Genomic DNA, 492,162 nt, shown 5'->3' on the forward strand with positions numbered 1-492,162 from the left:
AGGATAAGATGCACCACAGAGTTAGAAGGTGGATTTAGGGCAGTTCTCTTTTAGGAACTGATTCTCTGTCATCAGCAAGTCACTGAAAATTAATTTCTATTGTCTCAACAGGCACAAGTTCCTGTTAACCTCAAAAAAGGTCCAAAATCCTTGTAAAGGACTCATGCCTTGGGTGGGACACTTTGAACTGATAAGTACCACGTGCAGGACCATAATGACGTAATGATTATGGCTGGCAGAATCCAGCCCAGCTATTGACTGAAAACTGCACTAAAACACCCACCTCATCTCAGGGCTACTCCTGCATTTGCTTTGTGGATGCTTCTGCTGCTCATGCAATTGTCAAAGAGCTTCTTGTCACCCCCAAAGCCCCTTGCCAGCTTGCACACTACCCGTCTGCAATGGGCATGTGTGTTATAGTTATATCATAGTTGTATCAGTTCTGAAGCAGCTAGTAGTAAAAAAAAAAAAAAAAAAGTTAAAAAAATAAAAAAACAACGCACCTTCTATGGCCTGGCAGGTACATCAAATCTAGGAGAGCTCACATGGTTAAATTCTAAGCAGCAGCTCTATAGGCAAACATCTGCCTCTTCCACACATTGCTGCTTCCTTCTGAAGACCTTGGGATGCTGCAGAGGTATCAGGAGCTCAGCCTGCAAGGTGCTGAGTCCTTTGACCCTGCTCCACTGATCACTTACCTACATGCTTCGCTTTAAGCACAGGCATTGGGACCTGCTGAAACCACGGGGCCAGCTCACGTGCCTGGCGGTGAACCTGCACTTCAAGTGCTCTGCTGGACTGGGGCCGGGGATCTGTGTGCGTGAGGATGGAGCTGTCATTAATTCAGGTTCACAGTGCCCCTTTGAGGGGTGTGTTGCTGTTAGAGCTGCTTGAAATGTGGAAATCCTGGTCTGTGAGAAATTCTGTTATTGGAAAATTTTTGGTAAAGGGAATATAGGTTTTAAATAAAATGAAAGCCTTATTTAAAGTTGTAAAATAGAAATCATTCAGATGTGCCCCCTCCTTCCTGCTTCCCACCTTCTTCTTTTTGTCCTTAGCAAAACACTAAAAATAAATGCTGGTGGTTGTTCCAATGGAAGCAAACAGGCCATAATGTAAAATCCTTGACCATCATTATTAACTGTGCTGAATCTGTAAAAGTGAACTAAGATTTGTCTACATATCCTTTTCAGGCTGCAAACACATTACAAACACCAGACACAGATTTGTAACGTGGAAATTAATTAGAGGACAACGTACAGAAATAAGCCATGCAGGAAGAGTGCAGATTCCTTAGCTTTAGGTAATGGGGCAATCAACAGCTACATCTGACAATACTGCAAGGAGAGAAAATATTAAACACACATTCATATGTTTCATTAACCACTGTTGATATAAGTAGGATGTTCTAGTTCTGTACATGCCTTTACACCTACCGAATCGTGGCTTCTGCTAGGATTTAAGCCAGAAACTACTGAAGTCTTTAGGAGATTTCTACTGTCCTCAGCAAATGTTGGACCTTCCCTGCGTGACCCCAGGTAGTTTATCCAGGTGATTGGCTTTAAACCTTCAAGCCACTCTGTTCACTTCAAGTGGACTGCTCCCACATGCCAGCTCCTTGCAGTGATCTGTGACAAGTTTCAGCTAGGGAGGCTGGTGAAAGAGCCTTTCTCAGATGGCACCGAGAAGGAAAAAAAAATAATGCTAATGAGACCCAGGAGAGCCAGGCTCTATTTACAGTTCTGCCACTGTGTTTCTGGGTAACCACAGGCAATTCATGCCATTACTTGAGGCATTAGATCCACATTGGTGCAAACGCTGCAAGATGATGTGTGTTGCAGAAGAGCCAGGAATTACCACCAAAATGCAAGGCAAGAACAGACCCAGCAGGAGGCAAGGAAGGGTGAGATGACTTTAGCCCTTAGTCTGATGTGGAGGTATGGAAGCCTCAGCAGTCTGTGCTAGTCTGCAAATAAGACACAGGATCATTTCACAGGTATTTTTGTGTTATTTCAGGTCAGGGGTTGATGATGTATTGAGAGGAGTTTCTCTGGATGGGCAAGGGAAAGCCAAGCATGAATGTGATAAAAGGACAGTGAAGGAGCAAACCCCCTGCTGGCTTCAAACACAAACGTGTCCATATAAAAATAAGGCTATTTCCTTCTAGCTGGATTGTGCAGGAAGTTTGTTTTTTTAAGTAGAAAATAGAACCTGTTCTTAATGAGGAACACTTGTCCATGGTCAAACATCTTGTCAACAATGATAATTCTTTCGAGCTCCTCTGTGCCTGTGACATCCCAAAAGAATTATCTTCTAAGAAATAGGATCAAATAGTCCATAAAACCCAAACAAGGAATTTATTGGAAAAGATTCTAAGAGCAGGAAATTGGAAAAATGAAAGCACAGTTAAAAAAGAAACCTACCATAAACGCTGCTGAGCTATAGAAGCAAAAAGTGGCGTATTGATTCTGACATCAATTACTTAGGGAAGGCTGGGAGAACCTTCACAATAGGAATACACACGTCTTTCATTATTTTGTTCAGCCATTAGGGAAGATTGAACACCTCTGTGATTGCCTGCGTCCTCCTGATGTTGATGTGACCAAATTTGGGAAATGTGGAAAAACAGTCTGAATGTGCAATGCCAAAGAGAGAAAAGAACTGTTAGAGCTTCTGGGCAGCTTTAGGATCTGTAGCTTTTCAGCCTAGAAGGTTGCACACTGAAGTTAAAAGAAAATTGGATATTTAGTCCCTGCCTCCCCGTGCAGTTTCTGCTTGGGGTATCCAACAGATACCCCCAAAATATCAGCTATCATGGCTTCCCCATGAATTGTGGATCTTACAGAGGGCATTTCTACCCAATTCCCATCTGAACTCCATTTGAGCTGCAAAATGCTTCATGCAGCTCAAAATAAAGCATGGCTTGTAAGATAAAAAAGATAAAATGTACTTACATACCAATATTTTTCTCTGTTTTGCCCCAGAAGCAACAGCAGGGACTGTGCACTGAGAACTTGGCACCTTATTGTTTTTGTTACTACACCTTATATCCTTCTCTCAAATATCTGCAGAACAGAGAGAAAACCTGATCATACTGCAGTCAAAGAGATTTGCCATTAATTGAGCTGAGGCCAGGATTCCATCTTCTGTATGGGTCCAGCATTTAATTCCATATGTCTGCAACCTGGATAATGCCCTAAGATACAGTTTCATCAATAGAAGCACCATCAGTGCTGTTGCTATTTTCTGAGATAAATTAAATTAACTCTTCAATATAGTTCAGGGTGGGAAAGATAGTACAGGTTAAAAGTTGCAGCAACTTGATTCAGCTCAGCTACAAAATGACAACGAGCCTCATCTGACTAGGAACTACATTAAAAGTGCAGTTCCTTGTGTATTACACTGAAACAGCCTCATTATTATTTCATCAGCTAGCTGGCCACAGTGTCAAAGTAGATAAACAAACATGGGAAAATCAATCTGACCACTTCTCAGAATCTTCCATTGCCAAGCATTTGTGAATGTAAATATTAAGGGTGGGAAAACCTCAAGAGTTTCTGACCCGTATTTCCAAGATCTGGGATCTTGCTAGATTTAGTTACATAGTGAGAAATTTGAAACTTTGACAACTTGGCTTGAAAAATATTTTTCTAATATACATCGTTTTCCTGTTACTAAGTAGAAGAGACAAACCTCTTCTCCAAAGCATAGATCAGAAAAATAAAACACCTCTCTGTAACCATGGGAAATTTTAGACCAAAATGCTGTTCTACTTAAATAGTAATAACTATAATATTAAATGATAGAATATGCATTTCTAGCTTTAGTCATGCCCCTGGATCTAGAATGGGGCTCATTCCTGCCAATGCATTTATGCAGAGCTTAGACTGATTTCCCTGGTTTCACCTAAATTTTGTGTTCTACTTCTCTTTTTTTCTGTATCTTTACGCTTCATCTTACTCAACTGCTTTGGGGTATAAAAAATATTTATCTCTGACTGCAAATCAAATTATTTGCAGCTTTGATTCTGCTTAAATAAAACCACTGAGAGCAAGAGAAAGTTACAGATTTCATCAGCAACTGGCTGTTTGCCCCAGACCTCACCCAGTTTGGCACCTGTATCCATGTGGTAGGACCCTCCTGGGAAGGACACTTATCTGGGCCACAGCAGTGACATGCTCTGTGTGTGTTCCTTCTTGGGAAAGGAAGGTACTTTTCCAATCTGGTCTGTCATCATAGCAAGCAACACATGCCACATTCATAGATCCCAGTCTTGAGACATGTTTTGGACGTTGCCAAAATGTGCTGTATTTGCTTGCTTTCCACTGACAGTTCTAGTTGTGTCCTGCCTATGCGGGACTCTCAGCCTGAAGGCCATATCTGTAGGAAAACATTTCCCATCATTAGCTATGATCTGATCATGCAGCTCATCTCAACAGCTTTTGCTGATATCTACCTTTTCCTCACTTTAGACTGCATAAAACAGGCAATGCGTGTCTCTCTCTGGGTATGTCCAGGATATGTCCAGCTGGTAGGTGAAAAACTTGAATGGAGTCTCTAAACCATATCAAAGGGCAGAGCCCCATCATGGCCATCACATCAGGATTTCAGGGGAGGGAGAAGAAAAGGGAGACACAAGGCTTGAGTTTCTTCTCAAACATATTGGCTCTACACTAGCATTGCTTCATCATTTTCCATGCACATTCACAATTGGAATGAGATTGGAGAGCGATTATATTCACCAGCTGAGTACAGCCCCTTCCTCCTGGGTGCACATCAGCCAGCCAGCTTTTCCCCAGAGCCTCATAAAATCCCTACTTTTTACCATGGTGCCTGCTAGCCCCGATGTGCTCTGCCTTCCCCTTCAACTTTCAGGAGAAAGGCTAGCTGTGACCCAGTTGTGACACGGTCTGTGAAACAGGGATAACAAGTGCTCTGTCTGTCGGTTTGGATGGCAAATAGCCTTTGAAGCACAAACTGGGCCTTACGTTTTTTTCAGCTGTGCTTGACAGAAGGGGGTCTGGGCCTTCATTGTAATAATTCTCCCCAACCCAACTCAGAGGATGGATGAATGCAGTTAAAGAATTAAACCACAATTTTGGCTCCATTTGACACAGCAAGACTATCAAGATGCCCTACAGGTCATCTGAAACATGTTAATCTTACATAATCTGGAAAAGACACGTTTTTACGTGCAGATATCTCAGGAAGACATGTTTCTGTAAGAAAAAGGCTCAGTGTTTCTGTCCTCTGCCCTGTTAATCATGACGGACTGCTGGTATCCAAATAATACAGCAAATCTCCCATAGGATAAGGCAGACCTACAAAAATTAGAATTCGTCTGACCTGGAAATATTTCAGTCATGGTTTTCACAAGTAGTTTTGTCAGAATAGGGCAGGGATAATTACAGCTTAAGCTAAAAGGGAAAGGGGGATGGGAAACCATGAAGTGGAAACTGGAAAAATAAATAACTCTCTGTCACAAGGACAGCCCCATGGAGGGATGCTGGTTTTGAGTGGAAGAAAGAAATCAGTCTGAGAGGATCCTGAATATGCATCAGTTCTCCTTTTCTCATGACCTCCAGAGCAGCTCACTGGGAAGCCTCCTGCTCCCTGTCCCCCCAGCCAAGCAGCCCTGCACCCCTTAGGAATAACTGTTCCACACATAGTGCAGGCTGTAAGGCCTCAGGTCCTGCTGTCTCCATTTGTCTTTGTCCTCACTGTGACATTCTCAAAGAAGCAGGTGTCAAGTGTTGGAGACACCTCAGATGTCTCCAATTCTCCATTTACTAGGGGGCTGATTGCCCCCACATGCTACTGGGAACATGAGCCTTCAAAAACAGAAGTAGGAAAGAAGAGCTCCCTTTCTATCTTCATCTGTGCTGTGTAAGTGCTGAGGAGAGATTTTTATGTGATTGAAAATTTTTGAACTCTGAGGGGCCAAAAGTTTTAGTTATTTCTATCTTACAGATTTGACCCCTGGGTATGTGTGGGTATAAGTGTCTACCACATGTTAGCCATGATATGGTGAATGGAAGGAAAAGAGGGATTTGACCATAATTTGGGAGTATTTTTAGGAAGGAAGGTCTCTGGGTATGGTATCTTTCATAACTTTTTATTGACTAAAAGTTATGTTGTTGCTTTAAAAAAAAAATAGTGAAGGGCTGCTAGATTAGTATTGTTACTAGTTGTGGTAACTTCTACCACTGCTTTACAAATGGATTATAGTGGGGAGAAAAAAAAAAAGTAGAAATATTTATATTACTCTGAAGACCATTCTGGTATGACTGTCCTGAAGGGGTGGCTACTTTCAATAGTGATGTGGTTGCTCAGGGCAGCCACCTTCAATTTCTGCAGGAAAAGCTTGTGAAGAGGAGCCAGGGCCAGGGAGCTCAGGAGGGAAGATTGAAGTAATGCTTTTTATAGGTGTGTGTGTGAGCTCATAGTCCTGGGGAAACACTGTATTTTCATCAGGGAGTCATAGCAGACTTTTTCCTAGAGTTAACTGTCCAACGCTTCTTAATTAAATTCCCTGGTTAAATTAATTTAATGAAGCTTTTGTCTGTGGAAATTTATCTAACAGATGGACAAAGTAGTCCTTTTAATATCACTTGTCTTCAACCAGAGGCAAAAGGTAATTGTAAAGGAAAATTTGTGGATGAATAAAGGAAAGTAAGAATACAGAAATTTTAAGTGAGCACTGACCTTTTCAGGGAAACACGTTAATTATGAACTGTGCTAGACAATGATTTCTGCTTGTTTTAGAAGCCTAAGAGTGGCATGTATGGGTATATTTACTTTTCCTCACAGAGCTAAATCCTTTTGACCTACTGGATAACATGGCTCTAAGGTCAGGCATCTCTGTAACTTCTGCAGCATCATATGAACAATGTTCTCTGGGAGGGTCAGTGACTCTGGGCCCTCTCAAAAGGACTGCATCTGGTATTGTGCAAATGCAATGTTGCTTTAAGTATCTAATGAAAGACAAGGAATGTGTTTGCAATTAAACTGCATTTGTAGGAAACTTCTCCATTGACTTTCAGTGCTTGACACCTTTTTGTTTGGACATGTGAGAGTTAATACAAACCTCATGTACCACCTACTTGTGTTCCAGCCTGGCTTGATCTCCAGGGTGTGAGAGGCTTCCCTCAGATGTTGTGGAGGAACCTAAGTACACAGAAATAGTGTTCTGGTGGAGACTTATGGGGTGATTCTTATAGAAATCTGCAGTAGAAACATGGGAGGTCTGGCATTTTGTGTTCCTAGATCTTGCAAGTAACTCTTATTCCAGTATTTTACCCCCTCACCATGAAGCCAGAGATAGAAGAATGGGGACTTGCTTAATTGCATTAATGATTTCAAAATAAAACAATCATAATTATTAAAGCCAGGAATGGAAGAATGGAGGCTTGCTTAATTGCATTTAAAATAGATATTGCTGAGTGTCTTTGCTTACTATTGTACGAATTAACTGACACAAGGAGTCTTGGGGCCCCTCACAGGGGATGTTTCCTGACAAAAATGGGGAACCTGTCTCAAAAACTAGCTGAGACGACCTTATGGTATGGACAAGAGCCAAGGAGCAGCTGAGTCTGTACAAAGGCAGGGGGTCAGCAAGTGGTGATGAAGAAGAGTTATCAGCCTTCATCCCCACCACCCCCTGACGACCACCAGCAGCAGGCATTGTGCAAGCACAGATGGGAGGAGTTTATGGAAATGACTTACTGGAGCTAACTTTAATACAAAGCGGGGATAGGTTATGAATATGTATATTGGGAAACTTCATGCATATGTAACTCTTTACTGCATATAACCAAAGCAAGTTGCTGTGTTAGGGTGTGCATGCCTTTGGGAGCTATCCCGCATATGCCCGGTGCCAAAATAAACCACATACCTACTTCATATCTCATTTGCTTGGAGTTGTAGGGTTCTTCCACGAAACAGCCAAGCTGCAGTTTGCTTCAAATTCCCTGTATTTATTGAATATTCTGTTAGAGACATCTTCTGCTGTACTCTTCAAGAAAGGCAGTCTTAGTGTGCAATGATGGCTGACTTCTAAGTTCGAAGAGTAAATGTGGTCTTCCACCAAGGGTCCCTGAAGTTGCAGACCCTTCCTGTCAGGGAATGACTACTATCCAACAGCCTGCTTCTTGCTTGCCTCGCTGGCAGAGGCTGTGGCTGCTGCTGGATGTCTGTGCAGCCATCAGGATGTGCCTCACCTGCCAGCTTGCCTCAGGCCAGCTCACTGCGAGGGGTGGGTTTGGCTTTTTCCATTTTCCCCTGGTGAGGGTGTCAGTGTGCTGGAGGAAGGTTGGGCTGGCCTGTAGCTATATAGCATTGAGACAATTCAAATATTTAAATTTTCTTAATGTCTGGCCTGCAAAAGCCATCCTTTGTCCAGCTGTGGCATGGCTGTGTTCCCCTAGGCCCGGTGGGAGGGCCTGTGAGTTTTTCTGCGTGGGCCAGGCCCTCAGGCTTTGTTTTAGACCTCAGAGAGAGGTTTCCAGGCTGAACTGTACGTTTCAACACGGTGAGGTACCTCTACTTTTGTGCTGTTAGGCATATTTTAACTTAAAGCAGATTTATAAGAAGTTTTCTTAAACTATTTCTGTGTTCAGCTTGGGGATCTGCAGGCTCAAGAGCAGGGGCTCTCTGCAGGCCCCAGGGAGAGTCAGAGCAGAAAATCTGAGTGCTGCAGCCTACCATGGCCTAAAATCACCATTTCTTTAGGGGAATCTGTGGGGTAAGAGGGAAACCAGCTTTAAGAATGTCCAGAGAGGGTAACTGTTCATGTGAAAAGAACCTAAGACAGAGTTGGGATTGTGAATATCAAGTGAACATCTTTCCCAAAAACTTGTCCATTGTGTGACTTCCCATCATATCATTCCTTCTCTTGCACCTGTTGCAGGTGATGCAAGCTCCTTGAGGCCAGGGTTATTTTTCCTGAAGTGTGCTGTTGGTACAAGGTGTGATCTGGGTTCTCATGGAGCTCAGGTGGTTGGGCCTGAGTGTGAAGGTGGAGCTGATGCGAGCAGTTTAATGAAGACATGAGTGGGTGAGCTGGCTGTAATGTGTTTCAAGCATAAGTCATAAGTATTTGGCATCTTCTGTTTGTACAGCACCTGCCCTTGAGAGATCATGGACCCGAGGTGAAGTTCTCCGGATGTTGCTGCAGTGCATGGGGTCACAGGTAAGCCCAGAGAAACATGAGCAGTAAGTTCTGGATGGGGCCATGATGCATTCACATCCATGTCCTGTATGGTTAGGTGGTGTTTGAAGATGATGTTGGGTGTAAGGTGTGCAAAAGATTATTTTTTATAAGCTGGGTGGTTAGATGCCGATTTAGATGTGAAACAAGATTTTCTTTCAAAACTCACTTTAGTTTTCAGATATCTGTGTAACTCTCGATGTAGCTAAAAATTGATGTCTAACCACTCTTGAACTCAGTGGAGCTGTTCATCATGACAGCCAGTTCTGCCAGTTAACTTTTGATTCATTGAAATACAATTTTACTAATTGTGAATTTGCCATATGTTTCAGCTAATGACTTTTGTTTGTAAATGCCTATGAATAAAAGTTGTTGCTATTGGTCTGGATTATTAATCAATTTTTCAACAACTGCATTAAGAATATTTTTAAAGTTCTGATTAAAACAAGGTTTTGCTTCTAATCACTCATTTATTGTGGTTATAATATATTAATTATAATTAAACACAGGAGCTAAGTTCTAAGTAATGTCCCTGTAATTCATATCAAAGGGATTAATGATAGGTAGATTCTAAAATTTTTGCTGTTTTTAAATTTTATGTTTGAAACTGGCTTTGCTTTATAGACAGGAGGTAATATACTGAAGTGTAAACACTAATACGTCAGGTCTGTGAGCTCCTGCTGTGTGTTTGAGTCTAGGATTTTGCTAGTATTGATTGGTTGGTCATACATTAATATTCAGTGAAATCCCAATGCTCTAAAGTAATCTTCCATATAGCCTTTCAACTGGAAGAGGATTCTGTATAGGGAATCATGCCCGTTTTGTAAGCTTTTTAGTTAAACCTCATGGCTTGCATCTACCTCTCCTAAAGATATTTAACTGGTTCAGGGCTTTATGTCCATTTTATCTAAAAATGTCTATTGTCCAATGTCCATTTTTGGGCAAAATGATCCAGCTGAAATGTAGTTCAATGTTAAATGTAGTATAAGAAAATTTTCTGGTGGGGACTTCATTTGCATGACTTCCTGGTTGAGGATAAGTACTAAAATAATTGTATGGCTTGTTTCTAGTCAGAAGTGTTTCACAAGACTTTGTTTCCTTTTAAGGAGGCTAAAAAGCCTGTTACATAAATAAAACTGCTCTTCTGGGGAGCAGAGAGCTTTTGTTTTTCTCCTAAATGATAATTGTAGAAGATCCTTCTACACCAAGAGAAAATAAGCATAAGACACTGATAGTGTCGTGTTAAAGGGGTGTAGCTGATTAACCGTTACGGGCCCGGTTGGATTCAGAGTACTGAACCAGTCGGACATTCACCAAAACTGGGGGTCCGTTCGGACATTCACCAAAAACGTAATAACCACCTGGGGGTCCGCTCAGACATTCACCAAAAACGTATTAACCGTCTGGGGGTCTGGTTAGATTCAGAACACTGAACTATCACGGATAACCACCCTCACCCTAGTTGCATTAATGAGAGCTATCACAATGCAATCAAGTATGGTTTATTACAGCAACAGATAATCAGGTTCTTTTGGATTGCCGGTGATAGTGACTATCTGCAAAAGCAAGCTAGTATGCATGAAATACACAGGTGTTACAGGGGTTCTAGGTGCGGGTTCTAGGTGCGGGTTCTAGGTGCGGGTTCTAGGTGCGGGTTCTAGGTGCGGGTTCTAGGTGCGGGTTCTAGGTGCGGGTTCTAGGTGCGGGTTCTAGGTGCGGGTTCTAGGTGCGGGTTCTAGGTGCGGGTTCTAGGTGCGGGTTCTAGGTGCGGGTTCTAGGTGCGGGTTCTAGGTGCGGGTTCTAGGTGCGGGTTCTAGGTGCGGGTTCTAGGTGCGGGTTCTAGGTGCGGGTTCTAGGTGCGGGTTCTAGGTGCGGGTTCTAGGTGCGGGTTCTAGGTGCGGGTTCTAGGTGCGGGTTCTAGGTGCGGGTTCTAGGTGCGGGTTCTAGGTGCGGGTTCTAGGTGCGGGTTCTAGGTGCGGGTTCTAGGTGCGGGTTCTAGGTGCGGGTTCTAGGTGCGGGTTCTAGGTGCGGGTTCTAGGTGCGGGTTCTAGGTGCGGGTTCTAGGTGCGGGTTCTAGGTGCGGGTTCTAGGTGCGGGTTCTAGGTGCGGGTTCTAGGTGCGGGTTCTAGGTGCGGGTTCTAGGTGCGGGTTCTAGGTGCGGGTTCTAGGTGCGGGTTCTAGGTGCGGGTTCTAGGTGCGGGTTCTAGGTGCGGGTTCTAGGTGCGGGTTCTAGGTGCGGGTTCTAGGTGCGGGTTCTAGGTGCGGGTTCTAGGTGCGGGTTCTAGGTGCGGGTTCTAGGTGCGGGTTCTAGGTGCGGGTTCTAGGTGCGGGTTCTAGGTGCGGGTTCTAGGTGCGGGTTCTAGGTGCGGGTTCTAGGTGCGGGTTCTAGGTGCGGGTTCTAGGTGCGGGTTCTAGGTGCGGGTTCTAGGTGCGGGTTCTAGGTGCGGGTTCTAGGTGCGGGTTCTAGGTGCGGGTTCTATAGGCGTCCCAAAGGGGGGGGAAGAGAGGCTCAGCCCGTCGACTGATCCCAGGAGTCAGGAGGTCCTAAGGATGTTGTATGTCCTTGGGATGGTATCTCCCCTGCCGATGGTATCTTCCCTAACATCCCCTCTCTCTTGGGCCAATTTATATTATTTTCTACCTTTTAGGTGGAGCTTGAGTGGCTCTAGTCAAGCATATCTTAGTTATGATTGGTGTAAAGTTTTCCCGTCTCCGTTTAAAGTAATAGGCTCCGAGAAATTCAGAGCGCATGCTCAGTGAGGGGTGGTCGCACCTTGGAGGCGGGTAGCTTTTGGGATGGAGGTGTGTTTTGGTATTATAATTATATTATAATGAGCAAAAAGTACACTAGGGTACAGCATTTGTCAAAACATGACAGGTCTTTGGCTTAGGGTGGCAAAAAGTGCAGCTTTGTGCACAAGAACAATCGAGGCCCCACCTGATTACAGAGCCTAGCCGTGGTGTCTCCACTCCACTCTACGCTCCGTGGTGTTCCTTAGAGCTAGCACACCAAGTTTCCCCAGCGCGATAGCATCTAAGGTTGGGAGCCTAGGGAATGCTCAGATAATGCAGTTATGCCCTACTACCCTGAAAGCCTCTTCAATGCTGTACCTTTTCCTTAAAAGTGTGAATGTTAATTTTATTTTCCTAGTTACTTCAGGCATTTACACCACAGATAGAATAACTGCTTATCTGATAAGATTATCTTCTCTAATATGTGGCTTTACTGGTTTCAGCCTAGAACGGATCTTTGGGCGTCAGTGGAAATGAAATGTTGTTATCCAGGTAGGATTTCCCAAATAGTCTCACTGTGTTGGCGCCAGGAGAGGGCACCAAACAGCAGTGACAGCACCTGCTCTCGCTGTTGTGATGCTTCGTGCAGACAGTTAGTTCTGAATGTATCAGGGTTTCATATCATGGTAATCATCCATTTTCTAATATATTCTGATCTTTTGCCTTTATGGATGCTTTGACTCTCCTCGGATTCTGGGAATTGAGGATAGCAGGCTCGTCAAAGAGCTGGCCTCACAGTTAATTTGCATGCTGAAACTGGCATTTATATTAAGTTCCAGGGGAAAAAAAAGGCAGTCTCAGTGTGACCTGTAAAAGTTTCTGTATCATAAGCAGAGCTCTAAATCTGCTGCAGGGCTGAGGTAAAAAGGTACAAAAATGTATTTGCATAGACCCTGTCATTCAGAGATGTGAAATCCTAAAGCTGATTGCCAGCTGACAAGCTGCCTTTCTGACACACTGTTTCTGAATATTTTGTTTGAATTCTTACAGACAGTATTAAGTTCTGGCCTTCAATCCTTTATGGTATACGGTCCTTCTTGGGGACAACATGTTTCAACCATTTGTCTCCTCTCCGGGGTAGCGGTGTCCAGCCAGATGTCTCAAAGTGGTTTGAATACTTCCAGAAAGTGTGTAGTCACCCTGTCAGGGATGGACAAAACCACGACCTCCCTGAACATGGTGAGGGTTTACGCAGGCAGACAGCAGCCTTCTGCAGCTCTCCTTCACTGTCCTCAGATTTAAATTATTTTTTGATATCTTTTGTCCTTTTCGTGTAGTGGCAGAGCTTCTGCTAATGCTTTTCCCTGTTGTTACTTATACGAGCTGGAAGACACTGGTTGTCTTTGCTTTCCTTTCTTTCAAATTAGGTGAAGGAATTTCATGGTGCTGGGTTATCCACATACATGTATGAGAAGTAAATATCAGGTTTAGCTCTTAATCTTGAAAGAACTGAGGCAATGAAGTAAATTCCACTGCACAAATACTGCTTCTCCCATCTTATGAGTCAAAAGTAATGGCACCATTTCCCGAACCCTTGGTGTGAGCATCCTTCTCAGTTTAAAATGAGAGGACTGTGCACTTGTCAGTCATCCTGAGTTGTCTCTGCTCTGCATTAAAAAATGGGCGAAGCCCCTTTGTCATCTTCCCTGTCTTGTTCTGTCCCCTCTCCAGCCTCTTCTCTGTAATCTGGAGTTTGAGCAGGAGCTGAGGCTGAGCAGCAGTACTTGTCATTAGTTCTACACAAGGGGACTCATAAAATATTCCTGACCATTGGTTGCATGAAATACTGCGGAGCACCTGTGGAAGGCAATTAAATTAACCTCTCTTGATTTGTGGTTCTTCTATTAATCTTTACACCGGGCACATACATCAATAGCACATAGTTCATTCAGAGTGACAGAAATACTAAGAAATGGGAAGAAAATCAGAACTGGAGCTGGAGACTGAATTTTTATAAAGAAAAGTAGAGCCTAGAGCCAGACCTGAGTATTTACCTGCTTGCTTTATCATGCCTGCCCAAGCCTTGAAGGGCTCCATGAGAACTGAGATCCTCTTGTCAAATGCAAGCCTTGGCTTTTGCTGGAAAAACTTGAGGATGATGTCAGTTGGAAGGATTTTGGTTCCCTGTCATCTGTGTCTTAATTCTTTGAAACAGCTCCTGTTTTCTTCCATAGCATCTTCCTGCTTCACTAGCCACTAAATCCTAAAGGCAACAAATGCTAGTGGTGTCTCTGGATCTGGCCTCTATTGAAGGGCTGAAGCATTGCAGAAGGTGCAAACGTGCAGTACTGCGTGCCCTAGGGGTCTTGGCCATGTTGTATAACAAGTAGTCAGGGAAGAGCAGTGGAGTTTACTGGCTGTTTCTTCTGTTGCTGAATACAAGAGGGAAAAAGATTGTCTGCTTTCAGCAAAAGCTTTGTAGTGCATGCTCAGATGGCCAAAATTAAAGGATTGTTAGTCTGGCTCTTTTCCTTACTGTAGATGTCGGGTGACAGCTCTGGTGGGCCTCTGAGGGTAAGGATGACAACTGCTTGTGCTGCTGGAAATGAGCTCGTGCCAGGGATGACACCCCTATCCAGTGACACTGAGACAGATCCCCTAATCAGACAGCTTCACTCATAGGTGTAAGGGCTCTAGGATGGTTTTGTTGCCCAGTGTATGTGCTGCTGAAGGACTGATTGTGGCTTTAGTTGGGTGTGTTGTACAGAGTATGAGTTCTGTGTTAGCTTTTGGGAGTGTTTTGATATGAAATATTCAGGTATTATGCTACTTTATACAAACTGCTACTTCAGGGTGGTAACAGGTTATGGTTAGTCAGGAGAAAGGTAATCCCCAGCTCCCTCTCTGGAGAGAGGGAGTGCGTTTCCTGCTTGTGTTTCAGATCACCTAAGCCTCATCTCACGTACTTAGTTATATTGCTGTTTCAGAGTCTGCAGGGTCAGAAAAAGTTCATTATCCCACTCTTTAACCTTCTTGCACCAGCAGCGTCTGAATTCATCAGTAAAGAGCACGGTAGTTTCTTGTAGGTTAACAACCTGAGCACAAAGGGCAAACTCAGCGCTTGCACTCAAGAACACCAAATCAAAATAGATGCAACCTGAACTGTGAAGCCTGAGGGTCTAGTCCTAATGCAGCTAACTGCAGCATTAGCATGAGATCGTGTTGTGCCTTCTGCACATTAGTTTTTGAAGGGAATACACGACTCATTGTGGTTTAGCTATTTGTTCTGTCCTTTCAGGCTTGATGGCAGAGTTCATTCCTCAGTGACCTCATGAAAAGCTTAATTTTCGAGCAGGGCATATGTGGTCTGATTACCCAAACTACCTATGTAGCTCCTACGTGTGTTTACTCAACCTGGGTTGCTTATTGCTGCTCCCCCTGCTAGGCTAATGAGGCCATCCTTAATGCATCCATTAATCTTTTTTTTTTCCTCCACAGGTGTCACTGTTTCTATCCTCATGCTTTTTCATGTGAGATGCTCTAAGTCACTGCTCTTGCCATCAAAATCTTTTATCAAGCACTTGATTTTTGCCAATACTGATGAATTCTTCTTCCCTGTGTATGCACATGTGGGGGTGGAAGGGCATACCTGTCCTCTAGAAGCCGGAGACCCAAATCCTCAGCTTATGGCTGTCCACAGCAGGGCTGATCCTATTGTTGCATGATCACTATAAGCTTGTTCGCATGTTTCATGTACAGTGAGAACTGAATTTGACCTCTCCTGTGCTCCCCAGCAAAGCAGCAGCCTTGAGAAGAATCAGCATTTCTTTGGGCTGTATCACTGGAGCGCAAGTGGTGTAAGGTAGCTGCAGATCAAACCACTGCAGATGCACTCTTGATGTCAATGTCTCTTGTTTTGACACTAGCAAACTATTTGAATCCAAAGGCTTTTATAAATAAGGGTAAAGGAAGGAATGGCTGGTTTAAAAAAAAAAAAAAAAAAAACAACAACAAAAAAACAAAACACAAAACAAACAAGAATACTTGTGAAGCTGCTGTTTGCTACCTTGTGCTGCTTCACTGGCACTTGTGGATTTTATCTTCTCTGGTGTAAAAAGGTCTACAGATTTTGTCTGCTTCCTGTATGGCATGAGATATGATGTGCTACCTGTTCCGCAGGGTAAGGTATGACTGAGAAGAGCTGAGTAAACATTTGAGTGCTGTACTGGTTAACTGGTGCCCATGTTTTGCCTTGTCTTCATGTGGCTGCTATTGGCCTGGCACTACTGAGTCCCAGGAGGGGTTGTGCTCCCCTCTGCTAGCTCAGGGTGGACTGCCAGGTGGTGAATGATGTGGGGGAGAAAGCCAGAGATGACAGAATTACTGAGACTTCTTTCCTCCTTGGGAGGCCAACCAGGAAACCAACCTTTTCCAGTTTGGAAATTGCATTCTACTAAACAAATGTTCTGGCTCCTGGGGGGGGAGGAATGTCAATTAGGTAACAATAAAATAAATGTGGAATACTTCGGCTGGTCTGGCATGAAACAGGAGGTACCAAAGGTATGTCCACATGTGTCACTCCAGCAGTGACAACGTGTGGCACTGCAGGCACTGGTGCTTGATGTAGGGAAGGGGCTGGGGGCTGGAGTTCAGTGTTGATCCGAAGGCAGATTCCTGGTCTGATTCAGGGAAGGCTGATTTGCAAGTCCTGTTCAGACTGCAGTCCTGCAGCATACATGCAGGCTGTATGCAGGCTCACTGTAAGAGTATTTTAAGTATGTTGCCCTTGGTTTTAATTTCAGGGATAATTTTAGAAAGCATATGTCTGGGTCTCTAATTTCCACATCACTGCTGCTGGTCCATGTGTCAAATGGTATCTTCTCTTTCCTAACAAAACTTTCTCAGCCTCATCAGTGACACTCAATACTTCTGCTCCAAGGTTGCTACTTTTAGTTCATGGGAAAGTTGCAGAGCTTGCTGCCCTGACCCACTGCATGTGGGAAGGGATGTGGCAGCTGAAGCAGAAGCATTCTGATGTTTTTCACTTTGTCTATTTCCATTACAGAAAATCCATATCCTTGCTTCAGGAAAGAGTAGTAGGGGAGTTTTGGACGCTTGAAGTATTGAATCTAAATGTCTAAGTTGGTGAATGTAGTTTTAGACTCATAGCAGATGAAAGCAACCCATGAAATACCAGAGCTCTTAAATTTAGTTGCTTACAATCCACATGCAGGTATTAGTTTGAGTTCATCAGTCTCTTCAAGAATCACGAGCTGTGCAGACTACTTCTGCTAGTGGCCTCTCCCTTTCAGCCCCTTTCATCACAGTGCTGACATCACGTTTTTTTAGGAAAAATGTCAGGAACAGAACATTCAGCAACCCTTGATTGTGACTTTAAGAAGCGCAGATGTTGGGAAGAGCTTTAAGAGGGATGTTTTGTGATCATTCTGAATCTAGACTGCTGAAGCTGTGCTTATCAGCATTGATCAGCATTTGCTACTGCCACCAACTAGATTTTGATGTTGGAGACTGGCGTGTTGGAAAGCCTGCCAGACCTCCATTTGGAAGCCTGAGTGTGGAGTGCACCAAACACCCCAAAAATCTCATAAGGCTGGGTTTTCCTCTTCTAACAACCAACCATGAAACTTGAGGAAATAAGAGAAGTGGGGAAGCTTCACCTTACTGGTTCTTTTTGTTCCAGGGTGAAAAAGATGGAGAGAGCACCTTGGAGTTGGCTCAGAGGTCTCTTCCAGCAGAGGCCCTTTGTGGGCACCCACACTGAGGTCCCCCTTGTAATTCCATCAATTACAGAGGAGCAATGGTGTCAGAGCTGCTGATCGTGCCCTGCTCCATCAAGTGGGTGAGTAAGGTGGCTGTGGCCACCAGGACTGCCTTAGTCACCCATGGGGCTTTGTGGCAGGTACAGGCTGAAAGGGTGCAGGGGTGAGAAGCCAGCACAAGGCCCCAAGAGCTCTTTGTCCCCTCCTGAGGTCCAAGTGCAGCATTTCCCCAGTGAAACAGCTGGAAGTGAGGAGGAGGGATTTATTTTTTTAGAGCTAAACTGTAATGTGATACAACAGAGTGGATCTGTGGTTTACGGTCTTGTGCATTTACTACCTAAAAACATTGATGGCTGTTTGAGGGAGGCTATGTAGATCACTGAAAACAGCATTTTTTTGTGCTTTTTTTCTAATATTTGAAGTCCCAGAATTCAAAAATTGTTCCTTGGCATGAAATGTCTGGGTGGCATGAAGCTGACCACCTGGAGTGCGGAAATCCAGTGCATCAACAGAAAGGGATTTCTTTTTTCAGAGTAATGAATGTTTACTAGTAAGCGCGTCTGACAGGCTTTCAGCCGTAAATATCAGTTGAAGCAAACGGTTGGAATCTGACTTATTATGGAAAGGGATGAATGTAAGAATTCCTTCTAGGTTAAGTTATTAAAAATAACAAAGTTGGAGTAGGGCTGGGAACAGATTGGTCAGCACCTGGAGAATGGTTAATGTAAGGGCTGCTGAAAGCTGCCTGTGCTGCTGTAGTTAAGGCCAGTATCCGGCCTGTGCTGACCTTAGAAGTGTTCAGTGGTCCCCAGCACATACTTACTGGAAGGAAGCTGACTCAGTTCCTTGGATGTGTAAAACTGGGGATCTCAGCTCTGAACGGTTTTGACAGCTATCATATGCTGCCTCCTCTGACTTTACTCCCCACTGTCTTATTTTCTTCCTTCTTCTGTCAACATCATGCATGGAAGTACTTGTGCAGAAACGATAACAGCTTCTATAGTTTTTCTGGGGAAAAGTCATAGATCCTACTGGAGAGAAGTAATAAAGGCCCCTGCCTGAAGGATTGGCTGGGAGGCAGGATGTGAGGTCAGCCCTGGGCTCTACTAAGGGCTTTCTGAACAGTCTGGAGGCAAACTTTCTAACCTACCTGTTCCAAACCTATAAGCTCAGGGTAATAATGCTTCCTCATGTAGGAAAGGAATGGGGAGTCCTTGATTTTTAGCTTGGAAATGCACTATACCCCAGGACTCCTGCTCACTGTACCAGATGCATGTAGGTTAGATGCAGCAAGTGGATTCACCATGGGTATTTTGGCTAAAAGCTGGTCTGCTGGGTGCTGTAGATATGTACAGAAAGTGGTGATACCTGCATTAAGAGCTCTTAGTCTAAAAGTAAGTCTCCTAACAAGAGAACAAGATAGATAAAACAGTAGAAATGAGATGTCAAAAACATTAGGGAAACTTTCTTATCAGTAACTGCTATTTGGAATGACACAGATTTTCAGCCTATCCCCGTTTTACAAACAATCTGCCGCACCTAACAAAACAATAACAAGTGTTTGATCTAAGCTCATGCTGCTGTGCATTTTGCAGATTTATATTGCAAAGACTAAAAAATTTAACTAAGCAAGATTTAAATTAGCTTTTTTGGAGGCCACGAGCAAGCAGGTGAGGACTTGCTGCAGGATGCAAACAGGTCTTGGGCTTTGGGGAGATGTGTGGGGTTTCTGCCCCTCCAGAGCTTTGTGTTGTGTGTGAGATGCAGCGTAGACAAAACAAGCGCTGCTGGTTTGTTGTCTTGCACAGTGAGCAGCGTAGCCCCAAGGAGTGATGCTGTCTGTCCATCACTGATAAAGTATTTGACCCCTCACAGATGGAGCGGGTTACTGCTGCTGCAAACTTGGGGGGCTAAAGAGGAGCTTTCTCAGAAGTCAAAGGGGTGTTTCTTTTACAAAAGCAACGTGAGAGAGAAGACATACAAAGATGTGTGTGGCGGGGGAGCTCAGGAAGAGCACAGAGGAACTGAGAATGGAGACTGGTGCACTGGGGAAAAGCTTGAGCTTTTGTTGGTGCTGAATGTGGGGGGTCATTGTCAGTACTTGAAAAGGGGCACAGCGGTCCTGTGGCTTCTTAAGGGGAACCAGATCTTTTTAATGCTTCCTTGCACTGCAAAACACATGAGAGATCAGGCATTGCTACCCAACTGAGTTTTTCAGGGTTGTGCTTGCAGTGTGGTGGACTAGCAAGAATCCTCCTAGTTAAGATAAAAGTGGGTGTCTGAGAGAATCACTTTAATCCTCACATCCTTTGGTTCTCAGATTGTCTCTGCTTCCTTTGTAGCAATTGACACTCATTATGTCACAAGTGCAAATTGCCTCGGCATGTTTTCTTAAGTTTGATGTAATGAGGAAAGAATTCAGATAGCATCGATACCTTGTCATTTTGCACTGGCTGTTAGTGGGAACCAACAAAATCAGATACAGCCTCTCTGAATTATGTGCGCAAACAAATGAGATCAAAACCGCTGACTTCAGTAGTGTCAGATTTTCATGATTAAGTCCATGTTTCCAGGACAAAAGGCAAACCCAGCCAAGCGTTTCAGACAGTGCTTTGCCCTGAAGGGGCATTGCCACGGTGCGAGGTCTGACTGCTCCTGGACAGCAGCATGGAGCCAGGGGGACCCGTGTGGGGAAGGGTCACGGGGTGGTGGGCACTGCCCCGTAAGCCTGGCTGCTGTTTCTCTGCATTTGAGTTGTTTTACTCTTTCCCCACTGTTTTGAAGGGGGGCTGTGTACCAGGAATTTATTAAGAGCGGATCTTGCCTGCAGGGAGCCGGTACTTTCTCTGGGAGTTATTTACCCGCAATAGCTGGGGAGCACATTCTGCACATACACAGACAGGGAAAGGCACGTGGAGGGCAGTCCTGGCTGCGAGCACTGGGCCTGGGCTCTGCAGGGACTCTGCAATTTCATGGGAATTGCTTCTGCGGTGGTCTCCTGATAACAGATCTCCTCACGCTATCTGCTGTCCGTATGCTAGAAATGTGTTCGTGATGAACAAGGTAAGGGGAGCTCTTACAGTCTGAGAAATCATTTAGTTCAAAAGCGCCAACGTAAAACAAAACACTCACTTGAATCAGTCCCGTGTAATACTACTAGGAGTCACGAGATGGGGCTATTTTAGCTAAAGCTCCTGTGCCAGTGCCTGTTGAGGCACTGAGGTGACAAATCCTGGTGCAAGTCAAGATGCGTTTGTCTCGAAGGCAAGCACACCAAAAGCACCGGTCTCTCTTCAGCCCTTTTGTTCGTTTGTGTGGATATAGTTCTGATAAAAGCTTTCTCTGGTGCAAAAGTCCCAAGCCGTACATGTAAGCCCGAGGTAGGATTTTTACCTTTTCTTTGCCCCCTTGCACAGTGTTACTAGCCTTGTGCACAGGGAAGGGATGTGTCCACAGCAGATGCCTGTCAGTTCACGTGGCACAGATTCCTCCCATTCCTGCCAAGAAAGGGGTTAAAAAAGCACCCTGAGTTTTGTGTTAAATGTCTTTAAACAGTTGTATCTTCTCTTTACGTGTAAAACGTAGCTTTAAATAAACCCTCCTTCCTTCTATATTGTCTGTTGCTAAGTGCAAACAATCTGAACTTTCTCCACAGGTATTGTGTGCCTCTAAAAAGGCTGAAATAAGAGATTTCTGTGACCTGAAACACCTAATTTAGGCTCTGTGGGGTTCTGTTGTCCAATGAGCTCTTTGCTCCAGAGCTCAGAAATCTTTTTAAATTGCATTAAAATAGCAGATGTTAGAAATATGCAGCTTGGGAGAAGGTAAGCAGCCCCCCTTTCCCAAAGGCACATAATAGATAGCATTAATATATGACATCTGAGTCTGTGCCTTTGTGCAGTTGAACATTTCATGGTATCTGGACTAAGTGATGATAAAGAAACTAAATTGAATGTGGCTTGGAAGATTTTGTCTGCATCTGTAATTCATCTCGTTTTCCTTTTCACTTTAAGGCAGGGAGAGCAGCGAATGCTGTAACAAAAGCACCAGGCACTACAGGTTGGATTTAGCCATGATGTTAACTAACCTATCTACTCTGAAGCTGGAGGAGTTCCATGGTTGCATGCCAGCTGAGAATGTGTCCCAGGTCCCTGTTGTATGTAAATTTAACATCCAGTTGCACTAATTGTGTTCCCAGTTGAGGCACAGAACTGGCCGATGCTGTTTGTAGCTGTTGGAATATCACAGCTCATTGGAAGGAAAGAAATGTGCAGTATTTGTGAGGCACGTGCAGAGAGTTCTGGAGGATACTGTTGAATTCCCAACATTCAATGCACTGTGTGCTTTACCTTGCAGAATTCCCTGCACAGGGAGTAAGTTACAGCTAACTGCATGCTTGATGGCTAGGGATAATGTATGTCTGTTATTAGGAGATGTTACACACGTCTCTCTATATATGTAAATCCTCTAAACTATGGTGTTCCCCAAAAAACAGTTTGGGGAAACCTTGTAGCTCTGGGTTCTTGTCAGGTATGGTCATTAATCCATATGAGACGAGCAGTCGCTATTTCTTTGTGTAAAAAGTGGAAGAAGACAAAGCTATCTCTAAAACTGAGAATGTGAAATAGTACAGAAGGGAGGTTTGGGTGAGAGGAAACACTGGATTGAAAACAGGAGGAGACTGGAAACTGGATAATGTGCTGTCTTGGCTTATAGCTTGGGACATGGGAATTCCAGGCTCCTGTCATGGGCATGAGTCATACTTCTGTATGTATGGTTACAGCAAAAAAAAAAAAGAAGCAGATGTCTGTAGAAAATTTTTATTTAATGCTCATTTACAAATGTATTCTTTACAATTGTTAAATTGCTTGAAGCACGTAGGGTTGAGAAACCTGAGCATTCTTTAGTGTTTTTCCACAAATATGTATTGATGGCTCCAGATAAACTGAAGGCCTGTGGCTTTTTGCAGCTAGCTGCTCTGGCAAGAAGCTCGATGCCTGCATTTTGGAGGAAAGGACTGCAGGGTGCAGAATACATTCCTTCTGCTGTGCCAGGCTGGTCCCACAGAAGCCAGGACAGTCACGCCAGTGTAAATTAAAGAACTCGAGCTGTGATTCTCTGTAGTATGTGTAAGATGCAAAAGTTAGTGGCAAAATAAGGATGTGTCATATGGATGTGTGTAAGCCAGCTGTGTATCTGTATCCAGTGTACTTCTCTATTCTTGTATTATAGTGCCTAGTAGCCTCTTGAAATTTATTACTTGGTTTGTTTGGAATAGCTGCTTGCGTTACTGCAAAGAAATGAGCACTTTTCCATTGTATTAATCTTCATATATATATTCATTCATAATATTCATAAATGCAATCCTGTACTTGCACAACACTGAACTAGAAGTCTTCTGAAGTTTCCCGCAGCTTAACTGCGCTGTAAGGTATAATGTTATCTATCGTGTTCTGAGGAAGTACATTTTAATCCTTCAAGTACAACCTCAGCTGTCCACAGCTCTTGTGGTAACTCCTAACTGAGAACTGGAACACTTATACTGTAAATGTGGGCTGCTCTTGCTTGTGCTAGGTGCATGCTAACGGTTAGGTGTGTAACTTCTTTTTTTTCTTTTTTTAAGGTGGCTTCCTGATGAAACTGCATAGTTTATCTTATTGTAAAGCCTGCAATAACCATTAATACCCTACACTGTAGGGAGAAATGCTACCTCTGAGCTAAAGGAAGGGTGAAGTAGGAAAGAAAAAAGTCATTGTTGGTGGCTGAGGACCTTATCCATGCATGCTGAGTAGCTGCTTGCCATGGTTCAGAGCATGTACTGTTACAAGTTACATAGAACCAAACAGCTGATATTCTGTGGTGTCCCTAGGGGGGAACTGATACTTTCAGGTACAGCTGCAAGAAAAGGATGTGCTTCCCACAGGGTGCTTCTTGCACTGGACAGAGGCATAGCCCACTCTGGGGAGGGTGAAAGCCTGGGGATGGAAATGCTGCTGTAACATAACAAAGTGGAAAATAACAAAGTGCAGATGACTCCTAGAAACTATGTTAAGGTTTGATTTAGTGGCAAGTGATACATTTTCATATCTGAACCACTTCCCCTCTATAAATCCTACAGCATTTGTGGGTTTTGGCTGTAGTCACTGAAGTGTCCCATTCAGTCAGATGTTGAACAGCACAAATCCCTCAGCTCCCACTAACTGCTCCAGAAACTGCTTGTGTAGATATTCTGGTATGATGCATATGAAATGGATAATAATGACCTGGTTTATAGATACACCCCTTTGTAAAAGGGTACAGCCATGATGGGCTGGCTCTGAAAATTAGGGGAACAAGTAATCCCACTAGTTACATTCAACCCAGCCTGTTCTTTAGCATGTAATGAAGACTGACAGTGGCTTCAAATTCATGTTGAGAGGCTGAAACACTAAATCTGCTCTGATCTCCAAATTGTGAAAATCTGAGAAAGTTAAATACTGGTATCTTTTTTAAAATAAAGGCAATGACAGTTCGTTTATAGTGCTCATAAGATGGTTTGCAAATTATGTTCGGTAAAACATGAATTGTCTCACCAATTGCTGCTTTTTAATAAAGTAACCGTGGGAATCATTCATGGACACATAGCTTAACTTGGCACAAGGTGTTGCATCTCAACATTGAGAAAAGTTCTGCTGGTTGCTCACGTAGAGTAATACAGATTTAAAATTGCATTACCTTCATGTTATATATAGACTGTAGGCTGAGAAGTTATTTCAGTCCTTTAAAATTCTGATTGTGCAGAAAGCTTCCATAGTTATGCACTGAATTAAATGCCAAAATGATCTTGTGAATGTGACAGTAAATGACAGTTGTTGAATACTTAGGTCAAGAAACAGATCTGGGTTTTTGTAGTGGCAGCTCTCTGCATGGCAGCTTATATATTAAGGCTGCTCTGAGTCAGGTTTGCTGTGCTGTAATTAGCTGATAGGTCTGCACAATAAAGAATTTGGGTGGTTTTGCACAAAAGATGTAAGGAAGTAAGTAAAATAACCTTGCTTTGCAAATAATTTCTCTGAAATTGAGCAAGGACAACAAAGCATAATAACAAGGGCCTGAGTTCAGATTTCAAATGCTCATCTAGGGACACTTTAAGATGAACCTCTTGAGGAAATGTCTCTCTGGGACTTGAGCCAGAAATAAGAATAAATGTAGTGAATGACATGGAGTTCTGGTTGTGTGTGTGTTTGTTTGTTTGTTTTAACTTCAGTAGCAATTTAGCTTCTGGTTTTGTAATCTATTCCCTGATGCATTTGTTACACTGCAAGGAGTGGTCTAGTTGCTGGACCACCTCTCTGTCAATGGCAAAACTCATCTGTACCTTCCACACTATCTTTAAGGTCAATGTAGTGATGATCCTGAAGGACAAGGAAAGCCACATCACCCTGATATGCCCAGGACAGATTATATGCCAGGGATGTACTTGTTTTAAAATGACTGACAATTTGCCCAGTTTACACTGGGCAGAGGCTGCAGTCCTTCCACAAAGCTTCCTGCTGAATGCGTCTGAGGGGTGTAAGCTGCAGTAAATGTTCCTCTGCCTTTTAAGGAGACTTTGGAATTGGCAGGGGTGGTTGAACATACAAGCTAAGCTGTCTGCTTAGCATCTCTGAATGTTTCATCTTTCCCTGGTGTCAGGCTGTTTCTAAATGAAGGTCATTACCTTGGTCATTACAGCTTTGACTGTCTCAGCCTGTGTGCAACAAGCACCATGGCACTAGGGGAACTCCGAGGTTATCCCCAACTCCTGTTTGTAAAGTCATATGTAAAGAGTTAGTAACACAAGCTAACTGTAGGAAAACAATCTAAACAAGTAAGTTCCAATGTGGTATCTATTACCTATAGATGTTTCCTTCTTTTATTGTATCTTATGCTCACTGTCAGCTAATGACATGAGAAAGGGGAAACTATCAGATGTTAGCTGTGCAGGGGTTCCAGAAATAAGAAAACAGCTAAAATAAATGCTTCTGCGTTTGGGTCTTTTCAAGGTATCTTTTAATTTGTGTACAGACTAAATTTTCTGAAGTTTTGATTGTAATTATTTGTGCAGTAAACTGTCATCTTCGTAGGCTTGCTTGTCTCTTTGCTTTGTCTTCCACCTCCTAGAAACTGGAAGTACTTTCTGAGGTATTTAGCACAAATTTAAAAAAAAACGAAGCCAGACTCTCCTAAGGAAAATTCCCACCCAGAATTGGTCTAGCTGCACTTGTTTTAGAATCCTAGTAGGACCCTTTTTTTAAGAAGGCAGAACAACATTTCCGAGGATATTTTCAATCCTTAAGAAAACAAAGTTTAAGGAAAAAAAGTGGTACCAGTAAGCAAGCATATGGTTACATTTACCTTAAGGCAAATGGAAGCAGGGTGGAATCTGCAAGCATAAAACGAAGAAATATAAAATATAAAACCTGCTGTTGAAAATGAATGGTAAGGTGAGGGCAGATAACTTAAAATTTATCAGATATGCTATAGCTTATAAATTCTAAGGAAACTGGAATAAAGTATAAGATAAATGCACATAAATGTAGAAGCTATGGGATTTTACACCAAGGAAGGAAATAGTCTTTATTTCAAGTGATTGTGCACCTCATATGACAGAAATCAAATGCCATTAGTCTTAAGATGTTAATTATGTACATGTACTTTGACCTACGGGAGTTTTAAATTATTATGAAAGTTCTTCTTAACAGCTACTTCCATGCCAGGAGTATACACTGGCATCCTCCTGGGAATAAGCAAATATCACTTACGAAGCACTTGAATCTTTGGTTTATCAGTGTTATCAAGGTACCAACAGGGCCTACAGCACAGCCAGCCTTCAACAATGACCATGGGTGTTCCAGGTCAGAGAACGCCTTCCCTTACCCACCTCCCTGCTGCCGTATGTGTAGCTGGGTTTGTTCTGCTCTAACACCTGTGCTATTATGTGCTTGGCATCTGAGAGCCTGATGCTAGTAGGTGGTTAACAAATGCACTTTTTGAATAATATTTGCAGTGAAGGAGATCTGATAGTTTTATATGGCCACTCAGCTTCAGTCTTTGAATGTTAGACATAGTTGTAGGCTCCATGTAAGCATCTGTCTGAACTGCCAAGGAAATAGGTACTTACCTAGTATGCTCTAGCTGCTCCAAAAGCTGGGAGGAAAAAGCTGAAGATGCTGCAACTGTTTCCCACTTCTGGCTCACTCTCCTTAGACATCTTCTGGTTTTGTATTACTCTGAAGAGGCTTCTGTAGTCTGATGCCCTTCATGCCATGCACCTACTGGCACTTATTTGACCCTTCTGTTAGCGTCTTTTCTAGTACTGACAATGCTGTTGATATTCAGATAGTGAAGGTCTGACATACAGTCAGAAGAATTCAAGGACCTTTAGATTCAGAAGGCCAAGGAAGGTGTCTTGCCCTGAAATGTTTCTTAGCTTAAAGATCTGACTTGCAGATTCAGATAGTACTCCCATGGTTTAGCAGCATCCTAAATCAGGGTCCCAGTAGGTTAAGTGGTCTCTAAACCAAAATCTATTTCAGTTGTTCTGATTTAATTGATACAACAAAGAGCTTAATTTCTGAGATAAGAAACTTTCAAAATGCAGGCTCAACCGTATGCTTGAGGTTTATTTTCAAATGGAGTTTTCATTGGCCAACCCTGCGAGATGAAAATACTAGGGGAGGTTTCAATTTCTACATCTGTTCTGAGGAAAAGAGTATATCTCCAGAAGTGAATGGTTTCCTATCAAAGCACCTTCCAAATGTTATCCGTTGTTAGCGTTAGGTGTTTATGCTGACAGTGTCTACCTGAACGTGTGGAAATTCGTTTATTCCTGGGCCTGAAAAGCTGGTAATAGACCAAGATGACTGGATTTGCTTCAGAATTGTGTTGTGTTTGGAGCAAGCCTGCAAATGTAAGTGGCAATCCCCTTCTTGTCACAATTTTTGTAGTGGATAAATTGCATCACTGAGTCTGATACTGTGACAAGCTGAGCTGCTGTTTAATGCATATATTCTTTTTACTGGTTATTGCTAGTTTTTTGTGTGCTCCAAAAAGCAACAAATTTTGCTGACAAAACATGATTGCTCTTTATGCTATATCACAGCAGAAATGCTGGCAAAAAAAAAAAAAAGAAATTAATCAGTTAAACCAGCCTATTCAATGCAGCCAGTTGGGCAATCTTGTTTACTGAGCAAAATTTATAAGCAACAATTTGAATCCCCCCTCACTTTTTCCTTCTGTTGAATTATCAAGTTTAACAGATGTATTTCCTTATTATGAAAGTTAGCAGATGATAAAATCCAAATTAAACTCTGAGCAGATAATTTTTTATATTTAGTGTACAATTACTCCAGATCAGTGAAAATAACAGCACAAATGAGCAATGTATATTGCCATCCAACGTGTTCATCAGCCTTATTCCTCAGTGGGAGTTGCTTCCTGTCATTTAGTTCAGAGGCAGACATAGCAGCTCCTCACAGCATTCCTTTTTAATAATGAGCTGCTAAGTTGTTGTAGGCAGTATGTATGCTGCAGATTCATTCACCGTGAATCTTCTCCACCATTATTTTTTGAACTTTATTTTTTTTATTAATTGGCCAAATCAAATTATCATTGACTGTTCAAATGGCTCTGCTTATGTGTCAGGTCAAACCCTGCTATTTTGTCTCTGACATCCATGGCTCCTGCATGGCTTTTCCTTTAGGGTTTACCCGATCCTCTCTGGGCTGGTCCAGGCTCTGTGACAGTACAAGGTCTCAGACTCCAAAAGGCATCCCTGGCTACCCATCTCATGTCTGACTTTCTGCAGTGCTGGTGTTCAGTCTTGTTTTCTGAGCACTTGTAATTTAATCAATTTAATCTAAATTTTCAATTTTTTCTTCCAATAATGTCATTGCTAACTTGCATCATTTGGTGTTTGATATGAAAGAGTCAGCATGCTAGCTGCACGTGGGTCACAGCTGGTTCTGCTTTATCTTGGAGCTGGAAGGGTCAACTTCAGTACAAGTTCCTTACCAAATTGCTGTGACCGCAAGCAGAATGCCAGCAAGTCTCACTTGTAAAGGTGTTGGTGGCAGAAACAACTTCTCATTAAGAGCTGGAAGCCAGCAAAATTATTAACCCAAATGGTAACATTCAGATTGAGATCACTGACGTGATCTCATCCTGCATGTAACTTTTGATGTTTGCATGTTAGCAAGAAAGCTGGGGAGTGGAAGAATAGGTTCCTCATCAGAAAAGGTTGTCTGCTTTTTTTTTTTTTTTTTTTTTTTTCCTCTTGCTGAGGATCTTTCAGGGTGGAGAACCATTCAGCTCCTTCCTTTCCTGGTAAAGGACACGAGCCACAAAAGCCTAATGTGAATAAAGAAAAGCCTGTTCAGAATCCATCAGCTCATCCTTATATCACTTGGCACAACTTGTCCCTGATAATCAACCTAACATTCATCAGCCATGACATCCAGTTCCAAGAGTGTTTATTATGTCTGATTAGTCAGAAGAAAGGGAATTTGTGAGTACAGGACAAAGACTAAATTCAAGTGCCTTGTTTTTCTAGTCACATTCAACTGCTGTGCCAGGACTCTTACTTTGCATGTCAGTCACAACGTGGGTTCTCATGTTGATGGCAAGATGAATGTGTCAGTGTGCCCTGGCCAAAAGGGCCAGCTGTTTCCTCAGGTGCTTCAGGCATGGTGTGGCTAGCTGGCTGAGGGAAGGGACTTCGCTGCTCTGCTCTGGTGCAGCCTCATCTCAAGCACTGCATGTGGCTTTGTGTGCCACAATACAAGGGTGTAAAACTATTAGTGTCCAAAGGAGGGCTGTGAAAATGGTGAAGGGTTTGGAAGGTGAGATGTATGAGGAGTAGGTGAGGCCACTTTGTTTGTTCAGCCTAGAGTAGGCTGAGGGGAGGCCTCATGGCGGCCTGCAGCTCCCTCACGAGGGGAGCGGAGGGGCAGGCGCTGAGCTCTGCTCTCTGGGGACAGCGACAGGACCCGAGGGGACGGCATGGAGCTGGGACAGGGGAGGGAAAGCTGGGGGTTAGGGAAAGGTTTTTTGCAAGGGCAGTCAGTTGCTGCAACAGGTTCCCCTGGGGCAGTTGGCATGGCACTGAGCCTGCCAGAGATCAAGAAGCATTTGGGCGATTTTGTCAGACGTGGGGTTTGGTTTTGGGGTGGTTCCATGTGGAGCCAGGGGTTGGACTTAATGATTTTTGTGGGCCCCTTCTAACTTAAGATATTCTATGGTTCTAAGAGACAAGGGTAGGTTTATAGATTATTGCTACTTTTAAAAGACCTATTTGAACCCCTCAGCTTGGTAGTGTGCTTCATGTTTAGAGCTGAGCCTTGTTTCTTGGAAGCCATAAATTAGCCAGGATCAGTTGACAAAGCAGGACAATAGTCAGTTGCTAACTGAAACAGCATCTTCCTGCCTGACATATCATCTTCCCCTGATTTGAGACCACTTTGCTGATGGTTTAGCCTCTTCTCTCATTCTTCGGCCACTTTTCCTAGCCATCACTGAGGTCATGTTAGTTCCAAGGGTTTTCCCTGCTGATTGTTCTGAGGTTTTAAATCGCAATTCCTGCACAAAGCACATGCAGATACCTTACAGTATCTGGTTTCTGTATTAGTTGTTCATTGCTATAGTTGCAGTCTGAGCCGTCATCTTGGGTTCTTGCCTGTCTTTAATACTATTTCTAGTGTTACAAACTCCAGAAATGTAAGGATTAGGTGGTATTTGTATCTGACTGTCCAGGCTCCCTTGTTACAGGGAGACATTGGATGCTTTCTTGTGGGTTTTTCTTGTCTGTCATTAAAATCATTCTTGAGGCCAATTACTTAAACACTTGCATAAACCAAAAGCCTGAAAACTTGTTACTGGACCGTACCCTTGCTGCTCTTTAAGAGGGACAGTCCTCAGTGTCATTAAGTACACCCCTTCTGCTGTTGTGGCTACATCATGTGTGCATGTTCCTGAATTAGTTCCAAAACCAGCTCAGAGCAGCGTGATTCCAATTGCTCAGAGGAGGCTGACCATGCAGGCTTTTATCAGTCTTTTGGGTGGGCTGCAGCATTTGGCCAGGCACTTCTCTTGTAATTCCACTGACAACCTCATCCAGTCTATCAAATTGCAGGAAGTTCAGGTTAACTTTGTGGTTTTGTGTTTTCTTGTGCAGCAATAGGAACAAGAGGCTGAGATACTAAATCCCAGAGGCATCCCGTTTCCCCATGTCTAGTGATGTGCTATAACCAAGTGAGCTCTTAGACATGCTTCAGGCACAGTAACATTCAGAGGCTGGCAGAATGAGTGCAGGAAGGTACCCCAGTCTTGAAATGGTATTTCAGATTCTCGGTAATACAGAGGTGCTATAATCATTTGCTGCCTTTGTCCTTTTTCTGTCGTAATAAGGAAAAGCCATGTGAAGGAACCACTAAAATTAAATTCCATTGATGCCAAGTGCTGAGTCATCAGAGCCACAGCTTACAGCACAACTTCTCACTGTCATGTGGCATTTCTCCAAAATGCCTCTCTGTTGAGGATTAATTACTGCTAGTCCAGAAAAGGCTATCAATCCTTCTCTCCAACATTAATAGGATACAAGGATGACAAGTTCCCTGTGGTCTTTTTTGCTCTGTTTGTGTCTGTTTCCAGGCAAAAACATCAGTTAGTGCTGGTGCTGTGGGCATTATAACAGCCTGTTTGGAGACATCTGCAAGTGGAATTAGGACCTGCAGAAAGACCACTCTCTTGCTCAAGTGGACAAGAAATATAAGTATTATATTATACAGACCAAATGGAGAAAATTCATGTTTGCCCCTGTTTTTTGGACAACCTCATAGAAATCCAATGTCTCTGTTCTATATGTAGGAATTCTCACTCTCCCTTTTGTCTGTTTTCCTGTAGCTTAATACAAGGCATTAATTTGAAAAGAAATAGTTTGGACTGTTTTGGAAAACAGTTAAGACAACCTTTAAAAGGGACCCTTTAAAAGTCAACCTTATGTGACTTCACTCTTATTTTCACTTGCACTGGTGTGTGGGAGCTAAGCATCTTTTTTATGGTAGATACGATGGATTGAGTTAGTCCCTAACCAAGAGAATGTGTGTCCTAAACAAAATAGGTGGAGGGGAGGCTTGTAAAAGGAGACTTTCATTCCTATCCTACAAATGACCACAGAGACCTAGAAAGATCTTTGGGTCAGGCTGTTCTGCAGCAGTATTCAAAAGCAGAACAAATTTCCTCTTGTCCTTATTTCTCAAAGTTTTAAGTGCTTTACGCTCGATGTTAGATACACACAGATGCATGTAGATCTGAGTGGCTGTTCTTACAGATCCAGCTGCTGTGGAACATGCTGCGGCTCTGCTTAGTGCATTTCTCCACATACAGGTCAAGGCTGACAAAATGAGAACAGTTCAGTCAGAAGAAAGTTCCCAGGCTGCCAATACAATATTTTGTTCCTTACAACAGGAAAGGAGGACACAGTTTTCCCTAGGGTGCAGTGTCCAACATTCTTCATTATGGGAAACAATTATCCATAATAAAACAGTATTTTGTTTAAATGAATCGTTAGGACAAATAGTCTCATTTAAGTGACTAAACACTTCTCTTTGCATTTTGTTTGGGGGGAGAGAGGTTTGGGGATGGTCTTTGTAGCTGTACAGGGAAAGACTCTTTAAAGGCTGCTTCTGTGGGATGTTACTGCAACATGGCTTGAGAGTATTGATGCTCTCAGATGAGTTCAGAGCCCTGTTGTGTTAGGCATTGTTTTACTAGGGCTAGGAATTGAGATCTTGCTGTGGAGCTTGGAGAGAAGATAGCAGGGTGGTGAGAACTGTTATGTCAGCCCCACTGCATAGACAGCAATCCCAAAAGACTGATGTTATTGAAGACTTATGATGACGTAGGTAGAAAGAACTTGGGTTTTCTATAACTAAAATTCCCACTGAGATCTATGTAGATTCTGCTTAAAAGCTTTAATGCTTTAATTTGTTACCATAACCCAAGGGTCTTTTGTCCATCCTCCCATCTGTTCCTTCATTACCCCATCAAGTAAGCCCACAGTTCTGCTGTTGAGCTGGAAACTGAATGCAGACCCGATGTAATTCCAGGATTAGGCATTAGTTATGAAAATTTAGTTTAATATGTGGGCACATGAGACTGTAATATTCATTCTCCAGTTGAAGCAATCAGCATTGACTGCTAATGATGATACAACATCTGTAGATGAATTGGGGAATTTTCTACCAAAGGAAAAAAACAATAATATGAAAAAAAAAAAAAGTGTTTTAAGACCGATTTTTAGGCCAAATTGAAAAAGTCATGTCAAAATCATTTATAGACTTCCTAGGATCAATTTCTGGATTTTCTTTCTTCAGAAACATGCTTGGGTTATTCTGGTGGTGCCCACCCAGAGACTCCTCTCTTAGACAAATGTGTTTATTTTGGTCTTAGTCTACTGATTCTTTGCTGCTGAAATGAATTGCAGCTGATCTCCCTTCTCTCTGAAACCATTTGCCTGCCTTTGCTGTATCACTCGAGTGGAGGAAATATGTAAACTGATGAGACTTGATTGTTTTATTATGCATCTGCAACATTTTTATGTTTATTGTTTTTTTTTCTTTGCCCAACATGAGGAAAGAGCATGGGGTCTTTAATTCTTGCTTGATGGGAAAAGTTGTATTCCTTCCTTTTGGCTTCAGGCACCTATTCTGCTTTGCATTTTTCTGAGTACATAACTAAGCAATCATTTTAAGGTCCTACCAGTTACCATAAAATTAAGCTATGTCTCTTTCCTAGCCCTCTTCTTTTGGCGAGTGGTCCTATAGCTTGTCATATGTTCATTCTAATCAGTTGAGAAATGGGTGGAGTAGAAGGCAGCGAGTAACAAGCATGCTGAGTTTACACCTCTCCTTTTGACAACTCCTTTGCTTTGTCTTCTGTGTCCTTTGACAAAACTAATGCTTAAAATACCAGCTTCCAACCAACAGTAAATAAAGACCAAAAGATATTGTTATTGTTTGCTACCTGAGTGTTTCAAGGAGGGGAGATTTCTCAAAGTATTTCTGCTTTGCTTCCTAAGTGATTTTTTTTTCCCATGGTGAGTCTTAGATCAGCTGATTGTGGGTGACTTTGAGCCCATAAAAACACAGCCTGGTGAGCACAATGCACACTGTTTGACTTTCAGCTCATATTTTTGCCCTCCCCACTGTAACACACACATCTTATTCTTTGCCAAGCAAAGAACAGTTTGCACTTAAGATGAAAATAAGTGAAATGGCAATGGCAGAATGCCAAAACTTGCTGTTTCTGCTTTTTTGTGTAATAACACAGTGCACAGTTGTGTTCTGGAGTCTGATGGGAACAATAGCACAGCTCTGTGCAGGAGAAATTCATGTTGTTAAATGATAAAGGAGGGAAAGAAATTGCTTACATAAACCTGGAACAAAAGTGAAGGGGATGCTTTTTTATCATAAGATCAAAGCAATTAAATGCTCAGTTAGAATAGCCTTTGTCATTCACTTAATACACTTACTCTCAGATTCATCCTCAATGTCATCTCTGCCTGCTGCTTTAAGGTGACTTCTGAACTACGAGGTACCTCTTATTTAAAATGTTTCTGGAAAAGTGACAGCCACTGAGCCTTTCAAAACCTACAGTTACTTCCAGCTGCATTACCTTGGTAGCCTCATTCCTGAAATGTAGGAAGCTGTGTGGTCAGAATCTCCCCCAGGGTCCACATTTTTGATTGGAGACATTCAGGAGTCCTCTTAGCAGCGTTTCATGCATCCCAGGAATCTGAACTTGCAAAAATGGGAAACAATCTACATGACAGAGCTGTTGCTCCGTTCAGAGAGCTGGGCAGAGCTGTTACAGGGTGGCAGTGGAGGTGCACGTTGTGCAGGAGGCTAGGTGCAGTAGTGTTGCTGCTAGTGCTCCTCTAGAAAATTGTCTCCTTCCACATGGTGAGTGGACTTCTCTTTTCAACTGAGGCTTAAATTTAGGAAGAGAAGATGTGCAAAGGCCAGTCCTGAGGAAGCAACTGAATTTGGTGTAAGGAAGATTGCTGTAAACAAGTGCTGCACCTGCATTTTAATCTAACGTGTGAATAGGTATGCAGAAGGTCTGCATCCAACACTGAGTTTTATGGAACTGCACTTGCCTGGGGATGATGTAAAATCATCCACCTCCAGTCCAAAAGTGTCTTCAATTATTACTTCTGAATTTTACAGGAAAGAACAAATTATTTATTTCTCCCTGGAGAACTGGCACAAGCCTGCTGAGAAATGTGAAGTGATTTTGACGTTGTCAGGGTCTGGCCTCTGTCATAAAGCTGAAGGCTGAACTATACAGAGATCGGGAACCATCTTCAGAGCTCTCTGAATAGCTGAGCTGGGTTCGCAGAATAAGTTAAGAGTTAAAGGGGTCTGGGCAGGTCTGCAGAGCCTTCTTAAGATGCTACTACAGGTTATTCAGGGGCATCGGTTTCACAGTCTTTCTGGGCTGTGGGATGATCACATCTTTGTTTTGAGTTATTTCTACCAGTCTTTAGAGTGTGAAGATCATAGTACTTAATTTTTGGATCAAGTCATATATAATTTTCAAGGTTCAAACATTTTTTGAAAAAATTGAAAGGAATTTCTGATAAGTTTTCAGCTGAAAATTAAAGTATTTAAGAAATAAGAGTGAAAAACAGCGTATCTGAACTGGAAAAAAGATATGGCTTTGGGTTCTTCTCCCTCAACCAAAGCATTTTTCCAAGATTATCAAATGTTTTAACCAAACTAAGTTCAAATTCTTCAGCAAAAGTTTAATCATATTAGGAAAAACTCACTATAATCCTTTCCAGTGTTTGTAGTCATGAGAATTTTGCTATGTGAAGGTAGCAGTAAATATTTTATCCTAGATGGCAAAACCAAAACACTATCTTAAAACTCCACTGCGATGATTTACCAATCCATCTTTCAACATCTTTCTATTCAAGGATAAGTTCAGAAAAATTCTTTGGGGCATCTAGCAATTCCACATGGTGATGTACTTTCTCAAGTTTGACTTCTAGCTTATTTTTCTTTGAAGTTATACCTTTGATTTTTATACTTAAGTGTGACCACATTGCTGTCACTTAACTTCAGACACTTTCATGAGATTTCTGCTCCTGATGACAAAGAGGCAGCTGTCAAGACTCCAGAAGCATGACTTCGGAAAGTGTGGATTTAATGAAGTTCTGTAGTCTGTCTGATATCCTGCTGCTTTTTCACCTCTGGCTTTGTACACTTCCTGCCCACCTTCCGCCTACGAGGGTAGCAAAATGGAACCAATTCCTGTCATGCAGGGGAAAAAAGGTGGTCTTGAAAGATATATTCTGATCCGGATCTTTCTTAAGGGAGAAGCTTTCTGTTTGTTGGGTTACGGTTGATGTCACTAGTCTGTTTTAAAAAAAAAAAAAGGTAAAGTAGGGGTGGTCAGATGGGAAAGGCCAGACAGATCAAACATCTCCGTAGTTCCTATACCTGCTCTTCTGTGCTCTGTAGGGATGGGGGCAACGGGTACCCTAATGTGCCCCAACTCTAGGCCAGCTCATAACAACTTTGATGTTAAAAGGTGGTTTGGGGCACATATGTCAATTTTGGGACTGAGACTTGTTTTTCAGCTGTTATAAGCCTTGAAAATAAGGATTGTAATAAAAAGAGTGATACCATCATGAAGCACAGCGGTGCTAGTGGCAGTTGCTGCTGTGGTGTGGTTTGGAAAAAGAATAGCTTGTGTTAATTACTCTTAAACCTGTTAGTGTGTTATGCCTGGCAAAGCCTGAGAAGCTCAGCTTTCTGTGACAGAGGAATGGTGTTTAGTTTAAGGTTTACTTTTTTTTATAAAATCCAAACAAAGAAAAGATTAGACACCATAATGATTTCATGGTTTAAAATCTCTGTGCTAGAAACAACCTAATTAAATTCCTGACATCATCAGTTTTGTTAGTAAATAGTAACCATGGATGCGGAAGAGTCTTGCATCTCATTACATTCAGCATAGGGTTTCAATACAAGAGCCATTAGCTGTGGTGTGGAAGTGTAAAAACAAAAGGAAAGTATGGAACACAGCCTTTTTTTTTTCTTCCCATTGATCTAGAATGCAGTGCTAGAAGAATATCTGTAATTAATTAGCAGGCTGTAATGTAGGGCAGTAGGCCATAGGTTTTCTCTAGTGAACTTAGTAAATGGCAGCATTTTGTATGAGACAGAGGAGACAGAATGTATCAAAATGGCTCAAACATCAGAAAATACAGTGCGCAGCCCTTGTGCGCTGTAGTTAAAAAAGCAGGTACGTATTTTACACTGACTTTACATATATACGCACATCCATCTTGGGGGATGCAATCCAGCTGCATAAATCACATACTACACCTGTCATAATGTGGTTTTAAAAAGCCAGATTTTTTGGATGCATGGTTGACAGCATTGCATGTTTAAGGAACGCTGAATTAGCATGCAGACAGCAAACGTGGGCAGAAGGGAAACAGACTTTCTCATAAAGGAACTGATTGGAATTACTCAATGCCACTCTTTATTTAACAGGAGATGTACTAGTTAGCACTTCATTTCAATGCAAACAACAAACAAATGATGTTCGGTTACCAGGGTTTGACATAAAACTGGTGTCTTCAAAGGAAGTGGGGTTGATTCAATGCAATTAGAACAGATTTTGCTTTGGATTTGTGAATAAATTGGTACAATGTGTGTCGTGGTTTAACCCGGCTGGCAGCTAAACACCACGCAGCCGTTCGCTCACCCTCCCCCCTCCCTCTCTGGGACGGGGGAGAGAAATGGAAAGTGAAGCCCGTGAGTTGAGATAAAGACAGTTTAATAAGACAGGAAAATAATAATAACAAAATAATAATAAAAATAATAACAATAATAATACAATGGTGATAATAGGAAAGTAATAATAGTATGTACAAACAAGTGATGCACAATGCAATTGCTCACCACTCGCTGACCGATGCCCAGCCTAACCCCGAGCAGTCCGGCCCCTTCCCCCCAGCTAGCCACCCCTATATATTGTTTAGCATGACGTCAGATGGTATGGAATACCCCTTTGGCTAGTTTGGGTCACCTGTCCTGGGTCTGTCCCCTCCCAGCTCTTACTGCACCCCCAGCCTGCCCGTTGGCAGGACAGAGCAAAAGGCTGAGATGTCCTTGGCTTGGTGTAAGCACTGCTCTGCAACAATTAAAGCATCGGGGTGTTATCAGCACTCTTCTCATCCTAAGCCAAAACACAGCATTCCACCAGCTACTAGGAAGAAAATTAATTCTGTGCTAACTGAAACCAGGACATCTATCCACCCCTTATTCCATACCATTTATGTCATGCTCAGGTTACACTCTTTTCCATACATTCTAATTAGTCACCTATAGTAATCATGGTAGTGATAACATACAGTATAATATACTATTTAACATGGTACAATTCAGTTCATGGGCTATTCTCACCCAGTATTAAATCTCCTTGAGGTACACACCGGACCTCTCCGTTCTTTTGCATCACCCACCAAGTGTATCCAGGTCCCTGAGCGAAAACAATTCCACGAATAGGTTTGCCTTTTCCTGAGGCAGGAGTAGCCCAGACTGTTTTACCCAGCATATTTTTTACATGCACTACAGGAACTTTATCCCCATCTACAGTACGTAACAGGTTTGATTGGGCAGGTCCAGCTCGGTTGGTAGATCCCCTAGTATTGACTAACCAGGTGGCCTTTGCTAAATGCGTATCCCAGTTTTTGAACGTCCCAGCGCCCATTGCTTTCAAGGTAGTCTTTAACAGGCCATTGTATCGTTCAACTTTCCCGGAGGCTGGTGCATGATAGGGGATGTGATACACCCATTCAATACCATGTTCTTTGGCCCAAGTGTCTATAAGGTTGTTTCGGAAGTGAGTCCCATTGTCTGATTCTATTCTTTCTGGGGTGCCATGTCGCCATAGGACTTGCTTTTCAAGGCCCAGGATGGTGTTCCGGGCGGTGGCATGAGGCACAGGATATGTTTCCAGCCATCCGGTGGTTGCTTCCACCATTGTAAGTACGTGGCGCTTGCCATTGCGAGTTTGAGGGAGTGTGATGTAATCAATCTGCCAGGCCTCTCCATATTTATATTTCAGCCATCGTCCTCCATACCAAAGAGGCTTTGACCGTTTGGCTTGCTTGATTGCAGCACATGTTTCACAGTCATGAATAACCTGTGCTATAGCGTCCATGGTCAAGTCCACCCCTCGATCACGAGCCCATCTGTATGTTGCGTCTCTACCTTGATGGCCTGAGGTGTCATGGGCCCATCGGGCTATAAATAATTCACCTTTATGCTGCCAATCCAAGTCCACCTGAGCTACTTCAATCTTAGCAGCCTGATCCACCTGCTGGTTGTTTTGATGTTCTTCAGTAGCCCGATTCTTGGGCACATGAGCATCTACGTGGCGTACTTTCACAGCCAGGTTCTCTACCCGAGCAGCAATATCTTGCCACAATGCAGCAGCCCAGATGGGTTTGCCCCTACGCTGCCAGTTGTTTTGCTTCCATTGCTGTAACCATCCCCACAGGGCATTTGCTACCATCCATGAATCGGTGTAGAGATAGAGAACTGGCCATTTTTCTCGTTCAGCAATGTCTAAAGCCAGCTGAATGGCTTTCACTTCTGCAAACTGACTCGATTCACCTTCTCCCTCAGCAGCTTCTGCAACTCGTCGTGTAGGACTCCATACAGCAGCCTTCCATCTCCGATGCTTCCCCACAATACGACAGGACCCATCAGTGAACAGGGCATATTTCTTTTCATTCTCTGGCAACTGGTTGTACAGTGGGGCTTCTTCAGCACGACCCACCTCCTCCTCTGATGATATCCCAAAGTATTTGCCTTCTGGCCAGTCCATGATCACTTCCAATATTCCTGGGCGACTGGGGTTTCCTATTCGAGCCCGCTGAGTAATCAGTGCAACCCACTTGCTCCATGTAGCATCAGTTGCATGATGCGTAGAGGGGACCCTTCCCTTGAACATCCAGCCTAGTACCGGCAATCGGGGTGCTAGGAGGAGCTGCGCTTCAGTACCGACCACCTCCGAAGCAGATCGAACTCCTTCATATGCTGCCAATATCTCCTTTTCAGTTGGAGTATAGCGGGCCTCAGATCCTCTGTATCCTCGACTCCAAAACCCCAGGGGCCGACCTCGAGTTTCCCCAGGTTCTTTCTGCCAGAGGCTCCAGGTGGGGCCGTTCTCCCCGGCTGCAGTGTAGAGCACATTCTTTACATCTGGTCCTGTTCGAACTGGCCCAAGGGCTACTGCATGGACTATTTCCTGCTTGATTTGTTCAAAGGCTTGTCGTTGTTCAGGGCCCCATTCAAACTCATTCTTCTTACGGGTTACTTGGTAGAGCGGGTTTACAATCAGACTGTAATTTGGGATGTGCATTCTCCAAAACCCCACAACACCTAGGAAAGTCTGTGTTTCTTTTTTGTTAGTTGGTGGAGACATAGCTGTTATTTTGTTGATCACATCCATTGGGATTTGACGACGTCCATCTTGCCATTTTATTCCTAAAAACTGGATCTCTCGTGCAGGTCCTTTGACTTTATTCTGTTTTATGGCAAAACCGGCTTTCAGAAGGATTTGGACTATTTTCTTCCCTTTCTCGAAAACTTCCTCTGCTGTGTCACCCCACACAATAATGTCATCGATGTACTGCAGGTGTTCAGGAGCTTCCCCCTGCTCTAGCGCAGACTGGATCAGCCCATGGCAAATGGTAGGGCTGTGTTTCCACCCCTGGGGCAGCCTATTCCAAGTATATTGGACTCCCCTCCAAGTGAAGGCAAATTGTGGCCTGCACTCTGCTGCTAGAGGGATGGAGAAAAATGCATTAGCGATATCAATTGTGGCGTACCACTTGGCTGCCCTCGATTCAAGTTCATACTGAAGTTCCAGCATGTCCGGCACTGCAGCACTCAGTGGTGGCGTGACTTCGTTCAGGCCACGATAGTCCACTGTTAGTCTCCACTCGCCATTAGACTTTCGCACTGGCCATATGGGGCTATTGAAAGGTGAATGGGTCTTGCTGATCACTCCTTGGCTCTCCAATTGACGAATTAGCTTATGGATGGGAATCAGGGAGTCTCGATTAGTGCGATATTGCCGCCGGTGCACAGTTGTGGTAGCAATTGGCACTTGCTGTTCTTCGACCCTCAGCAACCCCACAACAGAGGGGTCCTCTGAGAGACCAGGCAAGGTAGATAATTGTTTAATGCCCTCTGTCTCTAAGGCAGCTATACCAAAAGCCCACCGGAACCCTTTTGGGTCCTTGCAATATCCTCTTCTAAGATAGTCTATGCCAAGGATACATGGAGCATCCGGGCCAGTCACAATGCGGTGCTTTTCCCACTCATTCCCAGTCAGACTTACTTCAGCCTCCAATACAGTCAACTGCTGAGATCCTCCTGTCACTCCACAAATATAGATGGGCTCTGGTCCTTTATAGCTCGATGGCATTATAGTACATTGTGCACCGGTGTCTACTAAAGCCTTATACTTCTGTGCGCGTGATGTGCCAGGCCATCGAATCCACACAGTCCAATAAACTCGATTGTCCCTTTCCTCCCCCTGGCTGGAGGCAGGGCCCCCCTAATCCTGGTCAGAATCTTCTTCGTTTCTGTGTTTGAAGGATTGTCTGCTGGAAGTTGGAGCAGCAAACTTTTCGGAGAATCCTTTTTTCCTGATTGTTTTCTTTTGCAACTCACGTACCCGTGCCTCTAGGGTCGCGGTAGATTTTCCATCCCATTTCCTCATGTCCTCTCCATGGTCTCGTAAGTAAAACCACAGGGTGGCACGGGGTGAGTACCCACTATATCGTCTTCCTTGTGTGGGTGAACGCCTACCCCTGATAGCTGAGACACTGCTTTGTACAGGTGCGGAGGAGAATAATCTCTCTTCAAGTTGGTGAAACTTTTCAGAAAGTTTCTCCCAGGTGTTCTCTTTCGGTCGTTGGACACTGGTTGGTTCAGGTTGGGGGGAAGATAGATTCTCTTTAAGTTGGTGGACCTCTTCAGACAGTTTCTCCACAGCTGAGACGCAGGCCTGTAAGGAAGAGGAGAGACTTTCTTCGTACTGCCGGAGTTGTTTAGCCGCTTCATCCACTGTGGGTTCCTCATCCTCTTTCCAGGCCATTACTGCCAATGAGCTGGCATATGATGATGGTGCACTCCGTACAAACTTCCGCCACATGGGTCGTGTACACTTGACTGCATCTGGATCTTTGGATGTTTGTGTCTGGTCTGGATCCTCATAAATCACTTCCCGTACGGCTAATTCCCTCAGGTACTGGATTCCCTTCTCCATAGTGGTCCACTTACCTGGTACACATAAAATATCTTCCTTGAAGGGATACCTTTCCCTCACAGCTGAGAGGAGACGCCTCCAGAGGCTGGTGGGTCGTGCTCCATCTGCAATTGCTTTGTCAATGCCGGCGTCTCGAGCAAGGGATCCCAACCGTCTGGCTTCCCTGCCGTCTAATTCCACACAATTGGCTCCAGAGTCCCAGCACCGGAGCAGCCAGGTGACAAGCTGCTCACCTATACAGCGACCAAAATCTTTTCGCACATCTCGTAGCTCGCGCTCGTTTAGGCTTCGGGTAGTTACTGTTGCTCTTTCGGCATCCTCATCTTCCTCCTCCTGAATCCTTGATGGCCCAGCGTCGTCATCATCTTCGTCATCTCTATACTTAGTTTTGGCAGAAGCCTTACCTGGATTGGCAGAAGACTCTCTGCGTTCTAAACGACTTGAATTTCTGTACCATATTTTCACCTTCTCTACAGGGGCAGCTTGCACTGCTACTGCTCGTTTCTCTGACTTTGTTACAGGGTCTGCCACAGGGATTGGAATGCCCTCTGCAGGGGCAGCTTGCACTGCTACAGCTCGTTTCTCTGACCCCATTACAGGGATTGGAATACCCTCTGCAGGGTCAACTTGCACTGCTACAGCTCGTTTCTCTGACACGGCCACAGGAGCTGGAGCGGCTGCCGGAGCTGGAGCAGTTGCAGGAGCTGGGACTGGAGCAGCAGTAGGAGCTGGAGCTGGAGCGGCTGCAGGAGCTGGAGCTGGAGCGGCTGCAGGAGCTGGAGCTGGAGTGGCTGCAGGAGCTGGGACTGGAGCAGCTTCAGGAGCTGGGACTGGAGAAGCTGCAGGAACTGGGACTGGAGCGGCTGCAGGAGCTGGAGCTGGAGCGGCTGCAGGAGCTGGAATTGGAGCGGCTGCAGGAGCTGGAGCTGGGGCGGCTGCAGGAGCTGGAACTGGAGCGGCTGCAGGAGCTGGGACTGGAGCGGCTGCAGGAGCTGGGACTGGAGTGGCTGCAGGAGCTGGGACTGGAGCGGCTGCAGGAGCTGGGACTGGAGCGGCTGCAGGAGCTGGGACTGGGGCGGCTGCAGGAGCTGGGACTGGAGCGGCTGCAGGAGCTGGGACTGGAGCGGCTGCAGGAACCGGAGCTGGAGCGGCTGCAGGAACCGGATCTGGAGCGGCTGCCGAGTCCACCGTAGGGGTCACAGTGGCCGTTGGATCTGTCACAGGGCTTGGAGTGGCCGCAGGGTCTGTCACTAAGTTGATAGCAGTATCAATGGCAGCTCGATAGGCATGAGCCAGGCCCCAGCACGTTACAATGATTTGTGTTACTTTAGAACTGCCAGAATCATGACACCTTTTTTTCAAGCATTCTGCCAGTTTTTGAGGATTTTGCCATTGTTCAGGGGTGAATTTCCAACACACTGGGGGTGCCAACTGCTCTAGATGCCTGCCCATATCCGCCCATACTCCCTGCCACCCACAACTATCCTGCCTCTGGGCACATCTCCGGAAGAGCTTCCCAAGTAGTTGTTTAACTATAAGCAGAATCTGAAGTGCATTCATGAGGCAGAACAACAAGACTATGGTACTCTGAGTATTCCAGAAATATTCAATATCTTGGAGAGCTATTGTGACAAGCTCAGGGGATAAGAGGGTGGTGAAGGAGGAAGGCAGAGTGACCCAGGAGGATACAGGGGTGGTGAAGGAGAAAGGGAGAGTAAGCAAGTAAGGAAAAATATCCTCCCCTTTCCCCTCCACAGATTGACTCCCTAATGGAAAAAAACAATAGGTATAATTGCTAACAGTTTCCAAGATACTGTTTCCAAAGTACAGAGTCGACGATGTTACTGAATACAAATAACAAGTTAGAGTCATGACCAGGTATCTTATCGTCTCATAAGCCATTGCTACAACACACAGCACCATAATGATCTGAAACCAGGGCCCGGAGAGGATAAACAACACGACAGAGAGCAAATACGGAAAATAATGTACTATAATACTCAATTTGGAAAACAGGCGCAGCAGAGTTGAGATTAAAGCAATCAGCATCATGACAAGTGACTATTAAGCAGGTCTAATCCTTACACCAATTTTAGTTTAACACACTCTGGTCAGATCTGCCGTTATCTCAACCTTTCGGGCCCCACGTTGGGCGCCAAAAAGGCTGTCGTGGTTTAACCCGGCTGGCAGCTAAACACCACGCAGCCGTTCGCTCACCCTCCCCCCTCCCTCTCTGGGACGGGGGAGAGAAATGGAAAGTGAAGCCCGTGAGTTGAGATAAAGACAGTTTAATAAGACAGGAAAATAATAATAACAAAATAATAATAAAAATAATAACAATAATAATACAATGGTGATAATAGGAAAGTAATAATAGTATGTACAAACAAGTGATGCACAATGCAATTGCTCACCACTCGCTGACCGATGCCCAGCCTAACCCCGAGCAGTCCGGCCCCTTCCCCCCAGCTAGCCACCCCTATATATTGTTTAGCATGACGTCAGATGGTATGGAATACCCCTTTGGCTAGTTTGGGTCACCTGTCCTGGGTCTGTCCCCTCCCAGCTCTTACTGCACCCCCAGCCTGCCCGTTGGCAGGACAGAGCAAAAGGCTGAGATGTCCTTGGCTTGGTGTAAGCACTGCTCTGCAACAATTAAAGCATCGGGGTGTTATCAGCACTCTTCTCATCCTAAGCCAAAACACAGCATTCCACCAGCTACTAGGAAGAAAATTAATTCTGTGCTAACTGAAACCAGGACAATGTGTCTGAAAGGCACTGGGCAGTGGATTTGCCTGCTCCCGTAGGCTCCAGTGGTTGAGCTGAGAGGGCTGATGCTCAGCCTTGCAAGTAGCAGCAGCAGCTCCGGAGCCAGTAACGGGATGCTGAGGGCTGACACATGGACGGGAGTTTGGTCCCTGTATGGGAGACTTTGCTGAATTCCATCTGTAATACACCTCTAATGATAATGTGGGTTTATTTAATGACTTAGAATGAAAATCCATCATTGATAGAGGAAAAAATACAGTCCTAAAACCACAGTAAAAGTACCCATCTAGGTAACAACGACTTAACATGCACCATTGGTTACAAATGGGAGCTTTACTTTAAAATCAGTGGCACAGCACTGGTTGTCTGTTTCTTGCCATTATTTGTCATGGTTCTGTGGGAATAGGATTTGTTTTCTCTCAGAAACTCTAGTAAGGTTCAGCCAGAGTCGAAGGGGTGCTGACCTGCTTCCTTAGGAATAGATGAATGTAATGCAATGTAACTTTCTGTTAAGTTGCAAGCTCTCAATGCCTTTCTTTCAAGGAAAATTGGATGACCTGGAGATTGAGGAGCTTGGTAAAGAAAATTCCCATGGCTTTTACTGGACTTGGGATCAGAGGCTGCTCTGTGGTTCCTTGCACACAGCTCAGTTGTCAAAAGACAGCATTTAGGTTTACATGTTGTGTGGGATTCCCTTTCTTGTGCATGGAGTCGGTGCACACTTTATAAGCTAGTTCTTGCACTAGGAACCTGTGGAATGATTCTTCAGAAATGGAAGAAAAAGCAAATGGGGGGGGGAGAAGGATCACTTGTGCTTTCGACAGTGAAATATGTCAGGGGATAAAGGGGCCTGCGTTGGAAGCTGCTATCAATCACGGTGTACCTAGCATATAATACTGCTCTGGAGACCTCTTAAATGTGGAACTTGGTGCTATAAATCCACTCCTGAAACATGTTTATTTCTTTGTTACATTTGCAGGAAGCAGAGATTTCATTGCATATTCTATATAGCAATGAATAAAATCCATATTTATATTCTTGCTGTATATATTCCATGTGTTTGATCAACAGAATATTAATTTGTTATATGGATTCCTTTTTTTCCGAGCCCTCTTTTAATGAGATATTTTAATGTCTCTGGAGAAATTATGAAAATGAGTATTCAGTAATTATTTTGCTGGTTTCTTTGTATATCATATGTTTTAGGTCATCTTGATGCCTGCAAAAGAACTTACTAGATCTAATAGAGGAAAATACACTTTTAACCTAAAATATTGTTAAGCAAAATTTTTGCTGAAATTAATGGAGACTGCTTACTTGGGTGCAACTTTTTTATTAGCAAAAATTGTCAACTTACATGAGAAATAGAACTAGATCAGAATGCCTTTCATCAACCAGGTGGAATAACTCTTCTGAAGGGAGGTGGCTTTTTCGTTCATGTTCAGTTTGTTACCTACAATTTTGTCCTCATCTGGAGAGAAGGTCCTGCTTTTACAAGGAAAGCTCCGTTTGTATTGTACCTACAAAAAAGGGGGGGAAATAAGAAATAGAAAACAATGGTTTTATCTAAATGTGAGATGCTTGGGAATTCACGTACAGCATTCAACTAAGATGCTGATACTTTTTTTTTTTTTAATGAAAATAGATGACTATTTTCTTAAATTACTGAACAACAGTACCTTTTTTCAAGCATGGATGTTGTAGTAGAGAGCCTTGAGTCTAGTCCAGTTCTGCCTCTGTTGATAGAGCATCTGTTATTCAGCTGGCAGGGAAGTGGGTTGATAGCTGAGGCCAGACTGGTTACTGCACGGAGGGACCACTCTCATTTAAACAAATCAGATTCCAGTGATTAGGCTAGTCAAGAAGTGTTAAAGGCTAAATGCATCCTTCTCCTGTTGCTACCATAACTGAAAGAGGATTATGGTCCTTAGTAGATCCTAGTTCTTTACAGCTTGTTTTTTCCTGTGTATGAAATACTTTGCACTGGCTTTGTCCTTCAATACTGAGTTCTATGTTTCTCTTTGTGCTTTCACCTTCCCCTGGAGCTTTGCCCCAGCTCGCTACATGGTACGTTTCGTGTGGAATTCCCACTGATTTCGTGTAGAATTCTGACCCTTATCTAAATCCGTGACACTGCCTTTTTCTGCAGGTGCTTCCTAACAGAGTGTCTCCCTCTGAAGAGGGCAGTTACCTGAAAACCAGAAGCAGCCCTGTGCCCATTTCCAACAGCTAATTGCAATTCCATGGTTGCCTGGCCCTGTGCAGCAAAGAGACCTCCAAACCCCTCTGTACTCAACCAAAGCACAGTTGCCTTTTATTTTTTAATGCCAGGCAGTAATAGGGATGCACCAGGAAATGACACATCTGCCATGAACATGTGTGAGCAAAGTGGAGCATCTCCCATTCCTGCGTCCAGCATGACATTTCCCTGGAAGAAGAATCCTGGGTGCTCTGATTCTTCCTCTCTATTTCCTGTTGTTGTCCTCCTTTCTTCCAAGAAGATGATGCTGAGAAAAAGCGTCCCACTTCGTATCTCACCTACAGGGCACTGAAAGGAGAATCCATTGTAGCTGCGTGCTTGAATTCCATTGAAGGGAGTAGGAAAAGCAGAAAATAACTTTGTGGGAAGGGTTTTCCATAGAAGGTGGTTGTGCTAGGAAGTGAGTTCCCTGTAAGTCAAATTGCAGTCCCTGATGCCTTATTGCTGCCAGATGCTCTTAGACACTGCCAAGTTGGGCAGGCTTCACTCCTTCTTTATCACCTCAGTGCAAGCATCTGCTCTCAGCTCTTCATTCTTCATTCAGTAAATTCATTCAGAAGTCTGCAGGAAAATTCCTGGTGGTGGAGTGCAGCATAATTTGAAATTGTATGGCACCCTGGTCATAATAGGTCAAACAAAACAGGAAAAATTTGGGTTCTTGTCTGCTGTAGTTCAGAGCTCATTCCTGTAGGGTAGACTGGGATTATTTTGAGGTGAGGCTGCTTTTTGTTTTTTGTGCTGATCTGCAGGAGATCATGAGACTTGCCAAGAAGGTCTTTCACTGTTGAAGCTCACCTGTGGATCCCTGTATGCACGGCACTGGTTTACCTCTGCTGATGTATTACCGCCTTGATGAGGCAGCCCCCACCTACTGCATAGCCATCTCAAACTCCAGAGGAATCCCATCAACTTTTTGCATTTGTTTTGTTCGGAAGAAGCTGGGAACAGGCCCAGAGAGAAACTCCAACTTGCTTAGGGTTTTAAGCATCAAAGGTAGATTACCCAAAATGTTGGCCCTAAGACAAAAAGACAGCAGTTGTCTTTACCCAGGAGGAAATGAAATGTAACGGCCTGCATGAGTCATGCATTTTTAGCCCATCAGCTTTCCCTCTATTGCCAGAAAATGTACTAACTACATCAAATTTTGCCTGTCTTAAGTAAAGACACATTTGAAAGCTCTGGCAATGAAAGCTAACATGCTGAACTGTGGTTGCCATTGTTCTCTCAAAACACCTCACAATTTTTACTTGGTTCTTCTGTGTGTGTGTTTTACATTTCTCTCCCTTTCTTTGGAAGTTAATAAGAAAAGGCCTCTGAACATCAGGAGATAGATGCTCAGCACTATTACGGATAGCATCAAAATGAGCCAACCTCCCATTTTTAATGGCTCAGATCTGGTTTCCTCATCTCACCCACATTTAGAAGGGTGTTCCCTCTATCTGCTTGTCCTAATCTGAATGTTGTTCTGTACAAAACATCTGGCTGCTTCTAAGTTGTCAACAGAAGACATAAAACTGCTTGACAAACCATTTTCTAAGTAGCTTCTGTGTCAATGTTTTTTGAATCCAGTTGTTCTGTCCACTCTGAGTCCCAGGTAACCAAGGTCTCATTCTGTGACAAAATTCTGTGTTTTCAAATAAAATATTGAGCACTTACAAGTTGGTACATGTAAAACGGATAATTGAGGAAGGAGAGAATTGATTGTATCAGAACAACAACAGAAACAGTCTGGAAAATTCTTTTAGGAAAACAAAAAATGAGAAGAAATGCTCACTTGGGTTTGCCAAACACTCCTAGTTCAAACTTGGATCAAACTTCCATTTTTAACTTGTGTCTCTTTTTTGAGTCACTTTTGTTATCTGGAGTCCAACCCACCCTCCTCCATTAGTTGATAACAAGGAAATTTTGAAAGATTGATTTCACGCTGGAAGCTTGACCTTTTTAAAGCTTAATACATGCAGACTCATGGGCGGATGATCAGATTGTTTCAAAGAATATTGCAAGAAAAAGTGATCATGCTAAATTGTTGTAAATAGCTCCAATATTAAAGGTTCTGCACACAAGAAAATGGCGTTCTTCAAACAATGAAAAAACGTACAAGTAGTAGTAGTAGTGTTGGGGAAGACTTTTAAAGGACCATTGGTCAACTGAGGCAATTCTCCTATTTATTTCCACTGAAGCTGGGTTTCAGTGGTCTTTGTGCCTTTGAAAATTTCCCTAAAAATTTCCCTTTTTCTTCCAAAGCAGAGCTGTGTTATATTATCACCTTGTAAGAGGCAAATTAAGGTGGGTATCAGTGCAAACCAGCTGCCTACAAAGGTTCATTAACATGATGAACTTTGACTAAAATAGTTAGTTTTTTCTCCATGCATCAAACTTACCTAAAACTAATCCAGAAGGAATAAATTTGAGGTCAGAATATCGTGTCTTTGGCATAAATGGTGTATAAAGCCTGATTAATAGCAGCTCTATACAGTTTTGTGCTTGTTGCATCTAGGGCAGATATCTGTGTGTAAAATTTGGCAGAGAGGGACATCAGATGGATTTGTAATGCTCTCTGAAGGGTCTTTGGCTCCATGAGCCAGTTAATGGATTGCACACAGCCATATGCAGCATTTCCATTTCTTTTGCCTATAATGGAATAATAGTTTTCATTTAATAACCAACCCAAGTATAATTCAATACAAAGACATATTATGCTCTATTTTAGCGAATGAAGCATGCCACAGTCTAAGTGGCCTATCAGAGCTGAAAAAAAAATTAAAAAAATTGCTCTTCCCTTCCCTAGGAAGCTTGCCACATATCAAAATTCTCATGACCAGAATTTGCACTTAAGTGTAGGTCCTAGTATGCTTTAGTGGATGTGCTGTACCATGCTTGGGGCTTATTGATGTTTGCATTAGCTGACTTTTAAAGCTTTGTTTTCATCATTCTTACATGATGACTTCACAAACAATGCCATTGAGAGCTGTGGCTAATGCATCTGTTGGTGAATGTACCTTGCATTAAAGCACCACCTCCATCTCCTGGCTTCAGAAAAAGATTCTCCTGTGGAGCTGGGACTGCTGCCTGGATCCCAAAGGTCCTTGTAATTTTTGGGCTTAGTATCTGCAAGCAGATCAGAAAATGAGCATCATCCCTGTGAGTGACAGCACAGCACATGAAACCTGGGCTCAGTGTGAGCAGAGATGAGGCAGGTCCAGGAGCACCAGGGCATAGCCGACTTGTCCTAAACTTCACTGGGGTCACAGGAACTTTGCACTGTCTTTGAAGAGTCTTGGATCAGGCACATGGTTGCCACTAGACAAGCAAATACTGATTCACTCAACTCTCCAACCTTGTAAAGAACTTGAGGAGGACGCGTGTCGTGTTTTCAGGCCCATGTTTGTGATGGATTTACTGCACAGGGCAGAAAGCCACTTATTACCAGTCCAGAACCTGTTTTTGAAGAAATAAAATGAGCTGTGTATAATAGGGAGTGCTATCACCACTGAGTAATCTGTATTTCAAAGTCAAACAAAGCTTGCCTGTTACCTTGTTGAAATACTGAGAGGATTTATCCTCCAATTTGTCACTAAGAATTGCCTGTAAAAAGTCGCAGCAGTCAGTGAGAATAGATGGCTCAGGATCCAGCCATGGTTCTACGGACCTGAAGTCCTCCAGGGACTATCACAAATCTCACGATGTCTCCCACGTGCTTGATTTGTGCAGATGATGCTCTGATTTAGCAGAAAGATGCATATAAACTCATGTCACCAGCAGGCTCCGTTGGCGTCATAGATGCAGAGGCTCAGGAGAGTACATTATTCTAGCAAGTGTCAGCATTAATTTATACCTGCTCAGGGCTCATTTGCTTTTTCCCGCAGTTTCTTGGAGAAGAGAGATTACCATCTTGTGTAGGAAAATCCAGTGTCTAGCAGACAAATCCAAGGCCTGCTTGGCATGCTGGAGTGTTGCATGTGCTGTGGAGGTGTGGTGAGGGAAGGATGGCAGCCGACTGACCTCCAAGCAGAGCCGTTTTGTCTTTGCTCCTTGTTCCCTCTGTTCACAGAAGCACTGTGCAATTAGAATCATAGAATCATAGAATATCCTGAGTTGGAAGGGACCCTCAAGGATCATCAAGTCCAACTCTTGACACTGCACAGGTCTACCCAAAATTAGGGTCACTAAGAAGCAGCAGATGCCCACGCAGATAAATGCAATCTAAACTGCTGATCTGCTGGCAAGAACAACTGGCATGGACCTGTTGCAACAAGGGAATTTCTTTCTTTTTTCTTTTACTGAAATCGGTGGACTTTGATATGAGTGGGATCCCACAGTAGGGCTGGGGCTAAGGGGTCAAATTCCTGTCTCACTCATGTGAAGAGCTGCGCCAGTGGTTGTTGTGCTCATGAGCAAAATCCAGGAGGAGAAAGTTTGTGTTGACACGCAGATTTAAGTGAGCAATTGCATTCAAGTGTTCTGTTTGGAAAATACTTTTTAGCTCCAAGATTTCTTCTTGCATTGGGTCTACAAGACATTTTATGGTATGAGTCAAAACAGGGAAAGATTACTCTCAATACTTCACCAAAAGAAATTAGTTTTTAAGTGTAGCTATTACAAAATGAAGCTATACATGTAGCATAATGCATGTTAAAATGTAGCCAAGTGTGCTTCCTTTTCATTTTTTTTTCTCATTGTGCATCATCTTTGTTCCGTTTGCAAAGGTAGTGAGCATTTTTCCTAACAAAGTTTCTGCAGCCCAGTGCTTATAAAGAGACCTGACCCCTTCCACCGTTTTCAGCTCTTACTCTGAGGGACGCCTCTACAAGTGGATTTGGAAGGAATGCATTGGGCAGCAGCTGAACCAGAGGGGAACCCGGGATGGTGTTCTTGCCCCAGCATCATGGGATCAGGAAGCTTTTTCACCGTTTTTTTGAAGTGCACATTTCTTCTCCAGAATAGCCCTTCTGCAACTGATTATCATCATCAGACTGCTCAGCACTGAGATCTTTGACAAGGGTGTTTTTCTAAAACTGACAACATCAAATCCCAATTAGAAAAACCTCTTTTCAACATGTATTTTTTTGAATAGCATATTTTAAACAAATGTGTTTAAAACTGTACAGGCAAGCTTCCCAGGCATATTTCAGCAGTGACTCGTGCCTGTTCTGCTATTGTTGTTCCAGCCTCCAGGCTATCAAGCTGCTGTTGCCCTTCATTAGGAAGTGGACTAGGAGTACAGTATGAATCTAACATCTGGAAGTCTTATGAAATGTGGTGCTTTTCTCATGTCTGTTAGTTTGTTCCTAACCACAGCAGATTGGCCTCAAGTTGCACCAGGGGAGGTTTAGATTGGACATTAGGAGGAATTTCTTCATGGAAAGGGTGATTAGGCATTGGAGTGGGCTGCCCAAGTAGGTGGTAGAGTCTCCATCCCTAGAGTTACTTAAGAGATGTGTGGATGTGGGCTTAGGAGTGGAGTTCAGTAGTGGCCTTGTATTGTTAGATGATGGTTGGGCTTGATGATCTTAAGGGTCTTTTCCAACCTAAATGACTCTCTGATTTCACTGGTGAATGATGGTCTGTCTCTGTGCCAGCATTTTTTAACACAATCCTCTCCCCTAACAGCAGCTCATATACTAAGGGGGTCTCCTCGTGCAAGCCTTGGATGGCTTGTGCTGAGGAGCTTTGCAGAGACCCTTGCCCAAAAGCAGAAGCAAGCTGATGGCTGCCCCCAAAGCGAGTTACCCCACTTGACCACCGCCTGCTCTGCAGAGCTGAGACTGAACAGGTTCTTTGCACTTTGAATGGGCCTGGGCATGGTTTGGCTTCAGGGAACGAGTTGTTGTCTCTGCCATACTGTGCAGGAGTGTGGTGACAACCATCTTGCTTTTGTCATAGCAGTTTTGGGATGGGTCATCTGCTGCTGTCCTCCTGCCCCTCTTCCTGGATGACAGCAGCAGAAAATTGTTCCTGGGCATGTTTGCCCTTCTTTAACCCAGGGTTCGTATCCTTTGTACCCTCCCTGTGAAGAGAGGAGGTGCTCCCGTTGTATGTTATCCAGCACGTGGAGACTTGAACACTGGACACAAAGCTGAAAAGGTCTGCAAATATGCTAGTGTTGTGTGAGTAGCAGCAGTGTGTTTCCTGGCTGTAGTTCTCACTACAGAGATCTACTTCAGCTCACGCCCATATGGTAATGATAATGAATGCTGCTCTGCCAGTTAAAAGGTACACTGGTCCTGGGCTATGAGGACTTACTCTGAAGCTGAACACATACACAACCGTTCTGAGGACAGAAAGTGGTGGCTAGTGGCAACTGTAACGTGAGGTGTCCAAGGAGTTAATTTATTTTGGTAAAGTAGTTTATATTCTAGGATGCTTTTTCTTGTGTTGATAAAGCGTCAATCTTAGCTATGAACTTTGCTGTTTTTGACATTTTATGTAAAGTTTTGAGGCAAAGAGGAAAGATAAACAACTTGAACAATACAATTAAGGCAAGCCCAGAATTCAGTAGATGAGACATTGGTGTTAACTAAATTATCCCATGGAAACAGAGTTATTTGAAAATGCAGTGGCATCGCTTACAGTACAGCAGGCAATTAGTTTTAATTAACTTCAAATTCTGACACATAGTTAAAAATCATCTTTTCTGAGTGCCCGGCTAGACAAATGAAAGTTGAGGCATTTTGTTCTGCTAGAGAAAGCTATTATAAGCATTATAATGATTCTATTCACACTTGTATTATGTCACCTTTTTAGTTTTTTATGCAATTGCAATTTTAGATGGTGAATTTGTTCCATACCATAAGCCTTTGAATAAAAGCACTATTTTCCTTAGAAGAACAGATTTGATGAATTCCAAAGCTTCTAAAAATTCACAGTTTTAACAGTCTAGTGTGTTGTGATTTTTACCTGTCAGGGAGGAAACAGTCAAGAGTTCTTGTGAAGTTATCAGAAATTATAGGCATTTTTGACACATATATTTAAGGTTAAATCTGGCACTTTAAATGTGATGTTGTATGCCGGTCACTCTGGAAGCCCTATTTTGTAATTGTAATTTTAAGTGCATTACAAGTGCTCAACAGAGCATGTGTGCCCTGTCACAACCTGCAGGGGAGGCCAGGCATCCTTCTGTCCTGTGCATCTAGGCTTGTTGGGCAGTTCTAGAAACGTGACTTTCGGTGATTGCCAGAGATGGACATCCTTAAAATGTCAGCAGGTTTCTGCTCAGGAGGTGTGTGTCTGGGTTTCCCCTCTGGACCTACCCGCACACCTCATGAGAAAGGCAAGGCAGGGAGCCTGGAGGCAGGCTAGGGTTGCCACGCTTCTTAGGACAGCAGCACCCATGGGCTGCTGGTTTACTGCTGTGGTATTTCACACCTGAACTATTGCCTTGAGGGCAGATGGGATGTCTGGGTGCTGTGTTTCTTAGCACTGTAAGTTTGGTGCTGGTGTTGATGGAGCCAGCTGTGAATTTCTGGTGTTCACTAGGATATGGCTCTCTTGTTGGGCAGGGGAACTTCTGGAAGGCATGAAGCAAGCCAGTGGCTTCCTTAATAACAAGCCTCTGTTTGTATTGTTAGTCTTTTGAAGTATGGTGCATTATGCAATCCTTACTCTTTGAGTAAGCTACTTGATTTCCCTTGGGCAGCGCGGTAGCTTCTCACATGAGTAAATCTGGAAACTTCTTGCTTGTCCCAATTAAATTAATCTGTATGCTGAGCCATGCAGATAAGAACACTTACGTTCTTCATCTCAGCTGCTCAGTACCCAGGGTGTGTTAGGAATAAGAACTCACACAGTAGTAGTACAGTTGAGGTGGGAAGGCTCCTTTTTAACTTGATGTCATGTTTCTCATGCTTTGCACTGGCTATCGGCCCTGGAAGATGCTGCACTGCTGAGTATTAAAAGCTTTACGGGCCTCTTTCTCCTTTACATCTCCAGTGAGATTTTAAGACTCCCTCTTCTCTGGGCAATCATTTTATGATAAAGGATACTTCCAAGATATTTACTGGATATTAGAGGAGTCTCAGCTGCTATCAGAGAAAACACGTAACATTCTGTGGTGGCCTAGGTATGTGATCTGAGACCATTTTCTAGAGAGGGAAAATTCTGGTGTGTTGTACATGGTGCAATCTAAAAAAGCACGGTAGCTTGGGTCTCTGCCAGATGAGACGAGTCAACAGGCTAAACAATTTTTGGTCTGAGCCAAAATAGTTGTCCTCACATTCTTGAAAGGAAATTATAGGTAATGACGAAAACGTGGAAGCCTCTTCAGCATTGCCTGTAGGATGTTTAAGGCCAACCCTTGTTCAGCCCTCATGGCTTTCTCCTAACTAGTGGCTGTCCTGGCTCACTGGGCTTTTCTTTTTTTTCCATTTTTGTTCATTTTTTTTTTTTCTTCTACAATTGTATTTCTTTCATAGATCTTGTGTTGGTTGGTGGTCCAATAAATTTGGGGAAAAAAAAAAGTGTTATGGTATAGCTAACAGCTGTGCCTTTCAGGCATGTTTTTTTTTTTTCCTCAGAAAAAAAAAAGTACAGCAGGCATTTTTAAACTATGCATTTGAATAGGTCTGTCTGGTAAAGCAAAAAATACCCATGAAATAATGAGGCAGTGCAGGAATACTGCATGCTGACCATCAAAAAGGTCTGCACACATTTTTTCCATGTGGAGTACATACAGCACAGGAAATAATTCATGGTATGGCAGCATACTTGTTTGCATTGTGCTCACTACTTGGACTGAATGAGAAGAGAAGGAAATGGAATCTCCAAATAAAAACCAGAATGGTAGGGTTTATGCTGGTAATTTTTCTATTAGTTTCATAGTGTTCGTCACTTCAACAGTATAAGAAAATTTTGAGTAGAATTACCAGCAACAATTTTCTATCAGTGCTTTTAGTCTTTGTATGGCTATGAATATTTAATGCATGACTGCTTTTTACTATTAAAATCTATGTTTAAAATTTCATGCTCAGCTTTAAAAGTTTGCTCTGACTTGAAATATAGTCTTCATAGTCTTTAGAAAATCAACTTAATTTTCTTAGGAGAAAAAAAATTAAAAAAATAAACTTGTCTTAATATGGATTCTTCTGAGCAAAGGATTTTCCTTTTCCTTTGAGGCTGATGGAATTTTTTAAATGAAAATTGGCTTCTGGTTCAGGCTCATTCTGGTGACTTAACCAGATCCCTTACTTTGACTTTCAAGGAGTCAACTGAGTTCCTCGGGTGCTTCGCTACACCATGTTCTTTGGAAAGCTGGGCCTCTAAAGATAAACTAAGGCTGTAAAGACTAGATTGCTAGCTTTATTTTATTTTATTTTTTTGAATGGCTAAAAGTGCACACAGTAAGGCCTCACTCTGTCAGCTGAATTGGTGAAAGCAGACTGTGTGCCCATCAAGTCCCATTGGTGGCAAGTCCAGTGTTGGAGATGAGCTTATCTTAAACAGAAGGGAATTAGTCCAGCTTCCATTGAAATCACTGGCACAACTCCAGCTATATTCAACAAGAGGAGGGCTGAGGCAGCAGGCACACAAAACCTTTATCCCAGACCTGATCCCAGCTTTTCTTACACATCCAAAGCTCACGCTGAGTATTGTGGTCACTTTAGCAGGATTAAGTCTGAGCGGATTGTTTGGGCAGATTTATATTGCTATTCATTGTAAGAAGCACTGATATAGTTCTCAATGATGTACAGTAATAAATATTCATTTGTGAAAAACAAAAGACACCTGTTGACAAGGTAAACTGTGATGGTTCCAGGCAAATTGTTGAAGCATAATAGCGTCATGTACAATAATTGGTTAAATACCTCTTCTGTTATCTCCAGCCCTCTTCCAGCAGAGCACTTAGGCATGTGTTTGCCATTAAGCACCTGACTGCTTCCACTGAAGTCAAGCTGACTGCTCTGCTGAATGTGGAGCGTGTGTTTTGCAGGAATTTTGGAGGACCTCCACTGCTTGGGGTCTGCTGTGTTAGGCCTGTGTGGTGATCTCAGCTCCCTGGGAAGTCGGCTGTGTGCAGGTACGACACCCGTGCTGCTCATCGTTTTGCAGGGGGAACACCTACCTAAGGCTCCTGGGGCTTTATACGGTCAGAGTGGGTTTAATTAGCTCTTTGGCATGCTCCTTGGTGTCAAGACTTTGGACTGGTCACCAGCGCGGTGTCAGCAGAGGTGCATAGCTGCTTGCAGAGCCACGGGGCTGGCAGCGAGGCTGACCCGTAGCTGTGGGCTGTGCATGTGGGTGCCCGCACAGCACCCGTGTCTCAGCACGGACAGGTACTAGCAACCACCTCATCGGTACGGCTGGCTCCAAGCAGTGTGCTGTAGCACATTTCTTTTATAATTGTGTATCTTTACGTATGTGTTCAGGTACTTCTGTGTTTGAGAAGTATCTGTTTCCAAAATTGGACACAAACTTTCCCTTTTTCTTATCTATCCTACATTAAAAAAAAAAAGAACGAAAAGGGAACATTATAATCAGTGACAAAAACCTATATTCAAAAAATGTGCATGAATCTATACTTTTTGCCAGAGGAGGGAAAAAGTCAGACTCCAGCCTGAAAATTGTAACAGGCTATCCTTAATTCATGCCTTTCAATATAGTTATTACAAAACCATTAGAAACATAAACGTTTCCTTATGTATCGAAGTAACCAATGTATATACAGACATTCCAGTTCCCTGACACTATGCTGTGTTGTATTTGTGTATAATTCAGGCTCCTTAGTGGTGTTTTGAGGAGAGGAGGGGAACTGGAGATAGTGGCAATGTAATGGTGTGCCCTCTACTAACAACAGGAGAACCAATTAAAAAAAAAAAAAAAGTATACATAAGTGAAATGACTTAGCAGACCCCCCAAAAAAGAGAGGTGAGGAAAAGAGCACCCACCATATAAAGATGAGGTGATAAAGTAACAGCCACCTTAGGAAAGGATTAGCAATTTGTGCTTTGAGCTTGCCACCCACTGAAAACAATGGCAAAAATCCCACCGAATGAAACGCCTCAGGCCCTTGCACAGGACTGATTAGACGTTATTCATAGAATAATGTATATGCCAAATAATGCTGTTATTCGTCAAATAAATTACTCGTCAGATCCATCATCCTGCCGTTTCTTTTCTGGCAGAGCTCCTGCTGCAGTCAATGGCAGTATTGTCTGCACATACAGCCTTTAGGATTGCACCCGAGGTTGAACAAAACCCAAGCGTGGCAACTTGGTGTTTTTCCTTGGGTCCTTAAAACCACACGCTGGACAGTGGGTGTAGGTAGCTGGGCTGCTGCTCTGCACCACGCTCAGCCTTCAGTCACCGGTGCTGCTTGTTCCCTCCTCTCTTTCATCCACCTGTCACTGCCCGGATTTGGGGTCTAGCCCGGTGTGCTAACTGAAGCCTTGCTGGCTGTACGACTGATCCTGAGCTGAAAACAAAGATATTTTGGGTTGGTCTGTGGGTTCCTTTGGGGTGCATCTTTTTCTCCAGTGTCCTGGGCTTTTGCTGTCAGCTTTGAGAGCTGCAGGACAAGCAAAGAGCTGCTGCTCTGCCCCGTGTGAGCGGTTGTTGTCTAAGGTGACTTATTTTCTGCTTTTGGATGTAGAAGCCAAGTGTCTGGCTTGTTGTTCCACATTGTTTTCATTTGCAAGTTTAGATGTTCTGCATCAAAGTGTGTTTTACTTCCCAAGAAGGAGTATGCATCTTGTGCTGGTTTGATAGGAACAGATACCAGCAAATTGCTTAAAGGATTTACACTTCTAGCTATTAAAACCCAACTAAGGCAACTATTGACAGCATTGAGCTCAGCCTCCCATTACATTCTATGGGAATGTGTAATGGTTGAATTAGCTGCAGGTGGGCTCCCTTGTTGCTTCAGGAGCATGTTAGAAGCATCTCGAGGGTTGCAAGCAACCTTAAAGAAATCAGACATAATGGCCTCAAACAATAGTCATGCTCATAGCTCATAACGGGCTCCATATGCCTGAAAGGTTCTGTGCAAATTCTGCTGTTTGTGGGAGACGTCTTGGGGTTTGCTCCTCTGGAAACCGTGTTTTTGTGAGGTGGAAAATGCCAGAGGTTGCTTAAGGTTGGAAGCTGTCTGCTGAAGCATGCTGGAAAGCTGCTGATCCCACGGCATACTTAGGGTGGTAAAAAGATGGCAGAAGAGCTGTGATGGTGACCCCAGCCCCGGGAGGCCACAGGGAGAGGCCAGGCTGCCCTGGCCAAGCACGGAGCCGTGGCAGCTGAGGTGAGCGAGGTGGGTGCGGGCAGCTTGGGGCAGCCCAAGCAGGGGCGGCTGTGCCTGCACCTGGACATGGCTGTGCCAGCCCCACAGCTCAGCGCTCGTCCTGGCCTTCTGCTGCGGGGCCCAGGCCACCTGGAGGGTACCAGGCAGTCAGCGCAGCACACAGGTGAGGTCCTGAAGGAGCTACAAGGGCTTTGTTGTGTGTGTGTGTTTGTTTTGTTGTGTTTTTCCCTGCACAGGTCCAAAAGCAAGGGACCACCTCAGGGCTTGATTTGTTGCCTCGTCCCCAGGAAGGGTGCGCTTGGGCTACTTGCTGGTGCATTTCCTAGCCACGTTCCCGTGCTAAGAGCCACCGAGACGAGGCAGGGCCGCCTACCTGTCCCCCAGAGCCCACCCACCGCTGCCTTCCGCAGCCCCCCGCCCCGCCAACTTTCCCCCGAGCCCGGCGCCGCCCCCGGGGCCCGGCGCCCCCCGCCCGGCTCCCGGCGCCGCTCCCCCCGTTGGCTCCGGCCCTCCCCGAGCCGGCCGGCGGGCGGGGCGCGGGCCGGGGGGGGGGCGGGAGGGAGGGAGGCGACCGGAGCCGGAGCAGGAGCAGGAGCCGGGCCCGGGGCAGCGGCAGGGGCCGGGACTCGCGGCCGCCCCCGCCGCCCGCACACGGCCCGGCCCGGCCGCTGGGTGCGAGATGGCCGCCGGCGGGAGCCGCGGGCTGCTGGGGCTGTGGCTGCTGGCGGCGGCGGGGCTGGCGGCGGGCAAGGCGCCCAGCTGCCACGAAGTGCGGACGGCTTTCCAGCTGCGGCAGATCGGGCCCCTCAAGCTGGTCCCCGACGTGCCCACGGCCGGTCAGTGCGAGGAGGGAGGGAGGGAGAGAGAGGGGTCGCAGGTAGCGCCCGGGGGGGTCCGTGCCGGGCTGTGTCCGGCCCCGCTGCTTCTTGTTCAGACCGCGGCGAGGTTTGGGTCGGGACCTGGGGCAGCGAGGTGCTTCCAGGCAGGTCGCGTCCCCTGCAGCCGAGTTGCAGAGAGAGCCGCTGAGGACCGCTCGCGTTGCCGGCAGGCTGGGGAGCGAAGGCGCTGCAAGTTGTGGCTGAGGAGGAGCTCCCCGGCACGGGCTGCCCCGCAGAGGGAACCTCGCGGAGCGATGAGCAGAGCTCAGCCTTCACCCGGCAGGGCAGCGAGCCTGCCTTGTTCCGTGCTTGTTGGAGCTGCCGAGCGGCGTGCTGCGCCCCTTCGCCTTTGTGTACAGTGGGTGACAGCGGCGAAACGGGAAAGTTGCACGTAACTAAAGATTTCTTTTGTAATTACCCGCTTGAATTCATCATAAAGGAACGAAGTGCTTCACAATGTCAAAAAACGTTTTCAGTCTTATGAATGACCATATATCTATCTGGGTAACGAAGGCACATCCCTGGCTTCCGCGTGTTTTAAGAAAATCTTTGCAAGAATTGGAATAAAAAAGCAGAGTGTCAGGTTCATGTACAACAGCCTGTAGCTGCCTCTTGGTAGCTCTGTTGCTTGTAGGTGTGTGGTGGGATAACTGTCAGTTTGGGTTATTGCTTTCTTAGCTTTCATATTTATTTTTTTTTAAAGCAGTTCAAAGCTTGCTGAGGTTGATGGAGAGACTTCTTATTGCAAATAAGTTTTGGATATGTTTTCTGGCTTAGGTTTCTGTCTCAAGGACAAGGTTTGATCGGCAATTGCTCTGATCATAGACAGCTCTATATGGCTGCAAATGACTCCATGGAGCTGGTGATCTTTACCTTCTCTTCACGTAAAGCAGTCAAGATGACACGCGGCCGAAAAGTTGTCTGCAAGCAAGGAGTTATTCCTTACTTTGTGGCAAGAGGAGGTTTGTGGGAACAGCGTTCTGAAGCTTGAGTTATGTTGCTGTTCTCATGTGCTGATAGAGACATCAGATCACATTTATCTTTTGAGAGCTAAATGTGAAAGCTAGTAAAAAAGCGGTAAAACAAGGCTTTTCATCCATTTTGTTACACACTTAACTCTCTTTCTTGAGCTATTCCTGGGAGAAGTTCTTCAAACTTTTATAGGAAGTATAAAAAAATCAATGTAATCAAAGTCTAGTACTGTAAATGAAACTTGGGGGAAATCATGCCCTTCCAGAAGGAAGACATAGATGCTGTGATGCTTTGCTGTTTTTAATGTCATACCGAGCCTTCCAATTGAGTATCAAGCTCTCAGAAAATAAATAGCATGAGAGAAGGTGAGAGAGGGTAACACGCTTCTAAATTTTAGCTCTCATAAAGGTTTCTTTGAAGAGGATGATTGGAGCAGAGCTAAGGAAAAGTAGTGCGTATTGATCTTCCCTGTTTGTTAAGTACACTCAGCTCCACTAGAGCTCGTGTGCTTTAATGATACCTCTTGCCAGGCAGTAATGCCTCCTGCCTTGTGCCCTCTTATAATTAAGCACTGAAGTGTTTTCCAGTGTTTTCATCTGGCAGCTGTTATCAGTGCATATATCTTAGTATGCCCCACCACACACGCAGTAGGACTCCGAAGCTTATTTTGTTCAAGCCTTTAACAACATGTGGATGTTGAAGCATCTCCCCTGAAGACTTCGAGCAGTGCTTGGCTGAGGATGAAGGAGAAGAGGGGAGCGGAGGGCAGCTGGGGGAGCTGCTGCAGAGCAAAGGCCAGACCTGCGTGTGCACTGGGACGCTCCTCAGCTGTCTGCATGTGGGTTTTGGCTTGTTTTCTCTAGAAAATGGAACTTTTGCAGTCCTGTTGTCTGTTTACTAAGTATTTTCAGTAACAAAGGTGTTGAAAGCCCTTAGCTAATCTCAAGACAGTATTTATTGGCTAGTAAAACAAATCTTACAGAGGCTAAAGTCTTAAGGATTATTAAGTTCTTATATCCTGCAGGAAAATCAGCGTCTGGGCTGGGGAGAGGGGCACGGGCAGAAGAAGCCCTCAGAGGCTGTCAGGTGGTGATTTTCTGTCTCCTCTTAGGGGCGGCGCCTGTTTCACACTTAATAAAGTTACTGACTCCAGATCCTGGGGAGAGTTTGTAGGCTACACCCTCCTGTGGTATGAGTGGTGGTTGCGGTGCTGAAGTCGCACACGGCTGGATCTGGGATCCCAGCTTGATGGGGACCGCTAGCTGCCTGCCCTGTTGGCGTGTGGTCTGCAGGCAAGCCGCAGGCTGCCTGGTGCTGGTGAGCTTGGAGAGGGGCAGCGGCCTCAGCAGGACCTGGCAGCCTCTGCCATAACATATGCGAAGAAGGAGGAAGGCTCTTGTGGACAAATGCTGTTGTTCCTAAAGCATGACATGAACCTGGCAGCGGCCTCTCTGAAAACCAGCACCTCCTGAAGAGAGCTCTTAGGTAGGCTCAGGATCCTCCTCTTAAAAGTCTCTTCCGTAGTTTTGCCAAGTGACATGAAATATTTTTCCACTCTAGCGAAATCTAGTCCATGAACAAGTGCAGGACTAAGGCAGAAGAGTGTTTTGCCACAGATTGAAAAAGCAGCCCAAACAACAGGTATTTTTGAGCAGCAGATCTCCTTGACCTGTCTGTAAGATTTTTTCTTCGGCTAATGGAGTCTGTAATGCTCTCTGGTAGCCTCCTTTTCTGGAACGAACGCCGACTGTTTCAAGGGTAATTTGCAGCAGATAGCAAACAGCTTGGTCAGGTAGAGGTACTGCTGCCTTGGCTGGGATTCAGAGGGAGGGCTTTTTGTGTCTTCCCCTCAATTGGAAAATGAGGTCATATGTTCCTGCTCTTGTACTTTGATAATCACAGGCTGAGCTGGGATGTTTTTGTAGGAGCTCCTTGGTGAACCTTTTGGGGAGAGAGAATTATATGCTGTCTCAAAGGGTGAAGGGCTGCGTGAATCCTGCCAAGGAACTAAGCCTTTGGTTCCAGAGAGTCTAGATACCTCAAATCTGATGCTTACTGCTACGTACGGTATTCCTCCCAGACATGGGGCTGTACTCAGTGATACCCTGCGAGCCCTGGGTTGTATTACAGTGGAACTGCACGTAGGCACAGGGCTGTGTGCTGTTTATTTATGGGCTTTTCCATGGCACTGAGTGCAGTGGTGGCTGGCTGTTGCTGCTTCCAAATTCACACAAGGAAAACTGAATGAACCCAACTGGAGTCTCTGACTCCTCTGCGGGCAGTGAATTGTAGCTGAACCATCCCAAAAGTAGCACTCGTTTCCTTTGCTAATCATGTAACAAGAAAATCTTCATCTATGTGTAGTCTTGGCTCTCTTGCTTTTTGACTACTGTATGATCATGAAAAATAAAATCTGTAAACATATGGTAAGTTGTGGAGAGAAGAATTGGGTTGACTTCTGGTAAGCAAGAAAGATGTTTGTCACTCATGAAAGAGTTCTAGAAAATCTTTACCTCCTCCATAATAATCGTGTTGAGGACTACCTAAAGGACGGTTTGCTTCTTTTGCTGCTCTGCTGCTTTACAAAGAGCACAGGAGCTGCCCAGCTTGAGCTCAGAGACTCACTTCTGAAGGGCAGATTTTGTCCTATTAAAGGTTTCTTTATTCTCTGCTGTCATCCTGCACCTTAAATCAGCAGCAGAGTTCATTACCATGTGCATGTACTGAATGTCTCGTAGCAGAACTGGACATGCATTAACAATGTATGCATTAAAACTATTTTACTTTCTGAACAGCAACAGGAAAGCCCTAGATTCCTACCAGAGGCTCCTTGCTGCATGTGGTTCTTCCAGCTCCCTTTGCGTTTGGAGAAAGGAGCATGAGCTGGATCCGTTTTTGAATATATCCAAGAATATCTATTAAACTAACCATTTTATTATGGAATAAGTCATACCACACTTTAGTTTCTTGTTGATTTTTCTCTTTTATTACCTCTCAGCTCTTTATTTCTATCATCTTAATGAGAACGCTGTAATTGCCCCAGTAAAGGTGCAGTGCTGAAACACATTTTGCTCACAGCAGCGTTCTGTCAAAGTCACTCATAAGTCTGGTGTGTGCCAGATGTGAAATGTACTTGCTTTATTGGCTCTGGAAAGTTGTTGTCCCATCAGGAGGAGTGTAAACTACAATTTCTGCTGGGGTTTACTGTCAACCCGCGTGCTTGGCTGGGCAGCGCTGTGTTCGGTTAGCGTGGTGTATCTGGGAGACAGGGGTGCTGATTAGCACGGTCACATTAATGCTTAGAACGAGAGTAGGGTGGTTAAGATATTAAGAAAGGGCACGAAATAATTATTTCCATCAGGTTGCCTGTTCTTGTAGAAAATGTAACTGTATTCTCACGGCTGATAGCTATAACAAGCTAGAGAAATGTCCTTGCTCGTAATGAAAAGGTTTTCTTATATGGCACACCTTTACTTCCCATGACAATTAGTATTTGTGTATTTATGGACACACAGGCTTCGTGCTGGCTTAAAGTCACGGGCTGTTGACCCACTGGAGGGAGTGCACTGGTTCAGTGTCAGATGGATTCTGTTCCCATCTTTGTCACTCAGAAATAGCCGAAGATGAGGTCAGTGGTGCCTCAATTTCCCTCTCTGTTGGCTGTGTCACGGTACATTATGTTGAGGGGTTTAGCTGAAAAGCTGCCAGGAAAGGGAGGCAGACTGCAGCTGGTCAAAGGTATCAGTTAGGTACCTTCATTTCTTCAGGCTGTCTTCCATGTAATTATCTCTTTATGCTAGGAAAAACACTAGAATTTATCTTGGTTTCTGATGACTTGGAAGCTGAACCTGAAAGTCATCCATCCCTCCCTCTTCTCTTCCAGAGGAAGTCCCAAGGAGACAGCAGGCTTCCCCGAGTATCTGAGCAGTCACAGGCTATAGACTGCTCTTGCTGTGACAGATTTTCTGAGCAGAAAAAGTTACATTTCTGTAACCTGCAGCTCCTCTGGAGTAAGGATGCTTCCTCCATTAATCTTCTTGGGATTTTATAGCCCTCTTCAGGCTCAGGTTGTCACGAGAAGTGTTAACCTAAAGCTGGCAATGACTGTAGCAAGGCTTAAGCCAGTGGTAATATCTTTCCTTCTCTTTATTTCTCTTCTTTTTCCTCTTCTTTTCCCATGCTTTAAATTTGTTTGACGTGGGACCAGCTGCCCACTCTGTAATGCCCTCCCGGGAGCAATCTATACGCAAAAAAAATCTGTTTAAACTTACTTAGTGCCTCATAAAGATGGAATCACTGTTTTGCTGCCAGATGGAAACCTCGAGTACTCATATCCATTACCGTCAGAAAAAGTGTGTCCTCGGTGATTCGGGTGAGCATTTGGTCCAGGTGAGCAGAAGACTGGCTTAGTTACTCACATCAAACTTTCCTGTAAACATCTTGAGAAGGAATCTAAAAGTCAGCAGAGAATTGACTCCCCCTCCAGCATGCAACCTTGTCATCAAACTGAGTAGAGGGGAAGAGCCAAACACACTTGCAATTCAAGTGGTTTATTCTTTTCCTCAAAAGTCTCTGAGGAAAATGTTGTGATTGTTGTTCTATTTATTTTATGGCCACCTCAAGATCCTGGTGATTCTGGTGTTGAACTGGATCTCAATATGGAGAACAAGCTTAGTCAGAAACAACCCGTCCTTAAAATTGAGGTGACACTCGAGAGCTGTCTCTGTAGCTCCTTAACTGCCATTGAAGTTTTCCTTCTGTAAATGTGAAAGTAACCAAAAAATATCATCCCTGTCCCCCAGTACTGCAGGGCTGGGCAGTAAGTTTTTAAGCACAGGGCAGTAGTAATGAAAAGGCAGTGATGTGGTAAGTGGAAACCAAGTTGGCATGATAATAATTGCTATATAAATCGATAAAATAAATACATCAAAATGAGTAAAAGCTTTTGTAAAGATTAATCATGAAAATGGGCATGAACCTGAGATCTGTAAAAAGCAAGGAGATGTGTGAAAGGCATCCTGGGCAGGAAAATGGATTTCTCTTTAAAAATGATTTTGTTTTTAGGTGGTATAAAACTAGAGCTACTGTTCCAAGCATTGTAAAGTCTTTCTAATTGAATCGTTCTCCCATGAAAGCATAAACTGACATGATAAAGAGGCATATGTTTAATAATACTTCAAATAGATACTCATCACTTACCAGTTTAGAGCACAACATATGCTTCTAGGGGAAAACACAAATTTTGATGGATAAGAATCAATTTCCAAACAGCAGCCAAGCCCATGACACAAGATTTATACTCAGTCTCTCAATCTCTGTCACCTTGATTAGGTATCACTACTTAATATGGTAGAATCATCCTGATATTTATGAAGAGCTTCTTGTTTCGTTCACATTAAGGTAATTTCTAAGCAGCATCAGTGGATGAGATGAGCCTCCTAGCTAACATTTAATGATTTAGTATGTTAAAGATGCAAGTCTGCAAACCACTTAAGATTTAATTATTTTATTTCTTTTGAGGCAATACATTCTTTGGAAAAATTTAAAATACTTCTGACCGGTATCTTACCCCTTTTGGATCTACAAATGTAACCTGAGCCCAGGCCATGAGATAAGTCTGCACTGTGTAATCCTGTGGACCTAGGAGGTCGAGGATTTTCTCTGCTTTTATATGTCCTTCATGACCCTGGGTGGACTTCTGTTGGTCCAGGTGTGTTAAGAGAGTATGTATGAAGTGGACTGGGAGAGTCTGGATAGGGAACTGGCCTGCGCTTGTAGAATAAGGGTGTTCTTATTCCCATATTTGTGTTCTTCCGCATGGAAGAACACGAGGACGATTTTTGTGTCTCCAGTGTAGGGTGTCAAATGAAACTTAGGTGGTTGACAGGACTGCCAATTCCATGTCAAGTCACGTAGTCTAGTGGCATCTGATGGCAACTAAATAGAATAGAAATGCAGTGTAATAAACTCCACTGCCTTATGACACTCTTCAGCAGACACGTAGCTGTCTCTGGTGGGTTTACTCCTGAAGTGAGAGGTGTCTGCAATTATGTAGTAGGGTAGCACCCCAAGGCTTGCTCTGGATTGAAGGTCAACTCTTTTGTACAGGGTAGTGCATAGGTAAGCCAAGGGTTTGCCCTAGCAATCTTACAGATGAATTCTAGAGAGTGCTTGACTATTTTGGCCTCCCTTGAGGCTCCAAGTCTGTACAGCACCAAATGCCTTTGCAGTATTTAGCAGATGATTTATAGCAGAGTAACAACAACTTTCTCTCATTATGGGTAAGCACTATGCATATGCTGTTATGAGAATAAATCCATCTATTTTACTCTTTCCAGTACATCAGTTTTAAAGGATGGTTATTAATGACATTCATAGTGTACTTATACATGCATGATTAATGTATAAAGTTTTCACTTATGAAATTTCAAGGCGCTAATTCAAAGAATATAGAAAACACTTAAAATAATGGAGGAATTTTAAATCTCATAGATGATACCGTTTAGTGTATTTCCTACCTTGTAGGCTCAAAATTCTCAGGAAATACCGTTAATATATATAATACCCTCAGGTTCTGTCTTGCATTTTGATAGCTAAAGCATGGAGTAAAACCCCGAGTGTAACCAGGAACTTCACAGCTGTAGCAGACAGCAATTTTTTCTCCCTAGAAGTGGTCTTTAATTAGCCTTTCCCATCTTTTGATCTGTAGTTTTTAGCCTGCTTAAGTGATTCTGTGACATATTCTTCCTTTCTGTGTTCTTACTATATTTCCATTAATACTGATGTTGAATGTATATCTGCATTTGAAATAGGTATGTAGAGATTTTTGGTCTTGCTTGCTAATTACTTGCTTTCTCCATCAGCCAGTGTGTGCAACAGCCTCTCTGGAGGGCCATCCTTCCCCAGGGAGCTTGTCCTGCCAGAGCCCCTGTTCTGCTGTGCAGAGCACTGTCAAGTCCTTTAAAAACAAATGAGAGACAAATTTCAGAGAGCCACGTTCTGAATCTGACAATATCAGATAGGTCATGGTGGCTTTGTTTGGTGGCTAGTTAAATTGGATAGTTCGGCACATCCCTAGATGTTAATGGTTAAATGTATTCACTGTTCCAACAAAGGCCCCATTCACGAGGGGACTATTCTCTGCTCGTTATGCATGCATAATTCCCATTAATGCTACTGGGGGTTAAGTGTCTATAGTGAGGGGGGGGGGAGAATGAAACTTATGTTTACACATCCATGTTTGCACCAGAGAAGAGATTTTGGAACTCATGAGAAATTGGTTATGTTTCCACAGGTTCCTTCACTTTAAGGAACTTTAAATCTCAGCTTTAAGGGGGGAATGAGAATGGAAGAAGGTGACATTTGTTGAGCTGGCTGTCACTTCTCTGTGTTCTGTCAATAGTTAGAAATATTACTGCAGTGCTACTACTAGAGGAGCCTTTTGAAAGTAACTCAGTGCTTGGAAATTCAGGAGTCTTACTTGGATATCAAGATAATGACTCAGAATCTCTAACATCAGGTGCAAAGTTTTCCCAACTTTTGACTCATGTTAATCAGGGTGACAAGATTTTGTGATGTATACACAAAATGGGTATTTTCCATAGAAATCCTTCAGATTAAGATTCCTCACTCTTAGGTGCACATCAAAGTGGCGTAAAAACCATAAAGAAGCTAAGCATCGCCTCAGAAAGCCTTTCAAGTTCCAGAAAGTGCTTGAACTACTAAGGGTTTTGAAGTGCTCTAATCTCTGACATGGGTGACGTGCTAGGCTAGCACTTTTTTGTTTTGTCACAAATCATCCATGCACATAGTGCAAAGGGACCCTGACAAAGTCATTTTACTTTTGAAAAGGGCAGGTTTTTTCATAGCATTATGCCTCCCATTCACATCTACATGTTTGCTTCCACTTTGTTCAGGTCTAAGTAGCAGGGCATTTGCATAGTCTTCCCTTTGTTCTCGGTAAATATGGAGTAAAATGAGCAAGATCCGTGCTGTGAAATTAAAGCTCTACTCTTGAGAGATCTTAAGAGCCAAATCCTCACAAAAGGTATGGCATCGGAGCGCCAAAGGAGCTAGTGTCCACAACAGCTTGCTCTGGGTGCTTGTGCTAGGAAATGTAAATAAAGGGAGGGTAATCTGGTGAAAACTGGGTGTAATTAGGAAAATACACTGTTGAGAGCAGCTGAAAGAATAGAATAATTGAAAATAGTGCTGAAATGGACCTGAAGTGATCATCTGGCCCATTCCTACTATTTGCAGGCAGGATTAGCTGTGTTTAAAGCAGTGATAGAAGATCACAACTTTCTTAAGCTATGTATTCCAGTGTTTAATTACATTACTGCTTTGCTTTTTCCTAATGCAAAACCTGACTCTCCCTCACTAAAACACAGGCCTTTTGCTTCTTATCTTGTTCTTAACACCTTCTTCCTTGCTATAACATTCATATATATGAAAACTGCTCGGGTTTGCTCTGAAACAGTGCTCTTTGCATTTGTGCTGGTGACTGATACAGAATTAAGCTTTTTTTGGGTTAAGTCTGTCAAACCTAAGTTTAGGGTACACGCAGCAACATTGATACATGCAGTCAAATGAGCTTTAAAACCAAATTGACATTAAGTGCATTAGTTAAACCTGGAATGATGTTGATTCAGGACGTGGTAACCAATTAAGCATCATAACTTGATTTGGTGCCTAAGCCCAAAGAAAAGTTTCTTCCTTATTTTAGAATATTGTGAAGAATGAATTGTGTGGCAGACACAATGTGGGGATGTGAAATTCCACGCTCATTCAAGCAAAATAATCCCTTTTCTTGCAAAATGACTAATTCACACATCTGTAATGTGATGACAGAGGGGAGCATGCAGAGAAAACAGTTTTCAAGTGATCAAAATCAATAGCAGTTGGTTTGGAAGGCTGTGAGTGGAAAAGCGCAGGGCTTTAGCACAGCAGCATGGGGACGCCTGGAGATGGGAGGCTTGTACAAAGGAGGATGTGTCAGGGCTGCAGGGGAGCACCTAGCTTGAAAATCTAGACATTCACCCTGGGTTTTGCTGGCAGTAATTAACTGTATTGCAGATCTGTAGGCAAGAAGATGGATGTCATGCTACTGAAAGCAGAGGAAGGTGGCCCAAGTTTTAGTTCTCTTGTGAGCAGAAATAGCGTTTCCAGGATAAGTCTGAGGATCTCTGGTTTTCCATGTAAAGAGTAGCTCCGGCCCTTAACTCTCTGTTCTGCAGTGTGTCACTGTTACGGTGTGCTCATTCTTGAGCTATGTTATATTCTAACTGGTGTAGGGAAATTATTCTTGCTTTGTGGCTGAAGAAAAAAGGAAGGCTCAGATGAGACCAGTGTTGCCTAGGCTTACTGCTCCAGGTGGATCCAGTCCTGTTCCCTGTGTAGACTCCAAGTAGCTGTAATCCAGAGCTGTGCTGCGAGCAGCATAGCCATGCCTGGTGTGATGCTGTGCCTGAGCTAAGACACCCCCACCTCTTCCAGATCAGGGTTTGTGTCCTGCCGCTCCAAAACAGGGATGTCTGTCTGAAACATAGTGCATGGCTGAACTCCAAGTTACTTGACCTGGAAGTCTGTCAGAGGATGAAATCTCAAACCTGTCTGTCTTGTGTTTGAGCCGTACTCTCCTTCCATTACAGAAACACAAGATGTGGGAGCTGGGGGACCTGAGCCATGCTGTCAGACAGGATGGTGGCTCGCCACTTAGTATTTGGAGAAGAGCACCCAGGATCTCTTATGGATGTCCTGTGTTGGCAATTGAAGTATTCCCTCCTTGCAACACACAAGATGAATGTTTTTCACAAGTATAGAATCTGTAGCAGGTGCTTTGTAAATTATCTTCATTTGACATGGGTGTTTAAAAGGAGAGGTGTAACGAGCCTGAAGGCAGGAGAACACAAAGTACACGGAAAATCTCACTTCCCAAAACAGAGTAGAATTCTAAAACAGAGTGAGATGAAAACATTGTTTTGAGAGATTTCTACTTTAAGAAGACTTGACCTGAGCCTCCTAATCTTAGTTTTGAAGTCTGGAAAAAAACCTGCTACCATTCAGAGTAGCTCAGGGTTGTATTTGGCTAAAGAATTGCCTGTTCAGTTTCAAGCTGCAGCAATCAAATTTACTCTTCTTAATCTGGTTGCCCTAGATAAGTCAAGCAATACAAACGTTTGCCTTCCCCAAAAAGCAGCTGTGGTTTGGCGGTACCTGTCTGTGATCTATATCCCTCTGGGAGCTCCCCCGTTGCTGCTCGTGTACCTGCTGCACTTGGTGTCCTTCTCTGATGGAAGTGAGCCCTGACAGTGATGAAAAGTGTCAGTGTCAGTTGTTGGCAGGGCTGTTGGCTTACATTTGGGAAGTGTGTTCGAGAGGCACTATCACAGGTGCCAAGACATTAGCTGAGTAGCAGGGATTGAATAGGGCCAGCTCGTGTCAGCTTGGCTGCCACTGTGTCTCTGATGGCTGCCACCTCAGCCCAGCTTCCTTTCTAACCCCCTGCCTCTGGCCTTTCCAAATGGAAATCGAGTGCAAGCGGCATAGCTGCCTGAAAGATGAGCTCTGGAGCATCAGTAACACCATTAGTTCTGAAGGGAAGAATGCAAGCAAGAAGGGAAACGCAATCAGTTCGGTGTACGGTGATTAGTGCCTTATTTTAGTGCTGAAAGGGAAGAAACACGATTTCTTAATTTATAGAACAGGTGCATAGGATCAAAATCCAAAAGAGGCTCTCAGAGGACACTGAACATGCATGTGGCAAAAGGCAGTCTCCACTAGGAATTACTAGCAATCTAAGGGAACAAACAAAAGGTAACTATCCTCTTTTACATGTGAGAAACAAAGCTTGGATGCTAAGGAACTCGCCAAAGGTCAACATGTATTTTAGTATTGCCAAGCCTAGCAACTCATCATCAAAGGTGTTCAGCCTGGTTTTCAGTAGCAGTCAGTCTGTGGTCTCAGCTTGAAGGCTTCTGGAGCACATTCCAAAGGATCCTGCCTCAGTTATCTTGGTGCAAGGTGTCCCAGCAAGGTGCAAGGCTTCTGTGTAATCGTAGTGATGGGGTCTGGGAGGGGGTGGTGGGACACATCATGTGCACTGAGCTCAGCCGCTTTCTAGGTTCTAGGGAATGTGGTTCATTCAGTCCAGCACGGAACATGGGATTTAAGCATAAATCCTAGGTTCAGCCTAGACCATCAGAAACAGGCTGCTGGTCTTAGGTACATCCCATGGGGCTGTCAGCTGGTACTTCTGGGGTATGGTGCGTGATGGCTGTTGCAAGCTGGTGGGATTTTTAACCAATAAGTACTGTGCAATTGTCCCGCACTTTTCAACATGGTGTAGCATGGATCAACCGCACCGTCCCACTGCCTATGCCCTCAGGGGCGTGTGGATGTGCCAAGGAATAGCCCAGCACAAGGGTGTGGGGCTAAAGCACCGAGACAGCGCATGCAAGTTTTATTTCTTCTGAATGCTCACCCTGAATGAGTATTCATTTCTAGTTAAATTCAGTCATGTATGTTGAGCTCTTTTATCTTTTGTCTGCTCTGGGTTGCCTTCCAATGCCTGTGGGTACAATTCATGATAACGAACTCTAGTTTTATATCAGCATTGCTGCTCTTGACAGCACAGGAATTATGTGCATAAGGAACTGAAGAAAGGGAACACAATGCACAGACTTTGTGATACTGTAGCCTTGCTGTTGCCTGCTTTAATTAATTACCATGTCACGGGAGATGAAGTTGAAGAATTGGTTGTAGTGAGGGGTGTCTAGCCAGTAATCAGCTGCTTAGTTTTGCTTAGTTTTGGTTCAGCTTTGCAAAGGATTGCTATTTTTTTTTTCTGTAAATAGTGTCAAGATGCTCATTGTGCTTTTCTCCAAGTTTTCAGAGTTTTGCCCCCCTCTTTTTCCTAAAACTAAAGAAATAAAATTGAAAGGAGGTTGGAATCCTAAATAAATTATTTCAAATACTGGTAAAATGCTGATAGAAACTGTCTGGTAAATCTTGTAACTGTTAACTTCTGCACTTGACTTCAGAATGAGAAATGGCCAAACTGGTCAAAAGCATTTGGGTTTGGGGCTGTAAAATTAACACTTCAAGGAAGAATGGTGCATGTTTAAAGGAAAGAGAATATATTGTCTGAGCACTTGGCTTCATGTATGGCTTTCAAGTGAAAATGGCAAAAATGGAAGTTTTTGTGGGGAGGACAGGATCAGGGATTTGTTTTTCCTCACTGCTCCAATGGTGTCCTTTGTCCCGGTTTCCCTTTCTGAGGCTATTGTCCAAAGATCTTCTAGTCCTTGATTTGTTTAGATTTTTCTTTGCTTTCATTTCCCCTTCCAGTCTAATGTTCTGATTTTTATATTGACAGCTGTAGTGAAAAACAGTAAGAAATACAATTGAACATGAATGTATCAATACTTTTTAAATGTTCAGGACTATGCCGCCTCATATGGATCCTTACCACCGCAGGTGAAGCAGTTCCTACAAAAAAGGTCATCTGTCATTGGTATAAACTGTCGGCGTTAACATCTGAATTATTGTTAGGCTTCAAAGTTGAGATAAATAAGGCAATTCCCACCTTTCATAAAGCTATTTTATTTCATCTCCCTTTAGAACTAGACAGACAGCCCTTTATTGATTTGCATTCAGAAGCTTTCTTTATAGCTGTACAGGGCTAGAAACCTACATTTTTCATTTAAAAACAACTTCAGTTTTGTTGTAAACACTATAATCCACAGAGAGCTACATATCTGTGTTTCAGTTCAGGCTTTCCACCATGTGGTTTCTGTGGCACTCTCCTTGAAGTACTGCAAGTCAGAGTTCTCTGACAGTGAAATGCTTTCCCACTGGAGAGAAAAAATTCAATTGTTTATTGTTGTCTTTAGATGATACAGGGCAGGAAGATTTACTAGACTCCAGTAGAAAATATTTTTTATGTGTTTATGACTCTTGATGGTGAAAGATTGTATCGGATTTTCTGCTGTGAATGTGATGAAGTATAATGAAAGATGAGTGATAGCAGCTTCTTTAATATCTGAAAGTTCTTGTAATTTTTCTCACCTCTGTATTGCAATTACATATGTTGTCCCAGGAAAGTTGAAAGAAGGAGTTGGCATTACAGTAAATAATGCATAAATCCCCTTGATACAGACCCATTGACCTCTATCAACCTAGACTGTTTCAAAATGTTCTTTACGCGTCTGTCTGCAGGTGCTTAATTGTCAATCTGTAGAAGTACAAGATCTGGAGGTGGTAATTCCTGTGCTCTTCCATGGGCAAGGCAGATAACGCTTGCCCTTCTTAGCACCTGGCACTTCCCAAGCTCTCATCCCTTACATTAAGGCAAATCATCTGTTAAGAATGATTTGGGTGAGGGTGCTGTGGCAGATCAGTGAGTGCTCACGGGAACCACATCAGAGAATCAAATAAGAGGTGAGCAACAACAGCAACAGCCTCAATGGCTGTTTGCCTTCAGCCTCCCAGGTGCAGCCAGAGTTTCTAAGGAAAACTGGGGATGAGTGGCATGAGAAGGCCTCTACCTGCAGCAGCTCCTTCTTGTTTTCAGAGAAGTTGTGGCCTAGGAGCTGGAACAGTCTCCTGGCTGCACTGCTTCACTGAAACAACCCACAGGTATGCAAGTGGTCGAAGAAATAAAGATATTCGCAGGCAGATGGGAAGTTGAGTGAAGGCTTTGGGAAAGAGCAGTAGAAGAGGGTCTTGTTTGAGGAGGACGAGAAGTGGGAAGAGGAGGACCTGTTCCACATATTCACTGGGTGAGGTTTCTGTGAGTGGAGGGACATCCAGTTTAGTGCATAGACATGTTCTGCTCATCAGTTCCCACAATGAGGCAGGTTCCAGGCGGTACAGCCAAGGTACAAAAGCTACTGAGCATAGGTATGCAGTAATTGAGGGTGTAGGGCAGGAGATGATTCGGAAACTAGGCCAAAAAATCAGAATACAAGAGCGGTGAAAACTGGGCAAACAAGGAAGTGAGGGGGAAAAAAAACAGACAAAAAGTACTCTGCAGCAAGGCCTAACAACATTGCATTCTGCAGATGCTGCCCTTAAGACCTGTATATTTTGAAGAGTCCCTGCTTTGGAAGTTGATCAGGGCCAGGGCTTGATGGTCTCCAGCTGTCCTGCAAGCTTTGGCACTTGCTGATGCTGCCAGCTCACTGGAGTCATGACATCTAGTGCTTCTTGCTGTTCCTCTTCCTTTCTCGTTCAAGGTTTCCCACTCCCCTTGGATTTGCTGGCATAATTCCTGTGCAATCAAAATGGTCCTCCTGTATTATTACTTTTATTTATATATATATATATATATATATATATATATATATATATATATAAATGTATATTTTAGTGTGTGTGTGTGTGTCTACTAAAGAACTCTTGAGCTCATGCAAGCTCTTTTGACTTGACTGGAGTAGGAAGTAGCTACATATGCTAATAGTTACATTAGTAGATCATCTAAGTGGTGCTTGATAAAACTGGAGTTGTTTATCTCTTAGGCTTGATTGTTTCAGCTCCAGGAGCACATCTGCTCATGGCTGTTAGTGATGCTTCAGTGTAGCTTAGAATAGCAGTAAGAAGGTAAAGTCCACTGATCGTGTTAAACAATATCTCTGTTAATGTACAACAAGGGATTAGAGAAATCTTCATGACTTGTACTTTTCAAGCTGTGCTTGTAGGCTGTCATGCTGCATAAACAGAGAAAGGACAAAATCAGGTTATGTGGTCAATATCGCTTTGGTATTTCTTCAGCTTTTTGGCTTTAAGACAGTATGTCAAAGGATCCTTTATCTACGTATTCTTATTATTAAAGCTAATTTAGAGGAATAAAATCTCTTCTCCCTGTAGCCTATCTGGATGTTTACCCGTTGCTCACGGGAGCAGGTTTATAGGGTTAGTTGCTATTTAATGTATAGCACTCATATGAAGCAGTGTGTGATGCTGTGCTCCTATCAGTCTGTTGCACTGCTTGTTGATTTTTCTGGTAACTCCTGGCATGTGCTACTTGAGGTATAATAACTATGGTATTTAGAAGACTGCTAAATCCAATAGCAGCCATTATATTATTCACCTATCATGCTTGGTGAGTTTAATGTATTTTGAGTGACTTTCTAGTGTGAAAATGTTAAAGCTGCCATGGGATTGAGCTGTGCTTGCTGCTAGGTAAAGTTGGTTTGTGTTTTTGTGGATGAGTGTTTCTTAAGAGTGGCCTTGCAGCTATAGGTGGTGATGGCTTTAGTGCTGCTGTGGCACACGAGCTCCATAAAGACAGGACTCTCAAACTTCTGGCAGCCAACAGTGGCTGCGTTTCCCCTCGCTGATGTGGCTGTGCTAGCGTGGGCTTTTCTCATGCAACTGCAGGGGGAGCCCTGGTTGGAATTTGTTTCCTTTTCCATTTGTTTTTGCCTTCTTCCCTAAATTAGTTGCTTCTAATTGCTGAATTTCCCTCTAGCTGAGGCAGCAGCTGCACCAGACAGATGAGTCTCAAGAAGGACAAAGTGTTGGCTCCTGTTCAGCTGGGCCAGACTCAATGCAAGGTTCTTCTGGCACCTTCTGTGTTACTGAGGCATAATGAATCTTGGAGTTTCCGAAGACATTTGTAACAGCATTAAAACCTTGGGTTTTGGATAAGAGCTTTGTTTAGAAATACTGTTGAAAAGTTTGTGATGATATAAAGGAATAATAGCTATTAGAGGGCAGATCTCCCTGAATTTGCTTGTTAGATAGTGCTTGTTCAGGAGTACGGCGTGGAAGCTGTAGGCTCAGCTCGTACAAATCAGCCCATCTGACAAAATTCTGGAGGTGCAGTGATTAGTGCCTGTGAAAGATCTGTTTTTCTCGTTTCAGAGTTAGCTTTTACAGTGTGTGCAACATTTAAAGACAGTGCAGGGTGTTTGACATGTCTGCTGTGTGTCCAAAGCACTGTTAAGTTACATGGTGAGCTAACAAAATGAATACATGTTTAGCTTCTGAGAGGAGTGCAGGCCTCTCTTTGCTTTTGGGAACTTACAAGTATCCTAATTCAACTACCTTTAATGGCCAAGGTCTGTTAGACTTCATTTGTACCAAAGTTTAGAGTGGAGTCCCCAAACTCTGCTGATTTAAAACCAAAAGCAAGCAAACAACACAGCAGAACACACTGCAGCTGACTTCAGCAGAACTGGCCTGATTGACACCAGATAGGGATCAGTAGATTTATGTGAATTTGGCACCTTAAGTATTTTATAACTATGAGAGAGAGGTAGTGGATAGATGATGCCTCTGGCATGTATTACTTGCCTTAAGGTTTCAGGAATTTTGAGTAGGAATCGTTGCTTTCCAGTATGGTCCAGTCTAGTATAATTTTTCTTGCCCTGAATGTGACTTTTTAAATTGCAGCAAAATACTTAATCCTTTTTTTTTTTTTTAATCATCACTCCAGTTTCCCAGATCCTGCAATGTAGAAACACAGATGAATAGATACTTGTGCTATAGAACCCCCTCCAAGTGCAAGCTGAGGATGCCATTCCTGCTTTAATTGAGAAAGGGTGGGATTGCTCCAGTTTTATTCCTTTAAGCCAGGGAATTCGATGTGACAAATTGGCCATGTGCTATATTGTATTAGCCCATAAATTGTTTCTGCCATGCCTGTCAGTGCCCTGAATGTGTTCCAGTGAAATAGTTACAGTAAAAATTTGAACAAATATTTGAGTGAAAAGTCTTTTTGTCTGTCAAACTGCAGATGAACAGAAAGGTGTGATTCTTTGTGCCATAATGATTCACCATAATTACTTGGTGAGTCCTCCTTCTGGGAACTGGGGATGAAGTAATCCCTTGCTTAACAGCTGACCAGTTAAAAAGCAGCTCTGCAGAAAAGGGTCCCAGCAGACAAGAAGTTAACAGGAGGTAGCAGTGTGCCTATGTGGCCAAAGCAGCCAGCTGCGTGCTGGGCTGTTTTACAAGGAGCATGGCTTGCTGCTTGATGACAGGAATTTTCATTTTTTGACACATAAGACTAAATCTGTCCAGCTTTGGGCTCCCAGTACAAGGAGGCTGGCATAGTGGAGCAAGTCTCGTGGAGGGCTCCCATCCTGGTCAGGGGCTGGAGCGCATGTCATAGGAATAGAGATTGGGAGAGCTGGGTGCATTCAGAAGGTTAAGGGAGATCTTACTGCTGGCTTCAACTCTGTGTTGGAAGGAAATGGAGAAATTAAAACCAGATTCTTGAAGGCACACGGTGATAGGATGAGAAGCAATAGATACAAGTAGGAACGTGGGAAGTTCTGATTAGATGTATTTTTTAAAATGTATTTTTTACCATGAGGATGATGGTCAAATATTGGAACAAATGCCCAAAGAAGTTGTGGCATCACCTATCCTTGCAGATGCTTGAAACTTGGCTGGATGAAGTAGTTTGATGTAGTTTGACTTGCTTTAAGAGGAGGGCTGAACTAGATGACCTGTGGAGATCCCTTCCGAACTAAACTGTTTTATGGTGGTACAGGAAATAAGGAGCTACTTGAAGAAAACATGTATGCTTCCTAAAGAGAAATAATCAGGATCAGTTGCTGAAATAATGCTGAAATCTTATAATAGATAAGTCTTCTACCCTCTTATTTATGAATGATGCTTTGATGCTTTTTTTTTTTTGGCCTTTCTTTTCTGGTGTACAGAATGGCTTTGCTCCTAAACTTGAGGAAGGAGTTTCCCCTTTAGGTTTTCCCCCTGTTGGCGATCTGCAGTGCCCATGCAATAGTAGTGTTCAGGCAGTATATCCCTTGGTCATCTCTGAGTCATATGGTCTTCCTTCCCTCTTTTTTTTTTTTTCAGTTGGAGAGTATATTTTGCATTAACAAGAGAGATAAGATAAATTCATTTTGGCTTCAGTGTTATTAAAGACTCAGATACAAATAATCAGCTCTAATTTAATCTCAGCACCCAGGCTTTTGTAGTACTGAAAACTTTTATTAGGTTTCTGTAATTGTGTTAAAAGTCATACCCTCAGGCTAACACTGAAGCAAGAGAAACTGCCAAGCTCTGTGCAAGACAGTACTGACCTGATAGTCTTGCAAGGGAACTTGGGCTTGTTCTTTGCCAGTCTTTTAATGGTCTGTGCTCTGCATCAGTCTCCTCAACAGTCAGGGCGCTGGTGCTGCTGTTCCTAGTTGAGTGCTCTCTGCATCACTTTGGTTCTGGCCCAACAAAAACTAATCTTCAGGCTCCTGGAGTGTTCATCCAAGAAGATACTTGAGTGGGGAATTCAAGGAGTGTGGTTACAGCTGAGATGTCTGCACTCCTAGAGATTTTTGGAGATTTTGATCCTTGTGATTCCTTGGTGCAAAGAGGCAGACCTGACAGCTGTGCTTCAAATACTTCGGATGCAGGTCTAAGCCTCGCAAGGGGCTTTCAAACAAAACCTGGGAGGACTGGTGCAAGGAAAAATGCTCTGAAGAACAGGTTGGCATTGCAGAGGCCAAGTAACACAACCCTTCTGTTCTTGCCCCCGCGCTGTAAAACGTCTTAGTCACTCAGGAGTCTGCACTATCATTTCACACGTGCTCCGAGCTGCCAACTCAGAAAAGTGGTCCTTTCCCAACCCCTGCTTCCTTCTGACAGAACAAACATATGCTCATGGGGTGAGCGACATCAGGGAACTGCTCCAAGTTAAAATTAGCCTGGCCAAGAAGCTAATTTCAACCTGGGCCAGCTTCTCTGGCACAGGAGAGCAGGAGAGCGTGCCCAGCCGGTGACGAGCGCGCAGGCCTCCCGCTGCTGCTTTCAGCCGCCTGCCAGCCTCTGCTGGCGCGAGTTGGTCCCGTCCTTCTGGGACCTCAGGGTAACGCGGGTGGTCGTTGCTCCTATTTCTAAGCTTGCATCAGAAACTGAAACAAGTCCACCTCCAAAATGGTATCTTGAGTCAGCCCTGTCTTCCATAACTGTTTATTTTCTGAACTGCAATCGGAATCTAAATTCATTGAAATATTTCACTTTGGCTTTGACGTTTTTGCTGTGAATTAGCTGCACTTTCCAAAGAGTTGTTACACACTGGAAGAAAAGTTTTTGGGTCAAATATGATGTCAAGCAGGTCAGTGTTTTGACTTTTTCGGCATGTAAGATTTATTGATTTGTTGGCCTGGAGCTGGCCCTGAATGGTGATTGTTTGGATGCTTTCCTGTGGCTTTTTCAATATGTCTGGTGAACCCTGCTACTTATTTCTTCATCATTGTCAACTGCACGTGCCATCTTACTGTGCGTTAACCTGCACAGCCAGATGGCGACAATTAACGCAGTATAATTGCTCATCAATGTTCATGTCCTGTGGCTCGGTTCTCTGGTGTCCTGAGTGAAATTTTACAGAGGAACTCATCATTTTGGAGAGTCGGGGCTGTTTGTGTCCAATCGACTTAAAGCCAGGGGTTCCCTGGGGGCCAGAGGGCCAGGGCCTAGCAGGTCTTCAGGTGGCCGCGGGCCCCATCGTAGGGGAGCTCTGTGGATGGTGAGGCAGGGCCACTGGGAGAGGGCGATTGCTGCCCCACAGCCATGAAGGGACAGCAGAGGGGCCACTGGAGGTGCAGGCAGCTGTGGCTGAAGCCTACCAGGCCCCACGGCCCTGACCTGCCTGCCACCATTTTCAGTGTGAGGTGAGGGGAAGGGAGCGCCTGAGTGGCACTGTTGTGACATCTCTTGCTGGGGAGTTCTTACATTGGTTTACTGAGAAATATGTTGGAAATAGCTTCTTTTTAATGTGTTGTGGCTTTTTTGGCTCTTTTTTTTCCCCCACCTCTCTGTTTTTAGATTTTCTCTCTAAACTGAAGTCAGTTTTTTTTTTTTTCCCCATTTAAAACATATATTACATGAAGCATGAGAGTGCATTTATCGATATTTTTAGCAGCTTGTTTCTAGAACTTGATGATACCTGCAGATATGGTGGAGTGTGGCAAATGGAGCCTAAATGTCCATCACAACTCCATGCAACACAGGCTTCCTAATCAAGGGCATTGAACTTAACTGAAACACATACAAAGATGAAATAATAAAAAAAAAAACTAGAACCAAAATATTCTTCAAAAGAAATAAGAATTTTTATAATAGAGTTTAAACTTTTTCTGTAACTTCAAGAGGGAATAACTGCAGTGCCTTTGCTAAATACAGGCAGACCATATCTTGCTTTCAGAAATTCTAAGGTAAGTGTTAGGTAGGTGGAGGTCTGTCTGTACATGGCTAAGTTTAGAGATGATCATTTTAGGTGAATACCTGTTGACTTTCAGTACTACTTAGGCTCAGAAGTTGAAATAGCAGTCCATGACTTGCCAGTTGTATATAGCTCTGGGTCTCTGTAAATGTGGCTTGATAGTTTCTTACCTCTGGCCTTACGTAGCTACATTCAGGCTGCTACAGAAATCAATTATATTTTGTGGTAACTGTTGCTGCTTGTTTTTTTTTTTTTTTTTTTTTTTTTCCACTATTTCTTTTTTGTAAATCTGATTTAGTCAGGAGCTGAGGCCACCAAGTTGCCATAGCTTTTGGAAGGTGCTAATGCTTTTTAACTTTTCTTTTTTTTTAAAATTATTTTTTGAGCTGCTTAGTAGTCTACAGGTTTTTGAGAGGCTTCTACTGTAGGAGGCGAATAGGTGGTTTCTTGAGACACTACACAGGTACATATTGGATCCTAATCTAAAGGCATGTTTTTCACTCAGATGTTAAAGGTCTGCTCTTAGCAGAAGTTTTAGAGTGGAGATATTGCCCCTTTGAATGTGTGTCTTCAGTAATTCTCCTGTGTCCTCATGTTCTATTTAAGTATTTTTATGCTTTGTGTTTCATTTATTTTTTTTAATGTAGTTGTTACGTTGACATTAAGAAGCATTATTTATTTTTAAGGTGCAACTCAGAATATTTTCTAATTCTTGTGTTTCTTTTTGTTCCCCTTCTTATAATAGAGTCAGATTTACAGATCTGTCAGCATAGAGCGCCAACATGCTGCACCAAGAAAATGGAAGAAAGCTACCAGGCAGCTGTTCGAAGAGAGAGGTATCAGAGTATCCAGGCAATGAATTTTGAACTGAATTACATGATTGTTGGTTATGTCACAGCTTTTCAAGGTAGGAACTTTCGAGGTACTCAAGTCCTATGATAAGTATTTTGTAAGGACATCCTATGTAAACAAAGGAAAAGCTCTTTTGTTCTTCATTTCCATTGCATTGCATACAGTAGTTGTTGTCTTCTTGTTTACTTCCCTGCTCTTTAATGATCCTGCCTTTGGAAAAAGGTGAGGGCACTTAGTCTTGACTGTTATTTTAAGTATCTGCCTAAATCTAATTAGGAATAGATTAGCCTTTGTTCCTGAGATCATATTTAAAATGATTGTCACAGATTTTTCAAGGCATTTCCAAATGTCATTTAAGTGCCTGACGGCTGTTTGTGCCTTTTAATACCTGCTTGTGTTGCCAAACCATTTAAGGGTGTGGAAAGTTAAATCAAAATGTAGTTGTTGAAACTGAAGAATAGGTGGTCTAACAGATGCGTCAAATGAAAATACAACTCTTTTCCTTTTAAAATGTTTCATTGCCCCATAAGTCATGTGAAGAATGACCAGTTTTCAAGTTGAATGTGCATGCACGAAAGATCCTGGACTGAAAGTCTGTTCTTATAACTCTTGCTGTTCTCAAAGCTACCTTCTAACATGTTGTTACAGGGTCTACAGAGTTTATTCATACAGATAGTTATTGTATTATTAAAGGGAGGGAAATGGTTATGTAGGTTTGTGCACTATAAAGTATTAAGCACTTGAGATTTTTCTCCAGAAAGGCTTTTAAGCATAGGCTATGTGAACTTTAAATATATGAGAGTTGATTGATTAAATCAGTCATTGAGTGTCAGTCATTGAATTCAGCTGTTGACTTATGTGGACCTAAGTATGTGCTTAATTTTAACTGACTGCTTTGCTATATTTAGTGCTGAGTACCTTCATGGAATGGGTTTTGAAAACAATCCAATAGTTACTAAAATATGAAGTGCTGAGGTCTATATGATTAAAGCTGTTGTTACAAGGCAGTTATTTTATCAAGTAGTAGCTTTTTTTGTCTAGTTTCATCCATTGGAGTGAAAATACTATAAATAAAAAAGTGATTGACAGTTAATAAGAGCATATTATCTAAACTTGACAGTCAGATACCAGAAGTCATAGAGATACATAAACACAAGGTAAAAAAAAAAAAAAATTCTGCTTTTGGTTGTTTGCTTCTTCCCTCAGTTGTGTGGGTGAAACACTTCATTTTGGTTTATTTTACAGTTAGTTTTTGAAAATATTTTAGTATTGCTGATGATTTAAAATTTTAGTTAGAGCACGCTTGCTCCAGGCAGTGCTCTGCACTTTGGAGGAGTGCTGTAGTAAAAGGATGTCTGTGTTAGAAAAGGGTGATTGTGTTGGCATTGTTAAATGCCGATGAAAGATTCAAGCAATCTTTCAGTATCATGACAGAATAAAGATAAGGTCAGAATAGATTAACCTACCAGCCCCTGTAGGTCAAGCTGGTAGCTTTATTGTCCTGATGAAGCTTTTTGATGAAATGAAAGTATAGTTAGACATTTAAACACAATTGAAATTTACAAGTGCTCCTTAGAAGTGGGTAAACAGTTTGCTTGTAGCTTGTTATGGCTAGCCTTCTGTCTACATTAGGTGGGAATACTCAGAAATGCAACTTTGCTCTACTGGGAGCTGCCGCCTTCTTTGTTTCTGTCCTAGGTGTAAGTGAAAAGCCTCCTTATCTATCTTATGCTGTATAAACATTCTGTTGCTACCAGTAGCACTGTGTGAGATATTCACTGAGAGGACAATATTTGCATAGAGTTAACTCTGTCCTTTTGGTCTGTTTTGGTTTGTTGCTATTTTGAGTGATAGTGTGAAAGTGTTTAAAAGCATATTTAAAGTCTTAAAAAAAACCTCTCAGGTGCCTTTCAGATTTCATATTTCTTGCAGCAATGGGAACTGGCTCAGACTTGCAAAAAATAGCATTTTTTTTCATTTGTATGCTGTGGTGTTCACTTGTGCAGTTGTCATGCACCATTTACTTCCTTTTATATATATATATGTACACATACACACTATTTTTATTACTGTTAGCATAGTCAAAGCAAAGCAGTAGTTAGGCTGTCTACTGTTGAGGAAAATAAATCTTAAAAGCTTTTTATGCACTTTTAGCAGACAATACTGTTAATATTATACCCATACTGATGGAATCACTTTCAAGACTAATATGATACAAGAATTAGATTTTGAGTCCAACTTTGTGGTGGTGCAAATTAAATTTCAATGAGAAGACAATGCAGATTTTTTGGAGAGAGAATGTTTCTGATGTTTCTATCCCCTTATTTTCTTTCATGGAAGACAAAAGATGTTTGCTTCTAAGGGCCTGCAATTAGATATTAATGGGAATGAGCATTCTCGTGTGAGTAGGAGTTTTAATATGGCTTCAGTCAAATATTCCCTCTGCAGTGCCTGGGTACTGCAGTATCAGCTTGTGGACATCTCAGACTGAAGAAAATTATTATTATTATTACTGAGAGAGTTATTTAAATACTTTTTGCCCACAGCTGAAATAAGACAATTTTCACAGGTGTCAGTTAGATGTGCAAAATAATTACTCTGGAAGACTTGATTAAGTATACCACAGCTGTGGACAGGCTTGTTATGTTTGGGCTTATGCCTGTTCCATACATATGGTCAGCCCTGCAACTGCAGTTTAATCCTGCTATTTTTCCCCCTTTAAAGTCTTCGATATTAGCAAGCCAGTACTTGTTCAGACACTTCATAAATCAGTCTTCTGCTTGGGTGATTTTTGCTTGAACTCCTGTGTCCTGTTGCTGTTGCACCTAATTTGGGTAGGAAGAGGGTCATTGGCATCATCTGCAGGTTGTAAAAATTCTCTCCCCGTCAGTAACAGGACAGAAGGAGGGGAGAGAGGTGTGAATGAAAGAGCCAGCTGGATGCCTGGGAAGTATGTCATCAGAATCAGCTCCTGGAAAATCATACAGTGTCACCAGTCCTTCCAGTGTTTGGGATACGGAATGTAACCAGGCCTCAGGGGGAGGATTTCATGGAAAGCTGCTGGATTCACTCTCTTAATGTTTTGTTCCATGGTATAGCCTAAAACTCATAACCATGGTATTAGTCTGCAGATGTGTTATTAATGCCTCTGTGCTGCAAGTGGATGGGACTTGTAAGCATGCCAAGCTGTAATGGGAGCAGCATAAGAGAGGTGAAAGTAGCTGCTGTAATGGCCACCTTTAAGTCACCCACTGGCTCTTCACAGGTGGTTTTGTTTTGGGTGCATTTTGGAGTGGGTTAGTGGGTCCCATCTGAAAATACACCAACCTTTCTCTGTCCTTGATCCTATGCCTGCAGCCTGGAAGTGTCCAGTGGAACCATTTAAGTGAATGACCAAACAGAATGCTTTGATTTTGTAACTCACTTTCCCCTGACAACCAGAATGTCCTCCTTTGAAATTGCCTTTTTTTTTTTTTTTTTTTCATCCTAACCTTTTTTAGGCTTGCATATAAACCTACTACTATAGCATAGATTTTGAATGGGTGTAATTCTTGTTTCTGTGAGGTGGTGGAACGTGTTACTGGTACTGATGTCCTTCTATTCCCAGTTGTTCCTGCCCCCTCCCTGCCTCACCAGTTCCCTGATGCAGTCACTGCTCTCCTCGGGGACAGTTCCGAACAAGGCAACTTTGATTTATTGTTTGAGGATTAAAAGTGGTGTGGGTGTGCTGGCTGAAAGTTGCTGTCAGAAGAGGTATCAATAGTCTGGCAGGAAAGCTTTGTTGTTGGCAGACAGAAGAGAGAAACCTGCCCTCCCTTTTCTGTGTCTTTTATGGAGTGCTAACAGGTGTTCTGTAAGGACCCACAAAAAGCTTGGCTCTGCTCCTGTCATTTTAGGCTGAGGCTAATTCGAGGTAATGAGAATCCAAACACTGGTAATTTATTTGTTCTGCTGATGGGCTCTGCAGAGAGACAGAGCAGGATTCTTTGAAACCCACACCACATTTCAGTCACCAAGTTATCAGAGATAGAGAGAAAAGCTTTGAGCTTGTCAGCTTCAAAAAAGAAATGACTATTTATTTGCTGTACTTCTTACATTTAGAGCAGGCAACGGGAATTATTCAATGATGGCCTCTAAAGGGAAATCTTTCACGAATAAGAGTGTGTTAGTCATAAAGCAATACTTTTGTGTGTTGTTCCTCCAAAATAGCATTAATTTGTCCTTTAGTTGGCAGGGTCAGGTGTTCCCATATCCTCTCACCTACTGGAGGGTAGATCAGCTTTGTAGCATTCTGCTCCTCTCCCTCCTAACTGGGAAGGGGTGGGGAGAAGCTTCAGTTGTGTTCTTTATATTGAATAGGGAGATGCTAGTTGGGAAAGGTCTTTCTTGCTATTGTTAATAGCAGGAGTTGCTGCGGTGGCATTGCTGTTGCTAACAGGTTGTTTTGTCCTGTTACCATCTGATCCCTGCTGGCAACTGGGAAAGATGTGAATGGCATGGGGCAGCGTGGAGGACTGGTGGTAGCAGGGATGGACCCTGGGGCTCCTGGTTCTCAAAAAATAAATGCCTGAAAGCTAATGTCCAGTCAATCCAAAAAGTTCTCAAGTGCAAAGTTCCTGATCCAGCAGCATCTCTGCTAAGTGGGAGAGGTCTGCTGCCTTCCGTAGGTCTTGGGACAGATGCTGGTACTGGTGGTGAGTACTGTCTTGTCCATCTGACATGAACGTTCCCAGGAGTGAGTACACAGGCACACAGAGATATACGGAGTCAAAGATTCAACATTTTAATTGCTTGAGTTGCAACATTGCTGACATATATTTTCACTGAATCTTAGAAATATCAGCTTGAAATATGGTGCCTGGTTAATGGTGTTGATGTACAACAAAATTTACAAAACGAAGACTTGGCTAGAGAAGTGCACTCTGGTTTCTAGTTAATTACTATATGAAGAGTAGTCACAATAATGGAAATGGATGCAGTCCAAAATCAAAGAGCTATTTGGAAAAAAAAAAAAAAAAGAAAAGAAAAAAGCCAACCATCACCAACAAGTACCCACCAAGCATCACCAGCAATGCCTGTGGTGTGCTTTATTTACTGTTGGATTACAGAAATTGATAAGTGTTGTGTTTTTTTTTTTTTTTTATTAGTATTTTTTTGTAATCCTGTAGCTCTCGGTCTTTTATTCAAGCAAATTGTCACCCGCCCCTTTCTGCTTTTATAACCCTGCTAAGTAGAGTTTTGTACTCCTATGACCTTTGAGCTGAAAGCGGGACAAGATGTATAATTTTGTTGTGGCTCATTGCAAAAAATGACTCCCTACAGAGAGAGAGATGAGAGAGGCTACATTAGAGTATTTCTGTCTGCCTTCTGTATCTGTTCGTTCCTGTTCCTAGTCCAGTGGAGCAAGCGATTTGTGTTTCCTTGCTAGAATGACAGCTTATTTTATGTTTGTAGCCTAAGGGAGGCCAGAATATTCCTTCTTAGTTGTAGCCTTGCATGTGCAAGCTGTGGAGGCGTGTAGACAACTCCTTTCTGTCTTGTGTGGGGCTCTGGGTGGGTGAAAACTATATTCATATGACGAATTGCAACCTTTTTTTTGGCTGGTGCTGTTCTAATTGAAACAAATGTAGGTCTTTATATGGTACTTCCTGCCTGTAGATATTCAAGCACTTTTCAGAAGGACCTCATTGTTGCTGTATCAGTCCCAGAGATGGATAAAGTGAGGGGCTCTGGGGAGGGAAGATGTTCCTAGGGTGACACGAGACCATAGGCATGTCCAAGAGTGACCTCAAGTTATCTTAGTGATCTTTTCTGATTCCTTTAAAAAAAAAAAATATAACGATTTCTAGAGGCCTTGGTGGGGTAGGTAATTTTTGGCTGACTGTAATCTCCTGAGGTGTTCCCTGGAAGAGTGAGATGCTAGTTTTGTCCTTGATGTTGGCACAGTTGGATGACTTTGCTCTGACTGTGGGCCAGGTCAGTGTAAGGGAGCAGGGTAGTATGTGGAAGGGACATTCTGCATCTAACGTTTGGTGATCAGATTGCTTCTCCTTTGTATTTAGGTATTACCTGAATGGCCATAAATCCAGGATGCTTAGCATGCTGTCAGTTCGTAGAAGGGAATAATTCCCCAGGTTTGCAATCCATTGTAAAACAGTTTGTTGTGGGTGCAGGCAATGAACAGTTGGGTAGCAGAACCAGAGCCCGTTAGAAATGAATAGCCTGTGTAGCCAAGAAGGTTGCATGCAACAGTAGAGAAGCATCACTTCTATGGGAGACAGTCTTCTGGTAGTAAGACCATCCTGATTTTTGTCCTCTTTCTTGGTGCCATCTCAATTGAAATGTCAGTAAATGCCATGTATTTCACCATGTGTACCCTCACATTGGGTGAGGCTGTGGGGCCACCTAAGAGACTCCTTCAGCAGAAGGATAGACCCGAAATGCGAACTTTTTTGTACCCAACTGTTCCTTGGTGAATGCTAATTTAAGAGCTTTGAGCTGAGGCTGAAATGCAGCCATCACAGTTGTGTAATTATCCATTGTGGGGTCCCCTATCCATTAATCCCTCTCTTTAAACAAGTTCTCTTTTGACTACCACAGAAAACTGGCAATATTGACAACATGCTGACCGCAATTTCAGTATGCATCAGGCTACTAGCTTTAAGCATGCTGCATGTTAATTCCCTTGTGCCATTTAATTCTTGAGTTTTATTGTTAAAAATGTATTATTGCCAGTATAATCACTCATCTTCTGTATGCCATTTATGGCTTTAGTGCCCAAGATTTTGCTAAGACTTCTGTCTTTGTCAGCGTATGGGGTGAGAGGAGAGGGTGTTGAGTTCTTTTCTGGGAAGTGTCCTTTTCTCAGCAAAATGTAAAAATAAGTTTGCAATACACAGTACTCCCTAGTGCTCTCACCTTTATCTTTGGAACATAGAAAATTAAATCTTTGAGATGTGCCATGGACTGTGAATAAATATTAGCATTGTATTGTGAATGGTGGTTATTGAACTCGCTATGATTGTGTACAGTTGACCTCTGTTTTTTCAGAAGTTGTGTGTATGCTTTGGTCAAGGTTCTAGATTTAGAGTGACATTTTTATGTTATAGATTACAAGAGAATCAAAGTTTTTCTTACATGGTCTCTTGTATTGTTTTATTTTTCATTTTAAAAGAAATTGGAATCAGTGTGCTGATCTACTATACATAATTGATTTAAGGGATGCGCTTTACTTCTGTATGCATATATGTTGAAAGTTAAATGTGAAAACAAGCTAAGAAAATAGGCTTTCACCTTTAGGAAGTTTTTCTGTAGTGCATATTAAACATAAAATGAATGCATGCAGAAGTTTATCCCAGACTTTCACATTCTCTAAGACTTCCTACATGCCTTTTGATTTTTCCCTATACTGTTTCATCTCCCATAGTAGGTATTCAGAAAACTAAGTATCTTTTTTTTTTTTTTTTTTGCTATTATGAGGTTAACTGAAGTCTAAATTATATCACTGTACGCGCATGTCTTAAAAATTTCTTCATCTGGATGCCGAATGTTAAGGATTTGCAGTCAGTGTGAGGTGGGATTTTTTTTTTTCTTATGAATGGTAAAAGGGAGGCCTATTTAAAGCAGGTATTTTCACAATTTATTTTTTTACCATATGCATCAGGACCATTCCTGCAGTAAGGTCTTCCTAACAGTGACTACAAAACTTTCTCTTCAGTATGGTATCTTTGCTAGCAGTTCAGGAAAAATAGTTGCCCTTTTTTGATTCTTAATTGAGAAAAAGTTTATCAGGCCCAGAGCAACACTTGCAGTCAGCTGGGTAGATGACATCCAGGAAGTTGGATATTTAATATGCAAAACCAGCTTGTTATGAAAATGCACATAAAAATAAAGTTTGATTTACACCAACAATAGTCATTAATTTCTGCTTTTCATATGATGTCTTAAGTTCATTTCTGGGGAAATAGCTTTGTCATTTGTGGGATAAGAGACCTTTCTCCTTTTCCTAGATGAGCCACACGTGTTTTATGATTCTAGATCCCTCTCTGGCTGCATTGAGGCATCCAGAGCAGAGAGGGTTAATGATGTTCAATGCTTTGAACTAGAGGTGGAGGACAAATGCTAAAATACTTAGTTCAATGCCAAGAAGTGGTGAAAACATGTAGGTTAGAGATTACTAGGAACAAAGCTGCAAAAGTCAAACTTACATGGCTATCATATCATATGGCTTTGATTTGTGTGCCCAGCCATGTCTACGAACATACGGTAACAGGTAGGAAAGGCACGAAGAAATCAGTGAGGATGATCAAAGGTACACAACAGCTGTCATGAGTTAAGTTTTAAATGGAGGAGAATTTTTTTAGCCTGAAAGAAATGGACTGTTGAAGAGGATTTAGTACTTTTCTCTGCTACTGAGTGCATGGTGAAGATAAAAACACATTAATTATTTATTCTCTCCTCTAGTACAAAACTTTTCTTTACTACACAAAAAAAAAAGTGGCTGAAATGTGAGTTGGCAGATTCAGAGCAAACAGAAGGGGATTCTTTTTTAAGTGATGCAAGTTACAAGAAAATTGTAGTTCAGAAAGGGAGAAGGTACGATGACTTCTTAGCAGGAAAAGAACAGCTCTGGTTTAGAAAGCAGCTGAGCTACATACCTTTAGAAGATGAATTAGTATACTTTTTTTTTCTATGTTTCTGTCATAGTTTAATACTGTCAAAATCTACCATTGGCCACCGTTGGAGATAGCATAGGGTTATAGGAATCTTGGGTCTAACCTAGGTCCTTTTCCTGACAGTTCTTACTAAAGGCATGTTATTATAAAGTCACATGAAATGCGAAAAGTTGAGTAATTTGCCCTATAGTAGGGAGAGCATGTCATTTTATCAAAATACAGTTGTCAGCAAAAGTTCAGCACAACTAAAACATTTTGGTTGTGACCAAACTGTCTGTTGTTTTTCTTGTCATTCAGATTGAGCCCCACCATTTGCCTGTAATTTATATTTTCTAATGGATCATCTACAAGCTTTCTGTTCCTTTTTCATTACATTCTTACCGTGTTCTGCAAGAGAAGTCTTGCAAATTCAAACACTATTGAAATACTGATTTTCTTCTTCTGCACACTGCTAGAATCTTGCCAACGCTCCTTGTATTTGCATATTAATGATGGTATCGTCTTTAAGATGCAGAATGCCATGCTACTTGTGTCTATTCAGAATCCTGCTGAAAAGATCATTTTCCTAGTCAAACATTCTCTTTTTCTGGTACTGCTACCCTCCTGCATCTAAAATGTGCCTTTCCTCTTGTACTTCTCAGTGCAGCCCATAATGCTTATCACTTGTGATTTGTGATCTAAATGTCAGTTACTGTCACCGGGCAGTAATGCAAGCCTTTTTTTCATTCACTTACTATAAAAATTTAATGGCGTCTTTCTGTTTTATCCAATGCTGTCTTCCATGTTGGAGAAGCATGCCCTACAAAGATCATCTGGACCTGCATTGTCTTGCTTTAAATGTCATCCTTAAAGCTCTCCTTAAGGTCAAGATAAACAAAATGCTTGTAAAAAAAGGTCAACCCAAAATATGCTGAACCCACTGCCTGTTATGCTGACTGTTTTTGTCAAGCTCTTGTCCCTCTTTATCTTTCCTCCCTGGTGTACGTCTATCAGGTGTTGTTTATCTTTACTTTCATTGGCAGCTCTGAGAAGGGGCATCATGTTTTATCCTGACTCTCTGCAGTACCTGTGATCCCAGTGTTTTGCTCTAGCACCCTTAAGTGCTATAGTAATGCAAATAACTTCTGACTTAAGAACTTTCAGTGTGTTTCTGATAATATCCTACCCCCACACCACCATCCCTTGCCTTGTTTTTTGGGCAGCTTGTTAGGAAGATGAAATCACTAGTTTTTAAAAACACAGGAAAAATCAAAGGGGAAAATAATGTGAGAGAATAATGGAAGAGATTGCCCTCTTTCATCAGAAAAAAATCAGATGATTTCATTTTGCTTTCAAAATGGAAAATTCAAGTGAAAATTTTAGTGAAAACCTAGGAAGAACACTTCAATTCTAGCCTTGGATTGTAAATCCCTCTCTTACAAGCTCTATCAAGTAACAAAGATCATGTCTGTGGAAATCTTTTATAGGATAACAAAAAACTATTGGCTATGTTGCACGTAATGGATTTCTTCTTAAACATACTAAAACTTTATATTGAGTCTTATTTATGACACTGATATATATAAATCAGCAAAGGACAGTGATGCTGTGGAGTTCCTAGCCTAGCAAGTAGTTCTTTGTTGCAGGAATTCTACAGGTTTGCTTTGTGAAATAGCTTGCAGTTGTTTTCCAAGAATGAAGTACGCAGAGCAGTGCTAGTGGGAAGCGGATGGGTTTATTAGTCCTGCCAGAAATATGACTGGTGATTGTTTTTGATTGGTTCCTACCGTTATATTACTTTGACCATTAAGCAAAAGTGTTTTATTGTTTCTATATCTTTGTTGTCTTCTAGAAGAGATTTATATGTATGCTGTATAGAATTGTTTGGTCCAAGCTTTGAAAGGATGGTGTAATTCCTTGTGAAGTGGTGAGAGAAATGCCCTTTAAATACATCTTAAAGGAAACAACAAATCTGGGCAAGACATCATCTATTTAGCCTTTATAATCATCACGTAAACTTAGTTCCTGAGGGCGTTTGGCGTTTGCTGTCATCTGATATGAAGAATGTAAGTGATTTGGGGTAGGGATGGTCTCTTCATTATCTATTTATAACTGTTCTTTATGCGCTGTGGGCGGCACATACTGGTACTAGAACAAGAGATCTAGTGAACACTCACATGATGTGTATACACACATCATCTCGTGGCTGTGTCCATATTTCACCTGTGTATTGTCATAATTATCTTTTTCTTCCTGTTTGTTCTTTCTAGTACCTTGTCAGGCTGTTAACCATATCTGCAGAGTACAAAAGCATGGTGAAAGTGTAACTTAATAATTCAATGATAAAATAGTGCAGATAGAAAGAAAACATATACTTTGGAGAGAAAGTGTTCAATCTTTAAAAGAAAATGATGAAAAACCTGCAAAAAGTGAGCTAATGGGACTGGGCACTTGACTATATGGGGACACTATTCTACAGTTGCTGTGGTGAGGGCAGTGTTTTTCTAACAGTGTTTCTGAAATCTCATTTAGTGTCATCATTCTCCAGGAGGTACTTTATTCACAACCATCTTGTGAAATTTCACAGTCACCTGAACTAGAAAGTGGGTGTTTTTTCTCCCTCTATTTTTTCTCTTTTGTTGTGACATAGCATTTCCATAAAGGTAGTTTCTGCTCTGTCTCTAGTTACAAGTCCCCTGTACCAGTGTCTCCATTGCTGAGTGTGTGAGTACTCCAGTAAATCTCAAGTTCTGAAGTTCTCTGTGCTACCAAGCCCATGCTCCCACTTCCTAAGTTAGTCTGACGTTTTGTGAAGAAAGTGCTTGAATACCTGGGAAGAAATCTGTTCTGATGTTTTTTGAATAGGAGCATTAGTGTATGAAGACAGTTTCTGCCAAAACAAACAAACAAAAAAACCACTGGCTGTTCTTCAGTATATTTGGGAATTTAATTTTAATTATAATTCAGCTTTCAATTACACATCCCTTAGTCAGGCATTGGAATGGGTTGCCCAGAGAAGTGGTAGAGTCACCGTCCCTAGGGGTGTTCAAGGTAAAGTTGGACGTGGTGCTTAGGGACATGGTTTAGTGGGTGACATTGGTGGTAGGGGGATGATTGAACCAGGTGATCTTGAAGGCCTTTTTCCAACCATAATGATTCTGTGATTCTCCTGAAGATTGGTTAAATTTTTTGTTGTTGTTGTCTTATTGGTCCTCTTATTGTGAAATTGAAAACAGGGAGGCCATTCTTTTAGGCCATTTCTAGATGCAGAACTTCAGATGTTTGTGCAGGAGTGTATGTACTGTAACATTGAAACTGGTAGCCAAACCAATAAAAATAGGAGAAGAAAGCTGGACATAATGAATCAAATGCAAAAAGTATATGGGAAATTCTCACTGTTGTATTTTCAGACTTGGAAAAGAAAATGAGAGAGACTTACAAGATGAAACGAGCAAGTATCTCAAAGCAAGTACATTCAGGAGAAAACACTAGTCATACCTCAGGTCCGTGCACCAGTAACGACAGCATGGCGTTTGTTTGCAGTGGGCTCTCTTCTTCCAAGTATAGACTCCCAGTGGATGAAAATAATTTGACTCAGAACAGAATCAAATTTTCAGATTAAATGCAATTAGGAAATACATTCTAATTTTCTTCTGATCTTATTTTAAGAGGCAAGTTTAGGATGTCTCAGATTCTTCTGAAAGGTTTTTCTTTGAATTCAGAATCTTTGTTATGCAGATACATTTTGTTAATTAATTTTAGAGCAATTTGTTTATATGCCCTTCAGTAATACTACATAACAGAATATATTATTGATCTAAACTGTTAGGAATGTATATTGTACAAAGAAAGGATATCATATTTTTTTTTCTGCCAGTTATCAACAGAAAATGAGTTACTGCTGTTGCTGTCACATGTGGTATTTTATTTATGGGCTAGGACCTCGCTGTACTGTATACAAAATGTAAGAAACTGTGCCAGTCCCAAGATTACAGTGCTCCTGTAACATGAGAGAGCAGAAGAACATGGACAGATGGAGAGTGAGGAAAAGCTATAGGGTCGTGCTTCCCAGTTTGAGAGAGAGACTGAGTACTTACAAGCACATTTGTGGTGGTGTGCCTTTTGGATCAGATTTCAGAGTTTCTGTACTTTAAGTTCAAAATTTTCTTGTCAGAATTTTGTGACTCTGGAATGTCATGACTTCTCAATTTGTTCACCAGTTGTGGGCATTGTGGCTGAAGAGGATAGGCTTGAGGTCACTTCAGTTTAAAAAGAAGTGTACTTAATTTTAGGTTAGTTTGTTCGTGTGGGCATTTATCTTTAGACAAAAATAATTTCAAAAATGTTTAGAATTGTAGCAATCTTGGAAAGAAAGGGAAGGAAAATTGTTTATATACTTGCTTTGCGATTGTATGCTTGCGTGTTATAGCTGCTCACAGCAAGGATTGAGAAACGAATAGTTGTCATCTTCTCACCTCTGTGTTACTTTGGTTTTCCCCTTCGGTTCCTTATGCTTTTTCATTAATTGTCTACCCTGAGGAGAAAGAGAGGAAAAAGAATGTAGATGCAGAGTAGGGAGTGCCTGGTTGAATGTTGTTGCCCTGACTTAACAGCTGCTCCACTGATAGTTTAGGATCATCAGGATCACTGGTTTGCAGTTGGACAATTGACCATTTCCTTCTGTCTTCTACACCCTTGCATGGGTATTGAAGCTGCTTTCAAGCAGTTCATGGACCAGTCATTTGTAGCCCGGTGTGGTGTGTTAGGCTGAAATTTATAAGGGTACCTAGAAAAATAGTGTGAAGGTAGACTGGTGTGCTATAACAGTGAAGAGAAACCTAGTACAATCCACGGTATGTGAACCTGATTCTCTGTAAAGCTTACTCTTCTGTCTGCCCTGCAGTCACAGTGGCTGCTCATCATCTATGTGCAAAAATATCCATGAAGTGGTATGTGCAATACATCTGATTTGAAGCTAGCATGGAGTCCTTGTCCTGTGCCGCCTTTATGGACATCTATTTAGATTTTATTTCTACATTTCTTGCCATGCATCTGGAGTGTAAATATTTTGAGTGTAGTTATCTGAATATGCCCTTTCATTTGTTATTTCATTGGGAATTGGGGTGTTTACTCAAATACTCAATCCACAGTTTTCACCATCTTTGCAGAAAGCTTAAGACAGTTTCTATGAAATCAGATGGCTTAGATTTAAGAAAACTGTGAGTTTATAAATATCACCCACTGCGTGCTTCCTATTCATTTTATCGGGGAGATGATTAGCTAGTGCCACTAGCTAGCAGCTTCCCATCGACCCTGTAACTGTTCTTCAGATTCTGCATGGAGCTCTTGCTTTTGGTTTAAATCAGAATACTATTGATCTGCAAGTTCTTATTGATCTTCTGTAGGATAGCTTGATCTCTATGCCACCAGCGCTGTTTCTGTTGAAAGGAGGAATTCTTCTGTCTGCCTTTGCAGTTGAACTTCCTGTCTGAATAGAGGGCAGAGTTGCTACCGTAGCCATGTGAGCTGCTCGTTAGCATTTCCTGTTAAACTTAGAACCAAATGTAGGTGTTTCAGTAGACATGTGGTAAACGTGCACGAGCACAAGACATTTTAACACCTGCTTATAATTCCCTCTTTTGTACTTAACAATGCTGTACCAGATACTGTTGAAATCTGGTTGTATGGCTGTGTCACGGGAGAGCAGGGTTTAAGGGGAATTGAAGCTTGGCTGAATAAAGCAGATGTACGCTTTCGGTTAGAGTAGGGTGTGAATTCTAACCACTTGACTCCTGTGTGTGTGTTTGTGTTCTAGGATGAGAATGCTTTATTTTGAATTACTGACTGGAGATACTATTCAAGTCACCTTTGTAATGCACCACTGCATCAAACATTTAACACTGCTTCCAAAAACAAAAAACAACCTCAAAGCAACACCAGGTTGATACAGGAGGCTTTGGGATGTTTTTTTATGACAGCAGTGAATTAATGCATGCCTGCTTTGACAGTCAATAAGAAAAAATGGGCTATCTGCAAACTTGAGCAATAATGTGAGAATAGGATTTGGAAGTAAGGAATTTATGGCTCATGTCTTCTACAAAATCTAACTCTCAGTCTTACTGTTGGCTGTTTAGCACTACTGAAGTAGAGTTGATGTCAGATTTTGGAGGATACAACAGCCTTATGCTGCTGCAGATAACAACTAAATCTGCTCCGAAGCTTTAATCTGAAGGGAAAGGTTTGAGAGACTGTCTCTTTTCTTTTCCTGTACTAAGCAAAACTTTTGTCTTGGATAGTGGCCACATGTACTGTATTACATTTTGGATCCATGCAGATGTTTACATGTGGAATGGAAGTGCTCGTGCAAATCTTAGCGAATGCTTATCCACTATTCTTATTTTAGAGGCATACCTATACAAACATTAGGGCTTGTGAGATTTTTCTTTCTCCCACTTCTGGTGATGTTCTGAGATGGTTCCCCTCTCTAGTACCTGTATTTTCCAAATGTGACTGGGGATTCTTAGAATGCCAGAGGCCCTGTGCCACTTGTTAGGAGGCACAGCTTGCTGCTCCAGAAACCACGTCTCATTCCTTCTCTGTGACCAGGCTTTGCTTGCCCTTGCATAACTGCAGAGTTCAGTTTGACTGGATCCATCAGGCTGCTTTCATACGGCTGGGTAGGTAGTGATTGTGTGTAGATGAATATCACTGAGATGCAGCTGACCAGCAGACCAAAACCACATAGCCAAGCTAGAACTTCCTTTCTACATGCACGTAATCAGTTCCTCATGTTATTACATCCTGCTTTTTTCTCTTATTTTTTTTTTAGCCTACACTGTTGTGTGAAAGTCATTGCAGAAAGCATGATCTAACATCTCTGTAAGGACTTCCATCTATTTGAACCAACACAGAATCCTCCAAAGAAGCATTTTGGCACGTGGCAGAGAGAGGCTTTTTTCTCCTCTGTGAACTAAATGTAAATTTACAAATTGAGGCTGCTTCTGACTCACCAGGGAATGATCCAGATACTTCTATACAAGTTATTATTATTTGTATAAGATGACAAATGGGGATGATCTTAGGTCTGTTGGCTAGGAGGGAAAATCACACCTTTGTGCCACTAGGAAATGGATGTTATTTCCTAATAACAAGAGGACTGTATTTGTGTCAGGTGGTCTGCGAGGGGAGGGAGCCTCAGTATTTTTGGTGGTGCCATGTCCGTTGAAGCCTCTGAAGGATCAAAATCAATTCAAAAAGGGAGTGATGTTGATGTAGCCCATCTTGTATCTATATGCATAACCTTAAATGTGAGATTTCTTTTGTTTTAAGAGGAAAAAAAAAGTGTATTTTGCAGAATTTTACTGAAATATACACTTACGTTTTTAAACCTCAGGCACTTTTTTTTTTTTTTTTTTGCATGGCGCATAGAGGGAAAGAAGCTGCTTATGTTCAGCAGAATTCTCTCACCTCCTGAAGCCCATTCCATCCTTACTCACTAAATTTAGAGGAAATGGAGCATGTGATACATTATTGTAAAAATCACATGTAAACCACTGACACTACAGGCAAAATAATAGTCCACAAAATTGGATGGGAATAGTTGTAGATGTAAAAATGTAAAACAACACAAGAAGGATTTTTTTTTCATTTTGTAATTCTCTAAACCTAGTGCTCCAAAAAGATTGATTCCTTCAACTGTAGTAATCTGCAGAACAATTACCAGAGAATGTAAGCATCCCCCAAGTTTATTGCCAACAAAAGGTAGATTTTAGGGGCACTAGCAAATGAATGGGAGATTAAAGATCCACTAGACCACCTACAGGAGGGCAAATCCTTTTTGTCCAGATGACTTTGCTATTGAGCAAATTTTTTTTTGCTATTTTCCTAGCTGTGTGATTAGATCAATTCGTTACTTCTTGAAGAAGTTACTTGTAAGTAAAGGCAAAATAGTCTTTGGTAAGCATCAGTGCAATTCAGAAACTTGGAGAATAACATCCCTGCTTCCTAAGCTGGCTTTAGTTAAACTGATGCAATGTTGTTGTGGGGGTTGCCCAATTTATTGTGTATGTAAGAATGAAATACCATCCCATGGTTTTTTTGACCCTGTGAAAAAAGATGTGTTCAAGTGTGAGATACAAGTGGTGCTAGGGACACAGAGGATTCTTTCTCAACACTGGCTGAACCCTGCTGTTGTGCGATGACTTTCCATGGGTACAGAACCACCGAAGCGTGCCTTCCTGGTTGGAGTGCTCTCTGCCTGTGGTCCTGGCCCCAACGTGCATCTAGGACTGCTTTTGTGACTGTGACTCTGCCACCACTACTGTGTTCCTCATCTGTTTGTGGCAATGACTGTTACTCTAGAGTTGGTTTCCATGTCCTGGAAATGATAACTGTGTAAGCTACCAAGGTGTTTTGACTGCAAGAAGCTGCAGTTCAGAGCTTTGGTTCTGACAATGTACAAAAGCTGAAGGCTTCAAGTATGCGTGTGATCTTCCTGTTAATGGAAATATTTCTTACAGTGGACATCATGACAGGCAGGTCCCACATTGTATCCCACCTTCTGTATACTTATGAAGCCTTATTTGTGCTTCCTGGGTAAAAGGGAAAGGCAGAAAGCCATCAGAGCATGAAACAGCTTCATGAAGTGATAACTCTGTCTTCCCACATTCAACTTATTTCAGTGCTGTTTGGAATAATGAAAGAGCTGATCTGTGCACTGGAAGTAAGATTAGTGATTCAGAAGTGCTTGCTTAAGAAGTTCCTGCTGAAACTGTTGCCATCTTTGAGTAATCATAAGGATTTAGATACCTTTAAGTGATGGCTCTTGTCCATGGAGGCTCTGTCTCTGGGAATCAAGCTACTGAGTAGTGGTGGCAGATACTAGCAAGTAGATACACTATCAGTGTGGGACAAGGTACCTTGTACCAAGATGAATGTTAGTTTTTACCTGTTCCTTCTCATCAGAGGAATGGGAAATGGTCCTCTCTAATTTAAAATTATTTATGTAGTCTTTAAAAATATGAATAAAGCATTCAACTTGGTCAAAAGCAGTTCAAATCACTGGTAATCTTTCCAGTGCTTTAATTAAACTTCGCCCCTTGCTCCAAGGGTGGAATGAAACAGAAGTTTTAAAATAATGAAGCCAAAGAAAAAGGGAGGCTTCTGTTTCTCCAGTGAAGGTGGCTGCGCTGGGATGTGCTGTGGAATATCGCTGAATGGCAATTGAGTGAATCACAATCAGCATGAGCCAGCTCAGACTTGCTACTGAAAAACCTCCTCCTGGCAACCAGAAATGCTTCCCACAAAAATGGATTCTTGTGAGAAGGGTCATTCATCTGCTCCTGCTGGGGGCCAGTCGGAAGTCAGAAAGTGGCAAAAGAATGTATGAAATACCAGCACTTAGGAGTTCTTACAAAGATGTGTATGGACAGAGGGAAGCAGGCACATTTTAATTTTGATTTAATAATACGATTTATGGAGATGGGGTCAAGCAGAGGAGCTAAATGTGTAAGGCATTAAAATGCAGTATAGTACATTTTTGTAGAAAATCAGATATTTTAAAGGTCTTTTCCCACTTTTTTAAAATACTCACAACCTCCCTGCCCCCCCCTTTTTTAATTGTGCTCAGTAGGTTTGAGATGAGGTTAGCCTCCACAGCGTCCCAATTATTTTGCTGCTGCAAAAAGCAGTACCTGAGAATCCAAGGACAAAGAAGCCGTGCAGCAAAAACTAGATGAAAAGAAATACCTGCACATCTACCCACTGTATGCTTAGAAATAATGGCCTGATGAATAAAAAAGATAAAATAAGCCTGGGGATGGCACAGCTTCAAGGAAAGAAGGTTTCTAAAACTTCTTAGTTATCTCCATCTGAAAACTGTTTCTCCTCTTAGCTACTTGAAGCTGGAGTAACTTGAGTGAAGGCTTTCGAGTTATGCCAGGTCTAACTGGTGTAAATTGCAACAGCGTGAAACCCTCGGTGATTTATCTTGTGATGGCTGAGACAAATCTTATCTGAAGATTCCTGGTTCTGTAGGGGATGAAACGTTCATTTTCCTGTCATCACTCAAGGCAATAGATAGTTTTATCTAATTCTATAATCTGTCTGAACAGAGCAGTTTTGAGGCTATAAACATGACTTAAGGATGTGCTTTCTTGTATTTCCAAAGCAGTCATCAAGGTCTTTTCCTCCGGCAGGCATCTTTTCTGTAGGCATGTTTTTGATCTTGTTTTATGACTGATGGGTTTTGTAGCAATTTTTAGTGGGTTGTTATTTTAAGATCAATAAAACTGAAATACTAAAAGCAGAAAGCAGACTTCCAGACCCCCTGCATCCAGCCCACCCCGTCTTCCCACCACGCATGCCCCAGCCTACCTTTTGGGCCTGCCCTCCTATCAGATCCCCCCAGAACATGGGTTGTGAGTGGCTCTGAGCAAGGTCCTACTTCAGCAGGTGACAAACTGGAGCTGCTCTGTCCTTTGTGTGTTGCTTAATATCTGTCTGCTGACGTTACATACAGGTGGTGAGCAGCCAAACGTGAATATACCTCTCTGCCTTGCTTTAAATGGAGCAGGTCATCCAGTAGCCCCAAAGCTGAAGGTCTGGGGTACGCTTGCATTGCATAAAGCTGCTCAATGAGCAAAGAATGAGGGAGGTGTGAGACCCGCATGGAGTTAAGCCATGGGAGATATTGGGGAACCACCACACGTCTGCAGATGGGTCTGGGAGGAGGCTGCAAGCTGGAGATTTGTTTTTTAATGTCTTTTCTGGAAAGAAAGGATTGGATGGGATGTTGCTGTATTGTTCCTAGTTAATAGGCTAGGGAACTTGAGACAAATTCAGCTGTACAGCAGTGTTGGAGGTTTCAAACTCAACAGAAATAAGGCTTGGAGTTGCAAAAGCGTGGAAACTGGTACTCAGCTCTTGAAGAACACAGCTGGTGGATGAGAAGCTTGACACAAGCCAGCAATATGTGCTTGTGGCCCAGAAAGCCACCCGTACCCTGGGCTGCACCAACAGCAGTGCGGCCAGCAGGGTGAGGGAGGGGATTGTCCCCCTCTGCTCTGCTCTCGTGGGGCCCCAGCTGTGGTGCTGCATTCAGCTCTGGGGCCCCTGGTGTAAGACCTGTTGGAGTGGGTCCAGAGGAGGCTGAGAGGACAGTCAGAGGGCTGGAGCACCTCTCCTATGCAGTCAGGCTGAGGGACTTAGGGTTGCCCAGCCTGGGGAAGAGAAGGCTCTGGGGAGACCTTACAGTGGCCTTCCAGTGCCTAAAGGGGGCTGCAGGAAAGCTGGGGAGGGACTCCGTCAGGGATTGCGGTGATAGGACAAGGCATAATGGTGTTAAACAGAAAAAGGTAGATTTAGATTAGATACAAAGAAGAAATTATTCACTTGGAGGGCGGTGAGGCCCTGGCCCAGGCTGCCCAGAGCAGCTGTGGGTGCCCCATCCCTGGCAATGCCCAAGGCCAGGCTGGAGGGAGCTTTGTGCAGCCTGGGCTGGTGGGGGGGTCCCTGCCCATGGCAGGGGGCTGGAGCGAGGGTGTCTTTGAGGTCCCTTCCAACCCAAGCCATTCAGTGATTCCATGTCCTAGTGGTTTTATTTGTGCACCAGAACAGCCACTTTAAAGCAATTGTTGATCCTTACCCACTAAATGCTATGTTGTATTTTCACATCTCATTTACTGCTGTCCAGTGACATGCTAACATGAGTGGAAAGGGTGCTTTAGCTGACTGTCTCCTCTGCGTGGAGGGTAGCATCTCTCGTCTTCACAACACATTGTAGACATTCGCCTGTGTTTTGCCTTCGCTCTTGTGAGAGTGTTTCCAGTTGTACAGTTTCAGTGCAGCCCTTCAGAGCTGGCAACACAGATCTGAGCTTTCTGGCTGGGCTGAACGTCCTATGTGTGTGCACGATGCTCTGCCGAGTGTGTGTAGCAGCCGCGTCATTTTGAGGTGCTTGGGGCCTTCCAACTTACTGAGAGCACCGTTCTGTGCAGTACAGCATGTGTAAGGAATAATGTAAATACTGAATCTATTTTTTTTTTCTGGCAACTGTATTTTTTGATGCCTAAAGACAATTTATTCTCCTATTCTTTCCTTCTGCAACCTTTCATGGTGTTTGACTGACTGTACGGGTCAGATTCAGCCCTAGATTCACGTGCTTTAATGATAAGCACACACGTAGGTTCTTTGTTGGTTTGGGACCAAATAATTCAATATTCTGTAGATCAGCCCATTTGTTGTTTTTTAATTTTTTTTTTTTTTACAAGTTTCAGTGGACTGCCAGGAAATGAGCCTGAGGGCTTTGGGGCAAAGTAGTGTAAGTCTATTTGCATGTTAACCTTTGGATTTCTCAGATTCACATGTGTGACAATTTCTTTGAATAAAGATTTGGATATAAAAATGGAATTAAACCTTTATGATAACCTTTAGAGTAATTTGCACATGTTCTCATTTTGGCTTGCTATTTGAAACCTATGCAGTTACTGATCCATAATGTGGGTAATGAAATTTTATCTCAAACTGTTTTGATATTTGTGTTGGGCTGTTAGCGTGAAGAGGCTCTTTTCTTGTCACTATTTGGATGCTATTTGTGTTTTGTTTTCTGCATGACTTATAAGCATAAAGAGCTATGGATGAGTGTGTTCTTCTAGTTTCAATTTCAGATCCTATTTAGATTCCGTCTTTGGATTTATCCCCCAATGGTGCTTCTTCCAAGGGAGTGAGAATCTTGAGTTTTTAGGTATTAAAGAGCTTTATTTGCTTTATTCTTTAATTATTATTATTTTTTTAAATTAATCTTTTAAACAAGCAGATCATATGTGTAACAAGAAGTCCTGAATGTTTTTCATTCTACTTAGGTCTTTACAGAACAAAACTAAATCTGCTACTTGAAGTGCCATGCTTTTTTGGTATATATTTTTGTCATGATCATCACCAATGATATTGAAGACCTTGTGATGTGGATTGGTTAAACTATAATAATTAAAGCACTGATCTGCAAGCGATGCTTTATGAGTGGCAGTTCAAGAGGAGGAGTGTGAATATCCTTTGCAGTAGAAAACCATATGATAGCTTCAGCTGTGTCTTTTGACCTAGACCTAAATCAGGTTGGCCTGATTTAATGCTTGTATTTTAACCTTGTACTACAGAACAATTTGCAGAACTTAGTTAAAAAGCATTCTGTGTTAAGACAGTTTTCACCAAACAACGTATGAAAACCTTGTAACAAACCAAAACTACTGACAGGCAATAATGTGGGAAAGTGGTTACTAACAGGGATGGTGGTAGTCTTTTGTTCAGGAAGAACAACAAAAGTGGGAGAATCACTTCTGTTGTGCTTTGAAGATGTAAGTAATAATTATGGTGTGCACTAGCAAAACCCCATATAACCTGCAGGCCAAAAAGAACATGTGTTGTGGCTTCACCATATTTATGGAGGCAGTTTTCAGTATGAGGTGTCTTTAAGGTCTGAGCTGTTTAGCTGGAAAAACACACGGTGATGTGGTAACGGGGACGCTGTTGCTTTTAAGTAAGACTAGAGTTGATCAGAAGTGTGTGCATGTATCTTTGGCTGTTGCCATGAAAAATAAAAAAATAAAAGAGACACCACTACCATCCCCTTTATGGAAAATGAAATCTTTTCAATCAGTATTCTTGAAGTGTTGCGGTCATTTCCAAAAGAGCCCATTCAGAATATCACAGGGGCCCTGGGAGTTCCCCGCTGGCCCTGTGGGGGGTTAGAGTGTTCCTATTTACAATTCATGGCCTTGATTCAAATCAGAACTAGACTGCATCTGAACTCTGTGAATGTTCTTCAACATCTTTGAATAACTGAACCTATTTTCCCCCAAAACAGCAACAGCATGCTTTGTGGCTGTAGTTACAACCACAAGTTTTTGTCGAAAGTTACCTATCGATACGGTTAGAATTTCACATTAACGTAGCTGAAATTTCCATATAGGTCAGCTCTGGCAGCGCTCGAGGGGCTTGGTTTCTTGCTCCCCCAAACTCAAAGTGCTGTTGTGTAGGTTATCATGACGAGCTTTCAATGGCTTGCTGCTAAGGAAACAATACCACAAACCATCCCAAAATATCTACATACAACCACATTTGGGGAATCTACATGCACATGTCAAATCTTTCAAACTAACCTTGGATAGTTTCTCATTTTAGGCAGTAGAATTTCCTGATGAAAAATAATGGTGAATACTTTCACAGTCATGTTATTTATTAAATCCATATAAGACGTGTCTGCCTACAGAATAAATTAATTTCAGCTCTACAGCATAACAATGAACTATTCTTTAATAAGGGGGGGGAGGAAGGAAAATGAGACTTTATTAAAGGAAACCAGATGCTGGCTTCATATATTTCTGGAGAAAGAAAGCCCATGTAATTTCAATGCTTTTCATTGAGTCCCCTTGGTGAAATTATATCAAGTGTTTTGATCCAATGCAATTCTTAACGTAGTAACATCTTTTGTCTGGAGAGCCTCCTCACTCTTTCCAGACCAATAAACCTTACTGAGGCTGCTGCACTAGGTTGGTTTTAGTGTTTCTGTCAGTAAGGTAAGTCCTGATGCCTATTGATTTCTTTGTGTTTATTTCTAATCTGAGAAATTCTGCTCATTCTGTATATCTTCTAATAAAAATTTAAAAAAAAAAATCTTTATTTTCAGAAATATTGAAGTGTATTTTTAAATAAAACTATTTCACTTAGGTTCTGGTGAAATGGGAAACAAGTCAAGCGATTGGAAAATTACTGTAATAGTAGTAAGTTACAGAGCTTTAAACACATGTGAAAAGCATGCTTCGATTTAAGCCTATCAGCAGAGACCTTGTATGGGACTTCTGAGTACTGTTGAAGGCAAAGATAAGAACATGCAGGTACAACCTCAGGAACAGGATTTTAGCAGCTTCTCTGATACTATTGTCTACTTGATTCCCATTCTTCAACCCTGAGTAAAAACCTGTTTCCTCTAAAAGTTACTAGTTGGCAGGGAAGTGTGTCAGATTTTGCACAGCTTTTATAAGGACCAACTTGAAATAAAGGAGTCTTAAAGTGAGAAAAGGGAAAACTGAGAGAGGAATCGACTCAGAAGAGCTCAGTGGACGGATTTATAGAGCTCTGCTTCTTCCAGGTTTTCCATTTGCCATGTTAATGGCATGCATCATTGTTTTAGGTCTTCCAGGTCAAATTCCTTACTGGTGAAAAATCTAGCTTTAGAGCAGCAGAGAAGTTTTGCCTGTCTGTATTCAATTGCACATGTGAAGGCTTGGGAATGCCAGGAGTGCGTTAGAATGGCACGGAGGACCACAGAGTTGCTGTGCTTGCAAGTGGCCAGTCACAGTAGTGTGGTGGGTGAATAGCTTCTGGAGCAGAGGAAGGCTTGCCTGACACTGAGAAGCTGCTAGAAGAAAGCAGTAAGAAATCCAGTGCGTCCCTAGTAATAAAATAGGTGAAATCATATTTCTGAAAGCAAACAGTGAGCAGTAGTGGGATCTTTTAAATGCAGTAAAAAAAAAAAAAAAAAAAAAAAAAAAAGTTGTTGGGCAAAGAGGGACTTGCACTCTATGAGAATTGAGGGTTTGTATTTTTTAAAAGACAGGAAAGGAGGTTTCTGTTGCAGATGGGGAGGATTGTGGAAAAAAAAAAAAGAAAAAGCTGGAAAGACTTAATGTGTGTGTTAATGATGTCCCTGAAGAGGAAGTCGGCAGTAATCCCATTCTCCTCATTCACAAACTTCAGAGTCAGAGCTTCCTGGCAAGGAGGCTAAGAATTTGGAAGGAAGACGCTGACTTCTGAAGCACGGAGTTTTGATGGGAGGCTAAAGGATTTAGGCTCTTCTCTTCTGCTACGAGCAGGTTGGTACTCATAGCTTGAATAACACTCCATCTGGATTTCAAGTGAGATAATTGAAGGTAGCTATTAAAAGATCAGTTCAAAGTGTGCAGAGAGGATATTGTCAGAAGCTTGTCCATGACTAACAACGGAGTGCTGCCCAGAGATAACAGAAAAGCTAATTCATCAGGCCTAAGGAGTTCTGAACAATCAGCCCTCATGCCCCAAACCAGGATTCTCTATTGAGTCTGTCAGTGGAAAATTTCTGCGTCACTTTGATTCATCTGCTGATCATATCAGTGTTAAACTGTAGTAGTTAAACAGTTTAACTATTCAATCTCCGGACTGTTTAGCTACTATGGTTTGTGCTTTTGCAAGGCTTTTGTTTACTGCAGCAAATGTTTAGAGAGCTCAAGGTGTTTGATGGTTTGTATGAAGTTTGCAAGAGTTACCTGAATTTATTTCCTCAAGCCAAATGACTGGTAGACTATAACAACTGACTTTTGAGCAGAATCTTCTTAAAATGGACTAAATCATCTGTTTTCCTGACTTGTTAATCTGAGGGTTTGTTAGACAGCCAGTCTTCAGATACTTTGACAGTAGAAAAAGCACCTTGTCATAATGGTTCGTTAATGTTAAAGAGCAAGAACTGATGCAGTCAAAGCATGTGTCTTTGGTAGTCCTCTTTCCGCTTTGTCCCTCTTTTGAATCTGATATTCCCTATTTCCAAGCCCTTTTTTAATTTAGTAAGGCTTATTCAAAAAAATGAATGTATTATCTGTATTTGAAAAGTAAGGTTAAGCAAACTTTGTCTGTCCTCCTCTCTGACTATTCAGAAGTGTAAAAACTGCAAGTGATAAGGAGCAGCATTTCTGAGCCAACATCCCTTGAGTGGACAAAGCTGTCACTTCATCGTCATGATTTGGCTCTATCCTGTGGAGATGATGGCACCAGATTCTCGTCTTTCCAATTCCTTGCCCATGTTTTTAACGTGGGCCATTCTTTTCCCAGTGCTGCTATAGCATATTGGCTGTTGACTGCCTCTTAGGAAGTTGTCAACATACGTCCTTGGTCTTGCTTTTTAGCTTTCATTTTTAGAGTGCTCAGTGGCTGCTACACAGAAAAAGTAAATCAGGTACTCTTATTGATCTGATGTCATGACTCCTAAAATAAGGAGCCATTCAGATTGGAAAGCAGTGATTTTTAAAATTCTTTTAAGTTAAATTTATCTTGCAGCAATAAATGCCACAAGCTATCAGTAATACCAAATGTTTATTATGATTCAGGAAATGATTAATTTTGTTCTGTATATCTGACAACATAATTTATAAAAGACAATACTTTTTTTTAAAGAGCTAATTTTTTTCAATATATATATATATTTCTAATAAAGAAAAATATGCAGTGGTTCTAAATGGACCAGCATTCTGCCTCTTACACATGCAGATGCTAAAGCGAAGTGTCACCTTTCTTTGCACCTGGGGGAATGTGTCTGGCCTCTGTAAGGACAAGAACTTCTTCAGCAGTACTTTTTTTTTTTTTTGGTAGGTGTTGAACATTTCAGATGAGTGAGCGGGACTTTTGGCCTTAAAGAATTATGGGCTAGCAAATAGGTTTTAAAAGATTCTTGAAGGCATTGATGGAAGTAACTTCTGGTTCTTGCCTTAGCACGTGAAGGCAGGGTTCATGCTGTGGGCAAGAGTGTCAGAGTTTAACTGGAGATTATTGCCTATTGTACGCATTTGGAAAGCTGTTGTTTTAAAGAGTGCCGGCTTTTACAAAGTCCCATATGCTGCTGGTTAAGTACAGACATTTTACAGGGAAGCATTTATCCTGTGTGGTAATTCTGGTAAACTTAAAAAAAAAAAAAAAAAAAAAAAAAAGTTTAAAAAATTATTTATATAAATATATATATATTTGTTTATATATATCAAACAAAAAAAAAAAGGAAAAAATAAAAATTGTTGTAGACAGATACAGAAGATGACCCCCTCACTAATGGAGTTCATGTGTTGTACTCTGGCTAGTTCACTCATACAGAGCCTGCTCTTCCTGCCTTTGAAAGCGTGCTTTCATGTTTGTCAGGAATTTCAGACCCAAAGGATAAATGTAAGATAGGAGATTGGTTTAGTAATCTTGTAGTTGGGACTCCTGTTACTGCTCACAGAGCTGCAATTTGAGAGTGCCTTTGTGTCACAATGCAGGTATCTGTACTTGCAACTAAGCTGGAAAAAAGACAGAAGTTTGCATTTTCTCTAGTCCGTAGGGCAAAGCTTCAAATAATACATCCAATGCAAGACCAGTCCTAGTGAAGAGAGCTGACAGCACACTAAGTTCTGAGATGCAAGTGTGTATCGTAACGAGAGCAATTCCAAGGATGTTGTCACATACTGAGTCCGGTTTTATTTTCATAATAGTATAAGAGAGTTGCAAATAATATTGATAAGTAGTGTTTTCACTTAACTTCTTGCACAGAATAAATTAACATTTTTAATACTCGGTTTTATCAGTGTGCATTTATTCCAGAACCGTATTTTAATGGGTAATGAAACTAAAGCAGTCTTGTTTTAATTTATGGGAGAGACTGTGACTGTCTCAGATACTAGGGATATGTATTAGCGGCCAGAAGTCTATTCCTGTTGTATGTTCTGACCTCTATGGCTGTAACTGAATTCTTTCTACAGACGTTAGAGTGCTACTGCTGTAATTGTATTAAAAGCAGACCTACATAGAGTGTTTTGAGTCTTGGTAAAGAGACCAGCTTTTTCCTGTAGTACTGTAGGGTTTATTAGTGATTTTTTCCCCTTTGCTAGGCTTTCCAAACTGCTGAGCCCCTGTTCAGTAATTGTAGAATTGTAATGAGCACTGTTGGTTCTTCAAATTAATCTCATTCTCATATCAGTTGTAATCCAGGTGTAGCAGAATGTATAAAAGCATCCTCTGAAGACCCAGAAAGTGTAAAGTGCAAATAGATGATCTCTCTCATCCTGAAAATGAGCAAACCACTAGAGCTAAAACATGAAGGAATGAGTCTTGTGTGAGATCCAGAGATCAGAGGTCAGGTAATTAAATTGTGTTTATTTGTACTCCAAAGTAAGTGCAGTTTTAACCATGCCCTAGCCATGCAAACAAATGTGAACAATTTAGCATTACTAATCCCAGCGGATTGAGTGTCATGCACTTCAGGACTTGTGTGTGCTTGTGGCACTTGGACCTTCAGGTAGCCATCAGAAGTTTTATCTTCTCTGGGGAAGCCTGACCTTGTCACTCCTGTTCAGGAATTTTGAAGCTGATATATCTGATAAAATGTTCTCGACGTTAACTTTTAATCTGAGAGCAGCCTAGGATGCCCTTGATACCTGTGACCAAAGACAGAACAAACCATTTTTATTTTTATTTTTTAATATAATATAGTTGGGAGAAAGGTGGCTTTTGTGTTACCCTATTAAGTCAGAATCTGTTCTACTGCTGAGTGATATATGAAATATGCATGCTTTTTGATAAATTTGTCAAAGCATTCTAGTCTGTTTCATCTCAAATGTGAATTGGAGACAAATGGGTGAAGCCAAAACTTAAATGTTTAATTGATTAAAGTCATTCCAGCTCTGCTAAATCAGCTTTAATTTATTCAGTATAATGCAGTTCTTTGAGAATTTGTGATGGTATTAACATATTGATACAGTGTTCTCAAAGAGAGCAGGAGGTGTCTGCCTAGCATTTTAGGAAACAGAAGTTAGCACCACCCTGGAAATGGGAGGCAATAGCATGGGGGTTTCTCTGTATGTTTTTGTGAAATATCCCCAAAGGTGATTTTTGTGGTGTCTTCATTACTTACTAATAAGCATTCCAAATGATTTACAGAGTTTTAATCTTTTTCATGTGCAGAAAGTAGAGATTTCAAAATGCTGAATTTTCTGCCGTTATAGTAATTTATGTACTGATGTTGCCCACCCTGGCTGTGCAATTACACATGCACTGCATGTAGATTTTCTGACCTCTGCTGAGCTCCTTTAAGGAAGGGGAGCAAATCTTTTGGAGTCAGCTGTATTTGCAAAGGTAATGCAAAGAATGAAACAGTATGAGTGTTAAAGAAATTACAGGGAAATATGAATTGAATGGTCAGCAGCCGTTCTTTTTGTAAGAGTAATACCGAGCAAGTTCTTTGAAATAATCAGCAATTGGCTGATGGTTAAAACCTACTTATTTTGTGAGAAATAGGAAATATTGGTGTCTCTTGATACCGTTCAGTTAATGAAGGAAACATTAAAATAGCACCACATTTCTTTATGGTTTTCATATGTATTCCCATGTATCCCAGCTTTGTGGTGCAAGTACTCTTTGTTGGAAATGTAAGAGCCACAGATCTGCTTTGTTTAGGAGAACAGGCTGCAAAAAAGCTGGGCTAGTTCAGTTGAAGATTGGTTGAAGGTGAGTAATTGGGAGTCAGTACTTAAATTGAATCGGAACTGTATTTTAAACAAATGCATACCTGCGTCCAACACTGTTGAGGGTGATGTAAGTGCAGACCTAAACCAGAGAAGACAGATTTGTTTTGCATCCATGTAGAGAGGATACAGTTCTTGGTTTATTATTATTAGTAAGATATCTGTCTATATATTTTTTTTTAAATGTCTTGGTGTATTTCTATTACTGGCTGTTTAGTTGTGTGACAGAGTAGAGGAATAAACGTACACAAAAGGATGCACACAGCAGTTGCAGAAACAATCACTTCAGTGTGCTTAGCAATATGAGACGTGAGGTCACTAGTACCTTTTAAAATATTAAGCTGCAATCTTTGTTTTGCTCGTTCAAATGCAGACCAGATAAACAGCAATCTAAGTGTGTGACCATGTTATGATGACTTGGCAGGCCTTGTGAAATGGCAGTGATTGGGTACACTTCCCTTTAGGAAAATGTCCACACCTCTGAGAGGATAACCATGACTGAGTTTTGCTACAACGCTTTACAAAAAAACAGAGAAACAGAAAACTCTGCTTTAAATCAGTAGAGCCTCAGGGTTTAGCTCAGTGTATCTGCCAGGATGGAGATCATGATTATAATTGAACATGATGTGTTAAGCCAGGGTCTTGCAGCCTTATCCACTGCAAAGGGCAGAAGGGAATACTGGTGGTGGAAAATGTGTGAGGATCTATATGGCAGGTAAGGCAACAGCAAGGTGCCGTTCCCTTCATCTGTAGCTGCAATTAACACATGCAGCAGAATGTTTGTGACAAGCAGCAAGGTCATGTCAATAGGAGACGGGCATTTCCCTTGTGGAAGTGGGGCATGAATGCTGGTGAGAAACCAGGGTATTGTGGTCAAGAAAAAAAAGGGGTGACTGTGTTTGTGTCAGTTCAGAGATGGAAACAAGTATGGAAAGCTTGAACTGTAGACTGCCTGCAGCTGTACAGCAACAGCATCTGTCCTTTGTCCTTCATTCATGCTGGTCATTGTCACACAGTCTGCTCCCATCTCTAGTGTGTTTGTGCAGCAGTTGCTTTTTGTTTGTTTGTTTGTTTTCTCTCCCCTTTAAATTAACTGGCTTAAAATTTTAAAGAGATTGTCATGGGAAATCCTTGGGAAATTAAAGTATGAAGACAATATTTTCAATGGGGCCAAAGAACTGATTCAGGCAGGGAGTTACAGCAATTGCTTTCCCTAAAAATATCATCTTCTCTGAATACTAGGGGCTTGACAGCTATGAGCTGTGAGTATGATTAAAGTAGATACTATTGAAAATAATTCTAACATTTGTGATACAAGGGTAGCTTTAGAGGAAGCACATCTATAGAAAGGCTTGAATTTAAACTGTTGGAATTCATCTCAGAATTCATATTCTGATAAATACAAAAAAATATGAAGCCAGAACATTGTATTTTCTGTAGTAGTTTTTGTATTCTTAGGGAGAAAAGAAGCTGCAATATGTAAGGAAGTTGGGTATGCCTTAGCTTTGTAAAAACATACCACTCATGCTTTCCATTTTGGCCTGGTTTAGGTTTCATAAAGTAGATAAGAAGTGCAGGTCTTAATAACCTTATTATATAAAAGGGAATTCAGGAGGCCTCTGATAAATACTTGGTGTGAGCTGGTCAGTCACAGGGACATCTGCTCAGCTTCTGTTTTGTTGATTTTTCTTTGCATGAGTTAATATTTTGCAAAGCCATGGCCTCAACTCTACTAAGCAGAAGCTGTCTGAAGTGTTGCGTGGTAAACTCACAAAGTTACCCTTAGGAGGAGGAAATAAAATGAGGTCCTTGAGTTGTTCACTAAAAATATCTTTTCCTGTTTTGTAATTACACCTTTAACACTTTCTCATATATCACCATGGTTTCTGAGTTTTGGAAGCACACATGACTCCAGGAGCAGTCATAGAACAGATGACACTTCTGCTTTCCAGTTCATGCATCTAAGAATCACATTAACCATCTTTACCTTTTTCTAAGTGAAGGTTTGTTTTCAGCTACTTACCGTCCACCATTTCCAAGTATTTTCTGAAGACACTGCACTGTGGGTATAGCATGAATAATCAGGTTGAGACTTGAGTGCTCTTGAGAGTCTTTCTTTTGGTATAAATGATAGAATCACATGACTTTATTTGCTTTTCTTATGTTACCTGAAAACAATCCGTATTTTATATCTTGTTTCATTTCCTTTGCAATAGTGGTGGAGATCAGGTCTGCAGGCTTTCTGTAGTCCAAAAAGAGGACTCCAGGCAAGATAGGCAATACAAAAGCTTCTGTCATTTAGAAGACTGTTATCCATTTCTATCTTTGTCCTTCCCTAATTTGTTGGTCTTCACACACTGAATTTTAAAGGGAATTTCTCTGTAATGGAAACTTGAATCATGATTTTGGAGAGAGCATAGTGTTTGTTTACCCATGTCTACCTACAGTGTGTGTTGATTAAATTCTGCTTTGTGGAGACACTGACTGGAACTTTTGATGGTGATCTGGGTTCAGGATCAAAACAGATGAAGAATAATTAAACCCAAACTGGGCACCGTGTGTGGGTGCGCACGTGCAAGAGTATTTCAGTACTGTATGGCAAAAGATGTTTCTTACAGGGTTGGCAAAGCAGGCAGCTGATTGCTTTCTTCTGCAGTTACCTAAAATCCCATATGTTTTGCAAGTCTAGCCTTAACTTACAGAGTTGACTATAAAACTGTTTCTGATGCAGAAAAATGCAGGGAAATGTTTTCAAGGAACTTTAATTACCCTAACTTCATTTTTTTCCCTGTTATCTTTTTCTTTTTCCACCAGCTTCAGAATCCTAATGATTCTTTGAAGAACTATGTTTCATATAGAGTAACATACTCAGTCAAGGTATCTAAGCAATCCCATATGGCATACATTTTTACTTGGGTTGAAATGTATGCAGCAATTTTGTGTAAAAATTGTATTTCACAAATCAGTCTTGCATGCAAAAATGGCATGGGCTACAAGAAGTAACAGGATATTCTCAGGATCCTGAAACACCAGCATGATCTAGCATGTGTTTGAAATAAAGTGCGTATTTCCATTGTTTTTTAAACAATCATTTGCTTTCTTAATTTTAAAGTATAAGCTTAAAGATTTTGACCCAAGTTCAAGTTAAATTTACAAGAAATATTGAGTCAATACTGGTATCGTTTGCTACTTGGTCTCTTTTTCCCTTAAATCATGCACTGTGAGTTGTACACCCAGCTTGGCTGTGAGAGCTTTAAGTACTTACAGTAGCTGAAAGGAGATGGTTGTATACATATGGGTTTGATAAACTGGCATGAATAAACAAGCATTCATTCCAAAATATCTGGTCTCCATGATATTTTCTGAGTCTCAGACCAAAATATGATTTAAGTTCAAACATTCAAGGGATTCACAGAAAAATAAACATTATTTCCTCTTCCAGATCTTCTCATCATAGTGTTGTTTTCCAACTCTGTGATGTTTTCCAACACAGCAGATGTTTAACAAAATGACCTGAAGCGTTATTCTTCACCGGTGATACTTTGCAAACAAGGTCCATTTACAGATGTTATCCTAAAGCATTTAATTGAGTACAAATCAGCAAACAAGAGAATGTGTCTAATATCTGGCATTTGTGGTTAAAATTTAGCCTTTCAGAAACAGTTCTGTAGGATTATTGCATGCCTTTATTTGTACATAAGAGAATTTTAGGTACCAGGGGTGCCTGAAAACAGTATATGCTTAATTTTAGGCTTTTGTTTCGATGCCAAGCCAGCAGTATCCACAAAGGAAGTGGTTCTTTGGTTCATATACCCAGGCCACTTGTTCTTGTCACCATGTCACCTTCTCCATTGCTCTTGCACAGTGGTGTGTGCACTTGTATTGTGAACCTGCAACTAAACTGGCAAAAGAAATAGCTGTTTTTAAGTCGTCCGCATCTTGATATGGTTTGTTGTGCAGTTTTGCAGTGTCTGTGGTCTTGCACACAGGGAAACAAAGCTGTGAGATGAAGCCCTGGTTTGGATGTACATACAGTGTGCTGTGAGCCCCTTGCTATTCAGCTTCGAGCACAGAAGTGTGACTGATGCACTGAGTGTCCCCTCAGAAGATTAGGATCGAATGGCTGGCATGTCTTGAATTCACACGCCATCATGCTGTGCACTAGCTTCTGTGTGCAGATGAAGCCTTAAGCTGCTGGTGTAGAATAATTTCAACTTGTTTCTTTAATTAGTTTTCTAACATTGAGTTGAGTTTCATTTGACCTACACGAGTTTTTCTAAGAAGGTTTGCATATATAAAATCTTCATGTCTCTAGTAAGTCTAGCCAGGAGCCTCATTAACATTATTGCTATGATCACAAGGCAGATTCTCGTGTAAAGCTGACAGCCAACAGCCCATGCTTAATTTGGTGCCCAAATTCCTTCCTGAAATACTCAACATGATCAAGAAGGGCAGGATATACCAGGATAGCTGTTAGGATTTGTGGTCTGTGGTCTTCCCTAAAAAATGTCCTAAATCAGTACAATGATTATCAAAATTTCTCCTACATGTCAAAATTTATCTTAAAAAATGCATTTTCATTTTAACTGTGACACAAATCTGAAAATATTTTCAACAACTTTTTTCCCCAGTGTTTCAAAAGTACATTTTTTTTCCCCCGGGTTAATAGCGCAGATTTTTTTTATCAAAGGGACAAGATTTTATACCCTAAGAACAAGAACTTCAATGCATATAATTTTATCAGAGTCACTGCATATTCTTATGAAACATATAAACTTCTATGTTTGGAGGTGAACGAAATACTCAGAGCCTCAATTCTGAACATTGTCAGCTTTGATTATCCCATGTGGTAAAAGGATAAGATAGAACAGATTATTCAAAACATACGTAGTTTTCAGTTGTGAGAACATCCACTGATGCTATAATGGAGAGAAGAAAGGTCAGTGACACTGCAGCCTGAAGTTCAGAGATCCCTTGGCTTGTGCTGACCTGGTGTAGTAACTCTGGCAGCACGGCGACAAAATAAACGCAGCTGTATTGCTTCCAGACATGAGCTGTCTTGTGCAGAGTTAACTTGGGTGTCATTGGACTCCTGGTGATGAAGCTGCAACCTTGAAAAGCCACCAAACAATGATTGAAGGCCAACATTATTTTCCTTCTCTACAAGCTTAAAAGCTTTATGGAGGTACCTCATCAACAGCAGCACTAAAGGGATGAAGTATGAATTCATTTTTTGTAACTGTTAATCTCAGTTCTCCAGATCATCAATTTTCTACTTTTTTTTTTAACTTCAAAGTAATTTAAAACAATAATTTAAAAGTTATGTAAGTATAAGTTGATTGAATTCAGCATTTTAAGTCTCTTCACGTTCAGTAGCCTGTTCCGACGGGTCCTGCAGTCACTGCACGCCACTTGAAACGCTGCGTTCAGTTTGCAAAGTGTGTTAATTCATGCCGACCATGTTACACTCTCCTTTACGGCCAGTCTGCAAAGCTGGGAGCCTATACACGCCAGGAGCATGGAGTGGAAACCTGCAATTGCTTTGTGGAGGGAGTGCAGAGCTCTTGCTGCCAAAACGAAGCCTTACCTGCGGTTGTCAGCACATGCATGGTTATGCAGAACCAGCATCGCTGCTTTCATCTGGAAGTCTGTTGTTGAAGTCATGACTTTCAAATCCAGCTTTATGTCCTTGCTGACAAGAGTTTAGTTCAGTTTAGGATTCTGTGCTTTTTGTGGTGGATGCCTGCCAAGGATATGCCCTGTATGCACTGATTAAATATTTAGTGCTCTATTCCTTGTTATCCCCGTAGTTGGAGAGCGTGCTCTGGTTTTGTCAGTGGTTATTCCTGCCCTGTGCTTATGTCCTCTCTCCCTTCCCGCTACCTTGTCTCTGTGAATTGTCTTCCTTGATTTCTCTGTTATCTCCCTCCTTGTGAAATGGTCACAGAGCTGTTCATAGGCACGAGAGAGCGCTGGGTGCCATGGCTGTGTGGTCTGCAAGGAGATTGTTTCAAACAGGCCACCCACTCCTGTTTCCTGATCTAGGGACTGTGAAAATGGGGGGAAAATGGGGGCAGGGGTGGTACACAGTAAGGAAAACAGTGTTAAATTCAGTAATCAGCCGGTGGTTTTTCCATTCAACATAGAGGTGTACAGATCAGCAGTGTGAAATCATGTCAGAGTTTCCTAAATTTAAAAAAGAAAGTAGGAAAGGGGACTAGCAAAATGGATGTCCCGTTACAATATCTGGCTGTTTTATACCAGACTAATGGAGCTCCTGGCCAAAAGCCAGACCCTCAGCTGGTACAGATCAGCTTTGCACCAAGAAAATCAGTGCTGCCATTCAGATTTGTCACCGCTGAGAATCTGCACCTGAAGCTCTAAAGGTACATTTAAATTTTGTTGCTTGTTTAATTAGAGAGAGGAGATACAATTATGATTCATAGGTAGGTGCCATCTTTGCCCAAGAATTTTGCAGCTGAATTAATTGTGCATTATTAATGTAATCAGTTTAATTAGGAGAAAAGATGTGTTTATGTTAGAAACAGTACAAATGAAAAATGTTTTTAAACTGGGCATACTTCCAATACACTTTATTGAACTGTCTCATTTTTCACTATCTCCCTTGTTTCAATCTAAGAGTTACTTATTTTCTGTTTTTAAAAAAAAAAAAATTATTTACAACCTATCTTAAGTGCGTGTTGAATAGGGGTCTTTATTACTATTTATGTTGATCTTTCAATATAAACCCTCAGGAAATCCAAGTTACATGTTTTAACCCTTGTTGAGGCTATCAAGATGCTGTTCTCTAGGCACTTGTAAATGAAACATTTTTATTAAGTAACTTACAACAAATGTTGCGGAACCCTCTAGGTCATTTGTTAAAGATTGGCTGTACTTGTGTTAGTGATGGGAAAGAATGATACAGTCCTGAGAAATACTGGAAGAGGAAATTAAAAGTTTGTTTTATGTGGATCCGTTGGAAGTGGGTCATGCTGAGGTCTAAGATGTATTGGAAGTGATTTTGTGAAGCACTTGTACCTTGGTGTGTGTTCCTTTATATAATGAATGCTTCTTTCAGTTTTTTTCGCCATTAAGGGGTGTATTATCTATAATAGAGACAGATAAACTATATTAACACAATATTAAGACTGCATAGATAAAATCTGGTACAGTTAAAGAATACAAAAGGTAGTGGATTCCCAGAAGAACGTCAGTTTGGGAGTACTTGACATCCTCTGTGTTGTGTGGTATCAGCTTTATATGATTAGGGACATGTAGTGCTCCAGCTCAGATCTTCACATTCCTGTTGCTTGTCTGGAGCTGACTAGGTCTGTGTAGCTCTTATCTCAGTGCTACATGAATATGCTTGTGTGGCATAATCAAACTACTGAGGTACTTCTCCTGTTAGTGTGGCTTTCACCCTTCAGTACTCCATTTGGAGAAGTCTTGCTGGATACGCTGCCGTAGGAAACAAAGATTATTAATCTCAAAAACAAACAAGTAAAAGAAGTGAACTTCCTTTTATAGTAGAAGTTCTTTGTTAGGATGTAGTTGACCTTAAAGCACCACTCCTAGATTGTGTGTGCCTCCAGTCAAGCCCAAAGGAGCAGCAGGCTGATGCTAGCTCAGACAGCTGGAAGGGAAGGGCTGCTGCAGCAGTGTACCTGTCATGGGCTGGCTGCTGGGCTGTCCCCAGTGCCTAGTGACTTGGCACTGAGCCATACGCTGCCGGAGGAGCCGGTGTAGTCCTTGGGTTGTGTAGTCACTTGTAATTCTGGATTACAGTCTAAGGAGTTGAGGGCAGTTGACCCTACCCTAATGATGCTACCAAAACCAACACAGGCAAGCAATTGTTCTAACTGAGTCTGGCTCCCATGTTAATTTATTGAGCACAAGATTCTGTAAAAGGTAAAGTCTATGTGGGATTAATTATTAAATGTGAAGTTTCTCAAAAGGGCCTAAGGGAGCTAAGTGCCTAGTTCCATTAGTCATCTTTGGATAATCCCAACCTAAAAGCCTAGACAATTCTCTTCTCTTCTTAAATTCTCTTAAAGACTGTTGGTTCAATTGCAAGACAACATGTACATTCAAAAGGTTGCTGTCTCCTTTTGCTTGCTACTTACTTTACACACAAGGTGTTTAGATTGGATCTAATCAACACACCTAGTTCGATAATGGTAAAAAAAATACTGTTACTGCATTCGTTTGTACTGAAAGAAGAGAAGAGTGTTCTGTGAATGAAAAGATAGTGACAAGCCTCCTCCAGACTGTGAGGGTGGAATAGTAAGGTCTGGGTGAAATGTGCAATGGCTCAGTGCCACACTGATGGTGCAGGATTAAGAAACCCACAATCAGATTCCTAGGCTGAAATAAGAATTAATGGATTTTTTTGGGGGGGGGGAAGGGGGGAGGGGATGAGGAGAGGAGGTGGAGTAAAGCAAGATGTAAATATATTTAGTCAAATTAAAGTTCATCAAATGCAGTAAGAAGTTCCTGCATGCCACCCTCCAGTGCTGCCCGCTAACTTCCCTTTACAGTTGGCAGAGGCAGTTTCAGTTACTTTATAAGTTGTCACAGTGGGCTCCAAAGGAGCAGACAGGTCAGTGCCAGTAGCATGGCATTCTCTTTTCAAATTTAATCAGTCTCACTTTTGAAGCTATTGCCATTTCAGTCTCCAGCTTAATTTCCATTTTTTTCACACCAGACCTGTCACGTATACCTTCTGTGAATTTTATGTGAACACACCTTCGTCCAGTGCTGTTACAAAAAAGAGAGAAGTTAGTGTGTTGACCTGGGTGTAGGAGTGTTGCTGGGGCTACCTGCAGTGTGTGTGGCTTGTTTTAGGTATTTTCCTTACAATATTAATAAGCAGGCTTTCTGTAGATGGGAAGGAATTCATGTTCTACTTCATGGGGTTTTGGGGATTAAATACCTGCTGGAATCAGAGAAACTGTGTTGTAGATAGAGTTGCCCAGCAAATACCGGTAGGTGATGGGATGCAGAGCGTACATTCTAAAACTCGATTGGTAAGGTGGCTCACAGAGCAAATTATTACATGTAATTAATCCACCTTTCTCAGATATGTTTTGAAGCAGGATTAAAACAAGCATATGTTTCCAGGTCTTTGTAGCATCAGAGTCATTTCTCTCTTCTTTAGTGAAGTTTCGTGACCCTTCAACAGAGTATCGAATGGGAAACGAGTGTTCTGTGCCAAAGAAGAATCTTTGTGAAACGTTTCATTTACTCACTGGATGACTTTTCTCATTTCATAAGGAAATGCCAGGACTTTAGAAATAATTTTCTTTAAAATATTTTAATGTGGTTGAAAAGGATAAATAAGGAAATAATGGAATACTCAAAATAAATGTGGTGGTGTTAGAACACTATATCTATCCAATTGGATTAGTCCAGTTAATCCAATAGCGATTAGAAAAGATTATACGTTTGTTTGGATCCTTTCATGGATTAATCTGGTCAGTCGAGGTTGATCAAATGAGACATTGTTTTTCTAGTCGGTTCTTGAGTTGCATAACAGATGGCATATATTCACCTTAATTAGAAATAGCCTTTTGTTTACCATTTTGAAGTATGGTAGCTGAGCTTTTCATCCTCACTGCAGCAGAAAACCGTAAAAATTATAGCAGGCATGCGTGTTTTATGCATTTTCCTTTTTTTTTATTTTCTCTTTTAGAGGTGCTTGGAAGGTACTTTACTTCCTAATTTTCTCTAGTCTCATTCTCTGGTGTGAAAAACATACCAGTTAATAAAATACTCATGTTTCAGTTTAACGTGCTTGTAAATCTGAAAGCTTCATATCCTTTTCTCCAGAATTCTTTTGGGAAATAAGAGTTATTTGTTAATTCATCAAAATATTTGGTTTCTCTCAAACCCAAAGTAGTTCTTAAAATATATTGCTGTATTATAAAGCAAATAAAGGAATGTGAAAAGGATGTTTTGTCTCTGTCACAAACCCAGTAGTCCAGGTGGATGAGTGGTGGACATGGAGAACAGCACTGGATATGAGTGTCCATGGGGCTATCAGAAGAATCAGAGTTGTGGTTTTATTGTGATGCTGGTTGCTATTCACTGTTAATTGATTTTGTGACAGATGTTGACCCTTGTCAGGCTGTGTTTGAGCAGTTGAGGCCTGGTATCAGGCTGGCCTCTGCTTCTCTTTGGGGCTGCAGTTTGGTCACTTGTTCTTTCCCTTTCCCTGATGATTTGGCTTCTGTTGGGCTTCTGCCACCAGATTTTTATGTTGCTGTAGCTCTAAGTTTCTCTGACTTCCCTATTGCCCTATGTGCGACTTGTAACCCTTGTCATTGTTTTAATTTTATTCTTGCTCAAGCCCTTGGGCATGGTATCCCAGGTACCAAACTCACATAGTAGCTAAAATTCCTGGAAACGTCCTTTATGTTGTGCCAGAAGGGAAAGCTAACTGGGCAATTTTTCAGCGTTTGTTTCTCTGCAAATTTTTATGACTCTAAACGTTTAAATGTTTAGTAGCCTGCTTTGTTGTATTGCCTACTTGTGGTTTTGCAAAGACAATTTCTGTAACAGGATTTTCATCACAGCAGCCAAAGGAAAAAAAAAAAAAGTCGTCCCCTCCCCTCAAAGGCTGCATTTATATGCCTGTTCAATATCAAGTAACTGCTGGTGGTACCAATAAGCATTGTGTGCATACAGGGCCCCATTTTTATTTTCATGACAGTGAATTGACATCCTGGGGCCAATTCCTTAAGTCATAACTTTTTTTTTCTTCTCAATCTGTATTCACGAAAGCTTGACTAATTTCATTTGGGAACAAAGGACTAGCTATGCATTAAGTAAAAACTGGTTGAACACCACTGGGATTAAACCACTGGGATTAGCACAGACTCATAAATGGCAGTTGTGTCTCATTAACTTGGTAATTTTTAAGCTTTTCTCACTTCTGATGATTCTCTAGTGCAGGTGTAGGTTTTTGAATAGTGAATTGAAGCCTTCTGATAACAGGCTTTTTTCTTGTTTATGATTTTGGACACCTAGAGTTGGTTCATCAACTTCTCCTCTCTTTCCCCTCCTTCTGGTATTCTGTGAATCTCTGCAACGTATTGATGTAGGCAGACGTGCCTTGGGAATTTTTATTTGTGCTGTTGTAAGAGGTAGAAATCACACCACAATCTCAGACCAGTTTCTGTGTGGAGGAGAGATTCACCTGCCTCCTGTCTGAGGTCTGCAAGAGGAACAGGATGGGGGTCACAGTGTAATGCAGTGTTTTTGCTCCTGGTAAAATCTGCATCGTTACAGTAGTGCAGGGATCCTGATCTGTTTCTGATCAACACTTTTTATTCTGGGGGCTTTGCTGGGTCTACACGCGCCTTACCCTTCCTTCAGGTAAACTTTCCTGTTGATGTAGCCCCTGTAGTGGTGTCTCTGCTGCTTGAAATGAGCCTATTGCATTCAGACTAATACAAACCAGGCTGGTTTAACTCAAGCAGGTGTAATTTTGTAGATTGAGGAGAGGTAGCGTGGAACTGCAACAGTGAAGATTCCTTAATTTGTGGTTTGAATCGTCAGTGCTCTCTGTCAGTAGAGATCCAAAATGTTTCCTGCAGAAATCCCTGCTCGTCACATGGCCGATTATAGCAACAGTACGCACGGCTACTGAAAGAAACCAAGGAGGAAAGAGGCAGAGAAGGTATTACTGAATTTTCTTAATTTTGGCGTTAAAAAGCAGTGCAAGTCATTAGTAAAGTTTGTATTTAATTTGATACTTGAGCAAGTCTGCAGAACCATTTGGGTGTCAACCACATTTCAAAGTTTCCCTGCAGTGGGGTGCTTTTTGATGGATCTTAATTTGTAGATGCAGCAAACTAATTTTAAAGCTTTCACTGAACTTTTCCCTCTTTTTAAATAACTACCAGTAAAACCTATTTTGTGGATCTCTTCTTGTTGATGTGACAGCCTCTCACATGCACAAACCTAACATCAGAATTGTCTTCTCAAAATACTGTCACCGTTGCCTGTAGAAGAACTATCATGTCAGTAGGTGTGAGGTGTAGGTGACGCAGGTAAATGTTGGATGTTAAATAATGTTAATCTGGGCCTAAATATCCACAGACCTTTAAAAAAAAAAGTTTTTTTTTTATTTTTTATTTTTATTCTACTTACTCTCACAGTGAGCAAGCATTTCAACACTGGCAAATATTAATGTTTGCTTACTGCACAGAAGATTCATGTGCTGTACTTTGGCACAGATAGTTTATTTGTCCTAGTACCCATATCAAGGAGGTAATAGCTGAATTACTACAAAAGAGCATGATAAAATGACAAATTGGTCATTAGACATTCATTCTGAAAGACATACAAGTAGAGCACTGCAGAAGAGACCTGTGCTTTCTCCTGGCATCTGCCAAAGACTGGGTTGGTGAATTTGAGCCCATTATTTAACTGTTCCTTAATTTGTAAGGAGAGCTGCTTATTGAGGTTGTTTGTTAATTACTCTTACTTGCAGATAAAACTGGAGAATTGTAATCACAGAACTGTAGGGGTTGGAAGGGACCTCGAGAGATCATTGGATCCAACCCCCCTGCCAAAGCAGCCTCCCTAGAGCAGGCTGCCCAGGTAGGCATCCAGACGGGCCTTGAACATCTCCAGAGAAGGAGACTCCACAACCTTCCTGGGCAGCCTGTCCCAGTGCTCCGTCACCCTCACCGTGAAGCTCTTTCGCATGTTGGTGCAGAACTTCCTGAGATCTAATTTTTGGCTGTTGCTCCTTGTCCAGTCCCCTCAAACCACTGAAAAGAGGTTGACCAAATTCCTCTGTCTCCCACACTTAAGGTATTTGTAAACATTAATAAGATTCCCCTCTCAGTTGTCTTTTCTCCAGGCTGAACAGCCTCAGGTCTCTCAGCCTTCCCTCATAGGGAAGATGCTCCAGGCCCCGTATCGTCTTTGTGGCCCTCCCCTGGACTCTTTCCAGGAGATCCCTGTCTTTTTTGTATTGGGGAGCCCAGCACTGGACACAGTACTTCAGGTGAGGCCTGACCAGGGTAGAGTAGAGGGGGGGATCACCTCCCTTGATGATGATGGTTAGGTGAAGTACAAGTGACCATCACATTCCCAGATCACGCCTTCCTGGTCATGGCCCTCACTTGCAGTTGTGTTGAGAAATTCACAGGGGCTCGAGGCTTTGAAGGGGTCCCCGCAGGTTCCTCAGCGTGGGTGGCACTGTTCAAAGAACAGTGGTGTTTGAAATCAAACCTGAAAATATAATTTTCTTCTTATGATAATAACAACTGAGTTTACAAAGCCAAAATAACTTGTTGGAAGCTTAAGAAATGTTTTGAGCTTTAATTTTCATTGAGGAGGCAACTGTGGTAGCGAGAAATGAAAATAGTGAAAATCCAGCAGCAACCATTCAGTTATCTGAGGAGAAAAAAAAATAATTGATATTTTAAAATGTACAGTTCTGCTTCAGGGGGAAAAATGTAGCTGAAGCATTTGCAGCTCCTAGTTCATCAGCCAAGGTGAAAGTACAAGATTTGTATAGTGACTTTGATTTCAGTTTTCCTTCTTTGCTCTCCTTCCTGCTTACATCTCAAGTGCTGAGGAGGAAATTAAATCCTGAAATTGAAGTTATAACTGAACAACACTGCATTTGTACAGGAGAGACTATATGACCACAGGGAAAAGAATCTCAGCTGAAACAATGCTGGTTTTAGATTTTTCTGTGATATGTATGATGAATCTTTCATTTTTCACATTTTGTGTTATTCTGTTTTTCTTTTGTTGCAGCAGGTTAATTGCCAGTCTGTCAGTAGAAGAACATCTCACCTGTCAGGAGCTGGCAGTAGGGGAGCAAGGCAGCAGAAAGAGCAAGGGAAGCTCAGGGGACTGTTTCAGATCCGTAGGGTAGCGGATTCCACTGAAATTACATGAGTCTTGCAAGCAGTGAAGGAGAGGCTGACCTCAAGTTTTCTATCTTAGCTGTATACTCTGAGTCTGAATCATGAAAGTACTCCTGGATACATTCAGTTATGTGTATGTGGGTAGTCCCCTTGGTTCAGGAAGGCTAGATATGAGTAAGAAACTAAGGTTGCTTTTGTATGGTATGGTTTGGGATTGCAGGTATTTGTTCACAATGAGTGAATATTCTTTACTCTTAAGTTGCTTGTAAACTTTGTGTGTAAGACAGTTAACACAGAAGATAAGTTCTGCTATGGAGTAGCAGGGAAAGTTTTTAAAGAAATTAAATCTCTGTTACCTCAAGATGTTTACTGTGTATCAAAGGCAAATATGGGAAGACGATTGGACTTTGTAGGTAAATCAGTAATAGAGCTGTGTATTTGATTACATGATGTGGAAACTCTTCTGCAGGCAAAAGGTTTTTGTTCTGCCAACATTTCATGAGGTGTTTGTTATCTAACTGATGTTCAGAGTGGCCAGATAAGAATATGATACTTGCCCTTAAAAAACATTTTTTTTCTTACCTGGTATTGGAACCATATTCCATGTAATCGAGCACGGATATGACCATACTACTGGGAATCAATGGAAGCACTCCATCAGTTCTATCTGCTGCTTTAGGTATATTTGCAAGACTCTGGATACCATGAGAGAATCATAGAATATCCCTAGTTGGAAGGGACCCATAAGGATCATCGAGTCCAACTCCTGGCACCACACAGGTCTACCCAGAATTTTAGACCATGTGACTAAGTGCACAGTTCTAACGCTTAAATTCAGACAGGCTTGGTGCAGTGACTACTTCCCTGGGGAGCCTCTTCCAGTGTGCGACCACCCTCTCAGTGAAGAACCTCTTCCTGACGTCTAGCCTAAACTTCCCCTGCCTCAACTTGACACCATTTCCATGGGACCTATCACAGGTGATTAAGGAGAATAGGTCAGCACCTGCCCCTCCACTCCCCCTTGTGAGGAAGTTGTAGACTGCGACGAGGTCTCCTGAGCCTCCTCTTTTCCAGGCTGAACAGGCCAAGTACCTCAGCTGCTCCTCATATGTCTTGTAGGTCTGGTAGTCATATGTCTGGTAGTCTTTCAGTAGAGGATCTTTTCTTTTTAGGGTACAGAGTGCAAGTCCTTATAAATCATTGCAGAAGTCTGTCCCATACTTGTGTTTAGCAGGCAACTGTATTGTCTTCTTAAGAGAATGGCACTAAATTGTAGATTTTTTTTTTTCAGAGGGTAGATCTAAATGTAGAGTAAGAAAATGAATAGGATTTCACAGGTTGTATCTTTGTCTTTGGTGTAACCGTGCTCCCCTTTCCACCCATGTTGCAATATGTATGTAAGAATGAAATACGCACTACCAACTTTAATTTTTTTTTTTTAGCAAAACCCGGCATTTTTGTCTTTATTCAATGAACTACTGAAGCTCTATCAAATGTTCAGTAATTGTAACAAAAATAAATATATGTATATTAAAGATCACATGGAAATAAAATGGGGATCTTCCATTCCCTTGTATTTTGAAGAGCTTTGTTTCAAGTCTCTTGCATGCTTTAGATATTTTGTGCTGATCAATATATTCCAAGTCCTTTGAAAAGCAAATGCACATTTAAAAGCATGATAAATTACATGAATCTTTGCAACTATCATAGAATGTTTGATTCCTGTTTAGTGGATTTCAGCCTGTTTGCAGCTGTACAGTTCAGGTGGGTAAGCTGTATGAATTTAGCATTTAGTTACTTGGTAACTATATACAAGGAAAGTTAAATGACAATTTAGGGTTGATGTTTCAAAATGACATCTCATGAAAAAGTGACAAAGGAGTGGCAGTAAGGTGTTTTGCTCTGTTAGGAAAGGGCTTAAAGTGGTTACATGGCTGCAAGAAGAATGGTCTTGAGATAGGTATTAATAGAGTTAAGAAAGCTGTTCAAAAGTGTGACGGCAACAGAGATGAAAGACATTCAGCAGTGTAAGGAGACAGGGAGTTAGAGCGGGAAAGAGCATGATGGATGGTCCGGAAGAGTGGAGGAGATTAATTCGTAGAGGCTGAAGGAGCAAATCCATGGAGGGAGGATACTGAAGATGTTAGAAGGATGATATATGGTGATTCACTTCTGTCATTAATCTGTGGATAACGTAGCTATTGATTGAGGGAGACCCCTGAAAACATGCAATGCAGGATCCCCCTGGGGGGCAAATTTCAATATTGTCTTAACTGGAGCAGGACTTTTTTGCTCCAGTTTGAAATGTCTGCCAACGTTTCAGGAAATAGTGTTTTTTTTTTGTAGTAGTAGTCGTACATGTCACTTTTGTGCAAGCTTCTAGCATGTCAGTCTTGCCAAAAACGTTAATAGTATTTTTATATAAACATATAAATATAAACTATATAAACAGTATTTCTAAAGAAGCTAAAAAGTTTTCAGTGCTTGGGGGTCTGTGAAAGTTGTTCTGTTGTCCTCTTTCACAAACAAGCAGCACATTGTTTTAGCTGCCTTTTTCCGTGTGATTGTGACAGCCTTTTTAGATACTGTTGTTATATTTGATTCAGGGATCCTGATATTTCTTGTCTTAGTTGCTTCAGTTAGCTGACGACTGGGTCTGGTTTATGTAGACTTGAATTGAAATGTACAAATTATCTCATGTTCCCAGGAGAGTTTTACAGTCAAAGTTGAGACTAGATTATATAGACATTGGGAAACATAATGACCAACTTGCTTGGGGTCTCCCCTTGATTACTGAAACAATGTGAACACTGTTTAAATATATGGCTGTGATTAAGTACAGAAATTAAAATCTTAGTTTAGGCGTAGTAGCTACTTAAGCACGCCAGTCTGTCACTGCAAGTAGGAATAGCAACATGCAAGGAAAGGAACTGAAAGGCAAGTGAATCCATATGCTTAAACACAAAGTTCAGGAGGTTATTTGAGCAAAAGGAATAGCTGTCAGAAACTGGAAATCCAACACTAGTGAATCCTGGAGACAGAGGCACAGGCTGGACTGGGCAGTGTGAGAAGGAAACTAAGGGGCCTGAAATGGAATTTGAAGAGCAAAGAGTCAAAGAGAAAAACAAACAACAAGAAATTCTTGTGGTATATTAAAGACAGGAAAGACTGAGAAAGAGCGAGTGGGTCCCCTGGGCACGCTATTCTATACCCTGGAGTTGCCAACTGAGGGCTTCATACAGCTGTGTGTGAAGCATCTGATGTGAACTGCTTCGTGCTGTCAGACCTGGGGCTGGGTCAGTCTCTGGCTTTTCCTGCACGGCTGCTCCTTCACCATGACTGCTTTCTGTCCCCAAAGTCCATTTTGCCCCATCCCAGTTAACTGCAAGATCCAAAAATAAATTCAGAATATCCCCTGGATATTTTTGTGAAATGTTGATGGTTTTCAGCCAAATCAAATGTCAGATGTAGGGACTGATGGGTATATGTCTTTGCGTACCTCAGGGTCCCATTATAACATCAGCCCTTTTGTCTCTTCGAAGATGTGGGTGGATGTTTGTGTTGGCCGGTCTGACAGACTGCTTGGCTGTAGTTCTGTAGCTGAATAGAGTAGTCAGGGCTGGCAAATTAATGCTCTGGTATTGCAGAGAAATTGTTAGTGTTCCTGAACCTGCTATAGGAAGAATCATTACATATAGAATATTAACTCCAAATTTTGTAATGCTTTTATTCATTTATTCTGTCCTGTTCAGAATCAGATTAACATCTTGGTGAGGTGCTCCTTTGTCATGCTGAGCAATCGCTTCTGTTGTGATGTTGAAATTCCCCAAGTAGCACATCTTCCACCTGGCCTCTGAAGAGAAGATTGAAAACCAGCCCTCAAGGTCATATCCTCTACAATTTGGATACACACACACACACCCTTCACCTGATGCTGCCTTCATTTTAATGGTTTGTGTGTCTCTGGGCTTGCTGTTTGTTAGTCTTTGCTAAATTACTACTTGGTGTGTTCTCTGTAGCCCTCCATTACTAACTTACAGTGTGTAAGAAGAGGTGCTGCTTAAGACAGATTCCTCTTGCTCAGGGTAGAGCCCCTTTCCTTGACTTTGCATAGTCCTGTGACCAGGGCGTGTTAGGAAAAGGAAGGGTAGGAATGTAGCCTGATCAGGATTTCAAAAATAATTTATTTTTATACCTGGAATAAATCTTATTAAATTCCTCCTTTTCCTTCCTTACTTCAGTAGCATCTACCCTCCTTCTGTCCTTGCTGCAGGTGAGGCATGTCTGTAGGAATAATCCAATCCCAGAGACATCTACATTGTGAGAGCTCCTTTAGTTGATGAGAGTAGGAGGATTGGGCCCTGCTCCCACCCACTAGCTGCCCAGACCAAAACCAGGTGGTGGTGTTTGATGAGATCTGTATAATGTCTTGTAGAAAGGTATCAAATGGAAATTTGTAAGGGAATTGCAAGTAGTTACACATAATATCTCTGCACAAAATCATGGCATCTTAAAAATTAGAGGACACTGAAGCTTTGTGTGAAGTGGCACAGGCGGGCCAGGGAACTGCAGCAGCCAGTGAAAGGTAGTGAATGAGCATCTACATGTCTTTGGTTATGATGTTTTGAGGCATTTAAACATCATGAGGCATTCCAGGAGATCGGAAAAATTTTGGCCAAGGCCAAATGTGTGAGGAGCTGCTGGTATATAAAATTTCCCGTAGTAGAATAATGAAATGAACATCATTTCCCCCCCATAATTCTGTGGAAGAACAGCGTTAAACAAGATAGAACGGAGCGACAAGAGAGAATGCTTCAACAGTCTGACAGCGGTGGAGCAAGAAGGCAAGAGGTTTGTCAGAGGAATTCAGATGGCCGTATACAATTCTGATGATTTTGCAAAGTTTAAGGCTGGTTTCACAAATCCTCTTTCTTGGCAGAAAACTTAAGTGTGCACTGAAGTTCTGTGGGGATTTTGTGGATTAAGAACTATATTGCTGAAACAGTATCAACTTCGCATATGCCAAAATGCTTTCTTGAACTGGGTCTAAAACATAGCAAACGTGTTTTTCTTCAGAGCCTAAAATTTCTTAAGCTTTATCTGTGACCCTCTCATTTCATTCTGTTGATAATTCCCATATTTGCTTGGGTGGTGGTTCCTCTTGTGGTTTTTGTTTTTGTTTTTTTTCCTCCCCCTGACACTTCTGAAGGGATTGATCCCAGTGCAGGGTCATACAGATAAAGTTTCATGCCAAAGGGTATTTGTTAAAATAAGCAATCATTTCTGGGGCTTTAGAGAGCAGAATTTAAACAGTGGGAGCTATCTTTTAAAATGGATTTAAAGATCCAGGAAAACAAACAAACAACATTTTGGGATTTTGGACTAAAAGCATGATACCTAGATGAGTAGGGTGCAAAGCTAAATTATTTTTATTGATTCCCTATGACCTTGAAATGCAGATAAGCATTTTAGAAAGTTTCATGCTGTCTGTTAGTTGAGCATTTGTTGGTGCCCATATGTATTTTAATTTAATATGAATTATACAAAGTTAGGACAAAAATGAACGCAGAAAGTTAAGTTTGTAGGATAGATAGAACAGTAGGTGACTGTATTGAGGAGCTCTGTACTTGCTGGTGAGAATTAAAATTTTTTCTTGTGAGGTTGCATAAGAGTAACTGATACATGGCAGAGAATTGAAAACATTGCATGTGTGAAAAGTCAGCACTATGGCTATAGTAAAGAGGGTGGCTGCTTACTGGAAATTGTTTCACTGTGCCTTTTTATATCTGAGTTGTGCATGAGCTGGGGTTTTCTGTCATGTTTCTGAAGGGAAATTCTGGACTTTGGGCTTAGGTAATTTTCTGACCAGGAGGGGACCAAGCTGTCAGTGAACATATCCAGGGTACTTAGAAGCAGGGAGACAGTTGCTCAGCATAATGGATGGTAAAATAAAATGTCATTTATAGCTGCAGCTTACAGCTCTGAAAGTCATCTGTCACAGAGAGGTCCCTCTGCAGCCGCGATGCTTGCACGTGTCTCACGAAGGCATTGAAGGCATTGCGCTCCTGTGCTAGCTCGGGCAGCTCCCTGGGCTTCTTTGCAAATGGGGGTATTGAGTAACACACGGCATTCGCACAGGGCATGTGAGAGAGGCCAAATATTTTAGATGTGTCCAATCTTTCCTGTAGTGTTTTGAGTTTTACTTGCTATCCTTTTAACCTATCTGTCGACCTGTTCGCTTGTGGATGGTTTCAGTTTTCCGAAGGACTGCCCATCTGCACTGCTGCTGGCATGCACGGGACTTTCTCGTTCCTAAAAAACTCCACCAGCTTAGTTGGGGCTTGCTGAGGTTTAAGATAGCTTTTATGCAGATCAGTTTTGATGCTGATCATAGCTTTGGTGCTTTAATTCTGAATACCCGTTTGCTACGGTCTGTTAATCTACCTGGAAAGGGAAGCTCTGAATTGTAATTAAAGACAGCATTATATTGCTGCAATCAATCTTTCATCAGTTCACTAACTGTTGGAAGTCTGCTGTACCGTAATGGCTAATTTGCTTTCATTATTAACGTGATTTATCTGCAATTCTTTTTTTCGTTATGTTGCTGAGTAAAAGATCGCAAAACTTTAAACGGAACTATAAAGGCTGTATATTTATGAGAGGTTTTAACAATTTTATATTAAAACTTCAGTATGACAGATGGATTTGACAGCTGCTTTGACCCACAATCTGAAGTATAATGTTTCTATAATTGAGTTTCCATCACTAATGACCAACGCTTAACAAAAATACCGAAGTGATGTACCACATAGCTGTAAGCCGTAGAGGGAGCAAAGTGATGACTTCAGTAGTGCTGAGAAAGTAGGAGAGAAAAGCTGGAACGCATTCCCACAAAAACCTTCCCTTTGTCTCTGTTTGGGCCTGCACCCAGTGAGGTAATTGAGAACATCAGCGGTCCTCAGCAGGTAAAGCTTGTGCTTAAATACCTTACTGAGTTGGGGCCTGACATGAAAAATGTGACATTTGGGAGTGAAAAATGAGAGGATTGCTCCTTCTTGTGGGAAGAGGCTGAAAGGAAGAAAACAAGCTCTGCAAGCCTTTATGAGGCATTTTCGCTGAGCTGTGACATAGCAGGGAAAAAGTGTGCCAGAAAAATGGGCAGACCGGGTTGGATGCCCTTCTCTCCCTCAGAAGTGATCACGTCCTGTGGCGAGGGGCACCTCTGAGCTGAGAGAAGGGGCGTTGCTGCAGCATGCGTGTCTCTCGCGTCTTGCAGGTGAGGGCACATGAGCAATTTACTTAAGTGGGAACTTAACAGGGCGTCTTGTTCTCTCTGGTGATGTGTCTCAAGAACCCTCGTTAACAAAATGAACGTCAGCGCTTTAAGATATGCCATCAATCAAAATCACAAATGGTCTTTCTGTACAGTTCTTGAAGGTCAGCAAGCCCAGAGGAGAAACAGTTGCTCACTGAACAAGCCTCACGTCCCCAGATGGGCAAACTTCAGGAGTGCTTAGGGGAGCTTCTTAACTCATCTCATGACTCAGGCCGATCCACGAGTCAACTTGCTGAGATCCAAGCCCCAAAGCTTTCTGTAGAGGAACTTGAAACAAACAAAGCAGATTTATATATTCTTTATTTTTTTGAGCCTATCCTTGTCCTTTCTTTGAAAATTCCTCTGCTGCTGCTATTCCTGCAAAGAGATAAATTACGTATTCAATTGGTATCTGACCACTAGTAGACCTCAGGGATGAATAAGCAAACATGGAATTGTAATTAAGCAACTTCTTGGATATAAGCTAATTCTGTGATCTTGTGAAGCCCTACTCATCTCGGAGGGTGTCAGGATATGTGTGGCAACGTTGCAGTATGGTGTCACGGTGCCTTTCAGTCAGGGAACGCACAATTTTCTGTATTTAAGAAATGCTGTTTCATTGCTTTGATCTTTGGTCTTCATTGCTGCAGATGGGATTTTTGTTCTGTAAAATATTTGTATAGTCAATGTGATTGGAAAAACTTACCTATAGGATTTTCCTTGTTTAAGGAGGGACTTTGGGGAGAAAAATAGGCATGTGATTTCAATGGACCATGTGTTTTCCCTGTGGAATAACTGGAGCTAATTCCCTGCAAACATCTGGCTAGCTATCAAATTGCCAACATCTGTACTTCTGCCAGCGGTGACCCATATGCTGAACACATGCCAGTCTTTTTACTTGAAGGAATTTGGGAGGATAAATCGAGGAGAAGCTCTTCACCATAAAGAAAAATGCTATATGCATTTTTATGGGACTGTATTAAGTATTTTTCCACCTCTAATTTTCCCATTGAGAGAGGCTTTGTGAGCATGTGAAACTTTAAAAAGCAGCACCCAGTCCATTTTCCTATGCTTAGTGACTTGGATTCAGTGTCTGTCGAAGTCAGTCATGGAAGTCTTTTCCACTCTTTTTCTTCAGGAATGCAGTGCAGTTCTTTGTTGTGACTGTAAAGAAACCCCCTGAACAAGTCAGCTTCTTCCAGCAAATCTCCTTTCAGCTACATTGTGGCTATCAAATAAGTTTGCAAATAATGTACAGAAGGAGACAGCTGGAAATAGATGTTGCAGGAAAGTTGTTTTTTTTTGTTTGTAAGCATTACTTACCTGTATCTGTAATCAAAGGCGAATGCCTTTGCCTTTAATGTAGGTGTCTATATACTTTTCAGTGTATTGTGGAAGAGTCCAAAGGCTCTCTCTCGCCCTGTGGGCAATACATTTAGCACGTCATAGCTGGTCTGTGGAACAATACAAGTATTTTAAGCTGAAATTTGGGTGAGGATGCTGTGTGTTGATGTGTTACCAGTTCTAGTGGATAGAACCTGAAAGACATGAAAACCACTGAATTACTGAATTAAAACTGTTTGCAGAAACTGCTTAGAGGAAGGACTGTTTCTGTAACAACACTTAGCAATCGGGCTTTTTTTTTTTTTTTTTTTTTTTTACTTTAGCTTATTTTGTTTAGGCTTCCTTATGTAGACTAACCCAAAGAAGGATGGGTGAAGTTAGTAGATTCACAGTACTGCAAGGTGAAGTTGATGTTGCCCAGTCTAGAATCAGAAGAAACAGATGAAAGGTGTCCTGACCCTTATTTTGAAACTAGTACCCCGTGATTGCTAATACTGCCAGTCAGTCTGACTGCCATGGTGAGCAATGATCCTTTTCCTTGCAGCTGAGGGCTGGAAGCGTGATCCTGGAGCGCAGTTCTTGAGCCAGCTGGCACTGCTGGGTTAGGCGGTCTTTGCTGCTGAACACACGGGGCCACATTATTGCTGTTCCCTACATAAAAATTGTTTTCTTCATTTTAAAGTTGTTGATAAATGCAGATTTACTATAGATTCTAAAAAAAAAAAACCACGTTTTTTTTTTAAGTCTTATTTGTGACATTAGCCCTCAAATGGAACTCAGAATTTTATTTTACATTTCTACATTAGCACATAGGCTTGAAGAGGGGAAACAAATCTGTTTTGTTAAGCTAACCCTATCTCTTGTGGCTATTTTTCTCCTAGATTTTTAGAAATGAGTCATAATAGACCACCTAACTAATTCAGCTGGAAATCATGAAATGGTTCATGACCTTCTGAAACAAACGTATTAGTTTTCCTACTGCCAGTTGAACTCCATAATCAGAGGGTCGAGAAAATTCTCCCTGGAGACTCCTGTCTGCTTGTTCTTCTGCTAATGAAAATATACCCAGAAGAATGAAAAAACTCTTACATCTGAGTAGACTGTATTCCTGCTTTGTCTTGATGGACCTGAGAGTTTTGGTTCTTTCTTCTTAAATGTTGAAAAAAAATTCACAAATCTTAAAAAAAAAAAAAAAAAACCACAAAAAAAACCTGTATCCTTTCCTTTCTCCATAGCATTTAATACACCAGAGGTATACAAGTATAATACCTCAATTTCATCTGTGTTCTTGTGTGGCTTCTCTGCCAGGAAACATGAACATGCAGTGCAGCAGTTCATCAGAGGCAGGTTTTAGAGAGCACTCAGTACTCTGATGGAAGTGTAGATTGCATCTGTTTTCTAGGGATATGTGTTACATTTTACACTTACTCAGTGGGTAACATACCCAGTGGTCAATGTCTCAAGGGTCATCGGTGCCCCGATATAAATCAGGTGGCAGAGAACTCTGCAGTGTTTTTTGCAAGCCCTACTTGCTTGCTCTCTGAGCCTGATCATGTCAAATCTGCAATGCGTTTGAGCCCCAGTAGGACCACTAAGATAAAAGCCCTCCCTCTCTCCTGTGGTGGCATCCGTTCCCCTCTGGTACTAGTGCCTGGTGCTGCGTGTCGTTGGCACAGCTTTCACCTTCTCTGGGGTTTTCATTTGCAGGAAGGCTGCACAAGCAGGTTCTGGCATTGTGTGTTTGGAATAGTCTCCTCAAGTAGTTTATGGCGGTATCTCTGCATATCCACATTTGACTTGTGCATTAGATGTCTCCTCACCTAACTGCATTTTGGAGCTTCTGGTGTTCATGTGACAGTAGCCCACAGTTAGCTATGATTCGCTCCAGAACACACTTTTATGTGTCCTACATGTGGTGTCATTTACGTGGTGTCCTTGCTCTCACCCAAGCATAGTTTCCAGTTCAGAATTTTTTAGTATCTTATGCAGACCCAGCACATTTGGAGCACTGTGATAAATGTGTGCCGAGCCAGCCTGTCCTGCAGTGGTGAGGTGCACTGAGATTCTTCCCCATGTCTGCTTTAGGTCTGTAAGCTATGCTGTATGTGCTAAGTATCTCACTCCAAACGTACTTCTAATAAAAGCAGAGCTCTTGGGAAATCCAAATAGAAGTGATAGCCTTTTATTCTGTCCAGCAGTCTGGACAGAAAGTGGGAGGAAATTATGTGAAACGCTTGAATCCTAGAGACTGCAGTAAGACTACTTGCATGCAAACATACGTAGTGTGGTGATTCCCAGCATTGAAAAATTGCTCACCCATGCAGAAGGAATTGTTACAGGCCCCAGGAAGAAGGAGGTGATTGTTCTGCACCACTCCCGGTGGCAGTAGCAGTTCTGTGTCAGTGCTTTGCGTGTGCCATTGTCCCCATGCCAGGCATGCCCTGGCTTTCTTTCCTAGTCCGATAGCTCGAGTTCTGTCATTTGCTGTGTATTTCAGTGACAACCTGGTGAGTTCTGAGAAACCTGCAGTTGCAATGTAACAATTAATGTGTATTGAAAATGGCACAAAACCTGTAGAAGACAGTGACATTGGAGGTTCTGCTCATTCAAAGGGGTTGTAGCCATACGTGCTGAAGAAACCAAATTGTGAGCAGCTTTTCTAGGGCCCAGTGTAAATCCTGTCTAACGCTGTACAAGTTGGGATTTCTCAGCCAACGTGCTTACCTTTTGGGGCTGGCTACACTTTTGCAGTAATACTCCCATATGTCCGAAGTAAGCACAGCAAGACCCTTATTTGAAAAGATACTGGGAGTTTTCCTTATCCAGAAAAGTAATGATCTAGGGTTGATTTTAAAGAAAATATTGTCCAAGCTGTTGTTTATGTTTACAGGAAAGCTTTTTTATTTTCTAAGGAGAAACGATGACTTTTCAGTTCACTATACATCTTTGCAACTGTGCACAGGGTTTTAACCTGAAAAATAAAAGCAACTTTTTTTTTGTGCTAAAAACTTTTTTTTTCAATAGAATATTTCAGTCGGACTTAATTTGAGCAATTTATAGACTGCTTCTGTGGATTTATGTTGAAATGTTGATTATTATAGAATTGTCATCCAGGGCTCTTTTGCAAGTGGTTAGTGCTGTAAGGCAGCATGGGAACGATACGCTGTGTGCTGGAGCTGCGGCTTCCAGGTAGTGTTTCAAGGACTGATCAGGTTAATCGTCTAACATTTTCTGCACCCATTCTCAAGTGGTTGTTAAACCCCCTAAGATCTTTCAAGATGATTATCTGAAGAATCCAACTACCTTTTTGCAGCGTAGATGCATAGCTACTGGTGATTTTTTCCCTTGTATATTGTGAGAAATATTTTATAAAGTAGTTGTTCTTGGAAAACAAACGAAAAGCATAGCTGATACTACTGAAGCACAGCTGTAGTTCTCAGTTCAGTTACTTTGGCCCAACTCCTGTTAAAGCTGTGAATTCGTGTTACTAAGTAATAGCTGGCAGACTCGAATTTGAGAGGTGTGAATTATACGCATGCTCTGCTGGAATTCCGTCCCGATGGAAGGAGAGTAGTACCGATGGCCGCTGTCCTCAGGGCTTTTCCTCTTCTAGATCATCTTAGCACTGCGATGCTGTCAGACTTGTACTGCACAAATATTCCAGAGGAACTATTTGCTTTATTTATCTGTCCGTGCACACCCAGAGGTGTCATAAAAGGTTAATGCCACATCTGGTCTCCAGCTTTCTGCTGGTCAACTGATCTGGTTTTACTTGAAACTGCTCAGTTTGAAAAGGAGCAATTGCACTCTAAATGCTGCAGATAGAAGTACTATGCAAATGGACTGACAATGTTATTTCTCATCAACTCTGTGAAAAGCAACTGCATTTATATATATATATAGAGAGAGAGAGAGAGGAAGCCTGTCATTCTAAAAGTAACAACATATGAAAAAATAGAGTATTTGTAAAAAGTTGTGGAACTTTATTTAGCATAATAATTCAGGGTAAATCAGAAGAAACATCCAGTCCTTGACATTCTTTATTGTGACATTTTGGCAGTAGCAAAGAAATGAAGCTTCAAGTTATAAGTTTTCAAAATGAAAATGAAAACTTAATGAATAACTGGATTTCAGGTTCTGTCTCTGCAAACATGACACAATTTGGTTTGCACTTAAGTTCTTTTTCAAAGTAACTGTAAGAACTTAAAGAAACAAAACCCTGCTCATGTTTTTTAATGACGCTGTTTGAGCAGTCTGTTGTTTTTATACTTGCAAATATGTTTGGAGGTCATTGCGTATCTGAAATCATACAACTCTGAATTTTATCATGTGTGTCATGTAGGTATATACATGTGTGACTTTTTGCTGTGTACTTACTACTCTGTATATCAAATTGCAAATAATTTGTACTTCATTCCTACTGCTGCAAAACATTAATATGTTGTCCTGTATTTTGGCAAACCATAAAGATGCAGAAGATTTAAAGGACTTGAAAACATTAAAAGGAAGCTATTGTTCAACAAACTGTAGCTTTCATTCATTCTGTAACTTTGTAATAAGTGCAAGATGTTGAAGGGAAAGGAGCCAAATATTAGTGTGGTCCTAAGAGACCAAAGAAATAATGGAGCTACGTAAATTTGACATTCTTCTTTCATGATCGCACTCAAATCTAAAATGTATGCAGATGCTATTCCTGTATAGATAGATTCAGTGTTCATTGCTACTTTTGGCTTATTCAATATTACTGAATAGTTTCAGTAATGTTTATAAGACAATATTTTCCCTTTTAGTAGTGTGGTGTTGGTTGTTTTTTTTGTAGTTGTTTTTTAAGTTAGCATGCTTTCAATTATTGCAGAATGTAAGGAATTAGTGAAGCAGTGAAGAGCCGTTGCATTAGCAGGGTGGTCTTACCTTGTCAGTGCTGTGGGCTAGGTGCCAGCTCTGTGTTGCACACAGAAGCACAATGGCAATAACAGTGACTTTCCTTCTACATCTGCGTGTCATTGCACTCACTTCTATGACGTTGGTCTTTGAAGACAAGGGGGCTCAGCCAGAGTAGGCCCAATATATCTGAGCCTCTGCTGCACAGAAGTGTCTGGTGCTCAGATTGACTTTGTTTGGGGAAAATGGTTCCCACACTGCCATTGCAGTGTTGGACAGGTGGAAAGAAAGAAACATTGCATTTGGGTTGATTCATAATCGTTGATTCATAATCCTTTGAGCTGTAAGGTGCTTAGCCTGCTCCTGATGCTGCCATCTCAACCCAGTTGTTGCTTACAGAACAAGGATTTCAGTATTTTGTGAAAGTCTGGAAGAACAGAGAGAAGGAAACTCTGTGCATGGCTGTCGTACTTGAATCCAGATTTTCTTGGAAAACTCTTGTCAGAGGAGTTTCTTTAGTATATACTATCATTTAAAGTCTGTTTTTTTCCACAAACAAAACTTCAGGTGGTGGAAGACTAGAGGAAATCTTTGGGAAATGCTGGCACAGCAGTTTCAGACAGACTGATACAAGCCTCCTGAATCTGTTTTTCCCTCTTCACCCTGTTTGCAGGTTTCTTTAGCAAAAGCACTTGAATTATGCAGCTTCTTCTGACATTACAATGGGCTGAACTGGGATTAAATCCTATTGAAGTCAGTGGTGTAACACCGATGCAGGAAGCTAGTACGAGATAAGTCAGGCCTCAATTGTGATTTTTTTTTTTCATTAGGTACATGAAATGTAGCTGGTGGCTGGTTTAAGAGAAGTAAAGCATCCTCTGCATCAGGGTGGATGCATTCCTGTCAGAATCGTAGAATGTGTATGGGTTGGCAGGGAGCTGTCACTCAACCAAACTATGCCGTGCTTGTGGTGAGTAAGCATGGATACCATACGTGCGAAGCAATGTTTGTGTGTTACACTGAGCATAATAAATTTTTTGGTGTATGTGAATAGTAGGAACCAGACTGGAAGCCCAGAATGCAAACTGTTTAGCTGCTTGGCCTGGCAGCCTCTGTGCAGCAACGCCACCGTGGCATCTTGTCATAACTGGGCTTGTCTCCAGAAGCTGATTTTCAAACACCAGCTGTTCAGATGTGAAGTTTCCAGAGGTGAGCTCTATTTGGTCCGTTGTGTTGGACTGTCACAGACTCTTCAGTGGTTGTGTCAGCTATTTTGTGGGTGCACGATAAACAATCTGAACAAAGTTCTCCGCCTGGAAGCTGATGTTGCCTGATTTCATTAATGAGCTACTGGTGTGTTAGTTCCAAATCCAAAGCTGACTGTTTGTCTCCCTGTAGCCTGAAATCAAAAAGCTGCTCTTGAAGAACATGAGAACAAATGTGATTCTCTTCTTACTTATTTTAATACTAAATGATGGCAAACTATATATCATGTCTTCCTCAAATTCTGGAGAATTTTGCTTGCAACTTATTCCTGCTCATAGTCGATGTATTTGCACATTATGGTCCCTTGCTCTTGGTGGAGGGTTGAGATGAAAGGCTGTGAAAGACGATCAAATATTTCTCTCCAAGGAGTGTTCTTAGGCTTAAGATTCAGCTTTTTGTGAGTTCGAGGCTTGCTGTGTTTGACAGCATAGGTGAACGTCCTGTTTCGGAGACAGTGGTAACTTTTGGGATCTAGAAACTGTACAAAGGACGATAGAAGTGCATTAAAAGTACATAATTAATCACCTTTAAAACAAGATGCTAAGGTTGCTTTCTCTGCACGATCAGAATGTAAACCAACTTCAAGTGCACGAAGCCATGTTATTTCAATCTAAGAACATGCAGCTGATCCAGTAATTTGATTCTCAAACATCTCTTAATGCCTTACAACAAGAAAAAAAGACCTATAGATTTCCTTCTCAAAGATTGTTGTTAGAGTGCCTGCAAGCACAAGTCTATTTTTGTGTCTGACCAATGGTGATAAGGAAGTAAGTGACACAGTACAGATGTTTACACCACATCTACAATCAGCAGAGATGATTTTTGTACCATATGTCTGATGTTTTGGCTCTGTTTGCAGGAGGAATTAAGTTATCTACAATCACAGTTCTGTTATGCAATGAAAAATAAATGACACTCTGAAATATTTTAATTTCATACTTGTGTCAGAATAACGCTGTTCTGTTTAATTGAACACACAATTTTGACAGTCAAGAGAGATTTGGAGATAAAGCTATGTGGTTTCATAAGTGTCTACAACTTAGTATCCCAGGAGGCTCCTGAAATCTGTTTCCTTGGGATGTACATCATCGCTGACTGTTTTGCTCTCATCTTTCACTGGGGGCTGTTAATTCTCAGGAAGTTGAGGATCCTTGCAAATTCGTAAATGCATTTCTCTTAGTCTTGTTCAGATAAGGAGATGGATGGTTGCAATTCAGACCTGACAGAAGTGGACGGGAAGGGGCAAGAGTGTCAGAACGTACTGGCATTGTTGAAGAGAGTCCCTGCTTCCATTATGTAATGTAAACTGCACATCTGTAAGAGAAAAGGTACAAGCAAAGGAGGAAACCCCTAGGGCACAGTTTTCATGTTTTTAATATCCCCATTGCCTTTTCAGTGTGATTAAAAATAGTAGTTAGATTTCCCCCATAAATAAAAATAACCAAGTGATTTGGCAAACAAAAAAATGCTGAGAGTGCAGCAGCACACAGCTGACTGTGCTGTGGTTCAGGTTGTGTCGGTGTTTCCATCACGAATCCAATTGGAATTTTTAACGTAGCTGTAAAAATCTGTTTCATTCTGAAACTTGGCAAGGTGTTTCTCTGCCTGAGAATGAACTTTCTTGTTTTTAAATGGAAAGGTATCTGATTTTTTTTAAATTCTAGGATTTTATATGCTCTTCCAGAGCATTAGTTGTAGTACCAGTGAGAACGCTGAAGTGGTTCTCAGGCAGAAGGAAGCAGCTCGTGGGAGGGGTGTGTGCATGTGTGTGTAAAACACTGAGGATTTAATGTATGATGAAGTATCGTGTATTATCTGTCTGGTTAAATCACCCATTGTGGTGAAGGGATTGTAATGCTCCTGATAACAAGCTAGTTAGTTGCCCAGCGAGATGTAATAGAGGAAGGCACTGAGCAGGCTTTTCTACTAAACTTTGCCAGTGCATGCTGATCTTGATTTACAGGATTGTGCCTGCTCCTTTGCCAAGCTGATCTTTGGGTGAAATCAGTTAGCATTACGTGGCGCTGAATCACGTGGTGATGTTCGGATGAATGCAGAGTAGGATTAGACTGAAAACTCATTATCTGGCCAGTCCTCGGGAGGTATAAAGTGATAGGCTTCCAGCCCCGACTGGAACTACTCGCCATCCAGAGAAGTGCAAAAATGATTTATGTCAGAGGCTTTTTGTTGTACAGCTTCCAAAGAAAGCAGTCGGAATGGTTCAGATTACTGCCTTGTGTGTCCTTAAAATAATCTTGGGAATTGATTCCTTCCTTGCCTCTGTCTAGCAGTTCTAGCACCTCCCGCAGTGTTTTGGGCAGATAACATTTACCTTTCACAATTCGAAATGCATTAACAATTGCGCTTTTTAAATTTTATTTTTTTGTCACTTGAAAGTGGTGTAGTCAAGCTCAGGAAAACAGTATTTCACTTACAATTTCATTTCATTCTTAGTTCATAGAGGACTTGATGTTGAGTCCTGCCCGACCACTGGCTGGAGCCCAGACCTAGCCAATGTTAACAGAGAATTTCTTCCCATGGCATCTTTCCTTCATCCCTGAGTTGTTCTTTGTGGGAAGTGCGTCTCAGCCATCCACTCGCAGCTCTGTGAAACAAAGACTTCAGCTTCTGTTTGCATTCACTTATCTTAAGTTTTCATTGAGCTGCTGCCCAGCAGCTTTATCTGAAAGTTGCTTTTTGTATGTCAGCTTTGTCTAGCCTTCCATTCTGGCCCACATTGACTCTGCACGTCAGCTGTCCAAATGTGTACAAGTATGTATTATACAAGCCTCGACAAGATTGTAGGGCCTTCACTCTTTTTCCCATTGTTGACGTAGTATTTTGTAGCAGTAGATCATCTGGGATGAAAAGCTAATAATACTTAATCTGCGAGTGTTATCAAGATGTTGCTTTCATTAAACTATTAAAAAGTTATTAAATCATTTCAAACAGTTGTAGTTGAGAAGTACAACTAATGAGTGAGGATCATCATTTCTGTGCACTGATGAGATGTACGTGTTATTCTTTGACTTCTTCAGACTCACTGCATCTTTATTACAGCTTTACAAGAAGTTTGAATTTTCACTCTGTGTTTTATTAAATGTGGATATTCTACCACTATTCATGCAGTCCAGTGCAGCAGTAGTGCTGTGATGGGTGTATCACAGACCCCCTCCTGTTACCAGTTAGTCCTGTCTAACAGTTCCAGACTGCCTGGAACTTCTGCCTATTTGAGTATTTTGCAGTTTTATAGCAACATATACAAGGCATGAAAAATGTTGTACCCCTCCCTGTGTGCTAGATCAGCAACATCTGTTGTTGATGTAGGGACGTTTTGGTAACGTGTCTGGTTGGGCTGTCCAAATGCAGAGGCAGTTACAAAAGCCATCTAGACAGATCTGTCCGGGGAAGCCCAGCACTGGCCGCTAGAGTTTGGGTCAGGGTCTAGCCAGCCAGAATACAGTAAGAATTTTAAGAAATTGCTTGTGTATTATGAGTTGTCTTTATTATGCACATGTAATATTTACCAGTCTTTTTAATCATATTACCGATGAAAGCAGTATTAACTATTAATGTATTCGTATTGCAGATTACATATAACTCTTGGTGTCCCTATTCAGGACAGTAAAGTTATGTGCCTGAGATGTAGCTGCTGGCTATTAACATCAGACATCTTTCTTTCTCTCTCCCCTGCCCTTTTTTAGAGGCCTTTGAGTCCTTGCTTCGCTTAGCTGAAAACCGCACAAGTTCCCTGTTCGAGACAGCTTACAGACCTATGGTGAAAGAAGCAGCGGAGCCTGTTAAAAAGCTTTTTAGAGACATCTCTCTCTACATCCTGGGCGCAGAGACTACAGTGGAAGGTGCTGTATTACGGTTCTTTGACAGTCTCTTTCCTCTTGTGTATAGTCGGCTAATAAACCCAGGAATTACAGATTTATCAGAGGACTATACAGAGTGTCTAAGACTTACGAGGCAAGACATAAATCCTTTTGGACGCTATTCTAAAAACATGGTTACAGAGCTGTCAAAATCTCTTTGGGCAAGCAGGATGCTCAGCCAGGCCCTCAGCCTGGGCATCGAAGTAATAAATACTACTGAACATGCAGTTCTCAGCAAGGAATGCAGCAGAGCTCTGGTGAAGATGCAGTACTGCCCTCATTGCCAGGGCCTGACACTAATCAGACCGTGCGTCGGATATTGCCTCAACGTAATGAGGGGCTGCTTGGCCAGTGTGTCAGAACTGGATGCCCAATGGAGGGAGTATATCTCCACGCTGGAGTATCTGACAAACGAGATGGCTGCCTCGCATGACCTGGAAATCGCACTGACAGGAATCCGGAACTCCATCAATGAAGCCATCCTGCACGCACAGCTGAATGGACCACAGCTCTCTGCTACGGTAAGTGCTCTCTAATTATTCCCTACTCCTATCTATAAGTTTCATTATTGGATGAATAAATATTTGAACAACTTGGTGTTGTCTTTGGATCAAATTTTATTTTTTCATCCAGATCTTTTTTAATAGTTAGTGAAAATATTGCTGATAATTATGACGGGGTTCAACAGAGTCTGCACTGAAATGAAAGAGGGGAAAATGTTTGTTCCTTGAGAAGCAGCTCGGTAAAGCAGATATTTTCATGCTCTAAAGCATCTGATCCTGGAACTCCAGGAGCAGTGTTCACCTGGCGTGTGAATATTTGTAATGTGTGGGGGCTTTCCATAAGGAACAGTGTAAGGGCTTAGAAGTGTGTGTTTCTAATTAAATGCAAAGAAATTAATATTTCCATAATTTTACAGTTGCTTCGTTTTTGTGCTGACCATCGAGACATCAGGAAGGTAGTAGAGTTCTATAGTGAGTACACTCCTCCAAAGAACGTTGAAAAAAGAGCACTGAAAAAATTAATTCTTTGACAGCATTTACACAAGCAGAGGAACAAAATACATTTAAATGGTTCTATCTTTTGTACGTGGTTGGTCTCATAAATAACAGTAGCGTGTGACTGACAGGTGTTTTCTCAAGGTGTTGAAGATTAGACCAGAAACTACTGAAATGAGTAATGGTGCTGCTGGCATAATCTCTATGAAGTTCCACAGGACTGTTAGTGCAAAAAATAGCGTGGCCTTCAGCAGGAGAAAAACTAATCTGAAAAAAGAGATGCAGATAGATTCACCTTTCTCAGGGAAGGAATTCTTGCAGAGAATAAATGAGAAGGGAATGCAGAGATCTATAAAGTTGATTCCTATGCTGAACTCTGGCCATCATATCATGTAAGAGGGGAAAAAAATATATATAAAAGATACAACAGAGGGTGCTTTTAAACTAAGAACATAGTTTACCAGGAGAAAATGCCTGCATGTTTGTAAGCTTCCACGTAACCTAATGTCACATCTCTCTTCAATTTAGGAGAGCTGACAGAGGCAGATACTGACAGAATATAAAAAAATCATGGTTTATCTAAACAAATAATCCCCCCCCCCACACACACACTTTTAGTTATTTGATAGGATTGATTATCACTGTGTATTTGGAGTTACCTTAGCCCATGTTGCCTGATGTTCTCCTTTTCCTTTTCATCCATGACCCCTGTATCTGCTAGATTGGTATCTGAAGATAAACATGAAATATTAAGAAAAAAAATTGTTCAATTTCTTGGCTACTGCACAATTGGCATTGGAGCCTATGTGCATTGTAGGACAGATCTTGCTTGTGCTAATGTGTAGTTGGTAGCATCATAAAATATACTATAAAGCAGTGCTAGGCGTAGGATGTGTAATGAACAGTACTCTCACATCTGCTCTAATATTCACTATCAGGTTATTTATATGTGTGTCTAGAAAGGAAATGAAAATGTATTCTTAATTATTACCTATTAGTTTTATCTGACTGTAGGTAGGTGCCTCTTTAAATTGTCACACTATTTCATTATCGATTACACAGAAATAATTAGGAATAAACTGAAGCTTCCTGGCTACTGACAGCCAAAATGATCTGACAGGTATTTCCTGCAGTGTATGCAACTTAGGCAGCCTATGCTACAAAATACTAAAATGTAATTCTGCACTGCATTTATAAGCCTCTTAATATAGTCGTATTTATTTTGCTGATGGAGTAGAATGCGTAATCCAGGTGAATATCAGATAATTACAGATGAAGTTAATGAGGGCATTGCTTCTAGCTGATTTTGAAGCAGAATTACCTCTGAGGGATCTTTGACCATTAAAGATAATTGCTATTCAAATCACTTTACCTGGGTCTATCTCACTTCCCTTGCACTAACTTTAAACATTTTTTCTTCCATTAAGAATGAATTCAGAAGGAGCTGTTGTCTTTGAAACTGTTTTTTTTTTTTCCCCCAAGGTTCTTTGTTTTCTCCCAGTACTGAAATCTGTGCACAAAAAAAAAAAAAGAAAAAAAAAGAAAAAGTTGGGTGTTGTTTGAGACAAACATCCTCAAACATCTCTGGAGGATAGCAAAGGACGTTTTCTGTTTGAAAATGAAAACTACATGCCAGTTTGTTATCCTCAGTCCGTAACTTTTTCAGATGTCAGATTTCTGCAGGTAGGATTATGTTTTGAAGACGGAGCATGTTCCGTTATTTGAACAAGCATTTAGAATCATAGAATCATAGAATATACTGAGTTGGAAGGGACCCTTAAGGATCATCAAGTCCAACTCTTTAGTCTGATATTGATTTAGAACTTTCCTGATTAGTTGCAGAGGCTAACCATTACTTAGAAAATTGAACCTAATTAAGCTGTGTTTCCTTCTCTAAAGAAATGGAAAGGAGTTGAATCTACAGCTTCAGGATTTCCGTCTGTGAGATGGCTTCCTGGAATCCGGGCCTTGATTCTCAATTACACTTGTACCCTTTTGGGCTGCTCTTGCTCGGTTTTGTACCCAGGATTTATGTACTTTAGTATATAGTTTTACTTGTATAAAACTTACTTTTTCAGAAAAAATAAGACTTTTTTTTTCCCTTTGTAACAAAATAAATATATTTTCCTGTGCATGCAGTTCAGCTTCTGCAAAAATGGAAATGTTTAACGTATGTATAGTTTCCGTTACAAATGCTGTAATTGGTTTCATTCAATTATAAATAATCTATGTAAAACTCATTCAGGAAAGCAGAGCACTCCTAGTAATTTTCATTTATCCTGAGGCAGCCTTAATTAATGCACCTGCCCTTTTAGGAGACATTTTACATTTTTTTAATAGGCAATATGGCTAAAAATTAGCGTTGTTTTTTTCTAGCTTGCTGTCTGCCTGGATGATAATGAATAATGAAAAGTTAGATTGTTTTCTTTAAAACAGGGGGAAGGATTGAAATAAACCAATAAAGTGCATAGTGTACTTTCCTCAAATGAGGTGCAGTCAATTATTATAAAATTAAAAAAATAAATCCTATTTATATGAAGAGTGCATGGCTTCAAGAGACTGGTCTCTGCTGATCTCCTCCATTAGAGCCACAAGAATTGCCTGATTTGCTGGGATAGCGTGTGTGAAAGGTCACCTTTAAGATATTGATAATCTCTGCTCAGATTGCTGCGGATTGTGCCGTGCCGTTCAGGGATGCTGGCTTGCATCCAGTTTACTTAACCTAATGTGGGCCAGCCACGGTCTGCAGCATCAGCAATCATAATCATTACTTTCTGGTTTGTCTGCTGGAATCTAATTGTCTTTCATATTGGTAGGAGCCCTGACTGCTTCTTGGTGCCAGATACAGAGACCAGGTTTGTTCCCCCTTCCTTATCATTTTTGAGTCTTTCTCTGTACTTTGTTTGCACCTTTCTGTGTTTTAAAGGCAGGTGTTTTTTTCTCATGTATTCAGTCTGCCATATTATTCTATAACCAAATGCTTTATTTGTGCATCATTCCTGTTTTCTTATTTTTATTCTAAGTGGAAATAAAATACCTTGAAGTAAAACGCAAGGAGGGGAGGCAGTTAAATGCATGCTGGTCTCTAGCACTTGGGGGAAGTTTACTCGCTTGGTTATTCATTACAAGCCAAATTCCCCCTCTCTCTTAGTAAAATATTGTAGTCCTTAAAATATAAAGGTTATGATTATGAAAGTAGTAAAAATAAACATTTAAAAAATGCACAGGTCGCTCCCTGTTCATCAGAGCACTAGATCATGTGCTTAACCTGAAGTATCTCATTTAAACCACTTTTTTTGTGAAGGATGCTCTTGCACTTTGCGAGGGGGAGCCCCCTGTTGCTCACGAGCTGCTGCTGGTGCTCCCCGGAGCGAGCCCTTTAGGGCAGCATGCCTGGCACTTGTGAGGCACTGAGGTGGGCTTGTAGCACTCCTCCAGCAAGCCAGGGAGCATTCATGGGGATAGGTAATAGGAACAGAAGAACCTATGAGGCAGGGAAGATTTCTGTTGGATCAGAAGTAGAATCTGTCTGGCCATGCTAACTACAAATCTGTACCTCTGCTGATAGTGAGCAGATCCTGGTATTGCAGTTTTGGCTTTGCCTGGAGTGCTCCATTTATAAACGGCAAGGTGGAGGCTATATTGTCAAAGAAAAAACATTTTATGGTCAGAATTCTACTTCAGCTCAATAGCGCTTGAACACATAATTACCTGTTCTTAGCACATTTCCCAGGTATGGCCATGCCTTATACTCTGCATGTGGCTCGTTGGGAAGCCTGCTTACGTGGTGGAAAATGCAAAGTGTGGTGTGGTAACGGAAACATTTGGAAGGTAGGAAGATGCATACTGTCCTGAAACGTGGCCTTCTTTCTGCGTTTTTGTCCAACGTAAAGTACTCATCTTCTTACTGATGTTGTAATGGCTGAAAATGTTTCAAATGAAGAGAATGTAAAAAGCCACAGATCTAATATTTTCAAAATGTCTGTTTATACAAGGCAAAAGTCCACCACACAGTTTTTGGATTATAGGAATAATAAAAGCAAAAGCTAATAAAGGACTTGATTGAGGGGTACTGTAAAGCCTAGAAATCATCAGAGATCAGGAATTAGGAGACAGAAGAAAGATCTGTGCCTTGAGCCAATTATGATGCTAGCTTACTAATTAATGTGATGAAAATGACAAAAAAAAAAAAAAGATGATACAAGAATAAACTTTGGGAAAAGGAGCAGCACAGAGGCAGGAGAAACACAGGAATCAAGGGGGAATTAAGTTGCATGATGCTAGAAATTTCGGGAGCATTAGGGAGAATAAAATGAGTGATTGGGAGAGAGAAAGTCTCTTTTTTTTTTTCCAGTTGCTAGTTCTGTAATCCAGCACCCCAGTTTTCCAGAGATCTGAGGGTGTGCTGTCAGTTCCCATTACAGGCACATGTGATGCACCTCAGCACATGTTCTTGGCTAACTGGAAGATACAAAGGTGTGCGTGTACCTTTGGTACTGAAGAAGCAAGCTATATAGACATTTGTTAGGTGTGGTTTAAGGATGGAAAGAGGCATCTGCCTGTGAAAGAACACACTTGTATCCTGAAATGCCCACATTACTGCAGTGGGCTTGAGCCAAAACTTCCTGATGGGGGAAAAGCATTTGAAAACAGAATGAAAATGTTGCTGTAATTTTTTTGGTAGAAATTCATCAGTGTATGGAAGGCTTAGGAAAAATAATTGAGGTGGTCTGAAATCTTTAGGAATAAATTAGAAAAAAACAAACCTGAGAAACAAAAGACACAAGATGTGTTTAAATGGTCACCTTTAGGAAAATAAAAACTTAGTGTGGGAAAAGACTGCCAAACTTAAAGCAGCGGGAGATGGATGCACACTAACCTTACAAATTGGAAAAGGAAATGGCAGTGCTATGAACAATATAACTTGGTGTTGAGTAAGTTCACAGCAACAGTTTCTGCCAGCTAGTAATGAACTACTTGATTAGAGATCAGTGTCATAAGACACTCCTGGAGAGTTTGGAGAGTGCTCAGAGCTGAACTCAGGTGCTTCCTTCCTGCAAAGTTTTCCAGTTGAAATGATCAACACCAGCTATCAATAAGCATAAGGACCAAACTTAGCAGAGGTAAGAGCAGTAGATTCAGTGCCTTAGTATGCTGAAAATACCTGTCAAAATGTGCATGGGAAGCTATGCTTGTGAAATATTTGCACTAGAAATGGTATGTAAAATGTAATTTTGCTTTTTCTTAAACACTTGTTACCAGTAAATCTCTGAAAAGAGGAAATGCTTAGCTATGATGAGGTCTGCAGATGATCTTGTAGGAGTCTGAAGGGCTGCCCTCTTGAAGCTGTCTAGTTTGGTAGTGCTTCTTGCAGATGTGACCTTGAAGACACAGAATCACTTATGCTGAGTGTACATCAGATTCAAATCCTTTGTGAATAAGGGACAGAAGGAGAACTTTTGGAAACCTGGTGAATTGCACGGAGGGCACATCTTGTAACGTAATTACCAATTTTTGTGCAAAAGGTAAAAGAATGCTTTTAACAGCGTAGGACATACAGAAATGCCTATTTAAAAATATTGATGTGTTTCTCTTGAGCTATGTACTTATCAAAAGATTGCTCTTGTCTTATGGTCAGTCAGGAATGAATTTTTAAAAAATGAGCTGTAGAACTCTGTATCTGTACAGAATCTCTGTATCCACAGAACTTTGCAGAGTATAAGCATCTAGTTCTTGTAGTCAGCTTTGTAAGTTTTGCCCCGTGCTATTTGCTTGATTTAAAACCATTTTGACACTTGAGTACTGTATAAGTATTTCTGGAAATAATCATCTAAATTGTTTAATGCATTTGCCTCATTCCCATCTGTTAAAAAAGTCCTCTGGAGAATTAGAGTTCATAGTCTTGAATGGCTCTTAAAGAGGATGTAGGGAGCTTTGCTGCCTGTGTTGGCTAATGACAGTTGTCCTTCATGCAGGTGTTAGACAGCAAGGAGTAGCATGATCTCCAGGTGTAAAGCATCATCTCATCAGTAGTGATGGAATGGCTTGAAATTTGATATTTACCCAGAAAATATCACTACAAAGTAAGTTAAATTGAAACATGTTTCCAAAGTCTAAACTATGATGAATCAGAGCAGGAATAAACCCCCCTGTACAATTACAGTTGGTCTGAGACATGTGGGTAATGGGTGTTATCCAGCTGTCATGTTATTTGACTAAACACATAGCCAACAATTTGGTTTTCCATAAACTTTTAGCCTTCATTGAACTGGATGTAGGTGTCTCGTCATATCCAAAGGTGTTCAGTCACAGGTTGCACTTTACCTCCTGACTGACAGCTGACTTGCTGATGCACTATTGGCAAGTCCTTTATCTGTACTAAATAAAAAGCGCTTCTCTGCCTGACAGAGCAGTATTCAAGTTCTACTTTTCATTCCTTACATCTTACTTTTTGTGTAAACATGTAACCTGAAAGTTTTATGTGAAATGTTCTTATCAGTGGAATTGATGGATGTAGCTTTTAACCAGCTTTTGGTTTGAAAATGGCTTTGACTGTGATTAACCAGATGTGATTAATGATTGCGGTCAGTGTTTTGCAGCTGATAGTGATTTGGGGTTGCTGCCTTCTGAGAAAGACTTGTGTCTTTGAGAGGGATCGTGGCACCATTCTTTAATTTACAGCCATGGTATGGTTGTTTGGTCTACTTTTATTGCCAAAGTACTTGTGGGAAACACACCAGGTATTTATGTGTGTGGGTTTGTGGTCACAGAAATATTAAGCTAAAATATAGGTGGATGTTTTCAGGAAATTTTTTATGCATGCATCATCAAAACAGATAAAAATGCTACAGGAGTCTGGTGTTTAATCTAAGTTGTGGGGTGTATCTTAACGTATGGTATATTGCCAGTAATGTGCCCAGATGTAGAGACTAAGGACAGGTTAAATGTAAAGCCAAGAAACAGTAACCTGCTTTTAGAGCAAGAGGCCTGAACAAGGTAGTAAATACATATTTGGATGTATATACATACATATTATCCATTATGCCTTTTGCCTATCATCTTTGTTTAGGGGCATAATTTAAAAAATAACTCCTAATGCATTTCTGAAAAGTACATTTTATTTCTTTAAGCCATTGATACTGGTTGTAAATATATGCTTAAAAGTGCATGTTTGATGAGGCAAGTGCCCTTGGCCATTGCAGGAGTGTGAAGCCTTGTCCCTCTGATGCTAAGCACTGTGATCAATAACGTGTGTATGCAACCATGTGTGCACATTACTCTGCGCACACATACACTTCTTTTTGTTCTCTCCTTCAGATAGATGAAGCTGCATCTTTTTTAGGGTGTGGATAATCAACTTGGTTCTAAAACTCTAGTCCATGTAGCATCTATTTTTGAGTAAGAATGAGTGTGTTAATTCTACTATTGATTCAAATTTAGTTCTTCTCACTGAGAGCTTTGTATCTGTGTGACGTAACCAGTGTTTCTCAAAACAGCTGCTTTGTTTCATTGTTATTACTATTATTTTTTGCCAAACTGAGGCTCTGATACTTTTCAGCACTTTCTGGTACCAAGAGAATTAGTTTTGAGGAATTACACAGCCAAGTGTAATTTTAATAAAATAATAATTTTATAATGTCCAATGCAAAATGTATTGTCTGATGATCGTTTTCACCCCTGAAGCTGCAAGTGCAGAAAAGCGTGCCCTAGGTCACAAAGTCTGCGTCCTGTTTGACTTTTAACTTGCTGCTGTATGAAGAAGGCAGGTGTGCCTGTGTCTGTCTGATGGTAGGATATGAGCTATGGGATGGAAGTTCTACTGAAGCCGTAATCATAAACCTGCCAAGGTAACACAGCCATAATTTCACCGAGCACTCTGTATCTTACTGGGAATATGATGTTGGTGTCAGCACTTCCCCATTATTACAGTTGAAGGATGAAGGACATAAATATGGTAAGAGTCCAAGATTTTGCTTGAAGCACAGAACTGAACAAGACAATCATTGCTTGGGATAATAGTTATGGAGATGATGGTACTCAGGATGACAGATGATGTGCTTAGTATTTCAACAACACTTTATTCTCCGTTTTTACTTCTTTCTTCCTTCTATTCTGTGCACCTATCATAAGTCTCCATAAACTGTGTAATTCATCTACTGAAATTGAATGTTACTTTCTATTACAGAATTGATGTGAAGTACAAAAGAAAAATCAGATACTCAGATTTTCTTATGGACCTGACTTACTGTATTGCTACTTATTAAATGTGCTGGAATTTGTAGTTGCGGTGCTTTGGAATCTTGGCACTTCTGCTTGTTGTGGTTAATTTTTGGTCTTAGAAATTAACAAGGCAGCAAACGATGAAGTTAGAGTGTTGCTGGGTTGGGGTCCAGTGCCTGGTAAAAAATGCAGCTCTAGCATATTGGCAGCTAGACTGCTTGTTATTCATTGTAAGGCGTCTAGCTATGGGAGTGTTAGATGTTTGACAGCATTGAATAGATTCCAGTCAGCCATACAAACTACCTCCAGTGAAGTGGAAAGGACCATAAAATTGTTTTAGCAACAGCTAATTCTCTCGAGTCTTTTAACGTTTTTTTTTCTCCCCCCTTTTTTTCTTTAACTATTTGGTTGCCATTAGAAAACTTGTCAATTGAAACAGTAAATGTTCACAGATTTGTTTCATGTTTCTAAGATTGGTTTTGTAAGCTTTTCACTAATTTTGAATTCAGCAGTTTAAATTTCATAGGGGGGAAAAAGTGTATATTTAACAATAGTATCATAGAATCATAGAATATCCTGAGTTGGAAGGGACCCTTAAGGATCATCAAGTCCAACTCTTGACACCGCACAGGTCTACCCTAGTACTTTCCTTTGAATAGAAAAAGAAGCTTTTACAGCATTGGTTGTTAAAATATTCTGCTAATTAATTAAAGCCCTATTTTTATCAACAGGACATTTGAATGCTAGTCTATTAACTTGTAGGGAAATAGATCTAGCTTCATGTCCCTGCTCATCTTTTAGTTGTTGAAATGTTTCACAAGCTCAGTGCTTATTTTACAAGCAGCTTGGGGATGTACCTTGACTTTTTAGACCTCTAAGGAGTTTTTTTTCCTCCTGAATAATTCAGACTGTGGATTTAGTGTTTGAAAACTCAAAAATGTGTCCTGTCAAACGTTTCATAAGAGAAGATCTGTTTGCTTCGTAGTGTATCGCATGTAGTTCGGTCTTCTTCAAGGAGTCTTGAACGCAAAGCATTTAAGTAGTCTGGGAGACACTGTGGCAGTAGATTTGGAAGAAGCCTTAAAAATTGTGGCTTTTGGAGTGCAAGGGGAGGGTGGAAAATGTTATAGCTTCATGGACTTAAAGAACCAAGAGCCTGGTTGAAAGAGGCTCAACGTTTACAATTTGTCTGAGTGCAAGGCTTAACTCTGCTAGCAGTAGATGGGCAAATGAGATGGGAATGATGAGCAAGTTACCACCTTCTGCCATGAAACAGGCTGCCTCCTGCAGAGAACTCCTGCTGGACACTGGGAAAAACATTTGATGCAACTGAATGCAAGCTGTTCATTTCTTCCTACTTGCATCTTTTTCTCAAGAATGACTTAGGTCAACATTAACTCAAATAACTGAGATAAAATTGTCATTACCAGCATTTGGCCTTAAAGTAAAAAAAAAAAAAAAATACCAGCTGTGGTTTGCGAGGCTTCAGGCAGCCAGCAGTGTCAACACGTGGGGCTGCACTGCATCAAGGCTAACATTGCCAGCCTGTGTGAAGAAACCCAGGACATAATTTGGAAACAGGAACCCTGTGACACTCCCTTCTTCTATAGTGAAGTGAGGTGAGAGTCGCTGGTCATTTTATTATGGTTCTATAACTTCTGTTAATTGTAATGAAGCTTTACTTTAAAATGAATTTTATTCTTCTTGTCCACAACAACAGCACAAAACAATTTTGTTTCACAGAATTTTTCTCTGGTCTCATGGCTTAGTCTGAACTCTAGCTACCTCATCTGGCAGGAGAAAAGTATGATGTACGAGAACACAACTGGAGGAGCAGAGTGCTGTTTGGATAGTGAAGAGGGAAGTGGGACGTTTCCAACCATCTGTGTGCCCCTACTGATGGACGCTTCAGCTTGCCTGCATGATGCAGCAGTAGTCAAAGACATGCACATACTCATTGGAAAATCCATGAGTCCTTTTCAGGAAGATATCCATGCTTTCTGTCTTTGGTTTTCTTTATGATTTAGTCAATACTTTCACTAATAAGATGGTGGGATTTGAATCACTCAATATATGGAGAGTATCAGTGATTCTCCTTTTGTTGTCACTTGCTACATCATTTTAATGTCTTTTCTTTTTTTTTAAATGCATCTTTTTTCCCCTCTAATAAGCACATGCAATGTTTCCTATTGTGGAAGCAAAAGAAAAGAATCTTTTTTACTTGCTAGGACACTTGTATGTATATATAACACTAGACCAGGGACATGAAATGTTTGGTGAATTTTTTATCTACTGATTTTTTTTTTTTTTTTAAGTGTGATGAATTTTTATCTACCGATTCGTGTATTTTTTCAGTACAGAAAGTTGGAACTCTGTTCTCAGCAGACTGGAGAAATTATGATGAAAAAGTTTGTGGGCTGAGATAGAGGCAGGGGGATCCCTTCACAGTTACAGTCATGGGTAAAACAGACTTGGCGTGGCTAAAAGTTGCATTTCCCATCAGAGCAGTCGGATGGTGATGGAAGGCCCTCCTCACCCTGCCACCTGGCTTCCCTGGACTGGCTGGAACCTCCTGAAATCTTGTGGAACCTTGTGGAACGCTGTGGGAGCTGTGTGGGCCTAGGCAGCCCCAACCTCCCCTCACAGGGTGCTGGCACCTGGCCACGGGTACCCCAGCGGGTCTGTGTGGGGAGGAGAGGCTGCCTGGAGGCAAGGAGCTCTCGCAGGGAGTGCAGACGTCCAAAACCAGTACACTGACTGAGAAAAGCCAGGATTTGTGACAGGAATCAATGGTTTGTGTTTCTGAATTGGGGGGCAGTGACAGAGAGGAGGGGGAAAAGGGCTGAGGTAGCACTCGAGGCAGTGAGTATCAGACGGTATGCCACATAATGTGGAGACTAAAGAAATCTTCAGAAGAAAATGAAAGATCTTACCCTAAGTGGAAAACGTCACTTGGGTCTGATTGAATTTTTATAAGCACAGACTTGATCACAGCTGGGATGGGACAAGTGGCTTGGGGAGAATTTAATCTTGCACAGAAAAGAGGAGGTAAAACAAGCAAGGTTTTAGAAGAATATGAAGTCAAAGGGAGGCAAACCAGTGAGGAAGGTGCGTATGAAATTGAGACAAAAGATATGGAAAAGAGCTAGAAAGCCAATCGTGGGGAAAATGATATGAAGAATAAACACTGGAATGTATATTAAGGCGGAAGTTGTGCTCCTGGTCTGTATAGGTATGGGCAGCTAGCAGTGTGCTGGCAGGCCTGACAAGGCCTGGCCACTGAGCAGTACCAGCTGCTTTCCCGTGGGTTACCCCGAGAAATGCAGGTTTGTTACCATGCGGGTGTCAGCCCCAGAAGCAGCATGGCTCTGCTTGCAGGTCTCCTCAGCAACTTGAATGGCGTCACGTGGTGCAGGTTTTTTTTTTTCCCCTTTCTTAAATCTATTCTCACAGAGGCGCAAACAAACATCGCTTATTGGCCCAGCTCTGCCCAGCGGTGGGCCCCTTATCTAACGTGGTGCAGATTCGGGATTCTTCCCACATAAGTTACCCCTATGGCCCCCTGCTACCCAAACCTTGCCATGTAAGCCCACTACAGCAGACTCCTCTGGAGTAAGCTTCCAGTTGTTATATTCTTGTTATTTGCTTCCCTTTTTGTTAGTTTGTGGGCTGGGGGTTGTTTAGAGAAGGGAGTGTTACAAACATGATTATTATCTTTTCTTACTCCTAGTTTGTCTTGCTTGATTAATTGCACTGTCCCAAGCTAATTTGGGTTTATTTTGCTTATGCTACAGGAGGTGCGAATGGACTGATGTATCTTTGAATTCCCCTGCGTGGTCAGTCTAACCTTCTTAGGGGTGCAGCTGCCTACTGCTGATGGCCAAGGAAGGAGCAGTGTGTGTATGGCAGCAGCACACCCTTCCAGTGCTGTGGTAGTGGCAGTAATCAGTTGTGATCTTCAGGACTTTCACTCAAGCTCTTTTGCTGTGCTTGCCCCTGTCCTGCCTCTTCTCCCTTTAATTGTTTCAGAGTGTTTTACAAACAACAACAACAACAAAACCACCACCACAAACCACTGCATTTTTTGCAAGGCATACAATGTATGCCTTGTATTAGCTGTAATCGTACCTCCAATCATTAAGTATATATTAATTGTAGTTCTCCTGTGGTCTAAGCTTGTCCGGGACACTCCCTCGTTTCTGAGGCTTCATCCTTGATAGAATTAAGAATAAGAACAATTAGCTCTTTGCAGGATCAGGCCAGGAAGCTACTTCATTGTTAGACTTTTAATTTCAATATGAGCTTAGTTCTTGACAATTTCAACTGACGTTTCTCGTCATGGAAAAAAATAAAAGGTTTGTTCATCAGAGTTAAATTTGAAGATACATTATCAATGATTCCACTTTGAGACCATGTGGTGTGATCCAGGTTTTCCAACTCATAAGAAATTTAGTGCACATTTAAAAGCCTTTTTACCTTCTCCCCCACTGTATCCAAACCCATGGGTGATTTTTTTTTTTTTTTTTATAGCTGCTCTAAAGTATTACTCTCCTTTTTTTTTGGCATCTTAAACTCCAAGATGCACTAAAACTAGGGGAGTCAGCATCTGTTTTTCAGAGCAGGGTGAAGTCCAAAATCTTTTTCTATTCTTCTTTAAAACTATTTTATTTTTTTTTTTTTTAGTATTGTATGTCATGACAGCACTGTAGAGTGGCCACCAGAGAATGTGTACTTACTTTTGGGCCAGGTCCTAGCTAGTATAAGTGTTATAAATTTAAGTACCGTAATGACAATTCATGCCAGCTGAGAATTCATGCCACCTACACAGGTCATCTTCATGTGCTTTCAGCCTCTCTAACTATTACAACGGAGTTGCAAGTGCTTGAGTTAAGCATGAAGAAATAATATATACAGCAAACTTGGCACAGTGAGGCTTGCCTGGAAGAGAATCTGACTTCCCAGCCCCACTGACCCACTGTAGAAATGACTCTGGTGTGTCACAAATTGCAGCATCACTGTTGGCTAAGAGTTTGCGTGTATATGCCAAACCTAGCTCATGTTCAGAAATAAACGTGTCCTGATCTGAATGTTGTCCCTTGAATGTTGTTCATCCTTTTGCAGAAAAGGAAGCAAGCTGCTTTCTGCTTGGAGTTGTCTTAGGTTTATATTGTCAAATATTTTGGTGCATGGAAAACCTGCAAGAGACTTTGGGAAAACTCTCAAACTTGGGCTTTTAAGTTGTGTATCAAATATGCCTCAGTTCAGTGTTTTCAGTGGGATCTGTGATTGACTAGCAGGACTAGAAATTGCAGACCTACTTTTTCAGTGAAGACAAACTTATCAACCTTGTTTTGCTTTTCTAGTTCTCTAATACATTGTCCTCCTGTAGTTCATGGCATTGAAAGCTGGATGTTTTCCATGGGTAGTACAGAAGACATTGTGTGAAATCACATGGTACTAGAGCTGGAAGAGATCCCAAGAGGCCATCTAGTCCAGCTTTCTCTGCTCTAAGGCAGGATCAGCTGTTTGAGTTGTTTTGGCACATCTCTAACGGACTGCAGCAGTACTTATGGAAAGCTGTTGACAACTAATCAGGAACAGTTGCTTTGTTTTGTATATCTGCCCACTCTTGTTATGTCCACCTCTTCCAGTCCATCTAAGAAAATTTGACAATCAGACTTAAAATACAGGACAAAGCTGGCAACATCCCTTAGAAGTTTTTGCATTTATGTAAGTAAGCCCTCTCCTTTCACGCACCCCTTTCAGGCCTGGTGACTGACTTCATCTCCTAGTAATATTTTTCTTTCTGACCTCTAGCTTCTCAACTCTGAATATAATACTTCTTTCTATAATACTTTTCTATAATGCTTCTCAAATTTTTGGAAACTGCAGCGTTTCTTAACTCCGTAATACTACAATGCAGTTGTCATTTGGTTTAGAACAGGCTCAAAACTGAAGATACAGAACCAAAGCAGAAGTCAGAAGTACTGAGGGAAAGTGCTGACTTGGGCAAGAACAGAAGAGTGAGGATCTGTTACTGTCAAATTTTTGCTTCTTTGAGGCAAGTGAAAGATTTAGTCATAAAATAGATGATGACTCTTGCTGAGAGGTATGACAGGTTTTGTCTGAAGGCTGAGAGAATGAGATCACCGTTGGTCTGTGGAATCACGGTGATAAAGAGAAGTCTGAGGAGGCAGTGGTGAAGGAGATCAGCCTGTGTGTTCTGCTGTTGAACTGGAAAACAACTGGAAAATAAAAGGGAAGAAAGATGGTGCTGTTGGTCGGATGCATTTTTTTCCTCTGTAACTACTTCCTACATCCTACTACTTCCTACACCCTGTATGCTTTTACAAATGCTTATCATAGATCTACAGTGAAGTTGGTTCTAAAAGCTAATGCCATTAATCAGCAAAGTGGTGGTTTAAACTGCTATGAAGTTGCATGGTTATGAGTTATTACTTGGTACTTCTTGGAAAGTCAGAAATGAAGCCATCAAATACTCGATAGGTCCCACCTTGACTTTCTCTGTATTTTTTTCTGTAGCAACTTTATGAGAAAAGTAACGAGTGTTGATTTTTCTCATTTTACCACAAGCACCTTGAAATTGCAAACTATTCAAGTAGAATGATTGTTATTGATTTTTCCTTGCTTTATCTCTAGGTTTTATTGCATCCTTAGTATTGTGTAGACATTGAAAAGTATTAAAGAGCTCCTCCAGTCTTTTGAGACTACAGAAAAGCAGTGTTTCTGAAGCAGGAGATGCTTACTCAGTGCTCATTTTAGACCATTTATGGTTCTTAGTATGGTACGTGGTGGGTCTCTTGAACCACTTAGAATTTTTTTTTTATTTGTTGGCTATGCGTAGTTTATAGTGGATGCTTGTTGTAGAGCTGGTTGTTGCCATAAGATGTACAGAGTTCTAATAAGAGTTATACGATACTTCCATATTTATACTGGATTGAGGAGTTCACCTGGTGATCTCAAGAATCAGAAATTGTTTCCCTTGAATTCGTTATCAACAGATGCAGTATTCTGAGTCTTTTTTTTTCCCCTTCTCCACTTGAGTGCCAGGAGTCAGCAACACTGTCATGTGCATGGCAGCACGTCATCAAAGCCAGATGATGTTGTCAGGAGGTGAAAGACCTCCACCTGCATATCCCTTACTGGTTACAGTAACAGATCTGTTTATGGAGCCACAGTCCCTTACAGTATCAGTGCTCCATGTCTTCATCAGAGTCTCAGAACACCCAGCCTCTTGGTGTCATGCTAATAACATGCCCAGCATTTGCTACATAAGGAGCCCAAGGTCATACTTCTCGCCCTTGATCCAGTAGACAGTGGTTACATTTTCCCTTTCCATGAGTTTTGGTAGTACTTAAACTTTGGTTGGCATTATTGTAGCTCCAATATGGGACAGTTATGGTTACCTAGCATGGAAAATATTTATGTCCAGACATTGATGTAAAATCCCCATTGCAAATACCGATGGTTCACCTAGGGTGCAGTTTCTGGCTCTGGAGGTGTCATAGTGCAAAACTGTTTGAGAATGCTTTTCTGAACCCTGAGGCAGTTTTTTCATCCTTAACTTAAAAGGTCAGCTATATAAAGTTGAGTTTTAAAAGAACAGCTATATAGACTGCCAGTGGAAATTTTCCTTCCCCTCTTTCAAATAGGAGTGGGTGCCAGTAGCAGAAGAGGCATGCAAGCAGTCTCTCTCTAGGTAGCTTTCTTATTAGACTCTCGAGTGAGTCTAATACAGAATTTAGCAGAGCTGTGCTTATTTTGCTGAACTGACCTGGGAGGTTTGCCGCCTCTGCATGTAGCTCACTCTTTCCCAGAAACATGACTGAGGACTGAAGGCAATGTACAGCTGTTGCTTATATTGAATGTTTGTAAATGCATTGGGAGTGCTGGAAACCACCTTCTCAGGAGCTTTATCAGTAAATGCCTACCTGCAGCAGCTGCAGGATTTGAGTAGTAACCAAAGCAGCAATTGATTGCTTTCAGGGTGACAAGTTATTTCTTCTGTTCCGATTCAAGTGGCAAGAAAATTCAGCATGAACTTTACAGCTAGAAGCTGCTGCCTGCTGCTTTCAGCATACAAATGAAGTTTCTTCTTGGTGTGTGATGTCTGTACAGCAGGTCAAATCATAGGCATATGAGGCAGTGCTGAACTTTACAGTATGTAACAGGCTAGGGATTTGACCTGGGGGGTCCATGGGTTGGCCATGTCCTTTTTCACGGACACAACAGCTTCTGAACTTGTACGGTGTAAAGTCTACTTGATTTTATCTTGCCATTGCAAGCTTGTCAAAATATTCACTCTTGACAGTCTTCGTTAAAAGTGTTAAAGGGGCCATGTTCAACAGGACCAATGCAGAACAACTGATGGCCCAAGCTAAACCATTTTGGAACATCTGCACAGAGGCAGAGACCCCTGGGATCCACTATGCTGTGGAAAAGCAACAGGGCATCCTATATTTGAATACCTTCAGAAGCTTGTCCTTTCTCTCCTCCATAAAGGGGCTGAGCAGAGAACCCATGCAACTCTGGGTCTTGCATCTTGATCTATTTCCGAGCATCTACAAATGACAGCAAATACACAGTTCTGTAGAAAGATAAACGTTGTCTTCAGAGGATAAACGTTGAGTGAGACATGAGGAAATATTAGTGTCAAAGTTCTTTAAGATCCCAGTCACACTCCCAGAGATGCCTGGGAGGAGATGATCAAAAATGGAGAGCCTAGAGACAAGCACAACCAACTAGCCAAAAAAAAAAAAAAAGTTTTATTGTGCTTTTCTGTTTTTGTAGTGGCTGATTTTCTTTGTCTTAATAGGGGGCTAAGAATATAAATATTAGCTTGTCATTATAAGTTCTGAGCAGTTCCAGTTTTCCCTCTGTGTACATTGTTTATTTGTGAATGTTTTATGAAAGGTTAGGGAGTGAACAAGAAAGTCAGTGCCTCATTGGTCTGCTGCCAAAGACCTCATGGGCACTTCTTAGCATCTGAATTGTTTTGAGTCAAGCCTTAAGACAGTAAATTCTTTTCAATTACTTCTCAATGTTATTCCCACATTTCTTAAATTAATTTCTGAGAAGAAATTCTCTAAGGAAGTATGCTTGCTTTAACAGCAGAAGGGGAACAAAGGTTTTAAAACTTGCAAGGATTTCATTTCTTCAAAGCTGTGCAGCCTTGCAGGCTGTGTGGGATACAGTCCCGTTCCTCTCTTCATGCTGGCCCTAGCAGATGGTGTCAGTGGGGCCAGGATGGCTCCTGTTGAGCAGTGCTGTTCCACCCAGACACTGCTGACAGCTGGGAAAGGAGGAAAGGTGCCCTGGAGATGGCTTTCCAACAAAATTCCCAAACTGACCCATTTCTTCCTCTGTTTTTAAAGGCTACATGGTCTTCAAGCATGAAAGCTAAGGGCCATTGTTAGGCTCATTTCTCACCAGCATATTGTGAATGATCAGAATAATGCTATTATTACTTCGTTATTTTTTTTTTTTTTTAATTGTAGTGATTTGGCAAGTATTTTTGTTTCGGCTTTTGATTCTGAAGTATTTTTCCAAGTACTCATTTTTCTTTTATCTCATGGAGTTTTAGATCTTAAAAATACACAGAAAAGCATATCTATTGAAAGCGTAAGCTATCCAATCCATGTAACTTGTACTTAGTATTACTTTCATCTACTTTTTTCATCTACATATAGTCTTCTCTTCCATAAATCGAATGGGAGAGCCTCACTTTGATGTATCCCAGTGGTGCTTTGCTCATCCCTTGCAGAGTTGGGAAGCACTAAAGTGAGAGCCTGCTTACTTGCTTCTTGTGCCTTCAACATGGATGGCAATCAGGCCACTGTGCTTTAGCTTAACCCCCACCCTTCACTGAGCTCAATCCTGAAAAATAAACAATGCTCAGGGAAAAGAGGTTTGGCAGAAAAACCAAGCTAGCATTATGGATGTTATGGCTATAAAAACATAGGGCTCAGTTTGCAAGAAATGGAGTGTTCTGGCCCCAGTCCCATAAAGCACTTAAGCAGAGGCTTAGTTTTAAAGCAAGGAGCAGAAGGGCCAATGCCTAGGAGGGCTGACCCCGTTCTCCGTGGCACTTCTGGGCTGGGGAAAGGACTTGTCTTGCAGGTGACTCGAACCAGCTGGGGCTTGCTCTCCAGTGTCACTGCCTGAGCAGCAGCACTGGGGTTGCTGGGCACAGCAGGTCCCTGTGGCTGCCCAGGGGTGTGCTGCTGAAGCCTGGTGCCTTGCACCCGTGTGCTGCTGCCTGGGAGAGAACAGCAGTGTCTCCCGAGGAAGGGGAGGGAGGTATGAAAGGAAGGAAAAGGTGTGGGAATGCTCCCGTACACCAGACAAGATGTTTCCTTCACTCAGTAGGTTCTCAGCTGTCCTTTGAAGGCTTTTGTGCCCCCTGTCCTTTTTTTTTTTTTCTTGAGCTAGGCACATGCATGTAAGCACTGTGCTCGTGAGCTGTGCTGTCCGGCAGGAACAGACACGTCGTATCAAAGGGGCTCCTCTTGGAGAGGAGGGAGTGAGTTGGGGCTGATCTGTCACTCAGCTGTCAGGCATCCTGGCATTTTCGTGATGAATTAGGCTCTGTTGATGCTTTGTGGCTTGGCTAACAAAAAGTCTGTTTTTTTTTTCTTTACCAGATTCCCTAACACTACTCCAGTATATGATCTTACCAAGTTTTCTTTTCTTAAATAGACTGAAAATGCAATACGGAGCACTGTAGGGAGAAACAAGGAATGTGCACGTTTTAAGATTAATTTTATATCAAGTTCTATTTTTTTGTTTGTTGTTGGTGAAGCTGCATTCTTGATGTATCAGCAATGTCTACTTAATATGATGATCTAATTTGACATGCTTAATTCTTTGTTTTCCTTCAGAGACCACAGGTATTTTGCATTGCAGGCTACTTGCATGTGTGCTTTATGGTTTTATATGTATGTATAACATTGAGTGAACAAACCTTGATCTTTTTGTGGTGTAAGTTATGGATACTTTTACCCAAGAAATATTTCTTTTTCATAAAGTGAAATGAATATTGTAGGCATCAATCTTTCTTTGATCTCCTTAGTGTGTTTTCATAAATCACTAGTGTTGATGGTTACTACGTTCGTTTTTTTCCTTCCTGAAACTGATTTACTGTCTTAGTCATACTATTCTGTTGCTATTTATAAGTAATAGAAATCAGCCGTCTGGTCTGTATTTTTGGACTCTGTAATTTTATGTTTCAGTATCTTAGATGACATTCCCTTTATTTTTACATTGCTGTATGGCTAGCATTCACAAAGTAGAGGTGACAAAGTAAAGCCACATTTTTGAATGGCTTTCTATAAAATGAATCTTTTATATTTCAAACCAACTTGGAAATGAATTATCTAAAAGACACCAGTGCTTCGAAAGAGCAAAAGTAGATTTTCTTGGAAGTGTCTAATGATGAAAAAAGTTGCAAAGAAAATATCTGGAACAAAAGGTTAGTTCTGATTCGATAGACATGGCTGGCATTGCAAGCAGACTTACCTCCCACACCGCATAGCAATGAGAGGAGAGCTTGGTGAGAAAGTTCAAACTGCAGAAGATTATCCTTTCACAAATAAACTCTTTTAACAGGCCCTTGGTGAAAATAGTAAGATTATACCTCTGAAGAGAACTACCTCTGTGAAGAAGTTTTTATGTCACTTAAAACTTGTGGAAACCTTCAAATCTTCTTTGAGTAAAAATATCTTATTTAAAAGGATGAAAAGTTACGCGTTTTCTGTCAAAATTAGGTCTACTGTTTTTAAATTACTTAGGGAACTAATACTCTTTGGAGAAAAAGAACATTGAGATTTGCAGAGCAAAATATAATTTTGTTCCTTTTTATTACCACATTTTGTGAGGGTCTGGAAGTTTCTTTAGCTTCCGAGTCATAGTATCTAACTCATTTTTATGTACCCATTTCATTTACTTGGGAGTGTGCAGTTTGCATTCCTATGATAAAAAAAAAAAATTGTAATGGTGCAGTTCCCATTCAAAACCTTACACAGGGAATATCCAAATACAAATTGTTAAAATAACTAGTTTGATATTCCAAAGTAAATATAGAAGCTTTCTAAACATATAGAATATACTCCTATGAAGAATATACACGATAAGTCAGGATGTAAAAAAATTTGTTTAAATACATATTTTTTAAAATTGTATCTTTTGGATATATTTCAAGCATAGGTCTTCTGTACAGCAGTGATAATGGCACATCAAAAGTGTAGGTATGGTATCGGAGTAGTAAATTGGAAATTCACGTAATGTTATTTATAATTATTTAAACTCAAATTAGGTTGCAGTTCTGTTACAGATAATGAATTAAGAGCAAAGCCTGGATAACTCTAATGGTGGGGTCTGTGGGGAATATTTTTTCTGGTATATTTTGATAATGTGACAAAAAATGAAATATTTGTGTATATTTCTGTAACTGATGAATTTTATGTTTGTGACTTTTCTGAAGTCCTTCTTACAATATAGATCCTGTGCCCATATACTTGGAGAGGTGGTTTATGTATTTTGAATGAGAACACAAATTCCTCTTGCCTTTAAAAAGCAAAATCAACGATGTTAATATCCTACACTTTTTCATCTTTATTTGCCAAGAGAAGCAAAAAGTGTTCTTAAGGAACTGTGTTAACATGGTTGCAATTGTGTTTTTTCACATTTTTTTTTTACTGAAATTGGCTTACTCACTGCCTATATAAAATTTGCAATCTCAGAAACTTCCAGGGTCAGATTCCTGACAACCTTGACACTAATTAGGATTTGTTTAGTAAATACATCCTGAAATGGAAGTAAATGTCTATCTGTGATGAAAACTGTTGAAAAACTTGGAAAAGCTATTCAATTGAGTTTAATATAATGTGGTTGCAAAGAGAAGAAAATACTTAGCCAATCATCTGTGTGTCTTCGTTGGGAGTGAACTCTAATATTTGCTGTGTTATGGTAATGCTGTGTAGTTATTGTAATATATTGTATATAGTTATTGTAATACTTAGCAATGGAATAGATGGCTGGCAGGAGTCGAGAGAATGTAAACCGTTCTTACATCCTCAGCCTCTCAAAAGGCTCTATTTAAAGGCCTCTATTTTTATTTGGAAAGTACTTGCTTTGCCCCTGGTTTTCCTTTTTTTCCCAATTGTTTTTGAATGGTCAGTTCTGAAGCAACAAAAAAGGAAAATATTAGTATTGAATTGAACTGCCAAGGAAGAGCAGGCATAATCTTGATTGATACAGCGTGAATTGCATGCTTGCTTACTTATTGCCAGTGAAGACCTTAATTTTGTGGCTTTTGTTTTGAAAACTGATTCCTCTTGTTTTCCCGGCCCCCATAAATTCTTTGGACTACATTTGATAGGTTAATTTTAAACAAAGCTTTTTGCCCTGTGTTGTTTCAAAGTGAAGCTTGGAACATTCCTGGGGAATGTTTCAGAAACAATACAAGTTTCTCTTCTTTGCATATGGAATAAGTAATAGTAGCAAGTCCTGAAGCCTGCTGCTGCTCTTGTTGAAAACTTGCTTCTTGCAGGGATTGGTACTAAGGGAATCAAGGGCTGAAGAGAATATCTTCCTTTATTGCAAGACAAAAAAAATATGGACTGCTACAGGGGTATGAGTAGAAACACCATTTGTGAATACTGGTGATAGATTGCTGTTGTAAATATGGGGCTATGCTTTCTAAGAGTATTCTGACTCTATTTCCAAGTCAAAAATTTCCTTACAGGCAGTAGTGCAAGCACAACCTATTCTTCAGAATTAACCCGTTAATCCTACTTATCTTTCAAATGAGTCTAACTAAAATTCAAATCTGGAAGTGCATTATGCTGAAGAATAACAAGGATACTGGGAGAGTGTCTTTCAAACCAAAATAACAGTAAAAAGTGCAATGCTATATCCTGTAACAAAGAAACACACAGCAAGCACATGCTTTCAGGAGGTTGAGACCGCTGAGTACTTGATGTTGGGCAGAAATCTTTGGTCTCTGAGGATTGAGGAAGGAGGTAGAGACGTGCTACCAGAGGTACTCCCATGTCATTGGAATGGCATCCTTCAAGGGGGATTTGTGGTCTGAAGTGATTATGGTATGATTTCACGCAGGTCTTCGATGTTGTCCTCTTTGCCAGTATTTAAGGCAAAATGCTTCATCTTTGCAGCAAATGAATATTTAATCCTAGAGGAGTAGGATTGGCAGATGGACTTCTGTATGTGATGTAGCCCATCCCCTGCCTAAGGAAAAAATAATTATATTTAAGCCCTTTCTGTCAAACGTTTTTAAAATTGTTCTTAAAGACATCTAAGATGGAAATTTTGTAATGTCCCCAGACATTCTTTTGAAATCTTTCCATTATTACCTTAAGAAATCATCTCTCAATATCTAACTTAAATTTCCCTTGCAAGCTGTTATTACTCATTCTATCTCGTGCATGTATGTTTTTTACTCTTGAAATAGAGAATAGATTATTTCTGCATGCAACATGATTTTATGTACTTGAAGATTGGGAGTCTGTCTTCTCCATGCCTACTGGTACCAGTTTCTTCAGCCTTTCTTTATTGGCTAAATTCCTTAGATTTCTGATTATTTTTTTATTTTTTTTACTGCTTTCCTTTATACTCAGTATATGAAGTGTGTGTGTGTCTGTGTGTGTATATATATAGTATAAAGTATGTGCTTCAGCTGCCCAGTTGTTTCCTCAAGTAGCATCAAGCATCATAGGTGCAGAACTGGGCCCTGTGGCAGGCAGTGTGAGGGCAGTAGGTCCCTTCAGGTGTCAGTGAGGTGTCATGAAGGAAGGAAGGAGCGAAATGAATACTTTGTGTCAGGAAAGAGTAAAACTGAAACTCTGGCCTTGTATCAATCCCACTCATCCGCTTGTAGGCAATTTACGAGAAGAAACTGAGATTTTGAGGAAGCAGACAGCTGTTGGAGCTGGAGCATTCACTCCTAAGTGCTATGAATTGAGTAAAGCTCTGTTCCTGTGTTAAGTTCCACATCTGTCAGGGACACCTTTATGCAGAACTTGGTTACATGAAATGCTGCAGGTTTAGTCTTTGTGGAAAACAGTAGAAGTGTATCTTTGTTCTAGGATGAATTATCAGTAGTCCAGCATATGCGTGATTCTGTTCTTCTATTTTTCCAGAATACATAAGACAATTCCGTGGATTATTTTTTTCTTGTCCACATTTCACTACATTTCAGGTCTATGGGTAGCCTTTAAAAATTACCTCCTGGTGTTTATGGAATTAGGTGTTGTCTTATTTTGGCTATGGTTATGTGCCCTTTTTTGTAGGCTAATGGTAACATCCTTCTTCACACTAAAACGTTTTCTGAGATGTGCAGATGCTACAATGATTAAAACAAAGTGAAAAACAATTTCATGGGAATTAAATTTTTTATCAGCACTGAAGGAACAAACAAAACCTAGATAGGTGTGTGTGATGATAAAGCAGCTGTTGGTTTAATTCATAAGAACATCAGTTTTGGAAATACTTTTTTTCAGCTGCCTTTTAAATGGGGTTGGCTGAATCCAGAGCTAGTTCAGAGTGGCATAGGCTGCAACGGTGTCTGTTACTCTGGTACCTAACAGCCAAGTGATTTCTGACAGGACTGTTCTGATTTGCTTTGGCTTAGGATGAAACAGATTTTTTTTTTTAACTTGTATTTTTGCAGTTACATGTGTGCTGGTGTATTTCTGCTAATGTCAGCTAACCTTTAGGTCTTAAAACTAACTGAGTATGCGACAGGCAACAATTTTCTTCCATGTACCGTGAAACGAATTGCTTACATTTCTGCTGTCATCCCACCAACAACCGCAAAGGGAACTGTAACTATTCATAAACATGACTTAGAGGTTGCTTTTTTTTTTTTTTTGGTACCTACAAAAATATCACAAGAATGAAAACCTCTTTCAATTCAAAATACTGCAGAATATGTTCTATTTTGTGTTTTCCTTGATTTTCCACCGAATCTTCTAGTATTGAGAATAGGAGGTCAGATTCCCAAATAAATTGTATTGAAAAGTTTATTCAATTAGGGCATTTCCACTGTGACATGGATATCTTGTATTTGGTAATTTAATCAGAAGTGGAAGTGTATTGCATACAGTTTAAGTTTGCCCTCTGGCCTGCCGTGATGGGATAGCCTTTTTTGTATGTATCAGCAAATGGAGTCATTTCTGCTCAATTTTTCCTCTTGTTTCTCCAGCAGTCTAATTTTATTTATTTATTTAGGTAATGGGATGAGAGTTTGTCATATTGGAAAATTCCAGTTAGGAATACATCTTGTTTTCCTCTTAAAATTAACTCTTGGGAAAAATAATTAACTATGCTGCTTCTTTTTTCCTTGATTGGGTTTTAAGAGTAGCCAGTGGGAAGAACATCATGAATCTAAACAACTGTGTCTCTTAGGCCCAATGCACATAGAATTACAGCTACCACAGTGAATAAATTTATTTGATGGTATAACCCTTCACTGTGATGGAAATTGTAGTGGTCCTGAGTTGTTAAGCAAACATCTATGAAATTAGATTGGCTTAACGGGATGCCAAGAGTAGCTACTGTACTTTGCTTCATACTGGAGTTAAATATAAAGAATACTAGTGATCGTTTAAAATCTAAAAGAAAATAGCCAAAAGCAGCATATGTTCAGATGAAGAATTTGGTCATGCATGTTTTCCAGCAGCTGTTTTTATTTTAGGTTTAATTTAAAATACGTTCAGCTTAATTCTGTGTTCAGAATCATCAAAGCCCACCAAAAATCCTCAGATTTTGTTTCACAGAGATCATTATCACTTCTGAGCAATTGTATGTTTATTACTTTCATATTTTGCATTTCTGGGGTTTCGTGTACTACCCAAGGGCATGGTCGAACTCAGTAACAGGACTCGGCATGCTTTTCATTTACCCTGTTTCATTATCACAGGCATACTATATTAAGACCTGCTCTAGAAACAAGCCAGTTTTACTTTTTAACCTCTCCTGTGTTTTATTATGTTGCTGGGATTCTAATTTGTAACAACAACAAAAAAAAGTTACAAAATGAAGGGATTTTTGTACCAGTCTCCATTCACTCTCTGGTCTTTCTATGAGGTTTTTCCATAATGAAATAGTACGTGTGGGTGCTTCAGGTGACTGATCAAAGCAGCAGAAAGGCCACGCTGGAGATGGTCGATAAGTCCTTTCTGACTTAGAGTACTTTTTCTTGGAAGATTGGTGTACCTGGCAGATCACACTGCCATTGCCTTGTGCTTCACCTATCCCAGCAAAAGCTTGTGCCCCGCTGTGTTTCTCATCAAGTACTCTACGGTGTGCTGTAGTCCAGAGTAGCAATGCTCATATCAGTAATCTCACAAAGGTGAGTACCTTTGTTCCATTTCTTGGTTAAATTTGGGAGAACATACCCCAGAATTTGCAAGATCAAAACCTAGTGGGATGCTGCTTAGGTTGGTATTATAGTGAGCCCAGTTATATAAAAAAGTCAGAGGAAGAAAGCCGAGCTGTGGGCACCAAGAGTGAAATGATGTCTGTCTCCCAGTCTGCATTACCTCTGCAGCAGATCATCTGGTTGCATATGCTGCTGAAGATGCTGCGAATAAAAGGAAGGCAAGTTGGGGCTCCCTCAAAACTGTCAGTTGACAGGGAAAATACAGCATTGGACTGCTGCTAGAGCTGCGTGAGCTGAGCACTGCCATCGAAGGGTGCTTGTGAGGGACCTGGGCTGTCGGGACCTTCTGGCAAAGGGAGTGTTGTTGAAATGTGGCTGCTGCTCAAAAAGGGTCTCCGAGTTACAGCATCCAGGTAGGAGGGGCAGGTCCTTTTGCAGCACAACGCCTGCAGTACCTCTTCAGTGCCGGGCTCCAGCACTGCAGGTGGGGGTGGATGTGGGAAGTGGCAGAGCCGTGCTGCATGTGTGCAAGAGGCAGGTGCTGTGTTGCGGCAGCCGAGCAGGTGCAGTGCTTGCAGCACGAGTCATGGCAGGTCTGCCCTTACCAGACCTGAGCCTGGTGACATCCGACTGAGTCTGGAGAATAGAGATCAGACAGCTAACAGTAAATTACTTTTTTTCTTTTCCTTTGTTTTACATTATTGTAGGCATGCTTTATTAGGGCAGTGTCTCTTGGCACCCACACTGAAAGCACCAGTAGTTTAATTTTGCTTCGATTTGAGCCTGTGCTGCTTTCTTGTGGCTGGAGAAAAAAGGAAATGGAACTGTTCTCTAGTTCACAGAAGGAAACAAAGAAATGTGTGTTATTCATGGAAAAACTCATGGTACATGTTTTGAAAAGCAGATGAACATAGACTATATAGCTCAAACCAACTGCTTCTAGTTCCTATTTACAGTTAAGTAAAACAATTAGTGAGCGAAACAAGTTTGTGTATTCAGGGCAGTTTAATTACAGCCTTAAACAATAAGTTGGGTTGCATTGAGGACTGCCAACTCCTGTTGCTGTGCTGGGCTGCTGGGTGGTCTTGGACTTCGACTGGGTGCATCATGCCTGGACTGTCTACATGTTTGGGTCTGCAGAGGCAGGATGTTTGTGAGACCACGCTCCTGTGAAGTTTGTAGCCCAATTTCTCCAACTCCCGAGAGTTTTAGGTTGGCAAGGCAAGTATGTAATCATGCAGGCTCTTTGCCAGAGCTTTTGAATGGGGAATGTGATTGAATTGTCAGAGAATTGAATTGCCTGTCAGGAGGTGGTCAATTCCAAGCCTGCTCTACACATTTTCCTCAGATTTGTTAATCTCCCTGCCCTAGCATCCCTGTCTGAAAAACAGGGATAAAAATAGTTACTGCCTACTGTGAGGTAAATGCTGTATGATGGGAAAGTTGCAGTGTTGGTAAATACTACTCATGACTAGCTGGAAGTGAGAAGACTACTTCCCAGAAGCACAGCCATCTCACCAACAACATAGCTGACCTGTGAATGCTATACTGTGCTATCGGTTTGCAAATCAGTAGGAAAATTCTGACTGGGAACCTTTGAAGTACTTTTTGGTAGTGTGTTTTGATTTGTTTGTCTTTTTAATTGCTCTTCATTCGGTGAGTCATCTGAACTTTTTTTTTTATCTATTGGAATTCAAATTTCATTTTTGTTTATTTGGAAGTGCTTATAATACATATTGAATTACAGCAGTATAACTGTACTGGATTCCCATCAATCTTGGTACTTCTCTTGCCTCCAGCTTGCTGGTATTTGAGCATTGTAGAGTGGCTTAAACCCTCTCAGTGTCCTATATGGAAAGGAAGCCCTGTGCACCTTTTGGAGGTAGGAAACAAAAGCACCAAATCTTGATCGTGTGCTTTTGAATTTAACAGGTGTGAGATAAATCTTCAGGAAAATACTCAAGCACTGGAGAAAGCCTAAAGTGTTCTGTGTACACTCATGTACATGTTATTTTCTCATGCTTTGTCTGTTAGTTGGTTTGGGTCTTGTGAGATATCTTACACTGTGATATAGGATCTACACATCCAACAGGGGCATCCAATTTTAAATGCCCCGTTTTTGTGTACTTTTTGGGGGAAGGGTGTTGGTTACCCTTGGGTGACTCACCATGGAAGTCACAAAGGAAGTCAGAAGGTGAATTTGTGGAAGCACAGAATGGTTGAGGTTTGGAGGGTTGATGGGAGGTCAGCTGGTCCATCCTCCCTGCTCAACAAGGTCACCAAGAGCCCAGAACTGGACATAGTGCTCCAGGTGTGGCTTTACCAGTGCTGAACAGAGGAGAAGGATCACCTTCCCTGGGCTGCCTTCGCTGCTAATGGCAGATTGCTGGCTCAGAATTTTCTGTTATCCAGTCATGTGCCCTTTTGGGACACCATTTCCCTGCAAGTTCATGTTCTGTGCTAAAAATCCCAATTTTCTGTTAGCTTTCTCTGTACACTGAGTGGGGCTTGAAAGCACTGCACACATTTCACTGTGCTGCTCTTAAAGTGAAGTGATGTGGTGCATAGTGTGCTGCTTTACTGCATGGTTGATAAAGCGTGATTGATTCTTGAAAGTATTGCTAACACTGATTGAGCATGTTGTTGGAGCTGGTAGCTCATATCCAGTCATTTACCACAAAAAGGTGATTAGTTTTTGTTAAGTGGATGCAGTCATAGTTATTGAAGTGTTGGTATAACTCTTGCTGTTGACTATGCACGATGTCTCTGCTTGAATTTGGCAGTCCTTAAATGAATAAGACTTAACATTGGAAAAGGACTTGTTTGGGATTATGAGGTGTTTTTAAAATCAAAATGTTAAGTTTTCACTACCCTCCAGCTTGACAACATCCTGTCTGATTTCCTTCATATTTCCTAGGACTGTCTGAGGTTTCAGACAAAGTCTGAGAAATTTCAAACCAAAAGAAAGGCTATTTTTTTTGGTGGTCTTGCACATCACCGTCAGAAGTGGGCCAGATGAGTGCATGAATGGATCTCAGAAGTTTGTGTGCCATAAGTGGGGAAATGGCTTCTAAACTAAGAAATTTGAGTCAAGAATCCTTGGCTAGGTATGGTGGTTAAAAATAGATACTTCAGTTGTCATTATTTGTGGTGTCATTTTTTAAACAAAAAATGAGTCAGCGATGAACCAAGCATAGTGGGGAGTTGTGGTCATAGATCTGTTATGAGCATCTTTATCCTTGTTTTCAGCTCTGTTTTCCCACTGTTCCAGTTTCCCTAACACCAAACGGCCATAATGGTACCTTTCTAGCATCCTGAGAATAGTCAAAATGAGTTCTACACAGCAGAATAAGACAAGGCAGTTTAAGACAATGCTTTCTTGAATCTTATTTTTTCTTTAATCATCAATTGGCCCTTGACTCTTAGGTTGAACACAGGTTACATATACCAGTAAATAAATTTTGCTTAATGTCTTACTAGAAAGATCACGTTGAAATTTATAGGTAAAATATTAGAGGTCTGATCTGCAGTTCAGACTTGAACTTGGAGATTTATAATCTTTACCTGGTTTCAAGAGCAGAAATGTTCAAACGATAAATGACATTAATGGTTTTATAGTCCTAAAAAGATCCACATTAATCAATCACTGTAGTAAATCCTCAAAGCATCCTTCCTTTCACCAGGTATACAATATTGCAGTCGGCCTGCCATACATGTTTAGAAACCCACAGCCTGCTAATGTGATTGAGGTCTGTCCCAATATGTGCAATGAATCAAGACACCAGGAGAAGTTAGGGTTTTACACCCTGTGTGGGGTCCCAGACCTCTCTGATGGCCTGGCAGTAACATCTGCCTGAGGTTCTGAAGCAAAGGGAGAACCTGGCTATTTCGGTACACATTGTAAGCAGCACACTGCTTCTGAATTAGAAGTGATTTCTTTAGGATGCAGGAGAGAAGATTTAGAATTTTCTTATAATGTACTTGTCTCTGTGAAAAATGTCTTTAAAATATTTTAAATAAGTGCTACTGCCCTGATAATTATGCTGTTTGCTATTGTTACAGGTCTTGAATTTGTTACTAGTCTTCAGTGTCATCACTTGACTTGTGTTCAGGAAAAAAAACACATGAGAAAGCATTGATTTTGACAACAACTGTCAGCAGATGATAATGGAAGTGATTTATAATCTCATTCAAGAAAAATTGAATGCATGTGTTCACCAGTCTTTTCTAATTATTATACTGCTGTTATTTACAAAATAGAAGGTCATTCGGACCTCTGTGGAGGTCTTGACATTGTTATTGACGTATTTAGTTAGTGATTGAAAAAACCTACTGCATTATTTATGCTACTATGATAATGTGAAAGTATCATGGTCTTCTGATCTCCTACATAATTTTGATTCATTTTCCAAATTTATTTTGGAAGAGAAAGTTGAGGCATTTTGCCTGTTGAACTAAATGCTCATGGTGATGGTGAACGGAAGCAAAAATGTCTTATAAGGATTTATATGTTTTGCCAAACGTTGATGAACCTTGGTTTTGTTGCACTTAATTACAATTTTAGGCAAATGTTTTCTGTGTAGGTATAACAATGCGTATAACACGTATTTGACCCTTCTCATATAAGATCTGTGTCACGTTTGTAGCATTAACCCATTGTAATAGAGATGCTTTTTCCTGTAAATATATCCCTGAGCATACTCAGATGCCAGCTTACAGTAATGGAAACAGTTTTTCTCAAGAAGATGTGGAGTAAATACTGTGACTTGTTAGGGAATGTTTCCTCCATTTATTTTCCTGAAGCTTGGTTCTTAAGATATATCTAATTTCTAGTCCTTCTCTGACTGCAGAGAAAGGGAGAGTTTGGCCAGGAGCTGTCAAGCCTGTGACCCCAAGGTTCCTTGTTTCCAACGTGGATGTTCTGCCTGGCCCTTTACCATCCTGGGGTTTGTCCCCAGCTCAGGTAATCCAGCCTTCAAGTCTCCTGAAGGGGAGGAGGGAGCCACAGGGAGCACACAATGGCTTTGAGAAGCATTTCAAATACTTTGAGAGCCTGTAAAACAAGAATAGTTATATACTTTATTTACATAGTTATATAATTAATGTAGTATTTTACAGACACCAAATCAGTGTTAAGTCGTGGAGTAGACAAACATTAATCTTGTTCTGTCTTAGTGTTCACTGCCTTCTTTTGGATATACTGCATAATACCAACCACGTGAAAACTACTGAGAAAATTCTGTTTGCATTATCTGAAGACTGGAGACAAAACAGTTTAAAGCTGTCTTCAGGAGGAATATGTCGACAGGCCTGCTGGAATGAATATTTCAGTAGTCTGAGCTAGTGCCTAAATACTTCAGTGTTGATGCCCACCTCTGAAAGAATGTTAAACTTGAAAATGAAGCTGAATTACATGCTCATAGAATTACTTGTGTGACCAAGATACCCCTGGATCAGGTCTGGCTCAGGTTCCTGGTGATTAATTAGAAATTTTTATTTGTTTGTATATAAAGAATGAGTGTTTGCAGTCTACTTGGCCAGTTCTTCAAAATCATTCCTGCATTTTTGTAGTAGTTATAATTGCAATAATGATGAAATAGTTCCCATTGCAAACAGTGACTTTGGAAGTAGGCCCAATTTTGGCCAAACCCTTTCTGTAAGGAGTAGCCTACTCTTCGTTCATTTTATCACAGGGGCATCTTGAGAATCCTGCTGCTGGACAGCTGAGGGTCACTTAAACCAGCGGGACTGACTGTGTTGGCTGGTGATCAGACTGGCTGCTGTTAGTGCAAAGGGTTCTGTCAAGGAGTAACGTACAGATAAACGCTGTTAATTTGTTGTTAAAATGTCTTTTTTTTTGTAGCTCCTTGCTATCTTACAATCACTTACAGAGTGAATGAAAGCGCCACGTGTTTTTTTTAGACTAAAGATAGCTAGGGAGGTACCTGTGTCTGAGAGATGTTCTTTTCCAGACCAGGGACCTACCCAAATCAAAGATAGGATCCCTCTGCCTGTCAGTCCCTGCTGTCAGAGGTAACCAGCCTTCATCCCAGCCAGTGACGGAGTGGTCTCTGACTGGGCTGGCTCAAAATGAGCCTTGTGTGCTCAGCCAGAGCCTGGCATTGACACTTCCATGGCTGCTTTGGCTGCAGCAGGCTAAGGAGAACCGCCTCTGGGCTTTTTTATATGTACCCTGGTTTCTGTAAAACGTACAATCTTTCTGTGCTTGACTACTGAACCTTTGAAGAACAAACCTCGAAAGGTTGCTGGTGGTTGTGTTGTGAGCTTGCAGCAGTAGGGAAATTCCAGCAGTATTTTGGTAATTGCTTTCGCTTCACAATGGGAATAAATAATAAACACATAACATGCAATACCATTTTGATACACTGTAATTAATTTGAAAAGTGATAAGAGAAATTTGAATTGAAAATCTTTTAATTGATTTTCTTCGTATGCTAACTTTAAGGTTACCTAATCTTTCTGAGAGCTTTTCAAATGACTCACTTGGATTGATTCCCAATGGAATTTTCCTTCCACACTAGATTATTGTAATTAATTTAAAAAATTGAGCTTAGCCTTTCCAGGCTGTCAATATCTATGGACAGATGTCCCAATAGTGGCTGACTGTCAGGAGTGATTAGAGCTGAACCTTGGGGTTGTTACGGGGGAGAAGGGGCGTGCTCGTTACTCCTCAGGTACTGTTCATATATTATTCATATATTTATTGTTCATATGTCTAACCATTGGTTATTAAGGGTGTTGTAGAATAAGGCACCAAATTCTCACTGCTCTTAGAGTTTTTAATGTGGGAGAAGGCCTTGTAGAACGTGATTCATTCAAGAAGCTGCTGGAGGACTTGACCATTGCATGCACCCTGTTGATGCCTGAAAAGTTGCCTCTTACACTGCAGACAGAGCCTACAAAAGACAACAATGTCTATTCACATAAACCCAAAGCCTCCTAATACAATGCTTGCTTTTCTCTTTTCAAGAACCAATTTCAGGGCTGTTTGCAGAATACTCCAGAACAGGGTTTTTAAGTAATGCTTTTTATAAGGGCATCCAGGAGTGCTGCTTGGCCTTGTAAAGCATCAGATTGGACTCCTTTTAGAAATGTGCAAGAGGAGGTTGATTACAGCTGTGTAAATTGTTCTCCTGTAAGTTGTGGGTGCTTGAAACCTGCCCCTTTTTGACTTTGAGAAGCTTGTGAGAGTTGACATCCTATGCAATACTGAAGATCCCTATGACTATCCTACTTCTCCCCAGGCACCCCACTTGTTTGTATGTATACTTGAAAATGGCTTTGCACTTCTGAGCTTGGAATGGGGTCTGCGTACCTGCTTACTAGTCCGGCTCCCTACATGGTTGAACTTACCATGCCGTTAGGTCCTCTGAGATCTTTCTTGGCTTCTGTTCCTTAGAGAGGAGGAAGTAACTGTGCTTTTCATCAATGGAGATGTTACAATTTGTGAACTTCCGTAATGATACATGATTTCAGTGGAGAGACTTAGGAAGCACTTAAGTTACAGCTTTGTGATTTGCACCTGCCCATTCTGTACTAGTATGACAATTTCGTTCCTGTTCTGGGTAAGCATTGCCTCAGCAACTCTGTTGCATGGCTGAAGTATAACTCATTTCTGGTCTTCTTTAATCTTCCCTTGACCTTGAAATGACTGCTTGAAGTTTATAGCCCACTTTTTAGACAGGGAATTTATTAGAACTTTCTGGATTTACTGATTTCATCTCCTAGCTTTCTGAGGTTCTAAATAACCTCAGATTTTTCAGATTAATAACCTCAGAGTATTTTCAGATTGGTAGCTGAAGTGTCTTATCCCCCTGTCATTTTAGAGGAGGCTGAATTTCCTTGGCTTTAGGTGCAGAACAGTAGCACACCAAAGCATGCAAGGTCATTGAAATGGATGGAATTAAATGAGGGAACTCAAATCAGATTTCAGTGTCAATTAATCCACATCAGAAATAAATTTCCATTACTTCTGCATTCTTGCTACAACATTGCTACTTTCCTGTTGATTTTTCTTTTCTTTTTTTTTTTTTTTCCGGATTGTTTGAACAGGATGGTGAGATGTGCATAAGTGTAACAGGAGCCCAGATGTTTCATGAAGGTACAGGATGATCTATATCTCAGTATCTTTGTAGTCATCCATCATTTTTCAGGATTTGTTTCTTGTAGTTTCCTAATGTGAGCTTTTCTTCTTACAGCACTTTGTTGCGTACGTTTCTGGCTCATTTGTATCTTGATTGCAAAATTGAACCTAGAAATACTGCTGTAATTCAAGTCATGATTAAAACCAAGTATTTTTTCCACAGGCAGCAGAACATGCAGAGCCTTGTATTGTCTGGATTTAAGTTTCATGTGTTGGTTCTTTGATGTCTGATTAAGTGTCAACTTCAACAGAAGCATTTCCTGCTTCTGAAAAATCTGTAATACTTCTTGGTAGAATCTAGTATCTAATAACAGTTCTCTATGTATCTGCCAATTTTCACAAGACTTGTAGGAAATGGATTTACATTAATCTGTCCAGTAGATAAAAGTTATGAGACAAGAGAATATTCACCTCCTAAGTGAAATACAATTCACTTGGGTTAGCAATTGAACTAATTATCCCATAGTTTGTTTATGTGTGGCTGAACTTTGCTACTAGCAAAATGTGGTGTTTGTAATCTGTAACGTATTACAAAGAGAATATTTAAAAGAAGCCAAAATCATAAGTTACTTGCTATGTCTTCTCCTTGTGATATATTTCTTCCCAGCTATTGCCTCTCTTCACTGAGTATAAGATTTTTTTCAATGAACTGCAGACAGTGGTGATGAGCAAATTGTGCGAGGTTTGCCCCTGGCTTACATTTTATCAAATGTGATCCCACACATCTTGTGAGCGTTGGAAATGAACATTTCGCAGTAATGTGAGAGCAACATGTGGCAGCCCCTCTGAAGGAGAGGGTGCTGTATTTGCATCATGAATTTGGTCATTGGCTTCGTCAGCAGAAAATAACAAGGTTTTTGTTGGTGTCTTCTGGCATTTTGGTGACCTAGTGAAAAGGGTGTGTCTGACTCAAGCAAAATGAGTTCTAACAGCAGGCATGTAAGTCTGAGAATTGAAGCCTCATTGCCCCATAACTCATCATTTCTTGCTTCCCTCACTTCAGACTTCGCAGCTGGAAGCAGCAAACCCCACTTGTTATCAGAAGCGTGGTGGTGGGGTGCGCGTCCTGCTGCCGGCGGGGTGTGGTGTGGCAGAGCGCTCAGCCAGGCTCTGGGTTTTTGCAGAGCAGGACTGGGTTACAGCTTGGGGAAAAAAGTCTGCTGGAAAATGTATCAGCATTTCAGTATTAACTCCAAGCTCGATCACTGGAAAGTCTTGTAATTTAAAATACTAAGCTTCCCATTACAAAATCAAAGAAAATTACTCTCTGAACTGGTGAAAAGGTCTCTTGCTTCGGGGAGATAAGATGCTCTCAGTATCTAGAAGGGCATGACATTTTTCCCTTGTTTGATTGTATTAGGTATATTAAATATGACCTCAATGTTTAAGGTTGCTCAAGCTGCAAGAGTTCAAAAGATTTCAAATGAGATTTTTTTCAATTTATTTTGTTAAACCTTCGCAATAATTGTAAATAGTCATCCTTTTAAAGAACAAATATTAAGAGGTCAAATAATCCATATATACATATATATGAGTCTGTATTCCATTACAAAGAAGAGTTCACAGGAGAAGAAATGTAGCTAGTGCTTGTTGGAAAGATTCGTAGAATCATTGGTGTGTAAGTTTAAAAAAAAAAAAAAAAAAAAAAAGCTTCAAGCCTAATGAAAGTGTATATAATTGTGGAACATCAAGTATTCAGATGATGATGTATGAGGAATACTAGTTTTCAGCTGTAGGTGTTCACTGTTAGAGGGTAGACATGATTAAATATCATCCAAGAGAACAAGACAAATGACCTTAGTGGTGTTATAGCTAGTGAAGTGTGATTTTCTTTCAGTAATATAAGATTGTCAGGCTTATTTTCAAGTTTAAAAATCACAGAAGTAAATTAACTTAGTCATTCTTTATGTTGATTCTCGAGTATTCTGAGATAACTAAAAGTTGAATTTAGGAAAAGAGCAGTGGGTTTTCAGTTTCTAGTCTTTTTTGTTGTTAAATTTTTTTCATGGGTGTCTCTAGTTCTGTACAACTGATGTTTGGTAGTTCTCTTATCTTTCCTAACATTAGGTATTTTTTGTTTCTGTGTCAAATTCTAATGTTTGCCAGTGTCAGTAGAGGAGTCTCAGCTTTTATTAAAAACAAAACAACAATGACTAAAGACTTTGCACTTAGTTGGAGGTAACATGGAAGTAGTAAGTAATGTGTACAAGGAAATATATTTTAGAAAATCCAGTCCCAGTTTCTAGTTGCAGTGGTTTTCCTTTTGGTGGTGACATTGGATTCATGAGCTCTGAGTGAAACTGATGGTGTGGACATCAGGATGAGAGAACATCCCTCCATGTTCTTACAGTTCTGGCAGGTGGGTTGTAGCAGTAGAGCCCCTGTATTCCAGTTCCAGAAAACACCATATTGTATCTTAAATGACATTCCTTATGCTTTTTAGCATACACCACCACATTAACTTATTTTTCATAAATACCTTAGCTGGAAGTTTAAGATGATTTTCTGTACAGGAGGGTGCTCTCTACTGTCAACTTTGTGACTGCCAAAGTTTAGCTAGTAAAATGTAGCCTTTTATCACATTTTACTTTGCAGAAAACTGTATGTTTCAATGAGATGTTAAAGTCAGACCACATGAAGAAAAATACAATTATATTTCTCTTCTACTCATCCAAAATCTGAGTTCTAGCAACTGGAAGTAACTCAAGAGCCACAGGAGGGTTTGGTCTTTGCATGCAGACATCTGCTGTTCTTACCTTCATGGGTGCAAGTTTTAAAACCATCTGTACAAACCAGAGTAGCAGAGGTGGGATGAAATCCCTTGTCCTTGCAGAAGCAGAGGGGAAGAATGAAGATCTAGTGATTACGGTAACACGAAGAGCTTCCTACTGGGAGGGGTGGGAAGAGAAGCTACAGAAGGGCCTCTGGCATCTCTGCTGGAACTGCACAGGCCCCTGTGGCAATGGTGGAAGCAGCCTGACAAGCTGGGCTTGGGCTGAGCTGCTGATGGAGGCCAGGGCATCCACCTGCACACAAAGCCAAGAAGTTTAATCTGGGGAGCATTTCCAGTGATTCTTGGCATACTGATCAGAAGAGAGGCATTGAAAAGCCTGCAAGCCTCCCCCCCCCCCCCCCCCCCCCCCCCCCCCAAAAAAAAAAAAAAAGGTAAATAATGTGACCTTGTGACCTTCTGTTCTTCTGTTTCATCAGATGGTTGGATGGTTCATTCACATTCTTTTTAATGGACTAGGACTGGTAAAAATTTTCCACTGAGAAATACTTTTTGCTCAAGTGTTGTGGTTTTGTTAGATTTGCAGGAAGATGGAAGTATTGGTTTAAAAAGAAAACCCAAAAGTTAAGGTTTGGCAAGTTAAACAGTCATTTTATTTCTGTGGTCTCAAAACTACAAATCAAAACAAAGAGAGTATTATCATTTGGCTGCTTAAACTATTGATTCATAACAAAAATGATGACTCTAAATCTCTCTGAAATTCTCAGAGAAAAGCCAAAAAAAACCCTTGAATTCTTCATCACCCATCTGTATGAGAACAACCTTGCTTTTGCAAACTGCTCTCTTAGTTGGTTAAAGCTGTCTTAATCCACAAGTGACATGATTTGAGATGTACGTAATATGAAAATCTGAACATTAGTTACATGATGTAATCCAAGATGGATCTTGCAGAAATCTGTGTTGGCAATTTGGTGCTGGCAATGTAGCCCAGCTGACCCCTCTCTCCAGCTCCAGAGGGTTTGAAAGAACATATTTGTTGTATATTTTCATTTGCGGAGTGTTTTCGTTAATTCTTTCAGAAGTTTAAAAAGAATGGAAATAAAATATTTTATTTCACGAAGTTGTGTTTTAAAGCAATGTGGTGGTGTTCCCTGGTGAGACCAGAACAATATACACAGTGCTCAGTGCTGAGTGAGGGGACTGGTTCCTATTCTGACCATGGACGGCATGTCAGTGTTAATCCAATATCTGGCATTCAGTTGCTAGATTTGGATCCCTCACAGCATATTATATTAGACCGAGCTGTAACTTGTACACCCAAGACTGATGTTAGATGTCATGCTCGTACAAATTCCCACTTGTCATATTTGATTTGTCTGTTTTGTTAGAGGAAAATATCTTCTAGATTTACATCACAGTAGATTTCCAGGAGGAGATGGGAGAGAGAAAATTGTCCTGTACTGCCACAGACACACCCATATGCAACATAGTGGTGCAAAGGGGCAGAGAAAAAATTATTTGAAGACTTTGGTGTTCTGGAATATTCAGCAGATAGTCAGCCAGGACTTGATAAGGATTTTATAGTAGTGGTGAAGTACAGAGACGAGCAATAATTTGTCTTCTCTGGGTTATAAAGGAAAACTGGAGAAGGGATACCAAATTCAGCACTGTGTGGGATGATGGATTCTGTGTGATTAAGGTTTCTAGTAGTGCCATACCGGCAGTAGGATTTTCTTTGTCTTCTTTTTGTGTTTGCTTGAGGATTTAAGTGTAGGTGAAAATGTTATATATGACTTATTTGTGGATTAGCAGGGAAGAGCTTTGTCTTACTATTGTCACTTAAAGCTGTTAGAGCAAATAAATGTGGCAGGATGCAGGAGCACTGCCAGATCCACAGTGCACAAAGGATAAACGCAAGCTTGCTTTCTCCTGCTCATGTGTGAAATCCCCTGGGAGGCTCCAGGAAGGGGACAGCAAGGGCAAATGGCTGAGCAGTGTTAGTGCTGAGAACCCAGAATCGAAGGCACTGATAGCTCCTAGGACTGAGTTCTCTTTTGATTCTGTTTCTGCAAGGGAAGTACACTGACTTTATTGACAGTGATTTGTTCATGCTGAATTCTTCTGCTCATTGCCTTGTTCTAAGGGAACATTGTCTAGTTAAAGGCTGGAAAGCTCCGTTATTTTCTGATTATAAGCCTGTTCAGAATCCTAGTAGGACATAAGACTCTGCTCTCTGTATATGGGGCAGATGTTTCAGTAAAATTTGTTGACCTTCAAACTCCAGGTATGTTTCTAAATAAAAGCTGGTTTTGACAACACTTCTGTCAATCTCTTGTATAATTGATCTATACTGAAGTGTCACCATTTAAGCCAGTTTCCAGGTGTACTATAATCTGGTATCTAGTGGCTGTTGGCTTTTCTTTGCACTGCCTCATAGTTTGGTCATTCTAATGCAGACGGCTAGTTTCTAGGTCCTGGAAAGAAGAATAATTTCTTTCTCTCTCCCAGACACCTTCTCTTGCAGTAAACACCAGCCGCAAGGAGCAAGCTGACCTTTGGGCAATTGTAAATCAGTTTCTCCATTCAAACCCAGTTTTCCTTTCCCTTCCTTTCATACAGGTTGATAAAGTGTGTGGACAGCCCAAACAAGAAGGGAACCTGTCATCAGACCATATAGTGCCAGTGAAGGAAGCGACTGAAACCCAGGCACTTGTGATGGCTCACGCTAGTCTGAACAATAAAAGAAGGTAACCCTAAGCCACAGTTGAATTCAAATAAATTCTGCCTCACAGTTAGTGTTGCTGGTTCCTTGTACCAGAGTGTTTCAGCCAGAGATGCAGTTCTGTCATCTTGTCTGTGTGCGCTCCAGCTGTTGCCGTCACTGATAGTTACACTGGTATTGCATTGCAGGTTTCTCCAAGAAAAGCTTTTTACAGGCCAGACTTGATGTCATTACTCAGCACCCAGGTGTTCATTATTTCCAGAAGTTTTCAATAAAAATGATGAAAGCTTTTCTGTAGTAAGGTCTGAGTACTTTCTACAGTTGAGTCTGAATTACTTAAAATACAACTGCTCCGAAGGAGTTGGGCTTATCTGGGGCAGAGATGAGAAGGAGAAAGGAGTGAAAAGGCAAGATTGATTGCCATGACACAAAGTCCCTGATTTCACAGGGCTGGGGAGGAAGAAACAGGTTCTCCCTTCTCACTGATGTAGGCAATAAGATCCCTTGTGTGGCTCCTGGATTGGCTTTCTGTAAATTTGAAGTGGGGAGGGAAGGATGTCTTTGCAATGCTGCTGTTGATACATGAGTAGATGTCAGAACTAACTGACTATAAAATCACAATGACATATTTTTGGCTAACATGCTGTTCTCAGTAACACCAGTGTAAATCTGGAACAACTTCAGTAAAGTGAGTGAAATCATGCTAGGCATACGCATCTAGCTAAGAATGGTGTCTGATCTTCCCAGGGAGCCTCTGTGTGTCCCTGTATGTTGATAACTGACATTAACATTTACGTAGTCTGGGTTCTGGTGACCAAGTTATGAAGATGAGGTTTTTATCCATTGCTATTTTGTCATCTGAACTTACATGAACAAAGAACTGTTTTAATTAAGTGACAGCAAGAAGTTAATTTTTTTTTGAGTGATAGCAGTATTTTTATCTTTTTGTAATTAAAACGTAACTTTTTGTGCTAGTGCTTGGAACCTACAATTTTTAACCATGAAAATTGAATATCAAAGTACAGAGCACTAAGAAAATCAATAAATGCAGCAGTAATAGTCCAAACAATAATTACAGTACAATTAACAAAATATGTTTTTAAAAATACAGAGTTCTTGGCCTGTCTTCTGTATAATACACTGACTTTGCTGGGACTTATATCCTGGCAACTGAAAAGGCAGAATTAGCAGTCTGTTAGGGAGATAGGAATTGGTGTCTTCAGTGGCATGACAGCAATTCTTTCTCACCTGGAGATCTGCTCCCTTCCCAACCATCTAGAATTATTGAGATGTTGGCCTTTTAAAATGTGAGACCTGCAGATGGAAAAGAAAATATATTAAACATATATTAAACCTGATTTGTTATAAATAGGCTTTCTCAAAATTGTACACTAAAAATTAAATTATCCAAAACATCTAAACTAAGGCCACCCTTCCAGAATTAGGATAAAGTGTTGCTAAAATATAGCATTGATAAGTATTGTGGAGAGCCCACGCACCAAAAGTTAATGATGGAGCCATAATTAGTAGGAAGTGAAGAATGTTTTCCATAACTTGCTATAAAACACGTCACAAAGCTTGTACTTTGCTTCTGTGATTGTGAAGCAGTAAACAGAATGAAATACACAGTGACTGGCTGCTGTTGTTTGCAATTTATCATTTAATCACACATATCAATAAAAAGTAATTTTAGGTAATAAAATTTTATAATAAAGGGTAAACTCATCAGTGCAGCGGGTTGTACAAAAGGTTATTTAGTGACAGATAACCGCTGCAGGGGGATCTAGGTTATGAGAGTAATTACATGAATCTTTTTTGGTGCTGTTCCTTCTGGCAATCTGGAAAATAAGGAGCAATTATGTCAGCTGTCAGTTTAGGTCCTAGGTCACACTGGGAATTGGCCCGATTGAGTCCCAGTCTGTTGGTCAGTGTCACAGATAGTCCCTCCAAATGATCCTTTATTCAGGTGGGATATGGAACATGACTCCTGCCTTTGCAGAATAGGGAAGCAGAAGGAATGAGCAAGCACTCTTCAAGTATGTAAAAAAGCTGTGGCTCATTCCCTTAATGCACCAGAATGTTTTCAAACTCAAGAGAACCAGTCAGGTTAGCAGCAGGTCTGTGGGAGAAATCACAACAAAGTTGACTTGCATCTGTGCTGTAGTACCTACTTAAAGATGCCCTTAAAATCTTGGTGCTGAAGTTTACACCTACGTATGTATATTTGTTCCAAAGGTACTACATCTTTGCAAAGCTGGTTACAGGATCTAGCTCCTTTTCCAAAGAGAGTGAGAACCTCTGGTTTCACCTGTTCAGTAGAGCCAAAGCTGCTCATGTATTTGAAAACCAGGATGCATGGTCCTGCATGCTCCCTAAATTCATGTAGCAACTGGATCCTCTTTTGGGGTAGTTGAACCCTGTTCTGCTTCTGTCAGTGTCATGGATTCCTGTGAGATTTCTCATCTTTATTTCCACCCCCATTCCATTCGTGCCTTTTTTTTTTTTTTTTTTTTTTTGGTTACTATGCAGCACCAAGTGTCAGGAAGAAAATACTGTAAGAAGCTGAAATCTCAATATCTCAATAACTGTTGCATGATCTTCTATCAAACCTGTTCTTCTGATTAAGCTGAGAAGTATAGATTTAGGACATTTATTTCTTTTGCATTATGCAGTAGTATTTGGGGATTAACTGAAACTGGCAGAATTGGTGCTGCAGTAATTTTTAATGTGGAGGTTACTATAACGTATAGTAGAGATGACGAGAAAATTGAAACCAGATGATGGTCCAGGGAATCTACATGGCATGTACAGAATGTAGATCACTAAATTGGAATGTTATTGCTGAGTTCAGCACAAAGTGCTATTCTGGTCAGGGTTCGGACTCCTGGCAAAGTTGGATACCTGCCTTTTAGTATGGCTGCTGCATGTAATATTTCCAACCGCTAAATGCAGACCGGATAGGTCTGTCTATTGAATTATACTATGTTTAAGAAAAATACAATGCGGTATTAGGTCCCTAATTGAAGGAGGCAGATTTTGAAATGATTTTTTTGTGGGGGGATTTCTTTGTTACTCTGTAGGCTTGCAGATGTCTTATACATCTTAAAATAAATACTTTTGAGTTTCCTTAAGAATGTTTGAAGTCAAGGTCATCTACTTTATTTAAAATTAACTATCGGTTCAAGCTTCACATGATTTTTTTGAAATATAAATATTGAAGTGCTAGTACAAAACAGATATTAACACCAGATGCAAAGAAATTACTGTGGTGAAGACTTAAACATTTTTAGCTGGCCAAAGCAGACGTTTCAGCAAATTTGCCCTGATACAAATTTTGATTTAATTTTTCATGGGCTCTGTTTGAACAACTGCTTCAGTGGTGGCAGGTGGCAGTTGCCTGATGCTTACTGCAGGTCAACACTTTCCTGTGGTCATCCCTGGCCTTCAGCTCCCAGAAAACTGGATGGAAATGCTGCAGTCAGAAGGGTGGCAGACAGCTGCCAAAGGAGGTGCTTTCTGGCCAGTAAGACTTACTAGCTGGACTGGCAACTGTTGTTAAAGCTGTTCGTAGGCATGCATTACTCCAGGTGTTGCCATTGCTTTATACATCAGAGTACTGGTTTAAGAAAGAACAGAGTGTGTTACTAAATCATTAGGTGGAAAACTATCAGGCTGTTAATGTTAAAGACAATGTTAATCAAGGGACCTCAGGAGATATCAGTGCCACAAAATGGATTTGCACGGAGTAACTGCCAGGTTTTTTTCCACTGTTTTTCCTCAGATACAACCTTACAGCCTATCTATCCTGCTTTGTAAACAGCTTTTTTTTTTTCTTTCATTGGTGCAGTCTGTCCAGAACTAAACAGCAAAAGATATCTGTATACGCGTTATTTATTAACAGAGAGCAAATTGCTCATTGCACAAGAAAACAAATGCTACTCATTTGTATCCCCCTTCCCATGGTGCTCATTCTAAACTGTTTCTCATTGTTTTCTTGTATAGCCTCATATATTTGCAGTTCTTCCATTTGGTATCAGTTATGGTTAATTTAAGTCCCGCTGAATTTATTTTCAGCTTTTGGCTGTGTGCTGCATTTGTAATTGTGCTCTTAGTTGAAAAAAAGGAGAAACAAAATCTCCATTGTATTGTTTCGGTATTGCTTTGACATTTTTAATTGTATCTATGCTTTGGGAAAATCTCATGACAATTTTCCTCCTTATTTGTTTTCTTATATTATCCTATGCATGTGCTTGATGACCTTTCTTTCAAATAATTTTTACTTTTCTCTTTTGTTTCTCATTTCTTTTCCTCATTTGCCTGAACTCCTGCTTCTCCCCTACTCCCCAACCTCTCCTGATTGATGCTTATTCTCCCCGGCCTATTCCAGTTCTCTGCCTCTGAAAGCTTCAAAGAATGACAAATCAAGAAGTTTGAAAAAAATCTCTCGGTAAGAATGAAACCAAGGTGACATACTTTGTTGTCTTTATGCTTTGCTCATCTCCATTGTAAGCTGCTGTTTCAGCTCTAATCTAGGAATTGGTGTACTTACGATTGCTGCTTTTATACAGTAGGGCACAGGGAAACTGTACATTCTCTACCTAGTGTGTTTAGTTTTATATGGACAAAAAGTAAATATTTTCTCTGGTTAAGATTAAGAGTTGGACAACTCTGCATTTGCTGCAATGCTGCTTTGAAATGTCAGAGCCCCACTGCCGAAAATGCAAATGAATTTAAGCCTCTTGGGGTGAGCTGAGTAAGACACGCTTTAGACTCTCTCAAAAGGGTGATCTGTGCCTCTTTCAAAGAAAACTGCATTCTAGAGAATAAATTTGTATTAATCAATCTTTGTATGAATCAATGCTCTCAGAATGATTCTGTCAGGTAGGTGGCCTTCTGTCCAGGCTTAGCCTTACTGTGTAAATGCACAGAACGCACATCTTTAAGTGAGTGGTCAAGAGTTTGAAATACTGATATTTTTTCCTCGTAAACCCCCAAATTCCTATTTTATTTTTCTTAAAATGATAGCTTTCCTGCATTGTTAGGATAAGCTTGTTCCTTAGGACTATGGGATGACTAATTTATCCAAAGGAGGATTTCACTCCATGTCAGACAAATGAGATGGCTAAAAGCTTGGTGGAAGTGAAGAGATGGTTGTGGGGAAAGATGACCACTGACTAAGCCTGGTAGGGGTAGATACCTGTCAGTGGACCTTAAAGGTGCTGTTGCTCCCAAAAGAGTAATAAGTCCTGACTGTTCAGATGCCATTCTCCAGCCCTATCCCCAGGCACCTCTTCTGTGTAGTGCTGTCTTAGAGCCTGCCAGGCAGAAGCATAATAAACCAGAATGAGTCCTTTGGCCTTCCAAAAGGAGCTATTGATGGGTTTCAAAGACAGATAGCTCTATGATAGTTCTAGTTCAGTTTTTCTGTCCTTATTATCAGTATCTTTAGCCATCCTATACCAAACAGGAGCTTTTAAAGCTGTGAATGTAGGGTAGTACTCTCAATGTGTGGTGAATTAACATTTGTTTTGTTACAGTTTATTTTTACGGCTGCCTCAGCCAGATACATATTATGGGCATAACCAGATTATAGAGGCAGCAGTTCGCCCTCAAGACGTTTTTCCATACACACATCATTGGAAACGGTCCGTTTGTGCTAGCCAGGAATTTTGGTTATTCTCCAAAGTGCAGGCACAGCCTCCTCTTAACGGGAACAGTGCCAGACTTAACAGGAAAGAAATTTCTTTCCAATATGAACATGACATGGATAGTGATGATGGGGAGGAAATGGCCCCAATACATCCCGAGGAGATGGCTTTCTATACTGTTGTTGCATGTGGGGGGTACTTCATGGCATATTACAGGTTTTGTCATGGGATGTTAGCTTCAGAAAACCTTTTCCACCCAGGAAGATATTGACAGTGTTCTTTATTCATCTCTCACGTGCAGGGAAGAGAGAAATTCCAGTAACAGGGAAGAAAAGCACTCCTTTTAGTGATGTTTTCTCTCTCTTTTTTTTTTATCTCTTTATCTTAAAACTGGAAATGGACTTCTTTCAGATTTTGAAGTATTAATGTAATTTGTTAAAGTCTACCTTTGTATGAAATTATGTGTATTAACAGCCAACTAAAGCTGGATTATGTTTAGGACTAGAAATACACTAGAAATAAAAAATAATTAGGTTTTTTGACTTCTAACTTCTTGTGGGATTCTAAACTTTTAATCTTGCGGAGGGCTAAATTGATAGGGGGCTTAAATCATGTGTATGGTTTTGTTGTTAAATGTGTTCTTCCTACGTTGCAGAGAATTCATCAATTACATGAAGCGATCCCGAACCTTTTATGCCTCTATAGCAGAAAGGCTGTGTGAGGGAGACCTGGTGATGAAAGACAGCTCAACCTGCTGGAATGGAGAAGATGTTGTAGAAAGGTAAGGTTATGTGTAAAAGCTTTCCTTAATGGTGAAAAAGGTGACTTCATATCCCCTGATGGTTAAGAAGCATTCTGAGATGTTACTGTCATCATTAAGTTTCTCCTTCATAGTGATGCTTCATTGAGCAAGGATTTTGCTAACCTATATGGTTGTTAATGCTGAGTTTTAGGTATCTTTATTAAATGTAGTAGAACACTTTCTTGAAGGACTCTTTTGAAGGGTTCCTCTATGGAGAGAGAGCTCTTTATAGAGACATCCTACCCTGTAACGCTGAGTTAGCGAGGAGTACCTCTGTGACTGACTGGAAGTTCCTTCAGGTCTGGTGTTTATACCGTCATTAGTATGGAGCTAATTGTTGTATTTGGCCATAAAAAATACACAGCTTTTGCTGCAAAGGTGTCATAAAAATACAGTGGTCACACAATTATATCTTAAAGGATTTCCTTGCCATTTCCTTTGAATATTTCTGACACAGCACTTTGAATAACAACTGGTTTTAGAATTGCCAAGAGTCCTTACCATGGCTTGTTCTGTGGGGTTCCAGTAAAATAACAATTAATGAATACACTGTTCTGTGTTGATAGATCAGCTAGAAGCACTGCGGTGTGAAAGGATCTTCCTAGTTTGTCACCCAAATTTTTTCCTCTGTATGTTATTACAATCTTTCTTACCACCTTTTGGAATCCAAACTGGAAAGTATACTTCCACCCTTCATGAGCTAAACTTTTTACTGTCATTTCTCTTACTTGGTATAACATGAGGCAACATTGCCCCAAGGAGAAAAAGAAGCATTCAGAATGTAACTGTACCTGTTACTATCACTGTCAACCTATATGTCAGTTTTTGTAGTGAGAGTTGGTTGGAACTGTGCCACGGAATGTTTTCCAAAAATGGCATTTTGTTAAGAGACATTCCATGAGATTGTGTTGGCTTTCATGATATTTCCTTTTGAAGTGCATTCTGTGTCCTTAACAGTTTTAGAAGATGAAGTTCTAGCGTTCTGTTTTCTTGCTTTAAAACAATTTTCATTACTGAAAATTGCTTTGTAGAAGTTGTGAAGTAATTTCAATGTGGAACAGAGATGTTACAATTATCGTCTGTCCCATTAAAGGACACACAGCTCTGCTTAGATTTTTCTTATGTAAATAACTTCAGCTTAATTATGTCTAAGATACTCAGAGATAAATACGTGTCTAACGCATTCAAAGAAAACTTTAACGTTTAATGTTTCAGTGCGTACTGGCATTACTAATCAATTGTAGCAGCATATATTTGGATATTTTGACAGTAGTACAATATTCTAAATATTAATACGTAGCCATTGTAATGCTGATGGAAGTTGTTACTGTAAGAGTAACAGAGGAAATGGGGAGAACACCAATATTTTTAATAAGTATTTCCATTTCAGAATCCCTTTTGCTGGTAACAAGTTGCTGGATACACAGCTACCTTCTAGAACAAACAGTTTTCATGTGGAGGGAAAAAAAAGGCAAAAACAAGAAACAGATTTTCTATAGCAGCTATCTAAACAAAAATTAAATCAAAATTTAGGTTTAATTTTAGTCTGCGTTTAAAGAATACATTAAAAAATCGCTACCTAAATTGCTGGTACATGTATTTTAAAGGACATGAAAGGGGAAGTTGTTTGGTTGGTTGGTTGGTTGGTAGTCTGTAACTTTCCGAGAGCTGGGGACATGCAGAAAAGGTTCTAAGTTTCTGGCCTGAAATGGGTAGCAATGTGGAAAAAAGCAGGGAAGAGACTAATGTCCCCTGATATTTTGAATAAAAAACAAACGGGAAAAAAAAAAGAAAAAAAAAAAAAGAAAAAACAAAAACAAAAAACACTCAACCCTGAAATAGATGTTTGTATTAATGTATTCCATAGGCAGATTAGAGGGGAAAAAGTTTAAATTCGTATGTTGAACCAGACTGCAACATGCATATATTTATCAGTTATGTCACAGTATTGATCATGCTAGGAGACTCTGGACATCCAGCACCACCAGCTGTGCTATACAGCAGCACAAACACGGCACCTGCTAGCTGGCAAATTTTACTCCTGTCATCATCTGTTTGACAGGCTGGACATGTCACGAGTTCTGCCTGTACAAGAAATAAATCTCTTGCCCTGTTGATGCCTGAAGATGCATTTCTCTCTGCTCTTTCTCCTTTCCCAGGAGACTAGGAGATTGAGTATCAGCAGTAGTAAATAGTACTGAACTCAAAATAGAGCCTTATTCTTAACTACATGGATCTCTCCCAGTTAATCTCGTGCTTCTCACATGAACCAGTCAGGGTTACTCGGGATGTGAAAATGGCAAAAAGCACAGTTCCTCTTTCCTTACTGCTTTCTTTCATGTCCTAATACTGTCTGAAAGCTGAGTGATATTTATGCTGCACACTAATTGGCTTTTAGGCTCTTTGGGAAAAATAAATTCAACCTTTAAAAACAATATGACACGTGCATGCCATCTGTAACAATATGAAAATTCTGCTCAGAAATGGGGATCATACATGCAATTAGTAAAGAGGGTACTTGAGGTCTATCAGAGGGTCTAATAAACAGGATTTTCATTGTAGTTTGTTGTTGTAATAGTCTGGATTGGGTTTTATCATGTTTAAAGCAGTGCATTAACAGGCAAAATAAAGTTTGAACTGCCAGTAAGTACACAATAAAAGAGCTTGGTTGTTTGCATTGGTTTGAGAATATGCCTCTGTCCTGCTCTTCAGATGGAGAGTAGAACAAACCTTTGCTGGAAGTCCTCTAGTGTCACTGCCAGGGCTCTGAAGACAAATATAACATCTGTCCCTAAATTGCTCTTTTGAGTAATTTGGTCTTGGAACAAGATTCCATGTAAGAAATAGTCTGCGAGGTTAATACATGGTCTGAGTACAGAAGGTGTGCAGAGAAGACGAGGTTACCACAAGAAAACTGAAAAGAACTATTTTGTGAAATCAGACAAGCTTGGAGAAAAGTGTCTGGAAAATCTCAAATACATGTCAGAGAAGGAAAGGAGAGGAGAAATTGACACTGTAAGCTATTTATTATATGCTGCCTGGACCAGATGCCATTCACCTAAGATCTCTGGAAAGGCTAAAGGGTTGAATAGCTGAATTACTCATTGTGAATAATTCATTCTGATGCATGTGGATGCCCCATCCCTGGAGGTGTCCAAGACCAGCTTGGATGAGGCCCTGGGCAAGTGATCTAGTGGGTGGCATCCCTGCCTATGGCAGGGGGTTGGAACTGGGTGATCTTTAAGGTTCCTTCCTATTCAAGCTGTTCTGTGATTCTCTGATTTTCTTAAGACTGTTCCAGTAGCAGACGATGGAAAGATGTAAAATATTAAGCCCTCATAATTTTCTTTTAATGGCAAAATAAGGATTTCAGGAGGGTGTGATCATTAAACTCACTATGTAACAAAATCTGGAGAAACAAATGAAACTAAGAGTAGAATCAGTGTATAAGCAACTGAGTGTGATACGTAGAGGAAGAATCAGTGCGTTGAAAGTCTTTAGAAGGAGATAACAAGCACGTAGTCAGGAAAGATTTCTATAGCTGCTTGGATTTTGGATAGGTACTTGATAGGTCCTTCACACAAGACTGGTAGAGATGAATATAAGGGTAGGAAATAGCTTACAGTGGAAGGAGGTCACTCGTGGCTTTGCACAGGGGTTTGTGCTGGAGCCTGTGCTGTTCATCTGTTATAAGAGACCTGTGGAGAGTAGCAAATACCGAGGTGAAAGTACATGATGATGACACTGAATCGTACAGGGCAGTGGAGACAAGGGCCAACTGTGGTTAATTTTGGGAGGAACTTTTGAAGTGGAATGACTAGGCAGTGAAAAAACAGACAAAATTCAATGGGGGCAAATGTAAAGTGCTTGATGTGGGAAGAACAATCCAAATGTTAAGTGCAGAACAGTGGGTGCTGAGGTGGCTCTCACTGCTCCAGGCAAGCAGTTTATGCGTCGTTCTTCTGTTCTTCTGGGCTCTGAGGGACATAGCCTAATGGCAAAGGTACAGAGGGAGCACCGAGGATGATGAAGGCATGAATTCCTTTATGAGTAATTGGAGATGCTTTTACCTGATGCAGAAGGTGTAACAAGGGGAATGTGACAGGGAATTCAGCTCATAGAAGAACAAGCTGTAAAATGACTAAGTATATAACAGACAACCAGGTGCCATGTCCAAGCTTCTTTGTCTAAGAGCAACATGTTAGACGAAAGATTTTCTCTGGTTACCTTTAGGCGGCTGCTCCCATGGACTTCTTTTCCATAGCAGCTGAAGTGCAAGAACCTGCCTCTCCCTAGGAATATCTCTTCAGCTAAGTTAAGTGCTGGCATTGAATCCCTGTCTGTGTTCTTTCTGGACATGATAGTTAAACTGGATTTGCTGATCTCAGCCTCACAAATGGCAGACTAGCGCAGACAGTACCCAAGGACTTTCCTTAAACCTGATCTTGAGATATTCTGTTGTCAGATTTACATCTATGCACAAAATGTGGGTTTTTGTGAAGTCTGGGCTGCCATAGAGGAGCTTTAACAGAGACTGTTCTTTCTCTGCTACTAGTGAAGGGAAAGGAGATGTGGCCTTGCTGGCACGCTTTTGGGGTGTGCCTATGTGTAACAGATGAGTAATCCTGATATGGAAATAGTGCTTTAGGAGGACACTGGTTGTGAGTACTGTATTAAAGTTAGATGGTCACTTGCTGTTTCCATCCGTCTGTCTACCTACTTATCTTTCAAAGCTTTTATTTCAAGAGAGATGAATAATAAACAGATAGGCAGTGATCTGTTCACAGAAGAAATAAAACGTAGTGAGTGTAGCTGGTGTACATTATACCCTGCCCTAGACACTGCATGCTCTCTTCTGCTCCTTTCCCATGGCTCTGCCATTCACTCTCGGAAAGAGGCTCATTGCAATCTGAAAGCTATCAAGTGCAGTGCATGCCGTTCATGCTTCAAGGCTGGAGTGTGAAAATTGCTTGGGGGCACGTTCAGCAGCCATAGCACTTGTCTTTTAGATGTCAGCAACAGCATCACCCCTATTTGTCAGCTGGGCTTGATGTGTGGGATCGTGAAGCAAAGGCAGTGTCATGGCATTGCTCTGCATCCTCTGAGCTCTGCTGGAAGGTGCCTTGTCGGGGCAGTCCCCAAAGACATGTTCCACAGTTACTGTCACATAAGTGGACACGTGCCTTAGCATGACCACTTCAAAGACACTCATGTCATGTGAACCATGTGTTGGGATCTCAGGATTTTTGAAGGTCAAGAGGTCTGCTCATGACTTGTGTTAGAGTAGGGCTGGCTGTGTTTGGGCACCATCCCACAGGGAAATAGACACAAAAACTTATGCTGCTCCTATATGAAGTGTTCTTATTTTACAAGTTGAAATTCAGAGGTTGACAGATGCTAGTGAGAACTTCAAGATTGCTGCTACCATTTCAGATCTTTCCTTTTAAGGAACAAGTGTTTGCAATTACTTTGATATACTCTAAAATGCACATACCATCTCTACTGTGACATTCCTGTAAACATTGTCTTCAGTCTCATAGAAGGAAAAGTGAGTGGGTAAGGAAGAAGAAAATTAAGTGATTGGCTTCATTAGCAGTAGTGGATGCTTGGGATTTCTGTAACAAAGCCCCTTTCATTCATGGGTTGAAATATGCTTTTAGACTATATCTCCAGTGCACGAAAGGCACAGACGTTCAGAGAGAAAGGGATAGTACTAATTACTTAATGACAACACCATCAGTACTCCGGAGGTTTTACTTCAGAGTAGCTCTGGTGTTTCCCTGAGCAGTGAACTCTGCCAGCATCTTTGAAGTGTATCCTTAGTTTCATTGCAAAAGAATCTGGAGTGGAGACAGTCAGAAGTTTAGCTGATAAGTGCAAATGTAATCAAGATTTAACATATTAATGTAGACCCGCCATGTCGTCAGCTGGACCACCTGCGTTTGAAGTTTGGGGTCTAAAACCATAATTGCCTCAAATAATAGGTACTTTAATGAGCATGTACATAAATAAGTTTGTTAAAAATTATATAAGTACAGTATATTGTGAATTTATGGTGACAGTTTTGGTAGGGAGTTGTCCCTAACAGGTTGTGTAGTCCTTCAGAGCTGGCAGGCTCTGGGCTGGCTTGCAGGCTTGCTGTTTTCCAAAGAATTAAGCAGAAATGTGCCATCCCAGTGCTGAGCCAGCCTGACCAGGCTTGATGTGTGAGCCCTAATGAGATCTCAGCAGGTATTGACGTGGCTGCAGGTGGTAACCTGAATCCAGGCTGTTTTTGCTGCTATATTTCCCATTTACAAAAAAAAAAAAAAAACAAAACAAAACAAAACAAAAAAAAAAAAAAACAAACAAACAAAAAACAGTGTCTACCTTCAGATAAGTCTTCATGCTGAAAAAAGCAAACTTTCAAAAGTTTGGCAGAGAATTGTTGCTCAGAAGATTTGTTCTAGGGGTTATTGCTACTTCATGCCTACCTGTGGAACTGGTTGGAAGTTTCTGTAGTGTTAATTGGTTTAAGAAAGAGAAGTTACTATTTTGTTAATCTTTATGTATTGTTTTGATTGACAGGATTGCTAGTGGCTTCAATATTTTTTTTTGTCTTCCAGACTCCTTTTCAAGTCACGTTATTACTTTTTGCTCACACAAATGCAAAGTAAGAGGTGGTCAATTTAACAGGAGTTTGGGCTAGTTAGTAGTGGCAGGATACTTTTAAAAACTAGAGAGTTAAAAGTGTGGAAGATGAAGAGTGGATTTTATGAAGTGTTGATGGTTTTTAAACGTGTCAATAAATCTAAGAATTCTCTCATATTTTTAGCAGTCTCAAGTCAAAAACTGGTTTGAGTAGCCATAACAGAGAATTTCCAGAGAAGCAGAGAATGGCTATGGTGGTTATTGTGGCATACTGATCCATACTGCTTTTGTGAAATGACTTCAGTAAGGTCATGAAGAAATATTAGATTGTGTCAAGAAGTGAACGCTCCTGGATTTTTTTTGGCTTTTTTTTTTTGGCTTGCCACAGTCATCAAAATATTCCCAAATGAAGTGCTGCCATAAGTCCTGGTGGTTATTCAATGTCTCATAATGTTCTGACTAGTTCTTCCAAAATATGTTGGAACTAATCTTTCTGGTTCTAAATCTGATATCTTGGGATACTCTTCTTTTGGGGGTAATAGGGGGGTAGAGTCTGTGTTCCAAGTGGTAATTTTTGTTTAGATTCTAAATGAGAGGACAAATAAACCTGGAAAGCTTACTCCTCTTACAGGTTTTTACATCTACATATTTGAAACAACTACATTTGGAACAAAGCCATCATTTCTGTGGCCAGAAATGTGTGCTTATAGTACAACATTTAATAAGTTGACGTGAGCTTGGTTTCTCATTTTTCCAGATCTGCCTTATGTTTGTTGTGGTGCTGTGGAGAGTTAAAAGGCAATGACAATGTTCTTATCACTGAAGCCTGCAGCTTCAAAACGTAGTAGTGTGAGTTATGAAGATGAGGGGCTGCCTTTACAGTAACAGCTTTTCAGTTTGGAGTCACTTTCTCTGGAAATTTCAGATGTAATGTTGGGGGGTGGGTTGAAAACTATCATATAAAATGGGTTTTTTAACTGGATTACCGAGAAGGAGGTTTTGTGACACCCAGTAGGAAACCACACTTCTCATTCCTTCTTTCCTTTTGTCTCTTTCTTGTTTTCCTTGGAATTGTGCATTAAGCAAAGGGGTTAGGGGACACCTCTCCACAGGCTTGAGCAGACTGTGTCATGGGTTGGTACGCTCTTGGAGCCTGTGCAAGCTGGCTGAGAAATGAAGTAGCAAATTACTGACTTCCTTTTCTCAAAGTGTTTTCCTTTAGAGACTTTAAGTTTTTATGAGTTTAGCACTTTTTGTCCCTTTTCTCATTTCCTTAGGCTCTAGCAAGAAGCCATCTGGATATGGAAAACAGAGATAATCATTTAGCCTTAGCACACTTAAAAAAGGGTTCAGCTTCTGTTATGCTTGTGCCATCAGAGTAAACAGTTTCTCATTACTGTAAGTTGCAAAACCCTGTATCTTTATGCAGTGTTCTGCAATTTTTAGGTTATTTTCCAAGACTTGTCGTTCTGGTGTTCTTTTTTTTTCTTCTTGGTTTTAAAGAATTCTGTAGAATACAGCAAATCCACTGTGTTGGAAGAGACCATTTAAGACATAAATTTGCCTGAGCTCAGCCTTCAGAATGATGTAGAGCTTTGACATGCTTTGAATAGTATGCTGTGTGTCCTCCCATCAGGAGACATAAGGAGAGAGTATTACAGTTTATTTTTTGCTATTCAAGCACGTAAATATTTTAATAAAACTTCTGATTACCTCTTGCATGGCCCCAGTCAGCCATAGGCAACAGTCAGTAGCTACCCTCATGCCCAAATTCATCATATAGCCAGGGACTCCGAGCTCGGAGACTTTCTACTTGCCAGCAGCAGTTAACAAGCAAGTTGTACTAGGACAAGAGTAACAACAACAGCAAAAGCCTTGAGGCTGAAGATTTAGGAAGAGGACAAGCTGCAGCTGATCACAATGCAGAACAGGAGCAGACAGAGACCTCTTTGCACAATCTCAGACCAGAAAATACAATGTTTGCCCAGTTGCATTTCATAGGTCATTAAAAGGATATGAAATACAGGCAGTTGGTCCCAGGCAGGCTATGGTGAATACTTGGAAGAACTGAGGAAACCAGAGATGAAGATAGCTCAGTCTTTTTGCTATTCAGGTCAAATTCAGGTCTACTGTTAGCCAACTGTCTATATGACTAAAGCATTTTGGTGAAGTGAGTTTGAATTTGACCCATGTTCTTTTACTGCATGCATTGTCAGAGGAAATAGCTGCTGTTCTGAGAACATTTGTGTGCAACTTGTATGCTTTTAAAGACTCTGTTTAGATGTACAGGTGTGAAGGACAGAATGTGATAATTTGCTATTGGTAAAGCTTGTCCTTCAGGGTGAAGAAGCAAAAATCTGAAGTCTGACTAGTTGTACGAACACTCACTTTGTCTGGGCTACTTGAAGGGATCTTGTATTCTGTTACCCAAATTATTTTCTTCCCTGCTCATGAAGGCGAATCAATTAAAAAGCAACAAAGGACAACACTGGGCCCTGTTCTCCCCAGTTCACTTTTTTTTAAATGGAAAAATAAATCCTGCAGTTTCAGGCACTGAAAATTGGACTTCCTGCAGAAGTAAGGGCAGAAGGATTTCATCAATAAACTGTTCATGTTTCTATTATAAACATACATACTTTATCTACTCTACAAAATATACCCATATGAACTTTTATCCATTCATCTGAATATCTGACTCGCTTGCAGAAACTGACGCTGTAAGCCATGCAGTGGTAGGCTACAAGGGTACAAAAGAAGGAGGTAGGAAGAGCTGTAAGGAAGTCATTCAAATAGTGTGTGGAGGTCAGGTGTGTGTAAGAAAATGTGAGGTAATGGAGTAGTGTTTAGACCAGAGATGCAGAAAAGAAAACAGCTAAGGGGGTGCTGAGCTGGCTGGAGTAATCCTCACAGAGAAATCCTGTTCTAGAGCTTCCACCATCAGGCAGCAAAGGCTAGTCCGTCAGCTGTGACTCCGGGCGAAGGTACCAAGGCTTCATTTGCTTCTGCGGACCTCTGGATACATGCCATATTGCTGAGAAGAGAGCTGCTAGAATCTGGGATCGCTTATAAAAGGTGGAAAAGCCAGCACATTTTATATGCTGATTCTATCCTCCTTGGCTTTATATTTGGGAATGTTTTGCAAATTACAATACAGTCCTGTTAATTACAAATGTCATTAGAACCATAGATCGATTCAGCTGGGAAGGGAGCTCAGGAGGTATCTGGTCCAACCTCCTGCTCAAAGCAGGAGCATCTGTGATATCAGACCAGCTTCCTTTGAGCTTTATCCAGTCTGGTCTTGAAAACTGCCAGTGATGAAGAGTGCATGAACCCCCTGGGAGAGTTGCTCCACATTTTGACTGTCCTTGTGGTGAAAAAATTGTTTACAGTTAGTGTCTCATTATGAATTTTATCAGTTGGGCTCTTCTTGCACTATAAAGTGTTTATGAACGTGAAGTGCTTGAAGGTCATACAGACTGCAAGCTAACAAGTGACAGTGTTTATCAGACTTTGTTAATAGCTGTCATATGCGCTGGGAGATGCAGCAACCTGCACTACTTTCTATTTTTACAAGGTGAGAGACTTCACTGTTGGTGGAAAGAAACAATTATATTTCAAACACAGAACATTATGTGTAGTATGAAATTAGAGCTGTGCCTTACTCCCAGTTGGTTTACCTGAAGGTAAGACAGGAATAGTGCTACCACAGAGGAGTGTACTAGTTAGGATGCTCACAAAGCAAAATCTATTTAACCAAGAAAATATGGGAAACTAGGAAATAAATGTCTGCGTAAGTAGTTAATATTTGTCCTTTTTATTTCTAATAAGAGTAAATTCAGTTTCAGTTCAGCTAGAGAGGATTTCCTAAAAATACGTTAGCCAGCTTTTACTTATGAACAGAAAATACTTTCCAAATGAATTTATAATATATTGTGAAAATGAAAGCTGTTCCATTACATTTCACCAGTACTGGCCAATGCAAAAATAATTGGCTAGCATTGGATGTGTTCTATCTATATAATCCATATCAAGTGATGTCTTATGAAAAAGAAGCACACAAATTCAACTAACAAGCTCCGTTAAATCTGCTTGAGTTATTAAAATACCATATAATAATGCCAAAATTCTTCTGCAATATCACAGAAACCAACATAGTAAACTCGTTTATATCTATTATGTATTGCCAGAAGGGATGACACTGAAACATCTCCTAGGGGGTTATGGGAATATACATATGCATAAAGGAATGTCTTCCATGGTGATTTAAGATTAGTGCTATATAGGATCCTGTGGTTAGGTCTCTCTTCTTCTAGTTCTGACTCTATAAGAATCATAAGCTGTTGCATCTTTAATCATGTCGGGCAGGAGACAGACTGTCTTTCTAACAATAAGCAGACAGTATAACGTTAAATATCAAAAAACTCGATAGCCATGTTAGTCTTGCTCTGACTAAAATGCGGAGTATTGAAAAAAATAGAATCAGGAAGACTGCTTCTTTCTTGTAAAATTGTACCTAATGAATTTCAGTGCTATAAATGCTTTTTGAATTGCTGGAAAACTGGAAAGGAAGGTTGTCCCAAAAACTGTTACATGTGATCAGTCCTCTCTAACTGTTGAGAAGATTACTTAAGTTTCACATTGATTACTGTAGTGGTTACTTTTCTCCACAAGCTGGGGAGACATATTTGCTTCTTCGATCAAGAGCCATTTCTAATACTGAACAGGAGTAATCTGTCTGACAGAGGCTTTCAGCATCTATTTCATTCTGTTCAGTAAGAAGAATTCCTGTTATGCTTTTGGGACAACCTGCAATACTGTGCTGAAGATTCAGGATTCATAGCTGGAAAGTGGCCATGAGGTACCTGATGTGTGTGTCCCATCGCTACTTGTAAGGTACCTCCTCTGCTGAAGAAGACATTCTACAGACAATGCACTGGTAGTGAGACCTGATGCCTTTTGAATTTTAAGGAAAAATTCTGAAAAATGAAGGATTGCTTCACAACTCTGATGCTGCAGCCAGTGGTGGTAGCTTTCTGAGTCCTGATTGTGCTGTGTGAGTATGTGTGCAGTGTGGATATGAGCAGCAACGCACTGAAGTACAGGCTGGATTGAAACTGTATACTGGAAACAGATATTGTTTTACGTACTACATAGGTGTGTGTGTGTATATATATATATATATATATATATGTACACAGTTGTTCTCCTTACACTATTAAAAGATACTTTTATAAGCATCTTCGACAATTAATTTTAGTTGCAAGCCCTTCCTCTTTTTCCCATTCCTTGTCCAGTCCAGCCACCAGAGGGAAGGAATGATTGCATGCATGCCTGTATACATCTGCAGCATTTTGGAGAAGCTTCTGGTGGTGCTTCAGTGCATTTATGTAAAGGTTTTCTGTAAAGTAGAGGAAATGAAGAAAGAAGTGTTTCCTCCTGAGTTGTATGACTTCTGGAAATTAGTGGTTGAGTTTGCAAATATGAACTGTTTCTGTTGTTAGGGGAAAGATTTATTATTGTGTTCAGAAACGTAAGAATTTTCTTTATGGTTTTGACCAGAAATCATGCTTTCTGTTGAGGACTTCTACTCACGGTGTAGACTATTTTAAGACCTTCACCTCTCACTGCGCATTTTCTAAAAATTCAAGGCACGTCTTCACCATGACCCACACTAAAAACTACATAAAGAAAAGTGACAGAAGTCTGTGATGTTTGTACATGATAGTTGCCTCGTGGATAACTGTGGTGGATCATATGGCTGGATGTGATCAGTAATGATCTTTATTTTAAACTGGTATGTATATACTTAGAAGACTTATTGTCTTCGTTTTAGTGTAGTTTTTATGATGATCGAGGAGAGACAGTTCTCAGCATTTTTCTACTGGAAACTTAATAGACTGATCTCAGCATAGAGATTTCTTTAAATGTAATTATGTGCTAGTTTGTTGAGAGAAAATTCAACACTAAAAAAGAGTAAAATATTAAATTACTCAGAACTGACTACAGATGAGAAGTTAGTGCGTCATGAAGCAAGTTTGGTGTTCAGGTACAGAGATAAGAAAGAAAGCCAATTGCAAGCATCATGTAAGCTTTCATGTGGCACAAAAAGACCACAAGAAAAAAAAATCACATCAGTAACTGCTCACCCAAGGTCTCTTTCTGAAGCTTAACAGAATGACTGTGCTGCTGTGCAGTCTAGTGACAGACTGTGCTACTTTACTCAGTGCACGTATGCCTGGTGGGCAGCAGACTATTTGGTAGGTTTGTTTAGTAACCTTCAGAACTTTTTCAGTCACCCCTCAAGTCCTTGTCCACTTTCAGCATCTACAACATCTTTTTGCTAGGATGACTTTTTTCTTTTGAAGTCCTTTGTGGTGTTCATGAATATTTGGGCGTTCATTTTCCATAGTAGGCATTTCATTTTTTTAATAGGACAGAAATATGTTTTCAAAGGGATATCCAGCTTTAGGTGTCAGACTTCTACTTATATATGTATCTATATGCTTCTTAAACCATGGGGATGGGTGTTCAAGAAAGCAGGACAAGTCATTTGAGGATGTAACTTGGAAAATTACAACTTCTAGTTACAGTAAGTGATGTATTGTTCAGTTCACTTCAAGTTAGTGCAGTTACATGAATTTTCATTCTGAATAGAATACGTACTTAAGAGATTTGTTAATTTTGTCACTGTTGGAGGAAACTGCTTGGAAAGAAGAAATAGCTGGCTGTATTAAAGAATTAGCTATATAAACTGTAATGTTCTGGGTAACTTTTAGACAGTGATTTATTGCCAGGTGTGAGGAAAATACTAGCAGGTACACCGAAGCTTTTTTATACTATTTCAAGAAGAAATTGGAGATGTAAAAGTAACAATTAAAAAATTATAGTAGGAGGTTAATTTCCTCACTCTTGCTTACAAGTCTTTTGTTCCTGCAGTGATGAAAACAGCATGTATAGACTGTCTATGATATGATGAGGTGAATGGAAAAAACGCATTCAGTTCTTTGGAATTTGGAGCAGGCCTGTAGGAATGAGTGTTTAATACAGCTTATCAAACAGAATAGACTGTTAGTGAAAACCTTTTTTAAAATCAAAACTTTTTTCAAGTCAAATCTTTTCCAAACAGAAACTAATCATCTTGAGAAAAGTTGTGCTGGGATTAAAAACTATAGATGCTTAAAAGAAGGTAGGAAATGTGAAAAAAGAAATGTGGAAATGCAAAAACTCTCTACTTGATAGCTAAGCTGCTGCCAGCCCACTTGATATGTTCCCTTTGAGGATATGAATTACTACCCTGCTCTGTAACAGCTCATAGCCCTTCTCTCACCTTGGTGCCTTGTTCAAATACCTCATTAGCTTTTAGTCACAGCAAATGATGTTGTTTTTCACACGCTACTGTTCTGTTCTTGCCAAGCCTTTCTGTGTACAGCTTGTGGTACTTGCATTTCACACTGCTGGCTCGGCACACTGTTTCAGTGAGAGCCTGACAGTTGCAAGCTGGGTGAACTCCTAGCGGCTGGTAGAACTACAATCCGTGTGCACCCGTGCTTCACTGATGAACTAAATGGGATATATTAAATACAGATACTTTGCGGTTTGGTCCAAGTTCCATGGTGCTTAGAACAATCTTGCTGTGAGTTGTCATTAAGGTAAATTAGGCCTTCGGGTTGTTTTTATTTGTGTTACAGGTCCCTTGTTTCCAAAGGGTGGCTTAGAAGTCTTTTTTGGATACTCTCCAAACCTGAATGTCAAAGAAACAAAAATCATCTCTTTTTTTTTACTGGATTTCCTTAATTATACTTCCTCTGTATGTTTGGGAGTAGGATGCTAGCAAAATATCTTAGGCATAGTAAAATGTGCCTATGACTTAACGGATTCATTCACAGCCAACTTCTCAGACAAATCGCTGTAGCAAGGTAGGATGGAATCCAGAATAAGAGCTGAAGTCAGGACAGGGTTTTTTTCTTGTATTGAAATGTTTTTCACTGAAAGGTGTCGATTCATCAAAATGAAAAAAAAAACACGTCAGGGTTCCAGCATGGAAGGCTGATGAGTTACCCAGATCCCCAAGGAACTGTCAGGCTGTGGGGAATTTATCTCTCTCCCATTAAACCAGCTGTGTGAATAAGCAATAAAATTGGAAATCTGTCAAAGGAGAAAAGGGGCAGAGTTGTGTAGCTCTGTGGCTAGGGTACTCAGCTGCAATTCAGCTGCAATGTGGGCAGCTTGGGTATAAAAATCAGCTTTAATAAATGAGCGTGTGGAGTGGAATTGTGTTATTCTCCTATGTGAAAGGTTTGGGATTTTCTCAACAGAGGACAGGTAAACTTTTGAAATGATCTTTTATTCTGAAAAAAAAAAAAAAAAAAAAAAAAAAGAGAAAACTATTTGGTAACTGTTTCTAGTCCAGAAATTGACTTCCTAATAAAATACGGTTATCCGACCGTGTTTGTTGACTATGGTAGTATTCAGAGCCACACCATCTCATGTCTTGCTATTACAGGCAGATTTGCTTGTAAGATGCAGATCAGATGAATAGACACAAAGACAGTTTGGCAAACATTTAATGCTTAAAAAGAAGTTTCATTTAAACATTGTTTATTCCACAACCTCTCCATTTTACTGACTAAAAGAAGTCTTGCTATTTCTTTCCTTGCCCACTGTGTACTTTTGCTGACATTTGTTATGATTTTTAAAAACCAGATGATGTACTGTGCTCTGAGAGCAGTCAGTTTAAATACAAATATTCCCATGCAGCTACAAGAAAGAACCTTATGGAGTTCAGAAATTAAGAAAATTACCTCTGATGGAAGAGGAATAAGAAAACCTGAAATATGCTCTTTCCAATTCCATAGGATTAGGCCAGTACCTCAAGATACGTATAGTATTTGACCCACTGTAATTTTTTGCAGGTATGCCTTCTCCATAGCATTCATACTCCACAGCCAACCCTTCACTAGTTTCTGCTTTTACCACGATGCTCCTGAAAACAGGGTTAAATCTGAATCTTGTAATTCAGAGATTTGTATGGCAAATACTGCATATCATGGACAAGGGCAAATCTTGCTTGTGCTGTAGTGTTACAGCAGCATGTTGGAGCACCTTCATGGTGCAGAAACCCTTCCAAGAGCCTCTTTGGCCAAGTTGTACCTTCATGAGTCTCCTTGGGAAGAGAACTCAAACATACAGAAGTGCAGGATTGGAGTCCACGTTAGCAGAAAACACAGGGCACGTGTCAAGGTGTCACCTTGCTCCAAAACTCTGAGTTGCGTTTGCAGCCAGAAAGAGAGGTACAGGGAACATGAAGGAGGTTTTGATAACCTCTGAAGTGAAGTTGTTGAGAAGTGGCAGTAATCTGCTGTTGCTGATATTTTGGGATTCAGGAGTCAAATACTACTCTTAGTGCAAAGTATAGGAGAGCGGCCAGGACTCTGCAAAGGCGTGGGCTGTGCTGTTATTGCTGCTGTTGCTGTCACAGAGACAGAGTTGCAACAAGACAGACTTTCTGTAGGGGAATGAATGCCTTTATGTTTTAGGGATTTTTGCTATGTTGTGCAATAATGCCAAAACTGCAGCTCTCCTGAAATATTAAGAGTGGAAACAACACAGGCTCCAGGTACAACAAAGCAACCTCTTACCTGGAGGAAATTTCTCTTCATGAAAATCTTTGCGGAGATCTTAGAAGCTTTTAAATGTAAGTTGTGTTTTGGTTTTGCATGACTGCTCATAATCTCCAGTTGCTTCAGGGGGAGGGGACTGCCTTCTGTCCTGCCATAGTGGTATTAATCACTGACAGGATAGGGAGTATTTCAATGAAAAACCCCACATTCCCTTGGCAAAGCACCATGTTTCTGTTGGGCAGGCTTCTTTTGAATCCTTTCCAGCTGTGAATTCAGCAAAGAGCATTCCTGTGAGGAAGGGTTTGTCGGAAGAGTGTTTACACCTGGTGTGTCATCTGCAGCGCAGCAGGTACTGCTGCCTAGTGCCCATGTGACAGTGCTGCCTCCGCCGTGCTAGAACTGTCATTGGGTATCTAGAAATGCAGAGCTGACTGATGAAAATACATTTTTTAAAACTTGTGCTGTATTAATTTAAACTCTCTGTGGAACTAATGGAGCTTCTACTCATCAAAACCACTGGAAGAACTCTTTGACTGATTCTGTAGAGCTAGACTTTGTCTTGCAATTTTCATTCTTAAGATAAAGAACTATTCACGTGATTTATTATATATTTTACATTTAATAAGCAGGCTTTTGCACCTGAGAATTCAGGTTTAATTACAAACTGCATTGGTCTGTAGCTATGCTTTATTCCCTTCCTTCTTAATTCTTGGAACTTCATCTAATAATGTATTCTCTTGAGGTTCTTTGTTATTCTTTTGTCAGCAGCGAGTTACGTACAGAAAGCTTTTCCAATATATTTCAAAATAAAATAGTGGTCTTTTAAATGGCAGGTAAGGGGCTATGCATTAGGTGGCTTTTAGAAAACCCTACTGATTTAGGTAGCTGGCACGATTGTTTTAGTTCACAGAAGAAATTTTAAGGGAAAAATTACTCCTCCACATTTGAGAAGTAAAATTTATGAACTCAACAACTGGCTTATTAGGGTATCAGAGTAGACTAATGTTGTGCAAAGTAGCACATATTAACAAACATTTTTGGAATAGGGATCGTTTTACATTATTTCCACATTTTTACTATTGCTTTTGGACCTGGTCAGGCTGGGAACACCAGATGTGTTGAAGGGAATTTAGGTACTCCCATGCAATTTGAAGTTGGTGGAAGGTAGTAGTAGAACTTAGTAAAAAGCCAGATTGTTTACTGAATTTGTTACCATGCTCCCATGGTTTAGTTCCTACGGGCAAAAGCCAGATTAGCTGTATGACTTGCTCAATGTATGTAGGATAAGGGACAACTGCACCCCTAAAATGCTTTTATTCTATATAGAGAAGCCAAAATAAAGCAATTTCACAGAGATAGATAACCAAGATACAGTATTTTAAACAATGCATTTGAAGTCATGCTGGATGTGTGCAGCAAAACTGGCAAAAGACCATCTCTGTAGATTGCTAATCTCCTTCCCTTGCTTAGTTCTATATTATTTATTGGGTAATGTAGCAAAAAGTTGTATGTCATCTAACATTCAGTTTAGTTTATTTTAATCTTAAAGTGTATTTGGGCAACTGCCCATGAAGTTCTCATCAGAATGTATGCTGAATACGGTGAGCTGGAAACAAAGACTGGACTGAGAACTACCGTGTTTTTTTTTTCCATGTCTCTGACCCAATCTTGAGAGAATTGGTACTAAGTTTCTCTCAGCCCCCTGGGGATCATGTTGCTTGCCTTGGAGGCACTCCGTAGCCATGTCACAAGCCATGGCCATCAACATGCTACATGTGTCTGAAATGCACGCATCACCTATCGTGTGATGAGTTACACAGATCATGAAAAGCAATTTAAAGTGAAGAAAAATACAAAAAAGGTAGCAGCATAATTGAAATAAAGACCGAAGACAAAGTGAGATGTTTATTTATATCCAAATTATCTTGCTAGTTGCAAAGGCACTTCCTCTGTAAGGTTATAACTTGTAGCCCTATTTAAGTAGAAGGGTACAAAATCAGATAGGCTTTCTTTGCTGCAGGAGAGCTCAGTTGATGAAATGTTTCTGGTTTGCTGATGCACAAAACAGAGTAAGAACACTTTTCCAGATTGATCCCTAAGTGGCCTTCCTTACAGCTCTCCCCATTGCTGTACAGTTTCCTTTTTTCTGGCAGCAATTGACTGTGGTGTCACCTATATGGTCATTAGCCCACCAGGATAGACATGCAGAAAACTACAGCTGCTAAAATGCTGAAAAACCATTGGTGCAGCTGTTGGAACTGACCTGGTTCAGCCTTGGAGTGTGCTGATTTGACAAGTACTTGAGTGCATGAACTGACAAGTGTGTTTTGGGACCATTTGTATTTCTTTTTTGGTAGTCATTACACTTGTTTATTAAAAGTTACGGTCAGCACAAGCAACAACATATAACTTGGGTGAGCAGCCTGCATCACTAACTGTCTGTCACAACATTAATACTTAAATAACTTTCTAGATACTCAGAGGTTTGGACCTCAGCAACAGAAATTGAGGTAACTCAGGAAACAACTTAAGAATTCTATGTTAAAAGGTAATTGTGATAAATAATACTAACCATGTGAGCAGTTAAAAAGTTATTTAGCTGCTGTTAGAATACGTATGTTGCTGGGATTACTAGAATTGAAATGCTGAATTAAACATTTCGTAATCTTTAATAACCTATGGCAGAACTAGCAAAACTCATGCTTGCACACCCAGAAATTAAATGTGAATTGAATTAGGTTAAACAGAATAGTAAATTAAGGAAAAGAGAAATCATTGCATTGTATTTCTACACATATACTAAATTATATATACATATATATATACACACACAAATCAAGCAAGTTCTTCGGAAAATGAACTATCTTGAGAATTCCAAGTGCATTGATTTAGTCAGATTTATGGAGTTGCCACACACTGAGATTTGGCAAAGGACCACAACCAACTCCTTGCTTACAAAGAACTGCTGATTGCAAGCAGACTTGGAACATGAAGAGATTTCTTTCTAATAGGAAGATGTTTTCAGTTGCATCCTCACAGGCTGATGTGAATTATTTACAGAATCAATAGATGTTCTCTATATAAGGGCCTGCATTAGGTAATACGACTTGATCCAGATTAAAAATAAAACCGTATTCATTTTCTGTAATGACAGTTTATGTGTGTGGCTTCTAAGTATTTGAAGAAAATTCTGTGATGTGCAAATCAGTGCTTTTTAACTGAAATTGCTCACATTGTATCAATAGGTCATTTTTACAGACAGCTTTTCTGTGTGACAGAGTTAATAGCACCAAATAAAGCATTGCATTTGTAGAGGATAATGGATTTAAGTAACTTAGGTGACTGTTTATAAGATGGAGCAGGAGTGTGAAATTACATTGATAGCTGTTAACAATGAAAACAGAGCTTCTGTTATGCAATGCTGATAATGCCCTGCTATTGGAACTAAAGGATGTGACTCTGTACAAGTTACTTTCTTAATAGACACAAGATTAGACGTGGCTATTGAAACCATTGTGTCCATGTGTTGACTTAGCTGATGATTGCAGTTTAGGTTCCAGCTCAGCAAAATGCATAAATCTGTGCTAAGGCTGTAGTTTACCTGATGCCTAGCTAAAACAACATGCTAGTACAAACCTATCCACTGGTTCGAGGGTGCAGTTTGAGCTGCTCTAATGGCTACTGGCCACCAAAAGAAGGGCAGTATCACCTCCACCCTCCCTTCCCACCCCACACCTGCCTATATACTCCTACCCTCTTCCTCCCTTGTTTCAGCTTTAATACTTTGCGAGTTGCACAATGAGTTGATTCAGAGTAGGTGGAAAATTGGGAAGCAAGGGAGGCAGTAATAGAGCGTGCAGGAGGAATGGACATGCTTTCTTGCTGCGCTTAGGTGTTCTGTCAGCCGTGTTGCAATGTCAAATCATGCCTTCATTCTGCTGTGTTATTCTACTGGTATTGAAATGACTTTCTCTAAGTTGTGGAGGTGAACCTGTTAGGGTATCACACAGGTTTGTAAAGCTCTGTTAGTGGCCACATATTAAAAGATAATTTATCAACAAAATGCCGTGAAAAACAAGATTTATGGTCATTGGCCATACAATAAGAATGTGCAGGCCCTTCTTAGCTGATAGACCAACATTATCTGTAAATCATTTTTTGATTTAAAGGGGTTTTGGATTTAAATTCTTTTAGATTCACACCAGTTATTGCATCAGAATAAAAATGAAATGATCATTTTATTAAAATGAGTGGCATCATTTCTCAGTAATTCACAGTACATAGTACCTGGGTTTGAAAACATGCTGAAAAATATTTGGCATAGTGGTCTTTCTGGCAGTCTTTGACCATCTGTGTTTTATTACTGGAGGTTTAAAGTCCCACCTTTGATAAACATCCCCGTTTTGTGTAGTGGGACATGCTCCCAGTACTGAGAAACTCAATTCAATAAAGTTAGCAAAGCATCTCCATGGGGAGCATGGGAGAAGAGGGGTCACGAGCAACTGTGTTAGTTTTCTTGATTACAACAACTTGTAAGCAGAAGCACCCATAGCGTTGCTCTGTTTTTGGACAGATCCACAATGTATTAGATTCAGGAAGTGCTGGACCTGCTGTACATATGCTCCACGAATGGTGTATCTGTGCACGGTAAATATGGTTCTCTTTGCTGGGCTGCTTCTGCATGGAGGCGCGTGCCTGTAGAGCATGTGTCTGTGCTGCATGTTTGTTCTGCAGGTATGTGTAAGAATTCATTTGTGGATGTTCACGGGGTGTTTTTCTGAGTTACAATCATTCATCATGCAAGTGGGAGGATACTTCTATATGACGGATGTCAGTTATGTGGGCAGAAAAAGATAGGGTAAAGAATGTTTTAAAAGTATGGTAGATTCATGTAAATGTCAAATGTCACAACACAAATGTTGTGTTCTGCAACAAATCTTTAGTCTTCAGAGAAGATTTTGGTGGAATTTATTTTTCATTATCTCATGTACTATAATATCGGTTAAGTAGCAGCAAGTTTTCAATGCAAGCTTGATCATTACACAGATCTAGTGGAAAGCCTTTCTGCAGTGTTTCTGAGAACTAAACTTTTTGGGAGCAACTGTCCATCATGGGCTCTGTCACTTGAGCTGCTGCAACATCTGCTTTGGTCGGACTGCACCATCTCATAGCAGCAGAAAATGTGATTGTTTTTGCTCTGTGATCGCTGTTACATAATAGCGGTTTGTTTTGACAGATGTTTTATTTTCCTGTCTGCTATGTATTCAGAAATTTGTACTTTACTACAAACTAATGATACAGAATACTTCATTTCAATAACCAGACATTAAGTGGTTCAAAAATTGAACTCAGGCTCTAAATTTTTACTTTAGCTTATTTTGGCATTCTTTATAGTTCAAGAACAATACAATCAAAGCTTTTTCTTCCTTTGAAACTCATCCTTCATAGACCTTTGAGGCAGAGTTCTAATTTTTTATAGAATTCTGGACTTAATCCAGTCCCATAATGAGAGGTTCCAAATTGCCTGCATCTGATCATAAACATTATTGTAATCTTGTAAGAAGTCTGTCTGGTGAATACCTTTTATTTCTTGGCCATGAATCCACCAAAATTTATGCAACAAAAACTGCAAGACAGTTTGGTCAGGTCAGTATCAAAAGCAGTGATGAGACCTGTAGAACTGTTCATTAGGGAGGACAAACATAGCTGAATATGTTCATACTGTCATCTGCTAACATACTGCCCTACTTGTCTAAAATCCCAAAACAGTTTTAGAAGAAATACAGTCACAATTTCGATTAATTAATTTTAAATGCAGAATACAATGGGAAAAGAAATGACTCAGAAAAAAAAAGATTTCTTTTACGTCAAATTATACTTCTGTACTGCTAATGCTGAAAAGAATAAAGTATTGTGTCTTCCCTTTCCTTATCCTCCCTATGTGCACACAGGACAGAACAAAGTTGCTAAAAGAATTTTTACTGGTCTGTAATTAGCTCAAAAATTCATCAATGCCTCTTGTGAATGTTTGTTGGTTTACAGTAAAGTAATTGTCTTGAAGTTCTTGAAGCCTGCATAAGGTTTTATGTTTATCCTCATCGTGAGCTTTGTTGGGGAACGTTAAAATTTGTTCTAAACAAAAGCAGCTCTCTGTGCTTCTTGTAGCTTACGGTGTTGAATTGCTCAGTACTTTTTCCAAAGCTGGGGCCAGGATTACGCAGGTTGGTACTAGAGCTTCCAGATGAGACATCTTCCATGTTTGAAGCATTCAGATTTTAAAACAACAGCTGGAGTCAAAGACCAGGTTCTCAGCTGCTGAGATCTGTTAGAATAATGTAGTATCTGGGGAGAAAGCATGCGGCTGACACGATAACACTGTTTACTGGGCTGACTTCTGAAAGTCTAATCTTAAAAGCCGATTTCATCTCAACAGTTTGTTTCACTGTTAATTGTTTAATCTGCATTGTGTTCTGCAGCTACTGCATAGGCTGCTTTTTCATTGTCCCCACTTTCCTTGTTGCCATATTTATTTTGTGAAATATGGTGGAAGTGCTCTGTAATATTTCTCCAGAGATAACTTGGCTGTTAAAAGAAAACAAGCAAATGAAAAGCCATTGAGTTTGGTGGATTGGTGTTTTGCTGTATTTGCAAATCAGTGTTACATCTGATCAAACAAGCTGAAGGTGTCAGGACTGGCACATTCAGTAGACACATCTTTTAAAAACAGCATTCAAACATCCTGCTCATGTGAATGTGTAGTGTAAAAAATAAAAATCTTATTTACTAGCTGTTGTCTATACATTTGCATAAATACAGGTACATGTGAATACATACATCTCATCTTAAGACTGTCAAATGGGGTAATTAAAGTAGTAATACAAGAATTGAAGGACAGTGCCTAACAGTTAGGGGAAGAGATGTGTTCAGTCAAAAGCAAATAAGGCTGGGCAACAAACCAGCAGGTAGTGAACAACTGGTCTGACATGAAAGTGGATATAATAGAGCAAGTAGAGAACATGCAGCTCATGTGACAGAAGCACCAACTCTGCTCAAGAAAGCGGTAAAGCTGGGAGGAAGGCATCATACATTAGCGCTCCAGCAGTCTGTAATGAAGCTTGAGGACTTGCAGGTATGCTTGGTGATTATATGTGCAGGGGAAGCAAGAGCAGAAAGTCTAGAGAGGCAGACAAGAGAAGGATATGGACACCGAGGGCAAAACTCAGTGCCTAAGTCTGAGAGGTGAAGACAACCAGGGGACTGACCAGGAGAGCCTGCTTCAGGAGAGGACGCAGAAAGAGAATGGCTAAGTTAGCTTAATGTAGAGTGAAGGCACCGAGGGGTTGTGATTGCTCTCTATAAATACCTTGCCAAAGAGGGAGAAGAGTTATTTAAGTGGAAAAGATTGTTGGCAAAGGCATATAAGTGGGTGTAAACTGAGTACTGGTAAATTTAGCCTGTGAATTATCTGTCAACCCATCAGAGAACTGAGCTGCTGGAACAGTGTATCAGTAGGGGTGGTGAGGGACAAATAAGCTATATTATTTTAATATGAACCATTTTAAGCGTGAAAAAGATTAGACCTTAGAGTTCAGGAGTTCAGTTTCAGTCCTGTGTCCTAGAAGGACCACTGGTGTCTGAAAGAGCAGCTACTCAGCCACTGCTGCTCATCCACTATGTCCTGCACAGGGAAGGTTTGGTTTTTGGGTAGGGAGGAGGGATGTAAGGCAGAACCTGCCAGGGTCTTGCAGGCCATCACCATAGAGCAAATACATCCATCTTATTTCATAGTCCTTTGTGTCCCACCGGTGACAAAGGAAGAAAGCTTTGCTTTGTTAACAATGTCATACAGTTAATAAGAAGGGAAAGGGAATTTGAGGATTTGTTTTTTCTTCACAGGAGGTCTGATAATGAAAAAAATCTTCACAGGAAGAATATTAGCACTGCCTATACTGTGCCCACTATTATTCTCTTCCTTGCTACTTCAGCAACTCTGTGTAGTTAATTGGCCTCTGTGCTCTTTGATTCTTCACTTGCTCGAAGGACAATAAAGCTCAACATCTCACAGGGCAAGAAATTTGCAGTTGCTCCTGTGTAGTTTCCAACCCCAGCAAGGGCCCCTGAATCTTACCCTTTCCTGCCAGCCCTTGTTGCCCTGTGCTGCTAGAAAAGAAACTGTTGAAAAAGATACACTTTCATTTCTTTACCCTTAGCACAATTTACTTCCTATGGGAACTGCTGAGTGTAGATCACAAATAGTTGGTTAAAATGATCAATGGTTTCTCTCATTGAAATGAAAATCTAGTTATAGGATGAAGTGTGTTATTGTTAGATTTACAATGGTGATAACCAGCAGAAATGTTGAAGAGATGGTTGCACCAATCCATTTTCCTTTATAGCGCAACCTTGTGGAAGTTGACAGTTGCTATGGTTTCACGTTGTTCAACATTAGTTCCCTGGAAAAAAATATAAATAAAAGCTTGTTTTTTCATAGTGAATGAGGTATTGTTGTGTAAATTGAAATCCAGGCAGATGAAAGGAATTTGAATTTGAAAGGATTTTCAATAAAAACATTGAAAAAAGGGAAGGAAGAAACATTGCAGTTTACAGAAACAAACTAACTTGGAGGTCATGGAGAAATTTGAACTTCAGTAAATTTCTTGGAGCAGCACAGATGTGGTTACAATGATGGTGCTTTTCCACCCTCCAGCTCTCAGGTGAATCTCACTGCTCGAGATGACTCCTGCCAGAGGTATGATGAAAGAGGGGAAATTAGTGCTGAGACAAATTGCTCAGTTGAAAAGGCTTCATTTTGTTTGATGTCTTCATTGGAAAGTTTTCCCAGAATGAAAGAGCTGTTCTGTCTCATGCAGGAAAAAAAACAAACAGTATACAGTTCAAATGAAAACAAAACAAAACAGAAACGAGGAAGAATCTTTTATCTGGGATGAAAACACTGTTACAGCATTATAATGGCTCTGCGTGGTTTGATTACATTATGCACCTTGTGTTTGTTGGGTTGGGTTGGTAAACATCCGTTTTTCTCTTATAGATACCTGTGGGTATTGTCACCTTCTCTAGCTTGTTATTCTCGTGTTCCACCTTCTGCTGAGCACACCGTCTGTTGCCCAGATCATTTGACAGAGTGACCAGGGCCTTTGCTTAACTTGGAGGAAGGAATGGATACTCCAGTGGTCTCTCTATGTATAATTTATATAATTTAAGATACTCGACAAAGTATTTCCACTGAGCCTGTCCCTGGGGTTCCCTGCAGGACAGCAGTGCGGCAGCTACCTGCAAAGTTCTGGTGAGGTTCCACCATTAATGCAAGGGGAAAGGAGAACCCACCTTCCAGTATTGCTTTTTTCCATTTCTGCATTTGCATTATTAGACGTGTGTCTGTGAAGATCTTAGGGCAGTGCGTTGAGCTAATAAGCTGTGTTTGCAACAAGTTAGAATTGACGCCTTCTAATTCATCTCCTGTTGTCGAAATCTAAATTGCCTTACTGATCCATGTTTGAAATAATAATGTAAACGGTTAAGGTTGTTTTCATTAGATTAGTTTTTGATGATAATTAAGATGAAAGATCCGATTTAAAAATTATTTTTGTATGAAAAAATGGTACGAGCATTGGGTGGTTATCTTCTAGATCTAACAGGGCCTGCAAATTATGGATCATTCAATAGTTTAGTGACATTAGGTACACCTCTAATGATGAGAAGATATTTTCCATCCTTTTGAAAGTCAGGCTCTTAATCTATTTATGGAGTTATTAATTCTCACAACTTTTATGGTACATCTTCTTAATGTGCTAATTACTGATTGCTAATTCAAGATGAAGATTCTCTGAAGTGCAGAAGCAATTGTGATGGTCTGCTTGTTTGTATTAGTTTTCTCTAGTTTTTTGTAGGAGTTAGGGTACAGGCAGGTACGTTGGTTGATGAAACAAGAACTCACACAGAATTGGTGTACAGAAATGAAAAAAATAGTTGATGCATGACTAGTTATAGGTAGAAAAATCAGTGCTGCTGTTAGAAAACACAAATACTTCTGTGCTACAAGACTGGTTGTGTTTGTTGGGAGATGGTGTGTATTTGACAGGACTGCACAGGAGCAGGCTGGAGCTTTGTTGCATTTGCAGGTGAGCCCCAGTCTGCCTGGAAAAAACTGCAGGGATGCTTGGCTGCCTTGTACTGACCAACTGTGTCCTAGGGCCCATCGTCACAGCATGTGTTGAGCCTGAATGTATATAGATTTTTAGTTCCTAAAGAGCTGAAGTATTACTGAAAAAGGTTTTCTGCTTGTTTTAGTCACAGCAATTGCAGTTGAAGGTGAAACTGCTATAAGAAAGAAAAAGGCAGTACGGGGATGTATATACTGGCCTTTCTGGCTTGTGGAAACCTGTAAGCTGCAGTTTAAGCAGTGCTTGGAGCAGAAGATACACTGAGAGAGCCAAACCCGAGTGCTGATACCGGGGTGTTTCAGAACACCTTCCCTTTGAGGGTTACCAGAGCCCTGGCAGCCCCTGTGCGGAGACCCTGGCTGTACCAGCCTGAGCGGGATGCAACGGTAGTCTGGAGAGTAACTTCAGCTGGAAAGGATTATTTTCCTGATATACTGTCCCAGCTTGCAGCACTTTGTGGCTCAGTTATTTTCTGAGTCTTTTTTTCTTTTTTCTTTTTTTTTTCCTCATAGGGGACTCCAGTTGTACATTTGGTGTGTTAGACATCGTTTACTTTTGTGGTCTCTATGAGGCAGTGGTGGTGACGGTATACGTGATATGGTCTAGTCCCATTTCAACATTGCTCTCTCCTAGTTCAATGTAATGCCTTGTTCCACTACAGCTGTCCTGATATTGTGTAAAAAGCAGACTTCCTCCATCTTTTCCAGGTCATTCATAACTTTATTGATGTCAGTCTTGCCACCCACAGTTACCTGTTTCCTACATTAGCAAACCCTAATGTACATAGTCTGTCCAAGGATTCCAGCTATTCTGTATTTTAACATACTCTTTGCCATTTCTGTACTTCTATGTATATCATTTCTGTATCCTTTCTAAGATGGGATAACTAGAACTACACAAAATCTTCAAGACACAGGCTTTTGATGGCTTTGTAGTGATAAAAATTTATATTTTTTATATGGAAGGAAAAAAGGAGAAACATCTAACAGTGTTTACCCTTTCTGGCAATGGCTGAGCCCTGAGCTGACACGGTCGAATTGGCTGACTGTCGTGATTCTGAGGTGGTGCCTAATTGTGTCCCACCAGCACGTAGGTATTTAGGATAGCTTTTCTCTGGCTGTTTGCTGATGCTGAATTTAATTCATCAGTTTGTTACTCGGTCACTCAGTATTGGGAAATCCTTCCCATGACTCTTCTTGGTCAGCTATGATTTTCCCCACACTACATAATTTCACATCACTAGTAAATTCTGTTAATTCAGTGCATCTTAAAACTAAATGTGTTCTTGAGCTGGTTCTCAGGAGGATGTCAGAGCCCCTGTCAGGATGTTAGGTTTCTCCCATTCTCTCTTGCAAAAAGAATTAAGTGTGAAATTGGTACTTTTATAGATGGTGAGATGGTGTCACGTAGGGAAGCCTTGCTGTTTTCTGTGGTGACACACATGCCTCTGCCAGTGTCCCAAACCTGAGATGATGACTGGGGCAAGTGCCTGTGTTCAGTGGGGTTGGATAACTCAGTAATTTGTTGTCTGAATGGGGGGCGGTGCATATTTTTCATGACCGGCTTAATTAAAAGGCAGAAGAGCTGCTAAATAAATAAGCTTTCATCTGAGCCCGAATAGCCTCTAGAAGATGCTTTTAATGCAATTTTACTCAAAAAGTCTGTTTGTGTATTTCTCAATTCCTTTAACCTTTGAGGATTGCTGGTTCCTGCTGCTTTGCAAGGAGCTCTGTACCGACAGCATTGTTGACTTCCCGGTACGTACCTCCAGATTGCCACTCTGCCTGGCTGCAGACACATACATATGCACACCTCTGCCCATAGATATCCTGGTAGATCTAGATCGCCTTTGGGAAACCCAGCAAGTTCTTTCCTTTAAGTGCTGGCCGTTACTCCAGCTAGTGGAAACCCCGGGCATACTCATTTAGCCCCCAGCATCGCAATCTTGCCTGGCTCCCACTTCCTCCCTGAAGAGGTTTTACAGTCCGTGTGGCAAGGCAGCTTCAGTACCTGGCGTGTACCACCAGCATTTTGAGTTATGTAGAGCGGTAACTTCAAAAATTGGATGTCTTGGCCAGAGAAGGGAGCAGTATTCCTTTTTTTTCATTGTTATATTACAAGGTTTCTTAATCTTTCTAGTAGTGTAGTAATTACAGGAGTGTCATAGCAGTTCTGACCCTTTGAAGCATATTGCAAATAAGCAGACATGATCAAATTATTTTAAAATCACTGAACTTCAAGTAATGCTTTGTTAACTCTCTACATGTTGAAAGTAGGCATAGATCCTCCCTCCTCACTTTTTTCCCCCCACAGAAAAATAAAACACAGCACTCAGTGTTTCCAGAGCTGAATTCTCTTAAAATTTAATTGAGGAAACTGTGATCCCATAAAAAAATAGGAAAAAAATCCCGCCTTAGCTTGGTTGTTAAAACCAAATTTCATACATCTGGAAAGCACTGTTCATTTCTCGTGTTACACAAAATTAGCACATCAGCTGAATGGGAAAGAAAACAAGGGATGTCACATTCTGCCAGTTATATTTATATTGTGCTACTTGTATCAAATGTAAAGGAGAAAAAATACCAACATACAGGAACATGACAAATGCAAAAGTAATAGACCATTAAATACAGCCTAACTCCATTCGTTACTGGAATCTGCTCTGGTAAAGATCGGGTTTCTTAGCAAAGAGGGATTACCTTTCTGCATCTCGCTCCCCAGAAGCTATGGCTATTTGGACATAAATCTTTTCTCATGACCCACCCAACAGGTGGATGTTGAATTTGAGGTGCTTGCAAAACATTGTCATTAGATGTGAATTATCTGCTTATCCCTTGGGGCACCTTTTCATTGTTGCTTGTGGGATTTGTTCGTGATATTAAGAGCAATAAGCCGAATAAAGATGTGAAAGTGCACGCTAGTTACTTGGCATCATTCCAGTGTGTGGTGCTTGTTCTTCTTACTAACAGAGATCCTAGTGAAAAACAGCAGTAAACTTTGTAAAGGGAAACCATATGTCACCAGAAGGATAAATTGTAAGAGCGAAGAAAAGCGGAATGGGCTCTTAATTTTGTGTCTGTATTCTGGGTCTGGATGGATCATAATCTCTAAGCTTTTGGCACCATTCAAAGCATAACAACAGTGATAGATATTTCATGCAGAAGTTCAGTGCCATTATAGATAAACTCCCAGTATTCATCAGCTCCAGAGGCACTTATGCTTGTACCTAGCAAAGCCTCCTGACCCGAGCCAGACACAGACAAGCAACCCAGAGAGTGTATTATCATTTGAGGCAAGATTTAAACTAATACAGTTTATCTAAAAAAAAAAAAAAAAAAGCAAATGAAAATGATGGGATGACTGGTTGTACTGTGTATGATTCCAAATTTAGATGTAGTTGAAGTGAAATCACTTAATTTTCGTATGTCTCCCATATCCCAAGCTTTGACTGCAGGAACTTTTTTCCTCACTACATGCTTATATTGTGCTTTACAAAGTAGTGGTGTGATCTCATGATAGCATCTGGCCATTGCAGAAGTGATGCATTAATGCTATTAGGACTAGCAGTAACACCTACAGAAGATCATCATGTAAAAACCCTAGCTTTCCAACTAGAACAATGGTGTTCAACCTCATAGAGGATTGTTGATCCCTTAGTACTTGTAGTTTCAAAGTCAATGAAATTATGATTTATAAAATGATTTATAAGTCTTCAATGTAAATCTCTTCAGATGCCTTTACTATCATATCGTTGCATCCGTGAGGGTCACAAATTGATGTGTATAAAAATGTTTGGTTTTCTGTTAAGACTGTAGAATTTTAAATAAATTGGATTGTAGATTTAGGAACTAGTGTTGGAACTTAGAGTGCATTTTTGTTCTTTTTGTTGGGGGTGGTGGTTGGTTGTTTTTTTTTACTCGAGGATCAGAGACTATGCAAGAGCTTGAGTGGAATGTGATAAAACAACCTTAGTATCAATATCCCTTACTCTAGCCTATGATTGTTCTGAAGAAATGTATGCTGCTTTGTAACACTTCTCTCTCCATATGAAAATACTCTTTATGTCAACACACAGGGAAATAGGTAATTTTACTGGCAGAATTTCTGGGCAGCAAAATAGGCTTAGCAAAAGATGGACTGTTCGGGTTTCCAGCTGAGATTCCATTAAGTGATTTTTTAACAGTCTTGCTGCTTCTCTGCTGCTCTGTAACTGCTGACTCTGTAGAGGGGAGCCAGCATGGAGTAATTAAAAAACTTCTCAGAGTGCTCTAGGAAAAGCTCCAAATACTAGACATACTGTAACACAAGAACAGCACAGAAGGATGTTTGCCGTTCTCTTCTGCTTCAGCTGTGTCAATTTGCAAGAGATTAACACAAAAGGAACTTCTGTTATTTTTCATTTGATATTAGCACCTGTGGGGTGCTCCACAGTTGTAAACATAGAGTTTAGAGCTTGGTTATGAAATATAAGAGATTGTTGATAGGAAGTATTTGAACTAGTATTTTATTACATTCATTATGTAAAAAAAATCTCCATAGAAGAAACGGCAGTATTTAAAATGCATACATATTCCTTTCACATTTTTCCTTGTTATCTCTGTAGGTTTTTTAGTTTTCCTCGGTGCAGTTGATAAAAGAGAAATTGATTTTTTTTTCTGTCATTTCAGTATCCTCCTGTACTGTGTAAGCTAGTCAAAAATTTTGTATCCATGCTTTCCTGGAAGATTGTGAGTAAATCAGACTCGTGCCTACCAGGAAGCCCAGAGAGAGTAAAAGTGGGAAGTCTTAGAGAAGACCCCTGGGATGAGTCTGTCCATATGGGAGTCTTTCAGCAAAAGAGAAGCTATTTCTGTCTTCTGATGACCTAGGAGGTCATCAGAACTTCATTTATAGTAAAGAAGTTTTAGCGTAAAAGTCTAGGCAAAATGCTGGAAATGCTATCAAATGTATGGAAATGTTGATTCTGACAGTATTGGCCAGGGGTTCGGCAGGAGAGAAGAGGTGCTGGAAGTTGAATGGCATTCATGTGAAAGCAAATTCTGTGAACAGCTTACTTATCTTGCATCTGTGAAAAGCTACAAAGTATTAAATATTTTTGTAAAATAATCTGAAATTTCCTTCCACATGATGTTTCCCCATATAGGATGTCCCACTAAGGTTGGTGTTTTAAGTGCTCTAGGCTCATACCCTCAGATGACATTTCAGGAGTGCTTGATCTTAGTTACCAATGTAAAAATGGTGTTTATGTAGACCATGGGAGATCTTAAAGATAAGTAATAATATTTCATACTTTTTTTTTTTTTTTTTTGTGAAAAGGGAACCTAAAATTTCCAAAGAAATAGCGTTTAAGAATTTTCTCTGGCAGAAATGGCTGATTCTAACTTTAGTTTTGGCAATAGTGGCTGTGAAGCCTTGGGCAAGTTACTTCATCTCTGAGAACAACAGCTTCATGGGAAAATGTGAGGATTTCCCTCACGGATGCACTTTGTAGCACAATCAAATAGTCTTGGTTGAAATTCTAATTGAGCACAAAGTATTAAGTTCATTGAAGTGGCTGGCCTAAGCTATAAAATATAGAAGTTGCAGGTCCACCATACGCTTTTAATCCATACTAATGCTTTTCCCTTGATTGAGGCAGAACTGCACTGAAACTGGGCTGCCGTTGTCTTAGATCATTGATCAACAGCATTTTTTAAGTAACATTGAAAAGCTGGTTTAGGAAGAGGAAAAAAAATGTGTAAATTTCTGTGGTGCAAAAAGTTCCTGATGTGAATTGTCAAAATGAGCTACACATCTTTTTGTAAGATTGTTTTCATTAGATTTAGACAAATTAAAGTATCCTATTGGATACTCTGGAAATAAATCGATCTACAGCTCCCATCTTCTCAACAGAGCAGAAGTCCAGAGTTCCTGAAGCAGATAGGTGGTCCTCAGAAAGTTGGTGTTTAGCTTTTAGTTAATTTGAGTTGTGAGTTTACAAATACAAACTTCCTTCATTTTTCCAGGTAAAAAGTTCATCTTGGACAAGATAACATATGATGACAGCAAAAATTTTCCATTATAAGAAGGCAGCAGTGGAAAATCTCTAGTTTTTAACCAACTTCAGCTGGCTCTAAAAAAAAAAAAAAAAAGAAAAGAAAAAAAAAGAAAAATCTATATAGCAGTTGTTAAGATACTGAAAAAAATCTGGGATATTTTATTTTTTGAATTACAACTTGGTGTTTCATTAATGCTTGTGAATATAGCAGGGTTAAGCTATTTAATGACAGTATTGCTCCAGGCAAGATTGTACTTTACCAATAATCTTTTATGCATGCTAATTAGGCACTAATGATATGCCAGATTCAAAAGGGGAAATTGTACTGTAATTGTACTTTAGGAATAAATTAGGATCTGATGGGAAGTACTGTCAGATTTTTGCTTCTGATGAGAATTTCTGTGGGCTATACCAATCAAAAGGGTAAACTGGAGTTTCGAACACTGTGCATATAGGAACTTTGCCACGTAATTATCCTTCTTATGTGCAAGTGCAGGGTCTCACTTAGGATGCAGAGGAGCTGGTAAGCCCACTCCTGCCGCCCTCCTGCAGCTCTTGATCTCCTTGGTCTCAGGAGGAGTAACGCCATGCCTCAAGCTTCTGGGGCTCTGCTGGTGAGCAAGGGATGAGCATTTCCTCTGCTTCTCATAACCTCCAGCCAGCAAAGCCTCTGCCAGCCTCTGCTGTTCATCTCAATTGCACCTTCCTGCGGCTGAGCCTTGCACTGGGAAAGCAGCAGTGTCACTGTAGCAACTCGGCCCTAACTCATCTCTTTACCTTGTTAGAGCCATCATCTTCCTGGTTCTGTTCTCACTCAAACGCACTTTTTCATTTTGACAGACTAGTACTACATGCCCCATTGCTCAGGCTCTGGAAAAGAAATCCCTTCGCTGTCAGAGCTCATCTTGAGCAGCAGGCCCCAGTTCTGCCCTCCACGGGCTGTGTTGTTGCCAAGAAGCACTGGCAGCTCCTGACATGTCGATAGGTATGGATGACATAGATATTGCCTGTACACAACCATAAGAGCAGAATTGGGACCACTTCTGTGACCGTCTCCTCGTTTCTTCAGCAAAGATTTTTTTTTTCCAGTGGTCGCAATCATTTTGGCCCTGACTGAGGGAATGGACATAGCTGTCAAGTGCATTTATCCTGGTGCTTTGAGCTGTTTGCTTCTTCTGAAGAGGTTTAAAATGTCACCCACATGGAATATTTCAGCAACAGGGAAGGGATTACTGCTGACATTTTTTTTGCTGTGCAAGACCAGGTTTCCTATCCAAAACGCTTTAGCAGAGCTCCTCCATCCTGGATGTAGCCTTGATTACCCTCTCGTAATTTTAGCTGCTTGACTGAGGCAAGTGATTTAGGGGCCTGTTGGCCTCAGTCTCCCTGTGTTGTCAGCAGTCAGGCAGTTTAAGTGGGTGATTCAGCTCTTCAGGGGGCCGTGCTGGCTGACAGAAATGCCTCCTCTTGTAAACAAGAGGCCAACCTCAATTTTTGCACTTGCTTCATCCCACCCTGCCACATGACTGCTGTTCTTGTAATTTAAGAGGAGTCCTCTCTTCTGGCTAAGTAATAACTGAGGAATTGTCTTTCCTTTATATCTATTTCCTTATTTATACCCTTTTTGCTGTATGTGAAAGAGAATGTTTAAACAGAGTATTTTGAGGACTAGAAGATGTAGGGAAATAGAAAAAAATCTTATGTTTCTTTTTTGCTTGAATCCAAAAAAGTCCTCAAACATTTCCCCAGCTATATCGGGTATTTTACTTTAAAAAAGAGATTATTGTTTGCATTCCATATATTAGCTTTCAGGTAAGCAAGGCGCCTCTTATTTTTCTGTCTTTGTGAGCAAACAAGCATAAGATGACTGACTTCAGTTCCAACAGGGTTTTCAGAACCTGCTTCAATGTGGCATTTTGTCCTGATCATTTGAGGTGTTTTCAGATACCTTTGTCATGTGCCATATAAGCAGACTGTCTTACTACCATTGACAATTCCCTTGTGTATTTAGGAAAAAATACCTTTTAAAAACATTTACTCACACAACTTTTGTATTTTCTTTGTTTAACTTTTCTTAATTTCCCTTCTTTTATCAAAACCCATTATGCTCTTTGCTTCCAGAGTATATAAAAGTTGTCATCTGGTTGGAGAACACATGCTTTCAACATGTATTCTCAATATTATTTCAACATTGTTATTGTTGTCAGCAACATCTTAGGGCCATTTGCAGCAGAGTCAAGTATGCTTTCAGTAAACCTTGGCATTCATTTATATTTTCCAGCTTGCTTATACTAGAAAATGAAAAGTTAGAACAGAGAGAAGTTAGAAAAATACTGCTAGAAACGTTTGGCCTGTGCAATTGCTTCTTTTGTGATTTTTTTTTTTCATGTTATGTTGGTCTCTTTTCTTAGTCTGGTGTGTTCATTGTAGAAAATCATGGGGTTTCTACTTAAGACCTGCTCAGTTAATGGAGACATTGCCTCACATTAGCAGACCTATTCGTGAGTGACCTGTAGGATTTGAAGAGTAATACTTGTAGAAAATTACAATTTACATTTAATCTGTAGGGTTTTGTATTTGTTTTGGAATAGTAGAAATAGTGTTTTCAAGCAGTGAGTAAACCTGAGAGGACTCTGATGTTATCACATATATTCCCTCAGCAGGGGAATCAGTTCAATTTATTAAGTTACCAGAAATTAGTTAATTAATTTTAATTAGAACAGTTTTCTATTATAGCACGTTTAACCTGAAGGCTCATATGTACAGGCAGAGAGTACTGCAATCTTGGATTGCAAACTATATACTAATATTAAATTCCAGACCAAAAACTGTTCTCTGTTTCTTTTTAATTAAAATTCCTGGCATTTTCTATTAATGATTACTATTGTAGGTTCCAGAGACAAAGCAGAAAAATACTTTACACCTGAAAACTTCTGTATTAGTTTATTAGAAGGACAACTGAACACCACCAGTAAGAGCAGGAGACCACATCTGCTTCTCTTCAGTTGAGTGGAATCAGCTCTACTCTGCAGAACAGCAACCACAATGTAGGCTCGATTCCCTGGCTACATAAGGGTGTTGTGTACCAAGAAACAGCCTAACTCTGTGCTCCACACTAAAACCCTTTGTTCAGATTTTCATATATATGTACACAATGCTGAACCAATGCTTAATCTGTTCACAAGCCATCCTTGCACACCCTTGAACTTCTGCACAGCTGCGTGTAAATACTTCTCATGTCTTTCAAGTACAGTTGGTTATGGTTTTATTGCTTCTGCAAAAGGGCGTAGTTATATGTCACACTTCTTTTGAGCTTCATGGGTAACAAAGAAAGATTGAGGGTGGTGGTTGCACGCAAGTGAAATACCCATGTCCCCAGTCAGAGGTAACACAAATACGTTAAGGCATTATTTTGTGGTAGTCAATAATCAACATAGTATTTTTCTTACACAGAAATAGGTCACAAATTTAGAAAGACTGAATGAGAACATAACATTCTCTTGTGTTTTAAAGTTTTAGGGGTTTGTTTCTTCATTTTGCATGTTTAGTTCAGGTCCGATGAGGGAGAGAGAGAGAAAGAAATGGGTAACTCTTTAAAGTGTCAAATCACAGCTTTCAGAAGAAAACAGTTCCAAAGAAAGATCTATTAAAACTTTATTGGACATGTTTTAAGAAGTTACAAATGTTATGCTGTAACTCATTCTGTTTTGATTATTTTTATGCTGGAAATATCTCATCTGTGAATGTGAAAGCAAGTAAAGACTTGGAGAACAAGAAATATCAAAGCAGATTTTTGTTCTAGGTTGTTCAGTATTTACTAATTTTCTAAGCTGTGTCAAAACATCACTTTGTCCATCTGCCTGTCTGCTTGTAGAATACTACCACCTGGTTTAAATATTTTATCAGCAGAGTTTGAAATGAATCATATTTTTGTGAGCTGGAAAGCAATGCATGAATCTTTCAGTGCAAATGAAATATTGGATAAATCTTTATAGCATAACGCAATAGTTGTTTTCTGTATTGCACCCGTGGAATTACTTAGCTCTCAAAGCTACAGTTTATTTTCTGTTGTTTTTCTGTCCAAAACAAGAGTTACTGTAAATCAGTGTTGTGCTGCTCACTTCAGAACAGCTATGTTGATTTATTTCTTTGGATAGACGACCTCATTAGCCCAGCTGGGCAGACGTCAGGTGCAACAAAGATTGAAATCAAGAGTTGTATTTGTGAATAGCAACTTTAAGGAGCCTTCCTGTCTTCAGGAGTGTCTTACCTTAAAGTCTAATTGTCTGGGCTCTTCCAGGGTGAGCAATGCATTCTACCTGTGTTTGGGAAGCCAGAATATCTGTCTGGTGCTATCAAGCTTGTGTTTATTTTTTATTTTAGTTTATTTTTATTTTATTTATTTTTTTTTAACATATCTTTCAGGGTTATGGTTAAAGTGAAAGCTGAGTTTCCAGAAGATTTGGCAGGGAGACTGTTCTAATGCTTTTCCAATTTCTTGGGCTACAGTCAAGGATGGCTTGGAGCAAACAAGAATAAAAATATACCTTTTTGGTTGGTCTAGGCCAAAAAAAAAAGAAAAAAAAAAACAACTGCAAATTTGTTTAGTGTTCATTTTCATAAAAATCAGCTGTGAAAGACTTAAAATGTTAGAATGGACTTCATCATGCTTGTGTGTTGATTTGTTTAGTGTCAAGATCAGGCTTTACCATATGGAAGGCAATCAGGGACAGAAGCAAGGAGGATGCAGTTGGTGAGAAGCACAGGGGAAGCAGCAGCCTGGGGTAGGAGGGCTGGTCTCAGCAAAGGGATGGGAGGAGAGGTAAGGAGATGGGAGCTGAAAGGCAGGGCTTGTGGCAAACTGCTGCAGTGCTGCTGCCACCATCCCTTGTGAGGCCCTGGGACCTTTGTAAAGGCTGGTGGGTTACGTGCAACCCAGGAGCCCTGTGTGCTCACATTATGTACACAAATTTGTTGAATTTAGATTGCATTTAGAGGTTGTGGGTAGCTTATTCTGGAGGCTGAACTCGAATGTAGACTGAATGCCTCATTTGATGCATAATGCTGCCATTCCGTAATTGTTAAAAGATGGGCTTTCGTGGTTTGTCAGCCCCTAAGGCTGCTCATAAGACTACCCCAATGCCAAAACCACGATGACTGATTTATCAGTTTTCTTACTGTTAAAGCATATGAGATAGTAGTTGCAGTGGAAGACTTGGTAATAATGCTCATAGGTCGCCTGGTTGTTGGTGAAGAAATATTACATACTGTTAAATCGAGATGGGATATAAATTGTTACAGATAGTTAAGATTTCTTGCAATAATGTTGGTCTTTACAGTCCCTGCTCTTCTGGAATTAGTGAGCCCTTCAGTGGAAAGGGCAAACGCAGTAATGAGGCTGATGGTGGAATAGCTTTTTCCTCTGGGCCAGCACAAGTGTGAAGCTGGAGGAGGAAGAGGGAGCAGTGCAGCCCGTCCCCTCCTGCTCAGGGCCTGTGCCCCCGTGTGGATGCATTGCTGGAATGGAGTTGGATTTTGCTAAGCTGCTGTCCTCCTGTGGCACAGGCATAGCAGGAGCATATCGCCTGTCCCTGGGCTGGCAGGGAGCCATCTGCCTTGGCTTCTCTCCTTACACTTTAGCTCTGCCATGTGCCTGCCAGTGGTGACAGCACCAGGCAGGGCAGAGGGGACAGGCCTGCTAGCAGTGTGAAAGGGCTTTGTTTTGTCTCCACGCTACCTCTGTACTGACGTTTTTGACACCACCTTTTCCACCTCAAAGACATTGGTTTCTTGGAAATTTTTTTCTGATAGTGCTGAAAGTGCTCTGAAAGTTTCTTGGCAAAAAGTATTTTGGTGTCGAGGTGGAATATCTATCTGGTGAACAGCTTTGGACAATGAGTTCCTGGTGTGACATCAGAGGTGCCAGAAATGGCATCAGGCTTAATGCAGAGAGGACTGACCTCACATTTTCCTTTTCCTTGAGTACCTCACAAATTCAGGAAATGCGGTAATCAGTCATTTGAAGTAAGGTAGTCTGGTAATACAAAAGAAAACAAACCGCACCACCACCAACCACTGATGTTCTTTGCCCATCTGATCCTAAAATCCACCGGGCTTACACTCTTCTCCTTCAGATCTCCTGACCGACATGCAGTCTTGCCTGAAAGCTGAGCAAGTTTAAATGTTCTTTCTGCTCATTATTTGCAGAATCACCCAAACTTGTAGAAGGCTTTTAGCAACTTCTGTGCATTATGTTGCACGCCTGTCATGACCCTTCCACAGGGCTCATCAGAGGAAACCAGTCCTCTGCTTTACCTAGCAGTTCATAAGTAATTGTTGGTTAACAAGGAATTTTACCTCACAGTTGACATTCATGAGCAGATTGGAAACTATTATGTCCATAATAGGAGGGAGAGGCTCTGAATTTTATGGTATGCATGGCAATGAAAAGCAAAGCAATTGTCACATGCATTTTGGCTTGAATCACGACAAGAAGCAGATGTATGGCATGCCTTTTCCTTTGCTTGCATGTATGCCAAATGACGCAAAATTCTTAAATGTTTTCTGTTTTTTGTTGCAATTTAATCTTCTTCTGAATAAACTGAACATGACAGTGAGTCCATCCAGAGCAGTTGCATGGTTTGACATTTCTGTGACTTTTCTGAAAGTGTTTGATTTACAGTTATTTTCAAGAAAAGTAGGGGAAGGAATATATTTATATTGCGGTGAAAAGATTAAGTGTATTTTCAGGTTAGAAAACTATGAAAAGCATACTTTCCATTTACAAATAATTGATTATATTTTAACAGCACAGAGGCCAATGAACTCTCTTGTACAAATCAGAGCTTTATTCTTTGTGTTTAAATGCATGTCTGCTCAAAAATACAGCCATTGTTAAATCCAAATTTATCTGGTGAATCCAGTGCCAAGGTTGAGACGTGCACCATGTATGCCTGGGGGTGGTAACAGAGCTGTGTGTAGGGAGGCTCTTCCTGATGAGTGTAGCACCAGGGTGCCTGCACCACTCATGTTTGGTTTTTCAGATATATTACTGACTCCAGATTTCCATTTCCACTTAAATATGTCATCCTACTCTGAGCCTTCCTAAGCTCTTGTCCTCAGTGACAAGGAGTTCCACAAGCTGATTCGATATGGTGCAGAAGTGCATTTCCTTTCCAGTATTAATCCAAGGAGAGAGAAAAAGATTATGGGGCTCATCTCATGCCAAGGCTTGCATAGGTAGGTCCAACCCATTTGCAAAGAGTCAAATGATTATAAGGTCAGACCTCAGTTCTTAAGAAGTTCAGATGGTTGAGTCCAGTAAATGAGAGAACTTTGTTTTAAGCATATGAAGCTCAGTAATAAATTTCTCATAATCATTTTCAATCTAATAGGAGTTGCCTCTTCAGGGCTAATCATATTAAAGACACCCTTATTTTAAACATCCAAAACAGACTTGTAAAATGGTTATAAAGCTGCAAAGTACATTCTAAACTTGAACCACATTCCAAATTAGAGCAGTCTTTTTCCACAAATATGTGTAATTGCCACTGCTTGAAATGTGCATCTTATTTTCCTAGGCAATAAAACTAAACTTCATTTATTGCTATCTTCTGGCTTCCATGATTGCTTGCTATTCAAAAAGCAGCGTGAAAAGCTTAACTTGCAGGTTATGCAGATATTTGTGCACAATCAGTTTAAAAAAGTGAAGGTTTCCAAATCAGAAGGAAAGAAATGTCACTAAGTATTATGATGAGAGACTGTGACTATTCCAATTAAAGGACACGGGCAAAGGGCACTGGAACTCTTGCTCTCCCCGGTCTTTCTCCCTTGAATGTTTATTGGTAATAGTAATAATATAGCAACATGGATTTAAGTCAGATGGGAGGGGTTCCTTTAGCACTGTGTAAAGCCACAGAAGGAGTTCGGTAGAAAAAAGAGTGGCAAACAAAATTAGTATCTTTTACAAAAAGTATTATAAAGGCTGTTCACACCTGGAAATATCAGGCTTGTCTTCAGCCATTGCTGCATACATCTCCCAACTGCTAGAGTAACTCTGGCTCTGAAAGATGTAGAGGAAAACTTGCATCAAATGTTCTGGTGTTCCTCTTTAGTAAGATTAGTGACTTGAAGCTTTTTTCAATTGGAAACCGTAAAACAGAATTTCAGGTAGAAGTCTTGCTTTAATTGAATTACTAAAGAAAACACACTTCAGAGACTCCAGCCATATTATATTCTGTCCTACTGTGGAACAAGTCTGTTTTGTAACAGTTCCACATCAAGACTAAAGCTGGTTTCCTCTTCTGAGTTCATTAATGCCTGTTGTAACTGTAGTTCTTCTTTGGCCCAAATGACCTAATTCTTCAGATAGTTCAGGAGAAGAGGAAAAAAAACAAAAACAAACAAAAAACCTTTAAGCCATTTTATGTTTTTAAAATACTGTCTTGTTATTGTCATATATATATATTTGTTTTGCTTCTTTTCATTAAAAATTATCCTAGCATCCACCAGTAATTTTCTATTCCAATATTTAAACCATGAGAAGAATTTAATGGATGATAGTACATTTTTGAAACCCTTACTGCACACTGAATAATCAGTTATATCCTAAGTTGCAGCCAGCAATATATTCTATTACCGAGGAGAGCAGAGATGAAAATTTAAAGTTGGCTGAATGGTATAATTTGAGCAGAGTGATGAGAGATTGTACAGCCGTGGGGAATTGGCTGCATCTCTTAATTGCTCATGGCTGGGCTTTTATCTATAGACTTTTTTTTTTTTTAAGGGTAAATATTGGGTAGATATAACTGAATTACACTGAAATTTCTAATGTGCACTCAAATACATCTCCTCGTTAGGGGAGAAATTGTTTAGGAATAACAAATTGAAAGCTAATATAGTAAGTAGTTCCTTAAAGTGAGCACAGGCTCAGTTTTTAATTGCATTCCCTACAGAAATGGTAATAAGGATTTCTTATTCCTTGTGCACAGAAACAGTGAAATTATAGTTTGTTTTGTGAGCATCTGTAAGAAGAGCTGTCTACAAAAATCCCACTGGAAAGAAAAAGATTACACATCAGTCTTGTACTTCTTACCTTTATAGCAGTTCAGCAATCCCACCAGAGTCACTAGGTATGAAAATGATGTGGAAATAAGGCAGCCGGCAATATTTCATACTGAAGCTAGATGTGTGTTTAGCTTTAAGTATTCAACCTGAATCGTGTGAATGTACAAGAAACCATTTACTGGTGGGAGATGTTTGGAAGGCTAGTTAAGAAGTTTAGATTGCTTTTACCCACTTTATTCCCATCATAGACTTGTAATCTAATATAATCTATGATTGAGACTGGTTTTAATCCAGGATGTACGCAACATTCTTCACCTGGAAAGGTTCTTACAATAATTAGTTGCCTATATTTGGAACAGCATTTCCATCTTTGACTAGGTAACTTTCTTCCATAAAAATAAGGGCAGAGGACATGCAATCTTTTTGTCAGTCAGTCAGTCTAGGTGAATACCCAGTGTGAGGCAGTCGCAGCTAAATACTTCATACAAAAATCGATTGTTCCTGCCCCTGATGTGAACAGGCATGTTCTAATTCATAACAGCTTTTTCTTGTTTGCTGTGTTCTCAGTGTGAATTGTTTCAGAATTTGTCTGAAGGTGCCAGTATTTTGCAGCTTTGGCTGTTGTAAGAGTGATAACCAATTAAATGAATGCACTTGCCTACCTTTCATGTGAAAAGTCACGTCTTGTATTTTTGGTGTCCCCTTGGAGTTACAAGTGCTTTGTTTCCCTTTTTATCCATAGCCTTCTCCATTCTCCTCCCTTGACACTCCTGTAAAACAAAGGCTTCAATCTAAGAGTTTCTGTGAGCTGTGCTTACTGAATTGCATTTTGAGTTTGTTAAATATTCTAAAAGAGCAGCTCACCTCAAATGGAATCTGGGGGTTTTGAAGCTTGGCCATTCAGTTCATTAGCTTAATGCTGAATCAGAAATTCCATATTGCTGTTGTAGTAGAAAATAGTGATCCCTTAACACAGCTTTCATCTGACACATTGGCAAGCAGGCTCTTATTTTTGCTTCTTGATATACATTCCACTTCTCTCAAAGGAGTAGGAGCCCACCATCTTGTCAGTGTTTTGATTTATGATTAATTGTTAAAGGATCAAATTTTCTGCAGTAACATAAAACTTGGGAGTGGAAATATAAATTACTGTATTGTTTTCCTTGACACAAATAGCTGCTTTGACTTCAGGGAGTTTTATCTTGCCATGTTTAAGTCTCTTAATGATACCAGCAGGTACTTCTTTCCTTCAGAAGATTTATTACTTTTCAGTAAAGTAAGGGATGACAGAAGTATTAAAAAAGAACTTCTCTACTGTTGTGCTCTGGGGCTTCCTAGCTTGTTTTTTGAGTAAGTCTGGAGCTGTATGGAGCAGCTCAAGCAGAAGTGCTGTTAGCTTTGCATGCAAATTACCTTCAAAGTTATTTACAGGTCTGTGTGGGTTTCTGTTTTTTTTTTTTTTTTTTTTTTTTTTCTAGATTAGAAAAAAATATATTTTTTCTCCTTTTATTACTAGAACTTTTTTCCCCCCACTTTCTCATATGTGGTAAGAAGAAATAACAATGAAGCTCTGCATTGGGTAGGAGAAAGTACTAGGCATGAATGTTATTTCCTCACGCCTGTGAAATAACACTTTCCTCTGCTTTCAGAGCTGACAGTGGGAACTGTTTGTGTTAGAGCTTTGTAGCCTTAGAAATTCTAGAAGGCAGCCCACAAAGGCATTTGCAGGTAGATAGCGAAAGACAGCATTGATAGAGTTGACAAGTGAGCGCTGTGTTGCTGTCTGATGCTTATTGATTTGTTACTGGCCTACAAAGAGTTATGGCAATTAAGAATTGTGGCAATTAAGAATTAAGATCAACATTGAAGAATTAAGACTCACCATATGTGAAGTCTGTCAGAAGGTACAAATGAACGTGGCATGCCATGCTGAAAAAAGTCGTGAGGAACATTTACCAAACATAAAGATTAATCCAATTCATTCTACCCAAAGAAGCAGGATCATTTTGATAAAGCAATCAGCAGTGACAGACCACTGCCTTGGGGAGGCTCTTAACCAAGTCCTGGATAATTTCTTTGAAAGAGCCCCAGAAAATGCTTGGCTGTCAACTTTGTCCTGTTTACTGCCAATCAGCAAATTTCCGTTGAATAAATTAATTCCAGACACAGCCTATTGGTTTGGCTGTTCTTTCGAGCGCAATGCTAACATTGAGCTTGGATTAAAAGATACTTACGCCTTTGCATGGATGTCTTTGCTAGCTTCTAAGTCCAATACGTTGTTGTTAGAGTCTGTATACTGTGAATTCCTTAAAGAGACACTTTCACATGCTCACAAACTCTTGAACATTTCAGCACTCATGCAAGGCACTTAATTAACTGCTTGTTCATGAAGAAAAAATACTCGATGTTAATGTATAAAAGAATTATTTTTAATCTACAAGAAAATTAAAAATTTCTTAAACTGTTAAAAGTGGAAGAAGCTACCACTTTTATTGAATCTCTATTTCACTTCCCTGTGCAATTCTCAATTTTAGATGTGGTTTGAAAAGTGGATTCATGCAGGATTTCATGTTGGGAAAGGCCAAGGTTAGACTTGCATACAAACGGGAATTGCTTTATCTGTGTTCCTCATCACTCTCTACAACTGCCCGAAAGGAGGTTGCAGTGAGGTGGGTGTTGGTCTCTTTTCTGAGGTGGCAAGTCATGGGATGCAAGGGAACAGTCTCAAGTTGTATCAGGGGAGGTTTAGATTGGATGTATGGAAGAATTTCTTCTTGGAGAGTGTAGTCAAGTATTGGAACAGGCTGTCCAGGGAAGTTACGGAGTCCCCATCCCTGTAGGTGTGCATGAGATGGCTGCAGCGCTAACAAACATGGTTCAGTGATGGAACTCAGTAGATGAGGGTGGTGGTTGGACCTGATGATCTTAAAGGTCTTTTCTAACCTGGGTGATTGTACGATTATAAAATCCATTCAGGATTAAGAATTGCTCACGTGGCACCTTAGGCCTCCCTTGCTCAGCCACTTCAGTGTCTTTCTTGTAAACTGTTACTCTGACATTTGCATGTAGTTACTTTGTCCTTTTGAAACACAGCAATTTACTAAACCCCACAGATTCTAGGAGTACATCTATTTGTAGACCAAAGGATGGTCATTAACATTTCTTCACTGAGTTAATCTTCAGGGTGCTATTAGTGTTGATGTTGCTAAAGACAAATAGGCCAGAAAAATGATGCTGTATGACTAATTGGTACCCGTCTACAGTCAAGTTCTTCAGCACAGTGGTACAGAATCAAGTCTCAAGTGAGGAGTGACAACACTGAAGTCAATAATGTAAATCAGAGTGCTCCAACTGGTCAGCTGCCTGAAGTCTGTCTTGGAGGAGGCAGAGTGGCTATTACCCTAATGCCATAAAGCCAACTGCTCAACACCTCTCCACGACTGCACAGCTACCTGCTTAGAAGGTAGTTTCACTGTGTACATGAGAGAGAGAACATGGTAGTCAATGTCTTTTCTGCTTCCAACCTTCACTTTGTCTCCTTCCTCTGACACTACTAGGTGCCATTACTTTCCGTGGTGTCTTGGGGCAGCCCACGGCTCTTTTCAAGCACCCGTATGTAAGGAGAGCAGAGGTTCTTAGGGCGGTACAAATTCTTGCCTTTCTTGGTCAAGGCTAGGCGTGGAGGCGACAATTTACCTCAATCAGAAACTAATGAAAAAATGCCAGTAAGGCTGAAATAATCAGCAGAAATGTCCATTTGGGTTTCCTCCCTTGAAAATATCCACAAGATAAAGGACAGAGGAAAGGCAAACTGGTCAGAGGCTATCTTCGCTATGGAAGAGACAGTAGCTGTGCCCATATCATTAGACACCTCATGGGAACCATAGAAATGGGGGGGGGGGAAGTTAGTAGAGATCTTGGGATGTCACATCCACTCTATTTCAGTACATGTGCTCCAGCAAAGCCAGAAATAAGGAGAAAAGGCCCACTGTGCTAGAGATGTTCAAGCTGTTTTTTTCCATAGGACTTTTTTTTTTTCTTCCCCAAGATGAGAGAGTCTTCATAAAGGCTAAAACAGGACCACCAGTCAAGAGACTTCCTAGGGGGGAATAGGAAGATGTGCACAGCTGCTACTGTGTCTGTGTCTCCTTGACTGCAGATGAGGATGTGGGTGGTTTGAGGAGTGCTGTTGAGAGGCTGGCTGCCCCATGGACACAGCTCGCCTTGGGGTAGTGGCCCACTCTGAGTGCACATGTTTGCTGGGAAGAGGACCCACTTGTGGTTTTAGAGTTTGTATGAAGAAGTAATGGAAAGCCTCTTGTCCCTTCAGTCCTGTGAGACCAGCATGACTCCTGCGAAGTGCACTTGGGAATTTCAGCTGTGTGCATAGATGTTTTTCATATGATGTAGAGAAAATATGAAAGTAATTGAGTGGTCTTGCAGAATCACTGCAAGTTGTATTGCACAAGTGCTCCAGTTATATTGCCCCATCCTCCCAGGCTGTTTGACGATTCTTTTTCATTAATGTACAATACTCCCCTTCAATTAAAGCTACCAAGTGAAAGCAATAATGCATTAGCAACCACCATATCAGCAAAACAGAAAGGCTGCACACCAGTGTTCCTCAGCCCAGTATGTATTAACTTCCCCCCCCAAACGTTTAGTTTGAAATGACTCCTTTCCTGACCCACCACACAACGCAAGCTCTGCATAGTCCCTTGAAAACGGATATGAGAACATTTCCCAAAGCTCCACTTAACGAGCTGTAAAAATGTTTTTTATTTACCAAATCCCAGCAACGTAACCACAGCCTGAGCAATGTAACCAACTCCCTTCTCCCTGGAGCTTTGATGTTTACACTGTACATAGGAGAAAAGTTTTTGAGAGAACTCTTCACCCTCTGTTCTCCCAGGCTGTGTCTTCCCTCTTTCCTGCACGAACCCAAATAGCTGTGCGCGGGGCCTTGTCACATTAGACAGAGCAGCCTTTGCGTCCCAGAGCTGTTGATCAGTAGTGTGCTGTGTGATTGCTACCAGGATCCTTAGCCTAGTAGCCCTTATTCCTGAAGGACGTTAATGAGGAAGATTTGTATTATGTGCGTATTTTAGCTGTGCCAGATACAGCAATGGTGAGGGAGGAACGCCAGGCATTTTTGGATCAGTGGAGTCACTTGTGGGGTTCAGTGCTCAGAGCTTGGTTCTTATCCCAATTGCACCAGTGGCAAGAGAGTCTGCACTGAAGTTCATGAGCTATTCTTTGAACTGCTCTCAGTTAATATACTTCCACAGACAGGTATGCTTTTATGGTACTATATACTCACTAAGGAGCTGGTAGAAAGACTGAGTCTCTTCAGATGAAAATTGAATCAGGTGCTGAAGTTCAAGTTTGGATCATCCTGTACTGTACAGAAAAGCTTTAACCCTGCAGAGATGCACTGCAGGCTCTATTCTGATTCATAGCCTCCAGCTTTTACCAATATCTGTGGCAAAGAGCTAGAGACTTTTGCTTGTTTGCTCTGTATACTTCATGGTGTCACCCTTTTCTAGCTGTTGTGTATCCCATCAGGAGTATCAAGGCAGGAAAAACGATGTATGCCCAAGTTTTGCATGAGTGTTACTCATGATGGATTAGTAATCTGCATTCCATGTGCCAGACCTTTGTTCTTAGCATGCTGGGTTGCATACATGGTGGTGCCTGGCTGTCTTTGGCTCTCACTGTTGTCACCAATTACAGTCATCAGTAAATGACTGCAGAACAGTGTAGCAAATATGCTGATACACTCTTCAATTCTTCACTTCTTTCTCTGTCTTAATATGGGTATTCATGCCTTAGTTTTCTTTATAAAATATTTTAGGACTATAAAAAAAAAAGTGCAAATGGATCATCTGATTTCAGATACTGAAAGTTGTGCTACTGATGCTGCAAGATGTATGCCAGATTCAAATACTTTTTTTTTTTTTTTTTTTTACTGACATCTTAAGTCATCTTATAGTTCATACTGCAATTCAAGATAATTTTCTGTCCTGCAACTTCTCTTGAAGTGAAGGGGCCAAGCTGAACTGTGCTTATTTAATATAATCACTGTATTGAATTGCTTGGGAAGAAATTATTTTTCAATGAAGCAATAATTCTGAGAAGGTTTGCAGCAGTTTTGGCTAAGATTGTCCTAGGGGAAAAAAAAGCCCATTATTATGCTGGAAAGAGTTCAATCTATAATGACATATAAAAGGATTAAGACTGAAACAACTTTTCAGTATAGTCTTCCTTGGGATGTTTGCAGTTGTTCACTCACTTCTTGGCTTTGTTTTTACAATGTGCAGCTGTATCTGAACTGTCACACTCCTAATTATCCAAGTTTAGTTTCTGTATGTTGCAGCAGCCTCTGCTGCAGCAATCTGTTCACAAGCGTTAGGGAAATCTGTCATCCAAGGCCTGATGCTGACACTCAGCAGGATTTGTAAGCACAAAGCCGAGTGAGGCTGGGAGAGAGAACTTCTTTGTGTATGGGACTTGGCCTGGGCAGGGAAAAGGCACAGGGAGGCGCAAGGAAAAGCAGTGCTGTGCAGTGAGGACTCACCTCAATCAGAGCAACAGAAACGGGATCAAGGATTATTGTGTTTCTTCCTTGTTACATGACCAGCGGTTTATGAATAAGGGTTCAGCAAATCCAATGTCTAAAGTGCAGTGTGTATCTGAGGAGATGTAGGCCCAGTTCTGAGTTAAGCTACGATTCCTGCTCACAGACTAGCTGTGTTCTCCCTTTGCCTCAATTTCCTCTCAGCATAATGGAGGTAAAGTAGCATCCCTGCCCAGGGCAAGGGGTTAGAACTAGGTGGTCTGTCAGGTCCCTTCCAACCCAGGCCATTCTATGATTCTACAATAATAATCCTACCTTTCTCTCACTTGTGGTCTGTGTTGCCACCTAAGCCATTTCAAGCAAAACGGTCCAAGTGAGGATGAAAATCTCAATGGGAACCAGCTCAGGCAGTGATGGCACCAACAGCCACTGTGCTGGTGCCATGGCTAGCAGTTACCTCTGGCAGGAGAGGTGCAGGTTGGGCAGCAAATATGAGACTGTTGGAAGCACGATACACTTACACGTCCCCTTGCTGGTTTAACTTGTTCAGCTGCTTCCAGTCCTCCAGTGCTAAAGAACTTTGTTGGTATCAGTGTTAAGTAATATGGGATTTTTTTTCCAGCTCAGAGGTGTCTTTGAGATGTGTACTCTCCATACCACATGAATAAACACACAGCATGCATGTTAACCCATACATTTGCTCCAGAAGTTCATGTTCTTTTTCAAGAACTCTGAATGTAAGTTGTGATTCCTTCTTTGGAGGACTTTTTTTCTCAGAACAAAGAGAAGTCATCTTCCTAGTTCAGTAAAGGGTTGAATTAGCAGCTCTGTGCCTAGCTAGAGATGTTTTTCTTTTCTTTCTTTGTGTCTTGCCATATGTTAATTTTTATCTGGTACAGAAAAATATGATAATTTTTCTCTAGTTAGATTGCTCATGCTGTCTGGTGTGAACTCTGCCAACACAATCAACATGTGTTTTTGAACACTCAGTCTAACACCTTCGCTTTGGAAAGGGGCTGTAATGTGACCACTCAAGAGTGCTGAGTGCTCTGTGGTGTCACATCTCGTTGTACTTCCCTCTGTCCGGCTGTGCATCCATGCTTGAGGAAGAGCCTGCAAGCTGTTTGCTTTCCATCACTGGTGTTGTCCATCTCTTGTCGGCGGGTGGGTTTCTCGGGGAGGAAAGAAATGTAAAAATCTGATTCCTGATCTGTTCCTGAAGTCTAGTGATGACCTCCTTTATGTGACAACAGTGCAACTTCCAAGCAATGTTGTTAATTCTTGGGTGAAAGGAAGGGAAAATCTAATTCCCAGTCACCTACACAAGCAGCAAATCTGCACAAGGTGAAACCATGGTTTCTTAATTGCACATTTGCCATACTTTGGACAAGAATAAATGATTACACGTGGTACAAGGTGAGGGAATGGGGCCTTCAATATGTACTGGGGTAGCTGAGATATAACCTAGCTACATGACTTCATCTGTTATATAAAGCCTTGTGGAATTCATTGGTGCTGGTTCAGAAGTTCATAACTTGGGTGGCTGGGAAAGACACGATGTTTTAATATTGTGGTGAGGGCAGACTGAGGCTCCACTTGGCCTAGGTCACTCCCTGAAAACTGTAACTCTTTCAAACAAGCCCAGCTCCCCTTGCCTTCCCACAAAACATTCCTCAGCTGGCAGAAAGCTGATAAACTCTTAAAGCTAATGGTATTATGACCATTTATTTCAGTTCAGCCTGTAGGCCACCGGTTTCACTCCCAAGGCCATAAATCCTTTCTCACCTGATGATCCTATTTTACTCCTCCACAATCAACAGTAGTCTTCTATCGTGCTTCAAGGAAGACCTTGCTGACAATTTTTTCTTATCCTCTTGTTTGCATCAGATAAACAAGGGGGTTGTATAGGAGGAGAAACGGGCAGCTCAGCACCTACAGACAGTCAGAAAGGACTCCATTTGTGTGAAAGGCCTCTAGGGTATACGAAGGGAAGGAGGAATAGAGCATTTCAGGGAAGAAAAAAATGGTCTTTCAGGAGGGCAGCAAACTAGAGAGAAGCTGCCTTGCACCCCCTTTTTTTCTGTAATTTTCTCTCTTCTTAGGGCTGCCATCCTTTGTTAAGAAGTAAAATATTGACTGATGGTCACGCTTGGTGTGGCAGATGCTCTAGCTTTACCTAAGTGCATTATACTGCTGCGCTACTGTTCTGTCTCACGCATGTGCCTCTTTTCCTTCCCCCCTGCTGCAAGCTCTGGGAAGAATTTTGTTGCTCGTAGATAAATGATTTGAGGCTTTATGTTTACAGCTGTCAGGTGAGAGAGCTTTTACAATAGATGTACAGGAGCTAAACAACCTATTTTCCTAAAAAGCCATACTATACGCAGTGTTAGAGGGCCTGGTTTTGTCATTTATTTATACTTGGCATGGTGCTTTGCTGAAAATTGTAGCAATTTACCTCCCTTTTCTTCATCCAAAATGTTTCTGGCATCAGTACCCTCCTCACACACAACAGTAATCCCACAGATTACTGGATTTCTTTTTATCAAATCCCCATCCATTGATAAATACAACTTCTATCATTAAAATTCATTTCCCAAGACTGAAAAGTGCTAAAAACATCTATGTGCTGATGCAGCTTGGAGTGCAAAGGTGCTGTCCCTGCTGTGGGAATAAATGAGATATTTGGGTTTCTCACAATACGCCTTAACCTGGCTTGAAGACACTAAAATCTTTAATCAAATATTTCAGAGTGGAAATTCTAGCACAGTCTCACTGTTATTAAATATTTGCAATAAACGTGCTTTTAAGTATGAGCAGACCTAGCTGGGTGTGTACAAGGATCCTAGACGGAGGTTTTTCTCTACAGTTAAGTGTTATAAAAAGGCTTTTTTATTTTCCTTTGGCTGGCTTTCCTACAGAAACAAGGTGTTTATAATCAAACTGTGTTCTTTTGTCTGTTCTTAATTATTTGGTTCGTGGACAATTTCAATCAAACATGAGCCAATCTCAACCAATTTGAAGGGGGGGAAGAGGTCTCAATATCATTAGCTCTACAACTTATGTAAGCAGAGAGAAATTGTGTTAAAATTTCCATTCATTGAGAAGCTGCAGAGTTCAACATAATCAGACATGAAAAATCCACAAAGAAAATGCATCAGTAGTTCTTTTGCTCACAGAACTACCTGTTTACATAGCAAGAACACTTTCTGAACTGTTTAGCATCATAATGTTTGTAACTGTTGTGCAAAGCAACACATGGCGTGTGTGTGACAGTAAATCTGTCTGGATTGCAGCTTCTGGACTCCTGAAGTTCCTGGCATGCACTGAGTATGTGGCATTTGCTTTACAGCTCATGAAGGGGTTAAGAGGGGAGTGAGCAGCCCTCAAGCTCTTGCCTGCACTGTCAGCAATCAGAAAGGTAGGGCAGGTGCATGGCAAGGAGGGCAGTAATGTCACTTGCTCAACCTTGTCAAGGTGTAGTGCAGATGGTCTTCACACCCCTTCAGAGGAGAGGAACAGGTTTGTGTTCTGAATCACAAATGCCTGGGAGGAAGGAGAAATTCTTCAGTGGGGCCATGTGGCTGTGCCCATGAACATCACTGGGCATTGTCTTCAAGGAGGTTCTGCTGCTTGTGCTTGATCGGTGTCCCCTTTGTGTTGAGCATGATGGTATTCAAGGTGTCAGGACTGTTTGTAGGGATAAAAGCAGTACACTTCTTCATTGTTTATACATTATACAAAAGTAATACACCCCCAACATTTCTCACATTCATTTGAATCTGCATATATAGCAACCTGAGGCACTTTTGGCTTTCTTACTCAGAAAAATGAGTTGAGTACATGAGGACTAAAATCACTTTGGTCTTCACATTCACTCCTTTAAAATGTCTGTAGAGGCAGTTGGCAGACAGACTCACCCTGGGAAAGGAGCTTCATTCTAATTTGCTATTTACTTTCTTTTTCCCCCTGCTAATACACCGTAAAATGAATTAAGAGCATTCTTGAAATACATCTGCTTACAGTACAGAGAAGAGGTGTTTGCTGAAAGCAGCAAATTTTGAGGCCAGCTAACAGTATTTAGTGATCAGAAAAAAAAGAATGTAAATATCTTTTGAATGGATATCATTTATAAGGTCGAGTTACAGATGTTCAAATGTTGAATTGCTAAGAGTTGAGCTTTAAGCATTACTGATTGTTTTGGAAATTCTACCCTAAATCATGGAAAGAGATGAAACAGGAGAGGGGAGATTTATATTAAATAAATAAATCGCTAATAAACTTATTTCCTTGATTTTGATGAAATTGCCAAAATAAAATTTTGCTTAGCGTGACCACTTGCATGAGAGATCACTTTCAGTTGATAATCCCCTGCAATTCATTATCTAATAAATATATTTTTATATTTACTTTATAGTTGCATTACTTTGGAAAAAGGTAAGCTCCTGTTAGTACGGGACTCTCCAGTTCTGCAGAGAGTCCAGGAAATCCAACATTTGCAGTGTTGACACTTCTAAGCCCAGTCCAGAACACACCATCACTTTATATTCTCTGTGAGGAAGTAGCAGAGGAGGCATTTGGGCTCTGACTCCATGCAGCAGCGAAGCTGTAAGATTCCTGATGCCAAGTTTTCTCCTTTGAGTGTAGCACCCTTCATGGTGCAAGAAAAGAATCCAAAATCTGCTGTCTTCAACACCATGGAGCTCTTTTCATTTTCTGTATGTTTTAAAGGCATATCAGAGTCCATCTCAATGCTAAAGATTTCCTATTTCTCAAGGGAAAAAAAAAAGTCAACAGAAGATGGTAGTTGCACACTAAAATAAAATAAAAATAGTGTGGAGTTACTGCTTAATGTTCTAATACTTTTTTTTTTTTTTTCCTGAGAATTCAGTCGGGTGATAATATCAGGTTGAATTACACATCAGTACCTTCTAAGTTGGCCCATCTCCTTCTATTTTTACTTTGCTTTGTCTTTTTGCTTTTAATTCCTGGAAACTGCAGGGGTACTTTTTCATGCCTAAGGAGCCAAACTTTTACACTGTGTATGATCAACTTCAGTCTTGAACCATTCTTCACTGTTCCTAAATTGCACCCCATCATATAACTGTGATGGAAGCCAAGATCCAGGGTGGCTGTTTTCTCCTTTCTGGAATGAAACAGCTTTTGATTCCCTACAGATCTCCCATATAGTATATTTTAATTTTTTAGTTTCATTCCTTCTGACTGGATTTTGACCAGAGCTGAGCTAACATTTTTGAAGTGTGCAAGCAATTTTCGAAGTGTAATCGACATTCGTATAATTTGTGGTTTGATTTTCCTGTGTATCACACCCAAAGGAATTATGTTCCCCCAGAAAAGATCTTTCCCTTTTAATAGAGCATGGGTTTTCTAGATTAGTTTTCAGGCTGCACAGATCACATCAGAAAAAAGGCAGCACTATCGTTTTAGTTCCTGGGGTTTGCTTGTAGCAACTGTTTTACACCTGAATATTAAAAGGCACCTTCTGCCAAACTTTGTATCTTAAAGATACAGGAATGAAATAAAAATTCAGGTGTCATGGGACAGTTATTGCAACCAAGTATTTTACTGGCCTTGAAGATGTGTGGTTTTGGGGCATGACAAGTTTTTCACTTCTTTTACCAGTAGGTAGATGCACGTAGGTGAAACAAAATGAGTGTCATTAGGTCTTCAAGTAATATTAGCTATACAAGGAGTAACTTAGGTGTCCTACAATAACGAATGACTAATAAAGCAAGAGCCTTTAGGCCAAATGTGCATAGTTCTGTGGGGCAAACCCTGACAGTGCCACTCAGCATTTCTCAGGTCCACGATAAGAGAACTCTTTTACTCCCCATAATTCTACACAGGGATGGGATTCTCAGTGGAAATGCTTCCTGGGTCTCTGTGGGAAAACCTTGAAGGCACCAGGATGGGTGCATGCTGTTCTTTGCTCCCTAGGAAGAGTAGGTGACCAGTGGTGTCAGGCTATGCTGCCTCCTTCAGCCTTTGCTGTAGCTCTTCACGTGGTGAACTCTGGAAACCTGAAGCCTGCAAGGAGCTTGTCATGGGTGAGACAGGGAGAGGGCACAGCCAGTGTCCTCATTTCTCTCCTTCATCCTATCTATCTCTGTCAATGGTGGAAATTTAGTAAAAATTAGTCTAATAGTCCACATTGAGAGAATATTTGCCACACAGAGATTCTTTGGTAACGTGCTAAGTGAGCTGGCACAGCTGTGCAGGTCCATTTTGACAGAATTACTGAGATCTTCTCTTGCCTCGTTTGCAAAGTGACTATTTTCCCATGTCACCTGTCTCCTGCTCATCCTGAGAGCACTAATGAGGACTTGCAGAAGTGGGCAGAAGTTGTCCGCTAGCAGTGCCATTTCTGTCTATGATATCCCATAAAGAATGCATTGGATTTAATTTCTTTGGTTGAGACATCTGGTTTTTGTCTGCTGTAACCAGTTCCTTTGACTAGTCACATCTGGTCCAAGCAATACGTTCTATATTGATGTGGCTACAGCAATTTCACTCTGGTTCTAAGATTTGCAGAAGTGTGTTCATTTATGAGAAAAAATTGCTCAAAATACTTCTGCTAGCATTTCTGTGGAGAGGCTTTTGTGTAGCTTACCTCGATAGATACTCAGACACTGTATGCCAAGAATTGGCTTTTAACATGAGCCAGACTCGTTCTTTGGCAGCCTGCTTTAATTACAGACCCAGCCTAAAATTTGTTTTGTCCTCATTGGAGAATTCATTTTTGAAGATAGCAGAAAAAGCTCTGCAAGATTTAATGACTTTGTAAAGAGGTGTTCATTTAGACTGGGAGACTTGGCCTCAAGTGATCCCACAGAGACTTCTGCTCTCCTGGCTGAGAGTATTTCAGTCAATTTCTTTTGCAGATTCCAGAAAATATCATTGATGTTTGATACTGTGTCAGACTACCTCAATGACAAGCAAGAATTAATATATTTCCCCCCTGAAACTACCTGTCACGAATAACAAGACTGCAGTGTGTTTCCCAATCCCTCTGATACCCAGGGCTCTGGATTATGGCATTGTGTGGATGCTGACCTGTAACTCCTATGAATATAATAATACAGCACTGGCAGACAGCCGAGAGAGTGTAGTTCCTCATAAATAATATTAATATTTCGAAATACTACCACCTTCTGGCAGTTAGGGGAGAGAATATTCAGACCATTTCTTGGTGAAGAACCATTACAGTATCTCATATTAAGAGAAGGAACACTTTCTTAAGTTCATTCTGGATTTCACTTTCAGTTTATTTTCTTTGCGAGATCTTTGCTTTCAAAGACTTACTGGTATGGCTTTCCAAAGTGCTCCTGTCAGGAGAGGTGTGTGCTATTCCTGCTTCATTTTCCAGTTTAGTCATTTGTTTTAACAGGTGCCCTCAGTCTTCACCGGTGTAGCTGGTAAGAGGGAGCCTTCCCCTGCCATGTTTTCTATTGCTCCCCCCCCAGGGTTGGTATAAGATTTTTGTGACTTTATTTCCAAGCATTAATAACATATCATCTTATTAATTATTATTCACCTTCAGAATTAGTTTAGGAATCTATTAGTTTACATCCTGATAGCTTACTTGAAAATGTGTTGCTAGTGTTCATTTGACTACAGAGGCTGAGTCAAGGATGTTGAATTTATTTGCAACGAAGAAGGAAATGGCGTGGCCCCCCATGCAAAGACTGGATTCCTTAAAGGTGCCTGCTGCTCTGTAGGCACTTGGTGTAGTAGAAGCTTTGGGACAAATAGAAATGTTGCTTTCTTCCTCCCATAAGAGCCCAAAGCTGCAACCTCTGAGTAGTCATGGCAGAGCTGAACTTTCCTTCTGTGGGAGATGCTGGAAGAACTTGTCTTTCCTCTTGATCCTTTATTTCAACCTTTCCTCTTTCAAAAAGAATGTCGCGTAACAGTACAGGAAATTGTTGTGTTTATATATACTGTCATTTTTATTTTTTTCTGACCTGCACGGCTTTATAAAAAAGATCTCTATTTTTTGACCAGAACTCTGTATAAATTTGAACAAAGTTGCTTAAAAATTGTTTATTTCTTATGCTAAGCAAGAAGGCAGACAAAGCAAAACTCGTGGCTTCATAAGTAGTATCGACAGGGCTCTGCTCAAAAGACCTTGTAAAGCTGGATAAGAATCCTTTTCTGGATTTGAAAGAAGGTGTTTGAAATACAGAGGAAGCCATAAAAAATGGCCTTGGTAAAGCTGAGAATGGAATTTAAGCATCCTGCCTGTGGTCTGCCTGCAATGGCTGTCATTGTAATATAATCTAATAGTGCAGTAATTTAGCTGCTTTGAATATTACTTCATTTTATTTAATGGTGAATATTTCCAGAAAGTGGCTTCTGAAGCTATATATTGGACAAGAAGTGCAGGCTTTCTTTACCTCATTAAAAAGATGCTGCAGCACTGTAGCAGTAATTGAACAGAAAACTTGCCTGCCTCTGGAAACATTGAGTGAATAGCAACCTTCTGGATTTTAACAGCATTAGTTTCATTATATAATAGTGTCTCCACCAGTTTAAAAATACTTGGATATTTGTATTAGATTTCAATGCTACTTAAGTACAGAGATGTTTAATATTTTCTCTGAAGGAGGTTGAATAATGACTTTTCAATGTTGTGAATACGCTGACTCTGAAAGGCACAGGTCCCTATATGGGTAATTAACAACTAAAGAAAAAGACATACTCTAGGAAACTAATTATCTTTATTCCTATTTGACAATGATTAATTTATAGTTGAGCAGATGCTACACAACATTAAACTGCAATAAATTCTATCTTGAGCTGATAGGACAACAAATGAAGGAGACAAATAGAAAGTAAGTCTAATAAAAGAGGAATTCAATCTTTTTTTGAATCTAGTGGGTATAAATTTGTAAGTTACATGTGAAGTAGGTGAGACTTAGCATGAGAAGATAGCCCCAAAGTATGGATTTTTGGACAAACTTAACTACCCAGCAAAATGTCTTATTGCAGTCCTGTGCAGTGAAACGTGGTCAACTTTCTGAATTCTTCCATGATTTTCCATGATTTATTTTTTTTTTGTGTGTATGCAAATTCTGCAGCCATATCAACAGGACCAAGAAAAGAATTGTTCCCTTTAGCTCTCCATATCTTGGAACAGTTCTGTCTTAACTTTCCAAGTCCAAAATGATAGGAATTTAATTTTTCCCCATTTTACAGTTCCTGCCTTTTCTGTCTTTTCTAGTGGAGGAAATAGTAGGGAAAAAAAAAAAAAGGCACTATTGGCAACCCTTTGATTTGGATTTGTATCCACAATACTTTCTTACACAGATCAGTGTCTGTAATTCGCAAAACTATCTAAGTTTTAGCCAATAGCTGCGTTACGTTTTGGGGAAAAGTTTGGAGAAAGAGCATTTGCAATGTTCCACCAAGTCTATCTGTTTGTAGACTAAGGGGAGGGGAGGAGTGGGGGAGCATGTTGTGAGAAGGGCCGTGTGTTCTCATCCTCAGTTGGTTATTGGTGTTGTAACGACAGAGCTCAGAGGGTTGTGCTCAGTGGTGTGGAGTCTGGTTGAGGTCTGTAACTAGCAGTGTCTGCCAGGGATCAGTACTGGGTCCAGTGTTGGTCAGTTTATTCACCAGCAACCCGGATGATGGAAGGGAGTGCATCCTCAGCGAGTTTGCTGGTGACACAAAACTTGGAGGAGCAGCTGAACCCTCCGAGGGCTGTGCTGCCTTTTAGAGGGACCTGGACAGGCTGGAGGGTTGGCCCGAGACAAACCTCATGAAGTTCAACAAGGGCATGTGCAGGACCCACTCCCAACATGGCCACGCTTGGCCTCGGGCATGGCACGTTGTCATGGGGGCATCGCTGAGGCGTCCTGATGTCACAGTGGCATCTGCCCCCCGCATTGTGACAGGGGCCTATAAAAGCCCCTGCGCCTGGCCCGCCACTCACTCATCTTCCAGGTTCTCAGCGATTGCCAGCATGGCTGGACAGAAGAGACCCTGGAAGACGAACTGCCCGCAGCTGCGTGCAGCCAAGTGGTTCATGGAACCACAGTGTAAATGGCGGCGGAGGAGTGACGACGGGTATGGAGCGACCGGTGCGGCAGATGTGGAGCCCATGGAGGTGGATCCGGCTCCAGAGGTCGACGAACCGATGGAGGTGGATCCACCTCCAGCCCATGTGGCTTGGCACAATGTCACCGTGCCAGGGCTCCCACCTGCAAGGAAACATCTGCATTGCAGGAGCGCCCGGAAAGCTCCATATCCACGGCACAGCCTCCGCCGCCATTAGGGGGGGAGGCCACCCAAATACCATCAAGCAGGCTTGCCTGTGGGGTGGCCTCCTTCCCTATCCCCCTCCCCCATCCTCATCCCCCATCCCCACCTCTCGTTCAGAGGTGTCATCTCTTCTGCTCGGAGTCCCGAGGAGCGGGCAAGAGTGGACTTGACTTCCTTTGGGCTGTTACGCCGGGGCGACAGGAGGCCCCCTCAGAAGGCTGCGCTGGGCCTTGGGTGTCTCAGTCTGAGGATGAGAAGGCTGCCCAACGAGAAGGTGCTTGAAAGACGAAGCTGCGCCCTCCATGGTGGTGCACAGAGACTGCAGCAGATCTGCCAAAACACTGATGGAGACAGCTGCTCCTCTGAAGAAGCAGAAAGCTTCACATCTGCCAAAACGGTGATGGAGACAGCTGCTCCTCTGAAGAAGCAGAAAGCTCCACATCTGCCAAAACGGTGATGGAGGCAGCTGCTCCTCTGAAGAAGCAGGAGACTTCAGATCTGCCAGGAAGAAGCACTGGAGTGCAGCCTTAAGTCCACTCAAGATGCTTTGGTACCAGTTCTTATATAATAATAGTAATAAAATAATAATAATAATTAAAAAAACTGTAAAACAATTGTCCTCTCTTATTTGGTAGCATTTTTGCGACTGTATCTGGTCTCCTGCATGAGAGGTTCCCTCCTTCAGTGGGAGTTTTTCTCATAGAGAATCTCCCTAGTGATCATTGTTCTCTATTTCTTCTGTTGCATCTGGCTTTGAAACAGGGTGGAGACAAAGCTGTTTCATCTGCTTTAAGTTCAAACCCTGTTAGAAAGCTTCCAGCCATGGAAGTAGCTGAGAAGAAAGAAGCAAGGAAATACAGTGGGAGACAGCTCTTGATTAACTGTGCTTCACTAAATGCATTGTAATACAAAGTAATGGCACAGGTAGTATCTGCTGCTCCTGGGTGTTTGTCTTAAACAGAACAAAGGTCCAAAATGTTGTACACGGTCACTCTGTTACATAAATGTGTTAAACCAACGTGAGCAAGGTTGTGGCTCTGAGATGGGGCTGGTAGAGGAGGGGGGTTGTCATACGTGGGACACTTCTGGCCAAGGGAGAGGAAAGGCGAGACAGGTCATTCATTGTCTGCAGCTCGTGAAGGGGCTAGCTGTGAGGTGTAGAAATGCAACATACCTTGTAACCACTAGGTATATTGAATGTGATTTTGGTGTGTGTGTGTCCAGTGGAGTTGGGAATTTTAGTTTCAAGGCGTGTACTTTAGAACAATTTTTGAAGATCTCTCATGAGGGCCAGGAGGTCAGAGATGCAGTGGCTGGTTGTGAATTATGTTTTCCCATGGGTTTCTGGGGTTTTCTGTCCTGTGTTAGGAATCTGAATGAACTCATTTGGTGAGTTGTGGTTGTTTAGTTACTAGGAGAGCATTTAATGTATTGGATATAATGTACTACATGTAGAATACACATCTGAGATCCAGAGAATTTAATGATGTTATTGTGGGGCATTTAGTGTGGTGGTTTCCTGCTAAACTAGCTGAGTTCAGCAAGATTGAGGGGTATGTTTAAGAGTTCAGTGGAAATATTTTCAACAGAAGAGCTCCTTTTAGAGTAGCCTGAAGTTGTTTAATGATTGTTGTGTAGGTTATAGCCTAAGGATCTTCCCTTATTTGATCTGTCTTTCATTTTAAAACTGGCCTGTTAACATTTTGTTGGTTTATACAGACAAATCAGCCTGGAGAAGTGGGAGCAAGTGGCAGTTCAGTGTTGAGAGGAAAACTGAAATACAATTATAAAAATTCTTGACAAAGACATTCACCCATAACTGCCTCCTCCTTTTTTAATAAAACCTTGTCTCTGCCCCTGGGACAAAGGGGAGGCTTATTCTTCTTTTGATAGATTGCTTTTTAGGGTTCATCCATAAGTGAGATTGCATTATTGAGCCAGCATACTAGTTGCTAGCAGTACTCTGTCACTGCCTCCAATTATTAGCAGATTGCATGAAAATGAACAGTCCAGAGCAGCTCATAAAAGGTGCAAGAACAATAAGAGAGAAAGCTGAAGAAAATGGGTAAGTCAAGGCCAAAAGTGCCATTTAGTCTTAAAAATTCTGAAGTACCATTTTTCTAATGGACTTGGTCCTTTTTATCCGCTGTTCCTCTCTCTCTCTCTTTTTTTTTTTTTTTTTTTTTTTTAAAACTTCTGGTTCACACTAACAGTAACTTAACCTGGCCTGGTATAGAGAAGCAGGACACAAAGCAGAAAGTGAGATACCAGTGGGGCACCACTCCAATGCCATTACTTGCTACTTGTTAGCATGCACACGGAGCCAGTTTGCTCAGTTCTCTTCCTGTTTCCATTTCACTGAGCTGTGGGACAGTCAGTCTCTGCCATGGGTGTTCATAAAGCCTCCCGAGCCTGCCTGACAGGCCACCCTACACATGGGTTAACATTACATTACCCAGTAATGGCATGCAGCAGAGTTTTTCAGCAATCAGTGTATGAAAGGGACCGTCCCCTGCCCACAGGTAGGGCAGTTGCCCACCTGCACTGTTCCACCCATGCAGTTTGGGTAAAACTTGTACACAACTGCTCTTTTCCTTTTTCTCGTAAAACTTCTGTTACAACCCTTAAAAATCATTTAACATCAGCTTAATTCCACTACTGTAGAAGATCAATGGCAAGATTTGCACCGATTTCAGGGGGGCACCTGTGCAAACCTGACTGCTTTTGCCACCTGTTCTCTGGGATGAAGGCATGCGAGCCTCTGGACCTTAGTGGTGACCAGCTAGCTCAAGCCTGAATGTTTCCTCGCTCCTACATGTAGGTGTGAACCTAACAGATGTTATGGGGATTTGCTAAGAATGGAAGATGAGCAAGGTGTGTGAGAGGGCACCTGGTTACTGTGCATGCAAGACTTCTTTCAGCTAAGAACAGTGATTTGACCACGTTTCTTTGTTGCTCTCCCACAGAATAGGTCACCGTAGCATAGTCTCTGCACAGTTTAGTCTAGAAGTTTCTTGGTACGCTCATAATGGCTGAAATGTGGAGCACTGGAACAGGTTGCCCAGAGAGACTGTGGCATCTCCTTCTCTGGAGATACTCCAAACCCACTTGGATGCAATTCTGTGCAGTGTGCTTGAGGTGACCCTGCTTGGCAGAGGGGTGGGACCAGATGATCTCCAGAGGTCTTTTCCAACCTCAGCCATTCTGTGATGAGACTCTTTAATAACCTCAAAGCACGATGTGGCTGGGGGTGCCTTGTTTCACAATTTCAACACCGAACAGCTCCTGAAAGCTTTGGGCTTGTCAAAGCATTGCTTTTTATTTGCTCGGTTTGGTTTGCTTTTAAATGCACTGACTCATTTGACCAAGACGTCTAACATTGAGCATCCACATTCCACCTCCACATAACGAAAGCAACCTCTTCATGAGGTTTCTAGTTCCTACTGGCTCTTCCCAAAATGTATGTCACTGCAGGGAGTTCCACATGTCATCCTTTTGCAGTCTCCCAACCAGCCGGGAGAGCTCTTCCTCCAAACGAGGAAGCAAGAAGCCACAGAAATGGTGGGAAGGTTTCTCCTGAACACTAGAGATGAGGGCAAGGGGGCACCTCAGAGTGGCCCCCTCTCTTTCCCCCCCCTGCAGGCCTCCTTTCACGGAAGGGCCTCTTCCAGGCTGCAGAAACCCACTCCCAACATGGCCACGCTTGGCCTCGGGCATGGCACGTTGTCATGGGGGCATCGCTGAGGCGTCCTGATGTCACAGTGGCATCTGCCCCCCGCATTGTGACAGGGGCCTATAAAAGCCCCTGCGCCTGGCCCGCCACTCACTCATCTTCCAGGTTCTCAGCGATTGCCAGCATGGCTGGACAGAAGAGACCCTGGAAGACGAACTGCCCGCAGCTGCGCGCAGCTAAGTGGTTCATGGAACCACAGTGTAAATGGCGGCGGAGGAGTGACGACGGGTATGGAGCGACCGGTGCGGCAGATGTGGAGCCCATGGAGGTGGATCCAGCTCCAGAGGTCGACGAACCGATGGAGGTGGATCCACCTCCAGCCCATGTGGCTTGGCACAATGTCACCGTGCCAGGGCTCCCACCTGCAAGGAAACATCTGCATTGCAGGAGCGCCCGGAAAGCTCCATATCCACGGCACAGCCTCCGCCGCCATTAGGGGGGGGAGGCCACCCAAATACCATCAAGCAGGCTTGCCTGTGGGGTGGCCTCCTTCCCTATCCCCCTCCCCCATCCTCATCCCCCATCCCCACCTCTCGTTCAGAGGTGTCATCTCTTCTGCTCGGAGTCCCGAGGAGCGGGCAAGAGTGGACTTGACTTCCTTTGGGCTGTTACGCCGGGGCGACAGGAGGCCCCCTCAGAAGGCTGCGCTGGGCCTTGGGTGTCTCAGTCTGAGGATGAGAAGGTTGCCCAACGAGAAGGTGCTTGAAAGACAAAGCTGCGCCCTCCATGGTGGTGCACAGAGACTGCAGCAGATCTGCCACAACGGTGATGGAGACAGCTGCTCCTCTGAAGAAGCAGAAAGCTCCACATCTGCCAAAATGGTGATGGAGGCAGCTGCTCCTCTGAAGAAGCAGGAGACTTCAGATCTGCCAAAACGGTGATGGAGGCAGCTGCTCCTCTAAGAAGCAGAAAGCTTCACATCTGCCAAAACGGTGATGGAGACAGCTGCTCCTCTGAAGAAGCAGGAGACCTCAGATCTGCCAAAACGGTGATGGAGGCAGCTGCTCCTCTGAAGAAGCAGAAAGCTCCACATCTGCCAAAACGGTGATGGAGGCAGCTGCTCCTCTGAAGAAGCAGGAGACCTCAGATCTGCCAGGAAGAAGCACTGGAGTGCAGCCTTAAGTCCACTCAAGATGCTTTGGTACCAGTTCTTATATAATAATAATAAAGTAATAATAATAATTTAAAACAAACTGTAAAACAATTGTCCTCTCTTATTTGGTAGCATTTTTGCGACTGTATCTGGTCCCCTGCATGAGAGGTTCCCTCCTTCAGTGGGAATTTGTCTCATAGAGAAGCTCCCTAGTGATCATTGTTCTCTATTTCTTCTGTTGCACCTGGCTTTGAAACAGGGTGGAGACAAAGCTGCTTCATCTGCCTTAAGTTCAAACCCCGTTAGAAAGCTTCCAGCCATGGAAGTAGCTGAGAAGAAAGAAGCAAGGAAATACAGTGGGAGACAGCTCTTGATTAACTGTGCTTCACTAAATGCATTGTAATACAAAGTAATGGCACAGGTAGTATCTGCTGCTCCTGGGTGTTTGTCTTAAACAGAACAAAGGTCCAAAATGTTGTACACGGTCACTCTGTTACGTAAATGGGTTAAACCACATGTACTTTTCCACCCATGCAGTTTGGGTAAAATTTGCTATTGCAGTACAAGGGTACCTCAGTCTTGCTGTTTAAACTTGTCATTTTCTGATGCATAAAGACACCATAATCACTGTTTATAGGCTCAGTATGGAGCAATTTGATGTACAGTTGGTGCCGTTTCCCTTTTCAAACATAAATGAATGTTATGCAATGAAAGGCAGACGTACTGAGGTGTATTAAAAGTATGTCTAAAAGCATCTGCTGCTAAAGTAGAAATGTCAGGAAACTAGACCTGGTTTGGAAAGGTGCAGTGTCTGCCCATTTTGGGGTTTAATGAGATTTCATTACTCTCCTGAAATCCACAGCAAAAGCCGTTTGCATTGTGCTGAGAATATATTTCAGCACAATATTTCTAGTAGTAATTCCTCTCAGCCAAGAATGTATAATCAGGCTTTGAAAAATGTATTCTTTAATATAAAAACTTTTCCTCTCCCTGATTCATAGTGCAGGGTAGGGAAGCCGTGTTGTCTAATCCAAAGAGCTGGCAAAATAAGAGAGAACAGTAGATCAGTTTTGATATCCTGTAACGTATTACATATTTATCTCCTGTAAGCACACACACACTCAGATGAAAGTTTCACAAGTTTGATTTTAGTATGCATCCAATGGCTATCTAATGGTCAGCTTTTTGTTGTGATCCTTGTTTTGTCCCAAAACATTTAAAAACTAGCAGACTTCTTCAGTAGAAGAGAGAAACGTGGTCCCAAAACACAGCTCTTTCTAATTTGCAGATAGGCGATCTCAGTCAACAACAACAAAAAAAAGTATGGTGTCTACCATGAGAATGAGACTTTTTCATATGTATATACATATATGTTTCCTTTGGCATTGAGGGAAATAAGGAAAATAAAAGAAAACATTGTTTTTCAAGTCCTTTCCCTGCCCTGGCTTTGCGAGCACTCTTCTTTCTGTTGTTTTGGTTTCCCTTTTCTATTTTGCTATGGAAAAGAAGGAAATGATTTTTTTCTAAATCTAAAAATTCCTCGTTTTTAAGATGTTATCTCCCTGATCTTTGCTGGCTGTAAATAGAGATGATGCCCTCCAGTTGCTCTTGGCAGAGCAAGGGAGGGGAGCTGAGGGTGATGCTGTGAGCCTGAGGCAAGCAGGCTGCAGGCAAGGTCTCAGCCATGCTGCCAGGAGTCCCAAGGGGGCTCAGCAGCAGCAGCTTCCTCTTCTTTTCCTTTTTTCTTTCCATCTGTGCTTTTACCTGCCTCCTTGCAAGACCTGGCTTTCTTCAGGCTGTGTGACCGGCAGGCAAAGGAGCATCACAGCACTGTGATGCCCTGGGGAGGGATCTTCTCCTTTCTGCAGTTTGGGGCCCTGGGGGGGTGGGGGGGAAAGCCTTATCAGAGCAAATTGTAGTGCTGCTTCTATACAAAGTTTTAAGCATATGACTGCCTTTGAAGAGCTGCTGTTTGGTGTTCCAGTTCATATGTGCCACATTTAAATCTGCACACCTACCAAGCTTCTTGAGACTTGTAGTTGTGAGGTTGCCTAACTACCCTAGCAGTGCCTTACCTCCAGTGCTGACCATCTCCTCCAAACTACGGCAGCCCATGGGAAGTGGAGATTGCTGGACTGGGATGCTTGCTGGAGGTAGTGCATACATGTACAACACAACTGCTCTTTTCCTTTTTCTCGTAAAACTTCTGTTACAACCCTTAAAAATCATTTAACGTCAGCTTAATTGCACTACTGTAGAAGATCAATGGCAAGATTTGCACCGATTTCAGGGGGGCACCTGTGCAAACCTGGCTGCTTTTGCCACCTGTTCTCTGGGATGAAGGCATGCGAGCCTCTGGACCTTAGTGGTGACCAGCTAGCTCAAGCCTGAATGTTTCCTCGCTCCTACATGTAGGTGTGAACCTAACAGATGTTATGGGGATTTGCTAAGAATGGAAGATGAGCAAGGTGTGTGAGAGGGCACCTGGTTACTGTGCATGCAAGACTTCTTTCAGCTAAGAACAGTGATTTGACCACGTTTCTTTGTTGCTCTCCCACAGAATAGGTCACCGTAGCATAGTCTCTGCACAGTTTAGTCTAGAAGTTTCTTGGTACGCTTGTAATGGCTGAAATGTGGAGCACTGGAACAGGTTGCCCAGAGAGACTGTGGCATCTCCTTCTCTGGAGATACTCCAAACCCACTTGGATGCAATTCTGTGCAGTGTGCTTGAGGTGACCCTGCTTGGCAGAGGGGTGGGACCAGATGATCTCCAGAGGTCTTTTCCAACCTCAGCCATTCTGTGATGAGACTCTTTAATAACCTCAAAGCACGATGTGGCTGGGGGTGCCTTGTTTCACAATTTCAACACCGAACAGCTCCTGAAAGCTTTGGGCTTGTCAAAGCATTGCTTTTTATTTGCTCGGTTTGGTTTGCTTTTAAATGCACTGACTCATTTGACCAAGACGTCTAACATTGAGCATCCACATTCCACCTCCACATAACGAAAGCAACCTCTTCATGAGGTTTCTAGTTCCTACTGGCTCTTCCCAAAATGTATGTCACTGCAGGGAGTTCCACATGTCATCCTTTTGCAGTCTCCCAACCAGCCGGGAGAGCTCTTCCTCCAAACGAGGAAGCAAGAAGCCACAGAAATGGTGGGAAGGTTTCTCCTGAACACTAGAGATGAGGGCAAGGGGGCACCTCAGAGTGGCCCCCTCTCTTTCCCCCCCCTGCAGGCCTCCTTTCACGGAAGGGCCTCTTCCAGGCTGCAGAAACCCACTCCCAACATGGCCACGCTTGGCCTCGGGCATGGCACGTTGTCATGGGGGCATCGCTGAGGCGTCCTGATGTCACAGTGGCATCTGCCCCCCGCATTGTGACAGGGGCCTATAAAAGCCCCTGCGCCTGGCCCGCCACTCACTCATCTTCCAGGTTCTCAGCGATTGCCAGCATGGCTGGACAGAAGAGACCCTGGAAGACGAACTGCCCGCAGCTGCGCGCAGCTAAGTGGTTCATGGAACCACAGTGTAAATGGCGGCGGAGGAGTGACGACGGGTATGGAGCGACCGGTGCGGCAGATGTGGAGCCCATGGAGGTGGATCCGGCTCCAGAGGTCGACGAACCGATGGAGGTGGATCCACCTCCAGCCCATGTGGCTTGGCACAATGTCACCGTGCCAGGGCTCCCACCTGCAAGGAAACATCTGCATTGCAGGAGCGCCCGGAAAGCTCCATATCCACGGCACAGCCTCCGCCGCCATTAGGGGGGGGAGGCCACCCAAATACCATCAAGCAGGCTTGCCTGTGGGGTGGCCTCCTTCCCTATCCCCCTCCCCCATCCTCATCCCCCATCCCCACCTCTCGTTCAGAGGTGTCATCTCTTCTGCTCGGAGTCCCGAGGAGCGGGCAAGAGTGGACTTGACTTCCTTTGGGCTGTTACGCCGGGGCGACAGGAGGCCCCCTCAGAAGGCTGCGCTGGGCCTTGGGTGTCTCAGTCTGAGGATGAGAAGGTTGCCCAACGAGAAGGTGCTTGAAAGACAAAGCTGCGCCCTCCATGGTGGTGCACAGAGACTGCAGCAGATCTGCCACAACGGTGATGGAGACAGCTGCTCCTCTGAAGAAGCAGAAAGCTCCACATCTGCCAAAATGGTGATGGAGGCAGCTGCTCCTCTGAAGAAGCAGAAAGCTTCACATCTGCCAAAACGGTGATGGAGGCAGCTGCTCCTCTGAAGTAGCAGGAGACCTCAGATCTGCCAGGAAGAAGCACTGGAGTGCAGCCTTAAGTCCACTCAAGATGCTTTGGTACCAGTTCTTATATAATAATAATAATAAAAAAATAATAATAATAAAAAAAACAAACTGTAAAACAATTGTCCTCTCTTATTTGGTAGCATTTTTGCGACTGTATCTGGTCTCCTGCATGAGAGGTTCCCTCCTTCAGTGGGAATTTGTCTCATAGAGAAGCTCCCTAGTGATCATTGTTCTCTATTTCTTCTGTTGCACCTGGCTTTGAAACAGGGTGGAGACAAAGCTGTTTCATCTGCTTTAAGTTTGTGATCATGATGTGATGCTATTTCAAAATCTATGGATTGGGATGGCTCAAGTAACTAAAGACTGGTTAGTTTGCTGATAATAGCAGGCATAGTTACACATGTTCATATCAGACATAAAAAAGAACTGGCAGGTGGTAACAGTAATTAATTTCAGGCAACACTGGGTTATGGACAGATCTTATCACACCAACTTGATGCTGGATTTTTGCTAGAATTCAGCAAAGTTTGATAAAGGTAACTGTTAATGCATTTAAACTTCTGTAAGGCAGTTGAGAAAGTGCAAGGTAGTATTCTCAGTGAAGACGTGCATGGTTATTAAATCAGCAAGGCTCATATTCACCGGATTAAGACTGCCTAAAAGATCATGGAAAACTAATTGGAAATGAGGAATATTCATCTGATGAAGCTGCTTAATTTGTACTCATTCCATGGGGATCTGCATTCAGCCTGATGCAAGTCAGTACCTGTGTTTGGGAAGGATATACGAAATGATTGTCATAGAAGAGAACAGAAAAATTAGTGCAATGGTTTAAGAAAAATAAAAAAAGCTAGGAGAATGTTTTGAATGCTGGTCGTATTTTGCAAATTGACCAGCTCATCAGCATGTAACACCAAATTCTGGAAGAGCTGCATGACTGATAAAAATCTACAGGCATTTTTATAAATAAAAGCACTGCCATAAAGAAACAGATTTGCTAAATACTGCATTATCAACTGTGTGAGAACATGGGCTACGTTTCCATTGTCTGTGTCTCACTTTATCTGTGTCAAGTCTATCCAGGAGTCAATTTTTGCTGGTAAATGCTGTACAGCTTTTATTTTACATGTCACCAGACTGGAAAAGAGAGTTTGTCAGTGAAAGTGTTTCTAACCTTCTAATCTCAGAGATGATTATGTAGGAGCCCACCTCTGGCTGAGGAGTTACTCGGCACAGATATCACATGAAGTCTGTCTTCTCTGCACATTTTGATGATAAAAATGAACCTGTGTTAACCTTGCCGGCACAATTCCAAGTTGGCAGCTGTTTTCTGTGCATAGCGGTGGGATTGATTTCTTAGTCCCTGATCACTAATACCTATGCAAACCCAGGGGAGGCAGTGCCTTTGGTCAGGTGTCCCCAAGAGCCTACCTAGGCTTGCAGAACCTGTGATAGATGAAAGAGAAAAAAAAAGCAGCCTTCTCTTACATCCCACACGTTTACAGACCTTGCATTGCCTTCATGGTGAGAGCCCTTGCTACTGGAACAGGACAGCGGATGTAAATCCTGGAGAGCAGGTTTAGAGGAGCACTTTGCAGAGCTATGCCTGAAGGCCCAGGAAAACATCGTCATAGGTTTTAAACAAATTATGTCGTTTGTATTGCAATGCAAATGCAATTTTTAAAGATTATAAAAATTCTCACCTTTTAAAGTTTGCAAAGCATTTGCAACCATGTGCCAGGCTGTCTCATGCTCCATACCCTCAAACACTTAAATGACAGATATTCAAATACTTGAAAAGTTTTTCAAACCCCTGGACCTGTTCCACTGTTACAAAGTCTGGTTTTGCCTTGCTTTTAAGTGGAGCAGCTCTTCAGCTTGTATACCATCTGTCTGGCACGGGGGCAGTTCTTAATGCATTTCTAAGATGTATTTTGTGTGAGCATTAATTTGTTTTTTAAGCAGTGTTATTTTCAGAAGGTTTTTATTTGCATGTGGTTATAAGCTAAACTTAGCTAAAGGCTTAGGTTTTTTTTTGTTTGTTTAATTTTTTATTATTTTTTTTTATAAGAACAACATCTATTTCCAGTGGGCAGCTTTGCTTGGAGAAACGCTTCCCTGCTGCTGAAACAGGTGATGGTCATTCCTGCACTCAGGTGTCAGCATCGGTTACCTGCAGCACAGTGCAACTAAGTGCAACAAAGGCAGTGCAACTGCCTTTTCGTTCTGAATTTATAGATGAGCTATTCATTTAGAATAAAAGAGCATGTCTGGATTAGGGGTTTTGCATGACTGGCCTCAAACACTGTCCTTTGAAGTATTCTGATTTGTCATCTGCTTAGTTATGCTGGTGTTTGCTGTTTCCAAACCACCAAACAGCCACCCTAAGAGTGGAGGTGAGGTGATTTTTCAGAGACCATTCTCGCACCAGAGTGTAGGCCTCAGGTCATGTGACATTTCCATACATAAGGGAAAATGCAGTATTTTTTGAAAAACATGTCACAAGTGGTGATTAGATCAATATGAATGGATCCCTGAATACACTGAATCTAGATCCTATATTCTGTATGTGTACAGACTAAGATGCAGCTGTGTTTTGATGTGGGTGTCCATAAGGCTAATGTTCATGCTCCCCCTGAGTTGAGCAGAAGTTGAAACCCTGGTGCTTACTTAGATTTCCTCGGTTAGATGTGACATTTTATTGAATTGCCATTTCACTGAATTGATGCATACCATGTCAAACACCTGTGCTGGGACGGGACAGCTGCTGGCTGCTCCATGGCAATCGTCATTCTTGTATCCACCGATGGAAAAACCCCATATAGTCAGGCCAGTAAAGAAAACCCAATTCTGTTCGTAATTTAGTTATATGGCACAAGGGGGAGCTCAAGGTTCAAATTGCTGCTGAATATTCATAGCATTGTGCAGAACATCCCACTAGCCAGACTCAGTTCTAAATTAATCAGTGTAATATTAGACTTAACTACAAAACAATGATTTCCTAGATTGTGATAGTTCAAACACAGGCTTGATGGAACTAAAGCTACTGAGTTATTGGGCAGAAGTGGTGCAAACTGATTTTTCCTCTGTGCTGAGTTAGTATATTTTCATTGGTAAACTTACTCAGCTATAAAAACGACGTGCATAGAGCCATTGTCCACACTGAAAGCAGTTTCATGACTTGTGAGAGTCTGCAGGAGGCAATCACTCCAAAAGCTTTGGTAGACAAACGAGCTTCAACAGTAATATTGTACCACTTAGCTTTTAATGGAAGTATCTACTAATCACTCTTCAGCAATAGATGTGCTGTTGTTATTTGAAGTTGTATTAAAATGGAAGTGCAGCTCTTGTCAGATTACTTTTATGACTGGCTTGTCAAACGAGCACAGTGAAATGACAGAAAATTACTGCATCAGCTTTTAAATTAAAGTGGAAAATTCTGGAGCTTCTTTCCTACCAAAAATCAGAATTTAACAGGTGTCTAATCAATGACTGCGTTGGTCTGCTTCATTTAAATGCAGCACGTTGAAGTAACAGCAGCAGCTTGCAGTGATGTATGGTGGTGACCCTGGGAATGTCATGAGGATGCAGGGGAGCAGAACCAGTCCCTGTTGCCCTGGTGCCTTGTGTACGTTGGAAGTTGCGTCGGTGCTCTGTCAGAAAAGCTAGCAGTGGCCTTTAGTTAGATTTTGCCAAGCTTCTATTTTTTTTTGTTATCATAAATTAGCAGAAATGATAGCTTGTCTGTTTTGTAAAAACAAAAAATAAAATAAAAAAGCCACTTTTTTATTTATTTTAAAAATACACTTTTATACAAAATTATCCTCAAGACAAGGTGTTTGGTAGGTGATTACAGCTGTGCCTGTAACTTCTGCTTACAGGCTCTGGCTGTCGTGCTGGTGGCTGTACGTAACAGCCGAGATAACCTGGCAGCCCTTTGAACCCTTGGATCTGCCTCATGAGAGTTCTTCTGTTGGATGAGAAATTCTTTTTTTGTCATGTTTTTGGAGAGGCTGGCGAAAAATATACCAGCATAAATAGTGTGTAAATGACAATATATCTCTGGGAGGAAAGGTGGAGACAAGATGTAAACTTAAGTGTAATCAAATTTCATGCTTGAGGCTACAAGCTGGCATCCATGGCTCAGAAAAATACCATTTGTTAGGTATACAGTGAAAACTTTCCTTTTTTCTCCTTTGAAGCGTTCGAAGTGAGGCAGTTGCCAGAGGCAGGAACTCAGGGCTTAATGTGCCAGGGAGCTGATCTCTGTGTGGCAGTTCCAACTTGCTGCCTGCAAATGGGGGGAAGCATGAATGAAACAGGTCAGAGCTGCTGGGACTAACCCTATAAAGCTGCAAGAATAACTTAGGCAGCTACAAGTCACCCCCCCCACGAAAAAAAGAAAAAAAAAAAGAAAAAAAAAAGAAAGAAGAAAAAATAAAGTTTCATTTATTTCTGTAAAATTGGATTTAATTATGCCGTTGTGCTTCTAGCTTCCTTTGTATTTGAGACTTAATAGATTTTAAGACATCTGTAGAAGGAGCAGTGAATTTACCTGCAATTTGTAAAAATAAAATTTGGGGGCAGTTTATAGTACACTGGGGTCTAATTATCATTAAATAATGAGGATGCCAATAAAAGGCTTTTCATTTCCACTCCCACAAGCATACAGCTGTGCAATTAATCACTGCCTCTTACTGAGGATACAGCACTTTGATTCCTGAGGTCCCTCATGGTGAGTTCAGGTTGCTGCTGGGGGGGGGGCGTGCTGCTGCAGGGATCTTCTTGCAGTACTGACAAGCAATTGCTCAGGGGGCCTTGAAGCAGTGCAAAGTGGGGCTGACACCGTGCTGTGTTGGAGAGATGCTCTTGCTCTGGGTGGTGTTGGCGGTGTCACAGGCCCCAGCCCACTCTGCTCTGCCCAGGTGTTAGAATCGAGTTGTACTGGTAGGAGAGTTATGCAGCACTATGTGGGATGGGCAAAGTAAACTAGGGGACTTCTCTGGTGGGTCCAGTTGTTTGTTTTTTTAAATCAGTTATCATCTCTTCAGTCTTTTTTTTCCCCCTTTGATAGATTCTTACAGTTCTAGAAGGGGAAGAGGAGACCAAGCCATGGGATTCCCATTTCTTCCTAAGACCTCCATGTGCTGAGTAAAGCAATAAACCAGTACAGGAAACATGTAAGATTTCACACACTGTCCCCAGCAAGGCTGTCCTGCACCTGTCCCTTTGTGCACATGTGCCCAGGGCTGGGCAGAGTGGAGCAGGGATGTATCGTGGTGCCTGGTGGGGCTTTGGGCTGGAACATGTGGAGCCTCCCAAGTGCTGCTGACAGGCGGCAGCTGAGGGCAGCCTGTCATTAGTGTGGTGGTCCTCCCGGGCTTTTTTGTGTTCAGGATAGGAAGGATGCACTCCAAAACACAGTGCAGACCTCTGCTTTGTTCCTGATTAACCAGCACTGTAAGTTACAAGCCTGCATTATATCACGAAGCCTTACAGCCTCTGAGTATGGGATCTTCATCAATAGTTTTCACTTAATGGCTGTGCTCATGGATTTTATGCATCTAACTGCTTACTGACAAAGGCCTTCCTGCAAGTCCAGCTTTCAATCCATGAGTAGTCTCCACTGATTGATGCAGAACGAAGCACAGCTGGGGAGGATTTCGGGAAGGAAAAACAGGGTCAGCTGGAAATGCTTTCTGGACCAGGTCTCTGGCAGTGGGGTGGCCAAAGACCGGGTTTCACGCGTGCAAAGAAATGCAGTCTGCTTTGTTCATAGCTCTAGATCAAGTTTTGGAGTTCCGTTTGATACATTCTTTGTAAACAGGATGGACTCCAGCATCCTGATGGCACAACTACCCCCATGTGTCTTTCACAAGTGATTCTTCACAAATCCTGCTGCTGTAGCTTCCACTTCTCCCTTTGAGAGCAGTGGCACTGAGCCGCAGGCTTTGATTGCTCAACAAATCCAGACTGGGCTGTTAATCATCCAATAATTTCTGATGGTTTTGTGTCTTACCTTTTCACATGGATCATATATTGCTCTTTGCAAAATGAAAACTAATAAAACTTTTTTTTTTTTTCCCCAAGCAACTTGCTGTGTTTACACCACAAACACAGAGAGCTGTCATTAGAGTTTCAGAGATGTTTTTGAGAACCAGATTAATCATTATTGCCGAGCATAACTGTCTACGTGGAGGCTATTAATTTTTTATAATTATTCTCGTGCCAAGGCAAGATCCAACTGGGAGCTTGTAACTATATGTAAAACTATACAGACAGTGGAATATCTTGCACGCCTCAGGAATTAATGGACTTCTTGTTTGGACACCGAAACAAAAGATCAGGGAAAGCAATTCACTTTGAGATAAATAGATCTCTTTTTTTTTTTTTTTCAATTATTTTTTTCCCTGTGGAAAAGGGAGGTGCATCTAAAATGCAATCAATAAAGAACAGCCCCAACCCCCATTTTAAAAATTAATTTTAAACTCATTTTAAAATCTTTTCTCATTAATTGTTCTTTAATAATGCAATTAGAAAGTACAAGATTGAAGGGTTTATTAAGTGTCTGCAGAAAATATTTTTGCGTTTCTGAGAAGAAGCATTTAATTTCAAGCCAGTAGAACAACAGAGCTTAGTTGGTGGTTTTTCTACCCGCTTGCTTTGGCGGAGGCATTTCTGTGCACTGGTGCAAGGTGCCAGCACTTCATTTCCCCCTTGCTGCTGTTGCCTTTTTCAAGCACAACTGTCACAGCAGCTGGATTTGCGCGTCAAGTTGTTTCTCTTCCTCCTGCAAATCGCTGCAGAGTGGGTTCAAACCTCACTTCTGGTTCAGATTTTAAGAGGAAGTTTTTAACCGGGGAGTACCGTTTAATTAATGATAACAAACTTATGAGGCTCTTCAGCTGCTGTGTAAAAATTTTGTGTTCGCTGCCACGTGAAGGCCTCTTGTAGGATGATGTTTGCACTCATTTCCAGCCTTATATTCCTTGGACCTGAATACTGACGGTGCCTACAGCGGTCCTCGCCGCTTTCCAGCTGCCTCAGCTTGTCTCTGTGTGTGATCCACAGCTTACTGCAGCATGTGGAGAGGCTTGGAAGGATTTCAGCCTGACGTGTTACGTTAGCCGTGTCCCGTTAGCGGAGCCCGGCAGAGGGCTGCTGAGGGGGCGCAGCGGGCGCTCGGCCTGGGGGCTGCAGGCTGAGGGCACGCTGCCTGCCCCGGCCCGGCCTGCTTCAGCCACAGAACGAGCAGTTGCTCATCACCAGGGTCTTTGTGCTGGCCTCACCATCGTGTTCAAAAGAGAAGCCAAGTATCCAACAGTGATGCATTATAGGCTTGCTGAGTTTTTCCTCGTACTGCAAACCCAGCCCCAATACTTGTTTGTGGGCTGTTTCTAGTGACTAATCTCTGTTTCTTGCTCTGCCAGCCGCAGCAGTACCAGCCCAGCCCGCCTCTTTACAAAGTTCTGTAGGATACCTCAAAGATGAATGATGCTATAGACAGCTGAGGCTTATTCAGATCCTATTGTAAATGTTGAAATGTCACATGTACCCTATTTTTTTTAAACATTGTTACATCATTTATTCTTCCGTGTATTTTTTGTTTTTTTCCTTCGTCCTTGCTATTAATCATCATCATATTTTTAGCACATAGATAACAAGTGGTGCTTTGTAGCTGATGGCTGTGCCACAACAAACTGCCTGCTATTTTCTCATTCCTTTTGTCTTGTGTTCAAAATGACTTTGGTTCTCTGTGTTCTTCAATACCATACGCATCTAAAAAGAGAGAGGGAGACTTCCCGTCTTTTCTTTTGCTGATTTGAGCAGGAAAACAGTCAGTCCTCATGTTGTTTTTTTTTTTTTTTTTTTTTTTTTTCTCCAGATATCTGTAGCCTTTCCTTGTGGCCAAGCAGGGGCAAGTACATATTTCCCTGGCTGCGTGGTGCCAGCTCCAGCATGTGTGGTGTGCAGAAGCTCTGTTGAAAAAAATACAGAGTTCAGGGAGCTGTTGAGGTGGAGGCAACAACTCTGTCTGCCAGGCCCACGGCAACCACCAGAAGCTATCAGCTCCTTTTTTAACCAAGGATGGTCACACGTGAGCTCTGAAGTACTTCGTGTGGCACCTTAAATCCACAGAAAAAAAGGACATGCTGCTCAATGGGTCCAAACCCTTGCTGTCAGCCTTGCTGTGAAAACTGCTGCGGCCATGCAGTTAGGTGCTCATGTGTGTTCCCTGTGGAGCATTTATTAAAAGGCTCCTTGTAAGGCCTCCTGCGGTCTAGTGGGGATTCATCTCTCCTTAGCCATGCCAGCCTAGCTTGTGGGTATGTCCTGACCGTGGCAAGCGTCTCCTTAGCCTTGTGCTGGGAGTGCAGCCATGAATTCTGCATTCATTCCAAGGTATCGAGAGTGCCAAGAAGAAAGTTGTAGTGAGCCCCTGTACCCAGAGTATTCCAGTGTTGCAACTGGTGACAGGCTGATCGGATCAGTGTGCCTTTATTCCTGTTGTTAGGAGCTGTGGAGGATCAAGAAGGATGAAGGATACGGTGCGTGGGTGATTGTGGGAGAGCTGCATTTGATTCCTTGCTCGTTAATACCCTCCAGGTATAATACAAAGTTGTTCAGGCCTAGATGATCAATGGGAACTAGATAGAACAGGGTCCTTTTAGGATCTCTGCTGACGGTTCCATAAATTCATCCTGTAAATGTAAATAGAAAATAATACCATGTTCTTTCTACACAGATTACTTGTGATGATACGTACAGGCAAAAAGTCAGGTGCACGTGGGCATTATGTAGATGAGGGCTGTGTTGAGTCCCCGTACTGGGTCTGGCATAATTGATACATTTGGCATAATGCTGTGTTAGGGTTATTTCCTTCTATGTTATGTTACTTGGTCTATTTATGTTTCTGCTCACAGTAGTCTGCCTCTCTGAACTAAAAAGTGAAAGCCGTGTATTTGTAACCATACGTGTATATGTATGATGGCAAGGGCATTTGAGTTTGCCTATTAGTGAGTCTCGTGATTTGCTCTGTGTTCATCTACTTGGGAATTTTATACTAAGGATTTTTACTGTATTTAACACAAAAGCATTGGAGCTCTTGTAGGGGGTGTAAAGAAGGGGAATTTGTCCAAACTCTATGGAAAAATCCCACTAAACTGGTTAATCCTTCTGCTTACTATCATCTATCTTACAAGTCGTTATCAAAAAGGGGATCATGTTTCACATGGATTGGACTGGATTTGTTTATGGCAAAAGCCTTTGTGACACATTGATTTTCATGAGGAGGGCATTTACAGCAGGGAAATAGGATTCCCTGTCCTCTTTTTCCTTCATAGGTATTCTTTCACCCACTGCTTTGTGGAGTATGTGTTTAGATGTTGTCCCCAACAACCCCAACAATTTGGTCCTTGATGTAGTTAATCCCACAGTAAACTTGTGTTGAATTTGTGTTGCTGTTTTTAGAAACAGAGTATAAAATCATGAAGGCAGGATTGTGACCTTACTGCAAAATCAAGTAGAAGAGAAGCTAAGTTGTGGAAGGGAACAGTTTTAACCAGACATAAGTCTTCAACAGCATTAGCAGAAGAATTGAACAGTATAGGTCAAGTAAATTGATTTTTGTATAAATATTCTCTTTTTCAAATTCGTGATGACAGGAAAATCTTTTTACATTTGACCTCTCTTCCAGTGCAGTTATTTTTGTGAGAAGTACCAGACAAGCAAGGAAAACAATGCTTTGTGTTTAACGACAAAAACATGAGTTGAGGCAGCTCAGTTTCCCACATTACTCCTGAGCTTTTCAGCCTTGACCTAGGTGAACACTTTTCTTGGGCAAGTGCTGAGACCCTTTGATCTCCAGATTTAAACCATATTTGCCCTCTGCTATCACTAGCTTTTTCTGCAGTATTTTCAAGAGGGATCAAAATGATGATTTTTGCTAGAATACCGAACTACTGCACTGACCTTTTAGTTAGATATAAGCTAGCAACAGTTTAAACTTCTGCCTCCCTAAACTATTTGCAAACCATGAAGGTGGCACTGAAAAAGTGTGTGTTCACAACAGACCCCGTGATACTGGTATGGCAGAGGATTTGGTGTGTCCCTAAGGAATTCTAGCAACAAGGGTGCCTTTGGGGTAACTGTAATTAAGCTAAGACTGATCTGGTGCCCATAGCTCTCACCCACTGACAGCAATACATGCTGAGAGCATTTTGTCAGTTGGTGTTTTGCTGTTTAGGGAACAATAAATGTTGATTGTCCTCATCTGTGCCAGTTAGGCAGTTGCAGAAGGGGAAGGAGTTGGATGAAATCTATAAATCTGCCGGTGAGCTGTACAGGTAGTTCTTACAGTTTCTGCAATAAAATACTTCTTCCTCTGTGCAGAATAAAGCTTTGGTGCTTTGGAATGATGAATTCAGCTGTCTTGCTGGTGGAAAAGATTAAGCAAAAGTGGAGGAGCTTAAAAACTATGAGTCAGGAGATTTGGAAGTCTTCAGTGGTCTGATCTTTTTCTATACAGTACGAAGGCCTCTTATTTACTTAACTAAAATGTAGTGCTGCCATCTTAATCACAACATTTTTAACCTGGAAATACAAAAGGATTGGAAGTGTGACCTCACGCTCCTGCAGGCCAGAAGGGACCAGTTATTCTTCCATCCCATCTGTGGCTAAAGAGCCAAACACCTGCTACAGGGGAATTAAGACCAGGTCAGAAAGACCTGATCAAGAAGAGTAAGTCTCACCTGCCCTGTATCAGGTCTCTGAAGACATGCTTAGAGGAGAGTATGGGCCTGCACAACCCAAATGCCTCCTTCACATGAGGTAGGAAGGGAAAGGCAGCTGGGGATAGGTTTGAAGGTAGATGTAAGGTCTAACAGGCACTGGGTTTAATGTTTAATGACTTGGCTGTTCAGCAAGGATGGGTCCCTCCTAGCGATAGAGGTGCTCCTAGGTCAAACCTAGCCTCACGATTACTTCCTTTTTGTTTTTGCTGCTGTGAGTAAGAGTTGTACAGGTTTAAAACTAAAACACCTTCTCTCTAGTAGTGACATACCTGATCTACTCCCTGTGTCCACTAAGTACCAGCTAAATGCCGTTTCTGTGCCAGCTTTGGCAGCAGCTGCCAGCTTTGCTGATGCTGCAATAGAGGCAGGCAGTGAGGGAGATGGGGAGGTAGGCAGAGAGCCACCAGAAAGAGCAGCCTGAGGAGGTGCTTCAGGCTGGCATGGGAGAGAAGAACAGGGTTTAGAAAGTAAACAAAGCTGGCTCCACGTTGGCTTAATCAGCAGGGCAGGTAAAGAGATGTGGAAGTAGACACGGGGAGCACGGTTGCGGCAATCATTAAAAACAGAGATGAGAAACTTGAAATCGCGGCAGTGATTGTCAGCAGCAGCAGCCACGCTGCCCTGCTGGCTCAGCAGCAGCTCGGGCCATGGAAGCAGGCGGCCACGTGCCATGTGCTGCCGCGGGAGGGCTGCCAGCCACCAGGAGCTGCAGGGCTGCCGAGGGCAGGGGGCTCCAGCCCAGCCTGACGGGGTCAGAGATCAGGCCCCGCACTGCCTTCACCCAGAGCTGCAGCTTGTGTGTTCGTTATCGTCAGCCGTTCATTAATCTGCCATGTGTATCTAAGTGTATTTGGAGAAACTGACTCCTGAGGAAAGCTGGAATTTTGACCTCTTAGCATTAATGTCTTTTTGTTATGTTTTGTTTTGCTTTGCTTTTAATGAGCCACAGGCAAGGTCTTCTCCCTGTGACATCTGTCTGATACTGTACAAATTAGGACGTTCCCCTTTTTGCTTCCTAAAAAAATCTGTGATCAGATCATAAAATATCCTATTGTATACTAGGATATGTCAAGCCTGATATTTAAGTATCAGAACCCGGATTTTTCCATAAAGGGAATTGGATCTTCGCCACCCTTGCCTGCCAAAAGACCCATCAACCAAATATTATGTTATGAGCTCCTGCTTGATTCTCATTCTTTCTCTGCTGCCATAAGGTTTATTGCTAGTCTGCTTTTATTTTTATTTTTTTTTCCAAGAGTTCAAGTCCTCTCCTCTCTCAAGACTGTATTTTATGCTGAGTCAGTCTGATTTTCCATGAGTCTTCCATCTCTCAAGTTAAAAAGTTAGGCAGTTGTGCTCCCGTGTGCTTTCTGCAGAATCAGGTTCTCTGTCAAGATTTAGCTCCATTCTCCTGTTTGTACTTCAAGAATGCTCTCCCCTGGCCCAGGAGTTAGTGAAAAAAAAGGTTTTTCAGCTTTACTTTTTCTGCTAGGAATGGTCAAAGATGTTATTTTGATAACTGTCTGTTATGTGTACTGTTTGTTTGTTGTGCTATTTTCTGTTCTGTTTCTCAAATTCATTTAATGGGGAGTGATCTCTATGCTGCCAGTTCCTAATTAGCTTATCACCTTTTGGTTTTCTATCATTATCATGGCTTATTTTTGCTTTGATGAGTAAAGAATGACATTTGCATGTCCTGTAAAGGTTATTCCACTTTAAGCTGAAGAGCCTTCCTATCTGATGTTAGTCCAGAAAAGTACTTATTTCCCTTCCCTCAATGCAATAAAGGCTGTCCAGTTAACTTCTACAAAGTTCTTTGGTGCTTTCAGTGTGCCTTGAAGGTAGTGTTAACTTTTCGTATATGTAGGAAAAGAAAGTAGGCTGTTTCACCTACAATCTGTAATAACTTCTCTACAGCACTTTCCAGGCATTTTACATGTGTTCTTTGCAACTCAGCATGCTTCTGGAAAACCTGATGAAAACATGTTTTATTGGTAAGATCTTTTACATGTACACTCACTCCATCATCAAGTTGCTCTTCACTGTGATTTTCCATGTGTTCATGGGGTTGCATCATGTAGTCATCTGAAACCCTAGTAACTTCTTTTTGTACCTGCAGTCTTAAAATTGCCCTTATAATCCCGAGTGCAGGAGGTCTTCTGTTTGTCGTGTAGGAGAAATATTATAAATGCTATTTGGCTTTGTGATTTTTTGGGGGGAATTAGCCCATTAGCAAACAGCATTTGTCTCATCATTTCCCATAATTACTAATAAACAGGATTATTTATGAAACTTCCACTGAAGCCCATTAGAATAGTTCTGGCAGAGGGGATATGCACATCGTGTCAGTTCTGCTTCACAAAATCTTCAGGGCAGCTAAGCTCATTATGTGCTAGATTTGAGCTTTCTTGTAGTCTGTTGGCAGTTACTTAATCGTTTCAAAATGAACCCTTTATGTAGGTATTTTTAAACAGATAAATCTTTTTCTTGGAAAATATTTTTCTAGTTGTGTTCAGTTGATCATTAAGAACACAAGAAATGTTTTCTTTGTGCACAAAGGGTCTAATTCTCATGTGATGTATCCACGTTTTACACTAGTATAACTCCACTGACATCAGTAGAATTCCTCCTGCTGTACGCTGGCATAAATTATGTTTTTTTCTTCCCTTAAAAGCAAGCAAACAAGCCCCACTAATTTTCAGGTTAGCCAGCAAGTTGACAGATGTGACTTCCAACAGTCATCCAGAAGCCTCCAGTGCTGCATGCCAAGGCTTGGAAAAATCTGGAGCTATGAAAGAGTTCCCAGAATGGCCCCTTACACAGTGCACACTCAGGACGTTAATTGTTAGAGAAGGCTTTTGTCAGCTGCTCAGTGGAATTGAGCTCCCCTTCCTGTAGCTCTGCAATGAGCAGAGGCCTTACAGAAACCATTTTTATAAACAAGGAGTATATCAATTTAATGGTGCTGGTTGCAGGAGGACCTAACGTATCACGCTAACTGAATGAACGTTATAGTCATGAAATCTTCCAAGATTTAATTCTATAAAGTGCTTACACACTGATATTCAAGATGGTTAGGTAGAAATGAGCTGAACTATAAGACAAATAAAAAAAAAAAAGAAAACTTTTTTTTTTTTTAGCCCCTCCTGGCTGCTGATTATCTGACAGTAAATTTATAAAGGTGTATTTCTTTCTAAATAAAGTGTTTAATTTCTTGTGACTACTTAGAGCAAGATGATGTAGTTCTTAGAGAACAGTGTCAAGGACTGACCATTCCCTTCTTTGAGACCTCTCAGCCGAGGTGTTCAATGACCATAATCCAGGTTTTCTAAACTGTGACAGAAATGACAAGTACAATAAAGGCATTTTTCCAAGGAGAGCTGCTTGGGGAGCTGCTCAGAGGTGAACCACTGCCTATCTACCTGTTGGTCACTTTTAATGACAAGGATGGAAAGAGCTGGGTGGGGCCTCACCACCAGTAGGCGCAGCACGTGGGACAGCTTGGGGACAGCTGGCTCAAAGAACTGCTGGCTGGCGCTTCTTCCAGGAGAACTGGGTTTAAGCACCAAGAAAACGATGGGAAAATGGCATTTTCTTTGCTTCCTTGAAATTAACTGTTGAGTCACATATAACTCCAATGACCAGACAGGGGGTCTAAACATATAAAGGTGTATGTTCTGCATGTCTTTTCCTTTTGTGAAGAAGTGTGGGCGAAAGAGCTGATCGGATCAGAGCTGATAATCTCAATGCATCATTTCAAGCTCATTCTTCAACCATGTAGTTTTTTTTGTCACTGCTTTTACTGGTCATTTCTGCTTGCTTTGAACTGGGAGAAAATCGTTCCTTGCAGAGCCCTGTAGGTCAGAATGTCGCATGCACACAAGAAAGGTTCAAAAATTACAAACTTGGAGACACAACAGCCTGGTGTAGATATGCAGTGGATTCACGTAATTGAATTTCAGGCAAACCATTCCAGCCCAAGGGTCAAATTATGAATAAATATAAGACAAAACACACCATCTGGTGAACCATGCCTAATGTAACTGAATTAATTGTTCAGTGGATCTCAAGGCCAGTTAAATAGCTTATCCATATTTCTCATTGCTTCTACTAAATGACACATTCAAAGCTCTTTCCTCCCTTCTCCCCCTCTAACCCTTTAACCTCTGAGTCATTTAGTGGTGGTGGGTGGTGTCTGCTCTGACAGTGTGTTGAGTATGTTGCAGAAATAAACAGGCTACTTCAGAATTTTTTTAGCAAATAAGAGCCTGTAGTGAATGACTGACTCTCAGACATATGGGCCTGAAAAGACATAATTTAAATTCATTATAGTTATTATTCGCATAGTGCTAGCTACTTCTGGGTGGTTTTACAGGCAACATATATCTCTAGAATAGTTTCCTGTTTAAGAATTTATGCACAAAGATGAAAAAAAGCAGAGCTGGATGTGAAATGGTTGTTGTAAAGTCTAGCTTTGTTTCAATAGTTTTATGATTTTGTTGATTATAAAATCAGTGGCTTGCTTTCTTCAGACTTTGCTCGCTTTAGCAGGCTGCTGGACAGCTGTTGATTTTTTAGAAGGCTGAAAAAATACATTTTTAATCGGTGGAACAGTCTGCAGGTTTTCAATGTGATTTTCTGCTGTGTGGAGCAGGTTTCGGGGGTACAGAATATATTCAACTTTCGTATAGAAAATAGGACAGTCACATTTTTACAACTCCAAAGAAATAAATGGCATAACGTGAGTTTCAGACCAGTACTCTTAGTCACTACTTGTTTGAGCTTACCAGTACGTCTCAGAAAGGTGTTGTGTTGCCGTTTCAGCCTTGGTGATCACAGCAGAATTATTCAAGCAGTGCTAACAAAACTGGTGAAAAAATGTATGCCAGATTTTGGAAAATACTTGTTCTAAGATTTCTTTCTTGGTGATATATAGTGCATAATTATATCCAAAAAATGTGGTCAGCAAGTGAGAAAGAACTCAGCAAATGTATCATTCATTTTGTAGCCAGTGTATTTTATTCTTTATTTTTATATATTTATATTTATGTATTTTATATGGAAGCTCTGTAGGACAAACTATTTAATCAAGAGCAATTTCTTTCCTGTAGACATGTTCACAGAAATTCATGGATTCTTCTGAACAGAGTGTGAGGCCAGGATTTTCAGGTTTGCCTTGTGATGTTAGATGTTCAGTTTCTCCCACAATTAAATAAGAATCACAATGACTGTCAAGCAGCTATGTTGGGCCAAATACACAGAGGAAAGAGAGCTATAATTAGCAGAATTACACTCAGCTGAAGATCAGGGCATCCTGAATTTCCAGTATAGATTATTCAGAAATTTTCAGTGCCTGGTGCAGAGCACACGATGTTTGGTGTGGCGCCTTGCTCTCTAATCCCTGGGGTGAGTACGTACACTGGAGCTGACTTCATTCCGGAAAAGGACAGGCCATTAGCCACTGCATCAAAGCACCGGGGTGCCTAGTGGCACAGCAGAGGGTAATAGCACCCCAAGGAAAGTGGAGTAATGGAAGCAGTCTCCCAGCTGGAGGTTGATCAATAATATTTGGAGAAGCTCCGATAAGAGCTTTATCAGACACTTTTATCCAGACTGGTGTTGTGTACTGTAGGGAGCAGGGGAGGAAGTGGTGTGAAAACAGCACCCTGTTCCTTGGGCTGTTGTGGCTAAATACAGCTGCTAGTTAGATCTATCCCTAATGCCGCTCCTGCAGTGGTTTGCCTGGAATTGGAAGTCCTTTCCATTTTGGATGTTGTTTTTAAAGTATTGAACTATTTAAGAAGGCCTATTTGTCTTTGAGAGAATCCTGTGCCTTAATCCCTTCTCTTATTAGAAATTAAAAAGAACACAATGTTTCAGAACAGCATCTGGTTTTATTTAAAAAAATGTTTAGACTCAAGTTTCTTAATTTATCTATATTTATTTAGAAAATAAAAATGTGTATCTTCAGTTGAAATGCAATCCCATGTGTACATAGCATTTCACTTTTCACCCTTTTGTAAACCTGCAAGCAGCTATGTTAGCTGAGATATAAAATAATTGAAATTGTTCTTCTGAAATACTGTAAAGTGTGGTTTGAGGGGTGTGTTTATTTGCTTTTTAAAGCATCATAGCTTTACCCAAATGATTAGTGGTATGACATTGGCGTGAATCTTAAAGGTATGGAAGAGAATTCTACCTGTATGTGCTGTCCTTGGGCTCTAATGTAATGGCTACTTTCAGGACTGTTGCAGGGACAATATTTTTATATCATTCCTGACCGTTCCTACTGACATTTCTGGGTCTAGTATGAATAAAGTACTAGAGCAGTAACCAGAGTTAACAATTCTGTACTACAATATTTCAGTTAAATTGCAGGTTATTAAATAAAGCAAGCCAATTCCTGCTCCTACTTAATGTACATTTCCAGTAATTCAGGATCTGATGTCAACAAAAAAAATGCTTTAGATAGTGCAAAGAAGTGAAATAATCAGATTATCTTTCGAGAAATGTATAGTGTTTATTCCAAACTATTTTGGCGTGCTGCAGCACTGGTAGGAAGATTCACTGCCTGCAAGGTAGTAGTTCGGGTCAGATGGGTATGAATGATGTCTTTTCCTAGTGCAGTCTTGGTTCCTGGCTGTGATAGACTGGAGGAATTTCTCCATTCTCACTGGCTGGGTGATTCTTCTTCAGTTCTGTGCCCTGGCCCTTCTAAAAAATTGTAGCCCATCTCCTCTGAATCTCACTATTTTTCAGTTCATCTGTCTTTCTGAGCTTGGTTTTGTTACAGAAGTGATCACTCAGTAGTAAGAACACACAAGGCTAGCAGAGCCTGTGGGTTATTAGAAGGAAACTCAAGAGTTGGTTATGCTGTGTACTGCAAGTAGGTCTTTTGCCTCTCTTCACATCATTTGGTGAAGAGGTTACATCTATGTCCCTTTGCCAAAGGTCTGCAGTTAGTTTTCTGGGCATCGCCAGCCATGCAGGTCACATTGCAGGCCACTGCCAGGCCAGCTCTGACATCTTGGAGCCTTGTGTTAGCAGCTGGATGTTCAGTGGCTGCCATGCTGAAGCTGTGCTAGACTGAGGAGATGGGGAAATGATGCACAATTCACATAATTCATGCATGCTTTCTCTGACATCTGAAATTTTGGTAATCAACGTCATAAATCTAATTGCAAGCAATTTGGACAGTGGAATTATCTGTGTGTAATTTATGCATATCTCTAGAGCTTTAAAGGCAAAGTCCTTAAGCACAGATGGAACTTGAAGCATATGAGTATCCCCTTTGTCTTGGTGGACTGTAGACTCATTCATAGAAAATGGTTCCATTTTCTTGATAAAATGTGTATAAAAGAGGGTATGTATTTAGCAACAGCAATGTAAGTGGGTTCACTGAGACTGCCTTTCCATATTTTGGGTCCCATGGAGGACTCTGGCATTAATGCTGCTGCTGGCTCTGAATCATTCATGTTTATGCAGGCTCCATGCCGTGCTGTAGGTTTGTAATACCACTTAGAGGCATTTTATGGGGTCTTGTGAGTCACAAGGTGGGAAAAAAAAGAGTATGATTTGCCAAAGAAACAATACAAACAAACAATAATAATAATAACAGCAATAATAACAACACCAGCAACAGAGGAAAAGCAATTCTGAGTTCTATATTCAGAAATGTAATTACTAAAGCTTCTAGAGAACTTCTAACTTCAGCCAGGGTTTGAATGGAGACCAGTCAAGAGTATGAAAAGGTAAACCCTTGCTTTTTGCTCATGTTTTTGAGCTTCTGATTAGGCACAGCAATGCGCTCAGGGAATCACTGAACAGACTGGTGGGGACTCATTAATCCGAATTCCTTCTGTACTGCAATAGGATGATCTCAAAAAGCTGTTTCACTTGTTCCTGTACACCTGCAGGGGTAACCATGTATTGTCACCTAATTCACAACAATGGGTATTCAGCCTGTAGTCTGATCTGCGAGTACAGGTAAAGCTAAAGGTGTGCTAAGGTGGAGCCATTTCCTCTGTTGTCCAAATGAACCCTTAAGGGGGTTGATTCAGTCCGTATCTCCCTTGCCTTAGCTGGGTTGTTCCTTTGGACATTGCTCCCACTGCTTGAGTCTACTTATAAGATCAGAATCCAGCCATTGTTTTGCACATGGCATTGCATTGTGAAATTTTATACTTCTGGATTATTTTACATTTCTGAGTTACACATCAAGAAAACTTATAACATTACCTTTAAAAGGTTCCATGAACATAAACCTATAACCTAGTGAAATACATTTTCCTTAATGTTTGTCCTTTTCTCATTGCTGTCCAGCTATTAGTGAAAAATACATTGTTTGTTTGTTTGTTTTTTCTTGTTTGTTTGTTTTTCAATTCTTTGTTAAAACCTTTTATTTTTTTCCTGAGAGGAGTGAACTTTATTCAGTTTACTGAAAAGGTGGACCTGGCTCAGTTCTTTCTCTTTTTCAACAACACCTTCAACAGCAGTATACTGTAATATGCTTTGCCAGCAGTTTGCATTAAATTCGTTGTTCATCCTAGGTGAAATTAGGATGGAAACAAAAATACATTTGGAGATCTACCTCTCTCCCTGCTGGAGAAAAAAGAAAGAACTTGGACACTTTTTCATCTTGGAAGTGCTGTCCACAGCTTCAGCACAAATTGGTCTTAATGAAGAATTAACTGATGGAACACCTGGGCTATTGAAAATTTGTAGATATGATTGAAGTGATAGATTTAGCAGGATGCTTCTCTTGGCCTTTGTTTAAAGGAGCTCAGCTGATTCCTGCCCGAGTTTGGTAAAGATGCCAGTGCGGCATCTTAACGGGCTCCTCCCAGGCACGTGTGCCAGTCTAAGGCAGCTGGGTTTGGGAACAGGCTCTTTTCCAGTTCCTTACTGGTTGTGCAAATATCTGTGATCTGCCTTGTGACAAATGAGTGCCAAACTAATGATGGTGGTTACACAGAGCCCTCAAAAACTTGACTCACCAAAAAAAAAAAAAAAAAAGTTGCTCTGTATCTCTCTTGGATTTTCAGGGCTCTGTGGGTGGCTTGAATTTCAGTCACACTTGAATAGATCGACTCTCTAGTCAACATGTAGGAGCTTCCAGGAAGCACTGGGTTCAGTGTACATGTGGAGATGACATCACCTCCTCAAGTGTGTTAAAGACATGCTCAGAAGTAGAGGCCAAGCTTGGATCGCCCTGGAATTTTATCCTTCAGAGTACATGGATGGAAGCCCAGACCAATTTGGTTTTTACGCTGCAGTGTATTGGATACTGACAGTAACTAACAGTCAGCACTCAGTGAGAGAAGATTGCTGATAACAGAGAGGTCGTTATGTTGTGAGAACAGCTGCTGCTCCTCAAATGAAGCAAGACTTGGCTAGAGAGAATTCCTGCACATGGATACTTTATGAGGAGGTTGATAATATGGATAAGGCATGGTGAAGGCCACTGGTACAATAACAGGTGCTGCTTTACAGTGTGTCCAGAGAGTTTGATTATAAACTGTATAGCAAGAAAAGTCCAATCTCAGGCTTTCATTAAGAATTTCTTCCAAATCAGGCTGCCATTTTACTGGATTTTACTTCAATGTCATGATACTTAGTTTATTTCTTAAGTCCCCTGGGTTTCTGTGATTATGGAAGAAAGATTTTTTGGAAGCTATCAGCACTTCTTGTTTCATGAATGAACTTGAGAATGGTGGTTATAAGGTTCAAATGTTAAAATATGAATGAAAGGAACCTCTGTGCTTTATAAAATTGATGTTTGTTTGTGAATTGAAAAGTCTGAAGTGATGATACTACAAGAAACTGATTTTATTCTGGTTTGGTGTATTTAAAACCATAAATAATTACTACAAATTTCTATTAACGTTTACAGAATATTTACTTTTGTATGTTCCCTTCAATGTGATTTTTGATTCTGATGGATGTGGTTCCAGTCACTGATGTTTTCTTCTTCTTTTTTTCAGTTACACCAGCAGAGTTGTTTCCAGTGGACTGAAGGCACAAATTAATAATCCAGAACTGAAAGTCAGAGGACTAGACCCCCTCATCAGTACTTTAATTGATAAACTTCAGCACTTTAATCAAGTAAGTAACTTTTAGAGATACCAGCATTTTATCACTGGGTCTGATGGCAGAGCTGAAGCTAGAAACACGAAGTGGTTCTGCTTCCTGTGTTACGTGTCTGGAGAATCAGAGCCTTGAAAGAGTCATGTGGTGGGCCTGCTGCTAAAGGCATCCAGAGATTTTGTTGTGCCAGCTGGATTATGAATTCTAACAAGAGAAATTTATTTTTCTGGAAGTTGCTCTGATTCCTCTGTGTTGTCCCATAGTGGTTGATTAACTGTCCTGTGGGCTGGTGTGCCAGAGACATAGAGCCCCACTGTTCACATCAAGCATGTGCCTAGGGTCAAGTTGTGTGAGGGCGTTTTGGAGTCCCATGGTATCGCTGTGTTGGAGGAGTATTGTGCTGTTTGTGCAGGTTCCTGGTCATCAGTGGTGTAGGTACAAACAGATGAAAAGACAGAATGGGTCTATAACCATGTGGTAACTGAACTGCACAGAATGCTCAAGTCAGGACCGAAGGCGCTCCAGGATGAATCAATTGTACCCCTTTGAAAACATTTCCTTAAGCCTTATTCTCAGGCCCTCCAGCCCCAAAGGAAAGATACCTACCAATGAGTTTGTCAGATCCAAGATTAATCTGTCTGCCTCTATCAACTGTTTGTGTTTTCCCAGATGCACTTGCAGTCCTAGTAGTAGTTCTGCAGCCTTTCAAAGCCAACTGTATGATTCTGTGCTCTTACTGCTTCAGCACACCTCCTAGTTCCTATGGTAGTGCTAGTCCAAGTGAGCTGGAGCTAACAGATTTAACAGAGATTGATTTTCATTTAATGTAGGCATGTTTTCTTGTCAACTTGGAAGAATGCTTACAACAGTGTTCACTGTCAGATGTGTTTGCACATTAGTCTGCTCGTAATCCTTCACCATTAAAGAGTGATGGAGCATGGGGATATAAACTGCTTGTAGAAAACAACTGGAAGATTAAAGTCCACCTTTGTGGGTGGGATGAGGAAGAAGAAAAATAATCTGCACAGGTAAAATGGGAAGATGAATTGCTTAGTCAGGATGCAGGAATTTCTTAAGACTGTGTCTGTGACAGGGAGTCATGGTTTGATCTCTTATTTGCTCCTGGAAAAGTACAGCCCTCCCTTACCTCTCATCAACAATGGTGATAAATCCATAATCTTAACTAGCAATTAGCATTTTTGTTAAATCTGGCTTGACTCTTGTGTTCTGTGGGCTGCAGTTTAAGGATTTTTGTATCACGCTGTTTGATTTAACTTGCCACGGGGGATTATAGCAACCAGTGTGATGCAGTACTTGGTATTACAGTGAAATAGACATTATGTGGTCAGATTGATGAAAAGGATAATTTATTATTTATCTGCCTTTGCATGCTATCAAACAGAGTGTTAATTTACTTTATAAGTATTAGATATATCCATCTGTGTAATTGTCCTCTATAAACACTGACAATAGGAAATAGCAATAGATTAAATTAAAAGTAGCTGTGTATTGGAAATTCTATTCCTTTGTAGGGAAAAAAAAAACTGAACAATCTTATAAGGAACTGCATACCAGTTTTCTTAAGTTACATACATTTGAAAAACATCTTCAAAGACCACTTTTTAGTTAGAAGAACAAAATCCAATTCTTCCTAGCTCTTCATATAAGTTGGAAGGGTTGCTTTGTGTTACTTTTAATTCTGTTTTAGGAGAATATCATCCCTAAGTAAATGTAACTCCCATCAGATTGAGGTGCTTAGCAATAATGGATTCCAAGGGTGAAGGATTAAACAGAATACTGATTATTGCCCTAAGATCGTTCGTTTTAAGTACTTGGAATAATATAAATTCCTTTGATCATAATTTTAGTAAGATTTCTTCAGAGATCAAAGCATCAAAGAAGTTGCTAAATATCTAAGGCTTTCACATATAACATCGAACATGTGTAGCTGTTTTCTGCTTCTTGAGTTTTCATTTCAGTTGTGATATTAATATACAAATAAAAACTGACACTGAAAAGCCGATTAAATCAGGATTTTAAAGTGTCATCAATAGTGTGTGTAGACGAAGAGAGATACAGAATCCCATTACTCATTTTACGGGCAAATTGATTTTTTTCATCAAATTATTCTTCTCTCTCTCTTTTTAAAATTTGGACGCAGTAGGTGTGGTGGAATTTAAGCGGTGATAAAATAACACGTTATCTTTGTATCTCCAGAAACATTTGAAATTCGCAATGCCACTTTTAGCAATGGTTGCTTATTTCATATGCAGAACCAGTCCTAGAGAGGCAGGAAGCCTGGAGAGCAGGGAACAAAGCATTGCACAGACTGTCCATCAGAGCTGATTTAATATGTGTAGGCCTCACTAATGTTCTGCTACTTAACTAATATTGCTGAACTACACAGAAGAAAGAATATTCTTGGATAAGAGAAAGATGTGCTGAGAGCTAAAAAGAAAAATACAATTTCTGTCTTAACAAAATAAGCTCTAGGTTTGCTGCATCCATCTGTCAGAGAGCCTGGACCTGCTGGCTCTGTGTCTGTCTCAGATTGTCTCTATTGCAGCAGTGTGCATTTTGGACTGTCGGGTTAATCATCTGCTGGATCGATTTGCTAGGTCGGGGAGTACTGTCCACTACAGCTATGTTCAGATCAACAGGATTCATTTTTCTAAAAGATGTGCCTTAGCTCAGCAATTCCAAAGCTTTTCTGGAGCAAGTTTAAGTACTGCTGTCTGTGATAGTCCCTCTTCCACATTCTGTCTTCCACTGCTGGACCCCAGCCCTTCCCCATCACCAAGCCTGCCGCCGCCGCCTTTCTCCAGTGGCAAAGTATTGATTCATTTAAATCCAAAACCAAGAGTCTTTGGTACACAGCCGGCATTCCTCTGTTAGCTCCTAATTATGACTTTATCCACAAATATAAAGAGATTAATATCTTCATTGGTCCTAAATCCTAAGGACATGGACAAAACTCAGTGATGTATTACTGTTCATATTGTTGCATCCCAACTCTAGCATGTTACGAATAATCCCTATGCTTGTCTTCCCCCATTTCTGACTTTGATTTAGGCTGAAGTGCCAATTCATTGGAGATTACAGTAGTTTCTCATTTTTTTTCATGTGGTTCTTAAATCCTCACCACATATTATTTTTTAAAACAAAATGATTATGCAAATAGCAGGCTATTTCATAACCTTTTTGCAAAGCCATAAGAAAGGTGAATTTCAGTGAATACTACTCAACAATTACTGTTATTTGCACCCCTGTCAGATAAGGTTTTTGAAGGGTTTATTGTGGCTGCTGACTCACATATCAATAGAATTACTGAGTTACAATTTACAGTAATTTTTACTTATAATAATGCAAAAAAAAAAAAGGAAAAAAAAAAGATCAAGAAAGATCAAGTGAAGTCCTCAGTTGATTTTGAAGAACTAGAAGCTAAAATAATATCTTTTCCTCACCTTTTTTTTTTGTGTTTGTGTGTGAGTCGAGTAGATGTGAACTACAACCGATAATAAACATGAAATCCCACGTTGTCCCTTTTTGGAGTACTACTTCTTGCCACATAATCACACTTAAATATGTTTTAGTGTTTTCCTTCAGCATAATGCTTTTCACAGTTCAAACACAAGAGGTTTGGAGGCTAAGGTTAAAAATCCCAAAGGATCAATTACGTTGAAAGCAAAGAGCATGTTAGGGAAAGGGGAAAAAGCTTTGACTATAACTTAACTAGCAAAGTTGCGTGGACACTCTCAAAGGATTATAATACAAGTATTGTACAAGTTTAACTTATTTGTCTTTTGTCAGCCTAAATCTGAGCTGAACAGATTTTTAGAATACAGTGTGTTTTGGTATTGTCGGTCAGAGATGGATGCTTAGGGCATGGCTGTAATTCAGTGCAGTATCCTAGAGTTTAAAATGAAAGTGATGCCAAATCAAATCTTCCTGAATCTGGACCCATATATTCTTTTTTTCTTTTTCTTCCCACTGAAGTCACATGAATCTGCCAGCTGAACATAGAAACACATATATCATGAATTCCTTTTAGATTTGTATACAAAGGATGCCATCATAGCAAAGTTCCAAACAACACTGAGATGTTTCTTATCAATAATATGAGCTAGCCATAATTTAATCTTGAATGTGAATTTAATCGGGTTAGACAATAGAGAATAATCCTATAAATCATTTAACTACTACTTAATTTAAATGTGTATATATTTTTTCAGACATCTATAAAATTTATTACATTATAGACTTTTTATATGAGATTTAAGTGGAGACACATTGGTTTGATTTTTATCCAAACTTGTAGATGACTTGGAAGAACAGACTTGTAGTCTGTTCTTCATTTCATCCAATGAAAACATAGAAAAAGGTAGACATCTTAGACTGCTGCTATATTGCTTCTAGTACTTGGGATTTAAACAGCCCCAATAGGCTGAAAATATTACTGCTTGCTCCCATGCACATAGCAAAACCTTCAAAGACACGTGTTTCTTACCAAATAAAACGGCTTTTCTAGAAATGCCTTATGTCGGAATTTCCAAAACAGGTCCTCTTTTTCCGTCCAAAGCATTTGGAGACTGTGGACGTTTGTTTGGGATTTCAGATGTTCCATATTACATGTACTTTTGAAAGTAGGAAGCAAGACATCTGAAAATCCTAGAGAGATTAATCCTTACTTTGTTGGCTAACCAAGCAGCCTGTGTGTGTGATTTGGAAGGCTGTAGTTAACGTAGGTGCACAGATTGGTAGAAAAAGACACACTGAAAGATTGGGCCAGTCCGACATGTGTAGGGTGTACAGTGCAATACTAAGATGTGCACACGTTTCAGGATTCATTGCTGCAGGTATTTCTGTGAAGGATACCCCATACAGAACTATGGGAGGGTTAAGGCTGTGATGCCAGAGGCATGCCATCACGGCCTGTTGGAGATGCTGCCCAGCTGACCCCACGCCTGATATTACATTTTGCAAATTATGTACGACTCACATCTCTGCTCAGCTGGGTGGAAATGGTCCTTGGCACAGCAGAGACCATTGATTGTTCAGTGCAGGTTTTTGTGTGGTCTGGGTGATAGAAATCTCAAAGATCAGTTACACCTCTGCTTGCCCGCGGTTTACGTGTGAGATTTTCTTTAAGGCAAACACCTCTGCAGCTGTGTTGGTCCTTTGTGAATTCACTTCCCTGTAAAGGCAGTAACAGACCTTATATTCTTCATTTCCAAATGCAAACAGCAGAAGTGATAACTGCATTAATACAATAGTCATTGCTTGATTAGTAAATAGCCGCAAAAAAGGGCACATATTTCAGGAAAATAAAGATAGAATTAATGGAACTCCAAGCAATTAGGTGTAAAGTCTTATGATGCCAGGAAAGAACAATTGGACTGTTTATTTTTTTATTTCCCATTCTCTGCCATATAAAAATTGTTCACCCTTATCTTGAGATAAACTATCAACTCAAATTATTTCATCAGTTATACAGAGTTGTTTCTCATCTCTCCCTTTTTTTTTCTAAATGTTCATGCTTATTAGATTCACGGGCTGTTTTTCTTCTTCCCTGCTAAGGATCAGACATCTCTCTGCTTCCAGATACAGATGCTGAATGCCCAGCTCTGAGATAAGTTATGATCTTTTTCATAATCCATATGCAATGAAACAACTCATGCCAATGCTTGAAAATATCCAGCTTACTCAAAGACTGAGTGTAATCCTTCTCTCTGCCTTCTGTATGGTTTTCCATCTCTTAGGAAATATCCATGTATATATGTAACATACGCTGTACAAAAATATTGGAGATATCAGATTTCATCATGTCTCTGATTAAAGCAAGGAAAGATACATAAATGCTGTCAGCCTGGGAAAAGTAAACAAAAATCATGTAGCAATTTAGTATTCTCTTGTTTCTTTAAAGAGCTGGCAGATTTCTGTCATACATAGTTCTTAGCAAGTCATCTGGAAGTTCCAAGCTTTTCCCTTTTGTAACGTTTTTACATAGACTTGTCAATCACAGTTGAGACAAAGCATTGCCTGACTGTTGGGGGATTCTTTTGTTACCAAGAAAAATCGAAATCAATAAGAGCCATCTTTGCAAAGCAGTGTATCATAGAGCAGTGCATTGGGATATAGTAGCATGTAGCAGAGAACGTGGTACTGGGGATGCTTCACTAAGAAATGTTTCTTGCAATAAAAGCTGTAGATCTCAGGCAATTAAGCAAGATGAAGTTGCTGATTGCTTGGGAGCATTTATCTGTCAGGGCTGCCATCAGAAGGAGTAAAATTTAGAAGAAATATATTCAAGTAGTGTGCTGGGGCATCTGACATCTCAAAACTGTATGCTGGTCTTAGATTTCTGCAAACTGCTATTGCTTTAGACCATAAATTTGTGCCTTTGCTCATTTCTGACTCTTTGGCAACCCAGGTGAGGTGCTGGGAGAGCATCGCCGTGGAGTGGGCATGCAGGGAGCAAGGGCAAGCTGGTAGCTGCAGGCAGCTCAGCTGTGCTCCTCCCGGAAACACACAGACGTGGCCATGGGGTTACAAAAAGGTACTCAGGTCCTCTTTGTCTGGGAACCTTGAGAGGCAGATAAAACAGCCGGTATTAATAATAGGGTCATCAGGCTTTGCACCTGGGCTGTGGGAACTCTGAGCTCACGGCCTGGCAGCTCCAGTCCCTTGGCGGCGTGAGAGTGGCTTTGCTTTGTCGTATGCCCTTAGGCGCTAAAGGGAGAAGGAGTTTGGCAGCTCTAACTTTGGTTCTGCTGTGGCTTTAAAACCGCTGTCAAAATCAGATGTTTGCCTGTGATTCAGAATGGAGGGACTTGTGAAAAGCCCACCACCGGAGCACTGTTTCACGAGGGGCATATGTTAACATTGCCATTTAGTGCTGACTGAGGTGTACGTTACCCCCAGCTGAAATCAGTGTACCTGCTGGCCCCTGGTCTGTGGGTAGTTTGTTTCTGTTTAATACAGGGACTTGAAATATTATTAAATAGTTTTAATTAGGGTCAAGGAAAGACTTTTTAGTATTAGAAACAGCATTGAGACTTCAATACAGACAGAAATCATGTAAAATACTGGCTCAAGTAAACCAAAATGGAACATTTTAAAATAAGAAATGTTTTAAAATAAATCTGAATCTCTATGTAAATCCAGCATATCTTATTATATGCTAGAAAATATATAATGCTAAAATGCCCGTTTATTATTCATGTGTTGTGTCTCAGAGTATGCAGTACTATTTGTCTTGCAAGCATTTTCAGAAATTATTTGCCCAGATGGGCCATTGTATGTGTTTTGTTTTGCTCATTGTGGGAAATTAGTCTTAATAAATCAAAATCACATATTGAGTCACAGTTGAGACTTGAGCCAAGTGGGGGAAGAGGGAGGGGAGAGCTACTGTTTCAATCTATAACTGAGCCAAAACATTTCACATACAGGAAAACATATTTTGAAAAGAATAATATGTATTTATTTTTTTTTAATAACAAAAAATCCCCAGAATCTGTCCTTTGGTTTGAGTGCTCTCTTGTAGCTGCAGCTAATGAGCAAAGCCCAAGCTGATGTCTGCTCTCTCGGGTGAGCTGAGAAGTGCTTGGGATCCTCAGGTGTAATATCTGGGAGCAAGGAGGAGGCTTGAGTCTCGCTGGGGTCTGCCCTGCCTGGTGGTGGGATGCGGTGCAGCATCACGAGACCAGGAGAGAGCTGGTGTGGGCACCCAGAGCCAGTGGGGTTTGGGGCTGCTGCCCTTGTCCCCTGCGTGCATGGGACCCAGTTCACCAAGGGAAATGAGAAAAGTTTGCTTCTTAGCCAGTGGTGCTGGTTGTACCTGGGGACAAAGTAGATCAACTGGGAAGTGTAACAGTGATCACATGCATGCTGTTTTTTCCTTCTCCACTCACATTGGGGCAGCAGCAAGATACCTCTGCATCCTCTGCAGTGTGCCCCCAGGAGAAGCATCCATGGAGCCTCTAAGAAGACGTGGTCAGCCGGGGGGGCTCGGGAGGGCTGCCAGAGGTGAGGGGAGAGGCAGCAAAAGAAGAAACATCTCCATTATTAATGAAAGTTCTGTGGCTCCTTGCCTCCCCAAGAGAAACCAGGGCCACTTTGCTCTCCTCATGTTCAAGTACTAAAGGGAGGGGATAGGTAGCAAAGGACAATGTAAGAGAAAAAGCTGAAGACTAGTCAAACTCTGCTTGTAAAGCTCTAGTGGATCTGTACTGATTGTAACAAGCGGATAAATGTTTATGCTAGTAAAGTATACTGCTACTTCCCAGCTGAGGCAAGCAGCCTGTTTCCAGCAGTAATTTGGGTTGCACTGCAGCCCGAGTTGGTAAATTCAGAACTGAGAAGGTCCAGATGAGGTGTCCCTCTGAGAGGTTGGTTAGTGCATGTTAGTGGATGTAGTGGCTGATGCTGGTCACCAAGTGGGACCTTGGCCACCCTTGGTGCTGGCTCGGGGTGAGCAGCCCCCCGCTACTGCTGCTGCCCAGCCAGGTTGCCCCGGCTGCTCCCAGGCGTTTGCTGCCCAAGGCAGTGTCAGAGGAGTGCTTCATCTGCACTCCTCTTCTGCCAGTGTTCCTTCCCTTGGCCTTTGGTTTTAGAAAGAAAGCCCAAATATTGGAGAGGCAGTGTCGGGAATAGCCTTTCGCTTCTATTTAGGGAGGTGTTCCATTGTAATTACTAAAATAGCACAGACTACAGGGGACAATCCTCTTGTTTGAAGTAGAAGTGCTACCATGCAATAGCATTATTAGTCAGTTTAAATAAATTCAGTCTTAAAATAGACCAGTTTAGCTTCTGTGTTATACACTGGAGAGGAGCTGGTGCAGTTGTCTCAGAGACCCCTTCTTATTAAGACTCTCCCCACGGTGTCTTTCCAGGTTGGTACCTTTAGAAGAGATGTTCTGTCACTACAACTTGTAATGGTTTCCCTAGGAGGTGAAATACTGGTGGAAGTCATTGGGAAATACTGTGCATCTGTGTCTTAAATGCAAACTTGGGCACATTTGAATTGAGTGACTTTACTCAGCCTCCCTTAAAAGTCCAAGTCAACGCTGTATGCACTGGCTACATGATGCTTAAATGACAAAATACAGAGAGCCCCACAGAGTGTTTATGTTAAGGGCTGTAATAAGTAATAGCCAGTGGCATAAGGATTTTTTCAAAAATGCATTAGCAATATTTTTAGAGGCATATATTTTGGCATATATATGCCTCTTCTCTGGGGCACCTCAGCGTTGTGCTTGCTTGCTTCTATCTGTGAAAATAAGTACACCAGTCGTCTAGTGCCTCACTTCTTCCTGTTTATAACATTCTCACGGTCCAGCTTGAATTTGTAGACAATAGTTCTTAGGCACAAAACAGGCACTTTATACCTTTATACACTGAAATATGTTCCAGTGTATAAAACAAGAGCAGTTATATAATGACTTGATAGCGGGATACCTGGAAGTTCCTGCTTCCTATAGGAAAACATCCAAAGGAAATAGCAACCGAAGTAAACAGCATGTCTCCGTGTCTCGCATGAAGCAGATCCCTGTGCAAGTCCTGCCCGTGTGCCACCAGTGAGGGTAACATAAACAGATGGAGAGTGCAGGCTAGGCAGCAGCCTGCTCAGGTGCAGAGTGCGGAATTTGCACACGCTTATACCTGGGAGAAAAGTTACTACTGTGTGCATGATGCTGAGAAAAGCCTTGGGTGTTATGGTTGGAAATATTTGCACTTTGCTGTTCTTTTGAATAGCAATGGGGAGTGTGTAAGGGTCTGTTTGCTGTGGCTCCTGTGCATTTCTGGTGCAGCCTACTCCTGAGCATGCAGGTGGGACACTCGCTACCTTTAAGTGTGATTTCATTGCTAAAAATGCCACTGAGAGATTTGAACTCTGTAGTCCTGAAAACGTCCAGGCCCTCACTTTCTGTACCCCTAAACGCCCCAGGCTTAGGCTAACTGAAGTGCATTGCATTACAAATATGATTTATTTACTATGTACTGTTTTGTGACACCTACAATCTTTCCTGCTTCTTGGGACTGTATGTGATCTAAGTGAGATAATACATTTATTTCACTTGCCTTTTTCATGCATCTGAAATGAGCCTGTGCCTCAGTGCAGTTACGTGGGAGTGGATCTATTTGGGGCTGAGTATTCCCAATCCCAGATGTCATGGATGAACTTGTCATTATGCAGAACAGTCACCCAGGAGACCACCAGTTCCCTCCAGAAATGGGTAGCCCTGCTATTACATTAATAGCAAAGTGAAAAATGCAAGAGAGTGAGTAAGACAGTGCTACTTTGCATGTAGAAATCACACATTTCCATCACTGCTTTCTCAAAATCAGTCTTGAGCTGTGCAAAGATGCCAGTCCTCAATCTGGAGGAATGCTGTCCCATGGAGAGTCTGTCACCGCATACCTTGTGCAAGTACGTCTCCCTGCCCCAAAGACCTGAGTCGCCTTTGTCCCCACTTGGGCACAAAACACAAGCCACCCCCAAGCTGCAGAAGGTGCCTGCCTCGCTGCAAGGCAGAAGCTGGGGTCTCAGCCTCCTACGGCAATCGAGGGCTCACAGGAGGTTATTGATGTAGAAATACAGGGGAGTGAGTGTCCACAAAGGGTAATGTAAGCAAACGAGACCCAGCATGTATAACCATCCTCACGCCCAGAATCAATATTTACATACATCCCTAACTTTAGGGACATAAATAATTCTGTGGGCTATTCACGTTGTATATAACTGTATGCATGTTTGACTGAAGGCTGTGTTCAAAAATGAGAGATACAGACACTGGTGTAAGCCTTCTGAGGTTAAACCCTTTGAACAATTGTCACAGAAGGAGCTGCCTTCTTCCAGAGTGTAACTCACATCTCAGCATCTCACCCCTTTTCGTTGATGATAACAGGACTTCTGGAGGCTTTTCTGACAAGGCTAGTGCTAACCTTTGCCAATCCGTTATCATTTATCCCCCCGGAAGGCTTCATTTCAGTATGGCATTTCAACATGCAGGTCACTCAGCAGATGTCCATAGGCACACCTGGGGAGAGGTGTCTGCCTTGCACAGGAGCACAGAACGTGCTCCTGCACACCTCTTCCTGCATCCCAGGCTAACGGCAGCGTGCACACCACATCACATGGTCCCCAAAAGAGCTGGGTAACAGGACTGAATTGTTTTGAAGCAACCACAATGTGTCCTCAGTCTTACACAATTCAATCACGTCTGAAGACAACTTTGTGTAGGCCTCTGCATGCTCTTCATGTGCCCAGGGAAAAAGAAATGGATGCACACATTGCATTGTTTCCAGCATTTGGAAAAGAAGTTCTACAGCTCTAATTTATTAGTAATTCTGATACAGAAGATACGTGAGGAGGACTTTTTCTGTGTGAGGTGAACTTTTCCACAGTTACAAAAGTATTTCTAATAACTAATTTGAGTGGTTTGAAGTGATAGTCAAATTTGAACACAGCTTTTAGTAGCCAGAAGCAAATCTCCAGAACGTAGCCTTTCGATATGAAGCATGTAGTGTTTCGAATGCTGCCATATGTCCTGATACATATCAGCCTTGCAAACATCATCAGAAAGGCTCAATGTCATTTCAGGGCTCTGTGTCTTGTTTGTTCCTTTCAGTATCTATAAGAGGAGCCTCTCACAGTGGAGTTTTTCAAAATGACATGTTCATGGGAGTGAACTGGCAGACAAACAATGTAATTATCGGATAATATAATGAAATATGCCTTGTGCTTCACTGCAGTAAAATGACGCTGAGCCATATTTGATGTGGCATTTGAAATAAGAGAATCTAATAATATAAAATGGATTTCAGAACGGTAAATGGAAAGCTTTGGATTTGGCTTTCTTAGACTATATAATTGGGCCTGGATGAAGTCATAAAGCGAGGGCTGAGTGCCGCAACATGCTGCAGGCACTTTGAACCACTTGATGAAGCTGACCATTTGTGCCAGTGACTTGAATATAAGTTTAATATTAAAGGGCTTTGTTGCATGAAGTTCTGGTCTCAAGGGTAATTTTGAGTTGTGCAGCACGATACAGAAGTCTTAACAGAGGTGTTTGAAATGAATCACTTCAACTATTACAGGTCAATTTTGGACTTCATTTAGTCTGTCCATGAACCATATGAAGCAATATTATATCCTTGTATTAGATTATTTTCGTAACTGGTTAAAATACTTTTTCCTTTTTTTCCATCTAGTTTCACTAATCACTTCCAAGTAGTTAGTGTATTAAAAAGTTGACAGTAGTTACTATACATGTAAAATATCTTTGGGGCTTGTAATGTGATGTATGAACTAATAATCCGAACAAAATATAATGCATTGCTTCTTACTTGGGAGACAAACAAAACTAAATGTACTGAATTTGTTTCGAAAACTTGAATAATTACTTTTTGAAATATGAGGTTCCTATTCAGCTTCTAAATTTAACGGTAAACAGAAAGTCATAGGTGCAGGAAATGGGATAATCTGGCTAATTTAACATCTCAATTCAGCAGCAAAGGAAAAGCACTTAATTTCAAAAGTAACAAAATTAAGAAAGCAGAATTCTGAACAGTGCAAATGAGCAAATAAGACGTGTAAAACTCAAGAAGAAAATCTAAATGTATGATAAAGCTAAAGGCAAAACCTGTGACTGGTAGGGCCAAAGACAATAAGAAACTGTCTTATCCTGCATGATGAGGTATACTCTTGTGTAGTAAACAAGTAATATTGAGGCAAAAAGTATCTCTGTGCAATGTGTGAATTCTAGTAAATGCTATGGTGGTGTTTTTTTGTTTGTTTGTTTTTGGTTTTGTTTTGTTTTTTCTTTATTCTTCAAGAAAGCTGAAGCTGTCCTGTCTGCCTGCCAGCCTGCTCCTCCAGCAACATTTTAAGTGGTCAAGTTCAACCACATTCCCATAGCCCATTTTATCTGTGCAGGAAGTTTCTCTCATTGCCAATTTCCCCCATTTCAGAAGTTTTTGGACTACACAGACATGTTGCCACATATGGCAAATCTGATTCCTGAGAAAAGATTCTTGGATGAAGTGCCTGAGAGTGATGCACTGAGAGCATAAATGGGGCAAAGGATGCAGGGCACTGTGTTCTTCTTGGGAATTGTCTGTACGCAGGGTTTTAACTGTACCTCTGCTGTTGCACTGCCCTGATTAAGCCAGCACAGTTTGTTGTGTGTTTTTGTATGTGGATGCTTTTTCTAATGAGTTCAAGCAGGGGAAAACATGAATGACTGTAATCTGGGTTTTGCCGAAATAGTTCAATGTGAACTGTCAAGCTGCAGTTAAACCAGTAAGCAGGAGTTAAACTGTCTGCAATTGCTGAGCAGCCTGCTGGTGGGCTCGCAGCAATTTCAGCGAGATCAGATGATCAAAATGCATTAGTTCCTTCTGGCTGGTACAGAGAGAGAGAGAAAGAACAAGATCATTTTGCTGGAGTCTCAAATCCACATAAATTCTGGTCTGTGGAGAATACCTGAGGAGTTTGTTTGAATCCCAGAGAATATTTTAGCCTCTTTCTTCTATAGGGGATTGAGAAGTGGACTTAAAAGAGGAAGTCTGGTCTGGTTTCTATTAGCACAATTGCCTGGGTCCCAGAGAATGTCCCCAGCATGCTTTAGCTGTGGAGGTAGGAATTGTAGAGGATGAGAGAAGGCACCAGAAAATTCAGTCTGCTTTTTAGCTCTCCTGCTTTCATTTTCTCTCCTACCCTTTCGTCCCTCCCATTCCTTGCTGTAAATGAAGCATTTGATTTTTCCAGCGATAACTGGGTGGCGGGTGACGGGTGGAGCCCCATCCCTGGGGCTGTGAAGCAGGCCATATGTTTGCGTGGGTGTGGGCAAGCATGGGGACATGCTTCTTAATGGAAGATTCCAGTGTGGGATGAAAGAGGATGTGGTTTGGGGGTGTGCTATTCCAGTGCAGGCCCAGAATTCAGGTCAATCTTAACATCACCCCAAAAGCTGTTTCTCAGCATCCCTCTGTTCCTGCTGTATCGACCATTTGCAGTGGTTGAGAATACAAGTTCAGCCGAGTTGAAACCTCAGGGTATGTCAGAGGGAACAAATGGGAGATTTAGCAAATTCACGCTTACTCCCTGGCTTCTACCTTGGATTCGGATTAAACCCTAGATCATCGGAGCAAAAAGTACATGACAGTTGTGCTACTGCAGCTAAATCAGTCAATTTTATTCCACCGTTTTGTAATAAGCCCTATGAGAGTGATGGGAAAAGACAGTGCTAGTCTGGCTCCTGGAGGGGCAGATGGGCTTGATTTCTTAAAAAAAAATAAAATAAAAAATTCCTGAGAATTCAAATGCTCCATGTTTTCACTTTTCAGTCCAGGACTAAGCAGAAAACAGCGACATCAGCCCTGATGACATGATACTGAGGAAGACCTGTTCCTCCTCCCAGAACTTTTGACCACCTCCTGTAGCCCTCACCCCAAAATACTCTTTGTCACCTGCAAGTCCGCAGTATTTGGTGGCAGTCCAGGCTTTCATTTTAGGACGCCACTCCGAAAGGTGGCTTTCTTCGGCGTTCTAGATGTGACAGAAACGACATGCAATAACTCCAACAGCTTGAATGGGCTTCCATCTTGTCTGGGCTTTGGTAGGTTTCAGAAGGCTGTCGGTTTTAACCCACTTCGTTGGCCTGTATATGCAGATATGCTGAGTATTGATCATGCAGAGTTTTGATCATTACTAGCTGACGACAGCAGAGTCAAAAAGCAGCTGATCAGGCAAATGCTTGTGTGCCACTGACAACTCTGTCAGGTGGTTACCTGAGACTTCCTATTAACGTGAGTTTTTCTTGTCTGTGTAAGAGAGGACAAGTCAGTGGCCATCCACAAAGCATCTGTTGGTGTACTCTGCTCAGTTCCCACCTGGAGGGCTCACTCTGGACACCACGAGGCCCCCGGGCCTGCTGCACTTCTGTCTTCAGTACTTGATCCTTAGGCAGTACCTTCTCCCTTCCTGCCTGCCCTGCACTCATCTTCACGTGTAGATAGTAATAACTTTCACTCAAGTTTTAGAGAAGACAGCATTCTCTTTTGAAGGTTTAGAAGCTCATTTGTGTGTTTTGCCTGGGCATTGCTTTTGGAGCACTTCCCTGATCCGAGCCAAAACTTCTAGTTGCATTGATGGAGTTCCTCGGGTTCATCTGTTACCAGACAGCTGCCAAGTATCTTATTGTGGCTCTTGACTAAGGCAGTGGGCAAAAGCATCCCTTCAGGATTTTGGATTTAACACAGCTTCCCAAACTTAGTTTGCTTGGCCGAACTATAGAGCAGGCTGTATTGTACATGGCAGCAGCAGACAGAAGGCCTTGGCCCACAGTTGCCCTTTGCACAGAATTTAACAGGGATTTCCTATCAAGAAAAGGCTGGGGGATGAGCTTTGCTTTTGGGAATACCATTTGTATGGTAACTAATATGCACGCCACAAGTGCCCTGCACAACCCAGTGTGAGACCCAGTGTAACTGGCCTTAAGGCATTTTAATAAACAGCAGTGGTTATTGGCAATCTACCAGCAGTTCATGCTGTTGGGATGCCAAGTTACTAAACATTTTTGTGACTTTAACTTTGTCCTTTTCACAGATGACCTTTATAAGGGTGCAGATCTGAAATGGATGTTCTGTCCTTGAGATGTTGTGTCCTAACTCTTTCAGGCCTCTCAGGAGTTTTTAGACATGATTATTGTTTCTAGATTCTTTTAATTAAAAAGTGTAGAGGTTTACACATTAGTTCCATGCTGTTCACTCTGGGCCTGCCCTGTGCAGTCTTCATCCTGCGCTAATATCGTGCTATCTAAATCCTGTGTGGTGTCTTTAAATAGGGGCAGGCTTGCAGCTCATTGTTTTCTTTGACGATGGAGCTTCCCACCCATCTCACCTCAGATATGAAGGTTTTATCCATTAGCAAGTGAATGGCTTAAAGCTAAAAGATCAGGTGGTTGGATTTGTTGTTTGTTTTTTTCCCGCCTCTCACCATTTCTCATTCCAGAAAATGGGGAATTTCTGCTAGGAAATGAACAACCTTTTTAATGTATAGTTGAGGTTTCTTCAGATTCTTTTAATGACAATTGAAAAAGCTAGAAAGAGGGGAAATAGCCACATCAGGAATACCAGGGAAATACCAGGGAAAGTTTGCTGAGCAAAATGCTGCTCCCTCAGCATACTCACGGATCAGGAGCCAGGGCATTTCTTGCAGCTGGCACATGGCCCAGAGACATCTTTGCACCAGATCAGGAGCAGTGTTAGGAGAGCGAGACCCAGCTCGGTGCCCAGCTGACAGGAAGGCTGCAGGGTGGGCTGTGCTTTCATCCCAAAGAATCCACATTAAGGGGTAGGAACGAGAAAGAGGACTCCGAGTGGCCCAGCTGCAAGAAAAGCTTCGCTCAGATCTCAAGCCTCATTACATATGAGATAATCCAGCCACAAAACACAAAGCCACAGGAAATCAGGCTGAGTTCTGCTTCCCACAGAACTCCTCGTTCCACTTGTGTCTGTGTGCTCAGTTTTGCTCCCCGTTCCATTCAGCAGTTTGGTGAATGAGGATGTGGATGAACGTTCCCATTTGCCAGGCTAGGCAGTGAGAACAGTTAAACTCTTTATTGCCAGAATTATAAGCAAGTAAACTCGGTATGCCTGTGTTTACCCTTTCCGAGCACTGCTTTCTTCTCTCTCTTCTAGGGGCCTGTAAATTGCTCCGTGGCCCAAAACAGAGATTTTTGTGTTGGTTACTGTATTTGTATAATCAACACAGTAAAAAGCAAGAAGCATTATTGGTATTAAGAGCTTCACTTCATTCGAAGAAAAGAGCTGTCATTTATATGTTTTAGAGCAGAATTTGTGTTTCTCACACAGTACACAGCAGTCTCATATGTGATCTTGGACCAGTTGTGTAGTTAATGACTACTTGCTGAAAGTCAATGTCATTTCAGAAAGGCCCTGCTGTGCTGAGAGCTGAAAATTTCCAGCCCTTCCAGAAAATAAAAATTAAGAGATCAGGAGGGTCACTTATGCCACCTTTAAGTTTCTGTGGTTTTCTGTGGATTGTCCATTGTATTGCACACACTGTTAAACTATAAATGATTGCATTGTGTAATTGAGGAGTGATGTCACATGCTTGATGGCTGTCAGTCATGTTGTTTCTGGACTGAATGACTCTGAATGTATCAGATGCAAGAGAGCCTGTTTAACACTTCATAGGCAAGAGACCATTGTTAGAAACCTTTCAAAATACAGCTGCTGTCTTCCCCATAGCCCAGCACAGTGCCTGTGATTAGCAAGGCCAAATTATTACTATACGTGCTGGAAAGGGGCTTTATAAAGCCACTCCTGAATAACTGCTGTTCCAGCTTATAAAAAAACACAAAGCTGAGATGTTTGGGGGGTGGGGAGTACAACACCCAACCCGTAAGTTGATGTGTCTGCTACTTGGATAGTCATCCCCTTAAACACTGATTTAGTGTCTTGATAATACATAAGATATTACATTGATAATCATAATACATAAGACAATACATTGATAAGACATTCATAATAATAATTTTTTCCATTGGTTATCACCAACCAAATAATTTTTCACTGTACAGAGCCAGAGGGATGCTGTGGTGAGCAGTGCCATGGCTGACATTGTCCAAACACCCAGCTTTCTCCTTTTGGTTCGTTAACCCTCCAGTTCTCCTTACACTCTGGCTCCAAGTCAGCCGGGGCAGGCTGGGCTGGGCTGGGTTTGGTGCTGGGGTGTGCTCGCATCCTGAGCGGAGACACTGTGATGGGCTCTGGGAAACTCCGTGCGGTGTGGAATAAGCTGGTGCTTGCTTTCTCAGACTTCCCTAATACATGAAACTGTGACAGGAGCCTGATACTCACGAGGTCAGTGAAGTGGCTAACAAGCGCACTTGGCTAAATTAGGAATCAGGTCAGGGCATGAGAACAGTTCTGGTTCCATAAAACAGCTCAAGATATGCCCCCTTCCTAAATAACTAACATGAGGTATCAAGACATCCACTGTAATCACAGTTTCACTGGGGGCTACATGTACATGACATGTTGCTTCATAATACAGTATATTGAAAATTCAGAATCCACAGAAGTCACACCTATGATTCTGTTGTACCATTTTTCTGAACATGCCTCTGAGTATTAAAACAAAAGCTTAGGAAACAGGTGCCAAGGCTCCAAACTGGATGCTGATAGATGGGACTGCATTTGGTTTTAGAATAACATTTCTTCAGAAAAGGGTTGTTTTCAGCCTCAGTGGAAGTCAGAGACACATATATATTATAAAAAGAAATAAGGAAAACTCTTTTTTCCTTGAGGAAAGTCTGCTGTAATTATGTTTTGAGTATTGGTGACATTTGACAAGTTTGCCTATTGCAGATTAATGGCAAAGGTAAGGAGTCAAAGAGGAGGAGGTGAAAAAGGGACAGAAAACTGGCTTACAAAAGGAGGCAAAAGGTTAGCCATAAAAAAAAAGGGGGGGGGGGGGGGGGAACAAAAAAAAACTTTTCAAGTTGAAAAAAAAAAGCTCTGAGTTCTGATGAATGAACTGCCAGAGTTTCAAGACCTCAGTTTGCTGAACATGCCCGGAGTGGGAATGCATCTAGGAATTCTCCATTGTTTCTGAACCTACAGACACATATTAGAAATCTTGTGAAAACAAGTTTCTTCATGATGATTTGATACCTCTGTTTCTGGCAGTTGTCCTGCAGCAGGAAACATAAGGGGAGCAATGGTAACCTATGTTACCTGTGTGCCTGTTTTAGGGTATGTATACTCTCAGTCCTTCCAAGTTTCCTTCACGTTTTCAGGGATCATTTGGCATTTGTCTGTGGAACAGAGGTGCAGGATGCATTGGCATTGAAACCTTGAAATGAAACCTGTTTCACAAAATATATCCATTGTTTGTCCTAGGAAAAGGAAACGCTTCTAAGCAATATATAGTTTTGTTAAAAAAGGGGGTTCCTTCCTCTTTTGGGGGGTGGGAGTGAGGGGAGGCTATTGTTTTATTCATCAGGCAGTCCTAGGCTTTGTGCAGAGCCTTGCTGCCAGCTCCAGAGCATGTGTGTGTAAAGGGCCTGAAGTCCCTGCCCCACAAGGAGAAAAGTCACCACACAAATAGTGTTTACTTCCAGCACGGTGTCCTGCTGGAAAGCCATGAGGATAGCCTGGCTCAAAAATGGTTTTCACCCTCCTCTTTCTGTCCTCTCCTCAGGGCAGACAGCTCTCTTGTAATCAAGGTATGTAAGGCACTTTTCAATAGATTGTCCAGAAGATGAATAAACTGGTATACAACTGGGGGAAAAGCAAATACAAAGCCTCAGCTGGAACAGCATCACAGGTTGAAGATTGTACTGTCAGATGGTGAATGCAGTTAAATGTAAATAAAGTAGGCTGCCTAATTACCATTTTGCTAATCCAGACAGAAATAGTTGGTCTTTCACAGTCCCTGAGAAAGGCTGACTTGGTTTGTAGTGAGTCTTCTCATCACCAAAACTTCGGATTATTATTATTCCAAAATACTCTGCAGTAGTTTGCTGAGGCAGTGCTCATAACAGCTCATTCACTACCACTGCGATCAAATAAATCTGAGGACTCAATATCCTGATGTGTTGTTTTTTTTAAAAAAAAAAAAAAAGAAGAGTCCATTTATGTATTCATAAGTGACTTTCTCAGTATTCAGCTTGAGGAAGGCTGCCTCACAGGAATTGGGTAAGTCAAGCAGAAGCAAAAGACAATTACATGGCAGAGGTGGAGAAGTAGTCAGGGTGGCTATACAAGACAAATGAGGACTAAGTTGCAATATCTGTCTTGGAGACAAACTCCTTGTGTTCTCAAGGACAAGTCTCTCCTTCACCTTATCTGTCTGCTACAGAATAGGAAATAAACAGCACCTGCCTTTGGTGTTACCACAGTAAATGCTCAGGAAATAGCAACTGTTAGCATAGAAGATAGATCTGGGGCTGTTCAGGTAGGGAAGGCTGTCATGCTGATCTTACCTTGGTGTAACACTTAGGGCACTGGCACTGTGAACTACTTGCAAGCCTCCTTCTGCAAGCCTGCCACAACTCCAAGACTTCCCACTGTGCCCATCTTTGTATTAGGCTGAACTGGAAACAGCCTCTCTGGTGCTGTGTAAATCCATGGCATCCTCAGATCTCCCAGTAGCAAGGACCACACCAAGAACGCAATGGACTTGATGCTTTTGCTGGGATGCCTTGCTGCTGTAATATTCTGCCCACGAACACTTGCAAAAGCATCAAGTCCATTGTAGACAAAGCTTTTCAGTGTTCGTGGGCAGAATATTACAGCAGCAAGGCAAGAGCAACAAAATCTTTTAAGGCTTAAACCTGAGACATCCTGAAAGCAAAAAGTGATTTCATGGGTGTTGGAGTGTCTCTGCTCAGATTTGACAAAAGGTTATTTGTAATAGGAAGTTTGAGACAAAATGGGATTTTCCTGAAATTTATCTACAGGCTTATCAAATAAATATCACTTTAATATAACTGAAGGCTTAAGAAAAACAAAAGGAAGGAAAAAGGACAAAAACTATAAGCAAAAAGAGCCTGGAGTAAATAGAGAATTAAGGGTCATCATTTTTCACGGTGAGGATCATTAGATCAGTTGTGGGAAATGTGATTGAAGTAAAGGGTAATATGTTCATTGGGAAGACGGCTGCCTTTATTTCTGGAGTAGAAAGCAGTAGTGGATATTGTGATAGATGAGGGTCTATCTGAGAAAATGAGAGGACATATGTTTGGTGGAAATCACCTTTTCTGTACCAGATTTTCTTGTCTTCTTGCAAAATTCTAATCTACTTTCCTTGAAAACTGGGGATTAGAAGAATAATCACAACTTCCTAATTTACAGAACACTGTGCTCTCTGGACTATTTGAGGAAGAGGACTATTTGTGTTCGTTGTTTACTGTCTTTTAGTGCTTAATAATCCCATTGTGTTAAAGCTTCTTACCATGTTTTGAAATATGGAAGTATTTTGAGAAAAACATCCCCTGAACATCGAGCAGAGTTACCTCCAGTTCAGGATATTTAACTGTCTGGCAGTTTCCTCACGACAATGACGAATTAGTTAGCAATTAAAGATACAAAAGCCAAATTTAGAAAATGGTGCAGATGGAAAGAATGCTGTACAATGGCTATTCTATGTATGCGTAATACTTCTACCACTAGAATATATATATTCAAAAGGCCACCCTGAGTTTCTTATGTGCTGTCTGTACTAGAAGAAACAAAGTGAAGGCCGTGTGTCAGCACAGATAATGTAAAGGATAAAGATGCTGATCATTAATGCCTGTTGCAAGAAATTTGCTAAGCTGAAGAGTTAAAGAAAAAACATTTGATGTCCTTTTTTGTTCCAGTTAGATAGGCAGTAGAAATAAACGAGTGATATGTTTGAAATGCCATTCAGAGCCATTTATTCTGTACAATATCTGTGTATCAGGCAAAACGATCTGGTAAAGTTTTTGATTGTGGGAGAAAGAATATATGTAGTATATTTTAACAAATATTTTATTTTTTTAGCAGCAGAAAAAAAAGCTGATTCCTTACCTAGACAAATAGGAATGAAGTATGATATTAACCTAATTAATTAATTATTATACAGAGCTTGCTCTCTAAAATGTACTTCTACCATACTTTTTCTTAACTAGCTTTGCCTGTAGTAAAGGTAATCATAATTGGCATTTATAGAAGGTTTGGTATGCTTTCAGCACGTTATCTCAGCTAATAGTACTATAGCTGCCCCTGGTGCGTGAGATCAGCCTGCAATGAGGTGTCTGTCCTTCATCAGCACTGCGCTAGCTGGCATCTTGAGGTACAGCATGATTTGTGGGGGGGAACAGGGTACGTTCCCTTTACTGCCTGCCAGGGAACTGGGTGACCTAGTGTGTCTGAGCAGAAACGCATCAGAACTTTGGATAAGGCTCTTTCCCCATGTTTGGATGAGGACTGTGGACTGTTTGACAACCACCCCAGGGTCAGGGGTTAATTCCAGCTGACAGCCCTGTGTTTCTCCAGAGGTTATAGTATAGCTAAGAGGTTGGTGCTCTTTTTTATTCTCTTTAATCAAGACCACTTTCAAACTAATTGGTCCTGTATGAGGCAGCTCAGTTCTGTGAAGCTGTGCCCTAACAGACAAATCCTGCTTTGTACAACAGTCCCTGCTGAAGCTGTTACTGATTCCGGGGGTAAAAAAAGCAGAGCCTGAAATTCCATACCATTTTTAAATCAAACACACTGCATTTGATGATAGAACATTTAGGATGTTTTAGCTGACAGATTTGATTGCAGTGTAATGCGAACTGACTAGTACTTGAACATAAACTAATTTAACCTTCAGCAGCAGGGCTCGTTAATTCATGTTGGATGCAAGATATTAAATGTACAGTGCACCTACTGAAGTAGATTTTATCATCTTGTGCTATTTAGTGTTGTCACTCTTATTCACAGCAGAATCTATGAGTTACATAGGGTTTGAATTGGAAATAACAGTAGTCAAAGGATGAACTTAAGATATTTCATATGCATCACTGCTTCACAGGCCTTAGTGGTCATTGTATTTTATTAGATAGGGAAATGGAAAGCAAAGTTGATCCTATAGATTCTTTCTTATCTTAGACAATTTCTAATGACTGCGTCACGTACTTGCATCTGAGCTAATCACATATCCTGATAATTAGAAAGAGAGAGAAATACCTGTAGAAACGGGCACTCAGCTCACTGATTCTGTTGTTTCCTGAACCTGGTTAGAAGGAAGGTGCTTCCTTCCAGTCTTCTGCAAAGCACTTAAAATAACCTTAGCTTTCATCAGTGACTGGAAGTAGGATGTAGCATGTCCTCAACAGCTGAAGCGATGCTGGAGTGTTTACATGCTAATTCATTGCCTGATCTTAATAACCCTAAAAACCTGCATTGATTTCAGAGGACGTTTGTCCTAGATCTATTGTATAAAACCCAAATGTAAGCCAGCTCTAATATGGTTAAAAGAGATTGGTGATAGAAAAGAACACCATAAAGATATTTCTAAGTTTCGATCATGGTCAATAAAATGAAGCATATTTACAGAGTTTAGAAGAGGTTCTCTCTAGTAGTTAAAAATTTTGATGCTAAACCTTGCCTAATGTTTTAAAGTACCTAACAAGACACAAATGTTTCACAGGGGCAGACAGGCTTTCCTGCAAGCATTTAACAGGGCTGTAGTTTGCTAACTAGTGCTTTCTAATGCAATCAGCACTTTCAAGTTCTCTGCAGATGACCCACAACAAAGTTTGTCTTCTGTCCAACTTACTGAATGACTTACTGACTGCTTCTTCAAAAATTGTAATCAACTTTTTTTCTTAGAAACGTTTCATGTTTCAAACAAATCAGTTCCTGAAACAAGCTCTAATATCTCTAAGGCATACTTTCGTCGTGTCAGTGAGGATCAGCTGCAGTTTGCATTGCTTTGAACTCTTAACTTTGATATAATTTCATTCAGCATTTATCATTCTTCCATCAGAGGCAAGTTATTTTTTTAATTCAGATTTTTAATGTTAGCTAAATGTTAAGATCATTCCAAATAATCTCAATTATTCCATCTGTGAAACAGGGCAGAAAACTTCCGTGTTTTTACCTCATATTAGTGTTACAGAAGTTGTTATTTGCAATAAATTTGGAACTTAAGAGGTGGTTTAGATGTTCTCACTTGTATCTCCTTGTCAAAGAGGCTCTTACAGGCCAATTTTAATCCTTTTTAGTGTAAGGGAGAGGAAGAGAAATCCTAGGAGAGACTCAAAGCCCTTTGAGTTAGGCTCCTGCTTTGGCAACTCCCTGTGCGAAGGGAGCCGCCCTCTCCATTGGCTGCATCAGTGCTGCCTTCTCTGTGAGCATCTCCTGTCTTCTTATGTGTTGGTCTAGCACCCGAGCAAAAACTCCTAATCCCCACTGAGTGGGGATTACACTGAGGCCTGAGTGTTCAATATCATTAAATAATAAGCCATCACAGAATTGTTGAAGCCATTTCAGTGATATATTAACTTAGAGGGGAAAGACTCTGGGGGACACAACTTTCTCTGTGCGCCACTAAAGAATGCATGTGCAAAATTTCGGAACAGTGCAGCAACTGGACCAGTGTGCATGTCAGAGATGACAACATTACTGTCATTTCTTGCATGCTGCTTTGATTCCGATGAGAGTGATTGGCTTTGGCAGTCCTTGTACATGAAGTCCTGCTCCACATCAGCAGATTCTGGCCTCAGTTGGTCAGAATGGGATGCTCCTCCAACACAGCCAGATTTAAAAAAAAATCTGTAGTGTGATACTGTTGCTGTGTTAAACTTCAAGCAAATGAGCATGACCACTTCTCTTACAGATCCATTTGCTATGGAAGGGCAGAATATTAATTATAAAGCATAGTGTTACTATGCTGTAGCATTCTTTATCTAGTAATTTTAATAGATGCTATTACTGCTGCTACTGTGTTGTTTCACAACAGTAGCCTTCTCTGAAACTATCCAGGGTCGGTTCTGCATTTCAGGATATCCATTTATTTTTTAGCAGCTGACAGAGTGCTCTGTCTTTAAGTTTCACTTGAACAGCACTTCTGTAACCTACCTGCAACAAATAGGCACAGAAGCATCTGCTAACACTGCTAACATACAGGAGTATTGATCTGAGCAGCCTGCAGATGCTTTGCTTTGGTCACCAGTCCAGATGTTGTGCTGTTTTTCATAACATACACGGCTAAAACCAATGCAGTTTGCCATTAGCTTCTCTGTGGACACGGTTTCAACCAGAGTAGCTGATTTCTCATCTTGCAAATTCTGGACTCGGATGCTGGTAAGGCAGAACTGAAAAGTCACCCAATGGGTTCATTGTGGTCCCAAGTGGGCGTTTGTTCCCATCACTGAGCTGCCATACAGACTGGCACAACCACTAGTGCTAGCTGACGGGAGAGGTGGGGAGGAGGCGCATGGGCAGCACTGTGGGAAAACTCGCCCAGTACCTGACCCACCACAGGTTTAGATCTAGCCATTGGTATTCATTCTTGAGATTCAGGAGCTCAGGTAGGTGAGAAGTTAAAAACAGACCAAAAAAATTAATAACTTGGTTTGTGAGAACAGACTTCCGTAACTTTCTCACGATTCTGGATTGGAATTGGGAAGTATTCACTTTGGAGACTGGATTAGTGCAGCGTGTCAGAAATGCCCCCTCTGTGTTCCTTTCTCTAGCACGATTCCAACACTGAATTGCCAAGTGGCTTTTTTTTTTTTTCCTTCCCTCCTAGGGCGGCATGCATTTAAAAAAATACTGAACACCAATTAATTTGTCTAATTTACATGAAAAAGTGCAGAAGATGTCTTTTTTTTTTTCCATAATTAACTATATTTTGCAATTCATTAAAATTCTGCAGCCATTCACATAATGGAGCCCTATTCACTGCATAGGAGATAAGTGCTTAATTCCAAAAGGGGCAGACGGAGAAGGCAGAAAGGAAGTGGAGGAGGGCAAGATTAGCATTTTGTATATTAGTTATGCATATTCATGAGGGAAGATGAAGCCTTGCCAATTCATGTTGGTTTTAAGTTTATTTTCTAGGGTATTCACAACACTTACCTCGACAAATGGTTCACGTGGACTTCCCCTGGTTTTAATTGAGCAGGACCCTTGTGATGGGCTGTTTAATGAACCCACAGTGTGTGGAGCAGACGAGGAGCAGACGGAGGTTGTGTCAGGGCACAGCCTGCCAGCAGTGCCGCACGCCCCGTGGCACTGCTGTGCCGGTGAATCAAGGAGGGCACATGCAGATGCTCGCACAGATTCCTTGCAAGGAGCCTGTTGAATTATTAGCTGCTTTTGGAGCTTGTCTTACTTTTACAGTGCAACAGGCTACTGTAGAAAGTCACCTGTGCATTTTTTTTATTTTTATTTTTTGCTATATTTAGCAAAGGAAAAGCGTCACTGCCACACACGTAGGCGCTCACCGTGCCTTCAGACATTGCCTGTAGGCACTGGTGAGAAGGGTCAAAAACAGGCTGTTGGGCACAGGCCTTCTTTGCTTTTGTTTGCACAGCAAAGTAGAGGATTTAGACTAACTCAAGTGCCTACACACGTTTCCATGTTCTTTGTGAGCAGAATCAGCATCATGCATACTGTAGCTTTTTCAGCACATGAACATTGTTCTCTTTCTCAGAGTTGGCAGAATGGTTTGCCTTGCTCTGATCTGTCTATTTCAAATGTTGAGCATCTATTCTTGTACTTTGGAGCAGCTTATAAACAGCATGAAAGATGAAATGATAAACTGAGGTGTAGATATTATTTCATAAAAGCAGTATATCTATTTACCACATTTTATTTAGTTGGTAGAAAGAGCCAATACAAAAATCCAGGTAGTATTAAAGAGAGAAAATGGTTTTGATGACAGGGCTGGTAACATTAATAGCATTAACTTGAAGCCACACTGTACAAAATGCTAACTAGTATCTAATGCTGGAGTTCCAAATCTGGACTGTAGCTCTAAAAATTATCTTGAGTGACTCACTCTAGGTTTTCGTACAAAGCATTTGGGTAGCATTTCACTCTTCAGATTATGACAACCTGCAAATCATGCTTTTCTAAATTCATCCCATATTTTGCTGTGTGTTTGTGTGTGTGTTTACATACTTGTCTATGTACCTATGGAGCGGATAGCAGGAATAAGGAGAAGATGAAGGAAGAAGGAAAATGATACGGGGTGAAAGGGGAAATGAAATCCAGAAAGCTTCAGCCAGGTGTAAATGGCAAAATACACCCCTTCAGCTGGCTTTGGTGCAGGGAGAAGCTTGAGATCTTGTGGGGGAGAGGAAGTTTCTTTTGTTCAAGTCTCACCATTTACTTTGGCTGCTCCATTCATTTCCCCCTCACATCTGTTTTATTTCATCTGGAGATCAGGAGGAAAGCCAGTGCTATAGACACAACGTTCAGAGCCACTGATTTAATTGAGCTCTCTCTCTCTTTTTTTTTTCTTTTTCTTTTTTTTTCCTGTGTCTAAGGTTTCTAAATAGTAAAACTGAAGCAGTAACATAAAAAAGAAATGAATTTGAAACAATTCAGCTATCCCTAAAAGCTTACAAGTTCAGACCATCACCCTGAAATAAATCATAATGCTGCTTATTACTGTCTGCCTCTCAACCTGTGCAGGCACGATCACACACAGTAAGGAAAGCGCAGGTCTTTGTCACTAAAACAAAATGCTGCAATTTAAAACATCCCTTGAGGCACCTGGGTTCAAAAGGATCACTGTATAACTAGAAATGAGCCGGAATTTCAAAAGTTCTGGTCTCTAAATTAGAAGTTTCTGAAAGAAAAGTAACGCATTGCAAGCACAGCAATTAAAACCAGTAGCCTACATCCTAGTCTCACTACTAGCAATGGCCAGGGCTGCAGAGCTTTCTGTGGAAAACCTAAAGCTGCCTTGCCCCGCCGCTGCCACCGTATGTCCCTGCTGCTTTGCTGCACAGCCCTGGGCCTGTCCCACCAGCACAGCAATCAGCAGTTGTGCCCCTTTGCTGCAGCCTCCCAGAGCTGTCCCGAACACCTCTGGAGTGTCAGCAACACCAGTCGCGTTATGAGCCCTTAAACCACAGGACATGCTCACACTAAAGTGTGAGTCTCCTTGCTTTGTGGAGCTCATTTCCCACCCTTTAAAAAGCAACTTATTTTAGTAATGAAACCAATGTCTTATTGCTGCTCCAGTGGCTGGCAACAGAGAATCCCGTAAAGGCGTCCCCTGCTCTCTGCAGGACAGCTAGGCGAAGCAGAGTGACAAGGAAGTAAGGCCTTTGTTTTCTTTTCCTGCTTTCCCCAAGAAAAGTCATGCCAGCGTAGCCCGTGGGGCTGGAAGGCCCGGCTGCCAAGGCACACTGCAGAAATCCGCCTGGCTTCAGGGAGCTCATCTGCCATCAGGGCCATAAAGCTGAGCTTCCAGCATCTGCCCAGTGTTTATAAAGAGAAACCTAAATGTTTGAGGCTCTCAGACCTCAGAGAGAGCATGTGAGTGGAAAGATCCAGGACGTGCAGTGGGACGGGTGATGCAGAAAGGCAGCTCCCCAGGGCAGGCAGCACGCCCCAGCCCCAGGCTGCCCACAGAGCACAGACCACAGGGCAGCAGATTTACTTGGTGCTCACCGGTTTGCTCAGTCATGAAATACTAAACAGATATTGACTTGAACTGAGGAGAGCATCAGGATTTATTGAGCCAGGAGTTAAACACTGACTGAGGCAAAGCCAAGCTAATATTTGCTAGGAGGGGGCACTTGACCACTGTAACATTGTGTGTGTGTAGTGCTGTTTCTATTTCGTTTATCTTCACAGTTAAGTGTCTTAAGAACATTTTAAGGGCAGAAATTGCATTATATATGTACACATATTAAAACATCTTATATGTATACATATGTGTGTATCTATATATAAATTAAGGGGTTATAAAGGGAAAATCCATTTTAGAGGTTAGGACAGATTACAGGTAGAAAACCTAATACAACAATCAGTAATGCAGATGAAATGTCATGAAAATAGGACAGCAGTGGGCTCAGGAAGAGGCCTTACAACAGCTCTCCTAAATGGGCGAATCTCCCAAGAAGCTTTGAATCTCTATGTGGGATCTAGCAGCGCTCAGACTAGATTTCAGGATCTCCTCTGTTACAGCCTTTGGGATAGTCCTGTTGCCCCCTGTAAAAGCAGCCAGGGCCTCGTGAGGTATGTGGAGAAGCCTGGGGAAGGCGAGGGGGAAGCCAGGACTTCCCAGGCACCTTGTCGGGCCATTCGGGTTGTGTTGGCTTGGTATGCTCATGACAGAACTTTGATAACAGCAAGGAGCTAAGCTGATCTCATACCTGGTACAGACGTTGAGCTTATCTAAGCATCTAGTAAATGAGAACAGTAATTGATTATTAAGGGAACGACTGCACGTGTTTCTGATTAGTTTTCGTTCTATTCCTAACCTAAAATTTTATGTTCCTGAAAACATATTTTGAAGCACAGTTTGAAAGAATAATTTTTTGTGCACTTGTTTTTTCTGTGCGTTCAGTACTGCTAACGAGAGTGAAATACTCCAAAGTTTTGCATAAGCAGCTCATTTGCAGCTCATATATGAATACTTATGGAATATTATGTATTTGCTTTTAAAGCAATACACTACTTTATTATACTATATCATTACATATCTCTGCCTGTCTTGAATGCTGAATTTGAGGGTCCTTGTTCTGTCAGATTTGCTAAATATCCTGGTTATTTATATTATACATACTCTTGATTACAGAATTTTCTTATTTTCTATATGACAGCTTCAGTTAAGTGTCTTCTTCAGGTCGATATTGTGGTGACATCTTTACCTGCCATATTTAAGATGTGTTATTTTTAGAAAAAAAGCCATATTTATAATGTTCTAATTTTTTTTTCTAATCTAAAAATACAGTTGTGGTCATAGATGTGCATTTATAATTTTGGCTGCTTGGTATGCATTAAGGTCACAAGCCAGCATTCTGTTAATTTTAACCACTCCTAGAGCATGTCCAAAAATGTAAGATAACTTTTGCACTGATAAATGGGGTTTATATTAGTAACGACAAATTACTTCCCATTTAGCTCACACCACAAATGTGAAATCGTAGTACCTTTTACAGCAAAACCATTCAATATTGCCATAGTAAGAGGGTGTCAGCATTTCCCTTCCAGCTTCCTTCACTGAGCAGCTTAGAATTCAACTGTAAAATCTCACTCAAAGCAGAAATTAAATGGACCAGGTGGTAACACAATTTGAGGGGGTTACTCCTCATCAGCTGTTCCATTTAAGTGGAGTAGCTTTTTGCATGAATTACAACCTTAATTTCTGTAGATATTGAGGGCTTCAAAAACAACAGCTTCTTTTTGTAAGCCTTCAAAAGCCAGTACAGTAGCCTCCACAAGTCATCAAGTGCTAACGCTCACCTTGCAGCATGCTTCTGTTAACCTAAACTTTAGGTATGTTTTTTTCAATGTCAGGCTCAGTTCGGATGAGGCTTTGTGTGGTGACATTGTGGCTACACAGCTGTGAGTTTGAGTGATGCAGAGAGCCAGAGGTCTTTGCTTCAGATGCTTCCCCCTGCTACCTGCTGCCATCTGCCCCTGTGCCTACATACCCTGCTCTCGTGTCTGCAAGATGTGTGATCAGCAGAGCTGGGGTAACGGGGTTGTGACTTCCTAAATGCTGTCTAAATGCTGTCCTGGGCAGAAGAGAGTTGAGGGGTGAATAGTAAAAGGCAGTTTCATGAAGGCTTGCTGCTCAGTGCACTGTGGATGCATTGGGTTTCTCTACGACAAATCCCAAAGGAGGGGGGAGCAGCTACGCATCACCAGGGGTTCAGGACTGCACTCTAAGTCTCCAAGTCCAGAGGCAGCTGCTTATCTTGAAAGGCCTTAGAAAAAAAATTTGCTCTAGTCATTTAGAGACTTTATTCATTCTGCCCACATGCTTAGAGCGGTATGTGTTCCCAAGTGCTTTGCTGCCTCAACAAATGTGTACTATAACATCATTTTGTACACTCTCTAGGGCAGGAAGCCTCATTTCCTTTACTTCTTCCAGCTTTGTGCATGTTTATAGATAAATAGTTAATGATTCATAAAGATGAGCCATTTTCCTTCTTTTGAAAATATTATTACCTGTTTTGGTAATGAAAATAACCAAATAAACTATATTTCATGTTGAAAGAAAGAGAATTCCTCCCACTTCCATCCCTTTATCTCAGGTATGCTCAGTAATTGCAACTGGGAAGAATTTGCCTTAGGAAGATTTCCCATAAATCTAATTAAAATGGACTTGTATCTTTTTTAAAGCAGTAATTCAACAATGCATCTAGTTTTAAGCACCTTATGTCAGACAGCGTGAATCCTCTGAAAGGCCTGAAAGTTCAAGATGGAAAAGAAAGCTGAGCAGCAGAAATGAAACCCCTTAATGTCTCTTGGAAAAGACATCATCTTACAGGGCAGTGGAGTAAGTGGACAGTTTGCATGATAATTGCAAATCCATGTAGTAAGCTTTGAGACTTAGAAATGCTCCTCTCAGCACCATTGATCCAAGCTAACAGTGCTAGTTCTCAGCACAATTAAGTCATAAACTTGAATGTATTCTGCATGTTTGAACCTGCCCTAAACTTTCCCTGGCTGATAACACCCACATGAAGAGCAGCTGAGTATTTGAAAATGCATAATCACTTATTCCATTACCTCTGCTGTACCATGAAGTCCTTTGCAAGGAGGTATTTTCTCAAAGGAGGAAGAAAGCTTTCAGTCTTGCTTTAATGCCATATTTTGCACTTCATATTGAAGTCTGACGAATGAGTGCTGATTTAGAATTCCTTTCCACTTCCTGCTGCAGCTTGCTCTATAAATCAGATGGATGGGACCGCAAATTGGGTAAAGAGAAACAGGACTCGAGAGTCTCATAGTGATACGCAATGGGGGAATTAGTGTCACTGAATCTAGTGCTCATTTTTAATGTTTAGTTACATTCTAATAGAGTCTAGTGGAAATAAAAAATCATATTAATATTCAGTCAGCCACTATGAAAGATGTCTCCTTAAGTATGTAATATTTTAAAAATTTACTGGAAAAATATGATCAGTGTAAAACTTACTGAATAGCTGAAGTTTTCCAGCAGCTTGAGTAATGTCATAAAATAAAGAGAATGCTGGAGTCTTTTAAATGAAAACTGGTGATTTTGCTTAAGAAATAATTTAGTAGCCCATAGACTTAGGGTCAGCTTCAAAAAACAGTGTTTTCAGGCCCAAATATCCCACACTGTGGTAGAGCAGTCCTCTGAAAATCCAGGGTTGTGGATACGTACAGCTGGATCACTTCAGTGAAATCAGTGTAGCCACACTCACACCAGCAAAGGAGTATCACTGGGTCCCTCTTCCCTCTTAAGCTATCAGTTCAGAGAGACTGAAGCCCTGCATTTTAGTTAGAGGAATGAGTCAAAAGGAGCTCCCCATGAGCAGCTGTTGCAATGTTTTGTGCTCTGTCTGCTTCACTGATAGGCATCACAACCACCTTTACCAGAATGGGGTTGGCAGCTAGTGGCACTGCTGAAAAAAACACTGCTTTACTCTTAAAATTACTCTGTATTGGTTCAGATGCAAGGAGGATAATCATCTATGTGCACAACCAGAAATGTATGTGTGGAAGAAGCAGAGGTAAGAAATTTGACATCTTGGTATAACAGCCTTGCATGCAGTGAATATCCCTTCAGTTCTTTAATCCTGTGCCTTGTTTTTGTTGGATCGGTGCATTGGTTTCCTCAAACAGTACTGAGGATAACTTGCTCTGTGTCAGCAAGAATCTTGGGATCAGTTCCTAAAAATAAAACCTGGTGGGATTGAACAGAATATTTAATAATGAGGAAAGAGAAAAGCAACAAGAAGGTAAGAGAAACCCCATGTAATAGCTTATCATAAATACGAAGTCTTCTTGGTTGAAGCCTGTTCCACAGTAATTGGCAAAATATACAATATATTGTTTGTATCTCTTCTCTCCCACCCTTCCTCTCTCTCATTCATCAAATTGCCTGTTCAGACTTCAAATAAATAATTGTAATAAGAAAGCTAAGGCAGATTCTTAAAAACTAAATGACCCTTTCAGTCTCACAAAAGCTTGAAGTGCTGGAATTTTTTCCCTGAAAGGGCCAAACACTAAGATCATGAACAAATCATTTTGTCCAACCAGGGTGAGCTTCAAACACACAGCTGCGTGTGTCCAGGGAAGTGACATATCTTCAAAGAATACAGCCAGCCTGAATGATGAAAATCAGTCTGCCAGCCCGCACGAATTTACATGAGTGCTTACACTATCACTCAGGCATTTCCTGTACTCCGGTGTGTGTTTTTTTTTTAATGTGAACTATCAAGGATTACAAATGGACAATTTTCCTTGCATTTCCTTCCAGCAGTCAGCTGTGCTCTGTAAGGCGTCAGGCATATGCAAGGCTTCTCTGCCTGTGCTGCTCAGTGTGCGCTAACAGCCTCTTAGTGGGAGCTCTTTGGAGGATCAGCAGGACCAAACATTGAAGCTGTGATGTTTAAAGACGATAAAGAGCCATGCGGGAGGTACCCCAGCATGTTTCACACACTGAGAGACACGTGTTGGAGTGTCCCTGCCATGGTGACAGCAGGTGCTGCAGGCCTGTGCAGGCCGTGGCCTAGCTAGGCTGCCCCACGCTGCCAGGTAGGGGACACTCCTAGTCTGAGGCCGCAGGGCTGTTCCTGTGGCATGCTGACCAGCTTGAGCCTGAGCCAGCTATGCAGCAGTTCACTTTGGCTCCGGGGTCTTGTAAGTCATTCTCAGACACTTTGAAATTCATGCAGGGAAGATGTGATATTGCAAGCATAAATCAAGAGGTGACAGGCCTCCTTTGGAAGGTCGTGTTGTGTGGTGCTGTGCTTTGTGCTCAGTAAGCTTCTAGCTTGAAAAGTTTGGTGCATTTATTATTTTATCAAGTGCGGATGCTGTTTATCTCCTTTCTGTGCTTGACATCTTCAATATTCAGAATGTTTTTTCTTATTCTCTACCTGAGACCAAAACCTAGTACTTCAAAGGTGGCGGTATCAGAGACCTGGTGAGGTGTTTTGCCAGTATGCCTGTGTAATTCTGCATTTCATAATCCAGCTTTTCCTCCTGCAGTAGTGCACAAGGTGGAGATGGATTATAAAGCTTGATGTGAGTGGGAAGAGCATACAGGGGCCTAGGCTGGAGTGATGGAGGTGGACTAGGCCCTAGCCAAAGTAAGTCGGCATTGGTCATGGGCTAATGTGAAGGATGAAGAGAGGACAAGAAATCTAAATATATGTGGAAGTACAGTGGATTTCTCTGAATTGTCTGACATAGTACTAGGAAGAGAGAGGGAAACAAATCCTCTTCTCTCTGCCAGAGACACTCTCTTGAACAGCACAAGATCCAGGAATACCTCTGTGGTTGGATGCTGGTGGTGGCAGAAGCCAATAGTCTAACACAGCACTCTAGCTTCTTAGAACAAGGTAAGGGATTTATACTAGTGTCTTGTGTAGCACACATTCAAAGATTAATGCTGTAATAAGAAAGAAAATCTTGTATAGGTAATTCAATGAGCAGTAACGTATCTTTTGCCTTGTGTTATTGTCCCCCGAGAGTATTTCTTCCTTAACGTTTGCTTTTTTGTTTTCTGATTAACTCTCTTACCTGTCCATGCTATAAAGCTGGAGCACATATTTGGACAAATATGTTCAGTCTGTTTTGGATTTGTTGAGGAGCTTCACTAAATCCCTCAATATCTGTGCACAGCCACTGAAATAATGTGCTTGACTGCACAAATAAATAGAGTAGAAGTTTGATGTAAAGATTAAAAATTTATATGATAGGGAACAGTAGATATGTCTGCTGTCTGTTTCTTTCTCATAGGTTCTTACTTACCCCTCTAGATGCCTGTGCATAACATTCACTCCAGCATTGTTCGGTTTCCAATTTTGTGGAATCTGGTTTAATCATTAGGACTTGCATAGCGTGCAGTGATGTTAGCGAGGAAAGACAGTGCCATTTGTTACCAAATTTTATTGATTTGACCTGCATTTCTCAGTTGTTTCCTGAGACTATAATGCCCACAGATATAAGTGTGAGAACTTCATCTAAGGACACTTCTGTTTCAGTCCTCTAAACCTACCTGACATATCACTAGGGAGGTTGGCCTTTGGTAAACTCTTTGAGGATAGGTGTTCCACTTTAGGGTAGGAGTTTCTTGGGGATGAAAGCTTCAAGTTTAGAGAAAATATGGAAAAGTCACAGAATTCTAGAGAGAAGCCTAATTGCAGTGGCATATTTTTAATGCTCTTTTCACCTAAGGATACGCAAGCCTCGTGGAACAATTTGCAGAAAATTAGGTGGAATATTAAAAGATGTATCACTGTGGTGTTAACCAGCCTTACTTTCTTGACTGATGAAAGGTTTAAAAAATCCATTTAAACAGTTTTGAGCCACAGTGGAAATGTGTTGCCCAAATGCCAGGTGTTAACAAGATAGCCAGAAGGAAGTTAAGGAGAATCCCTGTATATGTAGGCAGTAAGTAGCACTCCTTTATGTTTTTATAGATGCATCATTTTGCATATGAAACATTCTCTTTCACATGTGTGTCACTGTCAGTAGTACTAATTTATTCTGAAGAAGTTGGAGCTAAGAAGGAAACCATGTCTGAATGTGTTGCTAGAAGACATCAGTTGCCTTTGATGGAAAGAACTGAGTTAAACATAATGTGCAAAACTGTGAGAAACAAATCTGACATCTCAATAGAGGAGTGAATGGTTTCCATTAGGCTTTCTAAATCTGTCTTTCTCAGAATACCCAATATAACCTCATACACTCTTGATTTTAACAGGCTTTATTATACTCAATCTCAACTACATAAATATAAAGCTAAAATATCTAAAATATTTAACAGATGTGGAACAGTAGAGAGAGACCTCTACAGTGTACAGTATGGGATTGGCCCAAGTTAAATAGTGATCACGGATTTTTAAATGTTAAATGCAGATCAGGAGGTAGATCATTATCCATCACCACACGTTGGCTGTTTTGGCATTTGAGCAAGAAATGGAAAAAACTTGACTAGTCTTATCTTTGAAATGAGTAGCTTGAGAGTGGTTTGGTTCTGACCTTGCAAGCTGCACTAGCTTCCCAAGAGCACATGAAATGAAATTGTGCTCCAAATACCATCTATGCCTCAGTTTAGAAGACACTACAAAAGGAGCTGTAGCTCAAAAAGCATCCCAAGTTCTTTCATAGCTAGAGGTACTGGTGTGTGAGAAGCTCAACACAAGCCAGCAAGGTGTGCCTTCAGCCCAAAAAGCCACCCGTACCCTGGGCTGCACCAACAGCAGGGTGAGGGATAGTGGACAGAATAAAGTATATGTATGAGATCACATAAAGGAGGAAGAGTTAACCCCAGAGTGGTCTGAGAGCAAAATGGGGATATGAACCTCAGGGAGCATGGCAGAGATGGAGTGAAGAGATGGGATGAATGTGAAGCCCTAGTGTGTATATCTAGGATATATAGTGCTATCTAAAAGGGTCTGTCTGGGAGAAGTGTAACAGGGAGAAGGGAGATTTCACAAAAAATATAGCAAAATAAGGGTTGTTTCAGGCAGCTACTCCTTCCTTACAAACAATAGGGAAAGTAAACCAGTTACTGGGCCTGCTCTGCCCTGGCCATTGATTTTTGTGTTAGGTTATTACAGAGATAATACATATATGTTTTATTACTAATAAAAAATACCACATTTATGACAGTTTCCTTGTCCAAAAGAAGTTCCATCTATGTTGAGAGGTAAATTCCCATTTTTGATAGTAATACTAAGGAGAATTATTTGACCACTTGGAATTAAAATCAGAGCGAATCCTTAATTATTGCTGGGTCTTCCACTGTATCAAGAACATTCAGAGAAATTTTAAAGATGGGAGTTTTTCAAAGAGGCCACTAATGTAAAACATCCACTGCAGATCGAAAGAAAGAATATATAAAACATATGGACATACACCATAGGTGCACAGTTTACTTGCTGGTAATAAACTGCCTTTATCTAGAAGGTATGAGGCTAAAGAAACTGTTGAAAGAAAACTCCTGGGCTCCTGGCTAGTGAACAAAACAGAGGCAAACAAAATACCATAATTATACAATAAAACATCACCTTATAACGTTTAACAACAACTGTCATTTCTGCTTTCGTTCTTCTGTTACTATTCCTTCTTTCATTTCCCATTGTGGAGTATTTGAATGTTGGTGGCTCTAATATCTGACACAAGACAAAGCATTTCTTCATTACAAGACAAAGAATAGCTCATCAGCAAACCCCATGCCACGCTGAACACCTTCGCAAAATTGATCTGAGAGGCACAACAGATTGTGGCAATTAAAGAATCTCTCAAGCACTTCAAAACACAGATACCTCAGCTGTGTGTTTCATATTAATCCAAGCCTCCCTGAAGATAAAATTTGACAAGAAGGTCCTTCATTATGGTTCCATATTGCCTTCTCTTTAACAAAAAACATCTGAAGTGAATGAGAATTAGAGTGCCATCTATTTAAATATTCACAATAAGATTTGCAGTATGTGTAATCACGATATAACTCACCAGGAGAAAAACCTGTCAAATGAAAGGGGATAAGAGGAAATGAAATTTATAAGGTGGGCACATTAAAGCACCATTCACTGTATTAAAATTGCAGAATTTTGTCTGCGGTGTGTACACTATAGAGGTGCTGAGATCAGACTTAAAATGAAAAAGCCATCATTAAAATAAACAAACTGAAAAACCCACCATCTATCCAGTAATGAAAGAACAAAAAGGGGAGGGGGGCATCTTTTTAATTACTACGATTAATCATGTTTATTACAGAAGGAATAAGGGACCAGCTAGGAACAGCCTTCAGTTGTGGTAGTAAATCCAAGAGTACGCGGTCCCTGTAGAGCTTATAGTCATAGACAAGACCAGGTAAAGCTCTGGGGAAGGTGACATAAAGCATAGCAGAGATTTTATGGTGAAGGTAGATCTGAACACAATTTCCGCAGGGCTTTTTGCCTATTTTCCTAAAGAAATGGGCATGGAGAATTATCCTTTCTGTCTAGCTTTGTTTGTGTTGGTGACCATGCCTCTGTGTGTCCCCCTCTAACAACAAGGGCAGGGGGGTGGGACTGATGAGGGAAAACATTTTGAGAGCTGACCTTCGCTGAAATGGGTGAGTAGGCTTTGATTTGGGGGTCAGTCATTCTCGACATCAGAGTAATCTGACTAGGTAGCAATGCTCTGCCTCATAACTTACGTACCAGTGAGAGAAAAGAGGGAGAGAAAACATTGGTGTTCCTTGAGCCTTTCCAGCTGCCATCGATTTCCCACTGGATGTTTGCTCCTGCACTTGTAATCACAGAACAGGGCTGCGAGTTCTACATACTTGACAGTAAGAAGCATAGCTTTGTCTTTGAAGTTAAACTAAAGATAGACTTCGTCTTTTTAATGTATAATTAGTATCAGATGACCAAGCACACAGCAGGGGTTCTTGCTATACATCATGTTATGTTTCAGCAGCTAAGTATAGCTGTATTGCCTCAAAAATACTTAAAAGATTGGGAAGAAACAACTCCCCCAGATACAGTAGTCGAGGCAGCGGTTCTTTAGGGACTCCTACATCCCTGTCGGTTGCAGTCAGTACCAGCGAGCGGGGCTGCTGCCGGAGCAGCCAGCACTCAGGGCTCAGCACTGAGCTCCTTGGGAGGGGAGAGATGTCAGCGTGCAGATGAGGCACACTTGAAATGTAAATTCTTCATAATCTCCTTGTGCCATCTCTTCCTTGTTTTTCATGATTCATGGTTAGGAAAATGCCCCGGGCAAAATCAAGGCTCTGTAATGTGATTGCTCATGCATATTAATGAGCATACAAGTGGCTGGGAGTCTGCCTTTGTTTGCTGAGATCATCCTTTGTCATATCGAATAATTGTGCCTTCCAGAGCTGCGTGTGAACACTTGAACGTTTGTGGGGTTGAACTTACAGTAAGCAAGGTTGTTCCTGAGTTGGTATGTAACTGAGATGTGCCGCAACTTGTTCTTCATTTCGGTGGTAGCTCAGCATCAGGAAAGAATGCTGATTTGAGTGCAGAGTCTGTGGTCAGTTCTAAAATCCTGTATTTCTCATTTGTAGTGTTTTGTTTTAAACAAGCAGATTACTCACATGTGTATTTACTGGTCCTTGCTGCAGTTTCAGGGCATGATCAAATGGGAGCAAAGCAGAGCATCAGCACAAAATGCCAGCACTTGATAGTAATCACATCTCTTCTCTCACTCCGAGGAGGCTGGAGTCAGCAGCGTGCCAGGCCTGGTGGAGCAGGCAGTATGCGTAGGCTGCTTTACAAGCAGAATATGGGCTTTTCTGGAGCCACCTTAATTGTCCCTCAGTAGCATGCCTGCCCTTGAGGATGTCTGAGTTTTCCAGGCCACATTTCTCACCTAGAGTGATGTATTGCTGATTACTGTATACTGTATTGCTGTACTGCTAATCTAGGGTTCCCAGATTGTGGGGAAACTTGCTCATGGTCGGTGGTGAGATCCCTGGAGGTTGATTCCTCCTTGTTTCCACTGAGAAATATCTGCATAAAGAAAGATTTAGAATTGTACAAAGACAAAATGGAAAAGTAGCAAAGTTTCTTTCCTCAGAGGCCTAGGGAAGAAAGAAACAGACGAGATGGTTGCAATGGTCCTTTGCAGTCCTCCAGAGTGAATTAACAAAAGAAGGAACTAATGGAAGAAGAACTTGCACATGTTAAGCCCAATAATAACAGCCGAGCAGAAGTGACCAGGAGTCATCATCCTTAGCTGAGCTGGTGACCATATTTAGGTGGGAAAGTGGATGCTGTTACATGGGGAAAAAAAAAAAAAAAAAAAAGGTGCGTCACACACAGTGAAGAGAAGCTGGGCAAAGAGGATCAAGTACAAATGAACTGGGGAGCTGAAGCACCTGGCTGAGAAGGGAGAAAGCAGAGTAGTAGCAGAGTGTTCTGTGTTACACTGACTGTCTTCCAGTGGTAGATCTCAGATAATTTTGATGGGATCACTTATAATGAGTGTTAATCACCCATTCAAAATGAACTCTCCTTACTGTATAACAGAAGCCATTTCCAGTCCACACCTCTCTGTCACCTTCAGTAGAGCTGACCTGTTTTCTTGGCTCCTCTTGAACACTGCTTGAAAGTTCAGAAATCTCAGGGAAAAAATATTCTAACTGATTAGATGGGAAATTTGTCACTTTGAAAACATTCTAAAATAACAAGTGCCAAGTTTAAAACAACAGGACAAACGAGTGTTGCATGTATGTAGTGAAACTGCTGAAAAGAATTCTGCAGTAAGGTGCTCATAGCAAAAATCGAGAGCCCTGTTCTGAGATTTTCAATCCACTCCTTGGAAACGGCAGTTCCTTTGTACAGTTTGAATGAGATGGAGAGAGAGGCTTTCAAAGCCACTTTACATCTCTGGTAAATGTGGGCCAGTTCCCAACCCTGAATTATAGGTATATACACTGCAGGCAGAATGCGGTTATCATTTTCCTAGCGCACCACGAGAGAGCTTTTGATCTTTGTGATCAGATTATCTTGTTAGTGGTTTTTGAGAAAGTAAGAGGAGAAGATGATAGCCCACGAAGACTGATGCATTGACCTTTTTCCATTTGCTGTGCCTGTTCTAGGCCTGAACACAATTTAAACCCGTGCTGAGAAAGGTAAAACAACTGCTCAGATCTCCAGGAATGTTCCCAGTGATCTGCCAAGGCTGGTTGTTCATTTGCCTGTGCATTGCATTTTGACCTGGTTCCATAAACAAACACAACTTACATAAGCATGCTCTGGTGTGTCCCTGCCTGTCAGGCTTGCTGCTCCTTCCATATGTTTTTAACCCATTAGCCAATTTTAGCCAAATGTAACAGATTGCAAGTTCCCTGAGCAGAGGAGAGGGGCTCACTGGTACAGAGACTGTACTGTGAACTCAGTCATTGTGAGACATCAGAGAGCCTTCGTGGGAAAGTCACCAGCGAAAAGGAAAGCCACTGGAAAATAGGCTTCAGTGACAGCTACTGCATGCAGACGTCCCTCTTTCTTCCCTTTTTAAGTAAAAATGACTTAGCAAAAACATTCAGTTGTATGTCCTCACATGTTGCCATGAAGCCATGGGAGCACAGCATCTGGATTGAGTCTTTTATTGTCAGATTCACGCAACGTGAACTGTGTTTGTCTGTTTCATTAAAGCACCCTGCTTTCCCAAATGAAACAGTCTGGGCTGGCCCTTCATGTGGAATAAATTGGAGCAGCTCCACTGAATTCAGTTTGCTGATTCATAGCAGCAAAGGCTCTGATCCTCTCTTCTGTGCATATGTGGCACCTTTTAAATAATACAGTGCGTTTAGAAATGCAATGGTGAGGATTTCAGAGAAGTCCAGTGGCACTGAGACAGTATGATTGCTTTTCAAGTTAGGTTTGGGTTGCAGTGGTATTCAAACTAGTTAGTTTATGTAACAAAAAGTTGGTTATTTAGCTCCCAGCATCAGTACATCTTTAATGACAGTCATTGTTATCCATGTTCTTACCATGTTTTCCATTTTTTATTTCATATTGTATTTTAATGTTCAGTTGCTGGGATTTAGTATGGAGGAAATGTGCTGTTTCTGTCATGTTTTAACATGAAAAATCAAATCCAAAGCCTGGGTCCATTGAATAATGAGAGACTGATTGTTCACAAGTCTTTCCAGTGAAATGTCAAACTTCTCATACTATGAAAATGATCTTCAGCAACACAGAGCTTGAAAGCAGATAATAATCCAAGAACATGAAACAGAGCTAACATGCACTGGAGCATGTCATGAAAATTCCTGCAAGGAAAAAAAAAAAAAGTAATTTCTGCCTGAGTACAAAGCAAGAAGAAAGGTTTGTTCTGTGCCTTAAATGATTTAGAGAAGCCGCTGTTTACTCACGTAGCCCATTAAAACACACAGCTTGTCAGGAGGGTGCCATTCAAAGACTGACGAAGTGCAACCAGCCTCCTGGTTACAGGCACTTCTCATTTCATACTTCCCAAGTCTGATCAGACAGAAGTTTCTTCATTATTATTAGACATCTAAAACCTGATGAGTCAGAGCTCCTAGTCAAACAGCACATTGGAAACCACACTAAGCACCAGCAATAATTAATACATTTTTTGGAGCCACGTTTCTACTTCAGGCACAGCTAAGGGGCTTCATTCTTAGCCTAGAGGAAAGAATGGACATAACTCGATAGGTGGACATAATTTGCCCATGCAGAAATCAGACAAGCAAGGAAATAACACTCCTAATGGCTAATAGGAGTGGTTCCAGTTTGCGATTTTGGTTTTACAAATCAATTTTCTAATATTAGAAACTAGCAGAGCGTAGAGACACAGGATGGAAGCCTGGAGGAGACCTCCTGAAATATTGCATACAGCTCATTGACATCACAGGGAACATCACTCACTCACAGATTTATTCAGCCAGGTCTCGCAAATACTTGAGGATTTTTGTCCCCATCTTTCTCTTGGTAGGCTGCTCCCAAAACTTCTAGCTCTGATAGTTAAAAAGCTTGTTTCTCCTCTTTTTATTTCTATTCTAGATATATTCTCAGGGATCTCTTCACATCTAAGGGGAAGGCCAAATATATTATAGACAATGCTCATATTCTCCCAGTCAGCTACTCAGAGAAGTCTCTCTATTTTTTCTGTTCATTTCTTTAGTCCTTCTCTAAAGTTAACCCCCTTGTTTGTTTGTTTGTTTGTTTGTTTTTGTTGTTGTTGTTCATTTTTTTCTTTTTTCCCAAAAGTGGAGAAATAGTGTCAGAAGCAGCAGAGAACAGGCCCGTTTGTGAGAGCACAGGAGATGACACTTGCTAGATCTGGCCTGGTGCCTCAGTATCTCAGCACTGCAGAGACACGGTGTGTTCATCTCCCAGCTGCCTGCCTGTGTAGAGAATCACACATTCTGGTCTCGTGCATTATTAGGATGATTCTAAAAAATCAGTGAAGCTCCCACTGGTGGTATCACTGTCATCCAACTAATATGTGTATGCATGCTGTGCTCCACAGCTGTGTCTAGAGATGTTGTGGCCCACGATTTTCTTGCAAGGGACCACATAGCAAGAACTACTTTGCAGCACTGGCATTCTGAGTACACTGCTGGCATTCTCAGCAGCCCTCTGCCTCTGAAGCTCTTGGGTCAAACAGCCTCTCTCCCACAAATGGACTGTTTTGAAGGGTGATGAAAGAATTTTCTATATTCAACTCCTGCATATTCTTCAGCAAGAATTGCAATGTTTATCTTACATTTTTATTACAATTGTTTACCTTTTTTTTTTTTATTTGAACAAGATGCAGAAAGTCTTAATATAACACAACAGGTTTTTAGCCATATGCTCTATTTTCAGACTACACATACTGCAATTTAAAAGCAAATTTTATTTTTGGAAGAGACTACACTAACTGTCTAAAGTTGAAATGCATGCCCATGGCAGGGAATAACCCAAGGTATTTGCATCAGTCACACTAGGCATCAGGTGAGCAGGATCTTCTTTGTCATGTCGCATAATACCAAGAAGCTACAGCCCAACACTAAGATTAAACATCAGGAAGGGATGTCTGCTTACTTCCTTGACCCATCTGTCTTAGTAAATTCAAATCAAATTGTATTAATTCTCTTTAAACAGCTGTTGTGCTTGGTGAAAACATTAACTAGAATAAGTCTTATTTTATTTCCGCTTAATTTATTTAATTCACATTTAATACCTTTCGGGTAATAATTTACCCAAACTGGTATTATAAAGCTTTTGTTAAAAACTTTAAGATTCTGTGGGTGCACATTCTTGTTGCTTCTTCACTTAGTAATCAGTAAATATAAGGACGTACATAGCTTGCATACTTCCGTTCAGTGAATACTGAACTGATCATGGTGCTAGCACTCTGCAGAAGTACACTCACCTCTAGGAAACAGCTAGAAGACAAAACCCATAAATATCTAGAATAGAAGCACTAACACTGCAGTATAAGAAGGTGAATCTGTAAAAGCTATCTTCCATTTCTGATGAAATACTTCTATTACATTTGTAATCAACTGAAAGAGAAATAACTGCTTTTAGCTTCTCTGTTGTGGAGTGTGAATCTGCAATCTTCTTCTATACGGGTAGTCAGTGAGAAGAAGCTGGATAAGAGGAAGGGCACACATGGGGAATGAAAAGTATTCAAAGATAAATGAAAGCACGGATTCTAAAGTGTCTTAAAGTGTCTAACGTGTTACCTGGCAATAAAAATATGAGGAAGAGGGTAAGGAGTCAATCTGCATAAACCAGGAGAACAAAAGGTAATCACAAGTAAAGAAAGACTTATGCAAATATAGAGCCTCAAGGACACAGGACTGGAAAGAGTATGTAGAGAAGTCATGTCTGTAAAAAACGTTAGAAAAAGTTGCATGTGAAAATAAAGAGGAATGGTTGCAATAGGCTTCCTCAGAAATGATAGGAAGGTATATGCATTGTAGGATTGTAGGGTTATAGGTGCTCTTTCAGAAAAGAGTGGGGGGGGAGGGGGTAAAGCAAATAAAAGCATCAACTGCATGAGTTGCTTGGCTTGAAAAAGGTGGTTTAAGACAAAAAGCAAGTTCTGACCTTCCCAAAAGACAAACAGCTAGTTCTGAAGGTACTTAGAAACACAGTAGGAAAGCTGGTGAAATAATTAAAATATTTTGTAGGAAAGAATTCTAGAATGAGGCAGAAACCAGAAACTTGTCAAATTTATCATAAAGCTGGCTTCCTGTGGAGCTGCAACGTAAGAAACAAAGGTGTTCAAGGAAAGGTTGGACCTGGTGCTTAGGGACATGGTTTGATGGGTGACATTGGTAGTAGGGGGATGGTTGGACCAGACAATCTTGAAGGTCTTTTCCAACCTTAATGATTCTATGATTCTGAATATAGAGGAGAGGTCTGTGGCTTAGTGACAGACCTGGTGTGTTTATTCTACACAAGGGCTATTTAATGTGTGAAAGCACTTCCAGATGACATGAGAAGTTTGATAGCTGAACAAACCAAAAGAAGGGTAAAAAACAAAACAAAACAAAACAAAAAACAACCAAAAAAAAAAAAAAGAAAGGAAACAAAGGACTTGGAGAATGCTATGTATAGGTAGAGCAGAGGTACTGTGGGGCAGAGGAGGTAAAGGTGCTGTTGGTCCCCATTTTATGGGCATGCCTAGTTTGAGACTTGCACTTTGCATGTTTCCGTGTGCTTCAACAGAGCCTTCCCTGTTGGTTTATACGTATACCAGGAGCATTGACAGAGACAAGAGATAGAAATCTAGTATGAATAAATGTAAGCTCCTTAGAGGAAAGGGAAAAACATAAAACAAAGGAATCTACCAGTACTGGTCCAATTCCCAAGCTGGAAAAGGTCTGGTCAGGAGAGGCGTGAATACAATTCAAAAACCATTATAAGTTCTTAACCATGTTGCATAAATTATGCATAGCTGTTGAATTAAATTGTTCTAATACTGTACAGGTAACTTGTAAAGCAAGATGTATGATGCAAAGGTTATTATAAGGATCTGAATAAATCCAGCAGAAGGAAACCTTTGGTGATGTCAGTTGCTCCAGAAGGTTAGCTGTCTGTCTTCGTCAGCTAAAAAAAGGGATTCAAGAGTTGAATGGTGCTACCTCACTGAACTGTACCGCTCTCAGAAGAAGCTAGAAGAGGTAATGCACTGGGCCTTTCGGATTTCTCTGAAATGCAGACAAGGGAAGAAAAAACAAAATGTCTGACAAGATTGAAGACAAATAAGTTAATTTATGCTGTAATATATGAGCTAGATAAATGTGAAAAGATGAAGCAAAAACAACCGCCAAATGCTTTTAAAAGGATCTAAGAGCATATGTGGAGGAAAATTAACCATAAATGTTATCTCAAAGGAGAGGACCCTCTTGGAATAAGCGATATGGCATTTATGTCTAAAATTTGTTATGTTGCTATTGTTTTGTGAAATGACAGAACATCTGCTCAGTCACAAGACACCAGTAAAATGCAGCTTTATGCCTAAAGCAATATGTCAGTCCCTAACAAAAAATATGTATAATGGATGAAAAACAAAGGAGCATTGTCTTTTTCAGTTGTAGTCATTTCTGACCTAATAATGGTTTAGAAAGGATTTTTAGTTTTATTTTTGAAGAAAAAAATGAATGGAAGGATTGAGTCATTTATTTATTACTCTTCAAGATTAGGCTTTGTGCATTATTTGGGCAGAAGATGGCAAAATGCTTTGTCTCTGCAAATCGTTTTTATGTCACTAAAATACTTTTTAGAAGACAGCTACTTGCAACTATCTTGAAAAAAGATCAAGCTTATCTTACAATTTCTAAACTCATTATATAGTAAGTCATTTTTTGATCTCTGGGAACAACAGCAAGTCCAGATATGTGTGCTCACATGAGAAGTGAACAGAAGTTAGATTTCACCTCAAAAATGACTTTTCAGAGAGGAAAAGCATCCAAACCGAAATCTGTCATACAGGAAATTAATTAACAAATTCCTCAGGAAGCAGTTATTATATGGGATTTGTTTCTGAATATTCCAAGCACACAACTTTTAAGTGGCTTCATTCAAAAAATGCTTTCTCTTACATTTTCATTGCTGTGTTTGCTGACCTGAAAAGCTTAAAACTATGGTGCAAAATGTAATTTCAAAATCTATTTTCTGCTGAAATTGGTATTATCCTACAGCTTAGAGCAGTCCCTTCAGATACATGTGCAGATATGATCTCTCAGAAAATAGACTCATCAATGAAATTGATTAAAATTGACAGTTTTATCAAATAGCCCTCACAGAGCTAAAGAGCTATTATTTAATTAATGCGTGGAAGTATTCATCTGGAACATACCTTCAGGAAAAAGCATGACCACAAATTTATTTTCTAACACATCTGTGCTCAAAGATCCAGAATGAGAATTAGGATTAGGCTCATATTAGGAAGCTCAGCGGTTGCATGGCACGTAATCTTTGATGAAGTCTGAAGGACTTTGTGTGCTACTTCATCAAGGACTAACAGGGGAGGAAGACAGCAGCCATGCTTATATCATTTCTTTCTTCTCCATAAAACTGATGTCAGCAGAATGTTGGTGTTTTTTAACATAATTTAAGGTTGGAACCTTTGCTGGAATCAGTAAAATGCATCAGCACAGTCATCTGTGTCTGACTCAGAGCAGAACAGTAATATGGGATTTTTACCCTTCAACTGAATCAAAAACAGATACTAAAGCCTTTCCACAGAAAGACTGTAGAGTTTCTCAAAAACCCTTTAGAGGGTTATGAAGCTGATCCAAAGCCTGCTGCAGCTGGGAAGATTCCTGATCTGAGTCATTTTTCAGTTTTTGAGCTATTTACATAAGCTTTTCATGAGTAAAAAGTATCGTCTTTTAGATGAGGCAAAAACTTGATGACTTAATTTTTAAGCTGTTAAGATTCCAGTATCTTCTGAAATCACAAGCAGCAAATACCCTCTGCTTTTTGAAGGTAAAGACACAAACACCAATGCCTGACTTGAAATCCACTGCAATTATTTAAGCTATGTGTCAATTCTCAGCATCAGGACAGTGCAATCCCAGGCTGGACCTGCTGTGCAGAGCCACCACATATGGCTGGAGTGCATCATGCATCAGCAGGCGGAGTACAAGCTGGCAAAATCAGGCTTGTTTAAGAGTAGTTTTTAATAATATAAATGCCATTACAGACTCCAGTCTCTGAGCTCTGCCTTTCTGCATGGGGAAAGGACTTGTTTGCTCTCCAGCACTCTGGGCAGAATCCGGGAGTTCTGGGGTTGGTGCCTGCAGCCAGGAGCATTGTTGGGACGTTTGGGCAGGTCATGGCTGTCTCTGAAGAGGCCTCAAATGGTGCTGCAAAAAATTAGGGATATGCCCTGCCTACACCCACCTTCTGGACTTACCAGAGCTTTAGAAATATTAAGGATGTTGTTTTTCTGTTGTGACGCTTCTTCTAAAGCTCCAGCACCGTGTACCATCCTGATGCACTGTGCTATTTCAGTGCAGTCTCAGGCCTTTGAGAAAGGTGTCTGTGATTCTTGGAAAAGATGAAGGAGAAATACTAGCATGCGCTTTGATATTGCACTAAAACAGCTCTCACTGAAGTCATGTGGCAGTGTCCGAGGGATGAGCATTCCTAACTAATGCAGTGGCACTACTTCATCTCCTGGAATGAGTTTAATTACAGATAAGCCAGTATGTGTGCACAGAGTTGGGCTCTGGTTCATTGCTCTTGGTGAATGGTAGCCACAGGTCAAAAGTTGAGAAATACAAGGGGAAAAAGGTAGGTAGGTTGCACCTGAGCTTGAACTAAGTTGTAATGTTGAGCTTCCCTGTAAGGGTTCTGTGTAACAGCGCCTCTGTGCTGGCCAGCCTAGAAAGAGCAGGGTGAAGTTTGAGTAATATGACCAGGAGATGCAGATCTGGGCTATGTTTAATCTTATTGTCGTGAAAGCCTGAAGAACCCAGAAGCCAGTAAAACTTTGCAGTGCACCATGTCGCAAAGCTAACTGGTTTCTTGGTCTTTTTCCAAGAGTGGTGCACACTTGATTTGACTATTTACTTGTTTTGAGCAGGGGTCAGGATTGCGCCATGAACACTGAATGAAATCAAATTTTCGAAAAGAATGATTGCCTTAACAGGCAATAAACATTTCTGCTTTGACTGGCAAACAATCATTAAAAGCCTTTATTAAATTTTGCATCCGTTCTGTTCACCACTTAGCCATTTCTTTTCATTCTGAGGCATTATAACTAAGAATGAATGAGTCTTCTCTAATATGGTCAGGACACAATAAATCTATGAAAGAACTGAGTTATCTTTCTCCCTCATAGGCAAATTTTTCCAATTGTTTAACAAAATGTTGTTTTGTATTGCCATGACATCAGCCTTTATGCCTTAGAATACCAAGGCTCAACATTAGGCAGCTTGTTTTTAACAAAGAGCCAGGCGGTAACAATTAGACAGTGTTTGATGCTCTTCCCCACTAGAGTCCATACTCTCTCCTCCCACTTACAGATCTTGCCACTGCAGTGTGAAGTCATTTGTGTTTTCAGAATGAGCAAACAGACCCTGCAGTGAAAAGGTGGAAAAATCCTGGAGTTCTGCCATATAGGAGTTGGCGTCTGCTGCTCCACAGGACAGGGTCTCTGCTGCGCTGATCCAAGCCTTCGTCAGCCCCAGTGAGGAGGATGGCAGCTCGCAGCGTCAGAAGAAGAAGGAGGCTACCACAAAAAGCCTCCCACTGCGGAGGAATTGCTGCATTTGTTGTCATCCGTTCAACCCAGTTAACACGGCGGTATTAGCCCTGTGCTCCAGTTCCTCCCCCAGCTCCCAGCTCACCTCCTTTTTAGTGTGAAAACTGCTTGAATCTTCAAAGCTACATTTGAAAATACATTTCACTCAGCACCAAGGATAATCACAGTCCTCTAGGCTAAAGCAGATCACAAAGCCTGAAATGAATCTGCGATACTTTGGGGGGAAGATACATGTGGTGGAGGCTATTGGATGGCTCCAGAATGTGACCAACTTTGAGAAGCGTTACAAAGTCTTTCCATTTGGTAAAATATTTTCATGTAACTGAATGAGAGGTTTTAATCATACCTCATCATACTGTATGGGCAGAGCTAATGCAAACAAGGTTTTTGTAACTCTGAGAAGGAGACAAACAAGCTGCTGCTGTTTAAAACAATGTTCATATACTTTGGAGTTTGAGTTTCAGCTAAGTGAAGGGAGTGATCCAAAATACTGGAATGGATGTTTTAGTCACTTGAAATCAAAGCCAATGTCCCCAGTGTAAATCTCAGCAAGACGGAGAAAAGGAATTGGTAATTGCTCACAAAATGAGAGAAGGACGCATGGGGAATGGAAACTTAATAGTAGTGGTGGTGGCTTAGCCAGGTTGTGAAAAAAAACAGTCCAAGTTAGGGCATTCCCTTGTCGCTGAGCTGTAGGGAAAGCCTAGCTCTTGAGGTTGTCCTCTGCAGAAGCTGTTCCATCTTCTGATGGAACTGCCACAAGCACAGGCTGCTTTCCACCAAGGAACGTGAAGCACCTTGGTTCTGGCTTTTGCATCAGCAAATGCTGAAGTTTGGTACAAAAAGGGCACTGTGCCAGCAGGAGAGGTCCCACATAGCTCAGCAAACAGGTGCTCTTCTCAGGTGTGGGGGACAGGTTCAAGGCATCCTCTGAATTGTCCTTCCTTGACTACCACCATGTAATAAAATGTATTAGACTAAGCCAGTCGATTCATTTCTTCCCAAGTAGTGTTGGTGTTGCTGTTTCTTGGGTAGGTTGGATGTAGACTGACTGTAAATGGAATAGTATTTTTCATGTTTCAGAACTACCAATGAAATGAAAAATCCTTTTGTTCCCACAGCACTGATAATAGGCAACTGTTTGTAGTGACCGAGGGAGAGAAAATATCCAAAGATCAAAAAGATGAGTGTGGGAAGTAAATACATTGTTGTAGTAAGTGTGACCCAGATTTACGTTCAGATTTATAGCTTTCTTATTCTGTAGTCTGTTCAAAACATAGATTTCAAGTGAAATTTAATGAACAACTTAACAGTTCATACAGGCATCTTAAATGAGAGCATCTTAAAAATCGTATTCAAAGGCCAAGTTTTCCAACTGACCAAACCCATAATGAAAATTAGCAAATACAGTAGCCAGGTTATACTGTGGTCTTGAATTGTAAAAAAGTACTCAGACGTGGCAGCTGATAACACCATTAAACAATGATCTCAAGACTGTGGCCTACAGGTCCAGCCCTCCCTGTGATGATACTGGGTGATACGGTGTTTTCAATGAAAAGTTTGACGTTAGGTGTTACTGGTCATGTGTGGTGGAGAAATTTTGATGGTATGGTCTTTAGCTCCCGAATGCAAGGATGTCCCTGCTAGACATCTTCTCCAACCTGAGGAGCAGTTCTGGAGACTATGTGAAAGTGCTTGTTGCTTTATAAACCCAGCTTGGTCAACAGAGATAGGAGCTGTGTAAATATTCTGACCGTTGTTGGTTTTCTGCTTTTTCCTTTTTAGCTGGATGCTGAGAAGGCAAAATTAAAACTGGAAAGATGGGCTTCCCGGGATGCTGGCAGCGGGGGTGGAAGAAGTGAAGAAATGGAGGCAAGTGGGGACTGCGATGATGAGGATGGCTGTCAAGGATCCGGTGACAGGATTCACACAGCAGGTAAATACTCTTTCTATAGACACACACAGAGCTTAGAAATTCATGAATGTCACAATTAGGTGGACAGAGCTAAGACTTGCACTGCTTGAGTTACTGTCAAAATCCTACTGAATTCAAAGGATTCAAATCTTAATCTGTGAAGAGCTGCAGTTAAAATAGAATGATCCAGACAGTAACCCAACATAATTTAACACTTGGCATTGCAGATAAAAGACTTAAATTTAGAGTGAATAATAATCTGCAAGAAAATCTAGCTCACAGAAATACTGGAAGAGTTTTCCTAGATAATGCAGGCTCTTCAAATAAATAGAAAATTAATGTCCTTACAGACTGTGTTGAGTGTTAACATAAATATTTATCGGTTGCATAATGATACTAAAGGATGCTTCCGAGTTTTGCTGAAGGTACGTATTCTTGAAAAAATACCTCATGTATTGTTTTTTGCAAAAGTGGGTTGCTGGATAAAGATAATCCTGATATAACATTTCTTGATATTCCCAGATATGCATTCTGCAGTATTTATTCATGTTGTTTATTCATTACTTGACTGATATGTCATCAAGCGTGGAATCTAACTTAACTTCCACCAAAATACTGACAATTTAATAGGTAGTTAAGTCCTTACTAGAATAAAACACATTAGCACACATTAAGATGGGATGGAACTCAGCTAAGTTTTAAACTGCTGCTGCATTCAGTAGAGGTGACCAAGTGCCTCTTTCTTGTCCTTTACCACTTCATTGAGAGTCAGAAAAGGTATCCCATATTCAGATAGGGACTTCAGGACTTTGTTTGTTTGTATTATGAATATTTCTTCAGGAAAACTGAGCTTAAACATGTAGTTTGAAATATCTGCAAGGCGTTAATTTTAGTTTGCTATCAGATTAAAAATACCTGAAATGTGATTTGTGTTGTTGATCTGTATAATCAAGATACACGATGTCTTACCACACAGGAACAGTATTTTTTTTTTTAAATAAGTAATTTTGACTAACAGATAAAGTTGAGATTTTCACCATCTACTCACCCATGATTTTGAACAGAAGAACTTTGATACAATGTTATTTTATAATTATTTGCTTAGCATTTTTTCATTGTTTGTTATATTATATGTGTAAGCAATTAAAAGACCACTAGATCTTTTGGGCCCTGGAGATTTGTGAGTGTAAATACTATAAGTAATATGCTTCCCTCGCTACATGGCATAATACAAACAAAAGCCAGGTGCTAACTACTCTTCAGTGAACAATTACACTATTCATACAGTGTTTTGGGAGGATGTGTATGCATGTTTACACACACAATGGCAGATTTCAGATGTTCAAAAATAAAAACTTGAAAACTTTCAAGACTGGACTTACAGCTGGCTTTAGTAATGGCAAATATAGGAACTGCATAATGTCTTTTTTTACTTTTTTTTTTTTTTCCAGTCTATTTAAATAAAATATTCTATGTTGATATCATCCTGGATTTAGAAGAATTATATGCCTAGCTGTTTCAGAGTTAGCAGGGTTTATTTCCAATTTTAAAAGTAATTACAATTAATTTTAGAAAATGGTATTGATTCATAACAGTAAAAATAAGTATTTTATCATGTGACGATAGTACTGCTGTTTCATAATTAGCTTTAAAATATTGTACTGCATACAAGCCACTAGCAGTAAATATGTTTGGCATATCTGGATACAATTAAGAGATAAAACGGAATAATCTCATTATAGAGATTCTTTGCTCTAATAGAATGTTAAAGAAATAAACAAACATCTCATTAGTTGTATTTCCTCTTGCTGCATGTCCGTAAGATGATGTTTCTAATTGTACAGCCTGTGGATGTGTTGTATTTCCTAAACTTAAAACCTGACAATTGCATCTGACCATTATTTTGTGGAAGAGGAACATGACAGCATTGACTGTTCCTTGCTCGCGTGAAGTGCACAGTAAATAGAGACATCAATTGAATCTAAAGCTAAATCAGAAGTAAAACTCTGATTTGAAACTACATAAAATCAGTGGGAATATTCTTACTGGCTACAGCAGGTTTGGATGAGACGTAAATAGTAGCTGTAGAGTGCCACCAATCTCATCAGCGAATGTTGTAGCTTGCAGTCACATGGTAGAACAAAAGCAATAAGAAAGGAATAGAAACCCTCTCAAAATATAGGCTTTTCGGCAGAGCAGTCATGTATTTAACAACACGTTCATGGAAAAGAGAAAAGAGAGAAAATGGTTTAACTATCAACCTCTAAAATACTCAATTTAGAATCTAGTAAAAACATACTGCATCTGTCATTTATTTGAAACCTATATGAAAATGAGATTTACAGTTTATGTGTTCAGCATCCTGCTTTGAGCATTTCAAATGATTTGGAATGGTTTTAAATATTTTCTGAAAACATACTGAACACTTACTCCTTTCCACCTTCCAAAAAAAAATTTACCTTTTCTTTGACACTTGCTAGGAGTTTTACCAGTATCCAGGCTGCCGTCTGCAAAACATTTTAGTTCAGAACTGTTAAAAGACCCCCCTGGACAGGGTACATTCCCATCTCCCCAATTATTTTTTTCCAAATAGCTGATAGAGAGTCTGCCTTGTAGGCTTTATATTTCACTGTCTAGCAGGTAGCTAAAGAGAGAAGTGGTTCTGTGCTTGTACATTTCAGCCAGGCTCTTTGCAAGTATCTCCCCCCTCCTTTTTGGTGGGGTGAGGTGTTTGCCGTCTCTGTATTTCAGCTCATCTTGCAATGGATATTAAAATCCTATCCTTTTGGTTTATCACCTAGCCTTCAAGAATTGTTTCTGCGTATCAGTCTGCAGTTTATGTCTTCAGTTCAGATATGTACCTATTACTTCGTGCTTTTTGTTTGCTTTTGTTACAAGTAAGTCTTTCCTAGACAAATTCATTGTTATCAAATAAAAGGACCACCACTTATTCTTGCAATACTAATGTGCTTAATTATCTATTCTGTATCACATGTGTTTATCCAAATGATCTTATACAAAGACAAATTCTCAAGAAACCAGCTGTCTCGGGACAGTTTGTATGGTAGAAGGTATTTTAGCATGTCATATTCTTTCAGGCCTTACCAATTACCACAACTATCCCTTCTTGGGGAAAGCTGTCGAAACAGCAATGTTTCTCAAGCAGATCCATGTGGTTTTTGTTGGCAAGTACCAACCTTTTAATGACAACATCTGTTAATCATCTTTGAACAAAGCTTTGCTAGGAGAGATTTAAGAAGAGGAAAGCAAGCCATAGAAATCTCGAACACGGATGGGGAAGTTGCTCTGCAATTTGGACTGCTTCAGTACTGCAGGTTTCTAGGCAGAAGTGCAAAGCAGTATCTCAGTCTGAATTAGCAGTGTGTGATCATGTAAGCGCAGTCCTGTGTGAACTTCATCACAAAAGGAGTCACAGAATGATGTAAGGCTTATTCTTAAATCCTTACTGGACTGTGACGGGTGCTTGGTGGTGTGAAGAGCAAGGATGGCTCAGCGCCCTGAAGGAGCAAGCCGTTGAAGTGTTTACTAGGAGAGGGATTAGCATCCTGCAGTTTATGAAAAGGTGGAACAGAGACACATTCACATTGTATCCTGCCTCTCCTCTGTTTAGAGGAAAGGAAAAGAAATGCTTTGGTCTGTTCAGTGAAAAGTGGGAAGGAAGCTAGTGCAGGGGATTTCCCATTCCCAGCTGTGCTGCACAGCTGTGCGTTGTCATGAGACCTGATCCAGGCAGTGACTACCAACAATAGACCTCTGTTCAGGGAAATTGTCTGGTGATTTTCCATGAAACAAAGTTTAGAAGAAATGGTTAGACCACAGGCAGGGATGTGGTTTAGCACAAGCCCAAAGTCACCTTAATAGAGCTCTGTTAAAAAGAGCCCTGTGAAAGTTGCAGAGCGTTATGTCAAAGAAAGCTTGTGTTGAAACTGCTTCTTGGCATGGCTGTATATGCATACCTGTCTGCAGATAGGGAGGACACAGGTATCAGGAGGCTTGCTCAGCTAGCTTGTACTTTAGATGATTCTGTTTGTTTCACGTATCTGGTAAGACAGAAATTGATCCAATCTTCGTTCTAGAGAAGCCTGAAATAATGTTGTGAAAAGTCACAGGAGATTTAGCGAGTGTGGGACTACAGCTGTCCACATGCTGGCAAGGCAGACAAACAGCACAGGTTAAGGAGGACATCTGTTTTCGTTTGTCCTTGGGTCCATTCTCCATTGAACAGAATAAGAAAAGCCAGAAGTCTGATATGCACAAATTGCAGTCTTAGCATCAAATTCACCCTTGCTCCTCCATGGGTATCATCTATCTCTGGGAAAAAAAAATCTCAGCTCTCAGAAAGGCATATGCTAAATACACCCCTTGTGAAATGCCTTGAAGTTTCAGATCTTTGGGAAACAGAGGCAGGGATTTACCTTTCTCCTGGCAGGCTGTGTGCTCCACACAGAGATGAGCTTTTTGTGTGTCCCCATCCTAAAAGCAATGAGCTTCCAGGAAATAACAAGAAGTGCCTGACCAGCACTGACCCTTAGGCACAGCAGATTTTCAACAGTCCTTTCAAAACATATCTGTCAGTGCAGGCATGCAATAAACAAACACATCGTATGACACCCCAGGCAGACTTTGAAAATGGCTATGTGTCAAATGCTCTTTATTACCGAGAATTTTTGCCAAATGCTTATGTAATCCCAATAAAAATTTTATTCTGTATTTCTAATTCCTTCATGAAGGTCCCTCCCTTTCGTAAGTATTCTCCAATTTTAAACATCTCTCAGTAGAACATCCTGCTGCTTCTCCCATTTCAGTGCTCAAGTGGCATCCTAGAACAAATTTACTTTGTTAGCACATTTAGATTATGTGGTACCAGCCCCTGGCTTTATTCATGGCTATTTAGACAATTCATATCTTTAGTGTATCTTACTGCTCTAGGTAGAGTAACAAAAGAGATTATCCTAATTGTAGATCTTTTCTTCAGGTCATAAGAGTAGGGTTGTTTTTTGTCCTTTTTTAAGTGTAGACAAAACTTCTTTTTTCTTGATGTTTTCTGTCTGATATGTATCTGCTCTCAACAGCTATGGAAAGTCTCTGTATTCTTCTCTTTGCTCAGGAATGTGTTCATTATGAGTTTGTTTTTTCTTTTTGACTGTCAAGATTATTTTACCCTTTATTACGTTCTCGTTATCCCTATTTCTTTGTCTTTTCTGGGCATAAATATTACTGTATGAGCTGTCATTTTAATCATGCATTATTTCCATTCACCATGTTACAGGATGCACTTACACTTGTATTTATCCAAATATGTAATTGTACAGCTGCTGATTTTGTAATTATTAGTACAAAACATCAATATTCTGAGATCATAATATCTGCTGGCAGTCAGCCATGCTCATCAAGTTCTCATCACCATGCATCTTCACTCCCTTCACAGATGATCCTAGCTTGCAGAAATATGGCATTTTCAGCGTCTTCCATCCTCCTGCCTAGAGAAATCTTCCTGTCGTGCCTCATCCCCATCTCACAGCCTTGCATGGCCGTTTTTCTACATCCTTTGTTGTGCGAGACATTTTATCTCCAGCTTTGCTTTTAGAGATCCTAGAAATTCCTATATATATTGCTCTCAGCGTAAATGCCTCATTCCATCCACAAAACAGTATAATAACAATTTAAGCTATCATTTAAGATGGATTTTTAAGAAAACTCAGCAGTTTCAGTACTGTGTTTTTGTCATTAGAGATGGTAGATAGAGATGGGCCTTTGCCTACAGCAGCGTGAGCCGTGTCAGTGGGTGTTTGGCACATGTGGGGAGAAGCAGGGCATCGATCCACAGCCGCAAAGTTTCCACTTTAAGGTGTGTTGCAGAGATGGAGTTTGGGAAGAGGCATGGAAACAAAGAAAAACAAAGAAGCACCTGGATAGTCAGGGTGAGAAGTACAGATTTTGGTTAATGCTGAGTGAACTGGATAGGATATGGTATTGAGGCACGTCACTTTGAACACGTGGTGCTATCGCAGTGCTATCTCATGGGCACACTTTGCTACGCATTGCTTTGGGTGGCAGTGACTTCCCAGGCAGCTCCGTCCTGTGCAGATGGGCTCCGCAGGCAGCAGAGAGGGGTCCTGAGAAGGGAATAGGAAGAGAGAGCATTTGGAGGGGAGAAAGAAAAAAGGTTTTCCCACTTCTCTGTCCCAGATCTTTGTTAAATCTTTTATAATCTACTGACTCAGATAAAGTATTGTGTGTCATTTTAGTCTCCTTCATTACACAGTATAATTTAAACTGAAATGCATATGAGAAGAAAAGTATAATCATTCTTAATCCTTCCTCACATTTACATGACAGTTTGAGGTGTAAATGAAAGGGATTTTGGTTCCTTCAAGTTTCTCCTCCTAGAACTGGGGTGAGAGACTTCCTCAGTGCCACTGGTTCGCCTGCTCAGATCCATACAAGACAGGAGTTTTTGCCAGAGCATATAGATCTCGTTGTGCATGACCAGATAACCATGTCCCCTGTAGGAATTTTTCCTACTGCTAATCAGAATGCCAGCTAGAGGAGTGACAGACTGAGTGCCAGCTCTGTGACTCCGGGAAAACTTTGGTGCCACCTTTGCTGCCTTCAAAGAGATAAAAAGGTAATTTGGGAAATGTAGTTTTACCATTTCACTAGTGAAATGTAAGTCACAGCACATTTTTGATCACTTTAGTACCTTAAAAGGGTTTTATTAAAAGTCATTTTAGTTACTTAGGGCATAAAGCCTTCCAATGTGTGCTGTTCTGTGAGGGGAAATTAAACATCGGAGAGCTCGAGATAAAGACATGTGGAGCTTACTTGTTCGCAGTAGTTATGTGTAAGCAGTCATCAGAGATTGCATTGTAGATCACTGAAGGGTAACATGCTTTTACTAACTTTCCATTAAAAATATTACCAGTAATATGTGTCCGATGAAAGCACTTATTACAGCACATTTTTGCTAACCTTGTCAGCAGTATTTTATCTAGTTACTTTCCACAGTAGCAAGTCTATGCATACGTACTTCTCTGAGATGAGTTTTGAAAACAGCCCTGAATTGAAAACTAACTGATCTGATTTACTTCCGAATTCCCACCCACGTTTTAATAAAAAGAACTTCTTAAAACAAAAACATCACCAATGGGAACAGCCTAGTCAGATTGCATAGAGCATGGACGAAAAGAGGCAGTTCAGTATGTGATGACTAGAAGTATAAGAAAGACAGGCTTCCAAGAAAAATAGCCTTGCTAATCATATGGAGCAGAACATACTTCTTGCTGCAGGCCAAGAGCAGTCTGCAGGTAGAGACTTTGACCCCATGCTGGTAGTGTCTGTTTCTGTAACAGTCATTTGCAAGCCCCAGAATAGCACCCAGAGCTTAGAGGCCAAGCTAAATGGAGAATGAAAACTACCCTCCTCAGGTGAGCCTCATGAGCTGTGTGATTTAGATCCTTCTGACAAGAAATTCACTTAAGAGCTGTAATATCTCAGTCACGCCAAGTGGTGATGGGATAAATGTGAAGGCTAAGGCAATTTGCCCCCCAAACGCCATAAAGCCAAAATTAATTAAGAGGAGTTAACAATGAAAGGTCCTTCAAATTACTTCAAAATAGATAACTCGTATAACTTAATGGAAGTGCCATTTAAAATGCTAATGCCATTATGCTGTAAGTTTAAAAAAAAAAAAACAATCCTGCAAGCCTAAGGAAAACGTTCTTCACCTGCAGATTAGCCTTCATCCCTTCATCCCACACAGGGGAACACTTAACTGATCAGAGCTCAGCGGCAGCAGTGTCAGTGCCATCCCACGTGCTGCAGCCAGGCATGCCTTTCTTCCTCTTGCAGCCCTTGCATGCCAATGAGAAGGAGCATGAGGAACTAAATAAAGGAAACAGCTGTACTGCTTAAACCTCACTCCCTCTTTTGAGGTACTTGCCATGCTATTTTGTTTTAGGGTTTTGGTAATATCCAGAACTGTAGCTGTAAGAAGCCATATTCCCACCTGGGGATATCTGGAGGAAAAATAATACTTCTCTTCAAGGAAGGTAGACAGAAAAAGCAAAGCTAGGATCTTGTCTATTCCAAAGGTAAATTATTCCAGGTTAGTTAAGGTAAGGTTAGGAACTACCACAACCTTAAAGTCTTGAAGAAAAAGCCTGTCATCTCTCATTGCGTACAAGTGAAAGGCAGATAGCGCAGCTGTTTGGCAGTGGAAATAGAACTTGAAGTCACTGACGAATGAAATCGTTTCTGTTTCTCCCTGCTGCCACCTTGCCTTATTTTATGATTCATGAGGAAAGCCTAAGAGGTTGCTGTTCTTTTAAAGGAGGAAAGGAATTGCTGTGCTTTGTTTTTTCTCCCTTCCTCTCTTAAACCAATGTTTCTTGGGGGTGTTTTGTGTTTTCTTTTAAGGAGAAAATGCCTAGAATACATCAGGTATACATTTAGAGGTTTTATATTCCTTGATTGTCCATTTTAAGGTACAATAATACTCCTTAAAAGAGTGCTGCGGTGCCTGAAGCCAACAGATATGCCATCAGAACGTACCAGCTGAGAAATTTAGGATCAAAACGATACCCTGAAAGAAAGCACAGTTTAGTTTCATAGTAACAGAGGGCACAGTACAAATGTACTGTGAGCTATATTCATTTTACTCTAAGAAAAGAGAACTTCAGGCTGAAGTATGTGACGTATGAACAGGATCATGAATTTATGAGACTAGTTCTGGCTGACTTGAGATGAAGGTACATATAATAACTTAAACCAGCTGAAGATCTTGCATGTAGTTAAATACCTTCCTTGAAAAGAGTTCAAAGATTAGACACATTGTTCCTCAGTAGGTGATTTTGCATCTGATTTACCCCAGTGTCTCTGGTTTCCTGGATTTAAGAGTATTTATTTCTGCCCATCTATCCTGATAGCAGTCAGGTAGTATTTCCCTGAAATTTAACACTTCCCAGGACAGACAGGGCAGCTGACACCTTTCACAGGCATATTCAGATATTGTGCAGATTCAAGGAGGCCATAATGCCGTCTGCTAATCCCAAACCCAGGAACTGCAGAACAATGAAGCTAGAAACCTGATTGTTCCTATAGAACATCCTGGAGTGGGGAGAGTGAATCTGTGCAAACAGGGTGAAGTCTCTAAATTTTGGATTACTGAGGATCTTCATCATAGCTGGCAGTGATGGAAAGCCAGCTGGATACAGGATCCTACAGCACTTCTTATAATGTTGGTTTTGGTCTAGTTTCTCCATTTGCCTCATTGAATTAATTGTCCCTTATGCATATTTCTGTCAGAAGGGTGTTTGTTTGTTTTGTTGTTTTTTTTTCCTGAGTAACATTTCTATTTCTAGTTCAGGTTCCTGAATATCACAATCAGAAAGAAGTTTCTCTCCTTTTCTTCTTGTCTTTGAGTATTTATGCAGTTTTTCTAACATTGTTTAGCCTTTCTTCTTTAATCAGTCTCTTAGCCCCCCTATTGTGCTTGTTCTTCTCTGAATGTCTAATAGTTTGTTAAGCCAACTTTGAAATACCTCTGAAATAAAATGTCCATAAGGAACCAACCAAACTTTAAATTCGATTAAATAATATTTTGAAATTAACAGATATTTTTTTCTTTACCTGTTGAGGTATCTTCTGACTCATTAGGTTTACCTCCTAAATAAATACTTCTGTCAATTACTGCAAATTAGTCTTCTTTTTGGTGAAACTTAAGTCCATTCCCTATTGTAGTGCATTCTGAGAGGATGTGTTTTCTTGATCTAAACATGGTTTATCTACCTGGGCTGCCAGGGTAGCAGCACTCCCCAGACATGGGTGAGACCCAGAAGTCTGGTACTGTTTAGAAGAAGCACAATTAGCATTTTGGAAAAGGTGAAAGCAATATCTGTGTGTTCCAGTGAGCAAATATCTCCTTTTGAACAAGTAGATAGTATGATTTCTGGCACTGTGCAGATTGTAAATTCTTACCTGGAGTCTAGACAAAGCATGCATGTCAAAGTGATGCTCCAGACAGCTTATGAGGGTAATAACTATTCTTTCAAATGTCATTCAATTTAGCTGCAAAAATCATTAAACATTCTCAAAATCCCAGTTACAGCCCATTTACCATTGAATTGTTGCCTACAGTTAGCAGTTAATTCAAAGATAGGCAAGATTATATCAGTATGGGGATTGAATAATCCTTTGTATCCCTCGAAAGTAGGAACATTGAAATAAATTGATTAAGAGGGTGAGATTCCACGTTGTGCATAGCCAAGGCTTATCCATTATTTGTACAGAGAACCTCAGAAATTCTCAGCTTTCAAAACTGTTTGCCATTCATCTCAAATTAAAGAGATTAAAGAGAGTTTGCCACTGCAGTATTGAAACTGCCAAGTAATAAATCATCATCTGATATTTATAGCCCAAAATTAAGACTGGTGACTCAGACACACCGCTGACCGTTTAGTAGTGAAGTCCTAATAATCCAATCTCGAGCAGTAGGGAAAGGAATAGCTTTCTGATGTGAAGTCAGACAAGTAATTTCCTATTTAAAATTTGATTAGATAAAATCTTTTGAACATGTGCTTGTAAAGGAACAGCCTGTTTAAATATGTATACTGCTGCAGCACATGCTGTACGCTGTTACGACTAAAGCCAGCACAAAGAACATTTGCAGTAACCTGAACGTGCTAGGGGAGGCACAGCGCCCAGGGCTAAACTCTATCAGGATAAATCTCCTACACAATGGAAGCATTAGAGCTGATGGGGGAAATGCAGTTTTCATCCTAAAAAAAAAAAAAAAAGAGAGAGAGAGATTGAAAAGGTATCATTTTCCAAAACAGAAACATTTGGTTACATATACAAATGGAAGAACATTAATTTGAGTTGTTTTTTTTGTTTGTTTGTTTGTTTTGTTTTGTTTTTTAAATACAAAAGAGAAAATACAGATTCAAGCTGGAATATTTTGCTACCTACAAAAAAAAAAATCAGAGTTTTTAAAGCCATGTAATAAGCTTGCTATTTCGATATTTCTAGGCAGAAAAAATCTTCTTGATTTAATAGCATTATATTATAGAAATCAGAAGAAGGAATAAAGGAAAAATAATAATAAAATCACACTGAGATGTGGAGTTTGCTCTAATTATGACACAGTAAACTGGGAATGTTGCCTTTGACTTAAAAGATCAAAATTTGAGCAATGACTGAAGGGTCACATCCTGCAGCCGCAGCCATGCTGTGCATCAGTGTCCCCCAGCAGCAGTGCTTGTGCTTGAGAGGCTGCCTGGAAAATTCCTGCTCAGGATGAAGGGCAACGGTGAGGCCTGGCCTGTGCCAACACACAGCAAATGGCAGAGTTAAAGAGTTTGGGTGAAGTGACACTGTCTTTTGCTCATATCCTGGTTTATGTAATTTACAGAGCTCATGGCAGCATCTCAAAATCAGCTATTGCGACTAAAGCCCACTGTCAAAACTGGGATGCTGTCCCACTTCAAGTTTAGCTACAGAATCCCCTTACAACAGTTCAGTATAATTGTAGCCAAGCTGGAACATTTTTATCACTCATCATAAAAAGGCTTTGCATAATAGTCCTGGGAATTGAAATATTCAAATCACATTCGCACATTTTGAAAATGATTATTTTTGAAAGCGACCAACCGCTCAGGTTCACTGAAAGTTAGTTTTTTCTGTTTCTTTTCATAGACTTTTTTTTTTTTTTTTTTTTTTTTCAGTAAAACCTTAGGGCCTGTGTTGTTTTGAGCCTGTGGTGTGCAGAACGTAGTCGGTTGTACGCGGTGCTCTGGTAGGTAGCTGCTGAACTTGTGTTCCTTCCAGTGCACGTAGGTGGGGGAATCAGTCCTGTAAGTCTCTTGGCTTGCCCCTGAGGGCCAGTTTTTTGCTCCGCTCCTCCTCCCATCAGCCGGGGGCACACGGCGTTCCTGTTCAGCTCTCCTTAGGCTGTCCGTTTGTCCAGGCTGCAGGCAAGGCTGCTGCTGCCTACCCCAGCTGTCCCCAGTGGCACCAGGACAGAGCCACCACTGTCCTTGTGGTGGTGAGCACAGGTCTGCCTCCCCAGCCCTCCAGGTGTCATCTGAGGTATGAAATTGGGCTGGGCTCTGCCTGGGACTGTTTTTCCACAGTCTGTTTTTGTTGGGCATCAACAAGGGCTTGTGGGTGTAGCAATGCCTTCGAACCACTTTCAGTTTGAATGTGGAAGCCTCTCCAGGCAGTTGCAGAGCAGCTCCACTGATGGGCACCACCACAGGCATGACATTACTCCCGGCAGCGCTGGGTGTGCACAGTGTTGCCTGGTCAGGAAAGCAGCAGTTTTGCTGAAATCCCACCTGTCCAAGGCCAGCCACTGCACCCACGTGTCCTCGGGGACCTCTCTCTTTCCTTCTCTTGCTCAAACATGCAGACACTTGTGCCCCTGGGAACACTCCCTGGTGTGTGGTGTCCCCTGGGGCCTCCTGCTCCGGTGAGATGGGGAATGTGGAGGTTTCCTGGAAAAGCCTGCTTCCTGCTGGCTTCTTTTGTGCTTGGAGGGGGCTCCTGCACTTGTGAGCAGCATGTCAGATCCTGCTGAAGGCAGGGACTGAGGGTGAGCAGCTCTTGTCCCCAGTGACTGCTGGATGTGCAGTGCTACCCGGCTGGGCAGGAAGCTGCTGTCTCCAGAGTGTTAGAACGCTTTGACTCACTTGACGTAAACGCCGCATGGATATCGTGAACTGGAAAGAGCTTAATCAAAAAAAGCGCTTTAATCATATTCCAAGGTCCTGTGACATCTCAACAGATCTTGACAGCTTGTCAGTAAATGAAACAGGTGCGTGACACTAATGGGGACACAACAGCGGTTCGGTATCATACCCAAATGCATCGCCAGGGAATGCCCGGTGGGAGTCTCCCCATTAATCCCCAAAAAACGAGACATCACTGTCCAGCCATGAGAGTAAAAAATCACAGTTCTTTTGATTTAATGCAGAAGCCTAAGTACTGTCAGCTGAACTTCCTACTTGAAAATCAGTGTGCGTACTCTTTGTCAAGAAAATTTGCATAATCTGCGTCACAACAAAAATTGGAAGTGTATTGTATCAAAGTAGAATTGAAATGAAATTTTTAAACTGCATATAAATAACAAACGTTTTTGCGAACTGTATGAAAATATATTGCAAACTATGAAGAAGCCTGCTCTTTAAAGAAACAAATACGCAACCGTGGAAAATATTATTATATCTGTATAAATGCACTAAAAAACCATCAATCTACACAAAATACCAAAAGAAGGTCTTGTAAGAAATAAGAAAATTATAAATTCCTGGAGGACAATTTTCTTCCACAGGTTATGCAAACATTGTGTATGCTTCAAGTAAAGTTGCATTTTATTAAAAATGTAACTCATGATAAAATAGAGGTAACATTTGAATAGTAATTTAGAATCTATATTATTCTCACCTGATAAAAGGATATTGAAAAAATGAATTGAACTAACACAAGTGTATCCAATATGCATGAAATTTCTATTTAGTCTATAAAATGCAGAGCAGAGAGATAGTAGCCATTTCCCAGTACTATAATTACTCTGTCACCATTTGTAAAGCATTTATGTAAAGTATAATACTTGTGACTAGCCATGTGCAAACTCCCTGCATCTTTTTAAAAATCAAACCATTGATTTCAAATCCTTTACATTGTGCTGATATTGATGAGGGCAATGTAATCCATCACTACTTCTATTTTATGTAATCAGTCTCTTGCTTCTTTATGTATTCTTTTTAAGCAGACTTATCTATTCTACACACTACTTTAATACTGTAATTTTTAAAGAGCAGCAGACTATTAAAAAACAGAATCCTGGTTTATATTTTACTGATGCTACAAAGAAGGCTTGAACATTGGAACAGGCATGTCTTTGCTTAGGGCTTCTTCCTTCTTTTTTGCAGTTATGTGCATTGATTTTTGTGGGGATTACTTCTGATATGTTTCCCTTGAAGAACCTTAGCGTTAAATCTTCGCAATGATCCCTTTTCCGTACTGGCCATAGCTGTTTGAAACTAGATAAATGCTAACAAGTTTAGAAGGTAAATAGTAAAAAAAAAATAAAATTTCTTCCCTAGCAAGTGTTCAGGTTCTCTGCTTTTATTTTATTCATGCATCACACATCTCATTGATTACTGAGATTTGGGATGTGGTCATCAATTAACTTCTGAGACAAAAGGCTTTCCCCTGCTAATCTCTTCTTTGGGAGTGGCCTCTTTCATTTGCAGGAGCAGGCCATATCTGTGCCCTTCTCTGAGCTGCAAGGCAAATCTCAGCATGGATGTACGCCTGCTCCTTGGGCAGGTCTGCCAGCATAGCAAGGGCAAAGGGTAAGTGCTGTGAGGAATGGTTTGCAAAATCAGAGATCCAGGGCATGTCAGCAAGCACACCCTTGGAAAGCAGATGCGAGCTCAGTGTCCCCGTACTCTGCTCCCACATAGCCTCACTAGTGTGGCATTAGTGAGCCTGATCTAGTGATCACAGCCCTCAGCAAGGCTTAATAGCATGCAGTCACAGCTGTGTTAAACCCAGTAATGAGTTGGTGTGAAGCACGGCAGGATAAGCTCACAACTGCCTGCAACAGCATGTCTCCGTACCTTCGGTTTGCAAAATAAGCAGATGTGTAATCTGTTTTCTCCTGGGGTCTTGTATAATTCTTGGTTATCATAACCGTGTTATAGACAGACCACGTGAGTGCTGCCGTCTTAGAATGTAAGGCTTTTGTTCTTGGAAGGTGTTAAGATATTATGAGCTTAAGGAGATTTGTCCTGAAAAGAATTTATAGAAAAGTGCCCGGTGTTAATGCCTTAAAATGCCCATCATCAAATGCGTGACTGCTAAACTCTCAGGCGGTATGTGGTAATGTAATAGCTGATGAATCAGCACACCTTTTTCTTGGAGATACCATTTTAATACTCTTTATATTTTTCCCTAGGTTGAGGTAATGCAGGTTTGTTACTCAGTGTTAAGGAAAACTAGTTGTCATAAGTTATGGATAGTCTTAATTTGATTATTAAGTCATACAATATTTGAATACTCTTTTAATGAAAAACATGAAAATGTGATGGAATTAAATAATTACAGATTAGAATTACACTGGGGCGATATTTTATTTGACTTATTGTTAATGTATACGTTAGATTTAGAGACACAAATACTGCAACCGACCAGAACAAAAGTATCATTTCACAATAGACAATAGGAACTGTTTGCCAGAAATCCAAATTGTGCATATAAATTTACAAGGCCTCTACATGAGAATCGATCAGATACTTGTAGTATGGTGTAGCTGGTAAAACAGCTGTGAGCACAGTAAAATAGCTACATGGCTGCAGTCATCTTTGTTTCCTGTTTGATCTAATAGCTTGTAAAATAATGTTAGGAGTAAATCCCAGGAAGTGGGGAGATGCATGTGGTTAGGGGTTTCTTGAGGGCTTCAGTTTTGACAGTTTCTTGAGGGAGAAAATGATCTGTTCTCATGGGCAGAACCAGATGTGTGTGCATCTGTGGATTAATTGTACTGAGGATGGCTTTATTTTGAATAGTGCTTGAAACTATCCAGGCTATTGGGGGGGGGGATGGTGTGGTTATATTTCTGTTTAATTAAATACATCATCTTTGAGCTGACTAATAAGAGTTTCAGAGGAGCTCCTTACAGAAGCTAGGGGTATTAAACACCAAAGGCATTTTTAGATCCACAGGGTAGGTCTGATTCAGTGTTGAACTGTCCCCAAACAGTATTATAAAGGGTTTACATTTTCTCCAGCACTGGGTAAGAGCGGAGCCCCAGAACACATTATTCCTTCCCAAAATAACACGCTCCTTCACCTGGCAACTAATAAGAAATCTGTGGAGAACTCCCACAGACATTGCTTCTCATCATCTCTCATGGATAGTTGTGAGAAATACTAATAAAAAGAAAAATATCTGCTAAGTTTGCTTCTTTTTCAAATCCAAATCTTCCCTTTACTACAGTCTGTCAAAAATTGCAGACTATTAGCATGCCAAGATGTTAATGCAGCTCCCCAGGACCTGTCATCTCGGTTAACTTCAACTACGTACCTGCTGTCAGTGTTTTCATCTTTCCTTTGAGTATGTATTAAAATATCACACAAGTTTTGAGTACAGTAGTACATTAGCAAAAGAATTAATTGGTACATGTAATGAAGAACACACATTGGTATTATGCGCTATATTAAAATAAAATTACCTCCAACTTTAAATAATATTTCTTTGAAAATTTAGAACAGGCCATCTTTGAAGGCAAGCAGACATGGCCCCTTGCCAAAAGAACAATCAGATTTTCTGCTGCAGAATATATAGAAAATCATAACAAACTTAATTACCTGTTACCACTGCTAAAGGCCCTTCATATCTTAGCACTCTTGAGATTTAGCAGATTCTATCACATCTTCCCGATTAGCAATTCTGACTGAGAAATGAAACAGTCAGATTTAGTGAAATATAAAAAAAAATAATCCATTTTAAAGACAATAATATGTGAACAGCCTCAATTTAAGATGGTTTAACTGCTTAGAAATGTTTAAAATTCAGTGTATTTTCTCATTCTATATGCTCTTTTTTGTGCTATGGGAATAAATATCAGCATAGTTTTAATTTTCTTAATTTTTAGGGGATAAAGAGCTTGAGTTTGTTGTTTGTTTGTTTGTTGTTTTTTTAATATATATATATATTATTTTTTTCTCACAAAAAGCTTAGTACAATGATCTCTTCTCACAATGTCTAGAGTCCAAGAATCTATTTGTTATTGAAAGTCCCTAAGTTTTCCCTGCAATTCTTGGGCACTTCTGCGATCCCGGTGTGTGTTCAGATGTCAGAAGCCTCCCATCGGTGCGGTGCTGGAGCAGGTGCTCTGCAGGGCAGATCCTCCTCGGGAGAGCTGGCTGCAGGCAGTGGGACAGCGATCGCTGCAGAGGAATGGGCAAGGGGAGGGCAGAGGAATGCTGCAGAAGGAAAGGCTCTTATTTTAGCTGTGAAACTTCAGGCTGTTGCTCTCTGTTCTTTATTAACATTCCCTCAGTATTGCTTATGGGGATGAAAGTTAACTACTGGTTTTCTGGCTGTGTCTCAGAAGCTCAGTGCCTCGTGATTTAGATATTGGCATTTTTATAGGTAGAAAAGAATGTGTTCCACTGGGGCTCGGGACAGCAATAAGACATCTGGTGTCCCTGTACCGCTCCTGCGGTGAGGCTGGGCCATGCTGTCGTGCATCCCCATGGGAGCGCTGCTCCTGGCTGGTCAGATCTCCCTTGGCAGCAGCTCTGCAGGCAGCACCCGCTGCCTCTTTGCTGGCCATGCACAGCCCCGTGTTCCCTGGCTGGGCTGACCTCCGTGCTCATCAGGCACCGCTTCCTGGAAGTGCTGCAACCAGATCACACGTAGGACCACATTCGGTCGCAGTAACTCTATTTGAGCCTAATTCCCTGCTAATTCTCTGCAAGCCTTCATTGCCAATCAGAAATATCTTTGCAACATCCTCCAGACACCATCCTCTCCCTCAGTTTGAAAGATTCCAGTTTGTGAATCCTGGAGGTGTGCAGTGGAAGGAAACCCCTCACCCTCCAGCATTTGGTGCCAGCACCCCCATCTCATACCCTGCTGGCACCAGTGGCAACGAAACCCACCACAGCCAAGTGTGGGGCATGGGCACCAGGGAGTGATTAGGACAAAGCTGTTGTGCATCAGGGATGGATCTTCCTGCTGCTTGTCTGGTTTGAAGGGGGAGAGGTGTTCTGTTCCGAGGGAGCAGGCTTGGGTGCTGCCAGCTGTGAGGCAAATCCCATGTTCGGTCTGCTGCTCAGCATGGTGTGGTATCAGGTGATGTCCTATCAGAAATGGGGTCATGCCTCCAAATCACCTGTTCCTCTGCCTCTTAACCAAACAGCTTTCTGAGGAGTGCATTTTACAGATCCTCATGGATCTGCAGCCCTTGCCCTCGCTGGCCTGTCACTGTGTGCACGTGTGCTCACACATGCACACACCCCGGCCATTTTGCATGTTTGCATTCATGTGGGATTCTATTTCATTTCCTCCTTTCACCCGTCTTCGACATGTGCTTATCAGCTGAACTGATTTCTGTTTGCTTTCCCAGCTGCAAATTACCAGCTCAGATTTCTCAAACTTTAAAAAGTAACACTTGTTTAATTAAAAGGAGTTGCCAAACTGTCCCTAGAGTGCCAGATGCAATAACAGGAATCATCCTGCACCTCCTTGCTTTTCTTCTCCCTTCTCTAAGATACCCGACAGCAACCAAGAACAAAATCAGCACTGGTAAGCCTATGAAAGAGAAAAAAAAATGCAAAGAGAAAAGCAGCACTGCCAGGTAGTCAGCCCCATAAAATGAGCTGCAGTGTATCAATTCATCTTAAAAAAAAAAAATAAAAATACAACAGACCTCCCTGCTTCATTTACCATCATATTCATAAGTGTCAAGTGTCATCTTTATTGCTCTGTCGTATTTGATGTTGTATTTTTAATATTGAGAAAGCTATCATAAAGGCTATCACAATACTTAAACATGGCTATGAAAGTGAAAAATTGATTTCTCTATAAAAGTGGATTCTCTAGTGGAATTATGGCCCCAGTGAAAATGTACTCCATTTCAGCATGGTATAAGGTGTGCGTCTTGGATAGTGTGTTAATGTTATACCTAGACGTGTTGTCTGCAGGCACTGGACACAATCCTTCGGGTGTGCACAAATTAGATAAGGAATAATTCTTTTGTATAATAGTATCCCTTGTGTAGTTTTCTGTGCAGTACAATGAAATTAATTCAGCTTCTCTCCATGGAGCTTATCTTCTGTCCCAGCATTAGAGCATCCTTCTGCATTTTATATGGGCAACAATATTTTCTAACGTGTTGTTAGAAAGTCCAGCATTGGTCATTGACAGAGCAAGTTCAATTCCAGAGTCACCCCGTAACCCCATGTTTATTTTTGCACTATATTGCTCCCAGGTTATGTTGTACAAGGAAAAACCTAAATACACCCCAAAGCAACCTGGTCTGCATACAGTGGGGTGTGACAGTGGTTATCCTGCCTGTGGCAGAGTGCTTCTTGGAGCAAAGACCAGAACCAGGAACCCCACTCTTATGAGAGGTTTTGTACATAACTTAGGTTATTTACAGTGTCACTGGCCTATAATTCAAATACCTTATTACTTATGAGTCTGTAAGATCTTTTTGTAGCTTTCTAAATATAAATTGCCATTTAGCCTTTTGTTTGGGGGATTTGTAACTGCTGTGGAGGCCTGAAAAGAGGAGAATCTCCACTGTTTACCTCACCCTGAAAATCTCACTGTGCAGTACTGGGACTTTGACTCACCTTTTCCCAGTTTTTCCAAAATCTGTTCTGAGCTGGCTTTGCCAGTCATCTTGTTCCAGCACTGGTCTTTTCATAGTGTTTTTCTCCTCACGTTGTCCTTGTCTCTCGACCTTTGCATGAAGAAAGTCTCACCCCTTTTCCATACAAACTTTATGGCACATTATGTAAGCTATTCTTTAGTCTCCTTCTATAAGATGAGCTTTTCTCTCCTGTATTAACTCTTTTGTTCTGTTACCATCTCATTTATCCAGTCTTTTTTTGTTGGTGGTACTTGGAGCTGATGACCCCTCCACCTCATAGCAGAAATTCATCCATGCATTTCTTATTTTATTAAAATATGGTATTTTATTTCCACCCTACTCCTTTGAATCCTCTTTTTGAGATCATCTAGTCTGAGGTTCTGATGCTTCACTGTACTGACAGTGTCTTCTGCCTCCAGGTCATTAAGTGCTAGGTTCAGAGTCCAGATTTTTTAATGAAAAATAATACTGAGACCTTTGAGAGATTTTTCCTTTAGTCCAGTACCCACTAGTCCTCCCCTACCGTGTTACCTATTGTTCCCCACCTTTCAACCTATCTTTACCCCTTTTTAAATTTCTGTATGCATGTCCTTTATTTTCTATCTTGATTAGTAATACCAAATTTGGCATCATACCAAATGTTGGTTTCTAGATCCAGTTAGAATAGATCTTTTTATCATCAAAGGAAGGATCTGCCTTTGATATTTCTGTGTTAACTTCAGAAGCATTTTCCGTTCACTTCCTCATCTGACGTTCACAGCTGCAAAACAGGCCCCAACCCTGCAAGCACCCCTGAAGGCATCTGATGGCCTTCAGCTGCCTGTCTCCCCTTCAGTCTCACTCCTAAGCACAGGTACCATGTTTAGTATTTCCTGCTTTTGTGGTATCAAGATCCATCTGATGGAGTTATCAGAGTCCTCGCTACTTGATGCTCTCCTCCACTTTTCTGGGTTTTCAGAGTTTTCCCCTGAAGATTAATTTTCACACAGCCCTAGTGCCTTGGGACTCTTGGAGTTCTGCTCTTACCTGAGATGGCTTCGTTTCCCTATCCTCATTCCCAGTAGTGCTCTTAAATTTTCTCCCATCTCCAATACTTTCATCCTGATTTAAAACTGAAGTGACACATTTATTTAGTTGTGATCTAGATTATCTTTTATTTTTCATCCCTGTCAGCAGTATCGCAGCTCCTCTTCTGTTTCACTGTTCTCTTTTTACATACACAGCTGCAGAACGTTTTTGCCATGTGTTTTCCTATATTTATCGAGCCTCAGGTGGACTTTGGTATCTTACACAGTCCTTGATTGCCAGAATGTACTGACCCATCCTCTTCTCCGTTGTTTGCAGATGTTCTGCTTATTTCTGACGTTCACTTGGGGTGGTCTTTTTCTCCAGTCAGATCCAGAGTGAGCTCCTATCCCTTGGTGCTGCCAGTCTTCTGTGTGACTCTGGCTGTCTGTGAGCCCCTGCAATGTGGAAAGGATTCCCACAATCCTTTCACATGAATTCTACAGCTGCTCTCAGTAGGACAGCTGCTTGTTGGGACCCCGCAGGCACCAGCAGCCCTTATTAAGTGCTCTGTGTGGCCTGGCCTGGGACCCATCCCACCTGCCCTGGCTGTGGGCCCTGCAACCCCCTTCCAGCTCCTGCCTGGGCCCTCAGACGTGGTTGGAGCCACTGGGGCAGGGCCACTTGCTGAATGCTTTGGCTTTCCTCGTTTGACCCTGAAGCTGACTTGTTACTTTGCCTCTCCCTGATGCTCTGTGCTCGCCTTCCCCCTGCCCTCCAAGCCCACATGCTCCTTCTGGGGGCTGCTGTGGAATTCCCTCCTGGGCTCTCCATCAGATTATGAAGTGCGCCTCTTGAGCCTCTCTTAAAAAGCAGTATCTGGAGTTGGCGTAGTGTAGAGTCCATCACTGGAACTAATGGATTTATTTCATAATTCCTAGAGAGCTGGCACAGTCCTCCTGTTTGTAGTACAAAAAAGCACATTTCCGTCGCCTTCCCCCACAGCAACAACCAGCTTTCTTCTCCTGAATTATAACAACAACAACAAACAAACAAACAAAAAAACAACACTCTTGTATGGAAAAGGCCCTGTTTTCCGCAGAACGGATATAAAAGAAGTAAGCCTAGGAATCTGTCAGTAATGCGATTTCCTTCTTCTCCCTTGTAACCAAATTGCTGTGAATTATGTAGTTTATGGTTTAAATACACTTAGTGTGATAAAGCATAATGGCCTTAAAAGCAAAATGTTTTTGTTCTCTTAAGAAGGCTGTTTCTGTTCAGTGATGACAGGAATGGAGTACAGCAGGCTTGAGAAAAATGGTAAAATAGAACGGCAGCAACCAGGAGTAACCAAAATACATTTACTCTTGACAAGAGTGGGAAATCTTGGGGGTCAAGGGCAAGGAGGGGGAGACTGTGATGGATACAGGGAAGCAGAAGAAATTTGACCCTAGTCTGAAAAGAAATCCCACTTCTCCAGTATTTCAATGATCAGGAAATACGGTGTATTATTAAGAGCTTTGTGGAAGAGAGATTCTTGAGGTCTCTTTAGTAGAAGTAGGCAAAACCACTAGGAAATGGAGAACCAGGGGGAGAAGTCTGTTTTGCTCACACAGAGAGCTTCATTTTGGTAGCATCTAAACATGCAGTTACAGCTTTGACTCTGCTAATGTTTTATAGCTAGAGTTATCCCGAGTTTTGAGTTGAAAGCCTACTTTGAACAGTTTTTGTTTGTTTGTTTTTTAAAGGCACTAGCACTGCCCTTTAATCTGTTGTGCTTCCCTTAAGGACCACCTCAGCAGGGCAGTTCTCGCAGTGTCTAGCGAGTGCCCTGATCATGGCCTCATATGTGCATAGGCAGTGTAGGTGTGCTCCTTGTTCACAGGCTGCCAAAGATTCAGTGTGCCAGGCCGGGCACAGCCCAGGTGAAAGGAAGGACCGGTGTAGTGCTAAGTATATCACAGAAGATGGCCATAACTGAGGAGTAAAGTTGAGAGTGAGCGGAAGTGCTTTTGACTTCACTAGTAAATCTGCACTTGTGTGCCTGATGGCCAGTTTTGAAAGTCTTCTCCTGATCTTTGTGGTATTTCCTTCCAAACAAACACAACTTTGTATTCCTTGGATAGTCTTCTCCAGCCCACCTACTTGCGTGGTATCCATTACCGCTGGATTGGAGCTCTTTAGCCTTTCATCTGTTTTTCTTCATTATGCCCCCAAGACTTGTTTTCCTAATTTTACAGCTGGAGAACTGGAAGAGACAGTCAGTGGGAATTAGGCCAGCCATTCTGCATGAATTGTTTTGCATTGGTTTTAAGTGAGTTTCTCTAAAATATAATTAAAAGCTTTATTGTTCCTTGATTAGTATGCTTCTTTGTTTATAGTATTATGCCACATTATCCATATTGTTCCTCGGCCCTTTTACAAATATCTCTATGTTGTGTTTGTTTTGGCAACTGCTGCCAGATGTTGACTATATGAACTCTTCCCAGTTCTTCAAGAGCTGTGTTGCCATTCTGTCCAGGAGATGCAACTGTGCTAGGGTCCAGTAAGGCAAGGAACTGCAGGGTCACCCAGGAGGCCAGCCCTGCCTTGCAGGCAAGCCAGGCTGAAGTGACGAGGAGCCAAAAGGGGTCAGAGCGTGGGGTTTATACCTCCCACTGCCAGGACTGGCTATGCAGCCAGGTCTCCAGACCCTTGGCTGCCCACTGCATGCTGCCCATCACTGGAGCTTTAGCAAGGGAAGAGTAACGCTGGAGGAAAGGTGATAAAGAGAGCAGAATGACCAGCTGTGCCCATTTTAGAGTTCGGTCAGTAAGGAGGGCTGAAACAAAGCTGGGAAGGTGAACCAGGAATTTAAACATGTGCCTCAGTCTTGTGGAGCTTCAGGCAGAGGGGAACCTTCTCCATGGAAATCAGCCCAGGGGCTGGGACCTAGCCTGCCATCTGCCTTCTGCACAGCATTCATGGTGTTAAATGCTCTGCAAATGTGAAGGAGCAACACAGCAGCGTGGTGTTTCCAGTACTGTGTGAGTATATAAGTGAGCAGTGGTTTTACTCAGGTGGGTGGCTGAGCTCCACCACAACTGCTCTCTCAGTCCCCCTCCTCAAAGGGGAAGGGGGAGAAAATACAATGCAAACGCCTCAAGGGTTGAGATAAGGACAGGGAGATCATTCAAGAATTATCCTGACAGGCAAAACAGACTCAGCATAGGAAGGTAGTAAGATTTATTGCCTATTACTAACAAGCTAGAGAAGTGAGAAACAAAGGGTGAAAAAAAACAAAAGCACCTTCCCCCCATTCACCCCCTTCCACCTTCTCCCCACCTAGCGGCGCAGGGGAACAGGTGAGTGGGGGTTACGGTCAGTCTGTAGCGCTTCTTCTCCACAGCTCCTTCTCAGTCACTCTCGTGCCCTGTGCTGTGGGGTCCCTCCCATGGGATGCAGTCCTTGATGAACTGATCCTGCGTGGGCTTCCCACAGGCAGCAGCTCTTCTAGAACTGCTCCAGATATGGGTCTGTCCCACAGGGTCCATCCCTCAGGAACAAACTGCTCAAACCTGGGTCCCCCATGGGCAGCAGCTCCCCCTACATCCCCTGCTCTTGCATGGGCTACAGGTCTGGCCCAGAATCTGCTCCAGCAGAGGTCCTCCACAGGCCACAGCCTCTGTCAGCGTAGGGCCACCTGCTCCACTGTGGGCTCCTCCATGGGCTGCAGCGTGGAGCCCTGCTCCACTGTGGTACTCCATGGGCTGCAGGGGGACAGCCTGCTGCACCATGGTCCTCACCACAGGCCGCAGGGGACTTCTGCTGCGTGCCTGGAGCACCTCTCCTCCTCCTTCTTCACTGATCTTGGCACCTGCAAGGCTGTTTCTCACTCCTTTTGCTCTCCCAGCTGCTGTGTAGACACTTTTTTTTTTGTTTTTTCCCGTCTTAAATCTTCTCTCACAGAGGTGCAAACAACATGGCTTATTGGCTTGGCTCTGGCCAGCAGCGGGGCCTTCACCTAACATGGGGCATCTTCTAGATTCTTCTCACAGAAGCCACCCCTATGGCCCCCTGCTACCAAAACCTTGCCATGTAAGCCCACTACAAAGTGGTACTTTGAATTCCACAAAGTAAACTTCAGTGGAAATACATGTTTTAGGTCAAGCTTTTGAGTGAAGCAAATTGGCAGGGCTTGTACAACCAAAAACAAATCTGGTCCAGACCTTGTAATTTAAGATATATATTTGGCATATGACTACATTGTTGTGAAGTTTTAGGGGGGAGAACAACTGCTTTGTGTTCTCCCTTCTGCAGCTTACATAATCTTGTTTGGCACTTTGTGTGGCAGCTTCACATCAGGAGTTCGAATCTAGTTTGTAATGTGTGACTGATGGTTTCTCTCTGGAGACGTGGGAAAAAAAAAGGCAGTGGCTTAATTTCTTCTATAGATTTTAGGTTTTCCTTTTTCTTTAGATGTTTTACTCTGAGCTTCAAGGCAGAGAATCTATCATAAATGCTTTCTGTTTAGATCTGGACGTAGGAAAACATGCTGGATAGTCTGAAATATGTGGCTCTGCAAGTACTGATCCCCTTCACAGACTCTGACACTTTTGAAATGACCTGTCTAGAGCTGACAGGAAATTTCAGGCTGCCAGGCAAAATGAATGGAGCAAAGCCAACAGCATCCCTTCTAGGCATCTGCACTTGCATGGAGTAGCTATCGCTCTGAGCTTTCAAGACATAAATTGGCCGCGAAGAGGTGTCAGCACACACCACTCTTTCTCTGGCCTGGTGACACTAAATCAAGCACTCGATCCCTTGCAGTGCTTTTCCCTTCACGGTGCTTCTGGTAACGGTCAGAAGTTAGAGTGAAAGAAGTCATCTGCTGCATTATGTTCATTTAAGATAGGCTCTTCCACTGAATGTCACATTAGAAACTATAACTTGATTGTTGCCAATTAACAGCCTGGCCATGCCCCTGCTAGCTACAGGAATTAGCAGTCTTTATTCTGCATCATTTGAGGTCTTTATATTGCTAATAGGCTGCAAGTAGAAGACCAGATAGCCCATTTGTGTGCTCTGAAGCACTTTCAAGTTAAGAGATCACTGTGCTGTTCAAATCAGGTATGTAAAATAAATCACAAAAGGTTTTTCAGGCTATAATTCAGTGAGCAAATACCATAACCCTCATTTTATTAGAGCAAGAAACTGATTAACAGACATTCTGCAACATGCCCAAAGCGACTCTGGAAGCCATCCCAACAGCAGATTCAGATTCCACAGCCAAATGCACAGACCATGACAGCTCAAGGTGAAGCACATGGCCAACACAGGCAATTGCAGACGCTGAAATCTGCCACGGTACCCTCTGCTCATGCTCGGGAGTTCCCTCCAGAGGGCTGTGGAAAGGTAGATCTCCTCCCTCTCCCACCGCAAACAGCAGCATGGCTCAGATCGGTACGTGCAGCTTCTCTCTTCCATAGTTGACTTTGCCCGTGAGCAAGCCCTGCTCACCAGGTGCCTGTGCGGAGGGCCAGCCCCAGCCCAAGTGCGAGTGCAGGGCAGGGCCCGGGAGCTGTGTGGTTTGCCAGGACTCGCAGCCGTTGGGTTTTCCCCTTTCCTGGCACAGGCAAGTGTCTCCTGAAGCTCCATCCCTTCAGGTGCTCTTCTCTTTAGGCCCTTCCCAGTCCATTTTCAGTCTCACATTGCAAATTTATTCTGCTTTTTGTCAAAAAGCTAAAATTAACAAACACTGATTTGTTCTTTTTCTGCAGTGGTTTAAAAACAAAAACCACAGCACAAAATAAACCTAAAATAATCTTATCTTTGGCTTGGTGTGCTGTAAGCAATGTTATTTTATTTAAGGGTCCTTTAAAGAACAGACTAAACAAATCACTGTTCCCTTTATATACACCCTTCAATTATATTATACATAGCCCATCTTTTTCCTATCAGTCATTGTTTTAGTTGTTGTTGATTTTTTTTTAATGATTTCCTCTTAAACATGTTTAAACAGGCTGTGGTCTAAGTTTTGGCATTGCTGTGAGCCCCACATGTGGCACTGCATGTAATTACACAGCTTTTGGAGCAGCCACCAGTCACTTCGGCTGTGCTGGGGGCTGAGCTGTGCCCCAAGGCAATGCCTCCCCTTGGGCTGCATGAAGGGAGGACTCTTTCCCCATTTCTGTTGGGAGGAATGGGTACTGGAGGAACATCTTCAGCCAATTCACGCTTGACAAGGCTCTCAGTGAACAGGAGACTTCAGAGAGGACTTCTGTCGTTTCCTTTCTGGACACACTATGCTAGCCCGTGCCATGTTTTTTTGTGTGTGTGGGTTTTTTTTGTTTTTGTTTTTTTTTTTTCTGCTGAAGATATCTTATCAAGAGCAGAACTGTTTGTGTACAGGCCTCTGTAAAATACTGGCTCTCTAGGGAAGTGGGGAGAAGAAGCTGCAGAGGCTTGTAATGCCCAGATGGCAAGGATTTGTTTCCCTTCTGGGACTTGCTAGCTGTTTCTCTTGCAGAGCTCATGAGATCTGAACAGAGAAAAAGGATGTCCAGCCACTTGTTCGGTGCCATACTCGTTTGCATATGTTTAGTGTTTGCTTTAAAATTAAGTGTGTTCATTTGCAATATTTCTGTTCCTTAATTAGGTTTACCGATTGCTAACAGGAAGAAACGTGTTCCTTGGTTTTAGGCTTTAGGAGCAGTTTATGAAAACAGCCTGTGGAATAAATCTTCTACTGTGGAGTTTCTCTAGCATGGAGCAGCTTCTCTAAAGTTGTAGGGCTAAAACTGTAATACATGGTCTGTTTTCCAGATAGTGGATAACTTCTGGCATCTGAAGGCAGGTTTGTTTTTTTTTTCTTTTTTCTTTTTTAATTACAATAATTGACATCAGAGAGATACAGATAATGAATGTAATCGTGCTGTATAGGGCTGTCATTTTTGTTGGTTTTTATTCACTCAGACCAACTCTGTGAAGCCAATTCCAAAAGATATGCTGATTTTAAACATCAGTAAAAGCTCAATCTAGAAACGTAGCTGATAAAATCATTACTTTTTAAACTATGAATAAACATGAGTGTTTTGGGAAGATACTGTATCAATAAAGCTAGACTTCTCTAAGGCTGGTACTGTACAAAAGGTCTTGTAACAACAGATGTACTAATTGGTATTTGGGAATAGGTTTTAATTCCTCTTTTCAAAGTCTTTTGAAGCTGCTCATATTTGTTGCTATTCTGAGACTTCAGTTTATTTTAAGCATCTGTGAAATGTTATGAGTTCTTTTGCTTCCTTCTAGAGTACATTTGCCCTCCTGCTTGATTTATGCTGCAGAGTCTTTTTTTTTCCTGGGGATTGTGTCACCTCAGGAATGTAAGTGACTGTGTGATGGATGCGGTGGCCAAGGCTTGAACGTGCAGCTAATCGGAACCTGTTTCCTTATCACTGCCAGTGAACAAGGATGCTTTTTCCTTGCCTCTGCAAGCTCACATTGGCCATCACAGTCACTGAGAGCAAACAGATTAGTGATGTGTCCCTGGCTCAGTCTGCAGCCTGCACATCTAGCCAAAGACTAGACAGACAACTGTGCTGATTCAGAAGAAATACATTTAATGTCAGAAAGCCTGAAGGGGAAAAGACTGAACACACAGCACAAATCAGAGTAGTTGGCAACACTGTTGGTCTTGCTCTTTTGACTTCCTAAATGCAAAACCTCCAGAGTAGCCCTGTAGGATGGTCTGGTTATCAGAGCTTCAACCAAAGCTGGTGGTGTTTCTCCTTCCAGTTAGGATGGACATCACAAGTAACAGTGTAAAAGAAATGCCGCAATGAGGTGCCTGTATAATCCAAGCCAGAGTTTCCAAAATGTGGTGCCTGGCCATCAGGCCCCTTAAAAAGAGGCTAGGGGGAGCTGACTGCAGCTTGAGTGCTGGATTTGCCTTCCCAGAAGCACAAGAGCAGTTTGTAACATCTGTGATGTCCAAAACCCTGCAGCTGCCAGGAGGCTTGTGGTTTCCAGTGTGGAGGGGGATGCCTAGGCCCCTGTGACTGAGAAAGATGCTGAATCTCTAGCCAGTTTTTCTGTTAAATTGATGCTACCCTTTGGGGATAAATAACTGCACTGCATTGCGTTAAAAAAAAAGGCTTTTGTAATGGTCAAGAAACTTTTTAATAGTGTGGGCTCAGCAATCAGCTCCATAGCCAGATGGGCTGTGTTTTTAGTGCCAGAACCATTTTCAGTCCTATCAATGAGCAATTATTTAAAGAATTGCTCTTTGTTTGTTTTTAAGATGCATCTACTATTAATTCGGGACAGGGAATACTTCTGATCACATCATGGTGCCATTTGAAATTAAATTATCAGCAAGCTGAAGATATTTTCGGTTGGGTTGGAAATCACTGTATGTAGTGCTGGTAGAAAGTGCAGAGAGAAAATCTCTGTTGCATAAGTGTGATTTTGAGGCTGACACGTTTTGGAAGAGGACTTCAGTGCTTTGACCACAGGCAAAACCTCAGCTCCTTCTACGAGTGCTTGAGTTTTGAATGCTGGCAAGGGGGTTGGTAGGGAGAGATTATACCTCTACAGTCACCAGCAGGATTTTCCTTGTTTATCTCTTTGTACCAAAGCAATCCAATTATCAGCTAAGAAAGCATTTGGTCTTACTAACTTAGTTCTGGTAGCTGAAATTATACATTATGGTGCACCTTGGTGTGCTTCTGATTATTTAACCTGAAGATGATTCCCCTTGTAGAAAGAGTTGCATTGTCGCAAAGGAGTCTACATGCTGTGACTGCTATATGTAAAGAATGGTGAATAAACTGCCCTTTTTTACTGTCCCTGTGATCATGTGAGGGCCTCTGTCCAGTCTGTTTTGCTGCGGAGTGACCCCCTAACCAGAAGAGATTCTCAGTGCAAGGGGGTGCATGGGGCAGATTGGAGAAATAACATCTCTTTTTTGCAGTATGTTACATGAACTGTGGAAAAACCTCTCAGTTTTGTCACAATTAGTGCATTTTCTAATAATTTAAAAGCTTGAATTACTTACATGTGGAGCTAAAATAGCTCTAAGTGCACTTTTATTGCCTGGCCCTGCAGCTGCCATTTACAGGTTAACAGCCCTAATGCTTCTAAATAATAGCAGAAGGAGTATATGCAGTACAATATTAGAAAATGATATATGTCTTGTTATTTGGACACAAGTAGAGCACTAAAAGCCCTGTTCTATTTTCTACAGGATATTTTTTTTCTGAAATCTCTGGTTTTAAAATATCTTCCAGTGGACTAGTTAACACTGAGAGGCCTTGAATGTGTAAAAATGCTGTTATATAAATCATACGATTAAGGAAATTAAACTTACATTTGAAGTAGATGGCTATACATACATTTTGGTCTATCTTAACATCCAGAGTTGGTTTCTAGGTTATTATGGGACAAGAATATTATTCTTGCTTTTTCTCTTGCATCCTGCCTTTTTGATGTATTTAAGAAATTAAAGTTGGGAAATAATGCACTGCAGGAGAAAGCTCTGATTGAGATATTCTGCATGTGGGAAAACAGGAGAGGTGCTAAAAGTACCAGTGTATATTTTTTATTTTTATTATTTAAAAAATAAATAAATGTTAGGCCCCTCAATTTACTTATGTTCAAGAATGCCAGAGTACTTCACTGGCAATAATCTCCCTTTTCTAGATAAGGAAAATGAGGCACAGGGGCGAAGTGGCTTGTTTCAGCTCACACAGCTGGCAGGAGAGATGCCAGATCTCTCCACCCACATCCCTCAGTGCTGGCCTTCATCCTGCCTGCATTGCAGCCTTGTGGTTGCCCCCTGACAGCACAGGGGCTGCAGGGTAGAGGCTTTTGCCCCTCTGGAACCAGTGCTCAGTGGCTGATCTGCTTTATAGACAAAAAAAAAAAACACAGCCTGAACTTTCAGCAAGTGCTGGCTATTGCTTAATATATTCACAGAGATTCACTGATCTTCCCTCTATGCACCTATTTTAAACTTCATAACCACCTTTTCAAATGCAGAGCTTGTTTCATACTTCTGGCTGGTTGGAAAATGTGCTGCTTTTAGATTTTAACTAGCCCCATAAAGTTAATGAATAATCAAACCCCAAAAGGTTTAAATCAAAACCTTTCCTTATAAAAAGCTGTGTGGTGCCCCAGCAGGTGTGTCTCATGCACTTACCTTCTGTCAGATGGCACCTGTACCAGATTCTCCCTCCTGTGCTGCAGTAAGCCTTCTCCTCTTGGTAAGTGGCTTTTGTCTACTCTAAAGCACCAAAGCAATGGCTGCAGTAGCTCTTTTTCAGAGAAAGGTCCATGTCTTCCACCAGTAATAATTTTGGATTCTATGCTGAACTTAGTCAAAGCCTGCCCTTACCGGATTTTAGTTTAAGGAAACAAAAAACCTTCCCACCAGACTTATTTATATATTTCTATTTATATACGTACATTTTTATTTTTAACTTTTTATAGAAATGAAACAGCATCCTGAAGCTATAGTGCTGGGCTTTGAAGAAATCTTGTCTAGTTGCCTACTCTTTTGGCTTGCTATGTTTGACTCCTGGAATTGTTTTACAGGTCTCTGAATCAGTAGTGGGACTTGCTTTTTTTCACTATTCCTAATACAAAATCATGTCTTAAACTGAGGAATTAGCACTGCAGCTGTGCTGACCAAAACTAAGCCTAGCACTGTGGTATGTGGCTTTTTCTTTTATTTCCCCTTGCACAATGCTGTGTGTACTGAGATGATGCACTGATCTTTCTTCTCTGCACTATAATTCCCAAAGTATTCTAGCCTTTTCTATTTCCTCCAGCAAAACTTTAATCATGATGTATTTTGCGTTGCTGTTAGCCATTAGATGCATAATTGTCCTTCCTTAAATCATATTAAATTATCCAGCTGATTACCTGCTTCAGTAGATTGTCTAGATCATCTTGCACGTTGCTTACCACGAACAGTATCAGCCGAGCGTCCCATCTTCCTGCAGCCCTGACAGAAGGCACTGACAATTTCTTCCAGACCAGCACATTGCAGCTTCTTCAGATTGCCAGTCATTTATTTAAACTCAATATTTTTATGACTCCCCTTCATTTTTTTATTCTCGCTCTTGAAGTCATATATTTTTAATGATTGCACAGTTAAACCAATAAAATTTACATCCTCGTTGGCAGTGCATAGCTTCCAGAGGATGCTGTGCCAGGCAGGTGGTTGGTGTGCAGGGACCAAGCTGATCGGAGGTAGCAAAGCAGTTTCCACCATCTTGTGACCTTTCAAATGCTTTGTCTGCTCTCTTGCCTAATATTACTGACCCGGCAGTTGAGAAACAGTATCCTGGACAGTTCATACAACAATTAAACAGAATTTAAGTTTACTGAGCCTCAGGGCATATCCCGTTTGACGCTGATTTCTGTGATCTTGTGCTGTTTGTTATGGGTAGAGCCTGTGAGCGTGAATGCATGCAACATTCGTCATAAAGACGTCAGAGTTCCCAGCAGTGGAAAGCCCGCAGTGGATTTAGTGTAATTCCCTTGCTCTCAGACTTCTGCCCCCCACTCCTCAGCTTTGGGCAGAAGCTCTGTGGTGGCCAGGGCATTGTTTGGTCTCTGATCGGGTGAGCATTTCCAAAGGCCAGCCATTAAAGCACAACCCTCACCTGCCACCACTGGGCTCCATTCCTGCATTCGTTTCCCCTGTGGTCCATCTCCAGGGCTAAGGCAATTTCAGTGGGGAAATGGACTTCTGTGTGCAAAGGGATTGTTCTGAAACAAAGGGATGGTAAGAACCTGTGTAAAGTTTCTCCCCTGGATGAACAATGGCACACCAAGAGCTGTGTGCATCTTCCAGTCCTGTACAGGAGGTAATGGGCTGAATTAAGACATCATATTCATACCTTAAGTGAAGGAAGATAAAATAAATCCCAAGGGGCAGAGCCCACGCAGTGACTATTTTATTTACGCTATCTGTGTTGCACTGAGTAGAGCAGATTGGGATTCTCTGCTCTGCCTTGCACTTCAGAACTGGGGCTGGTCCCAAGCAGTGCAGCAGCACAGAGATAAGCTACCCAAATTCATGTCTGGGGTAAGCAGGACTGCCTGTGCTGATCACAGTCAAGCTGCACCAGCTCATACTAAACATGAGGCTTGTTTCTGGGTTGTGTTTTTTTTGTCTTTCCCAGTAATTTCCACTGCTTTCTGAAGCAGCGTTGCTCAGGAATCTTCTTCAAACTTATTTTCTCTTCCTCCCTTGCACTAACCAGTATTGTAAAAACAATTCCTTCCTCCTGCAGACATGGTCTGTACGGTTAGCACACCCTGAGAGCCAGGCTGTCTGGCAGCCCTGTAGTTTGCCTTGTGCTGACCATGGCAAGCCCCAGTCAAACCTAACCACAAATGTAAACTCCAGCTTTCTGATAGTGCTGACGGGGGCTTCAGGATTTGTCCCGCTCTACATTGCCATAAACAGCAGTCATCAGAGCGCTCAGCAGCATTCTCCGTCCCAGCTCCTGGTGGATGAGGATGCCTGTAGATCCCCCTGCCTGGGATCCTGAATGCTGGGCTTCCTTCACTCCTTGGCCCTGCACTCACCAGGGCTGTCACGGCCTCAGGCTCCCGCTCAGCAGTCTCTGAACCCTTCTGCTGGGAAAAGCTTGTGGCTCCTTTGTCATGATGGACTTGCACTCTACGTTCTTGCCTTGGGACTTGCAGGTAATACAAACCGCCTAAGAAAACAATTATTTTTGTATCATACAGGGCTTGATAACTTCTGTTTTATAACCTTTTTTTTTTTTTTAAATAATATGGGTGGGAGAACTTGAAGCTTTAATCCCTTATTCTGCTAAACCATCGCTTTATTTATGTGTATGTGAAAGTTTTATTGCGGTTCTGAGAGTAATCCTAAGGAAATGGACAGGCCAGGAGGAGGTTCTTGCCAAATCCTGGGTAGGGCAGCAGGGCCACGGGGTAGCTACGGAGTCGATTTGCGGTGCAGTCCTAGACCTTCAGACCCTGCAGGTGGGAACACCTGTGGCTGCTACACCCGAAAAAGCAGGATGTGACCTGGGAAGTGAAGCACTTGCTGTGCTCTGGCTGGATGGTGTAAGCTGGCTGTGGCTTAAGAACAGCAGACTTTTTCTCTTCTGGGTTAACTATAGAAGTTGTTTTTTCTTTACTTGGAGGCTACTTGAAATTTTAGCTACTGTTCTGTTCTATCCTAACATATTTATGGTCAGGAATACCATAGGAAAGTCTTGTTCGTGTTTGCAAGGTGGTATAAAATTTAACAGAGAACAGATTGAGACAATCTACCGTGCCCCAGATGCTATATAAATACAATCACAAAAGCTGTTACAAGGATGTAATGTACAAAGACATTCCTTTTTTCCAGTTATTAATGGAAATGTTTAGTCTTATGTCCTTGCTTTTGTAAGCCACAGATGTTACACCCTCTGTATAAAGCACACTTTCTTTCTTAAGGCAGCATCTCTAACTCCTCCACAGATGAAAAAGCTGAAGAATACTCCAGGAAGAAAAAAAAATCAGATAGCTGCAATGACATCAGTGCTCAAGTTAAGTCATTGTCAGCTACAGCAACCACTCTCACCACTTCCTTTCCTGAACTCAAATAAACTTCTGCAAAGGGCAATAGGATATTTGTCTGAACTGCAGCTGCAGAGATCTGTCATGAAGTCTGCACTGGGACCAGTCTGAGCTCTCTGCACAGAACTCGAGCTGGCTGGTTTGAATTCAGCAGCTTCATTCCATAATAGTTTTAACCACAAGGAAGACTGAGGTACTCAGTCTTGGTGCTCGAGTTTTGCTCAAATCTTTCTGCTTGCAGGCACAGCTCTCCTACAGGAGGGAAGTAATTGTAAGGAAATGTTCCAGCACTGACAAACTAGCACTCAGCTCCTGTCCTGTGTGCAGGATGGATGCTGCAAACCTTTCAGCAAAATCAAGGAGAGCTAGGCCTGCACAGGGATACTTGTACGGCACTAGTGCTGATCCTTTTGGTGGGTCTGTGGTTTGTGTTTGCTCTGGAGGGGCATTCCTCAGCTCCCTTGGTTTTTAGCCTGTGCTGGGAAGCGGTGGATTTGGTTCTTGTTGTGAGGAACAGTTTTCAGGATATGGAGCAGTCTCACAAATGGATTGCATGTGTTCACTGGATCTGTGTGCTTGGAGATATGCTCTAGAAATAGCATTATAGATCCTTCTTGGTGAAGACCATGTAATATTTTCAGTACTGAGTAAAATAATTTCGTTTTCTAAGAGTTCCTATGTTTTAGAAAATAGCAGTGCTGCTGGTTGCGTGGCCTCACATGAAAACCTTTGCTTGCTTGTTTGGGGCAGCCTGCCTTTAACAGCACCAAGCATCTTCAGCTGCAGCCAGTATCACCACTGTTAGGGACTTCTGTGTGGGGACTCCAGTGAAATCCCTTAACGCGTGAGATGAAGGTTATTTCAGTGTTTACTGTTTATGGTGGATGTGCTTGGTGAAAAGAGAGAGCCCGTGTTCATCTCAGTGTTGGGAACACTCTATTTATAAGTTTAATTTCTTGCTGAAGGTCTGTGTGCCCAGCTGTACAGGAACCACTCCTTAGCACAAGTAGCTCAGTTTCCTCTTTTTGCATGGTGTATGTATTAAGTCAATTTTGTGCATATTCTAGTGGTATTAAATTCATCTCTTTGCAACAGGAAAAGTCATCCGTAATCTAAAAATACTTCAGTAGTTTTCTTCTGTTATTTTAGTAGATAAGGTTGTTTCCTATCAGCAAGAATTCAAGAAGTAGCCTAGCTTAGAGTAGATCGCCCTTATAAATTATATTCTCCTAGGAGGAGAAGAAAATCAGAAATCATAAAAGAGCTTTAGCTAGGGAAAAGGCTAATAATGTCACTAACCTCATGATTTCAAGTATGGAGATTATCTTAAAATATGAAATTCATTATGTTTAACATTCATGGCAGTGCTGGACTGTTTAATGAGAAGCAACATAATTGATTGATTTCCGTAATGGGCCATACTGAAAAATATTTGGGGAATAATTGGCTATTGGCTATCTAAATAATTTTGTTAAGCATGGTTTTGCATGTGATTCAAGAGAAAGAACTGTTCTTAACCTGGAAGACTTAAAAAAAATAAAAATAAAAAATAGCTGGTATTGTAAGTACATGTATCATCAAGGAAAGTAAAAGCAGACGTCCTGATGTTGGCAGCTGTCTGAAAATGTCAAACTTTAAATCAGGAGCAGGAATGCCTCTCCACGATCAGAGCAAGTGTTAGTTGTTTGAAGTGTTATTTTAATTCAAAAATTCCATTGCATGTTTTCTTGGTGATTTCGGTTACAGCATTTAGCGGTGTGCAGTCCCTGTTTATGAGCAGGGTGTCTGTGCAATGAGCCAACAGGAGAAGAGCCCCAGCCCCATGGGCACGGTGGTGTCCTATGCTGGGGGTGTTGGTCCCACGGGGTCGGTGCCTGTGCTGTGAGCAGCCTACCCGACGTGCTCACCTGTGTGTCTCCCAACAAGGAGATGATTTGGTGGCACTTGGGGTGAACTTGCGTAAATGGATGCCCTTGGGAGAAGGAGCTTTGTTTGAGTGATGCTCTGTTCTGGATCCTCGCTTCTGGCAAAGAAAGGATCAAGTCTAAAAAAGGCACTTAAGAGTCCCCGTACCAATTTCTGCTCTAACCCGTGGGTTAGAGCTACCATTAGCACATCCAGTGGGTCCCCATGTCAGGGTTCAGCTATTGCCCACGTCTGTCCATGAAACTACTCCTAAATTTGGGTACTTCTAAATCGGTCCTCAGTCTGTGAAACTAGCGTTCAAACCGCATGGAGGGCATAAGCCTGGAGACATCAAACCAGTGCCTAAGAGTTGCACTTACCTAGATTCAGTGTGCCAGGTGCTGTGCACAGAGCAGGAAACTTTTCCTGTGGTCCAGAGCAAATAAAAGTGCATGCCCAGAAGGCAGGGGGACTGTAGGAAGGCTAATGGACTTCAGGAGAGCTTTTTAGTACCCATTAAGCTGCCCTATAGGCGTTGGTTTGCCATTTGATTTTAATGAATAATGCTGTAGTAGTCATGAGTGAAAGAAAGGCTCTATCCAGCGATGAGGATGCTCTGGCACCTTGTTCCTGTTCCTGCTGAAGCTACTGCTCACAGATTGAAGGAGATGGATTCTTTCACAAAATTATATTGAAACTTGCCTCTGCTAGATGGGACCCTCACCACCTTAACTTCAAAAAGTTATATGCTTCAAGATTAATAGTCCTATTTAATGATGAATTTTGGAGATGTTATGCTAGTTCCATCTGTAATGCAGTGGTTTTGATGTGTTATCTTTAACTCTTTCACTGAATTCAATGTTTTATATTTCTGCCAAAGTTATCTCAAAATGAATTCTGTGAATACCTGTGGCAAATTCCTTGAACGCTCTTGAAGGCCAGCTAACATCTGGAGAGCCACTAGAAAAAGGTAGAAAAATGCTGTTTGAAACCTCTCTGAATAATTTCAGGCATTGTACCAGTAGTCTCGAATGTATTCCCATTAAGGCTGGCTTCGTTATTGGCACTGTGTACCCCTATCATCCCAGTCTACAGGGGATATTCACAGGGAACATAAAAGGATTTCTGCAAAACGATATTTCTAAAGGAAATTCTTTGCGTAGCAGCCCCTCGTACTCGCAGATGCTGTTTTTAATGCAGCCATATTCAGCCCTGGCCTTGTGATTGTACTGAAGTAAAATGTTCGGGCTGAATTGTTTTGCCTTTGAAATAGTCCACAACCAAAAACCCTCGGGGAAAAATGAGTGTATAATTTTCTCACTATTTCAAACCTCATAAGCACCAAGAAAAATAACATGATTCATTATTTTGGAGTGTGTTGATTAACTAGCAATTAAAGCTTTATAGTATTTGCTTTCTGAGACAACAAAGGCCAGTTTAATGCCTTTACTTTAGTTTCAGCTCATTGGACTGTCTTCATACCTGGTGTAGATAGATAAACTCTCTGAAAGCATATGAAGTACCTGCATGCAGCTGAACATGGCCCACTTAGCTCAGAAATGTGATGGGTGTTCACGGAAGGAACTTTCATTCATTCACAGCATCTGGTTCCATTACATTCAGCCCAATCAAGCTCTGAAATTGAAATTAAATGACTTTCGATGGTAGTAATGTAAGAACTGGGGGAAGGGAAATATCTGCATGGCAGAAGAGGCTCTAAGTGAGGACAAGCCATGTGAAATGCCTTGAAATTGTTTCACAGAAATGACTGGATGCACCAGAAGATTAACTTGGAGCTATCTCATGTGTCCAGAGTGCATTTCACCTCCACTTTAGGGTCTGGATTGTCTCTCTAGTGCTGGCAGTGCTGTAGTATAACCCCTCCCTGCCCAGGCTGTTAGGTCAGCTCAAGGCTTCCTGATGGGTGACGTGCTAATGCCCTCCCCTGCAGCACGGCTGCTGCTCCCCCAGCAGTGCTGCTGCCACCCCACATCCACGGAGCCATCCCAGCACTGCTCCTGGCTCTTGTTGTGGCAGTGCTCTCGTGCTTGGTCCCAGTGAGCTAGGAGATCCATGCACTGGGATGGGGCAGGATTCCTGGGCTAGTAGGAAGAGTTCCTGCCTGTGGCAGGGCATTGGAATTAGATGATCCCTAAAGTCCCTTCCAACCCGAACCAGCCTGTGATTCTGTATCTGCCAGGGGCAGAGCTCGCCCCGGCTTGCTGCACCAGGGATTCAGGCAGCACAGGAGCTGTGCTGGGGGGAGAGGCTGGGTGGCAAAACAAGAGCCAGCAGGAGGAGGAAGAGTAGAAAAGAAGAGTAGATAGAGGGCGTTATGCAGAACCAGAATAAAATCAGCAAAATCTGGAAACTGGCCTTGACTTCCAGCAGCTCAACCAGCTCTGCACTGCAGCACGAGCAGGGGAAGGTGGTGTTTGTGTGCGGCTGTTGGGAAACACCAGCTGGAAGAACAGGGTGTTGCAGTGTTGCTTTCTACTTTGAGGTCCCTGGTAGCCTCTGTGCTTGATGAGAAGTTTAGTGCAGCTTGTAAGTCCCTATATTTATTTTTGCTGCCATTACCTCAGTTGTCTTTCATTGTGCAGCCATAATTTTCCAATTAACAGCATGCAGTAAGGTAAGATATATACCACAGGTGCATTCTATATACACATTAACCATATAGTATAATATAATGTGTAATGAATTAGATAATGTATTTTGTTATCATAGAATCATAGAATGGGTTGGGTTGGAAGGGACCTTAACAATAAAACGTATACATATTGTGTAACGTATACAATACGTATGTGCATAATATTCATATTGAAATATTGGGGTTTGGAGGGCCAAAGATGTTGAAGTCTGCCTAGGCAGCTGACCATTAAAGGTGTCAGTGCTCTGGCATGTTTGCAGCAAAGCTGTTGACCAGCACAGGGCAGCTTTCTGAGTCATGGAAAGAGCAGCTCTGCGCAGACATACCTGAGCCAAGCTCATACACAAGATAACTGCTGGGAAATGCGGGCAGACAGTTTCCCAGGCTGAGCTGCTAGGCCCACGTGAGGCTTGGACTTTGCTTAGGGGAACGGGGATATGCTGAAGGTTATGGAAACACCATGCAGCTTGTAGACACAGCTGCTGTTTCTGCACTGCAGAAGTTACCAGAGCTCTGGGTGACATCTCCAGGTCACTTCTCCCATCAGTAGAGTGCTAACATCCTCCCATGTCCAAGAGCGTGTTGTCACAGTGCCAGCAGTAGGATCACTGATGAGAATACAGCAGCAAGTCCTGGGCCCAAAGAGTTTGCTTGGGGTGTCCCAAAAGGAAACTGAGAGGTTCTGCCCTTCCACCTGTGTTTGCTGGGCACCAAGCACCAGCTCCAGGCCTGATTTACAGCCTGCTGTGATGGAGAGAATCGACCCCCAGTGTCAGCACATTCCTGCTGTTGTGGCCAAGCTCTTGGCAAGCCACTGGCACCAGAGCAAGCTTCAAACGAACACCTTGCTTGCTTTCTGCTGGCACAACAGGAAAAACGGAGGGTAAAAACACAGAAGCACTAATAACAGAAGCACAGGACTAGCTAACTACCACCTCCCACCTCTTCGTGACTCTTCCAGGCTCGGCTCAGGGACAAAATGAGGCCTTTATTCACCAAGATCCCAGGAAAGAGCAGGATTTCCAGCAGCCACACAGGTATTGGTGGGGCTCAAGGCCCTGGCCACCCACAGCTGTGTGACACGGGTGTCCCCACCTGGAAGGGGGCCAGGCGGGAGGACGGCTTGCTGCAGCCCCCCGGGCAGCTCTGTGCTAGTGAAAGGGAGCACAGCTGGGGTCTGCTCCCCCAGCTGGTACTGGGCCTGTCACACAGAGCAAGTGCTTCGTTCCCACTCTCTCAATTCCTCATTGCCTCTAATGATAAACTGCATTTCCACAGCAGTTTCCCTGGTCCTGAAGCAAGCTGCATGCAGCTGTTGTGTTTCCTGTTTATGCTCAGTCCCCGAATTAGTCACCTCCACAGATTTTATCGGAACAGTTTCACTCTTGCTTTTGAGCAAGATGGTTTTTGTGCTTGTAAGGGAAGGATTTAAAAGAACATGAATCCATCTAGGCTCGTGTGTAGCAGCCTCAGCTGGCTGGTGCTGTGCAGCTGTCGAACAGGCAGGCTCCTGCTCCCTCCTGCCCACAGTAAGGGCTGGGGGGCTCACCTCAAACCCTGATACACCTTTTCCTCCTGTCTTCTTGAAGCAAAATACCCACGTATGCTGCCCTCTAGCCAAGTCAGGATTTAAACAGTTCATTTAATTGCCAAACTTTCAATTAAATAAATGAAGAAAAGATTTCAAGACAGGAGAGGATGGCAGTATTTCCATGAGGTGTTGAATTTCTCACTTTGATACAGGTGTGTTACTGTTTTCCTATTTATTTTTTTTCTTCTTTTCCCTGAGTGCATTAGGACATAGCATTTATTTTTCTAGGTTAGTGGGTAAGATCCCATGCAAATTTTTCCTGAAAACATGCCTGCTTTCCTTGTCCAGGAACAGCCTCCCTTTTCATGTCTATATTTAGCCATCTCATAAACATGGACAGTTCCTAAAAAACAACGTCTTTCCCTTTATGCAGCCAAGTCTGCCAGAAACAAGTCCAGAGAAAGCAGTTTCATTTACCACACTGTTTCTCTAGCCTTACTATTTTTGGAGGTGTTTTCAATGGCAAATGCACAGAAAGCAGAAGCCATTTCAGTTCCAGGCATTAAAATCAAGTTCCCCCACATTAGCTGAAGAATGAATTTTACAACACATCACTCTTACTGTCTTACCTGAAATGAATGATTTAACTGATGACTATAATTTAAATCAAAATACTGCAGGCTTAGCTTAGGGGAAAAAAAGGGGAGGGGGGCTTAAATGAGAAACAAATATAGATTGGAACCCTGAATTTTGTTTTCTGATGCTGATTTTCAAAATAATGACTGTATTTCCTCCTGCTGTGCATACTCCACAACACCAGTCCCCCAAGGCAGGTGTCACCCTGCTAGTCCTGACACGGCTCCGCTTCCCTTGGTTGGGGAGGTGATGGGCACCTTGCCAAGGGAGACTTCTGGATGAATGCAGTCCACCTCCTCTGGTGCGTAATTAAGCAGGCCTTTTCCCACATGAATAAATACATGCATGGTTATGAAAAAAAAAAAAAAAAAGAAAAGAAAAAAAAAAAGAAAAACAGCACAGAGAAGAGATCAGCTAATAAGACCAAGCATGAGTGGGAAGACAGCAAGTGCTCTGTGTATAAATACCTGCTACTCAGAAAAAGAGTGGGGCAAAGCATGCTGCTCTGCAGGGCTTTCTCATTAGGAAGGACTTCCCATGGAGGGGAAGGCTGCCTTCCTCCTGACTTGAGGAAGAAAGCTGTCGTCTCACAGTACATCAGCACCTTCCAGGATCTGCACAGCAGATGCGTCCCAGACCTGTCCTTGCCAGACCGCCCCGAATCTCACTTCGCCGCCAACAGAGACCTTTGTTGGGCTGCCCACCACTTCACCAGCATATTTGTGTTCCTTGTTCCAAAATACGCTGCTGTGAGTGGCAGTCATTGCCTAGGCCTCCCCCCTACAAGACACAGAGAAACTCAAGAGCGCTTCTGCGTCCTGTTCCTGTGCAATGTTGGGTGCTGAGAACCAACCCGAGCCGTGTTGCACAGTGAGATGTGCGCAACAGCATTGTCCTAACTTCTATGGCTATTTATTTGCAGGTTTCAACAAATAGTATGTGAGCAAACAGATGTGTAACTCATCTGTCATACCGTATTTATCCTGGATCAGAGGCTGTTTTGCACGAAAGCTGTGTGAAGTGAAGCCTGTGAGGCTGCATGTGGCTGCCTGAAGCCAGAGGTTCCCAGGGCAGGGCAGCGCTCTTGGCTGCCAGGCTGCAGCATGAGGTGCCAGAAGCGTCGTGGTGAGAGTGAGAGTAAGGTGCGTGTGAAAGGCCCCAGTCACATCTGCTTTTTCTTGTTCCAGCTGCATTTTCTCGTGATGTAGCAGGGAGCCACTTTGGCTTTTACGGAGTCCCAACCTGTGGGATGGTTTTTCTTCACGTGTACGTTTGGTGATTTGTAGAGAGCACGAAGATTTCATTAATCACAGAAATGTTTATACAAGATGAGAGGCTCTTTTAGTCTGTGTGTCTGTGTCTGACAGATGAGGCTGAACTTCCCTGAATGCCAGGATAGCCACAAGAGGAGCCTGCAGTCATCGGGTTGGTGGTTGGAGCCGAGCTCTGTGACGGGTGTCACAGCACCTCTCAGCCAGAGCAGATCCCCTTCAGCAAGGCAGCAGGGAGTTCTGGTGCATCTGCAGGCAGTCTGTTAGATATGGGTAGTTAGTGCTGACTTGGTAGCCTTAGCAGTAACAGATTATTATGCACAGATATACACTAGCCCATCCATCTGTTAATTATCTTCCCTGCTCCCTGATCCACTTAAAAGGTGGAATATTTTTCTCAGCTGTACATGTCATGTATTTATGCTGGAAGCAAATGGGTGATACAGATTCAGTGCTTACTTTGTTTAGAAGAAAAGAATGGTTTTCTTTTGTCTTAAGTGTGTTTTCATTTTAATGTAACATAGGTTGAATTGTGAATAGGCTTTCAGAAAGCAAAAACAAGGCTTTGTTTGGAGTCTGCAGGCTTTGGCTGGAAAATGCAAATCTCTTTCTTTCTTTGTTCCTGAGCAAGAATAAAATGCCAGGGTTATGTGGAATCAGTTACAGAGTTGTCCCAGTTGGTTGTTGCAGAGCAATTAGCTTGGTATCTGGAGGCCAGATCTTCTCATGTGCCCAAGCACTTGAACTTGCAGCTTCACTCGGAAGGTGCCATTCCAGTTGTGCTGTTCACTGACTCTTGACATGCAGAAGTACTGAATGATAAAAAATATTTCAATAATAACTTGGGTGTGATGGGCAGGGAACGGAAAAGTACTAAAACCCATTTTTGCCCAGTGTGGAATTTAATTGTAGTCCCCAGTACCACCCTAACACAAAGGGAAGAAGAAGAGAAGCAGGAGCTAGTTGGGACAGGGAGCCAGGGAAGAGAGGCACTTGGGATCATTTAGCACAGCTGAATCCCTGCTTGATAAAAAGAAGGGCAATCTGTTAAAATACTTATGCTGCGGGAGTCGTTATCCCTTTGCTAATCTGGGTGTCAGGCTGCCTGGGGCCTGGTGGGGTGAAAAGGAATACAGAAGCCCCACACTTACCTGGAACAAGCCACACATGGCATGCAGGGCCGGAGCAGAGCGGTGCAGCTGCCCCACACTTTCCAGCATTGCGAGGAAATGCTGTCCAGTGGTCCTGCCAGCACTGCTTGTTGTGCTGGCACCTGGTTTTGGGGGGTATGGCAGGCAGTATGGATTTCCTCTTCCACGCTGAAGGTCCTTATATTGCAGTAAAGAAACAAATAAGAAGAAAAACTTAAAAAATAGAACTTGTGAATCTCTGTGTAACTTCAAATGCACCCCAATCAAAAGTGCCTCTGGGCATGCTGAGCTATGAAGAATAGCATTAAAAGGGTAAGTAAGCTAGACCATGGCTTGTAAAGAAAGTTCATCGGTAGCACAGACCCTTTGTAATTTCAGATATGAAGTCTCTTCTGGGAGAACAGTAACTAAGGATCCCAAAAGATATAGCATGACTTTCAAAGACTATGTTTATAAAAAAAAAAAAAAAATGGGTAAAGGATAAAAAAACACAGAAACAAACCAAGCTGTATGCCTCATCCTTTCTGTGTAACCCAGAGGTGATTAGAGACTTCCTGTGAAGAAGCAAGCCGTTATATGTAGATAGTAGAAAAGATGTGAATAACCACATCTTAGAAGAAACATTTGAGGTTTTTCTAAAAAAAAAAAAAAAAAAAAAAAAAAAGGCTGGTAAGGACAAATCTGCCAGAGAGGTAAATGTAAAGAAAAAATTAAAGAAAACCTGTAATCATTCCCTAGAAATGAGATCCCTGCTGTAACAATTAATTCATAAAGCTGCCAAAGACTTTCAGGCCTGTGGGAGTCAGCCTGGCATACATGATTAATGCTAACTGCAGGTGTGTGGCTGCATTTCCGAATAACCAGCCGTAGGGGAGGCATCAGAAATTACTTAACCCTGCCCAAGTGGGCTTTGTCAAGAGACCCCCTACGAACAGATAACAAGAGGAAAATTGTAATTTTACAGCAATTCAACAGGTAATGTCGAACGCCTCTTGGGGCGCTTTCTGCTTCAGCAGAGGAAAGGCATTAGATATGATGGAAGGGCACTCTCCATGTCACAGATCTGAAGGGATTCAAAGTCCCTCAGTGTGGCTTCTTGGTTGTCCTGGGCAGCTTCAACTGGGGAATAATACAAAGAATCCATTTTCTGTCCGTGTTTTCTCCTTGCAATCCTCACTGGAAGATCCACTCGCAGGAGGTGAGGTGGTGGCTTGACAAGCTGTGTTTGAGGCCCCCGCTGCTCAGCAGGGTGTGCATGGCTCAACCCCACAGCTCAGCGCCTCACAAGGGGAAAGGGAAGGGCAGGAAGGCAGAGGACCTCGAGCCATCATTATCCTCTCTTTGGAGGGAAACACCAGGTCAGTTTAGTCAGGGGAAAATGCACTGCTCTGAGGTAACTGTGGCATAGCTAAGCTAAGGGTAGTTTAATTGCTACTTCTTTTTCTTATGACTTTTACAAAGAGATGTATCTATGCTCTCTCTTTTTGATACTTAAGCATTTTTTACCTTTATGGGGCATATTTGTTTTTCAAGATAAATGGATGAAACAAGGCACTTTTCCTTTTGCATGTCAAATCAATAGACTGGTTTCTAAGAAGTTGAGCAAGTTCCCCTGCTCCCCAGCCCATCCTAGGGGGAAATAACAGTATCAAATGGACATAATTCAGTGAAGTATCTCACAGCACCACATGCACATCCCCTCTTGGCCCTTCTCATCAAGCAGAAAACACCTGTCCTGAGGTTTTAATTTATTCTATTAAATTATAACTGTGAGCAGCTGAGAGAGGCCAGAAAAGTTTGAGTAGTATGGCAAGAGCCTGGAAAGAGCAGCAACATCACAAAATTGGGTGAAAAATTTGCTGAGAATGAAGAAATGCAAGGCCAGAAGGAATGCTAGGATTGCCAGGTGCTTCAGCTCAGAGTTTGGATTTTGGTCTAAAAGGTTCCCCTGCATCACCACAGACACCTGCGAGTTGCGTAGCTCCTGCGGGGAATCTTTTTAAAGATGTGGGATGTTCCTGGATCCCCTGTGGAGGGAGAAGCAGTGGACTCAAGGTAGGCCTTTGAAGGGGAAAGGCAAGGTCCTGCAGGCTCGTGACATGTGGAAGGAGGTGTGACAGGCCTCAATGCCTTTCTTTGCATGATGAGCTGCTTCGACTGAGATCTGTTTTCTTTGACATAAGCACTAAGTAATCTGAGAAGTGGTCTGAGATTCCACAGGTTTTTACAGATCTGGTTTTATTTTGGTATAAAATGAGCTTATGCATAGCTTTGCGTTTAATACATATTTTAAATGGACTGTGATAATGGAGCGCAGTCCTTTTCAGTCAGTCTAACCTGAAGAGCACAGAGAGTTTATAATAAAAAGAAATTAGAGAAATGTGGGGTTTTGGTAGATTTTTGTAAAGTATCAGCAAAGTAAAGAGGCTGTCTTGTGCTGAACTTCTTTCTGTGTGCCCCCGAATTCGTGACTGCTAAAACAATCCTGCTAGCCAGCAGATTAGATTAGAATTGTAAAAATGAAATAAAATGTCAGCTAGGTGAACGATCCGCTACCAGGGGTGTTGAAAAACAATCCTGAGTAGAAATAGTCTAGGCCCCAAGTAACGAAATTACAATGACAGATGATAGTTTAATGAGGTGATCCATAGGAGAGTTCTTGGTAGGTTTGCAGTCCTGATGCTTCTCACAGCACTGGCTGGCATGTTCGGTGGGAGGCGGCAGAGGGGATTTGAGATGAGATTTCTGTCTGACGACTGTCAGTTTTGCAGGAGGGCTGCACAGTTTGCTTTCTGTAGCACACGGTGTAAAGCTGTGTTGTCTGTATGTGTTAGGCAGTTTCTTCACATTATATAGCCATACTAGCTTTCAAATGTATATTTTATTTTAAAGGGTTGTAAAGCAACAAGCTTTATCTCTACTTTATATTCAGATTTTTAATCCAATTCTGTAAGCACTGAGGACTTTCAGATCTGATTCTCAGTGTCTAAAAGTTGGCAGATTGACAGCTACAGGTTGATTAAAGAAACACGGTGAAATTGAAGGAAGAGATACACTCACTGCGTGCTCAGAAGTAGCGAGTTCCCGCATAAGCAAACCTTTCAACTGAACTATGTGATCCTGCACTGAAGAAGAGGAAATGCAGAGCTGTAGGCCTGCAGGCAGACAGGAGTGGTTTTCTCTACCGATTGAGGTATTTGGGTTTTGAGCACTGATGTATTGACTAGAGACAAGGAACCAATAGACAGCAGCAAGCATTAGCTATCAGATATCTAGGCTGATTAGTAGGATGAGGTTGGAGGTGAAAGGTGCCCTGGTGTCAGCGTGCAGTTGACTCTCTGCCAAGTGTTTCCTGTTTTGTATAAGGGCATTCATAGAGCACAGGTGACAGGGCAAAAGGGAGAAACTTTGTCTCACAAAGCAACCCTGATCCCATAACGATATTTTCTTTGGGAAAAAGCCAAGCTTTTAAAAATAAACAAAACAAAGCTGTTTAATGGGAGTGTCATGTATTGTCTGTCTTTATAAAGCAGAGTTAGTTCTGATCCAAGCTGGTTTACCAGAGCAGTATGGAGGGACACGCTGGGAGGCAGCTCTAGGAGGTCCATCTGCTTGCATTAGGCTAGCACAGCAGCTACACTTGCAGCATATCAGGCAATAAATCTCATGCTTAAGAGCCGGTTCAGTTCCAGAAGCACGTTGTTTCCCATCAGAATGCAAACCGAGAAAGGACAGGCTGCAGCAGAAGCAGCTTTACTGCCCATAAATTCAACCTAAGAGTGGTTTGGGGTTTGTAGTTGCTTTCTGTCCAGTCAAGGGAAGATGGGAATAAGTTTGAGACGTCACAGGAAGTCTGTAACTCATGCTAGAATATGACTTCACTGCTGAGCTTTGCTTTTACGGGAGAATTTATTTGGATTGTCCTGTTGCCTCTTGTGATCTGAACTTAGTAGACACAAGTATGCAACCTTGAACATGAAGGCAAATGTTGCAACCAGTGAAAAGCCTCTCTATTAGATGGCAGAATAATTATTACCGATTTTCATGAGCTATATTGATTTGAGTGTAGAATTTATTAGTTGGTATCTGTAACACACTGTAGTATTAAAATTCATCAATACAGGTCTCATAAATGCCAATATGTAACAGCAGGTGCTGCTGTAATTTAGTGAATCATTATAATTCCTATTTAGTAAATCAGTTGCCATCACTGTTAATGTTTAATTTGTGAGTTAGTGCATCACCCAGCAGTATAAGAGAAATGAGGCTGTAAACACATTTGCAGTAAATATGATATAAATACTGTGACTCCTGCTATTCAGTACATCCCATATGTTAGCTGTTGATAACTATGATTTTTCTATAAATACAACATTGTACCTTGACCTTTAGAAGGAAGAGAAGTAAAATTGAGAAATTTACTGTGATAAATATCTTCTAAAGGAAAAAGTGAAAAAGATCTGAATTTAGGAGTGGGCAAGAGGAAGGTTTATTAAAGATAAGTAGTTGCTTCTCTTAACGTGATTTAGCACCAGGATGAGTTCTTAGGACTTGACGCAGGTTAAACAGGACATTCTGGTCACGAACATGTATTTGTTAAGGAGGGAGATTTCTCCTGACCTGAGCAAAAATGTCAAGTCTTGATTTAGGTCAATTTGGATAGGATGTCAAGAGCTCCCAACCTTATGAGAGTGTTGTCACCCAAAGGTAAATCTGTAAACCCTGTGGAAATATCCAGCCTCGCTTGCATCTGCTGAGCTTGGGTGACATGGCAGCATACCTGCAGCACCACTGGCTTCACATGCCTCTTCCTGAGACTCTTCGCTAATCTGTGAAGCCTGTTCTGTGATGAGAGGATTGCTGCTGCCCGTGCTAGCTACCTCCTAAATTGTGGAGGGAACCCATTTTGTGTGTCCTGGTTCCAGGAGGTGGTGCTGCTCAAATTACTGGCCAAGTTCTGTCCCAGGACAAATTGTGCCACCTCATACAGCAGCAGTGGCCTTTCTCTGTGCTGTAGCCTGACAAGCAGCAGCCGGGTGACAGACAGGCATCGTCTACCTGGCTGCACAGTCTGGCTTTCCACATAGAATATCCTGAGTTGGAAGGGACCCTTAAGGATCATCAAGTCCAACTCTTGACACCGCACAGGTCTACCCAAAAGTTCAGACCATGTGACTAAGTGCACAGTCCAATCTCTGTAAGTAAAAACATCTGCATGTCCCCCACGTGCAGATGGCGTCCCCGTGGCAGCACAGAGGCTGTGTCCGAGGGGCTGTCAGGAAGGCATACTGCACAGAGAGACCTCAATCCAAGGAAGAAAATTGTACTGTAGTTGCTGTTACTTAAACTATCTCCCCCACCACTCGAGAGAAATCTGTCCAGCGTTTGTTCTTCTTCTCCCAAGTGCAGTAAGTGGCATGCAAAATAGTCCTGAGGATTAAGTTTTTTTTTTTTCCCTGGTTATTTACAGATAATATTAATTTAATCTAGAGGAGCTTGCTCGTGAGCTTCTTGCTACTGTATTTTTTTATGAAAGAGAAATCATGTATTTGCTAAAATACCTGGCTCCTGAGCACATCATCTTTGCAGCTCTCTTTGATTACAACCAGAGGTGAAAGATGCTTCAGCCTTGCTGTTCTTAATGTCATGCCACACAGGATATTAGCAGCTTCTCTTAGTCTGAATGTTTACTAATGATAAACGGCTTTTTTCTGATAAGCCTTCCGTTTGTGTTGACAACGTCCTGTTGTCTGTATAATTCATCCTTTTCTCCAGCTCATAAACCGTTACACAGAGAACGCTATGTCAGTAATGAGCCCTGCACCAGGTTGGTGCATGTGTTCTCCCATTTGGCCTTAAAGCTCTGTATTAAAATGAGTTTTGATTCTCTCTCTAGGATGATGGGCTCTCTACATATTCCTAGTAATACCAAAAATGTCAGACTGGCATCCCGTCTGTGATGAGTGGGAATGGCACTGGGCTCCTTCCACAGAAATCCACTTGCCTTTCCTTCCCCTCTGAGTCCCTCATGGCTTGTTCTCCCAGATAACTACCAGAACAAAAGTTAATAAAACACTATTGTCATTTGGCAAGTGAGCTATTTGTGGTGCTTAATATCACAGATTTTTACCAAAATACAGCAGTACTAGACTGAAATTAAATACACCTTCACCAGGCTTAGATTTTATCATTGAAGAGTTCCAGAAATGCTAAAATGTTTTATTCTGATTGATTCAGCTCACCCCCTTTCTAGTGTCTTTTGGTTATGTCAGCCTGCTGATGCAGCAGCATGAAACTCAGCTGGGACGTGGGGGGGAGCTCCCTTTCCCTTTGCATCTTATTCTGCCCTCAAGGCAAAATTCACAACATACAATATGGAAATGTTAGATCCAGTGACACATTTTATACCACTATCCAATCTGGATACAATTTTAATATAAGCATCACATTAGCAAGTGTCTTATCTCCTTAAAATATCTCCTTAGCTTTTAAAATGTAGTTCAAGTATGTACTATATTTTTCTTTCCATCTTCTGCCACCCTCACCAGCCTGGCAGCGTTTCCTTGGCCCTTTGGTGGCTGAATTTTCTCTCACTGATACAAAATTACAGCCCAGCTTGTTTTCTTCTAATCCATGGGAGGCAGGAAGAAACATCACATATCATGACTAAGTGACATTTAGCACATCGAGTATAATCAGTTTCAGCTCTTCTTGAGCAGGCACTGGTAGATTTAAGAAGTCAACACAGTAGGAAGCGTCTTACCCACAACAGCCTGCCTACTCAGAAGCAGCGTGTTGGACTTTATTTAATCTATATATCCTTTAAAGTGACAGTGTTAGTAAATGGGGCACTCGTTTGCATCTCCCTTTCTGGAAAGCCTCTTACTGGTTCTGCACTGTGGCACTGCAGATCTGGGTAACAGGGGCTGCAGGGATAATGTTATTACCAGCAACTCGCAGATCTCCAAGGAAATACTGTGGGCTGTGCTTTCAGGAGACCTTTAGCAATTCCCCCTGCACCCTGGAGACACCAGTCAATACCTGGCTCTTTCTGGTGTCATCTGCACATGCTGCTGGCAGCAGCTCTTAGGCAGGTGTTCATTAAGAAAACACAAGCTTTCCCTGCTTAGATCTCCATTCACGCAGCATTTTGTGGTCTGCATAATTCCATGTGCTTAACATTTTCCAGGACAGCAAATGAGATCGTAGAACGAGTGGAATTCACCCAGGAGACCTGGCTATCAGCTAACCCTAGCTCACGTGATGGAGCTGTGTGTATGATTTATTGTTGACAGCATGCTTACCTTAGCATGGCCCTTTTCAGAAGTGAAATGAACAACAAAATGGAATGAAGCTCTTTTAATGGAGGCACAGCATGGGGAAGTGCAAGATAACAGATGAAGAGGATGGATCAGGATTAGTTCGAGAGGTAGTTTGGGGAAGCAAAGGAAGGTAATGGGATCAGAATATCAAGACATCTTCAAGCTGCATTTTGAATTGCAGAGGGGTACAAGAGTATGCTTCCATGTACATGATAAAGGTTTGCTAGTGGCAGTAACACGAAAGATCAGAAGACACAGGAGAAGGTAGAAGCAAATGAGGGGCAGCAGAGAAGTGTCTCCTTCAGCAGACATCACTGTAAGCTGTTACAACGTGTGCGTTACAATGTACATTACAAGGCATGCAATAATATAATTCATTGTGCGCGTATTGCTTTCTGGGACTGTTCTTTTGGTAGTGGTATTGGCTGTTTATCTGTGGGTTTGTGTGCTTAGAGCTAGAGTAAAAACAAGCTTTAGAAGTCAGGCATAAACTCTGCTTTATTTGGACTCCCCCTTCAAGTTGCTGCAGTGTTTCTAGCCTTGTTTGAGGTAGTGAACTGAAGTCAATTTAAAATGCTGATTAGGATGATCAGTGATTAACACATTTAACCTTAATTTTATGGGTAATGTTAGCTCTCACAAGTCAATGAGAACACCCTTGCTGTGGAACAGAAGTGCGAAGACCACTACTTACTTTTCAGTAATTTGTGGAGCTCAAGACCTGAATACACTATCAGGTCACATTGGGAGTCCTTCTAGAAATTGCAGGCAAGAACGAGCATACAGCTGCTCCCCGACTGAGCCAAGTCATTTGTGTTTCACTGAAGTGTGTCTAGAAGGAAAGGTTAAGTACGTGACAGGGAACTGTTAAGAGATGGGGAATATACCACTTCTCTGGACGTTCAGTCCTAGGGCTTGCTTATATTCACTTTGAACTCTTTCACCTAGCTTTTTATCTGAATTCCTGTCTTCAGTTTTCCACCATCAGGATCAAGTTTCCAAGAAAGCTGAGGAGTTTCTTTTTAGAAAAAAAAAAAAAAAAGAGAGAGAGAAAGCTTCTCCAAATTTTCAATATTGATGTAAAAAAATTACTGCCAGCAATAATCCACTGAGTTGCACTGTCAGACTACCAACAGCACAGAACAAAATCAGTGCCATCCTCACTGGTTCCATTCCCATGCTCCTGGATTGCCTTAGCCTGGCCATAGCTTCTGCTCAGGCTGAACCTGCTTGACCAGTGCCTGCCAAACTCTTCGAAGAACTACTTTCTGGGCCTTCATTAGTCATGTTTTGATGTACAACATCACATTTGATTCCATTAAAATACCATTTATTTAAATGCAATGGGGACCTAGCTTCCTCAGTATGACCACCCTTTCTTCTTCTTTATTTACCTATGTCATGCTCGGGTCGTGGTCACAGCAAGAATTGATTTGCATCTGTATCATGGATGAAAAGTATTGAAAAGTACAGGGAGACCAGTAACAATTCATTAGGAAAAAATCATTAAAAACATCTGATCCTCCCTTTAGGAAGTTAACACTTTAATTTTCTCAGTTGACTTGTTATTAATCTGTTTATATCCAGAGTATTCTGCTACACTGAACCAAACACCATATAAAAATGCATCACAATAATGAAATGGTCATTATCAATCAAATGGGGTCTTGGTATAGATTGATATCAGGGGATTTCCTTTGCCTTTTTTTTTTTTTTTTTGACAAGACCTGCTTTCTACAAAAGCATTAGCTGATGATAATTTTAGTCATCTACTTTAAAATGTGATCAGCTGCTTTGCTTGCAGTCTTGCAGGTTCTTTGCAGTATAAGAGTAACACTTGTCCTGATAATCTAGTTCAGTTTCTAAGAGATGACACCATGATGTGCTGATAAGAAAGATATGCTACTTAGAATATTATTGTCAAAGCAAGTCTTTATTTTCCTGTGAAAATATGAGTGTTTCATCTTACCTGCCATTACCACAGGAAGTAAGAGATCCCTTACTGAAACTCGGTGTACACTTGGTTTTTTCTCCCATTTCTGGTTTCTTTGTCCATTGCTCTATTATTATATCAATAGCACGTCTTACTCTGCACTGTGTTTTTTGTAAAAGTGCTGCTTATGAGAGTAGAAACAAAATGCAACAACAGTGAAAAGCAATCCATGAACCATATTTTAAGCAGTTAAATATTGTCATATGTTTTAGGTATTTTATCATACCTGTCACTGAACTGGGGTTAGCTGCTTTTCTGTTTCTTTCTGCCTCTGTTTATACTGAATGCACAGGCCAGGTGAGGTGTGCAGTTCTGCTGTTCTTGGACCCTACCTCTGGTGAAAGTTTCCTTTCTCTCAGTTGTGCCATCCTGGCGAAATAGCTGAGTTTTGAGAATCTCCACTCTAACAGGACAATATAGTGGGTAGGGAGGTTTTCAAAACAAGAGCTGTTTGTTTTATTAACAGGAGCAAGAGATGCAGAGTAAAAGGATTTTGAAGAGGCAGCCTACCTCCTTGTTCCTGCCCCATTCCTCCCCTTCTGTTATTTCAGCATAACTCTGCATGTGTGCATATGATGAAGTTTGAGCTGATCTAGAGTGAAAGCTGCTCGTTTCGTGGGTCTCCAGTCCTGTTTCTTGTGACACTTTGGGTGGGGGCGGGGGGGGGGTTGTTCAGTGCTGCCAATTACCGTATAAAATAAGGATGTAGATATGGTTTCAATATGTATTTTTCAGTAGACCTTCTGAAAACAGGCTCTGAAGCACATTTTCCTCCACTGACTAATGAATGGATGTTTCTTGGGCTTATAGTTGGCATTAGTTCCAGTCCTAGCTTTAAGTGGTCAAGGATCACTAACCTTTGGGTCATGCTGTGCGGCTCAGCTGTATGCCCAAGTGGCTAAAAAAGCTGCAACTCGATCAATGTGGCTTCAGTGGCACTGACAGTAGGAGTTATGCTTATTACATTGATTTGGGATTGCTTTTTTCCTAAAATGTTAACCACTGCTAGTTTCGAATTTCCTTGATGAGCTGTTTGTCTGTATTGCCAGCATAAGGGTGTGTAAAATAACTCATTACTTCTTTGTCAGTGCTGCGGCACTGGTAGCATTTTCGATGGGGTGGAGGTAATGCAGCTCTCACTGCTCCTGGGTGTCAGCTCCATCCCAGCTCACAGCATCACATCTGACATTTTGGCCAGGGTCTGGTGAGAATTACCTTCCCTGGGGAAGAGGCATTTATCCTTTATTTCTATCATAGGTGCAGGGTCAAGGAAAGTGGTATTTATGTTTCAAAGCTCAACTGTAGTACGTGTACAGGGCTCAAGAAGTCAAAAAAGCTCTGTCTTTAGAGCTTGATCCATCTGCTTTTTGGTAAGGAGGGTGTTCAGTCAGTGGGATTTCCATGTGGAAGCTCCTCAAAACATTGCCAAGAGAGTTATTAATACATAGTCACATGTGAAATCTTCCATTTCTCATTCTGAGCCATTAAGGATACGCTGCCTGTTTCAGGAAAGCAGCTCTCCCTACACATTACGGGGAGACAGTGAGTGGCAGGAGAATCACTGTTCCCAAAATGTACTTCAGAGTACCCAAATTCAGTCCTGGCTCTCAATCACCTTCTGTGGGTACCTTTAGAGCTGAACAAGCTGCGTAGGAAAACAAACCTCTTAGTGTGTCCATAACTCCACAGTACTATAAGTATTTAATGGTGCAAGCATCTCTTTTCTGAAGATGACCTCTGATGAAATCATTTAAACTGCTACTTAATAAGTAATGTTTTGTAAAATATGGCTTCTGTTGTTCATAGAATGAGGTCCCAAATTTGAGTGAGGAACTCTAGAGATAGTTCATGGCAGTTAGTTACAGGACGGGCTACCTTAGCACAGCAGGTCATTTTCCAGTTTCTATTAGTAGGTTAAGAAAGGAGGGTATATGCAAACCAGAAAGACATCCTTTTTAAAAACTCATAAGTGTGATTTACAATATTCTTTGCCTCTAGACATAAGTGGGACTAATTTGAAAAGGAGAAGGGGGAACTGCTAATTTAAAAAAAAAAAAAAAAAAGAGCAATCGGTGTTTGATCATCTATTAAATATTTTGTCACTTTACTAGAGAAGCAGCTGGTAATTTTTCAAGTAGAAATTTGTCACTTTGCAGAGAAAAACAGATTTGACTGTGAAGTGGTATGTTCAGAAGAAATGTGACAGGAGCAATCATGGGAGGAGCTATGTCCAGTGGTGAAATTTGATCCTCAGTCTAGCACCATTAAAAAGTATTTAATTTTTCATACATGTATATGTGTTTATTTTGTGTGGTTCTGTTTAAAAGCTTTGTTTGTATTTGCAAATGGAGTAGAGTGTAATTAAGTGCAGAAGGATGGAAATGACCTCTGATTGCACCTTATCCCGTTGCTTTATATTCTTTCACAGCAGCAAGTAACCTGCTAATGTGGAGTATTTCACACCTCATTGCTGGCCATATTAAAAGTTTTTATACTCTCTAATTCTTCAGTAAATACTAATGTACAGTATTCACTATTATCTGTCTATTTCATTTACTTTGCCCATTTTTCTCTTTGTAATTAATTTGCTTCCCTTTATCCTATGGTGATTCTAAACAAAGCCAAATCCAGTTGTTTTAATGATCTGTTTTTATTAGTCCTGCAGGCAAACTGCACTGCAGCAAGATGTCATTTGAGCCCAGTATTATTATACCTCTACAGAAATGATTAACTTAACCTTTTTGCACATTGCAAGAATTAAAAATGTAATAAATCAGCAGAGGTTTATTATACTAAGTGATGTATGCAACCTATTAGCCCTTTTGTTTGTTTTACTTGTACAGTACGTGTCAAGATTTCCTAAAAATCATTATTTATGGTCCTAATCCAAAGGCTACTAGAGCTGATTTTTGAGTCACAGTGTTAGTTTTGTAGCTGACTGATCTCAGCTGTTCCCACATGAGACTCATGATAAAGAGAGGAAAGTAGGAAGCTAGACCCACAATTCCCAGGCTTTGGTGAGGCCAAGATCTCAGCAAATAAGTTTTGATTTTCTTAATAATGACAGAGGGTTGTTGTTGTTATCATTGTTGCTTTTAAATAAGTAAATATAAAAGCTCCAATACACATGTAATGTTGCACACATTCGGGTCCGCTGGTTTCTCACATCTCTGCTGTGAAGCATGCTGTGGGCAAAAGCACGTGGGCTAACAGCTGTGTTGTCACTGCTGTCCCTGCAGAAGGCAGGAACTGCAGTCACGGATCAGGGCCGAGAAGAAACATCGAGTGAAAAAGTGGTCCCTGCCCCCAAACCAGGTTTTGTCAGCTGTAGTAACTCCAGTTCTGCAAAAAGCATTGCCAGTGAGAGGGGCAGAGGAGGAGGGCTTGTATGTGGCACCGAGGCCTGGCTGCGACATGAAGCCTCGCTCTGTTCCCGAGGCATCTGGGGCCCAGCTGTGCTCCGGGGCTGCCTCCTGGGCCAGCCCTGCTGTTCTGAAGGAATGGCTTTGGCAAACGTAGACTGGTCAGTCAATTAGAAAAATCAGTGGGCAGATTTAATAAATACGTTGCATCTCACATGAATAAATTCTCAGGGAAACAGCTGAAAGACCCAAGGGAAGACTTGGTCCTCATCCCTCTGAGTGCACTGTGGGGCCGGGCAGGGGTTCCCTGCAGGCAGAGCAGCAGGAGCAGTGATGCCGTTCTTGATACTCTTACTATCCCAAGCAGGGCAAACAAAACGCTTTAATTGGTTTTCAGTTCCAAAATATTGCACAAACACCAGACGGTGGAAGCGTTTCCGTGCTTCCGAAAGGTCCCAAGCCTGACTGCCAAGCGGGAGGCTGCGCGGCAGGCTGAGCAGCGCAGCCAGCAGGGCCTTGTCTGCTGCCTCACAGGGGCTGGCACAGCCCCCGGCTGGCTGGCAGCAGGTCGGCAGCTCGTCTATCTAGCTCTGGGGGCTTCGTGGAGGGTTTCTCTGGCATCTTTACATTCCGCTGGCTTGGCTGTTTCTTACAAAGAGCCTTCATTCAACAGTTTGACGAGCCCTTCTCATTTGCTTGCTGCTCCCAGGCGCTACAAGTGATGCCCTGTCAGAGGTGAAGGGACTTCTGCAAGGCACAGGGGTTCAGGCCCTGCCTGTGTGTTTGAGAGCTGTGGGTGAAGGTTTGTTTCTGAGAAGGAGGTGTATTGAGGAAGCAGAGTGCTTTCCTGGGCCTGCGGGTAGGCTGGGCTGGAGCAGGGTAGGTGAGGAGGAAAGGGGATGGAAGGGGAAGCCCAGGGCATTCGGAGGGGAAGGTCCTGTACTCTGCTACCTGCAGGCTGGGGAGAGATGTGTAAAAGGGACCTTAGCTTTTGGGAACAAATGACTGGGTTTGGACACAGGGACACCCCGGGAAGTGGCAGGAACCCTGGCAGCCACCCCTGGGGTCAGTGCAATTAATGAAGCAAAGAGAGGAGCTGAAGGGAAGCACAAGCTTCCTATTCCCTAAGCAATGAGCAGCATGGGAGCCAGGGAGAACCTGTACCTCTTACTTCACTGCCTGTAGCACACAGCTAACCCAGGAAAAGATACCAGGAACTGCCTCCCATAGGCCCAAGAGGGCAGTGAGAACCCCAGGGGCTGTGCCCTTCCAGGGGGCAGTTAGAGGAGACCCCAGCTGCAGGGAGTTAGAGGAGACGCCAACCATCAGGGCTGCAGCAGGAGCAGCCCATGCAGTGAGCCAGGGACGTGATGGGGTTTGGGCAAGCTGAGCTCAAGAGCTGCTGTGCACTGCGGTGAGTAAAGGAGCGCTCGAGGAAACAGCATGTGGGAGCAGGTATGAACAGAGGTGCGAGCATGTGTGGTAATACATGTGGCATTAAAGACAGCAGTGTATATTCTTACCTATTAAAGACCTACTGTGATGGGCTTGTACTCAAAACTTGAAAGGGATGGGTTTTGGAGAAGCAGAATTGAGCTATAAGCAATATATGACATCAAGGTTTTTTGTTGAATCAAACGATTTCTGTTGAGTGTTAAGATGCAGAGGAAATGAAAAATCAGAAGACTGATAACGAATTACCTTATCTGTTATGTTTGGTTGTGTTTTTTTTTGAGCTGGCCTGGATTTCACCTTGTGATATAGTATATCTGTGTATCTTTTTAAAGAAGCATCTATTCCTAATTTTAAAATGTCCAGCAATTCCTCGAGTGCTTTATTCCTTTATTACTGAAAGTGTGTAGTTTTATTTCCAGCCAAAATTTACTTGGTTTCATATTGCACCTATGGGACTGCTGGGATGAAAAGCTTCCTCTTATTGGTTCTGTTTTCCCCAAGTAAATATTTACTTGGTCTGTGATCAGATTCACCTTAGCCTTCTCTTTGTTAAGCTAAATAAATTGAACTTCTTGAGATTGTCACTGTAGGAAGTGTTTTCCATCCTTTAATCAATCTCACAACTTTAGAGCCATATGCAATTTATCAAGCTCTCTCTTGATATGTTAATGCCAATGCTGAACATCATATTTTGCTAGCAGTAGTGGCAGTAAATGCAGTGGTAAAGTAACTTACTCAGTTTTCTTGTTACATGCCCAAAGGACTTCAGTCCTTGTAGCTATAGTTGCTTTCAAGCTCAGGTCGTGCTTTGCCAGAACGCTTTGGTCAGCCTGTGGACTTGCTCTGTGCATGCCTAGAACTTGCTTTGTTTGCCTGCTACCAGGCTTATCAGATGATGCAGCACGCACAGCGTTGCTCCTTTTCCCCAGTGTTTATTCTCCGCTGTTGATTGTATAAATGATTCATCAAACAACTTTTGTTTGGTACTAATTACAGGCTGAATGCAGACAATTAACAAGCAGAGAAAGTCTGGGTTTGCCAACACTGTTGTGCATGTAGCTCGTATGATTATATCAAAAAGATAGTTTTGTAGCATAAATACTTCAAATTTACTCGAAGAAGGAAGGATTTGCTCTGTCAGCAGTTTATAAAGGCTCAATTTCTTTCTTCTTCATGATATTTTGTATTTTTCCAGAAAAGGCCTCACAGAATAATAGAGCTGCCTGAATGATGCCTCTGCACTTAAAGTGTCATGGGAATTCCCAGTCTTCTTTATGAAAAACCCTTCCCTATGTTCCTAGTCATAGAGTTAGGAAGGAGGAGGCTGGCTTTGTTTGTCTGGGGACTTTTCTTTGCTGGTTTGTTTATTTTTCTTTGTGAGAACAGGCTGTGGGTAAGCAGGAGGGGTTTGGGGTTGGAGGGTCTAGCTTAAAAGGTAATTATTTTTGTAACAGAATTAAAACCTGAAACACACTGAACCGATTTCTAATACAAACAGGATCAGCATTAGCTTTTAAAGGATTGCTATTATCGTTTCAGGACTGCAATGTGATTTAAACTGTAATAGATATTGATTTCTATATTAGTGTTCTTGCTCCTTGTATTGCATTTCTGCTGCCATCTGCTAAAACAGGAATGGCATTTTTCACTTTATTGACTGGACAGTGAGTTGGAATACTGTATTCCTGCACTCTGTGGATCTCTGAGATGACTATAAGCTTATAGGGCTGGGACGATTCAGCTGCTGTGAGATTTGCATTTTTAAAGTAGCACATACCAATTATTAAATGAGTGTAGAAAAAAAAAATAAAAAAGGACTTAAAAGTCAGTCATGGGAAGGCAGGTTTTTACTCTGAAGAGCACACAGCCTCATACTGCTTCCCCTGCTGCTTTTCCTCCTGGAAAAACTGTGCACCTTGTTATTTTCTCCTTCTCCTTTTTCTCCCTTCAAAGTCCTTATCGTGCTGTACCTTGGAGCTGCCCACTGCTAACAAGCGTGCCACTTATCCCTTTACTGGCACAGATAAGCTCTTGCTGCTGCTGCCTCCTAGCCCTGAAAAAGTGGCACCCCATCGACCTTCCCTTTGTCACCCCAGCTCGGCTGCTCCCCAGGGGGTCCCAGCAGTGCCACACCAGGCGTTTGGAAGATGGGTTGTAATGAGTCGCTCTGTAAATGATTTTCATTGCAGAATGCTGTTCAAAATCGGAATATTCTGAAATGAAGTTGCCTCTTGATTATGACTTTTCCCAGAAAAACTGATTTTGCCTAATGATAGAGAATGGTAATGAGCAGCTCTTAATTAGCATAAATTAAGTTTAATGGGAACAAATTCTGCCAGTGCCAAGTAGTTAAGAGGTGTTTAATAGAAGTGAAATCCTGTGAGTTGATCTAATAATACCTGAAGGTGCCAACTACATTTTAAGGTCTGTGTTCTCCAGGGCATTTGGGTGGCCTCTGTCAAGTATGCAGCTAAGATTTAGTGGCCTTAAATCAGGGATGTTTGGCCCAAATTGCTCAGGTTCATGAAACACATGTGGTAGGAGTGCTATTTTCTATTTTTTTTTCTTTAAGGTAAACATGGAAGTTTATTTCTAAGTCTAGAATCTGAATATAGAAGCATAAAGGCAGTTCAATTTTGTCAGAGATCTGACTGTTTTATCTCTGACAGAAATCTTGCGGGTGCATACTTGACAACTCCCTCGGTGTATTCTCGCCGTTCCCAGCAATCTCTGTCCTAGGCTCTTCCTTAGTCATTTGCTGCTTCTGTGTTTTTGAAAGAGTTTGTTGTTTGTTTTTTTTTTCCATGTCTAGCCACTCTTGGATTTTTGCCATACATTATGATTTCTCTCCAAATTGCAGTCTGGACATTAAGATTCCCAGCCTCTATCAACATTTCCCGATCTCTAAATGCTTGATTTCTCAATCTCCAGTTGCATTATTGCATGTAGTTAATTGCAAACATGAAGCATTTTAAAAGTTTTCCTGTAGAAGGCTGTGCACTTAGGGAGGCAAGCTGTGTCCTTCCTCTCCAAGAGCAAGTGGATGGGCTTCCCAAGCCAAAGGGAAACAGGAACCTAGGAATTCTGAGAACAGTAATCCCACTGTGTGAGTGCACCTGACCAAGTCAGTCTAATGTTGTTTACCCCAAATGTCCACTAGGAACAGAGGGAGCTGGAGGAATTAACTCTAGAGAAAATGAAGTATGCTAGAAACACCAGCCATGGAAACTATGGAATTGTGGAATAAAGCAAATTAATTTCATGATACGCACGAGAGATAACTAAGGAGTTTAATTCTTTTAAAATCTAACAGAAATGAATCTTTCTACTGAGATTCTTGTAATTTCCAAGGTGTTAAGGAACTTTGCCGACAACCCTGCCCACCAGGTCTGTACCTTGCCCTGTGCTCCTGGTGTTGTGCTGTAGGAATGGACGGGTCTTGCCGCACCTGGAGGTGGGAGCTTGAGCATGAACCTGAGTTCAGTGCCCTGGTTGCATGGCTTCAGGGCAGAGGTAGTTTATTATCTAATGAACAACATAAAGCAACAAGATTGCAAATGAGGAACGTGGTTTTAATTAATTTGTTGCTGTTTTTCTGTGTAGACTGGGTGTAAACTTGGCAATTTCTAGGCTGTGCTTACCTAAAACATGGTCTGTTTGGTCTTCAGTCTAACCATGTAGGTTCAAGTTCGTTCTGCAGCTTCCTGCCTTTTTGTTTTTTTTTTTCCCTCTCATCTTCTGTTTTGTCCTAACTTGGGTTAAAAGTTTTAGCGTACTAGTTCTGAACTCACAACACCTCAACCCCTTCACAGGGCTGGCTGCAGGAACCTGCTGCCATTCCCAGCCCCTCCAGCATTCTCTGAATAACCCCCTTATTTGTTCTTCAGAGTAGGAGCACGCATTTTTACTCTGTTTGCAGCTCATGTAAGCTTGGTGGTGTTTTGGCCCAGGACTTGGCCTTCTAGCTACTATTAAAGGTCTGCTTTGAGCTCTGTGGGCAGTAAATAATTTGCCCATGTATGCTGTAAAAGCTTCTAATTTACAGGCAAATACATTAGCAAATTCTTTTTTTTTTTTTTTTTTTTTTAAAGCAATTAATTTAGGCCAAATACAAACAATGCATGTGAGGCAGCTGAATGCTACGTGTATTTTTGCACCTCTCTCTAAACACACTCGAACGATGGCTGCTTCTCAGCTACTGCAGGCTCCTTCCCGGATCAGAGGAGCAAGTTACTCACAGGTCAGACGCCGGCCCTAAGCTCTGTGTTTGTCTCTGGCAGACCAGGAGCGAGCAGAGTGCAGGGGGCTGCAGCAAAGGGGTGGATTTCGATCCTCTGTGTGTTGGGCCATATCACAGTGTAACGAAGCATAGCCCTCTAATTTCTCAGTGTAATGAGTCCACGGCAAACGGCTCCATTTCAGCTACCTGTGGCAGTATCTCTTCAGACCTCTTCTAGTGGGGCCAATGAAAAGGATTGGAGAACAAGGATTTCAGTTACATTGTAGTGTAAATGCTCACAGTCCTGAAGATCCTTTCGTGGCCTGTTGCTGCAATAACAGAGGACTTCATAGTCCTCTTCTGCATTTATTCCCCCTGCATGCCTGCGAAGTAGGGAACTGTCAAGTAAGCCCCCCGTCTCCTGTGTGGGGTGGGAAGGGAGAGACAGAAAAGAGTTTGTTTTCCCAAGGCTCCCTGGAAGTCAAGGGACAGGGAAGGGTCCCCCCTCCAGGACCACCACCCGGGTGCCCTGCCTGCCCCCAGGGCACGGAGAGCACAGAGAGGAGAGAAGAGAGCTGCTGCTCGAATGCAGGCTCCTGTTGGGAAGCTGCTTCTGAAAGAGCCTGCGGTTGGCGGTGTTTATCATCCCGCTCATAATGAAGCCATTACACTGCAGTCACAACTTTGAATTGCAGCTAATAGATTTTCATTTTGTTTCCTCGGTTAAGTCATATTTGATAAATGCAGAAATGTGTAGGGAGCAGCTTATCTCAAGTAGACAGTTTCTTTTTAAATAGGCAGCTTGAATGTGCATTGCATGAGGATTTTGGAAAGAAAAAAGGGATTCTGTGACAAATATTTACAGGTATTAGGTGGTGAACTCAAAGTACCCACTTGCTGAAGACAATTCTTACACTTTTAGAGACCTGTTAACTTGCAGCTATTCAAGATAAACAATAATTTATAAGCATGTGTATACATAGATGTACTGATGCATGTGTGCAAACATTTTATCCTATTAGACATGTAATTCTCTGGAATGCTTCACATGTTGTCTTAAAGACTGGCTTAAATGAATCTTACTAAAATTCTCCTATGGGAAGCAAACAAAATTCCATTATCTGCTTCTATCCAGACAAATGCATAAGGATTTATTTTTTGTCTAATTCATTGCCTTTTCCTTTGAGTTTAAATGGTGCAGACCAATTTCCCCATAGCCAAATAGTGGTCTGGGAAGTCCTAGTGGCAGTACGTGGTATGCTCTTGTCCATTTCAGAATTACTCTGGAAAAGTCTTCAGTACAAAGTACCTCAACACTCTTTTCAGGGAGATGGAGATTTTTTTTTTTTCCTGGTTGGAGAAGTTCCTAATTAAGGCAGCATTCTTGGAAATACCGAGGTTAAACCAGACTCCCAAGGCTATCCCAGGGAACTTTGTCGGCATTTTCAAACTTGGAGGTCAGACTGCAAGCATGCAAATCTGTGTTTTGGGCCACATTTTCAAAGCCATTTTACAGGTGCAGACAGGAGAGGAGAACTTTCAAGAGTACCCAAGCAGATCCCCAGCAGACCCCTTCCAGCAACTGAAGGATGTACAAAAAAAGCATAAAGAAAAATCAGGCCCCTTGGCGTTTCAGGTAGTACTTCTTTCAGAGGTGCCGAGCACCAGATCTTCTTGGGAGCTAACTTGGCATTAAGGCAAAAGCCAGCCCAGCACAGAGGCTGCGTGTGGCAGAAGCCATGAGCCTTCTTCCCACAGCCGAGGGCTGTTCCCAGGGAGGACACCAGGCAGGTTTGCAGAATCAGGCCCTGTGTTTCTGTCCTGGCCCCGTGCCCAGTTCTGCCTGCATAAGGCAATTCTCTGAATGTCTGTAACTGGATCAAAAGGCCAAAGTGTTTGTCGCAGCTACCGCTCAACAACAGTCGCCCTATTGTTGGCGACTCGCCCGTCCCCCCTTTTTTCTATTGCCTCCCTCCACTTTTGTCCCCTCCGTTTGCCTTCTGGGTCTTCTCTGCTCACCCCAGCACTGCCCCGCACGCTTTCCCAGGGTTTTCTTTCTCAGCTCTTTCTTCTACCGCTTGTTTCTTGCCTGCGGCACGCTCGGCTGTGGTTCCTGCTGCCGGATGAGTTAGGAAAGTACATCTCTCCTTTTCCAGGCTTCAGGCGTCCCGTGCTCTCCATTCAGTTTTTCCTTTTGCCCCGCTCCCAAGGCTTAGGCTGTATGGCTGCAAGCCTGCTGCTCGCTGTCTGTCCCTCCCCACTCCAAACCACAACTGCATCCCAGCCCCAGGCTGCTTGCTCCAGCTGACCTTCGCCCCAGCCCAACTCAGACATATAAAATAAAATTAGCCAGTACCACATAATTCGATAAACAAGGCAGCCAGCAGATCATGTAAACTGCGAGCTATGTACCTACAGTAACATGACCTCAGACCATTAAAATCGCATACTTTGCGTCTGGTTTAGGATTTGTATATAAATGTTGTACAGAGAGACTTTATTAGAGCTTAGTGAACCAAAAGCCGCTCTTGGATTTCCATATGTCAAGAGTTATTAGCTTGAATGTGCCACAGGGGTTAAGAAGAAGGAATTAGAAGTTTGAAACAATGTTTGTTGAAACTGCTGATGAATTATACAAAGCCGGTCTGTTTATCAGAGTACTGTCATCTTTGTACGGCAAAATTATGGGAAAAATACACTCTGTGAAGAATCCCATGTCAAGAGAAAATTGATTAATCTACTAAACTGCTCTTGGAAATGTTTTGCCATAGCAAGAGTTACACAGAACAGACCTTTAGAGGACACCAGTGTGACAACATTGCTGTGAAGTCAAGGGTCCTCGCTTACCTGAGAGCTTCTGCAGCCATTGCCAGTTACCCCACATCACAGCGCTGTTAAATGGAAAAGGGTACGCTTTAAATGGACGTTTTGGTGGGTGAATCAGCAAATTCTTCAGCTGAAGTTGTATTTCCTTGTAACTATGATGATAAAAGTCAACAACAATAGCTGTACGGTCTGTGCCATTCGGTTTCTTCACTTCAGAAGTTGTCAGCATGGGCTTGCAGAAGGGAGCTGTTCCCAAGGCAGCTTGTTGAGTCAGCTACTGCTTTTCTGCCAGATTTGTGACTGAACTCTGAACTACTGCTTTCTGGTCACTAGAGACCTACAAAGAGAGGTGATGTGTTACAGATGTTCTGTTGGCATGCCCTGTTTCAGAATGTATGGGCCCAGTCCTGAGAGGTGCCGGAATCTGCTAGCCACACTGGCTGCCGGGCCGAGGCCCCTAAGAACAGGCTGCTTTGCTTCTACCCAGCATATCCCAGCCAGAAATCTGTGTGAAAGCATCACGGGCACTCTGCGTGTGCCATTCAGGCATCTTGAACATCTCTTGTGCTGGCCGAAGGTTCTGGTGGTCCTGCGGTCACACTCAAACCAGTGGGTGCGTTCACCACTGTGCCAACCCACAGAGTGGCAGAAAGCAGTAATCAGGTTGGGAACAAGGCCATAAAGGTTGGCTGTCTGAGCAGAAAGAATGCTGAAATCCTAGGAAATGTTTATTCTCATTGAAGTAAATCATAAAATGTTTGACTGAAAGCTAAGTGTGAAGAGTCTTCCCATTGAACCCAGTGGATGTTTAAAACTGGCTCAAAACAAATACAAGTGATAGTCCAACATCCAAAACAGCCTAGTGCTGCTCTTCTTCCCACAAACAAAAGAGGCACTAACTTTAGAAGGGAGTGCAATTAAATGCCTTTTCTTGTGTAGCAGTTATAATTTAATATAATAGTTGAATCCTGTGCATACAAATAGTTTTAAAAAATAAATGTTTTATTACTACTTGTTCTGTTCTTTTGGTGGAATTTAAGCTTTCTTCATGCATCTACGTTTTTTAATTCTTCAGTTCCCTTAATAAGAGGTTCCTGAAACTTGCAGACTCATCTGTTACCTTTCTAATGATGACAGAGGAGCTGGTGTCTGCCAGTGTTTTGTCAGCAACAAAACAAAAGTAAACATGTCTGAGAGGTGCTTTTTTTGTTGTTTTTGCTTGGGTCTAAGTAAACATCTGCTGCCAAGTAAAGCATTTTCTTTTCACTTGCATGTCTGTAGCACTCAGAGGGTGATTCTGAGCTCCAAGCAACCTGCAGGCTGCTCTGGCTTTCCATGAGGATCACTTTGCTGCTGGTGTTGGTAATACCAACAGGTGAAGGAAAGCCGGGTGCTAAAGGCCAGTGACCCTATATGATCTCCTTCCTAGACTGGATCACTTAGATCCTTTTTCGAGGTCCCATACAGAGGCGTATCTGAGTCTCATCTGCATCAGGAAATTGAGCCTCCTGTTTTCATTCCCACCCTTTTGACTCTAGGCTGAAATAGCCTTTCAGGTGCTGAGTGCCCTTCCCATTGCCTCCCAGGCAGTCTTGATAGCTGTCACTGTGCAAGAGATCCAGAAGTGCAACCGTCTCCCCAGAGGAGCTGCCTGCCCAAGCCAGCAGTGAAAGCCTGAGCCGCGAGGTGGCTGCTGTGGTGCTCGCTACAAAGCTGGCTGAGTCACTTGGGTCACAACAGGCCATTCCCACCCTTGACAGCCGTGGAGAGTCCGTCTGTCCCTTTGTCTCCTCGTGAGGAGGTAGGAGGTCACAGTGGGCGCCTGCTGCTGTGGTGGTTGTGTGCTGGGTGAGTCACAGTGAGCTGACAAAGCTGAGTTGCTGGTGGTGTGGCTGTGCGTGGAGACATCCCCAGCAGGGCAGCAAGAGGTGGGTGGCTTCCTTGTGTCCTAGTGGCTCTCGAGTGCTGTGGCAGGCTGTCAGGAGGCTTCAGTGGACCCAGTGAAAGCTGATTCATTGCAGATACATCCTAAATTCAGCAGCCCCTCTCTGTTTGGGAAAGCATTGAAGTACATCTCTTTGATATTAATAGGATGTAAGTATTGACTTGAAGAGTTTGGTGCAGTAAGGATTTTAATTAAAATATGCTTTCTTCAGTAATGCGGTTTAGATAAAATCAAACTCTCGGACAACTTCAGTAAAAGAATGTTCCCCATAATATTTGTAAATATGTGGTGGAGTTCTCTTTGATTTCAGTGCGGGTGTGACCCTTAATTTATTTTCTTGTTTTCAATGCATTAGCAAATCTCTGAAATATATAAATCTTGGAAGAATTTTCTGTTGCCTCAGTTCATTTATTCAAGTTTATCACTGCTTTGATGTCATTTACAACAAAGAATGAAATTCATGGGATTTCTGGTGTATTGGCAAATACTTTCTTTCAGTTAGTAATTATTCCATAGATAAGATTTCCCAGCTAGCAAGTCTACTTGTATATACTAAATATGCTGCAATGACATTTTTCTGCATACTATATGACTAACTAACTAACTAATTATATATATATTATATATATATATATATATACACTTACATATATATAAATAAAGAAGTAGCATACCAAACTTTCCACATTTTCTTGAAGTTCATGAAGTTGCTAGAAAATAGGATTTTCTCTGATGAGTTTGGCACAGGTGCTGAAGAAGCCCTCCTTACATCTCCCCATGTTTGGAATTACTTCTGACAAGAAAGATGCAGAAGTTGTCCTCCATGTCCATCCATCAAAAATTGGGGTGCGATGAACACTTCACCAGTGTCTCCTGTTTTATTTTCTGAAGGACAAGAAGGAACAGATCTGTCATTTGCTCATAGAAACCTTTCAGTGCCGGTTCCTCAGAATTAATCCCTTTGCCATGGAGAGGATGTAGGACATGCTTGCAGGACTATAGACATGCTGCTGTAGTATATGTGCATCTCTCAGTTACAAAGGGATTTTATCATCTCTGCAACCTTCTGAAGAAGGTAAATTCCCTGCCCCTTCCATGGGATTGAGGAGCTGAGATCTGCTGGGTTGTGTCTGTGACTTGGGGAGCTGCCTCTGGCTGGGCTCTGCGCTTCCCCTGGCCCCGCATCCACAGGCAGAACTACCTGCGGGTCCCAACAGGTGCTGGGGAGATGCAGCAGGGCTCCTCTAGTCTCATTTGAAGTGTTCACCACGTCATTTTGAAGAGTTTTGACTTTATGTTAATGATCCTGTGTAATCATTTAGTAAAGCAGAATAAATGATTCCTGGATCGCAATACTGGGGTCCATCCAGGCCACCAAAATCCCTATCTCAGTGCACTCCTCCTGAAAGGGCTTGTGGAGGAATGTTCCCTGAAACATGCCTTCAGGTGCCTAAGTGCTGGTTTGAAGCAGCTCCGGCCACACGTGGGGCTGATTCTCTTTGGGCAGTTGGCAGGAGGAGATGCTTGTTAGGGAGACCATTCCTTTTGGGGCAATGCTATGTTTAGATTTCAAGTGTCAGCAGGTTTACGGTTTGGGCACGTGTCGTGCAGCCGTGCTGGGCGGTAGCTTCCTGCTCCCAGAGGTGCCCTCTCCGTGAGCTGCCTGTTGCACAGCATCCACTACAAGGTCCTTTGTGGTTCGGCTTCTTCTGAAATTCCCAGACAGTGATGAAGAAGGCATTGCTCAGATGCTGCTGCCCAAATTCCAGGACTTCTTTTCCCATTGCCTCTGGGCCCACAGACTTGAGAAGGGGAAGACCGGACTCTTTTCCCGTAAAGGGAAATTTCAGTCAAATGGTAGCAGTAATAACAAGGAATGAGGCAGGGAGCGGTGAGGCTTGTCAGCTGCGGCTGCAGCCCTATGAGCTCCTTCATCCCCAGCTCTGGCTGCTCCCAGAGCATGGTGTTGTGCAAGGGGCCAGTTCCTGCTCAGGATCAAGCGAGCGCCGCTACATTCAGCAGCAGCTGGCCACATGTGCATCGGTTCTGCCACTGTCCCATCACAGCCCCATAACGTCTGAGGTTTGGTGACACTATTATTGCAAATGCCAGTGTGAGTTATCCTATCCTTCTAATTAAAAATTTGTATTTGAACTACCAGCAAGGAAACAATTGATGTCAAATCAAAATACTAATAAGTTAATTTCTAATGAACGCTACTCATCCAGCCAAGTTTGCTCTAGAGAGAGATGGCAGATTCAAGGCAGGATATAATCCCTGCTATCAGAAGGTAATTATGAGAGCAAATACTTGCCTGTATTCATTTTGAGCAAGGTGCTGACCAGGAAACAGCACTGTGAAAAATGTTGTATAGGGAATGAAGAGAATTTCAGTATCTTGTGACACACTTTCTTAGGGATGATAAAAATGAGAGGTACTCTGTTTGCTTTTACATCTTTTTTCCACTTTGAACCAGAACATAAAAAAAAATGTGTTTCAGATGTGAATTGTATCACTGATAGATGCGGATAAGCAGATAGCAGCAGAGGGTCTAAATGTGGTTGGTTTATTTTTATTTTGCACGCTGTACTTTCAGTCATTTGGCTGTTTGTGAGTAGGTGAAGGCTAAAAGCAGACCTGGCAGCCTGGTGGCACATTCCCACAGAAAACTGCAACCCACTCAAGTTTGTCTGGGGACAAGTTGCTGGGCATAGGACGGGGTTGCTGTCAGGCATGTTTTGGTATGTGTGCTTCTCTCCGTGGTCTCCAATCTTTTCCTCCTTGGCACTACAGGTTGTCTTTCAAGAAGAATGAAATGCAGTGAAGGTTTCTACTGGAGGGTTCTGAAGGGTTATTTCCCTACAGGGAATCTTTTGAGCAAATAGAGTGACGAGTTCAAGAGGGAAAAAAAATGATTTCAAAACTCTTTGGGGGATTTTGAGGTTCTGTTTAAGGACTGGGCTCCTCTGTGCTCTTTTTTTGTGCTCATTCGTGACAAGATATGATCCCCATCAAACTGCATAGCACAGTTGCTGAGTACAAACAAAAAATACCTTCAGCTTTCCTCTCAATAATGCTGTTAACTTTGAGCAAGTCAGAGGTCATTTTTTCTCCCCAGATTATTCTAGCTGTTTCTCCAGTATAAACGAGAGTAATTCATATCCTGAGATGTCAGAAATGTTTAGGGAAAGCTTTTCTTCATCAAAAGCTTTTTCTCTCTTTCGGTTTAAGCATTGGTCCCCTCCCTTTGGCTTGCCCCACTGTGTGACCAAGATGAAGAGCTCTTTCCATTCCCAGCTGCCTGTGAGGAAATAAGCAGGGGGTTATCAGAGGATAGGGCCAGGTACCACATGAACTTATGCAATTCCTTGGGTTTGTAATGGAGAAAAAGCTTCTGGTGTTTCCGTACAGCATATGGTCATCCAACTTGGTGCCTTTGTTGTGGCTTGGCCCAACCACCGTTTGCCACAAAGTGCGTTTGTTTCTTCTTTGCCTGACAGCTGAATTCTTGAGGCTTGAGAGCTTTCATCAGGCACAGAAGGGGGCACAGAGCCGCCACCGTGCTGCAGGAGGAACAGGGCACAGCCCAGGCACCTCCCTGGCTCATGTCATCTGGGTGGGAGGGGATGGAGGCCAGGCCGCCAGCCTTGCCTCCTGGCAGCAGCCGGCCTCACAAGGTCGTGTGCCCACACAGACCTTTGTGAACAACCCTGCGGGCAGCATCCTTTGCCACCTCTGTTTCTGCCTCCTGCACATAGAGGGACGATCAACCGGTCACTGTAAGCACTCAGCATCGTTGTCAGCCACCTCTCTTTAATGCCCTTTTTGGGGTGGCTGACAACGCTGATTACTGACAGTGCTAACACTCCCAGTTTCCAGAGAAACTAAACCAAAGCCAACAGCAATAATACACTGATTTCTTCATTTGATTTGTGTTAGAGCAGATTTATAATGACCATAAATGATTATTTTTACAAGAGGTACATAAGTAAAATTGAAATGACTGCTCTGCATGCTACTGCACATTCCTAATGCTGCGTTTAGAAGTGTACAAATGAATTCCTTCACTTCTACCAGCCAGTTACTGCCATGTAACGCATTACGGCAGTCCCTCCTGTGGCACATGTACCCGCAGAAGCCCACCCCATTCACTTCCATAGGGAGCGGACATCGACCAGGCTGTCCTACCTGTCACAGAACTTGGGCTGTTCTTTTAGCACATGGGGCACCCAAAACTGTTTGAAGCAAACAGGAAAAACAGTTCTGAATATGGGAAGCAATTGGGATGTGCATAAAAGCAGAGATGTCGGAAGAAAAAGCAAATTGCTTAGAGAAGGCATAGGAAGAATATTCAATTTCTTTTCTGAAATGCAGGGTCATGGGTGTTTTCTGCCCTCAGTGTGGGCAGTTTTCTGCCATCCTGGACTGCATGCACACAGAAAGCAAGGAGCTGGCCAGTGACGAGAGTGGGAGAGAAGGGAAGATGAAGGTTGATGGCTAGACTGCTCTGTGCCACACGCTGTAGCAGGAGAAGCCCTTACTGCCTGTTTTAGCTGTACGGATGTCAGCACTGCCACTAGCCTGTTGTTGCTGCAATCAAAGCACCCCTGCTGCTCTGAGCAAGAGGGAATCTTCTGTCTTCATGTCTTCCTTTACCCTGTACCACACTAACCAGAGCATCTCACTGAGAGGCTCACATTTACTTCTGGCCTCGTCCAGTGTGTGAGACGTCCTGAACGTTTTATAGCCACTGAACACAGAGCCCTTTGGAGAGTGTTAGGTCCAAATCTTTCCATTCCCACGATAAGAGGTTATGGATGATGTTTGCATTTCTTGGTGGTATTTGTAACTGAGTTTACCTCACCCTTCATTTCTGCCCTGAGAGATGTACGTGATAGCTCAGCATAGGCCTAGAGCAAAAAGAAATGAATATCCGTAAATAAGGGAATAGGGAAAATACAAAGACAGCAATAAGATTAGACATGTGCCAAATGGCTTTAAAATGTTAATTGCATTGTATACTTGGTCAGGCATAAAGTTATGTGAACGCAAGCATTCAGTATATTTAGATGATAATAATCTAACAATACAGTAGGCAGGCCATAACAAGTTACTGTCTCGCTCTGTCTTTGCAGACCACATTTGTTGCATATGTTGCATGGTAATCTCCAGATGCTGAGGCATATGTTGTCATTGGGTAACTTCACTTCTTAGACGAAAGTTAGTTGGCTTTGTGATTTCCCATAGAAGGTGAGAATTTCTGAATTGAATAATAGCTGTCTGCAGTAAGCCTGTCAAGAAGTGCTTCAGGAACCCGGTACCATTTATTTATATTGTAGGAAGTATTAAAAAAACACCAGCACCACACCCACACAAAATACTGATCTCATCAGAGTTTCCCTGTAACCTCTATCACATCAGATGTGAAACTTCTAGGAAGCTGCATAATTTGAGGAAGGCTATTTTATCTTACACTATAAAATGCCTGTTTGCTGAAAGTTTTCCCAGGTGTAACACTGCTTTTGATACTTCCTACTTGTAGTTTACTGCACCTCACATTGGCAGAAACAGTTACATACTTCTACCATCACATCTGATTGTTCTTATTTTTTTCTTTTAAGAAACGTAATGTCATTCAACAGTGTATTCTACAGTTTCTGGTTTTAATGCCCATCCTGTTCTTAGCCAGATCAGCCATTCAGTTTTGGCACCCTCTAGGTAAATACAATAAACAATTGTTCATGCCCTACATACTCCAGGTTTTGTGTAATCCAGGTGCCCCAGCATTAGATCAGGACTCATTTGTCCTTAGAGATATAGAAAGAGAACAAAGACAATTTCTTGGTAAAAATTGTGGGCTAAGAATCACAAGCCTGCATGTGAGCTACAAACTTGAAAACCAGCATAATATTATTTATGCAATATGTGTTAATTTGGAGATAAGCTAAATTAGTTTTTAGTAAATGTCTGGATTTAGAATGACATCTGCCTACATCAGTTTTGTGACGGAAGGATGCAGATATATTGCTGACACACAGTGTAATTGCAGGTTTCCTCGGTGACAACCACCTAGAGCATTTTAGCCTCTTCATGTCTCAGTTATCCGATCTGAAAAATGGGAATAATGCTTGTAGGAATGCTGCCACGTTCCCTGTTTGTAACATCTGTTAGGACTCTGGAATGAAGGGCATTTTCGAAATGTAAAATGTTACGTCTGCCATTCATTTTTATGGAATTAGTGTCAAGACAGCAATGCTTTGATTTAAGTGTTCCCATGATCCTTCAATACCTGCTTTAGGGGGGGCAAAATATTTGGCAGCTAATTAAATGGTATTCTATCTGCCCAGGTCTTTTCCATTTAACATGTATATTATAGTGGTGAGTAACCGTATTCATTTCAACTTACGTCATCTTGCATTTTTCTTCGGGCCAGGCTGAAACACTTCTGCTCACAGTGAGTAGGACCATACCCCATAAACTGTCTCACTGACTTCAGAAGGGCTTTCACTGATACGTTGTACTATTCATTGTTGAGTAAGGGAATAAATATCACAGTCTAGCTCTGTACAGCGAAAGCAACAGAAACTGGAGGGTGGGAAGTGGGAATTGCAGAGACAAGGAAACCTTTCATGTAAAAAAGATGCAAAGAAAACGTGATTCATCTGAATGTCTTAACTCTTAAGAAAAGCTTTCACTGGCAAATGATAGAATATAGTATAGAATCTGACATCTGTAGTAAAGCAGAAGTTATAAGGCTCATTACAAATAAGAAAATAAATTACTTGTCTGCTGTATCATAAATTTACCCAAACACTGGGAATTCAACTGAAGTATAACTTTAGCCACTAAAAAATTCTAGGATTTAAAGGATGTAGTGTTTCTGGGAGGGAGGCAGGGTCTTGTTTGCATCTTGTAGCATTCATTTTTCCATCATGTTTTACAGGCAGATCTTTTAGAAATTACATAATGCAGTAGCAGCACAGCTTCAGAGCTATTGAAAAAGTGTGTTTGTAATTGTATGGGCTCAAAGGCTAAATAAGAGCATGGTACCACCTGATTTAAAAGGGACTTATACCTGGAAATGTTGGTGTATCAGCTAGTCTGTCTGCTGGTTTTCTGTCTCCCTGCTTTGCTGGGGTACATGCTCTTGCTGCGCCATCCCACTGGCACTGCAGAGCAGTACTGTGCTGGGCTGAGCGCACTGTGTAGTACTAAAGGTGTGGTTTCCCCAGTGTATGTTGCTATCTAAACCAAAGGGAAGCTTTTAATAGTGGAAATGCAGAAAAAAAATACTCAGACTTGCTTCACGAGTGCCTTGAACTTAAGGTAGTCATTCAGAGCTCTGCAAGGCCAGATGCAATTTTCTTGCACCTACAGCAGTAAGCAGTGTTCCTCATCAATTTGGCAGACGTAACTACGTGTGGTGCAAAGAAGTGCGAAGGGGCCCCATGGCTGCATATGCAGTGTGCTTTCCATTCCAAGAGCCAGATTATTTTTTTTTAAATAAAAATGAAACTGTGTGCTGTGCCAATCAAGACCAAAGTATAGGTCATACTGTGGAAAGCAGTTTTGTATTCTCTTCCCATCCTGATGCCATCTCTCCACTGTCTTTCACAATCTCCCTTTCTTAGCCCACTCCATGCACAACAAGCAAAAACATTGCTGCTTAAATCAGTATCTGAGTGCCACTGCTGGGGTCTTGTTGGTACTCTGGCAGCTACCGTGATGTGTTGTGGGGATGTGATGGTTTCTCCCTTGGATGCACTCAAGAAAAGCTGTCGCAGATACTGACCTTGCTAAAATGAGCTGTGGTCAGTCATCTCTGTGTCAGCTGCTGCAACACACCCTCGCTTTGGCAGTGCACTGTAGGGAATGCTGAATAGCTGTGGTCCTGCATGGCTGTGGTCCTGCTATAGCACTGCAGTTGGATTTGCTCCAAGATGCGTTTCAAGGTCTTGATTTCAGTGGGAGTTAGTTAGATGCACATTTTATCTGAAAATAAGACAACTTACTTAGATGCTCCCTTGGAAAAGCATTTGGCTAATGTTTGCAATTGTCCATTTCCTATTATTTCAACTGTAGACCTGTGAAGAAGGTAAGCTGATAAAAGTTAAACAGTCCAAACCTCATGTATGCCTTATTTTCAATGCTGCAGCTTCCAGAATCCCAAATTAAAGCAGTCCTGTCTGCAATCTGGGGACAAAAAGTTGATAATGAATTTTTACCAGGCTATCCCTACCTTCTCTGCACTCATTTACAGCAGACTGTCTCATAAAAGGGAAGAATTAACCAATGGGCATGTAAATCAGACTTTTGGTTGTGGTCATGATTTTTAGCCTTGAAATTTTTCTGGATAGCAGGTAAAACAGAGGATACACTCCCAGTACAAACTCTGAGCTTAGATGATTACTTTATGGCATCAAGTAAAACTCAGCTCTCAGTTTTATCAAATTCATCCCAATCCCAACAATATTTCCTTAGCACAAGCTATTATTAACAGTATTGAAGAAAAAGCTGAAATGGTTCATATTTTCTCTTCAATGGGGAAAAAATACTGAGACTGCTTAGCTGCTGCAGATTTCTAGTATTTGAACTACTACAGGTCCATAACACGCATTCTTGTGCAGAAAGTAATTTATTTTTTTCTCTAGTTAGAGGATTGAAGGACATTGTAATTAATTAGAAAGAAATGGGAAAAGAAACGTCTTAAGAAAACTCCGAAAGAGAAAAATAAAAATTGGCTTCTGATTTTAAGGAAAACAGCAATCCATGGTTTTGTGAGGGCTTGTGGCTATCCCATCTCTTTCAGGTTACAGCTGCATGGGATAAAGGTGCTCAGAAATGAGAACCCCAGCAGCAGAGCCTCCAAGTGTCACACACTTGAGGTGCCAGTGCCACACAGCGCATCCAGCCACACACCCAGCTTATTCCTTGCTCAGGAATTCAGGAGCTGGGCCTTTCGAGTCTCCCTCCTTGGCATATACCCAAGATGGCTGAGGCTTTGAAAAGCAGGATTGTTCTTAAAGGGGGCTGGCAGTCCCAAGCAGCCATTTGCAGCGGTATTGCACATCCATCGTCTCCCTGTAATACATGACCACGTGTGTGCTCACATCACAGACAGTGCTCTTTTCACTAGCTGAGCGGCTGGAACGGATGCCAGAGAATTAGGAGGAACTGGCCAGCCTTCAAGATTTCTTCACAAGGACTTCTTAATCAGCTCCCATGCCTCTGTACTCTTCATGTCTGTGTGTCTGGTAATTTGCTCTACTTTATGTACACTCCGTTCATCATACAGATTGGCTTTTTACTTTCTGCAGCAATTCCTCTCACTTTGCCAACACCTTGCCATTTGCAGCTTTAATGCCTATTGATAGCACTTCGTCAGCAATAGCTGCCAATGTATATTCCTTTTACAAGATGTTCACCCTCAGTTTTTATAGATAGTTGCAAATTTAGTCACAAACTGATCAAATAATTCATTTTCATTTGCTTTTCACATGGAATAGATTCATCAAAATGAATAGATCATCAGAAGATTGAAAACAGATGAAGAAGCTTATCTAGCGTGCATATGTGCTCCAAGCCAGAGTCAGCTCTACCAAAACCATTCCAATGTGTCTAGATTGGTTTTTAATACCTTCAGTGATGGAGTTTTTGAAGCGTCCCACAGAGCTATCTGTGCAGCTTTAATACTGGTCCTCATCCCAGCCCCAACACACACTCCCTACCTTGATTTTCTTCTTTCGTGGGTAACACTTCATTTCCCCAGACTCAATCACAGGAACCTGAACAATGATCCTGTGAGTAAAGCCATGGCAGAGGAGGTTCCTAACACTGCTGCCTTTTCTGTGCACCTGATTTCATTTATCAGTGGGAATGTGTTTTTCTTAGTCTCCCTTTCACTGCTGATGAACCCTTCTGGTGGCCCTTTACATCCCTGCCAATTTCAGTGCAAAAGGAGGTTTTCATCTCTTGGATGTCACCGTGTGTCCCATTCCCACTATCCTGTACCTCTGCTTTTCCTGTCTGAATAAACAGTGTACTCCTGGATGAGCCATGTGTGGCCTTCTGCCTCCTCTTCTGCCTGCGTGTCCACTGCCATGCTCTGATTCACCAGCTGGAGAAAGTTTGGTAAAACACTTTTTCAGATGCTCAGTTTAAAGCAAAAGCTATTAGTGAAAACCCTCCCCATATAACTGGACAGTAATAAATGAAGTCCAAGCGTCAGGCACTTCTCCCTATCCAGTTTCAAACTCACCTTGGTGTAAGAACTATAAATTTGCAAGTAAAATAAATAAACTTAATTCTGCTTTTGTAGTGGAAGCTGGTGGAAATGCAGGAGAAAGATTCAGCATCAGCTCCTGTATAAGGGACTTTTTTCTCTTAAGGGACAATACTTTGGTAATCCTTAAACAAACAGGACACCCGTTGCTTTCTACTTTACAGAAAACTGTTTTTAGTGTTGCACTGGAAAGCAGTGTCACTCCACAGCATTTTTTTCATTCACTATTAATGGCAAAGCTAAATTTCCTCTTGATTTTCAGGGTGGTGCAACAACTTGTTGCAGAGAAACAGATGCAAGGTTGTCCATCCTGTATTTTCTTCTCCTAAGCCAGGGTTGGAAGTGAATACTTTGGCTGTTGCCGGCTCTCATCTCACGGTATCTTCTGCTCTACCGAATAGCTGTGTCAGAACTTACAGGTTCTTGTGGCTTGGTGACATATCACAGGAGTAGTTATATTTCCTGTTAAACAGCCTGTCTTGACTTCTTTGAAGCTTTTAAGATGTCTTTAGTCACCATTGCTTAAGTGTACCAAGCCAGTGATAAATTGATATTGTTGGGTGCAAGTCCCAGTGCATATCAGTTGAACATGGTTGAGTAAAATGAGTAGTCCTTCTGTCTTGCTTTTATAATTATTTTGAACATTTTTAACCTAAATCTGTAACTAGATGGCTACAGATCTATAGAGCTTCCACTTTAACATTTGATCGCAGCCTTACTAAATAGCTGGTAGCTTTGTAACTGTTCTTACAGGTAACTAGTGATAGGACTAGAGGGAATGGCCTCAAGTTGCACCAGGGAAGGTTCAGGTTGGAAATGAGGAGACATTTCTGCTCAGAATGAGCAGTCAGGCATTGGAACAAGTTGCCCAGGGAGGTGGTGGAATCACTGTCCCTGGGAGTGTTCAAGGAAAGGGTGGAATTGGTGCTTAGGGACATGGTTTGGTGGGTGACATTAGTGGTAGGGGAATGGTTGGACCAGAGGATCTTGGAGGGTTTTCCCAACCTTTGTGATTCTATGATTCTGTGATTCTATGTTCCAGATACCAGTAAATGTTAGGTTTCAATTAAATTTAAATTGCCCATTGTTGTTCTTTACTGTCCTCTAATTATCAAGGTATTTGTCTTCCCATGTTTGATTCACTGTAGTTCTTGATTTGACAACAGTTCATGAATACCTCAGTCAAGATGATGACCCTGTGGTGCTTAGATACTATACATCCATGGAAATTTTTGTCAATGTTCTGAAGTGCCTCAACAGGTTAGTAAAGAAATTAGAGTGGTTGCAAATGTGTCCTGAGCTCCTTGTGTTTTTTATAGGAACTAGTTCATTGCTGAGAGAACAGCACTCAGCCAACAGTGATTAGAAAGACACCTCCATTCGTACTGCACTGTCTCTGCCAGTCTGGGAAGCTATTACCTCTTCTTTGTAACACACCAGTCTTTATGAACTTTGCTTCAGATCTCTAGCCTACCCTTAAATTAGGTCTCTTTTTCCCCAGCTAGCTCAGTATGCAGCCCTTTCTCCATCAGCTGGCTCCAATTATGTGATCCTCATACGCTATCGCTGAATAAATGTTCTTTGAAGTTATAAAGTAGAAAGATGCCCTTGGTAAGCTACTTTGATTCAATTGCTTCAAACACGAAGATTGCTGCTGAGGTATAAAGGTTAATTTCACCCATCTCAACTCAAGTTAAACAAGAATTTAAGGAAGTCCAACAAATGCTGAGTTCACTACTCATATCCCAGTTCTGAAAATTCCTTACCCAGGAAGATAGTCCGTGTTTTCTTGCAAAGTAAATATTGCTTGGCCTGGATTTTTGTACAATCTCAGAAGCCCAGGATGAGCCTACAGAGCAATCCAAGATGCTTAGTATGCTCAGAAAAATCTTAGCTGTTTGATTTAATTCCTAGGTGGGAGACCAGCCTTCTCAGTGCATGCTGAGCACTGTGAGGAATCGACCTCTACCTAGTGTGTCAAGCGTGTGGCCTGAGCACCTAGTCAAGCCCAAAGTCCTATTGGTGCTCTTTATGTTTTGGCTTTGGCTCCTGCCTGACCAAGGGACAAGAACAGTATTGAAGAGACAGAGAACCAGGACACACACCCTTTCCCCCCAGGAGAATAAATGACATTGCACGTGTAGACATATGCACATTTTGACATGTATCAATTAAAAATATAAAGTCTTAATTAAACAGGAAGCTCCTTCATAATCCCAAATGAACATATGCATACCTGAATCAGATCTTTCAGAATGCTGCAAATTGAAGGGTTTCTGAAAGCCTATGGTGTCAATGATATGCTGCTTAAGTAGATCATGACACAGTCGACTTTTACAGCCCAAGGCTCTCACACTAAGGTTGAATCTGCATGCAGAATACACTTTGCTAGTAGGCCTTGACATCCACAGGCTGTAACATAGCAGCCCCTGAGTGCAGGTTCACAACAGAGACGTTAATTGCCCCCAAACATCAGGCAAGTAATCTGCATTTTGAAGAGGCTCTAAATGGACATTTACATAATTTGTTTTACAAAGTCCACTAATGCATATTTGCATAATAGACCACAGCAGTGCCAACAGATCCATTGCAGCACGTGGTGTCAGCTCTCATGACGTTCTAGTGGGTTTTTCCCTTAATTGGAGCTCTTACAACACAAAGAAATTGTCAGTAACCGATACATCTCAAGAAGACTGAGTGCCTGTCACAGCTTCTTTGTCTGGGTAGAAGCACGCACAAGCTACATGCTCAGTCACCTAAGAAGTGTTTTGCTTATATCCATGCCAGTTCTGTGCATAGAAGCAAGTGGAGGTGGTCTTTGATGTACTTAGGATATTTAGAGCCTTAGCTGACCTAGATAGGACAGTTCGTTCCATCTCCTGGAGTCTACCATCACACTCCACAAGCTTACAGCAAGACAGTGGTGCTTTCATGCTGTCTAAATTCTTCCTGCTTAAAAACTGATATGTTTTCTCATTACCACCCTCAGCACCTGGGCACAATCCACTGGAGAGGTGCTGCAGGTGCCAGGAGAAGGGCTTTGGCAACCACAATGGCATTCTCACTAGTCCCCCCTGGGCAGTCAAGCTTAAGCCCATCTGTCTAAAGAAGACAGTTGAAAGCTGCAGGCGTTTGAGTCCCAATGCAATATTCATCACTCTCAAAATAGTGGTTTTATTATTTATTTTTTTTATTCTTGTGTTGGAATTAATATCTTAAGGAGTTGTTGGCAGATGTGTGGGATTATGGCCAGAAGTGATTTTTCCACATGGCTAAATAGGAGAAGCAAGTAATCACTGCTGACCAATGTAAAGTTTAGCAATGCTGTTTCTCTGAAAAAGGAGGAAGATTTATAGCCCTCAGTCTATCATATGCCACAGTGGACTGAGCTAAACTCATTCCTGGTAGCTTTGATGTAGATGTCTCCCATTAAATCAGGACAGAATTTGGGAATGAAATTATTGCCTGCCCTGGACAGGAATTTCCTTCCTTTAATTTGCTGCACAGCCTGAACACAGACTGAGCATAGTCTTCTGCATATGCTAATGGACTCTATTTCATTTTGTAAGACATTTTATTAGAAAAGTTTATTTTTTTTAAGCTCAGTTGTGTATCTCCCTTACATTTGTGTTGATTTGGGTATTCTTCATCCTGCTGAATGCGATAAGGGTTCATCAGTTTCACTGCATGCTATTAGTAAGATAATGCTTTTAAGCCGCTCAGTATTTTTTCCATGAAACATGTTCTTCTTGCTACAGATATTCAGTAGAGTGATGGCTCTAATCATCCTCTCTGTCAATAACTGTCGGCTGTGATAGAGCTGGGGTTCTGGTTGGCCGGATAAACCTAGCAATGTGAAATAGAGGATATGCATGCTGAATATTTGCCAAATTAGAGCAGGAGAAGTGACTAATTTAAACTTCCCATACTAGAGCCAAAGCTAGTCGAATGCTGTGATGTTTTCCTTTACTGCTCTTGATATTAGGTCTAAAATGATTAATCTGGGATAATATCATGTCACAGTTTCTTTTTGTTTCAATTCTCACTGAAATGAAAGTCTGGCAAGATTCAAAAAAACAAATGTTTCCTACTGATGTATTTAAGTACCAGAACTATCCATTGGCATTACAGCTAATCTTTTTTGTCATCCACGTTAAGAGAAATCAGATGATACATGGATTGATATGATTTCAGTGTTTATCGTGTAATTAAACATCAATTATGATTATATCCTATCAGAACCTCCTGAAAAGATTGTTAGTATAAAGTTGCTAAAAAAAAATAACAGATATACAGAAAACACTTGAAATCATTACTTACACTGTCATTAGTATGAAGGAAATGGGGTTCCAGTGATTTAAAAATCTTGCAGCAGGAATCACGTCTGTCCAAGTGTTTAGGGAGCAGTGGAAGTAACAATGGAAATAACTGGAAATTTTTCACTGGCTCTTAAAGAGTGAGGAATGATAGCAGCATTGTGTTTGCAGGGAGAGAAGAACCTTTCAGATGTCTTTTAGAAATATTTGTGGTTGGTTTTTCATGACTGCCATGCTGGAAGTTGATGCCTTGTTTGTGGTTATTGTATTCAGGGATTTAGGCTGCTTGAAATGTGTGTGTTGAGTCCATTCTGCCTCTCAGAGGCAGCTGTGAGTTAAAAGGGCCATGCCTTGAGTCACTGAGCTCTTTGGTGGGTGGGGAACTCTTCTGTCATTTTTTTTCCTCTCCCCATGCCTTACAGATATGACATTTGCTTATTCTAAAATGGGAGAGCATTGTGGCCTAAACAGATGGCAGCCCATCTCTCTGCCCTCTTGGCATCTTGTGGATGAAGGCACATGGACCTCACTAAGCAGCATGGAGCAGTTTCTATCATCTCTTCTGTTTTTGCTGTCTTGAGTACCAATATTAAGTGTTAATTTGAGTAGCTCTTTCCAGTGTATGTCAGTCCAGTTTGCTCTCTGGTTAGACCCAAGTGCTCAGAACATGTAGCAGAGCCTGCTGCACTTAGAGACACCTGTCTCAAAGATGACGGGATAAGGAGATGGAAACTGAAGCATCCAAGGAATTGTGCCCCCAGGACAAGACGGTGGCTGAACAGGAGCTTTCATCTCATAATCACGAATCTCACTGGCAGCCAAATTGTCACACATAGGCCTAGGCCTAGGCCTTTTTGTGGACTAGCGTTGCTGGCCTACAGGTTGTAGCGTACTCAGACCTGACCGTCCTCTCGAGCTGTGTGACTCTCTCCTCATCTTTGCCATGGAAAAACTGTAAAGTTTGCTTGTATGATGTGTGAGTTTTTTCAGATGAGAGAGAAATTGCTGTTCAGTTTTAGGCCTCGGGGCTGAGACACATGCCTAATTTCAAACAGGTGGGTAATAGCATTTATTTTGGTGGTACAACCTTTGTTTAAAGTTAAGCAGATGAAGTTCAGATCCTCGCTGTAAGTTGAAGCTTACACTGCTGCTAGCATACGATGATATCCAACCTTGTTATAAAATGGAGCTTTGTCTGCTTAGAGCTGCAAAGCTAAATTAAAATCCTGGTTATAAATGTCAATTGGAAATACAATTATCAGCTTATGAAAAGGCTGGATATTCGTAACATGTAAATTTTCAAGCAAGAAAAGGTGCAGTTTCCCCTTAAGGGAAAGGATGCCAACAACACATGCTCTTGTTCTTCCCAAGAAAATGAGGAGTGTCTGGGGGAGAGGAGATGGGATGGCCTTAAATGTTTTTGTACTCCCTTCTAAAATAAGTTTATAGTTTCCCCATACACAAGTTAATTAAGCTTTCGATTTGACCTTTGTGTTGAGCAATAAAAGTTAACTGGGAAAGATGTGGGTAGAATGAGAACACAAACAAAGCATGCCCCACGTCAGCCAGTGTGAGAACTGTTTCTGTAACCAAAACTAATGAGATCATCAGGACAAAAGCAACAGCCAAAGCATTTTCAATTATTACTAATATTTTTCTTCCTTGAGCCAGTTTATATTTTTCTTAATTACACACCTTTGAGCTGTGGTGTGATATTTAGCAGATGCCTTCGGCACTTGGCGTGCTGATCACTTGCACACTCCAGACTGGCAGGGGTACCTAATCTTTGAAGTCTAGAGCACACATTCATCTTTAACCATAAAGGTCAATCCTGCATTCCTCTCATCCCCCCAAACTCCCATTAAGTTTAATAGGAGGTTTGAGCATGTGAGGCATGCAGTGTCAGGATCGCTCTCAGTCTTCTGGATATTACCAGTGAGGCATGTACAGAATTTCTAAACTTAACTAATTAATTGCACCATACAGCGATGGCAGGAGGCTGTCACAGAGCTTTTTAGTTGTTTCTTTCATTACAAGAAAGTTACAACAAAAGTTCAACAGATTTACTGGGAACATCATGTTTTACAGATACTTCCATGCTGTGTTTCAGGATATCATGTCAGCTGTGCCGCAGTATGTACGAGGTATCTGGCAAACTAAACAAGCTTAAACATACAACCACAAACATGTGCCTAGGACTAGACTAAAAACAGATGTTTCCAGGAAATGTAAAAGATGTTTGGCATGTTTTAAGCCTATACTTTCAGCTTGTCTGAATTTGAATCAGTCCTGTATTAATATAAACAAAATGACGAAAGCTTTCCTAGCGAGTGACTGACTGATTAATGGAACTATTGCTGAATCACAGAAGGTTTGTTAGGTTAGATTATTTCTTCCCAAGGAAAAGATGGATTGTTTTATTTTGACATTTACCATTGCAGGGTCTGAGGCGGTTATACGTGTGGGTTTACTTCTCAGCCCTCAGAACTAATAGAATTTTATTGTGGCTCATGAAAATCATGCAGGGTTTGCTATGGCAGCTGTATATCAAAAGCCAAACAAATACAGTGACAGGTTTCCTTACACTAGTACAGCTGAGATCATGTGTAATTCTATATACATTTATATTTATTTATATTTTGCATTTGAATGTATATAGACAACAGATTGTTTGGGAATGGGGGGAGGAGTTGTCATTCAATATAAGCGTAGCTTCCAGGCACCTGATATTTCAAATTGTCTTGCAGTTGTTCCCGGCTTTTCTTTATTGCATTTTTTTCTTTGTTACATTTGACTTTTTTTATAACAGCAATTCCTGCAAATCCCAGCCAGTGTTATTTCTTGAGGAGAGTGGCTGTGGTTCTTCTCACCCTGAAGAACTTAAATTCAGAATGCAGTGTGTACAAAATAAAGTAGTTCGCTTGTCCTCCTTCAGGAGGAAGTAATCTGCAAAGATCGCACTGAGCTTACTGCAGAATTAAAAACTGGACATAGACAGTCTGAACCCCGATTTATAACTGCTCTCCCAAAGCCAACTTCTCTTCCAGTTACATGCTCCCTAAAAAGAGAAACAGAAATATTGCATAACTAAAATGGAACAGGTTGATTAATCCCTGTAATCTTGACTTATGCTATATAGTGGGCAATGGCAGGCCCCAAATTTTGGGAGTTGTCGTGAGTTCATCACACATTGGGAGTTCTCATGTTCCTGTTTCCACAGTGTCTGTTTCTGTGGCTGTTGCAGCTATAACTGGAAATAGTTAGTGCTGGTCTTAATGTCAGGATAATAGATGATTTGGAAATTGTTGTTACATTTCATGGTGACAGCATTGTTTTGCAATTTCAGTGTTCCTTCCTTTGAATATGTAAAAGTAATTTCAGCTTTTGCTACCAGAGGTGATAAAAAGCTAATAATAACACTGCAGCATCTACTGTAATTTAAGAGCCTGTTCCACCGAGTTGCACCTTGCTTTAATTTTCTCCCAAAGCTGTCAGCCAAAACCAAGCCGATGATCGAAGTGAAACTTATCAAGCAACTGAGCTACAACATGGAGAGTAAATGCAGGGACTGACCAGTCCACTGCAGCCCTGTGGTGTCGGTCTCATTACAACCTTAATGAGACGTTCAAGACCAGGGCATTAATTTGCCATCATAGATGCTGACATTCAGGCTTTTCAAAGCACAGTGTTTGCATGAAAGCCTAGGAAGAATATTTACAGGACTAGTCTGGCAAATCTGCTTTGTGGTTACTCAAATACCCTCACTGGGGTTGCACACTTGTGACGATTCATACATTTGCCTGGTGTGACGATCCATAGCTTCCCAAAAGGTAATCCGGCTTCCCCCTGCATGAGATCACTCCATGCAGCTGCCCTTCCCTCCCACCTTTGTCTCCTCTTCCTCAGTGCTGGTGGCAGTGGTGGCCTGTCCAGGGAGTCCTGACATTTCCCCATCACTCCAGCAGAGATGTTGTTCAGTGGCGCTGGCAGATTTTTTAGGGGAACGTTCCTTGTCACACTGATGGTTTGCAATCACAGAGAAAGAACTCAGGTCAAGAGAAGGGCAAAACTGGAAAAGGATGTTTTGTTAAGTAGATGAATTTCATCCCTTGGCAGGACCATAGGAAACCTCTACAGACATTTAAGTAGACCTTACTGATGCTGTTCATTACAGAGCAATAGCATGCCAGTGCACCAATCAATAGTTACATCTTTGATAACTTCTGCCAGAACCAGAGCAGCAAACTGCCGAAGGTTTACGCTAAGGAGAGGTAACTAACATCTGGGATGCCAATATGGTTTGAACTTGTGTCAGATAACCTGATAAACTAAAAAAAGAATAAATGCATTTTTTTCCCCCTGTGTCATTACTGGCTAAGATTAAGGTGTGCTTTAATGTGTGACACACCAACACCTTGGAAAGGCATGCTCAGCCCTCACTGCAGGGGAGGTTTTGTGTTCCTAAATTAGACAACAGTGACAGGTTTGACTCTCCCTTTTATCCTGGCTAGTCTCTCAGAGGAGTGGTATTGATCCACATAAGTATTTATGAGAAGATCAGTGCCATCCAAGGGGCACATGCATTACTGGGTAGCAATCTGCGGTTAGATCTTTGAGGTGAAGATAATCCTAAATGCTCTAAACATCGAGGTCAAGTAATTTTCATTATGTGCTTTGTTTATGTTGTCAAGATGTGAATTTAACTGCAGTCAACACGTATGAAAGTTCAGCTAAGGAAGTGGACTCGATCTTCTGAACTCAGGGAGCTGTTCTCTGCACTTACAGGAGCCATGGTGCCTAAGGGGACTCAGGGCATCTTCCATGACCCCAACAGACCTAGTCCTTGGCAAGAGTCCCAAACGGCTGTTCACAAAGGATGCTCGGGCAGTCAGCTGCCTTCACTGAGTAACCCTTCTGGCAGGATTTGAGTATTCACACTGGAAGCCTGGATTAAGTGCACAGCACAGTAGCTGCTACAGTGGCTGCATTACCATTGCTATTTAGTGTATCACAGATTTATTTTTTTCATAATGAATGCAATAATAACTATAAACTGAAATAATAAATCTATTACATTAGAAAAGTAACGGTGTAGAATAATCGTGTACTGAGATCCAAAGGTTGTAGTGTACATCAGCCTGAGGTTAGCTGAAGTCTTCAAAGATTTAAACTACGCTACTGCTGGAGAGGAAAGAAGGAATGATGATGGGAAGAAAATTTCTAGCAATGGAGAAAGCTTTTAGCTGTAAACCATATAGCTTCAAAACACAGAAGGTACATACTAGAACAGACCAGTAGTCAACAGAAGTTGTGGGCTCTGCTTGGTTTTATGAAGTCATGATTTGGAGGTTGATTCATGTGTATTGAACATCTGGGGTCTGCTTTGTTGAGACTGCAGTTTCATTTCTATGCTAGTCTTCACACTCTTTTTTAAGCATTTTCACTATTTATTTATTTTTTTTTCCTTTTGAATGTCAGTAATAGACTGAATATAACCATCCCTGACTCTGAGAAAAAGATTTGAGAGAAAAACTCATTTAACTCTGAGTCTCTCTGCCAAAACCCTGGAGTGAGTAAGCAACTGGAACTCTCAGCAAACTGGAAAAATAAACATGAAATCTTTACACTGCTGAAATTTGCAGTTAAAAAATAAATATAAGATTGAAAAAGATCTTGAACTGAATTAAGACTGAGGCTACTTTTATTTATTTATTTTAAGAAGAGAGAAAACAGAGCATTTGAAATAAAATATCAGTTTTGCACAGTTAAGTCCTAAATTAGAATTGGCCATGAATAACATCATGGCCAGTACTCCACTGTGAAGTCAAAGATCTCAGAATTTAGTCCTTCCCATGGAGAAAGGCAGAATTTTCTAATGTATTATTTAACACTTGTTATGTAGTGCATTAAGCAGTCACTGGGAGGAAAGCTTTTAAAAACCAACAACCTCTCTGATAGCATTAAATCCTACCTTAGATTTTTGGTTAAGTCAATATTAAGAAAATAAATGAATTAATACATTTCAGTCTGCCCGATTTATAGAGGCCAATCAAGTTACAATGCTGGACATGGCCAAGTGAAAGAGGGGAATAGATTTACCTGAGTGAGGTCTTAATTTAATCAGCTGGCCCCAGAGAGCTGAAGTCAGCAGGCTGGGATGATATAAGAGGCAGCAGAGAAATAGTGCATTTACCGCAGTCGAAAAGGAGAATGACAGTGATGGAAAGGAGTCTCGGCAGTGTCAGAACACACCTATTTCCATGATTTATTCTTAATTTACTTTAATGACAATCTGAAGGTTGTCCATTTTTCTTTAAGTGTCCTCAGAATACTGATATTTTCTAAACATTTATAGCATGCCTCTTCTCCCCCTCCTTTCTGTTAGCTCCATCGCAAGTTGGAAATGAAGAGAAACTATGTCTGCAGTTTGCCATAATGAATTTTGAGTGCAGCAGCAGACTGTCCTTTTCCCACTGTATTCCTTGGCAGCCAGTGTCCTTTCTTTGCAGTCAGCCTTGAATCAGGTCTAGGAATCACAGGTTCCTCTAGAATTAATGTTGATATTATGATAAAATGGAGAAATTCATTACATTTCTTTTACAGTTTATACTGGCAAGAACAACGCGTGCTTTCTCAGTACAATAGTTCATTTCTATTATCAAGTGGGTTTATTGATAGCTGGTCAGAAGTACTGACATGCAGACAATGATCTCAGATTGCATTTACGTTTCTGGAATACTTTCAGTCTTTCCAGTTTCTGTCAGGAACTTACTTCTGTGATTCAGAGTTTTCAGACTGTTGTTGAATTTACACTACAAACCTACGCCATTTGCTTTCTGTGTGTATGTGTATTGCATTCATTAGTATCACACAATATCCTGTAGGCTTGGACCTGAACAATTATTGTTAATTTTTAAATTCTTCCAGGTAAGAATTTTTTTTGGTTGGTTGATTGTGGGATTTTTTTTTGTTGGTTGGTTGTGGTTGTTTTTGGTGTTGTTTTTTTTTTGGTTTGTTTGTTTGTTTTTGCCAAGCACTGGGTTATGCTGTTACAGATAATTCCATCATTAGAGGAAACACTGATTTTCCCCACAATGCTATTGAAGAGTTCAATAACAATATGATCACAATAATATTTGCAAGTAACCTCAGAATGTCAAGATAACTGGTGACCCTTATCAGTCATTTCTTCATTTTAAACATACATGTTTCTGCAGGGAAATGCTGCTACTTTCTTAGGAATATAGCCCTTTATATAAAAGATGCCCCAATTTGCCCCAAAATGCATCTGTAAAGAGAGAAAAAAACATCAGTATTATTCTATACTTCAAAAACAAAACAAATAAAATCATTGTACTTGCTAGGAAAAACTATGAAACAAAACTCAAAGCATTTTCTCTTTGTAGCCACTTTATTTGTCCATGTCAATGAACAAGGCACATGACACACCTGTGTGGTTCTTTGTGTCCATGACCTATCTTGCCAGGTTGCCCAGGAGTCATGTGCTGCCTTAAAGTTAAGGTAATGCAAAAAGGACCTGGCGAGTTTACTGTTAGTTGACTGTTGGCAACTCAACAACTTGACAGGGATTTCACTGGGGCATGTTACAAAACCAGTCAACCCTAGCATCACTTTTTAAAGCATGAGCCAGTTCCCATACCAGGTGAAACTGAAAGTATTCTTAATGAGAGAAAGCCAGGTTCTAAAACCGGGTTTAGGCTGTGTCTACAAGTAGAGCAGGCCAGCCAGGGAAGACTTCCTGAGCAAAGCAGTGGGTGCTGAGCAAAACACTGCGGCGACTGGGCCACATTAATATAAGTGCCTATCACTCTCCATACATGGTTCAGTTATTCATGCTGGAGTACAATATGTTCCAGCCATAGACAGGATTTAAAGCCACTATTTGAAAGACATGTGATTAATCTTACATTTACTTTCATGTTTTCAGATATACTCAAGGACAAGAAAGCCCATCCAGAAAACAGAAATGAACCAAAACCAACTGTGAAAAAGATTGACACCACAACCACCACAAGCACTGTCAAGTCATCCTCTAAACACAGTGTAACTGGAAGCGGGAGCAGTCCAGCCCTGAGTTCCTCACTTGTTATTTTAACAGCACTAGCAGTTCTGTGGCATTGTCCTCTGTAGCTGCATTGCAATGCAGCCACTGCACAAGCATTTCTGTTCACTGTCATTTATACCTACAGCCTTACCCACAGGAAACAAAGTTAAATGGCTCTCTAGTTTATGCGGTATGTTAGAATAAGTATTAAACAATCTGCTGGGGTTGGCGGATAGGAAGTGTCTGAAGTGTCTGAAGATAGCTTCTGACAAAGCCTACCCAGGATACAGAGGGAATGATGACAGAAGTCTGAGTAGCTTAAGTTATGGGGTAGAAATAATCGAGAACACAAAAATTGTGTATGTGTGTGTTACTGTTTTTCTCAGTTTTGTTCACTGGAATCACACTGGCTGGTTTTGTTTAATTTTTTCTGATAAATTAAATGAATGGTGAGTATTCAGATTTAAGCCAATATATACATTATTTCCCCAATGAGCAGCTAATAAGCTATGTCTACATGTCTACAGTTGTAAACCATGTTAAAGTGAAGTATTCTTACCAGCTTGATGAAATTCCTAAGTGGTCAAGAAGATCAAAGCATGTTTGAAACTTTTCACTCTTACTGTTTAGATTGTAGGAAGCGACATAAAAGCATATGGTGTGTCTAATATATCAGTATAGTTGCCTTAACCATGGAAAAAATTAGAAACACTTCGTTTACTGAGAGATAGATAGTGAGTTTCCCTGCCCTACAAAATGCCATTACCAAATGATTAAGCATATGCTTTCAAGGCTTACTGGATCCATGTCCAGCAACAGGAAATAAAAGCATAATAATGTTTTGTGAAGTTAAATGCGGTTTTGGACAGAGAAAAAAATGATAATTCAGTTCAAACTTTGCATATGTGATGTTAAAGAGAAAATGACTTAAATTTTCCATAATGGTCCCAGAGATGTAAGTTACCAGGAACTCCCATTATACACAAACTAGATTTTGTGCATTGTGGATCTCTCAAATCATCTGTATCATAAGCTCTGTAATATTTAATTACATTTAATGTTTAAAATTTTGTATCATGATAGTTGTAAATGTAAAGCAATCATATCTAGAACATTCTCTATAATGTCTCATCATGATTGCTTTCCTAGAAAATGCCAAAATATGCATTATATTAGAAGGCTATTTTTTTAAAAATTAATGATACATTGATACATTTTAACTTTTCAGATGAAAAGTACTATCATAACTTCTAATGGGTTAAGAGTTAATGTGTGTTTTACAACTATGTTTACAGTGCCATTGAATATATATATACAAACACAACTGTATGAATACAGTGATTAATGATAAATTTATGAAGCATTATAGTTGTTATACGTACTACATTTCATAACTATTACAACAGTTTAATGGCCATTTTCATGTTGTAGACTATTATTATGTACAGTTTTATAAGATTTAATGTAAAACATTTACCTTTGTTTTTTGTATAACACCACTTTTGATACTTGGAGCCACACAGCCATTGTCAATCAGAAGAAAGAACCTTGTATCTTACAGGCATTTTATTGGCAACTCTGATTATGAAAGACATGCTGATTCAAAATCAAAAAAAGTGCCATGTGCCAGTATTACTGTGTGCCATTTTTTTAAGTGGCAATAATACAAGACAAGTATACAGTAAGTGGACAAAGACTCACTATATTTGTATGTTTTCAGATAGCATTAGTGAACATGTCTAAATATATTTGCAGAGGTGGAGCTTCAGTTTTGTTTTTAATTTGGGCTATGAGTTCATACTTGCAGACATAAAAGTGTAATCAGAACCATCCAGCTGGGAAAGAGTTGTCTCTAAAATGAAAAGAGCTAAGTTTTCTAAAATAATTAATTTTTCACATTGGAAAAAGGAGATAAAATGGAAGAAGATACTTATGCTAACATGAAATACTTTGAGTTCTGATTTTTCAAAATGGAAAGGATATTAATATCCAAAGTGTTTTCCAAATCATATCAGTGTAAATTAGTTTTCCCAAAGGTACAAAAATGTCTATGCTGTACTTTTCAGAGTTTTGAGCTGCACCAGTCTATTGAACCATAATTAAATGTGCAACTTGTATTCATTTTCAGTGCCCTTTGGAAAAGTGCACTTTTACCTGAGGAGGTGTGCAAGTCATGTCATTTGTACTATGAAAAGACAATATCATTCCTGCAGTCTTAAAGGATCAGTTGCGACGGCTGCTATTAGTTTGGTCTCTGTGCACACACGGAAATATACTTCTGGTGCTAACTTATCACCAGCTCCTCAGGTAATACCGATCACTGTGGCTTCACTGAAGCAATTCAAAGGATTTTCATGCTTGTGAACCTGACACCTAATTTAGTATGCTCACAACTGAGGTACTGTCATTGTTATTCAGGCACACACATCGGCATTTGCACACTTAAGTCTCCATCAGGATTCCTGTGGATAGAGGTGTGCTTTCAGGGTTGAGCTCTGATGCTAACAGATTTCTGCTGGGCAGCTTGGCCTTTTCCCTTCTTTACACCTGCAGAGTGGGAACTTGAATACCTGGAACTTGCATGTCTTTTTGAAGTCTTTCCTCTAAAAGTTCTGTGGTTTTAGCTCAGACCAGTGATGCAGCTATCCTAGTATTTAACCGTAGCAGGGCAAGTGCAGAAACCCTGAAAGTAGGTGCGTATGGAATAACTCACCCAGGGAACTTTTTGCTGTTGGTAAACCTCTGATATATTTAATCAAAAAATGTGAAAAATTGAGTGTTTGAATTTTGGGGTTGGTTAGTATTTTTATGGTGTAGCGTTCATCTCTGAAGCTAAACAAGACAACCTTTTTCAAGTTGCTGTGACAAAACTAGAACAAATTCAAACAGTGGGATGAGGTAGATTCATCAATTTATTTTGTCGGAGTCAATACTTTAATAGGCACAGAACAGAGGATTCAACAGCTATTAATGCATTTCACGCTGATGTACTTTTACACTGTAAGAAGAGTTCTGGCCAAGATGGCATGAAATCGGTTCATAATGTGCATCAGCTTTAAGGAGCCATGCAGTATATTTTTACCGATAGTTTATGTTATTTTTCTCAGGATCAGTTACATACATATAAAAAAGAGTATTTTCCATCAAACAAACAAAATTGTGTACTAGCAAAGGCAAAACCAAGTTCCTGTGTCAGACAGGAAGCATTTATTTTTGAATGATTAAGATGCCTATTTGGCAAAATCTTAATTTGCTATCAAGGACACTGTAATTCTCGGTAATTACAAAGGTCTAAATTCAAAATACGTTTGAACTTGTCTGTGTAATCTCAGTGTAAAATAACACACCAGAGAGCATTGCTGTAGCTTTGCCTAACAGTTATGAATTTTATTTAGCCACTGCTTCTTGAATGTTTATTGTTTTGCTATGACTTTCTTTTAATATTTTGCTGTGCCAGCATTTCTGAATGCCAGCGTTGGAAAGTAACTGCTGTCATGCATTTGTGAGTAAAAACAATCTATAATTTTCTTTTGTTAGTGATGTAGGCTTCTTAACAAATAAGACAAAGTTGCCATGGACATACAGTCAGTTCCTAGTGTCTCACTATTCTTTGGGCAACATGTTATACCAGGTTCATGTGAGAGGTTCAAGTGGTTTGTGTATCACTTTCTCCTTCCTGGCTATGAAAGAATCATGGAGAAAAGTGAACACAGATGGACAAAAGCATGTGTGGCTGCAGTGTTGCCATTGCATGGCAACCTCCAGCTGTCTTTTCCGAGGCCCTGAGCTGAGCATTCCCCTCTAATTTTCAACAGCTTTTATACCTCTCCATGTTTATGCACGGAGACTGGACAGCCAAAGAGCTGGGCTGCATCTTAAGACAACTTAACAGACACCTGCTATGAATTGCTCTTTCTTTGCAATTCATGTTCTCTACAAAAACTGGCATCTTGTTTTCAGCCTTGATTTTTTTTCTGGCTTGTCTGTTGCCAGTGTTATACAGCCCTGTCCTGAACCTGGTAGCCTGTCATTGTGTAAAGAACTGTTGATTCTGATCTCTCACACAATAATGAACCTTTTGAGGTATAAATATCTGTCAGAGCTTGATAGAGCAACACGAATAATTATGTCCAGCTGCATTTACTTCACAGGCTCTGGGTATGGGTATCTGGCTATGAGATTCACATCTCTTTGATCTCTTAAATTAGATCTGTATTTAATATATCCCTATTTTATTTTGTTACCAGGTCTGTAACACATATCATAATTTTTCAGTTTGACTCTCTAATGCTATATAGGTCTTCTCAATATTGTCCTAATGATGCTGTGTGCAGTCTTCTTTTTAATGTTAGATGAGCCTTTTTGCACAGATTTACTGAACCGTTCTTATTCAATACTACACATGATTAGGTTTAAGCAAGACCTGTTCAAGTGAAAGGAGCTGAAGCACTTTAAAGAACGATACTGAGTAGGAAAACAACCCAGAAAGTCCTTACGTTGCTGACTAGGGCTCTTCATATTTAGCAGATTTTAAGGTTTAGCTAAAATTCCGGTCAAAAATTCCTAATTAACGTGGGTTCAAGGGGATTTCAGCTGATTTTTTAAGTGGGAAGTAATTGATACACAATCTTTCTTCATCTCTCTGTATGTGGGTCTGTATATATAGGGGACATTCACAGAATCACAGAGCTTTAGGGACTGGAAGGGACCGTGACCCATCATCTAGTCCAATCCCCCTGCCAGAGCAGGAACACCTAGATCTGGTCAAACAGGAATGCATCCAGGAGGGTTTTAAATGTCTCCAGAGAAGGACACTCCACAACTCCCCTGGGCAGCCTGTTCCAGTGCTCTGTCACCCTCACCATAAAAAAGTTTCATCTCATATTTAAGCAGAACCTACTATGTTCCAGTTTGCACCCATTGCCCCTTGTCCTACCATTGGATGTCACCGAGAAGAGCCTGGCTCTGTCCTCCTGACACTCACCTTTTACATATTTATAAATGTTTATAAGGTCACCCCTCAGTCTCCTCCTCTCCAAGCTAAAGAGACCCAGCTCCCTCAGCCTTTCCTAAAATGTATCTTGCACGTTGACCAGCAACATATCAGAAGTGCTCACATTACAACTAGCCAAAAGCATTTGAGACATTTATTTTCATTTACAGCATTTCGCTATTCACAGTGTTGTTTTTAATGACACAGGGCATGTGCATTAATGAAAACTGAAGGATGTGACAGTCAATGTCATCATAGCTGCGGCATGCCTCAGTTAAAAAGAACGTGATAATGTCTTAACTCCTGTTGCCCCTGAATCCTGGAATTGTTCTCTGGTTTACATTGTCACTCTCTAAGGAAAAACATTTGAATTGTATTAAATATTAAGCCACAAAAAATAAATATTGGCCAAGGGACTGTAATAAATAGATAACAAACTCAGAAAAGTATCCTGCATTCGGAATAGAGAATAAGCCTAAATAAGAAACCCATTCCGGACCAAAAAAATTTTTCAAGACCCTTTCTTCTCTCCATATTTGGCCCCATTCCCTTGCAGTACATACAGCACAATATGAAGCCTGTATGCAAGAAACTGCTGCATTGAATTTAGGAAAATGAATTAAAACTATTGCTGTGTAGTAGTATTTTGAAATCTTGCTTAAAGCATGTCTCCTTTGGCTGGTTATGACGAATGTATTTAAACAGTGTTTGCAGTTGCTTAAGTTCTTATATAGTAAATATTGACAGTTCCTACAGCTTTCAGAAAAGGCTGCTGGACGCGGACTGTGAAAAAATATTTTTGTGTCACTCCCATGCAATTGAGATCAGGCTCTGTCTTTATAATAGACTGGTTTACACATTCTAATTATTATCAACACTACAATGATTTTCACTGCAAAAATATAACACCCTTTTTAGAGAAGGGCACACAAGAGAGAGGCTACTGATGCTTTCATGAGGCATGTAAAGTACTTCATTAAATAGCCAGTAACAACCACTGAGGGTTTTTTTTTCATTTCTGTGCAAAATGCATTAATATTACCCTGCAAAATTATGCTGTTTGCACTTAATCATTTCAATTAATCTTTAGTAAATTACCCACTACTTTGTAATTATAATATTTGCAGCTAATTTAGTGCCATTCTAAAAAATCATTTGTTGCATAATATAAGCAATTAACATTTATTCATTTTTTCTATTGCAGGAGATATATAAATTATCCTCAGTGGCCTTTCTGTACACCTAATTAGCACCTGTCTGAATTATTCCACAGGCTATGGACGTTTCATTTGAAAAATAAATGCATTGCTAGTTTCATGAACTCTTTACAAATACACAGTTGTAAAATTTACTTTCCAGGTGAATAGAAAAACATGTTTTCATATGTCTTCCGTGTTTATGAGGTAGGCTAGGCTTTTAGGTTATTACATCTAGAATAGGTGCTGGCATTTTTAATGCATTTAAAATGGAAATAATCAGATACCTCTCTCGCATAATTAAGTAAACTATCCCAGATTTGTAGTGTATTCTGTAATGAAAAGGAAAGCAAGGGGACATCAAGAATATAGATCCTAATGTAATTCTCCCACTTCTGTATATGCATATACAACTAGGAAGTTTAATTAATTAGGGACTATCCAAAGCATTTCTGTGCTGTAGTGTCAAGGATAAAGTTGTGGAAATTAAAGCAGATTGCTTCAATGTAAGTAAGCTTCGAGGTAAACACTAATTTTCTATTTAAATGCAGAGTATATTGACTAAGATCATTTGATCTTTCTGAAAATGAGATCTGAAGCGTTCTAACAAGAATGCCAATATGAAATATTTACAACCACCACACATACAAAATTAGGAAATCGAAAAGATTTTGAGATTTCTCTGTGGGTATAAAATGTTGCAACAGACTCAGCTCCTATAAATGAGCACAGCTCCTTTGATTTCAGTTTAGCTATGTAAATTTACCCCAGCCTAGTATCTAGCCCAAGAATGTGAATTCCTTCCCATCTTTTTGCAGGTGCAGAAAATCAAGAGTAACTGCAGAGATTACAAAATTTCATTACAGTTTTACATTCCTTGGGCCACTGATCAGATAAGTATCATCATGCCTCAAAAGGAAATCCGTAACACATGGGATGCTGTGAGTCTTCTGGCATTTTCCATTTCCAGGGGCATAGCAGGGGCTTTTTCAAGAGAAGCAGCTTGTACGATCTGGGGGCTAAGAGGAAGTGTTCATACTGTGAGTATCTTTTAGGGAAGAAAGTCTTTCTCAGAGGTTTGTCGATATAGATCAGACCTTGAGGCAGATCAAGTTTGAGTTTTCTGCTTCATGTTAAAGTGTAAGATCCAGGTCTTAAACTGGCCTCAGGAACTCAATGAGACTTGGTGGAGAGAACTGATGGCAGCTTTGATATTTTCACAGAAACTTAAGCAGCAGAGAAGAAAAGCAACCATATTCCGCTTCTGATGAAGCTTTTATATTTTTGCATTAATTTTCAGATAAAAATGACCTGGTGTTTTCCAGTCTAGCAGTGTCGAATTCATGAGTTCCTGTAACCTTATGTTATGCTACAGAGAAGAAAGGAGATTTCCTCCTGAGTAGGAACAAAAAGAAGGTAGTTTTCTTGTTTGTTTTAAGATTGTATTTTACTTTGTGCAAAACATCCATACTTGGAAGAAAACCAAAATGGGATGTTGGGTTTCACAGAGACACAAATTCCCCTGATTGGAGTTGTTCTTGGTACGTGTAGTGCTAACAGTCTGTCCAATTGTCATGAAAGAGGATATCCTCCCCCTTTGGCACTTGTGTTTGTTTGTTTGAGGAAAGCTATAGTATACGGCTTAAAATCACGTACAGTCAAAAAACTGTTGACAAGTCCACAAAGCAGTGAAGAAAGCAGATGTTTGCTGCTGGTGTTGTTAAAAATGAGAAAAGGAATTTAACTGGAATATTCAAGCTTTCACATTAGGGATGAACAATACAGTTGAAACCTATTCCCGAAATAACATAGTTGAATATGAGAGCAGGGTAACGGAGCAGCAATAATACATGAAATGTTTATTGTATGCCATTTTATTATACGGGGCAGTATTGGAATAAAAATGGAAGTCAACACACTATACCTTGCATCATACCACCATTTAATGTATTTACTGTACTCTAATATCAGAACTAATATAGTATGAATGTTTACAATACACTGGGGTAGATATTACAGCAAAATACATGCTTTGCCATTTAGATTTTTAAAGAATTAGTTTGTGGCCTCCTAGTCTTTTTTAGTTCATTTTATTTTACAGGAATTAATAGGCTGCTTACATTTGTATTATACATTAGTTGCATCCTGGGTATTTTAAGTTCCAAAATATATTGGTTTTGCCCTAAGCTGTATTCAAGCTATAATAATTATTTCTGTTTCCCAAGTGCGTTTTATTTGCAGTATATCTCTTTATATTTTATTGAATTGTCAGTTTTCTTTAGTTTGTTTTCAGCATTGAACATGATAAAGGCAATTTAAATAAGAAGTCTGGTATTTCTTCTTTTAAGACATTGAAGAACAAGGTTACTTTGAAAAGTTAAAGGAAACTGTGTTTTGTAAAGGACAGTGAGCTATGAATGGGAATAAAAATAAATAATCTGCAGCTGGAAATCGCTGTCTTCTGATATAATTTTTGTATTTTTTTTTCTGAGTGTTTTTCATCATCTTCATAAGTTAGAAAGATGGAAAAATCTTATTTAAGATTTTAATCAGCTCAGGTCATATTCTGAATAAAGGATACAGACCTTGATTACTGCTAGAGAGGTCAATACTTTGGCCATACTCTGGCAAAGAATGGTTTATTTCTTCAGCATGTAACTAGTCTCTTGCTCTTTTTGTAATAAATACAGTGAGATGTAAAGGTGCCTACCTGCTCTTCTGGGAGCTCTTAATATTATTGAAGAGACACAATACTTGCAGCAGTCTCCTGGGTAAATGCCAGCATACCTCCACACAACAGGTAGGACTCATTTCATCAAAACTTCCATTCCTACATAAACAATCAGATCTGAGCAAGACGGAGGTCTTGCAATAACTGTGTGCCATATTAAAAGCTTTGCCCTTGGTTTTGATTAGGATTGCATTACTTTTCTGTCTTCATATAGGCCACTATACTGGAAAAAGGAAACTCCCTGCTGTTTGCCTAGTGTTTTCATCGCTTGTCAGTTATGAACATCCCAGTTTCTCTTCTTTTGAAGGAGAAAAATTTAATTATTGTCAGATGCTGATTATAGTGCTGTATTATTGTCAGATGCTGATTATAGTGCTTGTGCTTCTACCATTTCATTAAGTGACAGAGCAGAGACCTTAGCTCTTGCAACCATTTGTTAGAGCTACTTCCCATGAGCTTCTTTTCATTGTTCTGTTAGAAAGGCTGTTTTTTTCCTGCTTATCTCTTTTATCTCCTGTTTTGGTAATATTTAGGAGGTTCTCCTAGTATTCCCAAAATGGGTTGGGTAAAGACCATAGAACCACAACAGTATCATGAAATAAATATTAAAAATAAGTCTTTAAATGACTGTATTCCTGCTATCTACCTACCTGTTTCTTTGTTTGTTTGTTTTGTTCTTACTTACTTTGTTTTCTGGTTTCATGATGATTTGAGTGGTGCTTCTAAAGCACCCATAATTCCAGTTTTCCCTGATTCTTTGAAAATACTTCCTGTTTGAGGTTTTGGAGTTACATACAGCTCTTCTCACCATCTATGTAGAGTGCTTTTTGCTAATATACTCATTTTTGATCCATCTCCAAAGATAATAGCTAGCAGCTCTTTTCTGCCAATGCTAGAGGAATGCTTATTCTCTGAAGTGCTGCCTCATAAAACCTTTTAAAGTTTAAGAATTTTGCATTCATCCTCTAATTAAGCAGGTGTCTAATTCTGTGAAACTGCTTCATTCTGAAATCCAACCTGTCTCCACTTCAAAGGATGTTGTTTCTTTTTCCAGAGATGTTAAGAAAAACTGCTTCCTTGATGGTTCGAATTTGTAAGGTTATTAAAAGGCTTTGCTTCTCACCTGATTCAGTACTTACTTTCCAAAGATACACAGAACATACCAGATCTGATGAGATGCCTCACCAATGTTCCCTAATAGTGGTATTAGAGTTCATCTTTGACTGAAAGTCTTGCTTTTCCCATCAGGAAACCAAATCTTTCCTAACATATTTGTTGTTGGTTTTGATTTTAAGCAATATGTCAGTTTGGCTCTGAAATATGTCTAGAATATGTCATACCAAAACCCTGGGAAAAAGGAGAGCATTTCACCTTGCATGTCCTGTAGGGGTTCCAGTATGGTGTAGCTCCAAATGCAACCATTGACTCACTAGACTGGTGGTTAGCTTGATAATCCTGACAGAAGCAGTGTGACTCTAGTGGAGGAAGTCTTTCTACACTTCAGTTTTACATTTGAGAAAGTCAGCTTTTTTTGAAAGTATGCTTGTGAAATCATTATTAACTCAGGAACCCAACACGAACCACAAATCATCTCAAAAGAGCACACTGAAAGCACTCCTTGTGTAAGGAAGAGCTGAGTTTTATTTTCGTTTATTGTGTGCCAAGGAGATTGTGTACCCAGAGTTAACTTTACATGAAAGAAGGAATTCTAAAAGCAACAGAAACCCATGTCCTGCACCTACAGGTTTAGGTCTGACAGGACAGATTACTACTTTTCTCATCATCCACATTTTCAAGAAAACAACATACAGATGAAAGCAGTTTGCCAAGACAAGGAGAAGGAGATTACACAAGATGTGTACTGTGTACTGCTACTACTGTGAGCCCTGCTCACTCACTGGCTACTCACTCACTGGCTACTCAGCATTTAAGGCCTTCTGGCTCCCCAGTTGTATGTCCAAGATAACACCTGGAACTTGAAAATGTCCACAGAGAAGAAAGAAAACTCATCTATTACAGAGTTGACTCCCATGGTTCAGTAAGCATTATTCTCTCTGATCCCTGGGGAAAAACAGCACCCTCTCATGGGGCCCATGTTTTCTCTCAGGGTTTGCACTGGAGCATGCTGGTGGTTTAGGCTAATGTTTTTCCAAGCAGGATTAAGAAAGGATGAATTAGGCTTGAAACAACCCTCCAGTTTCAGAGCTATCCTTTAAAAACAAACAAACAAACAAAAAAACTTCCTTTTTCATACAACCCATTAGTTGTTGACTCCAGCAAGTGCTGGGGCAGCAGGAACCTGCTCCCTTTATTACACTGCACAAACTGTTTAGGTGTCTGTCCTCTCTTTTCTCAGCCAGAAGTGAGCAGACCTTTCTAGCTGCAAAATCAATAATTCATTAGAGTAACTCAGTCTGCAGCTCTAGAAAGTACCCTAGTTGTACTGTGTATAAAATGTGGATTTCCTCAAGATTTTTCCAGAATAAGAAACTCCTAAGAGTGGTGGTGATTTTGCTTTTCCCTGGAATGTATGCATGTTACCTGCATACCTGCTATGCGCTGCTTTGCAGCTGCGTTCAGCTTGTGGTCACTACTCACCACTTTCCCGTCTTGAGTTCCACCTTAAACTGGATGTGAAGTTCTTGAGACACATTTGGTGCATCAATTTCCTCAGGGCATTTCTTTAATTTAAGGAAAGGTACAGAGAGTCCAATTAACCTCAGATGAAGAGACCCATAGTTCATTGTCTGTCTGGGAAAATGAACCTCAGGGAACTGTACTCTTACATTGCAAGTGCATTTCAGAACACAATCAGAATTCGTGTTTTTGGCTCCTACTCTGGCATGTAATCTATTAGAACAGTGTGAACAAACAAGTTCATTAACCTCCCAGAGCCTTAATTTTTTTCTCCTTGCAAAGAATAAATTATATTTACTGTGGGTGAAATCTGAAAAAAATCAACACAAATTAAGAAAATCAGTATTTGTTAACTTACTACATGGTGGTAACTACCCTGACCTTTTCTTATAAGCAGAATGGGAATTTGCAGAAGTAAATGCACTGGTGAATACTGAGTTTCTGATGTTGCCTACAAGATTATGTCCATACCCACAGTTACGCAAGTAACTAGGAGTGGCAGCTTATTTTGTCTGAAATGAAAGTCAAAAGCGTAAGATTGATACTGTCAGATAGCAAAATGAGCTAATAAGAATATGATTGGTCCTGTTTCATGCAGCCTGCTATCATCCAGTCTCCCTTCATTGGAAGAAAACAAACAAACAAAAATCTAGGCATTGGCTTCATTCAGACAGAAATACATAACAGCATATCCAACATCAGGAAGATTTAAACATGTACTGAATGAAACATCTAGATATCAAAGTGCTATCTATCCTGTCCCAGTAAGCCAAAACAGAGATCCCCAAAACTATTTTACTAATATTAGAGTTAAAGGTGGCCCTACAGTGGTGCAGAGCACAGCCATATGATTGTTTAATCTTTGTCTTTCTTCCATGCTGGCAGCCAGGAGTCATCTCAAGCCTTCCTATCCCTCAGTGCTCAGCTGTTCTCCAGAAATGAGGCTTGTCTTACAAACAGGCAGATCAGTGTTGCCTCAGTTTTGTGCTATTACCTATTTCTTTGCATCTACAGATACCTAGATGTGCAGAAAAGCCTGTATGTATCAGCAAATTTTTTCAGTTCCTTAAAGGTTTTATCAGAAAGGCTGGCTCATCTAACAGACTCTAAAGGGATGGTTTCACAAAGTGAATTCTAAAAAGAACATAATTCCTTACCACTTACAAAATAAGGATCTCTGTCCCAGTGAAAGAGCTTGAGACACACCTCAGTCTCTCATTGCCTAGGCAGCTCCTTGGCTACATTTCTGGGCACATCTCTTGCTTCATGTACAGGGTTGTGGGTTCTCATAGAGTCTAAGGCAAGAGATGAAGTGCTTACTGCTGCCAATGTCGTGTTTTGTTCTCCTGAAAAAAAGACCAAGAAATAATTTGTGGCTGTGATTTAAAGAGCTAAAAGAGCAAACCACTGTGGAGCATTTAATACTGGCCAGCTACAATGGACACTCACCTGTGGGTACCTAGGCTTTTAGTCCCCAGCATATCTAGGACATGCTCCAGAGAAAAACTAAAGAATATTTCTGCTAGCATTTCTAGGGGAGCCAGACTGAGACATGAAGCTGCATAAAAGTTAACAGTGGCTGAATAATCAACTCCTAGGTACAAGAAGGGTTAATTCATTGCTTATTGAGAACAAAGCAAGGTAGTGATATAATAAATGACTCTAAGGTGCTTCACTTTTATGATTGTATAAGACAGCACTTTGTGTTGTCTCATGAGCAAAGGTCAGTGAACTGTCAGTCCTCATTACTTCGGCAGATGTTCTTTTGAGAACTCCGAAACTAACTTCATGGTACATGGAAATGAGTACATGTCTTTAATGGTTATCTTCAAAAATCAATAAGCATAAAGCTTAAAAAGAAGGGAAGTCAGTAAATGGAAAGAATTGTGATTAAAGAGATGAGCAGAAATGAAGAAAAAATGCATTACTCAAAGTTACCAGTTTGTCCCATGAGAGAAGAGTTAAGCAGTACAATTCCTGATTGGACTGGTGGACCATCTCTGTCTAAAACAACCTACCCCAGGAAAGAAAATAGCAGAGACTAAGGATGTGAGAAAATTACAAAAAACATAAAGGAGAGTAATGGAATCACTCATGCATTGGATACATTTCTTCTACCTCCAGGATTTAACTCTGTGCTCTGAATTTGCTTTAACAATGGATCTGGGATCCCCCAAATAAATATACATCCTTGTACCACACTGCACAGTGCATATTCTCTTCAGAGTTCCAGACTTTTCCCTGAACCATTGCAAGAACCCATCCCCCTCTTATTTTGCTTTGTAAACACTTATGTTTCCATTTATCATCTTAAACTGCCCAGCTGTTTTAAATCATGCTCCTAGATTCAAGCTATCTTCCAGAAGTGATTTTTTTTTTAATTCTTCTATTCAGAGAAAGAATAACAGCAGATGCTCATTAACCTTTTGCATGGTATTTAGTAATCATTACATCTTTAAAATAGCCCATCAGTGAAATAATAGCAGGAGATCTTTTTTTCAGTTCCACCAAGAGAGGCTTGCCTCTTCTGTTTCTTATCAATATTTAACACCTGTCTTTGAACTCTGGTGTCTTCTCTACTTTTTCCTTTCTAATGGCAAGTCTAGAAATGAACAAAGCCATCTGGAGGTAAGAGCACTATGACTTTGATAGTATTCCAGGCTCATATGCAGGGTCCTAGAGTGTATACACAGCAAGTGTAAAGAAAACAAAATATTCCTTCCAGTGAGCAACAGAATAAAAGTTTTTTTCCCTTCAGTTCCAGGTTTTTATTTAAATTTATCAGCACCAAATTCCACATATTTTTGTCCCTGGGCATAGCGTCTCTTTGAGGGGAGCGGGAAAAAATGAAAAAACAACAAAAAAAAAAGCAAGATGGGCAGATCATAAGAATGTAATCAAACTGCTTAAAGTCATCTTTCTTTGTTTGTCCTAGATACTGAAAAAAATTTGGGTTGGACTGAGTGAACTAAGCATCAAGTTATAAAAGATCATTTATGGAGCAAAATGGAGGTTATACTCTGACACTGGAGAAGAATCACAGTTACAGTGCAAAAGAAAACATTCCCAGATTCTACTCCTGCTATTTCCACCTTATATTATATTATTACATATGAAGGAAAATTCACATCCTATCAGGATATTCACGATACTCTGAGAAATATGAACTGAATTCTTTACCTATGTTATTGAAGGGTAAATATTTTCTCTTAAGACTACTGGTTTGGACCTTTGCTGAGCTTCACACCTTTTCTTTCTTACCTTCATAACACCACAAATTGTAGAGAGGAACAAACTTATTATTCCACTCAAAAGAAGTTGAGAGTACACTTACAACCTCATCAGCTGAGGTGGAGGCTCAAGTTCTCCTTTAACCCGTATTTTCTTTTGTAAAGAACACTTGAAAGTGACTGCTTTCACCAAAGAGAGACTATCCATGGGAGACTGAAAGCAGGTGCATTTTGCATTTTATGGCTTTTGTGGATGATGACTAATTGATCGATGGGAAAAAATAATAATAATAATTAAAAAAAAAAAAAAAAAAAAAAAAAAAAAAAACAGATCAGACAGTCCTGCAGTTAATGAATAAGTGGCTTTTTCCTGCCTGGGACCTAATGAGAGAGGGATCCCCAAGAGTCATCCACAAAGGAAGAAATGAGCAGTATATATAGTATAATGATGTGAATTCAATACCCACCCAATTTATTTTAAAACGCATCTGTGAACATCCTTTGAAGATATCCTCTGGAAGAAATTCCTTTGTAATCTATCATGTTCCACTGGGGTTGGCAAACATCTGTGTGTGCAGCAGGGGAGAAGATGGAGAGGATTTATTTTATCAGGTTTTCTTTAGTGAGGTTTAACCTTCTTTAGTCTTTCAGTTTCCCTTCCCCTCCTAATAGCTTCCTATAGATATTTCCCTTTTTAAGCAGCCCTACTATGTGGAAGAATCCACATATGACTTAGGTATTTAATTAAAGCAATTTGTACTGAGTTATTCTAATGCCAGATAGCTGGACCAAGCTCACTTCTATATTAAGGCAGATGCACATATACAAACCCCTTTAATCTTGCTTCTCATCTTTCTCCAGATGCACTAATGAACAGTCATTGGCAACATGAAAAATAAATATTATTAGTTTATCTGTTGCTTCTTCAGCAATAAACTCTCATTTGCTACCAAAAGGCAAAGGTAACCCCTCCAAAGAGGTAAAAACAAGAACAGAAAAAAAAAAAAAGACACACACAAAACAAACAAAAATACAATGCTGTTGAATTGATTTATTTCCAGATAGAAATTAAATAATTTATTTTGCAGTAACTTACTGGACAGTTGCATCGTGTGGTGTTTTTTTTCTTCTGAGAGAAGATAGGAGATGATGAACGCAGAACCAGAAGATAACTAAGACAGTGAGCAATGGCAAAAGGACTGGACAAAGTGAGGTACAAATACTGGGGAAAAGAAGGTTAGTTGAGGAAACAGGAACAGAAAATGATAATGGAAAAATGTCTTGTAAACTGACTCCCAGGACTAAGTTTACTGAGTTCTTTTCACACAAAATCTCAAAAAAATATCAAAAGAGATGGGAATGGTTAAAGGGAATTTAAATAGAGCAGTTGTACAGACCCTTTTAATGCTGTACATCCCTATAAAAAACACATTTAGGGAGTTGGGTCTAACTTGGAATGGATTTCTGTAGTCCTCTCATTTGAGTGACTGCCACCTGGAGAAAAAAAAAAAAAAGGTGGTTTGTTTTTTTTGTTTGATTGTTTGTTTTGTTTGTTTGTTTTTCACTTGACAGTTCTGGGCTCAAAAGTAGGTTTGAAAATACCCACTAGCTTTGTACCAAGTGCCAAAAAAGTTGCCAGTCCCTGACACACAGGTGCACATGTGGAATTGACAGGGAAATTGCCTTGCAAGGCTGGGCCTCTCTTGGCAGCTGTTGGAGCTGCCTTCGATGGGCCAGCGCTTCCGTTAAAAGCATACACATGAGCCAGCAGAAAAGCAAACACAAAATTAAGACAGCTCACAGTCAGCAAAAGAGAAGAAATATGTTTAATGGTTAAAAAATAATAATAATAATTATAATAAAAATATCAGGTTGCCCTTCCACAGTATTGAAGAGTTTTCATTTCCTTCTTCCTCAGAGTATATCATGAAGGATTTCCTTTGATTTTCTTGGCATTTTGAGCTATTAAGTTCTATAAATCAAAGGCCTCTCACAGGACAGCTGCTCAGTATGTGCAGGACACAGCCACTGCTGCTGCCTGGGGCTTGGCACCCCCAAGCCCTGCCCTGGGACCCCTTCCATCTGAGGGCAGGGCCTGAGGAGTCCCTGTCCTCACCTCAGGGCACGAGTGAGGCACCCTTGCCCATGTCATGAGGGGCGGAAGGGCCCCAGAGCCACCCCAGCTCGGCACAGGTGGTGCTGAGGGGCAGCTGCTGCTCTTTGGCCTCTCACCTGCAGCTTGTCCCCACTAACGGGTCTCCCTGTGGCACAGCACATGGCTGCTGCCCATGGGGCCTATAGGGAGCAGGGGGAGGTGGGTGAGGAGGCCTCGGCCAGGGAGCTGCAGGTGCCTTTCCTCACTGTCCTCCTGAAGGAGCTCTCTGTGGGGATGCAGAGTGATCCTGCCTCGTCCTTCCTGAGGAGAAGCCACAGCGCCAGCTTGATGCAGAGGATAAAACGTGAGTGGGGAGTGGGACAGAGATGGGGTGGGCCTGCTCGGTTAGGGCTGAGGCCCCTACAGGCCCTGTGGGGCTTCCTGCCCACTCCTGGTGGGGAGTGCTTTGTCTGTACAGCTTTCTGCCTGTTATATAGTGTTGTACAGGGTCATGGGTAAACTCAGGGTGTGCTGTGTGGTGTCCCTTGCTACGTAGGTCTGAGAAATAGGACCACCATGGGCTTGCTTCCAGTACCTCTCCTCAGCAGAAAGGGGCCCATGGTGCAGGCCGGTGACTGCAGGACAAAGTGGTGGCTGAAAGAGATGGGGGCCGGCTGTGGGGACACTCTGCAGCATGCTACCACTGCTTTCTCTTGGGGTTGTGAATTTGCCTTGAAAAGCATTGGGGAAAGTCAGTTCATGGTGAGGAGAAAGCTTGCTCTGTCCCACAGACTGTGTGTGAGACTTGGTGTTGGACCCTACCAAGAATTTTTCCTACTTTTCACCACAGACAAACTTGTTACTTACATATGGATAAAACAAAAGGATGAATAAATATAAAATACTATTCTGTGCCTAGATGAGTTGTGAAAGCACTGTTGGATCTGCCTTGTTCTAGCCGTAAACCTAACATGAGGAAAATTCTTGTGACTCAAAGGAAACAGTGATAAATCTCTCATGCTTTATCTTCTCTCTCTCTCTCTCTAATTTGTGTGACCTCTGTCACCGTTTGGTATCGCTACTTATTACTTTGAAATGAGGGATCCTCCGTGGTATGCACTGTGCCTGTTCAGACAGTCCCTTCTGTAAAGATGATAAATCCTGAATAGAAGGGAGGGAAGAGAGAAAGCAGCTTGTGCAAGGTCATTCAGAGGTTGTTGGTGAAATAATTGGCTGTTTAAAATTTTTAATTAAAAAGAAAATCTAGAAACTCCAGAGTTTTCCTCCTTGATGCACATACATGTATCATTGGCAGTAGTATCACAGCAGTGTGTCCAGAGTGGATGCCAGTGGTGCAGAGTCTTCATCTGATTTTTCAGAAATAAAAGGTTATTTGGGGAAAAAAAAAAAAAATGGACTTTGCATTCATTGGCAAACATGGAGGGATGAAAATGTGCTCCTAGTTGTATTTCTCAGTGTATTTTTAACACACTGAGAAAGTGTCAGAAAGTGGAAGAGGGTTTGTAGAGTGACAACTGGTAGTAGTGTACAAGCATGAAATCCAGAAGGAAGCTTTCAGGACGGGCTTCTGAGAGGCCTTACTGAAAGCTAGAGCTGTGCTACAGTAATCCAGACAATGCATAAGAGGGAATAAATAGAGTTTCTGTAGATGTGTGCTTCCTAGCTTGCTTGATAGGGTATCTGCCTATAGTCTACAAAGTCCCGAGTACAACTCCTAATTATGGCAATTTGCAGAATACTCATTTTGAACTATTTTCATCCCCTGGTTGTTGATTTGAATCTGAGTAAGATAACAATTATTTTAATCTCAGATATCCTGCCAACTGTGCAAAATGACTGTATTCTTCAGTTTGTCTCTTATTTACTGGTCTCCTAGTTCCCTCTCCTGTTTCTCCCATCCCTATGCAGACATATGCAGGAAATAATTGAAGAATGTATATTAATCCTTAGCTGCAAAGTTATCTTGACTTTAAGAGCTGCATGCAGATTTACTCCTCCACATCCCTCTAAATACTATCCACTCTGCTCTCTTCATTAAAACTTAACTTTGTCAGTTCTTCATAAAATTAGTCATAGCAACTCACCAATGCAATTTTCAACCGTGGTATAAATACAACTGACTTTTAGTAGGAATGGTGTCTAGTGAAAGGCTACAGAGGCAAACCTAGAGCCAAAACTAGAATAAAATCTTAATTGATTGGCTGCTCTGTTGAAACATAACCAGATTTCCTACTGCCAATGACTTTGTCAGTACACCATGCTCACTATGTAATGTTTTAAATCCATCCCATCCCCAAATGCTTCATTCACACCATTCGACATTCCAAGTACCACTCCTCCCATCCATCTGTCCGGCACTTGAAATGCCAAATGCCTTTCCTTTTTTGGGTCTTTGCACAGTTGATACATGAAGAGGTGTGGGGTGGCTCTTGTTGAATCCTCCGCAGACCCCTGGGCCGCAGCTCCAGAGGAGTAAATCAATCGCTGGAGGTTGCCTTAGCATCCAACAAGCAGCGTCCATTTCATGTTGGTTGGAGCAGTGTTGCTGTCTGTCTGGCAGCCCTGGAGATCTTTCAGGAAGGAGAAAGAGCTGGAGCAAAGAAATAGGTGCAAAGCCAAAGCTGCTGCGCAGCTCTCCGGCATGATTGGGTGACTTCACATTTCTTAGCTGTGTTTGGGACAGAAACGTGCCCCGTGGTTCGTAAGGGTATGTTCTTTGTTAATTTGTGTAAGAGACCATCAGGAAGCCTGAGGATGCCAGACCTACCCAGCTGTTGCTGCTTTCAGACTTGTATCATTACAAGATTTTTTCCATTGTGTGTACCACAGGAATTCCATAGCTCCAAGAAGAGCCACATTAAATTTTTTCACCAGAATTTGCCCCTCCATCCCCCTCAAAAAAATTCTAGTCCACCACAAAGTTTTGCAATCTCAAACAGAATTCCTGTTACTTTATTATTCAAAGAAGAAAAAAATAAATAAAAAGTTAGGATGTATCCCTTTCTAACTATGAAATGGTTTTACACATGCATTTTTATTATAAAATGAACACATTTTGTTTGCTTTGATATTTCTAGCTTCCTTGTAAAATGAAAAGTAAACTTTTTGTAGCAATCTGAAATTAGATTAAAAATAAAGTAGCTTTAGCCAACGAGCAAATAACCAATGGGCAGACCAATGCAAATAGCTGTCTTGCTGTCTTGACAGCCTTCGTTCAAGTAACGAGCAATCCAATTACTCCTGACTTAGCTCCAGTGGCTCACCTGCAGTTGGTTCAGGTGGATCAGGCAGTGTGCATAGAGCTCATCTTTAAATCGTCTGTGACTTTGCTGCTGGCTTCATGTGAATTAGAAAATGAAACAAGACAAAATTTATCTTATGGTATGATTAAGTTTTGCTACTCAACATGAAAAATGTTGGAAAATAAAGGTTTGAAGATGCTATGCAACTAACTTGGAAATACAAACATGGGCTGGTAGGGGCAGCTTCTACCTTTTTAATTCTTTATTGATTCTGTTCGTCAGTACAAGTACTATTTAAGCAAGAAACTATTCCTCTAGGGCCTTCAAGTTAATATACTTATTTTAGCCTCCTTATCCTGTTAAAATGAAGAGAATCGGATTGTTCTGAGTTGAACATCTGTTTGAAGTCGATCTGTGTCCACTGTTAAGGGAAATAATATTAGTGAAGGGAAGCAGAAGGCAGCTTTTCAAAATGATATCCTCAAAGCATTTTCTACAGATGTCTCAGAGGTTCTCGGGGTATTACGAGGCATAAAAGACATCTGGTCACATTTTTATAATCTCATCAGTGTATATAGAAAATATTTTTCCCTGTTTGACTCTTGACAAGTAGAGGTACTGAGAAGCCTTTTCTTTTTTTTAAACTTGCTTATTTATCTTATTGCTGTGTATATGTACCTACTGATTCTTAACTATCCAGATCTGCTCAGTGCTTTATTAAAGCACCAACTTCTCGCACCATAGTGTCTGACTCTCTCCTGCTTACGTACAGTTCTTCAGTGAATCGCTTGTAAAGTAGGAGGTTTGAGGATGTCTTTATACTGTGTTATGGGGCATGTTGTATTTCATCTGCCACTGCTGGCAGATCACTCTTTTCTACTGAAGAGTGCTATTGTACTTTTGTTCAGGGTTAACAACACTTCAGTTTGGTCTGTGGAAACACTTCCTCCCCTGAAGGCAGAATACTAAATTGACCTTTTTTCTGGAGGCGCTGGTGCAGCTTCCAAAATCTCACTGTGATGAACTGCGCCTGGTGTCCAGCTCCTGTGGGTTAACGTGGGCTTCCCAGCCAGGTTCACCAGTTCTGTGGAACCCCACTAAGCCCCCAAAAGTGCTGAAGAGCCTAATTTTGATGAACCAACACAGCAGTCTTTATTTACTGTGATTTGTCATCTTGACCTAGTTTGAAGTGGCCGTTTCTTTCCAAAGAAGTAATTAAGGCAGAAACAGAGAAAAATACTCTTGGTTTTGTTTTGCCCAGAGGACAACATATTCTGCACTGTTCTGGCATAAAAACTGTATTCCTTGAGCCAAGGCTTTTCATTTAAATTGCCAACGTATTGGCAATTTATTTTGTTTGCATGACCGTATTTCTGGGAGCTGTGTAGCCATGCTCTGCGAGGAGCGTTTCTGTTGCCTGCTTTTTGCTACCTGTTTTCCCACTGGTTGGTATGAAGAGTCTTCACTTACGCTACACAGTGCATGGATGTATTTGAGTAAGGATGATTTTATTTTTTTCCTTCTGCTTCTAGACCAGCCCTAGAGCCCCTGTTGTGTGTGCCATATCCACGAGAGCTGCTAACGAACGTGCCCCTTGCAGAAATGTCCCGTCCCACTGGCACGAGCAGTGCCAGAGGCAGGACGGGGTGGCACGCAGCCCCAGCGGCAGGTAATGGGCCCCCTCATCCACTCAGCTGAGGTGTGGACCTGGGGTGGGTGTCAGCCAGGGGGCTGCTGCCTCCCAGCTTCCTGCTGCCTTATTGTTCTCAGGCTAATGTGTTCAGCGCACAACTCAGAGGCGTTACGTGTTTGTTAGTACACTGTGGCAATAGATTTCCCTTTTGAGCTTACCTCCTGCAAGAATAGATGTATCAACGTGAGGTGTGAAATCATACTGGAGAGCTCTTATCGATACTCACTTGAGTACCCCTGTAGCTAAATCATATTTTTTCAGTCCTTCAGATGGAACACTTCTAAACTGGTTCTGATTTGATAAAAGTCAATGTTTTCCATTCTTCAAAATGGTTTTTTTCAGCTCTGTTCTTTATTTTTTTTTCCCAACCCTGCTCTTTGCTTAGCTGACAGTTTGCTCTTTGCACTAAGTAGGGAGCCTGTCCTGAAAAAGTAGAATAGAGCAGGAAATCCGGCACTTCACTGAGAAATGAATGGAAAGCAGCTTTATCATGTTTTCAGACAGCAGAGAATTGCATCCTTGCGAGAGGTGACCTCCAGGTGGGTTTTTCTAGTTCTGGGATCTGCGGGTAAGAAACCACAGGGGAGAGCTCCATTATGTGCACAGGGAATTCACACAAGTGCTAGTTAATAAATGGCTTTCTGGAAACGCTGATAAAACTGACACCACATTTTACTATTAAAAAGTACAAACTTCCCTTTTAAAAAAAAAGAGGGTAGAGGAGGAGTAGCCCTTTTATGCTGGATTTTGGCTGTCAAAAGTTTACTGCCAGAACACTTTTTCCATTACATTCTCTATGTTGTTTTACCTATCTCCTTGGAAAAAAAGAGTTCAGCATTACCTTGCTGCGTAAGCACGGTCTCTTTTTTTTTTTTGTTTGTTTGTTTTAACGCCAGTCTGTCCTAAAGGCCACCGCTCCAGTCAGCCCCATTCCAAAAGATGTTCCTGCATGCCCACGCTTGCACCTTCTGTGTGCTGGAGCTGCCTGTTGGCTCTGGCCCACGCTCACAGGTGACAGCAAGATATGGGCACTGCGGGCTCTCAGCAGGGCGCTCCCCGAGGAGTCTGAGAAGGGAATGTGATGCACAGGAGACTCCTGTGTTGCTCCTAGATTGAAAGATGCGCAGATGTCAGGTTGGGAATTGAGCTACACTTTGTTCCTCCTGTGCTGCTCAGTCATCCAGAGTGTTTTTCTGGTTGAAGTGTTTTTAGGAGCCATGGAGGAATTCAGCAGCCATGTTATGTAAAAGAGCTTTGAAGAGCAACCTGCTTCTCTTGCATAAGCTTCCCCCAGCCCACACGCAGGTGCTTGTTGTGTGGCCGTAGCTGATGTCCGTCAGAAAGGGGTATCTGGTGGTACAGGTAAAATACCAGGAGTAGGTTTCAAAGGTGTTTTGGATAGTACTTAGCCTCTGTCCCTCTGCCCTTCTCATTTCTCAGGTGTTTATGTTGTATTTCGTGCAAAGCAGGCTCTGTGTTACTGTGGGTTTGGGGGACACAGTGTCATGCTGGGTTTCTGTGCACCCAGTGCCTGAGGCAAGTACTGGGCTGACATTGCTCACAGTGAAAGTGGTAACGTTGGCTCTGTTCCTGGGCCATGTTTTTGCTGTGCTTGTGATGTTGGTATGAACAGTGCCCCTGCACTTCCCGTGGGATCTGGTGGTCTCCTCCTGGCCACGAGTGCAGCAAAGGCAGGCCTGGGTGGTTGTGTGTTAATCCGAACGTACAAGCACGGAGATGGCATAAACTGGTGGTCACGACTGGGGACTCCTGAAAAATGCTGACCTTTGTTTTGGTGCTTTTGTGCATGTACGTGCATGGGAAGGGTGGGATGACATATCGAAATCATCACGCCCAGGACAGCATGGCTGCAGCATGACTCTTCGTTTTGCTGGGAGATGTGGGCAGGGAGGGAGCGTGTGTGAAAAATTTTCGTGAATCTTTTTCTTATTTCTGGCATACAGACAGCATAAGCCAGTATAAGAATGCCTGTGGGCCTGTGATTCCTGCTGATTTGATGGCTTCTTTATTTCTAGCAAGTAGAACTGGAAACACTTTTCCACTCCAGCTCAGCAAAATGCCACCTGTTGCATATATTTAAAGCAGTGACCAGGTAACTGTCTGCTGTGAAGCAGTCTCCTGTTCACTGCTCTGGTTGGCTGTCTCCAGCATAGCCCAGCACGAACTGCCTGTCTCATGGGCAGTTGGAGTAGCGAAGAGCACACTGAAACACGCGAGGCCTGGAGGTGCTGCTCCAGCCGCACAGGACAGCTGGAACCACGCAGTGATGGTGGGGACGTGCAACAGGCCATGGACCGTGGCACTGTCAGAAACCCTGCGTGGCAGCTGTTTGGGAGCTGTTTGGGACTTCCCAGTGCAGAGCAGACTGGGACAGGCAGGTGGGTGAGGAGTTCCTTCAGCCCGAGGAGGGAGGGCTGGGGTAGGGTGGGGGAGAGCTCGTTGTCTTCTGTGGGTGCCTCTGGTTATGGAAGAGCTGGAGCCAGGCTCGAGTTGTAGCAGAGGAATTCCTATTAAATATAAGGCAAAATGATTTGTGGTGAGGGTGATTAAACTGTGAAATAGTTGACTAGGGAGGCTGTGGGATCTCAGCCTTTAGAGGCACTCAGTATGTAACTGGACAAAGCCCTGAGACACCTGGTCAGACTGCACAGTTGCTCCTGCTTTGGTTGGGGAGCTGGGGGAGATGATCTCCTCAACTGTTCTGTGGGAAGTTGTGCCTGACTCAGGTACTGCTGGCAGATTGGGGGAATAAAAGGCAAGGGCCAAGAGGATGGAAAGGTCCTTGAGACTGCAGCTACACCCTGGGGCCTGTTGGAGCAGGGAGCGATGTCCATTGTGAAGAGCAAAATTCTGATCCTGCATGGCCCCTGATGAGAACTGGGGATATCGGACCTGCTGCTGGTGATTTCTCTTTAATCTGTTCACCAGCATCTCCTTTGCTCAAATGCTGGCAAGATCTGCTATATTGTTGACCTGTAGCAATTGCCATTTCATGACCTTTTTTCAGTGGATATAATTGCCAGTTCCATCCTGCATTTTTTAGGAAATCATTTCAGAGTTGCTAAGACAGTGATTCCACCTCATTTTAAAAAAAAAAAAAAAGATGAAAGGTTGCTCAGCCTTTGTTAGGTTAAAAACACCCCTGGTAAGTGGCCGGTCATGATTTGGGGAGGAGATTGCTCCTTCCCAGGGTGCAGCGATGTATGAAACTGTAAGAGAGCAAAGTTCACTGTCATTTTCTTCTGCCTGCAAAGGTGTCTGCTGCTGCTAATCATCAGGTCATTAACCTGAACAGTGCTACTGGGTACGTGGTCTGCCTGAGCAAAGCATCTCGGTGCATCTCTGCCTCTGAACTCAGCAGAATTCTGCTTCGGGCTGACGTTTGGTGAGGAGACTGTTTTGAGAAGCAGGTAGAGGGAAAGTGGAAAAGTGATTGTGGATGTAGGAGCACTGGGCCTTCTGCAGTGCGTGCGGTCCTTTTACTCAGCACTTCAGACAAAAGGTTCATTCACTTAATCTGAAGCATCTTGAGGGAAATGAATGCAGGCAAGTTCAGATCAATTATCACACCAAAAAAAAGAAAAAGCTCGCGTTTCCCTAGGCAATCTGTGTGTACTTCAACGTCAAGCTGTGCATGAGAATATGTTACCACAAAGGAAGGTACTACGCTCTAATTAGCAGTCACAAAAATGAAATACCAAGGTGTTATTTCAGTGACTAAGAGCCAGACACATACAGATTGTGATACATGACTGTTACGTGGATACACTGTGCTCTGAGATGGTTTCTCGCAGGAAGATACGGCGTACTATTAGGCACTCATCACATGCAATCGTGCTCCTTTTTCACAGGGTCCATATAAATTAGGCGTGAAAGGGCTTTAAATGCAATGCTATTTCTGTAGGTATGTATCATAAGTACAGTTGGATGGGAACTTTCCAAGAACACTTTTTTTTTTTTTCCCCCTGAGAGAAGGGGTTTGTTGGAAAATGTCAGTTATGTCAAAACCAAAATGTTTGAGGAAACCTGGCTGTTTGACAACCTCTTGCTGACATTTTCGTGGGCTGCTAACAGAGAGCTGTCTGGTTTCTCACTGCCTTCTTGATGCTCAGGGACTCCCGGTCCAAGCTCAGGGTCTGCGTATGGGCTGCAGGGGTGGTTGGGACCTCAGGCCTTCTGTGCTGCCTGATAGCATGTCTGGAAGTGGGAAGCTCCAGGCTTCCCAGCTTGAGTGTGAGATGGGTTACTCTGGTCTCCTCGGCAGAGAGCCTTGAGAGCTGTTGTTTCTGTTATTTGGGGCTTTGTCCTTCCCAATTCTGTAGAGTCCCACTGACTTTAAGGACTTCATAGGAAATGCCCCAGAGTAAGAAAGCACGCAGAAAATCCTCCAGTGCTGGGAACAATCAACTGTTCCATTTCATTGAGGGGAAAAAAAATGGTTTGGGTTTCCCTACTTTTATTTTTCTCCAAAATGTCCTTAGTTTTGGATATTTCTAAGCTGATTCTTGCTGTTCTAATTCAGAACAAAGCCTTTCACAAAACATCAGCATTTCCCATAGGAAAGAAATCCTGAGTTTTTTTTCTAGCCTATGTACAATGTCATTGGGTTTGGTTCCTATGGGGATGGTGCTTCAAAAGGAGATAATAAAGCTTGAGCAGGCCACTAACTGACCCTTGGCTTTTTAAGAACCCATGAATGACCTGTTTCGCCTTTCCTCTCCCTTGGCCAGAAGTGTCCCACATATGACAACCCCCCTCCTCTACCAGCCCCATCTCAGAGCCACAACTTTACTCACGTTGGTTTAACCCATTTACATAACAGAGTGACCATGTACAACATTTTGGACCTTTGTTCTGTTTAAGACAAACACCCAGGAGCAGCAGATACTACCTGTGCCATTACTTTGTATTACAATGCATTTAGTGAAGCACAGTTAATCAAGAGCTGTCTCCCACTGTATTTCCTTGCTTCTTTCTTCTCAGCTACTTCCATGGCTGGAAGCTTTCTAACGGGGTTTGAACTTAAAGCAGATGAAACAGCTTTGTCTCCACCCTGTTTCAAAGCCAGGTGCAACAGAAGAAACAGAGAACAATGATCACTAGGGAGCTTCTCTATGAGACAAATTCCCACTGAAGGAGGGAACCTCTCATGCAGGAGACCAGATACAGTCGCAAAAATGCTACCAAATAAGAGAGGACAATTGTTTTACAGTTTGTTTTTTTTTTAATTATTATTATTATTATTATTATATAAGAACTGGTACCAAAGCATCTTGAGTGGACTTAAGGCTGCACTCCAGTGCTTCTTCCTGGCAGATCTGAAGTCTCCTGCTTCTTCAGAGGAGCAGCTGCCTCCATCACCATTTTGGCAGATGTGAAGCTTTCTGCTTCTTCAGAGGAGCAGCTGCCTCCATCACCGTTTTGGCAGATGTGGAGCTTTCTGCTTCTTCAGAGGAACAGCTGCCTCCATCACCGTTTTGGCAGATGTGAAGCTTTCTGCTTCTTCAGAGGAGCAGCTGTCTCCATCACCGTTTTGGCAGATCTGAGGTCTCCTGCTTCTTCAGAGGAGCAGCTGTCTCCATCACCATTTTGGCAGATGTGAAGCTTTCTGCTTCTTCAGAGGAGCAGCTGCCTCCATCACCGTTTTGGCAGATGTGGAGCTTTCTGCTTCTTCAGAGGAACAGCTGCCTCCATCACCGTTTTGGCAGATGTGAAGCTTTCTGCTTCTTCAGAGGAGCAGCTGTCTCCATCACCGTTGTGGCAGATCTGCTGCAGTCTCTGTGCACCACCATGGAGGACGCAGCTTCGTCTTTCAAGCACCTTCTCGTTGGGCAGCCTTCTCATCCTCAGACTGAGACACCCAAGGCCCAGCGCAGCCTTCTGAGGGGGCCTCCTGTCGCCCCGGCGTAACAGCCCAAAGGAAGTCAAGTCCACTCTTGCCCGCTCCTCGGGACTCCGAGCAGAAGAGATGACACCTCTGAACGAGAGGTGGGGATGGGGGATGGGGATGGGGGAGGGGGATAGGGAAGGAGGCCACCCCACAGGCAAGCCTGCTTGATGGTATTTGGGTGGCCTCCCCCCCTAATGGCGGCGGAGGCTGTGCCGTGGATATGGAGCTTTCCGGGCGCTCCTGCAGTGTAGATGTTTCCTTGCAGGTGGGAGCCCTGGCACGGTGACATTGTGCCAAGCCACATGGGCTGGAGGTGGATCCACCTCCATCGGTTCGTCGACCTCTGGAGGTGGATCCACCTCCATGGGCTCCACATCTGCCGCACCGGTCGCTCCATACCCGTCGTCACTCCTCCGCCGCCATTTACACTGTGGTTCCATGAACCACTTGGCTGCGCGCAGCTGCGGGCAGTTTGTCTTCCAGCGTCTCTTCAGTCCAGCCATGCTGGCAATCGCTGAGATTCTGGAAAATGAGTGAGTGGCGGGCCAGGCGCAGGGGCTTTTATAGGCCCCTGTCACAATGCGGGGGGCAGATGCCACTATGACATCAGGACGCCTCAGCGATGCCCCCATGACAACGTGCCATGCCCGAGGCCAAGCGTGGCCATGTTGGGAGTGGGTTTCTGCAGCCTGGAAGAGGCCCTTATGTGAAAGGAGGCCTGCAGGGGGGGGAAAGAGAGGGGGCCACTCTGAGGTGCCCCCTTGCCCTCATCTCTAGTGTTCAGGAGAAACCTTCCCACCATTTCTGTGGCTTCTTGCTTCCTCGTTTGGAGGAAGAGCTCTCCCGACTGGTTGGGAGACTGCAAAAGGATGACATGTGGAACTCCCTGCAGTGACATACATTTTGGGAAGAGCCAGTTGGAACTAGAAACCTCATGAAGAGGTTGCTTTCGTTATGTGGAGGTGGAATGTGGATGCTCAATGTTAGACGTCTTGGTCAAATGAGTCAGTGCATTTAAAAGCAAACCAAACCGAGCAAATAAAAAGCAATGCTTTGACAAGCACAAAGCTTTCAGGAGCTGTTCGGTGTTGAAATTGTGAAACAAGGCATCACAGTCTTCATCACAGAAACAAGTCTCATCACAGAATGGCTGAGGTTGGAAAGGACCTCTGGAGATCATCTGGTCCCACCCCTCTGCCAAGCAGGGTCACCTCAAGCACACTGCACAGAATTGCATCCAAGTGGGTTTGGAGTATCTCCAGAGAAGGAGATGCCACAGTCTCTCTGGGCAACCTGTTCCAGTGCTCCACATTTCAGCCATTACGAGCGTACCAAGAAACTTCAAGACTAAACTGTGCAGAAACTATGCTACGGTGACCTATTCTGTGGGAGAGCAACAAAGAAACATGGTCAAATCACTGTTCTTAGCTGAAAGAAGTCTTGCATGCACAGTAACCAGGTGCCCTCTCGCACACCTTGCTCATCTTCCATTCTTAGCAAATCCCCATAACATCCGTTAGGTTCACACCTACATGTAGGAGCGAGGAAACATTCAGGCTTGAGCTAGCTGGTCACCACTAAGGTCCAGAGGCTCGCGTGCCTTCATCCCAGAGAACAGGTGGCAAAAGCAGTCAGGTTTGCACAGGTGCCCCCCTGAAATCGGTGCAAATCTTGCCATTGATCTTCTACAGTAGTGGAATTAAGCTGATGCTAAATGATTTTTAAGGGTTGTAACAGAAGTTTTACGAGAAAAAGGAAAAGAGCAGTTGTGTTGTACACGTGTGCACTACCTCCAGCAAGCATCCCGGTCCAGCAATCTCCACTTCCCATGGGCTGCCGTAGTTTGGAGGAGGTGGTCAGCACTGGAGGTAAGGCACTGCTAAGGTAGTTAGGTACCCTCACAACTACAAGTCTCAAGAAGCTTGGTAGGTGTGCAGATTTAAATGTGGCACATATGAACTGGAACACCAAACAGCAGCTCTTCAAAGGCAGTCATATGCTTAAAACTTTGTATAGAAGCAGCACTACAATTTGCTCTGATAAGGCTTCCCCCCCCCCTCCCCCCAGGGCCCCAAACTGCAGAAAGGAGAAGATCCCTCCCCAGGGCATCACAGTGCTGTGATGCTCCTTTGCCTGCCGGTCACACAGCCTGAAGAAAGCCAGGTCTTGCAAGGAGGCAGGTAAAAGCACAGATGGAAAGAAAAAAGGAAAAGAAGAGGAAGCTGCTGCTGCTGAGCCCCCTTGGGACTCCTGGCAGCATGGCTGAGACCTTGCCTGCAGCCTGCTTGCCTCAGGCTCACAGCATCACCCTCAGCTCCCCTCCCTCGCTCTGCCAAGAGCAACCGGAGGGCATCATCTCTATTTACAGCCAGCAAAGATCAGGGAGATAACATCTCAAAAACGAGGAATTTTTAGAGTTAGAAAAAAATCATTTCCTTCCTTTCCATAGCAAAATAGAAAAGGGAAACCAAAACAACAGAAAGAAGAGTGCTCGCAAAGCCAGGGCAGGGAAAGGACTCGAAAAACAATGTTTTCTTTTATTTTCCTTATTTCCCTCAATGCCAAAGGAAACATATATGTATATACATATGAAAAAGTCTCATTCTCATGGTAGACACCATACTTTTTTTGTTGTTGTTGACTGAGACCGCCTATCTGCAAATTAGAAAGAGCTGCGTTTTGGGACCACATTTCTCTCTTCTACTGAAGAAGTCTGCTAGTTTTTAAATGTTTTGGGACAAAACAAGGAACACAACAAAAAGCTGACCATTAGATAGCCATTGGATGCATACTAAAATCAAACTTGTGAAACTTTCATCTGAGTGTGTGTGTGCTTACAGGAGATAAATATGTAATACGTTACAGGATATCAAAACTGATCTACTGTTCTCTCTTATTTTGCCAGCTCTTTGGATTAGACAACACGGCTTCCCTACCCTGCACTATGAATCAGGGAGAGGAAAAGTTTTTATATTAAAGAATACATTTTTCAAAGCCTGATTATACACTCTTGGCTGAGAGGAATTACTACTAGAAATATTGTGCTGAAATATATTCTCAGCACAATGCAAACGGCTTTTGCTGTGGATTTCAGGAGAGTAATGAAATCTCATTAAACCCCAAAATGGGCAGACACTGCACCTTTCCAAACCAGGTCTAGTTTCCTGACATTTCTACTTTAGCAGCAGATGCTTTTAGACATACTTTTAATACACCTCAGTACGTCTGCCTTTCATTGCATAACATTCATTTATGTTTGAAAAGGGAAACGGCACCAACTGTACATCAAATTGCTCCATACTGAGCCTATAAACGGTGATTATGGTGTCTTTATGCATCAGAAAATGACAAGTTTAAACAACAAGACTGAGGTACCCTTGTACTGCAATAGCAAATTTTACCCAAACTGCATGGGTGGAAAAGTGCATGTGGTATAACCCATTTACGTAACAGAGTGACCATGTACAACATTTTGGACCTTTGTTCTGTTTAAGATAAACACCCAGGAGCAGCAGATACTACCTGTGCCATTACTTTGTATTACAATGCATTTAGTGAAGCACAGTTAATCAAGAGCTGTCTCCCACTGTATTTCCTTGCTTCTTTCTTCTCAGCTACTTCCATGGCTGGAAGCTTTCTAACGGGGTTTGAACTTAAAGCAGATGAAGCAGCTTTGTCTCCACCCTGTTTCAAAGCCAGGTGCAACAGAAGAAATAGAGAACAATGATCACTAGGGAGATTCTCTATGAGACAAATTCCCACTGAAGGAGGGAACCTCTCATGCAGGAGACCAGATACAGTCGCGAACATGCTACCAAATAAGAGAGGACAATTGTTTTACAGTTGTTTTTTTTTATTATTATTATTATTTTTTATTATTATTATTATATAAGAACTGGTACCAAAGCATCTTGAGTGGACTTAAGGCTGCACTCCAGTGCTTCTTCCTGGCAGATCTGAAGTCTCCTGCTTCTTCAGAGGAACAGCTGCCTCCATCACCGTTTTGGCAGATCTGAGGTCTCCTGCTTCTTCAGAGGAGCAGCTGTCTCCATCACCATTTTGGCAGATGTGAAGCTTTCTGCTTCTTCAGAGGAGCAGCTGCCTCCATCACCGTTTTGGCAGATGTGGAGCTTTCTGCTTCTTCAGAGGAACAGCTGCCTCCATCACCGTTTTGGCAGATGTGAAGCTTTCTGCTTCTTCAGAGGAGCAGCTGTCTCCATCACCGTTGTGGCAGATCTGCTGCAGTCTCTGTGCACCACCATGGAGGACGCAGCTTCGTCTTTCAAGCACCTTCTCGTTGGGCAGCCTTCTCATCCTCAGACTGAGACACCCAAGGCCCAGCGCAGCCTTCTGAGGGGGCCTCCTGTCGCCCCGGCGTAACAGCCCAAAGGAAGTCAAGTCCACTCTTGCCCGCTCCTCGGGACTCCGAGCAGAAGAGATGACACCTCTGAACGAGAGGTGGGGATGGGGGATGGGGATGGGGGAGGGGGATAGGGAAGGAGGCCACCCCACAGGCAAGCCTGCTTGATGGTATTTGGGTGGCCTCCCCCCCTAATGGCGGCGGAGGCTGTGCCGTGGATATGGAGCTTTCCGGGCGCTCCTGCAGTGTAGATGTTTCCTTGCAGGTGGGAGCCCTGGCACGGTGACATTGTGCCAAGCCACATGGGCTGGAGGTGGATCCACCTCCATCGGTTCGTCGACCTCTGGAGGTGGATCCACCTCCATGGGCTCCACATCTGCCGCACCGGTCGCTCCATACCCGTCGTCACTCCTCCGCCGCCATTTACACTGTGGTTCCATGAACCACTTGGCTGCGCGCAGCTGCGGGCAGTTTGTCTTCCAGCGTCTCTTCAGTCCAGCCATGCTGGCAATCGCTGAGATTCTGGAAAATGAGTGAGTGGCGGGCCAGGCGCAGGGGCTTTTATAGGCCCCTGTCACAATGCGGGGGGCAGATGCCACTGTGACATCAGGACGCCTCAGCGATGCCCCCATGACAACGTGCCATGCCCGAGGCCAAGCGTGGCCATGTTGGGAGTGGGTTTCTGCAGCCTGGAAGAGGCCCTTATGTGAAAGGAGGCCTGCAGGGGGGGGAAAGAGAGGGGGCCACTCTGAGGTGCCCCCTTGCCCTCATCTCTAGTGTTCAGGAGAAACCTTCCCACCATTTCTGTGGCTTCTTGCTTCCTCGTTTGGAGGAAGAGCTCTCCCGACTGGTTGGGAGACTGCAAAAGGATGACATGTGGAACTCCCTGCAGTGACATACATTTTGGGAAGAGCCAGTTGGAACTAGAAACCTCATGAAGAGGTTGCTTTCGTTATGTGGAGGTGGAATGTGGATGCTCAATGTTAGACGTCTTGGTCAAATGAGTCAGTGCATTTAAAAGCAAACCAAACCGAGCAAATAAAAAGCAATGCTTTGACAAGCCCAAAGCTTTCAGGAGCTGTTCGGTGTTGAAATTGTGAAACAAGGCATCACAGTCTTCATCACAGAAACAAGTCTCATCACAGAATGGCTGAGGTTGGAAAGGACCTCTGGAGATCATCTGGTCCCACCCCTCTGCCAAGCAGGGTCACCTCAAGCACACTGCACAGAATTGCATCCAAGTGGGTTTGGAGTATCTCCAGAGAAGGAGATGCCACAGTCTCTCTGGGCAACCTGTTCCAGTGCTCCGTCATCCTCACAGTAAAAAAGCTGGAACATCTGTGTTTCAGTTTTTGCCTGTTGCCGGGCACCACTGAAAAGAGTCTGGTCCCATTCTCTTGACACCTTCCCTGCAGATATTTAGACACACTGCTAAGATCCCCTCTTGGTCTTGTCTTCCCCCAAGAGAAAGCGACCCAGTTCTCTCAACCACTCCTCATATGACAGATGCTCCAGCCCCCAATCATCTTTGTAGCCCTCTGCTGTGCTCACCCCAGTACTTCCACTCAACCCCAGGGTTGAGTGGAAGGGTTCAGTGAGACTCAGCAGACTCCAACCTCTGCTTAGGGATGCCAGGACTTGGCTTTGTGCAGGGACAGTGTTGTGCAGCAGTTCTGCTGCCACGGGGCGGCCGGGTGGGGATATTCTTGGCACAAGCGAGAAGCAGCTACCAGAGGCAGGAGAAGAGCGGCACTGCAGAATGGCAGCTTCAGACCGAGCTGGGGGCATCCAGCACAGCAGCTCAGGGTTCGTTAGCCTTCCAACGGGTTGGGAGCAGGCACCCACACACAACTGGTGTGGGATCCACGCTCAGCAAAGGGAAAAACACTGTGAAATAGGTGCATGTAAGCTCTACTAATAGCTCTGAAACATCAAAGTAAGACGTTCTCAGATGAGTGTAACAGGCGTCACGATATGAGCTCCCTGGAAGTCAGGTAGAAAGCACAGTTCATTTCTGACAGACTTGTGAAATCCCTTTACCCTGAACTGAAGGCTGCCAGCACAGTAGTTCCCTGGGAGGCTTCTGGTGCTGCCATTGACTTCTCCAGAGGCTGAACTTTCTTCTAAGTAGAACAACTAACTTTGCAGCTCAAGCAAAGAAACCATTGCAAGCCTGAATCTTCGTGCTGCTCAACAGAATGTAGGCAGATCTCTGCGTCTGGATCAGCACCACAAAGAGTGGAATGCTCTCAGTAAAGACCTGTGCAGGTTTGTTTTGATGAAGCAGTAGAGGCAAACAAGAGTGTGGGCTATTCAAGTGTGTGTTTTTTGTTCTGTTTTTCCCCCACTGAAACACACGTGGGTTGTGTCCTGCACCCTTATCAGCAGATGGAACCAGAAGACTTGGTGTTGCGAGCCCAAGCTTCTCCCCTGGACTTGGGAGGGAATCATTTTTCTCTGGGATGGGCCAGTGACCCTGCAGCTTTGCTGGTCCTGTGTTGAGGAAGCCTGCTGAGGGAGTGGAGGATCTGCTTGTCTAGGCCAGGCTTCAGAGCTGACTGAGAAACAAGATGGATTTCGGAGCACAGTGCTCTTCAACAGGAAGCGTGCTCTTCACATCAAAAATGGTTTGGGAGCTGCGTAGAGGAGGAGGTGTGACCTCCACCATTTCCCGAGAAAACTGGGGAATCGTTCCTAATGGCTGTAAATAAACCTCCGCTCCATGTTACAATGATTCATTTAGCACATGTAGCTGAGAGAATATTCTGGCAGGAGGAAAATGTCATCTGTAGACAAAACATGTCTATAGTGTCTCAGGAGCAGAAACGGAAAATAGGAAAATACTACAATTGTTAAAAGAAATTGTGAGATCACACAACAGAACGCCTGGTTGTAATTGTAGCTTACTGGCTGCTTTTAGTCTCTTTATGTTCCCTTCCTCTTGCTTTGCAAATTATGCTGATAAATAGAAACAGGCATTGCTCTCTTTAAGTCCTTAAAAACATAAATAGTTCTTCCAGGTGGCATGTGGCTTTTTACTGTCTTCACAGCAAGACTATCCATCATGGCACTTTTTCCTGAGCAACTGCGTCCGCAAATTTCCGTCCCTCTCCTGCTCACATTTACTTGCTGTGCTGAAGTACCAGCCTTTCATATACGCTCTCGCTAACCGTTCTGCCCTCCAGGAGAAGGATTATAATAATTTATCATTTTTAAGCCCAGTAGGGGTGTGTTTGACTGAAGTTAAAGTCATTCACAACACGCATCAGAGGGGAATGAAACGAAACATTAGCCGTGCAGATTTTCTCTACTCCAGGAACCCTGCAAAGAACTGGGAACAATAGGACCGAGTGTTTGCCAGGTGTAGGTTGTTTAACTAGAGCACGCACATTATTCCCTAGAACAAAAGATCTCAATATACAAGGTATTTCATTTTCTTCCACCTCCAAACTGGCAGATGGGTGCTTGCCCTGTGGTTGTTGCTTTGCTGTTTGTGCTTCTTGGGGAGCCTTGACAAAAGATGTGGTGCCAAGTGAGAGCACGAGGCTTCGTAACACACTCACTTTCCAGGGCTGTGCCCTTCAGTGTGCCAGGGCTGAGTGCGGCACACAGCTGGGATGTGGCCGTGCCTCCCAGCTGCTGGCCCTGCCTGGCTCTGGTGCCTTAGCCAGCATGAGCTGCTGCACAAAGTGCCAGCTGTCTGGGATGCTCCCCGGCCAGCCAGATGATTTGGTCAGAAAAATAGTCTGTAAAGAGATCATAATCTCCTGCTTAATATACCTCTGAGATGTGTCGTCCCTAAACGTTCACAGGGCAATTTAATGATAGCATTTATTTAAGAAGCTAATAACACGGGTTGTAAAACCTGATATAAAAGCACAATATACCAGAGCGATGGTTATTAGCAGATTGGTTCACACGTTTTGAAAGGTTTGTTAGGGAGAGGCCTTTAAGAAAAATGTAATAATTCACAAATATCTGAAAAATGTTCTTCCAGGTTCAGGTCTTTAGCACTCTGTTTATTATAAGCTGTACAAAGGTAATACAGGTTTTCAGTCTGCTGCCTCTGCTATAATAAGCTTGCAGATTCATGATGGTCTGTTACTCCTGATAAAATAGAATCTATAATCAGTGTTTCATGGGTAAGTGTGAGGAGCTTACTAGCAAGAGTATTCTTTTTCTCCTTCCTTTACCAGGAGGTTACTCAAGATACACTCTGTAATCTAAATGGACAGATATGGCAGTACCATCACAGCATTTTATTTTCTTCCCATTTATCCTCTGGGTGCCAATCTCTGGTTCTTTAGAGGAAGTCATATTAAGTCTGTTTTACACAGTGTAGCAGAAACAACACATCACTGAAGAGATGGTGATAACAGAGCTGGCGCAAGGAAGAACTTCCTGGCAGGTAGTCCTCTGCACTGTTATGATAACTGATATATAACACATAATTTCTAGCAAGCTTACACCCCATTGGCTTACACACCACCTAACAGGGGTGAACAAAACAGGCACAAGTAATCTTCCTCATTTCATACAGGATTTGTCATCATAGTCAGGCATTGGGACAGGCTGAGCAGGGAAGTGGTGGAGTCACTGTCCCTGGGGGTGTTCAAGGAAAGATTGGATGTGGTTTGGTGGGTGATACTGGTGGTAGGGGGGTGGTTGGACCAGGTGATCATGGAGGGCTTTTCCTACCTTAATGATTCAACAGTTTGGTAGTCAAAAAGGTACTTATGTGTAATAAATCTCTAAGGCAAGGGTTTTTATGTAACCTCAGTATGGATGGGCAATTTAGCTTCTCTTTTCTTTATGTTACATATTTTCTGTCTTGAATGACATGTGTTGTTACTACCACAGCCTGGAAGACATACTGTTGAAGTCTTATGTATGAGCAACGCTTGTAAGTGAGGCAGGGTCTATGTGGAGAGGAAATGCTTTTCCACAGATTAAGTAGGAAAGCAGATGCTTCCAAGAACATGGTCCTTTCTACAGCTCACTTAGCATTCACAGCACTGGGAACACTAAACAAAGCAAATAACAAGTGCTGTTCCCATTTTACAGGACATAGTTGGCAAAGAAACCACACTGATGCAAGTGACGCCAAGTCTTCCGAGTCCCATTCAGGTGATTTCTGTTCAGACATCATCTCTAGATGTACACCAAATAGCACTTAAATGAGATGTGCACTGTGACATTGATTTAGCTGAAGCCGAAACAACAGATCATCCAAAATCAATTTTATCATACACTGTAATTACAAAAACTAATGGTCAAATATTCGCATTTTCAGATATTCAGCCTTAAAGCACCCAGAAAAGTAATAATGACTGATAATGCTTAGAAGGAGACATGCCTTCATTCTGTCATCTTCAGCTGTCATTTTTTTTATTCCTAGGCTGTGCATTTGTGCGTCAGCAAGTGCACAGCCTGTCTGGCTTTGCCATGTGGTAAGTCAAGACGATGAAGACAGGAACAAGGGCAGGTATTGCTAAGTGGGCTGAATGCGAGAGAACAGTAGGTTTTGCTGAAGCAGGGGGTAAAGGCTTGAAGGGCTTTACAGATGGACCTGGGTCAATCCTGTTTAATATCCCTATTAATGCCATGGGAAAATGGGAGTATAATTATAAAATTGGTCCAAAACTGAGAGGATAAAAATACCCAGGGAGAGCTGGAGAGCTCTGAGGACTAAACCAGCAAAGTGTGCAGAAATGAACAGCACCCAGGAAAAGTGTGTGCTGTTAGGCACTAAGCATAATAGTTCCTGGTAAGGAGCTCTACAGCTGAAAAAAGTAAAAGGGAGGAGTAAGGCAGAAATAAATTCATTGACCAGAGGATGACTGACATGGTAAGCCAGATGAATGTAAACCTAAAATAAGTCAGGCAATATTTTTCCACTGGAGATAGGGCTATGCACAAGGTCCTGAGCTAATTTCATCTTAAATGGTGTGAATAATTCTAGCAATTTGTGTTCAGAAAGGACTAATTCATATTGGAAGAGGTACAGAAGAAGACTGGTAGGACACTAGGGGAGTGGAAAACCTGTCTTACAAGTGAAGACAAAGCAAACTCAGCTGGTTTGCTCTGGCAACATAGTTGTTCTCTATAGATATGCTCTCGGGTAATGTCAGAGGCTAGGTGTAGCACCAGTTCCATTTAAAAAACAAAAAAATAAAACAAAACAAAACAAAAAACACATTTATATCTGAGAACTGATGTCTAGCACTTAGAAGAAGTGCAGGCATAGTAAGACTAAAACCTGTAACTCTGATGAAACCTGATCTGTTTGTGAAAAGATTTTTGTAATGGGATCAGTTGTTGTGCCCATTCTTCCAATCTTGATATCGTTTAAGGCCAAGGGATGGGTTTTAAACCTGAGGCTGTGGGTTTTATTTTTAGCTGTTTTGGAACTACTGAATTGTCAGGTAGCACCCTAAGCCCCTAGGTTTGTGAGAAGTCTTTGAACTAAAGTTCTGTACTTTGGAGTTAAGTCAGAATTGCATTTAATCAGATTGGTTTGGGCTGTCACCAAATACCTGCGCGCTCAGATCTTAACCTAAGTAGATTCTACTGGCTGGGATTAAATCATATCCTTTTTAAAGTCAGTTGGTGTAATTCCTGTGATTTCAATGGAGTTATGCTGATTTTGAGAAGTTACAAAAGAACTTGCTGGTTGAGATATAAATGTGATGAATAAGGGAATGGAACCACATGAAAGCAAAGCATTAAATGGATTATTTTCTCATATGCTGTTTTCTCATTTTAAGTGTCTATACTTAGTCAGCATACCCTCTACCATAATCACCAACTGCATTTTTCCTTCAACCACCCATGCACATTTTTCCTTCAGGAGAGTGTTTCAATGCCATTTTATATTTTTGTAATACCCTTCATTGTTTTGAAATGCTTTATATTTGGCAGTGATCCTGTACTCTTGTACAGGACCGCCTGTTGTATGCAACCCCTCCGAGAACACAAGGTGCAGCCTCTCAATTCTTCATGCTTGAACCCGACATCACTTTTTCACAGAAACTTCTGCTTCTTTCTAAGTCGTGTTTCACTGCTGGGGTTTCCCTCATGCTTGCTCTTTTGCATTGCTTGATTCAGCATATGTGTTTTTTTTTTTTGGATCAATGTTTAAAATAGCTCTGTCAAACTGCTGACTTGTATGCCTTGTAACAGCAGTGGATGGGCAGTAAGGCTCTCTGAAAAAGGAAAATGAGTATATTAACTTTTGTAGGTTGGGAAGAGTGACTTTTGGTATGACTCACAATGTTTTAACCATGAATTCTGACTCAGTGTGTAGTGTAGCAGCAGAAGTAGTGATTGAGATGGCAAAAAATTCTAGCAGTCACACCTAAAGGCCACTGGTGATTCACAGCATCTGGAGATCACCCGTCCCACAGGAATGCCAGCAGATGATTGCTTTTGGAGGCATCAGACCCAAATAGGTTGGTAACTGCTCCATCACTTGTTTTATCTTCAGTCCTAGGAATCCCTCGCTAGGTGTTCAAATCACTTGCTGACCTTACAGCTTCGAATCCTAATGCTTGGGTAATCTAGTAGCTGTTTTACTCTTTTGCTTCTCTTGATATCTTAATCGTGCAAGGCCTTTATCCACATTAATCTATTGGTAAACTGTGTTGCCCTGTTTCAGAAGAGCTGAGCTGCCCCCAGCTCCTCTGTACCGGGCATTTGGCAGCGTGCCTTTAGGTGCTGCTCAGACCTCCCCTGTGACCTCTGTGGGTCCCTAGCACCTTCTGGCTTGTAGCTCACTGCTCTACCAGTATAAACCAGAAGGGTAATTCTGTGTTGCTGTTGCTATCATGGAAATAAATCGGGACAAATTAACTGTCAACAGCACTTCACATCAGTCTGTAGTCTTTAGTTTTACTGCATGTGATGTATTCATTATCTTGCTTTTTATTTTATACAGTATTTTAGTAGACACTTGGTCTAGATCATTCCAGAGGCAGTGCGACTGGCTTGTGCTAACTAAACAGTCACTGTTTTTGAGGAGATGTTTCCAATACTTTAATAACCAGTTTGTCAGCTGTGTTCATTGTAATGTGAAGCTGCAAGTAAATGCTAAACAGCTTGGTGGTTTGACCACAGCAACAATTAGCTCTGAAGTGACTTTCTGCTATAGGCAGTCACTTCATTAAGTATTTATGAAACTGAAATGTTTCTGTTAATAAAACACAACTGTAGCCTCTCAGAGAAAGTTTGATGCATCAGTGCTTTGCTTCCTATATGATTTAATGCATTCGCTGACTGGTAATTTTTCTGACATAAAGAATAAAATGTGAAAAATGAGAAATGGTAGAAACACCAGCTTTGGGCTTAGTTATGCCTCTCAGGAGAAGCACTAGCAGTAATTTCCACGCTAATACTTCAACCTAGTCCTTGTGAGCTGTGATCACACGAGCTAGTAGCACCCAGCACTTTGCACTGGGATACATACTGATCCTACAAACCCAGGTGCATCTGGGGCTGGTGTTCCTGTGCTGGGAGGACCACACAACTGCCACCAGCATCTTGTGTTCATAAAACCATTCCTCTTCCAGCACAGCCTGATCCTGAAGTCACAGACAACATTGAATTTAATGAGTAGGGCTGAGAATTCCCATTAGGATTCAAGTAGTTTTGTTTTGCTGGTGAAAGGGAAAGAAAACCTGTCAGAAATCTAATTACCTTTGGATTAATACTTCTATATTGGGGTCACTTCATGTCTAGCATTCCGTGTTCAGCAACTGTTTTTTCATACCAACGTAACCGGTATATGGGACCTTCAGAGGCTTGGTCTGTCACCAGACTCCATGTTATGATAAGATGCAGTCGTCAAGCTGAAAGCAGCCCAGGGCCACAAGCCACAGCTGATGGGTTTAAATAGAGGAGATCAGTGCAAAGAGGAATGGAGTCGTGGAGAGGTGCACAAAGACCTGGGCACTGGGTCCTTCTTTAGTGGAAGAAGTTCCCCGCTTCCTTTGACTAATTAAAAGCACTGCTGACTAACCTGGAGGAAGGCAGAATGCCTTTTTCATTCAAAGGCTTTTTTTTTTTTTTTTTGAATAGAGTCTGGCTGGGAGCCTGCAGTGGCTATGGCATTCAGGGCTTAGGCTGGCAGGAAGCGAGACTAGTTTATACAAAACCACAATGACATGAGCTAGTTTTGACTAAAATGAGCTCAAACAAAGCAGTAGTATACTCCAACAGCTTCCGCCTTCCTGTTTCTTCTGCAAAAGAAAATCCACATGAATCTGTAGATATGCAAGCATACAGCAGGCATACCGGGCCTTGATCAGGAAGAGATGTCTGTGCTGAACTTTATGCACTGAACTTTTGAGTTAACTGTGGCTAGTACACAGTTAAGATCTGCTTACATGCTTACCTAACTGGAGAGCTGGGTGATCTTAACTTTGCTTTCAGTGAAATCGGTGGGAGGTTGTCCTTTTCCTCAATGGGAACAGGGCCAGGCATCGAGTTACTCTACTTAAGAAAGCAGCAGCACAACCACACAGCCAAGTAAGAATTGAGGAGAAAAAGAGGGAAAACGCCAACAACAATGGGTTAAAAAAGTAAAACGCTGGGTGGGTAGGTTTATCCTTTTATAAAGATTATGGAGCCAAATGTATGGAAGTGCTTCACAGGGCAGAACATCACAGTTCAGCAAGGATGGTTGCAGTTGTTTGATTTAGTTGCAAATAGTGCCTGAAGGAAAAAAGCGGTATCCAAGAAAGAAAGAAAAAAATGGATTCAATATTAGTACATTTTTTGTATACACAAGATAGGATTTGATAAATGCTTTCAACATTCCTTTAAACACCAAAGCTATAAAAAGTACTGGATGCAAAGCAGAGGTCTTAAGTCATTAAAAATTCTTCCTTCCAAAAATAAGCAAGTGAAATGATAATTCAACCTGCATTGCATTTTCTCCTTTTAGCTTTAAGTAAACACAGCCAGAAGTTCAGTTCGCTATTTATTTGCAAACACTGCATAATAAACATAAATGTACTGCTGTTAAGAATAATAATGCAATGCTAATGATTCTGAAAAGCAAGAAGGGAATAAAGGAACCATCTGAAGGAAAGGGACAGGTAATTAGGCAAAGCAGGGAGATCAGAAGGTAGATAAGTACCTAAGAAAATTATACAGTGAAGGTGATTAAGAATACAAGCATAGAAACCACATGTTAAATACTAGAACAAAAAAATAAGGAAAGTGCTGACAAGGATGAGCTGTGAAAGGTGAATCTAAACCGCAAGTGTTGAGTATTTGAAATGTAGCAATCCCCCTGGTTCATCCAATCCTGTGATCTACTGTTCCCAGAATAACCAGGGTAAGACTTTGCATTGTAACCAGGAACGTGTGGCCTCAAATGAAAACACTGCAAGTGTGGTAGTCTTGCTTTCCATATCTGGTTTGAACCCTTTGCTGTCCCAACAAGCCTCCTGCTCTCACTGCTTCTCCCTCCTGCCCAGCTTTGATGTGAGGGGCTCGCAGGAGCCCCACTGGCTGCTTTTCACCGGTGCTCAGCCCAGGTTGTTCACTGATGGCCCCTTTCCTGCCATGCAGTTGGCCAAGGAGGTTTCCATCTCCTCTTGGATGGGTTCCCAGTGGATGGAAATTTAGGGGATGCCACCTGGATCAGCACATCTAAGCTAAAAGCACACGGCTTTTGTGTATGTGTGAGGGGATGGCTCTCAAGCTGACAATTACAAGACATTAACAGACCTAATGGGTCTGCACAGGGGAAGGGAGGTACCTAACAAGCAGCGACCAGTGGATTACATAAATTAATCATGATTTTAAATGAATGTTTGTTCCTAGTTCCCTCTGAACCACTTTTTCCATTGCCTTTGATGAAATGACCTTGTTTCTGTTTCCCAAGAATACAGCTGGAAGAATACAGGGGAATATAGATATTAGAGAGGCATTAACAGAGCAAATAAATGATGCTGGCATGGGATGTGGAAGAAAAGGGGTGCTAATAACTATAAAACATTCTAAAAGTTGTAATGCTTTTTTGTGGCTAGCAATAAAAATTGGAATTCTTTCTATTTGCAAGCAGTAAGGTTGGAACAAGGCAGTCTACAAGCTTGTATCTGTTAGCTGTGAGCAAAGAGCCTTCAGCTGGCCCAGAAATGTTGCTGGGCAGCCACAGTTGTAGTGCTGCCGGTGAATGGCTCTGATGGAAGAAAGCTTTAATTGGGAGCTGCATCCTGAAAGGGACTGCAAAATTGCAGAGGTTCGACTTTTCCCCGGGAAAACCCTCAGCAGTGCCGTGCTGTGTCTGAGCTGCCGGAGCCCCCAGCGCGGTACCCAGCTGTTACCGGCTGTGCCACGGGGTGACAGCGCAGACAGAACGAGCTGCAGGGCCATGCAGCAGCCCTGGGCCGTGCAGAGCACACAAGTTTTGGCTGCTGCTGGTGGCCCGTTCCTCCTGATGGACAACCTGTGTGTGCTGCATCCTGCCCACGCTGCCTTTGGTGCCCTGCTCTCTCCCGCACTTCAACACCCCTCCTGTCTGGCTCGCCTGAGCTCAGGACATGCTGCCCAGTGCTCGGGCAGCCAGCTGGTTAAGCAAGGTTATTTGCCTTGGGTGGTGCGTGCCTCCTTGCACTGGCTTCCCAGCTGTGGAGTGTTTTATGGCGCTGTGGCATTTAGTAATGTTTGTAGAGGATGAAGTGGTAAACATTTTAAACTACACTTTTGTCTTTGCAACAGAGTGAGTGCTTTCCCCTCTGACAGTGCAAACTTGACTTTTGTCTAAGATTAACGGCAAGGATGCTTTGTGTGTTTTAATGCTGCTTTACCTCAGCTTGAACAACCAACTGTTATTATTACTACTTTAACATTTCTAACCAAATGTCACCTGTACTCCTTAAGCTTGTCATGATAATGAAAACTTAGTTGATTTAGTGATTAACTGAGCTGATTTAATTATCTTGGGTAAATAATATTATATGCTAATGTAAGGTAATTTATTTCTTTCTAATCTCTTAGAACCCTATATGCGGCAATCAGATTCTTTAAATATTTACTGAAGTACTTAGATGTAATAAATCGGATAAAATTACCCGTGAGTGACATTATGCTACTGCCAGCGTGAGTTCCTTCTCTGCCATGTAGAGAGGAGTGGGGAAAACACTCCTGCTGTGCTACAGGCGCAGGGAAAATGATTCTGGAGGTGCTCCCAGGCCCTCTGCCACTATCACGGTAATCTGTGATCTGAGTTTGCCCTTGCAGCTGGAGGCTGGGGAAGCAGTCCCTGCCGCAGACCTGTCTTCGTCCCGCAGGCACAGCAGGGGTGGCCGCAGGAGGAGCGGCTCTGGTGAGGGCGATGTGGAGGTGATGCGAGGCAGTGGGGTGCTGCAGTGAGGATCTCCTTGCGGAGGCTCCTTTGGGAGGTCAGACTGAGCCTCAGCTTTGTGTCTGGCCCTGCTGCCCCGCTGGCTGCCCTCCCTTCCCCAAACACACCGGCACAGCATGCATTTGCACCCATGTGCGGTATGGTGGTGTCTTGTAGTTTAGTGCCGTGGACGTTTATAAAGAAAATGAAATACTTACTGCTTTAATACAAGCTGGCCTTAAGAGTCTCGTAAAAATTCTGTATTGATTCAGCTCTTTACTAAACTATTATATAAAACTGCTATAAAGTTCCATAAAGTTTCTAATTACAGGGAAGCCTGTATAAGTCTGTATCTGTTTTTTACTGCCTCTTGAATGCAGCCATTGAAAACAGCATAGACATCCCGTTACGTACAGGACTGCATCCCTTGGACATGTCCTGAGGTGGGTTTTTGTGAGCAACTCCACTTACAGCTTCTTTGAACAGAACTCGGGTGGGCGCTGGGTGGGATGGGAAGTGAAGCGAGCTGCTGGAGGTTGCTCTGCCCTCCGCAGCTGCTGCTGAGCTGCTGTGATGCTCCGAGCACTGCACACAGGCACTGACGTGAGCAGCCGGCTGCCTTAACTCTGGGGCTGAACATCTGAAACATTGATGTGACATCCACAGGTAGTTCAAAGAACGGTGTCAGAAGCTGCCAGGTTTTACTCATTTCGTAAGCAGCGTATTCTTAGAAGTACCAAAAGTCATATGAATGTATTTAATGGTCTGAGTCAGTAGCAAACTCCCAAATAGGACAGGTGTTTGAAGTGTCTCTTTTCTCAAGAAAAGGGTAAGCATATTAAAAACGCTTAGTTGCCTTGCATTTTGCACAGTGTACGTGCTAGCTGTTTTTTCATTCTTTTCTTTTTAATGCTGAGATGCCTGTATTTTCCTCCTACTGAAAAAAAAAAAAAAAAAAAAGAATAAATCTGATCTACCATAAGTATTGAGTAGCAGGTTTTCTCAAGTAAGCAGAGAATACTAATACTGACAGCAATCTGACTACCTGCTTGTGTAAATGAAACACACCTCCAAATCTTCTTTATTGGCATGGGGAAAACTAGAGGGGGGAAAAAAAAAAGGTTGAATAATGATAAAGATTCCTATAATGAATAAAATGACTGGAAAGTAGGACTGGAGTTGAGATAAGCTAAGATCAAGACGTTGTTAGTATCTGTTTGAGAATACTGTACTTAAAAGAAGCCCTAAAATGCAATGGTTGTACCACTAAACTCTTCAGATATTTTCATGGTTTACCAAACACAGGAAACACCTCCGACAGGGGTGCACCAGCAGGATGTTGAGGTTTCTTTAACTGCTGACTAAGTACTGGTATGAACAGCGGAGTTAGTGCACTACTACTACCGTTAGATGACAATCTCTTAAACTGTTCGTGGTCTGTGCTGTCAGCCTGACCACTGGGGTTGTGAGCATTAGGCACTGCTTTATTGCCCTTGCAAAACGTGAGCTGGGATTTGTACTCGTGATGCTCAGGATTCGTCAACAGGTGAGGTGGGAGCATGGTCAGCATGAGGCAAAAGGGAGCTCTGTAATGCATGGGAAATGGTCAATGCCAGTAACTGAGCTCTCAGCCCATGAGCATCGCTTGTAGCCTAGCACTGTAGTGAGAGCTGCTAAAAAGTGATAGGAATAGCAATAGGCATCACAGTTCTTCACATGTTGAATATATGTACCTCTACAGCTCTGGCCAGTTGCTCGACACAGCTGGGCGTGCTGAAAACAAAACCACTTTTCAGCAATGTTTGCAGGAAATTTACACTTGTGGGCACCTGTTTTGGGGGCCTACCAGCTGGTTCTCACCACAAAATCTTTACAGCTGCCACTTATCCTATTCTTGGGTGCATCTTATTTTTAATTGCTTCAGAGTTGACCTCGGCAGACTTCGGGCAAGTGTAGGCAGCATTCGGGCTTTCGAAATGCTTGCCTGCACAACCTTCCATGTGCCAGGTCCCAGGAAAATGTGAGTTTGGGTGGCTGTGAAAGCCAGCAGAGGTCTGAGCTTGGGCGAGGGGCAGCAGCAGCTGCAAAATGAGCAGAAATGTCAGCATAGGTGGGACTGTTAGGAGCCCAGCGGCTGTTGTGCTCCTCAGGTAGGGAGTGGGGAGTCTGGCAGAGGACAAAGGAGGTTGTAAAGAGCAAAGGTGTAAAAGTGAAAGGGTGTTGTGGGTGAGAAGCGAGACAGGAAGGTATTGGGGAAAGAGGGGAGTGGGAGACACGGGGCACGAGTAGTGAGGGTCTTGGGTGTGTGGGATGGGAGAGGCTTTGGAGTAGATGACTGTGAGCTTTCAGATGTACTGAGAAAAAGGATGGAGGTGGACTGGGGTTGGAGTGAATTTGGAATGAGGGTTCAGGGGACCGAACTTCTGCCCTGGGAAGAGCAGAGGAGCTGCAGGCTCTGGGAGTGGGCTCCAGCACAGAGCTCTGGGCACTACAAGGAGCTGTACCCCTGCAGCATCTGTACCCAGGATGCTGGCTTGGGAGCAGGAGGGGGGCACACTCATGGTCCTCTCCATCCCAGTCCCCATATTGCTTTCACTGACATGGTCAGAGCCTCTTCTGGGTCAGGCCCCAGTCTTCAGGTTAGGATTGTGCCATTTAAACGTTCAGTCTTTCACTCACATTTAAGGGCTGCTCTTACACCTAGGCCCTTTAGGTTAATATGTAGTAGACCTTTGCATCCATGTTTCATTTTTTCTGAGCCCCTGAAAAATAGACAAAAACAGGTTAATTCACCTTAGTGCTAGACTGCCTAAAGCTTTCAGATACAGGGTGAAATAACAGCATGAAGAGAGTCTGGCTCCTGTTAGGAGTTACAAGCTGAATTCACAAAACGGTGATGGGAACTGAAAAGCTTTCTCTTTTATCCCTGGGAAGGGTGTGTGTTTTCCAGTCCAGATGGCACATGTTTTGAATTGAGGGAGACAAAAGCAAGCATTAGAAAATCTTTTAGACACAAGTAAAACACCAAGCTATTGTCTTTGCAACATCCTGCACGTAAAACACCTGATATGAAACACAAAATGGCAGCTACAAGAGAAGGTATTCAGCAAAATGAAATGCTTTTCTCTTCCCCTTCCTCTCACTTGAAACTTGCGTCAAAATTGGGCCAGATCTCATGGTTTGGTCTCTGCAGAACCTCCATCCAGCTGACAGAAGCAGCCGTGCTGTTCCCTGTTCTCCAGCAATTCGGCAGGCAGGGCGCTTGCTTAGGATTCAGAATACCAGGATTCAGTTGTTGCTTTGCTTGTGCTGCATGGGTTTGTAAGTTTGGGCTACTCTGGACTGTGTAGGGACCCTCAAGCCTTTCCATTCAAGCTGTTCTACTTTGCTTGACATAATTAAATATTAATTGGGCCAGACTGAGCAAGTAAATGACTTTTTATAGCCTGGCAACTAGGCCACTCACCCAGGAGAAGGAAAACTCAAGTTGTAGCAATCATATTTTACAATTAGAAGCATAAAGCTGTATTTAAGTGCATGAATATTTGTTAGATTTTTTGAAAGCATTTTCCATGGTGTCTGTTCAAACTGCACTAAGAGCTTCTGAGGACCAGTCCTGCTTATTTGGATGTCTAAAGTAAGGCCTTGTGTGCTGACGTTTAGAATCCCATTTGAAACAAAGCAAAACAAAAGCAAAAGCCATCATACATCACTGAGCCAACTTTGAAGAATCTGAGACCCAATCTCAGCTAGGTCTCATGATTCCCTGTGAATGTGGCTTTCCAAGAAAATACACTGAGTGGCTGCAAATCCCTGCCTTGGTGCCCAGCCTGAAACAAGAGGGCTGCTGTTTCAGAAAGCCTCCCTGGAAGCACATTTCCAGACCAGCCTTTTGTTTCATAAACTTCCACAATAAAAAAAATCATAGTTTCCTACAAGATTCAAGCCTACATTTCCTGCTAGTAGAAGTAACTGCCCAGTGGATTAAGGTGGATTTCCCAAGGGGGTCCCTGCTTGTGCTGGGCAATGGTGGGGCCGAACCCACAAGCCACAGAACAGGGGAAGCCCCTCACCCTCAGAGGGACTGCACTGACTTCTCTGTTGCTCCACACGAGCAGAGGTTGTAGCCCATGTGGATGGGTCCTGCCTTGTCCTGTGTGCGAGCCGACAGAGGTCATTGCCATGCTCAGGTTTGTTGCAGTTAACCCATGCTTACACGGGTTAAATCATGGCAAATCATTCTAAGCATTTCATAAATTTAGTTCTTAAACTGTAGTTTTTTTTGTTTATTTTGTTTTGTTTTTAAACTTTCAGTATCTTTTGTCTCCAAAACATTTATATTCATTCGATTGGTTTGTTCTAAAATTAAATTATCAATTACTTCTTCACTGACAAATATTTTTGCTTCTAATGAAATACATAAAAACATAACTCCTCTGGTTATTCTAAAATGTTTACAGTAGGTGAAAGAAGATGATATTTTTGTTTGTGAAATTAAATTCTATGATGTCTGCCTGTCTTTTTAAATTAGAAACCTGTGATCCTTGAAAGAGAGGGGATCGTGTTCTTCACTCTCAAAAATTAACTGCTATTCGTACAGAATTTCTAGGCATTTTCAAGTATCCTGTGAATGTATCACAGCCTTTGGATTTCTTATTGTAAAAATCTGACAGTAAAAATAATGTTTAGTCCAAGTTATTCTTAGTATTTGAGAAATGTGCAGCCCAGAATCAAATGAGATGTTAACTTTATGATTTCTCTCTTTAATAAAACGCACCGTGCTTAAATAGAATTAGGGAAGGTCTGTGCAGACAAAATGATATGTCCGGCTTTTTTTCTTTTGTTACGGAGGTTCTTCATAAAATATTCACAAGACATACCTGAATAATTTACATTGCCTTAATTCACTGGGCAGGATAGTTAAGGTAAAAAAGACCACAGTCATTCAGGCAACAGAAAGCCACCCTCTTTGAATAGCAGACTGTGTGTGTGTCTGAACGTATATATCTACATCTTAATGTTGCCTCATACTTGTTTGTTCTTTGTAGGTGGTTTCCAATTTTAAGATGCTAGATTGATAGCAGAATTATTTGCTGTTTAATAAACTCTGGACTGTTTCAACTGAAGTCAGTGGAAAAAGAGCCTTTGGCATTTTACATCCTTGCCTCACGTTAAAGTGAAGGGTCACAGAGGAATGTACTCTTGACCCTGAAGGAGAAAAGCCTATACATTTTCTCAGCTATTCTCACGGTGATTCATGACAACGCAGAGAGCTCACTACAATATGGTTTTCAGACAGTCATATAATAAAATATATAGCTCATAATCTTCAGCTCTATAAACATAGGTCACTACCTTGTGGGAGCTCCCATGATTTAAGTCTGTGAAAATACTGCTGTGTATTGCAGATCTGACATAGCCCTTATTGGGATTTTTTCCAGAGGACAGTCCCTTTCCGCAGAGGTGAAGAGCGAGATTATCCGTGCAATAGCATCCAAACAGTGGAGGATGGTTCTGAACCCCCTCAGGAAAGCTCACTGTATGGTTTGTAGTTAACACAGACACATGGATGCTAATGTACGTGTACTCATGCTGAGCCTTATATTTCTTTGCAAATCTGGTTATCAAAATGCTGGCTGCTGCCGCAAGAACAAAGTAGGAGCAGTGTTAAAATCTGAAATTTTAAATTAAGACCTTAAAAAAATAAACTCTGTGTTGCTTAATGCTTGCCAAGCTAGTAGATGTGTGAAAACAAGGCTATAAACTTTCATTTATGCTGAAATACTGCAGTGTTTCCACAAAAATGCAGGTGTTAATGTTGTAGCACATGCTTCCCGGTGCAATCAGCTCTACAACGTGTATTTGATAAATTTGACATTTGATATTCAATATGAAAGCAGTGGCTAGCACTGTCTCCTTACAGCCAAGGGTGTGCTTTGAGAATATCTGTGCAGCTCTGTTTTGTAATCTTCATTGAAATACATGGGGATATGTTGTGACGTATTCCAAAAAGGTGGTAATACTTTGCCTAAAATGTGGACTTCTAAATAAAGCCATAGCACACTTGTTAATGCTGCAAAGGTTTTGTTGTCCAATTCATATTGTTGAATAAAATATGTGAATATAGACAGATGCAAAATCAACCCAGAAACAGGTTTCTCTTTATCAGAATTGTCCTATTATTGTGAATATATCTACAGAAAATATTTTGACAGCGAATGAACGTATTATGTTAGTTCAAGTGTTATATTTCAGATAAGAAAAGTTTATTAAAAATATTCTTTCTTGATGCCATCAACATAATTAAAGAAGAAAACAATAAAAATTACATAGTAATTTCTCTGTGAAAAGTAATAACCCAGAACTTTGTCTGACATCTAAATTAGATTATTACAAGAAATTGCACATAAATTAAAGCCAGCCCTTCGGGCTTCCTACCCATAAGAGTTTGGAACAAATCATTTCTCTTTCGTAAGTCACAAGTGATTTAAAGACAGGTAAAAACTTCAGTCCATCTCCCATCTTCTTGAGATCCTTTCAGCTTTCCGAAAAGTAATTTCTGGTTTTCCAGAAGGTGAACCTCAGAGTGTTCATCACAGTGGATGCGAAACTGAATCAATTAGAATTGGGGGGGCAGGGCTGGTTGGTTGGTTGGTTTTGTTGTTGTTGTTGTTGTTGTTTTTGTTTGTTTTTTTTTCTCAGCATGCAGCTTCTGTGTCACCTTGTTTTGGAAGAAAGTAATACAACACATCCATAGTGGCTGAAATTGCTCATTTGCATTGGCTCATGTGAACTATTCTTCTTTTAAAGCGGAAGGTCAAGGCCGGTGTCTTCACATCTCAGTACCCTGGTGCTGTATTTGTGGTGCTTGTGGCAGAATCCGTGCAGGGGAGCTGAACACCATAAACCTGGGTGCAGCTGCAGCACGCAAGCAAGGTGCCTGGCCTCTGTGCATGGGATGTGGAGAGATGCTGGGCAGCGGGGTTTGTAGGCAAAGCCACTACCTTGCACCAGGTATGTCGGTATGGTTGAGCAGGGGGTAACCCTCTTCTGCTGGATGTCATGTCAGGATTCGGAGGAGTCTGTCTTGAATGTAGCCACAGGGAATGCCAAGCTCAGGAGCATGTGCTGAACAGGGGCTGGTGCCTGAACAGGAGCGGGTAAGCAGTGGTGTGCCTGCTGCTGTGCCGCCGTGTTCATGCCAGCACCCTTCATCTGTTCCCAAACAGGAATCCTGCTCTTCAAAAGTGCTGAGCACCCAAGAATTCATGATTGTTTCGGCAGGAGCTGCACAATATGTGATTGGGAAGTGGGAATTCTGAGCTCCTGTTGCCTTCTCTGGCAAGTGATGGTAGCTGTTGGTGTAGCTGCTCGTTTATGCAAGCGAAGAGTTCATCTTCCTACCATTCTCCTAGTACCCAAGGAGCCTCTCCCATCCATTAGCAGCAGGGAATGCCATTTCTCTCTGCTTCCTGCTTTTCTGGCAGCTACAGACTAACAACTCTCCCACTAATAGTCCCTCTGTTCCAGAGATGAGCGTTTTAAGCATGTGAGAACAGTGTTTCTCAACTTGTTTTGATGGAATTTTATTTGTCAAGTTTATGGAGAGCTTTATCAAGTCAGATGCTGTGAAACTCCTTCCAAAATCTTCTTTAACCCTTCTTGAGAAATATTGGGGATTTTCTCATCACCCATGATATTCTTTCTCCCCACACATCATTACAGGTACTTTAGCCTTCCTCTTCTGTAACAGCGAGCACACCATAGAATAAAATTATCTGTGTAATCTCTCTGCTGTGATACAGCTATCTTATTCTATTAAAAAAGTCAGCTTTTTTTAATAGAGTCGTCTCCCCCGTGTACCTCCAGGGGGATCGATGGGGTGGCTGGGGAGGAGGACAGGTGGCGGGGGCTGCAGTTGCTCTGGGAGTTCTAGTGGGAGCGTCTGAGCAGGGGATGGGAGTGCCTCTACCTGTAGGTGTGCCAATGGCTTTTCTGAAAGCATGGGCCGAATCCAGCTTTGTTCAAACCTATCAGATAGCAAGAAACGTCTGTAGGGAGCAGAGGTGCTGAGGACTACAGCAGTGATGCAGCAAACTGTGCTCCATCCTCCCTTCTTCGTCTCCCTGGAATACGTGATCCTGGTCCCTGCAGTCTTGAACGATGAGCAGTGACAGTGTGAGGAATGACGTGTCTTTCCTCAGCAGTGGGATAATTAGGCCCTGGGCATAAAGCCTAACACACTGCCACCCTCCCCAAGCCAGGGCAGGCAAAGCAGTGAGGGTCTTACCAGAGGAAATAACGTTACATGGAGACTACACAGAGCAGTGGCTGTCTGCGTAGTATAGCAAAAAATACTTGGAAACATTTAATTAAAATGAATGTAATGGCTCGATTTAAGCTGTTATTCCAGAATTTAAATGCCAGTTACCAATGCATTACATGCACAGTAATCACCGCATAAATAAATAAATTTGTTGTTCTAATCTGTAACTACAGTAAAGCTGCACGTTCAGTAGAATTGTGCTGGGGGCCGTAGCTTTCAACAGTTATTGCAAGAGCTCTCATCTGTTAAATCTTCTTGTTACAGTCATATTTTTACTGTTGTTCGCAGGTCAAGAAAGAGGTTTGTTTTAGTTTTCCGAGCACCTCCTGGAACTATGGAGATGAAAAAAGTAGGAGCCAAAATTTTATTGTTCGAGTTGATAATCCTAGTTAGCTTAAAAAGGCCACTGTCAGGATTTTCAGCTTGGGAAGTTAATTTAAACTTAATGATTTTGATTAGGAAAGGAAAGCAAAACCATTTGGACTCATTGTTGAGTCCGCTACAGGGCTTTGCAGAAATTCTTTCTTGCTTCTTGGTGCTGGAGAAAACACCTCAGCAGAGCAGACACTGTCTGCCCGGTCTGGCATCGTGTCTCCTAGTGGTCAGCACCCTATGTGTCAGAAGGTACCTGTATATGTGCTATACATCGCGGTATAGAAACTTTCACTATCGGGCAAGATTTTGTTCTCAAGACAGAGCAAGTTACTCAGAACACCTGGAGATAAGTTTCATGTATTGTCACAGAACTGAATGTGTGAAGGGAAGACAAAACTTCCATGTCTGTGAAATACTATGTGTAAAAGCTGCATTTAAGAAAGCAATTCAAGAATTAAGCACTTCTGAATAAAGGCCTCAATTCCATAACCAGTGCTAATGGTGCCAAAATTAGAAGTCCTGTGAAGTCCTCTCTGCTTATCTGTCTTTTACATTAGGCATAGATTTTTTCAAGGATTCATTTTTTCCTTTGGGATGTAAAATTTATGATGAAATTGCTGCGAAACATTACATTATCAAAACTTTAATGAATTGCTTCCTGTTACTCATTAACCTTGCAGGTTTTGCTTAAACTCCGAAATAAGCAGTAGGCACAAAACACTTCTGTTGATTCAAGATGCTGTGATGCCTTGACACGAATGAAAATTAACCTAGTAAAATCCACTTGGGTCAGAAAAATGTTCCGATTTTTAATTTAGTGAACCTTTAGTGAGAGACTTGCTTGTGGACATCAAGCAATAAAATGAAAGTGAATAAAAGGTTCAGTGGAAAAAATCCCCAAGAAATGGCTTGAAGTATGGAATATGTGACATTAAAGAAATGCAAAGCCAAGTTAGCGGGTGTTTTCTGTGCAGTGGTCTCTGACAGACACTCTTCCCGAGGCATTCCCTGAGACCATCTCCACGAACGCCCAGTGCCACAGCATTCACAGAGACCCACCTGCTGCGAAAACTGCAAGACTGCAGTCTTAAAGAAGTGGGCTTGAGTGATGGCTCCCTCTCACAAAACAGAGGTTCAGTGCTTTTAAATGTACTGGGGTGAGAACTCTGCCAGATACGGGTGTTAGAAGAGTGAGTGAGCACATTTTATGGGTCTGGAGAGGTATGGGGTCGCTTAACTCTTTTGGCTACGTGAGCTCCTTCAGCATATCTCTGAGCTGCAGCCCAAGCACTGGTTGTGCTTTGTTTCTCCTCGTGCTTTCTTTGTGGTGCTTGTTTGAGTATTTGCTGATGCGCTCTGTGAAATTAATTTGAGAAATAGACTGAAGACATCAGATGTCATACGTGTTTGTCCCCAACACAGATGATCAGCGCATCTGACGTGTGGGTTCACTTGATGGACTTCACTGAGTCCTTTCTTGAATGCTAATTAATTCTTAAATGGCAAAAGACCTTTGGGGAGGTCATTTCAACCTTTTAGCACAGCCTGTAAAGTTGGGGAGAGGAGGGAGGGTAATATAAACTGTTTGCTTGTACATGAAAAGGTTGTTTAAAGAAATAGTCAAAGGCATTATCCGAAGCTAAGAATTGTTTTATTGCTGAGATTTTAAAGAGAAGGTGCAGAACCAGACATCCCCGTTGGTCACCCTGCCTGTGCCCCTGGCAGGAGCATGGGTGCTGGGCTTGGTGCAGGCAGCCCCCGGCTGCCAGCAGGTGCTCAGCTGTGCCCACACCCTGCAGGTGCTTTGTGCAGGTCAGAGGAGGGCAGGGACTGGGGCTGCTTCATCCCCTGCCCTGCAGCCTCCGCTCCTGGGAGCTACCTCTGCGTGGGGAGGGATGAACCAAGACTTTGATCAGGTGTAATTCCAAAAGGCCTTGTAATTGATCTCGAGCGAGGCTGTGAGAGCATCCCAAATCCAATTCCAGTTACTGTGCTGTGCCCACCTAAATCCCCACTGACATGTTATTTGGATATTGTGCTGCCTTATAGATTCTCCATAAACTGCCAAGCGAGGCTGCTGTGTGCAGTTAAATTGCTATATTGCAGCACAGAATCTGCTCCTGCATGGCCGTATACAATTCTGTACAAAGTTTGGTTTTTATCGGGAGAGATTGTCTACATTTTTATGATTGCATGAGTGCCTAGTCTGGGCATCTTCCTTAACTTTACTTTGTCTTCTACCGAAGAAGCAATATATTACACTTATTGGTTGTCCATTGTGATCGATTGTGAGTGTGACTCAGAGTGATGTAGATATTTTTTTTAATTTTAATTCTGTGCAGTTTTCCATCCAAGAACAGATTAGTCTCGAAGAACAGGTGTGCTGGAAGTGAAGCACTTGAATTTGAGGTGATTGGGAAGTGGTGCTTTATTGTTTGAGTTCTTTCGTGTCTCTTCTCTACCTTGGCAGTGTGCTTTTCCTTGAAGGCTTATCAGCATCTTAACAAGTTTGTATCCTTGTGTTTTGCTCCAAACCAGTTTCTTTTCAGTTACTGATATTGATCTGATAAGTGCCAAGGAGAGATTTCAGAGTGCTATTACAGTACATAGTGTCTGGCTGTTCTGAAATCTTTTGTCCTACCTTAGATGAGAAAGACTTCACCGAAGTAGATATCATGTCATCATCATATATATAAATATAACAGAAGCTCTTACATCATACACTGGGTCTTAGACTGGATATAATCCAGGTCTGAAAGAAAAGACCTTATCTGGCAGGAAGCAAACAATCAAATTCCTTGGGCTATCCTTGAGAAAGCAAGAAGCAAGAGACCAAATGAAGAAGGTGAACAGCTTTAATAAAATTCAGTATTATTCCTGTGATTTATTCAAGACTTAGCAAGCGACTATCCAGGCTTAATGGCATTAACTGGTATTATAACAAGAGGGGACGCTTCACAGACACAGAGGGGAATTGGAAGTATGCAAGGTTAAGTGAAACAATGCTGCTAGTAATAAGCCGCTGGAACTAGACTGTCATTCTTCCTCGACTTGTAGATCCTGGTATCACGTCAGTTGTCCATATGCTGCTCTCGTCAGCTGCGATAAAAAGGAAGTGTGAAAAAGATGGACAAGAGGGTTGTACATTTAAATCAAATCTACTAAATACTGTAAATGTAGGTTGTGACACGCCACAGATTATGTATCATATGTCATGGCATATCATTTTACTGCCAAATGGTGTGGTACAGACTAATGCAATACGAAATGGCACAGACGAACTACAAGTGCCATTTGATGTGGAAAGATACGTTTAAAGAGATGAAGCCCCTGCGTATGATGACTTTTTAGCAGGACATCCAGCCTGCTTGTGCCTGAAGTTGTGAAGTTGTTGGACTTCTACCATTTTGGATTCCTGAGGCTCCGTGTTTCATGCCTATTGGCCTCTCTTGGTCTGTTTTGTGGCTGGATATCAATGCTCTGTATCACTGGCCTCAGGGTGACAAGTTTCAGCTGAGTGCCAAAGGCTACTTGTGATCTATTACCACAGTTACAATTGATGTACAGACTTTTTTCTCTGTAGATTTTTTTTCCCCACTTTTCCAAGATCTTGAAAAATAGGACAGTAGCCAGTGTTTGCTGTGGGATCACTCCCACCTCTTCCCAACCAGAAATTTACCTGTCTTCTACGCTTCATGGCTTTCTTTCCATCCCGTAACTGCAGGCAGTTGGGTTCTCCAGAAAGCAGCAGTGGAAGCAAAGCAGGTGATGTATGATACAGCTCCATGTGTAGTGGCAGAGGCTGTTTCACTGAGCACTTCCAGAATCAATGAGGATGCTCCTTCTGTTTCAGAACTGCAGGACAAGATTAGGAGAGCCTAATGCACGTCAGTCTCCCTAAGGTGCTAAGCAGCAATTTGTGTAGTTGGGGACTGAAGGTGATTTCAGGAATGCAGCGTGCTGAGATAAGACAGGAAATTTCTCATCTCCTCATCTGTATATTCACCCCAACACCATTCAAAAAAAAAAAAAAGTAGGAGCCTCTTTAAGAGGATTCTCAACCATTTTACTTAAACAGCAGCAAAAAGAGCCTGTAAAGACAAATTGCTATGTGTTACCTTGTAGGTAGCTGATTTCATTGCCAGGCTGTTTTTCTTGGTCTGGTACTTCAGGGAGCAAGAGCTGCAAGCACCACAGATGTTCTGTCATGTCTCTCTTGAGCAGCCATGGTATCTAAAAGGAACAAGACCACAGTGACATGTCCCAAAACAATCGTAACCAAATCCTGTAAAGCTGAATGAGGGCTCGTGTTTTTCTTCTGTATACTTCAGGCCAGTAGCTAGATCAAGACTCCTCGTCATACAAAGGATTGCTAAACATTTGGGCAGCGTGACAGTCACCTGAGCAGAATAATTCAGTGTATTTTTTGTGTGTGAAGGAGATTGTTGTAAAAACTGTCAGATCAACAGTACTAATGGACAAAATGTGGTACAAGTGGTATGGGTGTCTCTGAGTCACCACAAGCACTGCATTAGATGATCTCTACTGGAGGGTAGTTTTAGGTGGAGTGAGGGAGGGGAGCGAGTCTTGTTGCTTAAAGAAAAAGTTCAAAGACTTCCACTGAAGTTTGGGGACAGAGTGAAGTGTTCCTGAATTATTAATTCCTACTCTGAGTAGAGGAAATTTATGTGTTGCTCACAACTTAGAAAATATTTGTCTCCTTGGCTAACAGTGAATTCTAGTAAGATAAAGCCTAGGCTCTGTTGGCATGAAGATGGGAGCGGTTTTCCAGTTTTAAGATATTCCTTCATACCTGATGCTTCCCTTAAAATTTGTTCTTAAACTCCTGCATCATTAACATGCAGTTAATCATTTGGCAACAAATTTAGCAGCCATCTGTCGTTTTGCATATTTTGTAATCTAATAACAGTTGCAGTCATTGGAAGAGACTATTTGCCAATGAATCTGAGATAATACGATGGTGTCAGTTCATTCCAGGCACAAAACAAACAGAGACTGCACTTTCATCCTTGAGGAACCTTTCAAGTGCATCCAAGAATTCCACAGGGCAAATGCCAAGTCTCTGCATCTGTGTCTCCAAGCTATACTCAGAATTTCTTCCATTTCTTTTTGCCTCTAGGGATTCAGCAGCCACAGTGTGTCTGAACTGATTGCTTACCACCAGAATCATCTGTGTTTTGGGCATCTTTGATATCTCTACAGCTCGTCCCTCACAGCAACATCTGAGGTAAGATGCTAATTAAGGACTGTTGCTTTGTCTCTTGGAGGTTAGTATTCTTGGACTTCTGTGGCCTCTGCTTTGAGACTTCTGAGTAATGTCAAGGACAGAGCAAATTACTTGCAACTTCTTGTCAGCTGTGTTCCTTTTCAAAAGTTTAATTAGCAGAGAATAACACAGTTTGAACTACATGTAGCCAAACCAAAAGCCAGCTCCTGCAAAACACTTAACTTCTCAGTAGTAAGGCTCTTAGGACTGTATCTTTTTTGGAGTTATACAAGCTTAAGACAGTTAGCAGAACTCCACAATCAATGAGTCCCAAAACTGCTTTTACACACACCTGCAGATAAGCTAAAAACATAGAACATCTGGTGCATGTGGGTATGTATATATAAAATGAGCTGGTTTAATATTTCCTTTGTGTTGGGTGCTGCTATGTGGGCTAAACCAACATAATGTTAGTAATGTGCTTTAGAACTAAATCAGTCTGAAAGTGTGTTTATTTCTTTGTTCCTGGAGACTTTTAAGCCATTCTGTAGGACTCAAACTTCCTGGCATAGGGACCACATATTTTTATTGTTATCTTGTGATGCAGAAGAGGCTACTGTTTGAAACCCTTCAAGTGTTCACAGACCTCAGTGAAGCTAGTAGGAAAAGTTTAAAATAGATAAAAGGAAGTGCTTCTTTACACTGGTGGTATATTTCTGGAGCTTGCTGCCACAGGAGTTTGTAGAATTAGAAAGTACAATCAGGGTCAAACAGGGATTAGACAAATTCACAGGCCAAAGGTTCATACATGTAGATGGATACCAAGAGGACTGGGCAAGGAAGTAACTTACAACACCCTTGATGCAACAGCTTTGGTGGAGTACAAATTAAGTGGGGTGCAGAGGACGACTAGGCTCACGTGCCCTCTTTAAATAGCTTATCCTGTCACCACTACAGACAGCGTCATGGATTGGGTGAGCCATCAGGTCTCTCTAGGAGGGCAGTTCCTAGGGCCTCATGTTCTTCCTATAACTTGCACTTGAGCAGTGCAGGTTGCTTGGCTCTACAGGTCCAGTCCCTGTTAATTCCAGAGGCAGAAGTGGACAGTTTCTGGAGCTCTCTTGCTGGCATTAGTAGCGCAGGCTGTTTCAGAGCAGAGAGAATCAGAAGAACGGAGTCTATCAGCTAGACTCTGTAGGGAAAATGGCTACCTTGACTTTTCCAGGGGAGCTATGTTTCATAATGCAAATAGCAAAGAGTCATTTCTCGCTGAGCCTCTTACTTGCAGAGTAATACATCTCTGGCATTTCCATTAGATCACTGTCCTTCCCAGTGCTGTTCTTTGGCTCAGTTGCTTGGCTTCAGTGTGAGGTGAGCATGGATTGGAGTGGCGTTTGGCTAACGTGCTCTGAAAACACTCAGTTCATCTCAAAGTGCTTGTAAGTACTGGCTGTTTTTACAGTCACTTTTTTTTTGGAATTAACAGGACAAATCAAGGGCAGTAAATGACAAAGCAAAAGGCTTTTTTTTTCCTCATGTAGATAACACACTCATAATTTGTGAGACTTAACCTATCTTGGATTCTTTTTCCCTACTTGAACCCATTCACTGCTGCAAAATACTGTTTGCTTTGAATGGGAATCTGCTTTCTGTGTATCCTTCACTTCATCCTGTGCATACAGTGATATATAACTCTGCTGTCTTTTTCACCGAGCCTATGCAGTCAGAAATCTCTGTTTATGGTCAGATTGTCAGCTGACAGACACGTGCTGCTTTGGCTCCAATGAAGCTATATTGACATTCTTTGGCTAAAGAGAGCTGGGGCAGTATCTCTGAGAACACAATGTAAAGTGCGTCATATTTCTTTTGCTGGTTCAATGCTTGGAAGACATCCAGCAAAAAACAATGTGAATTAAAAATGGAAACTATTTCTCCATCCCTCTCTGCATGCTGGTTTACGGATTACATGAATTAACTGGGCATGCCTTTTTCTTAGCATAATGCAAACACCTCTCTACAAGCAACCTAGTGTTAAAATATGTATAGTTAAAATGTGAAAATCAGTGCTTTTCTAGCCTTCTTATGACCCTGTCACTGTATCTGAATGTACTCTCTCTGATAGAGTACCTTTTAGTTGACTGTACCCCAGTAAAACTCTCACAGGCTTTCGGTTCTTTCCATTAGCTTGCTTACTGATTGAATTGATTTCATCATATGTAAGGTACAGATCGAAGGCATCTCAGCACATAGAACACACAATGCAGACCATTAAGAAGTGCAAAAGAAAAGCTAGCCAGTTCATACACAAACTCAGTATAATAAAACTAAGAGAATCTGGCAGAGAGGCAAGCCTAGTAACTGTCAAGAGAAACCACTTCGGTAGTAAACGGGAACATCAGATATTCAGAAAGTACTGCTTCTAAAGCCTATTTAGGCACAGAGCATTCTTGTCACACTTTGCAACAGCCATGATTAAAAACTATTTGAGGGTTAAAGTGTTTTCTGGTATTTATCAGTGGGTCATTAACCTTAACAATATCAACATTTCAATTGTCAGCAAGATTAAAAAAAGCACATTATAGCAAAATGAGCACATTGTACATAGAGATACTCGAGTGCTGATGAATTACTAGCTCCGCTCAGATACAAACTTCAATATGGTGCAGCTATCAGTGCAGAGAAAAATAAAGGATGAATTAATTGCTATGTCACACCTAATGCTGAAGAGCTAGAGGCAAACTAAATGAGATGCTTTAGCACATGGAGAGACTTACAAGTTTTATTCACAAGGGAAAAAAAAGTGTACATCAGCTTGTAGTTTCTGTAGGTGCCAACAGCGACAGTGCAGAGAAAAGCATGCCTCAGGAATGACGTCCGTGGACCCAGGCTCTGATTTAGGTATGCAGGAGAGAAGGAGCCCAAGCAAGGAGGAGGCTGATTCCATGCACAGGACAAAGCAGAGAAATTCAGAGGCAGGGCAGTGGGTGTGAAATAAGAGCGGATCTGACCAGCAACACCTACCACATCTGAATACGTGTTCGTGTGATTCCAGATGAAGATAACCCAAAGGGCCATCTGGGCCTCTAAATTTTGGGGTTGGAATCAAGTGCATGAAGTGCAGAATTTAGGGCCCATCTGGCAGGCGTTGCTAATTGTCACCTGGCAATGCATTGTGTGTATTGTGTGCTGAAACCTGCTGTTTCAGCAGTAGGCACACAACTCCTCTCAGAGGAACAGGCTCCTCATCTCAAAGCCTGTTAGGGTGCTTTCAGGTGAATATAATGTAATTGAAGGCTTGGAGGGAGGAGGATGTAGAGAGAGAGGAGTTTGGGATAGGAAGGATAAAGCTTCACAGGGTGGTTCTGCGGAAAGGGGAAGCTGAACCTTGCAGTGACAGGATCTTTACCATCTCTCTGTGGCAGAATTAGGAAGGGTTTGGCTGGAAGGAATGATTTAGGAAGGAGCTCTTTCCTACACCATGGGTCACATCTCCAATTGCCACTTGCTGTCACCAGAGGCCTTCTATGTGAGGGACTCTCTAATATGCAGGAACAGATGGGTTTGTTTCTCTCTGAGGCACCAAGCTGCTTGTGTGCTGCAGCGTAAGAATGACCAGGAGACAAGGTTTGTGCTGGCAGCTCTGCAAGCTATCATGCAAGACCACTGTCTGGCTTGCTCTTTAGTATGGGTTTTAAGTTATAGAAGTTAAGATATAACAGGAGCCTTTGAGAAAGGAATTTTTGTTGCTCTCTTTTCCCTCTGCTGGTTATGCTTCAAAGTGTGTTTGTACATGAGCATGCTGTTAGAGGTTCATTTATTCCTGTCAGATAACTTCCATTACTGTAATAAAATTCCACTGTCCAACAGCTTTTATTCCTTGGTTCCAAATTGTCATGCTTTTCTGAGGTTTTCTTCTGACCTCTAGCATGTATGACGTAGGTGAGAGACACACCTAGCATTTTGTGAATGTTGTAGAAATACCAGAATTTGAAAGTCCTGGCAGTTCCTGTCTGGTAGATCTAATTTCAAGCTCTAGTAAGACCATGGAAAAACACTGCAGATCAGCACAGAAGGCAGCACTTAGGAGCAGGCTGTGCTCTTTTTTTTTTTTTTTTTTTTTTTTTTTTAAGTGAAGCATCAGCACAGAGATGACCAGAAAGGTCAGCCACAGCTGACAATTACCCATCCTCCAAAAATAGTTGGAGGTCTGAGACCCAGCAGCCTCCTCTTCCCTTCTGTATTTTCCTTTGGTTGATACCAGCGTAGGCACCCAGTCCTTTCTGCAGTAACAGGCACCAGCACATGTTCTGCTAAGGAAGTGTAAGGAACAGAGATGGGTTGGTGTGAAATCCTCTCCAAAAAAGCTCTTGCATGGGGTAACAAACTTCCTTTGGGGTTTTCTAAATGAAAACAAGCGCACGTGCAGACCCACTGCAAAGTGTTCTGCAAATGTGTAGTAGGTCTGACACTGTTTGAACTGTTACTGTGTAGGATTTCCTTTACCATAATCTGGGTGTGTGTTCAACATGTTCAGGGTAGTTCACATGTGTCCCAGGAGAGTACTGTGCCTATATGCAAGGGCACATGGCTCTTGCCATGGCAACTGTTAGTGCAATCTGGCCAGCTGGAGCCATCACTCAACTGGAGGTGCTGCTCCTACTCCAGAAAAGAACCTGTGAAGTGTCCCTGAAGTAGTGTTCTTGTCTCAGGCCCCTGTTGGAAAAGGGGTAGTGATCTCTTGTTTTCATATAGCAGAGGTTTCCACTTGAGATAATGCAGGTGCCCTGAAGCATGTCATCCACAGCAGAATCATAGTCACGTACTTTATATTGGGCTTTAAGAATGAATCCTGGCTTGAAAACTGGGTTATTGTGGATGAAGAAGACTCGGCTTGATATTGATGTGTTTTCTGGTGAAGTCTTACTCATAAAATTTAATTTCAAAATGTTTTGGAGTTGGTAATTATTCTTGCCTAGCATGTTTTATACTAATCTGAAAAAGAGCTTGATAGCATGAATATGATGCCAGAGCAGACTTGATATGGATGCTACTCAAGATGAAGGAAAGATACAGCAGCATGTATAGGTAGTAGAATTAGGAACGACAAGCCACTGAATAAGAATCTGCTTGGATAAAAACCAGGGAGGGTACCTGGGAGAAAAAGTAGCTCCAGACTCAGAGATTCAGTGCAATGAAGAGAAAGAGATGTGCAGTCCAAAAATGATAGTGGACAGCAAATGGTAAGACCTTGCAGTGCAATGCAAAGTGTCAGGTAGAAAGGTCAAGGCAGTTGTCATCTCTGGAAGCAAAGATAACATGTCATCAGAGCATGGGAGCAATAGCCTTTCTCCATATATGTCCAGAAGAACAGAAGCTGTAGTTAAGTTAACAGGAGAAAGTGCAGGTAACTCAGAATATCAAAAATGGGAACAACAATTAATGAAATAAGAAATACATTTTTATATTTAAAGAAAAAAGATTCTAAAAAGCTATGTGGTGTTAGCACTGTAATTTCCAAGGAGTAAGTAGAACTGTTTGGCAGATTTCTTGCTTTACACCTTTGTAACAAAGAATATAAACTAAAATTTGGAGCTTGTGAATATCCATAGAGTCGGAATAGACATTGTGTCAGTGCCAGCACCTGCCATCAGTGAAGGAGGAGGGAACGCTTTCAGTTAAGATGCATCATTCATTTCTGAGAATTATAGGCCAAATTCTACTCTTTTCACATCTTTGCATTTCCACTGGGCTAAATGAATCTGCCCAAGGAAGTATTAAATGAACCCTTCTGATTTATAAAAGACAAAACACTTGATCAAGGTTCCATTCACAACAATTAAGAAGATTGAACCATTAGCAATATGGATAATTGAGAGTGTAGTGTCTGATTGATTTATATATAAATGCATGGTCAAAACATTTACTGTTAGCAATACAGTCTTTATGACATAACATGGATAATATCCTGAAAATCACCTGCTATTGAAAGAGTGGTCATTTTTCAGCTGGCAAGTTGCATTGAATCATATCATTAAATAGTTTGGAAATATTCTTCTGCCCTCCATGATGCCTGAATATTTATTGTTAAATGCCTAACCAGCTTTGCTCTTTGCACATCTAGTGTTACTGAGATGAGATTGCTCTAACTTAATGACTGCTAGATCCACCAGTGGAAGTGACTCAGTGAATCTGATACATGCAAATGTGAACAATCTGAATAGTTTTCTGGAAACAAAACTGTTCTGAAGAATACTTTTAACAAGTGTCTGGGGAAAAGTCATCTTCTCAGATTTCTCTTGCTATTTTTGGTTGACTTAAAACAGAGAGGAAGAAATATGAGAACAAAAGATAATCAGGAGGTGTGAATATGAGTTCCTCTGTGACTATGTGTTTTATAAATATTTGATACTACCCTCTGCATGAATGGAGCATTGTTTGGGGGATTCGAGCAGCAGATGTTTGGCATTATCTGATATCTACTTTGGCAGCGCATTTTCCTTGCCTGTTTTGTGTGACATGGTGCTGAAGCCATGTTTTGTATTTATAGTCCTTTGAGGAGAGCAGGCCAGACCCAAAAGCTGTGGAAGTCACTGGGAAGACTTGCGTTGACCCAGTTGGCTTTGGACCAGGTTCAGCCTCTCAGTTTCTCTGAGTAAGAAAGGGACAAATGCTGTGCTTTGCTGTGTATCTATTTGATTAAAATACTGCTTCTTATCTTTCTAGTCTTTCAAACTGTACAGTGCCATCCCTACGAAAATACCACATTTCTATATTCTGAGTAAAAACTTGCAAAAAGCTTATACTTAGTCTGTATGTTTTCAAAGTAAACGTGGAAATCTGATCATTTTAGCTAGAACTTAGTTTTTGTACCAGCTATTAAAATATTTGTATTGCTTTTGCTTTCCCAGGTTTGAAATAATATTATTTTAAGTACTTTGTGTTCGTAATGGAGATGGCTATTCTTGCACAGAGCTATACAGAGCCAAAGAACATTTCTTAGTGCTATCTGTGAGTGCCTGCAGACTAGTTAAGCATCACTGTAAATGTATGATCACCTGAATTTGCCAGAACTTGAGCTGGAGAAATGTATCCCTGCTACCATAAACAAAACTGGACCGAAATGTCCGTGCTCACAATGAGCTATATAAGCCAGAGAGGAGAGCAGAAAAGAGAGGAGAGATTTTAGCATCACAAGTGCAGGGAGGAACCACGTCTTCCACCTATACATTGAAACAAGAATTGTCATTTGGCAGCAGTGACCTTATCTGCCGTACTGACACATCTGTGTGCCGTGCTGTATTCTAGCAAAAGCCAAAAACACAGAAGCACTTCTGTGGCCGTTCCTCCTTGAGTCTTAGCTCACTTATGGTCTTGTGTGGGTTGTAACTTTAAAAGGAAGAGATGGCAGCAAATGAGCCAGAGTCTCTTGCAGGTTTTTTTTTTTCTCTCAAAGCCGTCTGACCTTGAAAAGCCTTAAAACTGCATTCCCCATGAAAAATAACTTCTACTTAGTGCTGAGCACGTGTATTGTTGCACAGACAAATAGACAAATAACAATGTGAGTACATGCCTTGATCATTTATCCTCCTTGGAGGGCCATAAACCATGAGCAAATGCAACAAAAGTGGAAGATTAATAGTGGCTGCATAATGCTTTGCGTTTTTCATAATGATTCTCCACAGATAGGATCAGTAAGTGTCACTAATTGGTAGGCGCTTGTTCAGCAAGGGGGGCCCGATCCCCTCTCCAGTGCAGTTGGAGGAAAACCTCCTGTCCTCATGTAGGGGAGCGCAGCAGCAGCCCCCTCGGGAGCTTTTGGCGAGGGCTGTGCGGTGCAGAGGAATCCCCAGCAGCACGCACAGACAGCACCAGCCAGCCTGTCTGGTGCAGGGGTGACCGTGTGCGAGCCTGCTGGTGGCTATTCGGACTTGAGGAGAAAGAGAAGGTTGGCCACAAGCCAGCTGCTGAATTTAACATGTATTCAGCTGAATGACTGAGCTGGCATAATAATGTAATCCTGCGGTGTCCTGCCGACCTCCTTCAGATCTTCTCCCTGCATCGTTGGCTGCCCCTGGTGCTTGTCCCCAGTGGAGACAAGGGTGCTGTGTGGGAAACTGGTCGGCAGATGCCCTGCCCAGCATTGTCCAAAGCAATGAGAACGCAGAGGAATATCCCGCTCTGATTGCTATGGAAGGCTCTACCAGTTGGGGAAAGACATCTCCATCAAACTTCTGTCAAATTTGCCTTGTTGCTTAAAGTGCTTTTTCAAAAAATATTACATAAGGAATAAGAGCTTATTGTGCCTTTTCTAGTGCCCAAAGTCTGAAATTACAGAGTCACTTATAGCCAGTGTTGGGGCCGGTAGAGGTACCCCTGCTACCTGCTGTGTTCAGGCAGAAGCCGTGCCGGAGCAGCTCTGCTGGTCCCCACGCCTGAGCACATCCATCTCAGTGCAGTCTGGGTGTAACATATGGGCAACCGTACAAGTGGGCGCTCTGAGAGGCGAGCTGGAAGCACAGCCACGTGTCACATCCCTCCCTCAGACGTCCCATGCTGATTTGGTGAGGGGCCCAAAAGCTGTGAGCCCCAGTTTGAGCTGGCCACTTGACTTCTGAAATTGCTGCAGGCACACACACACACTGCAGGGCTTTTCCTCTTGCCAGCTCTCTGACATGTAAAGTATAAAATGCCTGGGGTTATACTGCCAGAATTTCCCCAAGTGAACTCAGACAAGATCATCTTACAGAGATTCACCCTGAAATCTGCCTGGTAGTGTGGATCTTTCCCCAACTCCATCATGCCCCTGCTCACATTCTCCTTAGCATCATTTAGTGTCCCTCTGCTCCTGTGCAGCTCTGGGGATGTCTGTCCTGCTCCAGCCCCGAAATGACACTGGCATGGCCTCGCTGCAGAAGGGAGGGAGTGGGACAGATGGAGCTACAGAAAGGGGAGAGTGTACATGTATGGGGCTTTCCAAACTCCTCTTGACTGCATGGAGGCAGAAAAATAAAGAAGGCAGGTTATTAAGCGAGGTGAGGCCCAGAAAAACATCACTTTGCTAGTGGCTCTGGCAGAGAACAAGCACATCAGGGAAAAGCTGTCAGCACTTTCAGTGGCTCTGCTGACCAGCCTTGTGCTTTTTCCCTCGTTGCTTTACCAAATGGTAATTCGCTTCACCTCTCTCTTTTTCTGGCTTTTTGTACTCCTCTCTCAGTGCAGTGTCTTGAGTACAGAATGGTTTCAGTCTGGCTTCTTGGCACTGCTGTAACAAAAGTATTTTTGTTACTAAAGCAGTCAAATAAAATCCAGCAGGCTTGGGACATGAACATTTTGTGGTCAGTCTCAAGACCAAAACCAAAGCAGCAGCTTTGTTCTTTTCAGACAGATCATCAATTAGCACCGAAATGGTAACATATCAATAGGACTTCCTGCCTCCAGGCTGCCTTTTAAAAAGCATCCAAGATCCACAGAAGAGGGGTTGACATGATACGGATGTTCATACAGCATTTACCCTCGAGAAGCTTCTGAGCTCTCCAGGATACTTCTCAGAGCTCGCTCTCTACTATAGACGTGGTGGTGGCAGCAAGCAAGCCAGTAGTGCTTGTATAAGGTAAGGATTTGGAAGGAAAGGATGCAGAACATCATGAAGCCCCCTGCGTTGAGGCTGAGAAGAGGCATGCCCTCCCTGTTCAGAGGATAAATTGAGCATTCATTGCTAAAACGTGGCATCAGGTACTTGTGGGATAAGCGGAGATAACCGCTTCCAGAAAAGCTGTTTCTGAAAAGAGAGACTGTCTGCCAGACAGGCATCCCTGAAGGAAAAGAGCCTCTGCTGCAAACCAAGGAACATATGCTCGTCTCTCCACGCTGTTCTGTATGGCAACGCAAAGGAGCAGGGCTTTTAGGAACCGTGCTGACACACCAGCGTACCTTCAGTGTTCAGCGCCCTGGCCAAGTGGGAGAGCAGGAGGTGGGTGGTGAATGTCTGAATGGGGCTCAACTGAGGCCACCAGGGTGCTGTGTTAGGATGTGTGAAAACAAAAGGAGAGCTTAAGAGAGCAGGTTTCAGCTTGTATGTCATATCCAGGCAGGTTTCCTCAAACTTTTTAAGATTTCTGTGTCTGGCTGTTCCACTTGTTTGCCTTGTGACCAGCTTACCACTGCCCGTGTCCCCCACGCAGAGCTATGGAACTGAGATCATTCCTCTCCTTGCTTTTTAAAACCATGTCTCTGCCAGCTGACAGCTACACTTTTATAAGTAAAAAAAAAAAAAAAAAAGTATTGTTTGCCAATGGAGATTCTGTACTGCTTCTGAAAATCCCTGCCTATAAACATGAATCTATAAGATGGGAATACCTGAATCCCACTCTAGGCATAAGCGAAGTAGGCTCTTACCTAGGTAACGTGTGGGTGGGGTCAGGGAAAGAGCCATTGCCTCACTGTGTCGATTTGCTGTGTCAAGGCTCCGGAGAGTCAAGGTGCTGCTGCTGAGAGGGTGAGAAATGAGAAATGATACCCAACGTGCAAAGGACATTGAGTATCTGTGTTTTTTTTTTTCAAAACTGTGCAAACCAGAACGTGGATGGGGTAACTCACTGAAGGTCAGGAACTGACCTGAGAGAGACTCAGAGAGGAATAAGGACTTAACAGGGCTTGCTAATGCAAGTGGAAGCACCTGGGAAGGGCTGTCCGTGTGACAAGACGTTTCACCTTCTGAGGGTTTGTTCTTACAGCTGCACAAGAGGTGCACCTGGAGCAGGAAGCGCTTCTGTCTGGCAACGAGGAGGATGCGCCACACCTCTGAAACCTCCGGCTGGGTTTGTAGCTGGAATAGCAATGCTGTGTGCTAGATCAAGATGAAGGTTGGGTGTGAAACTGTGGGTCCAGGTGCTCAGGAATTCAGGGCGAGTTCTTTCTGCAATCTGTCCCTGTCTGTCTCAAAGAAGCACGGTTCCTCAGAGCTTTTTGTGGTAAAATGTGTGTTCTATTTTGAAGGTGTTTTATTGTCTGAGAAGGGATTTTAGAATGTTTTTTTTACACCTCAAATTAATTACAAACATAGCTGGAAGTAAATTATTGGAAGCACAATTAGGATTAAATCTTGGTGAAATTTCATGAAGTAATTAGAATGGCATTCATAAAACCAATGGCTAGATCAAAAATGCAATTTTGACTAAAGCACATCTGCTAGATCTCTTCTTATTAAGTACTTTGACCTTCTACTAAGAACAACAGGAAGTTTGGCAGGTGCTATGATATGCTCTCCTCACAAAAACTGGAGCAATAATTGCAGTAACCCTGGAGTTTGGGGAGCTCTGCTTGCAGAGAGCTGCTTGTGATTTCTTAGTTGTCCCTATGAAAACTTCTCACCGAGGTCAGTTATTCTGTGAGCTCAAAAAGAAAACAACCGAAATGGTCATGTGTGCACGGCCCTCCCACAGCTAACCTGGGCTCAGGTTTATCCTAAGTTTGCTTGTGTTCTTTTCTCTATTTCAAACCCAAGGAAAGCCTTGTGTGCTTGAAAACGTTTTTTTTTTTGTCATTGTTGTTTGTTTTTGTTTTCACAGCTTCATTATTCTTTTTGTGCTACCTGCCAGTAGGCCAAAGCCAATACGAGCTTGTTGCTACATGGCGTTAGAGGTTGTCCCTTGTTCTCATGCCTCTGCCATGTGTTCCCTGCCACCCCCAAATCCTGTTCTTTGCAGAAGGTGGCAGTTTGTCACCTTGGTCTGTGAGAATGCTCTCCCAGGAGATGGAAGGGCACCGGTTGTGTCAGCTGGAGGAAAGGCTCCCATGGATTTTCTTTAGAACCTGTGAAGAGAGAGACTACAATGGAGGATGTATAAAAATACCTGGGTTTTCTGTGTTCAGATTTTAACCTCAAAGCTTGGGAGATGGTGGGGTTGTCTTCAGCTATCTCCAACAGAGGCAGCGTGCTTGTGCTGACCCACTTTCCTGCGGGCTCTTCTAATACACGGAGTAACTGTGGATAAAGTTAGAAATTACCTCCTTAAGTTAAACAACGAAATACTTCAAGTATATCATAGGAAAGTGATGTGGAGACAGGTCTTAGTGAGCAGAACAGTCACAGATAAGTTGGCCTGCACCATGGTACAGGGTGTGGGACTCTTCTCCATCTGTCCTTCGTGTCTGTTGCCAGTGCATTTGCTATTACATGGGAATGGATCATCTCTTTTCCCTTACAGTTAGCACCATTACTGGAGACAGCTTTCCCCTCCACGGACAACCTTGAATTCCTACCTGAAATGCCTTACAGAAATTTTCAAGTGGGAATGAGAACCTACCCAGAAAATGAGGTCTTTCTCATAATATTTTCAATTGAAAACCACAAACTGTAAGTCATATCTGAAGAAACATATGGATGGTTTCCAAAAAAAGCCATGGATTCTATTTATTTATTTTTTAAAGAATAAGATACTGAACAGAGTAGCACCCTGTAGAGTATAGTGTATTTTTATTAACTCATTGCAATCAGGAAGACATACTGATTTTTTCTTTGTATACTCCATGCCAAGCTAAGAGCTCTCCTTGGCAGCTTAGTTTTTCATGGGAACAGGGTGTGGTGAGAGTACAAATTTTCCTTTTCTTTTCCAAGTGTTTATCTGGGCCAGGGAGACAAGTGCAGTCCTTGGGCAAAAGCAGGAACCCACCCTTGTCAGGCTGTCAAGGGGTGGATGCCAGCCCTGCATGCGGGGATGTTTCTTCTGCTGAATCCTCAACTACAGGTGAGGGAGAGAGGCTGCCACTGCTCAAAGGCTTCCAAGAAATTTTTTTTTTTTTTTTTTGTAATACATTTGAGTCTGATTTGATTACTGTTAAAATCTCTTTCCTTACCATATGCTGCGTAAACCTGCATGTCTTGCATTCATGAGCAAAGGCAAGAGTTATATTATAGTTCTGTATGGAGATTCCTTGAGGAGGGTCTTGCACACAGCTGTATTCATCTGAAATGGGGAGATGCTTTTGGTAAATGTCCTGCAAGTACAGACTAGTCAAAAACACACATTTCCAGATCTTTCTTTGCACTGACAGAGCAGAGGCTCAACCTGTAATTAAAAGGTTTGTTGTTAGTCATGCTGTGGGACTGCTGTGTAGGGGCTCTGACTCTTTAAAACAACGGGAAATCAGAGGGGCTGAGTGTGTTGTTGGGGGTGGGGTGGTTTGCTTTGTTGCTTTTCTGCATCACCTGCTCAACTCCTGTTGTAACCCTGCCTCCTGTCATCCTCTTCCTCAGCTGCATAAGAAGCAGTTCCAGTTTTGCTTCATGAGCACAGAGCCCAGCACGGTGGGACCCCCGGCTTTGTAGGTGCCACCTTGGCGGGGACACTGGTCAGTGTCAGCTCCTGAATGCAGAGGTGCCTGCACTTGGGCCAGTTGCTTTCAGGAGGTGCATAGGCAGGAGCACTGCCCTGGTGCACGGTGCTGCCCATTCCCCAAAGCTTCTCCAGCAGGACCTTAGCGAGGCAACAGCAGCAGCCTCTCAACAGTGCCTGGCAGCTTCGCTACCTTGAGAAACTGCATGCCTCTGGCATGGGGTGAGCAGACACAGGATTCACTTGGTTGTTAGTAGTTCTTATCAACAAAATAGCCCAACTGAGATCTTAAAGTTCACGTCCTTGTATGTGAGAGGAAATTGTTCCACGTTAGGCTTCTACAGTCAGGAAAGTTAAAAGTGCCTTCCAGTTTGTGTGAATGGAGAGGGAGGGACAGAAGCCGCTTGAAACAAATGCACTAATGGCTCCAAAATGTGACTGAACTAACTCTGCTTGAATCCTGTTTTGAAATCCCTCAGATCTGCCATCTGCATGGCTCTCTGTCATCTTCAGTCAGATCTAGCTGTAAGTACTGTTTCCCAAGCCCCATCTGCAATTTGGGCACCACCACAAAGGTTGCATGAAAGGAAAAGGAGGAGGATGATGACGACCAGCTTTCTGTCCTTCTTCCAGAAATGATTTTGCAAGTGTTTCATTACCATAAGGCATCAGGGAAGCAGGGGAAAATATGGCTTCATTACACAGTGCATTCAAAACACATCACAAGTCTTTGTTAAAAGGTGACCACAGTGATATTGATCAGTGTTTGATTTGTTTTGCTGTTGCAGCAAAGCTCTTCTGTGTTTCCCTGAGCACGTTTTTTTCTATTTTACTTTTTTTTTCTTTCCTTTTTAAATTCTGGAATCACTGCAGGTGAAACTGGAGTCTTGTGTTACAAACATCTTCCTATATCCTCATCCCTTCCTGTTGGCGTTACGTAGAGCATTACCCAGGATTGTGCTTGCTGCTTTGCTAATGCATTATCTTATGAGTTGCTTTATTTCTGCCAATATATGTGTCTTTCTTTGGAAGAGAAAATAGTGGCTTTTTTATTGCTATTATTTATTTTCGTAGAAATGAAGTCTGCAAACCTGTACTCTGATTTACCAGTAGCATCTTTCCCTGGCTTCATCAAAGAAATTATGGCTATAATATCTATATGGCAAAATGACAAGGCTAAACATCAGTCGTCTGAGATCACCATATTCTTCCAGCAGCAAGACTTTCCCAGAATTTATTTTCATTCCATACGTTGTATCTGGTGCATAGGTGTAAAACAAATAAATAACCTGGAATAAATCTTGGATATATGGAGAAAATACATTCTGAAATGGTTATATTGGAGTGAAAACTCCTATACAGCCTCTGCAACTGCTAAATAAACCCGGCTGCAGAATCTCATGGAAGCTGTTGATCTCTCATTCTGTTTAGGCTTTGATCAAAAATTTTGACTCCATATTCAAACGTAATATCTTACATATATGTGAAGCTGACCATACAGCACTGTATGTTAAATCATTTCTGTAGATGTAGAGATAATGTGCCTGAACTGTCTGTAAAGGTAACTAAGACTTTGTTGAGCATCTGGAAGGAACCCAGGGTGAAGGTAGCTTGTCACTAACACAAAATCGGTTGGGAAATGTTTATCAGATCAGCTATAAGCTATAGCTTATTTTTATAGTGAAGTGGGCTGGCATGATTTGGCATGATTCAAAGCTGTTGTCTTGATTATTGCTTCAGGCCTTGTTCCTTGGCAATCAGGTATTAAAGAGAACTGTTGTAGTTGCAAGGCTTCTTGCATATTCTTACATCAGAGAAGTGGTAGGGAGATTTT

The 492,162-nt window shown here is 41.7% G+C and overlaps 1 protein-coding gene and 5 long non-coding RNA genes across 10 annotated transcripts; 3 read left to right on the plus strand and 3 right to left on the minus strand.

The window, feature by feature from the left end:
* The first annotated feature begins 9,119 nt into the window (after window positions 1-9,119).
* On the plus strand, window positions 9,120-427,245 carry LOC137861127 (glypican-5-like). Of its 5 annotated transcripts, none has more exons than XM_068692225.1 (10): window positions 9,120-9,190; window positions 17,643-17,801; window positions 82,150-82,311; window positions 143,604-144,298; window positions 183,932-184,059; window positions 188,422-188,481; window positions 190,338-190,463; window positions 278,732-278,852; window positions 329,538-329,688; window positions 418,489-427,245. In XM_068692225.1, the coding sequence occupies exons 3-10, from the start codon at window positions 82,203-82,205 to the stop codon at window positions 418,689-418,691; spliced, it is 1,593 nt and encodes a 530-aa protein (XP_068548326.1). In that variant the 5' UTR covers window positions 9,120-9,190; window positions 17,643-17,801; window positions 82,150-82,202; the 3' UTR covers window positions 418,692-427,245. The 5 variants fall into 5 exon arrangements, with proteins under 5 accessions (XP_068548326.1, XP_068548327.1, XP_068548325.1 ...); XM_068692224.1 differs by lacking the exons at window positions 9,120-9,190; window positions 17,643-17,801 and adding exons at window positions 59,910-60,199; window positions 360,242-360,324 and having other exon boundaries at window positions 418,489-418,579; XM_068692222.1 differs by lacking the exons at window positions 9,120-9,190; window positions 17,643-17,801 and adding an exon at window positions 59,912-60,199.
* LOC137861130 (uncharacterized) lies at window positions 366,005-373,520 on the minus strand. Its single transcript, XR_011099402.1, has 3 exons — window positions 373,323-373,520; window positions 372,821-372,997; window positions 366,005-372,481 (listed from the first exon to the last, which is right to left on the minus strand). It is a non-coding gene; the product is annotated as an uncharacterized lncRNA (long non-coding RNA).
* On the minus strand, window positions 396,008-411,186 carry LOC137861128 (uncharacterized). Its single transcript, XR_011099400.1, has 3 exons — window positions 410,545-411,186; window positions 403,735-403,934; window positions 396,008-400,852 (listed from the first exon to the last, which is right to left on the minus strand). It is a non-coding gene; the product is annotated as an uncharacterized lncRNA (long non-coding RNA).
* Window positions 427,246-428,380: 1,135 nt separating the features above from the next.
* LOC137861131 (uncharacterized) lies at window positions 428,381-434,880 on the minus strand. The gene is made up of 3 exons (XR_011099403.1): window positions 434,489-434,880; window positions 433,860-433,958; window positions 428,381-431,508 (listed from the first exon to the last, which is right to left on the minus strand). It is a non-coding gene; the product is annotated as an uncharacterized lncRNA (long non-coding RNA).
* LOC137861132 (uncharacterized) lies at window positions 431,486-433,720 on the plus strand. Its single transcript, XR_011099404.1, has 2 exons — window positions 431,486-432,790; window positions 433,098-433,720. It is a non-coding gene; the product is annotated as an uncharacterized lncRNA (long non-coding RNA).
* An 8-nt stretch (window positions 434,881-434,888) lies between the features above and the next one.
* LOC137861129 (uncharacterized) lies at window positions 434,889-446,833 on the plus strand. Its single transcript, XR_011099401.1, has 2 exons — window positions 434,889-435,851; window positions 445,448-446,833. It is a non-coding gene; the product is annotated as an uncharacterized lncRNA (long non-coding RNA).
* Window positions 446,834-492,162: the final 45,329 nt, after the last annotated feature.

Source organism: Anas acuta, chromosome 9 (genome assembly GCF_963932015.1).
Source record: "Anas acuta chromosome 9, bAnaAcu1.1, whole genome shotgun sequence".
NCBI lineage: Eukaryota > Metazoa > Chordata > Aves > Anseriformes > Anatidae > Anas > Anas acuta.

What these genes read in the sequence shown, in the direction of transcription:
- LOC137861127 (XM_068692222.1), top strand. Translation starts at nt 60,043, where the DNA reads ATGGCCGCCGGCGGGAGCCGCGGGCTGCTGGGGCTGTGGCTGCTGGCG. An exon ending in GGAGAAGATGTTGTAGAAAG is followed by an intron (nt 190,464 to 278,731) that starts GTAAGGTTATGT and finishes TCTTTTTTTCAG; the next exon opens with TTACACCAGCAGAGTTGTTT. An exon ending in TGACAGGATTCACACAGCAG is followed by an intron (nt 329,689 to 418,488) that starts GTAAATACTCTT and finishes TCATGTTTTCAG; the next exon opens with ATATACTCAAGGACAAGAAA.